The sequence below is a fragment of the Leptinotarsa decemlineata genome, unplaced genomic scaffold (genome assembly GCF_025532065.1).
Source record: "Leptinotarsa decemlineata unplaced genomic scaffold, Ldec_3_MD MMD2_tig00002159_RagTag_RagTag, whole genome shotgun sequence".
Taxonomy (NCBI): Eukaryota; Metazoa; Arthropoda; class Insecta; order Coleoptera; family Chrysomelidae; genus Leptinotarsa; species Leptinotarsa decemlineata.
In genome coordinates this window covers 6,396,210-6,884,565 of record NW_027412574.1, presented here as the reverse complement: position 1 = coordinate 6,884,565, position 488,356 = coordinate 6,396,210, and the positions used below count along the sequence as shown (strand labels likewise).

Genomic DNA, 488,356 nt, shown 5'->3' with positions numbered 1-488,356 from the left:
TTTTAATGAAACCCCACAGGAAATAATCTAATGGATTGCCACTTGGTGTTCTAGGAGACCAACGAAAAGGTCCATTATTGCCAATCCATCTGTCTTCGAAGATTTCGGTTAAAGCTTCGCTGACTGAATGAGAATTATTGGGTGGAGCACCATCCATTTGGTACCATATACGTTCTCTTCCTGGTCTATTATTTAAAATCATTTGAATTCCATTCCTCAGTAAATCTTCATATTTTGATGCATTCAAATTATCATCATAAAACTCGATATAAAAAATTAACTCATTCTTTATGGCACAAAATACATTGAATTGCCATCTTTATTGAAAATCCCTTTGACGGACAACACGGGGATTTTCTGGCGCCCAATAATGACTGTTGTGTCTATTGAAAACTCCATTTTTTGTAAACTTGGCCTCATCTGTCCATATGATATTGTCGAGGAAATGTTCATCCTCTTGAGTCTTGACAAGTAACCATTCAAAGAATTTCACTCTACGAGGTGAATCAGTCTCTTTCAAATGTTGGACACAGTAGAACTTATAGGGACGCCATTTATGCTTATTAAGAATTCGACAAATTGTCACGTAGGGTATACTTATCTCCCTTTCAGCTTCGTGCAGAGAAGCATTTGGAAATGCATGAAAGTATCCCAAAACTGTTATACCATTGTCATCATCATCCACTTTAGTCTTCTTACGAATGATTTTTGGACGGAAGGTTCCATTCAACCTACAGTTTTTCAGTAGTCGATTTATCAAATTATTATTCGGCCTAGGAAGTTGTGGATATCTTTCATGAAATACTCGTCATGTTCTACTTGCAATTCTATTGCACTCACCATAAATTATTAATAAATTCAAGAAATATTCATTACTGTAACCTAATCTTGACATTATTCTATTATAATTGGTAGCTATCACAATCAGACAAAACCACCAACGAAAGTTTGACGTTAAATAATTGGTTTATTTATTTTTCCAAAGCACACTTTTAAAAAATATTAATGTGTACTGTTGTACGTTAGAGACCAATACCTCAATGTATACAAATTGTAACTTTTTCTAAGGTAGGTACATACCAATTTCGAATTGACTGATCTGAGACAGTTGAAAAAACTGGATCAAAAAGAAATATTACTAAGTATAAAAAAAATGGTGAATATCCAAAATAAGTGATGAATTCAAAAAAACGGGCAAGACAACCACGTCAGTTTCCGTTTGAAACAGTTCATCTCGAAAACGGTTCAAAATAGAAATAATATTGTCTGAACAAAGTTGATCTAAAATTCGATGTAGAGCTCAAAAATGTTGAAATATATAGGGTGTTCCATTTGAAAAAATTGAGTTTCACTCATTTTTTCATGAGATGAAACTATCTACATTTTTTGAAGACCCTGTATGAGGCAAATGAAAATATTACTCGGAGTGAAGATTCTCATAATATTACTCCACTTCATTTCAAATTTGATCGTTTTAGTGCAAGAGAGTTCAAGATTATCAGCATTTATAAAAGTTCATGTTTGGTTAAAAAAATATCGAAATTAATTGATATCTTCTAAACGGTAATAGATAGGTATTGGGAAATAGTATATGAATTTGTTGACAAAGTGATAATAAATCATAATATGATATTATATACGGAGTGTTCTATTAGAAAAATCAAAGAAGCCACTACTTTATAGTAAAAGCGATAACGCCGCTTCGTCTGAAATATTTTAGACGTGTAGGTCATATCGATTTATGCATACTGTGAAATTTTCAGGTTGATCGTTGAATAGTTTGTCAGAAACGGCTAATTAACGCTCATCATGAAAAGCCCTGTATATATATAACAGAATAATTAGTGACTGGATTTACTATAAATCGATTCAATTCGTGAGGTTGCAGTCAATAGCTGGGCTGTTTGAGTTATTTTCGTGTAATTCAATGTTCATATGGTTTGACCAATCAACTGCTACCGCAGTTGTCGGTTGATTGGTCAAACCACCAACACTGACATAAAAACTTGTCAAGTTGACTTGGGTGTCACACCAATAGGTGGTTCCACTTATGTTTCGTTTGTGTTTAAGCAGCTATTTTTATCAAGTACTTTTCTGGTTTTTCACATTTTGTCTTCCATCGAGGACCGCCTGCCCGGTACTGATGATGCCGAATAGGCTGAAACAGCTGTCTACCGGTGGCTCTTAAATTGAAATCAATATGGGAATGATCAGAAAGTACGCAAGCTGACAGGCATGAGTATCGAGTGATGGGTCCAGATGAGCCCAGGTTCTACCGTGGGGATTTAAGGCCTGACGTGCTTGAAATCGCACTGCTCAGGAACGTCTCCATGTCCTGCGAAGTGTACACTTTGTCGGAACTTGACTCAGATCATAATCCAGTCATCCTGATGCTGGGTGATGATCCCCCTCCCCAGGAGTATCGCATGCGATCATCCACGGATTGGAAAGCCTTCAAGGCTCACCTGGTGGAGACACGTACAGACCATGAGGCGCTTCAAACTCGCAACGGTCTCGACGCGGCAGTGGCATATTTCGAATTGTCTGTGAATAACGCTTTCCGCGCAGCTACAACCAGGACAGAGTGTCCTCTGCGGAGCTACAATGAGTTTCCTCTCAGGATAAAAAACCTTATCCAGGAGAGAAATCGACTCAGACGAGTTTATCAGCGGACTCTCTACCCTGGAGACAAGGCTGCGGCTAGGAGGATGGCCAACCAGGTTAAACAGGCCATCACTGACTATAAAAACGAGAGGTGGAGCAAGTGTTTGGAATCGCTCGAACCTAGAGATGGCGAGCTCTGGCGAGTCATCCGCAGGCTCGAGAAGAGGAAAACCGCTCCCTCCCCCTCTTCACGGACAGCGCGGCATCTGCTACTTCCCCGCCGAGAAGGTGTTGGCCTTCGCAGATACAATGGAGAGTCAGTTTCGACTTAACGTTGATACGGATGATGATATTGACCGTGATATCCGGCTGGAACACCGGGTTCGGCGCATCCTTAGGGAAAATGATGAAGGCGTGATCCATCCAGCTTCAGAGGAAGAACTGAATGGGTATATTAGGGCCTCCAAACCCAAGAAGGCTCCGGGAATTGATTCAATCAACAACAGGTTGTTGAATCAGCTCCCGGAGAACTTCATCAGATACCTGCTGGACATTATCAACAGCTCAATCACTCTCAGATACTTCCCTCGAAGATGGAAGCATGCCGTAGTTGTCATGATTCCGAAACAGGGCCAGTACCTGCTGTTTCCCCAGAATCATCGTCCGATTAGTCTGCTTTGCTCAACGGCTAAGTTGGCTGAATGTGTCGTGCTGCAAAGGCTAACAGAAGAAGTTGAAAATTGAAATGTTCTGCCTGACGAACAATTCGGCTTCAGGAGGGCACACTCCACCGAGCAGCAGGTCCTGAGACTGGTCGAAAATTCCATCTCAGAGCTGAACAACAGGAAGACATTCCATCTCGTCCTCCTGGATATTTCGAAAACCTTCGACCGAGTCTGGCACGGAGGCCTGCTACACAATATGCTCGATTTCGATCTGCCTCGGGGTCTGGTCCGGTGGATTAGGTCTTTTCTGAAAGGCAGAACATTTCAGGTCCGAGTTGAAGGAATGATGTCTCCCGTCAGGGAAATCGAAGCTGGTGTGCCTCAGGGAGCTGTGCTGTCTCTGTACAGCCTTTACGTGAGCGACCTTCCGAGGTTCGACCACGTGAAGGTTTCCCTTTACGCCGATAATACGGCTCTCCTCGCTTCTTCCATGGGTCGGGCGTTGGGGGTCATCTAAATGCAACGCACATTGGACGACCTCGAACGCTGGTACCTTGATTGGAAGATTCGAGTGAATCCAGAAAAAACTCAGGCGATAGACTTGGGGAGACGTAAAGTTTCTCCAGACACAAGGGTCACGATTTCAGGCAGAGAGATCGAATGGCAAACGCGAATCAAGTACCTAGGTCTTTGGGTAGACCGCCGACTCACCTGGGCAAATCACATTGATTATATCAAGAGCAAAGTGCAGATGAGGATAGCTGAACTCTGTCCTCTGGTCAATAGAAATTCAAAACTCAGTCTTAAAAATAATATTTTACTATACAACACGATGTTCAAGCCTGTCATCATGTATGCTTCAAGTGCTTGGAGACAAACCGCCCCGTCAAACCTCTTCATTTTGGAAAGGTTGCGAAATAAACTTCCCAGGATGCTGGTGAATGCTCCATGGTTCGTGCGGAATGAAGAAGCCATCCGCAGATATTTGAAGCTGTTAACTATACGGCAGTCCATTCAGACGAGGAATCAGAGAGTTTTCGAGTCAGTGGAAAGTCATGATAAACCATTAGTTAGGGAAGCTGTAGAATACACATAAACGACCCCACTCGATTCAGAAGGCCCCGTCGCTCGGTTGAGTGAAGGCTCTACGACGTCTGTTAAAATGAACAGTTTGTTCATCAAATACCCCAGTCAGGAAGGGGTACACAACTGCATAGAGGTTATTGACCTTTATGTCGTCACCAAAATACCTTACGTTATGAACCATTCGTCCTCCTGACGAATCTCAGTTGAAAGGGCAAGGGAAAAAATTTCCAACCTGATGAAAATAAAGATGACTTTGACATTTTGTCTTCAATCGAGGACCGTCTGCCCGGTATTGACGATGCCCAATAGGCTGAAACAGCTGTTTACCGGTGGCTCTTAAATTGAAATCAATATGGGAATGATCAGAAAGTACTTATCTATTCATATTTAATTTTTATGGAATTATTAACCTTTCTCGATTCAATATAATTTCTAAACACATGTGGATTCGTTTTCCGATGGCATTTCAGGTTAGCTTCCCAAATTTCTGCTACCGCAGTTGTCGGTTGATTGGTCAAACCACCAACACTGACATAAAAACTTGTCAAGTTGACTTGGGTGTCACACCAATAGATGGTTCCACTTATGTTTCACTTGCGTTTAAGCAGCTAGTTTTATAAGTTTGTGCATCCCCTAAAACTGAACATGCACCAAAAAATACAGTAAATCACACCTAATATACGAGGAGCTTTAAAATATTTTATTTTGAGACAAGAGTAAAGTACTCTTACTTTGAGAAATCTCGGGAAATGTTAATTAGAAAAATTGTTCAGCATTGAAAAATACATCTAGATTTCAAGTCATGGCCATCTAAGCGAAGTTTTATTTTTTGACACATTTTTTTTAAATGGGGACTACGAAAATAACATTGCTAAAACGATAAATAGACAGCATCCTATATACGACGGTTTATCTTGAAAGCCTGCAATATTACGAATTACACAACTATGCTGTTAACCACGGTAAATTTTTTTGAAGAGTGAAATTATAAGTTTTTGGTGCAAAATTATTTTTATTTTTTGTTAACACCGAAAATTTCTCAAAATCATACTGTATTGTAACAAGAACTCATTATTCATTAATATCAAATCACGAAACATCAAAGTAAAATAGGTATTTTGGAACAAACTCATTGATTTTCTGCAGATTTTTTTGTCCAAAATAATTCTCCAAAATAATCTGCAGAAAAAAATGAGTTTGTTCCAAAATACCTATTTAATTTTGATATTTTTTGATTTCATATTATTTACTATTAAGTTCTTGTTACAATACTGTATAATTTTGAGTAATTTTCGGTGTTAACAAAAAATAAAAATAACTTTGCACCAAAACTTTGAAAATTATTTTACTCTTGAATATATATATATATATATATATATATATATATATATATATATATATATATATATATATATATATATATATATATATATATATATATATATATATATATATATATATATATATATATGCAATCTGAAGCTTTCACGGATAGGAATATGCTGAACTGGTTTTTCCGGGTATATGATCCGTGTATGTGATATTATCTCTAATTTCACCGACGTTTCGACAAAATCTCATTTGTCATTATTAATGTGTGCTGTTACGTGTTCAGAAGTTTTGTTGACCTTGCTCAACTCACTTCTTACTATAATGGTAAAATGGTATTCGTTACGTGTTCAGAGGTAGAGTAGTCCATAAACCCTCTACTACCTACTATTTAAATGTTGTTGAGTTTTACCTGAGTTCTTCTTCTTCTTAGTTGACCTCATCTCCCCGTTAAGGTATCGAATATGAAATCTGAAGCTTTCACGGATAGGAATATGCTGAACTGGTTTTTCCGGGTATATGATCCGTGTATGTGATATTATCTCTAATTTCACCGACGTTTCGACAAAATCTCATTTGTCATTATCAAGGTGTGCTGTTACGTGTTCAGAAGTTTTGTTGACCTTGCTCAACTCACTTCTTACAATAATGGTAAAATGGTATTCCTTACGTGTTCAGAGGTAGAGTAGTCCATAAACCCTCTACTACCTACTATTTAAATGTTGTTGAGTTTTACCTGAGTTCTTCTTCTTCTTAGTTGACCTCATCTCCCCGTTAAGGTATCGAATATGAAATCTGAAGCTTTCACGGATAGGAATATGCTGAACTGGTTTTTCCGGGTATATGATCCGTGTATGTGATATTATCTCTAATTTCACCGACGTTTCGATTTGTCGAAACGTCGGTGAAATTAGAGATAATATCACATACACGGATCATATACCCGGAAAAACCAGTTCAGCATATATATATATATATATATATATATATATATATATATATATATATATATATATATATTGTTTATTCAGCACAAGCTAATGCAGTTACAATATTAGTCTTAATCTAGGTTAAAATTTAAAATTTAAAATCATGTACATTGAAACATATAAATAAAAACAGCACAATAAATAAAATAAAAAGAAGAAAAAAAACTGTATTAGCAGGTTCCTATAATAAACACTTTGTAGGTCTAAAAGGTGCACTTTTAATTTTCTTTCAAATATATTTAGAGAGGTAGCATTCTTAATATCCTCCGGTAGTTCGTTGAATGCTTGAACTCCTTTGATGAAAACTGTATTGAATGCAACTAATGATAAAGTACAGAGATTTTTTAAGTTCTCCAATAGAAAGTGAACCCGTCAATTTATTTTTTGGCGTCAAACAATTATGTGCAAAGCGCAAGCAATAGGCTATAACCCGTTGCAAGTGACTAAATTTGGACAATCTTTTTTGAAGATTTCATTCATTTCCGAGAAATTATTCAACGAGACGAGAGTCACTGGGGATCTCTGTTCTGGCAGACATTCTGTGAATTGTGTTTGAGAGTTATCCGAGTATACACCGATGTTATAGAGAATGTCTGGATCATTCTACCATTGTTTACAAGAAATCAATAAAATTGGGTCCAAACCCCGAGAAATTTGATCTGCTGGATTTTGACTTGAAGAGACATGTTGCCATTTTGCATTTGTTGTTATTTCTTGTATTGCATACAAATGTAGTCCACCTAGTAGGTGCATCCTTTAACCAATATAAAACTATTTGCGAAATCACACCACAGCACGATTTTTGAGAATTCAGCATAAATTATGACATAATCGAGCCATGGGTAGAGCACCGCATAACTCCAATCTCGGTAAAGTGATTACCTTTTGCAGAGCTATCCTTGATTTGGAACAAATAAACCTACATATTGTATTCGCGTTGGAGTAATTAGTTTTCAGATAGAAACAAGTACCATAAGTCTTGAGAGATGAATCTGACAACCCGTGTAATTCAAATGCTTCAACTTCCTGAGGAAGTACGTCATCCCAATCTAATTTACGGCAATAAATTTTTTTCATGAGCAATTTTCCAATCATAATTACTGGACCTGTGAAACCTAATGGATCGAAAAGTCTTGCGATATATGAGAGAACATTTCTTTTCGTGGGAGTGACATTTTGATCGAAAGGAAAACCATAAATTTCAAAATTATTTGAGGAGTGTTTCCATGATATTCCTAGAAACTTATTTAACTATTCATCCACATGAATATCTACTTCTTCGTCCGAGTGACTGTACCTGATGAGCATAGGAGTTCAATCAATTCATGGTGTAATTGACTTAGCTTTGAGAGAGAGACTCAGCGCCTGCAAAAATATCATCTACATAACACTTATTGGGGAGAGCTTGTGATGTAAGAGGGTGAGAGATGTTTCCTTCATTGGCCAAATGAACTAAAGTTCTAGTTGCGAGAAATGTAGCACAATTTGTGCCATACGTTACTGTGTGGAGTTCAATATATTTTAGTTCTTTGTTCGAATATTTACGCCATAAAATATTCTGCAAATGCCTATGAGCGGGATTGACTTCAATTTGTCTGTACATTTTAACTACATCTGCTGTGAGGACATACTTGAATTTTCGAAATCTACAGACGTCAAATAAGTCTGCCTGGTATCTCTTTTCCGCATTGTTCACCGTCGCTATTGGAATCACTACACTGGAAAAAGTCTGGGTTGTTATTACACTCGTTATTACTATTAGTACTTGTCCAAGGACGCCACATTTTAAACAGATATTAAAAATGTTAAGTAATTATAACTGCACCAATATCGAATTTCAACACTTAAATCGCGATCAGTTCTTAAACTGAAGACGACGGCGATAACCTTCCTTGATTTCTAATCGTCACCGCAACATGCCTTCAAATTTAATTTTATGACTCTTCAGCCAGTCATTAAACTCGGTTAGTGAAATTTATCCAATACGAACCGCCAATTCTACAGTCCACGTGGACTAGTTTGCTGCCGGTTCATTTCTATATATTGGTTTTTTCAGCCTTTGAGAGTGCCGCCACATTTAAATGTGCACAATATCGTTTACTTTGGCTATGAATGATGATATTAATGCTTAACCTATACGAACGGACTTATGATATGTTCCCAAAATACTTTACTTGCCTATTTAATTACAACACTAACAAAAATCTATATACATATTTACAAAATCAAACATTCTCCCACATACGGGAGTAGGGTTAGGAAAGGAAGAAGGATAGGTATAGGGGAGGGAGATGGCAAGAGGATGACTGTTTTGTTGTGCCTAACAAGACGGAAAAGACACGCCACCACACGCTCCCACGATTGGACAGTGAGTGGCGCCCCTACTGGTGTTAACGGATAGCTCTTCGCTCAACAGATTTTCGCTTTAGCCCTCTATGATGTCTCGCTTTCTGCGGAAGCTCACGCGAGAGTTCTCCTTGCGGTGCGATTTCGATATTGTAACCTATGTAAGCTTATGTTAGTTGCTCGGAATCTCTTGAAAAGAGTTCATGAAGAAACCAGGTAATGTAATTCTATCACGTGTTCTTGCCGTTCATGGAAGATGAATCATAGATGAGCCTGTTTTTACGGGGCTGATTATGATAACTCTTCTCAGGTAATGGTAGCACAAATTTCGCTAATTAGGTCTCTAAGTTTCCATATTGCCGTAATGATCTATCCCTAAACGAAAAAATCAAGAGTAGTCAAATCCGATGAACCAGCACGCCATTTCAACGGACCGCGTCTATCAATCCACATGCCTTGGTATATGTGATCTATAGAAATAGAAACCAAGACAATAAGCACTTAAATCGCCAAGTGACGACTGAAGTGAGGTAAATTTGTGGTAAGATGATGAATCAGAATCACTTCTTTTGAAAAGGAATTTAACGATCAGTTTTCTAAATCAAAATGGTTCAGTGTTCTATTTTATTGTGTTTTATTAGTAGTGCAAACAAAAATTAACCTTTTTTTTTGCTATGATATTCAATAGGTGAGTCAATGAAATATTCGTATGTTTACGTTCAAAGCCATGAAAGTGTGTATCGACGATAGGTGTGGACGATAACTGCTTTGCTATTAGAGATACAAAAAAAATTTAAAAAAACAGTAGTAGAAATTGATGAAAGCTGTGTTTTGATAATTATTACTAAAATACAGAGTGACCAATAAATGTGTGACCACACTTATGTTTTCTCAAATAGAATTCTCCAAATATTCTCACTCGATTGAATTTCTTGGGCAGAATGCCTCTCAATATTATAGGGTTGTTTGGGTTCAGGAAAATTATGTCAAAAAATGGATTCATTCAACACCAAATATCTCTTACTTGTTCAAATGGAATGAGGAAAATTTTCTACAAATATCCTTGACGAAAAGTGTATTTTCGTTGCTTTTCCATATATTTACCAAACGGCGTTTTTTTTATACACTCGTAAACAAAACTTGAGATCACTTTTTTCTTAGTTTTTTTCGCACACCCTGCACATAGCACCCTCCCAGAATAGTCCACACTATGAGCTTTTAGAAAATGTAGGAATTGACTACTTTTATCCATCGGAAATGTATATAATTCTTGAGAAAAATTTGAGAAAGCAATTATTTAAATCTATTTACAATTTATCCTCGGACTTCGATAATTGTTTATCTCGTACTAGAGCAAAGAGACTTCTTTGAATCAACCTATTTCTCTTCTAATTTTGATGGTTTTTCGCAGTAAGCGATCCCTTAACAAATTGATAGTAACCCACGTTTTGTGTGCTTTGCACTCTGTTTTCTGAAACATCTCTTTCCAAAACTCTGGTATCGTATATTCATTGTATCAAGATGTCGTACTGCATATCATTCTACTGGCTAAGAGTAACTTATGTAACACCAACTCAGAATGTAAATCATTTCAGTTATATCAACTTAGTTATTTCAGTTATTTCAGTAAGTTATTTCAGTAACACCAACTCAGAATGTAAATCATTTCAGTTATATCAAATTACCCTTGGAATATTTGAATGTCATAGGAATTGTCAATAAACTTGACATTTACTTATTGAGCAGTGGAATATATAATTAGAATCAAATTTGTTCCCGAAATGAAATTGTCTACCAAAGAAATGATGAATATGTTCTACATTTTAGGTGAATGTGGTAGAAATAGATCATTAGCCAATAGAATGTATGCTGTTCGATATCCCAACTCAAGGTCTATATGATCAGAGAGTTTTTGAAAGGCCAAAGGAAGATTCGATGAAACAGACATTGTCAAGCATTAGAAAAGGTAAGGTAGTACCTAAATAAAATTTCAACAAATGAAGAAAACGAACAAGCGGTGATGCTTTCAACAGTTGAAAATTATCATGTGAGTACGAGGAAAATTGCAAGAGAGTTGGATTTGTCAAACATCCGTGAACAGAGTGTTGATCAAAAGTAAAGTTTATCCCCATACTGAATTTTATTACTTGAAGTCTACCAGAGTTTGGTATTGCTAATATTTATTGAAATCAATTAACGAAGAACCGAATATTTTGAAAAATGTTTTGTTTTCCGACAAGTACACATTAAAAAGTAATGTCATGGTGAATAAACATACCTAATATGCACTACTATTCGACAGAAAACCCCCATTGGATGAGATAAGTCGTTAACCAAAACAGATGCTCGTTAAATGTTTTGTTCAGCACTGAATAAAAAAACGTCATTGCAGCTATTTAATGATTTTTTCATACTTTCCTCAAGAATTAGATACATTTCCGATGAAAATATAGAAGTAAATCCCTACATTTTCTGAAAGTTCACAAGTGGCTGGCTCCTTCAGTGGTTTATTCATCTTGGTGGTTCACCGATGACTGGTGATTTCTAGTTCGTAGGTTGTATTTATGTTGACTAAGGTAGCCCGCCTTTCTTGTTGATGTATTGCTATTGGTCGAAGTGCTATTACCTGTTGATGACGTGAAGTTTCAATGCACTGTTGCCACCTTTCCGGTTAAGCGTTACTGTCTCCTTTTTCTGTCGTTATTTTTCGTATGTTTATGGATTTCTATGGCTTCCCGTGAAAGCCGACTGTGGTATCCATAATCGGGGGCAAGTAGTTTCACATCTTTAAACAGTATCGTGTGATCTCCTTCACTAAGCGCGTGTTCCGCTACTGCCGATTTTTCTATTCGACCTAATCTACAGTTTCTCCGATGTTCATTAAGCCTTGTACCCATAGATCTTTTGGTGGTACCGATATGAACTTTACCGCAGGTGCATGGTATACGATATACCCCCGCAGCTGATAGTGGATCACTTTTGTCTTTCGCAGATATCAGGCTTTGTTGTATTTTCCCAGTGGGCTTGAATGCTGTTTTCATGTTATGCTTTCTTGAGATTTTTCCGATTCTGTCTGTAACCCTAGAGATGTACGGTAGAAATGCACGTGCAACCGTTTGAGTTTCCTCCCTATTTTGACTTGTAGGAGTCTTCAGTTTCATGGCCTTGTTGATGTCGGTTACACTGTATCCATTCGATCTTGAAATGTTCCAATTCTTCTTGTGTTCCGGTTCACATATTATACGGGCACGTTCCTTAAGGGTATTGATGATTCCCCGCTTTTGACTTTTGGCAGATATCTGTCCGTATGTGTCGGTTTTCGGTACACTTTATGTGTCAGTCTTGTACCACGCTTTTTGACGAGTAAATCTAGAAAAGCTATTCGTTGTTCCTGTTCAGTTTCCATGGTGAACTTGATGCTAGGGTGTTGAGCATTGGATTCAATCTTTCCCTCCTATGTCCCCGGATAACGAAGGTGTCATCCACGATTTCAAACCAACCATTTCGCTACGATACGGCTTTGTTTTAGCGCCTTTCAATGTTGTGTGCCAGATTTTTGGTAGAAATGCTATCTCTTTCTTTCTGTTGAAGTTCTCTTGGTGTTTGTGTATTTCTATGACTTCTAAATATATTATTCTTTAATGATGCGACTGCAGACTGCAGACTTCTCGGCCTGTCCTAATTAGCAACACCGCTTGTGCTCGACTGGGGGGTACCAATGCTTCTTTTCGTCTGACCGATATAAACTTTACCACAGTTGCATGAAATCCTGTAAACTCTTGCTGATTTGAGTGGATCTCCGCTGTCTTTTCAGATACTCCGATATTTTCTTCGTTGGTTTGAAGACGGTGTTAATTTTCTCCTTCTTTAGAATTTTCTCAATTCGTTTGGTGACACTTTTTATGTATGGCAGATAGACAGTATCTTGGGGTTGATCTTCACTGGTGTTTCCCTTTTCTCCCTTGGAAGCGTAGTGCCGATTATGTCTTTTTTGTAGTAGCCGTTCGCTTGTAACACAGTTGTGTGTGTTTCATTTCATCGTCGACGTACTTTTCTTCACATATTCTCGAAGCTCTCTCCACTAGGGTATTGATGACGGTTCGTTTCTGTTTTGAATGATGGTTGGATCTATTTTGTAGGTTATCAATCTGTGTGTGTTTTCTTCCTGTGCACCTTATAGCCTAGTTGATTACCTTTCTCAATGACTAAAAAATCCATGCTCAACTGGATTTTTCAATGAAAGCTATTGGCATGATCAAGGAAGTTCTGAAGTTTTTCTTTTCCATGGCTCCGAACAACGAACGTGTCATCTACATACCTCAACCAGTGCTTTGGTCGTGTTTCTGAAGTTTGAATGGCTATTTCTTCAAATTTTCCCATATAGAAACTCGCCACTACTGGGCTAAGTGGATTGCCCATGGCGACTCCATCAGCTTGTTCACACGTTGTTATTTTGTAGAAAGATCATCTCTATGTAGCTGAGGGATTCCTCGACTGGTACATTTGTGAATGAGGATACAATATCGAAGCTTGGAGCCAAACGACAGTCTAGTTAGCATACCGCACTTCAAGCTTCACTTGCACGCGTCTATAGTTTAACTTATGCGCATTACCTTGGTTTCTACCATGATCAGATCCAACCAATCCCTTACATGCCTGAACAAATGTGGGAGCGCATTCTCTTTTTGGAAAACAATATATAGGGCCAATAATATGATTTCCCAATATTTCTGCCCATTGGTTTCATTATTGAAAAATTTTGTTCGACTTTGATATATTGCTCCTTTCAAAAGTTAGGTGGAGATGGCTATTTACGTCCACTCTGTATTGCGACCTGAGGAAAATATATGTATATTTTCTCTTCCATCATTAGTACCTATTACCATGTAGAAATAGTTAGATATGAACAACCACCGATATGTATTTATAGATAAACACTTTTATCGCTCCTTTTCCAGTTCACCTATATTAGTTATTCTGTCGATTATTTCTTGTCCCGGTTGACAGTGACATTCATGTAGACATACATGTGGAATGAAGTGATCAAATCAAAAAAGTAAATGGAATGAGAAAATTACGAATAGTCGTCTAATCTTTATTTTGTGAGTACATTTTGAAATATTTTATTCAGTGTGAGATTACTTACCGAACGTTTTATGTTAATAGCAAACATTTTTTGAATTCTCAAAACTAAATAGTTTTGAACATATGGAATGAAGCAAAAAGTTTTTCATTAGTGTTCCGTCACCATCTTCCTGTATATGGTGTTTGTCTGATCAACTAGAGTTTTTGTTTCATTTCACTTTTTTTTTGTCTCATCTATCGCGAAATGACTGTGGTTTTCTGTGACTGTCGCGAGAGAAAGATCGCGCGCCTAAATTGGAATTCGGAGTTCGAACAGTACCGAAAACGCTCATCTGAACTATGGTTGTACTCAAACAGGACATATTCAAAAAGGTTTCGTCTCTCTCTTCAACAACTCCTTACGTGCCGTTGTGACCAGAACTAAGGTAAGGAGATCACAGTCACGTTTAATTTTTTCCTTCCAGTATTATTATTATTTGTTAATTCTATTCTTTTAGCACCTCTGAACAAAAGGAATTATTCGACAATTTCAAAGACCTATTTAATACAGTCCACCAAGTCACTCAATATTTAACAATTAGTATTACAATTGGATGGTACCATAACAAAAATGCAATGCCTTCTTACAACATGGTTTGCCTAATGTCTCATAAATGGCACCACATTGTGTCGCGAATGTATCTATTGAATTCACTTGCCTGCAAAAAGAGATATTTTTCGATGAGAAGTTTGAAGACTCCTTTTACAAAAATTTCATCTATGGAATCAACAGAAAACTGAAATCCTGCAGATACAAAGGGCACAAGGGTCTTTGACTGCTACCAGCAGCATGGCGAAGCTTTGATATCCACCCCAAAATATCATAAATGTGTCTTCGTATTAGTACGGGAGCCACGTTTTCTAGCAATTTCAAACGGAATGAATTTCAAATCTAGCACCGAGTTGGAACTCGTTCAGCAAAAGCTGCAGAGATCTATTTACTCCTGCGGCAATACAAGGTTCAATTCAATACCACAAAAACTCCACAATACTCCAAAAAGATGAATGTCTCCGAACTGGACATAATAATGATGTCAGGTTAGACAATTCCACTCTCTGCTTCGATAAGTTTGTTGGAGGTAAAAATGGGCACCAATACGTCTTGGCACATTCATGTTACTGGAATTGCAAAAGCCGCTTCCAACCAGAAAACTGTACACACTTCAGCAACTTTTGATGCTTTATAGAGCCTAGATCAGACCTTCAGAGAATTGTTCTCATTTATGGAGCTCCGCCCCGGAGCATACCCTGAAGCTGCTGAATTCCATCCAGAAAAGAGCCATCCGCCTAATTGAAATCGCGAACGTCACTTGCCACCTTGATAGTCTGGAACATCGAAGAAAGGTTGAAGATTTTTCTCTCTTCTATACATAGTTTCACAAGTGTTCAAGTGACTTGGAACATTTGATTCCATCACAAGCTCAGTGATCATTTTGAGGTTCAACTCAGTACCCCTCGAACTTCACTATTCAAGAACTTTTTCGTTTAGAGAACTGCGTTTATGTGGAATAAACTTCCTGAGAACGTTTTTCCAGATGGATTTAATCTCCAGCGATTCAAATCCAATGTGAAACACAACTTTCGCACAAGGACCGCTCTTAGAGCGCCTCAAGCATTTTCCTGTAGTGCTTGTGTTTTGTCTAAAATAATATATCAATCCATGGGGTCTTCTTCAACAATAATGAAAATCTCGGCTCATCAAAATACTTGTCCTTCGCTTTCATATGGCCTACCAGGATGGTGTCTTCAACACTTCAGTCTATCGCAGTCGTGTGATGGGTATAGAGGCTCCTGAAACAAGGTGCAGGGTCTATCGCGAGGCGTCTGTGACTCTAATGTATTTGCTGTCGACATGAATCTATCGGCGTAAGAGTGCTTCACTACCATCGACAGCACTTTTACGGTGCCGTAGACACCAGTGTTTCTAGATACCGGTGTTTCCCTACGCTATTCATTCCTCACCATCGAGCTCATACAGGCTCATAAGCCTGATGTAGTTCTTCTCTACCATCAGAAGAGAGGAGCAAAAACAGATGCATCACCACAATATTCTAATCGAACTCTCAGAGCTTCTTCAGACCACTCTGTTAAAAAGATTGTTCTGATTATTGGAGTCTTTGGTTGAATTATGCCCTCTCTACTCTCGAATCTCAAAATCTTGGCTGTGCAAATGGAGAAGGCTGTCATTCTTGGCTCATTGCATCTGCTTGGGGCACATGATACATGGAAGTAATCATCACGTACTCTACAGTGTGTGTAGTTGGCATTGGTTGATGTTTGCGCGCCCTATCGAATGTATAAAAACTTTGGGGACAGAGCTCGATCAGCGGAACCTTGGAAAAAATCATAATAATGATTTTTATGGGTATAAAGATTTTTGACAGCAAGAACAGCATATATCCATCGACATAACACGACCCTAAGAGTGCTCTGTCACCACCTACAGGACTTCTACGATATTGACGAGACATCCATGTTGCCCTATGCTCTGGGAGATGTTGAATCCGTTGTGTTAATGAAAAGTTTCGAATTTATTGAAACTAGTCTGCTGGATATAACACTTCTCGACAATGAGTGCAAGACGAAATTCGTGGCGAGTTTTTCAGCTCCGGGTGAAACGAATATTGCCCGAAAAGAGGCAATATTCGTTTCACTCATAGTTGGTCGTACACACGATTCTTGAATCCAATGATCGCCTTTTAGATTTTCGTTTTTTTCAGTTCATTCACAATGCGGCGTTGTAGTGTAGATTTGGATGATGTACTAGAAGAATTAGGAGAACTAGGAACTTTTCAGATATTAACATATGTTCTTATATCACTACCAGTACTGTTTTGTGCAGCCGGTGGTATGAGTTATGTCTTCACAGCTGGAGTTCCGGAATATAGGTGAGTGAACCACCTCATACCTGTACAAGATCCCTGTTGTGTCTTATTATATTGCATAAAAGCTGGAAAATATTCTGGAAAATTGAAGTTCAATCCATTTCTAAGATTTGGAAGTACAAGTTTGTTACAATATATAACATTTCAAGTAAAAATCCTGATATACTGAGTGATTCTTTTTTGTTTTGTCAAAAACTCTAGACGTGACTGTCGAGATTGATTCAAATGTCTACGCCTGTTAATAGATGGTGAAAGAATCGAATTCTGCATAAATTCTTTTTTTTTTGATAATTTTCTCAAGTCATATTCGATGTCGATTTCATTTTAGTTCTACATTCATTTCTTTTTCATAAAACAGTTAATAAATTCCACAACAAACACTCAATAACACCAGAAGTGCAATACTCTTACCGCGCACGATTCACCAACAAAGTTAGCGTCTTGAGAAGATTAAGTAAACCAATTCCTAAGTATAAAAATGGCCTTTTTCATATCCAACAGGGTACACTTCCACTTTCCAGCCCACATCCATGATTTCTGGTAGAAATATGCAAGAAATTTACTTGTAATAGTTCCTGGTAATTTAATAGAGTGATTCATTAGAAGCTGAATAATAGAGTATTTGGAAAGGGACCTTTATCACTCTTTATAGTTCTGGAAATATAGAACTAGTCGCCTGTCTGAAGTACATCAATAGCGTAAGACCTTCTATAACTTTCACAATGGAGATGGAAGTTCACAACGAATTGCCATTCTTAGACGTATTAGTGAAGAGGACCGATACTAAGTATCGAAAACCCACTCATACTGGATAGTATCTGAACCACGAATCCAATCACCATCATCAAGACTGTAGTAGACCGTACTTTTGGGCTTTGTACTACGAAGGAAGGTCTCGAAAAAATACTAGGCATCATCAAAAATGATCTTCAATGGAATGGTTACTTCAATGTGAGTGTGGAACAGACTTTGGCATAAAGACATCAAGATCCTGGTAAGAAAGAGCCGTCATAACCAGTACTTGCATATCCCTACATCAGAGGATTCTCCGGAAGGATAGGAAGAATTGGGTCCAAGTTCAATATCAGAACCTGCTTCAGATCCGGAAACACTTTCCGTAACAGTCTCACGAAAACCAGGCCACCAAACGCGGACTGCAATTCCAAGAATTGCATTTACCGGACACCCTGCGAGTGCGGAGGAGAAACCAGCAAATCAGGAATAGCTGAGCATATTTGGACTCATCAACATAATATCAAGTGGTCCCAATCTGAGATCATCTACATGAGGGAACACTGGCTTGGATGAAAATTCAAAGAAGCCGCATATATGAATATTACTGGAGTTTTATCCTAACACCAAACCGTTATTTCAACACCTCGATACCTTTTTGATCACTAAGTGATCATCTTCAAGAGGGAGATTATTGTATAGGAATATTTTCATAAATTAGAAATTAAGTTACTCTATTTTAGTGAAAAAGAATCGATGCCGTTAAACATCGTTAACATCGAAAGGTGTTTGTATAGAAAATCGGAACTGAGTTACAGACAGTAATCTAACTTTGTAAGAAATATGCGAAAAATTGGATCAGACATACACCAATATCCAATGTTTAAACTATCATCAGTATTTTTTCATTTCTCATGTTCAACGACCATACAAGGAAACAATTCGAACTTCTGATGACCTAACAGGCTCCAGACAGTAAATAGCGTTTTGTTATGGAGACAATCCAAACTCAAAAGTCTCCGGCCTCCCAATTGTTGAAGAATACATGACGGTATAACACACGATTCAGGATACAAACCCCTATGGAGGCGCACCATTTGTTGGGTGTTCACGTCAAGTTGGTACAGCTCCACCAAGTCCACTTGACTCATATTTTTTTTCTCTCCGAAGATTGAACTAGTCGGGTCCTGTCCCTGAAGCTTCGAAACATTTCGAAAGACGTAACAGTATCATGAACCAATCACCAATCTCCACATCGTGAGATAAGTGATCATTGGGTTCGAGAAACATGTATCCTAAGTAGAGGCAATGTACCAAGAATGACAGCCTTCTGTACTTGTCCGCTCAAGATTTCTGTCTGAATGCGGCAAGCCGCCACAAGTTTTAGAATAAAAGAGTAGAGAGGTATCATTCCACTACAATCTTAACAGAGTGTTATGGATAGAGTCTATAGAGAAAATTTAGATATTTTTTTCTCCCCTTTTCGGACTTTATTCATCTCACTACCACTTGAATATCATCTTGCTCTGATGTTATGAATGAAACGACAAATTTTCTGGGAGAGAAAGATTTGGCTTTCTACTTCTTCATTTTGATACAAAAAATGTGGGAATCTTCCAAGAAAAGAAAGTTAATAACCAATTTCTAAAAAGTTATTCTATACAGAAAAGAGTATATCATCCGAAGAAGTAACTTTCAGACATAAACTGGAGGAAAAAGCCTTCTAGAAACAGCTACTTTCATATAAAAATTGAATTACACGAAAGAAATATACTTTCGAAACAAATACTTCAACACTGAATTATATAAAGTACACTTCTTTCTATTCAGCTTGTATTCCAAACATTCGTCATGTAACTGAATTCATTCACAGGATTCCTACACAATAGAGTTAATGAAAAATGTAAAATTTCACTTATATGGAACACTGTTATCCTCACTGTTTTATACAAATTCACTGTTGGTTCTGAGTACGATAATTCATATATGCATTTAATAAATATGTTCAGTTTGTAAAGATTTCAAAGGTTTTATTGTTGATTTATTGAGAAGACTGAGATGGTCCTTTTCACCAGGAAAAGAAGTTTATCGGACTTAAAACCCCCTGAAATCTTCAAAAGCAAACTAACCTTTCTGAAGAGGTGAAATACCTTTGTACTATCCTCGACAGTAAGCTATTATGGAACTCTCACCTACAGAGTAAAGCAAAAAGAGCATATATGGTTAATGAGGTAGAGGTCGGAGGACGGTAAGACGCGCATAGGGTCTTTCACCCCGTGTGGTCACCTGGATCTACACTGTAATAATAAGACCTATGTTAACGTACGGAGCCATTGCATGGGGACCGAAAGTTCTACAAGCAACGGCCATCCAAAAATTATATCAAATACAGCAACTGGATTATTTAAACATCACAGAAGCCATGAGAACAACACCAACCGCGGCAATGGAATTAATTACGGGTCCGACGCCTCTGGACCTGTACGTTAAGGAGGTTGCGTTGATGGCCATGGTACAATTGCGTATTGCTGGTGCAAACCTCGAAGTAGGAATGGGTCAATTGAGGCTGGGCCTATGGCGAGAAGCGCTTACTGCGCAACCTCTGCTGGAGGCAACCAGTGATGCAATTGAACCCAGGTTTATGTTTAATAAACCCTACAAAATACAAATAAAACAGAACACAGAGTAAGATGCTCTAAATGCAATATGCACTAAGCCTAAGGATTAAGTGGGGAATGGGAAAAAATACCAGCGTGGTCCAAACAGAACTGGCTGGTATCTCAATCGCCACAAAAGAAATAACCAAGAAAGGAATTTCTGGCAAAAACATAATAATCTGAACTGACAGCAGACAAGCCTTATTAGCCTTGAACAGACAACGTGTAATCTCAAGGCTAGTAATAGAGTGTCACCAAGATTTAGCCAAAGCCTCGGTAGATAATAACATTATCCTGAGGTAAGTTAAAGGGTACGACAGAAGTAAAGGTAATCGCATTGCCGACTCCTTAGCCACGGTAGCGGCTGGACTATAAATTTTAGGACCCAGTGGCACCTACGGCCTGAGGACTTCGACAATTACGAAACCAGCCAAATGTTACAACCATGCTCAATCCCTAAAGATATGGGATGGAATCAAATGATGCAGTCTTGCCAGGATCAGCCTGGGCGATCCTGGGAAGCTGGCGCCGAAGAAGTATCCGGCGATGACCAGGAAAAACATATGCTTAACAGTAGGATTTCTAACTAGCCACTGTCAAATAAGGAAACACCTTCATAATATGGGGCCAGTGGACACACCTCTATGCAGCATGTGTGAACAGGAAGATGAGACTGTCACGCATGTCCTATGCGAGTGCCCGGAGTTATCGTCAATAAGAGAGTGTGTGTTCGGCGAGCCTTGGCCTAGATACACCTGCCGATATAAAGGAGGTGTCTCCCAGTGACTTGTCCACCTTCCTGGAAAGGACAGGATGGACGATGACCTAGGAGGACAACTCCTCGGGTTGTACAATAGGTCACATGTGGTTAAAGTGCTGTGGGCTTACACTCACCCTCCCTACTCTACAGATGTTGATTTATTGGCTGATCCCAAATACAAATAAGATAATGCAGTTGTGAGTATAAAAGACTGAAATGAATATTTTTTTAAATTCAAGAGAAACACAGTTCCAGACTTTGAATAGAAAACTAATCAGGGCTGCTACTTTTTTTCGAATAATTTCAATATGTTATCTTCACGATGAATGTTCATCAATATACAGGGTGTAACATAAGTACGTTAAAATATTCGAGTGAAGTATTCCTGAGATAATTTCAAGAAAAAAAGTCCATATGAACTTGTGTCCGAAAATGCTTCGTTTCGGAGATACGAGGTGTTGAAATTGAATTTTTTTTGTCCGCTTTTTAAAAATAACTCTTGCAAAAAATAAGTTATTTACACGAAATTCGATACCCGGGTTTTTTTGACGTGGGAAATCATGATTTCGTATTAATTTTCATGTAACATCTAGAGGGCGCTGCGTACGCTGTCGTTTTTTGTTTCAAATTGCCCTAACTTTTTTGACAGTAAACTTTTGGTACTTTTCATGAAAAAACCTAATTTCCATACCTTTTCCAAGTAAAAAAGGTACATTTCCTCAACAATGCTGGAGGTGATCGTTTTCGAGATATTTACAATTTTCTTTATCGATGCATATTACTTTATAGCCCAATTTGATTTCAATAATTTTTGTCACTCTCCGCTTGCAAATTGAGTTAATTAAATCGAGTAGGCTATGAAAGTTTGTTTATAAAAATAGAAGTTCGCTGTCACATTTTCAACTATTAATTGACAAATTCACAGTTCGGAGTTTATAAAGTGATTTTTTGGTACCATGCCCGACTTTACGAATGCTGAAATAGCCGATATAGTTTTTGCATACGGCTTGGCTGACAGAAATTCAAGCGAGGCCAAACGCATCCATCAGAAAAGGTATCCCCAACGCGTGACTCCTTGTGCAGCGACATTTGCGAATCTTCCGGCGACTTTCCGAATCTGGAAGCTTTGAAACAAATTCTGTAGTAGGACGGCCACGGACTACAAGAACTGTACAATTGTAAGTGGCGGTTCTCGAATAAATTAGTGAACATCCAGAGACAAGTACAAGAAAAATTTGTCAAACTTTGAATGTGAGTCACATGACAGTTTACAGAATTTTAAAACAACAGCAATTATATCCTTATCATATTCAGCGTGTCCAGGCAACGTGATTTCCAACCACGTATCGAATTTGCTCAATGGCTTCAAAGAAAAGTCGAACAATATCCGCAAATCTTATCGAAAATCCTCTTCACAGATGAGGCTAATTTTTCAAGAAATGGTATCATGAACTTCCATAACAACCACATCTGGGCGGAATATAACCTACATGCGATAACGCAAACTCATTTCCAAGACAGATCTTTAAATGTATGGGTGGGCATAATTGGGGATTATTCAATTGGGCCCTGTTTTTTCCCCTTACGTTTGAATGGAGATGCTTACCTACATTTTTTGGAACACGAGCTTCCCCAACTTATGGAAGATGCTCCCATTGGTCTCCAAAATCACTCTTGGTTTATGCACGATGGAGATCCTGCTCATTTTAGTATGATAGCAAGACATTTTTCAGACGTAGCATATCTCCAACGATAGATAGGAAGAGGAGGTACTGAGCACTGGCCCCCGACGTCTCCGGATCTCGATCTCGTCGATTTTTTCTTTTGGGGACACCTAGTTTATGCTAGCCCCATTTGTAAACGAGGAAATGTTGAGGGATCGCATCATAGCTTGCTGCGAAACGAATAGAAACACTCCGGGCATTTTTCAACGGGTGCGGAATTCTTTGATTAGGACAGCAGAAGCTTGTAATACTGTTGGGGGTCGTCACTTGAACAGTTGTTGTAATAGTTGTTTCGTTCAATTTTCATATGTTTATTTTCCTAATAAATAACATAGTACTTCTCCGAATTATTTTTTTTACAAACTCCGAAATGTAGCACTTTCTAATTGAATAACTAAACCTGACAATTTTTTTTCATTTGGATTGAATAAGCAGTTCGATAATGCTCGGTTTAGAAGAAGTCTGTACGGGTATACTGCGTATAAAGTTTGATGAAAATAACTTAAATTGCAAAAAACTTATGACAAAAACCTACCATGTTTTGAAAAATTTCAACAATCTGTATTTCGAAAACGAATCATTCTTCGTTAAACATTTTATAGGAACAAGTTGTATATTTTGACGAGATCCACCACATACTTAGTTTTTGTAATGTTCCCAGCAACTTCACTTAGCGCCCTAGGGGCTAAGTAATATGCATCGATATAGAAAATTGTAAATATCTCGAAAACGATCACCTCCAGCGTTGTTGAGGAGGTGTATCTGTTTTACTTGGAAAAGGTGTGGGAATTAGGTTTTTTCATGAAAAGTACCGAACATAAAAATTCAATTTCAACACCACATATCTCCGAAACGAAGCATTTTTAGACACAAGTTCATATAGACCTTCTTCCTCAAAATTGTCTCAGGAATACGTCACTTGAATATTTCAACGTACTTATGTTACGCCCTGTATACTACTAGGAATTTGAGAGAATTGGTACAATTAATTGAATCGTTATCAGTAATTTTAATTGGCTGGCTATTCAATAATCGTTTAGAAATATTCATATACAAAAAATTTTGGAAATTTAGAGTTGATTTGTTCTCTTGGACCCAATCTGAAATTGTTTTTATGTTTTTTAACATCCTGAGTTGAACTATAGTTAGCACTAAATTTTCAGGTGCTTCATACCAGAATGTGAGGATCAACTGGATACATCCTACAACGTGCCATGGATGAAATGGGCTATTCCTAATAAGATTTCTGAAGACCAAGTTATCGGAGTAAAAACTGATTCTTGTTCAAGATATGTTCATGAAAATGATTCTTCCGAATTCCACAGCACTGTTTGCACAGAAAAATCATTTACGAATACCACTGTGGCATGCTCGGAATTGATTTTCGACGAGAACGAGAGGACAATCGTTAATGATGTAAGAAGAATATAATAATCGAAAAAAACTATTATCGATTAACTCAACAAGAAATGAACTGACAAGTCTCAAGATATTATTTCTGTTTCATCTTCTCAGCTGTCACATAAAACTTGTCAATATTTCAGATCTGGTAGCATGAATACCAGAGTGTCACTTCATCAATTTCATATTTGTCGTTTTAAGTAACTCACATTTAACTTCAAAATCGAGTCTCAATCTCCAGGTTTGACGTTGAACGTATAATTCCGACTACAAATGTTAGACTTTCTATATTCTCTATATTAAAAATTTCGAAAAGAAACAAATAAAGTTATAATTTCTGTTCGAATTGGAATTTGTAACTCCAAATTATAATTTTGAACCAGTCATTATTAGAAAGTCTAAAGTAACCAAGTGTTTGAAGACTTTTAAGGACGGTAGTTGATTGATTGTCTGTTACGATTTCAAAATATGAACTGTTCATGAGAAAATATTTCAAAAAAGAATTTTGAAATATTCATCTCTCCCAACTACCTTCAACGTAGGTTCTCGTAAATACTTACCGGAAAACAACTGCTGCTGAAACAACACTGGATATTGAATTATATCTGACAGTTACTTATGCAAGATACCTCACAGTCTCTCGTTCATCCAGCAGCAGGACCATGCTGAAATTATTCTAGTAGATCACCTATCTCTCATCATTAGTTATTTCTCCTACTCAGCATGGTTTCGTACAACAAAGATCATGCATGTTTGAATCAATATCTCTGTATGTACCTGGACAAGCAAAAACAAGCCGATGTTGTTTATTCAGACTTTCAAAAAGCTTTCAAATAGACCATTATGTTCTTCTCAGCAAATTGACAAAATTGGGACTCTTTAACCAACTGCTTACTATAACTGAATCATATCTAGTTAACAGAAAACAATTCTTCGAATATGAATGTTTCAAATCAGCTCAGTACATAGTTATATCTGGGGTACCACAAAGTTCTAATTTTGTACTTCTTTTATTTTTAGTTTTCATTAATAATTCGGCAAACCTCTTTGAATATTCCTAGCCTACTATTTGCAGACGACCTGAAACTATATTATAAAATCGACGACATTACTGACTGCCAACATGAATTAGATGTAATCAAACTTTGGTGTAATAATAATCGTCTACAACTGAACGTACCAAATGTAAAATAATATGTACAACAAAAAAGCGAACTTCAATGTAAGATTATCCAATCAACCGCGTACACGAGATAAAAAATCTTGGTAAACATACGACAGTAAATTAACATTTACAAAACATATAAGGAATATGACTGCTGACGCAAATAGGATGATTCGATTTATTTACAGAAATGGCAAAAACTTCGAAACTATTGCCACCTTGAAATTGCTTTATTTTCAGATCTAAGTTAGAGTATGGCTCTGTGTTATCGAATCCAGTTTACGACTAACAAAGAGCGTGCGGAGGAAGTTCCTAAAATACTTATGTCTGAAAGTTAATGGGGAATACCCCACGAGAGGCATCGATTATAACATTTTGTTGACACGATTTGATATAAAATCTTTGGAAAATAGGAGAGTTATCCTTGGTATAAATCTCCTGCATGAATTACTAAACAACAATATTGACAGTACGGTTCTTTTACCCGAGATCAATTTCTTAGTACCAAGTAGTAAAGGTCGACATAATCTGAAATTCTATTGCGAAGCATCACGCACAAATGTTATCCTACGATCACCATTGAAGTTTATGTGCAGTAGCTTCAATAAAATCTATGAACATTGCGATATTCATTTCGACTCTCTGAACGCCTTGGTATCGTGTATCCTCAATCACTTTTAATAATACTATAAATAACATTTGTGTCAGTACTGCTACATTGCATGATTTGTAACTATTTCTGTTATATACTCAATTTTTCATTCCTCTTTTGAAATTCTACGTATACGAATATTTTATGAATACTTTGATTCAGCATTTACTTTTATACAGTTCTATATTCCATTATTTTTAATATTCATTTCATAAATACATATAATAGCATTTCCTGTAACTGGGTACTCCTGTTGGAAATAAATCGCTTTTTTTGTAAGTGCAGGAAAGATCCAAAATAAACGGCAAAGTGCGTGGGACTCGATTAATTTCAAACGGCTCAATTGCATGTATGAAACCTTCATCTGAAAGAAAAATTGTTAAATAGGTCCATCTCAAGAACAAAGCTCCAAGCGAGGAAGAAACATCCCCTGTACCAATAATCTAACAGAGATCTGTCTGAAGACTACTCTACTCGAATATATTCAGCATGGTCCTGCTGCTGGATGAACGAGAAACATATATGAGACTGACATCTGTGAGGCAGTTTGCATAAAAGTGTCCCGGATATGATTCAATATCCATCATGGTATTAGCCGGAGAAGTACTTCTTTCCTGGCAGGCGTTCACTAGAACCTACTGTGTAGGTACGTTGGGAGAGAATAATATTGTGGCAAGATGATGACCTATGGCGATAAAGGACTCTACCCTTAATTTAGCATCAATGCAACGACGCGACATAATGTAACCATGACCAACAAGAGGCGTACGGAGCGAGAGGGGACCGCGGTAGCTGATTCCTTGACTTGATAGTTTTGATGATGTCGACATGTTTTATATTTGATGATGATGTATTATAATAAAACAGGTAAGACCTGATTGGGGAAGGACCCCCTTGTACAACTCCTAGGCAATAAACCTAGTATCTGAATATTCTGGTGTTTCCCTCATGGTATTTCTCTCATAAGGCTACCCCTGAGTCACCCCCCAAACCGAAGTTGTAACAATATTGCAAGATTTCATTTCGAAATATTTATTTTCTTATACGTATGTATATCTTCTCGATACAGTCTTCAGACATGGTTTGATCTCTGTTAGAATATTGGTACAGGGGATGTTTCTTTCCGATTTGGGCCTTTGTTCACGCACGAGATGGAGCTGTTACCAGTAACAATCTTTCCTTAGACGAAGGTTTCATACATGCAGTCGAGCCGTTTTGAAATTAATTGAGTTCCAGTTACTTTGCTGTCTGCAGCCGATCTTTTCGAATAATTTCACCATGGCCCTGCTGCTGGATGAACGAAAAACATCTCCGAAACTAATCTGTGAGGTATCTTGCTTAAATGTCTGTCAAATATAATTCAATAGCCAGCGAGTTATTAGCCAGGAAAGTAGTTGTTTTCCGGCATGCATTTACCAAAACCTACGATGTAGGTAGTTGGGAAATTCATTCATTGCATATTCAAAAACAACTTTATTGTGAGATTTTCACTGAACAGTTTTACAAAAACGCAACACGTGTTTCGTAATACAATGGCTTCTTCAGTGAAGACGCCTGAAGAAGCCATTGTACGGCAAAACACATGTTGCGTTTTTGTAAAACTATTGGGTGAAAATCTCACAAATATTTTGTTTTTTAAATACGTTTTGAATGTTCATCATTTATTGGTCAATTCCATCAAATTTCATAATTGCAGTTATGAACTCCTTCTCTTAGGATTGGTACTCCAGGAGAAATTACGAATCATTAAAACTGTGTCGAGAGTAGACGTGTCAAGCTGAAACTCATTTTCTAATTTAGAACAAACATTTGTGAAATGTATCAAATGTCACCTCAAAAATTTTGCACGAGCCAAATACCGGGTGTTCATCAAACATGCGGCAAAAATTTAAGGGACTATTCCTTGAACTATTCTTAGGATATTTAGTCCTTTGTTACTTTTCAATAGGGCGCTGTGTTTCGAAGATAAGGAGCGAAAAATAATTTCGACAATAACAATTCATTACCAAAAATTATATGTAATGTTTCTTAATCTACAAAAACTGTTGAAAATGACCAGTATCGTTTCTGAATGCGTTGTCTGATATCTCAAGTCTTCCACATCTTCCACTGTGATCGGAATATTGTTGATAGGAAAAAATGTCTTATCCGGTTATGAAGTTTTATTCCCTGCACATCATGATATACAACTCTTTACTGAAAAGGTATTTTTCTGCATAATCACCATATTCTTTCGCGAAATGTTCAAGAATATGGCTATTTGTGACCAGCGAGTACCCTCACAACTTTTTCCAAAGTTTAGAGTCAATAGTGATTGACCCAATATAAAAACATATCGAGGAAAATACTACATTATCAGTCATTAATCAAGAATGCATAGATATTTTATAGCATTACTCAAAACAACGGTTATAACTGGAGCCAGTAGAATTATCCGCTGGGATTTATGGCTCGCTCAAATTCTCTTTCGCTGTAGTCATTTCTTTTTTCAGGTGATTGAGTTCCTCAGGAAGACTCTCAGGTTCACAAATACGTCATGATATCTCAAACAACGTTTTAATCACCCCTTTTTTTTGTTGTGACTGGTTTTGTTCAGATACCCGTCTGTGTGTGTTGGTTTCCTGTACAATCTATGGCCCAATGCATCATTTTCACGTCTGTTCATAATAACGTCCAAGAAGGCCCAAGAAGTCCTTTGGGCTTCTCGTTCCATTTTGAATTGAATTTTTGTGTCGAGAGAGTTCAGATCTGTATCTGTAGAGTAGATAGGGTGAGTATAAGCCCACAGCCCTTAGGCCACATGTGACCCATTGTACATCCTCCCGAAAAGTTGTCCTCCTAGGTCATCGTCCAACCTGTCCTTTCCAGGAAGGTGTACAGATGGAGACATCTCCTTATATCGGCAGGTGTAGGCCAAGACTCGCCGAACACACATTTTCTTATTGGCGATAACTCCGGGCACTCGCATAGGATATGCCTGACAGTCTCATCTTCCAGTTCACATATCATGCATAGAGCCCCATATTATGGAAGTGTTTCCTTAATTGACAGTAGCCAGTCAGAAATAATACTGTTAAGCGTAGATTTTTCCTGGTCATCGCCAGATAATTATTCGGCGCCAGTTCCCAGGGTCACCCAGGGTGATCCTGGCAAGATTGAATCCTTTGATTCCATCACATCTCCTTAGGGATTGAGCATGGGTGTAACATTCGGCTAATTCCGCAATTTGGAAGTCATCAGGCCGTAGGTGCTTCCTTGGGTAAAGAGTCGGCAATGCGACTACTTTTACTCCTGTCATGTCCTTTAACCCACCTCAGGATAATATTATTATTCACCGAGACTTTAGCCAAATCTTGGTGGTACTCTAGTACTAGCCCTGAGGTAACACATTGTTATTGTTATGTTTTTGCCAGAAATTCCTTTCCTGGTTATTTCTTTTGTGGCGATTGAGATACCAGCTGGTTCTGTTTGGACCACGCTAGTATTTCTCCCATTCCCCACTTAATCCTTAGGCTTAGTGATCTGGAGTACACTCCACATCCTGAGCCCTCTTTGGTTTTTGAGCCGTCTGTTTATATGCGTATTGCATTTGTAGCATCTGACTATGTGTTCGGTTTTATTTGTATTTTGTAGGGTTTATTAAACACGAACCTGGGTTCTATTGCATCACTGGTTGCCTGCAGCAGATGTTGCGCAGTAAGCGCTTCTCGCCACAGCGTCAGCCTCAATTGACCCATTCCTACTTCTAAGTTTACACCAGCCGTGCGCAACGCAACGCAACATCCTTAACGTACAAGTCCAGAGGGGTCAGACCCGTAATTAATTCCAATGCCGCGGTAGGTGTTGTTCTCATGGCTCCTGTGATGTTCAAACAAGCCAGTCGCTGTATTCGATATAATTTTTGGATGGCCGTTGCTTGTAGAACTTCCGGTCCCCATGCAATGGCTCCGTACGTTAACATAGATCTTATTATTGCAGTTTAAATCCAGGTAACCACACTGGGTGAACCCATGCGCGCCCCACTGTCCTCCGACACTGCTCATAAGACACATATGCTCTTTTTTCTCTACTATATAGGTTAGAGTTCCATGTTAACTTCCTGTCGAGAATAGTACCAAGGTATTTCACAGAGTTCAGATATAAAGAAATTTGTTTGGTATCTCTTCACCATCTTGACATGCCACAACATAGCGCAGCCAACAATATGGTTTCACGGCCGCTTGCTCTAAGTCCCGTTGCTCAAAATTTACCATGATAAAGTTTGCCTCCGTCGGACTTAATGGACTGCCATCGCGGTACCATCCGTTTGTTCGTAAAAAGCACAATCCCACTGGAAATAAGTTGATGATAAACAATGAGCTAAGCAGGCAGTTATATCTACTGAAAATACTTCATTTATTAGCCGTATCGTGTCCTTGATCTTAATCATCGTGTATAAGGAAACCATGTCGACACTCACTAGTAGGTATCAACCTAACTTTATATCTACTCTTTTCGATAAAGTACCCCGAGTCCTAATTAAATTCCTCTGTATTCCCTATAAATCGCTGTAGTAGGGTTGTCAAGCATTTGGCCAGCTCATAAGTTGGTGAACCTATAGCATTTACGATAGGTCTGAGTGGTACATTCTCTTTATGGAATTTTGGTAAGCCATATACATAGCGGAAAGGCTTCAGATTTATGTATATTTTTCGTGTTCTCACCAAGACTTGATGAACTGATAAAAATGAGTAGATTTGTCGGAGTTTGTGTTAATACTTGGCGCGGGAATGGTCTTCTACACTGATGTTATCTGTCGTGTTTTCGAATAGCGCAGAATGCCTGCGTCTACAAGCTTTCATAGAGGGGTATAAGATATAGTTATTCCCGTAGAACAAATGGCAAACCTAATGCCTCCGATTCACGGGGATGTCACTGTATACGGTTGGTTTTTCTGAGCACAACGAATAATGCCACTATAGATTAAAAAAAAGGGCTGAAGAAATTACCCTGAAAAACAACCCTCCTGAAAGCGAAACGTTATGCTTGGATTCTAGCTTGACCAGATATTTTGACAAAGCGCCTCTTCCAGCTTGTCATCAAGTGGGTCAAATTGTCGATTACCAACAAGTCTTCTGACTAAATGTAACATGAAGTTCAAAGAATAACGAGTCTTGCGGTGATTGATTCAAGCCATGAAGAGCTTACTTTTATATTGTTCTGACGATATTAGGTTGTCTTCTTGTATTCATGAATCTTTATTTTCGATTGCCAGTTCATGAATAAAATTTAAATTTTCTCACTCTTTCCAGTTCAACATCACCTGTTTGGAGAATCAATGGAAAATATCTCTAGTTGGAACAGCACATTTTGCAGGCATTTTGGTTGGTTCCTTGGTATCTGGAATTTTGGCTGATAGGTAATATTTCCGCATTATAGTTTTTCATAAAAGGTAGTTAAAAAAGTAAGATTTTTTTGAAATTATCCAATATATTCGTGATGGATTTCTATTAGAATAAATATCGCATTGAATACATTTCTAGTCACTGTTACTGAGGGGATTTTCATCACGCTTAAAACTGCGACATTGCAATTTTATTAATTAACACGCTTTTATTAGCTTCACCTGTATATATGTATGTATGTATGTATGTATGTTTGTTTGTTTGTCAGTTTGTTCATAACTCCAGAATTATCGACATTATTGATTGATCTATTCGCGGGCAGATGGCGCTGTACGTAACTTCCTTGATATAATTCGAACTCACTCAACATGTATTTCTTCTTTACAAAAAAGTATATTTTTATTAACATGCTTTTATTAGCTTCACCTGTATGTATGTATGTTCGTTTGTTTGACAGAATTATCAACATTATTGCTTGATCTATTCGCGGGCAGATGGCGCTGTACGTAACCTCCTTGATATATCGACATTATTGCTTGATCCATTCGCTCGCCTGCTGCCTTGGGCTTGGAAGCTGATTTTCAAGCTCTCTCTCCGGAATCAGAAAATATCAATGGTCATTTTTCTAAACAATATACGGCTGATTGATCCCAAAGCTTAGATAAAATATATATAGTTTAAAAAATAGTTTTAAAAATATTTTTTTCAAATGAGCTTAAAACAATAACGAACGAACAATACCAGTATTATTGTGGAAAAAGCGTGGGCGCTTTGAGCCATATTTTTTGTATATCAAGCGCCCGTCGCTTTTTTCACAATAATACTAGTATTTTTCGTTCGTTATTATATTAAGATTATTTGAAAAGAATATTTTCAACTTTCTAGTTCGATATTCTTTAAAAGCGTGTTTTTTAGTTTTTTAAGCCATATTTATGTAGAAACACACATTAGTCTTTCGATTATGAAAAAAATAATACTACTCATCGGTAGTAATAGTTCACACACTTGTTTTCAATTCTTATACAGGGTGAATCTCCAGGAACTGCATCGATCGATTGTAGGAAAACTATGATTAGAAAGAATGTGAAAATTTGACAATATACTGAAGTTGATGGGGGAAATTTGGCTCGAATATTTTCAGAATGGCGGCACTACCGAATATACCGGAAGTGGCTCACAACTTCGTTGTTTTAAATGGAACACCCACAAAGGCCGTGGATTTTTTGAAGTTTTTCTTCACGTTTCGCTGGCGCGAGTGACTAGCGGTTTCGTAACACATATTTTTGCTGTGTCAGGTAGTTTAGAGTGCTACTGCCTGTACCTGGATTAGGTGATTTGTCGATAACATTCACTGACTCTCTTCTACCTGCTGTCATGCCGTTTGATATAATTAAGCTTCTTAGAATGGCATTCCATATTCGATTAAGGTTCACCCCTTCTTCTTTTCTGTTGAGATTATCCGTGTGTTCGTGGATCTCTATTGCCTCCCGTAACATATGGTGGTATCTCATATGGTTGAGTTCTGTGTTTTCAAATAGAATCATGTGTTTAAGTTTTCATGTCAGAAAACTACAATAATTATCAATTTTTCCTATGGAGAAACCTTTATCATTATGTTTTAGTTGGGTTCCTTGTAGACGGGAACCAAATTCAATAGACTTCATATGAACGTTCGATAATAATTACCTAATACAAGATGTCCAAAAAAGAATAATATAAATGAAATTTAATTAACCGTCCGAAGTGACTTTTTTCAAATGAAAACTCCTAATTTTTATGATTTAATCGTATTAAGCATTGAAAACAAGGGCAAATTCGAATGGGGATACCTATTCCACAAATCAATAATTTTTGAAATATTTGCAATTTAATATTTTTCCACTGACAGAATATACGTTTTTTAAATTCTGTCAGTTGGCCATAATGGCGCGGCGTTAGAAAACAATCAATTCATACGATAATGTACTTCTTGTCATTTGCAAATTGTCAATAACAAATCATGCCACGACAATTGAATTACACATGTGATACATTTGCGAGCCGATTTCCAGAAAAAAAGAAACCATCACCAAATACTGTCAAAAAAAATTATATGAATTTTCAAGAATTTTGGATCCGTACGAGCAAGACTGCAGAAAAATAAACTAATAGTTAACAATGATATATTGAAATTCCAATTTTGAGGCGTACCTAAGAATATCTACCAGACCAGACTGTGAATTAATTTTACTTCGATCTCAAGAAAATGTTTTTTTCTGGATAATATTATCTGGACGGATGAAGAGAAGTTTACGAAAAATAAAATTTTCAATCAACGAAATTTCCATTATTGAAGTGACACAAATGTACATCCATTCAGAGAACTAAATTTTCAAGAGTCCAGGCAATTAAATGTTTATTGTGCCATAAAAAAAGACAGTGCCATGGCCTTAGCATTTTTTGTAGATAATTCGAATAGTAAGTAGAGACAGTTTGGAATTTTCTAATTATAAAACACGTTTAATAATTTATAGGTCAGCGTTATCGTAATATCTTAAACAATTTTGAAATTAACTACATAGAAAATTTGCCGATGGCTGAACATCGAAATGTATTCTACCAACACGATGAGGGTACTTTCACATAATGGCCATTAAGTCAATAATTAGCCTCAAAATATTTTTCATGATCAATGGATAGCTAACTCGCTTCCCAGATCTAACAGTACTCGATTTTTTATCTGGGGAACAGCCAAAAATAATGTTTATAAATATCGCAGTAGCCATGCACCAAGGAAGATTACATGCGGAGGATCAGAACTGCATGTGAAGAACTTAATTCTCAATCAATAAGGAGAGCCACCCACAAAGATTGTCTAAGTAGGTGCAAGAAATGTCTGAAAGTTCAAGGGCTAGTTGATTTTTTTGGTCATTTTTCTGTACATTGTCTCTCATGGATCCAAAATCCTTGAAGTTTTGTATAATTTTCTTGACAGTATTTGGTGATGGTTTCTTTTTTTCCGAAAATCGAGTCGCAAATGTATCACATATTATGAAATAATTTCATCACATTCTCTGTGGATAATGAATAAATTTAAATAATCTTCGTTTGTGTAATTTATTCGTCCCGGCATGATTCATTATTGACAATTCACAAACGACAAGAAGTGATATTATCATATCAATTGATTGTTTTCTAACACCGCGCCGGCATGGCCAACTGACAGAATTTAGAAACCATACCTATAGTAAGTAGGTATTCTGTTGATAAAAAAATATTAAATTGTATATATTTCAAAAACTACTAATTTTCAGAATATGTATCCTTTTACAGAGTTACGCTAACTTTCACTGCTTAATACGATTAAATCATAAAAATGGGGGGTTTCCATTTGAAAAAAGTCACTTTAGATGGGTTATTGAATTATATTTATATTCTTTTTTCTGACCACCATGTATTCATGATTTTCGTAATTTCATATAAAGTCTATTGAATTTGGTTCTACTCCACAAGGTACACGACCAAAACATAATGATAAAGGTTTCCTTATAGGAAAAGTTGATGATTATTGTAGGGTCTGCAAACATCATTTTTGACATAAAAACTTACATATATCAAAAATGGTTAGACTTAGATATAGAACATTACGCACAAAAAGTGTTAAGATTCTGATTAGAATCCAAAAATGGAATAATACATAGGGTATTCTATTCAAAATATCAAAGTTGACACCTACTTGCGGTATAACCGCAAAAAATATATATATATATATATATATATATATATATATATATATATATATATATATATATATATATATATATATATATATATATATATATATATATATATATTATTAATGTAAGTTACAAAAAAATTTCTATTTGATTATCTGCGAGTGCTTTCGATATATATATATATATATATATATATATATATATATATATATATATATATATATATATATATATATATATTTTATATATATATATATATATATATTTTAAATTTTAATTCTGACATTTAATTATTTTGAAAATAAAATAAATACAACAATAAAAATTAATTGGCGCTCCGGGGCGACTTCATTGATTCCAGTGGCGCATTTGCTTTTTCAGTTGCAGGAAAACCCGGAAAAACCTGCAGCACCACATCATCTGAAGATCTTGATCTAACAATGTCCTCTGTCTCATAAAACAAAATGTAGGGTGTCTCCAGATGCTCCAATAAATTCAATGAATCGCCAGAACACTTCGTGACTATCGTCAAACTTAAACCAGTCCGTTTCTTCTTTGACCAAGGCGTAATAATGACCAAATTCAACGCCAGAACCACAGTGAACAATGACTGCATGAATATTATAACAGTGGTCTGCTAGGTTGAAATGTTCATCTATTTCGAACCTTCCAAAGAGTTTCTTGCTTCCGTTAGAGGTTGAGTCTTGTTTGAAAATCATCAGTGTTATTATTAGATTGACTGGTGCCTCAGCTATACTTGTTTTTTTATAACAGTCAGTTAGTTTGGCGCATGTTTGACAATACAGTCGATCATCACCTGTTTAAAATTCTATTTTCAGATGATTTAACAATAAGCTTTGCACGGACTGGTAATTAGTCGTATTAGGAAAAGCTAGATGAAGTTCCAGAAATTCACATGAGTTTTCAGTACTTCTTGAACATTTACCACAAAGTAAACAAGTGAGGATTTTTCCAGCAAAAGATTTACAAACACAAGACGAGATGTGTTGTACGGAATCATTCAGTCCAGAGCGGCTGGGTGTATTGATTTTGGTATTGTTTTGCTCACGAAGAGTATTCAACAAGAACCCCAAGAATTCGGAACAATCCTCTTGTTGTCCTAACGAGTATCTAGTGGACTTCAAAGACTCCAGGAAATCGGTTGGAGGGAAAGATGATACCTTCTTACGAAACTGCAGCTGCATGAACAGTTGTTTGAGTTTGATGAATAAGCAGGAAACATTCCCGTTCTCGTTCATCATTAAAACTTCGTTCTTGAAATTCTTCGTCATGAACAACACTTGTGAAATGCTATTCATGTAGCAAGTGTTTCCTAAATTATCCAATCCAATTTTCTTCTCTAGATTTTCAGGACAACTCTCTACTGATTCGTAAGGAAGAAAACGTTTCACAGAATCTCCATTAGAACCATTTCTCAAGCTGCGATCGATCCTTCCAAGTGAAAAAGGGTTTCGTAGAGGGATCGATTCGGCTCTTGCTTCAAGAAGCGCTTCCACTGAAATGGTACCAGTTCTACGAGGAATGCAACTCATTTTTTGGGGCCAAGTCCACTGACCGCACTGAAAAAGAAGAAGGTGGATCAATCACTTGTGAATTAACCTTGATAGGAGACTGATAAATATCCACATATCTCGGCTTGCTTCGAAGAGGTTTCAGTTCCGTACTGAAATTAGGGCAATGCATGATCTCATCAAAATTATGTGAAGGAGGAATAGTTGTAAGTACTGAAGCAGCATTGCCACGTTGAATAGCAATACTAATTCTTTCTATCAAAAAAGAGGTATAACGGTGATCTTTCGTTACTTGGCCTATTTTCCTTCCGAGTTCATGAACGAATAACAGAGACTCTGGGCCATAAACACCAAAAGTTTCAACCGCTACTGGATGAAACAGATAGTTGTTTCCAAGATTTTGGTATTTTTTCCTTTTCAATTTCTCGCCAGACAATGCTGCAGTTCCAGCAGACTTGGAACTTTCGGCTAGATGGGAAGCCGCGATCGTGTCAACGCAAGTAAAGTCCCATACCACAAGCTCTATAGCTTCTATTTGATTATCTGCGAGTGCTTTCGACAGCTGGTCGTGCTGTGATCCTCTAGGCACTACTCTATCTCGCAGATAATCAAAATGAAGCTATAGAGCTTCAAATCCTTTTTGTAACTTACATTAATAGTAAAATCCTGAAAATAAAGGAAGAATTAGTTGCATCATTCAAGTGTATATATATATATATATATATATATATATATATATATATATATATATATATATAGGTATATATATATACGATATACTGTTGTCCGGGTGAACCGCGCGTCTGTAATTTCCATCGTTTCGACGTTTCGGCTCCTGCTTTGGAGCCATTCTCAAGAATCACTTATTTGTACTTACATGACTCGAAGACGAGGTTGTACTCCCTTGTCCCCAAGTCTCGTTACTAGTTCTACATATTCCACTCTAAGTTCGTACGAACTTAGAGTGGGGACAAGGGGGACAGGGGGACAAGGGAGAGTACGACCTCGTCCTCGAGTCATGTAAGTACAAATAAGTGATTTTTATATATATATATATATATATATATATATATATATATATATATATATATATATATATATATATATGATGTGTTGTTTTTCCGGGTGTTCATCCGTTGTGTACTATTCGGTAGTCGACGTTTCGCCATCATCTCAGATGGCATTATCAAGACGAGTTACTGCTTCGCTTCGAGAGGTGTAACCTCTCGAAGCGAAGCATCATCTGAGATGATGGCGGAACGTCGACTATCGAATAGTATGGAAGTGTCCAATCTCATGTAGTCAACTTAAATTACTTTTTAAATTCTTTTCTGCCAGTCTTCTTCAGTAATATAAGATACCTCTTCTTCACATAGCTCTATTGCCTTTGATGAGCTGTCGCGAATGATAGGAAGCGTTGTCAAGAACTATTACACTATTCGCATCCAAATTTGGGATCATTAGCTTCCATGTTCTTATGATAGTCAATATTACAGTCCTCAAGTTTTTTCCCACATAATTTCAAATAATTCGAAACCCATTCTTCACTTCCTCTGCAATTAACAATAATTAGACGCGATCCTTTTTTTGCGGGCATGTTGGGCGTACACATTCTAGAACCATCAATCCACCCTTTCGTAACTGTGTCGTGAGTGTATACCCTTTTTATTTCTATTCTCTGTGCCTACGGTTTCTCAGTATTTTTTTTTGAGAGCAAATGGGCCGTGAGTTAACAAATAAAAAATTCAGAAGTTGAAATTATTTCTAGTTAAGGAAAGGGCACCCCAATTAGTTTGAGACTCATAATATCTTCAAATGAACATTTTACGTGTATACAATGGAAAAAAAGACCCAGTGGCACCCACGGCCTGATGACTTCGACAATTGCGGAACTAGTCAAATGTTACACCCATGCTCAATCCTTAAAGAGATGGGATGGAATCAAAGGATGTAATCTGGCCAGGATCACCTTGGGCGACCCTGGAAAGCTGGCGCCGAAGAAATATCTGGCGATGACCGGGAAAAATCTACGCCTTACAGTAGGATTTCTGACTGGCCACTGTCAGCTAAGGAAACACCTACATAATATGGGGCTAGTGGACCAATCTCTATGCAGGATGTGTGAACAGGAAGATGAGACTGTCAGGCATGTCCTGTGCGAGTGCCCGGAGTTATCGTCAATAAGAGTGTGTGTGTTCGGCGAGTCTTGGCCTACACCTGCCGATATAAAGGAGATGTCTCCCAGCGACCTGTCCACCTTCCTGGAAAGGACAGGATGGACGACGACCTAGGAGGACAACTCCTCGGGAGGATGTACAATGGGTCACATGTGGCCTAAGTGCGTGGGCTTACACTCACCCTCCCTACTCTACAGATACAGATACAATGGAAATAAATAATAATGTATTATGAATGATTCGCAAAATATCTCCAATTATAGCAATTTTTTTTTTATATATAAATACACCTCAGAGGAAATCAATAATAAGTAATTACCATAGCATTTGCATACGTATGTTTAGGCTTTACACCATAAATATATATTTTAATGATAAATTATATATGACCTTTTAAGCTTTAAATGTAACTTTTCGAAGAAATGAAAAACGAATGTCACACCTTGACAAAAATGGTTGAAAAATTGAGGATTCCATCCATAAACCATGTCTTAGATATTGATATTGGTACTTCAACTGGGTGGTCTCAATGACTCTGATTACATAAATAATTTTCAACGAATCAATTCTCTATCCTGATATTTTCCACGAAAAATGTTGTGTGGAATAGGAACACAAAAAAAAGGTGAAAGCAAAGAGACCTGGAAGTGAAACGAGGATCCCTAACAGATTGACTTGAGTGAAACAAGGAAAGCTTATCTTAGATTATGTGTGGCTTCGAAGTGAAATTTATTGTTTAACTTTCAAAATTAATCTGTTGAAATTTAACATTTAACAAAACTCGTTGTTTGAAATTTTTCTCAAATCCATAAAATGTGTATCAAATTCAACAACTTAAAATTTCTTGTATGCACTCAACAGTTTTTTGATAACTCCTTCTTCGAATCTCGGAAACAAAAGCCCTCTTATTAATTCTCGTGTTTCTCCAGCCAGCAGAAACAATAGGTATGCAAAAACGACATGGGTTTAAATAAAAAAGGATATACCAGTGAACCTCAATAGTTTGAATTGAATCATTCCAAGGTTGGGGCTTGGTTGACTGAATTCTTTTATTATTTGTCAAATAATTCGAAGAGATAGAGAGTTCTGTGTCGCATAGTAAATATTCCTATCACCTATTGTTGATTCAGCTAAATGTAAAATTTTGTAGACATCAAAACATTTTAATAGTCTCTGTATAATGGAGTTATTCTAAATACGATGTACATTTGGTGTCATACAGGCTGTCCTATTTGATCTTCTTTTAATTATGTCTTCAGGTAATCAACTGTGACAAATTGAATTGATACAAGTGTCATACCAAGTTTCGTCCAAATAGAAAATTTGACGATGTTCTTGTCTATATTTAGTTATTTGTTCTAAGTATTTGTTACGCAATTCCACTATTCTTCTGCTTTCCATAACTTCTTGACGTTTTATTATTTCAAATCTATATCCTAGTTTCTTCATCCAATTCTGAAGAATTTTGTCTCAGCAACTCACGTTATGGCCGAAAGTATTCAATTTCTTCCTTATGATTTCAGTTATAGGAATCTCATAGGAATCTCATTGTAACAGTCGTATATTATTTTTTTTCAATGATTTTATTAGATGAACATCTTAAGGTTTTGGTAATCCCGTATCACATCGCGTCTTGCGTTCATAAGGTTTGTTTTTGACTATTTTACGTACAGTTGAGAAAGGAATTTCGGTCAAATATGATGTTGCTTGTAATAGTTTGTTTCCCTCGAAACCAAACTTGAGATATAGATTCTTATATACATTGAAACATACTCTATGTGTTTCAATATTCAAATGGATCCGAATCTTACTCACTAGTATCTCTTTTTCGCATTGTTCATCATCGTTAATGGAATAACTACACTGAAAGAAGTCTGCGTTGTTATCACACTCGTTATCACTATCAGTACTTGTCCAAAGGCGCCACATTTTGAACAGATAACAAACATTTTGAGTAGTTATAACTGCACCAATATGGAGTTTTATCACCTAAATCGCGATCAGTTCCTGAACTAAACACGACGGCGATAACGAAGGCCGCATTCCCCGATTCCTATACGTCACCATAACATGACTTCAAATTCAAAATTTATGATTCTTCAGCCAATCATAAAACTCGATTACTAAAAATTATCCAATACGAACCGCCAAGTCTACAGTCCACGTAGACTAGTTTGCCGCCGGTTAATTTCTATGTATTGGTTTTTTTGGCCTTTGAGAGTGCCGACAACTTTAAGAGTGCTCAAAATCGTTTACTTCGACTATACCTTGCTCAATTGGTTAATGATAAATGGAATAACAGGTAGTATTTGAAGAACCATTACTTTATTTCGAAATATGTACTTATTTTCTAATTGGAATATATGATGAAACCAGGAAAGTTACACCTCGTCTCAAACATTTTGCCAAACTCGCTTGAGTAATTGCTAAGTGGCAATGTAAAATGTTTATCACTCTATATGAATTTGATGTATATTCATGCTTTTTGTTAGAAGTCAATACCCATGGGAGATTCGAAAAACCAAATGATATACAAGTTGCGCCATTAAAAAACGCCACTTAGGTCATTATTCTGTCTAATGAAATTATTCTGAGTAACATCGGGAATTGAATGAATTTTTAAATTTTGAAACAATTGACATAAATTTCATATAACAAGATCGAACCTATTAGAACATTCTCATCAATCGCTATTTCTCCGACTAGAACTCCTACTAGAACAGTAACTTCTAGAATCATTAAAAGTAGATAAACTTGATGCTTCTCTCACCATTGTACAGGATCTTACTTGCATCATTCGCAATAATATATGTTATGTATAGTTTGTTTACTTTCTCATTTCAGTTCGAAAAATAACACGTGAATTACTAACTAACGGACGCAAAGTTTTTTCATTGGAAACTATATAGTGATAATTCTGAATATTTACTCATAAATGTGAATATCATCAAAATTTCATTTTGCTTTTAGGTTTGGAAGAAAATTAATATTCATCTTTTGTATATTTCTAATGAGCGTAACTGGTACGCTTCAAGTACTCTCTCCTAATTATATGACTTTTGTTCTGTTTATGTTCATCACTTCTGTGGGTACTGCGGGAGTTTACCCTCTAGCATTTGTTCTAGGTGAGTAATTGAATGTACAGAATAATTAAAAAAATATATCTTTAACCAATTTATCGAAAAGAATTTCGAATAACATTATCTGGTTATTCCAATGAAACATGATATTATGAATATAGTTGACAAAATTTTTTTACTGGTATCAATATCACAATATCCCTGGTATCAGCAATGTAGAAAATTACCGCTGCAAATCAAAAGAGTGATTAAACCGTCTTTAGCAAGCAGATGATGATGATAATTAAAACTAAAATGGATTCCAGCTCTCAGTTGGCTCTCAGGACACCGTATGGAAGAACACACACAGTAATAACTTTACTGAAGTCGCATTTCGCTACACAGTAGCTTCCTCAGTCGAACTGTTTCATTAAACTAGTCTACAATGCATTTTATATAACAGTAGTTTATATAGAGAAGTTTAATGTAGCAGTTTGGCTGAAGAAGCTACTGTGTAGCGAAACGCGTCTTTTTTTTAGGTTATAAGTGTGAAAACTATTTCATTATCATTAATTCTATTATTGATTTCCATCAAATAACGAGCCAGTGCATAGAAAATATAAACAGGAAGATTATTGTTGATACCATCTATTAAAAAGTGAATTTTATATCATACTGGCGAGCCGCTCCGGCTCCGCACGGGTGCAATACTAATACTAAATATAAATTCACCCACCGGGAATTTAGGAGCATGGGAAAACAGTGATGAAATGTTGATTTCATTTTATGATGCGCCACTTTTATCCCCAACGAGTACGCCCTAGTTGGAATATTTGAAAATAATTTCATATTGCACATCTACAATATAAAAGAAAACCTACATACAAAATTTTAACCTCCGAAAAAATAGCGGTGCGGAGTGACAGTGATGAAAAAGTTATTTTCATATGTAAAGGTACTGAAGTGAACATTTTCAGATATAGTTATTTCGTTTCGAAAATCATAATATAAATTCTCATCTCGTGGTCGATTTAGATGATATTACAAAATTGTGAACAAAATGCAACAGTCGATGTATTTTCATCTGAGTCGGAGTCATGAGGAGCAAAACGAGACTAGACTAGATTCAGTCTAGTTCATCTCCTTGTGACGCTAACTTGGTTGTTGAAACGACTGTCTGAATAACATACATCCCACAGAAATTTTCTTCCTTTTCAGTAACTTTTTTAAGGGCAATTTCTGTACAGATTACTATCAGTTTTGACGAAATCAAACGCGCACCTCTGGAACAAATTGAAAGATTTTATTAGTTAACTGTTTACGTTGATTTTGTTTTTTATGGCTTTCGATCATGTGAATGAGTTTTTATCTACTCTAGCCTCAGAAAAAAATCAGCGATAATATTTTACGATCAACTACTATTTTCCAACCCCCGTACCAGTAAATATCGTCTTCAACGCCGAAAGTTCAGTGTTTCGCAAAGTTTTAAAAATTATCTCAGAAGTAATGAATATCTTTTAACGATTTACAATTCTACATGGAAAACTCAATTTTGCCTTGTCCGAACGCGATTTTCTCAATATCAATGAAAGTGTTCGTACCTCACTGAAATTTTGGAGAGTTGATTGTTCTATGGTTGAAAGAACAATGATTGAAGATTATGTAACGGAAAAAAAAACAAAGAAAACATCTTCCGAAAAAAAATTTAAAAAATTATAGTCTGTCTGGCTGAAAATTGTCAAAAAATTATTGAAACGTTCATAACTCAAAAACTTAAAAAAATCGCATGACATAGATGGGGGTAATTTTTATATGCGTAAAAAAAATGTGGGCGCTTCTATTTGGGCCACCTTGTATAATTTAAGCATATTTGTTTATCAGAAATTCTGTAAAAAAATAATGAATGCAACTATATTGAAAATTGAAAAACCATAGATGCATTTTTTTATAATTTGTTTGATTGAAATAAATTCATGCAATGTGCAAATTTGACAAATATATAAATATATAAAAATGGTCAAATGTATCACAGACGTACCGGTGCTGCAACCAAAACAACTCAGACAGAGAAATGCATACAGGGTGTTTCAAATTCGATCCCCACCATTGGGATTTTGGAAACTATGAGAGATACGAAGATGGTTGAGTTGAGGTAAAGTTGCGCATTTACCTGACTAACAATATGCCGTTGAGAAAGTTCTGAAATTTCGGGTATATCCGGAGATATCCGAAAAAAACTGAAATTTCGAAAAATGGTTTTTATTTTTTTCTGGTTTTATGTTTTGAAGGATCCGAAAATAAATTGAACTTTCACATTACGACTTTTTTTCTGCTACATAATTTTTCTGCCACATAATTTTTCTGCTACATAATGGTGCTTTCAGATTTGCTATCCAACGTTTCGTCTTGCGGCCACCATCATCAACTTTATTTTTTCTCATAGGCGCTACATTGGAATTTTTCTGTTTTGAATAGAATCAGATTTTACCTTTTCAATGATGTATCATAAATTATCATTCTTTTACGAAAAATTGGAGATATTGAAAAAAATTCTTATTATAATAGGCTTTGACTTTGATATTCGTAAATTTGACTTTCAATTTGTTACACTCAATGACATTTTCTAATTGTACAAATTATTGAATTTTTGGCAAAAAATGGCTTTCACGAATGAAGAAAGAAGAGATAGGATATAAATTTATTACAAATACATAGAAACAGTGTTAGGACATCGGACATGTATTTAAACTTGTATCCCGAAAGACGACAACCACATCAAACTATGTTCAAGTTATTGGATCAAAATCTCCACATATCCATGTAGATTTCCATATCTTGAAGGATTTTATTCATCACTCAAATAGTGTTCATTATTCAGTAACAATATTTTTTGAGTTCTATGAAAGTGATGAAAAAAATTATTGTCTTCATAGTTTTTGAATTTTGAAAAAATTAACATAAATTTTATATAACAAAGTCGAACCTACTAAAACATTCCATCAATTGCTATTTTTTCGACTAGAACCCTTACTAGAACAGTAATTTTTATTATAATAGGCTTTGACTTTGATGTTTGTAAATTTGACTTTCAATTTATTACACCCAATGACATTTAGTTATTGTACAAGTCATTGAATTTTTGGCGAAAAATGGCTTTCACGAATGGAAAAAAAAGAAATATAATACAAATTTATTACAAATACGATAGAAACAGTGTTAGGAACTTTGAAAAAATAACAATAATTGACTAAAATGTAAAGACAAAAGTGAATCACAGCAAATTCTCAAAATGCTGGCCTCGTTTAAGATAACACAATTGTGCCCTTTTTCGAATATGCACAATTAATTTTTTTCCTCCTCAGTCTTCCGAACTCTCTAATAATGCTGTGAGACCTTGCTGACCACCTCATCGGCCCATTATGTCCTATCCATTTATCACCAAACGTTTCAGTCAGGTAATTAGATACTCGTCTGGTAGTGTGCGGTGGAGCACCATCATGTTGAAACTAGATGTTGTTATACTTAGCCAAAGGTAGATCATCCGAATAGTCTTTAAAAATCAACATTAAAAACTGGTGATAGGTTTCTCCATTCAGAATTCTGTCAAATAAATGAGGACCCAAAATTCTATCTTAGTAAATTCCTGCCCACACGTTAATACTAAATCGCACTTAAGGTCAAATTTCCTAGAACTGCCTGGAGTTGTTTATGCTCCAAATGTGTTCGTAATTTCGTAAAAGTGCTTCGTGCTTTCATCTCTCCAAATCACATTTTCCAGGAAAATAGGAAAATCCGGTCATCTTTTTAGCCAATTACAAAATTCTAATCGCTTTTCGGGATCACCTGGATGCAATTTTTGAGATATGTGTATTCTGTAACATTTTAAACCGCTTTTTTTGAGATGTCTGTAAGTACGTGTATGACAAATATTAATTTCGGAGGAAATTTGACGTGTAGATTTCACCGGGTTCATGTACATTAGTCATTTATCAAATTTCTTTAGTTTCCTGGTCCGTATTTTTTCCTCGGGTTTTCAAATGAACCAAACTTGGTGAGATTTTGATCCAATAACTTGAACATAGTTCGATGTGGTTGTCGTCTTTCGGAATACAGGTTTAAATATATTTCCGATGTCCTACCAATGTTTCTATCGTATTTGTAATGAATTTGTATTACATATCTTTTTTCTTTATTCGTAAAAGCCATTTTTCAAAAAAAAATTCAATGACTTGTACAATAACAAAATACCATTGAGTGTAACAAATTGAAAGTCAAATTTAGAAACATCAAAGTTAAAGCTTATTATGATAAGAATTGATTTTTTTCAATATCTTCAATTTTTCGAAGAAAAATGGTAACTTATGATACATTATTGAAAAGGTAAAATTTGGTTTTATTCAAAACTGAAAGACTCCTTGAGAAAAAATAAAGTTGATGGTGGTGGCCGGAAGACGAAACGTCGGATAGCAAATCTGAAAACACCATTATATAGCAAGGAAAAAGTGACGACATGGAAGTGTAATTCATTTTCGAATCGTTCGAAAAATATAGCCAGAAAAAAATAAAAACCATTTTCCGAAATTTCAGTTTTTTCCGGATATCTTCGGATATACTCGGAATTTCAGAACCTTCTCAACGGCATATTGTTAGTTAGGTAAATGTTCAACTTTGCCCCAATTTAACCATCGTATCTCTCACAGTTTCCGAGATCCCAATGGTGAGGATCGAATTTGAAACACCCTGTATGAAGTAACAACAATTTCGAATTTGTATATCAAAGTGGTGTTGCCAGATATTAGAGCGAAATGGTAATGGTAACTAATAATGCTGTTTCGATCTTGAAAACTATTTCCTTTTGATGGGTTCCATTTTATTCTTATCTTTCTTTCACAAATATAGTTTTGAATAACCCCTGTTCAAAAAATATTTCAACTAGCAATAATGGCACCTCGGATATACATTCATGTTACCTTTTTATATTTCCCGAATACACCTATACATTTTTTGACGCTACTATGTAAGGTGAAATATAGTGTGTTTCATGAAGAGCATGTGTCCAGTCGTCATATCTGACATGCTTGTGAAGCACAACAAACTATTTTTCTTTTTCCTAAAAGTATGAATGAGATTTTCATAGTGTAAAATGGGTGCCACAGTACACCTAGATGATGGATATTTTGACTATTGCCAAATAAAGCCTCAGTTATGATTCAATAAATATAATAACAGAATCTCAATTATCCTCATTTTGTTATTCCTCACTGAAGTATTATGATTTATATACAGTCTTGTCAATTAGAAAACTTCTCATCCTAAATATCTTCCTTCCAGTAAACAATATGATGAATCGAAAAAACGGGTCAATTTCATAGTCAAGGGGGACACTGTCAAGAACTATTTGTATCCCTTGTGGTTCAACCCCCTAGGAGGGGTAGATGTTACCCTTAGAACTTTGAATGGAAGGGGGGGTCAAGTGGCACATCATTTTGATTGGAGTTTAATTCTGCTTCCAATGGTACCATTTTTTGATGAGCATTTTCCGAAAAATAGAGTTCTAAACTAACAGAAGTAATTATTAGTACCCCTATACTGAGATGCATGGTTTGACTAAAACTGGTAAGAATATTGGGTAATAGATAGATAGATAGATATATTTATTCGTGTATACAACAAAAACATGTCTACATTTGTCATTAAACACAAAACAAAACAAATGCTATAAAAAAAAACAAATATATATATATATATATAAAAAAAGTAAATAAAAAATCAATACTCACACACACACATGCACTTCCATGAAGCAAAAATTCTTCCACAGAATAGAAACAATGATAAACTAAATATTTGCGCATTTGATTTTTAAATGTTTTTAAAGTAATGAAATTTTTATGTTTTTGTGGAAGGGCGTTAAACATTTTAAAACCTAAATACAAATAAGAATTATGTGATTTGGTTAGTCTGAAGAGTGGAAGACGCAGATCACTACCACCTCTGGTACTGTACCTATGTACATGGCAGTTTGAGGTTACCTCATTCGCCAAAATTTTGCTCCCAACATAAAGGAGGCACTCCAATATATAACAACAAGGCAGCGGCATGATGTTAAATTTTTCAAAAAGGGGCTTACAATGAGCATCATACTCACTAGAAGAAACTATTCTAAAGACTTTTTTTGTGCTATAAATATTTGATTGGCATGAGTCGCATTTCCCCAAATAATCAAACCATAAGTCATTATACCGTGGAACAAAGCAAAGTACGCTATTTTTAAATAGTCAAAGGACAGCTGATATTTCAATTGACGCAACGCATAAGAAGCTTTGGCCAGACGTTTTGCTAGATCCTGAATGTGGAATGAAAAATTTAGATGAGAGTCTACATGAAGGCCCAAGAGTTTAACTCTATCCTCTATCCTCCAACCCCTTTTTAGAGGTAATATTAGCCATTAGCTCCAATTGATTTACAACAAAATGTAGTCTGATAGTGAATTGGTAGTAAAGTTGTGTTTAGTAAATATTGAATTTTTATTTCTCATCGCAGAAAGTGTATATATAGCCTTTCTTTTTTGCTACTTCTGTTGTTCTGTTTTCAGGCAAAAAATTGGTTCGCAGATTTGAACGATTCGGTAGTATTGTGCATACAGTTGTACCTGTTGGGTTGTTTAGTGATTACTTTAATAAGTGTATGAATGTATGAAAATGGTTAACATTCTTCAAGACAGAATTGAAATGATTGCAGTTTATGGGCAAGTTGGAGAGTGCGCACGAATGGCAGCATGTCTTTTTAACGAAAGACATCCAAATTTTAATGTGAGTCACCGGTATGTGCTAAATTTGGTGAATACGTTTTACAAAACTGGTTTGGCGACAAATGAAAAAAGAAATAATGAAATGAAAAGTACTGAATGAGCAGTTCAAATGGAAGTTTTTTGAACATTTGTTGTAGATCCCATAAGCTCCTTACGATCAGTATCAGAACAGACGGAAATGTCAGGCGAGACTGTAATAAAAGCATTGAAAATGCATGAATGTTATCCTCATGGAATGCAGATTCTTCAAGAGCTCTACGGAGGATGATTATGATAGAAGAATGGAGTTTTGTGAAATTATGTCTCATCGAGTCAATACCATCCATAACCTTCTGTTAAACATCTATTCCAGCGATGAGTGTTCATTTTTTCTGAATGGCAATGTTAATAGACGGTACGGTTAATAGTAGGTACCACCTACTCTTCTTACCATTTTTATTGAAAGAAGTCAATAAAATAATGCATCCCAGCGCAGGCAAATTCTAATTACATGTGTAAGATTAGAACGCTATTTTTCGGAAACTGCTCATAAAAAAATAAAACGTCAGGGTATCATTGGAAGCCAAATGCCAATAAAAATGATGTGCTACTTGATACTTCTTCCCATTTGAAATCCTAAGGGTAGCATCTACCTCTCCTTGAGGGTTGAACCACGAGGGCCACAAATAAATATTCCTTGAAAGGAATGACCTGTTTTTTCGATTCCTCATATTATTTACTGGAAGGAAGATATTAAAGGTGGGAAGTTATCAAATTGACATCATGTATTTATTAACGTTGCTGCATTTCCCACTGAATAAGATTTTAATTATTACTATTAATATATTCACATTTATAAATAGTATCAAACAATATTAGGGACACATGTAGGTAGTTGATTATATATGTGCTGATTAGTAATCTAAATCAATTATGTCAGTTCATTCCAAAAATAATCAGAAGGGTCAGTTTTATTCTCCTTGTTATATTTGACAAAAAGTATTTTTGAATTGTTTACGCATGTTTCTTCAGCATGTTCAGACTGTTCTGAAGATTTTTCTAAAAAAGTACTGATTTCATGAAAATAATTCCACGGTGAACTTTTCTATATTACTCAGTGACGATTTAAATAACAATTCATCTGAATTTTCTTTAGCACTGATTCTGTTCAATTTCAGTTATCGAGATGACTGGAAAAAGGAATAGGGAAGCGGGTGCTACAGTTCTTAACTATTTCTATGCAATTGGAGAAGCTATAGTGGCACTTATAGCTTGGTTTAGTAGAGATTGGGTATATGTACAGTTGATCGTTTCAACTCCAGCATTATTATTCGTGGGATATTATTGGTAAGCAAATTATCTAAATCAATCAAGATATACCTCATTGTCCGAAGAACAATGTTCTCATCGAAGAATGTAAATCAGCAGGTTATTAAGATAAAATATAGGTTCACGATATTATTAAATATATAAAATATAGTTAAATGTGAATTGGAAAAAGAAATATATAAGAACTATACTTTGAAACATATAAACCCACATACAAAAATAATTAAAATAATATTTGGGAACAGCCCTTACTAGGAGCGCATGCTAGAGAGTCTTAAAAAATGTCAAAAGTGAATACTAAAAGGTGGAGAAAAAATATTCATAAAGAACATAAGGAAAGTAATCAACTACTTTCGAATGTCGAATGTCGAATGTCTGAAACCTAAGATGCAACAGATGTTCTTTATTGTATCTTCCTAACTGCAAGGCAGAGATTTCGTCCTTCCGATTCAGAAAGCAATCGAACGGCGCGGTGCTGTAAATGGCGATGTTGATTTGTCAGATGTCAGCCTCTTCTGTAAGAGCACTATGAACTCCTCCATTTCAACAAGCTAGTTTTTGTATATTCAAGGGCTTAATTCTGTGGAGCGCCCAGCATGTTTCCATCAACTCCATTGGTAGCATGATGCGAGTCTTCTCTCCAGCCGTGCCAACGGGTGGTAGAAAAGATTTTTGGTGGAAAGGCAGCATGCTCAGGATGGTGCGAATAGGGCATGCCATTGCCCTATTCGCACGTGCTCACCACTCTCGTAGCAAAGCATAAGGCTATCCCTCAGCTCATGCGTCCACTCAAAGCGTCCGTTATCGTTGCCAGGGTTGTCATCGGTAGGCAAATCTGACCCCACCGAGCGGATCGATTGTGGAGGCCACTTCCTTGATTACTAGTAACCAAGTATTGGATTTGTCGGGTGATTAGTTTCGGTCCACGGCCAGAATCGGGGTGAGAGTCGTGTTCTTCCTCTCAGGTGCGCCTGAACTGCCAGTGTGGTTTTGCACTAGTTACTCGGGTAAGTGGTGGCGCAACTTATCAAAGGCTTCAGGTATTAGTGACCATCCCCGCCTATCATTATTATTATTTCATTATTTTCATTACATTAGATTACATTATCAAATTTGTTATATTATCATCTATTATTATTATTATTATTTTCAACCGTAGTTTGCGCTGGTCAGACCCTATCCCCGAAGCCCCGATACATTCGGGAGGGTGCGCCAGCATTATCAACCAATGACCACTCTGCACACCGTAAGAGATCATTGGGTCCGAGAATCATGTGCCTTGAGAAAGCATAGTGAGCCAAGAATGACAGCTGCATCTGTGCGGCTAAGATTTCTGCCTTAGTGCGGCAAGCCGGTATGATTTTAGGATTTGAGAGTAGAGAGGGCATCATTCCGCCAAGGACTCCAACAATCAGAACAACCATCTTGACAGAGTGGTCTGGATAGAGTCTGCGGAGTTCGAAGAGAAAATCTCGATATTTCAGGAACCTGGATCATGCCAGGAACCTCTATATCCATCACGCGACTGCGGTAGACTAAGGTGTTGAAGATACCATCCTGGCAAGCAATGATGAACCCCTCAGTTTCCGACTTCAGTCCACTTGACCTGAGGAAAGCGAACGTCAGGCGCTTTGATAAGCCAAAGTGTCCAATGATATTGAAGAAGACCCCATGCATTGGCTTATCCTTGTGTTTCCGCAGAAGTGAGGTGATCTCTGTGGCTTTTATTGGAGCTTTTTGCTGAACGGGTTTCAACTCGGTAACAGAGTTGTGGTCACTTCGTTCAGTGTCGAAAACTTAACCAAGTTCATCAGCTGTTCGGGCAGCTGCCCTAAAGAGAAATGCTCCAATTCCTGTTCTCTCATGCAGAGAAGGGGATCCGAACTCCTGACGACTTTACATGCTATATCCAGTACCATTCTGTCATGTAGACAGAATTATTATTATTATAAATTTGTTAGTAGCAGTTGCTTGTTTCATTTTTCAATAAACAATCAATGATGCAGAGATGTTTATACATAATTGTGTATCGCACAGTTGGGCAAAACCATGTTTGGTTTTATCCTCCATGTCTTTTCGTATATTCACTGGGACAGCATCATTACTACTTCCACATTTTTTTTTACACATTACAGTTGCTAGTTAAAGTTGAGTGTAGAGTTGATTGTATTACAACTACTTAAATAAATTCAATCCTCGAAACATTTTATAAATCATTAATTTTCAGGATATAAGCGTCGCTTCAATGATATTAAAATTTTGTATACAAAAATAATAAATATTTTTGATTCAAATCTATGTTGTCTGATCCAAACAGGATTATTCCCGAGTCTGTGCGATGGCTCCTAGCAAATCGAAAGGAAGCTGAAGCGAAGATGGTTTTAATGAAAGTAGCCAAAATAAATAAAGTACCCAAGTCCAATTCGTTGAAGAATTACCTAGAAAGAATCTCAGTGATTAAGGTGAGTACCAAGAGACTGAATAATTGCAATGATAATGTGAAGTGCGAATGTAAACACAATACAGAAAGAGAGAAGAACATGTCAAGATTGTCCACTGTACACTGGAAAATTTTGTAGGGATTAATTGGTTTTTAAAAATTCTAATGGAATTTTCTTGAGTGTTGATGTTTCCAGCCTTCCATAAAAAATAATTGGAACTATATCAACAGAGAACCTGCTCACGTACAGACTGACAAGTTCACTTTGAAAATTACTGTTTCATTTAAACACATTCAAGAGACTTTTTTGTAAAGGAGTCATTCTTTCTTACGGTTTTTCAGTTGATAAACTTTCACAATCTGAGAAATAAACGAAGCTAAAGAAAAAAAATGTTGAAATTGTTTGATTATCATAATGGACAGATCAATAAATCTAAGTGGTAGAATCGGCCGATACTTGAAAATCCATAACGTATTCACGTTATCCATATCGTATAGGCACGCCTGAATCAAAATTGGTGCACATAGAATTCATCTGAGCTTTAAATAATAAGTTGGTGTGAGCTCTGTTGCATAACTCAGCTTTGTTTATTTCTAATTTATAGTATTTATGATTTTTGACCATTAAATAGTTGTTTTCTTTTGACACAAGCCAAATAGTGTGACAGAATGTTTCTCGAGTTTAGGTTTCTACCTCTCGCCTTAGCAATGCCAACCATATTCTTTCAAAAATAATGATATTTGTATCTGTCATATATAAGTATATAAGTACAGGCTGTTTCTTTTATCATGTGGTAACATTACTATATTCTAAACCGTAACAGATACGAAGACGATTAAATGAGAAAAAAGGTAACTGTCATCGGAAACAATACAATGGTCGAAGAAGACCCTGAAGGTTAGAACCACGTGGGAAACGAGGTGAATTTAAAAGTTAGTGTGGAAATTGGTGTTTTTTATCAATCACTAAGCTAATTTTGTGTGAATGCGACCCTACAAAACATTAGTGAGTCAAACTTTCTATATTAATTCTATTGGTGCTTTATGTTGAAAAACTTTCACTTGCTTAGCTTTGTGTAGTCTTAACAGTCGATGGAGGACGAATCCCCCGGTCCCCCTGGGGGCCATTCCTCAGATGCAAACATGACAATAGATAATATAAACCTAATATTAAATAATCTTCTATCCCCTTCCTCTCAAACATTTATTAAATCCTTGCATCAAATGTCCCCTGCACAGTCCCAGGCAATAGAAAAATTATACTCCGAACTCAGTATTCTATCAGAACAATTTAAAAATGACCAAACTATGCTTATCCAAATTAATGAATTGTATCGAAAGCTACAAAGGAAAATTACCTACACCAACACTGATTTTGGACCTTTCTTGGTTATGGTTGAGAAAAAGCAAGGAACCTCATTACATCCCATGGATTTGAGCAAAATATTTCACCATGCGAATATTAAAAATATAATAAGCTTTACCAAAAAGGGTAATAACCGAATAGGAGTACAGTTTTCTAACCCACAAGATGCAAATGAATTGTTAACCAATTCAACGATTCTTTCGAAAGGCTATGCAGCATACATACCTCAACGCTTCATAGCAATTGAGGGTATTATTCGAGACGTGGGCCTATCAATTGATGCAGAAGATGTTATTGAATTTGGTAAATCCTCCCTAAAAATCATTGAGGCTCATCGATTCAATAAGAAAATTACAATTGATGGAGAAGTAGCATATGTGCCATCCACAACTATGCTAGTTACTTTTCAAGGTAACACACTGCCACATGATGTAAATATTTTTAAATATTCTACACGAGTCGAGGCATACATACCGCCTATCGGTCAATGTCAAAACTGCCTTCGTTTTGGCCACCCAGCCAAGAACTGCCGAAGTGCAGCACGATGTCCTCGTTGCGGAGAGAACCGTAACAGTAATTGTACGGCTCCTATCAAATGCATCTTTTGTGATGGACAACATTTAGCCAACGACAAGAAAAATTGTAAGGAATTTGAAAGGCAGGGTTTAATTAATGAACTAATGGCACATAAGAATATTTCTTACTATGAAGCAGCACAAGTATATCCTCCATTGAAACGAAGAGAAGGTCCACGATCTTTCCAGCGTAGCAGCCATAACTTTCCTTCTATAACCCATAAAAACAACAGTGAAAACTCTTACGCCAGAATAACAACATAGACAAAACGCAGGAGACCAATAGAAAAGCCAGGATATGACGAAATAGCTCATCGAAACCTATTACTTCCTCAATCACATCATACGGCTGTAAATTCTCCAATCTACAATGGTTCCTTTTATCACAATACCACTCCCTTGGAAACTACATCCCCCCTTTGGGGTTAATACCTCAGATTCCTCCAATGGAACTGCCAGTATTTCTGTGATACCAACATCCCTTCTGAGATTAGAGACGAATCAAATCACACTTTTCAACAAAATCAAGTTATCAAAGACTTTTTTGGGAAGCTTACATACAATAACAAAACGTACAAATAGTAATTATAAACACAGTACTTATATTATGTTAATTCATTATAATTTTTATAAAAACAAAACAAATATTACAACCATAACTGCCGCTGTCAACATTGGTGACATTTCAACATTTTCAATATATATTAGGGTTAAGGAGAGGAAAACATTCTCGTCTTCTTCTTGTTTTTTTAACTCAGACTCGATGGCAACGTTAGAAAGTTATAAATGCCACGATTCGCGACACTTAAGGGATTTAATTCCCTGGCTGATCAAACCTAAAGAATGGGATTTCTACCCCTGTGTTGGACATACCCTTCAATCGACAGATATCTTACCAGGGTATTACATAATTCACAAGTTGATATTTTTAGCGATCGCTTTATATTTGATATTATGTATAAATAATCAGTTGTCGGAAGCGTCCGATTGGGGAGTGCATGGCACTCTGATCTCTAACATTCATATAACTAATATCAACGTTAGGTTTTTTCCAAACCACAAATACTTGTCGCACTTATTGAGCAGCTGGATTGTGAGACCAATAAAACGCTATTTCAAAACCTATCTCAATAAACAATTGTTAATTAATGGCTTTTAAAGATTCTTCATTGGAACATACGTAGTTATTACCAAAATCATGACTTATTGGTGTCATACATTCGAGATCACGCGGTGGATATCATAGCACTCAATGAAACTTTCCTACAACCACACTACTGCAACAAATTGAGGGGTTTCAATCACATAAGATGGGACAGAGAGGACGGACGAGGCGGAGTCGCAATTTTTATTAAAAACCACATCCCTTGTAACAGTATCGACTTCAGCAATATTCTGATGCATGATAATATACAAGTAGTAGGTATTGAAATGAAACATATAATGCTTATTAGCATATATGTTCCGAGAGAAACCCCATACTTTTCACATACTCTAAACAACCTTGTGAACACATATCCAGGACCACTACTGATCATTGGGGATATGAATACACAACACCCAGCATGGGGCTCTGGCATCTCAAACAGACAAGGTTCCCAGTTGCTGGAACTTGTTGAGGAACATGGCTTAGTCATACTAAACGATGGTAGCCCTACACGACTGACTGCTCCAGGTATTAATGCAAGTGCTCCCGACATTGCCATGTGTTCACCACAACTATCAGACAGTATAGACTGGATCGTACTCCCTGATGCTGGAATGAGTGATCATTTCCCTTTTTTATGTTGTCTGAATGATCCAAGAACCTCACAATCAAATACAACTCAACATCGGCAAACGTTCAACACTAAGAAAGCTGATTGGTTTCGATACGAGCAACAGCTACTCAACCAAATACATAGTGCGGATATACCTTACGGAGATCGGGCTGCCATGGTTTTAAACGCTGCTGATTCAGCAATACCAAAAAAATCTCCGGCTATAGAAACAAAACCTCAACATCACTGGTGGGACGCTGATTGCACAGCAGCAATTACAGCAAGGAAACTCGCATTTCGACAATACAAAGACCATCCTCATATGCAAAATTATATCAATGTACGTAAGGTAAGAGCATCCACTAGAAAGCTGTTACGAGAGAAAAAGAAACAAAACTTTCAAATGTTTTGTACACAACTTTCACCTGATACTCCTATTTCTAGGGTATGGTCTTCAGTTCAAAAATTTGCCAATTCCAGACAGCCATCCCGACGAAATCCTCCACTAAACAACGACATTGCTGAAGTTATGCTCCAATCTTTAACCCAACCACTCCTTTACAGCATTACTCCCATGGAAAACCCTCATATCCAACCCAGTATACCATTCAACATAGATGAATTGCATGCCGCCCTTCGGTGCAAACGGGACACCGCACCGGATCTGGATCTCATAACTTACAGTATGTTGCAGCATTTACCGCAGAGCGGATTTGCGAGTCTTCTGAATATTTTCAACAGACTCCTGAATGGTTCCATTACCATCCCAATGGAGTGGAAACGGCAATTACTCTGCCTTATTCCAAAACCTGACAAGGATATATCGACAGAGTCGGGTTGGAGACCCATTACCCTCACATCTTGTCCTGGTAAACTTTTAGAACTCATGATAAAAATCAGATTGGATTGGCACGTGGAACATCTCAATTTGCTAAATCCGCTACAGTCAGGCTTTCGACGAGGTAGAGGCACTACTGAGAATCTCATTGGAATTTACTCTATCATTGCATCAAATTTAGCATCAGGTTATAACGTGGTAATGATCTTGCTAGACATCAAGGCAGCTTACGATCACGTTCTCATACCCAAACTGTTGGAACGATTGGCTCAGTGTACAATTCCACATGATCTCGCTACATTGATCGGGCATATCTTTACTAATCGACAAATTAGCATCCAAGATCCAATCACAGGGCGCATAATAGGGCCTGAATCTGCTAACCGAGGTCTCCCACAAGGATCGCCAATCAGTCCTATCCTTTTCAATATTTATAGCGATTCCATAAAACATTTAGTAGAAGACCAGGTATCTTTATTTGGGTATGCTGATGATCTAGCATTGATAAACGTCGGTACAGATACTCGAAAACTTATACATGATCTCAATGTGTCTCTGGAGAGAATTCACAACTTTCTGGAAGATTATGGGCCATCTCTTTCCATCAATAAGTGCCAAGCAATTTCTTTCATCAATAAACACATGCCCGATGTCCGCTATCATATACTCATCAACAACAAACCTATTCCGTGGTCACAAGAGGTAAAATACCTAGGCATAATTTTTCATCATCAGTTATCATGGCGCCCACATATTAATATGATTTGTGCAAAAGCACAAAATGGAATAAATCTAATGAGAACTCTATGTCGGACGTGGTGGGGGGCCGCTCCTTCTACCTTGATCCTACTATATAAAGCTCTAGTTCGCCCACATCTTGATAGCGGCAGCATATTTTTTGGCAGATGCTCAAAAACAGTTTTATACCAGCTCGATAAAGTACAATATCAAGCATTACGCGTAGCCTTGGTTTAATGAGATCAACACCCACTACAATACTACTATCGGAAAGCTCAGAGATGCCCCTCGCTCACAGGCGAAATTGGTTGGGAGTGAGATGCATTTCTAAATTGTTATCTTACGTGAATCCTAATATTCATTCCGTTATGGAGTTGCATGATACATATATTCAATATCCTACATATTGGCGGCTCAATTGTCTTCCCCCCATCCTTACTGCATATATCAGATTAATACCCCACATCCCAGATATTATGTTGCTTCCCAATTTTCCTTGTTACCGTTATAGTTTACATGGTCAAATATTCCCAATTCCCTACCATGAAATGAATCTCTCCAAAGAGAACGACAACCACCAGGATTTTCTCAGACTCGCCCAGCAACAATTTGCCAATCACACATATTTTTTCACCGATGGATCTAAAGATGAACGCGGTAATGTTGACATTGGAGTTTTTTCACACAACCTAAACCATTCTGGACGATTACCCTCTTTCTTTTCAATATGCCCAGCTGAAATAACAGCCATCCAAGAAGCAATACAATATATTGTGGACAACGATCTCAAACACGCAGTTATTTTTAGCGACTCAAAAAGCGCCCTGGCAAAAATCTCCCGGTCAACTATATCGGCAAACAGTGATTACCTTTCATTACGTACAAGACAACTGATATACAGAGCCGTCGCAAAGGGATTCAGCATACATTTGGCATGGATTCCTAGTCATTCCAACATCAAGGATAATGATATAGCCGATACTTTAGCCAATATTGGAAGAAATCATCCACTCTCTAATCACCCTCAAGCAGACTATAGAGATTTTCAAGCATTATTGAAACATAATATTTGGATAGACTGGACCAATCAATATAGCGAGGACGGACAATTCAAAGCCAAACTTTACTTTTCCTCCGTACCACAACCTTACAAAACTCTATGGTTCAAGGATCTGGCTACTTATTCTCGTAAAAAAAATCGTCAATATGTGCAGAATTAGGAGCACTCATTCCCTCAATAAAGCGCATCTCCACAAAATTAAGATAGTTGATGACGACCGTTGCGAATGTGGGAAAATACAGACTCTCCTACATATATTCTTTGCCTGCCCTAATACTTCTCATAATATACAAATACTGCATGCCTCTCTTAGCATCCCTCCTTCAACCATTCAGCCTCTTATCTTCCACGATATATTTTTCAAACATATATCACCATCTAACATACAAACCATATCCAAATTCCTGATTGCATCCAATATAAAGCTGTAGTGATCAAGACAGACCTAATACTTGTGCGCATGCAGTGCTTCGCCAATCATGACCTGATCGTAGTGTCCATACACGTAACCGTAGTGTCCATACACGTAACCGTAGTGCATCAGGTCACATTAGTGCTTACACTCTAATGCAGACGGACATTGCTTATTAACTGACCTCAAACTACAGTCGAACTTTGTTATAGCGCAAAACCAAGTGGGGTTTGGGTCCAACTCAGATCCACTTTAGTGTGGGCTCCACCTGTAGTAGCAACATGATCCTGAAACTCCTGGCTGGATAGCCCTGGCAGCTGAAGCCAATAATGGAAAAAGAAGAAGAAGGATGGTCGAAGAAAATTCACGGGAACTCTAGCGCTAATCGAGTTATACGGGGAAAACCAAAAATGCTGTTTTTCGCTATTTTGTTTCTTTTTGTTATTTAGTGACCTTACAAACTTCCTCTCGTTCCTTGGTGTTAATTCAGGATACATTTGGTTGGATTTTTTACACATTCTGACAATGATTTGATCACTTTGTTCATGTGTATAATAAATAATTTCATTAGAACTTCGTTTGAATAATCTATATTTGTATTCATGTTGGAAGATGATTCGAAACACCGTCTATAACTCTTTGTAAATTACTTATAAAAGTAATCGAACTGCTATAAGCTTTATAATTCCACTGCTACCTGAATCCAAATTCTAAGAAAAAAATAATGTTTCTAGAAGAAGCGACTTTATTGAGAAAACTTGACGATTGAGGTATAGGGACATGATATATCATCTTGAAGCATTTTTCACCACCTTCCAATTTACCAAGTAATATACAGGGGGTTCCATTTGAAAAAATGAACTTTTGACTACTTTTATGCACAGTGGAAATAATAGTAATTTTAGCACACCCTGTATGATATGGAGTCGATTTCTTAGCGTTATTTGGATATTTCGAGTTTGTCCAAACTATCATGAATTGAGAGTACTGATGTACTTAATTTCAATTAAGGCTGTGTTTTGGATCATATTTAGCACAATTTATATTTTATCTCGAAAACAGATAGAGATAGGTATAGGACATTATTAACAAAAAAGTATTAAAATACCAGAGCGATTCCAAGAATGTATTAATATACGGGGTGTTTCATTTAAAAAAATAAAGTTGCTAGGACTTGCTAATCTAAATCGATTTTTGATGGTTAGTAAATATTTCGGAAAGTTCGAAAGTCTATTTAGGAGATAATCAACCATAATGGAATATTTGTGCGATATGGTGGTCGTTAACTGCGTTGACATAATTCCTCCTTCCTTAAGATAAAACGTCCTCGTTTTTTGATAGAAACGGGTATAATCCACGGTTTTCTTGAGGTATGGTGGTCATCTGAATCAATGTTCTTTTTTCCTTTTGTGCTTCTCGTTTGAGGAATTGATTACTAATCCTATTTTTACATGTGCAGTAAACTAACATTACAATCACAAAAATGACTAGGATTATTGTTAATACAGATTTATACATAATGTGTACAATAGGATTTAAACTTATATTGTCATTTAGTAGCTGAGCTTCATTTCTCAGTTTATCTAAATCTTCCAAATGAATTTGTTTCAATGATATGACTGAACTAATGAGATATTTATCTTGGTCGATTCGTGGTACTTTGAAAGTGTTATTTGAATAATGATTTTCAAATTTCTGGGCCCAATAATAACAGTACATTTGTTTGGTGACGATACTATGCTATTATTTTGAACAATTTTTGTTTCTACATGTTCATTGCATTCTTCCAAAATCCTAAGTTCATTTCGGGTTGAAACAAGAATCTGATTATTTGTTAATTGCTTAACAAGTCATCAATGACTTCAATGAATTTACAGGTTTTTAAATCAGATAATTGACAATCGTTTGCGTAAGGTTTCTCCATACAAATAGTGTTCGTTAATGTTCTTGCACTTATCACTTGTCCATAATGTTTTAGAATTTCCACTCTCCAGTAATTCATAAGGATAGGGTAGATGTAAGATTTGGAAATGAATATTAGGTAGAGGATAAATACGTTGATAGGTGTAGTTATTAGAATTCAGGATAGGAATGAATAATATACAAGTGATAGTGTTATTGATTATTACTGATTTGATTTTCGAGAATTCGACCACTTTAAATAGGTGATTTTTGTCAATATCGATTAATTGATTTGGCTGATAGGTTTCTTCTGATTGGTTAGTAATTTTTCTCAATTCATTACTCTAGAATATTTCTAAATCAGTTATTTCGTTGAAGGCTAGAGGTATTGTTCTCTGAACTGATTTTATGATTTCTAAACGATTCTGGGCATTAAAAATGTTTTGTTGCATCATCAGTTCAATACTTAATGTTTCGTTTGTTTTGGAAATAGTGTCCAGAGACTTACTGAGGTTTTCTTGGATTATATTCAGATCTTTTGCATATCTATCAGGTAAGTGATTTGCAAATGACGAAAACTTGTTGACTTGTTTTATTGTTTTCTCTTGATTATTATAAAGACTTCGAATGTTTTGGTTCAGTTCTTGTAAATCCGTTTGATCCAAATTACCGGCAATGTATCTAATTACTGAACTTAGAGTAAAGCTCTTTTACTTCTTGTTTCAATTTCGATATTTCGTTTTCTATTCATGAACAAAGTTTATGAAGTATAGGTGATAATGTATTCTGCAATCGGGAGTTATTAACTCGAATGTCTAATAAATACGTATTGGTGACTAGCGTGTTATAATTTAAAGATATTTGACTAATATTAAAATAGAAATAAAACTTATGGTAGTGATTGATAATTTTTGCTAGGCCTAATTCTTTCGAAAAAAATCCATTTGATTTAATCTCCTCTACTTGAAGGGCCAGGGAGATTCCCAGGGGAATCGTCCTGTGAAGAAATATTTTTCTTAATTCTTTTGACATTTCTTACATTTATATTTACTGTTGTTTGTGTTTTTTCTCTAATTCCAGTTACTTTGTTTTCTTCAATACTGATTACATTAACTTTTTCAAAAACGGGATCTGTTTTCCTAGTTCTAGGTTTTCTGAAGTAATAGTGAGGTTCATTCAAGGGTGGACTTTCTGTATTTTCATTACATGTATTCAAAATAGCTGTGCCTTTTTCTAATTGTTTATGATATAGCTGTTCATAGAATGGTAAAAGTTCTTGTTTTCTTTTATCATTATACATTTTCTTTTCTAAATTATTTTCGTGAGCATTAAGGTTGTCGTATGGTCTGTAAAGTAAACTAAAAGGTATATACCCCGTGGTTGAATGTACAGATTGATTATATAGAAGACAGGCGGTGATCATTAGATTTTGTGGGGTCTCGTTTTTGTTATTTTCTTCAAAAATTCTAATTTTCTCCAAAAGAGTTGAATGTAGTCTTTCAATTGGCGAATTAGAGTTTGGATTATAGTGAGTAACATAGTGTATCTTGATTCTGAATAGATTGCAATATTCTACGACAACTTCATTTCTGAATTCCTTTCCTCCATCACATACTATTTTAGTAGGGTAATTGTGATATGAAAAATAATGCCTCAACTCAATGATGATTGTTATTCCTGTGGCGTCGTTAATGTGACATGCCTGTGCGTATTTTGAGAATAGGTCTATAATTGTTAAGAATGTTGATCCTTCGAAACCGAATGTATTTATGTGGATTACTTCGAATGGTTTTTTGGCAAGCATTGGTCCTTGCAATGATGTATTGTAGGGATGTTTGTCATATTTATTTTCTAGACATGTTTCACATTCGTTATTGACTTTATTGATTTTTGTTTTCATATCTGGCCAATAATATTTAGTTTTTAATTGATTGAATGTTTCATTGATACCGTTATGATTGTTCTCATGATAGTCTTCAATCACTCGGTATTTTTCTTCACTCTTTTCTATGTTTTTACAAATTATATTACATTTAAAAATTTTCACACTTTCGTTAATTAAATCTTGAACAGTTTCAATATAGATTTTTTCCAAATCGGGACTATGGAAGTAAATTCCATACACGTTAGAAGGGTTGATTATTTCTTTGAGTGAATCCTTTATATTTTCTCTTTCTTGACCAATTCGTACAATTATTTTATAATGTATTTCATTGAATGGTTTCGACAATGAAATTTCGTTCCGGTGTCCTGTTTTCAATACTATTTTATTAGTGAAGTAGTTTAGTGGTTTTTCTGAAATTGGTGTCGTGAAAATTGGATTTTATATCGTTGTATGCTGGGTAGATGCACCTTCTGGTATCTCAGGACTATTTGTGAGTATTTCGTCGGCATTATCTAATATTGACTTAGAAAAATTTACCTGGCAACGCTTTGGAGGTCTTAGCCACTCTTATAAATCACTCATTTTCAACAGGAAATTTCCCTCATTTTCTCAAAACGGCGGTAGTCATACCGCTATCCAAAGGAGGAGATCAAAGAGACCCAAGTAATTTGAGACCAATTTGTTTAATTCCTACCCTGGCCAAAATAATTGAAAAATTAGTCAAGTATAGAATAATAGAATTTTTAGAGGCCAACAAAATAATTAGTGATCATCAATTTGGTTTTCAACAAAAAAAGGGCACAAATGATGCGATTTTTAATTTTTTAGAAATGGCCTATAAAAACATAAATGATGGGGAAGCTCTGGTTGCGGTATTCTGTGATTTGTCGAAAGCTTTTGACTGCGTCAATCATGGAATACTGCTACAGAAGCTTCATCATTATGGATTTAAAGGCATGGAATATAATTGGATGTGCTCTTATCTAGCAGGAAGAAGTCAATTTGTCAGGACATCGACACACTCTTCTATACTAGATATCAAGTGTGGAGTACCCCAAGGATCAATCTTGGGCCCTATCCTTTTCCTCCTCTACATAAATGATCTGGCATACATAAATATCAAGGGAAGGTTCACAATGTTTGCCGACGACACCACAATTCTGTGGCATGAAAAGAATATAAACACCCTGCAGAGCAACGTGGAGGGTGATCTCAAGACAGTAAAACAGTGGTGTGATGATAATCTTTTAGCATTCAACACAAAATAAACCAAAGTAGTCACTTTCAAGTGTACCCTAGCAGAACTATTTCTAGGGGAAACCATGATTGAAGATAACCCATCTACGAAATTCTTGGGGCTTCAAATAGATGGTAGACTAAAATTTGAGGACCACATAACAAACCTTAAAAAAAAAATTGCCTCAGGATGCTATGCTCTCAGAGTGGTTTCAAATGAATTGGGATTCCAGGCGGCCAAATGTGCATACTATGCATTGGTAGATGCACATTTGAGATACGGAATAGCGTTCTGGGGAGCATGCACATCCCAGTTATTCGATTCTATCTTTGTAATACAAAAAAGGGCAGTTAGATACATTTGCAAAGCCCAATGGACAGAATCTTGTAGGCCGTTATTCAAAAAGACTAAAATATTAACCCTGACGTCGATATTCATTCTAGAAACAGCAAGCCTAATATACAAAAACAAGTTCAAATATACTGAAGGTAACATAGCATATGATACACGACAGGTTGATCAGCTTAGAACTACAAAACCAAACTCGACTTTAATAAAAAATTCTGTTATTTACAATGGTTTAAAAATATTCAACAAGGTACCTTTGTCCATAAGAGTATCTGAAAGTTATGAAATATTCAGGAAAAACCTAAAAAATCATCTCATCGACAAGGTTTATTATAACTTGACAGAATATTACGATGATTAACTAAACTCATGACGAAATAATTTTATTTATACAAATTTTAATTCTATTGACAACTTTATTTATACAACATTAATTTTATTTATACAATATTAATTTTATCTATACAAGTGTAACTCTAATTTTAATCTTATTTTAATTTTAATTTAATTTTATCTTACAATTTTAATTTTTTAAGACAATTTTATTTATACATAAAAACTTAATTTATACATATTTATAAGATACTCTCTCCCTCATCTATGATCTGAACTTAGTATTATTTACATTGTAACTTAGTGTTTAATAAGTACCTGCCAATGGAAAAAAGCTTATTCCCTATTTCATATATTGCATCTATCGTATGGTAACACGCATTAGAGTTACGAAGTGTTTGTCAACAAGATGTTAGTTCTTAAGACATTAAACGATATATTAAAAAAAAAAAAAAAAAAAAAAAAAAGAATCTTCATCTGTACCCACGTTTGGAATTAATGATAACAAATCATCGTCATTTTCGTTTGTTATATCAGAACATAATTTTTCATTAACATTGATTTCGGTACGTGAGAGTGCATCAGCCACAAATTTTCAAATTGAATTCACGAAATTTGTCGAATATTTGTTTTAAATGAATTTTATGATCCTGAAACGATTTTGAAAATATTACGACATCATCCATGTAGACAAAGCATGTTATATGTAGATATTCTCTAAGGATATCATCCATAACTCTTTAAAATGTTGATGGAGCATTTTTCAAACCAAACGGCATACGGGTATATTCATAGTGGCCGTTATTTACTGAAAATGCCGTTTTTTCAATACTTTCCGGGCTCATTTCAATTTGATGAAAACCTTGTGCCAAATCGAGGGTTGAAAAGTAAACACATTTACCAAGGTTATCTAAAATCTCATCAATTCGTGGTAATGGATATTTATCTTCTATTGTTTTCGCATTAAATTTTCTATAGTCTATTACAAGTCGCATTTTTCTTTGTCCTGAAGCGTCAAGCTTTTTTGGAACTATCCACACAGGTGAGCTATAAGGTGAAATAGATGGTCTTATTATTTTATCTTCTAATAATTTTTGAATTTGGTTTTGAATTTCATTTTTCAAATGATAAGAATATCTAAAAGATTTACAATATATAGGATCGTCGTCAGTAGTCCTTATGTTATGTTTGATAGCATTCGTAAAAGTTAATTGAGAATCGCTATTATAAAATATGTTCTGTTCGTGGCACAATTCAAGAATAGTTTTGTATTGTTCTGGATTGAGGTGTTCTGTTCTGATATTCTTTTCAAAATCAAAGTTATGTTTTATTTTCATAGGTTTTCTAATTTCCATATCGACAATTGGTTCAGCATTAATCGGCTGATGAAAATGAATTTCTGATTCGTTTACTTCGATAGGTAATTCGCAGTATCCTCTATCAGCATTAACTATTGATTCGGAAATATAGGTTTTTCCAATTTTCATTTCTGAAAGTGAAACTGGACCGTTTTCAATATTAATGGGGAATTTTAAGTGATTTTCCATTTTTGTAGTATGAGGTATAAAATTGTCAGGATTTAATTCTATAAAGAATGGAATTTCATTTCCTGCAATCTCAAGGGTTTGGTTTTCGTAACTTATTTTTGCTTTGAGCATTTGGAAATCATGACTTCCTAATAAAGCGTGGAATCTATCGTGCCATTGAATTACATGAAAGTTAATCTCGTTATTTATTCCGTATTCTTTTAAATTGGGATATGATATATTGTTGTCGTCTTTTATTGTTTGGTTTATAGATTTAATTGTGAACGGTTGGAGAAATTCAAACTTGGAGAATTATTGTTGAGAGGGACCAGGATTTATGATACTATTACTTATGATATCATTATCTTCACCGAAACCTGGCTCACACCTGAATTCACCGACGCCGAACTTGGGCTTTCCAACTACAACGTATATAGAACTGACCGCTCTAGTGAATCCAATATCTTGAGCAGGGGCGGTGGTGTACTGATGGCTATCAAAAAATCATTTTCTGTTTATCTAATTCAGTCTGATCCTTCGATCGAACAATTGTTTGTTCTCTTCAATAACAATTCTATTAGTGGTACGATATATTTCCCACCTAAATCTTCACCAACTTTATACCAATCTTACTTTGATAAGCTAATTACCTTGAATGAGCAATATAGTAATGCACACTTTTTTTTTATTGGCGATTTTAATCTTCCATCAACATTATGGGAGGTAGAGGATTATTTCTCTGTTGCTTCTCCTCTGCCTCTATCCACTCAATCTGAGATAGATTCTATATCTATATCCAACATGTGTGCTTTTCTCAATCTTTCTCAATCCAACGAAATATTCAACGATAGAGGATTTACTCTTGATCTCATCTTGTCACCAATATATCTTACGGTACTAAAGGCTGTCGACATCTTAATTCCTGAAGACTCGCATCATCCTCCACTTGAATGTTATTTGCCACTCAAAATCTTCAAATATTCTTCTGGTGAAGAATATTACTATGACTTCCTTCTCGCTGACAATGCATCGATAAATTCGACCCTTGAAGCAATCGATTGGGATGGTGCATTACATGAAGAGGAGATTTCTGATATGATTTCAATATCTTACGACATTCTTTATTCTATCATTGATCGCTTCGTTCCTCAAAAAAAAACCGTGAAAGGAGATTTCTATGCTGGCACTCCCCTGAGCTGAAGAAACTACTTTATGAAAAGAAACAAGATCTACAAGAGCGCAAGGTATTCAGAAAGCTACGCAGCATTTAGCAATTTAGGATCAAGATGTAAATCCTTATTTAGACAATGTTATACAGATTACATCCAACGCACTGCACATTCTATAATTGATAACGTTAAATCTTTTTGGAAATTTGTAGGTAGCAAAATGGAAAATAACAATATACCTAATACAATGACTTCTGATAATCGTACTGCTACCAATGGGATCAATATTGCCAATCTTTTTGCTAATCAATTTTCTTCCGTTTATACAAGTCAATCTTTACATCCTCATAATACCAATATTACATCCATGGTTGATGTGTCCAATTATCATATTGAAATCTCTAAAATTTACGAAAAACTGTCCGAACTTAAAATGAACAAAGGCCCCGGTCCTGATTGAATTCCTCCAACTTTTCTTAAATCATTTAGCTCGACCACTTTTCTATATATTTAATAATTCCCTATCATCTGGCAAATTCCTGGACTATTGGAAAACCTCATATGTCACCCCAATATATAAATCAGGTCGGAAATCCGACGTGTGTGATTATCGTCCATTTTTTATTCTTAGCGTAATCCCTAAAGTTTTCGAGAGCATCATTTTTGATTATCTTACTTATGACTGCTCCCCAATTATAGGGACCGAACAATTCGAATTTACATCCAAAAAGTCAGCTGAACTGGGTCTTATTACCTACGTTTATTTTCTGTTTGACGCTCTGTCTAAGGGTTTGCAAGTTGACTCTGTGTACACTGATTTCTCCAAAGCTCTTGACAAAGTTAATCATGAGCTATTGATCCATAAACTTTGTTTATATGGTGTTGATGTGCAAATATTGCAGTGGCTCAAAAGCTATCTTACGGAAAGAACACAAATTGTTAGAGTTATTCATTATTATTCTCATACCATCGCAGTTTCATCGGGTGTTCCACAAGGTTCACATTTGGGGACCACTGTTGTTTAACCTTTTTATCAACGATCTAATCAGCTGTTTCCATGAGAGCGAAGCTTTGCTATTTGCCGAAGATTTAAAATGTTACAAAATAATTGAAAGTGAAGCTGATACATTGTGTCTACAAAACGATATAGATTGCCTATCTAACTGGTGCTGGTGCTGGCAAAATGGTATGTGTTTGAATGCATCCAAATGCCAAATTCTTCGCTTTCATCGAACACATCACCCACTCTTTTTTGAATATAGTATAAATAATCGGACCTTACGTTCTGCTTCTGAAACCAAATATCTAGGTGTGATCCTAGACTCCACACTTAGCTAGAAATCACACATTTCCGCTGTGATTCAAAAATCTATGAAGATGCTTGGCTTTATAAAGAGAACCACTCGTGATTTCGCCAACATCAATGCTATTGAATCTCTTTAATAGATCTCATCTCGATTATTGTTCCACAGTTTGGTCCCCTCACTACGTTACACAAAAAAAAGAAACTCGAGGCCGTACAGCACAATTTCCTGCGATATATTGCCTTCAAGATGCATGTATACTATGACTATACTGCATTGGAATGCATTTTAAACATACCTTCTCTTGAGAAGAGAGATTTAATACTTCTATTCAAAATTATCAACGGACTGAGTATTAGTCCCGAGCTTTTCTCCAAAATATCTTTACATGTCCCCAGTCGTTCAACTAGACAGGTACAAACGTTTTACGTTTCTTTTCACAGATTCAATTATTCATATAACGGTTTCATTCCCAGAACTCTTAGTTTGGCTAACTCTTTAAACAACCTTCAAATCTCCAATATATCAGTATCCCGCTTTGAAAACCATATTCTTCACTTGACCATCTAATACTCTCTGCTTATTTTGTTGTATTGTGTCTAGTGTTACTTGCCTGTAAGAAAGATATCAGTTCATTTTGTTATATATTTTAATTTTTTCTTAATAATTTATTTGCTATCTTACTTCGGAATTGTATTATTGTTATAACTTACTTTCAATCCACTGTATTGTATCAAGTACTACATAGCAGTGTACTACTTATATCCGAATTGGGCTTGCACGTGTATATATAAATGAATAAATTACTAGCTCCGGAATCTATCAAGATTCTCAAGTTCAACTGAAGTATTATTATAAAAGGTAATGTAGGTTTTGAACAAATAGAATTTAAGTCACATTTTGGCCTGATGAGGCAGGTATTTAAAAATTGTCTTCTTCAAAATTCTCAATTTCATTGTTTTGCAAATAATTTTCATCATGAGATTCCGCATTGAAAAGCTCTTCTGAATTGAAAGTCGGTCTTAATCTTGGTGTAAAGAAATTATTTGTACGCGGTTGTAATGTTCTTCTGGTCGTAATTGACATGGGAGTGGGGTCATTAGAACTATTCTGTACAGGTCCAGGATTATTATTATAAGAATTCTGATTCCGTGAGTTGAAGTTTATTGGACCTCTAAGAAAATTATTATTATTTTGTGTCGTTCTCATAGCGCTAGAATTGGTATTTTGGAATCGTGGTTGATTATTTGGAAAATGATATCTTGGAGTGAAATTTTGATAATGTGGACTTTGAGGTTGGTTGTTAATATTTATATGGGGTTTCCTTGTATTAACTGGATTTTTTGGTTTATTCCTCATAAAGTTCATAAAGCTGATTTGCGGTTTATTATTGTCAAAACGTCTACATTCAAAAAGGGCTTATTCGATAGAATCAATAGGCAAATTCAATAGATGTGAACAATACGGTTCTAAAATTCCTGATTTGAAAGTATTCAAGGCTTGTTCATTGTACATTCTTTCTTTACAAATTCATATATCTCTGTTTGGTGTACGTATGTTTATGTGCTCTAATAGTACTTGTAGTTTGTTTTAATTTTTTCAAAATAGTGCTCATAAGTCTCTGAATGTATTTAATAGCATGTACTCAGATGATGAGATGAAAATTCTTCCGATCGCGGAACTCCAAATCTAAACAACAAAGCATCTTTAATTTCAGACCATTTAGTACAATTAGAGGTTATCAATATACTTCTAGTTCTCTGGTGGACTTAGATTTGACTTGTTCGAAGAGTAATTTATTGAATAAGCAATTTTCTTCTTGTCTTTGTAATAATTCAATATAAGTTTCTACTTGTTTTATAAAATAAGCGAGGTTTTGTGAGCCTCCTGAGTTTTCGGGCAACATATCTCTTGCCATATTGATTTCTACTTGAGTATGGGCAGCCATTATATTATCGGAATATCTTGAATTCTCAAAAATTATTGGTGATCTTGATCTACTTCTACTCATAGAATTAAAAAAAAATCACTTGTAATTTATTCAAAAATGGAAGGAGAGGACTTACAGGAAAATCAGTAGTTTCATCTGGATCCTAGGCGTAACTCGTCTCTGGTAGTTCGATGAAGTATTCTTAAGCGAAGGCTCTCTCGAATTCTGGGGCTCCAATAAAAAGTGGACAGCAGTTGACCATATCTTCTTAGGGTAACGATGATCTACATGTGATCGATGATTCAAAACAAATCGTTGAAACGAACCGTAGTATAACTCCGTTTTGGAATCCTGTTCGCAGCGCCAATTAAATAACTTGCTTCGGAAATAAACTTTTTTAAAACAATTTATTTCGTGACAATACAGTTTGGTACATTCACTAGTTTAAAAACCAAGATGAATAATGAATATTGAGGCGTTGCAGTGTCAACTATTTATAGTGCTGATCTGAATCGAGTCTTGATGGTTAGTGAATATTTTGGAAAGTTCGAAAGTCTATTTAGGAGATAATCAACCATAATGGAATATTTGTGCGATATGAAGGTTGTTTACTGCGTTGACATAATTATATATATATTATTATATATATATTATACATAATATATATATATATATATATATATATATATATATATATATATATATATATATATATATAAACCGAGAAAGGTTAATGCAGTCAAGCTGCTGGAAAATAATTCCATAAAAATCAAAATATGTCTACCGGTGGCTCTTGAATTGAAATCAATATGGGAATGATCAGAAAGTACATATCCATTCATATTTTGATTTTGTAGAACAGTTTTAGTTATAAAAGTTAAAATATGTTGGATTCAAAAATATATCAATTGCCGGAAAAGAAAATTACTTAAATCTAAAAATTTCCTAAACTACACCGAACTATTCAGAATGAATATCAGAACGCACTCAGGCAAATGTCAGTTTATTATTCAACGTCACTTTAATTCTTGCAGACTCGAGTTTTGGATTAAGCCTTTAATGTGATTTTCCTATTATTTTCTTGGATGATTTCATTAATATATGCATATATTGTTGTGAAATGGAATCGGTAAATACCTTATTTTCCTGCAACGCTGATGTGTGTGGTGTGATTTTTCTACGGAGCTGGAACTTGTGGATATCTCACAAGAAGTGGCTGGACAGGTAGGCTTTTCACTGAATTTACTTTTAATAATCAGTAAATAATACAATTATATTCAATTCTTATGTTTGCATACAATGTTTTTCAAATTTGTGAAGAGAACAATTTGGCGTGGTATTTCCCTTCGTCGCCACAAGAAGAATCCTCTTTGTTGACAAAATAGTTGAAAATCTATTTCTTTCCCTAGTTACCATCTATCACTTTTCATAAATACAAATTTTCAACTTCTTTACCAGGAAAATTATCTATTCTACGAATTTAACATTAATTCTTGAATTTTGATACATTTTCATTTTACAATTCTGTACAAAAATAGTTAACCTCACTCATGTGTGATTATAAATATTTTCCAAAAGCATCACTTGATGTCTGTTGCTAAGGAAATGGTTCACAACAATAATTTTACATCATTCCTGAATAATAACAATTAATTTATTATGTCTTTTTCGATTTTTTATCACAGATATTAATTTAATTTCATCTGACATTTCTTTCTAACCTATATCGGTTATCTGTTTCTCGAATTTCAATTAATTTTAATGTACAAATCTTGATATTTGAATTTCCCACTCTTTTGTACTTGTTTCCTGTCAAGGCTGTGGGTTTCAATACATGTACAGGTTGTCCTCGCTGTATTTCTGTATCTGAATTCCTCCATGATGTTTTGAAAATCCCCATACAATGCTGTATTCGAGTCTTTTTATAACAAAAACCTCGAGTATTAGATATATTTTTTGTTTCATCTATGAACAAAAAATATAGCTCATACTTCCAATTATGATTATGATTATGATATGTTTCTATTTTTATGTTTGTTTATATAAATAAATATCATTTATAGCTATTCATATTATTCTCACTGACAATTTCATATTGACCTTCAAATATCGGGAGTAGCTTTGCACACATGTTTTTTTTATATATGTTACTCTATTTGCCCTAATTAATACCAAGTGATTTTTTTCAAATATTACATTTTTATGTGTTTTCTATTTATTCATTTTTTTTTAAATATTTACTACCACTTTTATTCTGTCTTATTCTTACTTTTGATAAAATTTCCTCTGATGTTTTGTTTTCCTCTTTCATCCATTTTCTGGGAGGATGTTGTCCCCCCATCATTAAAAAATATGGACTGATTTCTGTTACTGTGTATGGCAACTGATTGAGATTTCTCTACCTCTGGTAAATTATTGTCCCAATTTTGATGATTTTCTCTGGATAATATTCTGAGAAATTTGATCACTTCTTGAACATATCTTTCCGATGGATTTGAGTCTGAATGTCTAATACTGATAAATATCAATTTGATTTTATTTTTATGACAAAAGTTTTTAAATCTATCATTTTGAAAATATGTTGCATTATCCAAAATATATTTTTGTGGTTTTCCTATTTCATTAAAATATTGTTGAAGGCGATTTGTTATAATCTGCACATTCGTTCTTTTACACGGATATAATTTTATAAACTTTGTAAAAATGTCTACTATTACAAGAATATGTGTGTTTCTATTATTTGTTGTTATTAAATCACTAATGAAATCAATGGCAATTCCTTCTAATTTTTGGTGGTAATTATATTCCTTGGGATATTTGTATTTACAAAATTTGTGCTCACATAAATTTGGCAAATGTTACAATTATTTGTTAAATCTTTGGTTATTTGGATATCTTTTCTGCAAAAATAATTTTCCCTAAACATTATCCATACTTTTCTCACTCCAGGATAGTTTCTGATCCTTTATAATCGTTATCCGAATACCATTTACTTTTTTACATTTAATTACATCCTTTGCTTCTAATTTACTTCAAGAACTTTACCCCAATTTGTAAAATTTTTTCTCTTTTCACTTTGCCATCTGATCTTGTTAATGCATCCGCAACAATATTGTCTTTTCATTTCATATGTCTAATTTCAAAACCATATTCTTGCAAAAGTAATGCACCTCGATGTATTCTGTTATTCAATAATTTGTTATTCATTACATTTAATAAAGACATGTGATCTGTCTCAATGATGAATTTAGATCCTAGTAAATAAAATCTCAATTTGGTTATACAAAGACAATTAAATTGGTATGACGCTGTCAGTGTGTGAAGTTTCGAAATTGAATCAATTCTAATTGTGTGTTGTTGTTCTGTTCTTAATTTGTTACTTCAATAATTCACTTTTTATTGAAATGGCATAGGTACACAAATGAGGAAATGGCTGATATGCATTACGTTTACGGTCTGTCGCAGGGGAATAGGTTAGGTTAGGCTTCTAGAAGATATGCTTCTAGAAGATATGCTGAAATGTATCCTCAACGGCAGCATCCTTCACATAGAATATTTGCTCGACTTCATTAACGACTACGAGAATATGGTTCATTCGACGAAAGAACGCAGGATTGTGGTCGCCATCGAGAAGTACGAACACCACAGCTTGAGAAAGCAGTACTCAATTTGATTGAAGAACAACCTACTACCAGTACTAGAAAGATTGCTTTCCAGCTAAATGTTGATCATATGACGGTATTTCGAATTTCGAAGGAACAACTCTTATGCCCTTACCATCTGCAACGAGTACAGGCACTGTTACCGCGAGACTTTCTGAACCATCTTGAATTTTGCAATTGGATACTGGTAATGATTAGAAGAAATTGTGACTTTCTGAAGACGATAGAATTCACAGACGAATGTAGTTCTTCTTATTTTCATTTTCATTTTCTACCTCCTCGATTAAATGGTGAGGCATACGTTTAGCCCATTTTAGTCAAGTAACACATCAGCATTCAACTGAAACATATGCAAATCAGTGGATAGGTCGAGGAGGAGAATAGGTCGGGCCACAGAACTGTCCCGCTCGATCCCCGAATCTCAATCCTCTCGATTTCTCTATTTGGGGCCATTTACAGCATTTGGTTTATCGTACTCCGTTTATCGGACTTAAGAAACCGCATCATTGATGCGTGTAAGGTAATCAGAGATACTCCAGGAATATTTGAGCAAATACGTGGCTCAATGCGCCGACGTCTAGACGCATGCGTAATGTCTGAAGGTAGACATATTGAACATTTACTATGATTTCTACATGTTGTGTGTTTTGTTCTTAATAAATTAGTTTTGTTTATTACCCTTTAATCGTTTAATGCAGGTATTGAATACAAAATAACAATAAATCCAGTTCGCATTTATGACGATGTATCTCTGTAGTCGTTCGTAAAATAATTTTTTGCTGCGAACTGGTTTATTTTGGGCAAAAAACCCATGAGACATTTTTTGTTTAGAATGAAACAGACTATCGGAAATACATTTTTAAATGGTAAAAAATAATAAGACAAACAGTTATATTGGAAATACATTTTAGGGGTTGCGTTTTCCACCCCTTACAACCATGAGGTAAACCAAATAAATTACTGGCTAAGTGTTTTTTTGGTAGTACAAAACGTCAGATCAATTTCAATATTGTAACTTTTTCAGTGCTTGTGAAAAAAATTGTTATACAAATTTTATGTACCCCCTTTAAGGGGCTGTATCTTAACAAGAGATGCTCCAATGAAGTTTCTTTATATGAAAGATCTTATCTTTTTTTCGATGAGGAATCACCTCCTTAAACGTTTTACACTTATTCAGTTACACCCTGTATAAATGGTAGATTGTAATTAGGATGGTAAATTTTCAGATTGTTTGCAAATTCCACTTTGATATTATAAAATGCATTTTCTTGTTCTTTTTCAATAATTCAACTAGACTTAATGTCTTGTTACTGGCATTAATTTTTTCAAATAATTTATTATTCCCAAAAATCCCCTCAATGTTTCCAAATTTACAGTTCTTTTATACTCCATTATAGGTCTAACTCATTCTTCATCCATGCTTATACCTTTTGTGTCCAATTTGTATCCTAGGAAAGTCACTTCTGTTTGATAAAATTTCGATTTTCCAATATTAATGTTAAGTCCTGCTTTATCTGATTCATTAATTAACAATTTTATGTGTTTCAGGTGACTTTCCCAGTTTGTTGAATATATCAAGATGTCATCAATATAGTGAAGAATGAACAAGAACTCTGCAAACCATATGGAACTACTCTGAAGAGGAATTAACCAAAAACTATATTTCAAGTCTATTTTCGAAAATATTTTTGCATTTGTTATGCTTCCAAAAATTGCATCAATATTTAAAGGTGCCTCGTATTGAGGTGTGGTGTATTTATCAATATTTCTAGCATACAAACATAATCTTGGTTCACCATTATTCTTTTTAACTACCACAATAGGATTAATGTATTTTGAATTGCATCGTCCAATTATTCCTTGTTCTAACATTTTGATATCTCTTGTTGTACCTGATTCCGATATTTATAAGGAATAGGGTATGTTTTAGATTTGAAATTTTGTATTCCTTCAACCTCTATTTTATGAACATATTTATCTGTTTCATTGTTAATTAAATTTGGATGTTCATTTAATAATGTCAATACTTCGTCTTTCATTGTTTCCACACATTCAATATCTAATATCGGTTGTTCCTCTATTACTCTGTTATTTACTTGATTTAAAATTTTTGTATACATTCCTGATGTATTTTCATTATTATTATTGATAAATGGGCTCATTCAGGCTAATTTAGATTTTTATTAAAAATTATATATTATAAAAGTAAATCATCTCCCAAGTATCCCACAAAATTTTCCAGTTTTTATGTCAATTAACAACTGAGCAAGACAATTGAAAATGTGAGATCGCCCGTGATACAATTTGACGTCACGCCAAGCAACGAGCTTCGAGCGGTGGCAACCGGGCCTGTAGTTGGAGATTATGAATCGCCGCCATCGCGATCGCCGCCAGCACTCCCTTGTCGCCGAGTTGATTGATGTGACGTTAAGCTTGACCACATTCAACTATTAATTTGAGGGGGAAGATAAAGAGTGAAACTTCAGATTTTTTGCAGATGTACTATTTGAAACATAAACTTTCAAATAATGAAATAAAAAAAATTGTTAAATGAGCCCATTCTATTAATATTTCCCCTATCTGTAATATTCCTTTGTCGTAGTCAATTATTACATTGTTTCGGTCAAGTTCGTCTTATCAAAAATTATATAGCAAATTCTTTGTTATTAAATTTTATCACCCTATTTATTTTTTTAGTTATTTCATGTAACTTTTTATTATTTGCACCTACCAATACAGTTTTTGGCATACTGTAACATGAATGTTTCAAATTTAATTCCCTAATGATTTTTGAATTCAGTAATGACAGCCTTCTGCATCTGTGTGGCTAAGATTTCTGCCTTAGTGCGGCAAGCCGGTATGATTTTAAGATTCGAGAGTAGAGACGACATCATTCCACTAAGGACTCCAATAATTAATCAGAACAACCTTCTTGTTAGAGTGATCTGGATAGAGTCTGCGGAGTTCGAAGAGAAAATCTCGATATTTTATATTTTATCTGTTATTATTATACCTATTTTGTCTATATCTGTTATTATTAGTATTATTTTCTCTGTTATAGTTATTTCTATTTGCATTATTATTATTGTTACAATTAAAATTCATATTATTGTATCTGTTATTATTATTTTGTGGTCTATTATTGTAGTATCTGTTATTTATAGAATTATTATTATCATTTCTGTTTATATTCTGTCTTCTATATGATTGGTTGTATTGATTCCGGTTATGATAATTATTATTATTTTCTCTATCAGCATTTTCCTGTCTATTATTTTTTTGATTAACCCTATTTTGATAATTATTAAATTTTTAATTATTTTTATTATTATTATTTTTGGAGATACAATTTTTTTATTCGGCTAGACTGTTATGTTGAGTTTAAATCCTATACCTCAGTGTATAGAGATTTTTCCCAACCTCTCAGGTGGATTTAGGCACAAACACAACAATCTCTTACCCAAATTTGATTTTTCTTGTAGATGTTCCTGCGAAGAAATTTGGAAAGAGATACAACTGATCTTAGAAAATTGTAGAACAGTTTTAATTATGAAAGTAAAAATATGTTGGATTCAAAAATATATCAATTGCCAGAAAAGAAAATTACTTAAACCTAAAAATGCCCTAAACTACACCGAACTATTCAAAGTGAATATCCGAACGCACTCAGGCAAATGTCAGTTTACTATTCAAGGTCACTTCAATTCTTGCAGACTCGAGTTTTGGATTCAGACTTCAATGTGATTTTTCTATTATTTTCTTGGATAATTTCATTAATATATGTATATATTGCTGTGAAATGGAATCGGTAAATACCTTATTTTCCTCCAACGCTGGTGTGTGGTGTGATTTTTCTACGGAGCTGGAACTTGTGGATATTTCATAAGCACTGGCTGGACAGGTTGGCTTTTCACTGAATTTACTTTCAACAAACAGTTGTTTGCAAACAATATTTTTCAAATTTTTGGAGAGAAGAATTTGGCGTGGCATTTCCCTTCGTCGCCTCAAGAAGAATCCTCTTTGTTGACAAAATAGTTGAAAATCTATGTCTTCCCCTAGTTACTATCTATCAATTTTCATTAATACAAATTTTCAACTTCTTTATCAGGAAAATTATCTATTATACGAATTTAACATTGGTTCTTAAATTTAGATACATTTTCATTTTACAATTTTGTATGAAAATAGTTAACCTCACTTATGTGTAAATATAAATATTTTCCAAAAGCATCACTTGATGTCTGTTTCTAAGGAAATGGTTCACAACAATTTTCAAATTTTACATCATTCCTAAATAATAACAATTAGTTTATTATGCCTTTTTCGATTTTTCATCACAGATATTAATTTAATTTCATCCGACATTTCTTTCTAACCTATATCGATGGTCTGTTTTTCGAATTTCAATTAATTTTGATGTACAAATCTTGATATTTAAATTTCCCACCCTTCTGTACTTGTTTCTTGTCAAGGCTGTGGGTTTCAATACATATACAGGGTGTCCTCGCTGTATTTCTGTATCTGAATTCCTCCGTGATGTTTTGAAAATCCCCATACACTGTTGTATTCGAGTCTTTTTATAACATGTAGCCTACGTGGTAGGAAATCATAAAGAAGGAAATAGAATTGAAAACTTTCTATGTTTTTACCACTTTTATTTGTAACTAACGTTACTGCAGTAACATTAGAAATATCGTTCTTCCTGAAATATTTTTTTTTAAATAAGCTTAAAACAATAGCAAACGAAAAATACTAGTATTGATGTGAAAAAAGCGACGGGCGCTTGATATACAAAAAATATGGCACAAATCGCCCACGCTTTTTTTACAATAATACTAGTATTTTTTATTCGTAATTGTTTTAAGCTTATTTAAAAAAATAATTTCAACTTTTCAGTTCGAGGTTCTTTGAAAGCGTGTTTTTGAGTTTTTTGAAACTATAATTATTTTCATTTTTTAGTTTCGTATGCTATAAAATCGTGTTTTTTAGTCTTTTCAAACTATATTTATTTTATCTTAACTTTGGGATCAATCAGCAGTATATTGTTTACAAAAATGACTCAATTCAGTTAGATGAGTCCACTTTACCAAGCAATAAAGCATTGTTGTTGTCATACGTCAGGTTTATTGAAAATGAGAAAATATATCAAGAACTACTATTTGTCAGAAATTTAGAGACGGATATAAAAGGAGAAACCGTATATAATACACTGAAAAAATGTTGTGATGAGAAACAAATTCCACTGGAGAATTTTATATCAACAAATTCCACTGGAGAATTTTATATCAGCTGCTACGGATAGCACTCCGGCTATGACAGGACGTCACAAAGGCTTCATAGCGTACTTAAAAAATAAAATTCCAGATGTGCTCCGTGTACATTGCGTCATTCATAGGCAACATTTGGTTGCGAAAAATTTTAGTGGGCGCCTCTCTCAATCACTGCAATATATCATCAAAGTAGTCAATAAAATCCGAAACAGCTCTATTAATGACAGATTATTCAATCAGCTTTGTGTTGCTAATGATGAATATTTCAACCGATTGCTATTTCACACAGAAGTGCGTTGGTTATCAAGAGGTAACTGTCTGACTCGATTTTACAATCTATTTGACTCTGTAATAAAGTTCTTGGAAAACAAAGACAAAGAATTCCACGACAACCTCATTACTTCAAAGAATGATATTGCATACTTGACAAAACTGTATAAATTATTCAATGATGTCAGTCTCCAACTTCAAGGTGACGACTTGAATTTGATTAAAACAAAAAATATCATTACTGCTTTTGTAGCCAAACTGCTCTTAAACAAGAATAATATCGGCAGACGCGAGTTTCGCAATTTTCCTAATTTGTTAGCAGTATCCTTCAACAACGACGACTTGCTTGTTTACTGAAATCATTTGGAGAACCTCCACAGTGATTTCGCAGAACGATTCCAGGACATTTCAAAATTGGAAATACCGGACTGGGTGTTGGATCCTTTTTCAAATGTCAACACAGCAGTATCGCCCCAGCTGGAAGAAGAACTCATAGAACTGATAACGAACGAGAAAATAAAAATAAAATTCAAAAATGGATACCAAGAATTTTGGCTACAAAAGCCAATCCCGCAAGTGTACCCTGGATCCATCGTTCAATGATTACTGATAGCATTCCCATCATCGTATTTGTGTGAACGTGGATTTAGTGCTGTGACAACGTTGCTAACTAAAAAGTGAAATCGGTTGCAGATTACCGAACGCGGTGACTTACGGCTGTTTTTGAGTAAATTCGAGCCTGATATTTACAAACTTGTTAAAAATCATCAAATTCATCCTTCACATTAGATTAGTTTAAAAATTCAAATTGAAATGTTTTTTTCAATAAAATGAATAAAAGTTTTCCTGATATTATAAAAAGGTGTTTTACATTACCCTCATCAGAAAGTCTTATTTTCACATAACAGATCTAATTTAATTATTAAAATACTGACTGCGATTGTGATTCTTGAGATGTAGTAACCAGTTGCTCATGCCCTGTTTTTTCACTGTCTGAAAATGTTTGTTTCTGGTATTTAGCACCACTAGCAGTGATGAAAAGGAACTCAAAATAGGTTTTCGTTTTCTAAAAATTTCATAGCTCTACTATATTTTTTTTTTGGTTTTACAGGACGAAGAACCAGGTAGCCAAAGGGAAGACACTCTTAATATCGTCAAACAAATGATGAAATCACGAAAACTTGTTATTAGATTCATGATAATTATTTTCATATGGGGAGTGATTGCTTTCGTATTTTATGGACTTTCCGTCAACTCCACAAGTCTTGGCGGAAATAAATATTTGAATTTCGCTCTCGTCAGTCTGGTGGAAATACCAGGATATACAATTTCATGGATCTGTATTCGGAAACTTGGCAGAAAGATATCACTAGCTGGATCCCTGCTACTTTGTGGAGTTACCTGCACATTAACGATCTTTATCAATACAGTAACAAGTAACTGGACAGTTGTAACCCTCTTTCTAGTTGGGAAACTTGGAGTCACATCAGCTTCTGGAGTAGTTTATGTTTATTCTGCCGAAACGATCCCTACAGTAATAAGAAGTGGAGGAGTAGGAACAGCTTCAACAGTAGCTCGGATAGGACCGCTTTTAGCACCATTCGTTCCTTTGTTGGTGAATATATTTCCCTAATAATGATAAAACGTGCTATTCAAATTCGAGTATATGCATGGAGATCTCGTGAACAGTAAAATATAGACATGCTGATTCATGGCAAAGTTGATTTTTCGAATACTTTTTATTGATACCGAAAAATCGACACTATTTTTTTTTGTTCTAAGACATACTGAAAAGGAAACAAAAATTTCGAAATTATTTTTGTTCCATCTTCTTCATTTGTACTGATATTTCAAATCTGTTCACACAATGTCGCAGAAAAGATTTTTTATACAGGGTCTCGTTCGACTTGAGGCACTCTGAAGTTTGAAATTTTGGTATTTTCATATTTTATATATTATTAAGAAATTGAAAGTTTTCTGAAATTACAATTATTCAATGATCAAAAAATAAATAAGTATCATTTTCATCACGCCCCTGATCTGTCACCACCTTTGTAATTCCTGGAAAATGTATTGAAACACACAGTTATGAAAAATCGATCAGTAATAAGAAATGTGAGTTATTATTTGAGAAGAATGAGGTGGTGTTGATCTCGAGCTATCACTGAGTTGATCTTTCCTAATTCAAAGCTCATATGAAATTTCTGAGAGAAGCTGCATATTTCAAGAACCCAGTAAAAAAAAATTCCTGAATAATGTAATGAAACACACAGTTATGAAAAATCGATCAGTAATAAGGAATGCGAGTTATTATTTGAGAAGAATGAGGTGGTGTTGATCTCAAGCTATCATTGAATTGATCTTTCCTAATTCAAAGCTCATATGAAATTTCTGAAACCAGCTGCATATTTCATGAACCCAGTGATAACATTTTTGACAAGTTCTTAGTGTCGAAGATACTGGGAAAAAAAGTTGTCTTACTCTATCAGCTATCTGTTTTTGCTGGCATCTTTCAGTCTGGGAAATTAATTCAAATTTTTCGGGAATTTGAAATTAGGTAAGATGAATTTATTCACAGAACGGAATGCACATCAGCTCATTTTTCTGAAATATCGATTCATATTTTCCTTTATTTTTCAATGGTTTGAACCATGAGCCCAAAGTCAAAGTATTCATGATCTAATACTAGACCACACGACCCACTAATAGATATGAGGTATTCGTAAAGATGTTCCTATAGCATTCTGAAACAGCGATGTCTCTTACTGGATCACTAATGCTATATAGGGCGTTCCAACGAAAACTTGACCCCCCTGTAAGTCAGAAACGGACGTGTAATCGAAAATTTCAAAGAACACGTCAATTTTTATTTTTAGGGGGACTGATTCTTATCTATCACATTTGTGATTTTTTCCAAAATTGGTTCATTCGTTATTGAGAAATTGAATGTTGAACGTTTTATTTAGGAAAAAAAGAAAATTCACAGTCGTTCATTTTAATGAGGAAATCAACAACAAATAATATCAGTGGAAACAAAATTACCGGATAAATTGTTCAAAATAACCTCCACCTAGATTCATACAATAATACAGTCTACTCTCGGAAGCGTTTCGTACATTATTCAAAATGTCCGGAGTCAGCAATTGGCATTCCCGAACAATTCTCTGTCGCAGGTCTTTTAGATTTGTAGGCATGGTAGAATACACTTTCGACTTCAGGTGTCCCCACAGAAAGATTTTTATCAAATTTTGTTCAAAAACTGTCTCACCAGAACATCGAAATGTGGGGGTGCACCATCCTGCTGGAATGTTATTTCATTTTCTACTAAATTGTCATAATTTCTTAAATTTTGTGTAATCATAGGATCTACACAGTCTTATAATAGTATGAGTATGTGTCACCATTAAGATTACCATCGAAGAAGAATGGTCCAACAATATGATTACCAAGAATGCCTGCCCAAACATTCAATTTTTGTGGAGTTTGTGAATGGGTTTTCCTCACCAAATGAGGATTCACATCGCTCCAGTAACGATAATTATTCCTATTTCACCATTCTTCACCATTCAATTCGAAAGAACTTTCATCTGAAAAACATGTATTGTATAAAAAGTTTGGGATGTTGGTCAATTTCTCGCTGAACACCTCAGAAAACTGAAGTCGACGATCAGGATCATCTTCGTTTAATTTCTGAACTAGCATTATTTTTGAAGGATGGAATTTGTAGGCTTTCAAAATCCGATAAACACTAGTAGCTGATACACCAGACGCTCTAGCTACTTGCCTGATAGATTTTCGATTATCCATTTGTACATGTCCTAAAACTGCAACTTCAACCCCGCCATTTCTGACAGGACGGGATACTTCATGTTTTATTAGTGTGAAGTTGGCCACAGTTTCCTGGCCACACTTTCTGACGTAGGGAAAATTATATGCGGGATAGAGGAGCAAACGCGGGCGGTGTTGTCAGATTTTCTGCTTTTTCTGTTTCTGATGATTGAAATTCTTCCAGTGAATAAACTTAACCTACAAGAAGACCATGTTTCTGATACAATACTCAACATAAAGTCTTACACATCCGTGAGGAGACTATAGATAATCTACGCAAATGATTTCAAATGTCAGAAATTCTCATATTTCTCAAAATGGAAGACATACAAATAATTATATAATATAATTACGGTCGAAACAATGTGTGACCGTGATAGACGAGGAAAAAATTATTTCTCAATAAGACCATCAGTAAAGTAACAGAAATATTTCGAGTGCCAGAAATTTTTGTATTTCGCAAAACTGATGACATATAGTTGAAATTATATACAGGGTTAAAACGATTTGTTTGGCCGTAATAGGCGAGGAAAAAAATAATGTCCGACAAGAGTACAACTAAAGTACCCGAAATATTCCGTGTGCCAAATATTTTTGAGCTACATGGGAAAGGAAACATATGGAATGTTATATATACAGAGTCAAACCAATTTGTTTGGCCGTAATAGGCGAGGAAAAAAATAATGTCTGACAAGACTTCAACTAAACTACCCGAAATATTCCGTTTGCCAAAAATGTTTAGCTACATTGGAAAGGAAACATAAGGAATGTTATATATACAGAGTCAAATCAATTTGTTTGGCCGTAATAGGCGAGGAAAACAATAATGTCTGACAAGACTTCAACTAAACTACCCGAAATATTCCGTGTGCCAAAAATTTTTGAGCTCCATGGAGAAGAAAACATATGGAATGTTATATATACCGAGTCAAATCAATTTGTTTGGCCGTAATAGGCGAGGAAAAAAATAATGTCAGACAAGACTTCAACTAAAGTATCCGAAATATTCCGTGTGCCAAAAATTATTGAGCTCCATGGGGAAGGAAACATATGGAATGTTATATATACAGAGTCAAATCAATTTGATTGGCCGTAATAGGCGAGGAAAACAATAATGTCTGACCAGACTTCAACTAAAGTACCCAAAATATTCCGTGTGCCAAAAATTATTGAGCTCCATGGGGAAGAAAACATATGGAATGTTAGATATACAGAGTCAAATCAATTTGTTTGGCCGTAATAGGCGAGGAAAAAAATAATGTCTGACAAGACTTCGACTAAAGTACCCGAAATATTCCGTGTGCCAAAAATTATTGAGCTACATTGGAAAGGAAACATAAGGAATGTTTAATATACAGAGTCAAAACAATTTGTTTGGCCGTAATAGGCGAAGAAAAAAATAATTTCTCGACAAGACCATCAGTAAAGTAACAGAAATATTTCGAGTGCCAAGAATTTTTTTATTTCGCAGAACTAAAGACATATAGTTGAAATTATATACAGGGTCAAAACAATTTGTTTGGCCGTAATAAGCGAGGAAAAAAATAAAATCTCAACGAGACCACCAGTAAAGTAACAGAAATATTTCGAGTGCCAAGAATTTTTGTATCTCGCAAAACAGAAGACATACAGATGAAATCATATACAGGGTCAAATCAATTTGTTTGGCCATAATATGCGAGGAAAAAAATAATGTCTGACAAGACTTCAACTAAAGTACCCGAAATATTCCGTGTGCTGAAAATGTTTGAACTACATTGAAAAGAGAACATATGGAATGTTATATATATAAAGAGTCAAATCGATTTGTTTGGCCGTAATAGGCGAGGAAAAAAATAATGTCTGACAAGACTTCAACTGAAGTACCCGAAATATTCCGTGTGCCAAAAATTATTGAGCTATATTGGAAAGGAAACATAAGGAATGTTTAATATACAGAGTCAAAACAATTTGTTTGGCCGTAATAGGCGAAGAAAAAAATAATTTCTCGACAAGACCATCAGTAAAGTAACAGAAATATTTCGAGTGCCAAGAATTTTTTTATTTCGCAGAACTAAAGACATATAGTTGAAATTATATACAGGGTCAAAACAATTTGTTGGGCCGTAATAAGCGAGGAAAAAAATAAAATCTCAACGAGACCACCAGTAAAGTAACAGAAATATTTCGAGTGCCAAGAATTTTTGTATCTCGCAAAACAGAAGACATACAGATGAAATCATATACAGGGTCAAATCAATTTGTTTGACCATAATATGCGAGGAAAAAAATAATGTCTGACAAGACTTCAACTAAAGTACCCGAAATATTCCGTGTGCTAAAAATGTTTGAACTACATTGGAAAGAGAACATATGGAATGTTATATATATAAAGAGTCAAATCGATTTGTTTGGCCGTAATAGGCGAGAAAAAAAATAATGTCTGACAAGACTTCAACTAAAGTACCCGAAATATTCCGTGTGCCAAAAATTATTGAGCTCCATGGGGAAGGAAACATATGCAATGTTTTATATATACAGAGTCAAATCAATTTGTTTGGCCGTAATAGGCGAGGTAAAAAATAATTTCTAAACAAGACCATCAGTAAAGTAACAGAAATATTTCGAGTGCCAAGAATTTTTGTATTTCGCAAAACTGAAGACATATAATTGAAATTATATACAGGGTCAAAACAATTTGTTTGGCCGTAATAGGCGAGGAAAAAAATAATGTCTGACAAGACTTCAACTAAACTACCCGAAATATTCCTTTTGCCAAAAATGTTTAGCTACATTGGAAAGGAAACATAAGGAATGTTATATATACAGAGTCAAATCAATTTGTTTGGCCGTAATAGGCGAGGAAAAAAATAATGTCTGACAAGACTTCGAATAAAGTACCCGAAATATTCCGTGTGCCAAAAATTACTGAGCTACATTAGAAAGGAAACATAAGGAATGTTTACAGAGTCAAAACAATTTGTTTGGCCGTAATAGGCGAAGAAAAAAATAATTTCTCGACAAGACCATCAGTAAAGTAACAGAAATATTTCGAGTGCCAAGAATTTTTGTATCTCGCAAAACTGAAGACATATAGTTGAAATTATATACAGGGTCAAAACAATTTGTTTGGCCGTAATAAGCGAGGAAAAAAATAATTTCTCGACAAGACCATCAGTAAAGTAACAGAAATATTTCGAGTGCCAAGAATTTTTGTATTTCGCAAAACTGAAGACATTAAGTTGAAATTATATACAGGGTCAAAACAATTTGTTTGGCCGTAATAAGCGAGGAAAAAAATAATTTCTCAACGAGACCACCAGTAAAGTAACAGAAATATTTCGAGTGCCAAGAATTTTTGTATTTCGCAAAACAGAAGACATACAGATGAAATCATATACAGGGTCAAATCAATTTGTTTGGCCGTAATATGCGAGGAAAAGAATAATGTCTGACAAGACTTCAACTAAAGTACCCGAAATATTCCGTGTGCCAAAAATTATTGAGCTCCATTGGAAAGGAAACATAAGGAATGTTATATATACAGAGTCTCTTACGCCTATTACGGCCAAACAAATTGATTTGACTCTGTATATATAACATTCCATATGTTTCCTTCCCCATGGAGCTCAATAATTTTTGGCACACGAAATATTTCGAGTACTTTACTTGAAGTCTTGTCAGACATTATTTTTTTTCTCGCCTATTACGGCCAAACGAATCGATTTACTCTGTATATATAACATTCCATATGTTCTCTTTCCAATGTAGTTCAAACATTTTTAGCACACGGAATATTTCGGGTACTTTAGTTGAAGTCTTGTCAGACATTATTTATTTCCTCGCATATTACGGCCAAACAAATTGATTTGACCCTGTATATGATTTCATCTGTATGTCTTCTGTTTTGCGAGATACAAAAATTCTTGGCATTCGAAATATTTCTGTTACTTTACTGGTGGTCTCGTTGAGAAATTATTTTTTTCCTCGCTTATTACGGCCAAACAAATTGTTTTGACCCTGTATATAATTTCAACTATATGTCATCAGTTTTGCGAAATACAAAAATTTTTGGCACTCGAAATATTTCTGTTACTTTACTGATGGTCTTATTGAGAAATAATTTTTTCCTCGTCTATTACGGTCACACATTGTTTCGACCGTAATTATATTATATAATTATTTGTATGTCTTCCTTTTTGAGAAATATGAGAATTTCTGACATTTGAAATCATTTGCGTAGATTATCTATAGTCTCCTCACGGATTTGTAAGACTTTATGTTGAGTATTGTATCAGAAACATGGTCTTCTTGTAGGTTAAGTTTATTCACTGGAAGAATTTCAATCATCAGAAACAGAAAAAGTAGAAAATCTGACAACACCGCCCGCGTTTGCTCCTCTATCCCGCATATAATTTTCCCTACGTCAGAAAGTGTGGCCAGGAAACTGTGGCTAACTTCATACTAATTCATGTTTTCTGTTGTGAACAGAACATGAAGTTCAGAACTTATCCAATAACTGTTTAACGTATTGTTCGCTGACGTGGTGGTCTGGATGATTCGTATTATAAATTTTTGCAGTAGCTTTAGCACTTCCATTATTTCGATAATAGGTTGCAACAATTTCTGTTCTTTCTTCAGAAGAATAAACCATGTTGGAATACTGTGAATAAGGATGACTAAATAATGATTCGTGAAGACGTGACAGTGGCCAACTATCTACTTTTTGTTCTTTGACCACTAGATTCAACAAAAACTACCAGTGCAGAAAAAACTAACAGTGTTGTCCATTTCAAAACCTTTTCTACTGATTGAATCAATTCTACAAATCTAGAAAACCTGCGACAGAGAATTGTTCGGGAACTTCCGACATCTGACTCCGGCCATCTTCAATAATGTAAGGAACGCTTTCGAAAGTAGACTGTATGGAACTAGATGGAGGTCATTTTGAACACTTTATCCGTTGATTGAGTTGCCATTGATATTATTTAGTGTGAATTTCCCCAATAAAATAAGCGACAGCGATTTTTCTGTTAAAAAAAATAGGAAAGACCTATTTTGAGTTACAATTTCAACCATAGAAAATATGAATTGGTGTTTGAATGAAATTTGGTGTTGATTTCATCCTGTAATCGAATATATCTTTTCTGATTTGAAAATTACATGGAGTGTTTGAGATATGTTGAATACTATTTGGAAAATTTGCAAAAATAAAAGATGCTAGCAAGAGCAGATAAATAAGTTTATTTCTCCAGTATCATCTGAATTGAAAACTTGTTAATATATTAATAGAAGACGATACAGAGAGTACGACAGTAACTCATCTTTTTCGTCACTGATTGACTTTCTATTAAACCATTAACGAGAGCCTCACGCATAGATTCGTATTTGAATAGGCCTCTTGAATAAAGCAAAATATAGCAATATATGGACAAGCGGCTAATTATTATTAAACTATGGGTAAGTATTTCATTCCAAAAATGCTGATACAATGTTGATGTCTAGTTATATATTCATAAGTTGTTTATGAATCTATCAACAAAACCACTGTGTTTATTATTGTGATTGAACTCGAGAGAAAAATGGAAAATTGTCAGTGAATGCGTTTTTATTTCATAAATAAATGAAATAAATTGGAAAAAAATTATTCCAAAAAACAATATGTACACTTTCACTACATTCACTACTTTGTATGGAGTTTCACCACTTTGTATGGAGCTGAATAGTTTCATAGGATATTTGGATGTAGTACCCGTACCTTATGAATATGAAACGACTAGAATCTAAGCTTTATGAATCGAAATGAATGCAAAATGGATTTTTTTTTAATTTGAAAAAACTTCAAAGAGAAATTCACTCAAAATTAAGAAATAATATTTTTTCATATACACGAAGTCAATCAACAAAACAAAATCAAATTTAAGTACGAAACAAATTAGCTGCCTACAATTATGATAGATAGTTTTTTGAAATCTCGAAAAAATGTTAATTGATTCATTCATCATTTATTTCAATGATGTTTTATTTCGTTATTTTCAGTTAGCTCATATCGAATGGCCAGACAATTTTATGCATGCTCTAGAATTTGAAATGTTTTCCCTTTCAGTTGAAACAACAAAGTGATTCCTTCGAAAGTCCTCAGAAGTTGTTCCACTACTATTTATTTCTGTTTCAGAAGTTTTGGTCTGCTACTATGGCAGATATCATCAGTGATATGTGCAGTGACTGTGAGGAAGAAAGTTATACCTCGAAATCTCAGCAACGATTGATTCAGTCGTTGCTGATACTTCGCACTGATGATGTCTACCGTTATAGCCGACAAAACGTTTGGTACTACAAGCTCCACTCAACTACGAATTTATTCCATTTGAAGAATACACGCCCCTACATACAATTTAAGAGAAATTTCTGGGAGCATTGAAAATATAAATAGGTTTCTTCTCTGCAAAAAAATAAGTTGTTGAAAATTGATCTCACAATGAAATTGAGAAGTAATGTTTATTCACAAATTCGAAATAAATTTACAAGTGATATATAAACACGTTTTGTTCCAGGGTCTGTTCTACAACCCTTTACCAATGATTGTGTTTGGTGGTTTGGCAATTTTAGCTGGTATTTTGGCAATGAACTTACCTGAGACCCGTGGAATCAAGTTACCAGAGACGGTGGAAGAAGCAATAAACATATAAGTGATACATATTTCAAAACTTCAAATTTCGATGTCATGTTCGAAAATAATCTTTTGTAATCATGTAATTTGTATGCAGATAATCTCAGGAAATTGTTGCATGTTATGTCGTACATTAAATACTACTAAAAATAAACCATTATTATAATTTTTATGGAAATAAATTTGTTTCAATTTCAGAAATCTAGTAGAGAATTGTGCGAAATAAGGAAAAGTGTGATTATTATGTTACTACATCATGAAAAATAAGAAATAAAACTTTCTATGTTTTTTTACCACTTGTATTTATTTATAACTAACGTTACTGAAGATCCGTTCTATAAAGACATTTTCAGACAAATACAATAAACTAGGACATTTTCAAACGAATTCAATAAAAAGTTTATTGTATTCTTTTGAAAATGTCCTTATAGGACGAAATTGCAGTAACGTGCAGTAACAAATACAAGTAGTAAAAAAACGTAGTTTTATTTCTCATTTTTCATGAAAAGTATGATCCTAAGCACCAACCAACTGAAATCAACTGAAATCAACTGGAAGAACTGTAAAATTTTGAAAGATCTCAAAAGAAAACTCAATCAAATGAGGTATACACCCTTCTTCACTTTCTTTTTTATATAATATTGGTATTTCATGTTTTTATTTTGATTATGTGAATTATGTTTGACACTTTCAGAAGTAATTTGACAAAATGAAAAGTTGATCTCGTTATTGCAGAAACAATTCTGATAAAATATTCGGAGTTTTCTTCTATTTCATCCTCAAATACGCTTTGGAAGCTGATTTTTCCTTAGTTATTTCAACTATAATTTTTAAACTTTTTCACGTATAGTCAGTGGGCATACTTGAAGACTGGCTATAAATCAAATCATCTAAAAGAACAATTCGTTCAGGCCAGTCTCAACACCCTACACAGTAGGTTAATGGACTGACACCTATCAGAAAACAACTACTCCCCTGGCTAATACCACGAAGGGCGTTGGATTATATCCGACAGGTGTCAGTGCAGGATTCTTCACTGAAGTTATTCCTGCATATGCTGTTGGCGATACAACTGCCGCAATAGATTTTCAATTATTGGAACACACTTGCAGACCGGTTTCGGGCTGTTTGGCCACTCGTCAGTGCAAGGTAGTGTATATCATCAACATAAAGTCGATGATTTCCGATAATTGAAAATCGAATTCCGTCAGAGTATCATTCCTCGAACTAAGCTGAAGACTACAACAAACAACAGGTTTGTCGTCGCTCCATCTGCCTGTGAACGAGGTAACCAACTGCATATCCAAATTTGCCCAATTCCTCGTAAAAGGAAAGAAATCTTTCACGTATAGTCAGTGGGCATACTTGAAGACTGGCTATAAATCAAATCATCTAAAAGAACAATTCGTTCAGGCCAGGCAGTTGTATCGCCAACAGCATATGCAGGAATAACTTCAGTGAAGAATCCTGCACTGACACCTGTCGGTTATAATCCAACGCCCTTCGTGGTATTAGCCAGGGGAGTAGTTGTTTTCTGATAGGTGTCAGTCCATTAACCTACTGTGTAGGGTGTTGAGACTGGCCTGAACGAATTGTTCTTTTAGATGATTTGATTTATAGCCAGTCTTCAAGTATGCCCACTGACTATACGTGAAAGATTTCTTTCCTTTTACGAGGAATTGGGCAAATTTGGATATGCAGTTGGTTACCTCGTTCACAGGCAGATGGAGCGACGACAAACCTGTTGTTTGTTGTAGTCTTCAGCTTAGTTCGAGGAATGATACTCTGACGGAATTCGATTTTCAATTATCGGAAATCATCGACTTTATGTTGATGATATACACTACCTTGCACTGACGAGTGGCCAAACAGCCCGAAACCGGTCTGCAAGTGTGTTCCAATAATTGAAAATCTATTGCGGCAGTTGTATCGCCAACAGCATATGCAGGAATAACTTCAGTGAAGAATCCTTCACTGACACCTGTCGGATATAATCCAACGCCCTTCGTGGTATTAGCCAGGGGAGTAGTTGTTTTCTGATAGGTGTCAGTCCATTAACCTACTGTGTAGGGTGTTGAGACTGGCCTGAACGAATTGTTCTTTTAGATGATTTGGTTTAAACTTTTTGTTTTAGAGTCAAATGCATATTCAACAGGACTAGTCCATTCTGAGCAGACAGTTGATAATACAGTATAGCATTAATTTCGGCTATTGCTTATACTATGGAATTGAGTTTCTGGTGGGAATCGAAAAAATTGAAGAAAACTTGAGATAGGTTGTATCCATAGAGCTGAACTCGTGCAACAAAAGGAACTATAGTTTCAGCAACTTGAAAATGACTGAATTGTTATAGAGAATTTTCAAAAGCACGTTTCTTGGTGATTTTCCGACTAATACCTTAAGGGAAAAGAGTATTGATATTGAGTATATATATATATATATATATATATATATATATATATATATATATATATATATATATATATATATATATATATATATATATATATATATCCGAGAGTAGGTAATAAGATATATATACCTACATTCATTCATATCAACTACATACAAACTGTGATTATAAATTCAAAAGAGCAAAAGAGGAGACCACAAACCTGTTTGTTTGTTAAGGGTTCTATATTTTGAGTTTTTAATTGATTTATTGATTTGGATGGCTTCCAACAAATTCATTGTCTTTCCTTTACTACATGTATGAGGTTTAACTTACTTATTTTGTGGTTTGTTTCTTGTAGATGTTCGTACATAGAAGATTTTTTGTCTACACCGACGTGTTCCCGGAGTCTTATTTCGAAATTTCTACCGGTCTGGCCTGTATCTGCAGAGCATTCACTACATTCTATTCTATATATATACCAGATTTCTTCATTCTGTCACGTCTAGGTTTTGCATTAAATATGATTTTGCCTAAATCATTATTACTTATCACAAATAAGACTGTTGAGATATTTACCATCGATAGTCGTAGATTTTCATTAGAAAATTGTATTTTTACGAAAAACCAAATGAAGGTACGGATGAAGATTACTAAAAAAATAATACAGGAGTTTTTTTATGGAATAATTGGAAACACTCTTGAATATACACTGCGAACATCAATATTCCCCCTACCTCTTAACTTTTGAATGGAACGTGATTTTGAAGTCACACAGAATTAACACAAAAAAGTAACTTTTAGTACTTTTTTTATGAAAAAAACGATGGTGCATTACTCATCGCTAAGGAGGCAATATCAACATTTTTCTCAACCCAAAATTGAATTGGGGAAAATGATGACATCTTTGAGCACATTAAACTGTGTCAAAGCTACTTTTCGGGCTTTTGGGCGTGGTCCGAAAGTTTTTATGCCTGACATTCCGTCTACTACTGCGGTAGACATCGCGATGAGGTAACGGACAAAGTTCCCGAGTTGTACTCAAAGCAGACATTATAATGTTGTTGTTGGTATCATCTTCATTTAAATCAGGTTGGAAACTTTTTCCTTATCCTTTCAACTGAGGTTCGTTAGGAAGACAAATGATTCATAACTGAGGGTGTTTTAGTGGCGACATAAAAGGTCAATGATCTCTATGCCGCTCTGGCTCACTGAACCCCTTCCTGGGGTATTTGATGAACAAACTGTTCATTTTAACAGACGTCGTGGGGCCTTCACTCAACCGAGCGACGGGGCCTTCTGAATCGAGTGGTGTTGTCTATAGCATAATCTACAGCTTCCCTGACTAATAGGTTATCATGAGTTTCCGCTGATTCGAAAACTCTCTGATTCCTCGACTGAATGGACTGCCGTATAGTTAACAGCTTCAAATCTCTGCGGATGGCTTAATTCCGCAAGAGGTACTCCAGCTTGAATTTCCCTGACAGGAGACAGGATTCCTTCAACTCGGGCCAAATCCACCAGACCAGGCCCCGAGGCAGATCGAAATCGAGCATTTTGTGTAGCAGGCCTTCGAGCCAGACACGGTCGAAGGCTTTCGAAATATCCAGGAGGACGAGATGGACTGTTTTCCTGTTGTCCAGCTCTGATATGGAATTTTTGACCAGTCTCAGGGCCTGCAGCTCGGTGGAGTGTGCCCTTCTGGAGCCGAATTGTTCGTCGGGTAGAACATTTTGGTCTTCAACTTCTTCTGTTAGCCTTTACAGCACAACACGTTCAGCCAACTTAGCCGTTGAGCAAATCAGACAAATCGGACGATTATTCTGGGCAAACAGCGGTTTCTGGCCCTGTTTCGGAATCATGACAACCCCGGCATGCTTCCACCTTTGAGGGAAGTATCTGAGGGTGATTGAGCTGTTGATAATATCCAGCAGATATCTGATGTTGTTGATTTTTTCCCTCACGAGAAGTGTGGACATATTTCTATAATCCCCGATCGAAGAAGGTTGAACATTGATGCTGTCAGCCAGGTTCACCGCTTTTGTGGAATTTATCTTGTGAAAGGTGGCCAGCTTTGTAAATTGAACCCATTTGTCCTTCTGGCGAACGACAATTGGGGGAACGCGTGTTTTCCTGGCGCTCTTGGCACCGCAGGACGCGAAGAGAGAGGGGAGCTAGTTCCCTGATCGTAAGGATTTCCAACCTGATTAAGATTTTGGGACGACTGTTTTGAGCCACCCTGTACAGTCGAAATCGAATTATCGGACCTGCTTTTTCCGATGATCGCCATCGATAGAGGACTCTGTTGTCGAGAGTTATAACTCTGAGGTACTGTTCTTCGCTTCGTCTCTAAGCCACTTTTTGAGTTTGGTAGCGGTGTTTTTATTTACCGGAGCAGCTGGTTTGTAAGAAAGAGGAGGAAACTCTGCTAGAAGGTGACGCTTTTTGTTGGCCGGTTCTTGCGGGTTGATCGTGTTTTCATCGTTGTTTGTCTCTGGCTGAGCAGACAGAGTGGTGCCGAAGGAAGTATCTCTGGGGTATACATTCCGTGACGGACGCTCGAGAAGTTCCCTGACCCCTGATGGAGGGCCAGAGGGCTCCCGAACTGCCACTCCGGGGCTGCCCCTTAGCAGCTCTGATGGACTCAGGCCCAGGCGGTCAAGTAATGAACCCATGAAGGTAATTACTTCACCCCTGTCCCTCGCCTTCAGGCTGTCAAGCAGTTCCTCCATACTGCTGTCGAAAAACGCACAACCTTTGATATCCCAAGGGTAAGCGATGATGAAATGAACAGTTTCGTGAAAAGTGATAAATTCAAAAGCACTTACCAGAAGTCTGGAGGGTTGCTGCTCACTACAACCAACGCACATATTAATAAGAAAGATTAACTACTGGTGAATGGCTGATCATCCACCAGAAATAGTCGTTTTTGTAGAAAAAACTTCGAAATTATCGCAGCGAGAAAATATTCTGTATGTCAGTTTGACAGCTAACGTCAGAATTACCCACTTTATTAATGTGTGAATGTAACTATAATTTTATTCGCGTCAACTTCATTTTCTTCAGGTTGAAAATTTTTTACTTACCCTTTCAACTTAGGTTCGTCTGGAAGACGAATGATTCATAATGTAAAGTGTTTTAGTGGGGACATAAAGTTCAGTGACATCTATGCCGCTCTGGCCCCTTCCTGACTGGGGTATTTGATGAACAAACTGTTCATTTTAATAGACGTCGTGGGGCCTTCACTCAACCGAGCGACGGGGCCTTCTGAATCGAGTGGGGTTATCTATAGCATAATCTACAGCTTCCCTGACTAATGGGTTATCATGACTTTCCGCTGACTCGAAAACTCTCTGATTCCTCGACTGAATGGACTGCCATATAGTTAACAGCTTCAAATCTCTGCGGATGGCTTCATTCCGCACGAAACTATAATGTTGACAGCCATCTTGATTTTGGACAGATTGGAGCATGGTTCCCTTACCCTTTTGACTAATGTTTGTCAGAGGGACAAATGGGTCATGACTGATGGAGGTGCCTCAGACATCAGTGCCGCCCTTCGCGGTGTACCCCTACCTGGCTGAGGTGGGATGGATGAAAAAAGTTTTCATTTTTCAATGAAGGACATAGGGGCCTCATTCTGGTTGGATGGAAGAGCAATTTCTGCCTTGATTCGTCATGCGCAGACGTTGAATTCTGCCATTTGTTAGGTTAGATTAGTATCCCTTGTACTGAGTAACCTTTCAATAAAAGCATTTATTATTATTATTATTATTCAATAGAGTGTCGGGGCCTTCTATATCGGGAGGGGTCGTCTACAGTATAATCCATATCTTCTCAATTGGATCAAATTACCTTGTTTGTGTACGAAACAGAACAGATAGCCAGATTTTAATAACGTTACTTGCCTCTTTATTTCTATTGAAATTATCCTTGTGTTGAAAATGTTACAGATCGTATTGGGATAATTTTATAGAAATACGGCATGAAAACAATATCTAGACCAAAAAAAACTATCAGGGAGAGAGAGAGTCTAAGGTCAGCTAAGGACCCCAAGGAGCCTTTATCAAAACCCAGAGTATACCGGATCCGTTGTCGCTGATGTGAGTCGGTATACATTGAAACCACGAAAAAAAGTATATGTATGCGTCTCTCAGACAACAAGAGAAATTGTCGCTTCGGGAAAACCGACAAATCAGCAGTAGTAGTACACGCTTTCAGAGAAGGCACTCATATTATATCATTCGAAGATAGACAAACACTCGACAAAACTCAAAATTACTATTCAAGAATATATAGAGAGTAATAAAAATTCCGAAACACAAAGATAATTCCAATAGAAATAAATAGGAAAGTAACATTAGTGAAATCAGGCTACCTGTTCTTTTTCGTACACAAACAAGGTCATTTGATCCAATTGATAGAAACGAAGCCACGCCCACCAAGGACGATATAAAACCGGAGACAAATTCCAACATTATCGTTTCTGCTTTGAGTAAACTCAAGAACTTTGCCCGTTACCTCATCGCCTTTGATGATGTTTACCGCAGTAGTAGACGAAACGTCAGGCATAAAAACTTTCGGACCACGCCCAAAAGCCCGGAAAGTAGCCTTAACCGCAGTTCAATGCCGTTCTTTCAGATTTTTTTGAAATGCAAGAAGTTATAAGGAATGGATGAAAGGTGAACTTTATTATTTGAAGCAATTTTCAAATGCAACTGTTACTTTTTTCTCAGTTGGTGCTCGAAGATGTCATCATTTTTCCTAATGCAATTTCATGTTGAAAAAAATGAGGATAGTGCACCCTTAGTGACGAGTAATGCACTATCGTTTTTCTTATCAAAAAGTACTGAAAATTTTATTTTTGCGTTAACTCTGTGTGACTCCAATAGCTTGTTTCATTCAAAAGTTAAGAGGTAGAGGTACTATTGATGTTCGCAGTGTATATTCAAGACTGTTTCCAATTCTTTGATAAAAAACCTCTTGTATTATTTTTTTTACTAATCAGTACTTTCATTTGGTTCCTCGTAAAAACATAATTTTCTAATGAAAATCTACGATTATCGTTGGTGAATATCTCAACAGTCATAGTTTCAAATTCTTCATCCTGGCACAAAGTAAAAAAAAATCAACAGCTTTTCATTTTCACTATAGAAAACATTTTCAGTTTGAATGAGGACCAGTGCAAAATATTTCATCATTAAATAACCCACTCAATGAATACTTATATCAAAAATTTTTTCCCTTAAGTTATTAGTCGGAAAATTGCCAAGAAACGTGCTTTTAAAAATTCGGTAGAAGTTATTTGCTACATTTCTTCTTTGCAATTCAGTCATTGCCAAGTTATTGTTGAATCTATATTTCCTTTCGTACAACCTATCTCCACTCCATGGGTACAATCTCAAGTTTTTTTTTATTTTTTCGATTTCCATCAGGAAGCTAGTTCTCCATAGTGTAAGCAATGTCCAAAATTAATGCTAGACTGTATTACCAACTGTCCGTTCAGAATGGACTAGGCCTGTTGAATATTCACCAGACTCTAAAACAGAAGTTTCGAAAATTATAATTGAAAACAGCAATAATTGAGGAAAAATCAGCTTACAAAGCGTATTTGAGGATGAAAAAGAAGAAAACTCCGAATATTTCATCAGAATTGCTTAATCCACATAATAACAAATAAAAACAAAGAAATATCAGATAGGTGTATTCCTCATGTGAATAAGTTTTTTCTGAGTTCTTCCATATATATATTATATGTATATATATATATATATATATATATATATATATATATATATATATATATATATATATATATTATATATTTATATATATTATATATATATATATATATATATATATATATATATATATATATATATATATATATATATATATATATATATATATATATAATATGTATTATACTATTGCAATTGATTGGTGCTTAGGATCATACTTTTCATGGAAAATGGGAAAAAAAAAATTTTATGTTTTTTTACCACTTGTATTTGTAACTAACGTTACTGCATTTTCGTTCTATAAGGACATTTTCAGCTATAATATCCCAAGGACATTGATAACTAACGAAATAATTTTATCACAGTTTTCGAAAGCACGTTATTTGGTAACATCCCGACGCCGAAGGCGGAGGAATGTTACCTAAAATAACGTGCTTGAGGAAGTTGTGATAAAATTATGAGTTATTTATCAATGTTCGAGGGATATTCGGTGAGAAAATTTTTTGCAATTCGAACAAAATTATTTATTGAACACACAGTTATTAAAAGAACAATTCGTATAATGATATTCCGTTGATCTTGCTGTATTTGCCTCGGTTACTGCATAGGTGTTTCCACGCATACTATTGATTATTTGGTTATGATGTTCCTGATCAATATTCAAATTGAACACCAGAGCGAGGAAGTGACATTTTCGAAATAAATTGAATTACTGAAATGTCAAACAACTTTATTGTGTTGGTTGCTTAGCAATGTCATGACATAAGTGATAACTACCCGTGAAAACTATCCATGGGTAGTTATCAGTGTAATGATGGTTTCATTGGTTATTTCGACACACATGACTAGAAATAGACAAATTTGATAGGATAATTTTTTTGGCAAAAAATTTTCAAACGAATACAATAAACTTTTTATTGTATTCGTTCGAAAATGTCCTAGTTTATTGAATTCGTTTGGAAATTCCACACCTGTAATTTTGAACCAATCAAAATACGTTATTTTGACAAATCACCATGGCAAAGGAGGTATTTTAGTGGATTTTTTTTCTCGTGGATACTCAACAGCGAATTATACTGGACATTTTGTTACGTTTACAATAATACACAATTTTTGACAGATTGGTTTTTATGTGTTTTGTAATGTGTAATATTTAGTTTTGATACATTTTAATTACAAAGCTAAGATGCTTTCTATATTCTTCGGACACCTCCTCTCTTTTCAATGGCAAAAATACAGGACTTTGAATGTTTTCAATTAAATGTCTAGGTATGTCTAATGAAATATATATAATATTTAGACACTGATTTATTCACCTTGTCCCCATTCAGTACTTTCAATTTTGCGTAGGTCAGATGCAAATATTCGTCGACAATTCGGAACAAATGTTCTTTCTTCAAGTTGAAGCCACAATGCTCTATTAATTTGAGTAAATAAGTTATGGTACGATGATTGATCATTACACCAGACAATTTCACGCACATTTTGCATATAGTATGATTTTCTGGCTGTACTGGCTGTACAATATTCTTTATTGTAACAAAACACGAGTTTTTTTGATGTTTTGAACTGTCAAAATACAATGATCACAGCCTCCTATGATTGATGCTTGCTGACGCTGGTTATGAATTCCATGCCATTAAAGTGCGCATAACCCACATTAATAAAAACACAGAAAAAATAACTACCACTTGTACTTACTCAAAACTTATGTAAAATTGAGGAATATACTATTTTCTATCTTGAAATGGTATTCCCATGCAACTACAATTACTAAAAATTACCAATTTGAAGGCCTAAATAGTTGCTGCCACAGCTATGACGTGGTGTGAATCTGTTTATGCAGCTTCCCGAAAAACCTCTGAAATTATAATGTTCTACTAGTGGTACTAAGCTCAAGTGACTATAAATTGAAAGAATATTATATATTTTGTTCCTAAATGGCACTTTTGAGCTACTACAATCAGTAGAAATCAACAGTTTATAGGTTGTACTCAATGCGGCCTATTGGTTCTCCTCTATTGTCCATTTCCTCCACAAAATATTCGAGTTGTACTGCCGCTCCTTCATTTCCTCTCCAGGTCAATTCATGACCAGCAACGTAGAAAAACCTTTTCTGCAGTCCTTCCGGAGTGTTTTCGTCCCAAAGCTCAATATTTTTTTTAGCTCGTCTGCTAGATGCAGACGAGCTAAAAGCTAGGTGCAGATGAACTTTCCTTTCTCTTGGTTGGACCCATTTGTAGCTTCTGGCGCTTAGCGTTCAAAAAATCTATGTCAGAGAATGGATTACATTTGCGATTATACTTTTTCCAAAATCTCATTCGCAGATTATTCACTACCATTTCTTGACCATGGTGGTGAACCATTTCATGATAATGTTGGATCAGAAGTTTAGTTATTCTGTGGTTAGGATCTAAAACTATAGGACGTTCTGCAGAGTCGGTCAACTGAATTGACTGGTCCAGTCTTCCACTGGGCGGTATGAGTCCATCATCCTCAGAATGACTGCAAGAAAGAGTATAAAGTCGACTTTTACTTCTGATGGGCATTTTATTTCTAAGAAATGTCATTTTTTCATTGAATGAATCCAACTGAATTTTTCTGAAAATTTTGCAAATTTCCTTTGCAGTTGATTCGGACTTGAATTTACTGCGATTCTTCTACCCATGATAGCTGATATGAGGTTGGTAATTTACTCATTATTTCATTCACTAGAATTGAATTATGTAAATGTTCTTCCTCGTTGAGCGATTCTATAGTAGCTACAACATTTTTGATATCATATCACAAAACTCTATGAATAACTCAAGCTTTTCTTCTCTCACGGGTGAAAATTTCTTTATTTTCTCTAACAACATCATTATTATATGATCTGGCCGACCAAAACGATTTTTCAGTAAATCAATAACTTCCTCAACATTTTGTGGCATTATTAAAGAGGATTGAACAATTTTTTTCGTATTTCCATTTAGGCACTTCTGTAGTCTAGATTGATTTTCCTCGTTTGAAAATCCACAAATAGCGTTAGAATTATTATAATGATAAATAAAATTGGGCCATTCACTTGGATTTCCGTCAAAAATGGGAAGTTCTCGTGGCAGAGATGTTAATATTTTTGTCATCTGAGGAAGAGTCATTTGATACATATTGTTATGAAAGAAAGGGGTAGAATACTTTTCCGGACTATTTTCAGAATGATAATCCCTTACCAATTCATCTTCTTTTACCATAAATATCGAATGCTTATCCTCACCGTCATGCCCGTTTGTCCATGGAGTTTTACCGTCGATCCAATCTTCCACGTTAGGCTTTTGGGACTGATGCATTGACATTGACTCAATTTCATCACTATTCTCTTCAATTTCTGCTACTTTCAGGGCTAGTTCTAGATCTATAAGCTCTCTTTCTAATGCTTTCTTCTTTATTGCCGTTTCGATTTCCAATTTCTTCCGTCTTGAAGCTTGACTACTCTTACTGCTTCCTTTTAGTTTGGAAGGAGATTTTCTGATTGCTCCTTGACCTTCAACTGCTGTCACGACTACTTCAGCCTCTAGCTTCTCTTTCTTTTCTTTCAATCTTTGACTCTACCTCAGGTTTTGAACAGATTTGCTTGCATTCATGCTATCCATGGTGTTGTTTCTTTGCATATCTCGAAGGACCATATGTTTTTGAATTACCTGCAAATTATTATTTATTTCGGGTCGAAGAACGAAATTTTATAGTTTTTTAGAAAAGTCAGACGTCTTTCAAAAACTTTACTTTTTTTTTTCAACAAAAACTTATATTTTCACATCAACTTTGATCACTACTAACAAATGTCAACTAAAAACGATATACAGTGTGTAATCAGATAACAATGATAAATCTATAACAATTAGAATTAGTTCTTGTTTGGCATCCAAAACACTTTTGGTGTAATCTTCAGCAGAACCCATCAAATATTTCAGTGGTAATTTTCCACTGTATACGTGACTTTTTGCATCCAAGATATCCTGTTTTGATTGGGAAAACCCCCATCCAGTTGTTAATAAGGTGTTTGCATGTGATGGCCCAAACGAGATCATAGTTTTCATTGTAGATGTTATCCCCGGATTCCTAACAACAGCAATTGCATTATTCGAGAGATAGCATGTTTTCGCTGCATCCTTAGGGGTGAATTTTCCCTCTATGTAGATGAAACTTTCAGTAATATCAAGTATAACATCTTGATTATTAATAGCAATTCGAATTTCATCTGAATTCCAAAACAGTGGTGATCCATATGGTTTATATGTGTGCTCATGTAAACTTATGAGAGAATGATCGAGCACTGGTTCATCAAAAATATTCAACTTTTCATTATTTGTTTCGAGCACCATTGTAATTTCCTCACTTTCAATCCAATCGATTCCAAGAATTTAAGATCACTCACAGACAGAGCTTTATGTGCTGTTTAGCATACACTTGTGGAATGAGCTTCTTTGTATGCACACTTTTCTTTTTAATGGAGCAGTTGGTTTTGGTTTGGGATTGTTCAATACGTTTTTGTCTATTATAAAGGAAACCCATAACAATAGTTATTCGATTTTCTTCAATTCCAAAATAATGAAAATCTCTTCTTCACTTCCAAAATCGATAAGGTTATTTTTTTCATTCAAAGTACGCACTGTAATATTGTGAATCAATTGACGACCTTCTGGACTGGAAGGCATATATATAATATTGTGTGGTTCTTTAGTAAGATTGTATCCAGGTTCAACATCAATATCGAATGAGAAAAGAATGTGGGATTCTTCACCATTTATATATGAACCAGATATTATATTGCAATCTGAGCGGATAAGTCTCACAGTTGTGATGTTTATTGGTAATGAGGATTCATGTATCTGATTTGGTGGAAATATGCCATGAGCGAACCCCATCATGTTTGCTATAGAATTTGGATGTGAATTATCTCACCACCTAAGACAATCCCGCTGATCTAGCAGTACCACCACCCTGTTCCAGATGCTGACAAGACAGTTCTCACATGAGCGCACATCTTCGAAGCTTCGCATCCAGAGTCAGTCAGATTTCATTCCTAAAACCAACAACACGTATAATTTCATATATTTTGTATTTCTATAATTTTTCATTTTCAAGTTTGTAACAATAAAAGTATTTTTAAAAAGCAAGTTTAGTGCCGTCGATAGTTAATTGGCGCAGTCGACAGTAGGATTGTCAGAATTACGCGTATCCTACGAGTGATTTTCATTTCAACGATTAATTGGCAATCGAACCTTTGTGAACAGAACAAGTTGGTGTTGAAAGCAGAGCGGCTCCTAGAACTTCAGGAAACCCAGTCAATCGAAGACCTGCAGAAAACTCCGTACCGAAGCTGTTTTCGAGAAGAGGAACTTTATCATCCGCTTCTACAAGGAAGAAACACTTGGTGAAGATAAAATCTCTGAACCAGGGCAGACTCCTTATAGTGGTTAAGAAAGCGATGGCCAAAATCTTGCTTTTATTGTGATTTTATGTCGCTTGAAAATATTTTTCAATCATTCTCTTTAGCTGACTCAGACAATTCTATTTCCAACCCAAATCCAAGAACCAATCGAGTTTTTGTAAACCTCTTTTCAAATCGAACTAATTTGATTTCTCAATCAATTCCAATCAATAGTAATAATACATCTTATAACCAAAACCCAGAATTGAATATTTCAAACTCTTCAGAAATGGCAAGTGTTTTCAAACACGAATATTTAAATTGCGTTCCACAATTCGATGGGAACCCAAATGAACTCAATAGATATTTGAGTACTTGTGATAGCTTAATTACTCATTTTTATGATGCCGAAAATCCAAACTCTTTCCAAAATACATATCTATTGAATACTTTGATTAGTAAACTAACAGGAAATGCTAAATTAGTAGTGAATATTCAAAATGTCACAACTTGGAATATTTTAAAAGACACACTGTATAGAAATTTTGCGGATCAACGCGATGAAGCCTGTTTGAATAGAGACATGGTTATGATGAAACAATACCCGGCTGAAAAACCTCAACAATTTTTTGATCGAATTTTGCAAATTCTCAATCTGATTTGTTGCTATATTGATTCTCATGAAGCTGACGAAAATTCGAAAGTTTTAAAACGCAAATTATATAATTCGTTAGCTTTAAAAACGTTTTTATCCGGATTAAAAGAACCTTTAGGAACCACAATTCGTTGTATGAGACCTATTGATTTGAATGAAGCTTTGCAATTCATCATTCAAGAAGAAAATATCAATTATTATCAAAACCAATCAAACAGAGTTTCTGTAAGACAAAATAGTAGCCAAATAAGATCAAATTCTAATCAAAATTCAAATCAGTCTCATTTTCCAAGAACTTCTTTTAATGCCAATACAAAAGAAACGATCAATTCCAAATTCGTCAATCGTTTAATCAAAATAGATCTTCAAATAATCAATTCCATCCACAAAACACAGCTTCACAGCCTATAAATATTCAACCAAGAACTAATGTTCCACAACAAAAATTTTTCCGAAATTCTCAAGTTTTCAAACAACCTACTAATAACCAGAACGTTTTCAAGCCCAATCCCAATCGGAATCTTCCCAGTCAAACACCTATGAGTGTTTCAACAAGGCAAACGTTCAACAGAAATCAACCAGGTCCTCATTTCCTAGTAGACCTCAACAAAGAAACTTTATCTCAGAGGAACTTTTCAATACAGAAACGAATGATGTCGAATATTATTCACAAGATTCTGGAGTTGAAAATCAGAGCCAGTATGAAAATTTCGAAAATACTGAATGTAATCCTGATGAAAATTTTCAATTGATAAACCAAGATAAACCAGTGATAATATCTTTAAATTCAAGTAATTCTAGTGAATTACCCTATATAATTCTACCTTAATATGATTTGAAATTTTTAATCGATATAGGTTCGACTAAATCTTTTATTGATCCAAATCTAGCTTATAATCTATACCCCGAAAGAATCCAAAATGATCCTTTCATAGTGTCAAACGTATTTCAAAAATCTTGTCACAAACATAGTGCTTTAATTCCCATTTCAAAAGTATTTAATGTTTCTGGAAACCTGAAATTTTATTTAATCAAATTTCACAATACATTTCATGGATTGATAGGTATTGATAACTTGAAACTACTTCAAGCAAATGTTAACTTGAGCAAAGGATTTTTGACAACACCCCAATCACAAATCAAATTGCATTATCATAAAATAAAAAATGATTTGAACCTCATTACCATTCTTCCCCGAAACGAACAAGTAATTAAGATAAAAACATCTGTACGCGACGGTGAAATTATAATTCCTTATCAAAAGATACACAACTGCGAAATTCCAGAGAGTTTGTCGATCGCGAGAAACGGAGAAGCACTAACAACTATATTAAATAACAGTACGGATCATATTACACTAGATTTCTCTGAACCTATTGTCGTTGAAAAATTTGATAGAACATGCATACAAGAATTTAACTTCAACAACTTCGATGAGACGTACAAACGTAAACTGGACTCACCTGATTTTAGTACTGACCATTCGAATGTTGAAGAATCTGAACGTCCAATCAGCCCATCCGTTACTTTTGACAACCAAAACTTAAATACCCCAGAATACCAATCATCTTCGGATATTTTAGAAATAGGTAAACCTCTTCAAGATAATATTTCTATGATAGTTAATGCCGACACAGAATCTATTCAAACTCCTGAAAAACATGAACTAAACCCAATTGAAGAAATTGATGACGTTACCGTACACACTAATACCAAGGAAAATCCAATTGTTGAAATACCCATTTCAGAATCCCCGGTAAATTTTGGTCAAAACCAAATTATTTTTCAATATTTTTCAATCTTAACTAAAAATAACTATCTTATTTGAGAAGAAACAAAGAATGACTGTTCAGCTTTCTTTAAATACCTTTGAAAGAGATGTAATCGATTTTATGAAAGAATATATCGCACCTAACATACCTTATTATCTTTACTTTGAAAATTCAGATAATTATGAACGATTTTGTGAAGTAATTAGACAAAATTTCAAATGGCCTTCATTAAAATTTGAAAGATGTAAATTCAAACTAATCGCTGTCACAGATAAAAAAGAAGCTTTAGAACTGATACAAGCATATCACGAAGGTAAAAGTAATCATAGAGGCATTGACGAGACCGAACAAAAACTCAAAACCCTTTATTATTGGCCCAATATGAAAAATTCTATCCAAACCTTCATTAACAAGTGTGAAATCTGTCAAAGAAGTAAATACGAAAGACATCCTATCAAAACAAAAATGAATATAACCTCGACAGCCACCAAACCATTCGAAATTATCCACATTGACGTTTATACTTTAGAAAAAAATAAATATCTTACTATTATAGACAGTTTTTCGAAATACACGCAAGCATATCATTTGCCCTTTTTATCGGCTACCGATATAGCTGACAAACTTTTGATATTTTTTTCACATCATGGCGTACCTATCCAAATTATAGTTGACAACGGATCTGAATTTAAAAATACAGTTATTGAAGAACTTCGCAAACTGCACAAAGTAAATGTACATTTCTGCTCACCCAATCATCCCCAATCAAACGGACAAATTGAAAGACTTCACTCTATTCTCATTGAACACATTAGACTTCTCAATACTAGAGGATTTCAAACGCCTCAAACGAAAATGGTTTACGCTATACTTGCATACAATCACTCAATACATTCTGCAACAAAATTAAAACCCATCGATATAGTTAATGGACATATAACCAATGAAAATCCATTCGATATCGACATAGACAATATTCTTCTCAATTACTATACAAATGACCACCGAGAAAAAACTAAATTACTTTACGCGGAAATAAACAGAAAAATAATGAATCGAAAAGAAAAGGTTATTTCAAAATCTAATGAAACGCGCGATAATCCAGAAATGTTCAAACCTAATTCTAAAACGTACGTGAAAAAACACTTGAGACAAAAACACGCTAACAAATTTGAAAAACCGACCACTATCACAAAAGTAGACGATTCTATGAAGACAGTCTCCACAGAAAAACATGAAAAAGTACACATGGACAATTTAAAAAGACCAAGAAAGAAGTGCTATGATTTTAATAAATAGTTCATTTCATTTCTTTTCAGAATACCTTTTGTATTCGGACTTCAGGACAGAATAACATTGAAAAACCTGGAAAACAATCCTGGTATGATACCTTTGAAATTGGGCAATGCCAAAATTCAACAATACTCACACACACTGATACACTACTATGATCTGAATCCATTCATAACTGAAATACAAAAACTGAACGACCAATACGGACAAACTTTAGAAGCACTCAGTATAAACAAAAACAATATTTCCTCAGCTGAAACAGAAAATTACATCAAAATTTTGACTTTGAAAAAAGACAAGACTGAATCCAAAGTGCAAGAAATAATCACAAATCCCAAACGAATCAAAAGAGGATTGATTAATGCATCCAAGCATAGTGAAACCCACTGACTTATACGCCGAACTTCTTAAATTACACGGAATTATTGCAAAGAATCAATTTCCTATTGATATTATTTTAGAAAACATCTTGAAATTAGAGAAAATCATAAACATCGAATGTTTTATTCTGAATAATAGAATAACCTTTCTTCTTCATGTTCCAATCACATATCCATCCATTTTTGATTACTATCACTTATATTCCATCCCTACATATAGTCAAAGTCAGTTCAAGGCACTTATACTCAAAAATTCATTTTTACTGAAGAACTCAGAATATTTCACATTTAAAAGCGACGATTGTGTCAAAGTCGAACCACAATTCTATGTCTGCAAGAAAATGCCGATTAGAGAAATTTCTGGAAATCTCTGTTAGCTGCAACTCCTGAAGATGGAAGACACTTCCACATGTAGACAAATCGATGTTAGGATTACTAAGCCAATAGCTAACCAACAGGAGGACTCTACCCAATGGATAGCGATATTTCCAAATAAAACGACAATCCACCTGCAATGTAATGAACAAGAGGAAGTTCAAAGTCACCCATATTGGGTGACTTCAATGTCCACAGTATCGAAGGGCTCATATTTTCAGATATCTACGACGAACAAGGTTGCGAAGCTGAGGCTTCCGCAACAAGCAGCGGACTTACTCAGATTATAAATGAGTCAAACAGAATTTCTGATTGTATGGAGGATATGCTAGTTTTCTGGATCTATATCTAACAACCAATCCTGAAATTCACACAGTCACCGTAAGGTCTCCATTGGAATCTTCTGATCACAAACTTATTTCAGTGTTGAGTGAATTACCGATAAATGTTGGGGAAACAATCTAAGCCGAGCAAAGTTCAGCATTATGTATTTGCTGAATGGAAGGATCTTCAAGACCATTTCCGAAATTTTCCCTGACTAGATGTTTGTTTCAGCTCTGAAATCTATCTATTTATGCCTCTGAAGTCACGGAATTTATTCTATCATCCATGTTTGCATATATTCCTTTTTCAATTAAACGAATTTCTAACGGCAAACCTTGGTTCAACAAAAATTGCGAGCAGTCGATTTTCTGGAAAAAGCACCACCCACTATTCCCATGATAGAATTCGCAATGCCGGAAATTACTTTTCGACAACGCCTAGTCTGGCGAATTCTGAAACAATCAATATCAACAAGGCGTCTGGTCCTGATCGTACTTGAAAAGTGCGCAAATGAACTCGCACCAGTATTTTCCAGACTTTTCAAACTGTCTTACGAGAAATGGGTTTTTCCTTCTCGCTGGAAGATTGCTCGCGTTCAGCCTATTTCCAAAAATCTCAAGAAAAATCTTCCAAATAACTATAGTGATATCAAAAATCATGGAAAAAGCCGTAAACCACTATATCCACAAATATTTGGAAGGCTTCAACATCTTGAGCGATCATCAATATGGCTTTCGAAAACAAAGATCAACAGGCGTCTTTTTATCGTATTTCGCCCATATTTAGAATAACGCATTCGAGAGACACGGGGAGTCAAGAGCTGTAGCGCTCGATATTTCTAACGCCTTGGACCGTGTGTGACATGAGGGTTCCATCCAGAAACGAGCCATTCACCTGATTTGAGACTCGAACATCACTTGCAATCTTAATAGTCTGGAACTTTGAAGGAAAGTTGGAGATGTGTCTCTCTTCTGACGATACTTTCACAGAATGTGTTCAAGTAACTTGGCACATCTGATTCCACCAAGAGCAGTATATATCAGAAATACGCGGCAGACTGTGGATGCTCATCGTTTTGAGGTTCAACTAAGTACAATTCGAACTTCACTGTTCAAGATTTCTTCCATTTGGAGAAATGTGTTTATATGGAATAAACTTCCTAAGATTCAACGATTCAAATACAATGTGAATCACTACTTTTGCACAGGCTCTTAGAGCGCCTTAAGAATTTTCCTATAGTGCATGTGTTTTGTCCTAAAAAAAAGACAGTAGGTACCGTTCTGTTATGAAGACAATCCAAACTCAAAAGTCTACGGTCTCCGACTTGTTGAAGAATGTATAACCGTATAACACGATTTAGGATACAAACTCCTACGAAGGTACACAATTTTTTAGGTCTTCAGGTCGAGTTGGTTCAGCTCAACCAAGTCCACTTTTTCTTCTCTGCGAAAATTGAGTAACTAGTCCTAGTGGGGTCCTGTGCCCGAAGCCTCGAAACATTCCGAAAGACGCAACAGTATCATCAGCCAATCGTCACTCCCCAAATCGTGAGATAAGTGATCGTTGGGTTGTATTTGTAATTAATGTTACTGCAGTCCTATACGGACATTTTCAAACGAATACATGTCCGTATAGGACGAAACTGCAGTCACGTTAGTTACAAATACAAGTGGTATAAAAACATATTAACTTTTATTTCTCAATTTTCATGATCTCCTACCACGGCTACATCCATCCATTCATTTAATCCTGTATTTTTAATTTTATTTATTGAATACTTTTTTCATTTCATCCGTGTTAGGAATCACATGTTGAAAGGTAAGACTTTGTTAGTCCTTAGCTCGCACAAGTTTCACAACTTCTGACAGTTGTCGTTCGTATGGGGGCGACAGCTGATTAACGGAAAAACAGATTTAAAACAGATTTTAAACAGATTTGATTTTAGAATTTGAGAGCAGCTTTGGATGTTTTTGTTTTTTCAGGAATTGTGTTATACAGGGGTATTCAAATTCGTTTCTGTACATGGGGATTTCGTAAACGATAAGAGATAGAGTGTCGGTTAAATTGTGGCGAAGTTGTGTATTTTGGAGACCTATTCAATGATGTAAAGAAATCAAATATAGCTCTTTTGGTCTTGGAGATATACAGGAAAAACCAAAAAATCCCAAATTATTTTTTTGCCTATATCTTCTTTATTCGCAGACATATTGAAAATCAGATCACATTTTGCTATTGGCACTTGATATGGGCTCTCAGAATATATTCATCTTTTATATAGTTTATACAGGGTGTCATCTGACTTGGGCCACCCCATCTTTGAAATTTTAAATACGGACCTGTATTTTTTGTTGTAGTTTTTGGATCGTAGACGTTCACTTCATACTGAGAAATTGAATTCAATTTTATATTTCGGGTTGTTTCGGTAATATTCGATTATAATTGTGTGAATTATTCCCTTTTAAATTGCGGTCCTGGAAATTGATTGACTGAGTTGAAAAAAACATAATAGCAACTTTCATATGTCCCTATGTATCGTAGAGTTTTTCGAGAGTTTTTTTATTTTTAGGTACCTATTCATATTTTTTCCATTGCTCTGAACGTTTTCTACAATAAACTTCGAATAAGAAAACTTTTTATGATTATTTGAAACATATCTACATCAAAAATATATTATATGTGTTTTATTAAGCAGAAAAAGAAATGATAGCAATAATAACATCCGAAAGGAACACTATAATTGTAATGAAAATTGAAATGAAGTAATTTATATAGGTACCCAAAAAATTGTTGGCGCAATAAATGTTCGAATTTTCTATCTCTCTGCCAGCGTAAATCCTATTTTTCAATGTCCCCCATAGAAAATAGTCTGAAATAGTAAGATCTGGTGATCTTGCAGACCATCTTATTGTCCCATTATTTGTCTCGAAATTGAAGGACTCCAATTCGAACATTTATTGCACAATTAATATTTTTGTGTATATAAATTACTCACTTTATTTCAATTTTCATTATTATTATAGTGTTAGTTTCAGATGTTATCAATGCTACCAATTTTTTCTGCTCATCAAAACACATATAATATATTTTTGTTGTAGATATGTTTCAGATAATCATAAAAAGTTTTTTTATTCGAAGTTCATTGTAGAAAACGCTCAGAGCAATGGAAAAAATATGAATAGGTACCTAAAAATTAAAAAACACTCTCGAAAAACTCTACGGTATATAGGGAGACGTGAAAGTTGCTATTGTGTTTTTATTCAAGTCAGTCAACCAATTTCCAGGGCCGTAATTTAAAAGGGAATAATTCACACAATTATAATCGAATATTACCGAAAATATAAGTTCGTATTTAAAAATTCAAAGATGAGAGTCGCCCAAGTCAGATGACACCTTGTATAAAAGATTCATGGATACATTCTGAGAGCCCACATCGAGTGCCAATAGCATAATGTGGACAGATTTTACAGGGTTATATGCAAGGAGTCTAGGTCTGGAGAGTTAAGCTCACACAAAAAAAAAAGGTATCAGATGAAACAAAAAGATAGTTGAACAGTGCTATGCGCCAGGAATTAACAACAGAAGAATCGGATACAAACATATCGCTACACGATTTAAGTGATGATGATACTCCTTTATCTCTATATACTAAAATGAATATGATAAATAATGACAATAAACAAGAACTGTGTGATTTGCCTTAAATAAAATTGATTGGCTGCAATGTTTCATTTGTCAGTGTTGGGCTCATGAAACTTGTCTTCTTCCTAATTTCTTTGCAATAACTGCAACTGTATATTAATGACTCTAACTCGTGTTAAGTTTTGTTGAAACAAGAAGGGCCAAAGTTTTATTATTCTGATCACACAATTTTTTGATTGGTATGTAAGCAAAATTTTTTATTTAAGAGTATTTCGTTGTGTATCTTCAAAATTGGTAATAAAAAGTTCCTCAAAAAATGTGTTTTAATTGTTTTGTAGTGTTGCTAAAGCATGTGAATTATTTAAAAGCAAATTACACGCAAATTAGCATCCCAGTCCGGTTCAAAGCACCGTGCGTCCCTATCAAGGCATCGGCGGGTTAAAACGGACAAAATTCATTTTATTCATCACATCAAATTAAAAAAAAATCTTCTATTGGAACATGAGTATTATATAGCACAAGTATTATATTTGTATTCAATGAATTGTTTGCAGTACTTCAAATCCACAAAAAAATGTATTCGGTCATTAAAGTAAACTATCCGTTTCATTGACACTCTCCCCTACATAAAACCAATTACGCCCGGCGTGTGGCGTCGGTATTTAACCATATACAGTGCCTTCATTTCAAAACTTCCCACTCCTAGTACTTCGTTTATTAGGGAAAAAACACATCAATTTAGATATCGAGGGGGAAGTTTAAAACCAGTGCCAGTGGCATATTTTAGGTTTAACCCCCTTACCCTTAGCTACCCCCAATTAATAATTTTAAATGGCACCCTCTATCTTGTAACATATAATTTCAAAGATCCTCACTCAACCCCGTTTAAAATAGGGCAAAAAGAAAATTAATTATAATAAAAAATAAAACAATAGCTATTGCAAGGAGATTTGCTCCTTTGTTGGTGGATATATTTCCCTCATAATAATGAAACATCATTTATATGATATAAGTATCGGTATTGTGGGTGAAGCATTGAAATGGTTTGCAAATTATCTAGATAATAGAAAACAAAAGTTGCTTCTGAATGACATAGAATCCGAAGAAATAGAAAATAAATTTGGGGTGCCACAAGGTAGTATTCTCGGCCCTTTACTCTTCCTTTACTCTTTATTTATAAAGATAATATAGTAGGAGAAGTTGGAATGTGTAAAATCCACTTATTTGCAGATGACACTCTCATCTATTTTTCTTCTACAGACCATGGAATTTTGACGGAAACGATAAATTCTACAATAAATTGTATTCATAAATTGTGTTGTAGTAATTTACTTGAAATAAATGGAAATAAAAAAAATGTATGCTCATTGCAAGAGAAAACCAGATTAAAACACTGCCAAGTCAAAATTTGGAAATCAAAATATGCGGGAACCCAATCGAATAAGTGAAAAAAATCAAATACTTGGTATTATAGTTGACTATGGACTAATGTTTAAAGAAAATGCAAACTATATATTAAAAACTATTTCTTTTAAAGTAAACTTTTTATTCAGATGTTCAAGATACCTTAATGCATGAACAAAAACGGTGATATACAATAGTATTATACTTCCCCATTTGAACTATTGCTCCACTATTTTATACCTACTGAACCAAAACCAAATTAACTACAAAACCGATCATTTTGTCATGTAGCAGACGCACTCCCTTAAAAACCATGTTAGACAGTTTAGCATGGTTGGCAATTGAAGATTATCTGTTATATCAGCCACTTATTTTCATTTTCAAAATCAAAACAGAACGGGCACCTAAATACTTGATTGATAAAATAAGTTACAATTTTGAACTGCACCAATGCCCAACCAGATCAAGAAATTGCTTTCACTTACCTCTAGTAAGGACAAAGACTTCTCAAAATTCTGTCTTTGTTAAAGGACTCAAAGCTTTCAATGATTTAACCCCAAAATTAAAGGATATAGATTCTATTGACCTTTTCAAAAAGTTATTATAAAAATATATGATGGAAAAACGTAATGAGACTTGACGTTTATTTTATAAACACACAGTATCTATATTTGTTGTGAGACGTGAACTAATAGTTTAGAAACTTTTTATATATATTTTACTTTTTCTATATGATGACATTAATTTTATTTTATTTTTTATATTATTTATATATTCGCAAGATTTTATGCTAATATATTCGAGACGAGATGTGAATTGGTAATTAACAAGTTTGTATGTATGAGTGTGTATGACAATCTACAAGTGACAACAAATCAATTTTATTTTTAGATTCTATTGATTTCTTTTAAAATTGTTACTCACTGACCTGTATTATTAGTCTTTGACTAAATAAAGGATTTACCTATATGTAAAGGAATATTTAAATTCAAGTTTATGCATAGAGATCATGTGAATGGTGAGATGAAGATAGTATGCCAATTCAGTTCAAACTTGTTTTTTGAGTACCATCCAATGATACTGGAAATTCGACACTAATTGTTTTAGTTTCTGCGAAATACTGTGTTACGGCTTCATTCTGTCGTTTGTTCTGTTTCAAGGTCGACGACTCTTCACACCTAAAATGAATACGTCCATGAAGGTTTTGATATTTCAATACCTCGTTCCCATATACTCGATTCTCATTCACTTGTAAACAACTATACAAGAATATATTCGAACGTGTTCGTTATATTTTAAAGCATACTCGATTCCCCTTAGGATTATATGTATTATGTGAACTCTGAATTGACCACTTTTGTTCCATCCATGAATGGCTTGCCGCGGATATTCAATTTTTTGTGGTACTTCTGGTAGCCATTTGCTAATTTTGGATTGTATGTTCAAACTTCTGATTTTTCGGATTTACAAAGTAAGATATTCTGAGTGATCCATATTTTTACCGATTCAAAACTTCAGGATTTGCGATATCATGTTCGAAAATAATCTCTTGTAATCATATAATTTGTTTCAAAAAGTATTGCATGCAGAAAATCTCTGTAAATTGTTGTATGTCATGTCGTACATTAAATATTAACAAAAATGAAGATTTATTGTAATTTTCATGAAATTAAATCGATTTGAATTTATTTCAATCTCAGAAATCTTCTCGAGAATTGTGCGAAGCGAGGTAAAGTATGATCCTAAGCACCAATCAACTAATATGGTATATATTGTAAAAATTTTGAAAGAACTCAGAAGAAAACTTAGTCACATAAAAAATACACACTGATTTGAATTAAACCTACCTTGTTGATTGATATCAAAACAAAGCAGTGAAATAGAAAACTTTCTCGACATTCGTCACAATTCCGTCCTAAAAGATTTCTTTGGTAAATAATGAATAGGAGAGGCCCCAAAACACTGCTCCAGGGCAGAGTTTTGGGGCCCTGGAGCAGTGTTTTGGGGCCTCTCCTATTCTCTCTAGTTTATTGCTTAATGATGACATTATTGCTGAGCTGAACAGAACGACCATATGGTATGGTCCCCCTCATCTTAACTTTTGAACAGGGCAAGATATCAGAGTTGCATTCATTTTTAGTACTTTTTGATCAAAAAGCCAATAGTGTAATATCACTTGCCCTCAATAATGCCGTATCACTTTTATTTTCAAATATAAATGTCCTTCACTTTTTTAATTTTGATAACCAGTTGCGAAGTTATTGATGTTTGAATTTGGGACTAGGAATTATGTAACTACGCCACTTTTCGTTAGATTTTTCGAAATTATTGTTCACTGGAAGATAAATGAATTGGCAACATCTTTTGCAATAGATATGTGTTAATTTCAAAGGCATAAAATAAAAGTATTCTATTTCAAACTCGTTATTATTCATCTAATATATGAAAACCGTTTTTTGAGTGAATGTTTAGAATGTTCTCATTGAACCTCCTGACAGTGAAACAGTCTATTTCCGAATTCATTTTTAACATTTTGGAATGGATGCGTTTCTGCGTCTCCAAGTTTCCGTATTGTCCCAAATTGAGTAACATGAACTCTCGATTTGATGTAGCTCCAAAAAAAAAAATCAAGAGGAGTCAAATCTGATGAATGAACACGTCATTTTAACGGATCACGCCTACCAATCCACATGGCTTTGTTAGTCTCATCCAACCAATCCCTTACAGGCCTCAACAAATGTGGGGGTGCACTATCTTCTTGGAAAACAGCAGAATTTTCTTATTCATCTTGATTGATGGCCACAATTTCTTGAATCAGTGGGTGCATGTGGTTTTGAAGAATCTCGAAACATAAATCACCAGTAAGGTTTTCTTCTAGAAATATGGGACCAACACTTTAATTTTCCAATATTCCTGACCAGAAATTCATTTTCTCAGGAGTTTGAGTGTAATCCTTTCAAGAAATTAAAATATGTACCTTTCGAGACACAGGCCACACTCCTTCATATTTGAAAAAAAAATTGGTAGCGCCCTCTGCGGCGAGTGATGTCACACAGTTGGCTTCTTTATCAAAAAATACTGAAAATGTTTCCTTTTCATACAAATTTTGTTCGACTTCGATATCTTGCTTCTTTCAAAAGTTAAGAGGGAAGGACTATCTACGTTGGCTCTGTATTGTAACCTGGCGAAAATATATATATAGTTCCTCGTTCATCGTTGATATTACCATATAGAAATAGATATGTACAACCACTGATATACATTCATAGATAATCACTTCCAATAGTTAGATTAGTTATTCTGTGGATTATTTCTTGTCTCAGTTCACATTGAATACATAGGTTTTCAGGTGAAATGAAGTGACAAAATCGCATAAAAACTATATGGAATGAGAAAAATACAAATGGTTTTGTAATCTCCATTTTGTAAGTACATTTTAAAAAATTTAATTCTGTGTGAGATAATTTACTAAACGTTTAATAAAAATAGGACACAAACATTTTTTTAATTCTCAAAACTGAATGGTTTTGTACATATGGAATGGAGAAAAAGTTTGTCGTCAATATCACAATTAGATGGAACCATTGCCGAAATGCAATGGCTTTCAAATACATGATTTCCCCAATATCTCATCAATGACACCCCACTATGTGGCGAATGTATCTCTTGAATTAAGCTGCCTACAAAGAAATCGTTGATGAGAAGTAAGCTTAACGACTTCTCTTACGAAAATGTTATCAACAGAAAACTCAAACCCTGCAGATCAGCAGCAAGGCGAAGCTTTGACAAACGCCCCAAAATCTCATAGAATTAGTACGGAAGGTACGTTTTCTAGCAATTTCAAACGAAATGAATTTCAATTATAGCACTGAGTAGACATATAAGGCCCACATAAAAGCTGCAGAGGCCACTTTACTTCTGCGGCAATACGGAGATGAGCCAATGCAAGGGGTTTTCTTCAACAACGTTGAAAATATCGGCTCATCAAAGCACTTCTTCTTCGCTTTCCTCGGATCAAGTGGGTTGAAGTCTAAAACTAAGGGGTTCAACATGGCCTGCCAGGTTGATGTCTTCAACACCTCAGTCTACCGCAGTCACGTAATGGGTATGGAGGCTCTTGACACAAGGTGCAGGGTCTCCGCGAGGTGCCTGTGACCCTAATGCAGTTGATGTCGACATGTATAACATATACGGTCTTAGCCAACACTTCTCATTCCCCCTGATGTGGGGAATGAGAAGTACTGAATTTATTGAAACTACCCAATTACCACCCTCAAGCTCATACAGACTGATAAATCAGATGTAGTTTTTCTCGACCATCAGAGCGGGATGATATTTTCAGTTTCCGGTGAGACGAATATCGTCCGAAAGAAGGAACACAAATGAATGAAATATCAAAATTTTCTATTCGAACTGCTCGTTTTTGGAGCCTGAAAATTCTCACAGAGTCTACAGAGTTTCCCCATAGAGTTACACCGTAATTAATGTGAGAGTGAAATAAGCCAAAGTAGGCTGTTTTCGAAACTGCCAGGTTAGCAAATCTGCTCAGTTAATATTTTAATTTGTCATCCATAACAATTCCAAGTAGTTTAACTTCTGAATCGTTGGCAATCGTATTGTTGGTTGAAAAAACAATATTCTGAGTTTTGTTTTTATTGAGTTTCAAACAATTAGAAACGAACCATGTTTCAGCTTTTTTTAAAAAAGCATGCGAAATTTCTTCCAAGTGACCAAGTTCTTTGCCAGAAGCATAAAGGGAGCAATCGTCTGCATAACAAATATATTTGATTGGAAACATGGGAGGAAATATGTCATTGATATAGACAATGAATTGAAGTGGGCCAATGGTAGAACCTTGGGGTCCCCAAAATAGATATTCTCAATTTCAGAATAGCTGTTATCTATAAAAACAGCTTGTCTTCTACCATTCAAGTATGATTCGAATAATTTCCATGCAGTACGGCGTACACCGTAAAATTGTAGTTTGTCTAATAGTACTGTGTGAGAAACACAGTCGAAGGCCTTGCTCAAGTGACACATAGACACCACCGTCTGTTGACCCCCCCTCAAAATCCTCGACTGTATCAGCCACAAGTCTTTGTATCGCTTGAACAGCGGAACAGTTCTGTCTGATACCGAACTGATCTTCATGTAGTGTTTTATGCATAGTAAAGAACGAAATTAAGCGGCTTTTCAGAATAATTTCAAAAATCTTACCAAAAATCTTATCAATATTGGACGCTAGTCATCAATGGCATTTTTGTTACCTTTTTTAAATATGGATATCACTTTAGTTAACTTGAATTCATCAGGGAATTCTCCATTGGAGATATAATGATTGAAGAAAATAGTCAAAGGTTCTAGAAGAAGAAAACAAGTAATTTTTATTATTTTTCTTGTCATTTCATAAATATCAGGGCAAGATGAATTTTTCAGTTTTAGAATGCCCTCAAAAACTTCACTTTCAGTTACTGGATGGAGAAAAAGAGAGTCTCTCGGTGATTTCCGTGGGTCAAGAAAATTGATTGCATTCTGATCGCAATCAGGTCTACTTATAATATCACTTGAAATATTGATAAAAAAATCAATAAACTCTTCAGGAGTTATAGTCACATTTTTCGTTACCTTTTTTTTACCTCTATTGCTTTTCGTGTTTATCAAATTTCAGCACGTTTTAGCTAAATTGTCAGATTTCAATGTCAACTGATTGTAAGCTTCAGCTTTGCCTCTTTTTATCTTTTGATTGTATCTCAATTTGATATTTTTGAATAAAATATCATTCGAACTGTCCGAAATTGTTTCCAATATTGAGAGAAAGTCTCTCATTTTTCTCAGTTTCCGTCAAAAAAATTTACTTTAAGATTGCAGTTGTGATATACCCTTTTCACAGAACAATTTTGTGTGATTAGGGCGTTGTAAAGAGTCGTTAGATAATCGGAAATTTTATCTGGTCAAGTCGGATCAACGAATTCGGTCTCGAAGTCATGGCCGGACAAATGCAGAAGGCTGTCATTCTTGTGAGTCTGTTTAGGGCACATGATTCGCAAAGATCACCTATTCCACGGTGTGGGTACAGTAGAAGCTACTATCGTGTGGATAGTGGTCACTGGTTACTGTTTGCGGGCCCTCCTAAATGTATCGAAACTTTGGGGACAGTGCTCGATCAGCGCAACCTTATAGAAAAAAAATACGAAAATGATAACATTTCAGTCTACCACAGTTGCATAATGGGTTTGAGAACTTTTGTAGAAATAAATGGCGCCACCTACAGACCGAATGGTAATGAGTTGAATTGATACAACTCACTATTATATTCGAACACCAAACATTTCTCAAAGTCTTCGCGAATCGGAATTGAAAAAATTGCGTCTCTAGGATTATTATCAGAAGTAAAACAATTTTTTGTTAGATATTTTGCCACTGTTAAGGAATCCTCTAATTTAAAATGTTGAGAATCTATAAACTAACAGGTTTTTCATAGTCCTATAGAATTGTTTCATTTCAGATAACTCTTTTGTACTTTTCTTCACGACTCTTTGGTAAGGCTGAGATTTTAAAAATAATTTTATCCCTCGAATCCAACTCAAAACAGCATTGTCCTTTGTGATAACTTTCCACTTTTCCAAATAGTTGCAAGTTTTTCCAACGTACTTATTCACCTAGCTCATGTTTTGCTTCGATAACGAGCGTCGTATTGTTTTCTCGTTCGCCATTGTCGGGTGAAGTGTCCAGGAATTATTCCACAACGTCTGAGCTGTTTCTTTCGATGGCTTATATTGCCTTTACGGAGTCACTAACATTACTCTCGAAAAGATAACTCCATTTTTGCATTAGCTGCCGCTCATTTACACATATTGTTTGAGTAACAACTGCTTCTGAATTTTCTATGAACGGACAGTGCATTATGAAAATTTCCAATTAATTGAACAGAATCTGCCTAATTTGGCAGTTGTTACGGTTATCACAAACCAATAAAATTATATCCATTACAGCGTACAATACAGTGAGACTTCGGCCTAGTTGTTGTTGTAGTGATTTCATGAAAACATTTCCCTTTATCAAACTGTCAAAAAAACAACCTTCAATCCCCCATTTGTTATAGGAAGATTCAGAGCCGTCCAATTTTTTGCTAGTTTATATTCTTTCATAAGTTTTTTTTTAAGGAGGGTATACCTCCTTTTAAATATTTAGTCCACCTTACTACGATCTCATTATGTAATTCTACTCACTCACCCTTTCTAATTCCACAAGGTTTTTTACCAGAGCTAATAAAGAGGTCGCATTCAGGCCTGAATTTTCTACGATTGGATGAGAGGAGCTTCATATTCAGTGGTTATAGAACTACTGTTTTTGAAGTAGATCTCCTGTTTCGGTTATTGAGCTACTGTTCTATTACTTGATAGTTAAAATCTACTGATGATTCATTTTCCTTCCTTCAATAAATATAAAATAACTTCCGATTACCATCAAAAATATACCTAAACAACTTGTACTCTTTCAGGAAAAGTTTCAAAATACTACTTCAATCATTAATGTATTTCAATGTTATCATTTAAAAAACACGATATATTATTGAAACATGTCGAATAAATGAGTCAGCATTCTACATAAACTGATTCTATCAGCCAACTGTCCCTATACAAGCATTGATACCGAAAAACATGTAAAATAAGAGTATAATATTATTCAGGAAAAATGCATTTGTATCAAAACAGGTGGAAAGTGGAATGTCATCTTCGTATCGTTCAGGCTTGGAGTTCAGCTCCCTTACCCTTTCGACTGATTATTGGTCTCGAGAAGGACCAATGGGTACATGACTGATGGTATGGCGGCATGAAGTCCTCAGACATCAGTACCGCCCTTCACGGGATACCCCTACCTGGCTGGGGTGGGGTGGATGAGAAAGCTATTCATCCATTAACGGGGGACATGAGGGCCTCATTCGACAGAGTGTCGGGGCCTTCTGTATCGGGAGGGGTCGTCGACAGCATAATCTGTGGCTTCCCTAACTGGTTTTCGTGAGATTCCGTACTTTCAAAAACTCGCTGATTCCTCAACTGAATGGACTGCCGAATGGAAGGTAGCTGCAAATCTCTGCGGATGGCTTCGTTCCGCACGAACCAAGGAGCATTCAGAATCATCCTGATTAACTTATTTTGTAGTCTTTCCAAAATGGAAATGTTGGACGGAGCCGCTTGTTCCCAGGCACCTGAAGTATACATGATGACAGGCTTGAACATCGTGTTGAAGATGGTGATTTTGTTCTTTGTGCTCAATTTGGATTTTCTATTGACCAGAGGGTACAGACTAGCTATCCGACCCTCGATCTTCGACTTAACGCACATGATGTGCGGGTTCCAAGTGAGCCTACAGTCTATTAGAAGGCCGAGGTACTTTACCCGCGCTTGCCAGTCAATCTCTCTTCCAGAGATTCTTACTTTTCTGGCCGGAAAAGATAGTAATCTTCCCATGGTTATCGCCTGAGTCTTGTCCGGGTTTACTCGGATCTTCCAATCAAGGTACCAGCGCTCGAGGTCGTCCAATGCACGTTGCATGTAGACGACGCCGAGCTCTCGTCCCATGGAAGATGAGAGAAGAGCCGTGTCTTCGGCGTACAGGGATATATTCACACACTCGGACCTGGGGAGGTCGCTGGTGTAGAGAGAATACAGCGTCGGAGAGAGCACGGCCCCCTGTGGCACTCCGGCGAGGATTTCTCTGTTATCAGACAGAGAGCCCTCTAGTCTGACCTGAAAAGTTCTGTCTTCCAGGAAAGACCCGATCCACCGGATCAGGCCCCGGGGTAGGTCGAACGCGTTTAATTTGTGCAGAAGGCCTTCGTGCCATACTCGGTCGAAGGCCTTCGATATATCTAGTAGCACAATATGCACTTTTCTATTTACGTTAAGCTCGCTGATGGTGTTTTCGACCAACCTTAGAGCCTGTAATTCAGTGGAGTGATCTCTCCTGAAGCCAAATTGTTCGTTAGGCAGAACATTTCGGTCCTCAACTTCTTCGTTGAGTCTTTGCAGAACAACTCTTTCAGCCAGCTTAACCGCCGACGAGAGTAGACTGATCGGGCGATAGTTCTGCGGGAACAGCAGATTCTGACCCTGTTTTGGGAGCATGACGACGATCGCATGCTTCCACCTTCTGGGGAAGTGTCTGAGGGCCAACGAGCTGTTGGTCAAATTCAGTAAGAATTCAACGCAGTTTTCCGGGAGCCTCTTCAATAACTTGTTGGTTATTGAGTCGACCCCCGGGGCTTTCTTGGCCTTTGCGGCCTTGATGAAACCCTTCAGTTCTTTCATAGAAGCTGGACGGATGTTATCATCGTCATCTTCTCTGAGGAGTCGGTGAACCTGGTCTTCCAGCAGCATATCGCGGTCGATGTCGTCATCGTCGTCAACGTTAAATTGAAACTGACGTTCCATCGTGTCTGCAAAGGCTAACGCCTTGTCGACGGGGGAATAGCACACTCCGCGCTCTCCGTGAATGGGTGAGAGAGCAGTCTTCTTTCCCCTGAGCCTGCGAGTGACTCGCCAAAGCTCGTCACTCCCAGGTTCGAAGGATTCCAAAAGCTCTTCCCACCTTTCGTTGGTGGGAAGAGCTCAATGCTCAATGATGGCCTGTTTGACTTGGTTGGCCATCCTGTTTGCCGCTGTTTTTTCCCCTGGGAAAAGGGTTTGTTGATAGAGCCTTCTCAAGCGATTCCTCTCTCGTATCAAGACTTTGATACGAGGGGGAAACTCATTATAGGTATCGAAACAGGTAGCTTATGGGAACTGGAGAATTTTCTCGGTAAAAATGTTATGACTTGTAACTCAAAATTATGTCATTTGAAATATCCTGCGTTGAACAATACCAAATGCCCAGGAAAAACTCATCCAGAATATATTTTCAAAAACTATATCTATCGACGTGCTCAAACAGATTTGCGTACCATACGTTCCTTCAGTGTGAAAAAAAACAGTACCTTATATTCGGAACTGAATTATTCAAAAAAGTCAAATTTCTCACTTATCAAAAATAGTTTGTCGATGGAAATTTTAGAATATATTCTTCAAAAGTATATCTATCGATGTGCTCAAACAGATCTGCGTACCATATGTTCCTTCGGTGCCACTTTGACAATGATATTTTATCTTCGACAATATCTTTTAAGTTGTGTATCTTATATTCCTCAAAATAGTAATACTTTGTCAATGAGATTTCATCTTCGACAATAAAGTACATTTTGATTTGATATGATTTGATATTCGGAACTGAATTATTCAAAAAAGTCAAATGTCCCACTTATCAAAAATAGTTTTTTGATGAAAATTTCAGAGTATATTCTTTCGAAAGTATGTCTATTGCGTACCATACTTTCCTTTGGTGCGATAAAATGTATCAATAGGTTTAGCTCATCCACGAATTCATACATACTGAGAGGCGTTTCATGAAAGGAAGTAAAAAGTTTTTTATAATTTGTTCACTGTAGTTGAATCAAAATGATACAAAACACTTCTTCATAGACATTAGCCGCTGCCATCTGAAAACCAGAAAATTAAATGTGCCAATACCGCCGAGTCCATATTGAGCGTCGTTGCCGAGACTAAAAGTTTCTAGCACACTTTCTACTGTGTCTCTAGTATATTAACGGGGGTATATTTAGATCAAGGTGCTCATTGGTAGACACTGGAATGTTTTCACATTTCTTCGAAATACAATAAAAATCTAAGGAATTTTCCAGAAATTACGGTTCTCGCACAATGGTAAGTATGCCAAAGTTTACCTGTTCATTTTTGTGAAAATGGTGCGGACACGATAAGCCCTTGCAACTTTCCCTTCATGTGTTGTATTTTCACGTATAAAAAAAATCTTATTGGAGGTGGCAATATAACAAGCGGATGTAACAATTTTGCAAGTCTGCATGTCAACATATTGTTTTCAGTAGACATTGCTAACGTAATCTTATAGGAAGGCAGAAACTCGTGAAGGTCCTGTTTCCCAGATATGAATCTCGACCAGGTTAATCATTTTCGACAAAAAGGATTCAATCCCCACCCTTCCAGTATGAAAATATTTCACAATCCCTATGAAATTGAAAATGAACTTTGCAGGTCGGGCTTCTTTCCTTTTCTGAAATCATACATTGAAGGGTTATTGTAATATTTCGAATATCAGATTTCGAACATTTCATTCACAAACTATTTTTGATGAGTGAGAAATTATACTTTTTTAAGTAATTCAGTTTCGAAAATAAGAAACTATTTTTTTCGCACCGAAGGAACGTATAGTACGCAAATTTGTTCAAACACGTCGATAGATATACTTTCGAAGAATATATTCTGGAATTTTCATCAACAAACTATTTTTGATGAGTGAGAAATTTGACTTTTTTGAGTAATTCACACATCAGGATGCATTATATGCATCCCCCTGAATAAGCACCAGTATGCTTATCAAACCGGCAAATCGACAGATTTATCATTAAACAACCTTATGGAGAAAATCTCCCAATCTCTTGTTAACAAGGAGATTGTGGTTGTTGTATTTCTTGATATTGAAGTAGCATTTGACAATGCACTACCTGAATCTATAGGACTGTCCCTGGCTAGGAAAGGTATAGAATCGACCATAACTGGCTGGATCTATGCCACGCTGGTAAACAGAACTGCAACTACGATTCTTCAAGGAGAGGCCATCAGGTTCAGGGTCATCAGGGGCTGCCCTCAAAGTGGGGTACTATCTCCCCTTCTGTGTTCGCTTCTGATGGATAGTCTGCTTGTTGCCCTCGACAGAAGAAATGTTGATCTGCAAGCTTATGCAGATGACCTTGTCATCCTGGGAAAGTCCACGTCAGGAAGGGTAGCTTGTAATATCCTCCAAAGCACGGTGGACTATGTTCACAGTTGGTGCCTGAGGGAGCAGATGTCTGTCAATCCCAGCAAAACTATGTTGATCCCCTTCACCAGGAGAAAAAAATTGAACACTCTAATGCCACTTTCCCTCATTGATGAGGTCATTCCATTTGGAACGAAGGTGAAATATCTTGGCACTGCCCTTGATAAAAGACTCACCTGGAACGCTCACTTGGAAAAAGTTTTCCAAAAGGCCAGACTGTCTCTATGGACATGTCGAAGTATTTGTGGTTGAACTTGGGGTTTAGGTAACCGAAGGCTTTACAGAAAACGGCCCAAGTGAAACTCTCTGGAGAGTCGAATAGACCAACTCACTTTAGACCTAACCTAACCCTCCTTGAGCTTTACATGCACTTGCACGATTTCCTCCACAACATACAGATGAAATTAATATCTCAAAAGTTACCACAAAATTCAAAATATCTGGTGATATATGATGGAATTGGCTGATACTTGATGAAAAACACTTAATTATATATATATATATATATATATATATATATATATATATATATATATATATATATATATATATATATATATATATATATATATATATATATATATATATATAAAAATGAGAGAGAAGAGAAGGTTTTTAGGAGATCAATTTTTCTGTAACATGCCACTAGATGGCGCTATAGAACAATTTTTTGAAAGCACTATTCTATAACGCTGCGCACGCCTAAGTTCGTTGGTTCTGATTCTGTCAAAACATTGGAACAGCAGCGATATAGCAACATAGTACTAGTATGATATAAATTGAATTGAAATCCCTGAAAGAATATATAAAAAATTGAAAAGGTTAGCTGAAAAATAACGATTATATTAATCAAAAAAACTGAAATTACAATGAAATGAAATACAAGCAGCAATCAAAAGAATTGAACTATTAACACGAGATGAAAATTGAAAATTATTTTGAAGAGATGAAAATTAAAAGGTGAAGTATCCGCAACCGTCTTCTGGTGAAAATTCCACACTTGTAATTCTGAACCAACCAAAATACGTTATTTTGACAAATCACCATAGCAAAGTAGGTATTTTAGTGGAAACTTTTTTCTCCTGGGATTCCCAACAGCGAATTATACTGGAAATTTTTTGACGTTTACAATAACAGACCATTTTTGATAAATTGGTTTTTATTTGCTAACATAGTATTAGTTTTGATACATTTTAATTACAAAGCTAAGATGTTTTCCATATTCTTCGGACACCTCCTCTCTTCTTAAACGCGAAAATGCAGGACTTTGAATGTTTTCAATTGAGTGTCTATGTCTAATAAAATATATATAATAGTTAGACATTAATTTATTCACCTTATTCACATTCAGTACATTCAATTTTGCGTAGTTTAGATGCAAATATTCGTGGACAATTCGGAACAAATTTTCTTTCTTCAAGTTGGAGCCACAATCCTCTATTAATGCGAGTAAATAAGTCATGGTACGATGATTGATCATTACATCAGACAATTTTACGCATATTTTGCATATAGTATAATTTTCAAATCGATTCATTTTTTAAACAAAAAATTTCGTTGGTTTTACTGGCTGTGCCATGTTCTTCATTGCAACAAATCACGAGTTTTTTTGATGTTTTGAACTGTCGAAATTCAATGATCGCAGCCTTCTATGACTGATGCTTGCTGACGCTGGTTATGAATTCCATACCATTAAAGCGCGCATAACCCACATTAATAAAAACGCGAAAAAAAAAACAATTTTCTACCACTTGTAGTTACTCAAAACCTATATGAAAATGAAGAATATACTATTTTTCATCTTGAAATGGTATGTATTCCCATGCAACTACAATGAGTGTAAATTACCAATTTGAAGGCCTAAATAATTGCTGCCAAAGACATAACGCGTTGTGAATCTGTTTATGCAGTTTCCCGAAAAACCTCTAAATTATAATTTTCTACTACTTGTAGTAAACTCAAGTACCTATGAATTGAAAGAATATTATATTTTTTGTCCTTAAATGGCATTTTTGAGCTACTACAATTAGTAGAAATCAACAGTTTATAGGCTAAGAGTCCATTGGTGTAAAAACAAACTGTTCCTGTAGGTACGTATTTATAAAACTGCAATTTTTTTCATTTTCTACCACTTGTAATATCCTGAAGTACATAAAAAAATTCAACAATGTAATATATTTCATTATAAAATTGCATTACCCTGTAACTAAAATGAGTATAAAACAATATCTTGAAAGGTTGAGAAGCCATTACATGGCCAATACCGAACTGGCCATGTAATTTGATAAAATTATAACTTTCTACCACTTGTAGAAATTGATCTAAAATAAAAGAATATATTACATTACGCTTTAGGTTACCACTTTCATGCAACTACAATGAATAAAAATTTCAAAATTATCGCAGGCTTGTAACCCATACCTAGAGAATGATATCGAAACTTCGACGCAATGTAAATTTGATATATTCGACTATCTAGGTTTCCAGTAGTTGAAAAATATAGTAAAAAAATAGATGAGTTTTCAGTTTTTTATTTTATATGAATGGTCACAAGTGATAATAAGTTTAATTATTCATATTATCATAATATAATAATATATTTATATTATATAATTTATATATATTATACGCCAGAATACGAAGTATTCTGGCGATGCATTGAATTTATTGGAGCCTCTGGAGACACCCTACATTTTGTTTTATAAGAGAGAGGACATTGTTAGATCAAGATCTTCAGATGATGTGGTGCTGCAGGTTTTTCCGGGTTTTCAATCAATGAAGTCGCCCCGGAGCGCCAATTAATATTTATTGTTGTTTTTTTTTATTTTTATCGTTGTTTCAATAAAATTTTCAACTATTGTAATTATTATTTATAAGGAAAACACAATTATTATAAACTATGGCAGATTGCTTGGAAGTAGTTGCTTGTTCTTGATTCAGAGATTCTTGAATCATCTTTGCCGAAATTAAAACATACCTCATTGCCTCAATTATTTCCTGATGATGGCCCGAGTCTATTTGCAGATATGGTTTTATTGAGTGGCTGATACCATGACTGCTACCATGACTCTTGATTGGATCCATTTGAAGCTTCCGGCGCTTAGCATTTTTTGCAGCTCTAGCGATCAAAAATTATATGTCAGAGAATGGATTAAATTTGCGGTTATTATTTTCAAAAAAATATTCCTGCAACTGCATAGCTGTGGAATTCCATGAAACTTTGATAACACTCTCCTTGTAGTCTTCAGAGTTCTTTTTTCGCATGTTGAACCCATATTCTTCAAGATTAAGAGCCAGTTCTTCCACAGGTATATCCGCTCTTTTGAAACTATACGATTTTTCTGCGTAAAAGTTTGTAAACTACCTCCATAAGTGTATTTCATCAGTTCGGACTTCCATTGTCTAATATAATATAAATTGATTTGAAAACCCTGAAAAACTAATAAGATTCACAGAAAATAACAATTTTATTAAACAAAAAACTGAAATTACAAGAAATAACATACAAGCAACAACCAAACAGATAAAAAATTGAAATATTATTGAAAGCTGAAAAATAAAAATAAAATTATTATTAACAAGAAATGAAAAATAAAAATTGAAAGATTTCAAACCAAGTTATGTCATGACGTTTCGATTGTTAATATACACAATCGTCTTCGGGTTTTCAAATCAATTTATATTATATTAGACAATGGAAGTCCGAACTGATGAAATACACCACGAAACATTTGTCAACCACCTTCAAACAATACCTCCATAAGCTTGACTTCGATTTCTTGGTGTTCGCGGGTGTCAACTGCTCAATCTACTGGCGAATATTTTCTTCATTTTCTTGACCGAAGCGAAACATTTTTACGTTGTGCCGCTTAAAGCTGCAAAACTGAAATAATGATTTCGAGGTTAAGGTCTCACTTAGTTACACCATGGCAACTCAACAATCAAGTCAACCACACTTTATGTTTCGCTGGTGACTTGATGAAGAAAGTGATTTGCATTGTTGAGAATGGAAAAATTAATTTTTAAAATATTTGATTTTCCACGCGAGGTCAAATTAATATCCGTAATTTTTTCTCGCTCATGAATATGTTTGGAAAATTTTCCTTGTCTGCGAAATTTTCAAAATATTCATGAAATCGAAAAAACTTCCGGAAATAATTTGACCTAGCTATTACTAGTGATAACTGTTATCACCCGAAGACGATTGAAGATACTAACAATTGAAACGTCTTGAAGTAACTTGGCTTAGAATCCTTTGATTTTCAATTTTCATTTCTTCTTAATATTTTTTAATTTTCATCTCGTGTTATTAGTTCGATTTTTCTAATTGTTGCTTATATTTTATTTCATTGTTTCATTGTTATTTCAGTTTTTTCTCAATATAATTGTTATTTTTCAGGGGTTTCAAATCAACTTATATTATATTAGACAATGGAAGTTCACTTTGAAAGTTGAATTCACATTTTTCATTATGTTGTCTTCTGGTAGATAGGGACTTGCTTATCTACCTAATTAAAATCGATCGTTCTGAACATACTTTTTGAATGAACTTTATCAAAGCCAATTATCATTAGTTAGAATTAGAATGGCATTAAAACTAATTACTTACCGAACGTCCTTTGTATGTCATGGGCTGCTTGGTATATTTTTTTGATAATAATGATAAATAGACTTCATTCATCATAATATACAATATAATACATAGCATTGACAGTAAGATACTATTTCAATAAATGATGATTTGCTGGGTATTCAGCCTGAGCTGTTTTTCAACCCTACAATGAGAAAGGGAGTGTCTACAAGTATAATACAGAAATCTATAAAGGCAATCGAACATATGTATATGTGGGGTTATCAAGAGTGTCAGTCCAAATTTCCTTTAAATTTGATTTTCAATCATCTCTTGAAATTCTGTAGACTGACCGATTTATATTCATTCGGCAATTGGTTATAGAGCCTGGCGGCATTGTAAAAAAAACTGTTTAGAAAAAATCTGTTTAAAATCTGTTTTTTCGTTAATCAGCTGTCGCTCCCATACGTATAACAACTCTCAGAAGTTGAGAAACTTGTGTGAGCTAAGGACTAACGAGGTCTTACCTTTCAACGTGTGATTCCTAACACGGTTGCAGAATCATCCCCGCTTCAAACAGATAAATTCTCTCGAGAAAAATATCTGGTCGAAGCAGGAATCGAACCCACGATCTTCCGATTGTGAGTCGGGCGCACTACCACCGCGGCCAATTCCACAACAAAACTGCGAATATAAATGGAACTGCGATGCTTTGGGATTACTAAGATATTTTTATGTCGCTTCCGAGAGTTGGGTATGCTTGAAAACAACTTCAATCTCTCACAAAGGTAAGCTGGTTTTCGTGTCAGAAGGGTTTTGTGGGTAACTGTGAGGAGGTGTAGTTTTCTCATATTCTGTATTGAAAACCAACCCGATTCTTCCATTTTGTGGCTAATATGGTCAAATTTGCGACATCCGTATGAGTACCTTATGCAAGCATTTTGTATTATCTACAGACGGACAGAATCGCATAGGCGTAAGGAAGGTCCATAAACACTGTCACAATATGAGAGCTTTGAGAAAATGAGACTTTCGCATAATGTCAGCTTCATTTTTATGGAAAGAAGGTCAAAATTAATTTTATTTGTCATAAACTCACACATATTTTTTTTTGTTAGTAGTTAATCGTAATGCCAACAAAAAACAGTTTGTACTTACATGAGAATTGAATAAAAACTTAAGATTCATTATCTGAATTTTCATTTCATCCATTCACCACTGTCGTTCACTCCATTAATAATAACCGTTCGTATATTGGGGGAAGACGTAGAATGATATGAGCATGGGCTTCGCATATCTTGTCGATTACATATTCTTTATTGATTTTTTTATAGCTTCCAATAATACTTCTTGGGCGACCCTGGGAAGCTGGCGCCGAAGAAATATCGCGATGACCAGGAAAATTCTACGCCTAACAGTAGGTTTTCTGACTGGCCACTGTCAACTAAGGAAACACCTCCATAATATGGGGCTTGTAGACACACCTCTATGCAGGATGTGTGAACAGGAAGATGAGACTGTCAGGGATGTCTTGTGGGAGTGCCCGGAGTTATCGACAATAAGAGTGTGTGTGTTCGGCGAGTCTTGGCCTACACCTGCCGATATAAAGGAGATGTCTCCCAGTGACCTGTCCACCTTCCTTAAAAGAACAGGATGGACGATGAGGACAACTCCTCGGGAGAATGTATAATGGGTCACATGTGGCCTAAGTGCTGTGGGTTTACACTCACCCTCCCTACTCCACAGATACAGATACAGAACACTTCTTGATGTGAAACATTTATATGGGCGTACATAAAATCGATTGCTGGCCTGGCGACGTGAGCCGTGGCGACGGGTAGTCATGCGCAAGCGACTGTGTGATTCTCTTACCACTGGTTCGGCGTTATGCTGTCTCTCCCGCCCCACTAAGGTCGGATACCTACAGGCCGTTTCTTTTGTCATGTGGTAACATTGCTATATTCTAATCCGTAACAGATACGAAAATGAATAAATGGGAAAATATGTAACTGTCATCGGAAACAATACAATGGTCGGAGAAAATTTACAGGGACTCCCGCCCTTCTCGAGTTATACGGGGAAATAAAAAATGCAGTTTTTCGTTTTTTTCCAATGGAATTGTTATTTCGCAGAATATAAAAAAATGGAAAAAAAAATGTTATTGTATTCGAAGTGTACTTATGTAACAATGAATATTCGATAAAACGTTTCGTGCCAACATGGCCACCTTCAACTTTTTTTTTGAATACGGACTTGTCTTTTTCCTTAGAGATAATAATTTACAATAAATTTACAATCCAAGGGTATATCACATTTGATATTTTTATAGCGTTTCATTTGAAATAACTACCATCGTCAGTGACAACAATTTTAAATTACGGTCCTGTCGTTACTTCTTTTGTAAATTGTTTCGATTTCTTTATATTGGTTTAATTTTTTCACAAAAGTTCATGATGAAATAAATTGTTTTTCTGTTTGATTGTTGTTACTGATGATGGTGATTATTTCAAATGAAACGCCATTGGATTGTGAATTTATCGCTTTATCAATATCTTTAATAAAAAAACAGGTTCGTATTTAAAAAAAAAAAGTTGATGGTGGCCATGTTGACAGGAAACGTTTTATGGAATACCTATTTATTATTACATCGTCATAGTAAACTTCGAATAGAATAACATTTTCTCTTTCCATTTTTTTATATTCTTCGAAATAACAATTCCATTCGAAAAAAACGAAAAACTGTATTTTTTGTTTTCCCCGTATAACTCGAGAAGCTCAAGAGTCCCCGTGAATTTCCTTCGACCATTGTATTGTTCACAACGACAGTTACTTTTTTTCCCATTCAATCGTCTTTGTATCTGTTACGGTTTAGAATATAGGAATGTTACCACATGATAACAGAAACGGCCTGTATAGTGTTTACAGTTATGTTCACTATAGTGTACATAACCTGTGTATTACCGAGTAAATTATCTGAATTTATCGGTACATTAAGCCCGCATATATTTGGTCTTCTCAAGGGTCAAAAATGTGAAATCTACATATATAGCTACATATATAACATATAATATTTTAATTGATTATTAATTAATTTTAATGTAAAATTAATTAATATGTAAAATTTGCTAGAAGAATGAATTGACAAAATTGTATTTCAAAATCAGCTGACAGTGAGTAGCGCACGAAGTTTTTTTTTTAAATTTTATCAGCAGGAACATCAGAAAAAATAAAGAATTTGTTAATTTTCCAATAATAGTGGAATTTATATTGAAACATTTACTATTGGTATACATAATTCAAGATCATTAATAATATATTGCAATAACTAACTGAGATTTTCGAGTTTACTAGTATATTAAGGCGACATTGAAATTTTTTATGAATATTTCAATACCGAAAAATCATCACAGGGGTCACAAAATATGGGGTCTTCCGAACTTTGTCAATTGAACATTGACATCTTGTTGAAACTATATCTGTCAAATTGGGTGTCATTTATTCATTATATTCTGCCAAATCACCATGGACAAATATAGCATTCAACATCATGTGCAAATTGTTTTATCAAAATGAGGGTTCTATTCGAGCAACGTATCACGCGCTTCGTCATTTTTACTGTCGCCATAATCGTCCGATCGTGAGGTTTATCCGCAATGTGCGATAGCAGCGATTCACATTGGATTTGAATGGCTGGAGATTAAATCTATTTGGAAAAACCTTCTCAGGAAGTTTGCTGCACATAACCGGAGTTCTCCAAATGAAAGGGTTCTTGAACAGTGAAGTTCGTGGTGTACTGAGTTGAAAAGTTGTATGCACCACTGTTGCCGAGAATGTTTTGTAAATGAATAAAAACAAAGCAGTGAAATACAAAACTTTCTCGTCATTCGTCACGATTCCGTCCTAATCACCTTTTTTGGTTTACCTTCTATACCAAAATCAAAATGTCTTTATTCACAATCAGTATATACATTATATCCACAAATCAAATGTCATAACATTTTAAGGAATGAAGAGGAGGGGAGGGGAAACCGTAGAGCAAGACGCGCCCTCACTACCGCCGCGCGAGTGAGGCAGTAGAGAGCGTATCTCACGTTGTTATTGAATTCTCAACGTTTGATCTGTAGACTCCCGGATAGCTGTGCTTTGTTCTGACACCACCTGCCTTAGGCTTATGTGTCAATTAACATGGAATTGGTATTCAGGTCCATCAAAGTCTACACTCGCTCACGTTCAGGTTTTCTACAGATACTCCCGGAAAAGGGACATGCCAAAAAAACCGGGTTAGAACTCGTTTGTTCAAGTTATGTATTGAATATTGAGTGACTTGTTGGACTGTATTTAATAGGTTTTTAAAAATTGTCGAATAATTCCATTTGTTCAGCAGTGCTAAAGAATGAGTATTAACAAATAATAATATTACTGAAAGGAGAAAATTGAACGTGACTGTGATCTTCTTACATTAGTTCTGGTCACAACGTCATCTAAGGAGTTGCTGAAGAGAGAGAGAGAGAGAGAGAGAAAACCTTTTCGAATCTGTCCTGTGTGAGTACGACCGTAGTTCACAAGAGCGTTTTCGTTACTGGTAGCCATCCGAATGCCCAATATAGGTGCGCGATCTTCCTCTCGCGGAAGTCACAGAAAACCACTGTCATTTCGCGATAGATGAGACAAAAAATGTAAAAATTAAACAAAAACTCTAGTTAATCAGACAAACCCAATATACAGGGAGATGGTGACGGAACATTATGGTTGTCGGATTTTTGGTAGGCGTCTTTGGAGATGCATCCGTGTCGCCTCAATCTCAACATCTCTTCCATGTTAATCAAAGAACTCAGCTCAGCCGTCGCGAAGAGGCCCCGATGTGAGCTGGCCACAAATATCGTGCGAGTCAACCCTCTTAATCTTTTTCTTGTGGGATTTTCCTAAGTCGCAGGTGTATGCGAATGAACCACAAGTCACAGCGTTCCTCAAAACCATTATAATGCGTGCCATCGGTGAAATTCAGCGTGAATTATGCGCCAGAGTCATGAAAAATTGGACTTTTTGGATGCGCTCTAATGGCATCAAAAGGTCTTTCAAACCAATAAAAAAAATTCGAAGGTATCTCACACACACTTTGTTTCATTTGTATTCAAAAATAGGATGCGCTCAATGAAGGACTCATTATTATTGAAACTGGACATCACTAAGAACAGACAAGACATTATATTGATATTTTATTAATCTTATAGTATCAGAATATACCAATTTATATTTCAGTCTCCATTGATACTTTTATACTCCTTTTTGAGTCAATAATAATGATGTTTTGGATGGTTTCCGGGTTTTGCCGTGCTCTTCTTTGGTTATGATTTCCAAACGTTTCGACTGCAACTGCGGCAGTCATCTTCAGTGGCGTGGTCGAAGTACTCTTTTCGACATGTCATCTGAAACCCGGAAACCATCTAAAAAAAGGACACCAGCCGTGAAAGCCTATATTTCTATAATAATAATATTGATGCATAATACTTTTACAGAATAATTTCGATGTTTAACTTCTGCCAGGCGTCCCGTGACGGCTCATTTTTTTTCGTAGCCATTTGCGGAATTTCCATATTTTTACTTTCCATGAAATTGTTGGATGTAACGCTAAAAACTCCCTAAGTACAAAATAGATAACTGGCAACGCTGGTGATAGTTAGTTAGAAGATAGAAATGTAACGGAGAGGTTGTATACAAAAGCTTAAGAATAAATATTCATAAGTATAATCCAAGTGAATCCTTTTATTGAAATATAGATGTTACAAAAGAGGAATCAGTAAATTATTCATAAAACATAAAAGAATTTGAGTGCATTGTCCATAATAATAACAACAGAATTCGGGGAAAGATTTGGCAGCAGTTGTCAGCAGCAGTTTTAAAAAAAACTTGCGGTCATATCTTCATGGTACTCGGCAGATGAGTGTTTTCAGCTGACAATAGAAGAGCATTAGGAATTTATTACTGCCTGCGTTTGAAATGATAACCTGTTTCCCGCAAGAACAAGGTCCATTCAGAGGGCACTTATTACAGTTCCCACCCTATTATATTTTTCGTAAAAACTGCTGTATTTGAAGCCACAATCTAGCAAAATATGACGCAATGTGTTCAAAAATTCATATTCATGATCGGGATAATCCCGTAACTCGTTACAATTCATTTCTTAGAGTTGGAACCTTGTTTTCTTTGTGAAACTTATATAATTGGGCATATATCGTTTTCATAAGCATCATCAACCTTTTTGATATTCTGATTATTTCTTTTTTCGTTTTATGGAATGATCAATGACATCTCCTGCTCTAACAACAGCAGTTCATTTTTCAAGCAAATGTGAATATTTGAAATGAGCCTTCGGGTTTTAGGATGCAAGTCTTTATTTGAAAATTAAGACGTCGTGGAAATATCTTCAACTGAGCCTTCAACATTGTCCATTTCATTATCAGAATCATTACGAAAAGGTCTCCAGAACGCCATCTTGATCGATAGAGACTTTTGTACTCTACATTGATTCTGTCCATGTTTTGCAAACTTAAATATTTTGCATCTTCTCATCAGATTACTACTGACTGTATGATGTCAATAAGTGAAAAAGTGTACCACGAATTTAGTAATGATAGTGTTAATGAACGCACTATTCAAAATTGGTTCGCGAAATTTCGTTCCGGAGATTTTAGCCTCAAAGATGAGCCCCCAATAGTCAAGATATATATGTCACAGCTCAATATGTTGCAAAGTTCATTTCAATCTCAAATTTTTATGTTGCTATATGATAGACAAAAAATTGAACCTACACGTATATTGATTAAGCTAAAAATTGATTTCGCCCTCTTTGACTTTTCTTTCTTTCAGGTCATACACAATGCGGCGTTATAGTGTAGATTTTGATGATATACTAGAAGAATTGGGAGAAATAGGAACATTTCAGATTTTTATATATGGTCTACTATGTCTACCCGTACTGTTTTCTGCATCCGGTAATATGAGTTATGTCTTTACAGCTGGAGTTCCGGAATACAGGTGAGTGAACCACAATTAATTCAATTCAATATCTCATAACTGTACACAATCCCTATTGTGTCATATTAGATTGCAAGATATTCTGAAAAATTAAATTTCAAGCCAGATTAGAATCGGGTGATTCTTTTTTGTTTTGTTGAAAACTCTCGACGTAATTATCGAAATTGATCACACTGTGTAAACTTGTTGATATATGGTGACAGAATCGAATTCTGGATAAATTTGTTGTTTTTTGACAATTTTCTTTTGTTATATTCGATGTCGATTTCATTTCATTCCTACATTTAGTTCTTCTTTCCTATGAAACAGTTATAAAATTCCACAAAAAATACTCCAAAACATCAGAACTGCAATACTCTATTCGATGCACGTTTCACCAACCAAGTCATCGTCTTCAGGAGATGGAGAAAACTAATTCCTTACTATAAAAATGGTATATTTTTACTTCCAACAGGATACACCTTTACTTCCCAAAAGACATCGATGATTTCGGAAAAATTTCTTGTGGAACTTCCAGATAATTCAATAGAGTGATTCATTAGAAGTTGAACAAGAGGCTATTTGGAAAGGAACCTTTATCACTCTTCAAGTTCTCATACCATAGTTCACTTATTTCAGATATTCCAGACTTTTAAAAGCATCGTGTCGAGTCACACTAAATTTTTCTTGTTTCCGAAATTGGTTATGTGGTGCCTGTTCCTTGAAACGAGTTTTAAAGGCTTGCTTTATCTGACTGATGCTTTTTGTAACAGTTCTCACAGCTTATTTTAAATATTCTGGACTTTCCAGTTTTCAACCTCTTTAGAGAAAGAAGTTTCTAAATTTACTTTAACGTTCAACTTTTCAAAAATAAATCTGATCCTCCTTGTGCCGCGGTCAGTAACAGGCGCACCACGGTCCGTTTACGGACCGCGAAAGGTTGACCCGCGGACCGCCCCAAATATTGTATTTTATACCAAGTACATATAAAAAGTCGTAGACGAGGCATACAATACCTTCATCAATTGAAATAACACAAATAAAATCTAACTTAGCACGTATTCTATTTCAAGTTGCCTAGTTAACATAGTAGGTACTTACAAGTTTCCCATTTTGCATGTGTGTGAGAATCAGACTGATGCGATTTAAATATTTTCAAATCTCTGTTATGCACACGAAACATCCATAGATTGAACTTCTTACCATTTTTTCGGAAATATGTTAAAAGTAGAAATTTGAAGAGACACTACGAAACAACTCATCAGCAATTCCACAAAAACTTTCCTCTTGGAAGTCAGGCTCGTAAAGAAAAAATTCTGACATATGTCAGTTCTTTAGAAAAGAGTACAAAATTACTAGTTCGTTGCATGAGCGATGAAGAAAAATCCACAGAAGCAGCGTTACGTGTGTGCTGGACGCTTAATAAACACCAGAAACTATTTTCAAATTCTGAGATAGTGAAGGAAAGTATGTTGGCAGTAGTTATGTCACTTTTTGAAGAAAAAAAAGATGTCTCTGTAATTCAAAGTATTCCATTGTCAGCGAGAAGTAATACACGACGAACTGAAATTTTAGCTGCGGACATTAAAAACACTCTTCTTGAACATCTGCAAAACGCACCTTGCTACGCCATAGCACTTGATGAATCATGTGACATTGTTGATGATGAACAAATGTCAATTTTCGTAACACTCGAGGAAAAGACTTTTTCAAGGCCATTGATAATTTTATTACGAAATATAACATCAGTTATGATATTTTGACAAGGAAAAAGGTGTATTGAAGAAAATCATAGATAAAAATTGAGATCTAATATCGTATCAGTGCATAATTCACCAGGCAGTCCTTTGCGGAAAACTTAGTGCTACACTCAAAAAACTGACAACTTGGTCAAGTTAATTAATTTTATGAGATCACATTCTACTCTTCAGCACCGACATTTCAGAGTTCCTTTATGAATGTGATTCTGCGTTTTCTGACTTCCCAGCAAACACACTTGTTACATTTACGTAAATATGACATAAAATTGATGGGATATGTTTATGTAATACATTTACGTAAATATTCCATTTTTCTAAGACACTTGCATTTCATATTTACATAAATAATTTATGTGAATATGTCGTAGCTAATAAGTAAAAATTCACGTCAGTATGGTATACTATGTTTCACTCAACTCCTATGTAAGGTTGTTACTTCAATATTACGTTCGCTGTGATTTCAGGTTGGTAACATCCAGAGACGCACTTGACTTTTTGACAGATGAGAATCTCTCTGAGTTTTCGAATTATATGTTGGTCTGTGTGAAGTTCTGTGGGAGAGGCTGGAGTTTTTGAGACATTCTTATCACGAGAACGTTGAGATTTGTGTTTTTGTTGATGAGTATTTTTTACAAAAAAACTGTGGAGGCAGAGTTTGGTCAGGAAATTTTGGTTTTTGAAGAATGCTATTTCCAGTTAATGATTTCAAGTTTTTCTGCGAGCGAGTGTTATATTTGTTTATATTTAGTCACTGAAATTATATAAAATATATGTAAAATAATGACATTAATGTTCCGTAAAAATCAGATTGTACTTGTGGCGGAAAATTCGCCACAACAGATATGTCACTTTTACATAACATAGTTACATAACACGTTTTATCAGTCATGTAACATTCATGTCAATTTTACATAATTGTTTGTTGGGTTATTACAACACAACAATGTTCGTTGGCTAAACTCGTTTAACAAGAGTTTATTCATTTTCCGACAATTCTTGAATTTGAAAAGGAGACCTCAGTCGAAGATATTGCAGAATTTGTATAATTTCTCGCCAATCTTAAGAACGAATTTGCTACAAGATTCCAAGACTTTGCAGAAATAGGTAGAAAATGGGCAAATGTGGCTGCAAGAAGATGTGTCTTTGCAAATGTAAAGAAAGGTATCCACTGAAGAATTTTGGGCCAAACATGTCCCAGAACAATATGAGAATTGAAAAAGACTATCTATCAATTTTGCCACTATGTTTGGCTCGACATACATATGTGAAACTTCTTTCTCAAAGATGAATTTTTTGAAAAACAAATATCGTTCGAGATTAACAGACGCTCACCTAGAAGACACACTTCGAATTTGCTCTTCCTCTCGAGAACCAAAGTATAAAAAACTGCCTCAAGACCGTCGGTGTAGTTTCTCACATTAATAAGAGGTCTTGTCCTTTTTTTATAATTCAGAATGTGATTTGAAACCAAACTAATATGTAGCACCTCATTATTAATATTTGTTTTTTTATGGACCCCGTTAAAATGTTTTCACAATATCCGGACCCCACCTAAAACTACTTGCCGACCCCTGCTCTAGTGTATCTTCATTCATAAGGTTCATTTTCTGAAGACGCTAACTCAGTTAGTGAATCGCGCGTCGAGAAAAGTTTTGCAGTTCTGGTGATTGGATTCATAGTACGCCACAGGTTCCAGTTTTACCATCCATTCAGTTATTTCATAATCGTTTCTTTTTTGGTATTTTTCTATAGTTATAGTTATAGTTCAAGGTTCTAGTGTATCATAATGGATTTCAAATGTTATCTACTCGTTTGTGGATAATTCATTGTGTTCGATTCACGTATTATTTTATCCAATCTTAGTACATTTGTTTTTCACATAAAACTCTTACATGTGGTAGACAGGTGTCAAAAATGTATAATTTTATTCAAAATAAAATCAATGAGTGACGGCCACATTACTTTTTGCTCGTTGAATATTATATCATTGTATGGAAATATTTTCATAAATTAGACTACTGATTAGGGATTGGATTAGTTTTAATGAAAATAATCGCTGTGTTTATATTAATAAATTCGAAACTAACTCACAGAAAGTAATCTAATTTTGTAAAAATATGCGAAAAATTTGATAAGCCACATAATATTATCCAATTTTTGAACTATTATCAGTCTTTCTTCATTTTTCATGTTCACATACCATGCAAATAAATAACTAGAACTTCTGATGACCTAACAGGCTCCAGAGAGTAGCTAGGGGAAACCCGCAAAGCGAATATTGCCTATAGCTTCCAGATAGTTCCTCGCAAAGCGAATATTGCCTATAGCTTCCAGATAGTTCCTTGGCCGGCCGCCGTGTTATCATAGCAACGGTCGCTAGTTGTCGCTCCGTGCACGGCAAACACGTTGGGACGAGTTCGCATCGCGCTGCGCCAGTGACCGGACAGAGTGTGTTTTTGTTAAAAAAAAATATTAATTTACAGAGGTAAGTGTTTCGTTTATAACTATAATACTATTTGCGACATGTTTTTTGTTATCAGCAGGATTTGATGCATGAGTATGTAGCTTTCAACTATCCGTAGACAACGAGTTTAGATGCTCTTTTTTTTTAGTAATTTGGGATAACTTCAAAAATGTACTTGAAGAGCAAAGCGGATTGGACAAAGTAGGTACGTGTTCACTTTGCCCGGTCATGACAAATTATACAGTTTTATAAAATTATGTACTTTATAGCATATTTTCCATTGCAGATGGTGTAAAAATATAAAAAAGACAACACAAGGATCCTAAAGTGAAGAAAACATGCAGACCGCTATAAATTTGTGTTTGGTGGTAGAATAGATTACAAGGACGGTAACCTACGATAACCTTGAATGTGCCATTGAGAAATATAACATCGAAGCCTCCAGACTATATAATATGGAAATGGATATATACGATCTCAAGTGAGCCTCCATAGGTTCTCTCTGTGAAGGGAAAAAACAAGTGAACATGATTACAAGCGCAGAACACGGACAATTGGTAACTGTCATTGGCTGTTGCAATGCAGCTGGTGGTTTTCTTTCACTTTTTTCAATTCCTCAGCCTGCTTAACCAATAACAACACGTAAACGGCAACTTCAAAGGTTTACTCTTTCTGACAAGTACTCCAGTAAAGGAAGATCAGAAAAAAATGTTGAAAAAGCAAGAAAGATTGTCATGATGTCACTAGATGATGACTGTTAAAAAGACTACTAACAAAAAGACTGTTTAATCAAAAATATCTGTTACAAAACATAGGAATGCAACAGAGAATAACAAGAAGAAGGAATCAAAGAAATTTGATGATGTAAGATACATTTTCTGTGGTGAAATGTACTCAGAAGAAAATGATCAGCCAACGGAAAACTGGATACAATGTCGTATATGTACTCAGAGGTGCCGTGAAGAGTGGTCAGTATTCGAAAACGGTGATGATTTTGTTTGTGATAACTGCAATGATCAGTATTTTAGCAGGAAAAAGGTTTTTTTAATATGTTCCTTTAATGTTCAATGTTTATTTATTGATGAGCTCAATTTCTTCATTTGTAATAACTACAATATAATTAGCATTGTGGAAAAAAATGTTTTTTTATTTGTTCCTTCAATTTTCGATGGGTATTTTATTTGTAATGTTTAGTTCTACGACGAATAATACTGTTGTTTGCTTAGCCCTAGTACTGAATCCACTTGACACGGGGTGCCGTGCAAAGTGGATATTAAGAACAACTGTTGTTAAATTATGTAAGTTCATTAAATGAAAACTCAATATAAATATTCGATCCAATTTCCCCAGTCACAGCTAAACGACAATAATCAAAAAAAGCTCAAGGTATTCATGTTGTCCGGGTTTCCCCTACCGTTCTGTTATGGAGTCAATTCAAAGTCTGCGGCCTCCCAGTTGTCAGAAAATACATAACCATATGATACAAACAATGTTTCAAGATGAATTCCATTAGTTCGGACTTCCATTGTCTGATATGATTTGATAAAATGATTTAAAATCTCAAAAAGAATCAATTGAATCAAAATAAATAGCTGAAAATAATAATTATATCAAGCAAAAAAACACTGAAATTTAATTACAATATAATAAAATATAAACAACAATTAAAAAATTGAACAATAAAAAAGAAATGAAAATTAAAAGATTTCAAGCCAAGTTACTTCACGACGTTTCGATTGTAAGTATCCACAATCGTCTTCTGGTGATTTGGAAGGCAAACTCCTATGGAGACCATCGTCTTTAGGGTCTTCACGTCGAGTTGTTACAGTTCCTTCTAAATCCACTTCACTACTCGAAAGTATTAGAGTAAGATCGGAACGAAAAGCATATTCATGTCAGTAACTTTGTTCTTCTCCGACATCTGTATCTGTAGAGTAGGGAGGGTGAGTGTAAGCCCATGGCACTTAGACTACAGGTGACCCATTGTACATCCATCGTCCAGCCTGTCTTTACAGGAAGGTGGTCAGGAACCGTTAAGGCCGAGAGTTTCTTCTTCTGATTCGGAAAACGTTGAAGAGCGATTAAGAAGGAGTTGTTGATTTGCCAGATGGCAGCCTCTACTTTTTAAAAACATCATGAAACTTTGCACTCAAATGATCTAGTTTTTGTGGTTTCAGAAGACTAATTCGGTGGAGCGCACTTTGTGTCACCCTTATTATTATAATTTTTATCATTATTATTATCAGGCGTATATTTATTAATCTCAACCAGCCTGATTCCTTCATCTTTGAGCGAAGGTAATGTTTGCGAATTTACAAGAGAATCTCAGAATTTGATTCTGGACGCAACTAGATTTCGGTTGCTTCAACCTGACGCAATGCGAGTCTTTGGCATGTTCATATTAGTTGTTAATGGATCTCGATTAGTCAGTTTGACACTATTTTAAATGTTCCACACCCAGTTCTCCAAAGAAATTTCTGGTTATCAATGGTGATTCCGAAGTCAGAATCATTTTGAAGTTTACAAAATGAAATTGGATTTTGTACTGGAGGTTATTCGTGGTGAAACTATCAATTTTCTATATTATTATAAAAATTTCATATATACAGGCTGAAACATATTTCAAGTAGGTTTAATGTGTGCAAACAATTTTTTTATTTGTATCTCTATGTATCCCTTGTTATATTTTCATGTGTTACTTTATTTATTCACATTTTCGAACTTTTCTAATATAAGTAGTTTACATTGTATACAGGGTGTTTATTAAACATGCGGCAAAAATTTAAGGGACTATTCCTTGGACTATTCTAAGGATATTTTGTCCCTTGATGATTTTCGAGGGGGCTTTGTTTCGAAGATACGGAGCGAAAAAAAATTTAGACACTAACACAGCAAGATCAACTAATCAGTTTCGACGTGGAAAGCCTTTACACCAACGTTCCGGTCGAAAAAGCACTCCAAATCATACAGAGAAAGCTATCTGAAGACGGGAACCTGGAAGATAGAACAAATTTACCTATGGAAGTAATTATGGAATTACTAGAATGCTGTGTACAATACTGTCATTTCCAACTGAAGGACGAATTTTTTACTGCCAATGGGATCGCCACTTTCACCAATCATAACCAACATATATATGTAGTGGTTTTAAGCGCTGGTTATTGAAGAAGCCCACAAGAAACCTCGTATCTGGTTGAGATACGTTGACGACAACTGCATAATATGGAATCATGGGAATACTGAACTAAACGCCTTCCTGAAAATCGTCAACAGCGTAAGACCTTCCATCACTTTCACAATGGAGAAGGAAGTCCACAACGAATTGCCATTCTTAGACATATTGGTAAAGAGGACCAACACTAAGTGGGAAACATATGTATACCGAAAACCCACTCACACGGGACAGTATCTGAACCACGAATCCAACCACCATCAATCGACTAAAAGAGGAATCATCAAGACTCTATCAGACCGTGCTTCCGAGCTTTGTAATACGAAGAAAGGTCTCGAGAAGGAACTAGACATCATTAAAGTTGATCTTCAACGGAATGACTACTCCAAAGCGATGGTGGAACACACTTTAGCTAAAAGACAGCAGGAGCCTGGCAAGGAAGAGAAGCTGTCACAACTAGTACTTGCACTTGCCTACAACAGAGAATTGTCAGAAAGCACAAAAAGAATTATGTCCAAGTACAACATCAGAACCTGCTTTAGATCCGGAAACATTATCCATAGTAGCCTCACGAAAACCAGGCCTCCAAACGCGGAATTCGATTCCAAGAATTGTATTTACTAGATACCCTGTGAGTACGGAAAATCCTATATAGTTGAAACTATAAAGGGTTTCCGTATTGCCGTGCACAAGAAACGCACACTGCGAAGGGTAACCAGCAAAACAGGAATAGCAGAGCATATTTGGTCCCATCAACATAACATCGAGTGGTCCCAAGCTGAAATCATACACTTGGAGGAACATTGGTCAAGGAAGAAATTTAAAAAAGCCGCATACAAGCTGTCCAACAATGTATTTAGCAAGCAAGCGTAGAGATACGCAACATATGGAAACCCAAAATCAAGCGAAAAATGGCAAACTCCCGCCAAACGGTAATCTGCCACTAAACCGGTGAAGCGGAAAAAGGAAAGTGGAGATAAGTGAAAGTAGGTACTCGAATGACCCATAAATAGTCATCTCTCGAAGAAATTAGTCCAGTAATCACCGGAAGACGATTGTGGATACTAACAATCGAAACGTTGTCAAGTAACTTGGTTTGGACTCTCTTAACTTTTTATTTTTATTTTTTATTCAATTGTTGTATTTTTATTTGTATTTTATTTCACCATTATTTCATTTCAAGTTTTTTGCTCAATATAATTGTTATTTTCAGCTATGCTTTTTTATTATTTTTTTCAGGGATTCCAAATCATTTTACATAATATCAGACAATGGAAGTCCGAACTAATGAAATTCAACAATTCATTACCAAAACTGACATGTAGTGTTTTTTAATCTAGAGCTGATGAAAATGAATACCCCTCGCTCAGATGCAAGAATCCAATCTTCTCCTCATCTACTCCAAAACTCTTTCAAAAATACCAGGATTGTTTCTGATTGCGTTACACCCGCCAATTATACGACTTTTCAAATCTTCCACATCTTCCACTGGAGTAGTAGAACTAATGACTTTATATTTTTTTTTGCTCAGTAGATCCAGTGTAGTACGCTATACTTTCATTTCGGATACCTTGATAATTTTAAAATTACCAAAATTGTTATTGTCGAAATTCTTTTTCGTCCCGTACCTTCGAAACAGAGTGTCTTGTCAAATATCATCCGAAGACAAAATATCTTTAGAATAGTTCAAGGAAATATCTACGCACAACTTTGGTTTTAGTAGATGTCCATTGTTTTTTCACATTTCTACAATTGTCACATAGTTCAATTCTCACCTAGTGCTTTATTGAAAGGTTTTATTTAGCCTACCCTGTTTGTTTATTTACTTGTTTGGATCAAATTTAAAAGTTTCAGCAACTTTTCGAAAATGCACATTTTCAAAAAACATGCTGCGATTCAGAAACGATGATAGATATTGATATGCGGTTTTCACCATTGAGTTTTCAAAAAAAAATTACCCCTAGACACAGCCATCGGTTTTCATCTATCCAGTTTGAAAACATGAGTTTTCCCTCTAAATTGTCCAATCTGGCCCACGCTGTACATTCCAGTATCTATCAGTCCATATACAACTGAGGAAAACAAACTGTATTGTCTTTATTATCCCAAGAAACATTAAATGTAAGGATTAACTAAATCAACTGAATATACAAATTTTAACAAAATAATGAAATATTGAACAAGAAAACACAAGTAATTAATATGAGCAGTGAACATTAAGTTTGGTAATAGGTATTGAAAATTCAAATATATTTCTTCAAATTATAAATAATTGAATTTGAAAACTCTAGTAGAATAATTGATATGAGCATACAGTCAAATGTGAAATTATCCATATATCATATAAAAATATTTAGATTATTCTGAAACTCATATAATCCTGTATTTGAGAAATACAATCTACTATGTTTCTATACAACAGTCCGTATAAGACGAAACAGTACAGGTTTCGTCCTATACGGACATTTTCAAACAAATATATGTCCGTATAAAACGAAACTGTTCTCTGTAGTTAACCTGAAATTGTTTTCATGGTTGTTTTTATATCATCATAGGTTGAACTATTGTTGGCACTGTCTGATGACTTTATTTTCATTCACAATAAACAAATGTCCATTTTCAGGTGCCTCATACCAGAGTGTGAGGATCAACTCGATACATCGTACAACGTGCCATGGATGAAATGGGCCATTCCTAATAAGATTTCCGAAGACCAGGTTATCGGAGTAAAAACTGATCCTTGTTCAAGATATATTCATGAAAATGAATCTTCTGAGTTCAACAGTACTGTTTGTACAGAAAAATCATTTACGAATACCACTGTAGCATGCTCGGAACTGATTTTCGACGAGAACGAGAGGACAGTCGTTAATGATGTGAGAAGAATATAGTAATCGAAAAAAACTATTTTAGGTTAACAAGTCTCAAGATATTATTTTTGTTTCATCAACTCAACCGTCAACTCAGTGTCAATATTTCAGATCTGTTAGCAGAAATACCAAAGTGTCACTTCATCAATTCGATATTTGTCGTTTGCCTCACATTTAACTTCAAAATTGGGTCTCTATCTCCAAATTTTATTTTTAACGTATAATTTAGACTTCAGACGTTGGACTTTTTATATTCTCTATATTAAAAATTTCGAAAAAGAACAAATAGTCATAATTCCTGTTCGAATTGATGTTTATAAATCAAAATTACAAATTTGGACCAGTCATTGGTGCCAGTGAAGATGGTAGTTGATTGGCAGTTGAATAATTTCAAAGAATGAACTTTTAAAGATGGTAGTTGATTGGCAGTTGAATAATTTCAAAGTATGAACTATTTATGAAAAAATTAATATTTTTAAACAAAATTTTGAAATATTCATCTCTCCCAACTACCTAAACCGTAGGTTTTGGTAAATACCTGCCGGAAAACAACTACTTCCCCGACTAATACCACGCTGGATAAGGTATTATATCCAACAGACATTCATACACAGTATGTCGTTCATCCCGCAACAGACCGGTTTCGAAGTATTAACTCTCATCAGTGCAAGAAAGATCCGAAACAAAGAGCAAAGTTCCTGGGGCCCGACTGCATATTTTAAACCTTCGTCTAAGAAAAAGAATGTGAAATAGTAACAGCTCCATCTCGTGAACGAAGCCCCAAGTGAGAAAGTGTAATAACGTACCAAAACAAATGAAAACAAATGGTCTGGAATTAGATTTCTTAACCGAGAAATCCTCATAAAATTCCACTTAGCTGTCACCACTGTGATAACGTTGACTTAATTTTGGCAGCTGGTGTCATCAGATGCGGATTTCTCCACATCAAATTTTGGATGTCAGAGATATTCGAAAGAGGCTTGAATTTGGCCTTCTGCACGAAGAGGGGTTCTTTTGTTGCACAGAGACAGATCTTGAGAATTCGCAGATACTTCCTTCCAAGAGGTCACTATGGTAGGTTTTGAAATAAGAGCCTGCTCAAAACATTCAAAAGATACTATATTCAGTAACAAAGAAAATAAAGAAAAAATTATAAAACAAAATAGAAAAAAAAATACCCAAAAAATTAAAGAAAATAACCATAACCAAATTTCGAAAATGAAGCTCAAAGTAGGTGCCTTCGCCGAAAATTACTATAATATACGAGAGTGACGAAATACTCTAGCTTGGCAGATGATTTCTAACCGCTAAATAACTATGACGCAATTATTAGGTCCACTTTGTATACAAATTTATTAAAGCTAACTATTTTCCAAAATCATAAAATGGTAAGTACACATATACATTTGACTCAACGCTGCCTTTTTCCTGCTCGTCTACACTGCTCGATTTCCGCTCGAACCTTACAAGATTTCTTATTCTTACGTCAGACTATCGAAAGTCACGCAAACCGCCTGTTTTTCAAAATATTTAAACAAAAATCAAAGAATCAACCCAGAAAAACGATCTCCCAAAACAAAATACCTTGACCGACCGTCGAGAGTACCCTTCAAACTCCAACCTCCCCAAAATTTAAGCGTACTCACTTCTCAAAACACTTTCACACCAATCTGAGACCGCTGCCTCAGGCAAAGAGCCCCCAGAACTCTCTGTCTTTTCTGCTTTTCAAAAAGCCAGGAAGAAATCACGGATTTCTCGTCCCCCCGTTTCTCAAACCGTTCTTTGTAACAGTCGCCCACGTGCGACGGAGGTCACCAGAAAACCTCTTTCACCGAATTAACAAAACTCACGATTTCAAGGCGGGAATACTGATGGGCCCATATCTATATCCTGAGCAGTTTTCAGCTACGTGATGAATATATCTGACTGTGCATCTTTTCAAAACACGCCGATGAATAGTGTTTATATAATAGGAACATTCTGAGTCTGACCAAAATTTTACATTGTGAATGAGACAAATTTGGCGTTTAAACAATTCTGAATTGAAGAATTCTGTCCCTTTCCAAATTATAATGTAAATTCCATACATAGCTTTTGCTAGATATTACAAAAGAAACATACCCTGTACCAAGACTATAACAGTATTACTTTCATAGCATTACTCTTAATAACGGACAAGGTATTGGATAAGAGAGAAACACAAAAACGAAAGTTCTTTGACGGATAAAAACGGCTCCGTCGGCAATATGTAATAAAAGTACAAAACGATAATAACAATAATTAGATTTCTTAACCGAGAAATCCTCGTGAAATCCCACTTAACTGTCACCAGTGTAACATCTACGGGTTGCAGTTTAACTTTTCCTACACCGTGAAAGCTACTTGTTGCGCTGAGGAGCTAGGAAATGTACTGAGTGCCAAACACTCCGTTCCCTAGATAGTGGGTGCAACGCCACGTGCTTTAATTATCTCTCCCGTTTTTTGTTGCTATGCTGCAATCCACATACCATATTTATTCATTTGCTATGGCGCCAGTAAGTCGTCCACGTCCAAGTTTGAAAAGTAATTTCACATATTTTGTTTGTTTTGTGGAGGTAGGCTTGTCAATATGAATCAGGACGGAGAAGGGACTGTAATTGAAGCTATAAAAACGTTTGATAGTAATATCAGAATAATTGACATCAACCAAAACATTTTCATTCTGAGAACCAACATCGAAAGAGATGTAGATATTACTGCAAAAAATTGTTTTAAAAACTTTTCTAAAGCTACTTGCACAGAGTGAATTGTAAACAGAACATATCCTGAAGTAAAAAACTACAGTATCGAAAAAATTGGATTTGTCGGCACAATACTAAAAATGAGGAAACAAAAACAACCAGCGTTAGGAAAAGAAACAGGAACTGCGGTCCCAAAATCTTTATTAAGGTTAAAAATGAAAACAAATTTTCAAGATGCAGGGATCCCTTGCTTAAGGAAGGCTTAAACACCATTGTAGAAGTGAGTTTGTTTGGAGTTGTAATATTATAAAAACAATATTAATTTACTAACTTTCAGTTGCATCTTACGCATCGTCACAGAGTTACGGTGGCAAAAGCCTATAGCTATCTAAGAGTAAGCGCATCTACGAAAGATCAATTTTAAAAAACTTCAGTGAAGGAATGACTCCTAGCGTGGCCAAAAATGTCCATAAGTCGACACTAATAAATCATATGAAACGATCAATTTATCATTTGTATAAACAATGGAGGTACGTACATTGAGATAAATTGTTTGCTACGATAGGGAGATTACAGCAGCAAAACCGTTATAGCAAAGTGTTCTTCATCCACCAAAAAGTAGTTATTTAATAGTAGTAAAAATTTGATACTGGTAGCAAAAAAAATGTCAGCAGCAGTTACTTTCCAAACATAATTTTCTCTGTATATTTCTGTTAAAATTTTTTCCAATTACAACTTTTATAAATATTCAACTCTGCAGTAAAAAAAATATGGAGAAAGAACAAGCAAAAGCATTTTCGAAAAGCTGATGGAGAAGAAGGCACATTTTGAAGAGAATGGAACAAGACGTTTATAAGCGAAGAGCCGTTTTGCTAGGTTGTGGTAACGCCCTTAATGCTAAGAAAATTGAAACTATTGAAAATATTGAGTCGTTTGCCAATATCTGCACAAGCATTTGTAATTAAAAAAAAAAACGAGAAAGATAAAAGTCCAACCTACTTCTATTGCACGCCGAGCAAATAGAAGTTTACATGCTGGCGCTAGAGCAATACAGGCAGGTAGGCCTTCAAAGTTGGAAGTTTTAAGAAACAAAAAAGAGATCATTTTACATTAAGTAAAAATATTTAGCTTAATCAACCAAATGCTATCGGTCATGGAAGTAAAGATTAAAATGTGCTACCTGTATACATATTTCTGCATTTATTCATATTTATTAAAAAGGTGTTTATAAAGTACCTATTACACAATGTTACCTACTATCAGAATGTATGTATATGACAGATTAAATTGATATTATACATTACAAAACCTACTACCTGCTACTACCACTGTGACCTACTGTCAGGCATTTTGAGCCAAATCAGTACAAAATACTTTCAGTTTTACTTTTACTTTAGGGAGAGTAGTGTATAACTTCAAATTTGCGCCCTTTTTTGTAATTTTAATATTAACTCTAGCTAAACAACCCGCACTAGGAATCCAACAATATATAACCTCTTTGCAAATATGAAGTGAACTCAGACAAAATAATATGTTCACTCTCTCTCAACATCAACTGGTTGATGTTGAGAGAGAGTGAGAGAGTTGAGAGATGATTTTCACTATAAGGGTTTTACAAAAACCGCGACTCGTGTTTCGCTTCAAGTTTATGCTTGAAGAAGCTATTGTATAGCGAAACACGTGTAGCGGTTTTTGTAAAACCCTTATAGTGAAAATCATACAATAAACTGTATTGATTAGTTTTTCAATATGGATTTTTATCAAGTATCGGCCAGTTCTATTCAATTTAAAAAAACAAACACTCAGACAACGCATCTTTGGTGGTTCATGGTCAACCGTAGGTGTCGTTGACCCGGTGTGTCTTCAGCACCAACACTTTTACTTTCAACTTCCCTGTACCCATTACCGGTTTACGATTTCACTACCGATTTTCCTTAAATTTCGTACCACGCGCAGAAACAAAATGATCTCCTATTTAGACCACCTTCCTCAGCCTCAAAGGCTGAGGGATGAGACCCCCTAACTCGTCTCGACGGGCTCTGGTGACTGACTTCGATCTTTATGAATAAAATGATATTTTACGTTAACCATCGCAGTGGCAGTTATTAGTATCAAATTAACTTCAAACATGATGTTTTAACTAAAGCCACTAAAATTATCCGCGTACATGTGTTCCAATCCGATATGGTACCTATTTTAGGAATACAATTTCATATTCAAACTAATAAATAATATCTGAACCGTTATATGATTACTGTATGAAAGCCTGACGGTTCATCTACTACTGCGGTAGACATTATCGAAGGCGATGTGGCAAAGGTCGCAGTGCCCAAACTGGTGCTTTAGTTGTTGTTCCCGTCGATTTGACCGCATTAACTACGGTGCTCGTATTTGACTCTGGTTTTATGTTATTATCAGTAGACATGGCTTGGTTCAACTCAATTGAATTACCTGGCATAATTTGTGTACCTCCAGGGAGAGATAGCCAGATTTCTACTGATGTTCTTTGCCACTTCTTTTCTATTGAAATCATCCTTGTACTTCTGAATTTCTACTGCCACACTTTTCGTGATTCCAATGTAGACCGATCCGTAGTTACAAGAAATCTGGTGAACCCCTAGTGTTGCTAAAAGTTGTCTGAGGTTCTCAGCTGACCTTAGTTTTTGTTGGCCTACATATTGGTTTCACGTCGTGTTTCTCTAAGATTTTCCCTGTAACATTTTCAACATAGGGCAGGAAAACTTTCTCTCTGTTCTCTCTCCAGGGTCGTTTGGCCCGTTCTAGTTCTCCTTCACTGTACCCATTCCCTTTGAAGGCATTTTTCAGGTCATTGACTTGCTCAGGAAGGCTCGCAGGTTCACAAATACGCCGTGCTCTCTCGACCAAAGTTTAGTTACCCTTCTGTTGTGGCTCGTGGTTGGAGTTTTTGTTCAGCTACCTGTCTGTGTGTGTCGGTTTTCTGTACACTATGTACCATCTGCACGTCGGTTCACAAAAACATCTAAGAAGGATGGGTTTCTTGTTGCATTGTGAATTGGATTTTGGGTCGAGACGGATATGATAAAAATTTGTTTAGTGTATCTTCACCATCTTGCACGAACGTATCATGAACATAGATCAGCCAACAATATAGTTTCACGCCCACTTGCTCTAAGGCCCGTTGTTCGAAATTTACGATGAAAAAGTTTACCTCCATCGTACTCAATGGACTGCCCATCGCGGTACCATCCGTTTAGTCGTAAGAAGCACCGTCCCACTGGAAATGAGTTGTTGATAAACAATGAGCGAAGAGGGTGGTTATATATGCTGTGAATACTTCGCTAATTATCCGTATCGTGTCCGGAACCATCGTGTATAAGGAAACCACGTCGAAGCTCACTATAATGTCTCCAGGACCATAAGCTCATAAGTTGACGAACCTATCGTATTCACGATAAATCTAAGTGGTATATTCTCTTTATGGGTGTTTGGTAACCCATGTAGACGTGGTGGAAAGGCTTTCAATTTTTGTATAATTTCATTCGTGTTCTCACCAAGACTTGACGAACTGATAAAAATGAGTAGATTTGTGCTGAAATGAAAGCTGAGATAAAAATGGAAGTTTGCGCTGATACTTCACCCGGGGAATGTGTGCTGCACTGAGATTATTTGTTTTCAGATAGCTCAGGATGCCTGCATCTAGAAGTTTTTATAGAGGAGCATAAGGTTTAGAGTTATCCATGTACAGTGACATCGCCTATTCACACGTCTTCCAGTGTGTTATCAAGTGTGTCAAGTGATATATTCTCGATTACCACAAGGCTTCTGATTGATTGTAAGATGGGGTTTATAGAATGTTGAATTCGAAGACTTGCGTTGATTGATCCAGGCCACAGAGAGCTTACGTTCATATTGCTCCGAGTTATGCGTAATACATCTGACGATATTAGGTTCTCTAGTTGTAACCATTAATCTCTATCTTTGATTGCCAGTTCATAAATAATTTAAATTCTCTCACTCTTTTCAGTTCAACATCACCTGTTTGGAGAATCAATGGAAAATATATCTTGTTGGAACAATACATTTTGCAGGCATATTGGTCGGCACCTTGGTCTCTGGAATTTTGGCTGATTGGTAATATTTACGCTTTATAAAGTGTAGTTGAAAACAATTTTTTTTTAAATTATTCAATTCCAAAGCTTGGTTAAAAACAAAATTACACATAGTTATCGCTACTTAGGTAAAACTATATACTATAAAATAATATATATTGCTTGTGTGTTGAATAAAATTTCAAGTAGTTACTGAATAAGTATATATGCATAAAACAAAAATTGGCAGAAAAAGACAGAAAGCAGATGAATTACGAGTATAATAGGCTTTCTCACAAGAAAACCCTTCAAAATAGTAAAAAAAAATTTTCAAAAACATTGAATTTCTCTATTTGTTTGAAACAATTTAATGAACAAATTACGTAAAAAATTCATATCTCATGTTAATAACTGCCATTGTTCAATGTGGAAACAGACATAGCTAAATATCAATTAAAAAAAAAATATCAACAATTTTTAGATATTTCATTTTGCAATAGTGAAAAATCATAATTAACAAATTAATACATTTTTATGAAATATTATCGCAGGATCGTATGAAGTATATATATATCAAATAGGCTCCACGAAGTTTAAAATTTATAGGCCAATTATTTATAACTTTTATCCCATTATTTATGCCAACGGAGATTGGGAAAAAATTTGTTGGTTAACAATTGAATAACTTTTTGAAAAATGGTGATAAAACAAAACTTTTTTTTCTACGGGACTCGATTCATTCAAGTGTTAAGAAGATACTAGATTTTTTCAAATTTTTAAAATGACATTTTATGTTATAAAAAAATTATTTCTTTTAATAAACTCTCTTTAGCGGCAGCGCGCGCATGCCGTAACAACCGCACATGACCCTATTTTCAACGTCAAATTAAAATTATAAATAATGGAGATAGAGTTTCGGGATTCGGGACTATTTTATCGAAAATTTCCTCCTCTTTAACGAGCTTTTTTCAAAATTGCTTAAATATTAATATTTTTGAGTTATTAACGAAAAACTAAATACCATTTTTTTTAATCTTATTTTGGTAATAACAATTCCTTCAAAAACATATTTCTAGAGGTGATTACGAATCGAATGAGCTATCGCTCATATTTTTAGGACCTTTATCTCTATTTTTCATGTTTTTGAACTTGTTGATTAGACTATAAGATGTCAGCCTCACAGCGTAAGATCCAGAAGATAACTTTGATTTGAGACAACTAATATTGTCTTAAAATTTAAAATCACTGTCAATAATCAGTCCCAAAAATTTCGTTGATAGTTTTTTCACAACAAAGGTGATGTCAACTTGTAAATTGCTGATGGAACAGATATAATAAATTTCATAAACTACACCTGACGATTTGATTTCCACAAACTCTATTTGAAAAAATATATCAGGACATGTTTCGCTAACACAGTAGCTTCTTCAACAGTGATTTGAATACTACAAGTTGCTTCTTACCCTAATATTTATATACCACAGGTAACTACAATTGGGACTACCGTCATCAAATTACCCAAACCTCTACAATTCTTATATACCTGGGCTACCTCTTCAATTATGATTACCTGAAGCATATTACCTCACGTCTACATCATTAATTCTTCCTCCGTTTTTTGAGAAAGTTCAATAATGATGATCTATTCAAGTCCTGTTGATCATTCATTAGAATGTTTGAATTTTCAAGTTTATTCATTTCCATTGCTTCCAAATGATTCAGTTTCAAATCTTTATTTTCTTTGTGTGAAATTTTGAAGTCTTCGTTAAAGATATGATTTTCTTTAAAAAAATGATTCAAATATGTTCAATTTGTTTTCTTATTTACATAGCCCATATCATGTTCCTGGATTCTATTCCTGAATGTTCTGCCAGTTTGGCCAATATATACCCTAGGACACGTTCCACACATTAATTTATATACTTCTGATTTCTCGAATTTGGATGTTTTGTCTTTATTATTTTTAACTAACTTTCCCAACATATTACTTGTTCTATATGCAATTTTAATATCTCGTTTCCTCAAAAATGATTGACTGAATGATGATTTTGATTATCTAACTTATCAATAGGAAAAACGTCTCGAATCGCTTTTGCGTAGATTTTTTGGATTCGAGTCATTTTTCCTATTGATAAGTAAGACAATCAAATTATAGAGCTTTAACGTATTTTGGACAAACAACGAAAAAAGTGACTTCATTTTTGAGGAAACAAGATATTGAACTGGCACATAGAACAAGTAATACGTTGGGAAAGTTAGTTGAAAATAATAAAGACAAAACATCCAAATTCGAGAAATCAGGGGTATATAAATTAAAGTGCGTAACGTGTCCTGAGGTATATATTGATCAAACTGGCACAACACTTAGGAATCGAATCCAAGAACATCATATGAGATATGTTAATAAAAAAACAAGTTCAAAGCATTACTGAACACCATTATTGAACTTGTTTTCTTGAAAAACGAAGAAAATATTATTATTGATGTAATATGAGAGGTAATATGCTTCAGGCGATCATAATTGAAGAGGTACCTCAGGTAGGTATATAAGAATTGTAGTGGTTTGTGTAATTTGATGGAGATAGTCTCAATTGTAGTTGTAGCTGTGGTATATAAATATTAGCATAAGAAGCAACTTGTAGTATTCAAATCACTGTTGAGGAAGCTACTATGTTAGCGAAACATGTTGTGATATATTTTTCAAATAAAGTTTGTGGAAATCAAATCGTAAGGTGTTTATGAAATCAATATCAATCGGAATCAATCGGAAAAGAAAAAACAGTAAAACTGAGAAGATTTGCGTTACACCATTTTTTCATTTTGCTAGTATCACATTTTTTTCAAGTTTGGGGGATTTTGATCATGCCATGTGATTGCAGTGTCATCACCTTCAATATTAATAGATGTCAGAATATTGATAATATACAGAAGGAATAATAGTGGACTAAGAACTGAGCCTCAGAATAACCTCCTCAGAATAATCAGTCGTTTTAACAATTCGACTGCACTCATATAAATGAGATTTAAACCAATTGAGGCTTACACTTTTGCAGTTTTCGAAACAGTGTACCATGACTTACACAGTCGAACGCCTTATATACGTCACAGAACACAGCAGCTGCAGTCTCTCTATCATTTGATTTGTTATTTAGACTGTATAGTAGTGAAAAAATGACATCATGTGTTTTTAATACTCCAAAATCCAGTCTTCTCTTGACTAGTTTTTCTATATTCGTGATGGATTTCCATTTGAATGAATATCATGTAAAATATATATCTAGTCACTGTTAGGGTTTTTATTACACTCAAAACTTCGACATTGCAACTTCATGTTGGAATCTACATTATTCTTTCAATTATGAAAACATAATGAATTTTTTTTTTCAGAAATCTAAGGTCAGTGATTTTCATATTTACGATTCTGTCCCAGTTTTACTTTCTTTCGTGAATATACCTAGCCGTCACTTGGTGAAAATCAATAACATTATCCGTGATAGTAATTGAGCAATTTTCACATTTTTTTTCTAGACACGTTTTGCTAAAACCGTAGCTTCATCTGTAGTAATAGTACAGACACTGTTCTACAGTTCTTATATACAATTGGTTAATGTTAAATGAAATATCAGGTAGAATTTGAAGAACCATTGCAATCTGAAATCTTGGCAGCAATTTTTGGAGATTTTATTTCGAAATATTCATTTTCCAGTTACAGTATGAGATGAAATCAGAAAGGTACCACCTGGCCTCAAACATTCTGCGAAACTCTTGGTCACAAGATCTTTTTTTTTGGATATCTGTCCAAGGGCACCGAAAATTATGATCCAGGACTCATTCGATTCAGAATGACCCCTAGCAACTTTTTGAAAAATTTTGTGAAAATTGTTCGAAAATTTCAAAACTATGAAGAAAATAATTTTTTCATCACTCTGATAGCACTGCAAATTCGCAAATACTTTCACTAGACAGCATAATGACATTAATGGCCTTTTTAATGGCACACCTTGTATATTATTTGGTTTCTTGAATCTCCCATGAATATTAACTTCTAATCTAAAGCATAAAATTCATTTCTGTTTAAAATCTGTTTTTCCGTATATCAGCTGTCGCCCCCATACGAACGACAACTCTCAGAAGTTGAGAAACTTGTACGAGTTAAGGACTAACGAGGTCTTACCTTTTAACGTGTGATTCCTAACACGGTGGCAGAATCATCCCCGCTTCAACCAGATGAATTCTCTCGAGAAAAATATCTGGTCGAGGCGGGAATCGAACACACGACCTTCCGATCGTGAGTCGGGCGCACTACCACCGCGGCCAATTCCACAACAATTCTAACATGATACATCAAATTCATATAGGGTGGTGAACATTTTAGAAAACAAATCTATGTACCCATTGCTCCTCTTGGCAATTACTCATAGTCTGGGTCACAAAATACTTTTTCCGGAACTTCTGTCCAAGGGCACCGAAAATTATGATCCAGGGCTCATTCGATTCGGAATGACCTCTACCAACTTTTTGAAGAACTTCAAGAAGGGCTCAAAAATTGCAACGTTTATAAAGAATTTACTCAAGAAGGGGGGTTTGGTTTTTCACAAATATCTCGGAAAATATTAAAGATATCCGAAATTTGAAAAAAGATTCTTAAAGAGAAGGAATGTTTCTAAAAAAAAAGTTTCATCTTCCGGAACTCTCACCAATATTTATAATTTTTATTTAGAGGCAAAAATAGCGCTAAAGGCGGGCGATGCGCGTCCCGCACGGACGGATACGGATTTTTATTTTAACCCATTAAATATCATTATCAGGAAAAAAAAATTACATACCTTGTAGACACTTGGATAAACGAAAAACCATGGAAAAAATTTTGCTCGTGATTATTTTTTTAGATACACTTTAGTTAATTAACTGATTCCTACAAGTTTCAAATTCACATGAAATCTTGATAATTTTTAAATTGAAAACCTCAAATTTTTCTCACTTCTTGGAGCTTTTCTCGGAAGCCCCCAAAAAAGAATCCCGTTGAAAAAATTGAAAAATTTAGATTTTTCACTTTGTTATTATTAATCAAAGACGCTAAAAAGTGAAAAATTCAATTGAAGCAATGAACATGTTTTTTCAATATTTGAATTCATTTATATTCTTATTATTTGAAGTAACATGAACATTCTTTTTTATAATTTTCAGCTCTATTTGTTCAAAAAATTGTTATAAACAAATGTATTGTTTATAAGAAGATATTTGAAATTTTTTTGAGGGTATTTTTATCAGTGATGAATATTATAATTTTTAAAAACAGAATCGTCTCTCAAAAAACTCTTTTTGATTTTTATTTTCTTTATTTATTCAATAAATATTTTGTTTCAAACAAATTAATTTTCACGATAATTTTCACAACCATGTGTCACTTTTTGTGTAAAAATATTTTCTCTATTTTTTACAATTTTTTTAATATTTTTCTATTTTTGCATTTGGCAATTCCTCATGGCCCTCAATCATTGTTAATAAAATAACTCATAAACTAATGGAGATAGGACAAAGACACTTCAAGTTTTTTTCTCCTTTCAGTAATAAACAAATAAGATTTTAAACAAAGGCTCTAACCCTATTATTTATCAAATTTTTTGTAAACATTGTAAAGATGATAGTTGCTTAAATAGTGAAAAGAATACAATTGAAGATAATAGTGATGATTTCAACGATAATAATCTTCCTACTAGTCCATTTGAAGCTGATGAAGCCAATGATGATAGATGTAGTTCATCTGGAAATCCATTTTTGGTTGAGGAGTACGTCAAAACATTACTGGAGGATGTACAAATTGAAGAAATTTCAATACAAGTGAAAGAAGTAGAAGAAAGAAAAATTGAAAAGGATACTGAAGATTGCGAGTCACCACCTTGAAAGAGATCAAAGAGATTATCAAGAAAAAAAATAGAGGAAGCAAACAATAATTGTCAATTCAAAATCTTTATTAAATTATTACAATTATAAACATCATACTTTATCTTATAATTACATGTAGTTAATAGAGTACTTTAGATTACAAAATTAGAAATAATATTTTTTTATCAATAATTTAAGAAATAATTGAGTTGAAAAATCGTATAAATGAGGTTTCGAGTTTTTTTTAAATAATTGACAAATAAGTTTATAAATATTAGAGTTAGAGCATTTGTTCGAAATGTTATTTGTTCATTTTCGAAAGGGAAACAAAAAAGACTTCAAGTGTCTTCGTCGTATCTCGAATAGTTTATAAGTTAAAAAGATTTGAAAGCCATAAAAAACAGATTTAGGGGTTATTTCAGTAAACAATTGTCAAAAAAATTTATAAATAATAGGGTAAAAGCATTTGTTTGAAATCTTATTCGTTTATTACTAAAAAGAGAACAAAAAAGATTTGGAGTGTCTTTGTCCTATCTCCATTAGTTTATGAGTTATTTCAATAACAATGATTGAGAACCATGAGGAATTGCCAAACGCAGAAATGGAAAAATAATAAAAAAATTGTAAAAAATAGAGAATATTTTTTACATAAAAAGTGACACATGGTTGTTTTTGTTTTATTGGTAGTATTCAAAAAAATATATACCGTAAAAATTAATTTGTTTAAAAAAAATGTTTATTGAATAAATTAAAAAAATATGAATTGAAAAAAGTTTTTTTCAGAATATCAAAGAGAGTGGCAAATAAATTGTTGATCAACAAATGCGTTTTTAAGCAATAAAAATTTTTTTCAAGAAACGATTTTGTTTTTAAAGATCATAGACCAATAGAGCTGAAAATTATGAAAAATCATTTTTATGTAACTTCAAATAATAAGAGTAAGAATAGATTTAAATAAAAAATTTTTTTCCATTGCTTTAATTGAATTTTTCACTTTTTACCTTCTTTGATTATCAATAACAAAGTGTAAAATCTAAATTTTTCAATTTTTCCAACGGGAATCTTTTTTGAGGGCTTTCAAGAAAAGCTCCAAGAATTAAAAAAAATTGAGGTTTTCAGTTTGAAAATTATCAGGGATTTTATGTAAATTTAAAACTTGTAAAAATTAGTTAATTAACTAAAGTATATCTAATAAAATAATCACGAAAAATTTTTTTTCATGGATTTTCTTTTATTCAAGTGTCTAGAAGGAACGTGAATTTTTTTCTTAATAATGATATTTAATGGTTTAAAATAATTTTTATTGTTCGAAGGACCGTATCGATAAGCGCGTGCGGGAGGCGCATCGCCGCTTTTAGCGTTATTTCCGCCTCTAAATTAAAATTATAAATATTGGTGATGGAGTTCCAAGAGGTGAAACTTTTTAGGAAATGTCCTCTTCAAGGATCTTTTTTCAAATTTTTGATATCTTTAAAATTTTCCGAGATATTTGCAAAAAACCAAACCCCCCTTATTTTTACTAAATTGTTTATAACTTTTGCAATTTTTTTCGAACACCTCTTGAAATTTTTCAAAAAGTTGGTAGAGGTCATTCCGAATCGAATGAGCCCTAGATTATAATTTTCGGTGCCCTTGGACAGAAGTTCCAGAAAAAGTATCTTGTGACCCAGACTATGAGTAATTGCCAAGTGGAGCAATGGGTACATTGATTTGTTTCCTAAAATGTTTACCACCCTATATGAATTTGATGTTTCATGTTAGAATGAATGAATTTTATGCTTTAGATTAGAAGTCAATATTCATGGGAGATTCAAGAAACCAAATAATATACAAGTTGCTTCCTTAAAAAGGCCATTAAGATCATTATGCTGTCTAGTGAAAGTATTTGCGAATTTGCAGTGCTATCAAAGTTATGAAAAAATTATTCTCTTCATAGTTTTTAACATCAATTGCTATTTCTTCGACTAGAACTCTTACTAGAACAGTAACTTCTGGAATCATCAAAAGTAGATAAACGTGATGATTCTCTCACATTTATACAGGATCTCACTTGCGCATGCGCAATAATATGTTATGTATTTTTTTTTGCTTTTCAATTCAGTTCGAAAGATAACACGTGAATTATTACTAACTAACGGACGCAAATCTTTTCATTGAAAAATATATTGTGATAATCCTAAATATATACGCGTAATTGTAAATATCATTAAAATTTCATTTTGTTTATAGGTTTGGAAGAAAATTGATATTCATCTTCTGTATATGTCTAATGAGCGTAACTGGTACGCTTCAAGTACTCTCTCCTGATTATATGACTTTTGTTCTGTTTATTTTCATGAATTCTGTGGGCACTGCGGGGGTTTTCCCTTTAGCATTAGTTCTAGGTGAGTAATTTAATGTTAAAGAGAAAAATTAAAAAAATATATCGTTAACTAATATACCGAAAAGAATTTCGAATAAAGTCGAAACATTCTCTCATAATTCCAATGAAACATGATATTATGAATATAATTGACAAAAACTGTTTACTGTATCAATATCCCTGGTATCAGTAATGCAGAAAATCACCGCTGTAAATAAAAGGAGTGATTAAACTGTTTTTTGTTAGCAAATGATAATGAGAATTGAAACTAAAATGGATTCCAGCTCTCAGTTGGCCGCAAGCTCAGAATTACCAGGTGTGAACAGGAAGTATCTATGATATTGAATTCATTTTCACAGTAATAAGTCGTGTTTCGCTACACAGTAGCTTCCTCAGTCGAACTGTTTCATTACACTAGTCTACAGTGCATTTTATATTTATATAGAGAAGTTTAATGTAACAGTTTTTCTGAGGAAGCCACCGTGTAGCAAATCGCGTTTCTTGTAAGTGTTTTTTTATTTTTCCTGCAAATCATTATTTCAAAAGTTATCCAGGGTGACTCGTTTTCAACTCAAATAATGTGTAGCTCCCGAACCATAAGCTCTCGACCATATATTCTATACTTTGTTGAAATATGTTCATCATGGAACATCTGATAATGTGAAACAATATAGGGTGAACTATTAAAAATAAATTGGTGACATGCTCTGGGGGTGCGATAGGGGAAGTAACATCAAATGTGAATATGTCGAAATATGCCCCCCCCTGTATACTATGGTGGACGTATTTTTTCATTTTTCCTGCGAATCATTGTACCAAAAGTTATTCAGGGTGGCGCGTTTTAAATGGAATGTACTGTATAAGAATCGTATTCTATACTTGCCTTCGATCTTTAGAGACTTTGCAGCTTGCTGTATTCACAGTCGAACCAAAATATTCATTTCTCATCCTTAGACTATTTGTACCTTCTGTAAAAAAGGTTTCATGTGTCATTCTTTCCGAGAAAGGCAGTATCAGTATTTCATAAAAATTAAGGCATCTACGACTTCTAGCCATTATAGGCAACAAGAATAAGGCATTTCCTCACTTTCCTCATGAAGAACCTCACTGCAAAAGACGTAAACTCAAAGAATCAACGTATATTTTTATATCTGGGGAAGAGTGTATTCCGAACAGCTTCTTGGAAGGATTGTACCCGTCTTGAAGAAAAATATAGATAGTGACGAAATTGCAACAGGCTAATATCAGATAATACATTGTACTAGATCGAATGACTGTATTTCAAGCGAAAATTTACGCTATTGAATTGTGTGGGGAGAGATTGGAAGAATCCAACCTCATACACAAGTCAGTAAAAATATTCTTGGACAGTCAAGCGGTGTTGTAAGCTTTTGGCTCCTACCGAGCAACGTCTAAATTGGTAGCAAATTGCCAAAAACGACTCTCCTCGATATGAAGACTTAACGGATTGTCTCTGCTCTGGATTCCTGGCAATAGTGGCCTGGAAGACAATGACGCTGCTGACTCCCTTGTAAAGGAGGGTGCTGCAAGCAGCTTCATCGGACCAGAACCTGTCATTGGCATCGCTTTAGGCTTTGCCAAACAAAGATTGAATACCTGAATATCAAGAAGATTTATGGACTTCTGACAGAATTTTTCAGGATTGACTCACTCCAAGGTTGGACCATAGTAGGGATGAACTACGATGTCTAACAGGCCTTCTTACAGGTCACTGTCATTTGAATCATCATATGCAGAGACTCTGACTGTCGGAAGACAGTGTGTGTCGCCTCTGTTTGGAAAATGATGAAACAGCAGAGCACATACCATTTTTCTTTTTTCAAAAAGTGTCAAAGTACATCTAGATGATGGATATTTTGACGATTGCCATGTAGAGCCTCAGTTATGATTCAATAAATAAAATGATAGAGACTCAATTATCTTCATTTTGTTATTCCTCACTGCAGTACTATGATTTACATACAGGGTGTCAATCTGAAAACTTCCCACTCTCGATATTTTCCTTTCAGTAAACAATATGAGGAATCGAAAAGAGGGCAATTTTATTACCAAGGGGAATACTTTCAAGGAATATTTGTAGCCCTCGTGGTGCAATCCCCTACGAGGGGTAGATGTAACCCTTAGAATTTTAAATAAGAAGGGGATCAAGTGATACATCTTTTTGATTGGCGTTCAATTCTGCTTCCAATGGTACCCTGACTTAGTATTTTCTGATCAACATTTTCCAAAAAATATCATTCTGAATCAACAGAAGTAATTATTAGTACGCCTATACTGAGATGCATGCTTTGACTAGAACTTGTAAGAATATTAGGTGGTACCGTTTCAATCCTTTATTAGACATAACATTACCCATTAGCTTCAATTAATTTACATCAAGAAGTAGTCTAATAATAAAACGTAGATGGTAGTAAAGTTGTGTTGTGTTGTGCTGAATTTTCAATTCTTATCGCGGAAAGTGTAAAGATAGCCGCCTTTTTTGCTTCTTCTGCTATAAAAAGTTTCTGTTTTCAGGCAAAAAAGTGTTTCTCAAATTTGAACGATGTGGTAGTATTATGCATACAGTTGTACCTGTTGGGCTGTTCAGTGATTACTTTAATAAGTGTATAAAAGTATGAAAATGGTTTACATTTTTCAAGGCAGAATTAAAATGTAATTAAGATGTAATTTATGGGCAAGTTGGAAAGTGCGCACGAAGGGCGGCATGTCTTTTTAATGAAAAACATTCAATGTAAGTGCTTTATTACATGAATACGTGTTATAAAACTGGTTCAGTGACAAATAAATAAAGAAATAACCCCGGAGTACTAAATGAAGCAGCTCAAATTGAAGTTTTGGGAACATTTGCTGCAGAGCTCACGAGCTCCTTACGATCAGTATCAGAACAGACAGGAATATCACGCGAGACTTTAAGAAAAGCATTGAAAATGCATACATTTCATCCTCATGAAATGCAGATTTTTCAATAGCTCCGCAAGGATGATTATGATAGAAGAATAGAGTTTTGTGGAATCATGCCTCATCGAGTCAACACCATCTCTAAACTTCTGTTAAATATCTGTTTCGGCGATGAGTGTTCATTTTTTCTGAAAGGCAATGTTAATAGACAAAATTGGCGCTATTGGAGTGATGAAAACCCACATATTTTTCGGGATGGGCATACACAACGCCCACAAAAAGTGAATGTTTGGGCTGGTATTCTTGGAAATACCACTAGTATTCCATTATTTCTGGGAATAAACTTGACTGGCAATATGTACCTTGAAATGCTTGAAGAGACTATCGATACTGTTACAACTTACGAGCTAGAAACTCAAATGGATGCAGAAGGTAATGAACTTTTGCAGGAGAATCTGTTATATTTCCAGCGGGACGGTGCTCCCCTTATTATTTTTTCCCGTCCGACAGCGGTTGAACGAGAGTTTTCCGAACAGATGAATTGGAAGAAGGGGAGCAGTGCAATGGCCTCCGACATTACTGGATTTAAAACCCTTAGATTTCTTTCTTTAGGGGCATCTCGAATCCGTTGTTTGTAAAACACAACGAATTACAGCAGCATGCCAGTTAATTCTCAGTGAAGTTTTCCGTAATGTTAGAAGGGAGTTCGAAAACAGACTTCATTACTATTTAGAGCAAAATGGACGACAATTCGAACAGTTTATGAGATAAGCATAAATGGATTTATGTTTGAAATAATCAACAAACGAAAAATTCAAAGTGTAATACATTTATTCCTGTCATTCAACACCTACTCTGCTAACCATTTTAATTAAAAGTAGTCAATACAATAATGTATCTCAGAACAGGCAAATTCTAATTGCATGTGTAAGTTTAGAACGCTATTTTTCGGAAACTGCTCGTCAAAAAATAAAACACCAGAGTATCATTGGAAGCAGAATTGAACGCCAATCAAAATGATGTGCCACTTGACACCCCTTTTCATTTAAGATTCTAAGGTTAACATCTATCCCTCCTTGGAGGATTGAACCACGAGGGCTACAAATATTATTCGGAAGTTTTCCCCTTGACTGGTTGATAATATGTGCAGATTAGCAATCTAATTAAACTGTCAGTTCATTCCAACAATAATCAGAACGTGTCGCTCATTCAAGAGTCAGTTTTAATCCCCATTGTTATATTTGCTAAAATGTATTTTTAAATCGTTTTCGTATGTTTCTTCAGTATACTATAGGACTGTACTGAAGATTTTTCTAAAAAGTACTGATTTAATGAAAATTATTCCACAGTGAACAATTCTATATTGACTCACAATTGAAAAAATAAATCATTTGAATTATTTTCATCACTGATCCTTTCTGATTTCAGTTGTTGAGATGGCTGGAAAAAATAATAGGGAAGCGAGTGCTATAGTCCTCAACTATTTCTTTGCAATTGGAGAAGCAATCGTGGCACTTATAGCTTGGTATAGTCGAGATTGGGTATATGTACAGTTGATCGTTTCAACTCCAGCATTATTATTCGTAGGATATTATTGGTAAGCCAATTATCTGAATCAATCGAGATATACTTCATTGTCTGAAGAACAATGTTCTTATCGAAGAATGTAAATCAACAGGTTATTAAGATAAAATTAAGGTTCACTATATTATTTGCGAATAGCTATCATTAAATATATAAAATAAAGTGGAATATATATTAAAAATAAAAATATATAAGAACTATATTTCAAATAAATAAACCCACATTTAAAAATAATTAAAATATTATATGGGAACAGCCCCTACTAGTACCATATGAGAGAGTCTGAAAAGAATAATAAAAATATCAGAAGTATTAAAAGGTAGAACAAAAATATTGATAAAGGACATAAGGAGAGTAATCATCCATAAGTCTTTTATTGAATATCTAAAACGTAAGATGCAACAAATGTTCTTTATTGTATTGGAAAGATACTTGTATAATTTGATCCCGTTATAAATGAATGAACCTTTTTATCAGGACATTACAGAGTATTGGCAGCCTGTAGAGCGTGCTTTTCCTCGTATTGTAATGATTTAGAGATCTTTTTGAGAGCACTATATTTTTACGTATATAAGGTTCTCAGACTCAAGTATATAAACGGCTGTGACTGTCAAGATTTTGTGATGCTTGAACGGTTCTTTGCATGAGCACTTTCGATCAACTTTGAAGGTATATCTCAAAGCTTTTTTCCAGGAAATGAATACACTTAATAATAAATATGAACTACAAAAACCCAAAAACGCGATCCCATACGTTAAGTGAGATTCTATGAAAGCAATATGTGAAAAAAGAAGAAATTTACAGCGACCCTTTTGATATAAAGTATGGAGTACTCCAAGGGATGGTTCTAGGGCCAATATTATTCATAATCTACTCAAACGATTTATTTGAACTAGAAACCGAAGGGGAAATAATAACTTTTGCTGACGATACCGCTGTTATTTATACTGATTTATTGTGGGACGGCGTGAAAGCTAAGGTTGAGAGAGATTTTACTAAAGTTATACATTGGTTTGATACAAAATTACTAACAATCAACTACGATAAAAGTTATTATATTCCATTCGCATCGTAAGAAAGTCATTTACCAGAATATAATAAGCTCACACTCTCACATAATACTTCACAAGTTGAAATTTCGTCTACAAAAAGTATTGAATATTTAGGAGTATTTTTAGATAGTCACTTGAAATGGGAAACGCATATCAATAATATCATAAAAAACTGAGATACTTACTGTATAAGTTCAAATATTTATCCAATATCCTGAAAGTTGAACAAATGAAAATATTTTACTATTCATTAACGGAATCGCATTTATTATATGGAATCGTAGGTCTGGTGAGGAGCAAATACATTTTTGATACGAAATCTTGAAACAATACAGAAATTTCTTTCAAAAATTACATTCAACAAAACAAGACGATTCTCATCTGATTTGTTGTACACCGAGACCAAAGTACTCGATATTCACCAATTATTCTGTCACAGTCTTCTCGTGTATCAACACAAAAATAAGAAAGTTTCGACCTTTTTTTATAGGAATGTTATGAACGATATCCTTATTAATATTGAGTACATACTTTTTGAAGACGTTTTTGAGTAAGTTAATATTATTTATTGTATACATGTAGGTCTTGTACAAGTCCAGTAAGAAGTTGAAGAATTTTCCACTGTGGTATTTGTATGAGTGTTGACCAATGGATTTTTTTGTTGCGTTCACTTGTACATCACCCTTTGATTTAGTGCGGGTATTATAATCGTGTCTAATTGGTCGAAGTGTCATTTTGTTTTTGTTGATAAACATGATTAAGTTGTACATGTATATTTGTCTGATATCGAGTAGCTTCGAGTCAATGAAGATTTAATCAGAAGAATAGTAATTTTTTTTTGTGGTACATGATTTTAAGTATAGTACTTCAGCTTTCTTGAGGTGGATATCTAAAATACCACCTCAGCTCAGTATAGCATACTAAAGTCGAGATTGTACTAAGGCATAGTATATTATTTTAAGGTAGTTGATATCGAGAATAGATCTCAAATATTTAAATTCATGTAGTATGCATCTCAGTGATTTCGAATTCTGGGTAATATGTTCATTCCACCTGAGATGAGGATCTGTTGTAACTCCCAGGTATTTAATATGATCTGCTCCTAAAATTTCCATGTTTTTTTTATAATCATTCAATATTAGTTAATCATATGACTATCGTAGCTTGCGACCGACAGAAACTTGATTTTCTCGAAGTTAATCGTGAGTACTTGTGATCGAACCAATCTTTTAATGTTCCGATTTGATTTTCAACTTTGGTTTTCAAACTACTCCAATTATCGTCGGTGTGAAGTATGGCCGTGTCATCATCAAAACTGTAAATTGAACCATCTATTTCCATACTTAGTAGGCTGCTAATATATATTGAGAAGAGCATGGGTCCAATCACAGTTCCCTGTGATGTTCCTTTGTGAGTTGACAGTATTATTTATTTCAACCATTTGTTTTCTATCAACCAAATAACTTCTGAAAAGTTGTAAAGTTTTTCTTTCATATTGGCCTATAGTTGTTGATTAATTGCAGGTTTCCTTTTTTGAATATGGGGGTAACAATTGGTTTTTTGAATGCGTTTGGGTATTGAGATGTTTAAAATATATTATTGGATGGGGTGTAATTTCTGAATCTATCTCCTTGAGTTCTTCCGCTCTGATATTATTATATCCTGGTGATTTTTAATTTTCTAAGGATTTTATTATTTCCATGATTTCGTTTTCAGTGACCGGTTTGAGAAAAAATGAATGTTTGTTCACAGCTTGTTTTGGAATTTCTGTAGAAGGTTCAGTTATTTTTTCAGCGAGTTGTTATCCCACATTCACAAAAACAGTTCTGCTTTTCTTTTGTCATCTTTCGTTGTTTTTCCACTTTCGCCTAGCATTTCTTTCATTGAAGTATCTTTTTCAGGTCTGTTGATGTTGTTGACTATTTCCCACAGTTTTATTGGAATGTTTTCACTGTTTTGTATTTCATTCTGATAGAACCTCTGTTTGTTTCTATGAGCCCTGTTTAAAATATGTTTTTCCGTTAACCAGCTGTCGCACCCCTACGAACGACAACCCTTAGAAGTCGAAACTTGTGCGAGCTAAGGATTAGAGAGGTCTTACTTTTTAACGTGTGATTCCTAACACTGGTTGGACAATAGCAAGTGAAAATCGATCGTTCAGACTAGAGCTTGAACCACCGAACAACATGACAGTCAATTCGAGTGAGTGAATAAAGCACCCACGATCCGCCTGGCTACCGACCTGTATTCTATGTATTTCTTTCTTTTCGTGGTCTTATGTATATCTATTTTGTTTTCTCAATGTAATGTGTTGATTGAAAGGACAAGTCCTACTGTGATCCAATTATTTCTTTTAGTTTTTCGTCTTCGTATTCATTTGCTTCGCGTATTCTGTTTTACCATTCTGCTAATAGTCTCAGTTGAATAATCCGCTTGTTCGTCAGTAGTTTGAAGATTGGTGTAATAGGTCCAGTCATGTTCTCTGATATTCTACCTCACTTGTTCATATTGGACGTATTTTTTTCCTTATACGGTTTGTTGTTGGTTATTTGTTTTCATTCGGTATTCCTAATATGGTACTTTCATGATTTGTTATGCCAGTGTCGTAAACTCCAGAGATACATGTATCGTGTATAGATTTATGTGATCTTAAAAATATGTAGTGGATGAATGTTTTTGAGTCACCTTGTATTCTTGTATTTTTGGTAATCATAGAGATAAAGTTATATTCGCTCATGGTATTTAGATGATTGAAAACTATTTCTGTTCCTTTGTTTATATTTAAATTCATATCTCCCATAATAATGTGATTTTCCGAATTATAATTTTTCGTGTTCTCTGAGTATTCTTGATTATGTGTAACAAAATCTTCTGGATTTGTTGAAGGAGACCTATATAATGCCGTTATGAAGATAGAATTATTTTCAATATTCAATTCGGTATGTATTGTTCTGCATTCAGTGATATTTATGATTTTTTGAACGTACTTAATTTCATTTTTTACATACATGATGACTCCATCGTTCCTATTATAGTCTCCTCCACTATACAACAGTTGATAGCCCTCTAGATTATATATCTATATATAATATATAACAACATTACAGTTATTCGTTAAAGAAAGTTTTTTACTGTATTACTCACAGTTCAGTCCTCGAAACATTTAAAAATCTTCATTTTTAAGAATATAAGCGAAACTTTAATAATGTTCAGAAGATTGAAATGATACAAAGGTAACGAATAGTTTTGATTCAAATATATGTTTTCTGATCCAAACAGGATTATTCCCGAATCAGTGCAATGGCTTCTTGCGAATGGAAAAAAAGCTGAAGCGAAGCAAGTTATATTGAAGGTAGCCAAAATAAATAAAGTAACCATATCCAATTCGTTAAAGGATTACCTAGATAAAATGTCAGTGATTAAGGTGAGTACAAAAAAATGGATTAATTGCAATGATAATGTGAAATGAGAATGTAAATACAATACAGAAAGAGAAAGGAAGATGTCCAGTCTACACAAGAAAATTTTGTAGCGATTGATTGGTTTTTTGGAATCCCAATGAAATTTTCTTGAGTTTTGGTGTTTTCAGCCTTTCATAAAAAATAATTGGATCTATATCAATAGAGAACCTGCTCATGTGTGAACTGAAAAGTTCACTTTGAAAATTCCTGCCCAATTCAAATACATTTGAAAGACATTTTTTGTGGAGTCAATCTCTCTTACGGTTTTCAGATGTTAACCTTCCACAATATGAGAAATAAACAAGGCCAAAGAATTTTTTTTAAATTATCATCATGAATAGAATAATTAATCTGAGTGTGAGCCCCCTTGGGACTTCGTCGCACTCCCCGGGCCTTCACCCCTGAGCCACTTCGTCACGTACCAGTCACGTGATCCTAGTGGTCAATGGCAGCTGACGGAAATTGAATTTAAAAAGCAATCGTTATGAGAATTGAACCAGGTCATCGGCGTGATAGATGTTGTCATTAGCCTCGATACCAACGTGTGATGTTGGAAGTAATTGCGAACTGTTTCCACTTTTGAGAGTTGTCGTTCGTAAGGGTGCCACAGCTGGTTATCGGAAAAACAGTTTTGAACAAAATTACCATGTAGAAGATAGGGAAATATCCTCAAGCCTTGTTTTCCTAGCGACGTATTTTTCGCGTCGCGTGCGACGTGTTACGCCCAGCTTAATACGTCGCCTACTCCTCCATAGGGATCCAATAGGAATGTTTTCCTAAAGAGCGCAACACGTTCCACGCCAACGTGATGCGCTCAACGTGTTAGACCTGTCAGGTTTTGTCGTTTAGTGTTATTAGTGACTTTCGGATGAGGGAAAACCCCAACACTCCCAAAACTCCTTGGCTTTCTGTTTCCATTCAAAAAATAGACACAAACCTTTTTGAAGGACAGCCAACACCTTAGGTACTATCGTGCTTTTCGCAGACGGCGATATGCGGTATCTAAGAGCCAGTAACCTCTACGATGTCGGGCCATCAGTGATGCCATCAGTACCACATCATCTGCGGCCATGAAGATCTTTCCAGATCTACCTCCTCTCCACATTTTTCTGAAGAGAGAAGCTAGATGGACTGCATATAGGCTTGTGCACATAGCCAATTGCACAAATCAAATTCAACAGACTGTTTGTCACAGTTGACAACAGTTCCACTGTTGACACTGGAAGTCACAGCATTCTGAAAATGATCTCTGACTTTATACCTCCAACTGTCAACTACGAACTGCCTTATAAAGTACTGTTTCCGAGTAGAGAGGATTGGATCCTCCGGAAGAAGCCCATATGTGGTAATTATGAAAATTAATAATCTTGTCCCGAGAAAAACTACATTCGTCTGTGAATTCTATCGTCTTCAGAAAGTCACAATACCGTCATATGATCAACATTTAGCTGTAAAGCAATCTTTCTAGTACTGGTATAGGTTGTTCTTCAATCAAATTAAGTACTGCTTCCTCAATCCTGCCTTCTTTTGTCGAATGAACCATATTCTCGTAATCGTTGATGAAGTCGAGCAAATATTCTATGTTGAGTGAATTATTAAAGTAACGAATTAAGAACGGAACAACAACACACAATTAGTATTAATTCATTTTCGAAAATTCACAAACTGACAGCGTCACACCAATTTAATTGTCACTATCGCTAATAGCGACCTACTAGGTAGATTAGTTTCGTATTTTCGCATTTATGTCGATGTATCTCTGTAGTTGTTCGTAAAATAATTTTTTGCTGCGAACTGGTTTATTTTGGGCAAAAAACCAAAGAGACATTTTTTGTTTAGAATGAAACAGGCTATTGAAAATATATTTTTAAATGGTAAACAAATGATAAAACAAAAAGTTACATCGGAAATAAATTTTAAGGGTTGCGTTTTTCACCCCTTACAACCATGGGGTAAACCAAATGAATTACTGGCTAAGTTTCTTTTTGGTAGTACGAAACGTCAGGTCAATTTCAATATTGTAACTTTTTTAGTACTTGTGAAAAAATTGTTATACAAATTTTATGTACCCTCTTTAAGGGGCTGTATCTTAACAAGGGATGCTCCAATGAAATTTGTTTATATGAAAGATCCTATCTTTTTTTCGATGAGGAATCACCTCCCCAAATTTTATACACTTATTTAGTGTATATCAAACATCCAATAATTCCCAAGGTTCAGCATTCTCAATCAAATAGTCAATCGATTAAGTTTTCAATCCAGCATTGGTGAAATCCCGCACAGATTTATCTACAAGCATTTTGGCAGACATTATGAAGAAGAAACTGTATTCACAGATGTCCACAATTGCTCGGGGCTAAATTTTGATACTGATCACAAAACATCTAACAATTCCATTGGAGGTTCGAGATTACCGAAACTAACAAAATATTGTACAGCATTTCCGATTTTAATGTAAGCTACCCATTGAGTGCCTGCATTCAATTGAAAATATAAGTTAGATACAGCACATTCTCGCAGCCAAGGGCCACAATTTGGTAACGTGTTACGCATAAAGACTCCACGAAAATGCGGAATTTTCAGTTACCGGGCATATTTTCAATTTCCAAATCATATAATGGGTTAGCTTCAGTATGATTTTTTTTGCTTTTTCAAGTGAACACCTCGTCCTATGCGTTGATGTTGTTTCTTTAGGAACAAACTAAATCCTCGAGATGTTTTGGGTAGGTATAAATCGAAACCCAAATGTTCCATAGCTTTATTGTGACATTGATCTTCTTCCAGTCTCTTTTTGGCATTTTTAGCATCTATTACAGTTTTTGCGATAGCGCCTGATCCACCTGCCAACAAACCCAAAGCTGAAAGGGCAGCGAATATAGGTACTAGTTAGGATTCCTCCAGATTTTGCTTCAAATGGGATCATCCTAGGTATCGGTATGTTTTTTTCATCCTCCAGCTTGACTCAATGCTATTTTAGCAACCGCAAAGCCGAAGCAGTAGATTTCTCAATATTGGTAGGATGTGACTTCCAATTTCAGTAATTTTCTGAAGCATATTACGTCGAAAGGACAACCCCATGCCAAGCTTACGTTTCGCATTCATTGTTGTAGTTACGAGCCAAGCTGCAGCTTTTTCGCCAAATCTAGCGTCTTTCGATTTACCGCGTTTTCAAGCTCAATTTTTTAACACTTCATCTGCTTTATGACGGTCTTCTAGGGAGTTGCTTTGAGAATATGCGATAATGTGATCTTTACAATATTCGTCCAAAGATATACACCGGTGTCACGGCGTTTCAACATCTTTTTCAATTTGGTGCCTGGTCCACAAAACGAATAACCAGAGACATGTACTTAGAACGGCGATTCGAAGATACCTGCACTGAGAATGATTGGGTGATGATTGAAATATTTTTATGTATAACCGTAGCGCACTCATTGTCCAACATCACATCATTAAAGTCGTTCAACAAGACAAGATATTACTTATTGAAAATTAAGACTTTTTGAATGAAGCCAACAATATTAGTATGGTTGGGAAGCATGGTATATTCGTGCAATCATTTGTGGGCCGAATGGTCGTGGAAAGACAAGAAAGAAGAAGAGAATAGAAGCATTTTTCATTCAAACGTTTTCATTTGTATAAATCAAATAAACTCATTTACTTCATCAAAGATGAACTGTTTATAAACTGCCCCTCTCATATGGACGTCTTAGGTTACTTGAGTCCAAAGTATCTCATTTGTAATATGAACAGCTATAAGCGGTAAGGAAAGATATTAAATAATACATTATATATTATGATTGATTTACTTGAAGCAATTCTTAAATTTTATCCTGAAAAAGCATATGATAAAAAACAAAATGTAATAAAAAACTAAATTTTTATTGCTAATCTTTGCTTAAATGTCATATTCCAACTGCACACTATTGAGAAATCATACAGTTATACAAATAATAAATAAATATTCAATCAGAAAACATATATTAAAAGAAGTGACACATGGAAAAGAAAGTTTTTGGCTTTCTACTACTCCATCTGATACAAAAAAAATGGATGAGAGAATCTTCCAAAGAAAGGAAGGAAGTAATCAATTTGAAAATAAGTAACTCTATACATGGATGTGTAGATCATGCAAAGAAGTAACTTTCAGACACAAACTGAAAGAAAGTCCTCCTGAAACAGCTACTTTCATATAAACATTGAATTACACGAAAGAAAAAAATTCTTTGGAAACAAATACTCCTATATGAACACTGAATTATACAAAAGATACTTTTCTCTATTCAGTTTGTATATCGAACATTTGTTGAGGATTAAGAATCAGATATCATTCACATGAGTTCTACTTTGAATGAATGGTAATAAATTGTACTCACATGGAACACTGTCACCCTAACTGGTATACACCGTGTTTCGCCTTAAGACACTTGCCCTAAGGCTCTTCAGTACCAAATTGGATAACATTATAGAAAATACACACACTTCATTCATGAATTACGATTTTGAATGTCACCCTTTCAAATCAAGTGACACATATTCTTGACAAATTGCAAATTAACAAATAAAATAAAATCGAAGCCTATGAACAACATTACAACTCAGACAAGAAAATGAATTAATTCATTAGTAATTTTACCCAATGAAGTATTTAAAACTAGATGCCATTCTGGTAAATAACACTAAAAAAATCACTATCGTCTATCAAGTTCTGCATTTTGCTTTTGTTTATCCACAATTGCCGGAACATCACTTGGTTTCTGAAACGAAAGAATAAATCAGCACATCATCGTTAGCCACTATTTCAAATATCTAGAAAGGTAAAACTATGAAAACTGCTGCCACTTAATCAAAAAAATAAATAATCAATTCAAAAGATGTACCTCAAATCCCTTTGAAGTGGACAGAAGTCTTTACAGAAAAATTGCCTTTCAAAATCGTTATAGGAATTCAAATGTTTCGTTTAAAAAATTTAACTCATGATCATACAAACATACCTAAAGGTATGTGATTCGCTATTTAAATAAAATAAAAACATTCATTGTTTTCACGTTTTTGAAAATTCTGATTTCTCCTCTAGTGGGTTTAGCAATATTTCTACCTATTTCTTACATTCCTAAAGGAAATATATTAAATAATTTCAAGCTGAGTAGGATATATTCAATGTGTCAGTGTCAGTGAATCGAATCCAGGAACATCATACGAGCTATGTTAATAAGAAAACAAATTCAACATACTCAAATCATCTTCTAGAAGAAAATCACATCTTTAATGAAGAGTTCGAAATTTTGCACATAGAAAATAAAGGTTTGAAACTGAATCATTTGGAAGCAATGGAAATTATTAAACTTAAAAATTTAAACATTCTAATGAATGACCAACTAGATTTGAATAGATCACCATTATTGAACTTGTTTTTTTAAAAACCGAGAAAGAATTATTATTGATATAGATGTGAGGCAATATGCTTTAGGTAATCATAATTGAACAGGTACGTTATGAAGAGGTTCAGGTAATTTCTTAGAGGTGGTCTCAATTATGGTTACCTGTAGTATATAAATAGTAATGTAAGGTAAGGATAATTTGATGTACAAATCACTTGAAAAAGCTAATGTCTTAGCGAAACCTGTTGTGATATATTTTTCAAATAAAGTTTGTGGAGATCAAATCGTTGAGGTGTAGTTTTTGAAATTACTATGGATCTTCATCAAGTAACGGCCGAATCAATCATAAAAAAAAAGTTCTCATTATGTTGAATGCGATATGTGCGAAATTTAACATTGAAATAACTATAAGGAATAAGGATTCAAGTTTAGTTAGTAATATATTTTTTTAACTGATATAAATTTTATTTACAAAAATGAGAAGTTGAAAAAAATTACAAAATTGAAGAAACTAAAAGAATATATTTCAATATTTGAAAATAATAATTATAAATATATTTTTATATGTCTAGTTGTATAATTATTTTTTGGGTGATCTCATGAACATTTACCGAATATAATTATGAAGAATTATAGGTATACCTACTTATCGAGATAGAGTTTTGGATGGCCGAGAACCGATATGAAAATGGTCGAGGAGGGGTGGCTGAGAACCAGTATTTTTTCAGTTTTTCAGGTTTTTTTGCCGAAAGGATTGAAGTAACAAAAAAAAACATTTCGGTGATTATTGACAACACATGACTCAATATTTTTCATTCGAAGCAAATTTCAATTTAAAGCCGTTTTCTGTACTTAATTTTGAAACAAAGTCGTTTTTTTCACTAAAAGGCCGAGAACCAGTACACTGACCCTATATCAAAACTATGAAAATGGGAAAAATTATATTGAAACCAGCCGTAATTCCGCATATATTTGATTGCCAGATTGATAGACCGACGGCCCATACATCTAAAGCTTTAGCGTTTGTTCAAAAAAAGAAAAAACAAATTTTGTTGAATACTTGTAACGAAGATATCGCTGAAAATCAAATCATGTGTGATGAAGCAGGTACACAGGAAAAGATCTTTGATGTTGGAATTCAAGTTAATAAACAAGTTTTTCAAAGATCAAAAGCTAAACAGACCGTAAATATTACATACCACCGAAAAAAAATCGTTCTAAAGAAATAGAAAATACAGAAAGTATTGAAAAAAAAAATACTAAGTTCCCCAGAGGACAGTGAGAGTTTGAGTACATCAGACATGACTTCTGTTGATACATCATCAGATTCTACTTTGTCTGGAATATTAGTTGAAAACTGGACTTCGAAAAAGCATATTGATCGAAGATCTATTTACGTCATATAGAGAAAAATCCGAAATTATGTCTTGGAATCCCATGGTACCTACTCTTTATTTATTATAGAACTTTTGTCTCAAAAATGCCAATTACGCAGAATTGATATATACATTACTTTGAAGAAAATTAAATTGAATTGACGATAGCAGCGATTCATAATCTCCAACTACAGGCCCGGTTGCCACCGCTCGAAGCTCGTTTGCCTGGTGTGACGTCAAGATGTACCGCGGGCGATCTCATATTTTCAATTACTCTTGCTCAGTTGTTAATTGACATATAAACCGGAAAATTTTGTGGGTTTCTTGGAGGATGATTTACTTTCATAATATATAATTTTCAATAAAAAACTAAATTAGCCTGAATGAGCCCATTGCACTATCTACAGACACATAAGACACTTCCTCCTAAAATCACAACACACCAACGTCACTTTCCAATACACACTGGCGCGTACGCGAACACTGTTCTACAATGTTAGTTTCTCATACTAAATATAAATTCTCTTCAAAGATATACAGGGTGTCCCTGGACTTCCTCTTTTCCTCTCGGGAATGTATAGATGGGGTCAAAATATCACCAGTACTTCATATAACTTTTTTTCCTAAAATCCTTCGTTACCAAGTAACGGGCCCTCGAAGTTACAAAATGAAAAATGTTTTTCTTTGATAACTTTTCAAGTGAATATTCAAAATCATCCAAATTTTGGTAATTGACTAAACAAATGAATTCCTTCGATGAGCTTTCATGCAGAAGTCAGTTGTTTTGCTACAAAGTCAGGAACGGACTACCCCCGATGGTCCACACCCCAAAACTTTGAAATGACAGATATTTTTCAATATTTTTCAACAAATTAAGGTTACTTGGACAATTTTATGAATAAAAGTACTCGTGTGGAAAGTCGATCGGAGCAACGAGTCTTGATAAAAATGTAGTTTCACTCGACGACATCAAATCCGCTCGTCCACCATTATTTGAAATGAATAATTATCAAAGCAGAAATAATAATGATAACGTTAATTCAACAACATTTATCCTGAGATGTCTACCATTATTCGAAAATATTAGTTTTTAAGGAAAATAGAAATGATAGGTAAAATGTTCATAACGAATTTTTATAATGCAAACACGTTTAACTAACGAAACTCAAGAGCCTCAAGAGCAAACAGAAATGAAAAATCCGCTACAGAAACTGCTCGATATGACCACCTTCTCTCTCTATACATTTTCTTAGTCTGCGAAGACACCCTCTCTGTACTTGAAATAGCATTCCAGGGTCGTTTCGTATGGCTTCACAATGTAATGTTATTCTATTCAACAATGCATCTCTTGTGTGAATAGGTGTAGCGTAAACAAGGCTTTTTAGATGCCCCCACAGAAAGAAATCCAATGGATTTAAATCCGGAGACCGCGATGGCCATGAATATGGCCCACCTCTACCAATCCATCTATTGTGGAAAATATGGTTCAGATGGTCACGCACAATCAAACTAAAATGAGGAGGAGCGCCATCATGCATGCATAAACCACATATCTCTTCGGGTTTGCAATGGAACATGTTCCAAAAGTCCATTCAAATCGTTCTGAATGAACTCCAAATAACGTTCTCCATTCAATCGGTCCTGTAGAACGAATGGTCCTATAAGATGGTTTCCTATGATACCAGCCCAAACATTCACGTGGAATTTCCGTTGGTGTTTGGTTTGCAATATCCCATGGGGATTTTCTTCGGCCCATATATGGAGATTATGAGAGTTGATAACTCCATTTCTACTGAAACCTGCTTCATCGGTGAATAAAACTCGATTAATAAAAGTCATATCCTCTCTTTGCCTATCCATGAACCAATTGGCATATTCCAATCGTGCTGGAAAATCTTGAGGTGTCATGGCATGTACCTTCTGGATGTGAAATGGGTGAAGCAGTTGTTCCCTAATTATGTTCTGATAGATTTCTGATGCTCATTGAAGGATCATCAGCGACGGCTTCCAAAATATGTTCCTCCAATACAACGGTACGTACAGTCCTAGGAGCGCCCTCATCACCTCGTTTTGGCAAAACTGTACCTACAATAATATCGAAATAAAACAAAGTGCTCAAATTAATTATCAATTATTACATACCTGTCTCCCTCAAGCTGCGATCGACACGCTCGAATGTTTCTCTTGACGGTACCGTTCGATTGGGAAAATGCTCGGAATACAGACGACGAGCTTCTGCAGCATTACAAAATGCTCGTCCATAAAATACATGCATATCTGCATATTCATTGAATGTAAACTGTTCGGCCATATCAAAAAAATTCAAAATATCCTATAGAATATTGACAATACAATGATAGTCATATGACAACGCACCACTCAACAAAACAAAATCGCATTCCAGTTTCTCATTTTTTATCAAAACTTTCTAAAAGGTTTTTTTGTCAACATCTGTGAAAGAAATGGAACATAAGTATTCCCTGGATATTTTTCACCTGATCATGTGCAGCCGTTTTTGTAGTTCATTCGTTTGCTTTTTATTAGTATAGTAAATATTTTTTCCGATGTGCGTTTTTTCAGCTAAATTTAGATTCGTGTTAAAGAATTTCTCCCATAAAATTATAATTATCAGTGAAACTCCTCAACAGTTTAGCTGTGAAGAAGAATTTGAAACATTCGAATGTTGAGTTTCATGAGATTCAGATAACTGATCAACACGAAACGTGATTATTCCACACGTATTATGTACATACAAAATATGGAATGAATTAGATATTTCATAGTAGAGTAGCTTGTTAGTTTAAAAACACCACGAATCTACAGAACTTGATATTTCTTTTGAAAAAATATCTGCTATCACAATTGTGACTTAAACTTCCATATAGGTACTGTACTTTTTGTTTACGACTTCATTTTAGCATACTTTGTATTATTCCTGTTATAAATGTTGTTGAATTAACGTTATCATTATTATTTCTGCTTTGATAATTATTCATTTCAAATAATGGTGGACGAGCGGGTTTGATGTCGTCGAGTAGAACTACATTTTTATCAAGACTCGTTGCTCCGATCGACTTTCCACACGAGTACTTTTATTCATAAAATTGTCCAAGTAACCTTATTTTGTTGAAAAATATTGAAAAATATCTGTCATTTCAAAGTTTTGGGGTGTGGACCATCGGGGGTAGTCCGTTCCTGACTTTGTAGCAAAACAACTGACTCCTGCATGAAAGCTCATCGACGAAATTCATTTGTCCAGTCAATTACCAAAATTTGGATGATTTTGAATATTCACTTGAAAAGTTATCAAAGAAAAACATTTTTCATTTTGTAACTTCGAGGGCCCGTAACTTGGTTACGAAGACTTTTAGGAAAAAAAGTTATATGAAGTACTGGTGATATTTTGACCCCATCTATACATTCCCGAGAGGAAAAGAGGAAGTCCAGGGACACCCTGTATATGTTCAAATAAAACAGTTTTCTTCAAACTGAAATGAATGAAATACTTCTTTAAAAGAAACCCTGTTCATTCTATACAAAATTCCTGTTATCTTCAGTCGATCATAATATAGTTTTTGTATATAGATTCACAAAACTCGTGTTATAAACGAATTGAGTTATTTGAAGGGATACAGTTTTAAATTCGAACAAACAATATGTGTTCAGATCAAGCTGATATTGCTCTCCATTTGGAACAGTTTATTTTTCTCTTAAATAGGTGGTAGATTTGGAGATGATATTACATTTTCTTGATTCAAAATAGTTCATCTTTGCAATAATATAATCAAAACGAATTATGTCGTTGAAAGGCCAAGAAATTTGATTTCTTCGTTGAAAAAATAGTGATTCTGTTGTGGAACGTGACGCTGTTGGCATGAAGTAATAGTTTCTCCAATAAAGATGAAAATTTCAAAGCAACCTAGGTATGATCTTCTTTCAAAAAAATACTTTTTACTGTGTATGTATTCGATGTCTATCGATGAATTCAGGAGAATTTGTGCCGAATTTCGATACGTATGGTTGACGTTATCTTCAAAGATTCGACAAATATATGAGTATACACAGGGTGTGATGTAGTATCATTCACCATCATGAAACCGTTGAGCAAAGAAGTTGATGTTATTCGAAAGAATAAAATCAACGAAATTGCACGCATCATTCGAAAAAATATTTGGCTCTGAAATTGGGTAACTCCGAAGATGAGTCAAGAGTGGGGGTGATGTCTTTCATGAAGTGATTAAAAAAACAGGAGCGAGCTAAACTTAAAATTTCAAAGAAATCGACTGCCATTCAAAACAAGGGATTTTAAACATATTCTGCGTATATTGAATGAAGAAAAAGTATTATATGAAAACTCTACTTTATGTGGATCGAACAAAAAAAATTGTATACAACCACAAACTCTTTGCATATTAAACGAAGAAAAGATAGAAAACAATACTAACCTTAATTTCGTACAATTTCACTTTCTCGCCCAAATCCAAGAACAGCACCTCGCCAAATTTGCCTCTCACGATTCTGGTTGTCAGTATTCTCTACGGCGTCTCTACAGATGAATCTGCTATTTTGTTAATTGATTTCCTCTCTATAACTGAACTTGCATTCAATTTCTATAAATCCACCTGCGAAAAACAAAAATAAAATAAGTTTATGTTTTAAATTACAAAATATACTAACACTCTCTCAACAAATGACATTACAAATAAAAGGTATTCGTACCTTACTATGAGTTTTATTCAACTAGAAAGCTGGTCACAGCTGGTGTAAATAGAAAAGCTATGGCATTGTCGAAGGCAAATAGATAAAATACGAGAAAAACTCTCATTCAGCTTTAGATAATTCTCGAGTAAAATTCATAATCATATTTCTCGGTTACGCGGTTGTTATCTAAAAAAAAACATCAAAACAAATTGTACGATACAATTATTCACTGTGAGAGATAGTATTCGAGAGAAAATAGAAATGAATGGTTCTTATTTTTTATTCTTTATTAAAGACTGAATTCGATTAAAAAGAAATATCAGCAATTGTCATTTCTTATCTTCTGATGTAAGATAAACAAAGTAGTCAAGGGGTGGCTCGAGGAGTACGTCATTACCTCTAAACCGTTTCTTATCACGAATCAATTGAAAAAAACGGTAACCATCAAAAACTATACATAAAAAACATTCAAGTAAATTAATCTGAGAAAAATTTCAACTGGCAATTTGATGATAATTCAGGAATAACTCTCACCAACTTTCAATTGAACCACATTTGAATAAACTCATTTGACAAAAAGTCAAAAACCTATACAAAATCTTGCAATAAAAACTCACGAAGTAATCATGAGAAATAATTGAAAACACTTACTTTCAAATAGAATCGGTTCACTTGTCACTGGTATCACTTTCAACTGATACAACTTACTCATTTTGCCACGCTGGACGTATTTATACTAAAATAAATGATGACATATTCTAAAATCAAACAACGTTTTGAGTACTGATTATCTCCGGATGTTGATTCAGCATTGACATTGATCAATGTCACCTTGGGTATGAATAGGAAAATGGGTGATGACGTATTCTGAAATAAAACAAAGAAAATTAAAATGTCTTCATTTAGTCGTTTTGGGGCGTATTGCCGGATGCCGATTCAACATTGACATTGATCCATGCCACCTTGGGTATGACTAGAGATGGCATGAAAGATCACGGCACTCAGCGCGACTCAGCTATGTGGTCCAGTGAAAATAAATGGTCCGGCGTCAGGATGATGTATTGGTGTTCTGTTACATTCATAATCACAATCACTAGCCTTCACGCATATTGCCATGAATTTCACCCACATTCGGTACGTTCACATGGTGTACAAGCATTCAAACAAGAAAACGGCTGCGACAATGACGACGAAACGGTAAAGAATAAACGGACGCAAAACGGTCTAAACACGAAACAACGTATTTTGAAATGTCTTTGTCGAATACTTCGCTCCCCCATTGCCTCCACCATCAAAAGTTAACTCCAATATACGTAACTCCTTGACACCTTAGAGTGTCATCTATTCCTTCTCCTGATGATGCTAACTTGGTTAACAAAGACAAGACTTGGTTTCCTTCTAACATGCTGGAACGCACGTTGAAACGTTAGACCCTCCCTAGTCGTCATCATCTCATTACCATACAATTTTTATCGAGTCGTATTCCTAACCCTCCATTCTCAATTTTGAAACCGGTCAAATCAATAAGTTAGCATCACCCGATGATGCTAACGTGTTGATATGTTGGAACGCACGTAATAATGTAGACACTCCTAGTCGTCGTCCTCTCATTACCATACACTTTCTATCGATTCGTTTTCCTAACCCTTCATGCTTGAAACTGGCCACGTTCCAAATGCTACATCACCCCATAAGCAACTTTTTATTTTACAACCGACAACACCAAAGTTGTCATGCTTGCGCTGGCGACGTATCACCTCGATACCATCTCCATCTCTCTCTGCATCGATTACGTCACACGTGTCTCTCTCACTCTTACACACACACCTCGTATATAACATCAATTCTTTCCCAAATCTAAGGATATTTCCCTATCTTCTACATAGTAATTACGTCAAAATTTTCCTAAAATTCTACAAAAATCAAAGAATGCGGTCAAGTATAGAAAATGAGTCAATTTCAGTTCCGACAAAACCACAGCCATAAAAATTGAGCGACAGCGGAAAAGCGCAAGAGTCTTGGCTGAGATATTTGAACATGAACGACTCTAAGATTGTAGACAATTTTATTGGTCAATTGAAATCTACTATGAAGTGCCCACACTGTGGATTCTCATTAGTAACCTTCGATCCTTTCTGAGATTTGTCTCTCCCTATATCACAAAGAACTGGCCAATTGAGTTTGTCACAATGCTTGGATTTCTTCACAAAAGAAAAAACCCTGGATAGAGATGAAAAGCCAACCTGTTCGAGGTGCAAGGAAAGAAGAAAATGTACAAAGTCTCTATCAATCCATAAGTTTTTCCGTATTTTAGTATTTCATTTAAAAAGATTCTCTACAACGGAAAGATTCAGAGACAAAATGAATGTTGCCATTGAGTTTTCTTTAGAAGGATTAGATATGAGCAATTATGAAGCAATTATGTCGTTACAATCAATATGCCCTTTCGAATCACATTGGGACTACTTACAACGGGCATTATAGTGGCACGTGGAATGAATACAATGATTCACACGTGTCCCTAATTTCACCAAAATCGCTTGTGTGTAAGGAGGCATATGTCCTCTTTTATGAACAGGAGGGAACAGAGCAGCACTCTTGAGAAGTTTTTTTTACTTCTCTCTTTCAATAAGCTAAATTCTGTTAATTGATTTGTATTTCAATTTCTGGATTGGTTGTTAGGTATAGACCCAGAAGACTAGCATATTCTTCATCACGGTCAGGAATTCTGGTTGGCTCATTTATAATCTGAGTGAGTCCGCTGCTTAGTACAAAAGCCCTAGCTTCGCAACCTTGTTCATCGTTGATATTTGAAAATTTGAGCCATTCGATATTGTGGACATTGAAATCACTGAGTATGAAAATTTCGGAACTGGGATTATTGATTTGCAGAAAGTCAATGGTGTTTGCAAGTAATGAGAATAGTGCCCTATATTGTGTATCGCTGGGTGGTCGATAATTAAAGCATATGAATTTAGTGATCGTCTGTGATATTATTTTAAACGATTCGTTTGATAATTTTATTTCATATAAACATATGGGATATTGAATGAAACTTCATAATTAATTATGAATCGACACCTCACTCTACTATTTTTGTCTACCTTGTATTTTCCAAATGAATTAGAATAATAATCTTGAACTATGTACCAGTTTGTATCTCCCTGAATGTCACGTGATGTGTGGGTACATAAAAAATAATTACGTCCGGCGTGGGGTGCCAATATTTTACCATCTATATATTAACTAACTTACTTCAGATTTCACGAATCCCCACAAAAAAAACCAGGGGTGTCATATCAGGTAATCTAGTGGGTCTTTCTAAGGACGACGTTTGCCTATTCACAGGTCTCAATAATTTTCATCTTGCTACTTTCGAACCAGTCTTTCGTAATAAAGATGGAATTTGCTTTTTTAGTTAGTACTTACCTTCAAAAGAAATCTGACGAAATGTTATGATATTTAACACATAATTTTATAAGTTATTGTGCTATGAGTGACACTACTTTTGTTATTTTCAAAATAATGGATCGAAAACAATTTCGTGTTTTAATTTTACACTACTTCTTGATGGAAAAATATCGTTTAAGCTAAGCAATGGCTTGAAACGTGTTATAAAGACTCCGCTCCATCAGAAACAATAATTAAATGTTGGTTTGCTAACTTCAAACGTAGTTGTAGAGACACCGATGACGCAGAGCGCAGTGGACGTCCAAATGAGGCAGTAACTAACACCAGATAACATAAAAAAAATCCACAAAATCATTTTGTATAATCAAAAAGTGAAATTACATGAGTTAGCAGACTTCGTAAGGATATCAAAAGAACGTGTTGGCTTTATATTGCAAGAGCATTTGACTATGAGGAAGCTCTGTTCAAAGTGGGTGCCGCGGGAGCTCACTGTTGACCAAAAACAAGAACGTCTTATTGATGATTCTGAGCAGTGTTTGGCCATGTTTGAACATGGCCGAAACATGGATCCACTACTTCACTCCAGAATCAACACGATCGATATCTGAGTGGAGAGCAACTGGTGAATCTCGTCCAAAGTGCAAGAAAGCACAACAATCGCCTGGAAAGGTTATGGCCCCGGTATTTTGAGATGTGCGTGGTGTAATATTCATTGACTATATTTAGAAGGGAAATACCTTCAACAGTGAATATTATAAAGCGTTATTAGAGCGTTTGAAAGCTGAAGTTACAAAGAAATGACCACATATGACAAAAAAATGTTTGTTTCATCAAAACAACGCACCGTGTGACGATAAAATTTCGAAATTTTTGTTAACACGTCTATTTATATATTATAGGGCAAGTCAAGTTTTCAGTGGAACAACATTTATAAAACGTTTTTCAAGGTATGTTGGCTTACCAAACTCTTCAAAATCAATATAAGTGACATGGACATATTAACTTCATATAAAGTATTCTTTGACTGCTAAAATACGATTATCATTACAATTCATTCCATTGAGACTGATACAAATAAATATATTCAAAGAGAGGAATTGGTGAAAAATCTAAACGCCAGATATACACTTTTACTAACTTCTCTTGCTCATGCCCTATTTTTTCACTGTCTGAAAATGTTTGTTTCTGGTACTTAGCATCACTAGCATTGACAAAATGAAAATCCAAATATGTAGGTAATCGTTTTCTAAAAATTTTATAACTGTACTATTCTCTTTTTGATTTTTCAGGACGGAGAACCAGACAGCCAAAGGGAAGACACCCTAACTATTATCAAACAAATGATGAAATCACGAAAACTGGTTATTAGATTCATGTTGATTATTTTCATATGGGGAGTGATTACTTTCGTATTTTATGGACTTTCCGTCAATTCCACAAGTCTTGGCGGAAATAAATATTTAAATTTCGCTCTCGTCAGTCTGGTGGAAATACCAGGATTTACAATTTCATGGATCTGTATTCGCAAACTTGGCAGAAGGATATCACTAGCTGGATCCCTATTACTTTGTGGAGTTACCTGCACATTAACGATCTTTATCAATACAGTAACAAGTAACTGGGCAGTTGCAACCATGTTTCTAGTTGGAAAACTTGGAGCCACATCAGCTTCTGGAGTAATTTATGTTTATTCTGCCGAAATAATCCCTACAGTAATAAGAAGTGGAGGAGTAGGAACAGCTTCAGCAGTAGCTCGTATTGGAGCGATTTTAGCACCATATGCTCCTTTTCTGGTGAATATATATTTCTGATAATGATGAAACGTCACTCATCTCATACAGATTGCTATTCAAAATCGAGTCTATGCATGGAAATCTCGTAAACAGTATGCAGTATGCAGTAACAGAGTTAGATAGTATGCTAATTAATGACAAAGTTGCTACTATTTAATGATACCGAAAAATAAAAACTATTTTTTTTTTCTGAGATATACTGAAAAAGAAACGAACATTTTTAAATAATTTTTGAGGTATTTTCTTCGTTTGCAGGAATATTTCAAATCTGTTCACATTTTGCCTCAGCAAACATTGTTTATACGGGGTCTTGAGGTACCCTGAACTTTGAAATTTTGAATAAGGACTGATATTATCATAGCAATTTTTCAATCGTAACTGTTTATATATTATCAAGAAATTGAAGTTTTTTCCATATTCTACCGAAATTACAATTATTCTATCCATTAACGGCCAAGGCCATGAAAATGATTGAATTTTGAAATGTTTTCATTGAAAGACATATAAAAAAAATCAATTAAGACTAATTTACCATAAACAAAGATATCAAATCATTTTAACAAAAAAAAACGTAGGTGCCTATACGCACCTTTATTTTAAAGTAGCATATAGGTCTATTCATTCAACAGATAATAAAAACTAGGTGTACAAAGATAAATACATATGGAAATTTTCAAAACAATCTGGATACAGATGCAATTTGCATTTTTTACAGAAGTAAATTGTGTTACTTATGCATTGTCTACGTTTTTTCGCGTCTCTCAGTATAATATGTCCAATATTATCAAACCGTAAATCATTTGGTAAAGCCTTTTACTTTTTCGCTGAACTTTAGTAATATAGTAGCTATTTCTGAACGAGACACAAGTTGGGAAACTTTCAATGCATTTGCAATCTTATAAATTTTCCAGCTATTTACAATCACGCTGTCGATCATGTTAATAAATAATGGCCACCACCACTTCTTACCCCTTATTCTGATACGGTAGTTGGCAATACCATTGTTTATGGTAATTTTGAATATTAGCTGATGATGAACTTATATAGGTTCGAAACATGTACTGATGATGACATTAAATTGTAGAGACGACTTTGAGTTTCTATTCTTCGCAAAAAAGAGTTATGGTTTTGAAAAAAAATATTAAGTCTTGAAATATTCCTTAGGTATATAAGAAACATTTGGTCCCTACGTGTGACTCAAGATGGGTGAAGAAATGATAGGGAAGTAACTTGGTTTGGAATCTTTTAATTTTTAATTTTCATTTCTTGTTAATAATTTTTGAATTTCCATCTCGTGTTAATAGTTCAATTTTTTCATTTCTTGGTTGATGCTTGTATTTTATTATATTGTAATTTCAGTTTTTTTTTGCTTGATATAATTGTTATTTGTCAGCTGACCTTTTTAATTTTTACAAATTCTTTCAGGGATTTCAAATCAATTTATATCAATATATATCCGAACTAATGAAATATGATAGGGAACATTGAAGCAATTGAGTGATAATTTAAACTCAAATCCCTTCAGGAAAGCAATACCCTTTTTACAGTCGATCACTTGCACCCATTTTGTCATATATTTATAAATATTTCTATCTGTTTCATTTAAACACATAATATGCTAATGTGAAATCCTCCAATCAGCTTTATGTGATTTATTTTCAGCTTTAGTCCATTTCAATTTAATTCTAACTACTCCATGGGAAATGAAAAATAATCATTGTGTTCTGTAGATATTATGTGTTCTGTATCCTAGAAATATTGAATTTTCAAATGCGGAATAAAAGATAATTTTGAAAAGTTGATAGAACTTCAAATAGAAATCAACTCAAAATTATTAAATGATATTTTTATATAAACACCAAATCAATAAAAAAAAACGAAATCAAAATTAGGTACGAAACAAATTACTACATGGGTTGAAAAGTCTCGGGTCAAACTCATAGATTTCTGTTGAAATTTCATGATATTTTACTCAGAAGTTTGTGAGTTATTGTGCTAAGAGTGACTCTACTTTTGTTATTTTCAAAATAATGGATCAAGAAGAATTTCGTGTTATAATTTCATACTGCTTCATCCAGAAACAACAATCAACAATTTGTTTGCTGACTTCTATCGAAAAGTGAAGTTGCCTGATTTAGATAACATTGTAAAGATATCAAAAGGACGTGTTGGCTTTATATCGCATGAGTATTTGCCTATGAGATAGCTCTGTTCAAAGTGGGTGCCGCGCGAGCGAGGATCAAAAACAAAAACGTCTTGAATGTTTCTGAGCAGTGTCTGGCCATGTTTAAACATAACAAACCGTCGATATGTGACAATGGATGAAACATCACTTCACTCCAGAAGGCAACTCAGAGACGGCTGGTGTCTTCACCTCATCGTCTGAGCCTACTCATCCCTAGATCCTGAAAAACCCTGAATAACTACCAGTATGATTATCAAACCGGCAAATCGATTGATTCAGCATTAAATAACCTTATAGAGAAAATCTCCCAATCCCTTGACAATAAGGAGATTGCGGTTGCTGCATTTTTCGATATTGAAGGAGCTTTTGACAATGCACTACCTAAATCTATAGAATCGTCTCTGGCTAGGAAAGGTAAAGAATCGATCACAACTGGCTGGATCTATGGCATGCTGGTAAACAGAACTGCAATTACGACTCTTCAAGGCGAGGCTATTAGGTTCAGGGTCACCAGAGGCTACTCTCAAGGTAAGGTACTATCTTCCCTTCTGTGGTCGCTTCTGATGGATAGTCTGCTTCATGCCCTCGGCAGAAGAAAAGTAGATCTACAAGCTTATGCAGATGACCTCGGCATCAAGGTCCACGTCGGCAAGGATAGCTTGCAATATCCTCCGAAGCACGATGGACGTTGTTCACAATTGGTGCCTGAGGGAACAGATGTCTGTCAACTCCACCAAAACTGTGATAATCCCCTTCACCGGAAGGAGAAAATTGGACTATTTGACGCCACTTTCCCTCAATGGTGAGTTTATTCCATTTCCAACGAAGGTGAAATGTCTTGGCATTGTCCTTGATATAAAACTCAGCTGGAATGCTCTCTTGAAAAAAGTTTTACACAAAGCCAGACTGTTTCTATGGACATGTAGAGGGATTTCTGGTAAACTTCGGGGTTTAGGTCCCAAACAAATCCATTGGATTCATGTGATGATTGTCAGACCAATGATCACTTATGGTGCAATTGCCTGGTGGCCGAAGGCTTTACAGAAAACGGCTCAGGCAAAGCTCTCTGGCTTTCAGAGACAGGTTTGTCTGGCCATCAGTGGTGCCATCAGTACCACATCAGTGCAACAGACTGTTGATTATTGACACTGGAAGTCGCAGCATTCTGGAAATCACCTCTGACTTTATGCACTTCATGCCTACGAACTTCCTTATAAAGTACTGCTCCCGAGTAGAGAGGAGTGGCTCCTCCGGAAGAAGGAAATATTAAAAGCAGATAGTTGTTGGTTCACAGATGGATCAAAAACACCTTCCGGTTATGGCGCAGGTGTTTTCAGTCGCAGACCCAGGACAGAGATATCAACCTGCCTAGAAACCATGCGACTGTATTTTAAGCGAAAATTTACGCTATTGAATTGTGTGCGGATAGATTGGAACAATCCAACTTCACACACAAGTCGAAAAAATATTCCCTTTGACAGTCAAGCGGCGTTGGAAGCTATTGGCTCCTACCGAGCAACGTCTAAATTGGTAGCAAATTGCCAAAAACGACTCTCCTCGATAGGAAAAATTGAAGATTGTCTCTGGTATGGATTCCTGGCCATACTGGCCTGAAAGGCAATGAGGCTGCTGACTCCCATGCAAAAGAGGGTGTCGCAAATAGTTTCATCGGACCAGAACCTGTCATTGGCATTGCTTTAGGCTTTGCCAAACGAAGATTGAACACCTGGATGGCAAGAAGATTTATGGACAGAATCTTCTAGGATTGGCTCATTCCAAGACGTTTATTCACCATTCGAAGCTCGATACCAAAAGTTGTTGGACTATAGTAGGGATGAACTACGACGACATTTGAATCATTATATGCAGAGACTCGGACTGTCGCAACTGAAACGTTCGGAGGTTACATTAATTGAACTTCGAATTGCTCCCATATCCACCGTATTAGCCAGATTTGACTTCCGGATTTACTGCAGACTTCAAAAAAAATGCTCACCGGTGGGAAATTCTGCTCAGATGGAGAGGTTATTGCTGAAACTGAGGCCTATTTTAAGGCAAAAGATAAATCGTTCTACAAAAGTGGTATTCAAATGTTAGAGCGGCGCTGGAATGATTGTGTGGCTCTTGATGGAGATTACGTTGATGAATAAAGCCAATTTTGAATAATCAAAAACGCTTTTTTTCTAGGCCTGGGACTTTTTAGCCCTTGTGTAGGTACTTACAATATTTAATAGATATTTTTGTTCGAAATCTCGAGAAAACATTAATTGATTTTGGGTGTTCACAAAAGTAAAGTTTGAAATTTTTGAGTTGATTTCTTTTGAAGTCAAATGATTTCCTGAATAACGTTTCATTTCGTTATTTTAAGTTAGTTAATGGTACGGAATGGCCAGACAATTATATGCATGCTCCTAAATTTGACCAAGGTTTTGAAATGATTTACTATCCAGTTCAAATAACGAAGTCATTCCCTGGGAGGTCCTCAGAAGTAGTTCCATTATTGATTTTTGTTTCGAAGGTTTTTGTCTCTAACTTCATTTGAAATCAGAATATTTTTCAATGAAAAATGCAGTTTTTCGTGACCTTTTTCAAAAAAAACCTCGTATAATATTTATTATAACATTAGTACATTATTGAAGAGAACAAAATCCGCTTGGAACTCTTGGTACTATATATGATTTAACTGCGAGGTGCGAGAATGAAGGTTATACATCAAAGTCTCAGTAACGGCTAAGTCAGTCGTTGCTGATATTTCGCACTGAAGATGTCTACCGTTATAGAAGACGAAACGTTTGGTACTACAAGTTCCATTCGACCACGTCCTACGAGCCCAGAGTTGGTTCTCTTCAATCGTGACTCCGGCGTGGAAGCCTATACACCAACCTCAAAGTTGTTTTTAATGTATATTATAATGATGGTACTAAAGCATCGTAGAGAAATCACTCTTTGCATTTATTTGAAGAATTCATGTACCTACATAAAAATGAAGAGAAATTGGTAGTAACAGCAAAAATTAAAATATGTTCATTATTCTTCTCTGCAAATTAATAATTTTTGTTCCAGAGTCTATTCTACAACCCTTTACCGATGATTGTGTTTGGTGGATTGGCAATTTCAGCTGGTATTTTGGCAATGAACTTACCTGAGACCCGTGGAATTAAGTTACCAGAGACCGTGGAAGAAGCAAAAAATATATAAGTGATACATACATATTTTTACCGTTTCAGTTTGCGATGTCATGTTCGAAAACAATCTTTCGGAATCATATAAATAATTTCAAAAAGTATTGCGTGCAGATAATCTCAGTCATGTAGTACATTAAATATTACCGAAAATCAACCACTGTTATAATTTTTATGAAATTATTTCGATATAAATTTGTTTCAATCTCAGAAATCTTCTGGAGAATTGTGCGAGTCTAATGAATATTCAACAGGAACAATCTATTCTAAGCGGACAGTTGGTAATATAATGTATTCATGCTGGACATTGCTTATACTATGGGGAATCGAAAAAATTGAAGAAAAATTGAAATCGGTTGTACCCATGAACTCATGCAATAAAAGGAACGATAGTTTCAACAACAACTTGGGAGTGACTGATTTGTTTAGAGAAAATGTTGCAAATGATATAAGTAATAGTCCAAGGACACTGCAACCCGTATATACGAGAAAACCTATCCTGAATTTTGAAAAGCATATACCTACTAATACCTTAAGGAAAAAATTATTGATATAAGTATTCATTGAGTGGGTTATTTGATAATGAAATAATTTACAATGATCCTCATTCAAACTGAAACGATAGTGCATTACTCGTCACTAAGGAGGCACAATCAACATTTTTCTCAACAAAAAATTGAATTCGGGACCTTCTGAGAAAGAAATATTAGTTTCATGTGAAACTTGCTTCAAATAATGAAAATAATAAAGTTCATCTTTAATCCATCCCTCATAAATTCTTTCATTTTTGAAAATTCAGAGAGAACGACATTAAACTGTGTCAAAGCTACTTTCCGGATTTTGGGCCGTGATCTGAAAGTTTTTATGCCTGAAATTTTCGTCTTCTACTGCGGTAGAGAGAATCAAAGGCGATGAGGTAACGGTCGAAGTGCTCGAGTTGTTCTCAACACAGAAACTACGATGTTGGAATTGGTCTTCGGTTTTATTCATCATTGGTAAACGTTACTTCGTTTTTCTCGATTGAATCAAATGACCTTGTGTGTGTACGAAAAAGAACAGGAAGCCAGATTTTCTCATGTCGATTGTATCTTTCTTTCTATTGAAACTATCCGGATACTATATTGCCTCTCAAGTTTTTTGAGGCTGATATCCTCAAGAGTGTGGATATCAGCCTCACTACCGGGACACCTGGTGCTAAGACATTCACAATGGTGTAATATTAGTCAACATTCAATCGTTGCTGAGACTTCTAAATATAACCTTCGTCTTCGTAGTCAACGCACATATCACTGATAATGTCTGCCGCAGTAGCAGACGAAATTTTTGATACTACAGGTTCCATTCGACCATGGCCTACTAGCCCGGATTTTGTTCTCTTCGGAAATCTGTAACTACCTACCTATACTACTATTTTGGAAATGAATACAATAATGACTAATATCAATCTAATCTACATAGCTTTGTTGATGTGTTAAGAATCACACGTTAAAAGGTAAGACCTCGTTAGTGCTTAGCTCGCACAAGTTTCTCAACTTCTGAGAGTTATCGTTCGTATGAGGGCGACAGATGATTAACGGAAAAACAGATTTTAAACAGATATCAAAACGGCCAGTGAAATGCTAAACTTTCTCGTCATTTATCACAATTCCCTCCTAAACACCTTCTTTGGTTTATCTTCCATATTGAACCATTGAAATTCATAGGTGGCATACTTGCCAGTAACATAACTCTCATTTCCAACCATATTTTTAGAGATATATATTATGAAAATGGTCCCCAGATTTTATGCTAATTACAGTATTCACCTTACGATCCATAGTACATCTGCCTCGGGGCCTGGTCCGGTGGATTAGGTCCTTTCTGAAAGGCAGAACATTTCAGGTCCGAGTTGAAGGAACTCTGTCTTCCGTCAGGGAAATCGAACCTGGAGTGCCTCAAGGAGCTGTGCTGTCTCCACTACTGTACAGCCTTTACGTGAGCGACCTTCCGAGGTTCGATCACGTGAAGGTTTCGCTTTACGCCGATCATACGGCTCTCCTCGCTTCTTCCATGGGTCGAGCGTTGGCGGTCGTCTGAATGCAACGCGCATTGGACGACCTCGAACGCTGGTACCTTGACTGGAAAATTCGAGTGAATCCAGAAAAAACTCAGGCGATAGACTTGGGGAGACGTAAATTTTCTCCAGACACAAGGGTCACGATTTCAGACAGGAAGATCAAATGGCAAACGCAAGTTAAGTACCTAGGCCTTTGGGTAGACAGCCGACTCACCTGGGCAAATCACATTGATTATATTAAGAGCAAAGTGCAGATGAGGAAAGCTTAACTCTTGTTAAGAGTAATGACAGTAATAAGAGTATGACAGTCTGATGGTGTGGTTATATGTGAGTGAATGAAAGGTATACTTCCTGGATTATTAACAATTGACTCTATTTTTGAGGTTGATTTTTCAATTTTTCTTCGCCAGCTTCGAGAACAATATTGAAAGTTTGTCGTTGAATTCTTATTTGCATAACTCTCTGGTAAATTATTGGTCATGGCGCACATGGTATTAAAAATGCTTCCATTGTATTCGTTTTCTGTGGCGTCCGTTTCTGTACTAGTTCTTTTCTATATAAATCGCTTTTTATTGATCTCCGGTCTCTTCTTTTTTGTACTGATTCTATATATTTGAGGATAGTATCGTTTTTTTCTTCGCATCGAAAAGTAATACTCCGTTCAAAGCTCACATTTTCAGTCGATCTATTTATAGTGGTCTCATTTACCGCAATTTCTCCTTTCGTTTCAGAACAAACACTTACATTGGTCATTCTGACCCTATTTGACATGTATCATATCAGAAATTCCATAAGCTTTTTAATATTTCCAGGGTCGAATGTCGGTACTTGCTAGTCCAGTTATTGTTGTTTTTTCTTTAGCACTTGTCTGAGACCATCTCGCAACTTCTTCCATAAATTCTTTGCTTCTTTTACTATAACAAGAGAGTAATTAATCAAATGCTAGAATGCAAATACCATTTTGTAATATATATATATATATATATATATATATATATATATATATATATATATATATATATATATATATATATATATATATATATATATATATATATAAATCGATTTAATTCGTGAGGTTGCAGTCAATAGCTGGGCTGTTACAAAGAAAACTCTTTGTTATATGTCAAGCTTTCGGTATATTTCACACCTTCGTCAGGACAACTACAATAATAAGATTATAAATCTTGTAAAAAATATATAAATATGGAGAACTTACTAACGTGAGAATAAAATATAAAATGGTTCAAAAACAGATAGAAAAACATTAATAAATGACAGTTGATAAAAATTTTGGCTGACAATGTCAAGTGGGAAAATTCTGAATGATACTCGAATTACTAGATTTTTTATTTTCTTTATCATATTTCAGTAGGTACGTGTAAATTTTGCTAAGACTATCAATATCAGTTCGTTTATTCATTGAATGTTCTTCGTTATTAATATGTATCATTTCCAAAAATATTCTTTTCGTTGTGTTGGTTTCTCTATCTAAAATATTTGGATTTTCAAAATTCATTTTATGATCCTCCGAATTAACATGTTCTGTTAATGCACAAGAATTAACATTTCGTCTACAGTCGCTCTTATGGGAAGTGATGCGACTACTTAGAGGTCTAGATGTTTGTCCTATATATGTTTTAGAACAATCCATACAAGAAATTTTGTACATACATACAATCCATACAATCTTGTATGGATTGTTCTAAAACATATATAGGACAAACATCTAGACCTCTAAGTAGTCGCATCACTTCCCATAAGAGCGACTGTAGACGAAATGTTAATTCTTGTGCATTAACAGAACATGTTAATTCGGAGGATCATAAAATGAATTTTGAAAATCCAAATATTTTAGATAGAGAAACCAATACAACGAAAAGAATATTTTTGGAAATGATACATATTAATAACGAAGAACATTCAATGAATAAACGAACTGATATTGATAGTCTTAGCAAAATTTACACGTACCTACTGAAATATGATAAAGAAAATAAAAAATCTAGTAATTCGAGTATCATTCAGAATTTTCCCACTTGACATTGTCAGCCAAAATTTTTATCAACTGTCATTTATTAATGTTTTTCTATCTGTTTTTGAACCATTTTATATTTTATTCTCACGTTAGTAAGTTCTCCATATTTATATATTTTTTACAAGATATATAATCTTATTATTGTAGTTGTCCTGACGAAGGTGTGAAATATACCGAAAGCTTGACATATAACAAAGAGTTTTCTTTGTAACAGCCCAGCTATTGACTGCAACCTCACGAATTAAATCGATTTATAGTTAATCCAGTCACTAATTATTCTGTTATATATATATATATATATATATATATATATATATATATATATATATATATATATATATATATATATATAATCAAACAATATTTGACGTGTCTAATACCTTATCTATTTTTTAGATACATGGCATCAGGAATTTCTTTTAGGTCTATGGCCTACAGTTACAGAATGGGTGATATAACAATCTCTGAAATTGTAGAAGTTTGTGACGCCTTATGGAACCATCTTCGACTAATGATGTTGAATGAAATTGAAGGAAATATTGCCAACGGTTTTAAATATATCTGTCAATTTGATCATTGTATATTACTGAAGTTTTTTCCCCAACACCAAATCGTTATTTTCAACACCTCGACACGTGTTTCGATCACTAAGTGATTATCTTCCAGAAGAAGAATAATCTTCCAGTGATCGAAACACGTGTCGAGATGTTAAAAATAACGATTTGGTGTTGGGGAAAAAACTGCTGTAATATTCATTACTACACCAAAGGTTCCAAACAGTGGATCGCATAAGTTGATCATTGTATTGGAGCAATTGACGTTAAGCAGGTATCAATGAAGGCACCACCTAATTCCGTTACTACTTTCTTCATTTATCAATTTAAATCTACCACCAGAAGAACCATTATACCCGGATAGAATAAATATGTCTTATTTACTTATAGGAGACGAAGCATTTACTTTACTCCATAATTTAATGCCCGCACATCTCCAAAGTAGAAAAACTAGAATTTATAATTACCGTATTTCCATAGCACGTCAAGTGGTCGAGAATGCTTTTGGCATATTCAGTTTTCAGAAAGCTATTTCGACTGCCGCGTTGAATTAGTAAATAAAATTGTCAAAGCTATATGTGTTCTTCATAATTTTTTCTTTAATGATGTCTCTTACGATATGAGAGAAGATGATATTGAATTCTTAGATCCAAATCAATTAAGACCTTTGGTTCATTGTGGCTTGAAATATTCTAATGAAAGCTTCTTCATAAGAAAGAAATATTGCAAATATTTTAATACTCGAGGAGCTGTCTTTTGGCAAGCAACACGTGTACCATATTTTTTATTGTAAAAATGTCAGCGGAATACAGAACTGAAAATTGAATAATGAATATTACTCATCTGATTAGGAAATTCAACCATTAGATTAGATTTTGAGATGAAATAAATTGTAGTATCTCCAAAAATCCTTCCCATCTTTAGTAAGTATGAATATCTACCCCATCTTTTTCTGTAAAATTGTGTAAAAATGTGGTCAGTGCGATTACCTCACATTATGCTTTATAATGAATGAAGAAAATATTTCACATGTCATCTGGTAAATCACATTCCTTCCTGTATCTTTCAGTTCATTATTTTTATAGTCTTCTTCATCAACTTTCCAGAAGCACATGCATTTTCTTACACTTTCGATGAAATGTTTCATTTTTTAATAATATAGACAGTGAATGAGAAATTAATGAAGAATGCAATCAAACACAACAGAACAGAATGGAAAACTAACCTCACTTCGTGAATCACGAATTCATTCACTTGTGTCGATGGAAATATAAGAATATAAAGGGTACAAATATAAGAGTAAAATATCGCTCAAACCAGCGTTAATATACACCTCTACGTCTATGTTAAAATACACCTCTACGATATAGCTATATATCTAGTTCAGTAGGTACGTTTCGCTTCAATCATAACAATGATTAGCGATATTTTTGTAGTATATGACATATAATATATTGTCGCAACTCAGTACTCGCTTGGCTTATTAACGAGAGGAGTTTATTCGCTGTTTCACCCATCCAGCATTCATCCAAATAATGAAAAAACTCATTTGAAAACTCAATTAGATATTTATCGTAACGAAACGGGAAAAATACTTCAGGAATAAACTCACACTCAAATCTTAATCAAAAATACAATAAATCACCAAAAACTTACATTATGCTGCCACCCAGCAGGATCGAAGAAAAGGAGACGTGCTACATTGCTGGAACTTTTTCTAAAGATTATTAGATACCTACTGAATGAATTTCTCAATACTGTCTGTTCATGATCTTGACCTTCCCTCAATATCCATGAAGATTTATACGCTGACATTGCAACTTTGATCAGGTCACTGTACTGAGGTAAAATGCACAGCATGCAATCTGTGCCAAGTTTGCGTATTTGGAGATTGTTTTATATTCTATATCCTGTGATCGGAACAATTTCGATGTCTATGAACTTGAAATATTAAAAGATGGAATTCTGAATACCGATTGTTTTTGTTTTAGAACATCTTTTTGGAACATCTTTCAATTCATGAATTCGTTTAAGTGCATTTGAATTATTTCATGATTATTTTTCATATTTGACAATATATCAAAGTATATATCTCCTTGCGTTGCTACCTTTGAGTAATTTTCGGGCTGTAATCTGCCTCTTGACACAACACTTCGGAAATGTGACTTTCGGTAATATCGTTTTACCATTTGTTATTGGGGAAAAAATAACCACATTTGGGTAAATAAAAAAATGTTTCTTTATTTTTTTGTTGCTAACAAAATCGTAACACTTCAATTATGTACAAGTAAACTGATTTTCATTCTATATACACTGCGTTCATAATAAAATTAATAACAGAATTAGTATTTTATTTCTATTAGAAGATAAATTTGAAATTTGATCGATTTTACTGTCCTGTGAAAATTTACTGTTCTTTGTTCGTTTGTGTTTCTCATTGGGTGTTTAATTTTGTGAAAAAAAACATTCTACTGATATATAAATTCAAAGGGGTTGATAAAACTTTTACATTTTCCACAAAACAAAACATTTCACAGTATACTCATTTATAATGTTTGTGTGTATACTTACATATATTAGATATAATGAGCGATAACAGGTACAGTGGATATAAAACATTCTTAAATGTATACTATGTGACACATCCTTTTTTTAGATCCTCACATTTCAATAGAAAAATATATTGTTTTATCATAAAGTACGCACTTTTTCCATTTTCTACAAGATAATTTTCTTATATATCATGGAATTTCGAAACAAACAGAACTTCCATAAACCAAATTTACAGTTACCAAATTGGCGTCTTCGAAAGATAACGTTCACTACACAATTCATCTCTTGATGCCAACTCATTTGGTTGAACGTCGAGAAGATTTAAACAAAACAAAAATCATGGCTGTTTGTTGGATCCTCCTGAATCATAAAGTATGCACCGTAAATGTATCTAATCGCATAAAAATCTTCCGCTAGCAGCTGATATTCAAATTTCAAAAATAACATCGAACTCAAACTATAGAAATGAACACACTAAATTATATTTTTCATACTGAGTTATACAATCACGTGCTCTGATCTAGAGTGATCAGTCGACAATGACATTCTTTCGGTCAAGATTTCTGCAGTTTCCCATCAAACAAGTATGACCTTGAAGTTCAAGAGTAACGCAATCATAACTTTCGATACAAGTGAACTGGGTCGAGTCTACAAGTGAATTGTGGCACTACATTAAATTAGAAAATGAACCAAGCTTACATAAAAGATAGTTTTGAGTGTCGTTCAAAGTCTGTATTCCACCATAAAGTGTCTTAAACTGAGATGACAGATATAACTCTATTTTTCCATGTATAATGTGTGTAAAAGGGGCCTCATCAGGGTATCTGTTTGATGTTAATTAATTTGGGATAAATTTTCTTTCAGCATTCAAAAAAAAACATCAAAATAGTGCCTGAAATATAAAACTTTTCGAAAATCAAAATTTGTTTGCTATCCAAGTTGTCCCAAGTTGTCCTGGGGGTATTTCAATATACTGATTGACTATCAGGAAGATGTCACCTCAACGGAGCTTGTGATGTGATCTCCCACCTGATTAGTAATTTTTTCTTCAAAACACAAACATCATTCTGGGAAAGAAAAGGTTAGACGATAGAGAAAATGCATACGATATTGTCACAAACCTGGATTCAAAGTGAAACCTCACAGAATTTCGAAACTGTTTTGCAAACAAAAATAATATCAAAATGTTCTTTACCCACTTCATCGAATAACTGAACGAAAACAACAATTGTAGTCCTGATTAATAATATGTTTGTCATTAACCAGCTGTCGCCCCCTATGAACGACAACCCTCAGAAGAAGAAACTTAGCGAGTTAAGGATCAACGAGGTCGTGCTTTCAAAAGTGCAATTCCTTGCTCGGAATCAAGGAACTGAAGAGGATATTTATCACATCACCTGTTTTCACTTATCTTCAAGAAAAAACAATTATTCTGAACTATGATGGAAGGCATCAAATTTGTCTTATCTCGAAAACAAAATAGACTACTTCAGTCAGATGCTGGTAATACCAGGAGATGGTTTCAGTCATCTAACTTGGTTACCGAAACACGCATCGACAGACTGCATTCTGGTTCCGGTGAGGAAAAAGCGTTCTCAATAGATGTTATCTTAGTACCTATCAAAAAGGAGAGAAAATGTTACAATTACTTTGTCAACTGAAAAATATAAGAAGTCAAAAACTTGAAAGAATATTTTGATGCTGTGAATATACCCTCTCCTAGATTTATTCTAGATACTTGAAAGTATCACACCGGGTGTTTATCAAATATGCGGCAAAAAATCAACGGACTATTCCTTGGACTATGCTGAGGATATTTTGTCCTGTGATGATTTTTGATGGGGCGCTTTGTTTCGAAGATACGGATACAATAACAATTTTCGTAATTTCAAATTATCAACGTAACCGAAATAAAAGTATAGCGTATTGCACTGAACCTACCAAGTAATAAAAAATCTAACAATTCCGGATGATTGCTGGGTGTAAAGCAATCAGAAACGATCCTGGTGTTTTTTGAAAGAGTTCGGGAGTCAGTGAGAGGAAGATTCTGGCATCCGAGCGGGGAGTAGTCATTTTCAACAGTTCTTGTACATTAAGAAACTCTACATGTAATTTTTGGTAATAAATTATTATTGTTGAAATTCTTTTTCGCACCGTATCTTCGAAACAAAGCTCCCTATCAAAAATCATTAAAGGACAAAATATCTTTAGAATAAACCAAGGCATAGTCCTTTGAATTTTTGCCGCATGTTCAATAAACACTCTGTACATGAGGGCATTATTGTGGACAGTACCAACCAGTATCATGTTGGGGGTTGTAGTAGTCATATATTTCAAAAAAGCTGACATCAGATATTATGAATTATGGACTAGTTTTATGCATCAAGCACTCACACACATCAACAGTTTCGGACCCCCCATATTAATGTTATTGTTGCCGAGTAAAAGAGTTGAACTATCTGGTTAAGAAACGGTATAAAAAAATTGTCAGATGACGTATTCCTGATTTGCCATAAACCAAGGCATAGTCCCTTGAATTTTTGCCGCATGTTCAATAAACACTCTGTACATGGGGGCATCATTGTGGACAGTACCAACCAGTATCATGTTGGGGTTGTAGTAGTCATATATTTCAAAAAAGCTGACATCACATATTATGAATTATGGACTAGTTTTATGCATCAAGCACTCACACACATCAACAGTCTCGGACCCCCCCATATTAATGTTATTGTTGCCGAGTAAAAGAGTTGAACTATCTGGTTAAGAAACGGTATAAAAATAATTGTCGGATGACGTATTCCTGATTTGTCATTTTTTATAGTAACAATGGAAAGTTTCACTGAATAGTTAGCACCGTAAATTGGTACTATTCTTTCAAAATGATGCCAGGATGTGAAATATCTGCTTTTGACAGGATAAGAATTGTTGCTTTGCATGGTACTAGATATTTCAATCACCATATATACAGGATATTGAACATTCCAAGATCTGCTATTGTGCGAATAGTTCATGGCTATGAGGAATTTGGAACAGCGGGAAGGAGATCACGTAGTGGTCGACCTTGAATATCACATGAAAGGCAATATCGATATTTGATTCAATACACCCGTATACATCGAAATGCTTCAGCTCCAGCCCTTAGGACTCCTCTTCCAGGTACTTTCCAGCTACCTCTACAGTTAGAAAAATACTCCATCGGGCAAATCTTCGAGCAAGAAGACCTTTGGGTGTACCTACACTACTTTGACGACATCGAACTCTACACTTACAATAGGCGCGAGATCAAAGCGAATTACTTCTGCAACAATGGCGATTAGTCATATCTACAGATGAAACTAGAATTAGACTGCAGAGTGATGAGCATAGAGAAAGGGTCTGGAAAGAGCCAGGTCGTCAAAAAAGAATAAATTTTCCTCTTAAGGTTGCTCTCAATCAAGAGAGACAATAATGTTTTGGGGAGGCACCATGTTCAATGGAGCCAACGCCATTATTCCGTGTATTTGATCACATGACAAGTTAGGTTCATATTGAAAATCTTTATGATGATAATGGAACGTACATCTTCATGGACGACAATGAATAGTTCAAGATGTACTGGAATAACGGCAAGTTTTCCAGCCAGACTTATCACCTAACTAGCCGGACCAGATTCCTATTGAAAACATGTAGGGTCGTGTTTCTAGAGCAGTTCACAACTGCATTTACCTACTCCAAAATGCAGAAGAGTCAATTGCAGCATTAGTAGAGGAATAGAACAATATTGCTCGGGAAAAGATCAATCGTTTGCTCATTTCACTACACAGTCGTGCCAATATACTACTGAGAAACAGAGAAGGTCACACTGACTTCTAATTGGTGTTTCGTCAGAATAAACAAAGGTTCTGTAAGTTCTGAATTATTTAACCTAAAAATTATAATAATTTTTCAACTTGCTTTCACTACGGTTCAAATTTTCTAAAAGTGTATTTTTGTGGAAAAATATATTCAGAAAAAATCATAGTTCAGTAACAGTTTATTATTTCATTCCACAATAAAATAATCTGCAAAATAACTTTCGGGTTCGAGACTTTTGATGTGTGTACAATTTTCTTCTTACGTTGGAGTAAATATGATTACTATTATTCAATTCTCTCCTATGCTGAAAAATTACGGAACAGGTCGAAAAAATTTGTTACCAGCGGGTGAAATGCATACTTTAGGACGGTTACACATGTTTTCCAGCTGTCACACCCTCACTGGAAAATATAGTTCATTTCTCAGGCTTATTCACACATTTGTTGTTCTATAGTAGGTTACCGATATATTTTCTCATCTGACGGATACGTAGCTATGAAGTATGGCTGTGCACTTTGGTAGTATGGAACCCTACCCATTGTGGAATAATTAGATGGCCTCGTACTCTGACCGGATGGCAACTTGTGAGGTAAAGTGGCGGAGTAAGCCGCACCGTAGGACGGCACCGCATAGACAGGTTGGTTTCCTTTGACACTGCATGCACAACTGCTACCTGGACCCACCATTCCTGCCATAGGACCCCCGTTGGCAAGAGGACCCCCTCGGTAGTCATTACTGGTCATTTTCAACTTGATGATGCATATTATTATTATCAGTATCGTGATGAAGGCAACTACTCCTCCTACGATGCCAATTATGAGAGTATCATCGTTGTTGACACTTGATTGACCAGCAGTGGGGAGTTTCGGTTTTACTTTTTCGGTGGTTGGCATCGACCATATAATTTCAGGTTCGGTTATTTTCGTTTGTTGGTGAGTTCCTCTGGTGAATATGGAAGTTGGTGGTTGAGTAGAAGAAACGCCAGTTTTTCTAGAGTCACAAGTGAGCTCATCGTCTCCGATTTCCACTAGAAGTTTTCCTGTAGAAAATTGAAGTTATTAGTCAATGTCAAGTATTATATTGAAAATTTGAGTAAAGTGAATACCTCAAGAGCTCGTTTCGTGGATGGGATGAATTGATTTGAATATAGAGAATTTTTATGTTTTCATTGTTTATTGTGTGGTTTGTTTCTTGTAGATGTCATTTAAATAGCTGATTTTTCATATGATAATACATGCTCACAGTGTCTTATTTTGAAATTTTTGACTGTCTGGCCTGTATAAGCTGCTGAACAGCACAACAACACATTCTTCTAGTCTATACCGGGTGATTGTCTAAGGTGGCTCACCCCTATAACTTTTTTATTATTGCAGATAGAAAAACCAAATTTAGAGGTTGTGTATTATAGTTCAATTTACATTTTTACATATGACATATTCACTTGCTTTGCCGTACTTCCGGTTTGATCGAAAATGACCCCAACTTTCGATTTTTAAATGGGACATTCTATATATTTTTACTCATTTTGATGGAGAATGACATTCTAAATCCAATAATTCTCCCCTTGTCAATATTTGACATATGAAATAATGTTTATTCTAATTTTTATTTTTTTATCTAGAATACCATGAATCGTGTAAATCGTTTCATTCTTGATCAAGTAACATGGGAAAACTACGACTTTGGGCAATGGCGACGATTAGGGAATCTCTGAGCATAAATTCGAGCAGCATCAGTTGCATTCTTTTTTGTTTTTCTGTAAATTAGCTACATGTCAATTTTCTCGTTTCTACTTACTATATCAAATCATAAACTACACCAGAATAATTTCTAAAAGTGACAGCATATTCATAAGCCTATTTAATAGGTATGATCGTTTCCTGCAATTATTCAGCAAATAGATAAAATAAAGTGAAAGTGTGTGGCATCAAATTATTCATAAGAATTGAAAAAATCAAGTTAACTGAAAAAATTCATATTTGTGACTGTGAAACAATTCTTAAAACGACTGTGAAGTCATAAGCCTCAAAGTCGTAGTTTTCCCATGTTACTTGATCAAGAATGGAGCGATTTACACGATCGATCGAAGTGAAGTATTGTTGGATTAAGAATGTCATTTTCGATCAAAATAAGTGAAAATATATAGGATGTCCCCTTTAAAAATCGAAAGTTGGGGTCATTCCCGGTCAAACCGGAAGTACGGCAAAGCAGGTAAATATGTCAAAAATTTCGTTTTATATCTCCAATAATAAAAAAGTTATAGGATCGTAGAGAATCACCCGGTACATGCTCGATTTTTTCCACTTATCTTTCTACTACTAAAAGATGTAATTATGTTGAATTTTGAAAAATAGTTTTTTTATGTTTTCGGAGAGCTTTCCCGAATATCTCATGTAGAAATCAGACAAAAATTATTTTCTTTATATTATATTCAATATGAAGGACATGTTGGAATAAATTCATTTGAAAATTAAATAATACCAAAAAAAGTAAAGATAAATGAACTGTTTTGTTCATGGTGATCTAAAATGAATCTGAATCAATAAATTAGTCAAGCTTGAACAATGAATAAAACGTCAATAATATACAGATCAACACAAATGAAAAAAATTTGGATTATATATACGCCCATGTTTATTAGGCGTTTTTTGCAGTTTTTGCATTATGAATTTTCCAATTTTTCTCTGAAAATTTTCGTAAAAATTGTTTCCAGACGAGTTTTCTACATTTTATGAGTTGTTCTTCCATGCACAAAATGATTAGCACCTTAAAATTACAACAGGAAATGAAAATCTTTGTCGATATAAAAAAATTACTTTCGACCAAAATAACGTAAATTTTTCAATTTGTTGAAAACTTTGCAGAACCCTCATCTTTCAGAATAATAAAAAATGTTGGTAACTGATAGGCTGCCATTCGTATAAATCGGCATTCAAAGGTATGATAGTAGTAGTGTACGAAGATTGATTGGAAAACATTACCATGACTCATTCATATTCTATCTAGAACTATAGTAGATACAAAATAATACTTCACATGATGAAAACTATAAATCATAGCCAACACAAATACCAACCAATAAAATCTATGATTTTCTTATCTGAATAGAGAACTTATTGAAAATAATCTTTGAAATTTTCTATAAAAGAAGCACTATCAGAACTGCAACACTCTTCTAGACGTTCCTTTCACCAAGCAATTTGGCGTAATTGGAATATGAACCTAATATAAATCTAATATTGTATCAAATTAGTCTATTTCATTGGTGAAAAACTGCAGTGTTGCAATTCTGGTGCGTGAGAACAGTGACTGTTCTGGATTTGATCTTTGCCAAAGGTTCTTATTCTACCTTCAAGTCATACAGGGTGGTTGAAACATCGAAAACTCCCAATACCTTCAGGAATTTGGGTCATATTTTTATCAACACTCAAAAATGTAGCATTTTGTATAAAATATTATTTCAAGTCTTCCTCAATTTCTAGGTTATTGAAAAAACTACAGCATCTGAAGAAGAGTTGCGATGAAATTTACAGGAAAGTGAAAAAAAAATTATATTTCACTGACACCAATATTCAAAATTTGAAGTTGAGTGTATTATCTGAATCAGGCTTGGGAATGACAAAACAGGAAATTTTGACCTAAGTACCTTATAAGACATGTTTCAGCAAATAATAAAATTAGGAAAAACTTATTTCTATTATTTTGTGTAGAATACATTAATAAGCTATCATTGATTCATCAAAATGCTTGATTTCATCGTCTTGTAGGAGTAACATTTCCAAAATGTTATACAAGTTGTTCGGAATCGATGAATAATTCTGAAGATATTCTAAATGGACCATAACTCTGTTTTTTCACCTTGTATTTTAGGATTGTTTTGAAATTCCGAGATGATTTTGACTCATTTCATACCAAAAATCAAGAGTATACATGTCATGACCACAATAAAACTATACGGGCTACGAAATCTTCATTTCGTTTATCAGAAATATTAATTTCCCGTTATAGTTTTGATTCATTAGTTATTTATTTGACGGCAAATTAATAGCTCTGATAAACTTTTTGTAACTTTTCGAAATAAAAATTTCGTAGTTTGTAGTTTTATGGTGGACATGCGAGTGTTTTATTTTTTCAAGGAAAACTGAAATATCTCGTGAAGGGTTGTTTTTTTATTCAGAAAATGTTTCATGAAAATGAGTCAGGATCATCTGCAATTCAAAGGAATCTGATTCTCAAATAAAAAAACCCAATTTTACAATTAATTCAGTATACCATTTACAAAAAAATCAGTTGTAAACAATTCCAGATTTATTGAAGATTTCATTACCACTTGTTTTGAAAGTACAAGTATGTTCAATATGCGTATATAAATACATAAGATACCCAAAATTTACTTCCTGCACGCAGAAAATTAATAATAATAAATGTTTTTCCATTTCAACTAGTAATCTAGCAAAAGTGTGAGTTCTGAAATTCTTAAATCAAAGGGGAAAAAGCAAGCTCTCCACAATGGCTTGCAAGACATTGACCGGATCCATATGTTGAGTAGGCAAGGAAAATAAATTACAGATGTACAGATGTAAATGAAAGGTTCAATATTCTCCAACCTGGAAATGTTGTTCTTGATATCGGTGCAGCTTCAGTATCTTGGACACAAGTGTTAGTAGAAAAAGTACACTCAAAACATATTGATCAGAAATCTTCTACAATTTTATTATTTATTGAAAACACTTTTCCAACACCACAACAAAAATTACGGTTAGCGTCCTCAGGAGACCATTATGAACCATCAAATTCCATTATTATCACATGTTTTTGAGTGCTATAAACATCCATGGGGATTTGACAAAACAAGATGAGAAAATAACAACTAATTTATCAGACGTAGCTTCAATAAAATCAATCGTCAATGTTCGGAAGTTCCTGTTGGAAGATCCGTTATAACATTTTGGAAATGTTACTGCTACACGACGATGGAATATAGTATTTTGATAACTCAATAGATAGATAGATATCCTTCATTATTTTTTTGTAATTAAAACCTTTTCAGGTGTAGAACATGTCAATCATAGTAAACATTACAGAAGTATCATGAGTCAATATCATTAATATTGGTTAAAAATATAAATGGCCATAGATGTATGAAACAAGGTTATCACAGTCAATATACTTAATGTAATATTATTATATTAAATACAAAACACGAACGAATACATCTATATGTAGGGTTCAAAAGAGACTAAACTATATCACAATGCAGAATTATCTCTCTGAGAAAGGTTGAATATTTTTCTGAGACACCGTTTTTACAATATGAATATTTTTTTTGTATGTGCAGACATTCCCCAGAACATAATACCATAACTGATGTGACACCGAATATCACCATTATATGCTAAACTCGCAGCCTCACTGGATATATTTTGTATAATTATTTTCAATTCCAAGAAAGAAAAGTTGGATCACTGCGGTTTAAAAATAGTTACACCATTACTAAAAATATTATTTATGCCGTTTTGGGTAAGAGATATGATTTGTGTTTTGTTTTTGTTCAGTTTGAGATTGTGTGATGTACAGTACTCCTCCAGAATCTTTAGCTTGAAAAAGATATTTGCCTGTAGGTAGTTGTGGTCGGTTGAACTAAATACCACAAAACAGTCATCGGCATACTGAACCATGTATTCATCAACAACTTCAGGCACATTGTTAATGTAAAGAATGTATAGTAGTGGGCCGAACACTGACCCCTGGGGTACTCCTCTTACAATATATAGCATTTCTGATTTCATTTGATTTCCATCAGTATCCCTTTCAGTAACACATTGCTGTCTATTTTTCAAATAGGACGTAATTAGTTCGAGTAGCAGCCCTCTGATACCGTAGAACGACTGTTTTGTGATCAGTAATATATGGTCAACACTGTTAAAAGCCTTAGACAAGTCCAGATTGACAGCTGTTGTAGCCTTTTTACTATTGATAGATTCAATTACCTTACATAGAGCTTGATAGTTAGCTCGAGTAGTAGATTTATTTCTTCTACATCCATTCTGCATATCACTTAGAAGATTATTATTCTCTAGATACGTGATCAGTCTATTATATATTATTTTTTCAAAGATTTTACTAACACTTGACAATATTGCAATGGGCCTATAGTTGATTATTTCATGTTCATTTCCCTTTTTGAAGATAGCTTTGACATGCGCAATTTTAAGATTACCAGGAAAAATACCTGTCAAAAATGATAAGTTGATTATGTGTGCAATAGGTTCACATATCTCATATGCTACATGTTTCAGGGTATTTCATCTTCACTTACTGCTTTACTATTTTTTAACTTCAGAATAGTATTATGAACTTCTTTTGAATCTGTTTGGGAAAAGAATATGCTTTTATCAAAAATGGAGGCTCTAAATACTTATTGCTCTTATTTACACTATTCAAAACTATGCAGTTATTAATAAAGTACTGATTCACCTCATTTAGAGCTAGTATTTTATTAGTTTCATCTGGAGAAATGTTTTCCGATACTGACATGGGTATCTTAGTGTCCGAACCAGCAATAGATTTGACCAGATTCCATACTGCCTTGGACTTATTAGTAGACGTTTGAATGTTAATTTTATTACAGCGTTGTTGTGCTTCTCTAACTACTTTTTTGAAAATATTGATATATCTTTGGTATGCATCATTAGATATGATGTCATTTTTTTTATCTGTATAAATAATAGCTTATTTATGTATTCTATCAAACTTTTGAATTTTATGGCGGAAACCGAATACCTAGTTTTTTGTGCAAACAAATAAATTATACCAGATATTCAAAAATGTGAAAATATACAATGATATCTTCCCGAATCTTTTTTTGACTTAAACCAAAATTCAACAATATTTTCTACACACAAAATGAATAACCACCTGAAGCCTATATAACTAGTTATAATAAATATTTCATAAGAAAAGATCAACAGAGTTTCAATGAACAAATTCAATATTAAAAGTATTGAAAGTCATCATCCTCACCCATTAAACTCTCAGGTGCTGAACATCTTATTGAGGACATATAAGAAGGCAACCATCTTCTAAGGGCCCTGGCACCGCAGTCACATACGATTGGATTAGTTTCCAAGCCGATAATTTTCAAATCCCCCCTTCTATCTTCAAGTGCGGCGAGCATCTGGGGACTAATTGTTGTGAGTTGACTCCCTGTTACGTCCAAGGTGATACGAGTTGACCTGGGCACTGGAAAGAATAAGGCCGGCGGCAGGGAAGTCAGGGATGAGTTCTTCAAACGAATCATCACTTCTGGACCTGAAGTTTCAATTTGTCATGTTATTAATGTGGATACTGAGTGCTGGTTTAAAATTTTCATTGAAGTATAATGTCTTCAATTTTATTCCAGTCCCTACAATACTCCGTTAAAACGGCTCAATGAAAACTTTTTTTCTTCAAAATGGAACTGTAACACTTTTCTCGAGACACGTTCCACCAACCAAGTTCAATTCAACGCATTCATTATATTAATAAATTTGATTGATTCCAAAAAACATACAATGCTTATCGAAGAGCCATAACAAAGAAATAAACAAATGAATATACATGAACACTATCAACATCATTGAGAAACAAATGCATTATTGGAAAAATATGGATATTCAAAAGGAAAGAAAGAAAATAATGAAAAAAGTCGGTCAATATATATTTTTTCAGATCAATTTTGAGTTTGGAAGTATTTGATTTGAATAGGTAAACAATTCTGTACTCGTAAATGTACTCGAAAATTCAGTTTCAATTTTCGCAGTATTCGAATTACTGAATTGCCTAGTATTGTGCTTAGGAGGACCTGAATTAGCTAAATGCGATATTGGTCTGAAGTGTAGGAGATTTCTTGTTCTAAATTTTCTGTCTGATCAAATAGAGTTTCTCTTGATATAAAAATGTTTCGGTACTGTCGCTGAAACTTTGAAGTTTGACATTTCATTTCATCCCAATTTTGAATGTCATCGAGCTTATCCTAACTACAAAAATCATACATCAACCATTGCTCAAATTTCAAATAATGTCGTTTATAAAATGGTTCAGAATGGAAACTTTGTTTACAGATCTCATGCTCATCAGACTATCTATTATCTATAATTTGAGGCGACGGTTTTTCATTTCATGACTTTTTTTGAGACGTATACACGGTAACCAATTTGTTTCAAAGAGACCCGTCAATTTCTTACTTGAAGGTAACACAACATATCACACGAAAGTGTGACCCTACCTTCTTCGTTATGAATATTGGTGGGATTTTTCAGATATATCTTATCAGAAGTATACATTCTAAATCTATAGGTCCATTTATTTTAACTGATATATTAACAAATGATAGCCCTTTATTGTTTTTCATCGACATTTTTGGGGTATTTCGACTTTCCACATTCTGAAAACACTGAAAATCATAATGGAGAACTTTATAAAAGGTGCAGAAAGAACAGAATTCAGTGTGGAAAAAAATTAATAGGTATATCAGTTTTTTTACCTGATTCTATTTTTTTCCTGATTTCCCCGACAAATGTCAAAGGAGTTTTGAAATATGAAATATATGTCAATGTTGTTAATTGGCCACTGAAATATTCGATGTGATACAAGGTTTCCTCTGATATTAGTTGGAGGCAATTTATCCATATCTTTCTCAAAACGGTAACCGAGTACGATCCATTTCTAAGGAGTTGTTCGAAATACACTTTCCTCCATTACAATTTTTATTTTTTTCAGGTTATGGAAGGTAAAAAGTCACTACAAAAAGTGGATAAAAGTTTTCAATTTCATATGTGAATATAATATAATATAATATAATATAATATAATATAATATAATATAATATAATATAATATAATATAATATAATATAATATAATATAATATAATATAATATAATATAATATAATATAATATAATATAATATAATATAATATAATATAATATAATATAATATAATATAATATAATATAATATAATATAATATGATATGATATGATATGATATAATATAATATAATATAATATAATATAATATAATATAATAATATCTCATTTGTGGTCCTAGATGAAAATTCTCACGAAAAAATTAGCCTAGAAGGGGGACAGTAGGTTGCCATTGTGACTCACGTAGAAATACCTGTTTTACAGATAACAATTCTGTTTCAAGTTTTGTTTACATCGTCTCCTGATGAAGCCAGCTTGGTTTTTCAAAAACGCTGCCAAAAATGTCATGGTTCTAGAGTGTGAGATACCTAAGCGTTTTTATCGGATCCATTCAAGGCCACGGCTATTTTTTATTGGAAGTATTTGAAAATTTCTCTGAATTGTAATCAATATATCATTTTTATGAAGCGACAGTGGAGATAGCGTGTGTATTTTTATGTTTTTTGTTGAATTCGATGTATAATGATTTAGACAAAGATATATAATCTTTAACGTGTATTAGAAATTAGTCTAGCTAGGAGGCCTATTTTATAGGCGAACCATTATTGGTCTGATGGCAAAACATTCTTTGTTTGTTATTGAGGGAGCTGTTTATGAAATTGCAATTATGCCCTGAGTAGCTCTTCTGGTAACCTAGAAGTCATCACAAAAAATCTTTATTTTTGTAATGACCATGATATTCATGAGTTTATATCACAAAGTCAGTTGCACCATGTTCATACACGAATCTATGTTATGGAAATGGTCGATAATTGATGAAAAACCATTTGTGACATTTTCACTAAACATTTCATAAAACCATGACACGTGTTTTACTATTCAATAGATTTATCAGATTAGTTCATTAGGAACCCGCTTGATGATTATTTGATAATGAATGAAAAAAAGATAAATCATAATTTTCTCATAAGAATGTATGACATGAATCCACACATTATACTACTGAAAATGTCACAGGAAGTTTTTTCGACATAAAATAATAATAGCTTAAATATACATAAGAAACTCTGGGTGACATGAAGAGTATTGGTGGAGGTTCAATATTTATATAGTTTTAAAATATCCGGAAAAGCTTTAATGCGGCTGTACTACTTATATCAATCGAAAAATCTTCAGAAGGAAATTAAGGATAATTATTTCAATAACTCATCACATCATCAGATATCTACTTTAATCACCTTTCAATCCTGACAAGGTTCCTGAAGATATGCTCATCAGTCTTGAGCCTCTAACTCCCAGTTCTTTCAGACGAGGATGTAGCAAAGACTGTAATTGATCTTTTCCTATAGCTGCATCTTTGATTTCGATATTAATTTTTTCTAAAAGCGGCATATTTTGAAGCAATCCTTGAATATCGATATATCCTAGTTTGGGATATCCATACGCTTCTAATGTAGAAAGATTTGGTATTTCTTTAAAGGCTTTTTTCTCTATTCGACTACACTCTTCCAAAGAGTGAAGACTCAGGTACCTGGAAGAAAATAAAATCGCGTTTTGTTGAATATGTTACGAATAGAAATGATAAAGGAATATTTGAATCTTTGTGGGATATTATGTAATGTAATTTTGGTTTATAGTGTTATATTATGATCTAGAAATCTAGAGGTTTCTTGAAAATGTACATATCTGAAATAAGAAGACCCTGCATGAATCTGTTCATCTCAATGATTCGTAAAGATCACTCCAAGGAATGAAGGTGTTGTTCAGGATCAACACGAAGAAAGATATTTATTTTCCTCAACGATGTGATGATATATGAATATTCAGTAAAAAAATATTCAATTAGATCTCGGCTACAGAAAAACGTTTTAGGAGATTTCTCTCGTGAATTCATCAATTTTTGTAAAAAGTAACTAAAGCACTTGTTTTCAGTAAAATACTTCATCTTTCATCACCATCTAGTCGATGGTAATAGGTTTAGCCGACGTTTCCAAACACTTAGTAGTCCATAAAAAATGTATTCGTACTTTTGAAATATCCCTTTAGTTCTGCTTCAAAAATGCATGAAATATAAAATATTTCATTTTCTAACTAAATGATAGAAGCTTTTTGATCTAATTCCGATTACAAATCAACAATGAATGATTCAGGTGGATTTTATATGCAATATTTTTTCTAAACAGTTATACAACAATATGACAATAATTACATATCTTAACAAAGATCAGTTAATACAGGGTGTAACTGAATAAGTGTAAAACATTTAAGGAGGTGATTCCTCATCGAAAAAAGATAGGATCTTTCATATAAAGAAACTTCATTGAAGCATTCCTTGTTAAGATACATCCCCTTGAAGGGGGTACATAAAATTTGTATAACAATGTTTTCACAAGCACTGAAAAAGTTTCAATATTGAAATCAACCTGATGTTTTGTACTACCAAAAAGAAACTTAGCCAGTAATTACCCCATGGTTGTAAGAGGTTGAAAACGCAACCCCTAAAATTTATTTCCAGAGTAACTTTTTGTCTTATTGTTTACCATTTAAAAATTTATTTCCGATAGCATTACGCATGCGTCTAGACGTCGGCGCATTAAGCCACGTATTCGCTCAAATATTCCTGGAGTCTCTTTGATTACCCTGCACGCATCGAATATGCGGTTTCTCAAGTCCTCTACATCGCGAAAAGAAGTAAGATAAACCAAATGATGTAAATGGCCCCAAATAGAGAAATCAGAATTGAGATCCGGGGATCGAACGGGCCAGTTCTGTGGTCCTCCTTGACCTATCCACTGATTTGCATATGATTCAGTTAAATGCTGACGTGCTACTTGACTAAAATGGGCGGGAGCCCCATCATGCATAAAAAACATATCCCTTCTGACGCCTAAAAGAACTTCCTCCAGCAGTACTGGATGCACTTCTCTTAAAAATTGAACGTATGCCTCACCATTTAATCGAGGAGGTGGAAAATGAGGCCCAATTAAATCATATCCAATAACTCCGAGCCAAACGTTGAGAGAAAACTGTTCTTGATGGTTAGTTTCGACAATAACGTGAGGGTTTTCATCAGCCCATATGTGGTAATTATGAAAATTAATAATCTTGTCCCAAGATAAACTACATTCGTCTGTGAATTCTATCGTCTTCAGATAGTCACAATTTCTTCTAATCATTTCCAGCACCCAATTGCAAAATTCAAGACGGTTCGGAATGTCTCGCGGTAACAGTGCCTGTACTCGTTGCAGATGGTAAGGGTATAAGAGTTGTTCCTTTCAAATTCGAAATACCGTCATATGATCAACATTTAGCTGGATAGCAATCTTTCTAGTACTGGTAGTAGGTTGCTCTCCAATCAAATTAAGTACTGCTTCCTCAAGCTGTGGTGTTCTTACGTCTCGATGGCGACCACAATCCAGCGTTCTTTTGTCGAATGAACCATATTTTCGTTATCGTGGATGGAGTCGAGCAAATATTATATGTGAAGGATGCTGCCGCTGAGGATACATTTCAGCATATCTTCTATAAACTTCTAACCCATTCCCCTGCGACAGATCGTAAACGTAATGCATATCAGCCATTTTCTCATTTGTGTGCCATTTTAATAACAAGTGAATTATTAAAGTAACAAATTAAGAGCAGAACAACAACACACAATTAGTATTAATTCAATTTCGAAAATTCACAAACTGACAGCGTCATACCAATATAATAGCGACCTACTAGATAAATTAGTTTCGTATTTTCGCATTTATGACGATGTATCTCTGTAGTAGTTGCAAACTGGTTCATTTTGGGCAAAAAACCCAAAAGACATTTTTGTTTAGAATGAAACAGGCAATTGGAAATAAATTTTCAAATGATAAACAAATAATAAGACAAAAAGTTACATTGGAAATGAATTTTAAGGGTTGCGTTTTCCACCCCTTACAACCATGGGTATGATGCACTGTTTGGAACCTTTAGTGTTGTAATGAATATTACTGGAGTCTTTTCCCTAACACCAAATCGTTATTTTTAACACCTCGACACGGGTTTAGATCACCAAGTGATCATCTTCAAAGAGGAAGATTAAAACAGTTTTAATTTTCTCTTTGAAGATGATCACTTGGTGATCGAAACACGTGTCGAGGTGTTTAAAATAACGATTTGGTGTTGGAGAAAAAACTCCAGTAATATCAACCATGGGATAAACCAAATATATTTCTGGCTAAGTGTCTTTTTGGTAGTACAAAACGTCAGGTTCAATATTGTAACTTTTTCAGTACTTGTGAAAAAAATTGTTATACAAATTTTATGTACCCCCTTTGAGGGGCTGTATTTTACCAAGGGATGATCCAATGAAATTTCTTTATATGAAAGATCCTGTCTTTTTTTCGATGAGAAAGAACCTCCTCAAATATTTTACACTTATTTAGATACACCCTGTATAGTTCTGGGATATTAAAACTGAAATTGAACAACTGTAGTTGGCTGAATTCTCACTGGATCTTTATTTCATCCTGGAAAACTTCCAGGGTCCAACTTCACATGACTCTGGCGCATAAATCAGGATGAATTTGACCAAGTTGGCTAAGTTGGTAAAATGGGCGACGCGCGCCATTATTATTTGCACGTGTTATTGAATGATATATCTGTCCATGGTAATTCCGCAAATAAGTCACAAATCTTGAAAACTCTCCATTGCACACAACAAAATTTTGGTTCGCTAGTGTTGAGTTCTTAGGTTTACATATAGATAGATTCTTCATGGAATATCTAGATCGATGTAATTCAAAAAAAGTTTGCATTAATCATTGGGATACTATATAAAATAAAGAACAATATTTCTTTGAAGCATATGAAGTTAATCCACTTATCAATACTCATTCGAAATCACAATACTTCATTGGCCACAACAAAATTTTGGTTCGCTATTGTTGAGTTCTTAAGTTCACATATATAGATGGATTTTTCATGGAATATCCAGATCGATATAATTCCAAAGAAGTTAGCATTAATCATTGGGATACTATATAAAATAAAAAACTATATTTCTTTGAAGCATATGAAGTTAATTCACTTATCAATCCTTCATTCAAAATCACAGTACTTCATTGGATAGAACAAAATTTTGGTTCGCTAGTGTTGAGTTCTTAATTTTACATATAGATGGATTTTTCATGGAATATCCAGATCGATGTAATTCCAAAGAAGTTAGCATTAATCATTGGGATACTATATAAAATAAAAAACTATATTTCTTTGAAGCATATGAAGTTGATTCACTTATCAATCCTTCATTCGAAATCACAATACTTCATTCGACACAACACAATTATGGTCCCCTAGTATTGAGTTCTTAAGTTTACATATAGATGAATTTTTCATGGAATATCTAGATCGATGTATTTCCAAAAAAGTTAGCAATAATCGTTGGGATACTATATAAAATGAAAAACTATATTTCTTTGAAGCATATGGAGTTAATTTACTTATCAAACCTTCTTCCAAAATCACAGTACTTCATTGGATACAACAAAATTTTGGTTCGCTAGTGTTGAGTTCTTAAGTTTACATATAGATGGATTTTTCATGGAATATCCAGATCGATGTAATTCCAAAAATGTTAGCATTGATCATTGGGATACCATATAAAATAAAAAATTATACTTATTTCTTTGAAGCATATGAAGTTAATTTCCTTATCAATCCTTTACTCGAAATCACAGTACTTGATTAGTGTATGGAGAACTATACTTTGAACACAACTTAGAAACTTTTGAGGAATTTACAACATAAAATCCTTTCTCAGAATCAACTGAAATATATATGGACCAGAACGTTCACTCTATATCAATTCTATTTATAAATCAAAAGTGTGCACCACTATGCAGTCAGTTATAAAGAATAAAAAACATTCGATAATGAAAATTATAGAACATATAAATGCACATGATCATCAAACAAGATAGCTCAATAATCTGTTAACAAAAAAATTTCGAATTGGCATTTTCTAGAAAATCTATATTTTACCAAAAAATAATTGCCTACAATGAACTACCACACAAAAACATTCAAAATGACTTCAAAGAAGTATTTGTTGCAATAATTTACATTATATTTGTTTGTTTCTGTTATCAATTAGCCTGAATCAGCTCTTCTCAAAGTTATATATTTCTTATATACATTCGCTGTCTAAACCATTGTAGTGTCTTGAGAATAAATAAATATTCTCATGTTGAAAAAAATAAAAACATTATACATTTCGCCCACCATACCACTACTTTTTCACGAATCAACAGAAGAAGAAACATACGCCACGGTAGTGGCAAGCAAAAAGCAAAAGCAAAAATCTTTTTTATTAAAATAAACTATTTACATGCCTACATTTCATGAGTACCTCTACCTCAAGGGTAGAGTAGCAAAATGACTCCAGACAGGCGCGCCCTCGCGTCCCCGCCGAGAGGAGGCGGTGGGGAACGTCCCCCGCGATGTTAGCGGGTTGATGCTCACCCAGAAACATAGACTTTATTAAAACGACTAGGTAATGTGCCTCCTGCCGCTAAGGCTTATGCACATCATTACATGGTTTTGATATTCAGGTCATTCAAATGAAAACATAGCTGTCGACAGGTGTTGTTAGCTGGATACTCCTGGAAAAAGTTCATGAAAAACCCAGGACAGAATGTCTACAGGAAGTTTTCTATGCCAGTTTTTTCATGAACTTACAAACGGTCATTTACATGTCGCTCATGGAAAATATCGAGTGCTTCATAAAGCAACCCACCGTGACGGCGGGGTTGATTATGATAAACTCTAACAGCCGTGATATTACTAGTCAGCGGACTGTTCGGAAGGAACCACTTGAAGTGTTTGTGAGCAAGCCTTCGGATCAAATCCGTAATCGGCTCGACCTTCGCTATGTCTCGTTAACGCTCCAATGAAATGTATCGATCATTGTCAGTCACGATACGAAGCACCTTATTCTGCATCGTCTCGAGTCTCCGCAACGGAGTCCTTTTAAGGCTACAGAACACAGGACAAGCATACAACATAGCTGGCCTGATAATTTGCTTATATATCAGGAGCTTGTTGTCCACACTCAGTTTGGAATTTCGTGCAATGAGAGGGTAGTTTCGTTTAATCGCCGCTCCCGCTCTCTGAATTGCCAGACTCAAGTGCTCATGAAAATTCAAGCGCTAGTCCAGGATAACTCCCAGATACTTCGCACTTTTCTGTTCTTCCACACACTTTCCTTGAATCGTCAATTTCCTGAAGATCTTCACGTCGGTGAATTTCTTCGTGAAATTGACAAGTTCAGTCTTTGACGGATTTAGCCTTATCTTATTCCTCTCCATGTGGCATGTGCCATGTGCGTGTTGCCACCTCACTAGAGTAAGAGTCGACATATATGGCAGTATCATCTGCATATATGCATACATTCGTTTTTGCGAACATTGGAAACTCATATGTATACAGAGAGTATAGGTGTCGGGATAAACAGGAACCCTGCGGAACACCTGCTTCCATTGAAAAATCCGTAGAGCTAGCTTGGTGTATTCTTACCCTGTATTTCCGGTTGACCAGATAAGATTCCAAGATTCTTATCATGTATAAAGGCATGTGTGCCGTCCACATTTTCGCGATGAATCCCCCTTTCCAAACGGTGTCAAAGGCTTTATGTATGTCCAACAGGACCATGACTGTATTCTTCTTCTGGTGAAAGGCCTCCTTTATTCCGTGGACCAGTCGGACAAGTTGCGAGGTCGTGTTACGACCCTGCCTAAATCCAAACTGTTCCTCCGGAACAAGTTTCAGCCTTTTCCCCAGACGGAGAAGTCAGCTCAATAAGATCTTGTCCGCAATCTTGGCGACCGAGCTAAGTAGCGAAATTGGTCGGTAGCTCTCTCTTTGGTTCTTCGGTTTTCCCAACTTATGAATGGGTATTACCTCCGCGCGCTTCAGGCAGTCTAGGTAATGTTGCAATCTGATTATCCCGTTGATGATACGTACCATTTGTACGAGACTTTTGCGCGGCAGGTTCTGGAGTAGAATTGCTCCAATGCCGTCGCTGCCAGGTGCCTTGTGTAGTGGCATGCGTTTTATAGTGTCTCTCACCTCCTCAAAATCGGTGAGGATTTTAGCAAGATCTTCACCGTTTAGCCGTAGCGGAGGCATTGAACGTACCCTCCTCGTCGTCTCGGTGATGTTTCTATGCTCTTCGGTGCTGTCTGGCGTTGTTCGGTGAACATTATGGAAATATTCGCCGAACACTCTGGCCTTCTGAACGTCGGTTACCCAACTTTCATTGCCTCTCTCTAAGGTAGGCATGGGCTCGTATCTGTTGTCGAAACCTCGTGCCATCCTCCACAAATAGTTGTCCTGAACGTTAGGTCTCTCCAGTTTCTCCCTCCACTGAGCATTGGTGAACTCATTTATTCGTCGATTGACCCTCTCAGCAAGTCTGAGCATGAGCTCTCTGCATCGAGGGTCTCTAGTATTTTGCCACATTTTTCTGGCGCGGTGTTTCTCGCGAATAAGTTCCATAATCTCCTGTGGAAGAAGATCCCTGTGACTTTGAACAACAATCAATCTTGTGGACTTATCTCTCGCAATCTGAATGTCACGGTAGTGGCGATAGTACTTACGTAACAACTCTTAATTGCGACGGCGCGCGGCGGGTGGATATCGATCACAACGGCACTTTGTCAAGCAAAATGTCATTAGAAAATGAAATATTCCAATGTGTTGAAACCGAAACATCATCTACTAGTGGAATATATATCTTGTGGAATTGGCCGCGGTGGTAGGGCGCCCGACTCACGATCGGAAGGCCGTGGGTTCGACCAGATATTTTTCTCGTGAGAATTTATCTGGTTGAAGCTGGGATGATTCTGCAACCGTGTTAGGAATCACACGTTAAAAGGTAAAACTTCGTTAGTCCTTAGCTCGCACAAGTTTCTCAACTTCTGAGAGTTGTCGTTCGTATGGGGGCGACAGCTGATTAACGGAAAAAACAGATTTCTAAAAAAAAATAGAAAAGCCAGTAAAAATTCAGGTCAATGTACCCGTACCTGTAATCAATATTGTCAAGTGCGGAGTCATAATAAACAATTAACAATACACTGCTTTTCACAGTCTAGGTTTGAACTACTGTTAATTAAAACGTACCTCAATTTTTCCAGTCCAGCGAAATCATCATCGGAAATAGACACTATTGGATTATTGGAAATATTCAAACCCTGCAAATTCTGAAGTAACTTCCAAATTTTTGAATAATTGGAAATATCTGATATTTTGTTATCAGACAAGTCTAGTTCTTCCAGCAAGGTGATTCTTTCAAAAACGTGCGAATCCAGTGACGAAATATTATTATGTGATAGGTTCAAATTCTTCAGAAAGGGCGTTTCAAGCCGCGGAATACTTCTGATATTTGTGCCAGCTAGATTCAGTTCCCGTATCGTTTTGGGTTCACCAAGAATATTTGTAACAGTTTTTTCTACTAACGGGTTGAAAGACAAGTCCAACTTTTTTATATTAACCATAATGCTATCATCTGTGGGAATCTCCCGAATTTTGTTATAAGATAAATCCACCGAAGATACAAAGAAGAATTGTCTTTGCAGAGATTTCAAAGGAGCTATTTCGAATAAGTTCCTCGCTAAATTTATGTTTTCCAGCATTTGTAATCGCACACGCTCGAAAATGTTCTCTGGTAGATCTGCCAGGGCATTCCTCTCCAGGTTCAGTAATTCCAGACGAACTAGACCTTCAAAGGTTCTATCTCCAAGCCGGTCCAATTTATTACCACTCAGATCGAGTACCTGAAGTTGGGAAGAATTGTGGAAAGCCATATCGCTTACAGACTCTAGTTGATTATTAGCAATGAGAAGTGTTCTGAGTCTAGGCAACCTTGCAAAATCCAGCTCCTCCAACGTTTTCAGTTGATTTTGGGACAAGTCCACGTACTCTAAGAATTGCAAGTGGGCTATGAGTTCTGCTGGGAAAAAGTTGAATTTATTATTGTAGGCAATTATCTTTTTCAGTCTCGGATGAATGCGAAATGAAGATGGAAACAGGTAGCTCAGTTGATTTTCGGAAATATCTATCACCTCCAGGCTGGTACCAGTGTTGAAAAACTCCCCTTTAAAAGAGCTCAGCTGGTTTCCTCTCAATATCAGTTTTTTCATATTCATGACGTTCACGAAAGCACCAGGTTTTATGCTTGTGATGTTATTGTAAGATAAATCTATAGAGCTAATGTTGGCAAAGTTGCTAAAGACTCCCTCTCCAAGATCTTGTATTCTGTTGTGAGCTAAATATATTTCTTGAATCGATTTTGACATTCTGAAAAATTCTGCTGGTAGTGATTTAACGCCTCCTTGGGTCATATCTAGGATTCTTAACTCTTGAAGCTTATGAAGGAGTGTTACAGGGATATTGCCCAAATGAATATTTCTACTGAGATTTAAATGTTGTAAAGTTGGTACCATACTGAAAGCGTTGGCTGATATTTCAGTAAGATGGTTGTCACTGAGGTCAAGTTTCTCAATTTTCAATAAAGCCAACGGTGCCCCGGCCAGATTGGTAATCCTGTTTTGAGATAAGTCCAATTCAATCAAAGTATTTTCAAGGCCTGTAAATGCCTCGGCATTCAGGGAATTCAACAAGTTTCTGGACAGATCCAACGTTTGCAACTGTTGAAAGTATTGGAACGATGCAGGAGGTAGTTCACGAACAATGTTCTTTGAAATAATCAATTTAGTTACTTTGTCGGCCACTGAACGCAATATATCGGCCGATAAGGCCGCGACGCGATTGTAGTCTAATTGCAATGATGAGAGTCTTGGTAAGCGACCTAAAGCTGAGGCAGGGATCAGGAGAATATTGTTGTCTTTCAGGTTCAGAAATTCAAGATTGTCCAAACCTTCGAAAGCGTCATCCTCAATCTGAAAAAGAAGAAAAGTAATCAAATGAAAGAAGTTTATTCAGTGCAAAGAACAAAAAAATCTCAAAATACAGTAATTTTGTAAGACTTTACTTATATTTTTAGTAGGCGCCACTGTTGAATAAGAGAGGTGCGATCAGTTGGTTCAATATTTGATTACGTTCCAGAAAGTAGAATGAATATACCTATCGAATTGAAATATTTCATTATTACGATGGAGAAATCAAATACAATCATTGAAATATGATTATTCAATATGGTCCCAATAAGCGCACTTTCGAAGATGAATTGTTTGTCACTACCAAAACAAAACCCCGTTCTGTCAAGCTGTTTTGTCACAACCCATTAAATACTTTCTATGGTTATCATAATGATCTAGTTATCAACAAATTCAGCATACTTTCTTTCCTAAAAGAGAATATCAATAAATGATAACACTTTTCAGAACAAGCTTATTCAAATGGAGTATTCAATCACCTGAGTACCTGACTTCTCCTACAGACCTCATTTAATTAGAAGTTAGATCATTCAAAAATATACTTCTGAAAGGATTTTGAATATCTACGGAAATAAAACTGGATTTATTATTGTTATATCACACATGTGAGAAAATAAACAGTGATTGTGAAATGGTATGTGCATTAGAACATAGGTGGAATGAAGAATAAAATGTCAAAAACGAATTAACAATGGAATTAAAAACAAAAGATAAATGGTCATGAAAAAAACGAAAACAGAATAAGGAAAAAATTAAAACCAAGCTAATTCTCAACGTTTCGTATCAACAATCGTTTTCAGGTAATAACTAGCCTATTCTTGATACTTCAGACTATTCATCAATGAAGTGCGTTTCATCAGTAGCCCGTTTCCTGCTTAATTAAGGGTTTCTATACGTTGTTGATCTGCGCATTAAACTGGCTGAATGCGTAATTGTCCAACATGCACGCAACTTCTTCAAACTTCCTTTCAAACCAGCGTTCCTCCTTGTGAACAGTTGCTACTCGGAACACTTGATGTTATGTTGAGTCCAAGCATATGTAATCTCTCGTAAGGTAGAATTCCAACTTATAAGAAAACCTAAATTACTCTATTCGAGTTTTGCGGAAATTCTGAAATGCTTATTTGAAATTGCCTAGCTGGGGTTCCAATTCCAATTCAAACCCGTGTGTACTAATTGATATGATATTTACAGATATATAAGGGGTGTAGTGTAATTTATTGCCCTTCTTATATCGTCCCCAAGATGCAACAACAATTAAACAAATATTACAAAATTAAAATGACATCCTCTCTCTCTAAACCGACATGGGGGTTAGTAAAAATCCAAATTGACTCACGATACTTTACTGGGTTCTGGTCTCCCTCTCAGGTACGGTATCCGTGTAAAATACAAATCCGTTCTAAGTGTCATCAAATGAAACACCACAATTAGCTCACTGACCGCAATTTACCGTAATTCCAATATCGCAAAATCCCTTTTCGTAAAGTCCCTTGTCGCAACTCTCCCCTGTCCCAAATAACCGACTCATTAGTATTCCCAACTCCGGCAAACTGTTCCTAACACTCTTTCCTTGTACCGTCCCCTGATTGGTCTTTGTTTAATATTCCCGAATTTTTTTCATAATCCTTCCAACCCAAGAACTATATCTTCTTTTCACCGAAGTAATTGGTAAGTTTTTATTTTGAATAAATTTTCGGGCCCACCTATTCAATTATGGTCGAACTTCCTGTCCACGAAGCTGAAATGCAAACTCGTAGCTTGCATTTTCGCGTTCCCAGTATTATAACTAATCAACAGGATACGTTCGTTTAGTCTATCCTGAACGAAACATAACTTTTTTGATGCAGACAAAGTTCAACACTCATAAATTAAATTCAACGCTTATTTGTTGGAAAAGGATCGGTACCGAAAAACCGGGTGCACGACCCCCCGACTCAGCTGTTCCTGATTTGCCGGTTTTTCCTCACTACATATTTGTTGTGCTCGCCAATGTGGATTCTCAACGGATTCTTGGATTCGCCCCAAGCACATGGTTCGAGTCGTAGAGTCCTTTGGTGGACTGCTTCATGTGAGGCTACCGAATCTGAAGCACATGTACCGAGTGTTTATCAGAGATTTCTTTTGTGACTTAGCAAAAAATGAAATGGTCTTCACAAGACGACCGCTATTCGAGCGAATTTGCAGTAAGTTTGGTTTGCCATTATCTTGGACCTGAACAACGTTTGGATGAATTGAAAGGGTATATTTTAAGGACAGAATACACTGGTAGAAAGGACAAACATTTCAGTTCAGTCCGATAAGTTACTGTGTAAATATGTAGTAAATTTATTAGTACCTTGTCATACCTTCCCTCTTAAATTCATTTTTGTTTTTTCAAGAATACAGCGTGCAGTTCCATCACATCTCTAGTTAAACTCGATATAATAAAGATAATTTGGAATTTCAGGATATAAAGATTTCAGAAGTGCTTTCTTCCAGTTTGTGTCTAAATGTTACTTCTTTTCATGATCTACACATCCATGTATAGAGTTACTTATTTTCAAATTGATTACTTCCTTCCTTTCTTTGAAAGATTTCCCCCTTTTTTGTATCAAGATAGAGTAGTAGAAAGCCAAAAGCTTTCATTACCAAAAAATTAATTACTCCTAAAAATATAAGTCCTTCAATTCAAATAAGATTCCCATTGGCTGGGATTTAATCAAATAGGTGAATGAATGTCATTACGATGTCATCGATGACATAAGTAGATCATAAATAAAAAAGTAGATAGACATAAAAAATCGTTATTCATGAATGAATTGTGTGTATTTTCTACAATGTTATCCAGATTGGTACTGAAGAGCCCTAAGACAGGTGTCTTACGGAGAAACATCGATGTCTACCAGAGGATGACAGTGTTCCAAGTAAGTGCAATTTGTTACCATTCATTTAATGTAGAACTCCTGTGAATGATATCTGATTTTATTCCATAACGAATGTTTGTAATACAAACTGAGTAGAGAAAAGTATCTTCTGTATAATTCAGTGTTCATATAAAAGTATTTGTTTCGAAAGAATTTCTCTTTCGTGTAATTCAATGTTTATATGAAAGTAGCTGTTTCAAGAGGGCTTCTTCCAGTTTGTGTTTGAATGTTGCTTTTTTTCATGATCTACACATCCATGTATAGAGTTACTGTCTGAAACAGAACAGAAACAGACTTACTTTCAAATTGATTACTTCCTTACTTTCTTTGGAAGATTCCCACATTTTTTGTATCAAGATGGAGTAGTAGAAAGCCAAAAAATTTCTTTCCAAAAAAAATAAAGATTTCAATTCTTGAATTTCCGGAAAAACCCTGTTGCATAAACAGCTGAATGGAAGTTGAGAGTGAAAACATTTTTTTAATTTCAGCACTACATACACGTTGAAAGTTACTTACTGTTCTCAATGAATTCACACTTATATCCAGTTTAGTCAATTGTTTAAGTCCCAAGAAGGTTCCAGGTACTATATTTGCCAAGTTATTTCTGCCCAGGTCAAGTTGATAAAGACTTTGAAGGGAGGAAAGATGTGTGTTGTCCAAATTCTGAAAGGAAAATTATATACAATCACCAAATTCATGACTTAGTTATTGGTTAAAAACTAGAGCCCAAACACAACACTCTCATGATCCAATACCAAACTGCGCCAAACCATCGGTGATGCTAGGCTGAACCACAAATATTGCTGGACTTAATTGTCTTTGAAGGACAAGCCTAAGTAAGGGCGATGAACTCCATCCTGACGAAGTCGTCATGGGATTAACAAGGAACTCAATCATCGGGTGAATGGGGCTCCCCAACTGCAACCGACCGCCTTGGGGACTTTCGTAACATAGAGAGTTTCATTCCTCTTTTCTTCATTATGATTTCCTACCATGCACGTAGTAACGGCTACATCCATCAATTTAACAATTATATTAAGCAAAAAACCGAAATTGCAATGATATAAAATACAAGCAAGAAAAGAAATTTGAACAATTAACAAGAAATGAAAATTAAAATTACAAGATTTCAAGCCAAGTTACTTCACGATGTTTCGATTGTTAGTATCCACAATCGTTTTCGGGTGATGACTGGACTTATTCCTCCGAGAGCTGACTATCCCATGGTATCCGGTAAATACAATTCTTGGAAACGCAGTCCGCGTTTGGTGGCCTAGTTTTTGGAGGTTGCTATGGATAGTATCTCTAGATCTGAAGCAGATTCTGATGTTATACTTGGACCCTAGTGCCTAGTTCCTTCTCGAACCCTCCATCGTATTGCAGAGCACGGTCTACTAGAGTGTTGATGATTCCTCTCTAAGTCGATTGATGGTGGTTGGATTCCTAGTTCCGATACTGTCCCGTATGAGCGGGTTGTCGATATACAGATGTTTCTCATTTAGTATAGGTCCTCTTCACCAATACGTCTAAGAATGGCAATTCGTTGTGGACTTCCTTCTCCACGTTTTTGATGTGCTTCAAGGTGTCTAGTTCTAAGAGAGCAATCATCGAGACTCTAGTAAACAATGCTTTTGGGCTCTCTAATGCGAAGGAAGGTCTCGAGAAGGAACTAGGCATCATCAAAAATGACTTTCAATGGAATGGTTACTCCAAAGTGATGGTAGAACAGACTTTGGCTAGAAGACAGCAGAAGCCTCAAATAGAAGAGAAGCCGTCAGAACCAGTACTTGTACTTCCCTATATCAGAGGATTGTCGGAAAGGATGAGAAGAATTGGGTCCAAGTATAACATCAGAACCTGCTTCAGATCTGGGAAAACTATCCGTAGCAGTCTTACGATTACGAGACCACCAAACGAGGACTGTGATTCCAATAATTACATTTACGAGTGCAAGGTCATTAAAAGTTCGCATTGCTGAGCATAAGAAACGCGACGAGAAACCAGCAAATCAGAAATAGCAGAGCACTTTTGGACTCATCAACATAACATCAAGTGGTCTCAAGCTAAAATCATGTACAAGAAGGAACTCTGATCGAGGAGAAAATTCACAGAAACCGCATGCATGTTATCCAACAATGTATTTAGCCAAGCTAGCGTAGATATATGCAACTTATGGAAACCTATAATCAAGCGGAAAACAGTCAACTCCCGCCAAATGGTCAGCTCCCGCTAAAACCGATGAAGCGGGAGAGGGAAGAGGAGCTAGGTGAATGCCCTCGAATGACCTATAAATAGTTAGCTCTCAGAGAAATAAGTCCAGTCATCACTCGAAGACGATTGTGGACACTAACAATCGAAACGTCGGGAAGTAACTTGGCTTGCAATCTTTTAATTTCAATTTTCATTTCTTGTTGATTGTTCAAGTTTCAATTGTTGCTTGTATTTTATTTCATTGCTATTTCGGTTTTTATACTCAGTATAAATTTAGCTAATGTTTTTAATTTTGTTGATTCTTTCAGGTATTTCAAATTATTTTATATCATATTTAGACAATAGAAGTCCGTACTAATTAAATGCACAATTTGTTGAAGAACTCACCTGTATTAAATTAGATGACAAATTTAGGTATCTCAAGTTAGTGAAGGCCTTCAACGCAACGCTCGGAAATTCACTGATGAAGTTTTCCGAGAGGTCGAGTAGTAGAAGATTATCACTTCCTTGAAAAACGTCGCTATTGAACCTGGCCAGTCTGTTATGAGCCAATTTCAAAAATTTCAACTTTTGCAGAGGCGAAAACGCACTGCTCTCAATGAGGGATATGAAATTATTGCTTAAATCTATGTACTCCAAATATTCTTGAGATTTGAAAGCTTGTGATTGGATGGTATCTGAAACAAAATGAAATCAATAAAATCGATCTAATTACGGTATTCACCTCACCTATTCGATTGTTTACTAATGATAACTTCCTCAGTGCCTTTGGTCCGTTCAATGATGTACTCGGAACTGCATTGAATCGGTTACTGTCTAAATACAGCTCCTGGAAATGGACGCAGTGGAAATAAATAGATATCTTTAGATGATTACATTATTATTGGAATACACAAGCACTATGAGTGGTGTCGGTGAGGAAGAGGTAATTCAGGGTGGTTTTGAATCGCTGTAGATTATATTCATGTCAAATTTCGGATAGGCTGCAACCCTCCGATTTTGAAAAAAAAAAGAGTTCAATTACGTATTTTGACGTGTAGATTACGAATCCGTAAAATAAAATCGGCGTTCTCCCTCATTTTCAAAGTAACAGCCCTACAAATTTCCGAAAAAAATTTAGCCTTCTTTTTACACAATGATATCAATTCCATATTGACATGTTTTAGTTCAATAATCAATATTTTTATATGAAAAACACCCAAAAAACGTTGATTGACAAAATATATGTAGATTCAATTATGTTGATACATGTATGGGAATTTTTTTATATTTCTAAATGTCCTTGAAAAATGCACATATTACATAACGATAAAAAAAGAAAAGAAGAAACGTACAAAATGGATTACCAGTTCAATAGTTAAGTCAGTTGAATAAATTAAAAATAATATGTATTTACAATTAAAAAAGCATCCCAGCAACTGTCAACTCAAAACTGAATATAAAAAAACGCTAAGTAAAATCATACAAAAATAAAAATTGAATATTATAAAAATAAAATAAATGAAATCCCGAATAATGCAAGTGATTTGTGGAAAACTATTGAAGAAATATGTAATAACAGGGAAAGAGTGCAAATAAATTGTATAAAAGATGATAATGGAACAATCGTAGATGACTTGAAAAAATATTTGATATATTCAACAAAACATATATTAAAACAGGTAAAGAACTATCAAATAGAATAACAAGGACAGCGAAACGAAAATTTAGTGAAAATATAAACAAAAATTCAATATATCTTTCTCCCACTAATCATTTAGAAGTAATAAGCATAATAAAACAACTGAAGAACCCTAAAGAGAGAATGCTCTAAAGTTAATCACAACGTACCCAAAGCAAAGAAAACAAGATGTTAAAATAAAAAATACATTCACCAGGAAAGAAAAGATAGAGTGCGGGGTGCCTCAAGGGACAGTATTAGACCCAATTTTATTTTGTACATATGGACTTTTTCAGATAAATAACTCGGGCAAAATTATCAGTTTCGCAGATGATACTGCAATATTTTATACGGGGAAAAGTTGGCAAGAAGTTAAAGAAAAAGCGGAAATAGGTCTGGAAGTAATAAAAGATTGGTTTGATTGCAGAAAATTGATCTTTAATATCGGAAAAACAGTTTTTATACCATTTCATAGCTACCAGTTTCCCCTCCCAGATTTCCATTCCATGACAATCCACAACCAACTTCAAATCAAGTCTGTAGCTCATCTTAAATATCTTGGAGTCATAATCGACTCTCATCTAAGATGGAATCACCAAGTTGATTACATCATAAGAAAATTAAGGTGCATCTTATATAAGTTTCGGCACTTTCAGGACATACTACATCTCAGTCATAAAAAACTTTATATTATAGCCTAGTGCAAAGCCGCATGACATATTGCATGACGGGTTGGGAAGGAGTTTCAAAAACGTATCTATGTCCACTAGAAGTCATTCAAAGGAGATTTCTAAATGTAATGTTTAATAAAAACATGAGCTATGCAACCGAATATTCTGGATCCTAGACAACTAATTCATAAATCTTTGCTCCTTAAACAATACAAGAAAAGAAGTGAACTCAACAAAATAACACATATGTATACGACGAGAAATAAAAACCGGTATTTCAGTGTCGTTGCTTTTCGAGTTCGGCTTTCAAACTCGAAAAGCAACGACACTGAAAACCTCAGCCGTGAAAGTCTAAACCATTTTGTCAAAAACCGGTAGATAACACCTTTTGTTGCAAAATCTATTGGACATATTGATTTCAATTTGAGAGCCACCGGGAATGATCAGAAAGTATTTATCTATTCATATTTTGATTTTTATGAAATTATTTTCCAGCAGCATGGCTGCATTAACCTTTCTCGATTTAATATCATTTCTGGAAACATGTGGATGTTACTTACTTTTATTTATGTCAAGACATAAATAAAAGTAAGTAACATCATTTGGAATTTTCCATCATGTATTTCTTTTTTCAATTTGTTAAGTCAAACACGAATTTTCTCTGACATTTTGTTATAAATCAAACATAACTATATATTTCCATAAACATCAACTATTTGTTTTTCAAAATTGTTAAACAAAGTTATATCAATTTTGACAACTATTAAGTCAATTTAAATTCAATCTTTTGACAAAAATTTTTTACAAACTTTCTACAATTATTTTATACAGTGTTCTTATTTTTATATTTACTGTAAGTATCAATATTAACCTTTTTCTGTTGAAATTAAACTAAATTGTTAGATAGCCCTGAAGAAGCTTTAAAATAAAGCGAAAGCTTGGCAAATATTGTAAATGAAAACCGTTTTTTCGAAAGTTTTCACATTATTTGACTAATATATATATATATATATATATATATATATATATATATATATATATATATATATATATATATATATATATATATATATATATATATATACACTTGGCTGCACCGCGTTGATGAGGCCAATAGCCAGAAACACGTTTCCGCGGTTTGCCCTCCTTTTTGGAATGTTATGTCCACTAATTGTGTCGTTTTTGATTTGTATACCATACACACTCAATAAAATCTTCTTTGTCTGTATTTATATCCTGGACCCGGATGTCACGCAGGTAGCTATAGCTGCCTACGTGGTCATGTTAGATGTAGCCTGGGAATTCTAGGTCTTCTAACTGGAACCACAAATGTGCGATTGGCTCCTGTTGTTGACTTCGTGCATATGCGTTGTTTCCTGCTTTTGGCAAACAAGTGTTACCCATCTTTAAACTTGGCTGCACCGCGCTGATGTGGCCAATGGCCAGAAACACGTGTCCGCGGTTTGCCCCCCCCTTTTTGGAATGTTATGCCCACTAATTGTGTCGTTCTAGATTTGTATATCATACACACTCGATAAAATCTTCTTTGTCTGTATTTATATCCTGGACCCGGATGTCACGCAGGTAGCTACAGCTGCCTACGTGGTCATGTTAGATGTAGCCTGGGAATTCTAGGTCTTCTAACTGGAACCACAAATGTGCGGTTAGCTCCTGTTGTTGACTCGGTGCATATGTGTTGTTTCCTGCTTCCGGCAAACAAGTGTTACGCATCTTTACACTTGGCTGCACCGCGCTGATGAGGCCAATAGCCAGAAACACGTTTTCGCAGTTTGCCCCCCTTTATGAAATGTTATGTCCACTAATTGTGTCGTTTTTGATTTGTATATCATACACACGCGATAAAATCTTCTTTGTCTGTATTTATATCCTAGATTCGGATGTCACGCAGGTAGCTATAGCTGCCTACGTGGTCATGTTAGATGTAGCCTGGAAATTCTAGGTCTTCCATCTGGAACCACAAATGTGCGGTTGGCTCCTGTTGTTGACTCCGTGCATATGTATTGTTTCCTGCTTTCGGCAAACAAGTGTTACCCATCTTTACACTTGGCTGCACCGCGCTGATGAGGCCAATAGCTAGAAATACGTGTCCGCGGTTTGCACCCCCTTTTTGGAGTGTTATGTACACTAATTGTGTCGTTTTTGATTTGTATATCATATACACTCGATAAAATCTTCTTTGTCTGTATATATATATATATATATATATATATATATATATATATATATATATATATAATCGAGAAAGGTTAATGCAGTCAAGCTGCTGGAAAATAATTCCATGAAAATCAAAAGATAAATAGATTAGTACTTTTTGATCATTCCCATATTGATTTCAATTTAAGAGCCACCGGTATACAGCTGTTTCAGCCTATTGGCATCGTCAGTACCGGCAGGCGGTCCTCGATTGAAGACAAAATGAGAAAAAACCAATCGAGGACCGCCTGCCCGGTACTGACGATGCCCAATAGGCTGAAACAGCCGTATACCGGTGGCTCTTAAATTGAAATCAATATGGGAATGATCAAAAAGTACTAATCTATTTATCTTTATATATATATATATATATATATATATATATATATATATATATATATATATATATATATATATATATATATATATATATATATATATGTGTGTGTGTGTTTTATTATATTTTATGATTGTATACCCACGCAGAAGTATTCATTCTTTCAAAGGATTGATTTAATATTTATTCTAATGCTTTATCAGTATATTGTGTACCGCTCACTGTATGTATTTTATTGAATAAATATTATTATTATTCACTTTCTGGTATCGTCTTCATTCAACGGTTATATACTGTAATGACATTTCGGTTGGAAATTGTCACCAACTACTATTCAACATTCGAATGATTTGAATGGAAGAAATCAATCCATTTTGAAAGAAGGAACTCTATACATAGATGTGTAGATCATACAAAAAAGTAACTTTCAGACACAAACTGGAAGAAAAAGCTCTCTCGTGTAGGAATTTTGTGAATGATATCTAACTCGATTCCATACGAATGTTTGGAATACAAAATATATTTCTTGTATCAAGATGAAGAAGTAGAATATCAAAAACATTTTTCCCAAAAATTAATCTCAACTAAAAATATACCCTTTCAATTTAAATGTAATTCTCTATTCAATTCAAATAGGGATGTTAGCAGCAACAATACGTTGTACCAGTTGCAATGAAGAATACAAATTGCATTATGATGCTCGGTTGTGCAGATGTTATAAAAAAGTAAAAGTTGATATATTCGAGAAAAGATGAAATCCACAATTATGATTTCACTATAACTGACAGAAAGAACATATATTTTTAATTCCGCCTAACATTGAAAAGGGTAATAATGTTCATTAAATATTGTTTGTTTATTCAGCATCCCAGAAAAAAATTTGTATTGAATGGGCTCATAAGCTGTGATTGGTTCGAGTAAATATTGCAGAGAAGTAAAATATATGTTTTTTCAAGGTGAAGTGTATTACATTAAATATCATTTTAGGTTTGTTCGAAATGGCATGGAAAAAACTTTTTCAAATTGGGTGGAATTGGCGAAATCGTTGAAATTTACGAAGCTTAATTTAGAAAGAGAAAATATAGTAGAGGACGAGTGGTAGAGAGATAATGGCTTTTATGAAAACACTGCGTGCGGCGAATAGCCGCCAAACTCTGACGCGGAACGTTTCCATCACACTTGCGAGTCCAGGAGTGCTGCTGACCACCAAACAGCACTGCCTTGATATGTTAGGAATGTTAGTGGCTACCAAGAAGTCACTAGTGCGGTGAGTGGGAAGTATCGCGGAAAACCTCAGGTTCTGCGAGAAACCTTCTCGCTTATTCCAAGAGCCTCTGCGTGTTGTGGATAATCCGTCGTCCGCTGATCATATAGAATCCTTCTAGAAGGACATCTATGAACAACCGCAGCCACTCAATTTAGACGCTCCAGCCTTAGTGCAGTTCGAAGCTTTCGGCAGAGAACTTCGACAGCCTGAGCTCAATGACCTGCGCAACACGATAACCCCGGATAACGTTCAAAGAGCCCTTGTGGGTTCCAAAAACTCCAGGTCGATTTGATGGAAAAAACTACCAATCACCCACCGCCATCTGGCCAGAATTTTCAACTCATGGCTTGACGGAGAGCAGCCGATTCCGGATTGATTGAACGAGGGGGGCCGTTTTCAACCCAAGAAGCAGAGATTTATCGATTCCTAAGAATTACAGATTGATAACATGCTTAAATTCGTGTCAAAGAGAGGAGTCGCTGGATGTGAAGAGAACCTACTCATCGATAGATGTGTAACGCAGGACACGATACAGTATAAGCGTAACCTCTCTATGGCATGGATCGATTACCGTAGCATTTGATACAATATCGCATGAGTTCATCTTGCATTTGTCCAGATGTCTTGCGGTACCCGACAAAATAGTGAGATGCATTGAACAACTGGTACCACTTTGGCGAATTCGCTTCACCATAACATCTGGTCAAGCAAGAGTCCAAACAGGGTGGGTCACTTTAAGAAGAGGTGTATTTCAGGGCGATTCCCTCAGTCCCCTTCTCTTATGCATCTCACTATTGCCATTATCCGTTGCGCTCAGAAATACTCGAGGGTATAACTGTGACACCCCTGAAAACCGGACGCACTAGGTCTCCCATTTGTTTTATATGGATGATCTTAAACGTTATGCCTCTAGAGAAAAGGATCTCCATCAGTCCTTGAGGATTGTGAGGGAGTACACGCATGGTAGCGGTATGAAATTCAGGATAGACAAAGTATTTTAAATAATTTGTGACTTGTTACATTGGACTTGAAGTTAAACATTTGAAATTATTCCTATGTGAAACGGTTTATTCTCATACAGTGATGTATTATGTCTGTGAAGTCTTAGATAATTGCCATGTCTGGTACAGTAACCATAATTTTCGTATTTGTAATGCACTGTTTGGAACCTTTGGTGTAGTAATGAATATTACTGGAGTTTTTTCCTAACACCAAAGCGTTATTTCAAAACCTCGACACGTGTTTCGATTACCAAGTGATCATCTCCAAGAGGAAGATCAAACTTGAGAAAGATTAAACTTGAAGATGATCACTTGGTGATCGAAACACTTGTCGAGGTGTTGACATCACGGTTTGATGTTTACAAAAAACTCCCGTAATATTCATGATTCTCGTTTTTTTTATCACATTATTTCACATTATCACATTATCACGTTATTTTTTATCACAAATATACTGGAGAATGTTAAAATTTTATGTTCACAAAAATATCTTTTACATGAGTCTCTTGGGGGAATATTAGTCTGTTTTTTTTTTGTGTGACGAATGTACTCTTGGCAATATGTGTATTGCCCCACAAGACAATATGAAAAGTTGATAATTTTGCTAACTCGTAGGCAGTATCTTTATGAAACTAAGCGGTAGAAGATTGGACATTGAAATGGGGTTTGTATTTTTGATATTCAATTCATATTTTTCAGTAACTCTTCAATATATTATGAGCATGTCAACGTTCTCAATAAAAAGATCATTGACAGTAGTAATAATTTCTAGAGTATCTAGTAATATAGCTATAGGAGTTCTGGCTCATTCCTTATGAAAAAAACACGTACGAATTTGAGTATGTTCATTCTGACAAGTTTTGGACCTCAGACCCAGTTCACACGGAAGGAATGAAGGTCCGCGCCTCGTCTCTGCCAGACGTCCATTCTGTGTGAATTGGGCGTTAAACTTTTAGAGCCCACTCCTCCACTTTTGGCCGAGGAGTGAAGCAGTCTCCCAAGGAGGACCACGCTCCGAATCTCATTCCATCCTTCTCTGCATCGATTACGTCACACGTTTCTCCCTCTCACTATCTGAAACACACATAACTCGAGGTGGGTGTTCCACAAGGTTCCGATCGGATGTCATGAAATTGCAAGAAAGTTCAGCCCGATAAGAAAATACATGGGATTTTGAGCTCGGAACAAGTTTATTCATCTATTGGATTTGAATTTCCCGCTGTACGCGCGGTAGATTCTGATTGATCTACTGTATGACGGCAAAAATGAAGGAGTGGGCTCTAAAAGTTTAAGGCCCAATTCACACAGAATGGACGTCTGGCAGAGACGAGGCGCGGACTTTTATTCCTTCCGTGTAAACTGGGTCAGACCCAGTCCAAAAAAGCCAGAATGAACCTTTCCAAATTTGCACGTGTTTTTCCATAAGGAATGAGCTAGAACTATTATAGCTGAAATACTGTATCTGTTAATTTATCACTTCTTCCAATGGTAACTAGAATGAAATTTCCATTAAGTTTTCCAAATTTATTGAGGTAAATAAAATGAATATATAAATTCATCATCGATATATACATTCATCGTGTAATATTCGAAAAAAAAAATTGAAAAAAAGGCCACAAATATCCATCAAAATTGAAAAAGTGATGGAAAAATTGAGTATTTATTTTTTGCTAAGTTCCTTTTCCAACCCTGAACTGTTGAAATCTACTCACCTGGAGGTTATCGCACCCTTCTAGGATTCCTTCTTCAACCGCTCGTATACTATTCCCACTCAAGTCCAATAACTGAAGATGAGTCAGACCACGCAATTCTGTTGTTGAGAATATTGGATTCAAAGTATCCCCCAGAAGATTATCTGCCAATCTAAGTTCGACTAAAGTTGCTTGAAGACTCAAAAGCAATCTATCCGTCAACCTCCTCAAAGAATTTCCTGAAAGATCTATACTTCGGAGAGGAAGGTCTGTTGACGAGTAAACCTGCAAATAATTGTCAAATAAGAATACTTAGTGGTTTCAACTAAAATGTCTCATTTTGTAAATGTTGATAAAACATTCATAAAGTGTATTTCATTAAAATGTATTCATTCTATAAATTGTTTTGGAAATCGATCCAAAAAACCAACAAGGAATAAAATTTTCATTAACAGTCTGTTATTTGCGGAAGCGCATATTTATTATTTGTTACTCGGAAATTACGACATAAAAACTTGAAATTTCGACATATGATGGAATTGGCCGAACCTGATAGAAATCCATAACGTATTCAAGAAACACTTCAATGTGTGATTTTCAATAAACAGTTTTACAAAAATGCAACACGTGTTTTGACATACAATGGTTTCTTTCACATATTCAATGCTTAATATTTTTATATATCTATTTTTGAGGGTAGATACCTACTCACCTGTTACACAATTCGAATTGATAGTTTTGAACATACTTTTGTGAATTTAATCAGATACCTATAGGATATCTACCGGGTTTCCCTCAGAAAAGTGATATGAGATTGTGTGGTAGTTGCAATAAAAGCATCATCTTCCATGAATATTACTGGAGTTTTTTCCCAACACCAAATCGTTATTTTCAACACCTCGACACATGTTTCGATAACGAAGTGATCATCTTCAACGAGGAAGATAAAACTAACTATCATAAAACTAACTAATCATCTTCTAGTCATGAAAGGTCGGCGGATCTTTCAGCTCTGTTACGCCAGCGACGCAATGCCAAAATTAGGTACTTTTTAGGTGCCGAAGTCAAAAATCAGGTGCTCTGTAACTTACACCGCAGAACAATACTCAAAGTTGCGTTGATAGAATTATGTAATGCTAGCAACACAATGAAAATAATAATGAAATAATGAATGTTAAGTTAACACTATTAGGTGCTTATTAAGTGCTAAACGGTGAGGATTGTCTAATTAATAAACATTCTAATTGATAAACAAAATCTTCCAATTTCGCTAAACAACAGATCTAAGAATCAGGTCTCTCGAAAACGAGGACGAATGCTCAATCAGGTATAAACTAAGCGTGGTAATATAAAGGGTTAATTAGGTGCTTGCAAGAAATTAAGATGAAAACGACCGCGAATAAGCGAACAAAATAATTCGAGATACCTGATACATAGACAATCAAAATAAAGTGATAATCAAGTGCTCACTAGATATTCATAGTAAACCTAGATTCTATAATGCATATGGATCTCATGGACCTGAAAACCACCATGACTGATGTACTGAGTCTTTATGGTATTTTCTCACTATCATGAGGGCATTAGAATAAAGTGCTAATTAGGTGCTCACTAGATATTTATAGTAATCCTAGATTCCATAATGCCTATGGGGCTTATGGATCTGAAAACCACTATGCCTGTTGGACTGAGTTCTTACAGTACGTTCCTCAATAAATAAGGGCATGAGAATAAAGTGCTAATTAGGTGTTCATTACATATCTATAGTAAATCTTGATTCCATAGTGAGATAGTGAGAAAATACCATACTCAGTACATCAATTATGGTGATTTGCAAGTCTATGAGCCCCATAGGTATTATAGAATCTAGGTTTACTATGAATATCTAGTGAGCACTTGATTAGCACTTTATTGATTGAGCATTCGTCCTCGATTTCGAGAGACCTGATTCTTAGATCTGTTGTTTAGCGAATTCGAAAGATTTTGTTTATTAATTGAAAAATTTCACGATCCTCACCATTTAGCCCTCAATAAGCACCTAATAGTGTTTCCTTAACATTCATTATTCAATAATTATTTTCATTGCGTTGCTAGCATTACATAATTCTATCAACGCAACTTTGAGTATTGTTTTGCTGTGTAAGTTACAGAGCACCTAATTTTTGACTCCGATACCTAAAAAGCACCTAAAAAGTACCTAATTTTGGCATTTTGTAAATGCGATCTTTGTACTTTGGGTCGCTGGCGTAACAGAGCTGAATCTTTCTTTCTAGATACCTACCAATGGATAATCTATCCATACAAAGGAAACCTTGAATGATTCACCATGTTCCATAACATTGAGATTGTTCGGAACTATTCTTGAAGATTCCACAACATTCTGAAATATTCCAGTACGTTCTGGAAATTGTGAAATATTTTGTCTAGGTGTTCTGAACTGTGCTATAAATTTCTAGAGCTCGAAACTTGCGGTCGTTACATTTACAAAAGTGTGCCCTTCAGATGGAATCGGTAACTTCCTTCTTGGATGAGGAATCCAAAGAGTTAACAAAGTATATAGGAATACTGTCGAACACTCTCGAATGTTCTGGACTGCTTTAGAACTTCTTAGAGGACGAAACTTCCAGCCTTTATGTCTTCAAAGGCACGCTCTTGAAAGAACAGGCAGATTCCTGATGAGAATCCATTCAATTCTTCAACCAAATTTCAGCTTGAGGTAGCTATTGTATAGCGAAACACGTATCTTAGTTTTCGTAAGTCCGTTATTTAGAGTAGATTAGTTGTTGTCCGCGGTTTTGCCCTCATAGAATTTAATTTGTCACATTAAGTTTCGTGACAGACCATTTTAAACAAATGAAGTTACAAAATTTTTTTATCAACCCAAAACTTCAGGTTTCCAACTTCAAAACTGACGAAATTCAATAAAATCTTTGAGCCCCTATTTTCCCCCTTGGGGGTGGAAATTCCCGATTTCCTTTCTTGATGCTTATTAACGCTATACAAAGAACCTACCTGTATATTTCAAAATTCTAGGTTCAGTAGCTTCGGATGTACGTTAATATGAGAGCGGGCAACTTTAAATATACATCGACTATAAAAATATGCCAACTGCACTAAGTAATGAATAGCTTCGAGAATCGAATTATGTTACCTATAAAAAATTCCCAAGACTAACACAACCATCACCGACCACGCGTCCGCCCGCATCTAGGTCGCGTTCTCGGCGATGGCGCTTCATTACTCAGAGTGCCCCTCTACCCTCACGTATCGTCCCCCGTCGTCTCACAGTAGACGCGACGCGTAATGGCTTACTGCGTTGCGTCAAGTTATTCTTACCGTGATAACTTTCAAACGATTCGTCCAAATTACGTGTAAAAAAGTGTATCTATATTAAATACTTAAAACGACAATTGTATCAGTTTTTATAAGAATTTCACAGATATTTTTAAATGTGCATTGTGAAGATAGCTCTCAAGGAGCAAGAATGTTTCTGACTCACTTAATACTCATCGTTATATTGTGACCAAAATTATACATACATTTATCCAAACTTTCACATTTATAATATTAGTATAGATAGTATAGATTGGGTCAGTTGGTTTGAAAAGGCCAAAGCTTAAAGTCGAAAATTCTAGTCCTAATATCTTCAAAATCATGCTTATAGTTGAAAATGGGATTTTTTCATGGTAGGAGGATAAAGGGCTACCACAACATATATTCTTTGATTGTTGCACAGTGATCTGGCACGTTCCGGGATTTTCCAGAACGTTCCATACTATTTCGGAAAATTTCACAAAAAAGTGCTTGTGAAATGTTAAGACAAGCGTCAAAACATCGAAGTACATCATTGATGATGATAGTGTTCCATGTAAGTGATATTTTATATTAGGTATTACTGTTTCCTATATTAAATTGTGCAACATTGCTAGGAATATCTGTTTCTATTCCATAACGAATGTTTTTAGTACGAACTGAATGGGAAATTTTGATTTTCGTGTAATTTTATGTGCATATGAAAGTAATTGTTTCGAAATGATGTTTTTCTTTCGAGTAATTCAATGTAGTTGTTTATAAATGCATTTTTCTTCTTGTTTGTATCTGAAAGAAACTTTCAGATCTACACACGATCTACACAGTCTATTTTGAACTCAATTTTTATCTTCCTGTCCTCAAAAACTTCCCTCACCTGAAGAATATCCTCCTTTCAATTTAAAAAGTGGTTATAATTTGAAATCGAGTAGTTAGAATATCGTACAAAGTGTACAGTGTGTCCAAGAGAAGGAAGACCAGCATGGGAAAATCAGAAACAGGAATAAAAGCAATTTTATATTTCGAAAAAATTGTTCATTACAGAGCTTGTTTTAGAGACGTTTTGAAATTCAAGATATTTTGAATATGTGTAATGCATTAGTGAAATAAATTCCAAAGAGACTAACTTATTCGGATGACTTCTTTTTCCAGCTCTATCAGGATAGCATCGCAAATCAAGCAAAATTTCAAAAAAAACATCAGTTTGTAGCTAAATAGTTGCTAATTAATTGCCAAAACAACGATTTTGTTGCTCGTGCCGATCCCTAGAAATCGCAAATAATGCTATTGTGATATAAAGGTAGCAAAGGTAGCACAATAAATTCTATACTTTTCTTATGATCTTTACAGAAGATTTAGTTTCTATTTACCGGTCCGTATAAAAACGTACAATTTGTGATGGTTTCTCTAAGACGAAACATTGAATTGAAAATTTGTAAGCGCCATCTTGTTCAACTGATGAAGTAATAATAAGAAAGTGTTTTTGTTTTAAAATTATCACCGTAAATAACGTAATTAAAATGAAACTAGCGAACTTTCGTTCTTTTCGAATACATTCGGAACTGATCGGAATATTTTGAATTTTTAAACGTCATTCAAATCAGCTCTGAAATGAGCAACCTTTTTTTTATTCACCCATCTTGGTATCTCTCACGGTATCCTTTCAATGTGTACGAAGCGAAACTATTTTTGAAACTTTCCCCTTACATATCGACATTCAAATCAGTATTGTTCAGTATTTATTATCAATAGCATTCTTGATGTTGGACGAGAGCAATACCATTTACGTCTACTAACCTTTAAATGTCATGGGTCGTCAGAAACTGTTTTAAGAACCCGCTTATTACAATTCAATAAAATGATGACCGTCTTTTCAAGTAGTTAGTTTGCCTGTCCTTGATCTATGAATTATTAGCGAAAATATTATCTAACCCTGTTCGTCTACTACGTACATAGAATGCGATTTTGATCCATTTTGTTCAAATAATATTATACTTACAATGCACTTCCTCATATCAATAAAACATGTGTGCGAGTATCCTTCTAACTGATAAAATGAGTCTTTACGTCTCCCGTCTCCATAACAAAGTTAGTTTTGTTACGTCTTTATAACAATGTCACACAAAGTCAGTGAGCAAGCCCTATCAGGCTAGCAAGGCGAATCCAGCAAAATTGCAAAAAGAAATACATCAATTTGTAGCTAATGAGTTGCTAATTAGTTGCCAAAACAACGATTTTGTTGCTCGTGCCGATCCCTAAAAATCGCAAATAATGCTATCGTGATATCAAGGTAGCAAGGTTACTCAATAAATAATACAATTTTCCTTTGATCTTTACAGAATATTTAATTGCTATTCAGTTGCTAAACCTTGGATATAGCGAAAAAATTTTAAATAATTTGTTGCTCAGCAGAAGGAAACTCAAATACACCTTGAGTATCAGCAAGAAAATAGTTAAAACCGATCGGCCGATTTTTAATTCTTTTTTTCATTTTCCTCATTCTTACTACCTTGAAACTGCATTTCTTTGGAATGCTATCTTGAAACTGGTTTTCCTTAGAATAAAAAAAGTTTCAAATTTGTTGCTCACTAGGAGTTTACTCAAATACACCTTGAGTATTAGCAACAAAGTAGTTGAAATCGATCGGCAGATTTTTAAAAATTTTGAATCGGCCGATTTTAATTTTTTTTTTTCTATTTTCCACGTTCTTGCTATTTCGAAACTGGTTTTCCTTAGAATAAAAAGTGTTTCAAATACATCTTGAGTATCAGCAACAAAATAATTGAAACCGATCGGCCGATTTTATTTTTATTTTTTTAAATTTTCTTCGTTCTTGCTATCTTGAAACTGGTTTTCCTTGGAATGAAAAGTGTTTCAAATTTGTTACACACTAGGAGTATACTCAAATACACTTTGAATATCAGCAACAAAATAGTTGAAACTGATTGGCGATTTTCATTTTTTTTCCATTTTCCACGTTCTTGCTATCTTGAAACTGGTTTTCCTTAGAATAAAAAGTGTCTCAAATGTCTTGCTCGCCAGGAGTATACTCAAATACACCTTGAGTATCAGCAACAAAATAGTTGAAACCGATAGGCCGATTTTTAATTCTTTTTTCATTTTCCTCGTTCTTGCTATCTTGAAATTGGTTTTCCTTAGAATAAAAAGTGTTTCAAATTTGTTGCTCATCAGGAGTATACTCAAATACACTTCGAGTATCAGCAACAAAATATTTGAAACCGATCGGCCGATTTTTGTTTTTTTTTCTTTTTCCTCGTTCTTGCTATCTTGAAACTGGTTTTCCTTAGAATGAAAAAATTTCAAATGTGTTGCTCACTAGAAGTTCACTCAAATACTCCTTGAGTATTAACAACAAAGTAGTTGAAATCGATCGGCAGATTTTAAAAAATTTTGAATCGGCGGAATTCAATTTTTTTTCTTCTTCTTTACACGTTCTTGCTATTTCGAAACTGGTTTTCCTTAGAATAAAAAGTATTTCAGATATATCTTGAGTCTCAGCAACAAAATAATTGAAACCGATCGGCCGATTTTATTTTTTTTTTTCATTTAAAATTTAAAATCGGCCGATCGGTTTCAACTATTTTGTTGCTGATTCTCAAGATGTATTTGAGTATACTCCTGGCAAGCAACAAATTTGAAACACTTTTTATTCTAAGGAACACCAATTTCAAGAAAGCAAGAACGAGGAAAATGAAAAAAAGAATTAAAAATGGGCTGATCGGTTTCAATTATTTTGTTGCTGATACTCAAGGTGTATTTGAGTATACTCCTGATGAGCAAAAAATTTGAAACACTTTTTATTCTAAGGAATATCAGTTTCAAGGTATCAAGAATGAGGAAAATGAAAAAAAAATAAAAATCGGTCGATCGGTTTCAACTATTTTGTTGCTGATACTCAAGGTGTATTCGGGTATACTCCTGGTGAGCAACACATTTGAAACACTCTTCATTCCAAGAAAACCAGTTTCAAGAAAGCAAGAACGGGAAAAAAAAATTCAAAAATCGGCTGATCGGTTTCAACTATTTTGTTGCTGATACTCAAGGTATATTTGAGTATCCTCCTGATGAGCAACAAATTTGAAACGCTTTTTTATTCCAAGGAAAACCAGTTTCAAGGTAGCAAGAACGAGTAAAATGAAAAAAAAAATTTAAATCGGTCGATTGGTTCCAACTATTTTGTTGCTGATACTCAAGGTGAATTTGAGTACCCCCCAGATGAGCAACAAATTCATAATACTCCGTATTTCAGAAAATACCGGTTTCAAGATAGCAAGAACAGGAAGAATTTGAAAAAATATTAAAAATCGGCCGATCAGGGCCAACTATTTTGTTGCTGATTCTCGGAGTGTATTTGAGTATCCTCCTGATGAGCATTTCATTCTCAGGAAAACCAGTATCAAAATAGCAAGATCGAGGAAAGAGAAAAAAAACTTTTAAATATCGACCGATCGGTTTCACCTTTTCACAACAAGGTGTTTTGAGTACCCTCCTATTGAGCAATAAATTTAAAATACTTTTCATTCCAAAGAAAAGCAGTTTCAAGGTAGCAAGAATGAGGAAACTGAAAAAAAAAATTGAAATCGGCCGATCGGTTTCAAATATTTGTTGCTGATACTTAAGGTGCATTTGAGTGTACTCCTGGTGAGCAACAAATTTGAAACACTTTTTATTCTGAGGAAAACCAGTTTCAAGATAGCAATAACGTGGAAAATAAAAAAAAATGAAAATCGGCCGATCGGTTTCAACTATTTTTTTGCTGTTACTGAAGGTGTATTTAAGTTTACTCTTGGTGAGCAACAAATTTAGAACATCTTCAATTCTAGGAAAAAACAGTTTCAAGATAGCAAGATCATAAAAAAGTTTAAAAAAAATATTCAATTTTTTTTTGCTATATCCAAGGTTTAGCAACTAAATATTCTGTGAAGATCAAAGGGAAAGTATATAATTTATTGAGTTACCTTGCTACCTTGATATCACGATAGCATTATATGCGATTTCTAAGGATCGGCACGAGCAACAAAATTGTTGTGTTGGCAACTAATTAACAACTAATTAGCTACAACTTGATGTATTTTTTTTGCAATTTTGCTGGATTCGCCTTGCTAGCCTGATAGGGCTCAGTGTGCATGCTTGAAGACTGGCTATAAATCTAATCATCCAGAGGAACAATTTGTTCAGGCCAGTCTCAACTCCCTACACTGTAGGTTAATGGACTGACACCTTTCAGAAAACAACTACTCCCCTGGCTAATACAACGAAGGGCTTTGGATTATAACCGACCGGTGTCTTCACTGAAGTTGTTCCTGCATATGCTGTTGGCGATACAACTGCCGCAATAGATTTTCAATTATTGGAATACACTTGCAGACCGATTTCGGGCTGTTTGGCCACTCGTCAGTGCAAGGTAGTGTCTATCATCAACATGAAGTCGATGATTTCTGATAATTGAGAATTGAATTTCAAGGCTGAAGCAGACAACAAACAACAGATTTGTCATCGCCCCATTTGCTTGTGAACGAGGTAACTAACAGCATATCCGAAACAATGGATAATAATAATTCGAAGATTGAATGGAGGATATGTCAACGAAATAATTACTCTAAAAAAATTACTATTGAAATTCAAAACACAGTGGGTTATAGCAAATAACTGCCGAAAAAAGTATTTTTCTCAAGATTCCTCACAAAGAAAATTCATGCAGTTGCTTATAGTTGGTCCAGAAGAAAGACGATCTTGCTGAATGCAACGGACTGATCACCTACAACCTTGCCGTAGTGCAAGATAGATCTTACCAAGATAACAGTACCTACCGTCTGATACTCGAATGATTTCATCGAAGCTTCTTCATATACACTGAACCTTCATCTGATACAAAAGGTGTTTTAACTATGATCCAAAATCTGTTAAGGTATCAGTCGTATGAGCATCGCTCAGGAATTGTTGAATTAAGGTGATCCAGGTTTGCTTAAAAGGGTCATAACTGGTGACGAGTCATGAGTATATGCATTTCATTAGTTTGGACTTCCATTGTCTATAATTATATAAAACGATTTAAATCCCTGAAACAATCAAGAAAATCAAAAAGATTAGCTGGAAAATAATAATTATATCAAGCATAAAAAATGCTTGATATAAAAGACGATTGTGAATACTAATAATCGAAACGTCGTGAAATAATTTGGCATGAAATCTTTTAATTTGAATTTTCATCTCTTGTTCAATTTTCAATTGTTGCTTGTATTTCTTTTTTCGTTGTAATTTTAGTTTTTTTTTTGCTTAATATAATTGTTATTCTTTTAGCGAATCTTTTCAATTTTATCGATTTTTTCAGGGATTTCAAATCATTTTATAATTTATCAGAAAATGGAAGTCCAAATTAATGAAATGAACCATGAAACATTGTCAACCATCTCCAAACAAATTATGAGTATATGGCTATAATATCGAAACCAAAGTCCAATCGTCCCAATGGAAGAAACCAGGAGAGCCAAGACCAAAAATAGCACGCCAAGTTCGATCAAGTGTCAAGCTTTTCCTCACTGATTTCTTCGACTACCATGGCGTAGTGCATCAGGAGTTTTTGCCACACGGTCGTTACGTCAATAAGGAGTATTACCTTGAAGTTATGCGCCATTTGCGAGAAGCAATACGAAGAAAACGTCTGGTATTGTGAAAAACAATTCATGGATTTTGCATCACGATAATGCACCTGCTCCCTTGTCATTGCTTTTTTGTAATTTTTGGTCAAAAACAACACCGTATTCATGCCTCAGCCACCGTATTCACCAGACTTGCCCCCCTAGGACTTTTTTCAGTTCCCAAGATTGAAGAGACCAATGGAAGGATGGCGGTTCGCGACGACTGAGGAGATAAAAACCGAGTCGTTGAGAAAGCTCAAGAACATACCAGAAAATTCATATTAGAACTGCTTCGAGGATTGGAAAAAACACTGAGGTGGACTACTTTGAAATAGGACAAAATTGAAATTGGTGAATAAATGAATATTTTTGAGAAAAATGAAAATTTGCCTTATTTTTTAAAGAGACAGCGTTATACAGGCCGTTTCTGTCACCACGTGGTAACGTTGCTATTACTATTCTGAAGCGTAACAGATATGAAGACGATTGAATTGGAAAAAAGGAAACTATCGTGAAAATAGGAAAAAATATTGTATTCAAAATGTACCGTGTCACCATCATTTTTTTTTAATACGAGCCAGTCTCTTTTTTACAAATATTGATAAAGAAATGGAATCGCAACTTATTGGTGTTATCACACTTGATATTTTTAAAGCATTTCATTCAAAATAACAACAATTTTTAATTACGGTCCTGTCGTTAGCTCTTTTGTGAATTGTTTTATTTTTTCAAAACTTATTCAACTATTGGCATACCTCAAACATTACCCAACAATTTCGATTATGAAATACCGCAAGGCATCGAATATTCGTATTTTTTCTTCTTGTAAATTTTTGTAGTAGAGTAGGAGACATCTTCTTCATATTGGCAGGTGTAAACCAAGGCTCGCCGAACACATTCTTTCTTTGGCAACTTTGAGGTGTCTCACGTTGGCCTCCGCGAAGGTTTTGGAAGAAGCAGCGATATTACTGTCGTTGCGTGGCTTCTTCAACCTTCTTGGGTTTCCCTCCGTGGAGGTACACAAGTGAAGGAACTTTCCCGCAGGGGCAGCTGGCCTTTATTCAATGCGGAGCTCTTGGCGCCCGACGTAGGAAGTTGGAGGTGATCTGCTATGTCCAGCCTCATTCCAAGCGGTAGATTGGTGTGAGCATTTCTGTGCATCCCTAGCCTCCGTCTCAGCCTCGGGATTGGTTTTTGTTTTTGTTGTTTCTGTTGATTCATTTATGGGTGTTCCCACGAGTAGCAAGGGAAGAGTTAGTCACCCCTGGCAGAGCCCCGCATTACCAGAGGTAGTCTGATTACCCTGCAGCCATTCAGCTGTCGGCACGATTCCTTACACCTCAGCTTGGGTAGGCTGGTCCACGGTGGCATGTTTTGCAAAGGTTTTCGGGGAGTTTTCGTTCCCATTACAGTATGTAATCCTTGTTTCGAAGCTGAATTCTCCTGAATCAATGTTGATACGGAATATTTTCATAATTCTCAATACTAGAAGTGACGAAAATATTGGTTTTGTTCGAAATACGATTGTTGTGAAATTTAGTATAATTAAAGAGCATCTGACTTCATTCACCATATTTAAACGCGTAGTCTTTGCTTGATTTCCATGACGGAAAAAATTAATGAGTTGTTGATATCTGTTAGGAAGTATCAGACGTTTATGCACTCGGTTACGTACTGAAAATGTATTCAAATGACGAAATAATTGATAAACTGTTCACTAATGCAAAATCAAATAGAAATCGTCTTTCGTCATTCAAATTCATTCAATTCGTCATTCAAATGTTTAGAGTTTAGAGAGAGACTGGGGTGCATTTGACAGAAATAAATCTAGATGTGCTTTTTCTGGAAGTGTGAGGAAACGAATAAATGTGGCTAAGGGAATATTATATCATAAATATCAACAAAGTGGAAATAATCCTTTTTTTTTATTTAGGATTGGTGAGCTACAAAAATATGTCTGATTAAGATTGTTCTTCACGAGGAATTGCTCACGAACTAGGGGTTTCTGAAAAATCTACTTAAAATATTCAATAGAATTTATGTAATGCTACAGGATACGCAAAGTTCACCACCTTAATGAAAGCGATTACGGAAGGAGAGTAAGATTTGGTGGTTGAGAGTAGAAATGAAGAAGTTGGAAATTAAAAATGAGGAAATTTCCTAAAAAAAAGTCCCACTTTTCGGAACTCTATCACCAATATTTAGAACTTTGATTTAGAACCGAAAATAGCGCTAAAAGCGGGCGATGCGCGTCCCGCACACGCTGACCAATACGGACCTTTGAAAATTTATTTTAGCCAAATATATATTGTTATCAAGAAAAAAATTTACATACTTTCTAGCTACTGGAATAAACGAAAATTCATGGAAAAAACATTTTTCTCATGATTATTTTATTAGATATACTTTAGTAAATTACCCAATTTTCACAAGTTTTGAATTTACATAGAAACCCTGATGATTTTTAAACTGAAAACCTCATTTTTTCCACTCCTTGGAGCTTTTCTTGAAAGCTTTCAAAATAAATTTCCATTAGAAAAATTGAATAATTTTGATTCTCCACTTTGTTATTGATAACCAAAGACGTTAAAAAGTGAAAAATTCAATTGAAGCAATTTCAAATTTATTCGTATTATTATTATTTAAAGTTACATGAAATTGATTTTTCATAATTTTCAGCTCTATTTGTTTGAAAAATTGATATAAACAAAAGTATTTTTTATAATTGAATTTTTTTGGGGGATTTTTATGAGTGATAAATGATTGTTAAAAAAAATCAATTGTTTAAAAACGCATTTGTTGATCAACAATTTTTTTGCTACTAAATATTGAGGAACGTCTTTTTTTTGAATCATAATTTCTCTCTTTGATATTCTGAGAAGAAACTTCTTTCATTTTTATTTTCTTTATTTAATTAATAAACAATTTGTTTTAAACAAATTAATTTTTACGATATATATTTTTCATATACTATAAAAAAAACAATAACAACCATGTTTTGTCAAACGCAAAAATAGAAAAATATTAAGAAATTGTAATAGTAGTATTTAAAAAGAAATAGTCATGAAAATTTATTTTTTTAAACAAATCATCTATTAGATAAATGAAGAAAATATAAATCAAAAATTTTTTTTCTGAATATCAAAGAGAAATAGAAACTATGATTAAAAAAAAAGTTCCCTCATATTCATATGACAACAATGATTGGTTTGACACGAGCATCCATCAAAAGTGTAATATACAAATGATTATTTACATAGAGAAACGATTTTCCAGGAGCAAACATACTAGGTCCTTCCTTTTACGATCATAATTTGAATGGTGAAATGCATCTACATTTTATACCCAATGAGTTTGATGGCTACTCAGATGACTTGCCACTGAACATTCACCGTGAAATACAAAATGTTTAACAAGACGGTGCCCCCCTCCCCCATAATACAGCAATAGTACGGGAACATTTAGATTCAATATTCCCAACAAAATGGATTGTTTTTTTTCTGATTGATTAAGTTGTTGCTTGTGGGAGATTTATAGTATTTTCACAAACTACACCTAACTATTTGATCAAATCTTGTAGTTTGTAGAAAAAAAATTATGGGGACCAACAGACTAATTGCCCGTCCAGCTCGATCCCCAGACCTTACCCCTTGTCTGACGAAACCTAGTACAGATATCGATCAGAAATTGTATGAACTGACAACTTATGTATATTCAATAAAGAGATGTCAGTTCGACTATTCAATGTAGTTTGTCTTGTAAATAAAATTCATTTTCTCTGTTGATTTTATTTTAAATGAAACACTATAAAAAAACCAAGTGTGATATACAACTTAATTGTGATTTTTACGTTTCACCACCATTTTGTTCAATTCAAATATATATATATATATATATATATATATATATATATATATATATATATATATATATATATATATATATATATTGGCTATTGGCCTCATCAGCGTGGTGCAGCCAAGTGTAAAGATGGGCAACACTCGTTTGCCGCCATCAGGAAACAACACAAACGAACGGAGTCAACAACAGGAGCCAACCGCACATTTGCACATATATATATATATATATATATATATATATATATATATATATATATATATATATATATATATATATATATATTATATACATGAGATAGAATTATTTGGACAAGATAAATCACGCAGGTTGCTATAGCTGCACCCGTGACTAAGGGAGTTAGTCCTGATGGTGAATCCGGTTGATGTTTCCGATCCCTTTCTTGCAACCAAGTGTTGTCCATCCTTTGCACTTGGCTGTACCGTACTGACGAAGACTAAATAGCCAGAAACACGTGTCTGCGGTTTGCCACATTTTGGTATGAGTGCTTGTCCAAAGAATTCTTTCTCATCGATAATAACTTGTCCACTCAATATCCTTCTCTCATGTTTGATTTATCTTGGACTTAGAGGTCACGCAGGTTGCTATAGCTGCACCCGATACTAAGTTGGGAGTTAGTCCTTGTAATTACAAGGTCTTCCAAAGATGACACGAAATCGCAGTTAGCCCCTGATGGTGAATCCGGTTGATGTTTTCGATCCCTTTCTTGCAACCAAGTGTTGTCCATCCTTTGCACTTGGCTGTACCGTACTGACGAAGGCTAAACATCCAGAAACACGTGTCTGCGGTTTGCCCACTTTGGTATGAGTGCTTGTCCAAAGAATTATTTCCCATTGATAATACCTTATCCACTCAATATCCTTCTCTCATGTTTGATTTATCTTGGTTTGATTTATCTCCGCTACCCGGAGGTCACGCAGGTTGCTATAGCTGCACCCGTAGCTGAGTTGGGAGTTAGTCCTTGTAATCACAAGGTCTTTCAAAGATGACACGAAATCGCAGTTTATATATATATATATATATATATATATATATATATATATATATATATATATATATATATATATATATATATATATATATATATATATATATAGGGTGTCCCTGGACTTCCTCTTTTCCTCTCGGGAATGTATAGATGGGGTCAAAATATCACCAGTACTTCATATAACTTTTTTTCCTAAAAGTCTTCGTAACCAAGTTACGGGTCCTCGAAGTTACAAAATGAAAAATGTTTTTCTTTGATAACTTTTCAAGTGAATATTCAAAATCATCCAAATTTTGGTAATTGACTAAACAAATGAATTCCGTCGATGAGCTTTCATGCAGGAGTCAGTTGTTTTGCTACAAAGTCAGGAACGGACTACCCCCAATGGTCCACACCCCAAAACTTTGAAATGACAGATATTTTTCAATATTTTTCAACAAAATAAGGTTACTTGGACAATTTTATGAATAAAAGTACTCGTGTGGAAAGGCGATCGGAGCAACGAGTCTTGATAAAAATGTAGTTCTACTCGACGACATCAAACCCGCTCGTCCACCATTATTTGAAATGAATAATAATCAAAGCAGAAATAATAATGATAACGTTAATTCAACAACATTTATAACAGGAATAATACAAAGTATGCTAAAATGAAGTCGTAAACAAAAAGTACACTACCTATATGGAAGTTTAAGTCACAATTGTGATAGCAGATATTTTTTCAAAAGAAATATCAAGTTCTGTAGATTCGTGGTGTTTTTAAACTAACAAGCTACTCTACTATGAAATATCGAATTCATTCCATATTTTGTATGTACATAATACGTGTGGAATAATCACGTTTCGTGTTGATCAGTTATCTGAATCTCATGAAACTCAACATTCGAATGTTTCAAATTCTTCTTCACAGCTAAACTGTTGAGGAGTTTCACTGATAATTATAATTTTATGGGAGAAATTCTTTAACACGAATCTAAATTTAGCTGAAAAAAAGCACATCGGAAAAAATATTTACTATACTAATAAAAAGCAAACGAATGAACTACAAAAACGGCTGCACATGATCAGGTGAAAAATATCCAGGGAATAATTATGTTCCATTTCTTTCACAGATGTTGACAAAAAACCTTTTAGAAAGTTTTGATAAAAAATGAGAAACTGGAATGCGATTTTGTTTTGTTGAGTGGTGCGTTGTCATATGACTATCATTGTATTGTCAATATTTTATAGGATATTTTGAATTTTTTTGATATGGCCGAACAGTTTACATTCAATGAATATGCAGATATGCATGTATTTTATGGACGAGCATTTTGTAATACTGCAGAAGCTCGTCGTCTGTATTCCGAGCATTTTCCCAATCGAACGGTACCGTCAAGAGAAACATTCGAGCGTGTCGATCGCAGCTTGAGGGAGACAGGTATGTAATAATTGATAAATAATTAATTTGAGCACGTTGTTTTATTTCAATATTATTGTAGGTACAGTTTTGCCAAAACGAGGTGGTGAGGGCGCTCCTAGGACTGTACGTACCGTTGTATTGGAGGAAAATATTTTGGAAGCCGTCGCTGATGATCCTTCAATGAGCATCAGAAATCTATCAGAACAGTTCCATACATCCAAGTCCACTATTCACAGAATAATTAGGGAACAACTGCTCCACCCATTTCACATCCAGAAGGTACATGACATGACACCTCAAGATTTTCCAGCACGACTGGAATATGCCAATTGGTTCATGGATAGGCAAAGAGAGGATATGACTTTTATTAATCGAGTTTTATTCACTGATGAAGCAGGTTTCAGTAGAGATGGAGTTATCAACTCTCATAATCTCCATATATGGGCGGAAGAAAATCCCCATGGGATATTGCAAACCAAACACCAACGGAAATTCAACGTGAATGTTTGGGCTGGTATCATAGGAAACCATCTTATAGGACCATTCGTTCTACAGGACCGATTGAATGGAGAACGTTATTTGGAGTTCATTCAGAACGATTTGAATGGACTTTTGGAACATGTTCCATTGCAAACCCGAAGAGATATGTGGTTTATGCATGATGGCGCTCCTCCTCATTTTAGTTTGATTGTGCGTGACCATCTGAACCATATTTTCCACAATAGATGGATTGGTAGAGGTGGGCCATATTCATGGCCATCGCGGTCTCCGGATTTAAATCCATTGGATTTCTTTCTGTGGGGGCATCTAAAAAGAAAAGTTATCAAAGAAAAACATTTTTCATTTTGTAACTTCGAGGGCCCGTTACTTGGTAACGAAGGATTTTAGGAAAAAAAGTTATATGAAGTACTGGTGATATTTTGACCCCATCTATACATTCCCGAGAGGAAAAGAGGAAGTCCAGGGACACCCTGTATATATATATATATATATATATATATATATATATATATATATATATATATATATATACAGGGCTATTCAAATAAGAGATAGAGTGTCGGTAAAATTATGGCAAAGTTGCGTATTTTAGTGACCTATTCAATGATGTAAAGAAATCGAATATTGCTCTTTTGGTTCTGGACTTTTGGACTATTTTCTATGGGGGACATTGAAAAATAGGATTTACGCTGGCAGGGAGATAGAAAATGTGGAAGACTCGAGATTGAGGATTTTAAATGATTTCGCAACAATGCAGCAAATAAGTGTATTAAGGGCAATGAATAATATGAAAAACCGAGTTTAAAAATTTCTCAAATTGGAAGGACTCCAATTCGAACATTTATTGCACAATTAATGTTTTGGTGTATATAAATTTTACTTACTTCATTTCAATTTTCATTATAATTGTACTGTTCGTTTCGGATGTTATTATTGCTACCATTTTTTTCTGCTCATCAAAACACATATAAAATATTTTTGTTGTAGATATGTTTCAGATAATCATAAAAGGTTTTCATATTCGAAGTTCACTGTAGGAAAAGCTCAGAGCAATGGAAAAAATCTGAATAGGTGCCCTTAATGAAAAAAAAACTCTCGGAAAACTATACGATACATAGGGAGTCGTGAAAGTTGCTATTGTGTTTTTATACAACTCAATCAACCAATTTCCAGGGCCGTAACTTAAAAGGAAATAATTAACACAATTATAATTGAATATTCCCGAAACATCTCGAAATATAAAATTTAATTCAATTTCCCAGTTTGAAGTGAACGTCTACGATCTAAAAACTACAACAAAAAATACAGGTCCGTATTTAAAAATTCAAAAATGGGGGTGGCCCTAGTCAGATGACACCCTGTATAAAAGATTCATGGATATATTCTGAGAGCCCGCATCAAGTGCCAATAGCGAAATGTAGACAGATTTTCAATATGTCTGCGAATAAAGAAGATATAGGCAAAAAATAATTTGGGATTTTTTGGTTTTTCTTGTATATCTCCAAAACCAAAAGAGCTATATTCGATTTCTTCACATCATTGAATAAGCCTCTAAAATACACAACTTTTCCACAATTCAACCGACACTCTTTCTCCTATCGTTTACGAGATCCCTATGTACAGAAATGAATTTGAATAGCCCTGTATATAAATTCTTAAAAATGGCTCCAAAATGGGAGCCATTTTCTAGAATTTGATGTGACTACACCAGGGCCTCAATCTGTCTACTCCGCAGGTCTCGTCGCGAATTCTCTCTAAGGTATCAACCTGCTTACTCCCTAGATTGAACTGTTTAAAGTATGGGATAAATTCGATATTTCCAAAACTAAAGGTTGTCTTACGAAAACCTGAAACACGTCGATTTTTAATTTTAATATTCAACATTTCACAACAAAATTTCATTTTACAGGGTGATCCATAGTAATGTGGTAATCGGTAATTTTTTTAAATAAAACAGCCTGTATCTGGTGTCAGTTTTAGATAATCCGTAACAAGCTGATTACGAAAAGGTACGATACTTGGGGTCCAACGGACAGAATTTGAAAGATGTGCACTTAGAAAATAAATTTTATTGATATCTAATAAAAGTAGAAATTAATTAATTATTTTATATTTTTTTCTAATTATTAATTAAACAATGGTAAAGTAATCCAGTAATAAATACATGACGTTATTTTAAAGGTTCGAACTGTAGTCCTAGCTGCAGTTGACAGTAACCGTGATAACAAATATTTCTTATTAATTTCAAAAAACTAGGCGGCTAGTTTTTTTGCTATTGTGAAATGTCATTATTTAGATTGACGTTCGGTAACTATTAAATAGGAAAGTAGTTGTTGTACTAATTCGTGAATTTTCTGTAGTATTGCTTCGAGTTAATTTGAAGTAGTAATGAATTTAAGTGTAAAGCAAAGAATTGAAATACTTATGATGGTTGGCTATGGAGACTCAGATAGAAGTGTGTAACTTATTTAATTAAAAATATCCAGAACGACACATAACGCAGTCATCAGTAAGTAATATTGAGAATAAATTTCGAAAAACTGGTACATTTGAAAATGCACGTAAATCAGGTCGTCCTTCTGTAAATGATGATACAAAACTAAATGTTCTACTTGCTTTTGAAGAAGATGTGCACACTTCTGTTCGTAAGGTTAGTCGTGATATCGATGTCAGTAAAACAACTGTACACAAAGTATTAAAATTGGAAAAATGGCATCCCTTTAAAATCGAACTTCTACACGAATTAAACGAGAATGATCCAGACAAAAGAATACATTTTGTGAAGCCATGATGGATAACTGTCACCGAGACCGTCTCTTCGTAAAAAATATAATTTTTTCTGATGAAGCCACGTTTACATTGAATGGTGGGGTCAACCGTCAGAATTGTAAGTACTGGGCCAAAGAAAACCCCCACTGGATGCGTGAGCCTCATACACAATACCCGCAAGAGGTAAATGTATGGGATGTCATTGTAAGAACAGGATCATCGGACCCTACTTTTTCGACGGTACTTTAGACGGGCCAACATACCTTCAGTTTTCAATAGGATATCTTGTACCTACTTTAATTAATTTATTCCCCAGTAGAATTGATCCTGGAAGTATTTATGAAAGATTATGGTTTCAACAGGATGGTGCGCCTCCACATTATACTGCAGATGTTCGGAGGTATCTCTACCAAATGTTTACGAACCGATGGATTGGTAGACGTGGACATATTGAATGGCCAGCGAGGTAGCCAGACTTAAATCCGTTGGATTACTTTATGTGGGGCCATCTGAAGAATGTTGTTTATAAAACGAAACCAGCAAATATTCAAGAATTGAAAGAGAGAATTCGAACAGAAATAAACAATATTTCTCAAGAAACCATAAACAACGTTCAACAAGAATTTATTCAACGTTTACGTTACTGTCAAATACAGCAAGAACTACAGTTCGAACATCTGAAATAAAGTCATGTATTCATTACTGGATTACATTCCCAATGTTAAATTAATCATTAGAAAAAAATATTAAATAATTTCTACTTTTATTAGATATCAATAACATTCATTTTCTGAGCGCACATCTTTCAAATTCTGTCCGTTAGACCCCAAGTATCATACCTTTTCGGAATCAGCTCATTACGGATTATCTAAAACTGACACCAAATATAGGGTGTTGCATTTAAAAAATTTCCGATGACGTCATCACATCAATATGGATCTCCCTGTATAATGAAATTTTGTTGTAGAAATGCGGAATATTAAAATTAAAAATCGACGTGTTTCAGGGTTTTGTAAAACGACCTTTGGTTTTGGAAATATTGAATTTATCCCTTACTTTGCGGACAACATGTATGTCGACCACACACTGAACACTGAGTCATGCGAAAAAAGGAGAGAGAAACATCTGTCCGAAATACGGATAGGGCTGTGGATTAGAGTGTGGAGTACGGGAAGCCAGACAGAATAGCCACGTTACGCGTTATGTAAAGAAACGGTTTACTATCCCATAAGAAGTTATTACTTCAAAAGGATTTTTCAGCTATAGTACTGCGAACTCAAGAAATTTATAGCTCTAAACATTTGCTTAAACTCATTGTGTAACTGAATTGAATAAGGCTGAAAGCTTATAGCTGATTACCCTCCAACAATGAAGTTCTGCCTACAGTTTCAAATTCATCCCACTCCAAAAGTTTCTCTGTACCTACATTTCAAAGTGTCTCTTACCTGTCTTGGCAATGACTGAATTCCGGCCCACCTTTGTCTATAAGAAACTATGGGTGATCCGTATGGTAATGAAGACATTTCTGAAGGGAATACAATTCTATCGCAATTCATGTGAATTGAAGGGTCTCCATCCAAAGCTTGCTCTATTGGTCCTAGCGCACATGTGCAAGGAAATCGCAGCTCTCTCGATATTTCAGAACATGGCCTAAAATCCTCGAGACTTGAAGTCGATTCTGCCAGTGCAAGGAGAACAGCACATTTAACCAAAAAATGCATCTGAAAAAAAATTATATTATTTGACTTGTACTAACTAATAAGTAGATAATATAAAAAAGTCATTTTAATTCAGTATCGTACACAGAAAAAATTATTTTGGTTTCCACCAAAAAAGACGTCTTCCCAACAAAATTATATATACCTATGCCATTGATTTGCACTGAATATGATATTAGATATTCAATTTCATTTCTCTCAACGTACGTTTCATTACTTCAATATATAATCAAGAACTATGTAATAGAAAATGACACTGATGAATAAATAGGCGCAAATATTGAAAACGTTCTCCCTCGCACGTGGCACAAGATTCAACTGTTCGCCTCATTGATTGTCGTATTTACGCAAATATTCCTGGCGTATTTTTCATTGTCGCGTAAATTCGATTCCTCAGGATCATTCCCGACGGGAGTGGAATAAAATAATGACCTAAATCGAGCAGGCCATTTTCCGTAACTCTCCTACCATTCCAATGATTTGGGCAGGTATACTGTATCTAAGTGATAAGGTGAATTAATGCTGAAAAGTGCTGGTACACTTTGAGTGTTGTCTCAGCTGTAGAGGAATTCCATCAAGAAGAACGGTAAATATGTTCCGATTGAATGGTTAAGTACCCAAGCCATATATTTACTGAAAACTGATGCTAAAAATGATCTTCAAAGATTCCATATGGATTTTCCTCAGCTCAGAGTTGATTATTACACAGTGCATTTCTTTAATGTCCCCCCTTTTATTTTTTGAACGGGTCAACACAAAAATTGAAATTTGGGATAATGAAATTAATGCATGAATACTTTATTTTGAAGTGGAATTGACACATGAAACTTCCAAAATGGCGACTAGGCGTCATCTGGGAAAAAAATTAAATGGAAAGGGGAGTCTTGTGACACATCTTTTTAAAGCTTCTGACAAATGCTCCACAACCCTAGAATATAATGTTAATATATTCAACTACTACAAAATGGGAAAACTTTCAATAATTGCCTGAATACATTGACATTCAACTACAATATATGAGGTAATAAGCTTGAGGTCAGTTCAGAAGATGCTCGAAATGGTTGCCTTGAACTTTTTGACATATCAACAGCCTATCCAATATTTCACGCCAAACATTTCCGAACACAGTAACGTCAATATCTCTACAAATATTTATTATTCTCTGCCGTATATCCAATACTGAAGCAGGTTCAGTTTTGTACACCTTTTGCTTCAAAAAGCTCCATAAAAAAAGTCCAAAGGTGTGAAATCTGGTGAGTGGGCTGGCCATTCTGTAGAACCTCGATGGCCAATCCAACGACTGGGAAAAGTAGTATCCAAATAGTTTCTTACTTGTCTGGAGTAATGTGGTGGTGCTCCATCTTGTTGGAATACAACATCCATATCGAATGCATTAGGTTTCACTTCGACGATTTCAGTGAGAGGGTCAACAGTAGTTTCCAGTGTATTCAAATACAGTTACCCTGTTGAATTTTTATCAATAAATATAGGTTCTACAATATAGTTTCCAGTATTAATAGATTGTTGACGAGGTACCTACTAGAATAACCGAAAACAAACTGAACAGTTATGTTCTTTGTTGTATTAACATTTTTTGTCGTTTTTATTAACAAAAGAATACTTAACAAACCTTACCGACTTGTTGGAATTGCCATATGGTAGATAAAAAGGAATATTTCTAGAAATATCGATATTAATGTTTCAGTCTTCAGGAAATTATTGAATTTGAGTAGGTGAAGATATTGACTTCATATTCTAGGGCGGTGCAGTATTCGTCAGGAGCTTCAAAATGATGTGTCACAAGACCTTTCCATTCAATTTTTTTTCCAGATGGCGCCCAGTCGCCATCTTGAAAGTTTCATCTGTAAATTTCACTTCAAAATAAATTATTCATGCATTGACTTCATTATCCCAAATTTGAATTTTTGAGTTCACCTGTTCAAAAAAAGGGGTAGTGGGACATAAAAGAAATGCACTGTTGAAATTCTGTACAAGCTGTCATCAAGACGAGGTAAAACTTCTTTAGATAGTATAGAATTGTCACACGCTGAATATGAATGGGATACAATTGCTGTTCATTGTGCACTTCAAATAAAGTGGAGTTGATTACATTCAATATGTTGGTAATTTTTTGAGTACTTGTTTCACGTGATTCCGCAATTAACTCAAGAGCTGTTCAAGACCCAGGCTGAACAATCGATTTTCACTTGCTATCGACCAACCCGCTTTAGGAATCATACGTTAAAAGGTAAGACCTCGTTAGTCCTTAGCTCGCACAAGTTTAAACTTCTGAATGTCGTCGTTCGTAGAAGTGCGACAACTGGTTGACGGAAAAACAGATTTTAAACAAAATTTTCATGTCATGTCATAAAACAATCATTTCATTTTATGAAATAATTATAATGAAAAAAACGTTTTTCTAAAAGTTGTCAGGTAATATTCTTTCATTTGAAAATTATCAACAATCGAATTAATTGAGTAAATTGAATTTATTAAACTTCATGCATAATAATGTTTATTTGTCGTACAATACATGGTACAGTTCATGATATATGATACAAAATACAAAATGACTATACACATAAATACAGAAAGTAATTGCGATATTACTTGTTTGTGATGTTGCCAAGATGACCTCATTTATGTCATAGTAATATAATTATATCAAACGTCACCGTTTTATTATATGTATTTGAATCAACAAATCGAATACAGTTTAATTGAAGTAGTTCCACCAGCATTCGATGAAATACAAATACTAGTGACTAATGTCAAAATCAGGAATATCATCATGAGTTAAAAATGTCACATTCAGGAGGGTACAAAAGTCAAAAAATTGGGTAGGTTTGTATGTGTGGAAATTAAGTCATACTGGTATTATGAGTCAGAGAAAATGTTCGAAATTGATTGATCACAGTATTATACCATTCATTTCTGTTCATTAAAATCCTTTTTTCGTTTGGATACATTTTGATTACATATATTTCTTATGTTTTCTGGTGAACAGGTTCCAAAAATTGGACCCATGATAAGAATCCATATGGTATTCAAGTAACACTTAATTGTTGGATTTTCGATAAACAATTCCCAAAACCGTAACAGATTTTACTATATAAATGGCTTCCTCAAGCATATCGATATTTATTAAATTCTATCTAATTAGTTCTTCATATATTTCAGCAATTTGATTTGTATGACCTTCTGTCTGCTTGATGACTTCACTGAGTTCAGTTTAATAATTGAAAATTCAAACATTGAGGAAGAAATTCCACAAACACATTCATATGTACATATAATAAATAGAAATTATTTACATTCACTTATGTAAATTTCAACTTGTGGAATTTTAAATATAAAGCCAAACATGACTTGCTACAAACATATTGTATTATGTAACGTAGTCAACTAAATATTATTATTACTATCATTATCATTATCAACTGATCATCAGTTTCCACATAAGAAAAAATATGTAATAAAGGGAAAGTAATTAATTATATTTTGTCATTCAATGAATTCACAGACTCCTTTGAATCTATTTATTTCTAAACATTTCAACACCTTTCAAATGTAACATACAATAATTGTAACTGACTATCTGACACCAAATGGAAAAAAAGCCCTTTTGAAACAACTACTTTCATTTAAATACTGAATTACACGAAAGAAAGATACTTTCGAAACAAATACTTTTATATGAACACTGAATTATACCAAAACACTTTTCTCCACCCAAGTTGTATTCTAAACATTCGTCATTGGAATTGAATCAGATATCATTCACAGGATACCTACACAACATGCCAAATGAAAGAGGTGAATTTTCACTTACATGGAACACTGTCATCCTCACTGGTAGACATCCGATGTTTCGCCGTAAGACACTTGCCTTATCAGCTTCTCAGTACCAGTGCGTAACAACATTTTTGTCTTCTTCTGTTTCATAGCTGTTTATTTTTTGTGTTATTATCGTGTTTGGCTTGTATGTGATCTTCAAGCCATAGAGGCTTGAAAATGTTTGTTATTTTTTTGGTTTGGTGTCCTACGTACGTAAATGCTGTCCATCGTTGTGTTGTTTTTTCTGTTGGGTTGGCTTGATCCTTGTTCTGTATTTTTTGTTTGATTCTGTTTTCTAATTTATCTATTGTCTTTTGGGAGGATACACCCAAAAGTTTGATTCTGTTTTCTAATTTATCTACTGTCTTTTGGGTGGATACACCCAAAAAACAATAGATAAACTAGAAAACAGAATCAAACAAAAAATACAGAACAAGGATCAAGCCAACCCAACAGACAAAACAACACAACGATGGACAGCATTTACGTACGTAGGACACCAAACCAAAAAACTAACAAACATCTCCAAGCCATTGAACATCAACATCACATACAAGCCAAACACGAAAATAACACAAAAAATAAACAGCTATGAAAAAGAAGAAGACAAAAACCAAAACGGGATATACAGTATACAATGCTCGGACTGCAACAAATTCTATATCGGCCAAACCAAGAAAAAACTGATCCAAAGGTACGATGAACACAAAAAGGCATACATAAACTCAATAGTATATAAATCAAACCTCGCAACACACGAGTTACAGTTCGATAACCTCTTACATCAGCAGGATATTGTTCGATGACCCGAAGAAGACATCAATTATTTTGCTGATATCTGCAAAGTCGGCAATAATTTATATATAAATAGGTGCAATTGATTTGTAATAGCCAGTACTTATATTTCATAGTTATTAGTTGTTACTCTGTTCAAATAAAAAGTTTTTAAAAACCCTTTTGTGTGAACGAGAAATATAATTGGCGCAGTCATTAGGATAGTGGAAGAGTCCTTAGAAGATCCTCGTCGTTCTCAAACGTTTATCCACTATTCTCCCGAACCAAGTTCCACCGAGAAGCAAGTACTCCAGGAAGAATTCCGGCCGTAGACTATCGTCCGTCAAGGAATATCTACACAGAAATAAGTTTTTGGTGACAGAATATGCAACGAGCCATCATCGTCATCCTGTAAGCACAACAACTCAACTTCATCAATTGCAAATACTATTTTACGTCCCCCTACCTTAGTTTTACCAAATTCACCTTCAAGTATCAATTCTCGCCCATCCATTATTCCTCAAACAATTGACCAACCTTTAAATCCCATCAACATGGCAAAACAATTCGACCTGAAGAATTTTTGGATTGTACCCGAATACGATGGAAGCCCAAATGAATTATACCAGTTCATCAACGTATCAACAATGATTCTGAACGAATATTGGAATACTGAAGACCCCGGTTGTTTTCAGAACCATATATTGATACAAGGACTACTCAACAAGCTACGAGGCAGAGCCAAAGATGTCATCTCAGTTTATGGATGTAGTGACTGGAACAGCATCAAAGGAACTCTAATCCAAAACTTCGCTGACCAACGGAATGAAAATTCCTTAACAAGAGATTTGGTAAACCTGCGACAAGACCAGAACGAAACACCACAACGTTTCTACGAAAAAGTCATGGGACTTTTAAACACAATATCAAACTATATCGAATTACACACCGCCGATGATACGATAAAGATCAGCAAGAAAAACTTTTTCCAACAACAAGCTCTAACAACATTCCTAGCCGGACTACGAGAGCCCATGGGACCCACCATAAGAGCAATGAAACCAATAGACTTGGCTACAGCAATGTAGTACATCCAAGAAGAAAACAATATCCAGACCCAGCAAAGAACTGCAATTCACCAATATGCCCAACAATCAATACCACATCGGATGTACCAACCCATGCAACACTTTCAACGACCCGGACAACAACAACCTCATCAGGCAATGGGATTCCAACCACAATTTCAACAACCGACCTTCAGACCACATTGGCAATCAAATACTCAACAGAAACAGATGTGGCCTTCAGTCCAACCACCACGTTTTGGACAGAATCAACCAAACAGGCAGAACGGACAAGAACCAACACCAATGAGCATCAGTACCAGAAATACTTATGGAGCACCAACGAGGAGCATGAGAACCCAACCTCAGGCAAGATCAAATTTCAATCCAGCTCCCATGTTCAACATTGAGCAACATGACGAAGACTTTGCATATGGAGCGAACCCCTATTACATTGAAGAAACCTGCTCTTATCCCAATCAAGAACCAACTGAAGAATTCCAGGTTCAAGAAGACCAACAGGAACCAGATGTAAATTTTCCATTGGATCCAGGACAAAACCAAGAAACATAGTGGAACTGCATTCATTCGACGATAAGAGAGAACTTCCTTATATAACCATTGCAAATCCTCCCCTCAAACTCCTCATTGACACCGGATCAACAAAATCCTTTCTCAATCCTGAATTAGCTTTCCAATATTACAAGAATTGCATCAAAAAAGATCCCTTCGTCGTCACTTCCATTTTCCAAAACTATTCTCAAGATTACAGTGCAGAAATTCCCATATTTCCTGAGTTTAACTCAAACGGCATTCTGAAATTCTACCTCTTCAAATTCCACAAAACTTTTGATGGCCTCATTGGACTCGACAACCTGAAATTTCTCAAAGCTGAACTGAATTTTCCTGAATCCTCCCTTTTAACCGAATACTCCTCTCTCCCAATCCAGTACTACGAAACCAATAAGACCCAGTTCTACTCTATTCAATTGGAGCCAGACAGCGTGACCCAAGTACGACTACCGGTGAAGGAGAAGAATGGAACTATCATGATACCAAGACAGAAACTGCAAGGCGCTTACATTCGTGAAGCTGTCACTGATGCCCGTGATCATCTAGCCTGGACAGAAATTTTCAACTTCAGTCCAGATGAACTCCAAATCGTTCTAGCCGAACCAGTACGCAGCAGCCCAATAAATCTTCAAGAGCATCATATCTATTCTGCTGACATAATCCAATCAGGAAACAGAGACCCAATCAACAACATGGATGATCTAATCAGAACAGACCACCTGAATCCAGAAGAGGAGATGCATATCAGAAAATTATGTGGAAGATATGCTGATATTTTTCACCATCCAGATTCCTCACTCACGTTCACCAATCAGGTCAAACACTATATAAAAACCAGAGACGAAATCATACCGATATCCGTATGTACACAAGGAAGAAGTCAAGAAGCAAATAACTTCGTTATTGGACCAAGGAATCATCAGACCTAGCCAATCTCCCTGGTCCTCACCAATTTGGGTCGTTCCAAAAAAACTGGACGCCTCTGGAAAAGCAAAATGGCGTATCGTTGTGGATTTCCGCAAAGTCAACGAGAAGACAATCGACGACCACTACCCTATTCCGAACATTTCTGACATCCTCGACAAACTGGGAAGGTGTCAATATTTCACTACCCTGGATTTGGCAAGCGGATTTCACCAAATAGAGATGGCAGAGGAGGACATCCCTAAGACCGCATTCAACGTCGAAAACGGACACTACGAGTACCTGCATATGCCGTTTGGACTGAAAAATGCTCCAGCGACCTTTCAAAGGGTTATGGACAATGTCCTAAAGGGTCTACAAGGGACTATCTGCTTGGTTTATATGGATGACATAATCATCTTCTCTACATCTCTGCAGGAGCATATGGTCAACCTCACAAAAGTTTTCCAACGTCTACGAGAAACTGGTTTCAAAATACAAGTAGACAAGTGCGAATTCCTGAAAAAAGAAGTCAGCTTTCTAGGACACATCGTCACTCCAAATGGGATAAAACCAAACCCAGCAAAAGTCAAAGCAATCATGGACTATCCTGTACCTCGAACTGTCAAAGAGATCAGAGGATTCCTAGGACTCCTAGGGTACTACAGGAAGTTCATCAAGGACTTCGCCAAGATTACCAAACCGTTAACCTTCTGTCTCAAGAAAGATGCCCATATAGAGCATACGCCAGAATTCCTAAAATGTGTTCAAACTTGTAAAAACCTGCTTACCAATGAACCACTACTACAGTATCCGGACTTCACAAAGCCCTTTAATCTGACCACAGATGCCAGCAATTTCGCCATAGGAGCCGTTCTGTCCCAAGGACCCATAGGAAAAGACAAGCCAATAGCTTATGCATCCAGGACCCTGAACGAAACTGAAATGAAGTACTCTACCATCGAAAAGGAAATGCTAGCAATAGTTTGGGCCACCAAATATTTCCGACCGTATCTTTTCGGCAGAAAATTCAAAATTCTGTCAGATCACCGTCCCCTCCAGTGGCTCTTCTCCTTGAAGGATCCAAACTCAAAACTGGTCCGATGGCGCCTGAAGCTAGAAGAGTATGACTACGAAGTGGTCTACAAAAAAGGCTGCTTGTGCCAACGCCGATGCGCTCTCCAGAATAGAGATACATACAAAGGAGCTCCATGAAGCAAACTACGACGACGACAAGGCATCTCTATTCAACCATCCTCCATCAGAAGTTCCTGAGTCTGCAGATGACATCATCAACGATCTGTTTAAAGATTGCTTTCATCAACATTTTCCTGAAGATAAGGACCCCATACCGCAAGAACAAGAAATTCAGAATGAACCCCCAACCGAAGGAGACAAGGAATGCGTGAACCTGAACCCGGAAGTTACCCCAGACGAAGATACCAGTGGCATCACCAACCATACAGCCAGAGAAAGTCCAATATTAGAAATACCAAAATCAGAGAAACCTCTCAATGTCTTCAATAACCAAGTCATCTTCAAACGAGTAAGCTATAACCCAGCAAGAACGGTGCTAGAAGAAATATTCCCGAATAAAAGAAGATACCATGCTCAGTTGGGAAACGACAATATGGACGAAAATGTTTTTAACTTTTTCAAAGAATATATCACCCCGGGATATATGATGTTCGAAAATGAAGAACTCTACCCCAGCATGTGCAGAATCTTGAGAGAGACATTCAAGAATTCCTCTTTCGATCTCATGAAATGCAACCGCCTTTTGGAAGATGTCAGTTGCTAAGCTAGACAAATAGAAATAATCAAGCAGCATCATGAAGGAAAAACAAACCATAGAGGAATCACCGAAACGGAAACTCGGATCAAAAGATTGTATTATTGGCCCAATATAAAAAAGGATATCGAAGAAGCAATTAACTTATGCGAAACTTGTCAAATTAACAAGTATGATCGAAGACCAGAGAAGCCAAAGTTCATACTGACACCTACCCCAACGAAGCCCCTTGAAATAATACACATGGATACCTTTCAGGCTAGTGGACAAAAATTCCTGACGATTGTGGATGCATTTTCAAAATATGGCCAGGCGTATCCAATAGAGGAATGTAATGCTATCAACACTCTCAATGCTCTCTTAGTATTCATCAACCATCATGGAATACCACATATGATCGTCACTGATAATGGAACGGAATTCAAAAATGGACTGATCCAAGAATTTGTTGACACACATAAAGTCAACATTCACTATACCTCTCCAGAAAACCCTCAGTCAAACGGGATAGTCGAGAGATTCCATTCCACATTGATCGAGCACTTGAGAATATTGAGAGATACCCATAAGAAAAGAGACATCAAAGAACAGATGCTCTACGCCATCCTAGGATACAACAACTCTATCCATTCAGCAACAAGACAGAAACCTATGGATATTCTGAACGGACATCTCAATAGTCAAGACCCATTCGACATCGACATAAGACGAGCCTTGATTAACAACTACGTCCAACAACACAGGGAAAAAACGAAGGAAATATATAGGAAAATCAACGAAGATTTACAGAAACAGAAAACAAATATCATAGAGAAGAGAAACAAGAAAAGAGAAATTCCTATTACCTACAAACCCTGCACCAAGGTGTACACAAGAAAAACAGTGAAAAGAAACAAACTGCTACCACCCTTCTTCCCAAAATCCATCCAAAAAGACCAAACAGTAACTGTCGAGACAGAAAATGCAAACGTCCATAAGAAAAATATAAGACATTTGCCTAATAAGATAACTGAATTCTTCGCCTTTACAGCCTTCATTTGACGAGAGGACAGGAGATCGAAATCCAGAACCTCAAGACAAATCCAGGACTACTTCCCCTCAAGATGGGACAAGCAAAGATCAAGACTAGTACCCACGACTTCACCCACTACTACGATCTTCAACCCATCCACGAAGAGATATTCGCTATAGAATCCCAATATGATGCCGTCTCCACAGCAATTCGTAAAGGACTAAGTGACCCTTATTTCTTCAACTTGCAAAATTTCGATCAAGGACTGAAGTACCAACTGAAAACTGCCAAGGAAAAGCTACAGACTCTTTATCCTCTCAGTAGACCCAAAAGAGGACTCATAGATGGCTTAGGAAGTGTAATCAAAGCCATTTCTGGATGACTCCCATTTACATTTCAATCACCATCTTCATTCTATACGTTATTTACAGATTGAAAAGGCAAACGAGGAAATAACCATCCAATGATGATCCACCAGTTACCGAACACGAAGCATCATCTTCAGTCTTGTTCGTCCCTTACAAGACTTCCCCAGGGGATGGAGAAGTTACAGTTCGATAACCTCTTACATCAGCAGGATATTGTTCGATGACCCGAAGACAACATCAATTATTTTGCTGATATCTGCAAAGTCGGCAATAATTTATATATAAATAGGTGCAATTGATTTGTAATAGCCAGTACTTATATTTCATAGTTATTAGTTGTTACTCTATTCAAATAAAAAGTTTTAAAAAACCCTTTTGTGTGAACGAGAAATATAATTCACGTCATACAAAACAAACATAACTTTCCATCACCAGAGAACATAAAACTCATAAAACAAGTCAATAAGGGAAACCGCATGGACATTTGGGAAAACTTAAACATCCATAAATTTAACAGTCAAAAATCACTTATCGAGGAACAAGTACAAATCAAAACACAATAAGACCTAACATTCAATATATTAAACAAATCAACATACACGCCTAGAAACAATAAACCTAGAGAAGATTTAACACAAAGAATAGTACCTGATGTAATCCAAATACACGCAAATTTACCCAAAGCAACTGAAGTACCTGTATTGAGGCGTTCGGACCGTATAAAAAGACACACACGTTCAGAAAGAATAGTGCCTAGAGGATGACAGCACGACCAGCTGTCGAAAGCGCTCGCAGATAATCAAATAGAAGTCATAGAGCTTCAAATCCCATCATATTTTGCAACAAAACCATTCCATACACTTCAGTTCATTAAGATTAGTTAGACAAGTTAACAACAATAGGCATCTATATGCCTATGAGAGTGTAAAAATAAGTAAACATAATATTATGAATAAAGATGTTGGACCAATACTTAATAGTACCTATACTAATAGCTAGTTAAAAAATATTTTATTCATCAGGTTGACCTGACTATTAGATAAGGCAACATAGAAAATTAATTAAAGACAATTCATACGCAGAAACCTAGCAGAGTATGAATATGGTATGAATAAGGACAATATTGTATGTATATTTAGTTTAATCTTCCTCATGAAGACGATCGCTTAGTGATCGAAACACGTGTCGAGGTGTTAAAAATAACGGTTTGGTGTCAGGATAAAACTCCAGTGATATTCGTTATGGAATGGGATTAGATATCATTCAGGATTCCTACACAATATACAAACAAGATTCCTTTGGCTACGATTTAACAAAATGAGCGAATGAATGTCATTACGCAATGTTTTCTCTTATAATGTTATCCATCCAGATTTGGTACTGAAAAGCTGATCAGATTTATAATATCGTGTAGGAATCCTGTCAATTATATCTGATTGTATAATTCAGTGCTCATATAAAAGTATTTATTTTGAAAGTATTTTTCTTTCACGTAATTCAATATTTATATTTGAGTAGCTGTTTCAAGAGGGTTTGTGTCTGAAAGTTACTTCTTTGGATGATCTACACATTTTTGTATAGAGTTACTTTTATGCTCTTTCATTTTTTTGCCAATAAGAAGTTTCGAGCAAAAACCACAAGTTAACTTAGATATTTATCTGAATCTGATATAATCCTTCATACATTCTTGGAATGAATACTTATTCGTAATCGATCTGTGATATCCAATATTTGTGTTTGCTGTGAATATCCTGTGTTGCCATCAACTGAGATTAGATGACATATACTGAAATTTTTGCACCCGAAATATCACAGATTTGTGCAAAAAATCTATTTCGAAGAGAATTTGGCAGGTATCGAATAATTTTGAAAATTAAAATAAGGGAAAGTGAGAGTTGCATTCTGTACCACAAACTAAGTACGTAAGTATAACTGGAATTAAAGAGATGGAACAGGAAATTAATGAACATTCACTGAATTTCTTTGTAAAGAAACCAACAGCAAAAGCGGTGTAAAACTGTTTTACAATCTAATGGAGTTAATATATTCCAACAAGTAAACCTTTCGATCATTAGTAAAAAACTATACAATCTCTTTGCATTTTCTGAAAGTGAAAATAATTGATATATTCGATGATATCGCAGAAAATATCAATCGTTGGTAATTTTCGTTGAAACGTGTTCGCGGAATTGAAGTTACTTTCGTTCATCTCTGTATCATGTATGTCCTACATTTCAGAAGAGGCGAATACACCTCTCTAGAGATTTATCCTACGTTATTTCATTTCACACTTGACTTGAATAACAAAGGAGTCTGAATATGAGAGCATTTGCATAATGGCGTTCTAAATAATTTTCAATGTCACTTAACTGTAATAAGTTGTGGTTAAGAGTATTTCGGGCTTGTATTCTGAAATCATCTACGAATGACGAAATCTTGAAACGTGATGAACATTTGGGGTACGCAGCATGCAAAAGAATACTTTTAGGACATTGATTCCAATGTTTCAACACTTTTTCTTGTCATCATCAGGGAAACTTCAAGACTAAGAAATTAAATTTGATATGACGCAGTAACAGAATAACGAGAATATGCGAATAATGAAGTTGATGGACGCCTGTTTTTTACATCAAGATCAAAATTTAACAGTTGTGCCAATCTAATCAGTTGAGGCAACTCAAAGACCAATTTCATAGAACACTAAGTTGAGATGTATCATAAAACACCTAATGGAATTTGAAGCTTTATAACTTCTATTTAATTATCTGCGAGCGCTTTCGACAGCTGGTCGTACTATGTCATCATCTAGGCGCTACTCAAACTGTTTTGTAGAGAGTTTGACTAGAGCCTAGATGATGACAGTACCTACGACCAGCTGTCGAAAGCGCTCGCCGTGTTGAAAAGAATGTTATATTTAAACGAATCCCTAAATAAAAATCGTTATTTATTTCAATATTATAAACTGCCGGTGAAAGCCATGAGGTTGAAAACGCTGTCATGTGATTCAGTTTGAAAAGGAGTATTTATTTGGCTATGTTGAAACTATGGAACAAAAGAGAACAGTATGGTGCAAGTGTGATCAGAGTCATTTGCTGTTTTATGAGATTATCAATGAGAAAACCGAATATCAAAAGTTTTATGAAGAATTGTTAATAATAGAAAGTAAAACTCTGCCATAGGAAGGTTGAAAATTTTTTGCCATTCTTGAAAATTGCCATGTGTTATAATAACGAATATTCAGAATGATCGTTGATTTGAAAATCCTGTATATTTCATAAATGTCTAGTAGAAAGGTGTAAATTTCCCTGAGGTGATCTATATCTGATATTCTGTTAAGGCAATTATTTGATTGTAATATAAATGACATTTCCAAAAACAAACTTTTAGATGTGTTTCTTTCAGTTGAATTTCAGTCCGTCTTATGACATGATTGCTGAGAGCATATCTCTCAGGATGTAATCTACACTATCACTTTTATGCAAAGTAATTCTACCTTCGAGTAGTCTTGATGTTCGACCAATATATACAGTACTACAGTTTAAACATGGTATGGAATAGAGTAATTGAGATTGGAAATTTATAGGAGTTTTATCCTTGAGTTTTGAAAACAATTTATTTATGGTTGTAGTGTATTCAGATTGACCTTCTATGCAATTGGTAGCTTCGAGAGACATTTTATTTATCGTTGCAGAACTGAAAAATCCACGGAAATCAACAAAAAATCAAATTCGCCCAAGAAATTCTGTACTTTCCTAGACGGTGACCCAGAAGTTATTCCCCTAGAAGGGGCGTTATTTGAGTCGGATCGTAGGCTACGCCTGAAGAACAGCAAATAAAATACTAGTATTCCCTAGGGCTTCAGAATGTGTCCTTTCTTTACTGTTTTGAATGAAAAATCGCCGTACCTCAGCCAGCAGCTGTAACCGACGTGGAAGGCATAGGTCACGTAGTGTCCTTAGTGGTCTCTTTGCCGTCGTGATACATGACGGCGAATAGTTTGTACTGCTTCTCTTTTGAAAACTGTTTTTGACTATACTAGTTTCGAATCAGTTTTTTAATCGACTCCAAAATTGATAATCTTCGTGCAACCATCGTAGCTGTAATTGAAAAATTTCAAATACAATATGAGAATAACTGGAAGTTCGCAGAGCATTACTTGCTCCCTCGTTTCGACCTGCTCGTTAGTTGTCGACGAAGTGAGAAGTGAGCCTCTCTAATCTGTTTTCGGAGACGAGTATCTCGAGCGCCTCCCTGACAGTTAGTTGCACCTCAAAGATGTCGCTTATCGTTGTAATGTCAGAAATGTAACACGGTTGTATATATTGATAATTCTATTTTAAATTCTTGACACAAGGTTCATTGTGTGGAGGGGATAGTTGACAACAGAATCATTTTCAGGCAGAAATATATCCTGTGGCCACAATCGTGGATTATGGATACTAACAATTGAAACGTCGTGAAGTAACTTGGTTTGGAATCTTTTAATTTTTCATTTTTTGTCAATAATTTCTTGAATATTACTGGAGTCTTTTCCCAACAACAAATCGTTATTTTTACACCTCGACACGTGTTTCGATCACCAAGTGATCATCTTCAAGAGGAAGATAAAACTAGAAACTACTCAAAACTAAAGCTACTTATGCTATTCAGGTACATCATACAGGTAGGTAATCAGTAATACCACCCGTACAAGTGTACCACCCTAAATTAATTTTACAATTGGCCTTTCTATTATTTTACAATATGTCCTTATGTATGTTTAAATGTTACAGCTATTTATAGAACAATTTTCAGCTATATAAAATAAGTTTCACAATATTGACTATCTAAATATATTTACAATGTGTCTTTTTGTAGTAATCAGTAAACCCAACAATATTATTTCAACAAGCTATATAGTATGCTATTTGGTATTGGTCCGTTATCGTTATTCATAATATTATTATGTTTACTCATTTCTACACTCTCATAGGCATCTAGTTGCCTGTTGTTGTTAACTTGTCTAACTGATCTTAAAGAACTGAAGTCTATGGAATGGTTTTGTTGCAAAATATGATGGGCGACTGCTGATTTTTCAGGTCTTCCATATTTTAAATGTGCTATATGTTCCTTATATCTCACTTTAATAGATCTTTTTGTCAGTCCATAATATTTTGCATCGCAGTCCTTACATTCAATTTCGTAGATTCCAGACTTTTCCGAAATCTCGACTTTGTCTTTTGGACTTCCCAAAAGGCTCTGCAGTGTATGACTTGTTTTAAAAACCACCTTCATACCTAGTTCCTTGAAAATCTTTCCAAAGTTCTTCGTATATTGGTGGTATGGAACTGAGATGTCTTTATCTTGGTTTTTGTCCTTTCTGAAAGTCGAGATTTCATTCATTCTTAACCTAAACTTCTTTTTCCTAATTATGTCATCTACAATACCCCTCGGAAAACCGTTAGTGGCTGCTATTTCCTGTATTGTACGTTTTCCTGTTGTGAACCTATCATGTGTTAGAAGGAAAATCAAAAGACGATGCACCAAAAAATTCAACCCAGCACGTTTGTGATGTCCACAGTGATGTGGACTGTCAGGAATATACCTGTACGTGCTTGTTTCTTTTCTAAATATATCGTATTCTAACCCTCCATGTTTGCTCCTCATTACCAAAACGTCAAGAAATTGTAGTTGTCCCTTATTTTCCAATCCATACGTGAATTTTATTGATGGACATCTATTATTTAAAAAGGAAACAAAGTCCTCGATATTCGATTTTATGGTATCGAATACCGCGAAAATATCATCCACATACCTTAGCCAAATCCTAAGAAAATACTTTGACTTTTCTTTAGTTTCCATTTCGAATCTACTCATGAACAGGTCTGCCAGGTAGGGGGACAAGGGATTTCCCATGGCCGTTCCTTCCTGTTGTTCATAAAAGCAACCTTCTACCTGGAAACGATTTTGTTTCATACAAAAATTGGTAAGAGAAACGAATTCATCGATTTCGTTGTTATTGAAATTATTTTTCTCTAGTAATTCCCTGAGGTATTGCAAGGTCTGTGGAATTTGGACGCTAGGAAATAATGAACTAACATCAAAAGAAACCAAAATTTCACCTTCTTGCAGAACCATGTTTTTTGTATGTTGTATGAACTCTAAAGAGTTTTTTATACTAAAACCTGGTTCCGCAATAGACAAGGTTTCAAATTCCTTAGTGAGCCACTTTGCTATTTGGTAGGTAGGAGCTCCAATAGCTGACACGATGGGGCGCATTGATTTTCTCGGTTTATGGATTTTTGGGAGGCAATATAGTTTCGACACCGTTGGGTTGGAAACTTGTAACTTCCGTTTCAGTTGAGGGGTAAGTATGTTGTAGCATATCTTTAGGGCGTCTTTTACTTCTGCAATCATCTTTGGTAACGGGTTCCTGGACAATTTCGCGTATGGTCCGTTAGTAATAAGAGTATTGACCCTTTCATAGTAGTCCGATTTATCCAGAATTACTACTTTGTTACCTTTGTCGGCTCTCAAGTAAAAAACGTTCTTGTCTTTCAATCGTTTGATAAGTTTCTTTTGGTTTTTCTCGTTGTTTATTGAATGCTTCCGTTTATCTGTTATCATGTTTTTGGAGATTTGATTACTGACCTTTTCTCGAACTAGTCCTTTCGAGGAATCGGGCATATATTGAATCGAACTTCAATTCTTTAATTGTTGCTTGTATTTTATTTCATTGTAATTTCTGTGTTTTTTCTTGATATAATTTTTATTTTTTAGCTAATCTTTGTAATTTTCATAAATTCTTTCAGGGATTTCAAATCAATTTATATCATATTAGACAATGGAAGTCCTAACTAATGAAATGGAACACAAAACATTGTTAACCACCTCCAAATAAATTAATTTTTTTTTTAAAGTTTCAAAGATTTTTTTGTCAGAACCAAGCTACTCTGAAAGTCAAAAGCGACTGCTTTCAAGTTACAATGGACTATGTTTTTTTTTTTATAGGAGAGGGCAGTTAAAATTGTATATTAATCAAATTATATAAATCGTTACCAAAGTAAGTAATCTCCGGGCAACGATAAACTCCAAATGATCCTGAATTTTTCTTTTAGGTCTGCGAAAAGTTGTGATGTGTACTTACAGAACGCATTGACCATCTCTATTACACAAGTAATAATTCATCTAGTTCTATTAATTGAATGTTCACCATGAGCCAATAATGATGATAGACAGCATCAAATATGTTTAAATCTGTTTAAAATCTGTTTTTTTGTTAACCAGCTGTCGCACCCCTACGAAAGACAACCCTCAGAAGTCGAAACTTGTGCGAGCTAAGGATTAACGAGGTCTTACCTTTTAACGTGTGATTCCTAACACGGATGTTTGAGAAATAGATGAAAAAACGAAAAAAGCCTGAAATGATTCTTTTTCAGAATCATAAAAAATTGCCTTAGGTGAAAATCGGCTTTTCCTTCAAAAGTTTCACGACACTTCAAGATCTAGCTTATATCGTATTCAAATCGATTTAATTTTTGAACGGTTTCATTTAGCTTGTCCTGTTTGTTTTTTTTTTTTTGTTTGTTTGGGTCAAATTTAGTAATTGAAGTTTGACCCCCTTTCTTTTGACAGGTTGATCGCCTATTTGGTTTAGTTTTAATAAAATACAATTTAATGAATCCTGGATAATTGTGAATCCAAGATGGCCGCAGCTTCAAAATGGCAAATCACATATTTTTCCACAATTACCTCAATATGAGTATCAAGTAGAATAGTTGTACACCATGAAAAACATGCAAATCCAAAATAATCTATACAAAGAACTTTGTCAACTCAAAATCGGGATACAAGCATGGATCTTCCACCCAAGTCAAGATTTTCTATCCTAACCTCTGGTAGAAGTTCATTATATCTCAAAATGAAGTGCCATAGATTTGCGAAGAATAAAAACTCAAAGTCGTCTCCACAATTTAATATCACCATCAGATATTATAACCGTAAAACCATCAAGCAGTACATGTTTCGAAGCTATATAGGTTCATCATCAGCTAATATTTATTGTAATGTTGTTCTTCTTTTATTGTAGAATTTTAAATAGTTAGCTGATGATGAACGAAGCATGTACTGTTTGTTGGTTGTACCGTTCTAACATCTGATGGTGGTATTAAATTGTGGAGACGACTTTGAGTTTTTATTCTTCGCAAATTTTGTATCCTGTCGAGAATTGTGTGGCGTTAGGGTGGCTAAATATGATACGTCGTTAGCGATACACCACCCAAGTTAAGGTAAAAGGTTAAAACGTGCCGAGAACTGTGTGGAAAAAAATAATGTTGTAGATGATATAATTAAAACTGAAAAATAATTCGGGAAGTACTAGGTAGTAGTCATCACACCACCCAGCAATCTACGGTACTGAACAGATGAAAAAATTAAAGATCGTTGGGCGTAATATTTACATATTTACTCAGATTACGCTGCGTCCAACGAATCTGGTCAATACCGTGTTTAGTTTTCAGTACATTATCTACATTTTGTTTAAATTGAAAGGGTTATATTTTTAGGAGTGAAAAATTTTTGGGGAAGAAAGTTTTTTAACTTTCAACTACTCTATCTTTGGACGATTGTCACAGTTTTTGGATCAAGATGAAGTAGTAGAAAGCCAAAAACTTCCTTTCCCAAAAATTATCTACACCATATGTATCTTTTTTATTTCAATAAACCTTTCATAATACTTTTTTATTTTATTTAAAATTTCTTCTTATACCGGCAGGTAGGCAGATATCTCGAGAATTCAAATGAAAAAATAATTTGATTGGGTCAAAAAACGATCGAACGAAATAATTTTGTCACGATATCCGATGTTTCAAATAGAAATTGAATTTCAATCATCATCAATAGAAATGTGAAGAGTGCTTGAAATTTTATTGATAAAAGTACGAGATAATTAACCTCTGGTGTTTCTGAATGAAATAATTCAAATTGAGATTTATCTACCAGTCTTCAAGAAATTAGTAACTTGACTATATACAATAAATATGACATTATTAAATGTTATAAATGGACAGACCCGTTACTTCGTGTAAATTAGTATGGATAGTATCAATAAATATAATATTCATTAATATTAAAACAGTTTCAAAACCTGAATAGTATACATAAATAATATGAGAACATAACATAACATTAAAACACGTTTGTTTGAAGGTGTACAACACGTGTACAACGGTATAGTGAAACGTGTATTATTTCAATATTTATCAAAGCAATGAAAAGCAATGAGGCAATATAATATAAAAATAATTAGCTAGTAAACGAAACAGATAGGACTAACTGTTATTTATTTGAAGATTTTATGCAAAGGAATAAGACACTATTACATTTGAGGAGTGGAGTACAATTTTTTTCAAGATATTCGATTCTCATTTTTCATCTTCAACTGACAAATTTTTTTTAATTAAAACTGTTCATTGATATCGTCAGAAAATCATTCACTTCACTTTTTATCCGTGTTAGGAATCACACGTTAAAAGGTAAGACCTCGTTTATCCTTAGCTCGCACAAGTTTCTACTTCTGAGGGTTGTCGTTCGTGAGGGTGCGACAGCTGGTTAACGGAAAAACAGACAGACTTTTTATGGTTATACACAGATGTTAAACAAATCCTAATTAACACTAGATATGGTAAATGAATTATAATCTCGAAAATTCAGTTCTATTGAGTTTAAGAGTTGGTATTGCCAATGGTCCATATTAGGACTTTCTTTTGTATGATATAAAAAGTATCAATTACATTAGTTTAGGGAGAGGGAAATCATATAAATACGGAAAGTTTATTGTCGATAATATGGAGGATCTGGTAATAAAAACGTTCTTTGTTTGTTTTATGGCAAAATCACATGCTAGCCAAGACATAAAGTTTTTCTTTGGAAGGAAGGACATATTGAAGAAAGATAATTCATATTTTTTACCATTTGGAACAAAATCATCCAATAAAGAGATCACGATATTTCTTTAAATATTTCTTTCATGGTAAAAATAACATTTTTTCTAGCATGAGGTTGAACCCATTCAATAAAAACAATCGAATGAGAAATTAGAAAAACTACTACTTACATATTTTTACCAGCAATAATTACAACGAAAATTTGTCACAAGTTCTCAATGTTACAATCAAAAATGGCAGTAAGAGTTAAATGATCTTACAAATTCTCTCTTCTGGAAGGAAAAGTATCACAGACGCATTGAAAAAATTGATGATGGCCTAATCGCAATGGAAATCCGCATAGGTTGGGTGATAATGGAACAACATCATAATGATACTTCCTCATTGAAAGGTTTTTTCAAAAGTTTTTTCCGTTTTTATGAGTCTACTTCAAACTGTAATATATCAGTACATACTTGTTCAATTCAATCGGAATGAGAGCCATTTGAATAAGTGCACGTTTGCCAAAGTGCTACAAGTCGAATAATTCCGTCAGCATAAAAATTGGGTGCTTGGGATTCGATAACGTCGGCGAAGGCCGAGAAAGTTGCTATCGAAGTGCATGAAAAGATGGTAGTCGGTTGGTGTGAGGTCTGGGAAGTATGGTGGGTGTGGCAGAACTTTCACGCTGAATTCGTTCAATTTTCGAATGGTGATTTGTGAAATGTGCGGCTACTGATAACGCATTTTTTGTTATATTTCATCGATTTCCTCACAATAGGACTCTGATGTGTGGTTTGACCCGGTTGCAGAAAGTAATAGTGAATCACACCAGCCGCTAACCACCACACAGTAACTTTGGTCTTTTTTAGTGGGTTTTCGCCTTCGGGAAGTGCCTGGGTGGCTAATTGCTGTCCAACCACTGTCCTAAACATCTCCTGTTGTAGTAGAGGATCCACTTTTCATCGCATGTGATGATCCGGCCCAAAAAGGATCTTTTTGTTTGCGCAGTAGCAAAGGAGAATAGACCTCGGAACTTGACAATTTCTGTCGATCATTCAAATCGTGGGTCATCTACTTTTCGAACTTGTGACCTTCCCAAAACCTTTTAAACCATAAAAACACATGGGAGCTGATGCCCAATTCTTTCGACATCCCACGCATGGGGCAGTTCTCCACCAGGGTCCTCAAATCCTCATCCTGGATTACTATGGGTCGACCACTTCGGGGCTCCGAGGCAAAAATCTCCAGAACGTCGAGCTGTGCATTCATTAACCCTATCGTTGACCAATGCCTGGTTGATTTTTTGATACTCTATTGATCAGTTTACAGTGTATTTCTTTAATGCCCCCCCCCCCATTTATTTTTTGAACAGGTCAACTCAAAAAATTGAAATTTGGGATAATGAATACTTTATTTTGAAGTGGAACTGACAAATTAAACTTTTAAGATGGCGACTGGGCACCATCTGGGAAAAAATATTAAATAGACGAGACTGAAAGGATTTTCAATGAACGTTTTCCGAATCGTCCTACCTGTAGAAAATGTTTGAAAGAACTTGTATCCAAATTCACAACTACCGAAAGTGTTCATAACAAAAAGCCCTCAGGTCATCCGTCCATTCCAGAAGAACAACAAGTTCAAATAATTGGTGAGATGGTAGTAAATCCTAAACAGTCTACTTATACCGTCGCGAATGTTTGTGTGGTGTCTCCTTCTACTGTGTGGAGACTTTGAAGAGGAATCGGTATCATCCATACTAAATTAAAATGGTACACCAATTAACTGAAGATGACCCTGATCAAAGAACAGAATTATGCGAAATCATGATGGAAACAATTGCAAGGCATCCAACCTATCTCCACAATATATGTTTTATTGACGAATGTACATTTTTATCAAACGACAATGTTCACAGACAAATTTGCTTTCATTGAAGTGACACCAACCCTCACGTTTTCCGGCAAACACATACCAATTTCCAGAAAAAATTAACGTTTGAGCACGAATATTGGGAAACCATATTGTAGGACCTCTATTCATTGATCAAAATTAATTTTTTAATATGCTTGAAACTACTATTGGCCCTCTCATCACTGAAATCGTCTAAGCGAATCCTAATGAATTCGGTATGGATATTTTATTCTAACAAGATGGAGCACCACTACATTACTCCAAACAAGTAAGAAACTATTTGGATACTACTTTTCCCGGTCGTTGGATTGGCCGTCGAGGCCCTAGAGAATGGCCAGCCCGCTTGCCAGATTTAACACCTTTGGACTTTTTCTTATGGGGCTACTTAAAGCAAAAGGTGTACGAAACTGAATCTGCTTCAATATTGGATATACGGTAGAGAATAATAAATATTCGTAGAGATATTAACGTTACTGTGTTCGAAAATGTTCAGCGTAAAATATCGGATAGGCTGTTCATATGTCGAGAAGTTCTAGGCAACCATTTCGGGCATCTTCTGAACTGACCTCAAGCTTATTACCTCATATCATGTAGTTGAATGTCAATGTATTCAGGCAATTATTGAAAGTTCCGCCATCTTGTAGTAGTTGAAGATAATGACATTATATTCTAGGGTTGTGAAGCATTTGTCAGGAGCTTCAAAAAGATGTATCGCTCAGTCACCATCTTGAAAGTTTCATCTGTCAATTTCACTTTTGAATAAAGTATTCATGCATTGATTTCATTATCTCAAATTTTATTTTATTTTTTTTAGTTGACCTGTTCAAAAAATAAAAAGGGGGGAACATTAAAGACATGCACTCTACACTACAACACAGTAGAATAAATATTCATTAAGATATAGAGCTGTTTAAAATCTGTGTTTCCTTCAATCAGCTGTCGCCCCCATACGAACGACAACGCTGAGAAGAAGAAACTTGTGCGAGCTGAGGACTAACGAGTTCTTACCTTTTAACGTGTGATTCCTAACACGTGATTCCTACAAAAACACATGACATTAAAATGGACTGAATTTTCAGAACAACCTAATATCTGCTGCTTTTTTTAACGATGCATCTATCATGAATTTGTGGAACTTAGATGACTCAAAAATGAAAGATCCGACTGATTCATAATCGAAATAATTAGTAGTTTTGAGCTAGAAATCCTCTGTACAGTACCACATAGAAACTTATCAGCTTGAATAAATTCAAAAACTATTAGTTTATATAGAACGGTTGGAATTAGGCCTTAGAAGTTTTCTTTGGTCGTGAGAGTGAAACCAAGTCGTTTCTGTTACTGGGGTACCCGACTCCATTCAGGGAGATTATGTAGTAGTTGAAATGAAAAGATACACTTTAAATTAAGTGTAGCCATAACCACACAAAAAGTTTCGAATAGTCCATAATGTTCCAGAATATTTCACAGCATTCGATAGTGTTCTAGAATATTCCCTTCCAGGATGTTTTCGAACGTCCTAAACTATTCCCCAACATTCTAAAACTTCCCAGAATGTTCCAGTATGTTCTGAAAAGTTGTGCAATGCTCTCGAATACTCTAAAATATATTGAACTGTTTTAGAAATTTCTAGACCTTACATCTTCAAAAGCACGCCCTTCAGGTAAAAATGGAATTTTTTTCTTCAAAATATTTCGAGATTTTCTGGAAACTTGAAGAATACTCTCGAATATAGTGGACTGAACTAGAAGTTTCTAGAAGGTAGAAAATTCTATATCTTCAAAAGCTCGCCTTTTTGGTAAAAATAAAAATATTTTTCGTGAATGGAGATAGAGGGCTACCACAACATATAACTGTATTGAGCGTTCCTTGATGATCTGAGATGTTTCGGAATATTCTCGAACGTTTCAGAATATTGTTGAAAATTCCACTATATTTCAGAATATTCCGGAACATTTTACAATGTTGTACGAAACTTCAAATGCTGTCGAATATTCTGGACTGTTCTAGAGGTCAAAATTTCCAGCCCGTGTATCTTCAAAAGGACACCATATAGGTAGATACACGGTTTTGGGTTTCTACTTCTCCATCTTGTGGGAAACTTCCAAAGAAAGGAAGGAAGCAATTAATTTCAAAAATTAACTGTATACAAAAATCATGCACATGCAGATGCACGGTGCAGAAGTATGAAGTCAAAAACTTTCTTTCCAATTCAGGAGGATATTATGTCATTTTAAAACATATGCCCTCTACACAACTTTCTATGCTTCTACAGCTTGATTTTCTATATGACAACTTCAATTCCCAAATAAGTCAAACGCATTTGGGCTATAATTACACGACTTAAGGCATTTTCATTCTCAAATGAAAGAGATGCAGGGTGAGTCAACAAGATTCACTCGGTCCATTGTTATCAGAGGAAACATTTTTTCGACCTGCAGTCATATCGATAAACAAAGTTATATTTTTTCAAATAGAACATCCAGTATATGAATACGTCATTCGATTCCATATTCTTTTAGCTCTCTGAGAAAATTTTGTTTTTGAATTTCCATTGCGGCATTGCCAAGTTATTCCAGTAAAACCTATTTCTCAGAAAATATTTTTTTTATTCGCCACCCGCAATTAAGTGAATTTTTTAGGAATAGTTAGTCCGCATCACTATGATAATTTCTGGAATCTCAACTTTCGGAAACAATATATAGGATGATCGGTAAAACCGGTAAAGTGTCATTCATTTTCAAACAGACATAATTCAACTTTTTCAAATGGAACACCCTGTATTTTTTCATTTGTATATGAAATTTCACTACATTTTCATCATAGGTATACTACACGAAAAACTGATATTTTACAAATTATACCACAATTTAGCAATTGTGACCACAAAAAAATGTACTTTCTTACGTTCACTCAAATTTGTTTTTCGAATATTCAAACTAATCGCTATTACATTAGCATTTTTCATACCATGTAGTGATAGTTATCAGCGGTTTCAACAGTAAGAAATATGTAAAAAACCTAAAGAATATTTATGCTTTTTTCAACCCAGTTATCCATGACTGGCATCAAAAAATGAATCTCGCAATTTGTTAATAACGCCATGTGTTGAAGTTTCTTTCGCGTGTAGATTGCATCTAGGATTTACAAAGAGAAGTTCACCGAATAAAGACAACCATATGGAAGGGCATTTCAGGCTCTCAAAAAAAGACTTCAAAGAACTGGTAATGTCAATCACGAGAAGTTCGAACATGTCTGCCCTGTTACAAATGAAGAGGATACATTTCAAATTGATCTTCACCTTGTTGAAAATCCCCGAGTACCCGAGACCTGAGCAGGGAATTATAATTTTCTCAAACCTGCGTGTCTCGAATGATACGAGCAAACAAATTTCATCCTTACCGCATACAATTGATTCAAGAGTTGAGAGGAAGAGATTTTGAAAAACGTGTTCAATTTTGCCGATGGGACTTAGAAAAGATCAATCAGGAAAAAATATATATAATTTGTAAAATATCAGTTTTTCGTATACTATACTTCCGATAAAGAGTGTAGTGGAATTTTGAAACATTTCATACACATGAAAAAATACAGGGTGTTCCATTTGCAAAAGTTGAATTATCTGTTTGAAAATGAATGAAACTTGACCGGTTTTACCGAGCACCCTATATAATGTTTTCGAAAGTTGATATTCCAGAAATTATCATAGTGATGATGACTAACTATTTAAAAAAAATCCACTTAATTGCTGTAGACATGCGGGTGGTGAATTAAAAAAATATTGTCTGCAAAATAGATTTTTCTGGAACAACTTGGCAATGCCGCAATGGAAATTCGAAAACAAAATCTCCTTAGAGAGATAAAAAAAATATGGAATCGAATGACGTATTCATATACATGATATTCCATTAAAAAATATAACTTTGGTCGGCTACGCTCGGGTGAATCACCCAGTAGGTAAACAAGCAAATAATTTTGAAAAATAGTATTCATCGATATGACTGCGCAATTCAAAAAATTGTTTTCTCTGATAGCTATGGATCGAGGGAATCTGGTTGGCTCACCCTGTAGACAACAGAGTTACTTTTCAACCTCTCTAGGAAATTGTTAGGTTCTTTGCAATTCTCTAAAATTATAATAAAAAACATATGTGAGACAATATACATTATACATCCTGACTACAATAAAGATATGAGAATATTCTGCCACTTATTTTTGCCTAATTAAGATAATCACCCACTTTCCTTTTTCAATCATTATATTTGTATTCAATGTACAACTAATTAATCCTCATACTTCACAAGACTTTTAGAAATGCACTCCATTGTACGATGAATATTCATATAATATCATGTGTAATTTCGAAGAATACAATCGTATAAAAAATCGATATATGAAGATTATCAATATTGATCACAGACTTAATTGGAAACATCTTGTTGACAATACTCTAGGGTTTCAAAGTATCGTTATTTCCTTGAAAAAATTATAACAGAATGTGGAAATTGAAAAAACTACCTACCTTTGATATGTTGTATATTAACTCAATAAAAACATTGTAAATAATCATGAAGATGATGCGAATATATAAAGCCATTTCAGTCTTTTGTACCGTGGCACGAGGTCCTCGAGGGCAAATTGTAGAAAATCAGGACGCGTACTCTTCTGAATTACTGCTCAAATGCAGGCAAAATTTAAACTGAAATCACCTAAGATATTTCACTTGCGTTTGAGCAATGATTTTGATGAAGTACTCGTACTAATTTTCCACAGGTTTCCTTCAATTGTGGACCGTCTGTCTGGCAGTGATAGAAGCCAACAGGCTGAAACTGAACCAAACCAAAAGGTAGCTCTCAAATTTAAATGAGTTTGTGGAGTTTCCATCTTGACTGCATTATCTTTCAACGAATTGAATGTATACAGCGCCATTTCTTTAATGCCCCTCCTTTTTATTTTTTGAACGAGTCAACTCGAAAAATTGAAATTTGGGATAGTGAAATTAATATATGAATACTTTATTTTGAAATGAAATTGACACTTTCAATATGGCGACTGGGCGTCATCTGGGAAAAAAATTAAATGGAAAGGGGTGTCTTGTGACACATCATTTTGAAGCTCCTGACGAATACTTCACAACTCTGAAATATGAAATCAATATCTTCACCTACTACAAAATAGTGGAACATTTAATAATTTCCTGAAGACAAACACATTAATATCGATTATTCTAGAAATATTCCTTTTTGTCTGCCATATGGCAATTCTAACAACCCGATAAGGTTTGTTAAGTTGTTTTTTGTTTATAAAAACGACGAACAATGTCAGTACGACAATGAACATCATTGTTCAATTAGAATATACTCATTTAGTTTTCGGTTTTACTAGTAAAAAGACACCACGTCAACAATCTCTAAAATGGTCAATTCTCGTCCATTGGAAGAAAAAATTGAAGCGAGTTTTATTTACGGTGCGACGCGTAACTTTCAAGAGACCGACAGGATTTTCTATGAACGTTTTTCGAATCGTCCTATCTGTAAAAAATATTTGAGGGAACTTGTATCCAAAATCACAACTAACGGTTAGTGTACATAACAAAAAGCCCCCAGGTCATCCGTCCATTCCGGAAGAACAGCAGGTGCAAATAATTGGTGACATGGTAGTAAATCCTGAACAGTCTACTTATTTCGTCACGAATGTTTGTGAGGTGTCTCCTTCTACTGTGTGGAGACTTAAGAAGAGGAATAGGTATCATCCATACAAAATTAAAATAGTACACCAATTAACTGAAGACGACTCTGATCGAAGAACAGAATTCTGCGAAATCATGACGGAAATCATTGCAAGGCATTCTACCTATCTCCACAATATTTGTTTCAGTAACGAATATACTTTTTTTAAACGACAATCTTCACAGACAAAATTGCCGTAAGTGAAGTGACAGCAGCCCTCAAGTTTTCAGGGAAACACATACCCAATCAATGTTTCGGCAGGAATATTGGGAAACCATATAGTAGGACCTCTATTTATTGATCAAACAGGGGAACTGTATTTGAATATGCTAGAAACTACTGTTAACCCTCTCATCACTGAAACCGTCGAAGCGAATCCTAATGAATTCGATATGGATATTTCAACAAGATGGAGCACCACCACATTACTCCAGACTTTAATTGTATCTATATCTATTGTTCATTATAAAAATTTCTTGAAAACTTAATAGTTATGTTTTGTTTATTCCTATTTGGTGTAAAAAATCGTGTTGAAAATACTTTGAACACTAGTGTTAAAAATTTTTTTAACACGCCACTTTGTAAACAACATCTTTTAATATTTTCGGAAAAGGAAGTTTGTGGCTTTCTACTACTCCATCTTGATATAAAAAAATGTAGGAATTTCCAAAGAAAGGAAGGAAGTAATCAATTTTAAAATAAGTAATTCCATACATGGATGTGTAGATCATGCAAACAAGTGACTTTCAGACACAAACTGAAAGAAAAAGCCCTCCTGAACCAGCTACTTTCATATAAACATTCAATTACACGAATGAAAAATTACTTTTAAATACTTTTATATGAACACTGAATTATAGAGAAGACACGATTCACTACTCAGTTTGTATTCCAAACATTCGTTATGGAATAAAATCAGGTATCATTCACAGGAGTTCTACACTAAATAAATGGTAAAAAATTTCACTTACATGAAACACTGTCATCCTCACTGGTAGACATCGATGTTTCGCCGTAAGACACTTGCCTTATGGCTCTTCATTACTAATCTGGATAACATCATATGAAAAATCACACAATTCATTCATGAATAACGAGTTTTTTGTCACGGAATAAGTTTGAACTAATTTTGTCATCGATGACTTCGTAATGACATTCATTCACCTCTTTGATTAAATAATACTTTTGACAACCATTAAAAATGTCACTTTAAATGTCAGTTATACAATGAATTCTACGCCTTTTCAGCACTATTAGATTGTTTCAGAAGTAAATTGATGGATGTAGCCGTTACTACGTGGTAGGAAATCATAATGAAGAAAAGAGAATTGAAACTTTCTTTGTTTCTTACCACGGCAAGAAACATAGAATGTTTCGATTCTCTTTTCTTCATTATGTTTCAGAAGTTTTGTTCGTTTTAATATCATGTGTTTTTGTAGCTCCATATCTCAATAAATATTAAATTATGTTACAAATGTATTATATACATTGAACACCAGCAAGAACTTTGAATGTGACTTTAATACCTTCCAGTACCTACTCGCGCCAAGTCTCACAGACCCAACGCTTCAATTTTGCAGACGCAGTCTGTAGCGCAATAAGAGTGAGGTTGCTACATCATATAGCTTCCTACTTTTAGACATAGTTTCACACGCCGAAGCGTAGAGTAGGTTGGCAATCGAATATTTTGTATAACTCGATATAAAGTCTGTTAGACCCGGCGCGAGTGGTGCCGCAACTGTTGCTGAACTTTAAATGTTGTGGTTTGTTTAGTGATAAAAGGTAATCTACAGCAATTCTTAGAGACATTTGGTCATAAAAATTACAATTAATATTTTAGATGTATTATGAAAGAGAGCAGGAACGTTTACTTCGACTGCTTGAAGAAGTAGATGTAGAAGAAGAGTATGTGGATGATGAATCGGACTTGGAGGACGATGCCATCGAGGAAAGGTTTGAAAACACCGATACGGAATAATCTTGTGATGAAGACGACGGTGAAGTTCAGACTCCGAAAAGACAACCTCGACTGCCCTGTTTTATCCGCAAAGATGGGCAAACGGTGTGGAAGAAACATGTTCCTAACAAGATAATTAGAACACGACGATGTAACATAGTTATTCACCTTCCAGGTGTCAGACCTGCAGGAAAAAATGCAAAGTCTTCAGAGGATTGTTGGGGATTATTTTTTTTTGCTGAAATTTTAGAATGTATTGTCGAAAATACTACCAAACAATCAATTCCGTATCCAAAAGATTTTCAAGAGCCAGGGATGTAAAACCCACTGATCTCGTTGAAATAAAAGCTCTCTTGCGTTTGTTATATTTGGCTGGTTGCTTACGGTGTAGTCGCCTCAACATTGAGGAACTGTGGGACAGAAAAGGTATAGTCGAAGTAACCGATATAGTAATCTTAAAGGTGTCGGCGAAGTCAAAGTCCAAACAAACCAATACAAAGGAATTATGCCGCAACGAATTAGTCCACGTGGACTGAAGAATTGGCGGTTCGTATTGGATAATTTTTACTAACCGAGTTTTATGATTGGCTGAAGAGTCATAAAATTAAATTTGAAGTCATGTTACGGTGACCAACAGAATTTAGCGATGAGTACCGCGTTTTGTATGTTATTAAAGGGGAACTGCTGGAAGGTAGCGAGCACTATATCTTTTACTTGAACTATACCAACGTTGAGAGGTTCTGGCTGACCATGTCCAAAGAGCGATTTTTGTTTTTGCTACGATACTTGCGTTTTGACGATAAAGATACAAGAGAAGAGCGACACGTTATCGACAAATTGGCTCCTATACGAACCTTATACGATATCGTGGTGGAAAATCATAAAAGGAATTACACGCTTAGCGAGTACACAACAATTGATAAAAAGTTGGAAGCTTTTAGGGGACGGTGCGGATTCAAAATGTACATCCCAAATAAGCCCAACAAATATGGAATTAAAATATTTGTGCTGGTAGATTCAAAAACAATGTACACAAAATTCGGAAGTTAATGTTGGACAGCAACCAGCTGGGCCTTATTGTGTACAAAATAACGATTATAGTGTTGTTGAGAGACTAGTTGCTCCTATTTCAGGCACTGGTCGCAACATAACATGCGATAATTGGTTTACGTCATTTCCCCAAAATAATCAATTCCGTATCCAAAAGATTTTCAAGAGCCAGGGATGTAAAACCCACTGATCTCGTTGAAATAAAAGCTCTCTTGGGTTTGTTATATTTGGCTGGTTGCTTACGGAGTAGCCGCCTCAACGTTGAGGAACTGTGGGACAGAAAAGGTACAGTCGAAGTAACCGATATAGTAATCTTAGAAGTGTCGGCGAAGTCAAAGGCTAAACAAACCAATACCAATACTTATTGTGTGCAAAATGATGCTTATAGTGTTGTTGAGAAAGTAGTTGCTCCTATTTCAGGCACTGGTCGCAACGTAACATGCGATAATTGGTTTACGTCATTTCCCCTTATTGAAATTTGACGGTTGTTGGAACGGTCAGGAAAAATAAGAGAGCATTGCCCATTGAGTTTGTGAATACAAAACATCGACCAGCTACATCAAGTCTCTTTGGCTATCAAGAGGACTGTGCTATTGTTTCTTACGTACCTAAAAAGAGTAAAAATGTAATTCTAGCTTCTAGCATGCACCATGACGACACCATAAATTCTAAAACTAGGGATCAACACAAACCTGAAATTATCACTGTCTACAACTCTACAAAAAACGGAGTTGATTCTGTAGACAAACTTTGCGCTACCTATGATGTATATAGCTCGAAATACACGTCGTTGGCTCTTGGTAATTTTTTTTGCCCTAATGAATGTATCTGGCCATTTAGTTTATACTGCCAACAATAAGCACGAGAAATGCATCAAAAGAATATTTCTAAAGGATTTGGCGTTAGCATTGACTAATGACCATCTAAAACGTCGATCCCAATTTTCAAATTTACCCCGAGAGGTACGTCAAAGAAGACAAGAGGTGGCCGGTACAAGTTCCTTAGTCGTCGAAGGAGCTCTAGAAACACCTGGTAAGAGAAAAAGATGTGACTTTTGTCAGAAAGACAGCAAAACAAAATACACCTGTCAAATATGCACGAAATTTATTTCCCTAACACATGCGAAAACTCTCTGCTCTGTATGTGTGAATCGGAATGAAAACGATCAATGAATCACTAAATTAGAGTATTCTAGGATTAGAGAAGAAGTTTCATTTTAATTATTGCCGATTATCGTAAAATTAGTTTGATTTTTTAATTTAATATTTTTGTCAACCATAATTTCTATATTGATAGGTACTGATAAAAAATATATATGAAACTCACGGGTCTCGTAGACCCAGCGCGAGTACTGGAAGGTTAAATGAAACGCGTGAGCTGTAAACAATAATGTTTGTTGGTATCCAGGTGATTCGGCATCACCTGACACAGCCACTTCACACCAAATGCGACAACATGAAAATAGTTAACTGACAAGAGATGTCAAAATGTGTTTTTATAGAAATATTAGTACTATGTTGCTGTATCGCTGTTGTTCCAATGTTTTGACAGAATCAGAATCAAAGAACTTAGGCGTGCGCAGCGTTATAGAATAGTGCTTTCAAAAAATTGTTCTACAGCGCCATCTAGTGGCGAATTACAGAAAAATTGATAGCCTAAAAACCTTCTCTATGAAAAATCACTTATACATGTCAAGTTTCATCACGATCGGTTCAGCGATGTAGAAGTTTATCACTTATCAACCAACCAACCAACCAACAAACATCAATTTTTATATATTAGATTAAGTTTATCTATTTCATTATGAAAACAGAACAGTTGTACAAAAAACTTTATATGATACAAGTGTTAAAAGTAATTTTTATTTTGTTCGTGAAATTTCTCAAATCGCTACGCTAGTTTCGCAAACTTTTTCACTCACAAAATAAAACCTTACTTTTAACACTCATATCATAAATAGCTGTGTCGTGAAATACACTGATCGATAAAGAATTTTGTAGTGTATACATTGATGCTATTAATTTTTTTCAAAAAAATTAATGAGGCATTTGGCAAAGATAGTGTTGATGAACACACTGTTCGAAGTTGGTTTGCGAAACTTCATTTCGCCAATTTTATTTCAGCCTCGAAGACGAGCCCCGAAGTGGTTGACCTACAGTAATCCAGAACGAGGATTTGAGGACCCTGGTGGAGACTGACCTATCACAAACGGTGCGTGGGATGGCGGAAGAACTGGACGTCTGCTCAAATGCGGTTTTTGATGGTTTAAAACGTACTGGAAAGGTCAACAAGCTCAAAAAGTAGGTGATCCATATATTACAAATGCAAAATTTACTGGACTAATGCTCGAGATACCTAAAAGTTATATTTTGATTTGAAGGATCGATAGAAATTGTCATGCCTCGCGGTTTGCTCTTCTTGGCTTTTGTGCAACCAAAATAATCCTTTTTGGACACTTCCCGAAGGCAACAACCCATCAACAAAAAACCATGGTCACCGTATGGTTGACAGCGGTTGGTGTGATTCACTATAGTTTTCTGCAAGCGAACCAAAGCATCACAGCAGAGTCCTATTTTGAGAAACTCGACGAAATGTACCGAAAATTGCGTCACCAGCAGCTGGCACTGGTCAACAGAAGAGGTCCGATCCGAAAATTAAACGAATTGAGTGTCGAAGTTCTGCCTCACCCACTACACTCCCCAGACCTCTCGCCAATCGATTAACATCTCTAAGCACGTCGGTAACTTTCTCATCGATAGAACCTTAGCCAATCAGGACCAGGCAAAAACGGCCTTCTTCGACTTCATCGAATCTTGAGCACGCAATTTTTATACTGACGGAGTTGAACGACTTGTGTTACGTTAGCAAAAGTGCACTGATTCAAATGGCGCTTATTTCAATAAAATTGGATTCACTGATATGTTACAGTTTGAAATAGACTCATAAAAACGGACAAAACTTTCCAAACAACCTAATAATTGAATTCCCAGATTTCATAAATTCAATCTCCGATGACATTCGTCTCTGAAGATATCAAATCAACTAGAATTTTCCAGTTTTAAATTACCTACTCGTTATAGCCGTGAACTGCGAAACTATGGCAAAAAACCGCATTACTCCTGTCTCATACTGGATTTTTATGAGGCAGAAAAATGCAGATCCATTATTCGATTTCCTTTAGAAAGTAGCGGACAAGACGCATTTGTCTAGGGATAACAGTATATTTATAATATGTAGTTCCAGTTATAGATACCGTCAATCCAAAGAAAAGTTTGATTTTTGTTCTATAACTTTTTCTTTGCAGTAAATGAACACTGCATGGTCAACAACTTCTTTACTCTTGATTTAATGGCATCCAATTGACACTTACATTATGATTCTTGGGATCCACTATCAAGTAAGCGATAAAATATAATGACCAATTAAATAATTGATTTTATTAACAATCAGACTGCAATAAAACATTTCATCTGATTTTTTTATGATGAGAATTACTCATCATGCGGTATTTGTTGAAAATTATTCAGTTCACATCATTCTTTCCGTCAAAATCACCCACTGATGATTTGTTTTCCAATCTGATACAATTTTTCAGATGTACTGCATATTATTCGATTCTCGCTCCATTTCATTTTCAAGCTGCTTTTGATTCATTCTACTTTTGAATGAATTTCAACGCCCTGGGTATAATTTCGTGCTCCATTGTCCGCAACTATAGGGTGTTTCAACAGGGACCTGACAATTGATAACAACCATCTTGTTGAAGCTACTTCTGTCAAATTAGTTGGCAGTTATTCAGTAGGTTTTGGCAAATTACTATGGACGGATATAGCATTTAACACGTGCGAATATAAAAATTGTTTCATCAAAATGGGTGTTCTGTTCGGGCAACGTACCGCGCGCTTCGCCCATTTTATGTTCGTCACAATCGTCCTACCGAGAGGACTATTCGCAATGTGGTAGACAAATTTGAGTCCAATGGTTCCGTTAACGATCGGCCAACAACCGTACGTAGACGATACACAAGATCTACTGAAAAAATCGCCGCTGTCTATGAGAGTGTGCCGAAGAATCCAAGGCAGTCGATTTCGCATCGTTCACACGAACTAGGCCTTTCGCAGACCACAACTTGGCGAATTTTGCGTCGTGACTTGGGTCTGCACTCGTACAAAACTCACCCAGGAACTGAAGGTTCCTGATTTGGATGATCTGGACACCAACGATATGTGGTTTCAACAGGACGGCGCTAAGTACCACACAGCTCATGCCTCATTGGATATTCTGCACGAGCGACTTGAGGGCATGTTCAAGTCACGTGGAGGTAATGTGGATTGGCTACCGAGGTCGTATGATTTGGTCCCGTTAGACTTTTTGTTGTGGGGTTTTCTCAAGTCGCAGGTGTATGCGAATAAGCCACAAACCACAGCGGTCCTCATAGCCAACATAGGCCATGTCATCAGTCGAATTCAGCCTGATTTATGCGCCAGAGTCACGGAAAATTGGACGTTTCGGATACGCACCAACCAGAGAAGCCGTGGCGGATATTTCAACGATGTTATATTCTACACATAACGGCATCAACTCTTTCAAACGACTAAAAATCTTCGATGATATCTCACAGACACTTTCTTTTATTCAAATTCAAATATAGGAAGCACTTAATGAAATACCCTATATGCGTTTCGTTTAAAGAATGTACCTAACTAGAAATTTGTATTGAAAAATCTGTTATGGCTTTTTTCCAATAGTATCAAGCAATTCTCTTCAGTAAAGCAATCGACTCACCATTTTTCTTTTTTCCTTTCATTTAATTATTAGTTTTCAGAAGTTTCCATTACTAACTTTTTGTTTTAAAATATTTCTTCACTTGCGTTGGTACTGTCACTGAGTAAAGTGACTTATCTCCACATTTGATAATGTTCTTGAATCGTAAGAGACTTTTATTGCTTTAACTTTATTCAGATCAAACCCTTGGGGAGGCCCTAGATGGTCAATCATTTTGATCAAAAGCTTGAGTCAATCGATTGGCTCAAGCGTGATTGACCGTGTAAGAACCTATTTGACTCTTGAAGTGAGGCTTGATGGTGATTGATAGAAAGTTTGAATGACTCAAGCGGTTGAAGGAGGGGGTTGACTGTCTAGGGCAATTTTCGTCAAGCATTGCCTCAGTCACTACGTGGAAATCATGGCGTGAGCTTCCCGAAAACTCTGAGCGGAAATTCATTAATCTGTTGATTGAATTATATCGCGATTGTCCGTAATTATGAAAAGTGAAGAGCAAGGACTATTACAACAGACCACCGTTGTTTCTTTTTCTGTTGTTTTTTTTTTGCTTGAGGAAAACCAATGTGAGGGAGAGGAAGGCCAAATCTGTGTTCGAAACCATTGCTCACCGAAATAAACCACCAACGAACGAACAACAAATGTGCACTGGTCTCAGTTCTGGTGAGAAGAAGGTTTTGATTAAAATATTGAAGGGCTCATTGCAGTTGATTGAAGCGCGCGTCAATTAATTGACTCAATCGTTTGATCAATCAGATTGATTTTTAGATCACGTATCTCAGTCTAACCAATGCTTTTTTCAAATTTCCTTTTGTTCATTCTTATTTTCAATAGATCCAATAGTCCACTCTTCATGTTTGTCAACATTCTTTATTTTGTTTTTTCTGTCATCTGTTCCAGATGAAAAAAGAAAAAGCCTTCCAGTTTGTGTCTGAAAGTTACTTCTTTGCATGATTTACACATCTAAGTATAGAATTACTACTTTTAAAATTGATTGCTTCCTTTCTTTCTTTGGAAAATTCACACTTTTTCTTTTTTATCAAAATGGAGTAGCAGAAAGCCAAAAACTTCCTTTCCCAAAAATCAATCACTCCTAAAAATATAATCCTTTCAATATAAACAAGATTCCTTCTGGCTGGGATTTATTCAAATAAGTGAATGAATGTCACAACGATGTAATCGATGACATAAGTAGATCAAACTTATCCCGTGACATAAAAAATCGTAATTTATAAATGAATTGTGTGGTTTTTTCTTATAATATTATACAGATTGGTACTGAAGAGCCCTAAAGCAAGTGTCTTATGACGAAACATCGAAGATGACCAGTGAAGATGACAGTGTTCCATGCAAGAGAAATTTTACGATTCATTTAGTATATTGTGTAGAAATCCTGTGAATGATATCTGATATAATTCCATAACGAATGTTTGGAATACAAACTGAGTAGAGAAATGTGTTTTTTGTATAATTCAGTATTCATATAAAATTATTTGTTTCGAAAGAATTTGTCTTTCGTGTAATTCATTGTTTATATGAAAGTAGCTGTTTCAAGAAGGCTTTTTCTTCCAGTTTGTGTCTGAAAGTTACTTCTTTGCATGATCTACTCATCCATGTACAGAGTTACTTATTTTAAAATTGATTACTTTTTTCCTTTCTTTGGAAAATTACCACATTTTTTGTATCAAGATGAAGTTGTAAAAAGCTTAAATTCTCTTATTATACAGTGTGTCCGCAAAGTATGGAATAAATTCGATATTTCCGAAATCAAAGGACGTTTTACAAAAACCTAAAATACGTATATTTTTAATTTTATTATTTTATATTTTACAACAAAATTTCATCATACAGGGTGATCCATAATAATGTAATGACGTCATCGGTAATCTTTTTAAATGCAACACCCTGTATTTGGCGTCAGTTTTAGATAATCCGTAACGAGCTAATTCCGAAAAGGTATGATACTTGGGGTCTAACGGACAGAATTTGAAAGACGTGCGCTTAGAAAATTAATTTTATTTGATATCTAATAAAAGTAGGAATTAATTATTTTATATTTTTTTCTAATGATTAATTCAACAATGGAAAAGTAATCTAGTAATAAATACATGATTTTATTTTAAATGTTCGAACTGTAGTCCTTGCTGTATTTGACAGTAACCTAAACGTTGAATAAATTCTTGTTGAACATTGTTTATGGTTTCTTGAAAAATATTGTTTATTTCTGTTCGAATTCTCTCTTTTAATTCCTGAATATTTGCCGGTTTCGTTTTATAAACAACATTTTTCAGATTGGGGAATAAATTAATCAAAGTAGGTACAAGATATCCCCTTAGAAACTGAAGGTATGCTGGCCTAAAGTACCGTCGAAAAAGAATGGTCCGATTATCCTATTTCTTACAATGCCAGCCCATACATTTACCTTTTGCGGGTATTGTGTATGATGCTCTCGCATCCAGTACCTACAATGGGGAATGTTCCTCAGTTTGGATTATTACAGCAAATGCAAGTTTGAAAAAAAAAAGTTGAGTTTAATTCATGAGTTTTTCAAATTCACTTCGATAAGTATTCAAATTGATGTTTCAATTTCATTCCCGTGTTAGGAATCACACGTTAAAAGGTAAGACCTCGTTAATCCTTAGCTCGCACAAGTTTCGACTTCTGAGGGTTGTCGTTCGTAGGGGTGCGACAGCTGGTTAACGGAAAAACAGATTTTAAACAGATTTTTTAAATGTTGGGTTTCAATTTTTAAAGGGATTTGTTTCTAATTCACATATTGGTAACAGCGCCTATATCAAATTGAAATAATTTATACGTACCTAGATATTCTACTTTAAAAAAAGAAAATTATCTTTATAAATCAACAATTGAGGCAAAATATAAATTAAAGTTCAATACCACCTCCACAAGCCACATAAACAACAGTTGTTTTGTTATTTATTTATATAGAGGAAGATAGGTTAGGTGCACAAAATGTCATATTTCACAGAATGTCTCGGAACTCGGAACATAAGTAAACAGAACAGCACGCCTCTGAAATATGTCATCTTTGTTTGTCTTATACAGGTAACAGATTCATTGTCCTTTATTAGCTATAAGAGATGTTGCCAAATGGTGAAATAGAAACGAATCCCTTTAACTGTTGAATGCATTATTTCATTCATCTTTTTTAAGTATTTGAATTATTTTTTCAAGAAAGAGGTTGAAATGATAAGTTTAAAATGCGTTGTTTTAGAGCTCTTTTATGAAAACTACTTGATTTTCGTCAGGAGGAACATTCCCCATTCAGGCGGTTGACCCCATCATTTAATGTAAAAGTGGCTTCATCAGAAAAAATTATATTTTTTACGAGGAGACGGTCTCGGTGACAGTTACCCATCATGGCTTCACAAAATTCTATTCTTCTATCTGGATTATCATCATTTAATTCCTGTAAAAGTTTGATTTTAAAGGGATGCCATTTTTCCAATTTTAATATTTTGTGTACAGTTGTTTTACTGACATCGAAATCACGACTAACCTTACGAACAGAAGTGTGCACATCTTCAAAAGCAAGTAGAACATATATAGTTTTGTATCATCATTTACAGAAGGACGACCTGACTTGCGTGCATTTTCAACTGTACCAGTTTCTCGAAATTTCTTTTAAATCTTACTTACTGCTGACTGAGTTATGCTTCTTTCTGGATATTTTTCATTAAATAAGTTACACACTTCCATCTGAATTCGCGATCTATCTCCATAGCCAATCATCATAAGTATTTCAATTCGTTGCTTTAAACTTAAACTACTGCAAATTAATTCGAAGCAATACTACAGAAAATTCACGAATTAATACAACAACTACTGTCCTATTTAACAGTTGCTGAACGTCAATCGAAATCATGACATTTCACAATAACAAAAAAAAAATAGCCACCTAGTTTTTTGAAATTAATAAGAAATACTTGTTAACACGGTTTCTGTCAACTACAACAAGGACTACAGTTCGAACATTTAAAATAACATCATGTATTTATTACTGGATTATTTTCCCATTGTTAAATTAATCATTAGAAAAAAATATAAAATAATTAATTTCTACTTATATTAGATATCAATAAAATTTATTTTCTAAGCGCAAATTCTGTCCATTAGACCCCAAGTATAATACCTTTTCGGAATCAGCTCGTTACGGATTAACTAAAACTAACACACACCAAATACAGGATATTGCATTTGAAAAAATTACCGATAACGTCATCACATTAATATGGATCACCCTGTATAATGAAATTTGGTTGTAAAATGTAGAATAATAAAATTACAAATCGACGTGTTTCAGGTGTTTGTTAAAGGACCTTTGGTTTTTGAAATATCGAATTTATTTCATACTTTGCGGACACACTGTAACTATATACAACTATAATAATATCAAAAATCATTTTGTAAATATTCTTCAACACTGTAAAAACATCTAGATTGAAAATATTATTCCATTCTGATTTTGAACTGGCCAAAACAGTGTAGTCTTATAACACAGATTTCAAGCTTTCGACAATATTCACTATCAGCAGCAGAGATGCAACAATATGAATAAAAAAACAGATTAGATGATTAGATCCATAAAAGGAGATCAGCCAAAAACACAACTTACAGTGTATGTGAGGTTAGGCGGCGGCATGATTAAAATGTGGACAAACCAAAAAATAACCTCAGGAAGTAAAAGACAAACACATTTAACTTACTTCATGAATGATATATCATTTATTTTAAGTGTTCCCTTTTTATGTATAGTACTAGTAGTCAATGACAATGTAGGAATTAATTACATGTCATATTTCAACTTCAAAATTTGATATTTCCACATGTTCGTCTCCAAGGAACAACAGGTCGCTTTCTTTTTTCAAAAAATGATATATCATTTATGATGTGAATTAATTATGTTTGTCTTTAACTTCTTGAGGTTATTTTTTGGTCTTTGCCATCTAACCTCACATACTCTGTTAGTTGTATTTTTGACTGATCTCTTTTTATAGGTCTAATCTGTTCTCTTATCCATATTGTAGCATCCTTGATGATGATAATAAAGATTGTCGAAAGCTTGAAATCTGTGTTATAAAATTACACTGTTTCGACCTGCTACACACCCAAATATTGTTTCACTCATTTCCTAACTAGTCAGCAAAAAGACTACTTTTCTATATATTCTACATATGTATAATAATTCTGTAATTCTGTTTAATTCTGTTTTTCCATTAACCAACTGTCGCACCCCTACGAACGACAACCCTTGGAAGTCGAAACTTGTGCGAGCTAAGAACTAACGAGGTCTTACCTTTTAATGTATGATTCCCAACACGGGTTGGACGGTAGCAAGTGAAAATCGATCGTTTAGCCTGTGAACAAAGCACTCCCGTCAAACCGGCCGGCTACCGACCAAAGTAGAACATCTTCGTTACAAATCCGTTTCATCTGCCTCAGAAGGAATGGGACGATATCTTTTTACAAAGATTTCTGTTATGACTGAACCAATTTAACGATTCGTCTAACAGGATATCGAAAAATAGTTTTTACTCTATTCAGTTCAAGCTTATTGTTAGTGGTGTACCAAATTTCAGCTTTATCTTCAATTTGGTTGATTGTGGTATGGAGACTATCAATATTTTTTTGTGATGAGAAATAGGTAGCCATCATCCGCATAAGACACCATATCATAAGGGAATATGTAACAGAACAGGTCAATAATATATATGATATGTTAATGGCCTGATTCATTAATATATATGATGATATGGCCCCAAGACAGACACCACCTGTGGATTTTTCTGTATTATCGGTTTGCCGCTCTTTGAAGATACATTTCCTACCGGTCAAATATGAATTGATGAAAAAAAGAGCAAAATATAAGCAGATTGTTTACCTTTTTATTTTATGAAGAAAATTACCTTTTTCCAAAAAGGTACTTAAACGGTTTTTCAGAATCATTTTGATAACTTTACCAAAGATACAGATTACATAAATGGGTGTGTAATTTTGAGGGGCTGTATTATCACTTTTTTTATTAGTCACCACTTTGGATAATTTGAAGGCAGTGGGTATTACACCTTGATAGAAACATTCGTTTATGGGAATTGTAAAACGATTCAGAATAATTCCATGAGAATATTTCAATATTCTGCTGTTGATATCAAAGGCATCACAGTTATTTGAACGACTCAAAGACAGTAGCAATATTGCACTCTCAACTCCAGCCTCCGTTACAGGTTTCACTTAAATGATTTGCCTTCAACTGGCATGAATTTTTAAGGTAAATAGATGCATCAATGCCGTTGGGTGGTAAAGGAGTTGGGTGGTAAGGAGTTCATAAGATCATTAGCAACAGTTATGAAATTATTATATATAGTTGGTATTGAACCATCAAACAATCTGCTTCTTGGCTAACTTTTCATAGGTATAGTTTTCATTCCTTCAGAACTCAGGCATAAGCACTTTCCAGTCAGTGAGTTGCTGTTTCCATCGTAATAAGGCATGGTTAATATTAAAATATTTGAAAAATCAGTAGAGGAACTAAGAGAGTACGGGGCAAATGGCAACACCGCCTTATGGGAAATACCATGTAAATTTAGGGTAAAAAGCCAAGCTCCGTTTTACAAATTTTTGTCCCAACATGGGAATCTCCATAAGACAGTGTTGCCAGATTTCCCCAGATCCACAAGATTTCATACACCATTCAGATGTCGCACGATCCACTGTATTGAAAATAAAAATAAAATAAGTCTGCGCGCTCGACCCAATACAATCTGGCATTAAAGATGAAATTCAGTCATCGCCACCCTCGTGTGGGTTGAATAATTTCCCAAACTACCTGTTCCATATTAAAGAGTAGGGTCTGTGTGTGGGTGAACGGCCAAAAGCCGTGATGTTGTAATCTATTTAAGACAGGTGTTGAAGTATTGTGGAGTGAGAAGATTAAATAACGTGCATTTGATGAACAATATTGTGAAATCTCGTGAAGTATTAACTTGAAAATTATCAACTTGAGTTGTGTCAAGGTAAGGTTAGGACGAATTGTAATTAAGTATGAACTGAAGAGAGTAAATAACGTGCATGTGTAGATATTGTCGAATCTCGTGAAGTATTAATCTTAAAGGTAAGGTTGAGGCGGATTGAAATTTAAGACAGGTGTTGAAGTAGGGTGAACTGAAGATTCAACATAAATCAAACCAATAAAGCACAAGTGATAAGAAATAAGAGTTCAGAGAGTGAATTCTTGTTGTTTGTAACTATCCAATAGAATTTAAGATCTGAATCTTGTGCAATGCTGTAATCATTGTGACGAATAAAATAACAGTTATTATTTAGGTATATTTTATGTAGGAAAAACACTGAAAAGATTGGAATTGAATTACAGAATACATATTCGGAAGACAAATATTTTAGGATTGAGAAAATATTGGGGTTTGGTTAGAATTTAAAAATTGTCGGAAGAGACAACTGCTTTAATGAACCGACCGAAGTAGAACATCTTCGTTACAAATCCGTTTCATCTGCCTCAGAAGGAATGGGACGATATCTTTTTACAAAGATTTTTGTTATAACTGAACCAATTTAACGATTCGTCTAACTAGATTTCGAAAAATAGTTTTTACTCTATTCAGTTCAAGCTTATTGTTAATGGTGTACCAAATTTCAGCTTTATCTTCAATTTGGTTGATTGTGGTATGGAGACTATCAATATTTTTTTGTGATGAGAAATAGGTAGCATCATCCGCATATGACACCATATCGTAAGGGAATATGTAACAGAACAGGTCAATAATATATATGATATGTTAATGGCCTGATTCATTAATATATATGATGATATGGCCCCAAGACAGACACCACCTGTGGATTTTTCTGTATTATCGGTTTGCCGCTCTTTGAAGATACATTTCCTACCGGTCAAATATGAATTGATGAAAAAAAGAGCAAAATATAAGCAGATTGTTTACCTTTTTATTTTATGAAGAAAATTACCTTTTTCCAAAAAGGTACTTAAACGGTTTTTCAGAATCATTTTGATAACTTTACCAAAGATACAGATTACATAAATGGGTTAGAATTTAAAAATTGTCGGAAGAGACAACTGCTTTAATGAACCGATTTTCTATAGTTTGTACCTATATTTTTTGGTAACGTTTAACAAAAAACTTGTCGATTTTGATATTGCACGTAACTTTTGCATTCCGTTACGACCTTCACAGCATATGATATCGGCGTAACTATATCTGAAAAGTAGAATATGCCATCACTTTGATCGAAAATAAATTCATTCACTTCTCATTAACATATTTAGCCATCAAGTTTGATTTGACTTTGAAATAAATGCAAGGTTATTATCTGTCGACGTCATGCTAGACGGATGTGTGTGAGGTATCCATAACAGATGCGTAGACTCAACACATAACATTTTACAGGAGAACGGACTGACATTTTTCACACATATGCATGTCTAACATGAACTACCACATATTCATTAATGATTAAAAATGCTACACTATATTTTTCTGAAATATAATTACATCATAATTTGAAGCAACATAGTAGATGATATTGACGTAAATTCAACTGAAAAATGTGTATCACCTCACTTTGGTCTCTTTTTCCCCACATATTGGCCAGATCTGATGGTGAAGTTTGGTTTAACCTTGAAACTGAATGCTAGGTTTTTCTCGAGGGTCGAGTTTCCATGTATGCCGATGACACAACAATCATTGTGACGTCCTCAGGTCTAAATGAAATTGAAGATAAACAAAACTAGTAATCAATTAATTCGAATGTTGGTGTAGAAACAATCATTTAATAAATAATGAAGATAAAACAACATTTATCCAGTTTCAAATATCAGCGCCCTCTCCGAATAAATCTAGGTTTCGAAACAACAGAATATACAAAATTCCTTGGAACACAACTTGACAATAAATTGTCTTTCAATAATCACATCGAATATTTGTGTACTTCTCTGAAAAAATGTATTTTTCCATCCCAACAATGAAATCAAATTTTTTGAGACATAATCTCTTGGATATATACTATGTTCTAGTGTATTCTAAGCCTGATATAAATAATACCATTTGGGATACTCATCAGAAATAAATAGAATCTTTATAATGCAAAAACGCTTCATTAGACTAACTTTGATCTCAAATACAGAGAATCTTGTGAGAAAACATTCCAAGACAAAACATTTTTCATATTTACCATATATTTATCTTCACAAAATATTAAGCTACGTTCATGTACATTCCCATTTGCTAACAAGAAATGAGGAAATTCACTCTTATCAAACGAGACGGAGGAACGACTTCCATCAGGAAAAAATAAAACGTAATGACTACAAAAGTTCACCACTTTATGCCGGGGCAAAATATTTCAACTCATTAACACACAACATCAGAAGTGAAACAATTTTTCTCAAATTCAAGAAAAAAGTCAAAGACTTTTTGGTAACAAGTTGTTTTTACTCCCTGAAAGACTATGAAGATAATATTTTTGTGTAACATGTACTGTTATTGATATAAGTGACATTAGATAAAATATCTGTTGTAAAATGTGACGTGTTATATATATACATTCATGTATCAAAAATTATTAATAAAATTTGACTTTGACTTCTCTGCCAATGTCATGCTAGGCGGAAATTTGTAGACATGTAGTGTCAACACTTGACATCTTACAGGAGAACAGATTGATATGTCTCACACATATGCATGCCCCTGCATGAACTTCCGCAGGCCTAAAAACGATGTAATATTTGAAAATGTCACACTACATTTGTCTTTTCGAAACATAATCTATTACAAATCTGAAGCCATATAATAGATGATATTGATATGATTTCAACTGAAAATCAGTTTGGTTTGGGCTTGAGACTCAACGTGAGTTTATTCACTGTCAAGGTTATGCTATACGGATATTTGCGGAGTTTCCGAAAGAGATGCGTAGGGTCAACACATGCCATTTTGCAGTAGAATAGATTGATATTTCTCACACATGCATATGCTCGCCTAACAAGAACTCTCACGTATTGCAATACAATCTAATCATTTGAAATGCAACACTATATTGCAATATCTGACGGTGGAGTGTGGTTTGACTATGAAAATGAATACAGAGTTCATTCTTTGCGAGCATCATGCTAAATGGGGTTTGGAAATTCTCCAGAACAATGCGTACAGTCACAACAAACCATTTTACAGCGAAAAAGACACATATTTTCCACACCTAAATATATTCTCGGCATGAACTTTAACATGTCGCAATACACATATTTCAATTTGAAATGTATTACTATATTGTTCTTGAAACCCAATATTATCCAAGATTCAGGCCAATATACCATATACAATATACCATACAATATACCATATACCAGTGTGTTTTCAACTGAGAAAGGAGGTATTTCGACACTTCGACCTGAAAACTGATTAAGTGTGATCTTCAACTTGAATACGAGCTAATTTCCTGTCGATGTCCTGCTATACGGGGCTGTGAGCCCCAAAATATTACAAAATGCACACATTTTTCGCACATTCACACGCATGCTTCACACCAACTTTTTCATGTTGTATTATGATGTATCCATCAGAAGTGCAACACTAGGAGTTTGATACAAACTAGCATTCAATTCCAATACAAGAGTGTAGGCTAAAGAAGGCGAACACAAGTATCTCAAAGATTTTTTTTTCAGTTTGAATTATTCAATATGAAGTTTTCACATATTGATTTCTCTATTCTTCCAATCAGTATAACATTTACTTGCTGCATGATAAAGATACAATAATGCAACTTGTCGCTATCGAATTGGGTATTGTAATAGCGCAATACACATATTTTCCACATTTTCACTGTTGTTCCTGTAAATATAGTGTTTCAGACTAATATATTTATCATCATAGAAATTCATTATTCTGACATACTATGATTCCATAAGACATGTGTCTTTATAGCAGATTTTATTCATATTCATATTTGATCACATTACTTCTAACGCAAAGCTTTCCCCGCTAGGTGGTGCTGTTTCTAATTTACTGTTCGAGGAATATTTCCCGGCTATATATATATAAGCGCTCCACTTCGGTCGATCATTTATTGATGGACCTGCTTCTGCAATTTTGAAAAATGTTTGCTGATGTGGTGAAATATATCACATCTATCCTTAGCCTCATAAAGGATGAATACAAGGAGAAAACAGTGAAGGATGGACTTGAAGAGTGTTATAAGGCTTCTAAAAGAATAAAAAAAGCTCTGAAAAATACTACTACTATGGGTGGGAAACAAAATCTGCTAGCATTCTTGGCCAATATTACAACACTACGTAATCAGATTAAATTTGAGATGAAGAAAGGATCAGGCCTGATAAGCCGGAAAGAGACAGCCTCTAATCGAGTACATTGGGCTGATTCAGTATCGGCTTTCAATTCACGTATCCGGACTGGAGTGATTAGTAATCTCAAGCATAAGGACCCCACCTCATTTTTGATCGACTGTAAGACCCTTTTTGTGAGACGAATTCAAAATGCATTGAAAAAGGATGCATTTTTGAAGGTCAATATGACATTCGGTGGAGAATTTGAGGTTGTCAAAGGCGATCGAATCTTAAACGAATATAAGTATTTCACAACATCTAACGCATCGATCCATAGTACCACTGATATGAATATGTGGTTTGAGGAACATGTTATGGAGCCAATCATGATAAAGTTAGAAGAGTTTCAGGAACGTGATAGTGGTTGGACGTTGAAAGCAGTAGTGAATTTGGGGGTTAACATAAACAAATTTGTGCCGCACAGAGGTTCATCATACATTGAGCTACCTTCTCAAATCAAACGAAAACAAGCATGCATAAATGTAAAAAATCATGATAATGTATGCTTCGCTTGGGCCATTGTTTCGGCGTTGTATCCAGTTGCCCATGGACAACATTCAGATCACATTCTATCTTATCCTGACTATTCGAAAGTTCTGAAGTTGAAAGGTATTCACTTTCCAATGACAATTATTCAGATAAATAGATTCGAAGAGCAAAATGATCTCTCAGTCAACGTTTATACGTTGAAACTTTCTAAATCCAAGTATACAGTAATACCGCTAAGATTGAGTCTAGCAAAAAATAAAAGCAAACATGTGAATCTACTCATGATTCAAGACATGTATTACGATGAAAGATGTGAGGATTCAATAAATGTCTATGATGTTACGTCACCAACCAGAAAACACTTTGTTTGGATTAAAGATCTATCTAGTTTGGTGAGTAATCAACTCGACAACCATAATGGAAAAAAATATTTTTGCAATAGGTGTTTTCACTATTTTTCCACGCAAGCTAAGTTAGATAAACACCTTGAAGACTGCTCGAAGACAAAGGAATGCCTACCAAAATTACCCATGGAGGGAAAACATATTTTAAAGTTCAAAAATTTCAAAAATAAAATTACATCGCCTTTCATAATATACGCCGATCTGGAGAGTGTATTGATATCTACACAAGATGGCAATAAATATCAACGACACATTCCGGCATCTATTGGATATTATGTGAAATGCTCTTATGATGATACGCTATCATTTTATCGATCATTTCGTGGTGAAAATTGTATGAAATGGTTTGCCAACGAGATAGGTCAGTTTGCTGAAGATGTTGCAACTGTGTTCCAGTGTCCATTCGATATAGATATATCAGCCAGCCAGGAAACAGATTTCAGGGTAGAAACTCATTGTCATATATGTGACAAACCATTCACTATATCAGACAAAAAAATACGCGATCATAATCATCTGATACCTGAAAATAATTATCGCGGGCCATCACACAATGAGTGCAATATTAACTATCAAGATGATCAAACAATTCCCATCGTGTTTCATAACTTATCAGGGTATGATGCACATTTCATTATAAAAAATATTGCATTGGATCTCAATGGAAGTGTCACTGTTTTGCCGATAACAAAGGAAAAGTATATCTCCTTCACTAAAAGTATTTTGCGTAGCAATATCCGCTTCAGATTTATTGACTCATTCAGATCCATGAGTTCTTCGCTGGGTACGTTAGTATCATATCTTTCAGATTTTCCAAATCTCATATCACAGTTCTCCAACCTCTCGAATGATCAACAGCAGATTTTGACAAAAAAAGGCGTAATGCCGTATGACTATATCGATTCTTTCGAAAAATTCAATGAAGATTGTTTACCCCCTATCGAAACATTTTACAACAAATTGGAGGATAAACCGTATCCTAGGAGATCTTACTCACGTGCCAAGTTGATATGGACTACTTTCAAGATAAACACATTGGGGGAATATACGGATCTGTATTTGAAGACGGATGTTATGCTTCTGGCTGATGTCTTCGAGCAGTTCCGCTCAAGTTGTCATAAAACTTACGGTTTGGATCCTGCTCATTATTTCACTCTGCCTGGCTATACATGGGATGCTATGTTATTCAAAACGAAACATCAACTTGAACTTCTCACCGATGTAGATCAGCTGCTTTTTTTCGAAAAGGGAACAAGAGGTGGATTGAGTCAAGTTTGTTCCAAGCGAAGAGTCACAGCTAATAACAAATACATGGGTGACAATTATGATAGAGCCAAAGCTGACTCATACCTGATGTATTTCGATGTTAATAATCAATATGGTTGGGCAATGTCTCAATATCTACCATACGGCGGATTTGAGTGGATGGACACCAACATTGATATCACAAATGTGCCTGATGATGCCTCAGAAGGTTATATACTAGAAGTTGATCTGGAGTATCCAAACAGCCTTCACGATATGCATAAGGATTTACCATTCTGTCCCGATCATGTTGATCCTAAGACAAAAAAATCTCGAGCCGAAAGTACATCGGATGTGAAACAATTCAAATTGATGGCTACTCTTCAGTCGAAGAAAAAGTATGTGATCCATTACAGAAATCTCAAGCAGGCCTTAGAACATGGTCTCATTTTGAAGAAGATTCATCGTGTTCTAAAGTTCAAGCAGTCCACATGGTTGAAGCCCTACATAGACTTGAACACACGTTTGCGAACTGCTGCTTCGAATGATTTTGAGAAGAACCTATTCAAACTAATGAATAATGCCGTATTTGGTATGTACTACTATATTGAAAACTCAATTTTTGTCTCATATATATAAATATTTGTTTCAGGGAAAACTATGGAAAATCTGAGAAAGCACTCTGATGTTCGCCTTGTAACGAGTTGGGATGGGCGATATGGTGCCGAAGCCAGAATCTCCAATCCTCGGTTCAAGAGTTTGACTGTCTTCGATGAAAACTTGGCGGCCATTGAATTGGGAAAATCCGAAATATTCTTCAACAAACCTATATATGTTGGAATGGTAGTACTGGATTTGGCAAAGTTGACCACATATAATTTCCATTATGAGTACATGGCTCCTAGGTTTGGAGAAAATTTTTGCGCAGTTTATACTGACACGGACAGTTTGATTTATGAAATTATAAATTATGATCCATATGAGATGATGAAAAATGATTGTCATCAGTATTTCGATACTAGCGATTATCAATCAGATAACATCTACGATATTCCCCGAGTGAATAAGAAAGTGATTGGATTGATGAAGGATGAGAACAACGGAAAGCTTATGATCGACTTTATTGGACTAAGATCTAAATTATACTCAACTAAAACTGCAACGTCAGAAGATCAAATCACTGATCTGAAAGGAAGATTGAAGCAGGAGAATTATGAAAATGATGAAATCAACCAAATTGTGGCCAATTTCGGAGTATCCAAGAAAGCGAAGGGCGTTAAACATAATGTTGTCAAAACAAAAATCGCTTTCGAAGATTATGTGACCTGTTTGGAAAATTGTACCGAAATAGCAATCACACAAAAATTAATAAAATCCTATAAGCATAGGGTGTATTCAACAGAACAAACGAAGATTGCTCTGAATCCTAACGATGATAAACGCTATCTAATTCCCAAAACCTACGATACTCTTCCATGGGGACATTACTCAATTCAAAATCAATGAATATTGATTGATAACAATATCAACTACAAATTATTCTCGTCTCAAATAAACGATTCTTTGTTCGAGTGAAAATCACATATCACATTGAAAGTTTTTGTTAACATATTATCCTGTTGCTGAGATACAGGTGTATTTTTGTGATTCAAAGCAGAACTATTGGAAAAATGAATCCTACTATCATTTATTTCAAATTGAATCATACACCTATAATCTGCCGAGAGAGGTTTTATATAGGGCTATTGGCGATGTTTTTTCCTCTATAATCTAAAAAACAAACGCTCCGGCAGCTCTACCTCCAGGGTGGTGTGGAAACGAGCAAAAAACTGTTTTAAGGATGAACTCACAACCTGACGATATCAACCCTTTGTCCTCATTTTTTATGGTGAAATTTTTTGGTCTCTTCTTTTGGAGGGCTTATAAGTATCTATTAAGTCGATGTATTTCCTGAAAATATTAAATTCAACTTTCTCATCATATCTTTTGTAAACATACAATAATAAAAATTATTCATATATTATGTAAGATCTTGTTCATTATATCTTTATGGTTAACATTTTGTGAGAAGTTGTTTTGAATCATTAGTTAACTTGAATGTGTTTTTATTGATGTTCAAAATATTATTTTCAATAGAAACATACTTTTTCTATAACATCAATCATCTTGTAAAATCAAAACCATAACACGGGGAAAAGATCCATGTTGACTTCAGGACGACATATTGACACAACCAGAAACATGACCAAAATAACTGAAAAAATAACCATTAAATCATCTTGTATGAAAGCTGTTCGGAAAAAAGGTAACTGAAACTAGTTTTGATCTATTTCACTACCAAAATAACCAAAAACGTAACCAATTATTCATCTTGTATGAAAGCTGTTCGGAAAAGCGTGTAACTGAAACTGGTTTTGATCTATTTCAGTTTGAGATCAATTCAAAAATAACTGTTGACTTCTTTTGAATACATGTTGTTGATATAAATAGACGAAATTACACATAAAAATTCAGTTTTGACCAAATTGCAGTATATTTCATAGTAAAGCACTCCATCAATTATGAATCTCGATATTATAGAAAATGTCAAGTCGAACAAACATGTTAATATCAGCAAAGCCTTTTCAACATTAGTCCTTATTGAGATTAAAATCTTTCATAATTACCAATCAACCACATCTATCCTTCAACTATTCTACACAAATATCTTCAATTTCATCAAAAGTCTAATATGAAGCCACATAATTGAAAATTGGTATGATGGAGATTGCGATCATACTGTTCGAATGAAACAATCACATTACAATTGTATCGTATCAATTGTTTTGCTATTCGTCTGTATGTTTTATCTAAATACATAACGTCGATATTTCTATGGCTACACATTGAAACATTTTCTCAAATTTGTACCAATATATTTCGAATACGCACTTGGTGTTATGAGAGTTTACTTGATTTTGAGATTCACTGGTGTAATTTTTCTGCATATCAGTAGAATGGCTTTAGTTTATAGGGAGACTAGATGAAATTTTTTTTTTCAACCATTCTCAGCTGGAAATAAAGTCCAAACATAACGCATTTATGATTCAACACCAGACATCCCTGTTTCGACCCCGCCATAGCTCTCATCAGTGGTGTTACGCTGAACCACAAATGCATTGCTAGAATCAACTGTAATTGAAGAACAAGCTATAGTAAAGAAGCGGGTTTACATCTCTGCCCACGGCGAAGGTGGAGTTTGCAGACCGGTTTCGGGCTATTTGGCCACTTGACTTTATGTTCATGATAGACACTACTTTGCACTAACAAGTAGTCGAGTGGCAAAATAGTCCGAAACCGGTCTGCAAACTCCACCTTCGCCGTGGGCAGAGATGTAAACCCGCTTCTTTACTATAGCTTGTTCTTCAATTACAGTTGATTCTAGCAATGCATTTGTGGTTCAGCGTAACACCACTGATGAGAGCTATGGCGGGGTCGAAACAGGGATGTCTGGTGTTGAATCATAAATGCGTTATGTTTGGACTTTATTTCCAGCTGAGAATGGTTGAAAAAAAAAATTTCATCTAGTCTCCCTATAAACTAAAGCCATTCTACTGATATGCAGAAAAATTACACCAGTGAATCTCAAAATCAAGTAAACTCTCATAACACCAAGTGCGTATTCGAAATATATTGGTACAAATTTGAGAAAATGTTTCAATGTGTAGCCATAGAAATATCGACGTTATGTATTTAGATAAAACATACAGACGAATAGCAAAACAATTGATACGATACAATTGTAATGTGATTGTTTCATTCGAACAGTATGATCGCAATCTCCATCATACCAATTTTCAATTATGTGGCTTCATATTAGACTTTTGATGAAATTGAAGATATTTGTGTAGAATAGTTGAAGGATAGATGTGGTTGATTGGTAATTATGAAAGATTTTAATCTCAATAAGGACTAATGTTGAAAAGGCTTTGCTGATATTAACATGTTTGTTCGACTTGACATTTTCTATAATATCGAGATTCATAATTGATGGAGTGCTTTACTATGAAATATACTGCAATTTGGTCAAAACTGAATTTTTATGTGTAATTTCGTCTATTTATATCAACAACATGTATTCAAAAGAAGTCAACAGTTATTTTTGAATTGATCTCAAACTGAAATAGATCAAAACCAGTTTCAGTTACACGCTTTTCCGAACAGCTTTCATACAAGATGAATAATTGGTTACGTTTTTGGTTATTTTGGTAGTGAAATAGATCAAAACTAGTTTCAGTTACCTTTTTTCCGAACAGCTTTCATACAAGATGATTTAATGGTTATTTTTTCAGTTATTTTGGTCATGTTTCTGGTTGTGTCAATATGTCGTCCTGAAGTCAACATGGATCTTTTCCCCGTGTTATGGTTTTGATTTTACAAGATGATTGATGTTATAGAAAAAGTATGTTTCTATTGAAAATAATATTTTGAACATCAATAAAAACACATTCAAGTTAACTAATGATTCAAAACAACTTCTCACAAAATGTTAACCATAAAGATATAATGAACAAGATCTTACATAATATATGAATAATTTTTATTATTGTATGTTTACAAAAGATATGATGAGAAAGTTGAATTTAATATTTTCAGGAAATACATCGACTTAATAGATACTTATAAGCCCTCCAAAAGAAGAGACCAAAAAATTTCACCATAAAAAATGAGGACAAAGGGTTGATATCGTCAGGTTGTGAGTTCATCCTTAAAACAGTTTTTTGCTCGTTTCCACACCACCCTGGAGGTAGAGCTGCCGGAGCGTTTGTTTTTTAGATTATAGAGGAAAAAACATCGCCAATAGCCCTATATAAAACCTCTCTCGGCAGATTATAGGTGTATGATTCAATTTGAAATAAATGATAGTAGGATTCATTTTTCCAATAGTTCTGCTTTGAATCACAAAAATACACCTGTATCTCAGCAACAGGATAATATGTTAACAAAAACTTTCAATGTGATATGTGATTTTCACTCGAACAAAGAATCGTTTATTTGAGACGAGAATAATTTGTAGTTGATATTGTTATCAATCAATATTCATTGATTTTGAATTGAGTAATGTCCCCATGGAAGAGTATCGTAGGTTTTGGGAATTAGATAGCGTTTATCATCGTTAGGATTCAGAGCAATCTTCGTTTGTTCTGTTGAATACACCCTATGCTTATAGGATTTTATTAATTTTTGTGTGATTGCTATTTCGGTACAATTTTCCAAACAGGTCACATAATCTTCGAAAGCGATTTTTGTTTTGACAACATTATGTTTAACGCCCTTCGCTTTCTTGGATACTCCGAAATTGGCCACAATTTGGTTGATTTCATCATTTTCATAATTCTCCTGCTTCAATCTTCCTTTCAGATCAGTGATTTGATCTTCTGACGTTGCAGTTTTAGTTGAGTATAATTTAGATCTTAGTCCAATAAAGTCGATCATAAGCTTTCCGTTGTTCTCATCCTTCATCAATCCAATCACTTTCTTATTCACTCGGGGAATATCGTAGATGTTATCTGATTGATAATCGCTAGTATCGAAATACTGATGACAATCATTTTTCATCATCTCATATGGATCATAATTTATAATTTCATAAATCAAACTGTCCGTGTCAGTATAAACTGCGCAAAAATTTTCTCCAAACCTAGGAGCCATGTACTCATAATGGAAATTATATGTGGTCAACTTTGCCAAATCCAGTACTACCATTCCAACATATATAGGTTTGTTGAAGAATATTTCGGATTTTCCCAATTCAATGGCCGCCAAGTTTTCATCGAAGACAGTCAAACTCTTGAACCGAGGATTGGAGATTCTGGCTTCGGCACCATATCGCCCATCCCAACTCGTTACAAGGCGAACATCAGAGTGCTTTCTCAGATTTTCCATAGTTTTCCCTGAAACAAATATTTATATATATGAGACAAAAATTGAGTTTTCAATATAGTAGTACATACCAAATACGGCATTATTCATTAGTTTGAATAGGTTCTTCTCAAAATCATTCGAAGCAGCAGTTCGCAAACGTGTGTTCAAGTCTATGTAGGGCTTCAACCATGTGGACTGCTTGAACTTTAGAACACGATGAATCTTCTTCAAAATGAGACCATGTTCTAAGGCCTGCTTGAGATTTCTGTAATGGATCACATACTTTTTCTTCGACTGAAGAGTAGCCATCAATTTGAATTGTTTCACATCCGATGTACTTTCGGCTCGAGATTTTTTTGTCTTAGGATCAACATGATCGGGACAGAATGGTAAATCCTTATGCATATCGTGAAGGCTGTTTGGATACTCCAGATCAACTTCTAGTATATAACCTTCTGAGGCATCATCAGGCACATTTGTGATATCAATGTTGGTGTCCATCCACTCAAATCCGCCGTATGGTAGATATTGAGACATTGCCCAACCATATTGATTATTAACATCGAAATACATCAGGTATGAGTCAGCTTTGGCTCTATCATAATTGTCACCCATGTATTTGTTATTAGCTGTGACTCTTCGCTTGGAACAAACTTGACTCAATCCACCTCTTGTTCCCTTTTCGAAAAAAAGCAGCTGATCTACATCGGTGAGAAGTTCAAGTTGATGTTTCGTTTTGAATAACATAGCATCCCATGTATAGCCAGGCAGAGTGAAATAATGAGCAGGATCCAAACCGTAAGTTTTATGACAACTTGAGCGGAACTGCTCGAAGACATCAGCCAGAAGCATAACATCCGTCTTCAAATACAGATCCGTATATTCCCCCAATGTGTTTATCTTGAAAGTAGTCCATATCAACTTGGCACGTGAGTAAGATCTCCTAGGATACGGTTTATCCTCCAATTTGTTGTAAAATGTTTCGATAGGGGGTAAACAATCTTCATTGAATTTTTCGAAAGAATCGATATAGTCATACGGCATTACGCCTTTTTTTGTCAAAATCTGCTGTTGATCATTCGAGAGGTTGGAGAACTGTGATATGAGATTTGGAAAATCTGAAAGATATGATACTAACGTACCCAGCGAAGAACTCATGGATCTGAATGAGTCAATAAATCTGAAGCGGATATTGCTACGCAAAATACTTTTAGTGAAGGAGATATACTTTTCCTTTGTTATCGGCAAAACAGTGACACTTCCATTGAGATCCAATGCAATATTTTTTATAATGAAATGTGCATCATACCCTGATAAGTTATGAAACACGATGGGAATTGTTTGATCATCTTGATAGTTAATATTGCACTCATTGTGTGATGGCCCGCGATAATTATTTTCAGGTATCAGATGATTATGATCGCGTATTTTTTTGTCTGATATAGTGAATGGTTTGTCACATATATGACAATGAGTTTCTACCCTGAAATCTGTTTCCTGGCTGGCTGATATATCTATATCGAATGGACACTGGAACACAGTTGCAACATCTTCAGCAAACTGACCTATCTCGTTGGCAAACCATTTCATACAATTTTCACCACGAAATGATCGATAAAATGATAGCGTATCATCATAAGAGCATTTCACATAATATCCAATAGATGCCGGAATGTGTCGTTGATATTTATTGCCATCTTGTGTAGATATCAATACACTCTCCAGATCGGCGTATATTATGAAAGGCGATGTAATTTTATTTTTGAAATTTTTGAACTTTAAAATATGTTTTCCCTCCATGGGTAATTTTGGTAGGCATTCCTTTGTCTTCGAGCAGTCTTCAAGGTGTTTATCTAACTTAGCTTGCGTGGAAAAATAGTGAAAACACCTATTGCAAAAATATTTTTTTCCATTATGGTTGTCGAGTTGATTACTCACCAAACTAGATAGATCTTTAATCCAAACAAAGTGTTTTCTGGTTGGTGACGTAACATCATAGACATTTATTGAATCCTCACATCTTTCATCGTAATACATGTCTTGAATCATGAGTAGATTCACATGTTTGCTTTTATTTTTTGCTAGACTCAATCTTAGCGGTATTACTGTATACTTGGATTTAGAAAGTTTCAACGTATAAACGTTGACTGAGAGATCATTTTGCTCTTCGAATCTATTTATCTGAATAATTGTCATTGGAAAGTGAATACCTTTCAACTTCAGAACTTTCGAATAGTCAGGATAAGATAGAATGTGATCTGAATGTTGTCCATGGGCAACTGGATACAACGCCGAAACAATGGCCCAAGCGAAGCATACATTATCATGATTTTTTACATTTATGCATGCTTGTTTTCGTTTGATTTGAGAAGGTAGCTCAATGTATGATGAACCTCTGTGCGGCACAAATTTGTTTATGTTAACCCCCAAATTCACTACTGCTTTCAACGTCCAACCACTATCACGTTCCTGAAACTCTTCTAACTTTATCATGATTGGCTCCATAACATGTTCCTCAAACCACATATTCATATCAGTGGTACTATGGATCGATGCGTTAGATGTTGTGAAATACTTATATTCGTTTAAGATTCGATCGCCTTTGACAACCTCAAATTCTCCACCGAATGTCATATTGACCTTCAAAAATGCATCCTTTTTCAATGCATTTTGAATTCGTCTCACAAAAAGGGTCTTACAGTCGATCAAAAATGAGGTGGGGTCCTTATGCTTGAGATTACTAATCACTCCAGTCCGGATACGTGAATTGAAAGCCGATACTGAATCAGCCCAATGTACTCGATTAGAGGCTGTCTCTTTCCGGCTTATCAGGCCTGATCCTTTCTTCATCTCAAATTTAATCTGATTACGTAGTGTTGTAATATTGGCCAAGAATGCTAGCAGATTTTGTTTCCCACCCATAGTAGTAGTATTTTTCAGAGCTTTTTTTATTCTTTTAGAAGCCTTATAACACTCTTCAAGTCCATCCTTCACTGTTTTCTCCTTGTATTCATCCTTTATGAGGCTAAGGATAGATGTGATATATTTCACCACATCAGCAAACATTTTTCAAAATTGCAGAAGCAGGTCCATCAATAAATGATCGACCGAAGTGGAGCGCTTATATATATATAGCCGGGAAATATTCCTCGAACAGTAAATTAGAAACAGCACCACCTAGCGGGGAAAGCTTTGCGTTAGAAGTAATGTGATCAAATATGAATATGAATAAAATCTGCTATAAAGACACATGTCTTATGGAATCATAGTATGTCAGAATAATGAATTTCTATGATGATAAATATATTAGTCTGAAACACTATATTTACAGGAACAACAGTGAAAATGTGGAAAATATGTGTATTGCGCTATTACAATACCCAATTCGATAGCGACAAGTTGCATTATTGTATCTTTATCATGCAGCAAGTAAATGTTATACTGATTGGAAGAATAGAGAAATCAATATGTGAAAACTTCATATTGAATAATTCAAACTGAAAAAAAAATCTTTGAGATACTTGTGTTCGCCTTCTTTAGCCTACACTCTTGTATTGGAATTGAATGCTAGTTTGTATCAAACTCCTAGTGTTGCACTTCTGATGGATACATCATAATACAACATGAAAAAGTTGGTGTGAAGCATGCGTGTGAATGTGCGAAAAATGTGTGCATTTTGTAATATTTTGGGGCTCACAGCCCCGTATAGCAGGACATCGACAGGAAATTAGCTCGTATTCAAGTTGAAGATCACACTTAATCAGTTTTCAGGTCGAAGTGTCGAAATACCTCCTTTCTCAGTTGAAAACACACTGGTATATGGTATATTGTATGGTATATTGTATATGGTATATTGGCCTGAATCTTGGATAATATTGGGTTTCAAGAACAATATAGTAATACATTTCAAATTGAAATATGTGTATTGCGACATGTTAAAGTTCATGCCGAGAATATATTTAGGTGTGGAAAATATGTGTCTTTTTCGCTGTAAAATGGTTTGTTGTGACTGTACGCATTGTTCTGGAGAATTTCCAAACCCCATTTAGCATGATGCTCGCAAAGAATGAACTCTGTATTCATTTTCATAGTCAAACCACACTCCACCGTCAGATATTGCAATATAGTGTTGCATTTCAAATGATTAGATTGTATTGCAATACGTGAGAGTTCTTGTTAGGCGAGCATATGCATGTGTGAGAAATATCAATCTATTCTACTGCAAAATGGCATGTGTTGACCCTACGCATCTCTTTCGGAAACTCCGCAAATATCCGTATAGCATAACCTTGACAGTGAATAAACTCACGTTGAGTCTCAAGCCCAAACCAAACTGATTTTCAGTTGAAATCATATCAATATCATCTATTATATGGCTTCAGATTTGTAATAGATTATGTTTCGAAAAGACAAATGTAGTGTGACATTTTCAAATATTACATCGTTTTTAGGCCTGCGGAAGTTCATGCAGGGGCATGCATATGTGTGAGACATATCAATCTGTTCTCCTGTAAGATGTCAAGTGTTGACACTACATGTCTACAAATTTCCGCCTAGCATGACATTGGCAGAGAAGTCAAAGTCAAATTTTATTAATAATTTTTGATACATGAATGTATATATATAACACGTCACATTTTACAACAGATATTTTATCTAATGTCACTTATATCAATAACAGTACATGTTACACAAAAATATTATCTTCATAGTCTTTCAGGGAGTAAAAACAACTTGTTACCAAAAAGTCTTTGACTTTTTTCTTGAATTTGAGAAAAATTGTTTCACTTCTGATGTTGTGTGTTAATGAGTTGAAATATTTTGCCCCGGCATAAAGTGGTGAACTTTTGTAGTCATTACGTTTTATTTTTTCCTGATGGAAGTCGTTCCTCCGTCTCGTTTGATAAGAGTGAATTTCCTCATTTCTTGTTAGCAAATGGGAATGTACATGAACGTAGCTTAATATTTTGTGAAGATAAATATATGGTAAATATGAAAAATGTTTTGTCTTGGAATGTTTTCTCACAAGATTCTCTGTATTTGAGATCAAAGTTAGTCTAATGAAGCGTTTTTGCATTATAAAGATTCTATTTATTTCTGATGAGTATCCCAAATGGTATTATTTATATCAGGCTTAGAATACACTAGAACATAGTATATATCCAAGAGATTATGTCTCAAAAAATTTGATTTCATTGTTGGGATGGAAAAATACATTTTTTCAGAGAAGTACACAAATATTCGATGTGATTATTGAAAGACAATTTATTGTCAAGTTGTGTTCCAAGGAATTTTGTATATTCTGTTGTTTCGAAACCTAGATTTATTCGGAGAGGGCGCTGATATTTGAAACTGGATAAATGTTGTTTTATCTTCATTATTTATTAAATGATTGTTTCTACACCAACATTCGAATTAATTGATTACTAGTTTTGTTTATCTTCAATTTCATTTAGACCTGAGGACGTCACAATGATTGTTGTGTCATCGGCATACATGGAAACTCGACCCTCGAGAAAAACCTAGCATTCAGTTTCAAGGTTAAACCAAACTTCACCATCAGATCTGGCCAATATGTGGGGAAAAAGAGACCAAAGTGAGGTGATACACATTTTTCAGTTGAATTTACGTCAATATCATCTACTATGTTGCTTCAAATTATGATGTAATTATATTTCAGAAAAATATAGTGTAGCATTTTTAATCATTAATGAATATGTGGTAGTTCATGTTAGACATGCATATGTGTGAAAAATGTCAGTCCGTTCTCCTGTAAAATGTTATGTGTTGAGTCTACGCATCTGTTATGGATACCTCACACACATCCGTCTAGCATGACGTCGACAGATAATAACCTTGCATTTATTTCAAAGTCAAATCAAACTTGATGGCTAAATATGTTAATGAGAAGTGAATGAATTTATTTTCGATCAAAGTGATGGCATATTCTACTTTTCAGATATAGTTACGCCGATATCATATGCTGTGAAGGTCGTAACGGAATGCAAAAGTTACGTGCAATATCAAAATCGACAAGTTTTTTGTTAAACGTTACCAAAAAATATAGGTACAAACTATAGAAAATCGGTTCATTAAAGCAGTTGTCTCTTCCGACAATTTTTAAATTCTAACCCATTTATGTAATCTGTATCTTTGGTAAAGTTATCAAAATGATTCTGAAAAACCGTTTAAGTACCTTTTTGGAAAAAGGTAATTTTCTTCATAAAATAAAAAGGTAAACAATCTGCTTATATTTTGCTCTTTTTTTCATCAATTCATATTTGACCGGTAGGAAATGTATCTTCAAAGAGCGGCAAACCGATAATACAGAAAAATCCACAGGTGGTGTCTGTCTTGGGGCCATATCATCATATATATTAATGAATCAGGCCATTAACATATCATATATATTATTGACCTGTTCTGTTACATATTCCCTTACGATATGGTGTCATATGCGGATGATGCTACCTATTTCTCATCACAAAAAAATATTGATAGTCTCCATACCACAATCAACCAAATTGAAGATAAAGCTGAAATTTGGTACACCATTAACAATAAGCTTGAACTGAATAGAGTAAAAACTATTTTTCGAAATCTAGTTAGACGAATCGTTAAATTGGTTCAGTTATAACAAAAATCTTTGTAAAAAGATATCGTCCCATTCCTTCTGAGGCAGATGAAACGGATTTGTAACGAAGATGTTCTACTTCGGTCGGTTCATTAAAGCAGTTGTCTCTTCCGACAATTTTTAAATTCTAACCAAACCCCAATATTTTCTCAATCCTAAAATATTTGTCTTCCGAATATGTATTCTGTAATTCAATTCCAATCTTTTCAGTGTTTTTCCTACATAAAATATACCTAAATAATAACTGTTATTTTATTCGTCACAATGATTACAGCATTGCACAAGATTCAGATCTTAAATTCTATTGGATAGTTACAAACAACAAGAATTCACTCTCTGAACTCTTATTTCTTATCACTTGTGCTTTATTGGTTTGATTTATGTTGAATCTTCAGTTCACCCTACTTCAACACCTGTCTTAAATTTCAATCCGCCTCAACCTTACCTTTAAGATTAATACTTCACGAGATTCGACAATATCTACACATGCACGTTATTTACTCTCTTCAGTTCATACTTAATTACAATTCGTCCTAACCTTACCTTGACACAACTCAAGTTGATAATTTTCAAGTTAATACTTCACGAGATTTCACAATATTGTTCATCAAATGCACGTTATTTAATCTTCTCACTCCACAATACTTCAACACCTGTCTTAAATAGATTACAACATCACGGCTTTTGGCCGTTCACCCACACACAGACCCTACTCTTTAATATGGAACAGGTAGTTTGGGAAATTATTCAACCCACACGAGGGTGGCGATGACTGAATTTCATCTTTAATGCCAGATTGTATTGGGTCGAGCGCGCAGACTTATTTTATTTTTATTTTCAATACAGTGGATCGTGCGACATCTGAATGGTGTATGAAATCTTGTGGATCTGGGGAAATCTGGCAACACTGTCTTATGGAGATTCCCATGTTGGGACAAAAATTTGTAAAACGGAGCTTGGCTTTTTACCCTAAATTTACATGGTATTTCCCATAAGGCGGTGTTGCCATTTGCCCCGTACTCTCTTAGTTCCTCTACTAAAATCATTTGAAACCTTTCTTGTCTCTGTCATTGAAACGTTTTTTTTTTTAATTTTAATTTTTTTATTGACACACACTGACAAAATACTATGTACCATTGTTTAAGCCTAAAGAAGCAGAAAATATTCCTACCAGCGAAACATTAGCAATACCTTACGTTGTTTGTTTTTTTTCCAATGTCTGTTATGTTCAATTATATAAAAACAAAAAACTAAATGCGCCCACGATATTTACATCAAAAGCGAATTTTCCAAGAGACCACTAATCGAACTGTGAAATTCAATTCATTCATAAAGTAAATATAACAGTAGGTACATACAGTCTTGACACGTATTTCTTGCCTATCGAGAATCGTTAGATAATCTTAATGTCGTATAGATAACAAGAGTGAATGTACATCTGGCAGATATGTTCGAAGTATTCGTGTAGGAAATATAGCGGAAAAATTATGAAAACATTGCTGATAGAAAGTGAAATTGAAATGAAATAGAAAACTGCTCATTCACTTCGATAATCTAATCTTCTAATAATTGCATGACGGCTTATTATTTTACCTGGAAGTTTAATGATACCGTACATCATATTTAGCAATTATTCACTCTACTGGGTATTACAGCGTACAAGTATATTCCAGAGATTAATTTTATAACAAATCTGTGAATGCAATCTTGGAAAGGCAATTATCTCTTTCGATGATTAAAGTTAACACTAGAAGTTGATTATTAACATCATGTAATATAAATGTGAGTATAGCATGTTTGTTGAGAAAATTATCTCAAAAAGTCCTTTTTAAGGACATGAGGTTCTACAAAAATTCTCTACTCAGTTCGCGATTTACTTCTGACATACAGTCGAACGCTTCCCATACAAATATCTAAACTATATCCATCCAACAAACAAAGCAACCCAAACAACGATAGATATATGATCAAAGCATGACCACCACGCACATCTGTTGGGTGAAACAAACAAGCCTCCTTACCCTGACCAATCAGATTTAACTGCAATCGGCTGGCGGAACTCATTATTTCAGGTATATCGCTACAGTGTCGAAGTGCATGGTCAGTTACGTTTCAACGCCTAAGGGGTGTACATATACGGTATTTTGAAGCTTAAGATTTTTAAAAGATCAAGTACCGATATGACTGAAGAAACTGCCAATGTATGTCTCTGCACGCAGAGTGCAACAGACTGTTGGTTGACACTGGAAGTCACAGCATTCTGGAAATGCCCTTCGACTTTATGCCTCCAACTGTCAACTTCGAACTGCCTTATAAAGTACTGTAACCGAATAATGAGGACTGAATTCTCCGGAAGAAGGAAATATATATTAAGTGCAGATAGTTGTTGGTTCACAGATGGATCAAAAACACCTTCCGGTTATGGTGCAGGTCTTTTCAGTCGCAGACCCAGCACAGAGATATCAACGTGCCTAAGAACCTATGCCACTGTATTTCAAGCGGAAATTTACGCTATTGAATTGTGTGCGGAGAGATTGAAATATTCTCGGACAGTCAAGCGGCGTTGGAAGCTTTTGGCTCCTACCGAGCAACGTCTAAATTGGTAGCATATTGCCAAAAACAACTCTCCTCGATAAGAAGACTCAAAAGGTTGTCTCTGGCCTGGATTCCTGGCTATCCTGGCCTGGAAGGCAATGAGGCTGCTGACTCCTCTGCAAAGGAGGGTGCTGCAAGCGGCTTCACCGGACCAGAACCTGCCATTTGGCTTTGCCAAACGAAGATTGAACACCTGGATAGCAAGAAGATTTATGGACTTCTGGCAGAGTATTCCAGGATTGGCTCACTTCAAGGCGTTTATTCACCCTTCAAAGCGTGATACAAAACAGTTGTTGGACTACAGTAGGGATGAACTACGATGTCTAACAGCCCTTTTTACAGGTCGCTGTCATTTGAATCATCAAATGCAGAGACTCGGACTCTCGGAAGACAGTGTGTGTCGCCGCCTCTGTTTGGAAAATGATGAAACAACACAGCACATACTTTTTGCCTGCCCCGCTGGGGACCGAATAAGGTTTTTAGAGTTCAGCAGAGCCGTACTCCTACCATCTGATCTGAAAGACCACTCACCATACAAACTAATCGGCTTCGTTAAGAAGCTGGCTTTATTTGGTCGAGTATGAATAGGTGTGAGCCACAATGAACCCTTGGGTCGAATAAACTCACTCACTTTGGACCTAACCTAATTTAACCCTAAACTCCACCTAAAAAAACAAAAAAGCTGCACCTTAATCAAATCGTGAGAAAGTAGGAAACATTACTGGAGTGTCTCCTTCAAGTGTATATGGAGTTATGAGAGAATTCAAACAAAAGCATTCTTTTTCGGTTCCAAAACTATATCCTTCACAAAAGAAAATTATTGATAAAGTAGACAATTTTGATTTTAACGCTATTAGAAGGAAATCAAATGCCAACAATAGATAATGATAATAATAATAATAGGTCTTTATTCCCATAATGATACAATAAATAAATGTGAACCTTTACTGAAACCGGAAAGGCTGAAGATCAGTTGGTTGCACCAAAAGATGCAACCTCTGTTTTTCATCTTAGGTTCGATGATACGAATCTACCAAATTTCAAAAGGTCCACATTTATTCCCATAATGATACAATAAATAAATGTGAACCTTTACTGAAACCGGAAAGGCTGAAGATCAGTTGGTTGCACCAAAAGATGCAACCTCTGTTTTTCATCTTAGGTTCGATGATACGAATCTACCAAATTTCAAAAGGTCCACATTCCACAAATTATTGAATAAAATAAGTTTCAAATTCAAAAAAAGAGGGAGAAATAGTTTGTTGCTCGAGAAACCCGAAATGTTATTTTGGAGACGACAATATTTAATGAAGATAAGAGCCTACACAAGAGAGATTAGAACATTCTATTACCTGGATGAAACGTGGGTAAACGCGGGTCACACTTAGTCCAAAAGTTTGGTTGATGAAGCAATAACTTGTTCAAGACAAGCCTTTTCAGATGGCCTCTCAACTGGCTACCCTTCAGGTAAGAATCACCTTATTATATTCTCAAGGAATCGCGTTTGTGAACAAAATAACTCGTTATTATTATGCGATGTTATCTGTATGAAAAGAAACGCTTCTCCTGTTTCAACTTAAACAAAATATATCCCTTTTCGGGAAAAAAAAAGGTGGTTGATAGTATGTCACATTGTATGTCACCTTCCGGGCCTCCAAGTTGAAGAAAACGGGCGACTATCATGAGGAAATGCATGGCATATCTTTTGAGAATTGGTAGGAAAAAAATGTGTAACTATTTCAGACAAAGCTCCATACCATTCCAGAAAAGCTAAAAAAAATCCAACCACAGCCATAAAAAAGTTGTAATTCAAGACTGGATGCATTTGAAAAGTATACCATTCGAGGATAACACAGTAAAAGAAGAACTTTTAAGGATAGTGAATGAACATATAACCAAATATAATAAATACATTGTTTACGAAATTGCTAAAGCACATAATATAATAGTTTTACCTCCCCCACTTACCACTGCGAAGTGGTAAGCTTATTTGGGCGGACATAAAAAAACTGTTGCCAAAAAATACTACTTTGAAATTTTGTGATCTCAAAAATAGCTGTTTCGTCTATTTTCGCTGAAAAATGGAATAATTGCGTTGATCATGTGAAAGATAAAGTAGAAATGAAAATGTTATGATTGAACCATCTAATGGATTCAGTTGACAGAAGTCCGTTGATAATTAATCTCATTGATGATTCTTCTAGTAACAGTTCTTCAGCATCTGAGTAATCGGCATAAAATAACAAAAGGATTTATTATTTTATTATTATTTTTTTTACTTATACACCAAAACGTCATTTTAAGTGTTTACCCGTTTGTCCTGCTGAAATAAAATGGCCCCATTTTTTTGTAGTTCATTTGATGTTAAATACACAAAATTGTTTTCGTTTTCTCCATTAGTTAAACTTTCCTATACCCAGCCGCTTATTATTGAGAAAAAAAATTGGGTCGTTCCTTAGTACGTCTCTGTGCAAGCAGCCTTGTCTGAGAGATCACGTGCACGTGCAGAGTAGACATATAAATAACATTAATGAGGTTTCTTGCTGTTTGAGATTGTCAAAACTAGTCCACTTCTATCAGTTCTTCAGAAAATTTCACATCCCCCTGAGCTTGGTATATTTCTCCCTCCATCTGCAGGTTCCTGTAATATTGTAAAATTCTTTTGGGTTAAATACCGAAATTGCTTGCCACCTATTATGCAGTGCCTCACATTCGAATGAAACATGACAAGAGTTATCTATCTTTTTTGGGGAAGAAAGATTTTGGCTTGCTACTTCTCCATGTATCTGTTCTTTTCTTTCGTTGCCTTCAGCTATCGATCATGTGTTCTCTAATGATATCTGTAATTGTTCTGCGTTGATATCTGCCCTGTTAAAGCAGTTCTTGAATTCTTTCCTCAGACGGCATCTTTATGAAGTTTTCCCTTGTGTGTCTCAGGTGTTTTTACAATATATTTGTTACGTACCAAAATTTTTCAAGAAATCCATGAACGAATATCCATTTTGGTTTGATGGTAGAATAATCAGGACAATTTGAACCAAAGCAAAATATCGACTCAGATATAAAAAAGAAAACGAAATTACTATTTTCATACATTCGACCGTCTCAAGGCGGAGATCAAAAGAGACACTGAAATAGCATATAGAGTAAAATCTTTAAGCGAGTAATCATAATGATATTATGATCAGAATATCTGTATCCGTCAACATTAATAAACTCAAGCTCAATGTCAATAAAACGAAAGCAATGATAATGACAACAAAACATGAACATAATTCAATTGACAAAACATCTATAAGTATAAATATTTAAAATAAAAAAATTCAAATTGTCGAAGAATTCGAATATTTGGGGTTCATCGTGTTTCAAACACTTAATATAAAAAAAACATTTCAATTATACCCGCAATAAAATTGCCAAAAACGTATTTTTCTTTGGCCGTGTAAACATTTGCTTACCGTTTCAGACTTCCATTACAGTTTTCAAATCAATCATCCAACCACATTTCGATTACTGCTCTACTTTACTATCACAACTTGATGCCAATTGTTTGTCTACATTGCAAAAACTACAGAATAGAGGCATGCGCCTAATTTCAAGATGTAATATATATATACGCCAACTACAACAATGTTGGAAGTTCTGGATTGGATTTCTGTGAAAGACCGTCTGTTTTATCTTACCATGGTATTCATCTTCAAAATATTATCCGGTAATGCACCCTCATATTTTGACCAATTTATTGTTTTCCATTAACAAATTCATAATTACCGCACTGGGGAATTCTAATTTATATGTACCACGTTTGAACTTTACACGATCCACGATGAACTCCTTATTCCATAAAGGACTATTGGACTACAATAACCTCCCGCTTGAGATAAAACAAAGTGAATCTATTATTAAAAAAAGGACTTACTAGTCATTTGAAGATACAACACACACATTAACATTGATATTATAATAACATATATACATAGTATTTGTAATTTACATTTAAATTACATTTTTCTATTTATTGAATGCTTGGATAATTCCGAGCATACATATTTTAGTGCTATGAAGTTGGACTGTGACTTTGTCTATCCAATTTTAAAATGTTTTTGTATATTAGGATGCCTATTTGAAATAAATATATTATTATATTATATTATTATTATAGTTTCCGGTAAGATAAAATGAGATAAACCTCCCCTTTGAAGATGATCACTTAGTGATTGAAAAAACTCGTGTCGAGGTGTTAAAAATAACAATTTGCTGTTGGGATTAAACTCCAGTAATATTCATTACTACACCAAAGGTTCCAAGCAGTGCATCACAAATATATAATTACTATTTACTTCTGAGTTTATTTCAACTTGCACTATCTAGGATGTGCATCATTCTTGCAAAATCTCGGAGATTTCATTGATATCTTAAACTGAAAATAAAAAACCTGATAGAAGTTATTGACATCTCTCGCAATGATATTAGCATTCTAGACATATAATGCAATTTCATTAAACAGGAATTAAAAGGCAATAATGAAAAAAAAATCTGCATTAGTTATGACAGTATATATTCCCGTACCCACGTCAAGTTCTTAAGGTAAGGGAAGAAAATTAGACATTGGTATCAGATGACAAGACAAGTGCTAAAAGTCGCACGTTAAATTTCGTTAATCCTTGGCTTGGAAAGTTTTGACCTTTGAGGTCGTAGGAGGGCAACAACTGATTAACAGAAAACACACTTTAAGAGAACAGATTCTTTAATAGATATTATTTGCTGCTTTACTCAATTTTATAACTATTTTATTGATATATTTCATGTTAATTGGGGTCCATCAAAAATTACGCATATGTGAGATTTATACATAAACACATGAGTATTCTTCTTCATCAAACATAGTATTCTAGTCATTAGTATTTATTCAATGAGTATATGTCATTTTTTGTAGACTGAAAAGAAAAATTCTGTACGGTGAATAGATAAACATTAACTCTGTTTCACGAATAAATGTTTAACGATATCGTTAATATAATATAAATCAAAATAATAACATATTAATGTTGCTAAAAGTTGTTTGTGTGGCCGTTTTTCAACTTCTGAAACACTTTTCAGCAAGGACCTATCATCGTTTCATCCACTTTCTCAATTTTTCACTGTAAAAAACACCAAACCTACTTTAGTAATCGGAATATTATGTTTTTCATTTATTATTTTGGAATTTGTATTAAAAATAAACTTCCGGTTTAACAATTAACTATTTCGAATGAAAACAATGTTATCAATCTGAAATGAAAAAATTATGATGTTTTGACATCATCTGCTAAGAACATATCTTCATTCAGAAATGTATATCCTGAATACAACTAATACAACATATCTGGGTATATTTTTCAATAATAGTTTTTAGAATTACACATAGTAAACTTGAATCAGGGGCTACGAAAGAAACGTTTATCCGATTTGAATAGTACTGACACCTGCATATCCTTCTACAGAACATGTATTAATCCACTATGTAAACGCTGGAAGACATCATTTTCGAATACAACACCGTCAGCCGACAACAAATCATTTACGAGGTCTATTCAAAAAATAAGGTGAATTTTCATTTTTCTCAAAAAAGATTGATTAATCCATCAATTTCTATTTTTCCCCTTCAAAATAGTCTTCCTCAGATGAAATACACTTGGGCCATCGTTTTTTCCAATCCTTCAAGCATTTTTTGGTATGTCCTTGAGCTCTTCCAACGATTCGGTTCTTATCTTTTCAACTGTCGCAAATCGCCGTCCTGTCATGCGTCCCCCCAATCTTGGAAACGAGAAAAAAGTCTCAGGGGGGTAATACTGGTGAATACGGTGGCTGAGGCATGATTACTGTGTTGTTTTTGGCGAAGAAATTACGAACAAGCAATGACGAGTGAGCAGGTGCATTATCGTGATGCCATGAATTGTTCTTCCATAGTACCGGAGTTTTCTTTGTATTGCTTCTCGCAAACGACACTTAACTTCAAGATAATACCCCTTATTGACCGTACGACCATGTGGCATGAAGTCCTGATCACTACGCCACGGTAATCGATAAAAACAGTGAGCAGAACTTCAACATCTGATCGAATTTGGCGTGCTTGTTTTGGTCTTGGCTCTCCTGGGCTCTTCCATTGGGACGATTGGACTTTGGCTTTGAGGTCATAACCATATACCCATGATTCATCACCAGTTATGATCCTCTTAAGCAAATCTGGATCGTCGTTGACGTCATTCAACAATTCCGGACCGATTCGACTGCGACGGTTATTTTGGTCAAGATTAAGCAATTTTGGAACGAACACACTTCATGCCCAAACCAATATGCTGACATCCTCAGCAACTTCTCTAATAGTGATTCGACGATTCTCCATAACAATTTTCGTCATTTTCTCAACATTTTCATCGGTTATTGATGTGCTGGGGCGACCAGGGCAGCGTCGTCATTCATATTTTCTCGACTTTCTGTGAAGAACTTGTACCACTTCTAAACATTTTTCTGACTTAGAGTACAATCACCGTATGCCACTGTCAACATTTCAAGTGTTTTTGAGCATTTAATTCCGTGTTTTACGCCAAAATTTATCAAACTCTTTGATCCATTTTTTGATAGCAGAATATCGTCGACCACTCAAAACATTTCTTACTTTTATATCTTTTTTATATGGGCCGAGCCCATAGGGTGAGATTTGGAATTGACGAACTCCTACATTTCTATTGTCCTTTGCTTTCTGACTATAATGAATATGTCTGCACCTGTGTAAAAGCTCATTGGAATGTTTATACTATTTTCCTATTAAAAATATTGTCAACAAACGTGACATACATCCCGCAATTCGCTTTCTCATATTCAAATTATTTAATATCTTGATGGTGACACTTTGTGTACAATATACCCATGTGAATTGTATAGTTTTTTTGACTTGTTAAGATATGATGAGTATATGCACATTAATCAGAAAAATGTTAAACAAAAGTCACTTTTGTGGAGAAAACCAGAGTTGACCTTTTTTCACCTTTTTTCATCTTCTACAGTCCGAAAAGAAATGGTAATGCAACAGTTTATACAGATGTAGAAATGGCAAACTTCTAGTTCACTCTGACAAATACTGTATGAATTCAATATATTTTCCAGTAAGAAAAATTATTGTTTATCAGTACCTTGTATTTAATAATTTTTTTTATTAATGTTTCGAAGCCTAAAATCTGTCTGGAGGTAAATGGAGGCAAGCCAGTAATACCGCGATCTGAATATTGAAAATCGAATCCACCAGGGTGAGAAAAATAATAATAATAATAAACTGGAAACTGGAAACTGGAATTCAAAAATAAAGGTAAAGACGGAACAATGTCGATTCAAAATGTGAATGAAACGGCAGCACCAGAGAAAAATTCACGTTAAGAAATGTTATACTGAAGATTTTGAAACGACAGGAAAATCATGTCATAATATGGGTCTTCCAACAGGAACTTCCGGACTTTGACAATGGATACCGGCCATCTTATTGAAGCTACATCCGTCAAATTAGTTGTCTTTCATTCAGTCTGTTTTGCCAAATCACCATGGACGGATATAGCATTCAACAACACGTGCAAATAATGAAATTGTTTCATCAAAATGGGTGTTCTGTTCGGGCAACGTACCGTTCGCTTCGCCCATTTTACGGTCGCCATAATCGTCCTGCCGAGAGGATTATTCGCAATGTGGTGGATAAATTTGAATTCACTGGTTCAGCCAACACCCGTACGTCGACGAAACGCAAGATACGCCGAAAACATCGCCGCTGTCTGTGAGAGTGTGCAGGAGAATCCGAGGCAGTCGACATCGTGTCGCTCACAAGAACTCGGTCTTTCGCAGACCACAACTTGGCGAATTTTGCGTCGTGACTTGGGTCTGAACCCGTACAAAATTCAACTGACCCAGGAACTGAGAGTAAACGACCATAGACAACGACGTGTGCTTGCTGAATGGCACTGGAGCAGTTGACAACTGACCCTAATTTTCATCGAAAAAGCATCTTCAATGATAAGGTCCAGTTCCGGATAAATGGGTACGTGAACAAACAAAATTGGTCGATACCAATCCACATGTGATCCAATAGCGTCTAATGCATCCCAAAAAAGTCACTGTTTGGTGTGGACTTTGGGCTGACGGCATCATCGGTCCATATTTTTTCGAGAACGACATCAGCCAGGCCATCACTGTTAATGGCGAGCACTATAGGTCCAGATCTGGATGATCTGGACACCAATGACATGTGGTTTCAATAAGACGGTGCTACGTATCACACAGCTCATGCCACATTGGATGTTCTGCATGAGCATCTTCTCCACGTGGTCGTCTCACGTGGAGAAGCTGTGGACTGGCCACTGAGATCGTTCGATTTGATTCCTTTAGACTTTTTTTGTGGGATGTGTGGGATTTTGTGGGAGTCGCAGGTGCATGTGAATAAGCCTCAGACCACAGCGATCTCCGAAGCCAACATAACCCATGCCATCGATCAAATTCAGCCTGATTTATGCGCCAGAGTCATGGAAAATTGGACGTTTCGGATGCGCTCCACTCAGTGAAGCCCTGGCGAACGACTGAAAAATTTCGATAATATCTCACACACGCTTTGTTTTATTTTAATTTAAAGATAGAAAAAAGCTCTCAATGAAAGACCCTGTAGAATGCGTACATAAAAAAAATGTCAGGTAATGACTTATCTTTTCAATCTTATTTCTCTACTATTCATCTCAGAAATGATTTGAAGAATTGATGATGTAATGAGATTATGGTTCCGTTATATTTCTCCTTAATTGAATGGTAATGTATTATATACTGCCGTAAATTATGAAAATATTTTACGTATACTACGTAATTATGTCAATTGGCGATATTATGATTCGAAAGCTTCATGACGTCATTTTATTTCAAATATCTATATCTGATATGATTTCGTAAATTATGTTAATTTGTAGCCTCCCAGAGGATACGAGTTAAACAAAATTACCTCTGAGGCGGAAACCGCAAATCTGTAAGTGACGGGGCCTTTTAATACGAGAGGGTTATCTAAAATATAATATAAGGCAACCCCAACCATCACATAAGTTTTGTAATTTTCGATTGTTCATGAACTGCTCAATGGACGGCAGTTTCGAATAGTCCCCTATTCGAACATCCTGTATACGAACCACGGAGCATTCGTCACAATTCTGAGAATCTCATTTCGTATTCCCTTCAGAACAAGTATGTTGAAATTCGTCGATTACTCCCAGATACTTGAAACATTTACCTGATGGTAAGTTTCAACATCAGTATCTATAACGTTACTTCATTTTCAAGGTTTAGCCTGGTTTTTCTAACACGCTTTATATTAGCTTCCCCTGTATATATGTATGTTTGTAACCCTCCTTTTCATCTCATATCGGGATATGTATTTTTGACAGAATTATCGGCATTATTGCTTGATCTATTCGCGGTCAGATGGCGCTGTACATAATCCTTTTGATATAATTCGAACTCACTTTAGATGTATTTCTTCATGTGAAAAAATGATTTTTTTATTAATACGCGCGCCTGCAGCCTTATTTGTAACCCTCCTTTACTCGCCTACGGCCTTGGGCTTGGTAGTTGATTTTCAGACTTCCTCTCCGGAACTAAAAAGTTAAAAATATTTTCTTTTATAAAAGCCTAAAACATTAACGAACGAAAGATACTAATATTATTATGAAAAAAGCGTGGGCGCTTTGTGCCATATTTTTTGTACATCAAGCGTCCCTCGCTTTTTTCACAGTGATAATAGTATTATTTGTTCGTTATTGTTTTAAGCTTATTTAAAAAAAAATATTTTTAACTTTTTAGTTCGATGTTCTTTAAAAGCGTGTTTTTTTTAGTTTTTTAAACTATATTTATGATATTGAATGTCATATGCAAGGCAAGATAAGCTTCAATATGAGGCTCAACAACTTGCTTATAAAAGTTCGTTCAGTATTGTCTGAGAGTAAAAGAATTTCAAGAATGCAAACATGTCGCTACATCAAAGAAATCAACATAGTTGTCTCAAGCAAATAGCACTGCAATTCACCCACAAAATCATTGAGATATGTCTACCCTCTATATCCCTTGAGGACGCCGATAACGAGACATTAAAATAGGGATATGCGATAAAGAACGCGAAAACACCGACAAAGAATGTGAAAATACCGCCAAAAGAAGCGCTCGATGTTTTTTCTGATATTACGTTTAAGATAATATTAATAGGCGTCAGACTGGGGGTATTAATATAAATTTTCCATTGATATATTCTGTATGATGAGAAGATAATTAAAATATGGTGAAAACTAATTTTGTTTAAATATTCCATTTTGGGAAGGACAATTTATATTTGAAATAGTTTTTTATTATTTAGAATTGTTACCTTCTACATATCTATAAAATAAGCAGAAAATTAAATTTACAAATAAATACAAATGTAGAAAGGGCAAAAAGTTACTGCATTTGATAAATTAGCTTTTTGGAAAAAATCAAATTTATCATTAACTTGAATTTAAAAAGCTTTGCATTTCAAAAGAAATATGTATCATCTGGTGACGTTTCAAAGACTCTATCCATTTTCTTTATCCAACCTATTCAAATCATAACATTATAATTTGTAGTTATGATTCGTCTTTTGATGTAAATAAATTTGATATTATTATCATTGACACTGATAATATCAAATTGATCGTCGGTATGATAATGAAGATGAATAAAATATTCGAAACGTCACCAGATAAGTATACAAATAGATTTCCGCGGTTAGAAATTTGAACATCTGATTTCAAGTTGAACCGCTTTCAAGATTTTGCCTTGTTCGACGTTTCGGCTTAAACTTTGACATTTTCAGGAAGTAGAAAAGTGTGGCTGCACTGAGAGATACACTTTATATATTCTTGTTGGTTTGGAAATGAAGATTCATATTCCTTATTGGATTTTATAGTTGATTCAGAAACAATTTTATAGATTTAATGGGAATACTCACTTCGAATAAGACATTGCGATAATTTTAATCTGAAAAAAGTCTACAGGGATTTGTTGAGTGATTCTTCACTGAATGAATCAGTTTCATTAGGATTGATGACAACTGGAATATTTTTTTCTGATAATGAGTCTATGCGATCATCCAGATCCCACATCTCTGCTTCGATTCTGATTGTTTTGTGGATACATTTTTCCCAAGCTTTTTGGTCGACTGTTTCCAGAGCACTGTATAGGTATTTCTTTACTTCACACAACTTGAAGGTCTTATTATTCCTTGCGATGAATCATTTAACTTGAGCCCAAACCAAATCTATTGGATTCAATTCACAGTGATAAAGCGGCAACAGAAAAACCGACATACCTGACGAATTTTGACTTATGATCGTTTTAAAAGGAATAGCATTCATTTGTAACCACTCAGTAATATCTGCTTTCTTCCAACACGACGTCGGCAGCTTCTCGACTCGTCTACTGTGGTTACTTGCGTTATCCATTACTATTACGGATCCCTGCGGAAGTTTTACAAGTATGTTTTGAAACCATTCTTCGAATACTGTGGCATCCATTCCAACTGGAATTTTCAAACCAGTACACCAACCTTCCATAAAGGCTTGTCTTCCACTTTTGATGTTCTGATCTTGCCAAACCTTCGAGACGGTATGATCCTCATTGACCCATGTTTCATCCAAATAAAAAATAGATTTACCTAGTGCTCTGGCTTTCTTTATTTCTCTTGAATAGTTTCTTCTCCATTCTACAATATCTGATTGTTCTATTAACATGCAGGTATTTCGTTTTTTATGTAAAAAGAGTGTACTGTTCTCCTAATAGAATTCTTCACTTCTTCATCGATACCGAAACACTTTCTACCAGTGGATACTTTCGATTCGAAAAAGTTGTTGTTTTCCTTGAGTTCCTTGGGAATTCTAAAAATTGTCGATCTATTGACACCGGTCATACTCGCGCATTTTTACACTACTTCCTCCTTACTTTTTATTTCGGACGAATATTGTGTTCTTAAAGAATTATATACATGAATTTCGGACGCTTCACGATTCCCTAGCTTCCATGTTGTATAGCTATTTATTCAACGCGCTCTCGAAGTAAACTGAAGAATATCACGAATAACCCCGCTAAAAAGTCAAGTCGGTCTTATTGATGGGTGCGATGTGTCTGTTGACAGTATAATTCAGAGGAATATCTATTTATACCACCTTCAAAAAAACAATGTTTTTTCAATCCCCTTCAACTAAATACCTATTTGTTGGAGAATGTCTTGGTTACTACTGGACATATTTTAAGTAGATTTGTTATTTTGTTTGTTATGAATGATATTTTTCAAAAATAAAAATTGTAATTTCGTCGTATAAATTCATTTATTCAATTCGTTGAGAGTAAATAATATGAATGCAGTACGCCTATGGCAGTACGACTACAGCAGTATATATATATATATATATATATATATATATATATATATATATATATATATATAGATATAGATATTACAGCAGTATATATAATATCTGCACATTATCTCTGGATATAATTCTCTTCTCCCAAAGGAAATTTCTTGGGATTCTGTACAATCACTCGAGTATATTTACTGCATTTTGCTAATGAACGAACCCAAACTTGTAGGAAATGTCTGGACTATAATGAAGAAGAAATCACTGCAACATAAGAAACAGTACTGAGGATATTAGAATATTTCTTGTGTGTGAAAAAAAGTATTCTACTTTGATGTGAAATGCTCTACCTTTTAGAAAAGACTCGATCCACTTGACCAGATCCTGAGGTAATTAATAGCAGATCATTTTATGAAACAGGCCAAATCAGATCGAAAGGTTTTTTAAAATAACCAAGAAGATTCAAATGCTCTTCTTGGTTATTTTGGTAGTTTGAGTTGGTTTCGAGAAAATATATTTTTTTGAACGCAAATCCTATAGCAGGAGTCTGAGTCATCCTGAATCCAAATTGTTTGACAGGTAGATCTATCATTTGCAGTAAAGAGTAGTGAGTTAGCTTTTCCGATGAACTGGAAAGACTAATGATTCTGTGTGAAAACCATCACAACGACGATTTGTTTCACCTTTTCAATCAAAATATTGGTCTCGAAGACTCAAGAGGTTCTAGAATGTTTCCGGAATACAAACTCCTTGAAATGACTTCGGAGAATCAGCATCCAGTATCAGATGTGTCGTATAAGTGTTTTTATTTCATTTTTCTATGGTGACTTTGAAACATAATAGTTTTCGTATTCATACAAACAATGCCCACAATTTGTAAACACTGATGACAACATTGATGAAACCTTGGTGAGTAGAAACAACACTGTCAGATGTTGGATCACAATTACATCTAGTTGCTTTACATTGGAAGCTGCAGTGATAGACAGAGGACAAATCTTGTCGAAACTTGGCTTTGTAATTGACCGCCTTGAGGAGCCTCATTTATCTTTAATATTCAAGAATTTAGTCTTCGGTGGATCCCGTAGATGGCATCTTCGAAGGGCGAGATAAATCTTAACTTAATTAATGTCACAAGAATCATATGTTTGAAAGTGTTTCTTTACTTCTACTAACATATTGCTCTTTAGAATTAATTTCGAGATCGACCGCCTTAGCCTGGGTAAAATTGCCCAGAGAAATTTAGAGTTAAATGTTCATTGTTTGACATGATGAGCAAGCAAAATATACTGGATTTCTGATATTGAATATGTTACTTCCAGATGTGATCAACACAGGGGAGAGGATGTCAACACTTCGTATTTTTTAGGTTGGTTTTGTATCCAGTATGTCATAAAATTTCTTAGAATAATTCATAACATTTTTTTTTCAATACTGTGTTTCTTCATTTTTGAAATTTGTTTCAGGTCGATTGGCGAGGCGTTGAAAAATTTGGTACCGAAAAAAAAGAATGTTCTTTACGTAAATGTTTTTTTAAAGTATTGGATATAAATAACATCCATGTTTGTGATAGACCTGTTTATCTTAGTATTTTTCTAGTTGAATTTCTTTTGATTTATGAACATTCCCTTCAAACATTGGTGAGTGTATAATAGTTTAACATTTAATATATTTGCTTCCTGATATAGCTTATCGGTGGAAAAACGTTTATTTTTTTCAGGATTATTTTTAATAGTTTGTTTTGTGTTGTTTGTATAATGTTCAGTGTGTTGTTGAAGGCTCCACCCCATATTGTGATGCAGTAAGACAGAATTGATTCGGCTAGGGAGTCGTAGAGCATCATGAGGTTTTTTCTGGCGAGGATGTCTCTTAGAGAATTAAAACTGTGTATAAGTTCTCTGAGGCGTTTGTTTACATGCATGATATGATTAGACCATCGTATGTGTTGATCTAGGACTACCCCTAAATATTTAATCGGTGACACTTTTTTAATAGTAGAACACCCACATACATTTTTGTGACATGTTTATAGAGTGTAGTTTCAGAGACAAATTATGTGGTTGACTAATGATCGTTGGTGTGAAGGCAACAAATTTAGTCTTATCGATATTCACATTAAATTAATATAATAAGAAATAAGCAATGTTCCAAAGAATGGAATATGTTCTTAAATATCCTTGAAAGCATATGCAATATTAAGTAAATACAGACTATTTATTTAATCTGTGTCCGAAAGAAATAGCTGTAGGTAATCCATTCATTTTCCCAAAATTTTCATTCACTTCTCATTTTTCTTTTTTTTTATTGAAATTGAAACTAAAAATTTTTTCCATACAGAAGAATTTCGGGAATGAAAATTAGACGTTTACTGAACCATTATACGATTTTATAGGTCTTTGAAACCGAATTTATTACAAGACACCAAATATGTGTTATTTACTTCTCGATACTGATTTATCGGAAGTGAATCATCCAGAACTGATACAAAAATAATAAATTCGACTTGGTACGTGAAAAACGACTAAAAATATTTTCATTCACTGACTACGGGATCAAAATAAAAAAATTATGGAAATGAAATGAAAATACCTTCTTAGAAAATTAATTTCACGTAGTGAATACCAAGATGAAATCTTGTTGAATGTCAATTTTTTTCAAAGGATTAAATAAAGATATTACCTTGTGTATTTTCGTCATAAGTTATCCTTGAACGCTGTACCAATTCTAAATTCTAATGAGCTATGAAATCATTATGAAACCACAATGATTATTCTCTTGAACTTCTCACAGACAAATTAACAACGAAAACACCTTCACTCAGTATTATTCACGAAAATGTTACATACAGTGATTGATTGAAATTCGAAATCTCTAATCGCGCTCGGAGAGACAATCTGTAAACGCACCTTCTCACACCGCTATGACAAACAAAAGCCGACTAGGACCTAGATACCAACTTCTGCTGGAAGCAGGTTGATATGTGTTTTGTTTCTTGCAGATAAACTAAAGACCTACGTAGATGGCGAATCGACTTGGAGGAACAGAGAAAAGCGGTGCTCTGCCGTGTTGTTGATAGTTGCCGTAAAAGTGTGGCCTTTCTCTTCTTAAGTTCTCGTAGAACGACCAGCCCAATGTGTTATCCTTCAGATTCTTCAGAAGACCGTTGGATTCTTGGTACGTTCGCTCATTCAGTATTGTTTTTACAGGTTTGACGGATGTTCTCATGCGCGTTTTTTATTTATGCACGTTTTAACCGATTAACGGGTTCAAAGGATTGGCTTTAAATGCCGGAGGCATTTTAGAAAAGGACCTCACACCAATCGGATTTTGGTCAACATAAAAAATGTAGTATTATGTGGATTCTGTTTGACGGAAATGGGAATGCTTTCTTCTCACTATTGAAAAGTTTTATAGAGAGGTGATACTGAAGTTTGATAGTACCTACAAATGAAGCACTCACTTAAGGAAAAACGCAACGAGTACTACCCCAAATATTTTTAAATTAAAATTCTAATAATTTTTTTGAAAATTCAAGAATTGCTATTTTTCCTGAGACATCCTTATTTTTGCCATTCTTCCAGACTTTTTCTTCATGTTAATTGTAACTGTGGTCTAAACCGGGATTCTCTACATCCCATATACAGGCCGTTTCTTTTATCATGTGGTAACATTGGTAGGTATATTTTAAATCGTAGCAGATACGAAGACAGTTGAATGTGAAAAAATGTAACTATCATCGGGAACAATACAATGGTCGAAGAAAATGTACAGGGACTATCGCCCTTCTCGAGTTATACGGGGAAAATCAAAAATGTTTTTTTTCGAATGGAATTGGTATTTCGGAGAATATCAAAAAATTAAAAACGAAAATATTATTGTATTTTTTTTTAATACGGACCTGTTTTTTTATTACAGATATTGACAAAGCGATAAATGTATAATCCAAGGGTATATCACATTTGATATTTTTATAGCGTTTCATTTGAAATAACCACCATCATCAGTGACAACAATCAAACAAAAAAACAATTTATTTTATCATGAACTTTTGGAAAAAATGAAACCAATGGGGAAAATTAAAGCTCCTAGGCAATCTACATTAAATGCTAAAATTGACGACCTCTTTGTTGAATGCACATAAGTTGTCGGCTAGACAATTTTCTAGCATAATAGGTGTAATACCAATACATGCATCTCTTATTTTTTGTTTGATATGTTCGATATCTGTACTTGGTGTTGAAAAAACTGTATCCTTTATGTATTCCCAGACCAAAAAATCTAAAGCTGTAAGATCTGGGGATCGAGCTGGTCAGTTAATTGTTCCATTGTTTCCAATCCATTTTCTTGGGATTATAGCATCTAAATGTTCCCTTACTATTGCTGCATAATGGGGAGGAGCGGCGTTCTGTTGAAAATATTGTATTTCATGGCGGATATTCAGTGGCAATTCATATAAGTAGCAATCGAATTCACTGAATAGAAAATGAAGATACATTTCACTATTCAAATGATCATCGTAAAAGAAAGAGCCAAGGGTGTTCTCATAATTCCCAACCAAACATTTATTCCGAATCAATTTCCATTTTTTGGAAATCGATTTCCCTATGTAAATGTTCATTTGTATTATTTCACCTATAATGGATATTTCTGTTGAACCAACCATTGTTGGTGAATTTTGGTTCGTCCGTCCATATTATTTTTTACAAATATTTCCAACTTTCCTACTACTACGTCCTAACCACTTCACACATCGTACTCTCCTTCCGTTTCCTCTTTCATTGAGATGATGAACTTTGCGTATCCTGTAGCATTTATATTTATTCTTTTTCAAAATAGTTCTAGTGGATTTTACAGAAATCCTCATTTTCTTGTTTTCTTTTTGTTAAATGCACCGTAGTCCCTCAAATTTCTTTCTAATCGTCTAAACATTTGGATATTCGGAATACGAAGATTCGGGTATAGTTCAACATACATATTCCTTGCCAAAAGAGGATTTCTATTTGATTTCGCATAACTAAATAGTATATCAGTCCTTTCATCATTTGAATACATATTTGATGTGTACATAAACGTCTGAACAGTTCTCAACAAATATCAACAACGCATTCATTTTTTCCTGCCATAGAAACCAAGCAAAGCCTACACGTTTAAGATGGTAAAAGAATTGAGATGCTATTTGATCATACCAATTTATACAACAATCAAATTTTGACCAAAAACTGATATTTTCGTTACTTCCACGATTGAGAATTATAAAAATATTACGAATTATAATCGATTAGGGAGAAATAAGTCTTGAAAGAAGGATTACGCAATACAAAAATTTCTAAAACGAAAAAGTACGAATTTTAAAGAAATCGAAACAATTTACAAAAGAAGTAACGACAGGACCCTAATTTAAAATTTTTGTCACTGATGATGGTAGTTATTTCAAATGAAATGCTATGAAAATATCAAATGTTATATACCCTTGGATTGTGAATTTATTGCTTTATCAATATCTGTAATAAAAAAGACAGGTCCGTATAAAAAAAAAAGTTGATGGTGGCCATGTTGACACTAAACGTTTTATCGAATATTTATTATTACATCGTCATAGTACACTTCGAATTTTCTTTTCCATTTCCATTTTTGATATTCTCCGAAATAACAATTACATTCGAAAAAAAAAGAAAAACAGCATTTTTTGTTTTCCCCGTATAACTCGAAATGGGCGAGAATCCCCGTAAATTTTCTTCGACTATTGACAGTTACTTTTTTTCCCATTTAACCGTCTTCGTATCTGTTACGGTTTAGAATATAGCAATGTTACCACATGATAAAAGAAACGGCCTGTAGATGTGCTGAGATATCGACTATACGTACAGGTCGTTTTTTCAACTGATACCGTTATTGCTATCTTGGAAACGGTATTTCCCAGAAGGTTGGTTGAATGGAAATGAAATGGAAATGAAATGGAAATGAAATGGAAAATCTGTTTTAAAATCTGTTTTTCCGTTAATCATCTGTCGCCCCCATACGAACGACAACTCTCAGAAGTTGACAAACTTGTGCGAGCTAAGGACTAACGTGTGATTCCTAACACGGTTGCAGAATATTTGTCAAGATCTGATTGGACCCAATTTTCAATGTGCGTTTTGTTCGTTGAAATCCATCATCAATATATTGTTTTAATACGGTCTTGAATATTTTTTTATAAATTTTGATGGTCATTATAATTACATATTCATGATGTACCACAACATATGTATTTCTTGACTTGTTTCAACACATCTCCAATATTCTATCATATTTTTTTAAGAGCCCTAATTTCTAGGTGTTATTGAAATCCAAATAAATTTTTTTATTGGAAATGTATATAAAAGGAAGGACCAACAATTTTTGTATTTTTGTATAGCAAGTCATTTATAATATCTAAACGTTTTTTGAAAATTTGTATCTCGATTAGAAAATATTTCAGTTATTTCTGTTTGAAATAAGTATAAGAAAATCAGAGGAAATTTTTAAGTTAAAACATGAGATCTGAAATATAAGTAAATGTCTTTTTGTTAAATAAGCCATGAAATACAAATAGTAAATGTCAAGTTTATTGTCAAATACAAATAAGACAGTTATTTAATTCAGTTAACGTTTTCAAGGAATAACAACAAGAAGTTTTCAAATAACGAAGAAGTGTATATGCTTTTTGTAGATATATTTCATGTGATTGAGAAATGCTGCCTTATCTCTGCCATCGTAGCACGAATTGTATTTTGATTGAAGATGACCTAAAAACAGATGATTTGAACGTATCAAAAATACGAGAAGTTTACGAAATTATAGAAATGACCATAAAGTGAAATCAGAAAAATAAATTATAGACCTATACAATCGAAAAAGTCAATCAGTTGCGTTTGATAGACTTCAAAAAAAATGTTTGGAGATGATTAGGTACTTACAAACTGGAAAGGATATACTTTCAAAATAGATAACTTTTTTGAAAAAATCATTTTTGATTTTCTAGTTCTCTATTAATAAACAAAAAATATGAGAAACTCCCGAGGAAATCTAAAGCTAATCAATTTTAAAGATTTTCCCATTTCGAAATACCTAAATGAAATTCCTATGGCTCGGATTTAATTGATTAACCGTATGCAAATATTCAAAACGAACTGTCGTCGGTGACATAATGTCATTAGAAATGAGTGATTCGTCTTGCAATTTTGTTTTGTTCCAAAACTCCGAACTACACCATTGAGGATGACAGTGTAAATGAAGTTTAATATCAATACTATTTATGGCAATGAGAAAAAATGATCTATGTGAATTTGACAATATCAATTTTATTTTTTCTGACTTTATTTGAAAAGATATCAAAAAACGAATAACAATTTTTCATTGGCACTTTCAAGGTACTACACGATGGTATTTTTAGTTTTTATATCCGACGTTTCGTTTTCAAAAAATCATCATCAACTTTATTTTTTAAATAGCCCGAAAAAAAAGTACACCCTGTATCTGATTCCATTTTTTATTACGAATTCAACGATGTAACACATGCCATTGTTTTCTTTTTAGTTTAAGGGAAAATTGCATTTTTTCTATTTTTAAAAAGTATTAAAAATACATTAATATTGATTTAATAATGATTTTTTTAAAGTAATGAAAACAACGAAGAAATTAACGCATTTTTTATTCAATTCAAAGGAGGTGTTCAAACAGGTTTCCGTTATTTTCCAAACATAAGTATGATCTTCTAACTGTAGAACTTAAAACATCACGTAACATCTCTGGTGTAATACTGTTAAATGCGACAGTTACACATTCTCGTAACTGCTGTTCAGTTTCAAAAGAATGTTGGTAAACCCGGTTTTTAACAAAACCCCATATGAAGAAGTCCAGAGGAGTTAAGTCAGGGGATCGCGCTGGCCAAGACACTTCACTAAAGGTTCCAATCCACCTTCCAGGAAATCGCTGCGAAAGATACTCTCGAACTTGTCTAGAATTATGTGCAGGAGCACCGTCTTGTTGAAACCAACAGTTATTGACCTGTGCCAGAGGTAAATTATCTAAACAGTCTTCTACATAGTTTTGCAATAAATGATGGTATCGTTCGGCGGTCAAAGAATTATAGTAAAAAAACGGACCTAGTATTTTAGTTCCTAAAATTGCACACCACATATTAAACCCAAAACGTTCATGATGTCTTGATATTTTCCTAACACGCGGATTTTGCTGAGCCCAGTAATGCGTATTGCGGCGGTTGAAGATACCATTATTAGTGACCATACTTTCGTCGGACCATATTATTTTTGAAGGGAAATTATAATCTTCTTCACACGCGCGTGTATACCATTCGCAAAAATTTCGGCGCCGTTCGAAATCCCCTGGTTTAAGTCCTTGGCAAATCCTAAATTTATAGGGGTGATATCTATTTTTACGCAAAATAAATTGAGCTGTGGGTTTGGCTACTCCTAGCCTTTGGCTAAACTGCGCCTATTTTGTACATTCACCAATAAAGACGATTTATTACATTATTTTCGATTTGCCTAGTTGATATTTCAGGGTTCTCAACAACTACTTGTAAAACATTATTTTGGGCTTCTTCTGAAGATTCTTTTTTTCGAGATAAAACAGGCTTTTTAAATGAACCATATTCTTTTAAATTTCGAGCCAGCTCTAAGAAAATGGACTTACATGGCTGCTTTCTTTCTGGATATGTATTAAGATACATTGCTGCTGTATTTACAGTATTTTTGTGGCACAAAATGTAGCACGTTAGCATGTCAAACTTTTTTTCATGGCTATAATGCTCACCCGGCATATTCGACGATAATAACACAATATCATCTATTCAACAATAAACAATAATAACGACAACAGTAACAATAACTCTAAAAACAACAACTCGACAAACAGGCTAACAACAACGACAATTACTATTTTATCGTGTAATTAAATAATATTTGACAGGCTCGGTGACAGGTATTTACGTCAAAGCATTTGTTTTCAACGCCTACTTGAAGATTTTTTTTAAAATAGAAAAAATGCAATTTTCCCTCAAACTAAAAAGAAAACAATGGCATGTGTTACATCGTTGAATTCGTAATAAAAAATGGAATCAGATACAGGGTGTACTTTTTTTTCGGGCTATTTAAAAAAATAAAGTTGATGATGATTTTTTGAAAACAAAACGTCGGATATAAAAACTAAAAATACCATCGTGTAGTACCTTGAAAGTGCCAATGAAAAAGTGTTATTCATTTTTTGATATCTTTTCAAATAAAGTCAGAAAAAAATAAAATTGATATTGTCAAATTCTCGTTTTTCCCAAATATCTCAGCAGGCCATGAAAATTCTTCAAGTTTCTAAACGGCATGTAAATAAGCTTTAAAGAACACAACTTTTTCCTAATTTAACCTAAGCTGTATCTCCAACAGGTACTGAGATTCCCATGCTTAGGATCCTTATCTTGGACACACTGTATATACAGGGTGAGTCAACAAGACTCCCTAGGTCCATAGCTATCAGAAGAAGTAATTTTTCGAACTGCTAAATTTTTTTGCAGTCATATCGATAAATACTATCTTTGAAAATTATTTTGTCGCATACTGAGTAATTCAGCGGAGCGTGGCCAACCAAAGATATATCTTTTTAAATAGAACACCCAGTATATGAATAACGTCATTCGATTTCATATTTGTTTAGCTCTCCAACTAATTTTTGTTTTCGAATTTCCATTGCGGCATTGCCAAGTAATTTCAGAAAAAAACCTATTCGGCAGACAATACTTTTTTAATTCACCACCCGCATGTCTACAGCAATTGGGTGGATTTTTTTTTAGGAATAGTTAGTAAACATCACTTTGGTAATTTCTGAAATCTCAACTTTCGGAAACAATATATAGGGTGCTCGGTAAAACTGGTCAAGTTTCATTAATTTTCAAACAGACATAATTCAACTTTTACAAATGGAACACAATGTAATTTTTCATTTGTATGAAATGTTTCAATATTTCACTACCTTTGTTATCAGAGATATACTATATAGTTCAAAAATTATATCAAGTTTACTCAAATTTGTTTTTTGGATATTCAAACTAATCGCTAGTACATTGGCATTTTTCATACCAACTACTGATAGTTATCAGCGGTTTCAACAGTAAGAAATACGTAGAAAACCTAAAGAATATACCTACTGATTTTTTTTAAACCCAGTTACCCATGACTGACACCCAAAAATGAATTTCGAAATTTGTCAATAACGCCATGTGTTGAAGTTTTTTTCGAGTTCAGATTCAATAATTTTCATTATTAGTTATATATTGGAAGATATGATGCAAATAGTCTATGCTTTGGAGGATAGTGACGGAAACTGCCTCCTTGCATCTAGAATTTACAAAGAGATGTTCCCCGAAAGAAGACAACCAGATGGAAGGGCATTTCAGGCTCTAAAAATAATATTTGAAAGAACTGGTATTGTCAATCACGAGAAGTTCGAACGTGTCTGCCCTGTAACAAATGAAAAGAATACATTTCAAATTGCTCTTCACCTTGTTGAAAATCCCCATGTTAGTACCCGAGACCTGTACAGGGAATTAGGATTTTCTCAAACCAGCGTGTATCGAATGATACGAGCAAGCAAATTTCATCTTCACCACATGCAATTGATGAATTAGTTAAGAGAAAGAGTTTTAAAAACGTGTTGAATTTTGCCGATGGGGCTTAGAAAAGATCAATCAGGAAAATTATTTTTTCGATTTCGTGTTATTTTCTGATGAAGCGAATTTTCATAAAAATGTAACTGTGAATCGGCATAACATGCATTGTTATACAACGGAAAACCCCAAAAACCACCATTTTGTTGGTTGCCTGAACCATCAACAGCGTTGGTCACTGAATGTTTGGGATGGAATTCTCGGAAAAAGAGTTTATCGGTCCGTATTTTTTGGATGGGCGTCTCATTGGAAGAAAATATGTAAGATTTTTTCAGCATGAGTTTTCAAATTTATTGGACGGGGTTCCATATGGAACAATACTTAGAATGTGACTACAAGACGGTGCACCAAGACGGAAATACCACAACGATCATTTCAATCAAAAATGGATAGGTAGGGGTGGGCCCGTGGCGTGGCAACCCAGATCACCTGACCTGACCAAAATGATTTTTTTTATGAGGGTATATCAAATGGATTGCCTACCAAACTCCTCCTAGAAGACGTGAAACGAAGAATCACTAGAGCTTTCAGGGAACGTGTGGAGAATTCGCTTAAAAAAAGACTGAAATTATGTGTTACAGAAAATGGTCACCATTTTTAACATCTTTTGGATTCCTCTATTCAATAACAAATATAGGCGTTATTGTTCATATTGAAAAAATGTTGAGTTAGTGAACGTAAATAAATGATTTTTTTGTTATTACAACAATAATTAAAACTGGGTATGATTTGTAAAATATATGTTTTCGTATAGTATACCTCTGATAAAAAAAATGTAGTGAAATGTTAAAACATTTCATACAAATGAAAAAATACAGGGTGATCCATTTGAAAAAGTTGATTTATGTCTATTTGAAAATGAATGAAACTTGACCGGTTTTACGGAGCACCCTGTATATTGTTTCCGAAAGTTCAGATTCCCGAAATTATCATAGTGATGTTGACTAACTATTCCTAAAAAATTCACTTAATTGCTGTAGACATGCGGGTGGCGAATTGAAAAAATATTGTCTGCAATATTGGTTTTTCTTGAATAACTTGGCAATGCCGCAATGGAAATTCGAAAACAGAAATTACTTAAAGAGCTAAAAAAAATATGAAATCGAATGACGTATTCATATACTGGAAGTTTCATTTAAAAATATTAAACTTTGGTTGGCCACGCATGGCTGAATCACCCAGTATGCCAGAAAATAATTTTGAAAGATAGTATTTATTGATATGGCTGCGAAAAAAATGTGTACGATTCGAGAAATCGTTTTTCCTGATAGCAATGGACCGAGGAAATCTTGTTGACTCACCCTGTACATGATTCATTGAGTCAAGATCGAAAGTTAGACGAATAAACTGTTTCTGGATTATTAATACTTTGGAGACCACGTTATTATTTGCTCTTCCCTAAATTTTTAAATTGTTACTCATAATTGAGTTGATGAATGTTTTCTTCAATGGTTCTGAAGGTAAAATACAACTCTTCAAGCTGAATCTATTCAATTATTGAACTTTATGGTGAGTTAGGTTTTGAGTTCTGTGTTATTCATACTGGAGTTACGAGAATTTGATGTTCTAAATTTGTTTGTAAATTCAAAACAAACTTTCATTCAGGTTATTAATGAAGTCAAATTATCTAAAAGAAAAATTCGTTCCGGCCAGTCTCAAATTACCTACACTGTAAGTTAATGGATTGGAACCTATCACAAAACAATTAATCCGACTAATACCACGAAGGGCGCTGGATTTTATTCGACAGGTGTCAGTGCAGGATTCTTCACAGGAGTTATTCCTGCATATGTTGTTAGCGATACAACTGCCGGAATCGATTTTCAATTAATTGTACACACTTGTAGACCGGTTTCGGACTGTTTGGCCAATCGTCAGTGCAATAACATGAATCCAAGCATGGGCTCCTCGAACGTCAAATTATGGGGTTGCGCAATTCATTGAGCTTAGGCTGTTGAAGCTCTCTGCTGAGAGCTTCGAACTGCACTACGGTCGAAGTGTCTGAGTGGCTGCGAGTGATCATAGATATTCTTCCAAAAGGATTTCACCTGATCAGCGGTCGGCGAGAAGGTTTTTCGCGGAACCACTAGCATTCTTATCCTATCAAAGCAGTGCTAATTGGTGGTCACTGCACTGGTGGTGGTTCATCAACATGAAGTCGATAATTTCCCATAATTGAAAATCAAATTCCTCGAACTAGGCAGAAGCGAACAACAAACAACATGTTTGTCATCGCCCCATCTGCCCGTGAACGAGGTAACTAACTGCATATCCGACTTTGTCCAATTCCTCCTATAAGGAAGAAAACTTCACATAAAGTGACTGGGCATCGTGGAGACTGGTTGTGAATCAAATCATATTTATAAAAGAACAACTGGGGCGATAAAAAACATGTTGTTTGTCGTTGGCTTCTTTTTAGTTCGAGGAATGATACTCTGAAAAGAATTCGATTTTCAATTATGGGAAATCATCGTCTTCATGTTGATAGAAAATACCATGCACTGACGAGTGGCCAAACAGCCCAAAACGTGTCTGTGTGTTCCAATAATTTAAAATCGATTTAAAATTTAATAATTTAAAATCGGTATCGCCATTAGCATATGCAGGAATAACTTCAGTAAAGAATCCTGCCCTAGCACCTGTCGGCACCTGTCAGAAATTTTGGAACGAATTTCGCTGCCACCCCTAATGCCCAAAATTTCCGAAAAAATTGCATGGCATGAGCCCACCGATATGCCGACATTCTCCATAACAATTTTCTCCACTTTCTCCAATGACGATATCTCTTTTTTTGTTTAATCTTCTCGGAATAAAGAATGAGCCTAAAAAATAATCTCCAACGATTCCTGCCAATGCGTTGATAGAAAACTGTTCTTGAATTGAATTTGGTCAGTTTTGAAGTTGGAACCTGAACTAGTACCAAATAAAACTATGTAACTATACGTAAAGATATTATTTTTGATATGACAGCACAAAACAAAACATTGGAATAAACTTACTAGCCTATTTGATACTTTTATTTTCAAAGAGTTGGTGAATCAATGAGAAGACGATTGGATGCATCGATTAATTTAAATTAAAATAAGTATCTTGAAAATGGTTGCTTGTAGCAATTTTGACGGACATACCTTGTTCACGTAAAAATAATGGAGGAATCGATTTTTATTCTAGGAAATGTGATACATAACATGCACGACAAAGTTATGACTTCCCAAAAGAGACAAAAAACCTGTAGGTGGCACCCCTACAATCAAGTGCCAAACTAAAACCAAATTTGAATTTATTAAATTAAAAAGTCCCCATATACAAATTTTTGTCAAAATATCGACATTATTTTAAAATATATTCACGAAAAACGAATAAAAATAAATTGATGGATGTAGCCGTTACTGGATTATTAATACTTTGGAGACCACGTTATTATTTGCTCTTCCCTAAATTTTTAAATTGTTACTCATAATTGAGTTGATGAATGTTTTCTTCAAACGAATAAAAATAAATTGATGGATGTAGCCGTTACTACATGATAGGAAATCATAATGAAGTAAAGAGAATTGAAACTTTCTGTTTTTCACCACTTCTTTTTTACGTTTTACCTAATAAATAACTGACGAATAGTCCTGTAAAATTTCGGACACTTATGAAAAATTATGAAAGGTTTTTTATACAGGTTAAATTTAAGCTTTTTGAAGCTCAAGTTAATGACATGAATCAGGTGACTTACGAGGGTGTCAGCAATTTTATTAGATAAATAAAATTTCATCTTCGCCAACCATCTTTTTTATTGAATTACAATTGTTCTGCAAATGCATTATAACAAATACTCTTACATCATTTTTTGTCGCCAATTTAATATTTTGATTAAAAAACGTATTGAAGAATAAAAACAACATATCAATTACTTTATCTTTATTTGAATAGATGTACCATCTAAACATACTGCGATTTTGAAAACTCAACGATGTGCACTCTTGGCGATTTGTTCCTTCAGGACCAAAATACTGTTCCTCTGTTCTGGAGGTAACATAGCTATCTGTTCATCTGATAACTGCAACACTTGCATGATGAGAGCAGCCTATAAAAACAAATGTATATCAACAAGAGAAAAAAAATATTAAACTACTTTTTTGGGAGATATGGTTCAAGAATAGAATAATAAATAAATAGGATGAAATGAATATGTAATCTTAAAAACACACCCATCAGAAATATTTGTTAATCATAAATCAGTGTTTTTGGAAAGAGCAAAAATTATTGTAAAAAGTCGAGGGCATTTTGGCACATTTTCATTTAAAATTTAGTAGTCGGATTGTTGAGCTCTGTAATTTTCAGCAGGTGAAAAAGAATTTTAAACTTGAACTGAAATTTGAACCTTAATTTTGTATTCATGTTTTTTTCTCTCAAAATATTTACCATTACTCAAATGCGGTAAAAACTACTACGTTCTGTTGAAAAATTCGGGTTATTAAGTTTAGTACATTAATTTTTGGTAATATCTCGTAAATATGTTTCAATTAGTGTGCGACTGCTTCATACTTGTTTGTTATCGGCTATGAAGAATAATGACGTGACGACTTGGTATAAGTATGAAAAGTTGACAATTGCAGACAATCAATTCAATTCACATTTGAGATCTGATGAAAGTTGTTTTTCCAAATGTCGAGAAACCTTGAATTCCGCAGGAGTATGCAAAAATGCATTTCCTTTATGGCTTTATAATGGGAATGTGCGGGAAGCAGTAAAGGTTTATCAACTCCGCTACCTTCATTCGCGTCATAACGCATATCGCATATGTCAGGAATAAAATCCCTGTAGTTCAGATCCGGGAGGAAAGCCTTTAACTTCATAATTTTGACCAGATGATTAATCGATTTGAAGAGCAACCTACACTTAGTGTACCACCACTCAACTTCGAAGCTTGATACCAAACAGTTGTTGGACTACAGTAGGGATGAACTACAATGTCTAACAGGCCTTCTCACAGGTCACTGTCATTTGAATCAACATATGCAGAGACTCGGACTGTCGGAAGACAGTCTGTGTCGCCTCTGTTTGGAAAATGATGAAACAGCAGAGCACATACTTTGTACCTGCCCGCTGGGACCCGAATCAGGTTTTTAGAGTTCGGCAGAGCCGTATTCTTACCATCTGACCTGAAAGACCACTCACCATACAAACTAATCGGCTTCGTTAAGAAGCTGGGTTTATTTGATCGAGTGTGAATAGGTGTGAGGACAATAAACCCTTGCAGATTGCGGTGGAGGGTCGAATAGACCTACTCACTTTGGGCCTAACCTAACCTACTACTGTAATGTAAAATATTCACATCGCTCTCGATTATCTCATTCACACAAAATATTTTTGTATCTCACCGACGTCTAAGAGGTATCGTCTCAGCCATTTCGAATTCTGTGAAATGTCCAAAAAGTACGATTCTAATCACGTTATTCAACTATCACCTAACTGCGCATAATAATCGCTTCAGAAATTAACTTAACTAAATATCAGTATTGAAATTGCTAGTAGCTACTGAATTTTTCATGTCATCAATTCAGTTCAAATTTCAGCATTGTGATAATTTTAATATAGAATGTCCCAACTTGAGCAATACCCAACTATTGAATCCAGAGTGTACAAATACTGTTGCACACTACCCCCCAACGAGTGAGATTCTGTAGAGAAATATTCTAAAGAATAAGAGCAGATCCAAACTTTTCCAATTCTATCTTGAGGACTAGCAGGTCAAATTTTAGACTTAGACGCCGTGGAATTTTTAATATATTTATAACTAAGAAGAAGAAGAACTCAGGTAAAACTCAACATTTAAATAGTAGGTAGTAGAGGGTTTATGGACTACTCTATCTCTGAACCCCTAACGAATACCATTTTACCATTATAGTAAGAAGTGAGTTGAGCAAGGTCAACAAACTTCTGAACACGTAACAGCACACCTTGATAATGACAAATGAGATTTTGTCGAAACGTCGGTGAAATTAGAGATAATATATATATATATATATATATATATATATATATATATATATATATATATATATATATATATAACTCGAATTATTGGGCAGCGGAAAACCCAAGAATAATACGAGAAGATAGTTTTCAACATTATTTTGGCATAAATTTATGGGCCGGGAAATGGCCTATTAGTTGGGCCATTTCGGCTTCCAGCTAGACTAAATGGACCGCAATTTTTGACAGTTTTGTAAATAGATCTGCCTTTCTGCTAGATGATATTTTCTTGAATTTTCGAAGATGTATGTGGTTTCAATTAGAGAAGGAGGAATTCCTTGGCAACCGTTATAAGCTATAGATGAAAATGCTTGATAAAACTATTGTATAGCGAAACACGTGTTACGGTTTTTAAAGTGTCTAGTGGAAATCTCACTTGAATAAATTATGTTTTGGCATTCAAGTGAATTTGAGTGAGTAAGAGAATACATATGTTTTGAATAAAACATCAAGACCCTATCCGCTATATGCTGAAATGTGAGCTGGGCATTATAATAAAGATCTCGTGTAAATCTATCTACATAGTATATTTTTTTAAGCCATAACATTTGAATCACTGTAAATATTTTGTTAAAAAAATAGAAAATAAAATTAAGCTTCAGAATGTCAGTGAAACGAATTTTTTTGTACGAGTACATACTCAAAAGGATATAGGAACAACCTTACTACTTACTTTTAAAAAAAAGTGCTTCAATCGGCACAAAATTAGTAATTTTCATCAAAATAGAATAATTTTATTATTGTTTTAATTTCGTTACAAGCATTTGAGAAAAGAAAATTATTTTGCGTACTTAATTTTAAATTCAAAAATGTGCCAAAATGCCCTTGACATTTTTTACAATATTTTTTTCTTTCCAAAAACACCAATTTTTGTAAAAATCAAAATTATTCGGAAACAACCTCCTCTATCACATTTTTGAGACCCTGTATATTAGAAAAATATGAAACGTAACGAAATCAAATATTTGTAAAGATAATGGTTCACATCCACACTTATGTTCTATAATAGTTCTCAGCTTCATATTTGTGGCAAGGGACGATGAGTGGTAATACAAATATGTTTTGCTTATACAGGAGAAAAGAATAAACCAATTCTAGATAATCTAGAAAAGTATATGTGTGTAGGAGCATGCATACAGAGTGTATCGAAGATGCTTGAGTAGATGATAGCTCCTTTCCTATTTGAGACAGAACACAGCACTCAAAGAAATGCTGTGAAATTATGCTTTTTTAAATTATATAAATTCATTTTGTTTCCTATTTTTTGCAGTATTAATAAAAACATCATTTTTCTTTGATTTGATATTTTTTATACTTTTATTTTCTTTGACTTGTCTTTTTCATACTTTCATCAAGAATTAGATAAATTGGTGGATGTAGCAGTTACTATGTGATAGATATAGATCATCATGAAAAATGAGAAACTTTTATGATAAAAATCAAGTAATCAGACTCCACAAGTTCTGCAAGCTCATACTGTGGACTATTTACAGAGTGTTCTATTTGAAAAAACTGAAAAAGTGGTCTTTGGTTCTGGTTACAACTGTATGGAAAAAGTAAGTCATAAATAGCAAATGAAAATACATCATTCTCAAGGATATTTGGTGTTGCATAAACGCATTTTGTGACGCTACAATTTGATAACCCATATGTCGGTAGTTATTTTCCCTTAGCTTTCATAGCTTTCTAAACTTTTATTTGAAATCTTTCTTCCTATCTCTAACAGCTCTCATTTATCCATGCATCGTTGATACACCTTGTATGCACCTGGGTGAGTGTGTATGTATGAGAACTTTTAGAATGTTATATAAAATAACTTTATAAAACTGATACAACAGAGTATGTACCTTCTCTTGATCGGATGCACCAGCTGGGCCGATTCCAGGACTGACAGTAGCTGGGACAGGGTTAGCCATAGGCTGGGGTACTGGGGGACGAAGAGGTACAGGTCCAGTTGTTTGAGGTTGTAATGGAGGTCTCACAGGTTGTGGTTGCAACTGAACAGGAGGCATAGCTGAAAAAAACAAAAAATATAATACAAAAAATAAACGTTATATGAATCAATTCTTACCTGATGGTTTCTGCCTGGGATCGATACGAGCTTGTCTGGGTTCAACTGAGAATGCTTGAGGTATAGGACGGGGATCTCTCAGATCCCTTTGGAAACTATAATAAACACATATTCCGATATAACTACATATCATTTCAACTTGAATTGTTTCGTAAAAAAAATTCTGGAGATACAAATAAAAAGCAGAGAACTCTTAAACGTATATCTTATGACTAGAAAGCGCATTCTTTGTGGTTATGTGTAGTTATGAACGGTACAGCAAAACAAAACAGGCCAGAAAGAGATGTAGATATAAAGCAGCCTAATTTTTTTTATTTTGTATGTAAACAAAGTAGTGTTGTCAAATATCAGAGAAGAAAGCTTGTTGCTCACTTGTCCGGCACAGCACAGCATGGCGCTGTCCGTCGCCTAATGGCGGCGGGTAGTAGCATCGCCCACTTGTCCAGCGACAACCAGCATAATAATAATAATAATAATAATATTTATTCGTTCATAACGATCATAACATGATGACATAGAACAAGTCAATAATAAAAATAAAAAATAAATATGACAGATAAAATAAAATAAAATAAAATCTAAATATATAGATAGAAAACCCCGTTGATTAAAGCAGTCGATTATATGATTGACATCGTAGGTACATCAAAATTAAATATAATTATGAACTGAGCCACATTTGGTAATTGTGTTGGCATTCTAATCAACCCATGAAGGCATTAACCAATTATACATTACATAGGATCTTTCAAATACTCATCAACAGAGTAATAGGCTTTGTCAATTAAAAGTTGTTTCACATACTGTTTGAATTCTCTCAGCGACATTTCTATAACATGAGTTGACAATTTATTAAATAATTTGATACCCATATAAAAAGGACTTGATTCGGTCCTGGCCAGTCTGTGAATTGGTATTTCCAATAAAGTTGAATTTCTCTTACTGTATTTGTTTCTATTCAATGGAGCAAACAATTGTCTGTCTGATTTTACAAACATCAGTATCTGGTAAATATAAATGCAAGGTAAGGTTAAAATTTTTAGGATTTTGAATAGTTCTTTACAGCTCGTGCGTCTACTTACTCTTTGAATATTTCTGACAGCTCTCTTTTGTAAAATAAACACCCTTTGCGCTTCACTAGATAAACCCCAAGCTGATATGCTATATGAGATTAAAGAGTGAACATGTGCATGATAAAACATAAGTAATACAGATTTGTCCACAATTTTATTAAGTTGATACAGGCAATAGCACATTGGTGATCCTTTTCTGCACATTTCATGAATGTGATGATTCCACTTACAATCTTCTGTAACATCAGTTAAATTCCCAAGAATTTAACTGATGTTACTTGTTTTAACAAACCATTTGATTCTTTTAAAAGTAAGCTGTGATCATACCCTTTTGGTGCATAACTAAATCTTACAAAAGAGGATTTTTTATCATTGCAAACTAATTTATTTTTGGAGAACCAATCCTGTGCTTTCAATATTTCTATATGAGCAGAGTCAACTGTAGCGGAGATGTTTGGTCCATTTACCAGTAAGGTTGTATCATCTGCATACATTACAACATCACCTGCAAAATCATTGACATATATTATATAAAGCAATGGTCCCAGAATAGAACCTTGTGGCACTCCCATGGTATAATTACGGTGAATAGACTTAAACTTGTCTATCTCAACATATTGTGTTCTATTGCCCAGGTAACTTTCAAACCATTTATATGGAATGCCCCTAAATCCATACTTTTCTAATTTATCTAGTAGGATTTTATGGTTAACCAAATCAAATGCCTTACTAAGATCCAAGAAAACACCCAGGGTTCTCTTTCCTTCATCTAGATTATTATATAGTTCATTAAAAATGTTATTATAGCATGCGTTGTTGACCGCCCTCTTCTAAAGCCAAATTGATTTGCATTAAAGAGTTTATAACGATCAAAAAAAGAAATTACCATGTGTGCCACACACTTTTCATAAACTTTTGCAAACACACTGGGAACAGTGATGGGCCTGAAATTTTCAACCTGAGTTTTATCACCTGTTTTATGTTTGGGTTTTATTTTACCAACTTTCAGAATTTCAGGGTAGATACCTTCCTCCAAAGAGCTGTTAATCACACAAGTTAATGGTTTAACAATATATGTTGAACACTTTTTTAACAGACTAGAGCTAATATCATCATTACCAGTAGTATGTGTAGTTTTTAGATTACTTATTATGACTTATGTCTATTTCTAGAGCAGGTTTGAAGGAAAAAGTAAAAGGATTGAAATATTTAAGTGTGAGTTCATATAATGGTTCTTTTATATTGTTCGAAAGTATTGTTGGAATACTATTAAAATACTCAGCAAAATGATTTGTTATTATCTGGGTGTCCTGAACAATATTGTTATTTATATTCAATTGAATGGCATTCGATCTTATCTTTGAATTTTTATTTGTTCCTATTATATTCCAAGCAGTTTTGACTTTATTTTTAGAGTTAGCAATCAGGCTATTATTATACTTTTTTTTGCTACATTTAACAGATGTTTGTATAGTTTCTTATATTTTTTATAATAGGCTTTGAAATTTTCATTTCCTGTAAGAGTTAGGGCATATATATATTCTTCAAATTTTTTCCGGAAATTAGTAAACCTTTTGTTAGCCATGGTTTTTTTTGAGTTAATCTATGTTTTAGTTTCGCAGTTTTCAGAGGAAAAGCAATATCAAAAAGGTGTTTAAAAGTTTGAAAGAAGACCTCAAATTTTTCATTTGCGTTTCCTGTACAGTGATACATATCCTGAAGGTGCCGTTTGTTCGATTTCAAGGAAAACAGTCACAAAAAAGAATGTTGTCAGTCCACCCCATTTATCAGAAGAGGACAAATCTGGGAGAGTTTCATCATCTTTTCAACGATCTGAAAGAAGACAAGGAGAAAATTTTCCAGTATTTCCGATTGGAGAGCTGGAATCCTTTAAGGTGGAGGATGGTCTTGGCTGTGCCGTGGCGGGCTAGTGGATGCTGATCCATTCATTTTCATTGTTCCAATCCTATCCGTATTTTGACGGGCCGTGCTGTGCTGTGCTGTGACAAGTGGGCATAAGCTGAATGCCAATGAATAATAATGCTTTTTCTAGATGGCGAATACTGTCACGCGTCACCTTACTCCTGAGAAAATAACGACAATTTGTGTGAACAATGCATGAAAAAGTAATGAGATCAATTATTCCAAAAATGCAGTATATCATCCTGCTTGTCTAAAGGGAGCTAGGAAGCCAAAAATCAGGATGTAAACATGAGGCAAGAAACCCTTCTACTCAAATACATCACTATGTGTAAATAGATTATTTATAACAAGGTTGCACTTGTAGTAGATAAAAGAAAGAAACAAAACAATCAAAGCAAAAACGGACACAAGACAGGGAAATTCAGGGTATAGAACCAAACCAGGACATTGCAAGTTTACTTCAGATCCAAAGTATGCAGAAAATGAATGAAATAATGAACTTAACGAAACGGAAAGAAACTGAAAATGTCTGACAACAGTCACTAAGCGAAAAATTGATTTAATATAGGAAATGGTGTTGGTAATAAGAATTTCCGTGGAAGGAGTGAGAACAAACAGAAGAAAACACAAGAAAAAAAGGCTTTTTATGTCAAGAGTTACAAACTCAATCAGTAGAGTAGCTCTCACTAAATCTGAAGAATTGTTTATGAAAAAAATGTCAACGCAGGCCTCAAAAATCAACAGCTAATCCCTTATGAGAGGTGTGGAACCTTATATAAAACAATTCGTCTATAAAAGAACTTTGTACAAAAATTTTAACTTTGAACTGGGGCAACACTTTCTAGATAACCCATCTCACGTTCAATCTCCACTTTAAACTCATACCATGTTTTGATTCAGTCGAGATCACGATACGATCTAATCTTTTTGGACGCTGCACTCGTAAAACATATCTTCAAAGTTTAGAAGAGAATCATCCGATGTATGAATAAATCTCGTCCATTAAACTATAAATATTTAATTTGAATACTTTCATCAAGGACCAAAAAACTGCGTGACAAAACACTATGAGAAACATGATCACAACACAACTTTTGTTTGAGTGTAGCACATTAGGATCATTAATAATTGTATATTATCTTTTAATTTTGTTCTCAGTACAGCGTGCATCTGCACTCTTTTTGACCTATCATAAATGTATTGAATGCATAACATGATTTAAAATAAATTCTGTCTGTCCGTCTGTCATTCAATGTTGTCCTAATTTATACCATAGATACCTCTGCTAGGTACCTACATCTTTATTGTCTTAAATTGATTTCACAACGTTGCCTCATCTAATAGTCAGGTGAATCGGATAAATAAAATATTATTTCAACTGGCTGTATAGTATACTATTAGGTATTGGTCCACCATCGTTATTCATAATATTATTGTTTACTTATTTCTACACTCTCATAGACATCTAGATACCTGTTGTTGTCAAGTTGTCCAACTAATTTTAGCAGAGGCTAATCTAGCAGAAGTATCTGTGGTATACATAAGGACAGCTTTGAATGTTTATTTAGTTTTATCTTCCTCTTGAAGATGATCAGTTGGTGATCGAAACACATATTGAGGTGCTAAAAATAACGTTTTGGTGTTGGGATAAAACTCCGGTAATATTCATTACTACACCAGAGGTTCCAAACAGTGCATTTTAGACTGTTGTTATATTTTTACTAGTCCAATGAGTTTTTTTTGCATATGTGGTGTTCGCCGAAAAAAGGTACATAGTTTGTTATAAAAATGAATTTTGACTTAAAAATGGTTTCAGAAACTTGAAAGCATGCTCTTTCACGTGATCTTCGTATGTTCAGAACCAATCGCTGAAAAAAGGTACAGGTTACAGGTATGACAGATTCTTCAAGTTCTACGATGCTGGAACTAATCAGTTGGGTATAATTCAAATTCTCCTCAAACTCAGCATTCTCCGTTTCACAATTTTCTGATGTAAGATTCATCTTTGTTACATATCGCATTGTGTATCTCATTGACCGCTTTGAACTCTTTATCAAAAACCTTTTGATTCTTTTTAAAATTGTCACTCGACTTCATTTTAATAAAATTGAACTTATGGGAATTGATAATTCACGACGAAATTCTCACGAAAATTATGAAACTGAAAGGAAACTTTTGTAGTAATAACATAGAAAATCCAGAAATGAAAAGGTTAGTTTAGAAAAGATTACTTCAAGATTGAAGGAATGACATTTCCGATCCGCAGACTAATGATATCAAGACCTTACATCCCAAGAAATGAGTGGGGTGTAAGGTACTAATACACTGCAAAACTTTAAACGCATTTTTTTTCGAAAACTTGTTTTCGTACACTATGTACCGTTTTTCGGTGAACACCACATGTTTCTATATACCTACACGTCAAAAATTTCGAGTAACTAATAAATTATTCTATAATATTTATTCTATTCTACTCTTCCTCAGCATATGCCAACTCGTTTTATAATGCCTTGTTTACCCTCAACATTTAATATGCTTCCTAGACATAACATATTAGTTTATGAATTCTGTGGCAAAAGACATCTGAAGAATGTTTGCAAAACTACCTCTAAAACCAAAAACAATTTCATCGACAATCAAATCAATTTTTGTAGTTCTGTAGCATTCAATGCTACAGATATTGCCTTAGATTTCATCAAAGGCACTTAAATATATCCTGAATGAAACATCTGAATTCAATGGTTCTCAAAAAAAAACAATGAATAGGAAGTGAATATAAAAACTTCCTGTACAAAAAAGTCATTTATGAAGTCAGCTAGACACTGTCTGTGGTATGTTTCTCCTTCCTCCATTGTCTATTTTATGAAACGTCCAGCAGAATAGCTGCAGCTTATAATAAAAATACTTCTTACAAGTATTTTAATCTTATTTTTTCTAAAAGTGGAAGTTCAAAATTATCTGATTTGATAAATATGATCCTATGAGAGATTAAAAAAATAATAACAATATAACCAATGGGAGCTTATTTTTGGCAATTTTTCAAAAAAAATCCCATTTATGAAATCAATAAACTGATAATGAAATAATCAGTAACATATAAGGAAATAAACCCAGCATACTTATCAATTTTCATCTCCGCCGATTTTGCTAAACTGTAGAAACATTTCAATATTATTAATATAACTTTACAAAATCAGAATGAAGTTAAAAAAGTAGCAGTAAATATCTCAATGAGTCAAGATGATACAAACACTGATTACTACTAATGAGCATAATCAGATTATTTATACAATCGAATAATCGGTATCCCAATATTTTACTAAATGGATAAGTCAAGTAACTATCCATTTAAATGGTGATATGAATAAGGATCTCAAAGTCTCAAACTGAGGGTTAATTTATGTGAAACAACAATGAGATGTCAAAAACGTAATCATTAATAAAAAAATTAAAAAATCAGCACACTAAATTAAATTTAGATAATACCACCATCTCTGATCCCCTTGAAGTTGGAAATTTTTTAAAAATTTACTTCAACGGCTTAGGTTAGACAATAATTTCCGAGTTTGATATACAGGATTTGAGAATATTCCAAGTTTGTCGTATAAACTACGGTCCGAAAATTTAGGAAAATATGAGGAATTGGAAGTTTTTAAAAAAAACATGGAAATTGTTCAATATTTCAGAAACCATTTTGGATATTTCAGTAATATTTGGTGAGCAGTGACAGTTAATAAAAGTTTATTTTTTGATAAAAAAAAATGTCAACTTCAGTAGCGTGGGTACAAAAATTGACAATAAATAAAAAATGATACGCCTATGGATTTTTTCGTGAAAAAAAATTATTTTTGAACTCTGTTCAATTTAAGATAAAAAATATTTCTAAATTTTTTCCTAAGAAACGTCGTTTTTTAGTAAAAAAATAAAAACCCTTGTATTGTCAGAGGAATTATTGAAAAATATTCGGTTTTATTTCTGTTTTTAAATTAGTGGGCAGTGAGACTTGAAAAAGCTGCATTTTTTGTGCAAATAGAATTTTTCAATTCAACAGTGCATGTATTTGGCCATTAACTTCAATATTTCCTGCCATTACGTTAAATGTTTGTGCCCAAATGAAAAAGATATAGACTATCATCAACCGTCACTGCTTAACAAATATCACTGAAATATCCCAAATGGTTTTGGAAATATTAAACGACACCCATTTTTCTTAAAATTTCAATACCTTGTATTTTTGTAACTGAACATGTTTGGATCCAAGTTTATATAGAAACCCATCATTATTTCTTCATACAAATTCACACCCTTGAATATTCGCATATCAATACAAAATAAAAATATGGTTTCAGGGTAGATGATTTTGAAAAAGTGTTCATTAGAGAAAAATATTTTAATGTTGTATTTTAGTCTTCCTTATATTGATCACCTTAACACCTTGAGATAATTAGCATATGAAATATAAAGAATATCGTACCTTTCAGCCACCGGTGGTGGCAAAGGATTCTGTAATGGTCCAGGAATCTGTCTCATATCCTGATCCCCTAATCTTGTCATTCTTAGATCTGTTGAGCCTCCAATAGATCTTAGATCTATGTCTTGACCTGAAAGAGCCTTAAAGTTATAACCCGACAAGCAATGTGTTCATTCTATAATTATTTTTTTATTTGCATTATATCCATTTTCCAATCTGAGAGCTAAATGGCAGTGAATTACTGACAGTTCTCACAAAAACTGTATCAGTAACATTGAAAATAACATCCGAAAATCCTAAATATTTTTGATGGGTTGTGAATGGAAATGAGAATCGTTATAAAATACCTGACGTCATGTATTACAAGTTAGCAACAAAAGATCTAATATATCAAATATTTTTGCATTTTTTTTTCGAAATTTTACTGTAATGATCTGTGTGATTGTAAAATAGTTATACCAGAAATCACTTATTGTAGAACCGTCAATATGACTGAACACAAAATGACACTTGCAGATGTGTTTATCCATTTGAAACTATGCCCATCAAAATTGCTATTTGATCTAGATGGTATTCCTTTAATAAGGGATGCATGTATTCTGTTATCACACCTATTCACCTATATTTGTTCTGACTTTTAGGAACATGATTCCATACCTTCAATTTTAAATCAGAAAAAAAGATAACACTAAGTGGGGCGATGACAAACCTGTTGTTTGTTATCCGCTTCAGCCTAGTTCGAGGAATGATACTCTGAAAGAATTAGTTTTTCAATTATCGGAAATCATCGACTTTATGTTGATGATAGACACTACCTTGCACTAACGAGTGGCCAAACAGCCTGAAACCAAGCCTGCAAGTGTGTTCCAATAATTAAAAATCTTTGTTTGAAGGTGATTGACAATGTTTCAGGATGAATTTCACTGGTTCGGACTTCCATTGTCTACTATATAAAATGATTTGAAATCCCTGAAACAACTAAAAAAAAAAAAGAAAAACTAAAAATGAATAGCTGAAAATAACAATTATATTAAGCAAAATAAACCTGAAATGAAATAATAGTGAAATAAACGACAAGTAAAAATATAACAATTGAATAAATAAAAATAAAGGAATGAAAAAAGAAAATAATAAAAAGTGTAGAGATTCCAAGTCACGTTAGTTCACGACGTTTCGATTCGTGTGTTCACGATTCGATTATTTCATTTCAGGTTTATTTTGCTTAATATAATTGTTATTTTCAGCTATTCATTTTTAATTTTTCTTTTTTTAGTTGTTTCAGGGATTTCAAATCATTTTATATAGTAGACAATGGAAGTCCGAACCAGTGAAATTAAAAATCTATTGCGGCAGTCGTATTGCCAACAGCATATGCAGGAATAACTTCAGTGAAGAATCCTGCATTGACACCTGTCGTATATAATCCAACGCCCTTCGTGGTATTAGCCAGGGGAGTAGTTGTTTTCTGATAGATGTCAGTCCATCAACCTACAGCGTAGGGAGTCGAGACTGGCCTGAACGAATTGTTCCTTCAGATGATTCTCAACAAAAGCTTCAACTGTTTCACAAAGCATGAGCATGTGGTGTGAAGAAAACAGGCTCAAGTTGAATGTCGAAAAACGGGCCTAATAACTTTCAGTAAAAGAAAACTTTGAGGAATCCTCATATGTGAAACTCAAATGAAAATAGATTCCAACATCAGATCATATAAAATTCCTAGGCATTATACTAGATCCGATCCTTAGCTGGGAATCACACATAAACATCTTGAATACTAGGCTAAACTCCATCTGTGGAGTAATACAATATATACGGGACCAAGTATCTGTCAGTCGTTTGAGAACATATTACTCATGTTCAGTCAATTATTTCCGATGGAATCATATTTTGGGGCTATTTATCAACCTACAAAGAATATTCCTAACACACAAGAAAATTAAAAGATAAATTGATGAATGTAGCATTTACTACGTGGTAGGAAATCATAATGAAGGAAATAGAAATGAAACTTTCTATGTATTAAAAGATGTATATTAAAATTGGATTGTAATACTAGACAGTGCATTTATTGTATTTCCTGGGCCTTGTCAAGTTTGTAAAGAACTATCCCCACCTGTTTCCTTATCAATATTCTTCAAATATGAATCTCAACACTAGGCATCGAAATGAGCTATCTGTCCCTTACCATAACTCAACATATTATAAGAAAGGTCCACACTACCAAGCAATCAAAGCATATACCTCACCACCTCAAGTACTGAAAGATATTATGGGCCTGAAGAAGTTGAGAAATTCTGTCATAAGTTACTTGAAGCAGAAATGCTATTATTTTTTCAATTGTTGGATTTAAAAAATATTTATATGTGCTAAAATTAGTTTCAGATACTTTTTCATTTGTGTGATGCAATAAACATGTATTTATGTTGGAATTAGTCTTCAGACTTTCAATTTCAGCTGTATTTTAAATTTTTGTCTTTGTATTCCAATACTGTTCTTATATTTTTAATATATTGTACTGTACCTCAATATTTTAATATTTTCATCCTCCATAATTTATAGATTTTGTTAATCCATTTTAACTTGTTTTTCAACCTGACCCTGACGTTTGCTGTGTCCTGTGTTGATGGTTTTGCAATAAAAGTAATATTATTATTATCATCGAACGTGTGTTCATAAATACAAACTTATGCATATATTTTTGAATATACCAGTGTATTATTAGGTAAAATTATGTATTTGTCATATATTATTATATATGAAGTGTTACTCTTCAAGACGAAGCCATTAGGTTCAAGGTCCCCCAGGACAGATAACTTTCGCCTTGATGGATAGTTTCCTCGATATTCACGACAGAGGAGAGGCAGATCTGCAGGATTACACAAACGACCTTGTCGTCTTGACCATGTCTTTCACAAAGCAACATCAAAGTTGGTAGTAGTTTGCCAGGACACTCTTGGCAATATTGTCCTGGAAGGTAATGAAACCGCTCATTGCCTTGCAAAGGGAAGCGGCAAATAACCGATAGACTGTAGTTCTATGTTGTTTAAGAGGCCTACTTACAGATCACTATTGTGTGAATCCAGCGTGCCATCTCTGGTCACTAACGAAATAAATTAATCGGTTCACTCGACTTACTTGGTCAAGTTGTGTGAGCCATAATAAACGGGTTGCAGCTAGCAATAGAGGGCCGAACAGACCCCCTCACCTATATTTTATAAATAAATAAACAAACATATCTAGTACTTAGTCACCTGTGAATGTTTGCATCATGACAATGTTAAAGTCAAGATCTGTGATATAAATATTGTTTCCTTACTTGAAGTGGTCTTCAGGTAATTTTGAGGAAAAAATACAATTATTACCTGCAAACACTGAAGGCTGGGCACTTGGATGTAAAACTGGCGCTGGTACTGGCTGAAATTCTTGCCTGGGCGGCTGTACTGGTGCAGGAGGTTCTCTATATTGATTGCTAATTGGAACCTGAACTGGAACATTCTTATCACCAGGCATCAGAGTCGCTGGAACTTGATTGATGGGATGCAATAGGCTCTATAAAAGGAGTCTAAGAAATATTTCTAAAGGAGTAATAACATAACTCACAGCTGCTGTTTGCGGATCGATAACTTTCATTACAACTTGAGCCTGAAGAAGAGCGTAAGCCAGTTGAGGATTCTGCAAAAGCATCTGCCTTGCTTCTGTTGGATTATTCTGAAATATATTTCTGAATACATAAAAATTTACAAATTAACCCATTATTTTTTACGATCAAAGTACTGAAAAAGATGTGGCTAGTGCTCCGTGCAATTTTCTTGGGCCAATATCATAAAAATCGGTAGTACTTTATTAATAATAGTTTTATTACATTATACATAACATCCCATATTCCAAATCCAATATCTAGAAATTCAAATATTCCAGTATGGGGGACATTAGACTATAATTATAAAATGAAATGTACTTACCATATGAAATACACATAGGTTATTAGTTTTGAAAAAACTATCTGTATAATATAAAAGACTTCAAATTATGGAATATTTTGAGTTAATGAAGCACAACTTATAATTGATTTAGAGTATCCATGGACCAAAAGAGTCTTTCTTCAAAAATATGATACTTCTGACCCATACTTGATGAAAATCCATTGTAATTTATTCAAGAAAACAATTTAATGTGAGTTTTCCGCTTGAATGATTATACAACAAAATATAGAAGTTTTACAATAAATAACATTATAATTAACTCATGTACATGTACATTATACATAACATCTCCTTTTTGGAATGGAAAAAGTATTGATGATGTACGTATAATGGTTTAATGTTCCTCATATTTTGACTTCATTTTCTTACACATAAAAGGTGACTTAACAAATCAAATTTCAATTATTCACAATTTGAATCCAATTTAAGAGCCTCTGGTAGACAGCCATTTCAGCCTGTTGAACATAATCAGTACAGGGCAGGCAGTCCTGGAATCAAGAGAAACCGTGAAAGAACTAAGACCTGTACTGCCCAGTGATCGCACAGTGATATCATCATCAGGGCCTTGACAATGATAGCACGACCAGCTGTCGAAAGCTCTCGCGACGACCAGCGTCGTAGTTACGACCCAGCGTCGTAGTAACGACGCTTCAAATCCTTTTTATAACAAATATTAATATATAAATAAAAAATTGAACAATTCATGTTTAATTTTTTATTTTTAATTGTTTAATTTTATATATATATATATATATATATATATATATATATATATATATATATATATATATATATATATACATATATATAAAAAATATATATGTGTGTGTTCGAATAGGTTTCTGCGGTCAGTAATTTGATATACTGTTGTCCGGGTTGAACCGTGTCTGTAATTTTCATCTTTTCAACGTTTTGGCTCCTGCTTTGGAGCCATTTTCAAAAATCACTTAGAACTGTACTTACATGACTCGAGGACGAGGTCGCAATCTCCCTTGCCCCCAAGTCTCGTCACTAGCTCTATGCTTGCTGTGTTCAGCTCAAAGTTCGCACTCGTCACTATGCTCTTCAGGGCCAAAATTTATATTGTTGGAAGGTATAGAGAGGTAGATTGTATTGCCAACCTCACTCGATTCCATATTATTTCTAGAAATATGTGGATTCATTTTCCGATGACATTCCAGGATAGCTTCCCAAATTTCTGCTACCTCAGTTATCGGTTGGTCAAACCACCAACACTGGCATAAAAACTTGGTAAGTTGACTTTGGTGTCACACCAATAGGTGGTTCCACTAATGTCTTGTTTGCGTTTACGCAGTTATTTTTATTAGGTCCTTTTCTTGGTTATTTACATTTTATCTTCAATCGAGGACCGCCTGCCCGGAACTGACGATGCCCAACAGGCTGCCGGTGGCTCTTAGATTGAAATAAATATGGGAATGATCAGAATAGTACTTACCTATTTATCGTTTGATTTTCATGGAATTATTTTCCAGCAGCTTGACTGCATTGACCTTTCTCGATTTTATATATATATACATATACATAATTATTCTAACCTGAATTGTTGTCTTCATCTGCTTCATTAACTCGAACATCTGTTCTGGAGGTAGAGAAGCTACAGCTTTACTTATTGCTTCAGGTGCTTTTTCTGCTTGAATAGGCTCCCCATAAGGATTTTCTACAGGTGGCTGATTGAGCAGATTTTGCATTTCCATTCTAGATTTTTCTGTACAAGCATTATCAACTCTCAAGTTACGACCTCCTATTTCATACCCATTCAAATTTCTCATTGCACTCAAGGCGGTTTCTTGATCCCTATATTCACAGAATCCATAACCTTTTGGTTTACCAGTTTCACGATCAAAGACAAGTCTGTAACAAACAATATCATTTTGTAGTAACTATTATCAAGACAAGTATGTTTGAATGTTTCCCAACACATGGTAAGGAACGATAAACTAGGTTAGAATTTTGCAATTTCTACAGCTTGAAGTAAGAAAGAACTGGTATGACTAGTTGATAGTTTGGCTAAACTTTTATAAATTTAGTCATGAGTGCCGCAAATTTTTTGAAAGCTATTGCAGTATTAAATTCTTCAATCTTTCTTAAAGTAAAACATAAAAATCTGGTTAGGAATAAAAAAAGAGAAATTATGATGACTGAAAAGTTGAAAATGTTGATTTTTCATCAAATTTTTACTCACATTGCATTTGGTTAGTCTAATTTACAATGCTTTGAGAAATATTTGTGGATAATATTTAAAGAAAAATGGAAGAGTATAACATTTTTTGTTTGATTTCTTCAAGTACTTTGATGTGGTCATCGAATTTTAATCTGTTACCTATTTGAAGGCTCAGAAACTTAATATAGACTAAGTTTTTCACTGGATGTATCAGAAGATCACAATGACTGTCTTCTTGATGTTGAAGCACAACAGCTTCGAATCTCACCACTCCTTTATTTTATTGATTTATTCAGGTAATTCCTTCATGGAAGTTCTTTCTATTATTTACCTACCCATTAGGTCCCAATTACAATTGAAAAATAGAAAGATTAAAAACAAAATCTCAAAACTAAAATGAGGTAAAATTAAAAACCAAAACAACTACAATGCAATACAAATATATAATATAAACATATACAAATCTAATGGAAGTCAAGTTAACGTCTTTTTTCAGTCTCGCGAATAGCTGAAGATATCTACATTTTATAGCCCTGTCCCGTTTCTCAACATTCGAGTAATTGAAGAGGAAAAAAAACATTATTAGTATATACAAGAAATACTTAATTGTGAGATTTTCACTAAACAGTGAGAATCTTTGGGATCCATAGAGTCCCACAAGTAGCTAGGGAAAGGAGATCCATCACGGCAAAGCCCTGCATTACCATGACAAGGTTTTATACGATGAGAGTGCTCAGAGTATCTCAAAGGTTTTGTTAGAGAAACTGATGGGCTCAGAATATCATACATCGGAAAGGTTACACACACCTTAGGATAAATCCATTATTGGAATGCCATTTGATCAGGAAATAATAGCCCAAGAATGATTCCCATATCCAGCAATGTTACAAGGAAGCAGACACCTGCATCCTTACCATGAATGAACTAAAAGCCCTATGTAATATTTGAACAGAAATAAAGGAATATCTGGTCGATATTCCAGACTACCGTCTTATAAGTAGCAACTTTGCAACTCAGTTCTGCAAATCATTTGTGTGGGAACGATTACTCAAATCTGTATTCTTCAGTAAACAGATCTAAGAATATGTTAAGTTTAAAAAAAAAACAATTTCTCGGTAGAACCTAAAAATGTTTGTGTTGGCAAAAAGTTCTGAAATACAGTCAATAGTAAATCATAGAAAATGATGAATATAAGAGATATTTTCCTCACTGGCTTTCTAGTATTTAGCAATGGATTTGAAAATCGGTGAACCATTTCGAAAGAAATTAAGAAACTCCTCGTACATTGAACTTACTTGAATGATAATACTTGACCAACCTCACCAAATATATCTTTCAACTTTTCTTCAGTAGCTTCATAGGGTATGTTTCCAACTGAAATAAAAATATCATCAATAAAATTTCTAGTTGAAGAAAATGCGATTTTTATTGTACCAAAAACAGATCTCATGGACTTGTCCATTATATTTGCTTCTAAATTATCCATTTTTTCGAAGTTCACTTGTTATTTTCAACCAATAAAAGTTTGTAAATTGAGAGTAGCTCTAATGATAAATTCCAGCTTGTTTATGTACCTAAATGTTTACCGTTTGCGGTTTTAGAGATTGAAATCTTCTTCTTTTTTTCTCGACTTTTGGGTTTGGCATCTAGGCAATTACCCAGCTTCAACAAAAAAACCTGTATTTTGTCTTCTTATTTGATAGGAAGATTTTCGACCTTTTACTCTTTTCCACACCAGATTTGTTATATTTTTCCCATTTTCTTCTTTTGTTCGTTCTTTTTCAGTGTCCAACTAGCTATTGGGGTTTTGGAAAATACGTATAAGGATTGAAAAAACACAAAGGAAAGTGAATGATGATGTAACATATTTAGGAAAATTGAAGATATGTAGACTTATTTTCATTTGAGTTGATTTTATTTTATTTCATTTCAATTCATCTCCGTTCAATTTTCATTCTATTTTATTTTGAGCCCAAATCGTCTTTTTTTATCTGAAAGTCATTCATGTACACATTAGCTCTTATTTTTTGTTTATTTTGACTACCTTTCCTTCATCTTCATCTATTTCGAATACTTGTATTTGAATACTGAATACACTTGTTTTCTTAGAAACCGATGTTATCCTATTCTTCGTAGACATATTTTTAGTGATGAAGAATTGATTTAATATGCTCTAGGTAATCATGATCGAATAAGTATGGTAGTTCTCACTGGGTATCATGTCGGGTATATAAAAATCAGAGCAAAGAATGATCTTGATCATGTCGTGATATTTTTGAAAATAAAGTTTGTGAAGATCAAACCGTTACGTGTAGTTTGTGAAAAATGAGAATTAAAACTTTTTATGTTTCTATACCATTTATATTCGTAACTAACGTTACTGTAATTTCGTCCTACAAAGATATTTTCAAACGGATACAATATTGTATTCGTTTTGCATATTCATATATCTATATTGTATATCCGTCCTTATAGGACGAAACTTCAGTAACATCAGCTACAAATATAAGTGGTACAAAAACATATTGTACAATATTGTATTTGAAAATGCCCTAGTAGGACGAAACTGCAATAACGTTAGTTACAAATATAAGTGGTATAAAATCATAAGAAGTTTTAACGTGTGTTTGAATATGGTTGACTATGTTCGTGGTGAATTCCAATAGTTCGGGCTACCATTGTCTGATCTATCTATACCAATATAAAAGTTTGTGAGGTTGTATGTATGTATGTATGTTTTTGAACGCCTAAACGACTGCTATCTTGGCGTGCGCTGCCTATACCATTGGAGTTACATGCAGATAATGTATCGTAAGATTTTTTATCCTAAATAGTTGTAAATGAAAGTCTGCGATAGCATAATATATTTACCACTTATGTGGTAGCCACTATATGCAAAATACTGCGCAATAAATACAATCAAATTGCATACTTTTTTTACAATGAACTTTCTAGAATATTTGTCAAATTCTTATAAAAATTGATAAAACTATTTTATATAGATAAACTTTGTCTTTTACAATAAGTAGTTTGTACGAATCGTTTGAAAGTTATCACAATAAGATTAAATTGACGCAACGCAGTAAGCCATTACGCGTCACGTCTACTGTAAGACGACGAGGGACGTTGCGCGGGGGGAGAGGGGCGGTCTAAGTAATGAAACGTCATCGCCGAGAACGCTACCCGTTTGGTAACATAATTCGATTTTCAAAGCTATTCATTACTTAGTGCAGTTGGCATATTTTTTTTTGTTACTGTATCTTTAAAGTAAAAATATAAGTTACTAGCTGTTGCCTGCTCGTATATTAACGTACATCCGAAGCTACTGAACCTAGAATTTCGAAATATGCAGGTAGGTTCTTTGTATAGGGAAAATAAGCATCAAGAAAGGGAATCAGAAATTTCCACCTCCAAGTGGAAAAATAGGGGTTCAAAAATTGTATTCGTTAGTTTTGAAGTTGGAAACCTGAAGTTTTGGGTTGATAATACAGTATTGAAACTATTTGTTTAAAATGGTCTCTCACGAAACTTAATGTGACAAACCAAATTCTACGCTGCCGAAGGCGTAGGCAACAACTAGTATGATATAAAATGATTCGAAATCCCTGAAAGAATCAATAAAATCAAGATGAATAGCTGAAAATAGCAATTATATCAAGCAAAAACCGCTGAAATGAAATTACAGTATAATAAAATGCAAGCAACAATTGAAAATTGGACAATGAAAAACAAATAATGATTAAAATATACTAAGCCAAGTCACTTCACGACGTTTCGATTGTTAGTACCCACAAACGTTTTCGGCTGATGACTGGACCTATTCATCTGAGAGATGACTATTTATAGGTCATTCGAGTGCTTTCACCCTTTTTTTCTGCCGGTCCTGAATTCTCTAAGCGAGACTGTGGAGTATTTTCTTGAAAATGGTCGAAAGAATGAATAAAATGGAATGGACAAACATTCATTACAAGTAATTGTTATCTCGAGGAATAGTTTCTTAGTTTTCTCCCAATTTGTGGACTGTTCAACTGTTCTCTTACTTGGGAGAAATTAAACTTTTTTGAACTTTTCAAACAACTCAGAATTTCAAAGTATGGGATCTCCAAGTTATGCATGTAGGGAAATCCCAACCTTGTCCTGGTTCTTTCCCTTTCCTTATTACCTCTCCCTTTCTATTCTCTCATTTTTATTTATTTTATTTTTATTTATTTTTTTACTATTATTTTTTTCTATCTTCACTTCCCAACTTTTTCCCAAGTCGAAAAAGCAGGGGGAGAGGCACCCCCCATCTCCCCCACGGTGACGGCCCTGACCACGGCTCTTCTGTCAATTACACAAGATTTTTTGAAGCTGCAGATGAACAAAATTTGACCTGTTCAATACTTCTAGATTACAGCAAGGCATTTGACACTCTAGTCTAGATCATGAGATATTGTGTGACAAACTTGTCTACTTCGGTTTTTCTCGGAAAGCAGTGTCACTCTTAGAAAACTATCTGAAGAATTGTACTCAAAGAGTTGTTGTGGATGAAGTTGTTTCAGATGCTCTACCGGTATTGAAGGGAGTGCCACAAGGATCTATTCTTGGGCCCTTGCTTTTCAGCTTGTATATTTGTGATTTTTATCTGTTCGCAAAAAATGCAATATACATCACTATGCAGACGACACACAGTTATATTTCTCTTTTTCGCCTGGCGAGTCTACATCTGCTCAGTCATATATTAATGAAGATATCCAAGCCATCTTTGACATTTCTACAGCCCATAAGCTCAAGCTCAATTCTGACAAATCCGCAAAAATGGTGTTCGGAGCTAAGAAGAACAGAGAGCTCACCAACTCTACTTTTCAAATATATGATGGAATCGGCCGATACTTGATGAAAATCCATAACTAACGTATTCCAAAAACACTTTATTGTGAGATTTTCACTAAATTGTTTTACAAAAACGCAACACGTGTTTCGCCATACAATGGCTTCATCTGGCGTGTCTTTCAACTTGTTGAAACTTGTTGAAAGACACGCCAGATGAAGCCATTGTATGGCGAAACACGTGTTGCGTTTTTGTAAAACAATTTAGTGAAAATCTCACAATGAAGTGTTTTTGGAATACGTCTACTTTTCAAATTCGCATCGAAAACGAAATACTTCCCTCCGTGGCCGAGATAAAAAATTTAGGATTGTGGTTTGATCTGGAACTTCGCTTTACTAAACATGTTAGTTACCTGAACCAATCTTCTTATAACGTTCTCAGACAGCTTTTTCCTAATCGTGATTTGCTCAACACAAATTTAAAACTTAGACTATGCGAGTCTCTGATTATATCAAAAATTTCCTACTGCGACAGTATTTATGGACCTGCTTTAAAACAATCGGATGCTCTCCGACTACAGCGTATTCAGAATAGCTGTCTACGTTTCTCGTTCGGTATACGGAAATACGACCATATATCCTCAACAATGCAACATAAAGTTTTGAAAACTCGACATCCTGATTACTTACTGAAAAAGTTTAAAACATTTTCTACGATTTTACTACAAGGAACAGCTCAGTTCTGGTCATTCCCAAACACAAATCTTCCATCTTCACCCGCTGCTTCTCGTACAATGCACCCAAATATTATAATCAACTACCCTGCGAATTTCGATCATACACCATTGAAAATTTTAAAAAAAGACTGAAGACTTACTTAACTCTTTAGCCTCTTATCCGTTCCCGACCTTGGCATTTCTAAAATGAATATTCTAAACTAAACAATAACTAATTTTTTGATATTGTTAACTCGACTTGATTTCTTTTTTGTGTTTATATTATTTTATTATAGTTTCTCCCAGGTTGAGTTGAAAAACAGCCCTGGCTGATACTCCGCCTATTCACCATATACTAAAAGTTTTTTTTCTTTTTTTTTTGTTCCTGTATACTGTTTTATTTTGTTTTTGTGTATTCCATTTGTATTATGGTCAATAAAGACGTATTATTATTATTATTATATTATTATAGAGCTAATAGTAGTCCGTGTTTTCTGTAACATAATATCGGATAATGGCAGCCAAGTATCAAGTTGACACGCCTATATTCCATGAAAAGAAGAACAAGAGGAACATAACCAAAAACATGAATTAAAAACAAAACATTCAAATTTTATCTTTAAAATAAATTCGTGTTCTTCGCGTTTTCATTTTAGAGTTAAACTAGGCCATTTATATATCTAAAAACTATGACTAGTTTTCAAACAATCAAGCAATTAGAAGAAAAAAGTGTCGCCAATGAAATCAATTCAATGGTTTGGAGTGATCGAATGGATCTTGTGGCTTTTTCAAATGTGAAAGGAGAAGTAGCTCTTCACAGATTGTCTTGGACAAAAGCTTGGAATCTCAATCCTCCTAAAGAAAATGTAGAAGTTAAAGCTATTGCCTGGAGGCCAGATGGGAAAATATTAGCAGTGGGTTACAGTTCAGGTACTGTAATGATTCAATAATTTTAAACAGAGGTTGAAACTAAAGAGTACAGGTTTTGTTCGAAACGCGGATTATTAGAGATAGGTCTTTTCGTTATTGATGAGTGGAACTTTTCGAATGTTTGAAGCTCTAAAATCTTCTTGAACGGAACTGTAACAGGGTATCCAGCCACCTGAAAACCATGGAATAGTTATGGAAATTGAAAATTCTTAAAAATTAAGAAAATGATGGAATTTTCACTTTTTTCCAAAAGTTCAAATGTTCCAGTATTTTTTTTATTATATTAGTATTCACACAGAAAATATTTGAATTCGCAAGTCATTAAATAATTTTTTCCAAGTACTAATGCATGATATTTCAAATCATCATTAGATTCTTGAATTTCTTTCATTTCAACTTTCAACAATTGTTCCTGTAACTACTTATCACAGAATTATTGGTTTTCAAATTCACTTCAGATGCCTTGATGAAAGTCAAGTTTCCAACTTCTTAAATAATTTTCAGGTGAAGTTTTGCTGATTAGTGTTGAAAACAAGAAAACTTTAAATGTAAAAGATGCAAGTAGTGAAATAACATGTATAACGTGGGTCCAAGAGAAGGGGGAGACAACAGATAAAGACAATTTCACTCTTCAGGATGATGGAAAAATGGATTACATGAAATATATAGTAAAGTGCTCAGTTATAATTTTTTTGAATTTTCAACTTACCAAGATCTTCTTTCAGGATCTCTCAAAATTATATTTGAAAGACCCTATATCATCCTCGACATTGGATAGTCCATCCTCTACTGAGGAAGCAAAAGAAACAAATTTTCTACAGGAGCAGACTGAATTCAACTTACTTTTAATTGGAACCAAAAATGGATTCATACATATCAGGATTTTTGGTTGCTTTACTTGTTGTATCTTAAATGTTAATGAATATTTAGGTAGAAGTTGTTCTATCGAAGGCATTCATGTCAGTGAAGATATTAGTAAAATATTCGTAACTGTAAAGGACTCTGATCTGAATATAAAAATAGTCTTAATCAATGCCAATATACTCAAAACACACACTAGAGAATTGTTTTCAATTGCTATAAAATATGTGAAACTCTTAGACATTGTTAGTTATTTAACAAATACAATCACAAACATAACAGAAACATGGGAAAGTTTTTTACTTGAAATTGATCACAAACTATCCAAATATGCTAAAAAGGTGCCAGAGGGAGGAGTAACTGCAGATTTTCTGGATTTGCTAACATTTGGGATTTGTTCTCCTGAGTTACAAGAATTTTTAATGACTGATCTTACAAAGAAGGGTTTGGAAAAGTTTGGACAGACAGTAGAAATGAGTTACGCCAATATTCAAAGATTACTTTTGAAAAATGTTTCCAAATTTGGACAGAATGTATCATATCATCTTGCCGAATTAAGAGGAATGTCTCGACTAGAAGACAGGTATGAGGTTGGTATGATTCAAATCTAGTGAAGAATTTTATTTGTTGGTCTCTTGTTTACAACATATTTTTGAGTAGGGTAATGTATTCTCAGATTACTTTGTGTTCCAAAACTACTACATTCATTTGAAATTGCCCTGGTACTTGAATTTTATGTTATTTGCTTTACATTGAATGTCCCAACAGTGCATATTTGCTGGATATATTCTATATATTGGTTACAAAGTGAAAAACCGAATTTGAAACCCATAATAAATATCCAAAAATCAGTTGTTCTTGAAAAATGTGGAAAGTTTATTATTCAACTCTGAAATTTTGAAAAAGTCGTAACTCATTTATTAGACATATTTTAATCATGTGAAACTCCTTTCACTTTTAATCAATCCATTGTACCCCAGGTTGTACCCGAAATATTGAAAATCATTACTGAAGACAATATCGTAATGACATTTTTCTGAATGAAGAAACATAATAGTTCATACTACTACCTCATAGAACTTTAATATGAACTAAAATGCACAGTATAGTTCATCTTCTGATACAAACCTAGTTGGTGAAGCGCACACGGAAAAGGCATGTTTTTTTACTACTTGGAGAAGCCTGACTTCCCCATTTCTTGTTGGAAAATATTGCAGCCTCACGGGTTTATTGTGTTTTTCCTTCAAACCTTTCGTGACACCCATTCTAACAAACTTGTTTCCTAACTCCCCAGCACTCGTTTGTACTATTATAATCATATTTTTGACTAACAGTGTTCGTATATTCGTTTAATTTGTCTTCATTATCATCTTTGTTTTCTTATAATTCATTGACTAATATTGAGGATATTTGATAATTTTTAACCATATTATCAACTACTTTTTATTTGTAGGTCCTTGGCCTTTCTGAGCATCAAGTTACAGAAGCAATACAGTCCAGTGGAGCGTTTCTTTTAAAATCTGGAGAAATGCAACAGATCATTAATCATTCTGTGGTAAATTATAAGGCCTTCTTTCGTTGGTTATATGGAGCAATTTTGTTCTTAATGGATGAGACGATACCTTCTGAAATACATAAAATGGCTCAGCAAGATTTGGCCTACATAACAGAGTTCCTCCAGAATTTCGATAATATCGGTAATATTTTCAATGTTTCTCATTTTAAATTAAGTAAAAATTATTAAGGAATAATTCAAAGTCACCTTTGTGTTATATATATATATATATATATATATATATATATATATATATATATATATATATTTTTTTTTGATGCAACTAATTTTCCTTTATTTTGAGTATTTCAAACTCCTCCTCACTGGCACTCCTCAAACTTTGAGGAGTGCCAGATGATGACAGTACTACCAACTGTCGAAAGCGCTCGCAGATAATTAATAGAAGATATAAAGCTTCAAATCCTTTTTGTAGAATTCAATATTGAAATATATATATATATATATATATATATATATATATATATTATATATATATATATATATATATATATATATATGATGTGTTGTTTTTCCGGGTGTTCATCCGTTGTGTACTAGTCGATAGTTGACGTATCGCCATCATCTCAGATGGCATTATCAAGACGAGTTACTGCTTCGCTTGGAGCGAAGCAGTAACTCGAACAGTAGTATAGGGTATGGCTACTGTTACTTTTTTGTTAGATTCAACTACACGTGGTACAAATCTAGGTAAAAGCTTATTTCGAACACCTGTTGTTTTGGTATAAATTTTTGTGCTAGGTGAGTAGGCTACAGGATGGTGTCTGCTCTCATTTCAATTATTTATAGTCCTTTCTTTCAGTTTGACAGCTTTTTCATTGATTTTTTGGTAGACAGCTTTTGTTTTATCTCGATGTTGTTGCATGTAGTTGTTCAGTCCTTACTGTCGAAGTGTCCATTGAGAACATCGATGGGCTTTTGTCCCGTTAGTGAATGGATTGTGTTGTTATAGCCTAATAGTGCATAAAGCATTTGTTCCTTGATGTTCAGCTGTTTCTTATTTTGCAATATGGTCGAGTGAAAACGTTCAATCATTCCATTTGATTGTGGACTCTACGGAGTTGTGTGGTGGATCAAAATTTTATGTGTATTCACAAATTCTTGTACAAGGCCGTTTTTAAATTCGGTGCCACTGTCTGAGACAATGATCTGTGGTAAACCATGGTGAGTAACGAATATCAGCAATGCTTTCAATATGTTAATGGCATTGGCTCCTTCTAATGGATAGGCTTGTCCATATTTTGAAAAGGCGTCCACAATTATTAAAAATTTCTGTCCATCTGCCTGAAAGGTGTCTAAGTAAATAATTTCGAGAGGTTTACTCGGTGTAGGAGTTATCATAAATTTGGGTTTCGGTGGGATTCTGTCATACTTATTCATTTGACATGTTTCGCACATATTGATGTATCTTTCAATGTCTTTTTTCAAGGTTGGCCTGTCATTTTTTTTTCTTACTCCCAATTCAGTTCCGTTTATTCCACGATGGTTTGACTTTCCTTCGTGGTAGTTTCGAATTATTATCTGTTGTTGGTCTTCGTTGTTAATATCTTCCAAGATTTCGTTGCATTTTACCAAATCAAAGGCAGTGTTTCTGAAGATTTTCTGAAGAATATTGCAGGTTGACACTTATATTGGGTATCTGGGTCGAAATATACAATTTGAACATGAATTCGTTTTTTATTTGCGAAGGCTTGTTCTATATATTGGCCCTGGGTTTTAATAGACAAATGTCATTTTTATCTGGTTATTGTAGTAATTGAGAGGCTTTTCTGATATTGGAATTGTGAATGCCGGTTCTTCTTGAGTTGTGTGTATGGTTCTGTTACTTCCTTCGTTTTCGGGTTGGTTTAGTTCATTTATAACTTCATCAGCTGTATTCGTTGACGACGTTCTTTTTTGTTCAGGCTGGTCGGGATTTTCATCAGCTGTGTCAGTTGATGATGTCCTTTTTGGTTGGTCAAGGTCGGGATTTTTGTCAGCTGTATCGATTGATGATGTTCTTTTCTATTGAAGACGGTCGGGATTTTCGTCTGCAGTGTCAGTAGCGGAGGTGTCTTCACTGATTCTTCTTTGAGATTGGTCGGTAACGGTATTTTCAGATGGTGCATTGTTGTATAACGAAGCATTTTCTTCAAGTTCTTTGTTGAAATTTTCTATGTATTCTTTCAAACTGAAGGCTTCTTTTTTTGTCTAACGCTGCAGAATCAACACCTGCTAATATGCGTTCTTCAAAGATGACACAAAAACTTTTTTATTCTCTTTGTTTCAATTTCAGCTTATGTATACAGGGTCCTGCAACAGTGGCGCAGTGTTCCATATCTCTATATAGGAAGCAGATAGGAATCTAATTTTCTATAATATTACCTTATTGCTCGAGCTCGACAAAATAAAAATATTGGCGGTCACACAGGGTGTTCGATTTTTTCTGGGCGGATCCCAACTGTGTCTTTTTAAATGGCAACCTATATTTTTTATCGCTTTTTCGGTTTCTTCATAGAAAATAAAATAAACTTTATGTATATCTGCACTTCGAAAATATTGGCGGTTTTCGAGATATCTAGCATGACAGGTTTTTTTTTCCAATATTCGTCACTCAGAATATTTGAAATTATAAAGTGGTGCCAAGTCCAGTTGAAATTTTTTTTGGTCGAATATTCTACATTGGTAACTCTCTCAAACGATATATCTGAAATCGACCTGTGATATACAGGGTATGAAAAACCGCTTGCCAAATATTGTAAATGAAAATTTGCAAAATCTTCCTTAGATTAAATGGAACACCCTGTATATTATTGATCCATAAGAAGCGCCAACGAAACCTCTACAAATTTCATTAAGTATTCCCTATGGCTAAGTTCAATAGTTTTTCTTAAATGAGCATTTCTTTCGAAAAATGGTCATTTTTTCAAAGCGAAATCCATTTGACGACTGATAAAAATATACGAAAGATATCTTGTTTCAATTTTGTACATTAGAAGGTGTCCAAACAAATATTTTTTAACGAAATAAATGTATGTACCTATCACTTTTTGCTAAATGGAAAATTATTTTTTCATTGGATGCAGAATTTCACTCATAAATCGTGCAATATCAAACCAAACATTGAAATTCATCACGAAACATTGTCAATCACCTTCAAACAAAAATGGTAATTATGTCGATTTACAAATCCATTTTTATGGAATGTCGATTCATCTGACCATAAAATATTATTGAAAAAATATTCGTTTCGACGAATTTTGTTCATGGCCCAATTGCAAAATCTCACTCTTTTCTCGAAATCAGCATACAGTAGTTCTTGATGTAACTGAACGTGGTATGGATGCAAGCGATGTTTCTTCAATACTCGTTGCACTGATCTCTCACTTATATCCACTATTTCCCCAATTTGTCGTTGACTCCTACTAGGATCTTCTTCAACAGCAAGAAGAACTTGCAATTCATTATCTTCATCAGTAGCTGGCTTGATGCGCTCATGTTTGGAATAATTAATAGATCCAGTTTCAACGAATCGTCCCAAGACCTTTCGGAAAGATCTTTCATCTGGATGCCTTCTATCTGGATACCGTTGAGAATAAATTCTACTTGCCAATAAACAATTCCTGTCTGATTCACCTAATATGAAAATCATATCAATCAAATCACTTTTTGATAACAACATTCTGATGAAATTATACCGACAGTTCAACTTCACGATTGACTAAAAATTTCAATATTCATTTGCAGCCAAATATTTTGTTCTGTCATTTGCCAGACTACTTGATTTCCAATAAATATTTCATTCGCTGAAAGGTTGTTTTAGACCGAAAGAATATGGCACAAATTCCGAGATTTTTGAAATTATTGTAACTATTCAAGAACGTCCATTTTGTGGTGTAATTCGCAACTTGTTTATCTAGCAACAGGTAATTTTAGGAATGGGAGATATTTTAAGGAAAGGGTATTTTTTGTATATTCTTATCAGTCGTCAAATGGATTTCGCTTTGAAAAAATGACCATTTTTCGAAAGAAATGCTCATTTAAGAAAAACTATTGAACTTAGCCATAGGGAATACTTAATGAAATTTGTAGAGGTTTCGTTGGCGCTTCTTATGGATCAATAATATACAGGGTGTTCCATTTAATATAAGGAAGATTTTGCAAATTTTCATTTACAATATTTGGCAAGCGGTTTTTCATACCCTGTATATCACAGGTCGATTTCAGATATATCGTTTGAGAGAGTTACCAATGTAGAATATTCGACCAAAAAAAAATTTCAACTGGACTTGGCACCACTTTATAATTTCAAATATTCTGAGTGACGAATATTGGAAAAAAAACCTGTCATGCTAGATATCTCGAAAACCATCAATATTTTCGAAGTGCAGATATACATAAAGTTTATTTTATTTTCTATGAAGAAACCGAAAAAGCGATAAAAAATATAGGTTGCCATTCAAAAAGACACAGTTGGGATCCGCCCAGAAAAAATCGAACACCCTGTGTGACCGCCAATATTTTTATTTTGTCGAGCTCGAGCAATAAGGTAATATTATAGAAAATTAGATTCCTATCTGCTTCCTATATAGAGATATGGAACACCGCGCCACTGTTGCAGAACCCTGTATAATTATTTTCCTATAAATATCGTCCTGCTAGACGAAATAGGTTACTTGTTACAGTTGTGACTAAGCTGTAACAGTTGTAACTAATTGTAATCTTATAATTGTGCAACTCAAGGGAACACAGTACTGTTTCAAAACTTATATTTCCAAAGTGAGATATAACATGCCTGTATAAGAAAAGATACAGATGGTATAGGAACTGCTATTCATTGTAGAAAATCCTTTTTTTTTCGTTATATGTAAAATTTTTGTAGATTTTTCAATTATGAATCACTTGAGTTTATATTTATTTATTGATTTTTTTAATTATTTTCAATTCTACTGGGAGTAGGTTGTACAATTTTGGACCATAATAGAACACAATTATTTGTTTATGGCTCTTCTTGTAGAGTGATATTTTAATATTTAAATTCTCGATTGCTCTTGTTCTTACCGTTGTATGAGGTAAATAGTTGCTAAATTTCGTGAACATTCATACTAGACATAAGTAACTATACAGAGTGTTTCAAATTCGATCCTCACCATTGGGATCTCAGAAACTATGAGAGATACGAAGATGGTTAAATTGGGGCAAAGTTGCGCATTTACCTGAGTAACAATATGCCGTTGAGGAAGTTCTGAAATCCTGAGTATATCCGGAGATATCCGGATATACTGGCTTTATTTTTCGAAGGATACGAAAATAAATTGCACTTCCACGTTGCCACTTTTTTTCTGCTACACAATGGTGTTTTCAGATTTGCTATCTGACGTTTCGTCTTCCGGCCACCATCATTAACTTTATTTTTTGTTATGGGCGCTACATTGAATTCTATCTGTTTTGGATAGAACCTTTTCAATGATTTATCATAAGATATCATTCTTTTTCCGTGTTATGAATCGCACGTTAAAAGGTAAGACTTCGTTAATCCATAGCTCGCACAAGTTTCGACTTCTGAGGGTTGTCGTTCGTAGGGGTGCGACAGCTGGCTAACAGAAAAACAGATTTTTTTTTTTCGAAAAATTGGAGATATTGAAAAAATTAATTCTTATCATGATAGGCTTTGAGTTTGACGTTTCTAAATTTGACTTTCAATTTGTTACACTCTATGACATTTTGTTATTGTACAAGTCATTGAATTTTGTCGAATAATGGCTTCATGTTTTGTTTGAAAATTTCATTTCAGAAAATCAACAAATTCACTTTTTGACAATTTACGAGTTTTTCCTCAAACCAAATAGACAAGTTCGAAATGAAATAAGTCATACAATTAAGTCCATAATCTTTTACCTGATGTCATACATGTTTTCAGGTAACAAGGATGGAAATAACAAAAAAGGGTTCGTAATGGAAAGGCTGGGGCAGTATCTTGTCGACGCCCCCTTGACATTAACCCCAAATATGGAAGGAAACGACTGGACCACTTTCTTGAATGAGAATGAATGTGTCGGAAACCATCCAAGTATTTTCAAATATTATGCCAACACATCGCTCATACAACAGTTCAAGGATTTGGCCGTGAAAATCACTAATATCTTTGACTCGCCAAAGGGAATTTTACCCAATCAGTTCAGACATGTACATACTTTCGACTGTTTCAATTTCAAACAGAACATGTTGCGCATCACTTCAGTTAACGTCAACAAAGAAATGGTTTTGTTTGGTATTTTAGAACCGTTCTGTCACCTCCACCTTCTGCAGATACATGTAACAGAGGAGAGGTGCTTGGCGAGATGTGGAAAATTTTATTTCACTGATCTTACTGAGGAATCTGATCAAATGTATCAAATATTGGATGTATCTTTTTATTCAATAAATATTCTATCTCTCCTGATTCAAGATATTCATGGGTATAAGACGGCCACCCTTTTGCAGTTACCGTTACCGCCAGCCCTTGAAAAATTAACTGAAATCGACATCAACGTTGCTCTAAACAGAGCCGTTTTATCAAACACCAACGGATCTACGTTTGTTCCCAAGCTCTTTAAGAATGTCGATATGGCAGCTTCATCGTTTGCAGTTTCTGGGAACAGGAGGGTTGGCATTGTGCTTTCTGAAAATAAAAGAAAGGTGAAGCTTTTTGAGATGGAAGCAGAAGATGAAGACGAAGAAGATGCAGACATGACGAGCAGTGTGTTAAAGGAAGATGTTAGCATGCAAGACAGCCATATCATCGATTGAATGACTCAAGGTAGTAAAGTTTGTGTTACATTTTCTTTATTGGTTCATATTAAACAATGCACCTTTGAATAGTTTGAAATTGCTTTGGATATTTCAAGTATTTATATGTTTATTAATAATAATAAATATAAAACAAGTGGACAGTCTGATCTCATTGACATGAAACATGAAGTTCCTCAGGGGTGTGTTTTAGAACCAATGTTGTTTTTAATAGATTTGAATGACCTAATAACCATTAACATCGTAGGACGATTTACTTTATTTGCCGATGATACCACTATTACATGGAGTAATAAAACTTATCAGCTATCAAATATGATAAAAATAGATATTCAAAAAATTTAAGCCTGGTGTAACGTGAACTCCTTGTGCTTCAACCTAAACAAAACAAATCTAGTTACTTTCAGATGTATACTAGACGATTTAGATTTGGATAACCACTACAAAGAAAAGAAACAGTACACTAAATTCCCAGGCATTCACATAGACAATAAATTCAATTTTGAAGAACATGTATCCCATTTGAGTAAAAAAGTATTTAGTGGATGTTATGCTAGCAGAGTGATATCAACTGAACTAGGATCACTACAGCTAGATTGGCTTACTTAGCATTGATCAAATCTCATATTCACTATGGAATGTCTTTCTGGGGCCATTGTAATTAACAGTACAGAATATGATATTTGTGCTTCAAAAGAGGTCTTTGAGATACCTTACAAAGTTTAAGCGGAGAGATCACTGCAAGCCTTTATTCATCAGCCACAAAATATTAACTGTCACCTGTTTATACACAATGGAAACAGTATGCTTAATTCATAAAAATAAAATTGGCATGTATACTCCCGAAACAAATTGTCACAACACCAGACGGAACCATATGCTTCACTTACCTATTCCAAAATTCGCCTTGATTAGGCGTTCTCAGATTTATGAAAGTATTAAAGTATATAATCACCTTCCTACCATTCTAAAAAATAGCACAGGTATCAAAAAGTTATGAAGTACAGTTGAAAATCAAAAAAGCTTATTTTTTGATCCATGAATTCTACAATGATAACCTGTAAATTCTACTTGATTTTTCAATGTTCACCTAAACTCATCTGTCTTCTTAATGTTTTATTCATGAAATTGTGTTGTTTGTATTTTTTATATTTTATATAAAATGCATTTTATTTTGTCAATATTTTGGAGCCAAAGCTTTCTGAATCTGATTAAATTGATGTTGAAAGACTATTTATAACAATCATATTTCTGTCTGACCAGGAATTTGCAGTCAAAATGTTTCATCACATTTTTTTATACATTCTTGAACGGAGAAACAAGTTTTATCTGCCTTCCACCCACATATATTATTGTTACTCGTTGGTAATATGAAGATGATGATGATTGAAAATCTAAAAATGAAAATGATAAAGTCAAATTTTCAAAATTTCATTAAGCACCTTCTGTTTTCAAACAATTTTTTTCTCAAAACTCATCCGATCCCCATATGCATATATTTAATCGTAAAAAAACAATTTTGCCAGGTATTTGATATAAATTATGATGACTATGTTCATATCAGAAAACATGACTGACATCTTTGTTACAGTTTTTAGATTCGATGTATTCAAAAAGTTCATGAAGAACCTGAACCTTGACAATATCCTGATTTTTTAATATTATGCTTGACCTGAAGGTTCCATTGAAAGTTCCTTTTTACTATCAAACTAAATTTTTCATAGGCTTACCTTCAAAAATTTCATAGGTTTGATTATACCATAAGGGATGTTAATTTCAAAATTCCATCCATTCATTTTCACTTGTTGTCGACATGAAAGATAGCCTTTCATCAATTCAGATGCATTACCCTTTATCCCATGAATTTCAAGATGGACAAATCGACGAAGACACAGGTGCTGGAATTTTTTTGTCTAGCGCAATGTTCATTTTGGATGTTAATTTCAAAATTGCATTCTCACTCGATCTTTGCTCCCTGGATCACAGAGTTACTACAGAAGAATATGATAAATATTCATCAAAGAAACTATGCAGTCTAGTAAAGAAACAATATTGTTGGAATAGATAAAACTTTCTATTGCAATGTGCATTGCCACCAGATGTTAAGAACATCTAAATGGAAAGATATGTTCTTGTCAACAAAAAAAGGGTTGCTGTAGACAATATAAATCTGTGAGGAACGGGAGTGTTGATGGTAAAGGGAACTAAGAGATAACTATCGGTGATCACAGGAATGATGGTTAAGAATGTTAGAAAGCAATGGACAAAAACAAACTTACAAGTCATAATATGAAAGTTTGATGATTAACTCCTCGAGCTGGACAAAGCTGAAGGCCTTGGATATATCAAGCAGCACAGCTTGTACTATTGCATTATTTCAAAGGCGGGTGACATATGGAAAAGCAGCCATTGATCTTTGCTTGAGGAAACCATAATGATGGTCCCACAAAATGATGGAATATTCCAAATATTTGAGAATATGGTTAGAGTGATTTCGATATCACCAATACCAAAGCAACTAGTCCGTAGTTATTAGGAGGATTTTTTTTACTTCTTTATCTAGGTGAAACTTAAGCAACCAAAAGAAAAATTTTTTTTCTAAGAACTAAAAACACTTTTGCAAGTACACTTTCCTATTTTTGAGTATGATGACAGTCACTTCATTAGAACCAGAAGCTTATTTGATACCTAACAGTTTCAAATTTCATTTACTTATATGCCGTGATTGACCATCTGCTCATGTTATTCATGGAATTAAGAATTGGTGAAATTTTAACAAGTTTGGGTAGTTTGTGTTATAATTATTCACTTATTTTGAAGTTGTAAAATGTCAGATTTGAATCCAAAACAAGCCCATTCACTAGAAATGCAATACTCTTGTCAATGTGCGTTTAACCAATCAAGTTGGCGTCTTCAGAATGAAATTTTCTGCATCTCCTGAAGACGCCAACTTTATTGGTGGAATGTGAATCGAGAAGAGTATTGCATTCAATATTCACCTTCTACCAAGTACTATTATCTGTATGAGTTTAACTGAGCTCTCTGTTCGGCAGTGTTTTTGATGAGGAAATTTTCTCCTAAAAAAGCCGTTCTTTTCTGTGAATTGAGTGTGGTAAATCATACAGCTTCATTTTCTTAGTGCGAACCAGAAGATCCAGTGGTTAGATCTGTAGAACTATATAAAGATTTCCAACTGAGCATTATTCATTTTTAACCCATGGTAAAAACTTTGTCTTGATTCATATCAGATTTGTTTTTTGTCCTCCTCATATCTTCTACTGATAGTGAAACTGAACAGTGGCGGGTGCAATTTGAGTGGGCATGTTTCATATGAAAAATATACCTCCTAAAACCATCAGTAATGGCTGGAAAAGATATCTCTAATCAATCAAGGCTTTTGAACACTGTGACACATCTAAAGCAGAATAGCATTCTGATAGCTCATTTATCATCTCTGTTCAAAATCTGTTTTTCCGTTAACCAGCTGTCGGACCCCTACCAACGACAACCTTCAGAAGGCGAAACTTGTGCGAGCTAAGGATTAACGAGGTCTTACCTTTAAACGTGTGATTTCTAACATTCCAGAAGTAATTAAATTTATAAAAAACACGCTCAAAATATCCGTTTCCTTCTCTGATATCAATTGTTGTTTTGTAAACAAAAATATTGACCCCTTTTTATCATTCCACAGTGCATTGTCTGATGTGTTCAATAAATCGTTTCCAGAACAAATAATTAAAAATAAATGTAAAAAGCCACGGGTGACAAAAGGACTGAAAACATCCTCTAGAAACCTGCGCTCACTGCATTATATCTGAAAATTCACGAACGAAACATTTTTCTGGAACTATTTTAATAATTACAAAAAAGTATATCGATCCACTATCAGTCTAGCTAAGAGAATATATTACGACAACAGAATGGGGGAATCGAAGAATAAAATTAAGGAAACTTGGTCAATTCTTAGAGATATAAGAGGTAAAACAATAAAGAAAAACTCTGAACTCTCACTTAATCCTAATATAATAAATGAGTTCTACTGTTCTATTCCTGAACAGTTGAGTAACACAATTCATGCTTCATATGATCCATTGATCAACTTAGAAAATATAAAAATTCATGATAGTCTTATTTTATATGACACTGACCTTAATTTCCTTCTTCCCTGAAGACTTCCGTTGTCATTCCACTACATAAAGGTGGTGATTTAGATAATCCCTCCGATCTGCGTCCTATTTCCTTAATACCGAATTTAGCAAAAATCATTGAGAAATTAGTCAAAGTACGTTTAGATGAATACTTAAGACTGCACTGTATTATAAGCTAAAACCAGTTTGGGTTTCAGGAGGAAAAATATACAAATGATGCTATCTTCTCTTTTTTATATGAAATTTACTCTGAATTGAATGCTGGTGAAGTAGCCGCCGCAATTTTTTGCGATATTTCAAAGGCGTTTGATTGCGTTAATCATAAAATTTTATTAAAAAAACTTCATAAATATGGATGTAGAGGTGTAACGAACACTTGGTTCGAATCGTACCTTTCAGGTCGGAGTCAAATGGTGAGGACAACGGAACTCTCGGAGAACAGATCCATTGAATCTGGTGTACCACAGGGTTCTGTGTTAGGCCCTATTCTGTTTCTGTTATATATGAATGACATATCTATGATTAACATATCTAGTAGTTTCACTCTATTTGCGGATGATACTACAATATTTTGGAAAGAAAAAAACTCAATGGAGCTAAATAAAATAATATCATCCGACTTGAAGAAGGTGAAGAAATGGTGCGATGCAAATTTACTATCTCTAAATGCATCCAAAACGAATATAATATCATTCAAATGTTCGCTTGATGACATTTCAATAGACGCTGACGTATTACAAAATAAATTAAACACAAAGTTTCTCGGTGTATTCATTGATAATAGGCTGAAATTTGATGAGCACCTTAAACAACTGAAGAGTAAGATCTCATCAGGATGTTATGCAGTTAGAGTGGTTTCAAATGAGTTGGGTTTCCATGTCGCAAAGACCGTTTACCATGCACTTGTTGAATCTCGACTACGTTATGGAATACCTTTTTGGGGAGCATGCAACTCATCCCTCCTCTCTTCTGTATTGATATTACAGAAGAGGACACTAAGATGTCTCTGTAAAGTTAAACCCAGAGAATCGTGCAGGAATTTGTTCACTGCCAATAAAATGTTAACAGTCATCGCACTTTTCATCTTAGAGACAGTTTGCTTTATTTATAAACATAAATCGAAGTTCAACTTTGCTTCTACTCCTTATGCTACTCGCAATAGCAATTATACCTTTAGACTTCCCATCCCAACTTCGAATTTAATCAAGGATTCCATATACTACAATGGTGGTAAATTGTTCAATCATTTACCATTAGAAATGAGATCTGCAAATTTAAGCAACGTTCATTTCAAAAAGGCGGTGAAGAACCTACTTGTAGATAGACCCTATTATAGTTTGGAAGAGTATTTTAGCGAATCCTTTTAATAATATATTACTAATATTTTTACTACTATTGTACTTTACTTTATACATGGTGGTATATAATCTATACATTTTTAGAACTTTTTTTTATATTTACATGTATTCATTTTTGGAACTTTTTTATATTTACATTTATACTTTTTTAGTACTTTTTTTATATCAACATTGTATTTCTTGGACTTTGTCAATAAGATGCAAATCTTCCGACAATAAAGTATATTTTGATTTGATTGATTTTATAAACAACCAAAAATTCCAGACCTGTTGTCTAATCTGAAAAAGTCTAAGATTTTCTAGTCTAAGAGCCAGCTTAAATCTGACAATACATTTTTTACGGTATCTGAAATGTCTGCCAGTAAACAAGTAATGGGTACTAGCTAAGCCCGGCCGCGGTAGGTTTGGTGTCCCTCAGGTGAGTCAGCTATGAAAATTAAGTAAATTTTTAAAGTATTTTACGGCGTCTGACATTTTGATATGTTATAAATATACCTCCAGAAAAATTGAAAAATATTTATGGCTGCTGATTTTGAAAGTTGCAACATCCCGGCAGCCACTTTTCAAAATTCGAAAAAAACATTTTTTTTCAAAGTATTTTACGGTGTCTGCCATTTTAATATATTATTTATTGAGCTATTTTAAGGTAATATTGAAAAAGTCTGACATTTTTTCCGGTTGTAACTATCCAGTTTACAGCAAAATATTAGTAATTATAGTAAGTTATAAATATAACAATTAAACGAACACATCTACTACTCTAAATGTGCATAATAAGAAAACTTTTTTCCTTATTATGGCTGTAACATTATGTATAAGGCTGTAACAAATATGATATAATTATGAAGATGTAAAAAAATATCAAACATTATTTAAATATATCCATTTATTTATATCAGAATATATTTATTTTTGCAAATAATTTATAATGATAAAATAATGATCATCTTCAGAATCGTCTCCAACAAGTGACAAGTCATCTTCATCCTCCATAAAAATGTTTAAGTAGGCTTTATTTATTTTTATCGTTGTATTAAGCAATAAAATCTGATAAATAGTAAGCTTATATTAATTAAAATGAATGTTACTCTGGCATTACCTTCAGGATTCAGAATCAACTCGCTGACAAAGCAAGGAAGTTGGTCTCCTTTGAACTACTTAAATATGTAACGGTTTTCCATATTCCAGGGTGCTCAGTGATGTGGGCCCTGTCGCATGAGCATTTTTCAAAATGCTAGATATATAATGCGCCCTTAAAACTTGTTGGTACAGTTCAGATTTACATGAAGGGATCAAGCTTGCATCAAAGCTCCGGACTTTTTTATTAAAATTTTCGTTCATATTATTTTTCAGTAACGTCAAAGATTTTTTGCCCCGATTAAAAAAGCAGGATTGAAATAACAACCAATGAAAGCGTGGAATGAAGCTTTTAGCTAGAAGTGGACCAAGTTGTGTATATATTTTACTAACATTAATGAACCTTTCGTTGTTACTTGTCCTGGTTAGCATCCAAATGTGAGAGGAAAGATTTTTCAAGTTAACCATATTGCCCAGCATAACTATTAAAATATCAGTAACTGAACCTCTAATAACAACATTAGACTGATCAACAATGCTACAAGCATGTCTGCTGTCTGCTTCTTCATGAAATTTACGACACAAATCTTCGAACGATACTTGACTATGCCGTTATTGGATCTATTTGAATAACAATTTTTGAAACTCAAATGGATCAGTTCATTTCCAAAAAATGGTGCAACATCATCTACTCCCCAATGTATAGTGAAAAAATCAATAAGAGCTTCCTTGAATTTAGTATTTCGCATTTCTTTCGTAAAGTGTTAGGAATCACATGTTAAAAGGTAAGACCTCGTTAGTCCTTAGCTCGCACAAGTTTCTCAACTTCTGAGAGTTGTTGTTCTTATGGGGGCGACAGCTGATTGACGGAAAAACATATTTTAAACAGATTTCGTAAAGTCATTTGGTATGATTTGGTCTGGTCCAGAAATAGAGAATTCAATTAGTGGTGCTTCATGTCGAAGACTCCGCTCGCTGTCTTTAATGGAAGGGTACCAATATTGATCAAAGATAACATCTATTCTGGATGCTGAAAAATTTATTAATCATTTGCAAAAATTTCTTTGATATATTACCAAAAGTCCTGGGTACTTCTTTCATAGCATGTAGAATGAAATATACATCAGCTTGACTTGGTGGATCATGGTCGATTTTTGTCTCAAGACTACTACTCTTACTGTTAATGTTTAGCTGTAAAGTGGATAGTTACAACCGGAAAAACCTTGAAAATCAGCAGCCATAGTTATTTTTAAATTTTTCTAGAGGTATATTATGACATATTAAAACGTCAGACGCCGTAAAATACTTTAAAAATTTACTTAATTTTCATAGCTGACTCACCTGAAGGACACCAAACCTACCGGGCCGGGCTTAGCCAGTACCCATTGCTTGTTTACTGGGTATAGGAGTCTCACTGAACGAAATTTCAGATGCCGTACAAAATGTGTTGTCAAATTTAAGCTGGCTCTTAGACTATTCACTTAAGAGCTACAAAAGTGAAGAACCTGTCTGCCAAAATAAAGAAGTGGTCACCAGTATACGCTTGAGGAACTGGATTCAGATAGCACTATTCTCTTTTGAAATGCTCCGGTACCAACTGAAAGTGTACCTCCTACATTGGAAAAGAAGAATTTAAGACCTCGTTAGATTTCATGATATTAATATTCATCATTTCCAGTAATTAATTCATTGAATAATAAAATTAATAAATAAATAATTTGAATTTCGCATTATTTCAATTTTCGTTTTTGTTATAAATTCAAATTGGACACTTAAACGTGAGATCTCTCCTTCCCTCTATTGCCAATATTCTGCAACTCTTTCAAAAGAGCTAATTTGACATTTTGTGTATATCTGAGAGTTGGCTACACGATTGGTATTGGTATTAATGATGATCTGATTGTTATAAGTGGCTACAGAATTTATAGAATAGATCGCCTCCATTCAATAGGTGGTGGTGTGTGTATTTATTAAAAAAATACCCTAAACACTTCCTAAATGAATACTAGTTCCAATATTGAACAACTATGAATGGAATTAAAAATAAAAAGAAAGATATCTCCATTGGTGTAATCTACAGGCCTTCTTCACAGGATAAGATATTTTTTCTGTCTGATGAACTCGAGGATACTATCGACGAGGTATCTGCAGCCACTCCCAATGTCGTTTGCGTGGGTGATTTCAACTTGTATTATGCGGAATATGCACTTCAGGAATATTCATTAATAAAAGTCATTAATAAAAATTTAAAACAAAAGAGGTCCAAGATTAGAACCTTGTGGTACCCCAAATGTAACAACGTACTGAACCGATTTGAAAGATTCATATTCGACGAATTGTTTTCTGTTAACTAGATATGATTCAATTAGAGTAAGCAGTTGGTTGGAGAGTCCCAATTTTGTTAATTTGCTGAAAAGAACATAACGGTCTATTTGATCGAAGGCTTTTTGAAAGTCTAAATAAACAACATCGACTTGTTTTTGCTTGTTCAGGTACGAACTGAGATATTGATTTAAACATTTAAAGATTTGTCATACATGATCTTTGTTGTACGAAACCATCCTGAGTAGGAGAAATAACTTGTTGAATATAGAAGTACATAACATTTTGCACACATATCTCGAATAGTTTAGAAAAGTTACATAAAATTGAAATTGCCCTGTAGTTTGTGATATCATGTTTACAGAAGTGTATAAACTTCTGAAGTACTTGGTGAATCCATTGACAATATCCCCAGGATTAAGTGGTAGAACAAACCTGCAGTGTTCCACACTGCAGTTTTGAACTTCGCTTTTTGGTTGTTATAGCCTATTTCACCCAATAAAGACCATTAATATTATTATTATTTCTGGTGATTGAGAAAAGTGCATGTTGCGGATTTATTCTACTTCTACGCCAGTTTCACCTTTTATGTCAGATATAAAGTTCATGCATTACGTCTGTCAATTATGTTGAAGGGTATTTTCCAGTCATTTTAATACAACAAGCTATACGGAAAGTACCACATATTTTAATATAGGAGCATAGAGATTTTCTGATAATATCAATACAATGAAATTTATCTAACTCAAATCTGTTGAACTATAATAGTTTGCCTTCAAATTATGGTTTAGGTCTCAATTTCATAAGTGACTCCAGATTTATCTTCTTAGAACTAGGATTTCATAATTGGGATACGCTATTTCTCTTCCATCGAAAGGAATATAACAAACACCATGACTCGGATGTACCTGAAATGAATGAAATACTTAATTTTGCTTCTAGATTAAATGAAATTAGTAATAATTACTTTTCCAATTGTTTGAGATCCTGAATGGTAAACTCTGCCAATATAAAGAGGTTCCCCTTGGGCTGTCATACCACCTTCTACAGCGTCAGGAGGTACATATCCTCCTTGGCCAGGCAACCAATGAAAATGTTGTTCGCATAAGACCTATAGAATGAACATACTTTCATTAAAAAATGTCCAAAGGTTCAGATAATACAAAAGAGCTGTTCAATATATCCAACAAAAATAACAATAAATCGAATAGACAAATCAAACGTTTTCAAAATTTTGGTTGTTGGTTTTGCTATTCACGTCTTTTCTCAAATGCAATGTCACATTCAAATCCAGATGATGGATAGTGTAATCTAATGATAATTGCAACTGGAGTTTTATTATTTAGTCAATATGTTTGGGTTATTTCTTAACATATTGGTTCAATAACAAAATTGTGAATACTGTTAACATTTTATGTTTAACATAAAGAGGTTTGCAGGAATTTCGAATTCTTGATTCGTACATGTATTTTCCTGCACGTTTTTGTAGTACAAAAATAGAGTATATGAGATTCATATTACACACCCCCCAGAATGGAATTCCATATATCAAGTGGGATTCTATATTCTACTAAGGAATGGTACACAACATTGGTGGAAGAAAGACCAAGTTCATTCAAGGTTACTCTTACTGCATAACATCCAGAGGACAATTTTTTATTTAAATTTGAAACATGTTCATCGAATGTCAGTCTGCAATATACATGAACACCTAGAAATCTTGTATGTTTAGCGCTTCCTAAACATCCTCACCCAATGCAAGCTCATCTAATTCACCTTTGAAAGACATAATATTAGTTTTTGCCATATTCATGGATAAGTGGCTTGAGTCGCACCATCTTTCACCTCATACATATCATCCCTGATAATCTCAAGAAGTGTTTCAGGATTTTTATTATTCCAAAGTTTACTCGTATCGTTCCCAAACAGCGTTATTTTTTCTGAAATATTTATTCTGGCCAAGTCATAGGTATGGATTCCTCCCCACCGCCTTATTTCGATTCAGAAGAAATATTCCAAACATCTCAAAAATATAAACTACATTACTCGGCATGCAATTTCATGCAACTACAAAAAACTGCAAACTTGAATTGAATATCATTCTTGGATGTTGGTTGAAAAATTCTGGGAACAGTACCGATCTCAGACTGACACATGTTTGTGTGTCATGTTCTGTACTGACTCGCTTATTGAGAGAATAAGTGAAAGAAGGAACGCCAAACCATGGAATATTCAGAGTCTGCGTGGTCGGATGATCATACTCAATAGAGGGTAATTCACGTAAGCGATCGTTTTCAATCCCTACATTCGCCTTCATCGACTCGAATTCATACTCATCCATCTTATGGACTCAAAAATGTTCGCGCGCTCGATTTTTTCAGTCAAAAATTAATCTAATGAAATACTTTTTTCGCTATTTTTTACAAGTTCCGATGTTACCTTTCATTAATTGATTGATTGATAATATGTTTATTGTTTAAGAATAGCATTTTTGTTACAAACACAATGTCATAAATAAATATTAATATAAACATGAAGTATAAATGTATACAATGTAAATGATTAAAATAACATATAAACTATATGTACATACATATGCAATGGTTACATGGCAAGAACTAAGACAACAAATAAAAATATTTTTTTCCCACACAATACAATCGAAATGTCCGAACATTCTAAATTACAGGGCATCATCAACATATTCTTGTAGGTCATAATAGGCTTTGCCACTTAATAGTTTTGTACATTTCTTTCTAAATATGATAAAAGGAGTCTCTTTGATTTTATTGGGAAGTTTATTGTATATCCTGATTCCAGTATATATATATATCAACGAGTATTGACCCAAACATGTTTTTAGAATTGGTAGATTCAGTTCATTTGACCGCCTTGTGTGGTATGTGGCTGTAGCTGTATATTCATAGTTCATCCTTATTTTATGTACCGACTACATAAGTTGTTTACTGCAAACACCCCAAAAGGTTATACCATACCTTAGATGAGAGTCTATTAAGGCATAGTACACTACTTTAGCTGCAGCAAACCCCAGTTCCTGTGAGATGTTTCTCAGTGCAAAACATCCTGATGCCCATTTGTTGTTGATGTGTGCAATATCCTGATAAATTCCCAAAAATTTCATAGTGGAGTTATTTTTTATTGTGTTATTGTCTAGGGGGATATCAGGTATATTATACTTGAATGCTAGTATATTTGTTTTGTTGGTATTCAAAGATAAAAGATTCGAGTCAAACCAATTCTTCACTTTTTTCATGTCTTGGCGCATTTGTTATGCAATCTGTTTTTGTCCTTGTCATGCCAAAATAATGTGGTGTCGTCAGCAAATAAGGTAAACCTTCCTTTAATCGATATGTTGGTTAAATCATTAATATATGACAGAAACAGTATAGGATCTAATACAGAGCCTTGAGGTACTCCACAATCTATCTCTCCAACGTCCGAGTCAGATGACGTTCTTACAAATTGTTTTCTATCAGAAAGGTATGAACTAATCTAAATATGACTGTTGTCCCTAAAACCACATCTTGTTAGTTTCCGAAGCAATATGCTGTAATTGACACAGTCAAAAGCTTTGGATAAGTCACAAAGTCACTCTTAAAATTCTGAAAGCCATACTGATGTACACTAAATATCTCATTACTTGTCTAGCAGTGTCGAGAGAAAGTATTGTAGTTCTGTTGTGTGGGATAATTGTTTCATTAGACTACATATACGATTGTATCAAAACAGTATTTTTTCTTTACATATTTTTACCTGGAATCTATCTTTGGCATGCTCCAATCCATTATATGCGATATATGCTACATTTTTTCCAGGAATAACTTTTGCCGGTATCCAGTCTCCTTCGTGGAATGCTCTGCCAACATAAATAACATGTCCATCTACATCAACTCCACCTCGTAGAGCAGTGGATGGTACACCACCATATGCACTGGTATCTACCCAGTCATAAGCTGTTAAGAATAAGTCAGATTATATTCAACAGTTGAATATAATAAAGAACATGTAAAATGTATTTGTTATTTCATATTCTCAAGGTTTTTTTTGGGTTTGAGCAATATTTTCTATCAGCAGATGATAATAATACTTATAGTGCCAGTAATTAGTCCATTAACATTTCAGTCCTTTGAAAAGCTACATCACATCCTCAGCTAAAATAAGTAAATAATGCAATAATAGCACATAAAGGAAAGGTAAGATTTGTTGGTTTAAAAAGATTGATAAATTGTAGGACTTTATAAATTACAAATATATACGAAAAAATTATAATATCAAATGAATTCTTCTCAGTTGTTGATATGACAATGCCAATGAAATATGATATTGAAATAAATTATAGTATATATATATATATATATATATATATATATATATATATATATATATACACGAGGTTTTTTAATTTTATTTAACAAAAATATTGCAACCTATTGCAAATTTAAAAATGTAATGTGGCAATTCTCACACACAAAAAATAACCAAGATATTTTTATTCATGTGTCGCTTTGATATACCAAGGAAATATTAATCAAAGTTACTATCTTGTTCAAGAATGGTGTGATATGTTTTTTCTCCCAAACCTTTCACAAAATAATATATAAGTATAATTCTGACACTTAGCATTACTTCATAATCCACATATGGTGGCAATTTCTATAATTTATTTGTCTTTGATGTCTTATAAAATTTCGTAAAATGACACCTTTTCACGATCTAATGCTACTGGCATTAATTCACTATTCCTTTTTTTTTATTGTAGACAAATTATATTTTTTTACAGTAAACTATATACTACCTATTTTCTTATTAGAAAGTGTGTCTTTCAGTTCAATCATATGAGCACTATAATCCAGTAGGACCAATACTGTTCCAATACTAATGTTCATTACTATCAGTAAAACTGACTGTAGAGCATATCTGTTAAGTTTTTTCATGTACATACATACATTGGATCATTAAGTATATGCACCAATATTTTTTATAATATAGGCAAAATGGTTACAGATCTCTAAGTCTTTGTTTTCTTTATCCGTGATAGTTTTGAGAATGGGAATAATATTTGTCAGTTCTAAGGCTTTCAAAAATTAGTACCTCAAAATTCAAAAATGAAAGATTTCAATTTTTCAGCACTGTTGATCATCTTTTCCTGAGTTTTTTATGTTTCACGATTTCACAAGTACTTGCGCTACTAAATAGACTGTTTTTCCTCCTTAAGGGAACCTACTATCAACTGAGTGGGGGTTTCATTGTGAAAAATAACGGGTTAATCAGAGATTTTTTAAGTAGATCGTGAATTTTGGTAATAAAAAAATCACATATTGTCACATTTCTTGTTGTGAAAGTCCACGGTGTTAGCTACAAGTGAATAAAGTAAATTGAAGGATCTCCTGATCAGGCCCGAGTTACCATCTATGTCCTAGGTCCAAATTTCAACTACGCCCCTATCAACTATCGTCCAACAAAAATATAAAAATTGAAGTGTTATCAACAATGACAGAATAAACAGCAAAGTATAAGCATTTTAAGCTATATAGATATTTTAATCTAAATGTTTGAAAACACTGTTTCTGAACTTGGCCGTGGAAAATAACCCAACCATACCATCAATAATGTCCAAACTTCTTTTAATTTCATTTCATTTTCAATGCTTAAAAAAGCAAGAGGTTTGATGCAGATTTACTTCGTGGTATTGTTTATATAAAACGATTATATAAAAAGTAAAAAGAGTATTATAATTATTTATCAAATAGCAAGTATAACAAGCAGAAGCTGGCAATTCTAAATAATTGAACTAAGCTAACAAACTGAGCCTTAATCAATACTTAAGGTAGATGAAACAGAGCCAAATAATATACATTCGTAATGTAACACCAGATACCGCAATTTCGACCTGCATTAGATCTCATCAGTGGTGCTAGGGTGAGTCATGAATACATTGTTCCATTCAATATAAGTATGCGAGAACTGAGTATAAGTAAGTATGCACATCACTCATCATCTACGGAATTGACAGAAAACTCAGAACTTGCTATCGAATATAAATATTGCTTAATGAGAAATCAATTTCAGTGTAACACTACAGCTTTCAAAACAACCATAGCTCATTTTTCATTTGGAGGTTCATCTTTGGTAAGCAAGGTTTGAGTTTTCTGTCGACCCCATAGATGGCGTCTTATGAGATGTCCATGCTCACTCATATTCAGAATTATTTTTCAAGTTTTCTGTTGATCCCTCAGATGGTGTGTGCCAGCCACAAGGGTAAGGGAGCTAGGCTCCATACTTACTATCATTGATGACAATTGAAAAAATAATTATTAATGTGTCACTTGTCGTGTTCTAAGCTAAGCTAAGCTGTTTGAGTGTTGTGTTTTGGTGTTTTCTATTGAATTATGGCCATGGCCTGATGGTAGCCTTGGATGACGAAACTTGTGTGGAGAAAAATATTTTCACATTGATGTATGGCCAAAATATTTTCTGGAGAAACTGATACATCAATATAAATCAATGATGTCTAGGTAATATTTCGATTACCTGTGAATGCATTTCCAAATCCTCCTGGATGGAAATTATTTTTCGAAAAATATCCCGGTTCAGAATGGCTCACAGGGTAATGTTGTCGTGGAGGTACAGGCTGGTTGTATTCTGTGCATGGGTAGGGTGGAGGGGAATATGAAGGATAATGATTGTCTGGATTTTGATAATATCCACTTGCTTGATGGTGAGGATCGTATTCAGGTTTGAAACCGTAACCTGAAAATAATACAGAAAAGTGTCATGTGAAACATGTCACCATCTTTTGGAGAGTAGCGTACTTCAGGTAAATTATTCATTTCTGTCAATTACAAATTTTACCTTTTCTATATGGAACCTATTAACTATTATCTGTTTTGTTTCGTTTATAATTAATCATATAGTTATTTGTTTGATTGTTGTACCTCATAAAGTGCAGTAATATACAACGCCTACATTAATGATATATGTAAATTTTTATGTATTGCATGGATTTCGAAGTTATTTTTTGTTTAATTACAATACAATTTATGTACACTCAGTTTAAGTACCTAATCAAAAATCAGTCTCTTTTATACAGTGGAGCACTATTGCAAAATAAAAAATAATTACCTGCCATTGAAGTCTACACCTTTAGTCACTACACCACATAGGTACCTACCTAGTATATGATGACAGTACATCATGTGATAAGTAGTGTTATCTTATCACGAAATGAATCATTTAATGTTATGGTAAACAGTGTATTACTTCAAATAATCCAATCTGTGAAAATGTCCCTTTGTACAATTTTTATTTCATGAATCCACCTGACTGAATTTTTTTTTGTATAATGTTCTAACAGACGATTCTGATTATTCAAATGTCATTATTTATAGGGTTATTCAAATTCGAGTTTGTGTTTAGAGATCTCGTAAACAGTAAGAGGTAGAAGTAGGTTCAATCGTTTTGAAATTACCTATTTTTGAATCTTCAGATCTGGAGCTCTAAGGGAAAAACAGAAATTTTCGAAATTTAGTGTCCTGCTTTATCTTCTTTACTTTCAGAAATATCGGAAGTCTGTTGGTAGACTATCACAATATAATCATAAAAATTTTATACAGGGTTATCATTCGACTTGAGTCACCCTCAACTTTGAAACTTCAAATACGGACCTGTATTTTTTGTAGCAATTATTCGATCGGAAATGTTCATATACTATCGTAAGACCGCATTTCTGGACGCAACTGTTCTTGAAGGATAAGACTAATTATTAGAAAGCAATAACAAACAACTTGCAATCAGAAATGTTCATATACTATCGTTAGACCACATTTCTGGACCCAACTGTTATTGAAGGACGAGTCGTAGAATAAGACAGCATGGAGAAAATCTCCCACTAAGACGTCCCCACGGCTGTGGGGAAGTATTAGTGGGACGTCCCACAGCCGTGGGGACGTCTTAGTGGGAGAAATACGAAAACTTACCAATAAGGAAGCATGGTTTAATCTTCCAGGTGACTGTAATCCAGACGATCTTCCATCCAGAGGATGTTCTCCAAAACTTTTAAGTGAAATTAAAATTTGTGCAACATGTGAAATTATGAATCACTTATGATTTTCATTGAAGTTAGATATGATATATCACAGTATTATATTTGTAGACACAAACTTACTCTTCAAAAGTAGATATTTTTTGAAGTCACTTCATACGAGGTCCAAAATAATATATTCATTACTTGTGACCAGAATTGAATTACCACTATTTGGATTTTGTAGAAAAACACATTCGATATGGTGCTACTTTAAAGAAAATGAATTTGAAATAACAAGTTTTCAGAACTAACAAGTTGTTTGCATTTTACAAGATATTATTCCACTTTTGGATTTTTTGAAATTGATGCGTTTCACGTGACTATTTTTTTTTGGTTGTTTTTCATTTCAACGAAAGCCTTTGTAAAACCCAAAGCTGGTTCATGGCCTATAAATGGAGTTGATGATTCTTATCTGGCACTCTCGTCAGCTCGTTCGTTGCATGCGATGCTTGAGGGTGCTTACACTCAGTATATAGTCAATCTGTTCCTCATTTCTTAACGACATGCCCGTCTCGATGTCATTATTTTTATGTTTTTCAGTGCTCCAAATGCTGTCTGTGAAAATATTGACCCGCTCGTTCCACTGAGGCCTCATATTAATGTTCCTTGCGCATTGAAAGATTGCATACACTTCAGCCTGATATGTACTGACCGAGTGTATAACTGAAATCAAGATTTGTCTCCGTACAGAAAATTGTAGCTCGGTTTTCAACCCATATTGTTTACCAGGTGTTACTGCCGACCATATTTCGATAAATACTAATAATGAGGAAAATCCGACATGACTCACCCATTTTTGTAAATCTCAAATATTCATACCCAAAATTTTTAGTGAAATATATTTTAATGGGACTCATGTTGCCTTGGTGTGATTTGGTTACACCCTTCAAATATCCATATTCCCAAATCGGTCTATAGGTGACCTGAAGTTCAGGTCCAGTGAATTCCTAGTACTGGACAAATATTTATTAATGTTAAATGGAAATTGTCGAAAAGAGCCTACATATAAATTTTGTTATATTGAAATAAAAATTCGTATGTCGGTACGAAACTGAAAAGAAACAGATATATTTGAGATTCTCCATTGGACCATTGACGATTATTTTTCGACTAATAACTAGCAGTGAAAACATATTATAAAATAGTGTTCAAACAAAAAGGGAATCCTGTATGATAGGAACTATTTTAAAAATATTACAATTTAAAATGTCTACTGAAAATCATTAAAAAACAGTGTAAAGCAAAAACATATTTAATGTCTGAATCTATACATTATATTATGGAAATTATTTAAGATCTCAGTACCAGAGTTTCATACTGTTGATGAGCATGTTCTCCTCCATTGAATGGAATGTAGCAGCATCCATGACTTGGGTGAACCTGTAAAAAATATTTGGGGTTAGGTTTCCATAAATTATATAACACAATGAGTTGGGAGCTCTCGTTTTCTAAGAAGAATCTGCAAGGTACCTACTAATTAGTTCTATCACGAAAAGAAACATGGTTATTCTGAAATAAGTCATTCATTTAATTTAGTTTGTAATAGTGTAGTAGTAATTGTCAAAATAATAATGACCAAATCAGCATAGTCACTTAACAGTTTAGTTCAGGAGGCAGCAGCGAGTCAATGTGAACTCGATTCCTATCCGACTGAAGCCCAGTCAGCATTTGGTGCTTGCATAGACTTTGCCTATTTACCTAGATCAGACTTTTTTTCTCTAGTAGGTACTTGGAAACCGCATCTGAATTGTCCATTTCTCCCAAGTCTCCGAAAAACACTGCAGCCTCATGGGCTTATTGCGTTTTTCTTCCATCTTTTTCATGACACCCATTCTAACAATCTTGTTCATTGTACTATATTGTACACGTTCCTTCCTGGATGTATGTCACATTCTTCTGGACATAATTTGGGCTGTCCTTGAAGACCTTGAGACCTTAACTGCCTGCAGTTAAGGTCTCCGTTGTAAGCTGTATTTTGTTAAGGTGTCCTCTTAATGAACAGTGTCCAGTGGGTAGTCCTGTAATTGTTGAATATCCCTTCATAAAGATTTTTCCTTGTAAGAATGTTTCCGGATACGTTTTTCCATTACTTTTTAAATTCATATATAGACACACTTTCTAATCTGATTCCGTACGAAAGCCTTTGTGAAACCCAAAGCTGGTTCATGGCCTATGAATGGGGTTAATGATTCTTGTCTGGTACTCTCGTCAGCTCGTTCGTTGGATGCGATGCTTGAGGGTCCTTACACTCAGTATAAAGTCAATCATTTCCTGTCCGCCAGTTTTCTCATTTCCTAACGACATTCCCGTCTCGATGTCATTATTTTTGTGTTTTTCAGTGCCCCAAATGCTGTCTGTGAAAATATTGACCCGCTCATTCCACTGGGGCCTCATATTAATGTTCCTTGCACATTGGAAGATTGCATACACTTCAGCCTGATGTGTACTGACCGAGTGTATAACTGAAATGAAGATTTGTCCCCGCACAGAAAATTGTAGCTCTCGTCCTATGTTCGGTTTTCAACCCATATGTATACCAGGTGTTTCTGCCGATCATGTTCTGAGAAGGATCGTTCTGGGGAGGAGTGTTCATTCCCTCTCTTCGCGCTTTAATACTTCAACCACCAAGTTTGTGCCGAATATGTATTTTGGTGTCATATGGGTAAATAACATATTTATTGTTTTTCCTGATCCAATGTAACTCGGTGAATTTTTCTGTTTGCATTGGCCCACCTTTGTGTCCCCCATTATAGCAAGATGTAAAGGAGGAAAACTCAAGAGTGTCTCTAATGCAGCTATTGGAGTGGTTTTCATTGCTCCGATTATTCTAAAACATACACATTTTGCAATCTGTTTAGTTTGTTAATAGAGTTCGTTTGTTAAATCTTTGGTCACCAGACTATAGTAGCATATTTGCTTATATGGGTTTAACCACCATGTTGTAGGTGCGTTTCCCCCCGACAGATCTATCTCTCCACTTCGAAGATTTAGAGGTTCTTAAAATTCCATGAATAAAATAAGACATTCGCCTTTATTTGGCCTCTTGAATAGATCTCGGGATTGCTTGTAGGAAGATTGCTTTTGTTCTAACGAATAATGTGGATTTAACTTTGAATCACTCTATGATTTTAAAAATTAAAGCTTAGACGTAATTTGTTGATGTTAGTACATATCAAAGAGGTCAAAGAATTAATGAAGAAATATTTCTGTCGTTGGTATAAGTGATGCCTATTGGATACTGGAAACAGAAGGACAAATATAAACCTTTTGTCAGCATTTATGTTTAAAATCTGTTTTTCCGTTAACCAGCTGTCACACCCCTACGAACGGCAACCCTCAGAAGTCGAAACTGTATTAGTAAATAATACTGTATTAAGTAATCTGTATTGTATTAAATAATTTGTGGAAATACTTCAATCTTAAGCAAACATTAGATTGATGTGATGGAAATGATCTTACTTTACTAGCTAAAAGAGGTGGAGTTGGTACAGATTTTTTTTACAATAGATGAAACAATTTGAAAATTCAAAATCTCAGAGATGACCAAAATTAATCAAATAAAGTAACAGAAAAGAAACGGTTAATATAAACGGAACAAATTGGAAGGGATCAAGTAAAACTCCTCAGCTTCCCTCTCACTGAAAAATATATCTAAACCAACCAGACCAGGGGTTTCAATCTGAAATAGTTGACATACACCAGTGCTGAATTGTGTAAACAAATAACTTTCATCAGTGGTTCATTATAACCCCTCTTCATAATATACTCACTTTTCCAACGGTATGGGAACCTTCGTGATATGCCCTGCCAATATAAAGTGGTTCACCATCAGAAGTTTTACCACCTTCTACAGCGCCTTCTGGAATATCACCACCACTAGTTGGAATCCATTCGAAACGTTGTTCACACAATACCTAAAAAAGTTAAGAGTAATCAAACTGTATCCCTGTAGATAATGATAAATAATTCCTGGTGTATCCTGCTATTCTTGCAAGTGTTATAAATTATTAGTTGAAAGTGATTAATTATTGCTCTGAAGTAAGTATTTGATAGACATAAACACTTCATTGTGAGATTACCACCAGAAGAGGTTTTGAACTAGCATATAATGATAAATAAAGTGTGTTACCAATCAAAGAACCACGAGATGATTTGAAAATCATAGGTTTGCTACACACTATAGTATCTGCCTAAATGTTTTATATCGGTGTTTACTCTGCAAAAGTAGTTTTCAGATTTTTTTTATATTATATTTTAACGACCGATATGTCGGCCAGCGAACATACACATGACATCACCGCAAAAGGAATGCAGTCGGCAACCGCCGATTAAACTCTAGTTGAGTACCGAAACGACTATAGAATTCTAGAACGATCGTTACCGATATATTAAGTCGGCTTCTCAGAAAGTGAATCGAGCGGTTAAACAAGAAATTCAAATAGTGGAAATAAATTAAGCGTTAGTTGCTAAGTGTTGTAAATAAATTAGTTCGTGATAGTGAAATATTGTCGAAAATAAATTTATTTAGGACAGTAAATTCTTTAATTTGTTACAATTGGTGTCAGAAGTGGGATTTGTAAAATAAATCTGTGAGCGCTTGGTGGACAATCTTTGTGTATTGCGGTGAAATTGACTATAAGACTTATTTGTTTGCGCAGAGAGACTGGTGATTCGTTGTGTTTCGCGAAGTGGACAGTACAGGACTACGGAAAAATAAACTGATAGACCTTTCTCGCGAAAAAATAGACTTGTGGAAGTAAATAAATGTTTAGGATTCAATTAAAATAAGTGGACGTATACAGTTTTGTGGAAAATGACAATAAGAGACAAAATGTGTTCGAGGAAAGTGCGCCTAACGGACTTATTTATTCGAAGTTTCTGGGGTGATATGACTTCAATAATGAGCAAACTCGATGAACTTCAACAAAATTCGAATAGCTTGAAGGAAAAGCTTCTAGAAAATACAGAAGGCTCAAAGAAAGAACTTTGTGGTGTGGCGAGTCTACTCGAAGAAAGGATAGGTACCATCGAGACAGAGATAGACAAAATCAGGAAGGAAATGAACACGGAAGTAGAGGAAATCAAAAGCGGAGTTCAGGCAGAAATCTGCAAGGTGAAGGAAACAATTAGCAATTTCCAAAACCAAATCGTTAATTCTGCCCACACCACAGAAATTGTTATCGAAAACTCAATTTCGGAACTGAAAGATGTTAAAATCTGTTCTGAACCAGAAAGCTCTCCATGAAGCCGCCCCAGTTCGACGGAAAAACTTCTTGGGCAAATTACCGCCGACAATTCGAAGCTGCGGCCAGAGCGAATGGATGGAATGCAGGAGAAAAGGCGGTAGCATTAACACTGGCGTTGCATGGAGAAGCAACGAATATTTTGTAAACCCTCACGGCCCAAGAACGGGAAGACTATGACCAACTTATGACCAACGGTATGTGCAGGCCTACCTAGATCACGTTTACCATTCACAGCTGAAGAACCGCTACCAGAAATCAGGAAAATCTCTACAGGAATTTGAAGCCGACATTACTCGATTGGTTCGTCTGGCATATCCTGCTACACCGGAAAATGTAATGGAGCGGTTAGCAATTCAGGCATTCTTGGACGGACTTCGCGACCAAGAAACTAGTGACACTAGCTCGTCCCAAACATCTCGTGGATGCACTGGCAAGAGCTCTGGAGTGTGAGGCTGTAAAATAATCCTATACGAGCCAGAGCAAAGTTCTAACTATCGAGGAAGATGGACAGGTGCTTGCTGATATTGAGGCCACCATTAGAAAGGTGATAAAAGAAGTGTTGCCTGAGAGAAAACAAATGAGATGCTGGAACTGTTGGGCATGTGCGTAGCAAATGTCCAAGCATTCAAAGAACCAACACCAAATCAGGAAAACTAGAGAGGTTCGATGAGAAGGAGCAATCGTTAGCCTGTATCCAGCAAGCCCTCTGTAAAAAACGCAGATGACTTGTCACGGAGACTGCTCACATTGTCGACGAGCAGAAGAGAAGGAAGCAGCTATTTGTAGAACTAAAGCTATAGGCGCTAGCGGTTAAGTCCGACTGGGCCCAATAGAACTCTCTTTCCTTGGAAAACGGGGTTCTGAAGCGGGTGTTGGAGCCTGAAGACGGTAGAGAAGAAAGGCGCCAGACAGTGGAATCCAGGAGCAGACGACGGGAGGTGCTCAAAGAAATCCATGATGGAGTCACTGGAGGACATCTGGGAGTAACAAAGACCCACCACAAAGTAAGACAACGGTTTTACTGGGTTAATTGTCAAGCCAACGTCAAGGACTGGTGCAGAAAATGTTGCTGTATGTGCTGCCAGTAACGAACCTCGGATACGACCGAAAGCTCCAATGCGCCAGTATAACGTGGGTTTTGAGAGAATCGCCATCGACATCGCCGGCCCGTTCCCAGAGTCCGACCGTGGGAACAAATACATCCTGGTAGCCATATACTACTTCAGTAAGTGGGCAGAAGCCTATGCCCTACATAGGCTTGGTCCTGCATTCGGACCAGGGCAGAAATTTCGAGTCCAACATGTTCCAAAATATATGTTGGACATTCGAAAGACCAGAAACACAGCCTTACATCCTCAGTCCGATGGAATGGAGGAACGGATTAATAAGACCATAAACCGCCACTTGTCCAAGGTGTTCTCTGACTGTCAAAGATACTGGGACCAGTACCTACCTGTTGGCCTATCGTTCGGCAGTGCACGAGTCAACCGGCCAAACCCCTGCCAGTATTATAATGGGCCGAGAGTTGCGGTTTCCTTCCGATCTGAAATTTGGGACGCCACCAGAACAAGACACTGCGGGGAAAGACTATGTCAGCAAACTTCGACAGAGAGTGGACGACAACCATGAACGAGTCTGCTTGAACATCCGGAGTGCGATAGGATGAAGAAGGCCTATGATATTGAGGCGAATGCTGGAGGATTCGAAACCGGTGATTAATTTGTCGATACAACCCTAAGCGACGCCGTGGTTTAGCACCGAAGTTGCGGAACTCGTGGGAAGATCCGTACAAAATCATGAAGAAGATAAATGACCTCGTCTACCGAATCCATAAGCCACCTCGAGGAAAGCCTAGGGTCGTCCATTTTAATAGATTGGCTCCACCAGAGGATGAAATGACGTTCTCGAAGTTAATGTCTTTATACTCGAACGGACAAAAGTTCGTACATGGGGTAACTCAAAAAGAGCCACGAGACCTTTTCAAGGTTCCAGTTGGTTACGCACTAGCTCACTGCGTGGCAGAGGATCTCTGAATGTCCAGGGGTATCGCTGTAGAATTCAACAAGAAATTCGGTCAGCTCCAAACATTACGAGAACAAAATCCTGAAGTCGGAGGAGTGTTACCAGTTGAAGAAGGGTGAAAGAAACATTTTCTACTCAGTGACCAAAAAGCATTCTCGAAACAAACCGTCCTATGAAGATGTCTGGAGCAGTCTTACCAGACTGAGGTACACGATGCTCGACCAGAGTCTCGTGGATTTGGCAATCCCGAAAATAGAATGTTGGAAACGATCTTCAGATCCAGCGGCATCAAGATTTTGGTGTGCGATAACCATCTTCCACGACCGAGCATGAAGACTGTGGAGTGTTACTTCCATCGAACTTCACAGTGCAGATATGGGGAGTCCTGCAGGTATCGACACACGCCAATGATGACATTTCGGGGCGAAAAGTCTTCGAAAAGGGTAACAATGTAACGAATCTGAAGCCGCCCCTGACCGATATGTCGGCCAGCAAACAAACACATGATTTCACTGCAAAATGAATGCAGTCGGCGACCGCCGATTAAACTTTAGTTAAGTACCGAAACGACTATAGAATTCATGAAAAAAATATGTCGAGGATTTAGAATTGAAGTGAACTGGTCCTATCTCACAAAATGGCCGAGGGTTTTGGAATTTCTTCCTATTCTTCTTCCATTTCAGAATTGGAAAACTCTTGGAAAAACCAAACATTAAAACGGTTTTCAAACCCACCAAGAAGATATAACAAAGTCTCAGGTTGGCTAAAGACAAAAGAGACCCACATCAGCAGCCGAGGTATATCGCATACCGTGCACTTGTGGGAAGTTATATATCGGCACCGTTAACAGATCCATGGGAACCAGGCTGAAGGATCATGAAAGAAACTGCAGACTAGGCCACACGGACAAATCGGCTGTGGCGGAACACGCACTCAGTAAAGGAAACCACATGGTTCTGTTTGAAAACACAAAACTCATTGCCCCCACACAGGGATATCATAGCCGACTGGTAGGTGTGGGAGGCAATAGAGATCCACAAACAAACGGATAATTTCAACAGAAAAGAAGAAACTGTGAATATCCACCAAATATTGAATCCCATTTTTAGAAGTTGAAAAATAGAAAATAGCTTGACGGCTGGTAGAAAAATGTCAACGAATTTTATTGACAATTCACCCAATCCAGGTACAATCACACCAGAATGGCAGAGTCAACATAAACACGCTTTATGCGATTTACCTTATCCAGGTACAGGTATTAGCACACCTAACTACCTGAATTAACATAAATAGGCTTTACGCAGACGTAACATCCAGTCATCGGAGAACTCAGGACGTATAATGCTCTGAGGAAGCCACTCGCGCCAGCGAAACGTTAGGAAGAAAATTCCAGACGGACTTCATACCCGAAAAATGGTGACACTGGTCTCATCTCAGTTTTCACACCCTATAAATACTCAAAATTTTCTTAATATTTCATTTTCAGCTTTTTCATGTTTATGTAGTGTCCAGTATTCTTTCGCTACGTTATCAAAAATATTTCATGAAAAATAACGAAAAATAACATGATGCAAGATGACATTGCAACTGAAAAACCAAGATCAACTTTTCAATCGCCAGTATTCGAAGACAGGCACTTGCATTGTATCAAGAATTAATGTGTTCTGTTTTGGTGGCTAAAAATTTTTAGAATAAAGTTGCCATGTCAGTGTGTGGCTGGTCTATCTGTTGAAAATAATAAAATCTACGTTCATTTGTGAATTTTTGCAGAGAAACGTCGAATGAATTAAAAAAATACAGTGAAGTGAATTATAAGATATTTTATTCAGCACCATAAATGGATAATAATAATAATTAATAAAATACCCCTACTTCAAATTATTTATTTTATTATTATTAAAAACTCAAAATATTTTCACCGAAAATACATTATGAATAATTGTTACATGGATCTTATACATTCAAGAAACACACAGTAACTCTGTAACTACTGCTTCTACTCATCTCAGAGGCTTAGCTAGGAGACTGTAATTTCAAGATGTCAAATTTTCTGAAGACTTGTACTGAAACTTTTTTGCAATTGAATTGCTTTTGTGAGCACTGAAATTGTCATCTTCCTCAAAATGTTCATGAATTTCTATATAATTATTCAGAATCTTTGAAGAAAAGATATCCAGTGATAATAATTTACTAATGAAGCTAACTTAGTAGCCGAAACTTATTTCTCAAGAATTGTTTTTCTTCCAGTTATAGTTCTAGGATGATACATGTCATGTTTTCAAGGTTCTTTAATAAATGGAAAACTCATTTTACGAAAATATGGATTTTATTGAATTGCCGCAGTGAATAGTAACTAGATCCTCACCATTGGGATCTCGGAAATTATGAGAGATACAAAGATGGTTAAATTGGGACAAAGTTGTGCATTTACCTGACTAACAATATGCCGTTGAGAAAGTTCTGAAATTCCGACTACCGATATCCGGAGGTATCCGGAAAAAACAGAAATGTCGAAAAATGGTTTTTATTTTTTTCTGACTTTATTTTTCGAAATAGCTGAAAAAGCAAATGCGCCACTGGAATCAATGAAGTCGGCCCGGAGCACCAATTCATTTTCATTGTTGTTTTTATTTTATTTTTATCGTTGTTTTAATTGTTGAATAGAAAATAAAATTTTAATTTTTCGAAGGAACCTTGAGTAATCTGTTAATCTTGCTATTATAAGCTGCTACTTTGTGTTGATATGAATAGGTAGAATCGTAATATATAGTAATATCCGTGTAGGACGGTTTGTGATAAATTGAAAAATCATGTTTGTTGTTCATTCTACTAATTGTTAAGTCCAAGAAATTGATTGAGTTGTCTGCTTCTACTTCAATAGTGAATTTAATGTTTTCATGAATTTTGTTAAAATTCCTATGAAAAGTATCTAATTTACAGGTACTAAGGACAATTAGATACTTTTCATATGGGAATATCAAAATATTGAGGACTTTTAACACAGCATTGTTAGGAAGTTCGGAAGATTGATGAGGAGGGAAATTAATCGTGCAGTGAATAATATTCGAAGAAGGGCACAGTTGTGTTATCATGAACAAGGCAAGCATTTTGAGCATTTGCTGTGATTTACTTTTGTTTTTACATTTTAGTTAATTGTTATTCGTTTAAAGTTCTATTTTCATTGAAAAGGACACAATGTCTAATTTACCTCATACACACCTCATTTATCAAATTTTGATGTTTGATTCTGTCTCCGTAATTTTTCATTGGCTTTTCAAACGATCCAATAACTTGAACATAGTTGGATGTGGTTGTCGTCTTTCGGGATACAAGTTTAAATACATTTTCGATGTCCTAACACTGTTTCTATCGTATTTGTAATATATTTGTGTCATATCTCTTTTTTCATTATTCGTGAAAGCCATTTTTCGCCAAAAATTCAATGACTTGTACAATAACAAAGTGTCATTGAGTGAAACAAATTGAAAGTCAAATTTAGAAATATCAAAATCAAAGCCTATTATGATACGAATGAATTATTTTCAATATTTCTAATTTTTCGAAAAAGAATGATAACTTATGGTACATCATTGAAAAGGTAAAGTCTGATTCTATTCAAAAAAGAAAGAATACATTGTAGTACCCATAAGAAAAAAGTTGATGATGGTGGCCGAAAGACGAAACGTCGGGTAGCAAATATGAAAACATCATATATGTAGCAGGAAAAAAGTGGCAATGTGGAAGTGCAATTTATTTTCTAAACCTTCGAAAAATACAGCCAGAAAAAAAAATAAAAACCATTTTCCGAAATTTCTGTTTTCTCCGGATATACTCGGAATTTTAGAACTTTCTCAACGGCATATTGAGTCAGGAAAATGCGCAACTTTGCCCCAATTTAACCATCTTCGTATCTCTCATAGTTATCGAGATCCCAATGGTGAGGATCGAATTTGAAACACCCTGTATAGAGGGAGGACCCAGGAGTCTTGTTTAATGGTATTTGATTTTTGATAATTTGATTTTTGCGTTTTTCGTCAAACGTATTGTTGGTATTTCAAAGCTCTATATTTTCTGAAAGAGCGAAAAGATCTTCAAAAATTAAGGCGTACAGGAAATAAAAATAATTTTTAATATGGTAGCATTTGATTACCATTCCCATTGAAAAAATGGCAAGTTTTTGGATTTCGCCGAGAAGTTTTTTTCCACCTTTTGCTTCCTTGTGGAAGGTTTTTGATGATCCAACCGTTATACGCCAATGAATTCAATATTCTCATTATTATTTACCTGGAATCGTTCAACGCCGACTTCTGCTCCATTGTAGCAAACATAGGCTATCCGCTTTCCCGGAATCACCTTTGCTGGAAGCCAATCTCCTTCGTGAAAAGCTCTACCGACGAAAATTTCTTCACCGTCCACATCAACGCCTCCTGGAAGAGCGGTTGAGGGAATGCGGCCATAGGCTACTGTGTCTACCCAATAATAAGCTGAAAAAGTAATTCAATAATCACCTTTGCGAAGTTACCTATAATACTTAAATTAGTTATTAAAGTTTTCTAAAGATAATGCACTCACCATATAAACTAATCGGCTTCGTCAAGAAGCTGGGTTTATTTGGTCGAGTTTGAATAGGTGTGAGCCACAATAAACCCTTGCGGGTTTCGGTGGAGGGTCGAATAGACCCACTCACTTTTGACCTAATCTAACCTAACCTATCAAAGTTTTCACAGTATTATTCAACCACAAGATCTTTTTCATTATTAGACAAAATAATAATCAGTGTATGTTGTTAACAATAACTCGTATTGATTAATAAAAATTATTTCTTAAGAAGATGCATTAGCACATGAAAATCCTTAAAGTGCCCTGGATTCAAATCGCTGTATAAAAACCTTATGCATAGAAACCCTGGTGTTTTACCGATTCGCTATTTTTGTCAAAATCTCTCGACGCAAGAAATGATATTTTGATAGATGTAACAAGATTTGTTTCCAAATAATAATAATAATGATTGTCGGACCCAATCATCACTTACCCCACGGTGTGGGGAATGGTCGTTGGTTGATAATGCTGGCACGCCCTCCCGAATGTATCGAGGCTTCGGGGGATAGAATCTGACCAGCGCATACTTCGGAATTCAACAGTAAAACCTGTTTGGACCATATCTTTTTTAAATCAAATAGTCCTGATTTACTAAAACAACAATTACAGATCAATATACTACTTTATACTCCAAGTCGTTTTTACTACAAAGGAAAAAGTTGAAGTAAATAGCAAATTCATGAAATGTTTGAATGATAATAAAATACACAATGTATTCAACAATATGTGCTGGTGTGACATCCTGTATATAGTTTGTTAGTGTAGCACTCTGTACATAGTACTTTTTTATATATCATCTACGTATCGATGGGTAGTATGTCTAGGTGAGCGACAGAATAAAGAACGAAGAATAAGAAATTGTTTTATTTAAGTCTAATACATCACAAGTGGCGACGAGTGATATTCTGACTTATAAAAAGTGCAAATTAATTTTTTTACGCTCAGCAGTGTCGATAAAATGGCGGAAGCTGTACAGTATAAGAGACATATTCAGGAATTCAATCTTGCTACGTCGGATTGGTCGATTTATAAACGTCGTTTGAACAATTATTTCACGGCAAAAGTGAACGGAAACGTGCCATTCTTTTAAGTTTATTGAATGAAGAGGCGTATCAGCTACTATTCAATATGTTCAATCCAGAAGAACCTGAAACAAAATCTTACGAAGATATTGTGAAATCCATCGACAATTATTTTCAACCGGTAGTGTCTGTTTTTGCGTGTCGCGAAAAATTTTTTCGATGCACGAAAATCAGTAATGAATCTCCAAAAGAGTGGGCTGCAAGACTGCGATCATTAGTGGCAAATTGCAAATTTTCTGGAATTGAGGAAATTAATAAGGCTTTAGTAAATAGTTTTATCATCGGCTATGACTCTGGTCTAGTGAAGGATAGGCTATATGAAGAAAAAGAAACAGTGACTTTTGCTGAAATCATAGAAGTTGCGTCTTCCAAAAGTACGGTTGCACAAAATTGCAACAGGACTGTCAAGCTGGAACCGGAAATCTACTACACGAATAACAAGTCCAGATCTTCTGAGCAGAAGAGACCTCTTTCATTTCGAGCGTCATCGTCAAGGAAAAACAACTGTGGAGACAGCATTCCAGCAAGTACGAGCGGCGGCAATTCGAGATCAGGAGGTGGCAGCAAGTGTTCTTATAGAAATTGTAACTGTCATATATGTGATAAAAAATGGCATCTTGCTCCTATGTGACCAAATAAAAGAAATGCAAATTCATTTAAAGAATTGAATGAAAAAAGAAATAACTTTTTAGAATCGGAAGACTATTCTCTTTACAGTTTGGAAGCAAAAACCAACCCGGTTTTTATAAAAATTTGTATAGATAATAAATCGTTCACTTTTATTTTGGATACTGGAGCAAGTTATACGGTAATTTCTCGCACATTTTATGAACAAAATAGCGAGGAAAAAAATTTGAAAACAACTGACAAGGTTTTTTGTTTGTACAAAATTTTTCAGAGCTCGTCCTTTACCTTTTGCCATTAAAGGAGGGGTGGAAAAGGAACTTCAGCGATTAAATGATCATGGAGTAATCCAACAGGTTCAGTATTCTGAGTGGGCATCTCCTATTGTCCCAGTTTTGAAAAGATGGTACCGTTAGGATATGCGGAGACTTTAAGGTTACTGTGATCCTTTCATCGAAATCGACCCGTTTCCTCTTCCAAAAATAGAAGACCTCTTTGTCAAACTACAAGGTGAAATAATTTTACAAAGCTCGATCTATCAAATGCGTATCATCAAATTTGTTTAGATGAACCATCAAAAAATTAGTAGTGATATCTACCTATAAGGGTTTATTCCAATATAATGGAACACCCTTTGGTATTGCAAGTATACCGGGAAAATTCCAAAGAAGATTAGAATCACTTTTACAAGATTTAGATGGTATTGTCTGCTTTCTGGATGACCTCTTATTTACAGGTAAAAATCGCAATGGACATATCAGAAGGTTGGAAGCTGTGTTAGCTAGATTGGAAAATGCAGGATTGAAATTGTCACTGAAAAAGTGCGAATTTTTCAGAAGTAAAATATTTTATTTGGGCTATGACATAGATAAAATTGGTCTGCATACTTTCGAATCGAAAATTCTAGCTATAAAACACGCTCCAGTTCCTCATAATATTACTTCATTGAAATGTTTTTTGGGATTAATTAACTATTATGGGAAATTTGTTCCAAATCTTTTTTCTGTGTTGCATCCGCTGTATAACCTGCTCAAGTCGAATTCAAGATGGGAATGGTTTGATGAATGCGAATTCGCATTAGAGAAGGTTAAACAGTTGTTGATGTCAGCACAAGTATTGGTGCATTATGATGAGAATTTACCATTACGTTTAATAACGGATGCTTCATATAAAGGCCTGGGGGCTGTGATCACTCATATAATGCCTGACGGTTGTGAGAAGCCTATTGCTTTTGCCTCGAGAACCTTGTCAGAGGCTGAAAAAAATTATTGTCAAATTGAAAAAGAAGGTTTAGCAGTTATTTTTGGTCTTTGCAAATTCAATAATTATTTATACATGAGAGAGTTTACGTTAGTCATTGATAATAAACCTCTGATGTATATTCTTCATCCAAAAACAAATATTCCACAGTTTTCTGCAGACTTCGCAGATGGGCCTTGATTTTGTCTAACTACCAGTACAATATTGACTATGTGAAATCAGAAGACAATCACGCCGATTTTTTGTCTAGGAAACTTTTACCTTTAGGTGAAAACAGTTTACATCAGGTAGATTTAAATTTTGTCAGTTATTTTTCTGACAATGGAGATTTTCCTCTTGATTTTCTTCAGATTAAAGATGCAACACAAAGAGATGAAACATTAGTAAAAATTATAAAGTATTTGAAATCAGGTTGGCCCAACGATTCATACAAATTAAAACACAAAAAAAAATTCAAATCATTTTATAGAATAAGGAATGAATTATCGATCGAATCGGATTGCTTACTATGGAATAATAATAATAACTTCTTTGCAAAAAAATATTTTAAAGAGTCTACATGCTAGTCATATGGGTGTGGTGAAGATGAAAAGTCTTGCACGATTATATTTCTGGTGGCCAGGGCTCGACAAAAAAAATTGAAGAAATTTGTAAAACTTGCGAAAGTTGTCTTATGTATAAAAAATCACCAGATAAATCTAGGTTGACTTGTTGGCCGTGGCCGGAACAACCTTGGTATAGGTTGCAATAAGTATTTTTTAATAGTTATGGATGCTCATAGTAAGTGGTTGGAAGTCTATCATATGTTCTCTATTACCTCGAGTTTGACAATAGAGATTCTAAGGGGTTGTTTCGCGCGTTTTGGATTACCAAATCAGATCGTGACAGTTAATGGTACATCTTTCTGTTCTCAAGAATTTGAGAAGCTTTTAGCTCAGAATAATGTAGGTCATTTTACGACACCTCCTTAACATATTTCCTTTAATCGTGCGGCGGAGAATTGCGTGAAAACAATCAAAACGGCTCTTTTGAGTGCTCTTGGTAAAGTAACCAAACAAATATCAATTTAGTTCCCAATAACTTTTTATTTGACTATCGCAACACTCCTCACTGTACTTCAAAAAGTAGTCCTGCCAAATTAATGTTTGGAAGGAATTTGAGAACTCGTTTTGGCTCACTATTGCCAAATTCAAATATGGTTGTAAAAATATGGTCCTTAAAGCACAGAATAAACGAAAATTATATTTTAGAGGTAAAAGAGTAGTGAAGTGCGTTCCTGGAGAATCTGTGACAGTGAAAGATTATAGAAATGCGGTTAAAGTGATTTGGGTTAAGACTAGAATTGTCAGGAAAATTGGAAGGTCGACATATATAGTTGAAGTACCGGAATTAAATAGTATTAAATGGAAGCGACACATTAATCAGATAAAAAAACTTCATATCAAAGATGCTATATTGCCTAATGGAAATTTTCAGAGTTCAACCTATAATAATACAGTTCACGATGTTGAAGTTGTTCCAAATACCTTTCCACTTCTCGTGACATGAACTGTTTGAATGAAAATGTAATCTCGCGACCAAAGCGTACGGTAAAGCCATCTGAACGCTTAACTTATAATTGAATATATAATTGAATTATATAATAATATATATGTGTATATATTTTTTAAGGGGTAGATGTGACATTCTGTATATAGTTTGTTAGTGTAGCACTCTGTACATAGTACTTTTTTATATATCATCTAATGGGTAGTATGTCTAGGTGAGCGACAGAATAAAGAACGGAGAATAAGAAATTGTTTTATTTAAGTTGAATACACCACAGCTGGGATGATGTGTACTTTGCAACAAGAGCAATTATCGAAATTACCGCAAATGCACTCAAAACATGCACAAAGAGACGCCAAATACACAGGAAAACCGTTAAAATACCACCTTGGGTAACAAATGGATTGCTGAATTCCATTAACAAAAAAAAAACGAATATGATGACATAAACAAAACATATCGAAACAAGCTCAACTCATTGATCCAGAAGACAAAATCTAATTTTTACAAAAAACAAATCTATAACAATCTTTTGGGATGTTACCGAACAAATATCAAAACCAAACTTTGTTATACATGAAATGAAGAATCCTTGAAATAATGATATTATAACAGATACAACGCAAATTGCAAACGCATTCAATTCATCCTTCGTAGAAACGGGCAGAACTCTTGCCAAGAAAATCGAAAATGACGAAAATTTCGAAATAAAAAGGTCATCTATTTCAAACTCATTTGTTTTTGAACCGATTGACTCAAGGGAAATCAAAAAAACAATGCTACAGCTCAAGAATAACAAGGCAATAGGATGGGATGATTTATAATCGGAAACTAAGTATAAAACGTATATCAGTCTACATTGAAGATCCTCTAACCTATACTCTCAATCAAAGAAGGAGTATATCCTACTGATTTAAAAGAATCGATAATTTTACCACTTTTAAAAAAGAGGGATACATCGATTATTGCAAATTATCGTCCTATATCCTTGATAACCCATTTATAAAAACTATTCAAAATGATTATTAGAAAGGGGCTTGTTTCGTGTTTCAATATAAAACAATATCAAACAGCCAATTTGGATTTAGGGAAAACTTATCAATTCAAAATGATGTTCCATCATTGACATCGAAAGTTTAAATGAAAGTAAACAATCTCTGTGCATATTCATAGACTTATCGAAAGCTTTTGACACTGTTAGTCATCATCTTCTCTTACAGTCTCTATTAGAGGACATTGGAATGCGGGGTAATAACTTGAAGTTATTTGACGAGAAGAAGTCAGAGAGTTAGAATTAATGACGTACAGAGTAGAGAAATGAAGATCGACTATAGCGTACCTCAAGGCTCTGTGCTAGGAACAATTTTAGTCAATGTATATGTATATAAACGAAAGTTCTCATTAAACAATAGGGGTAGTATAATTGGTTTTGCGAATGACACAGCCATCTTTAATGAAGCTGATAACTGGAATTCTTTAAAGATAACCGTTGAAACGGAATATCCTCTTATAAAACAATGGTTGGATAAAAAGTGATCAACTGTTAATGTTGATGAAACGTGTTACCTTCCATTCTGTTGTAACTCTGTCGGAATGCCTCTTTTCGATCACATAACGATCGCTGCTGATACACCGTTTCATATACAACAAGAACACAAAGTGAAATATTTGGGTATAGTTATTGATATTTCTCTAAAATGGGATCTCCATATACAAAGTATACAGTTAATAAACGTAGGAAAATCTTATTTAAATTTAGGAAACTCAAAGAAACCCTTCCGCTAAGATACTTAAAATTTTGTACTATTTTCCTTGTGGAAAGTCACATATGCTATGGAATAGCAGTGCGAGGCGGAGCTCTGAATATACTCATATTCATGTTATTGAAGTTAAGCAAAAGCAATTTTTAAACTAATATTTTCTAAGAACAACACAGGTTCTTCTGTTGATCAATGATTCTCACTAGAATTGAGATTTAATGACAGTCTGTGTTATGTAATATCACAATACGCCAATCTGAATACATTTAATTCTACATCTTTCTCTATTAAAATATGGGATTCTTTAATGTAGGTAATGATTTTTAAGGATTAATTTAATAGTTTTTTAAAGCTTCAACGGGATCAGAAATATCAATATAAATATGATCACTCATACCGTTTTCAGTGAAATAGATATTTTCATGTTTTCGACTATGTTTAGTTTAGGGTTAACAATTTATATTGTTTAGAGTTGATATCCTAGATTGTTCCGTAATCTGGTTTAAGGTTTTATTTATACGAGGCCTTACTTTTCGTTTGATCATATTTTGAGATATTCATATTTATTTACTTTAACTGCCACTGTTTCAATTATTACTCATTAATTCATCAGTGTATCTGATTATGTATTAACCATATAATATTGCCTACAATTTTGCCTACATATCAATAATAATTTCAACTTTATTCCCTCAAAACATCAATCATCGTAAATGATTTTTGATAAAGAAAAAACGAAATTATTTTCCTAAAATAAAAATCCAATAAAACTAAAACATTTTTGATCACGTGGGCAAAATAACACAATAACATCAACATTACACTGGATGAAACTAGAGCAAGGCCCAGAAACCAAAGTAAAAGTTAGAATGAAAGACGAAGAGAGGAAGAATCTTGTTCGACAGTCCATGTCAAAGCTTGGTTTTGCAACTGGACCGCCTTGGGGAGCCTCTTTTATCGTTTATATTCGTGAATTGAGTCTTCTGTCGATCCCACAGATTCATAGATGGTGTACCAACCAGATAGGGAGGATCGAAAATAAATAGATCTAGATACATGTGTTTCACATATCTCTGTCTAATAATGTTCATTTCATTGCGAAATCAGGATGCTAAAAATTATTGTTGTCAAGCTCTCAATCTCAGGGTCGGCAGGAAGGTGAGTTTTCGCCATCTGAAAATTTGGAGTTTTGTTTTATTTTTCATAATTTATTAAAAATTTGATACAATTCAAATTCTCATGATATTTTGAAAATTTAATATATTATTGTTATATAAGAATTTTATGAAGGAAACAAAAACGGAAAATAGTTCACAGAGAAGTTTTCGAAAACATAATTTTCTCTTTAAAAAAAAATAGATTATTGAAGAAATCTCTAATTTGATGAAAACATTGACAACTAAACTGTAAAACATAGTGAGTCAATTAAAATGCGTTTCTATTTAGTAGAATCTCGTAAACGCCTGATGGAAAACGAGTACTTCCCTAACTAATAGCACGGTAGACATTATTTTATATCCGGCAGTAATTTATGTATGTTTCTCCACAGAGGATGCTTCTATTTCGCCCAGCCGCAGGACCTCACTAAAATCAATGGAGTTATCACCTACAGACCGTTTTCGCGGTATTATTTCAACAGTAAAAATCTAACTAAAACCATATTAACGTTTGGTACTCGACTGATTTCAGCAATACTCCACCATCGATTTCATAAAACATCTTCATATGGATAATCGACTTTCTCTGAACAGAAAGCTGTCGAAACTGATATGTTCGTATTCTCATGTGCCTATTAATTTCTATTTCTATAGGAATTATAAATTTAATGATCTATTAAACGTATTTATAAAAAAACAATTTTAATTTTTTAAATATTTTTTGAGAGATTTTTTTTTTGATAGGAATCAATGTTTCTTACTATTTTTTGGATCTTTAACCTTCCATAATCTGATAAACAAACCAAATTCAAATGAATTTCTTCCAAAATGTAAACTGAAAAATTCACTCCGAAAAATTACTGCGTAGGTAATGTTACGTTTTTCCCCGTGTGTTGATCAATAATTGACTACACTGAACAATAATCAAACTTAACTTTATTTCACTTCAACTACCACAACCACTTCCACTAAAACTTCAACTATTATTCGAATATTTATCGCCTTACTAGATCATTTTGCGTACTGCACTGTAACTTCCACTTGACTGTGTCGATATGCTCGTGGCTAGCATTCATATATCGTAATCGAATACGGCAGAATATTCTTTGAAATTTCATCGAAATCGGCAGCATTATTCTCGCCCCATCTAGAGCGGCTGCGAACATCGTACATTCGCACGCTCTTGGCTACGTCGCGTTTGGTTTATGGCTACCAGTGGCGGCCAGCGTTATTTTCTTTCGGGCATGATTTACAACAGTAATGTTAACCACTGAAGAGTCCAATTGGTCTGTAACTTGTCGAATTCATAAATTTTATCTACAACTTCAATAATCAATGGAAAAAATGTTTTCAGCTTTCTTTCGGAAATAGAGCTTTTTGTTCACAAAGTGTTTTTTATGGTTGAATTGAGAGGTATATATTTTCGAGGAGGGATTAGTTTTTGGGAAAAAGTTTCACACATTTTTGTGTAGAGATGGAGAAGTAGAAAGCCAAAAAGATGTTTCTCATTAATTTTTTGGGTTTTGAAAACAGAAAAGCATTATTTTCAGAAAGATTAACCATCTAAGTAGAGCTAAGTATATGTATTTCTTTTTATCCGTAGACTATTAAAATTTTATACAAAATTCATGAATACAAGTTACTGACTAATTGGACTATTTGCCCTTCATTACATTTCAGAAGATTCTCTATTGATTTAGCATTGTTTATTTTTCAGATTGTGGAAGGTTATACACTCAAAAAACAGTGACAAACTAATTTTTCCATGTCTTTATAGCAGTCACATCCAATTATACCAGACATCGAATAGAAATTACCTTTATGCGTTTTTTGCGGCATCAACTACTAAGCTCATAATTCTCTTATTTTAGCAGGTATTTTGTGGGCAAACTATGAAGCATCATGGCTTTTCACAGTGCCATCAGCCATGAAACGTAACACTGTACGAAGTTTAGCTTTTTTTAACATGCTTTTATTAGCTTCATCTGTATGTATGTATGTATGTTTGTTTGTAACTCTCAAGCTCGGGATCTGTATTTGACAGAATTATCGACATTATTGCTTGATCTATTCGCGGGCAAATGGCGCTGAACGTAACATCCTTGATATAATTCGAACTCACTTTACATGTATTTCTTCATTTGAAAAACCCTTCTTTGCGTGCCTGTTGCCTTCCTTGGGCTTGGTAGCTGATTTTTAGGCTCCCTCTCCGGATCCGGAAAATATCAATGGTCATTTTTTTCTGAACAATATACGGCTAATTGATTCCAACGTTTAGATATAATAAATATAGTTTAAAAAAACTGAAAAACACGCTTTTATAGCATACGTAACTAAAAAATGAAAAATAAATATATTCAAAAAAACTAAAAAACACGCTTTCAAAGAACATCGAACTGAAAAGTTAAAAATATTTTTTTAAATAAGTTTAAAAAAATAACGAACGAAAAATTCTAGTATTATTGTGAAAAAAACGTGGGCGCTTAGTGCCATATTTTTTGTATATCAAGCGCCCGTCGCTTTTTTCCCAACAATATTAGTATTTTTCGTTCGTTATTGTTTTAAGCTTATTTAAAAAAAAAATATTTTCAATTTTTTAGTTCGATGTTCTTTGAAAGCGTGTTTTTTTAAACTATATTTATTATCATTGAGTATTTATTACGCGACACGACTATGTTGTCTATTCTGATATAACTTACTATTCTAAGAATTTTTGTGATGACCTACAAATGCACTTGTATTCAATAAATATCTGCATATTTCCACTTATATGAACAGCGTTTCAGGGTTTCTGAAAAATGTTAAATATTATTACGTTGACAACTGGGAAAAACATTCTACCTATTACATTGAAACATGAGTGAATCAATCATTGTTTACTTACTTCAAACGCAGCCAAAAAAAAATTAAATTGGTCTTTTGGTATGTTTATGATCATCAAAATGGATCAATTTTCAGGTATGAGGTGGATTTAATAATTTCTTGCAAAATTAAGCAAAAATATGCACAATTTATAAATTCATCAAGCTGTGAGATTTGCATATAGAAGATTCTCAGAAACGAATAAGGACATACGAGAAAATCAATTTAAAATTTGTTTGGACTGATGAATTAAACTGTGTTTTGACTGATAAATTAAAATTCAAAAGTGAGGATAAATTTCGGCAGTCACCGATAATCACCATGTCACATAAATTTAGTTCCGTTTCATTTTGTTTGCAAATAGATTATTTATAAACATTGAAAAAAATGATATTATGAGATTTTTTTCCTTTTTTTTTACTAAATTGTGTCAGTGTTGGAGATCGGTGGATACAAGATACCTACAATTGTGTGCTGGAATATGCCGAGGCATTCTTTACATCCCACTTACAAGATGTAAAGTGACTTTGAATAATTATTGCCGATTACTAATTATCTTTATTGCTTTCAAATATTTGGATGAGTCCAGAAAAATACCAGAAATTATTAGATATAGTCGAAGTAACCTATATTGTGAATAGTTAAAGCTGTCGGCATCTCAGAGGCCAAAAAAACCAATACGCCGTTGCCAACTAGTCCACGTGGACTGAAGAATTGGCGTTTCGTATTGGATAATTTTTACTAATCGAGTTTTACGATTGGCCGAAGAGTCATAAAATTAAATTTGAAGTCATGTTACGGTAACGAATAGAATGCGAGGATGTTCATACTCGTTGTGTTGTCAATGTTCAGTTCAGGAACTGATCGCCATTTGAGTGTTGAAATTCGATATTGGTGCAGTCATAATTACTTAAAATTTTTGTTATCTGTTTAAAATGTGGCGTCCTTGGACAAGTACTAATAGTAATAACGAGTGTGATAACAACGCAGACTTTTTCCTGTGTAGTGATTCCAACAGCGATGGTGAACAACGCGAAAAAGAGATATCAGTGAACAAGATTCGGATGCATTTGAATATTTAAACACAGAGAGTATGTTTCAATGTATATAAGAATCTAGATCTCAAGTTTGGTTTCGAGGGAAACAAAGTGACGTATTCCTGAAACGATTTTAAGAAAAGAGTATATATGAACGTGTGTCCGAAAATGCTTCCTATCGGAAATACGGGGTGTTGAAATTGAATTTTTTTTGTTCGTTTTTTGAAAATAACTCTTGCAAAAAACAAGTTATTTGCACGAAATTCGGTACCCAGGATTTTTTGACGTGGGAAATCATAATTTTGTATTTTAATTTTCATGTAACATCTAGAGGTCGCTGCGTACGCTGTAATTATTTATTTCAAATTGCCCTAACTTTTTTGACAGTAAACTTTTGGTACTTTTCATGAAAAAAGCTAATTCCCACACCTTTTTCAAGTAAAAAAGATACACCTCCTCAACAACGCTGGAGGTGATCATTTTCGAGATATTTACAATTTTCTATATCGATGCATATCACTTAGCTCCTAGGACGCTAAGTGAAGTTGCTGAGAACATTACAAAAACTAGGTATGTGGTGGATCTCGTCAAAATAAACAACTTTTTCCTTTAAAATGTTTAACGAAGAATGATTCGTTTTCGAAATACAGATTGTTGAAATTTTTCAAAAAATGGTAGATTTTTGTCATAAGTTTTTTGCAATTTTAGTTATTTTCATCAAACTTTATACGCAGTATACCCGTACAGACTTTTTCTAAACGGAGCATTATCGAACTGATTATTCAATCCAAATTAAAAAAACCAGAAATGATCATTTAATAACAAAATTAGTTAGCTTTCTAACTATATTATTAAAGGGGAACTGTTGACAGGTAGGTTGCACTGAAGTTTATTCCCAAAATCAAATTATTTCTAGGAAGAGGAATCGATAACATAAATTCAAAAAATGTCGTTTCAAATTCCAAAGTTGAGGATTCAAGTGAAATGTGAGCACTAATTTCAGTTCATTTTGAAGGATGTAAGAGGTCTTGGGCATTTATAATAATAATAAGTCGTTAGAGGAGTCGCTGAATGTAAAGAGAACCTGCTTATCGATAGATGTGTAACGCAAGACTCGATACAGTATAAGTATAAGCTCTCTATGGCCTGGATCGATTACAGCAATGCATTGGATACAACATCGCATGAGGTCATCATCTTGAATTGGCTCAGATGCCTTGTGGTGACCGACAAAACAGTGAGATGCCTTGAACCACTGATACCACTTTGGCGGACTAGCTTTACCATAACATCTGTCAGGCTAGAGTCCAAACAGGGTGGGTCACTCTCAAAAGAAGTGTATTTCAGGATAATTCCCTCAGTCTCCTTTTCTGCATCTCACTATTGGCATTATCTGTTGCGGTTAGAAATACTCGAGGGTATAACTGTGGCACCCCCGGAAACCGGGGGCATAAGGTCACCCATTTGTTTTATATGGGTGATCTTAAACTTTATTCCCCGGAGAAACGGATCTACATCAGTCTTTGAGGGTGGTGGAAGAGTACACGCATGCTATGGGTATAAATTTCGGGATAGACGAATGTGCAATGGTTTATCTACAAAATAAAAAATGCGAGCACTACGTCTCTCTGGCACCATCTAGATGCCAGAGAGACGTATACTTATCTCAGGGTAGAATAACGCCACTCACAAGAGGTAACAGCAGTGAAGAACTCTCTCCGCGGCAAGTATTGGCACAAACTCCGCCAGATCTGATCATTGGAACTATCGGAGAAAAAGAAAGTCACTGCATCTCAAATCGTACGTTCCATGGTTGTCGAGACATCGATGTTGTCGTACGCTCCGAGGTGATATTGAACATGTTGTGGGGAATGAAAAGTGTCGAATTTATTGGAACTGTTCATTTCCCACTCTCAGGCACATACAAGCTAATAATCCTGATATAGTTCTTCTCGACTATCCAACCAAGACAGAGAGGAGAAATTGATGAAATGTCGTGATTTTCGCTTCGAACTTCGCAGACTCTATCCGTCAAGATAGTAGTTGTGATTATTGGAGTCCTTGGTGGAATAATGCCCTCTCTACTTTCGAATCTCAAAATCATGCCGGCCTGCAGCATTCAGGCAGAAATCTTAGCTGGACTAGTGCAGAAGGCCGTTATTATTGGCTCTTATGCGCCTGCTTAGAGCACATGATCTCGGACCCAATGATCACTTACCCCACGGTATGAGGGGTGACCATTGATTGATAAGGTTGGTGAAAATCAGAATATCTATGCTAGTTTTGTTCAACAAGCGAATAAATAGTAAAAAACATTAAAAAATTGGAGCCAAGTATCCAAAAAATAAAACTACCACCTATTATTGCAAGCTTCCTCTGATAATAGTTCTTCAAATGGAAAATTAATTTAGTCTCATTTCATGTTTCTGAGGTCAGAATCTGAATTTCGAGTTGATGGCTGGGTTTGAAATATTCTCTTCCTATTTTATTAAAGTTCCAAAAATCGTGTTCTGAATTTTTATATTTTGTATATACCTAATTTCTATTCGCTATTTTTTTTGTTATGATAGGATCATATGTAACTACAACACATGTAAAAAAATTAATTACTCACAAGAAGAGAGGCGTTTGTGGCATACCCTTTGTCTATACGGTTATAAAGAGATCAACAGGTACTTATATTCAGTCATTTGAAATACATTTCAAGCTATGAATATTTCCCAAATAAGAGTCAAATTATATTATTCTTATTTCTTCTGATCTTATATATTTAAATATCTGTGGATTTTTATATCAATACGAGTGGGTTATATGACAAATTCATTATTTAATGAGTTCACGTCAAACCTATTTTTGAAAATTTTTCGGAACAATAACATTGGCAACAACCACATAAGCATATAAAATAATGGTACTTACCGGCCATTTTCGAGAAAACTGAAGCAGATCGTGACGAATTCGAAAAGAGAATGAAACCGTTACCTTGAAATCTTATCTATATGTAAAAACAGATGTGAATCATTAGCATATCAGTAAAGGTGGAGTGGAGTAATTACAGCACTAGATAAACACGTAAAGGTAAACACTGATTTTTGTTTTACAGCGAATATCGGAAAATAACCAACAATATGAATTTTGGAACCCGTGGCCTGAACTGAGGAAAGGTCTATTTTTTTCCTCTTGTATGCGATTATGTAGAAAAAAAACAATTTATTTTTTATATCATAAAAGGAATTTGTTTCTCTGTGATTTCAGAGTTGAAATTTGTTTGAGAGAATTGGTGAACTCTACGAAATACCTACCTATAATAGTGATATTACCAAAACTTATATTCACCGTTGTAAACTAAATCTACGGGGTGTAATAAACAGGTAGGTTATAAATTGAACCACACATTCTGGGGTCAAAAATAACTCAATTGTATATTTGTTGGAAGGTGGTTGACAATGTTTCGTGGTGTATTTCATCAGTTCGGACTTCCATTGTTTAATATAATATAAATTGCTTTGAAATCCCTGAAAAAAAAATTGAAAAGATTAACCGAAAATAACAATTTTATTTAAACAAAAGACTGAAATTACAAAGAAATAACATACAAGCAATAACAAAAAAAAATAGAAATATCAATAAAAGCCAAAAATTAAAAAAATTAAAAAATATTAACAAAAAATGAAAAATTTAAATTAAAATATTCCAAACCAAGTTACGTCACGTTTCGCGTGATTAATCAAGTGAAAAACGACCAACTCCCGCCAAACTCTCATCTCCCGCTAAAACCAATGAAGCGGTGAGAGGGAAGAGGGGATAGGTGAAAGCACTCGAATGACCTATAACTAGTCAGATCTCGGAGGAATAAGACCAGTTATCACCCGAAGACGATTGTGGATACTAACCATTGAAACGTCGTGACGTAACTTGGTTTGGAATCTTTTAATTTTAATTTTTCATTTTTTGTTGATTATATTTTTTATTTTTTTTTTCAGCTTTTATTAATATTTCAATTTTTTTTGGTCGTTTCTTGTATGTTCATTCTTGTATGTATATTCAATGGAAGTCCGAACTGATGAAATACATCAATTGTATATAACTCACCTCAATGCAAATGTGCACACAAAAAAGTTACAGCCCTTGGAAAGCAAAAAATGAAACACGATTTTTTCCAATATTTCATGAACTGTTCAACATTTTGTAATTGAAATGGATCAATGGCTTTCTTATCATAAGATCGTCTTTTTCAGGTGAAACCACGAAAACTGTTCAGCACATAAAAATTTTAGGGGGCTATTGAACTCCTGAAACCCAATAAACTTTTCTATGCATCACAATTAAATTAGTATTTTTACACCGTTGGTTTTTTTGTCACCTAGCAGTTTTTTGAAAATACAGTTTTTATCGAGATACGGGTTCTTTTTTATTATTCTTTAAAAATTCTTAGTTGGCTGTTTAACACTTACAGTTCCTACAGATAAACAACAAACATTTGCTTTAACAAATACATACTGTCATTTGTAACACAATTGGTATAATACATCATTTTAAATATTTTTTTTTCAAAAATCCATTTTTTATCGAGATGTGGAAAACATTCTAAGTAACAAAAAGTAAGTTAAAATAACTGAGTATTGATGTTATTTGCAGGTACAAAAATATGTACAAATGTGTGGTATTTCCTAAAATAAATGTTATTTACCTCTTCCAAGTAATCCAGTAAATCATTTTGTGAGAACTGTAAGTAATTTGCACCATTTAAATTATTTGGAAGAAATACTGGCCTTATTAAATTATTATTCACATTGTCTGCCCCAACATTGACCGAAACTGTCAGCATTGAATATAAATGAAAAAATTATCATTATGAATGTTTGTAATTCTTTGAGAATACAATATCCGCCCAAAATAAAATAAGGAGGAAGTAGTACAAAAAGACGCGAGTATGACCGGTGTCAATAGAATGACAATTTTGAGAATTCTTAAGGAACTCAAGAAGAATAACAGCTTTTTGGAGCTGAAAGTATCCACTAGAAAGTGTTTGGTTATCAACGAAGAAGTCAATAATTCTATTAAGAGAATAGTACACTCTTTTTACATAAAAAACGAAACACATACATTTAATGAAGTTTTATCAGTTATTCGTAAAGACAGTTTTTTCCTGATATAAGAACTAGATTATGAACCTAACTTCACTTTTGGAAAATAAGATAGAAAAATCAGAGATGATAGAATGGAAAGGAAACTAAAGAGAAATAAAGAAATCCGGAACACTGGGTAAATCTATTTTTATTTGTATGAAACATGGGACAATAAGGGTCATACCTAAACTGACCATTTTTTTTCAACTCAAAACGGGACGTCCATATATAACATACCTATGTAAGTATATATGGTCCATGCAATATGGAGCATACTCCATACTGTATCGACTCATTAAAGCACCTTTTAATAATAATAATAATAATTCGTCTTTATTATTTCCAATACTTGGTAATTAACAGTGTAATACAAAAAAATTTATTACAGGAAACTAAAAGGCGAAGTTCAGTTTATTTTCATCTGAGAGCGATAAAAATAACCTGTTCTTCCACTTAAGCTCGACAGTGGTTAATGTGACAGTAATTATTAAATTATATGCAACATATTATATTTTTAGTCGCATTTATATTTTTCGGAGGAACAAATTTGCTTCAATAAAGATGGTGATGATTTTAAATAAGAGTGAAATTCTTGGCACGTTTTGTTTATAATGATCTTCGTTATCAACATCGCCTTCAGAACTGAAACCTGAAAGTGATTTTTTTTCAGACGTCCATAATTTATTTATTAAAGAAAATATTATTTTTACTGGAGCATTCCTACCAGGTAGATATAAAATATATTCAGTTAAAATAAAAAAATTGTCATGTTGCAGATTGTTGGTGCGAAAGTGTTTGAATACTTCCACCCAACGGGTTTCTGTGTGAACTTTTAAATTATTCCAGTCTGTAATTTTTTGTGGAGTTACGTAGTTTACAATTAATGAAAATTCGTCAAATACTTCAGTAATTTTAGTACTGTCAATATATCCCTTTTCAATCAATACATCCAATGCTTTTTGTACATCTTCCCACGCAGGTACTTTTCCTAAATCTGATCAATAAAATATCTCCATTTCTTTAGTAAGAAAGTTAGTCCATTCTTCCAAATATTCACGACTTGTTTTATAAAATGCTGTAGATTTTTTTCACAAAATCTTCATAAATATCATCTTTCAGTTTTATGATTAAATTACGAACAGTAAATGGAAGAAACTGATTGGTTTTTTTCTGAATTAAATTCTGAATAAGTCGATTGATTTCTTTTGCAGCGTCAATTGCTGATACAGCTTGGCGAAAACTTGCTTACTGAGCGTATAAAAAACAAAGTCATAATTCAGTTGTAGTATCTTCAAAAAAGTCTTTTATTGATTTGGGACATTTTTCAATGCTCAAAAAATAATTCTTTAACGGCTGGTATATTTTCAAAACTCTCTCCAAAGCAGGCATCAACGCAAACCAGCGAGATTTGCTGTAGCTGAGCATTTGGTGATGTTCTATTTCAGCTTCAGCGCAAAATTCCTTTGTAGCTTCAACTCCATCCGTATAAATATAAAAAAATGAATATATTTTTACAATAGAGCCTTCATAAGGTAGGGCGTCTGCAGCAGATTTTATAACATTGTGAATTATATGGGCTCCACATCCGATACCTATCAACGGTTTTTTTAGAGATAATTTTAGAAAACGGGACTATTTTCCGTCGCAGATCATTATTTGGGGACAACGGGACAGATAGTCGAATAAAGGGACAGTATCGTTCAAAACGGAACGTCTGGTCACTTCAGTTATACCGTCTCGCAGATTTGGTTAGACCAGAACGGCTTCAAAGTTGAAGCCGAAACGTCGAACAATACAAAACTTTGAGCGCGGTTCAACCTGAAATTCAGATGTCAAATTTCTAATCGCGAAAACCTATTGTATTTGTATACTTATCTGGTGATATTTCAAAAACTTTATCCATATTCATTATCAAACCTACGATCAATTTGATATTATGAGAGTCAATAATAATAATGTCAAATTAATTAACTTTATAAGACGAATTATAACTACAAATTATGTTTTGATTTAAATAGGTTGGATAAAGAAAATTGATAGTAATGTCAAAAAAGTAAATAGGAAGAGAAATATGAAAAATTAAGTATATAATCTAATAATCCCTAAACAAATTGACTTACAAAATAAACATTACACTGAGCAGAAAGTGAAATTCATTGTTACCTAAAGAAATACATAATATCAAGAATATACAAAACAGAAAAAATTGGAAGGATATTTTGAACCAATTTATTCACAACGTTTCTCATTCAAACAATCCCTGAATTAAGCAGTTAATTAGACGTCTTTTGATGGGTACCTATCGGGCATTGAAAGGCAATACCTCGTGAATCATTAACCAATACAAGTTACGCATTTTGAGGGTTGATGCTCTTAAGGGAGCGACCGCTAGTTAACGGAAACGCACATTTTAACACACTAGGAAAACTAGAATTCATGTGCTTCGTTAGCCCTAAAGTGAAATTTAGCAGCTGAACTACTCCAGTTAGTACAGCAGTAGGTCTAGCAGTACTTATATATAAAATGAGTTCCAAAAAAAGTTAACAAGTATCAGTGAAAACTGTTTAAAAAATGAGTGTTCCTTCCATAAATTCTGAAAATTTCCTATAGTATAAAATAATTTTCAAATTCGAAGTATTAGTTGGAAAACTTGTTTCAGTAATAAATCGATAATCTTTTCATAAAAACCCCTCTAATAAAATATTACGCTATTCATCAGGTTTTACTTGAAATTCGAAAGAAAAAATCTTACTGAAAAAAAGTTGAAGGCGTTTCTGATAAGATATTCTTTATTGGGGTATTAAGTTGAAAGTGAAAACAAAGCAATTATCAATTATTTGATGAGGTAGTTTAGAAAATTAAAAAACCTGATAGAAAATAAGATACTGAAACCAATATAAACTTAAAGTACCTAATTGTAAAATTAACGATATTGCATTGAGTAAAACTCAAGTAAACCATATTAGGAAATAATTTATAAAATACTGAAACTGCTGAAATTGAATATTTTTAAAGGAAGAACGCTATTGTTATTACAGTCAGCCATAAGCTGAATTTTATCTGAGGTGGATAACTGATAGATGTCCACCTCAAATTTGAAACCTATCAGGTTTTATAGGAAGTCTTCTATACCTGATTGAGAAATAACTTTGAAAGGGTGTATTGAAAAGAAGTTCTAGTACCATAGTATAAATATAATGAGATAGTACCTCTGAAATTGAATGAATTCAACACAAACACACCTACACACCAGAATTGCAACACTATTCTCGACGCGCGTGGTAACCAAGTTGGTATCATCAGGAAATGAACTTTACTATTTCCTTAACACTAATTTCGCCTATTCATATCTAATGGAGTGAACCTCCATCTAGATACAACTTTTTTCATCATGTTGGATGTAGAGACAACAAACATATTGTTAATGTTGTTTTATCACCACTGTAAGTATTCAAGTGACACTTTATTGTGAGATTTCACAATACAATAGCTGTGTTCATAGAGTATAAAAACTTCTAACATTATGAAACCTTTCTGTGTTAATTTCGTTAGCATCTCTTATTATATTCATGAGCTTGCATTAGATTGCGGTTGCGTAACATATACTTTAGATTTCACGAATTCCCACAAAAAAACCGAGGGCGTCATATCAGGTAACCTAGCGAGTCATTCTAAGAGACCATGTTTTCCTATCCACCTGTTTGCATCTAGCCACTTTCGAATCAGTCTGTTATGATGAAGAGGTACCTTACTTTGCAGAACTGTAAAATCAGTTGAAAACTCATTTGGCTTTATTAATTATCTAGCTGATGGACAGGCAAACGTAGTCTCTTAAAAGAGCCTACTAGATCCACTGATGTGGCGCCTCTGGATGTTTTTGAGGGGACACATGATATTTGAAGGGTAGGACTATTTATGACCGCACTGTATGTTCAAAACAAAGTAAAATTCAAAGTACTTATCTACAGAACAGTGTCTCTTATGGTGATATGGCCCTAGCAGACCGGAAGATTTGTAATAGACAGAGGACTGGAGATGAGGCTTCACGGTTTATTTGATTTTTGAGTGAAACTATATTTTTACTGAAACTGGTAGTGAGAGAAATAAGTTTAACCCAGAGATAGAATTAGTGGTTATGTTCCACCTATACTTCTATAGATTTTCGATTACTTTTCATGGGTTTTCAAATCCAACTAATTAGTCAAAAAATTGTAAATATTGAATTTTTACATTTTTTCTTTAAACGCCTATTTAGAGGCACCCTGAATCCAGTGGCATAATGATTTTTTCAATAAAAAAAAATATATATATATATATATATCAAAAATGTAACAAATAGTGGACATAACACTCCAAAAAGGGGGGCAAACCGCGGACACGTGTTTCTGGCTATTGGCCTCATCAGCGCGGTGGAGTGTAATGTCCACTATTTGTCACATTTTTGATTTGTATCATACACACCCGATAAAATATAATATAATTATATATTTATATAATTATATTATATATATTATATTATATATAATATTTATATATATATATATATATATATATATATATATATATATATATATATATATTACAATGTAGGTTTTCACAGATGGTAGAATATGATGTGAACACCTGGAAAAACAACACATTATATATATATATATATATATATATATATATATATATATATAGATTTTATCGAGTGTGCATGATATAAATCAAAAATGAAAAATTCGTGGATACAACACGTGTCCGCGGTTTGCCCCCCTGTTTGGAGTGTTGTATCCAAGAATTTTTCATTTTTGATATATATATATATATATATATATATATATATATATATATATATATATATATATATATATATATATATATATATATATGTTAACTCGACGATTCTCACGGATAAAGTATGATGAGCTGTTTTCTCGGGTTTCGCTCCGTGTTCTGTGTATTTTCTCCCCATAAGGATTATTTTCACAACGTTTCGGCAAAGTCTCATTTGCCATCTTCTGGTGATGTCTGGTTTTTTCAACTAGAAAACCCGAGCGAAACCCGAGAAAACAGCTCATCATATATATATATATATATATATATATATATATATATATATATATATATATATATATATATATATATATATATATATATACATCCCGATATCAATATGGCATCCATACATTGAATGCGCTGATAGGGCGTCCATCATAATTTGAAGAATTTACCGAATATATTTCATGGTAAGTACTAGAAAACTGATTTCTGTAGGCTGGCATGACATTTTTACCACCATAAAAAAATTGAGTTCACTATTGATTCGATAGTAGAGCGTCCGTCCGTCAAACATTCATAAGAACTCCTCAGTATACACCATCATCAGACATCTGATTGATAATATAGGAGTCCAATAAGTATATTTTCATACATGAAATAGATTATTGGGAATCCTTACAACGTTGCCAATATTTACCGCATTAAATGTAGGCAGCAAGTGGGTTTTAATTTCTTCACATCTGTTTTTCAACAAGCGTTGTGCCAACGACAAATTGCGTATGGATTTCAGGTAGCCGGTATGTATTTCATTTTTACATAGGTACCAAGTGATATTGACTGATCATGAAAAGTTTATTCCATAACGAAATTTTCAATATCATTCGATAATTTTTGTCTTGGTTGGCATATTTCCATTTTAACACTGTATGATATTTAAGCGAGCCGAATATAATGATAGGAGAAGTGAAACCGACACATGCATGGTGTGATTATTGAAAGTTCAACTTTAATTACAAAAAGTTCATTGTATATTTCCATTAGAAAACAGCAAGAATTCAAAGTATTCAAACTAGTTGAAGACGCCAAAATGACAGACGATAGGATAAATAATATGAATTACCAAAGAATGTAAATATTCACGGCCGTAGATGACAGTGTAAAATCTGTTTTCAGCGTTTGCGTGGTTTGCAGGTTTTTATGCCTGACGTTTCGTCTACTACTGCGGTATACATTATCAGAGGCGATGTGGTAACGGTTGCAAAGCCCGAGTTCGTGGTCGAGTTGTTGTTCCCGTTAACTGAGTTATTGAGCATTGAAAAATTTGGTTGTTGAAAATTGGACGTGCCTGAGTGTTTTGTTGAGCACAGTCATATTTACTCAGTGTCATATTTATTCCATTTGGCTGATACACACTACACAGGATAGCCATCTAGAAGGCATCAAGACCTGTCAAGATTCATTTCCGTGTATGGTATACGATTTTTCGAGTCATGCATTTTTCAATATTTCTTTAAGGACTGACCTAAATATTTTTTAATTTTTTCTAGAGTTTTTCGTTTTTAATACGCTTTTATTAGGTCGACCTGTATGTATGTATGTAACTATGTAGTCAAATCTAAGAAAACTAATTTAACCATCTTTTAAAGATCGTAGCGTTATGAAAATTGGCAGTTTTATGTGATTTTGATGACAATATGGTAGGTACTCTGGAGCTGATCTGATGATGGAGCCGGAAGATAGGCACTAGGATTCCATGATGAAATATCGTATCATAGTCGTGTTTGGTCTTGTAATGAACGTGAATCTCTTTTTATCAATGTGCTCCACAAGATCACATTATAAAAGTTCAAAAACATTATATTTTGTTCATTATGATTTTTTTTAGTAACATAACATATTGTTTTAATTTTTCTATATATTTATCATTATATCCTGTTTCTGTATCAAATAAAGACATTCGGTAAGTTGAACAAACTGTTTTAGCGCAATTTGTTTATAAATTGTGTATGACCGTATGGGAATTCAAAAAATTTTTATCTTCATAATATGATATTCAGAAAAAAATACGATTTTTAATTGTTTATGAACGTTTTTTTATATATCTCGAATGTTCAAATGATTATTCGGAGAATGTTTTCTATTTTGAAAATCATAATTGACATTTCTCTACAAATTGACAGAAACATTTTTCATAATTAATTTTATCATTTATTACCAAAACAATTTATTATTAACGCATTCTTAACCGTCAGAGTTAGTATCTGAGTTTGATACGTAGAATGCCTGAATCAGTTTTCGATATACTGGATGGTTAGTATTTTGTTGATCAACAATCATGCCGTACTCGAAGTTGAAATTGTCATCATCCCAACAACATCGGATGCACTCATCACTGTTTTTCTACTGCTTTAAGTTTTACTGCAGTTAGATACCTACTATGCAACTACAATGAACTAGTTTCAGTAATTCTAAACCTGCCAATGATTATGGTGTTTTCATGGGCAAAAACAGAGTCTCTGTTTTTTCTCATCCCCAATCTGTAGCTGTTGAAAGATTGTTAAGCTATGTTTGAACTTGACTAATCTGATCAAGAAGTGCTTTTTTCCGAACTTTCTTCAGCAGTCTCCGAAAATTATGGTTGAGGTGTCATTCGATTCGGAATAGCGTCTAGAAAGTTTTTGAAAACGGACGACTTCCGAAAATAAAAATAGCAAAAGTTATAAACAATTTAGAGAATAATAAAGAATGGATTTAATTTTTTGAAAATATTTCTAAAACTAATTGAGATTTTCAAAATCGAAAATTCGAAAATAGGAAGAAATTTCCCATAAAAAAGTTTCAACTCCCGGAACTGTAGGACCAATATATATAATTTTCCCGAAGCCCTGAAAATGAGCTCGAAATCGGCTGTCTGGCCGCGCGTGAGCCGTGCCTGTTTGGGCCATTTTCACTAAAAAAAATTTCAGCATTTAAAATATATAAATTAAGGAATGAAAGAATTCAGGCATATACTCAAATGATAAATGAACAATAATCTGTCGGTAAAAAATGTTTATTGCAGTTATTCGATTTATTACGCTATTGTTAATTAACAATTTTCTATCGCTCGATCATCAACAAATCAGAAGTTAGATGAACATATTTCTTTAAAATTTTTATCACTCATTGTTTAAAAATTTATTATAAACAAATGCATTGTTTATAACATGATTGAATTTTTTTTGGATCTTAATTTTTGATAAAAATCATGATTTTTTTCAATTGTCTCTTGAAGAAATTTTTACAATGCAAAAAAACGCATTTGTTGAGTAACAATTTTTTTACCACCAATTAATAATATTAAGAAACCAATTTTTTAAAATAATTATTCATCTTGTTTTTAATTCGGAACAAAAACAATTTAATTTTTAAAATTCTCCATTGTGTATTGAATAAACAATTTGTTATAAACAAATGAATGTTTTCATTTCATTTTTGTTCCAGTTGCAATTGATGAATGAAAAAAACCATGCATTTTTTTATTCACTCCATTTTCTATCGAATTTATAACAAAGTTTTAAACAATAAGTGATGAAATAAAAAAAATATTTTTATGTAGCTTCTGATTTAAAAAAAACATATCAGTAATAATGATGAATAAAAAAATTTTTTCGATTATTTATTAAACTTTTTCATTAAAAAATGCAGTAAATTGTTAATAAATAATTGAAAAATAATAATTTTTCAATATTTCGAAAATGAATCTATTCCTAACCGTTATAATCATAACTCTACGAAAGGAAAAAATTTCACACTTTTAGTTTAAAGTGTGAAAATATTACATTTGCAATAATGATAATCGAGTGATAAAAAATTGTTAATTAACAATAGCATAATGAATCGAATAATTGCAAAAAAAAATTTTTACCGACAAATTATTGTTCATTTATCTTTTGACTATATGACTGAATTTTTTCATTCCTTGGTTCATATATTTTATATGGTAAACACTCTTTTGTAAAGCTTAGCCCAAACAGGCACGGCCTACGCGCGGCTAAACACCCGATTTCGAGCTCATTTTCAGAGCTCCGGGAAAATTATAAATATTGGTCCTACAGTTCCGGGAGTCAGGACTTTTTGATAGAAAATTTCTTACTCTTTTCGATTTTTTTTCGATTTCGAAAATTCCAATTAGTTTTCGAGATATTTCCAAAAAAATAAATCCATTTTTTATATTTCACCAAATTGTTTATAACTTTCGCAATTTTCATTTCCAAAAGTCATCCGTTTTCAAAAACTTTCTAGACGCTATTCCGAATCGAATGATACCTTAACCATAATTTTCGGAGCATATTGAAAAAATTTCGAAAAAAAAGCACTTCTTGAGTAGACTAATAAGTTTTCGAAGAATGAGTAATTAAAGCGGTCGGCGGTCATGTTGCTAAGATTTCCGTCTTTGTGTTAGTAACACTCACCGATAAACGGTCTATTCTACATTGATTTATAAAATGTTGAATAGCTCCAAACAGTCTTAACATTATTCGTTCTCCAGCGTCTATAACATCCCTGTTGAGTGGGATCTATAGAAAATTTTCAACTTCGTTTCTCAAAATTGAATCTTTCAAAATTGAATTCATCAAAGTGTTTACCTCCATTGATAATCTTCGAATTGCATAATCTTCGAAAATTTGCTGAAATGTGACATTTTTATACCAAGTGATTTTGTGCAAAATACATCCACCATCAATAATGAATTCATTTTCAGGAGGATCAGTTGTAGACTGTTCTGATGTATGCAGCAATAAACTCATACGTTCATGAAGTAAAGAAATTAAAGTTTTGTTGTCAATCATCGCTGCTACAATCCGCTGAAATAACAGTGAAGCATCGACATTGACAGATTCATTGTCGATTGAGAAGAATAGATTTGGTGTACCTGCAAGACTTTCAACTCGGTATTTCATATAAAGAAATCTGTGGGATATCATTATTTGAATTTATATTCCATATGACACAACATAAATACGAAGTACGAATGTTCAGTGAAAATTAACGATTGTAAAAATCCAATTCTTCACAGTGAATTCATTCAGCTACATGAATTATAGAATACAAAAAAACATTCTGTATTGATAGTTAATTTTATATCCTAGAAACCAAACAAATTAGTTCACTTACATAATCTGCGGGAAATATTCCAATGCTCATTTCCCAACTTCTTCAATGTCAGTTGCAAATTCACAACTTATGACAAAACAAAAACTGTCTTATGAGCTACATGATGACAATTTGAAAATTTTCAATGGCTTTATCTGAGCAACCGAATGAAATAAAAAAAAATCTCAGAAAACAACTTCCATCATAGGAAGGGGGTAACAAAATGGTGTGATAACTAACTTGTTTTCACTTACCCCCTCGCCCCCAGCCACCCCAACTTTATAATCTCAAATGGCAACCCCTACTTATACGCAGCTACATTCGATGTAGTAATTTTTGGTTTATTAAATAAAGCACTATTTATTTAAATTACAATTTTATTTTTTATTATTAGTTTACGAAATGTTCAAAATGATTTCCGTGTTAGGAATCACACGTTATAAGGTAATATCTCGTTAGTCCTTAGCATGCACAAATTTTGACTTCTGAGGGTTGTCGTTCGTAGGGGTACGATAACTATTTAACGGAAAAAACAGATTGAAACAGAATTAGATTTCCATCTTTTTCAAGATAATAGAAGAGTATATTTTCGAACTCTTGACGTATATTGGCAAATGTTTCTTTGGAAATAGCTCAGCATTCTTGGATTATTCTTTCCTTCAGTGGCTTTATTGAATCAGATTGCGTCGTCTTTAAAACAACCTATTTTAAGTAAGTGGCCCAGAGGAAAAAATCTAGAGGAGATAGGTCCAGGGATGTGAGAGGCCATTCAGTAGAATCTCTTCTTCCAATACATTGATCAGCATAATTATTATCTAACCATTGAATAACTGGAACTACAAAATAATAAGGTTCCCCATTCTGTTGAAAATGTAATACATTTTCTTTCAAAGATAAATTGCCGTGTATGTCTCTGTGATTCTCTAATTCATGAACTATCCGAGGTTCGATAGATCTTTCTAGCATGTGATCATACATTTCGCCATTTACATTTTCTTCTATATACAGTGTGTAACAACGAAAACCTAACAGAGCCGTTTTTGAATATAAAAAGTAAGATTTTCAAAAAAGCTCGGACACGTCGATTTCTAATTGAAGGGGGACACCTTTCAGACTAATCAGATTTTTTGTAGTACGCACCCCCTCAGAGAGGTGCGTCCGACGACCTTTATTTAGATGGGGAAAGTAGGTCGAGTGGCACCTTGTTTTAAAGGTCTTTCGAATACCTTCACAACTCTGTTAAAAGAAAATTTTTGTAACGATTAGTTTTCGAGATAATTTGAGGTTAAAATTGCCATGTTGATAATACATTAGACAGACCACTCGGTAACTTGTATGCCTAAATAAAAAAAATTTTAAGCAGTTCTTCTTATCAATTTTTTGTTAAATAACAACGTTCGATTGTTTTGTTGAAACGGGTCGTGTATTGTTATTTGTTTAAACATTTCTTTCACTACTGCCGAAAGGGTTTCAGTTATTGCTTCATTTTTTGGCAACGACCAAAATGCTAATAAAACATCAATTTTATTTAACGAGCAAAAACCTGGTAAACACCTAAGCAGAAATCACGTTCTGGATTTGGTCACAAAATTCAGGGAGACAGGTTCGGTTTTAAATGAAAAAAGTGATGTTCAGAGAAGGGTAGTGAATGACGATAATGCGATTGTAGTGTTTGGTCAAGTCATCGCCAATCCCAGGTTAAGTACCAGAGGTTTATCCGCAATGGCAGGAATAAGCCATATGATCGCATGGAGAATCCTTAAAAACCACAAATACCATCCTTACAAAATTAAACTTGTTCGTGAACTCAATGAGGATGATTTTGACCGAAGACAGGAGTTTTGTGAGGGCATGAGTGAAATATTAATGCAAAATCCCGAACTGCTTTATAACATCTGTTATTCGGACGAAAGCTCATTTTATTCAAATGGTTGCGTGAACCGTTACAATTGCCGTTATTGGTCGGATGAAAACCCAAGACAATACGCAGAAATACATACCCAACATCCCCAAAAGTTGAATATCTGGGCCGGAATATTAGGCAATCATATTATAGGTTCATTTTTCATTGATGGAAATTCAACCGGTGATTCTTATTAACAACTTCTTGAAGAGGCAATTCAACCTTCATAAGTAGGTGCCACTCAATTTACCTAAAATGTAATGGTGGTAACCAACCCCATCCCCCGGAGAAATCTCCTCGTAATAAACAAATAATTCGACATCAAATGGACACGTATTAGCAGGTTGTCATAAAAAGCAAAAATTTATTTTTTTTATGAGAGTTCTGAACGTAACTTGCACCTTAAAAACAATTTGATTTATTTTAAAAAGAGTTGAACTCAATGCAAATACCTTTAAAACTTCAAATTATCTCGAAAACTAATCGTCACAAAAATTTTCTGTTGACAGAGTAGTAAAGGTATTCGAAAGACCTCTAAAACAAGGTGCCACTCTCCTTCCCTATCTATCCCTATCTATTATCGAGACGAATAAAAAAAATAGAAGAGGCGTAAAATATTCAAGTCTTAATATTAATGCTACGATGGTAAAAATCATGTTTTTGAAAATTTACTAAATTAATAATAGAAAATAAAATTTATTCTGAATGAATTCTTTTATTTGATGAACCAAAACTTACTGCATCGAATGTAGCTTTGAAGAGTACCATTGAAGAGCATATCTTAAGAGCTTTCAGATAATGTATCACAAGTAGGTGGTTGCCTTTCAAAAATATGAAGTTGTGGTGGCTGGGGGCAAGGGTGTGAGAGAAAAAACAAGTTAGTCATCACATCATTTGTTTCTCCCTTTGTATTATGAAAGTTGTTTTCAGCGATTTCTTATATTTTATTTGGTTGCTCAGAGATAGACCTTGTAAGTTTTCAAATTGTCACCCTGTGTATGAAACCGGCGCCGACCTACAAACATACCAAATCAACGATATTTCTAACAAATCATTGAGACTTCCCTCTCGCAAAAACTATTGCATTGTTGTCAGTTATATGGACGCCTCATAATCGCTCACATGTATGAAAAATATACGGCACAAGTATACGCGTACCTCCCGAGCGCCACCAAAATAAAAAAGACTCAACTAGAATATACGCCAATACATATAATTTTGACAATGAAATTGATAAATAGGCGCCCATCTGAAATTTTGTCAGATGGAAGATAGGGAACCTCTGAACTGCCTGGCATGGTGAAACAATTCGGCGTCCATATATGGACGCCTCATTGAAACCGGACGCCCGATTGATAGAAAATTGTAAATGTACGGAAGCCGGAAGCTCTATTGATAGTTGGATATATATATATATATATATATATTTATATATATATATATATATATATATATATATATATATATATATATATTTATATATATATATATATATATATATATATATATATATATATATATATATATATATATATATATATATATATATATTGGATGGCCGTTGCTTCCCACTCGGGCGCATTAGGTCAGGCTCCTCCTATCAAGGTTGACAGGAGCTTCGTCGGGGGGCGCAGCGGTCTTGCACGAAGCAATGCTGCCACCCGTTTTTTGTCGAACTTTTTTTTTCATATAAACAAATAAATTTGTTAACTGAGTTCCCTCCTGCTCGGGAGACCTTTTGGTTTTTTTTCACATATAGAGCCCCCTTCACCTGGTTATCCTAACTACCCCAGCCTGGCTTCCCCCAGAACCAATAGAGCTAGAGTAAATCAGATTGAAGTATATTAAAAATCACATATTTTTGGGTGGGGCATGATATCACAAAAGTATTTTTCATTGAATCTGAAATATTCATTTCTCTTTCATTTTTTCATCATTCGCGATACCTTTTATTGGTCTATGTTTGTTGAATCCATTGTATATTAATTGTATACATTGAAGTTATTCATGCGTCCTATATGAATATTCAGTTTCAGTTATTCAACAATCCTGCATATGCTTTGTTGCCATATTTATTATCAAAGATAACTTATATTTTTGCCAGAAGCCTCCAATGTGTGATTATTGAGATTATTGCAGACGTGGAGATTCTTACTTCATTCAAAGTTATAGAATATTTCTTGATTTTTCCGATTGTTTTACGATTCGCAAACATGCTTTTCTTTATTATAAATTGAACCTCTAGAGTTTGACTCTTGAATTAGATTTTGTACAATTTCACAGAAATTGAATGAATGAATAAATAAATTCAACTGACATGAGAAAAAAATCCATATTAACGTTGACAGTTTCTAGTAAATAGGTTTTTGGACACTGATACCAGACAGCATATTTTCCCATTTTATTATGTCATATCCGACCTTGTTGTTTATTATCACTTTCTGTTATGTACAGGGTGACCCTCGAGTGATGACTTCAGACTGAGAGCTTGCATCGAAAACGCTGCCCTTTAACATATAACAAAACAATTCACTAGATATTGTTATTTTATGAGTTTACAAAAAAGTTCGCGGTGGCGTATGCCTATCTTTCAATGGATGCTTATCAGATCCATTTTAATAATTGAAATAATGGTAACATATAAATTGGTAGGTAATTGGAGAACTATTTAGACGGAGATGATATAATTTCTTATTAAATAAATGCGTTACTTACCTTAAGCATTTCATACTCATCATTATATTAATTACCTTTTGCCATGTAATTCAAATGAATTTTTTAGAAGTTGTTGCAAAATTGAAACTATCACACAAGAAAATGATTTTAAGCGGCCTGACAAACCATTGCGACAGATCTGATGAAGGAAGATTCCAATTGCATTGGTTTTGTTTTCCGTAGTGAACAGATTTTAAACAGACAGACAGATTTTGAAGGTTGAGGTGTGTCTTTACTTTTTGTTGTCTATTAGTAGATATATTTTCACCTTTTTCAAAATTGAAATTGATAATTGAAAGCATACTTTGATCAAGCGAATTTTATCAAAAGACAGATTAGTTAATAGCTGAGGCCTTTGCTCGAAGAGTTCAAATGATATAATATAGTTGAAATGAGAGTATAAATTTTAAATCATAAGGGGTCAACGGAACTTGCGCTATATATCTTTATCAATTGGGAGCCTCATCCACACTAAAAGTACTTCGAATGGTCCACAATGTTCCAAAACATCCCACAGTAATAAATACTGTTCTGAGATGTTTCACAATGATCTGGTATATTTCCGAACGTTTCACACTATTCTCAAACATTCCAGAATATACCGGTATGTTCTGGAATGCTCTTGGTAAAACTTCCTCATCTCTTCACAAGCAAGTTATCCAGATAAAAACGAGAAACTTTTTCATGGATTGGGCATAGAGAATTACCACATCATATAATTAGCTCCCTTTATCGTGTGAATATTAGGGAATCCATCTTACCATCGAATTACTCTGAGTGTACAATTATATATATATTTTTTTTAAATAACAGATTGTACTCATGCTATTTTTACTACTTGTTGATTCGTTTTTGTGAAACTATTGAATACATTTGGCATTTCCATTCTCTATAATGGTTAAATGCTAATTGGATTATAATAGTCACAGTAGCGGCGTTAGGGCGCGGTTGGACCTACTTACTCGTAAATTCCCTAAATTTAGCGAAAAAATCGTTATGTTGGCAACACTAGAATGGAACGCAGTATTCAAATCGAAGCACTGCACTGTGGCTACCCCTGTATCTACATGAAATATATCCTTCAATTCATTAGCAATTATCTTACCTATTTTTTGTTTTCCCTAACTATGAGTATGGTCCTCTCGAATAATGTGCCAAAACAAAAAAAAAGAATAGCAAATGTGTCTGTGTGTAACGTATTTAAAAAACACTTTGTGAGATTTTCACTAAACGATTTTATAAAAACACAACACATGTTTCGCCATACAATGGCTTCTTCGTGCGTAGAGACACGCCCGAACGATTTTATAAAAACGCAACACATGTTTCGCCTTACAATGGCTTCTTCGGGCGTAAAGACACGCAACACGTGTTTCGCCATACAATGGCTTCTTAGGGCGTAAAGACACGCAACACGTGTAAAGACACGCCAGAAGAAGCCATTGTATGGCGAAACACGTGTTGCGTTTTTGTAAAATCGTTTAGTGAAAATCTCACAATAGTGTTTTTTAAATACGTTAGTTATGGATTTTAATCAAGTATCGGCCATTTCCATCATATATGTGTCTGTGTGTATTTATGAGAGAAAAATGCTTTAGTTGGGATCAATTGAAAATATTAGTGAACATTAGAAAAGTGTGGTTCTTTATAACTAACACACTTCCTTTTTAAGAACTTTATAACTTGTGATGCACTGTTTGAAACCTGTGGTGTAGTAATGAATATTACTGGAGTTCTATACCAACACCAAATCGTTTTTTTGGTGTTGGTATAGACGCGTGTTTCACTCACCAAGTGATCATCTTCGAGAGGTGGTTTTCAACTTCATAACTGAATAAATGTGTTACTCAGTTACAGATAACCTGTCATAAGGTAAGACCTCGTTAGAGCGCCCGTACACGGGCCACATTTTGCGGTCTGATCGACCACACAATTGCAGTCGCGTTCCAGCGAACTCAAGCCGCCTATAAGAAATACTGTACTACACGTACACGGGCGTTCACAAAAGTCAAAACGGGCTTCTGCAGTCAACTTGCTGCTTATCTCCGCCGAGTTGTCATGGCGACATCCGCCGTACACTAACCACAAACTTGCAGTCGTACCCAACCGCATATTGGTCTCACAACATTCAATTTTTGATGTCAGTTGCCTCAACTGCAAGTGCGGTTGGTTCACCCGCGAAGTGCAGTCAACGTGGCCACAATGTTGTGGTTGCTTCAACCGAAATATGTGGTCCGTGTACGGCCGGGCTTAGTTCTAAGCTCGCACAAGTTTATACTTTTGAGAGTTGTTAGTAGGCGGGTGACAGCTGGTTAACAGAAAAACAGATTTCAACAGATTTTCTAACAAAATTCATAAAAAGTTATTTTGTTGAACGATAAGTTTAATATGATGTAATAGTTGAAACCTCCTTTGCTATTCAGTAGGAAAGTGCTGTTGAAATTTGAAAGCTGTCGAATTGGATCGAGAATGAAAATTTATACCTCAATTTAGCGTTGAGAAAAAAATACTACTTTTGACAAAAAAACTTCCTCCAGAAATAACTTCTAATAAATTTTATTGATACAGTTTATCATCAAATGTATTATATATTAAATTATATATTAATACGAATATAAAGATATTTGAAATATTAATAAGTTACGAGTTTCATTTTCACTTTCTTGAATCCAGCTGCATCGCCATTGCGTTTATTTTTTCCACAAGTTGAGGCGAAGTACACTTGCTCTGTACGTAAAAAAGGTTTTGAATATCTCTTTGTTGAAATGCTACATCAGCTGCTTCTTCTAAGCATCTAAAATATACATTTCAGATACATGTCATAAAATATATATAAATAAGATTAAAAATTCCAATATATTTTCAATAATAATATGAAACGAAATAAATGAAATATTCTTGCTAATTCAAGGCCACAACAGTTTATCTCGGAACTGGAGAATTAGTCGAGTTAATTCTGACTAAAAATTAATGAAAACCATTCCTTCATTTCCAGTCATTTATGAAATGTATTCTGAAACTTTTCATCAGTTTGGGCGAGTGGTGAAAATCATGTGAAAACAAGACAGAAAGTAGAGCAGAAGATATGGTATAAAAATGCTAAAACTTACAGAGAAAAAAAAATATTTATATATACAGTGTCACACATAAAGTCAGCATCAAATGGGATTTTTTTTGTTCATCTCTTCAAGAAACTTTTGATATCTCCATTAGGTTGTGCTTTAAAAATGATGCCAAATGACATGCATATGACCGATCAAGTGATTTCTTCCCTGTCCAATTTGACTTTTTTTCAAAAAAATGTTCAGAAAAGCAGTTATTGCTCGAAATTTCGAAAATCGGTAAAGAGGAAAGATGATTGTTTTTTCATTTTTTACCCATATACCAATTTTTAGCTCTCTAGTACAAATTTAGTTTTTTTACAGTTTTTCGAAAATTTGACATTTACCGATTTCTCAAATTTAGCCAAACCTCAACAAAGTTAGTGCTTTATGCCTAACTTATCTTTCCAACGCATTTTTATTACCAATTGCAATTCTAAATATAACTTATTTCGCAAAAATTTAAAACACCAGAAAAAATTATGCCAAAAATGATGCAAAGTTGATACAGTTTTTAAAAACAGATAAATATTTCACTTTATTTCTACTTTTTGCGAAATAGCTTGATACATAAGCATAATTAAAAAACAATATCAATTAAAAGTCAATAATTTATTCTTTACTGCACTTTTCAAACAGTTAAACTTTGATTTACTAATTACGAAAAATTACAACGCAATTAAACTAAGGGAAGGAATTATACGAAAGTAATTTCACATTTACTAAATATCTTTTATGAGGTATGAATGAACAAAATTACTTCAGAAATCAATTTAGATTTTGTTGCCCAGAAAACTAAACCGTAAAAAATTCTAACAAACATCTGTAAAAATAAAGTTTATAATTTAAATTAAGAACACTAAATCAAATTGAAACATATGCCTAAATCATGTAAATATCAATAGAAATACAAAATAAAAAGTCACATTTCGGTGTGCCTTCCACCACGTTCAATGCAATCAATTGTCCTTTTAAAAACATCTTTAACTGCATTCTTTATACTACGGGGTTTCGTGCTTACAACACATTCTCGAATAACTGCCTCTAAATGGTTTATATCTCGAAAAGGTCTTTACTTATACACCTTTTGTTTTAAGTAACCCCACAAGAAGAAATCTAGTGGGGTTATATCATGAGATTTAGGCGGTCAAAAGTGTTCCATATTGCGACTGATTACTTTGCCCCTAAATATTTCCAAAAGACGCTCTTTAACCACCCTTGTAGTCTGAATAGGTGCACCATCACACTGATACCACACAACATTTCTTACTTGAAGGAGCATATTATCCAAAACTTCAGATAGTTCGGTATTCACAAAGTGTAGGTAGTCCGCAGAATTTAAATTATGTTTAAAAAAGTATGGTCCTATAATTTGATCGTTTAATATACCACACCATACATTCGTCTTAAACGAATATTGATCTCGACATTCGATTACGAAATGTGGGTTTTCATTGACCCACCACCTGCAGTTTTGCGAGCTCACAACGCCATTTGAAGAGAAGGTCGCTTCATCTGTCCATAAAATTTGATAAGGAAAATGATAATTTTCTTCTTTTTCCCCTTGAAACCAAAAAGAAAAATACAAGCGCATATCGAAGTCCCTTTCTTTTAATGTAGTGATAAATTTCGGTTTATAAGGCGTAAATTTATTTTTGTGTAAAATACGTCGTACACTCTCTCGGTTAACATCTGTTCTATCTGCAATATCTTGAATACTTGTTTTTTTATGTTCTACGACATCCAAACATATTTCAAATTCCACTTCTTTAGTATGCCTAGAAGGCTGATGTGCTTTTCTAAAATTACTCTCAACCGAGCCAGAAGATTTAAACTTAGCTATTATCCTACTAACTGTTTACTGATGAATATTTCTTGCAGGATGTCTGGCATTGAAAATATCATCTACTTGTCGGTGACCGGTATTCTCGCCGCATATTAAAACGATTTCAATTTTCTCTTGAAGATTCAGCATTTTTTAACAACACACTAGACAACGAATAAACTATTTTAAATCTAAAACTGATAAACACTATTTTGAGTTATTCAACAAATGTCATATGACAATAAAATATTTTGCTTATTCAGTTCAGTTCAATTGTTTCCACAGTACCCTTAGTTTAATTTCGTTGTAATTTTTCGTAATTAGTAAATTAAAGTTTAACTGTTTGAAAAGTGCAGTAAAGAATAAATTATTTACTTTTCATTGATATTGTTTTTTAATTATGCTTATGTATCAAGCTATTTCGCAAAAAGTAGAAATAAAGTGAAATATTTATCTGTTTTTAAAAACTGTATCAACTTTGCATCATTTTTGGCATAATTTTTTCTGATGTTTTAAATTTTTGCGAAATAAGTTGTATTTAGAATTGCAATTGGTAATAAAAATGCGTTGGAAAGATGAGTTAGGCATAAAGCACTACCTTTGTTGAGGTTTGGCTAAATTTGAGAAATCGGCAAATGTCAAATTTTCGAAAAACTGTAAAAAAACTAAATTTGTACTAGAGAGCTAAAAATTGGTATATGGGTAAAAAATGAAAAAACAATCATCTTTTCTCTTTACCGATTTTCGAAATTTCGAGCAATAACTGCTTTTCTGAACATTTTTTGTAAAAAATGTCAAATTGGACAGGGAAGAAAAATCACTTGATCGGTCATATGCATGTCATTTGGCATCATTTTTAAAGCACAACCTAATGGAGATATCAAAAGTTCCTTGAATAGATGAACAAAAAAAAAATCCCATTTGATGCTGACTTTATGTGTGACACTGTATATAGAAGAGTGGTTTTTCGGAAATTCGGTCTGTGTTGAAGTAAATTCTACTCTTTTTAGTTGCCCGAGCTTTCACTAATGTTTACTAGCTTTATCGGGGGCTGTAATATAAAAAAATACATAATATAATAACGAAAAAAAAAAACAGTTACATACCTTTGGTATGTGAGGTTTAAATTATTTCTTTATAAATTTTAATTTTCACAGAAATCTTCAACATGAGAATGACATTTTTGACATTGAATAATGTGGAATACTTTTTTTTTATAATTTTTTAATGTCGTTTATCATGGTGATTTATATTGTTTAAATATTACAGGATGTATTCAGGTTTTTTTGTTAGTGAAAATTTTTAAATTTTGCTGAGGTTGTCGATGTCTGTCTTTTTGTTGATATTGTTTTCTTTAATTTCAATTTCAGCCATCTCTAGAAATTGCCTTTTATCTGAATATGATTCGAAATGGAGAATTTTGGTGTTAGTATAATCGACTAAATGATCATTATCTAGAACGTGTTGTGTTAGAGCACAAGAATTTCGTTTAAAATTTTTACAATTACTTTTATGAAGAGCTATGCGGGTTTCCAACTTGTTTTTTGTTTGTACTATATATATATACTACTATATATATATATATATATATATATATATATATATATATATATATATATATATATATATATATAAATATATCTTATCACAATTGTTGCAGGGAATTTCATAAACTACATGTGACGTTATTTGACGTTTACTTCTATATGGTGCTATGACCAATAGACGAAGCATACGGAGCGAGAAGGAACCGCGGTAGCTGATTCCTCGACTTGACAATTTTGATAATGTTAACACTAAGACAGTTGTTAGTAAGACCTGGCTACTCCTGAGTAAAACCCAAATTTGCACCAAATTTGGTGGAGGCGCCGGAGAAAGTTTGTCTCGCCCCGTACGCCTCGTGTTGGACATAGTGACATTTCGTCGTCGCATCATTGCTAAACTAACGATAAATCCTTGCCATAGGTCGTAATCTCGCAACAATAATTAGATTTGGTTATTTGTCGTAAATGAATGATATGTTTAATAAGTTTTTTCTTGATTTTACTTTGAATATTTTACTTTTTCTGGTGATTTAATTTTCATTTCGTGTATTATAGATATGTTCACTATATTTGATGCAATATTTATGAGGAAATACTATATCAAATATATTAGAGAAGAAAGTAATACTAATAATGAAAAATTGGCCCTCCGGGGCGACTTCATTGATTCCAGTAGCGCATTTGCGTTTTCAGCTGCAGGAAAACCCGGAAAAACCTGCAGCACCACATCATCTGAAGATCTTGATCTGCCAATGTCCTCTCTTTCATAAAACAAAATGTAGGTTGTCTCCAGAAGCTCCAATAAATTGAAGATATCGTCAGAACACTTAGTGACACAACTATCGTCAAACTTAAACCACTTATGATGCACTGTTTGGAACCTTTGGTGTAGTAATGAATATTACTGGAGTTTTTTCCCAACACCAAATCGTTATTTTCAACACCTCGACACGTGTTTCGATCACCAAGGGATCATCTTCAAAGAGGAAGATTAAAACTCTTCCTCTTTGAAGATGATCACTTGGTGATCGAAACACGTGTCGAGGTGTTGAAAATAACGATTTGGTGTTGGGAAAAAACTCCAGTAATATTCAAACTTAAACCAGTCCGTTTCGTCCTCGACCAATGTGGTGTGTGTGTGTTGTATAATGAGAAAATATGAAAGTAATTATATTAAAACAAAATAATTGTCTAATATCCATTTTGTTACATTCTTCAAATAATTTATTGGAAGAATATCAAATGTTCTTATTGTAAACGATTTTTGGAAACCACTTTTGTAACAGTTCAATTGTGATTTGACAAAAAAATTATCTCCATATTTTCTGCTTGAAATGTTTTGTTAAAATTTAACTTTTGACGATAGATAGAGGTCGTAATTTTTTATTGGATTATTAATTTGATAATTCCATTTCAAATGTCTCTTTATGATGTCTGAATATTTGATATGGTCTATTTTTTTGATTTTTTCTAAATTAGTGACTTTGATAGGGCCAAGATTAGGTAGATTTCGATGAGAAATAAAAGGAAGATAATGTTATTTCTCAAGAGTTAACAAGACGGTAAACCCAATTAGCCAACCAATGATTCAATATTTCCAAAAAAAAACTGAAATTACAATGAAATATACAAATAACAAACAAAAAAACAAGATGGGGACCAAACTTACCGATACAAATAATCATGGAGTTACTAGGATGCTGTGTTCGAAAGTACTACTTCCAACTGAAGGACAAATTCTTTACGCATGATGACTTTCACCGGTTATAGCTAATATATATATATATATATATGGAGTGGTTTGAAACTCTGGCCATTGAAGAAGCCCACAAGAAGCCCCGAGACTGGTTGAGATACGTGGATGACACCTTCATAATATGGAAATGGGAATGCAGAACTAGACACTTTCCTGAAGCACATTAACAACGTAAGTCCTTCCATCAATTTCACAATGGAGAAGGAAATCCACAACGAATTGCCATTCATGGACGTATTGGTGAAGAGAACCGACATTAAATGGGAAACATCTGTATATCGAAAACCCACTCACATAGGACTGTATCTGAACCAGTAATCCAACCACAATCAATCGACTAAGAGAGGAATCATCAAGACTCTACTAGACCGGGTTTTCGGGCTCTGTAATACAAAGGAAGGTCTCGAAAAGAAACTAGGCATCATCAAAAATGACCTTCAACGGAATGGATACTCCAAAGTGATGGTGAAAGAAGCTTCAGCTAGAAGACAGCAAGAGCTCCACAAGGAAGAGAAGCCGCGGACTGCGATTCCAAAAATGAATTTACCGGATACCCTGCGAGAAACCAGCAAATCAGGAATAGCAGAGCATGTTTGGACTCATCAACATAACATCAAGGGGGCACATATGGCCACCTCTAATCAAGCGGAACACTACCAACTCCCGCCAAACGGTCAGCTTCCGCTAAAACCCATGAAGCGGAGAGAGGGAAGATGGGATAGGTGAAAGCACTCGAATAACCTATAAATAGTCAGATCTCTGAGGAATAATCCAGTGAAGACGATTGTGGATACTAACAATCGAAACGTCGTGAAGTAACTTGGTTTTGGAATCTTTTAATTTTGAAGTTTAATTTCTTGTAAATTTTTTAATTTTCATCTCGTGTTATTAGTTCAATTTTTTTTTCATTTTTCGATTGTTGGTTGTGTTTTATTTCATTGTAATTCCAGTTTTTTTGCTTAATATAATTGTTATTTTTCAGCTAAATTTTCAATCTTTTACAGATTCTTTCAGAGATTTCAAATCAATTTATATCATATTAGACAATGGAAGTCCGAACTAATAAAATGGTCCATGAATGAACTAATCAATGATTGTTTTTTATCTCGCCTTTTCCTCTTCTCCATCTAGTTCTGAATATAAATATATTTAATATCTCTCTGAATCTGATTGTCATGCAATATTTTTCACTTTTCTGTCAGTCTTACATATTTTAAAAAAAGTTAACAATTAGGTCATTATATAAATTTAGAGAAGTGAGAAATCGTGTAGATCGTGATGATAAGAAGAAAATTGAAGGGTTTTGTTTTCAGATACATAAATTGTTGTTGCTTCACAAAAGATAAGCAGACCAAATATTGAAGTATATACCATATTGATTAATCACGATTGCCTGAGTAAATGTAAATAAAACTCCGATAAACACTACAAGGTGCCTTATGGAAAAATTAATCAGCGAAGGTCAAAACTCAATTGGTTAGCACTTTAGTGCTCTCCTAACCATGTTCAGGTTTTTACACTTAATATTCGTATGTGTTAATTTGATTTTCTAACTAGTCCATACTGAAGAAGTTTCTGAGTGGTTTTTCAGAGAAAACTATATAAAAATTTAAACAAATATCTTTTTGCAATTCATTTTTCAACACATTCTTGACGATTTTTACAGAGTTTTCTTCCGCTCCAGTACACATTTTATTTGTGAGACAATTTGAGCACTGTCTACAAATTTCCAATAAGTATTTGTTTTCCCAAATCAGGCCACCAAAAATAAGAATGTGTTAAACTTTTCATCTTAACTACCCCCATGTGCGTCAAATGTAAATCTGTCAAAATTACTTCTCTGTGAACATCGAATCACACGAAAATAACTTTTTCTCATTCAGTCCGTACTACAAAAAATCATTATGGAATTGAAATTAGATATAATTCATAATAATGTGATATATGAAAGAGTACTAATATGAAATGTCACACATGAAACACTTTCATCTTCAAAGGTGTACTTCGAAATTTCGGGACAAGACAACTAGTTTTATTATTTCATCAGCTCCGTTTTGGATAGGACAAATGTCTTGTTCTGAAACTTCCAAGTACACATATAAGAATGAAAGTGTACTCGTAAGGGCCATTTTAAATTGATACTATATAAATGAACTATATAAATGAATGTTAATAGTACAGACATAATAGAAAGAAGTGATTTTCTTGGGAAAGAAAGTTTTTGGCTTTCTACTACTCCATCTTGTCACAAAAAAATGTGGGAATCTTCCAAAGAAAGGAAGGAAGTAATCAATTTCAAAGTAAGTAGGTCTATACATAAATGTGTAGATCATGCAAAGAAGTAACTTTCAGACACAAACTGGAAGGAAAAGCTCTCCTGAAACAGCTACTTTCATACAAACATTGAATTACACGAAAGAAAAATTCTTTCAAAACAAAGTTTGAATTGTCGCTAATAACCCTCGAGGTTGATGCGACATTAAATAAATGTAATTAAAAAAAGAACTTTTACATGAACACTGAATTATACAGAAGACACTATTCTTTACTCAGTTTGTATTCCAAACATATTCGTTATGGAATAAATTCAGATATCATTCACAGGAGTTCTACACTAAATGAATGGAAAAAATTTGCACTTACATGGAACACTGAACACTGTCATCCTCACTGGTAGACATTGATGTTTCGCCGTAAGACACTCGCCTTAGGGCTCTTCAGTACCAATCTGGATAACATTATAAAAAAAAACACACAATTCATTCATTAATTACGATTATTTTCCTTTCTTTGGAAGATTCCCACATTTTTTGTAACAAAATAGAGTAGTAGAAAGCCAAAAACTTTTTTTCTCAAAAATTGGTCACTTCTAAAAATATAACCCTTTCAATTTAAACAAGATTCCTCTTGGCTGGGATTAAATCCCTAAGGCAAGTGTCTTATAGCGAAACATCAATGTCTACCAGTGAGGATGACAGTGTTCCATGTAAGTGCAAATTTTCATTTGCATTGCATTAGTGTAGAACTCCTGTGAATGATATCTGAATTTATTCCATAACGAATGTTTGGAATACAAACTGAGTAGAGGATAGTGTCTTCTGTATAATTCAGTGTTCATGTAAAAGTATTAGTTTCCAAAGAATTTTTCTTTCGTGTAATTCAATATTTATATGAAAGTAGCTGTTTCAGGAGGGCTTTTCCTTCCAGTGTGTGTCTGAAAGTTACGTCTTTGCATGATCTACACATCCATGTATAGAGTTACTTTTTTTAAAATTGATTACTTCCTTCCTTTCTTTGGAAGATTCCCACATTGTAACAAGATAGAATAGTAGAAAACCAAAAACTTTCTTTCCTAAAAATTAGTCACACCCAAAAATAAAACCCTTTTAATTAAAACGTGATTTTCTTGTAATTCAATGTTCATATGTAGTTGTTTTGAAATGGACTTTTTTCTTTTGTATGATCATGTGAAATTATTTTTTCTTTCAGTTTGTATTTCAAAGAAACTTGTTTGTATGCCCTTCATATCTTTATTGTGTTAATAGTAGTCATTTTCTTTCTTCCTTTCTTTGGCAGGTTAACATATTTTTTGTTTAATGTTGTAGAAATTGGAGAATGTTACTTTTATCTCAAAAAACTAATCTTTCATAGGAATATTTATTTTTCAATTTAAATTAAATGTAAACTCGTGAACCCATGGGTTGAATAGATCCCATGGGCTTCATGAAACCCATAGTGTACCTGGACCTTATGAGTTGCAGACTTGCCCAAATCTACTCTTCACAGTCATAGGGGGCTATGTTATATATTTTTCCTATAAATAAAATAATGGATTGAATATTTTTTATATAGTTTACGTCTTTACGTCAAAAAAAATACTGAAAAATTATTGTTATTATCATAATGGGTATATATATGTATATTTACTTTTCAGAACGTTTTTTGGTACGTACAACTCATATTCAGATTTGACAATGCTACAGTAATAACTTACCCCGTTTTTATACAATATTTCACTTTAATATCTTCAGTAACTTTGGGTAGATATTTAAGAGCTTCTTGGCGGTTATCATTCTGAAGACAAACATCAACAAAGGGGGCATATCCTATAGGAGATTTTTTTATTTTCGAGAATTTTTCAAGTTCTGTCCACTCTTTCTGTTTTGCAAGACACATTATCCGCAGCCACCAATATCTGAAAATATCATAAATAATGATCCCATACTTCAATAACGAGTTCACAAAATTCTTCTCCTAGATTTCAAACATATTTAGTAAAAGTCCCATGTGGAATTAGATCCAAATAAAAACATTGTATACAAGTCACATTTTTTCTAAGAAATCTGGTGTGATTATTTTAATTTCGAATAGGTTTTTGCAAACGATAACATATAGATCAACTGGTAATCTAAATGTGGATTAACTGTTAGTCTACGACGGAGGCTATTTATATTTCGGGAACTGGCAACACTAATGTCAATAAAATGTATCAACACCATAATAAAGTTTGACATTTTCTAGCATAAACGTACTCACAATCTTTTGATGTACAAGTTCTACTTGTTTTGTTTACAGTGAATTAAGAAAATCAATTTGACCAATAAATGGAAATTTCAAGAGAAGGTTTTCATTGGTATACAGCGTGACACACGGGCGATGGTAGGTTAGACGTTTCTGGAAAACGCAAAGCATGATTTTTCTGAAAATTACACCTCTCACATTTCCTTACCTGTTCTATCGATGTAAAATATTTTAAGCATTGCGGCGTTGCCACTTCTATCAAAAAGTCTTAGCAATTATATTTTTTTAATGGAACATCCCGTATATTAATACATTTTTGGAATCGCTCTGGTATTTTAATACTTTTTTGTTAATATTGTCCTATACCTATCTCTATCTGTTTTCGAGATAAAAAATAAATTGTGCTAAATATGATCCAAAACATAGCCTTAATTGAAATTAAGTACATCAGTACTCTCAATTCATGAAAAGTTGATATTTCGATGATAGTTTGGACAAACTCGAAATATTCAAATACACCAAGAAATCGACTCCATATCATACAGGGCGTGCTAAAATTACTATTATTTCCATTGTGCATAAAAGTAGTCGATAGTTCATTTTTTCAAATGAAACTATTACTCGGTAAATTGAAAGATGATGAAAAATGCTTCAAGATGATATATCATGTCCCTATACCTAACTCGTCAAGTTTTCTCAATAAAGTCGCTTCTTCTAGAAACATTATTTTTTTTAGAATTTGGATTTAGGTAGCAGTGGAATTATCAAGCTTATAGCAGTTCGGTTACTTTTATAAGTGATTTACAAAGAGTTATCGACGGTGTTTCGAATCATCTTCCAAAATGAATGCAAATATCGATTATTCAAACGAATTTCTTATGAAATTATTGATTATACACATGAACAAAGTGATCAAATCATTGTCAGAACGTGTAAAAAATTCAACCAAATGTATCCTGAATTAACACCAATGAACGAGAGGAAGTTTGTAAGGTTACAAAATAATTTCCTTAACTATGGCTCAAAGTTTCCAGGGAACAACTGTAGCAAAAATCAGTCATTTCTAGGTAAAAAGTAAGATTTTGTGGACTAAAACATGTGAAAGTACAGACAATAACAGAATAGGATGATTCAAAATAACAAAATTGTAAACAAAATATCACATTTTCACAATAAATGCTGAAAATGTTGTAAATTACATTCTAAACACTTTAAAATGTTTTTTTGTACGCGACTTGTGGTTGCTTTTTCAATTTCCTGGGGATCCAGATCTTCAATACTCCGCACTATTCGCGGTCGCAATTCTTCTTTGGTAGGCACTGGAGTACTGTATACCCTTTCTTTTAAAACACTGCATAAAAAAGTCAAGTGGCGTAAGATCGGGTGATCTCGATGGCCAATCCCACGGCCCTAAACGCCTAAACCAACGATCGTCGAAGAGTTCGTCAAGTTTCCTGGAAACTTCTTGGGTGGAATGAGCTGGCGCTCCGTCCAGTTGAAACCACGAATTCCGATATTCCTCTAAAGGCAAATTTTCAAGAAAATCGGTTACAGTCGTCCTTAATATTTGGAGATATCTCTCTGCATTCAGTGTGTCTTCATGAATAAAAAAGCTAATTTTATTTTTCTTCAGAATACAGAAAACATTCAGGTCAAATTTTTCTTGAAAACCCATTTCTTCTGTAACATGAGGATTATGATCAGCCCAAAAATGTTTTTTCCTTCTATTGAAAATACCATCCCTCGTAAATTTTGATTCGTCGCTCCAAATTATTTTTGACAAAAATTCCCAATCTTCCTGTGTATGAATCAAAAGGGATTCATAAAAATGCATTTTACGTTCGAAGTCTTCTGCTTTTAGAGCTTGAACTTTGGTAAATTTATACGGATGCATTCCGTGATTTTTCAAAATTCGTTGTACTGAAGCATGTGATACACCTAAATATTTTTCTGCACTGCGAATGGAAGCTTCTGGATATGCATAAAAATATGCCAAAACATTAACAGTATTGTCCTCATTTGAAGTAACAGGTTTTGGTATTGTTGAAGGCGCTTTTGACATGGAGCCATAGTTAAGGAATTTATTTTGTAATCTTACAAACTTCCTCTCGTTCATTGGTGTTAATTCAGGATACATTTGGTTGAATTTTCTACAAGTTCTGGCAATGATTTGATCACACTGTCCGTGTATAGTAAATAATTTCATAAGAACTTCGTTTGAATAATCAATATTTGCATTCATTTTTGGCGATTTTTTGAAACACCGTCAATAACCATTTATCAATTACTTATAAAAGTCACCAAACTCTCATAAGCTTGATATTTCCACGGCTACCTAGAAATCAAATTCTTTAAAAATTATTTTTTGTAAGTACAACTGTTATTGAAAATGTTCAATCAGAACATCTACCAAAAAATCATTTAGAAAAGTTCACACATGCAGTTCGTGCTATTGGTAATATTAAATCCCTGTGAAGTTACTGACGATGACGAAGTAGTATTCAGTCCAACTGTAGAAAGTCCTTCATGACTAACCAATAATCCTCCTTAAAATAACGTGAGTTGGCGTATGTAGTTGTAACATATGCCTTATAATCAATCCAAAGATCGTGTATTCAAATCCCATGGACCCTATAATTTTTTTATTATCAGCAGTAACGTTATACAAAAAAATTTGAATGATACATTTGTTAAAAGTGATTTTATTTTGCTCGTTAGTTTGCTTCACTTGCTGACGCTCGTTTTGCAATAATCCCCACTCACAAAATAAAATGCCACTGTCAACACTTGTAGGTAAAACATGAATAACTATTTTTCCACAAAAACGGCTTTATTAAGAAAACTTGACGATTTAGGTATAGGGACATGTATATCATCTTGAAGCATTTTTCACCATCTTTCAATTTATCGAGTAATATACAGGGGTTTTCATTTGAAAAAATGAACTTTCGACTACTTTTATGCACAATGGAAATAACAGTATTTTTAGCACGCCCTGTATGATATGGAGTCGATTTCTTGGTGTTATTTGAATATTTCGAGTTTGTCCAAACTGTCATCAAAATATCAACTTTTCGTGAATTGAGAGTACTGATGTACTTAATTTCAATTAAGGCTATGTTTTGGACCATATTTAGCACAATTTATTTTTTATCTCGAAAACAGATAGAGATAGGTATAGGACATTATTAACAAAAAAGTATTAAAATACTAAAGCGATTCCAAAAATGTATTAATATACGGGGTGTTCCATTTAAAAAAATATAATTGCTAGAACTTTTGATAGAAGTGGCAACCCCGCACTGCTGAAAATATTTTAGATCGATAGAATAGGTGAGGAAATGTGAGAGGTGAAATTTTCAGAAAAATCATGCTTTGCGTTTTCCAGAAACGTCTAACCTACCATCGACCGAGAGTCACGCTGTATTTTTCACAACTATCGACGTGGATTGTCTCAACAAGAATGTGTCAAAGAACTCAGTTCTTTGTATGGCAATAAAGCCCCATCAAAAACCACAGTATATAGCTGGTATAGTGAATTCAATCGTGGTCGTAGTTCGGTCATCGACGAATTCCGTGAACGGAACGTCGTCCAAAACATCGATGCAGTGCGTTAACTGATAATGCAAGATCGTCATGTGACATATTGTGCGAGGCATCCTCGCACATTAGTTCCACTTGAGTACATTCGATTTTGCACGAACACTTAGTTGTAAAAAAAAATCTTGTTGGATACCCCACAATATATCAAACGTTCAAAAAAGGCTCCCATCAAGTGGTGTAAGGAAATGATTAAAAAGTTCGATAGTGATGTTTCAAAAGACGTGTACAAAATTGTGACAGGAGACGAATCACGAGTATATGCGTATGAGATGGAAACAAAACAACAATAGACCATGTGGGTATTCCAAGCCGAGCTACATCCCACAAAAGCTGTTCGTGGAAGAAGCGCAGCTAAGCAAATGGTCGCCCGTTTCTTCGGCCGAATGGGTCAAATGACCACTGTTCCGCTTGATCAACGTAGAACGGTCAATTCGTAAAACAAAACGCAGAAGACTAATGATTTTCCTCCATGATTATGCAAGCTCTCACACATCTCATCAAACAGGGGAATTTTTGAGCAGTCAAAACATTGAATTGATGACTCATCATCCGTACAATCCTGTTTTGGCACCCAATGACTTCTTCTTGTTCCCAAATATAAAAGGTAAATTTCGTGGTGAACGATTTACAAGCACCGAAGAAGAAGTTGAAGCGTTCAAAAATCATGTTTTGGAGATGACAAATGATTTGAACGAATACAAAAGTGTATTGATCATCAATGGGAATATTTCGAAAAACAATAAAGTCATTTTCCTAAGAAATGTTTGTTATTATTCACTATTCCCCAAATATAAATAGTACCCCTCGTATATGTATCTGTAATAATCAAAGATTGTCTCCAATAAATCATAGAACAATTCTGAAGAAACTCCAATGCATTCTCTTGAAAGTTTATATGATAAATAATTCAGAATGGTCATTAGTTACAAATTTCCTTGGAAAATATAACAATGTATAGTTGAAAGATTTAAATATGTATTCAAATGTGACTAACAATCTAATAAATGTCTCTTAGCTCAATATCTTGAGTGCGCCAGGTTATTGATGAGAGAAAAAAGACTCTTCACGAAACTTTTTTGGAAAATGGAAAGAAAAATTATACATTAGGATACAGAAACATACTGATTATTTTTTTTAATGTTTCAGTGAAAATATGAATCACACAAATTATTCACCAACATTGACACAACAGAGGGCACTCTTGATCATCAAATTAAGAAATAGAAAGGAAATAAAAAATAATTTAAATTATTTTATAATATGGTTAGAAAATATTATTAATAAAACTACTTACCGTTTGTCAGGAATCTTGAAATCATTCTTGAATTTTTCGGCTAACTTCAACTCATTCATTTCTAATAAAAGTTGACAAGTATCGTGTACAGACTTTCCTACAAACTTATTTTTGGTGCCAGGGATTTTTTCTTCTAGATCTCTTTGGAAGCGCATCAACTTAACATACTCATCACAAAGAGATGTACAGACATCTTTTCTGCCTTTTTTATAAGCATCCAAAGCTGATGTTACAAGAGAATCCTTCATGTGGGCTTTCTAAGGAAGAACATACTCGGCTAAACTTCAAAAAATTTGACTTTTATATTAAAATACATTATCGTCAGACATTCTACATTTACATCATATAATAAGGTATAAAATAATTGTATTGGCTTTTACTTCTCCATTTCAATATAAAGCAAAATGAACTTCAAAAGGATAAAAATCTATAAATATCGATGAATAATCTGCTAGAATATAAGGAAGGTATTCAAAAATCTAATAACCATATATTTCTTAATAAATCATTACTTGACTATATCGCAAAAAGAGTATAATAGTAACACAATGATAAAATACATATTATGAGTACCAAGTAAGTAAAACTAATCCAGTCTCAAGCTACTTTAGCTTATAACTGACCGACGTCTATTTCTCTTCTATTTAAAAAAAAAAAACAGTGCCCAAGATTTAAAAATATACTCCTGTTCTGTAATGCCCTTATTTCGATTTTAATCGTTGTGATCTTTCACCGTAGACTTGGCGACCTCAATGAATGAAGTTGTTGAGAAAAGTTTGCAAAACTAGTCAAAATTTTCACTAGCTATTCAGTTTCGACAACAGAAATTTTGCTATCTTTGTCTTTATTGAACTGTAAGTATTAAAGTAACACTTCATTGTGAAATTGTCACTGAACAGTTTACAAAACCGCAACATGTGTTTCACTATACAATAACTTCCACATTTCATACTGTATCTGTCCTATGTAACTACCGAGCATATATTTTGGATTAATAGTGCAGCTTATCTCCATCCATAAAATATAATTCATTTGAATATGATGCTATGGTTAATCAAGTAGTGACTATTTGATTATAAAAATGTATCAATATTTTTACAACAAAATATAGATTTTCAAAAAACTCTGGGTTTTTTCATCTCCCAATTAATTATTTCTGAAATATTCTACAAACATATTGGAAATACTCATTCATCAAATAGTACTTGAAAATGTTCATACAGTGTCATCCCCAAAGTATGCACCATATGGGAAACTTATTCATTAAGGGTTTTTCGACAAAAAGTTGGCGGGCGGTAGCGAAGCGGTTCGGCGTGGGTGCTTTGTTCACTCACTCGAATTGACTGCCGTGTTGGTCGGTGGTTCAAGCCCTAGTCTGAACGATCGATCTTCACTTGCTATCGTACAACCCGTGTTAGGAATCACGCGTTAAAAGGTAATACCTCGTTAATCCTTAGCTCGCACAAGTTTCGACTTCTGAGGGTTGTCGTTCGTAGGAGTGCGACAGCTGGTTAACGGAAAAACAGATTTTAAACAGATTTTTAAACAGTTATTCTTGATAAAAGTTTGTGCATCCCCTAAAACTAAATATGCACCAACAAAATACAGTACAACACACGTAATATACGAGGAGCATTCAAATATTTGATTTTGTGACAAGAGTAAATTACTCTTATTTTGAAAAATTTCGAGAAATGTTATTTAGAAAAGTTGTTTAGCATTGGAAAATACATCTAGATTTGGAATCATGGCAATCTAAGTGAAGTTTTATTTTTTTTAACCATTTTTTTTTAAATGAGGACTACGAAAAACAAATTTTTGCAAAAACGATAAATAAACAGCATCCTGTATACGAAGGTTCATTTTAAAAGCCTGTAATATCACAAATATTATTGTAACCAAATAACAGAAAATCACAAAAAAGAAAAAAAACTATATCGCACATATTCTATATAGGATACACGTTTACATATTTACTTATATATTCAATAAAAACAAAGTCTTAGTTATTATATTTCAAATATAAATTAGCTTTAATTCAGTTTTTCATTATGAATGTTATCAAGTCCTCCTTGAATAGACGGAGAGAAGAATTTTTTATATCATTTGACAGTTTATTAAAACTGTCCAGACCTTTGATAAATAACGAGTTCATACTGCTGGGATGTGAAAATTGGTGTTGGATCTAGTATCATGATAATGTACTTCACTATTTGTGATTAAAAGGTTCATTAAGTATGTTGGTTGCAATTTATTATTTTAAATATGAATATCATAGTTTAATAGTACAGTCCTTGACATACATAAAAAACTACCAGAACCAAAAAACAACAGATCTCAAAGAGAATTTTGTTTGTTGACATCATTCATGCTTGTGTCGATTTCGAGTTCATAGAAGAACTACTCCACAAAACCTCCTTCTGGCCAAGAGGCCTATGTTACAAGGGGGTTTGACTTCAGAAGAGATTGTTTCATCTTTGAAGACAGCAATCAACAATCTGGGACAATGCAAATAGAAATGCAAATAGAAGGAACTGTGCTTACCATACTTGATCAATTGTCATGATTCAGTGAGTATATTTCAAATCAAAAGTCAATGTGCATCTAATAAATTAGAAAAAAATTGAATATTTCTTAAATGACAATTGGTTTGGAACTATGTGTCTCTGGGCACTGTTTACCGACTGGTTGATTACTTCTATGTGGCTCAGAGAGATCATGGAGGTACTGCAATTTTTCCAAATAACAAAATAGGTTACAAATCTTTAAAGCATTTGTGACGAGTTCAATGCGGAATTTTGTGGAGTTTTTCTTAATTATTTAAAATTACTCATTATAACACACTAATCGAGTTCCGAAAGAAATTTCAAAATATTCCTAATAATATAGAAGCCACCTTTAAAAAAAATCTCAATGATGACCAGAAGGTAACTAGGTGATTTTGATATTAGTTACCAAGAAAACTGTTAATTTTTGGGTAATTTCTTATATTTGGCAAGCTCTTACGGTCTCTCTGTAACAATTGATGATTTCACTAGAATTCCTGACAAACTAGGATCAATGAAATCTTTTGCAGTATTATGGAAAATATACCTGATGAGCACAAAAATTACTCGCACGCCTGATAAACCAATAATTCAGTTCTGGAATATTTCTCGAACAAGTGAAACCTTCAGTTATGGTCCCATTACATGAAGAAGGTGTCCCTAAAAACTCCTCTAATCATCGTCCAATTGCACTAATACATGCGATTGTTAAACAAATTTGAAAAATTGGTGAAAGTGAGAATCTTAATTTCCTTACCAAACGTAAAATTATCAGCAATACACAATTTAGTTTTCAGAACAAGAAAAACACAAACGATGTCATCTTCAATCTACTATAAGTAATTTGAATGGAATTTGAAAGATGAGTTGGTAGGTTTCTGTGAGAACTTCTATACAAACAAGTGTCCGTGAACATCGTAAAAGAAGATGTTACTAATAACCATACTAATTTTTTAAAGTTTGTTATAACTATATCATTTTTACAAATATTTTTGATTTTATGAAAGAAAAGATTGTGGTGTTGGAGCACTGTAAAATTTTTTCCTAATACTATTGAAGGATTTATTCTGAAAATGAAAAAACTATTTTTATGCACAGACACAAGTACCTGTCAAACTAAAAATAAATGGTATTCAAAAAAAACTCTGTAGTGTAAGAGTTCTTATTTTCAATTTATGTGAAATTACATGTATTTGTTGAAGGTGAATAGGAGTACATGTTATTTCCAGTGTTGATGCAATAATGTATCGCTATTGATTAGATAATTCATTAAAAAAAAAATTACGCTTGAGGAAGCTATAGTATAGCGAAACATGTGTCGCGGTTTTTGTAAAACCCTTTATAGTGAAAATCATGCAATAAACTGTATAATTTGTTTTAATGTGGATTTTCATCAAATATCGGCCAGTTCTATTCAATCAACCGAGTTCTTTGAAACAAATTTCGGCATTTAAATAAAAATTATCAATGATTCTACTATTAAATGGGGTTTTTATTATTAATTAAAACCTTTACCATTACAAGCGGTGTCGACTGAATTAAAAACATTCAGAGAGACAAACTAGCACATTCTTGACACTCACCAACCTTCACTCATTGCGAGAAAATGAATCTTTGATTTACCTTATCATCTAAACTTTCTAGAAGGAATGTTTCAGCCTGTGCACAAAAATCATCTTCCTGAATATAAATTTCGTTCAAGGCTTGTGTGTTATGTTCTTTACAGTATTTTATATATAGAGACTGAGCTACTGGATAATTTCTGATAGTCATCTGAAAAATTAGAAATATATCAGGATCAAAATATTATATTAAATTAGTGAATAATAATAAATACATATGAAATCTTCACAATTACATACATTTATAGTAAATAACTTATTTTGGTATTGTTTTTACATTTCATAGTTTATAGTCTATACAAAGCCAATCCGAACAACTGAATAAAAGACTGATAAATTTACTAGTTGATATCATATAAAACCTCCCACATAAAAATAATGAATTTCTTACCTCTAACTCAGAGTATGCCAGTCGTATCTAGTCGAACAAAAAATCTTGCATGTGCACAGAAGCAAAACATGATGGTAAAAAAATGCAGGGTCCACTGTGAACACATCTGTTTGCATGTTCTGACGTATTGTCAGCCCTGTGGCTTGGGTTAGAATTTATAAAATTAGTTTATTCTGCGTTGGCTTGCATTAGGGCTAATGGAACCAATATTGATTTTTTTCATATCTCTCAGAGCACTCTTAGATATACTCTGCGTGGTTTAGATTTATAAGCCTTTTTTTTATCACAATTTTATTTTAATTTTCTCTATGTAGGTTGATTTATTAGATATGTAGATACTAGAATAGTTAACTTTCTGAGGTTAATATATTGTATGAAAATTGGGGGTTACCCGTTGAATAAATAAATAAATAAATGAATAAAATAAAAAAATTAGTGTCGTGTTTTTCTAAATTGTTTTCTTGTTATTATTCAGTCAAGATGGCGTTGTGGATATCTTTTCGTGATGTTTCTGATAATTAAATGGACAATGTTGAAGGTTCAGTTGAAGATATTTATAAGGCGTTAGAATTTTTAAATAAAGACTTGCATCCTCAAACCCAAAGACTTATTTTATATATTTACACTTGCTTGAAAAATGAAATGCGTAGGGCCTCACAAAACGAAATTTTATAAAGGATTTGTGAGTTGACTAAACTTGCTCGTATTACAATTTATTCTGTTGTTAGAACAGAAGTTGTCATTGATCATTCTTTAATACGAAAAAGAAATAAAGGCTTTAAAAAGGTTGATAATGCGACAAACACTCAACAACAGGCGCTCAAAGAATGGTGCCTGTGCGAAAGTAGCGATTCACATTGGATTTGAATCGCTGGAGTTTATATTCATTTGGAAAAATGTTCTCAGGAAGTTTATTCCACATAAACGGAGTTCCTTAAAAGAAAGAGTTTTTAAACAGTGGAATTCGAGGTGTACTGAGTTGAACCTCAAAACGATGAGCAGCCACAGTCCGTCGCGTATTTCTGATATATACCGCTCTTGGTGGAATCAAATGTACCAAGTCACTTGAACACTCCAACCGTTCTTCGATGTTCACGTCTCCAATCAGTCAGATGGCTCTTTTCTGGATGGAATCCAGCAGTTTCAGGGTATGTTTAGGAGCGGAGCTCCATACATGATAACGATACTCCAAAGAAGGTCTGATCTGAGGCCTCATAAAGCATTCAAAGTTGCTGAGATGTGTACAGTTTTCTGGTTCAGAACAGTGTTCCAAGCTTTCGAGAAGCAGCCTTTGCAATTCCAACAAACCTAAGTTAGCAGAAAGCGGAATCGTATGTTTTACAAAGAAAACTAGATTCCAACTCTAGAAATGGTTCGTATCGAGTTATGGGCTTATCCCAATCATGAATACAAATCTTTGGACACACTGCGTAATATTCTGCTAAATTCTGGCTTCAAGTACAGAAAAATAAATAAAAGAATGGTCATAAGGGACTCATCTCGCATCGTAGCATGATGGCAGCAGTATTTACAAAAAATTAAGAAATGCTGCCAATGAAAAAAAGAGATAGTATACCTTGATGAAACTTGGTACAACACACATGTTTTTAAATATGGTTGGGTGGATGACGGTAATAAGTACTCTCTTAATAGACCTTGTTCTCGCGGTAAATGGGTTATCATTCTACGCGCAGGCAGTAATAAGGGTTTTGTTCCTAATGCTCTTCTATTGTCAGCTAAAAATATAAAACCATCATCTGCTGACTACCATGAAGACATGACTGCCAGTCTTTTTGAAAAGTGGTTAATTTAACAACTGCTGCCAAATCTTTCCCCAAATTCTGTTATGGACCATGTTGCTTATCATTCCCGTCAAAATTCTCACTAGTAGTACAAAGAAAGAAGACATTCTTGAATTCATGGAAAGTGAAAATATGGAAATTCCAAAAAAGGCTACAAAAAAGTGTCGTTGGAAGCTATTAAAAAAACTTAATTAAAGAATCTGTAATAATAAGATATGCCAAGCCTGTGGTCATACCATTCTACATCTTCCCCCCTATTACTGTGAATTCAATCCGATCTAGATGATTTGGGCTGCTGTAAAAAAAACTGAAAAAATATAATCAATCTCCGACAGATAGTGATTCCGTACTAGGAAATATACAAACGGTTATTAATGAAGTAAATGACAGTGGTGAATGGATGAAATGTGTCCAGCATGTCATAGAAAAAGAGAATGAACATTACATTTCACCTTCCATTGACTCAATTATTATGACCCAAAATTCAAATTCAGGCTCTGAAAATAAAGATAATGAATCTTGAGTTTATATTTCATTATCATGTAAAAACAAACGGTTTTTTTGGCATTACTATTTACTATTAATGAAAAAAAATCCATGTAGGTATATGAAAAATGAAATAAATTTTGAATAGAATTATGCCTCGCCGCCCATGCCATACAAAGAAACTGCCGACGTTTAGTATCTATTAACTTTTTATGTCATTCAAATTGACTTCGTATATACTATAATCTCTTATCTTCTCTTCATTTCTATTTCAAATGACAGGAATACCGTTGATTAAAAATATTTTGGAAGTATGTTACAATTGATAATTTCATAAAAACTTCAGAAAAACAGTTATTTACCTTAAAATCTCCCAGCGGCATCTTCTCTCTCAACTTAAGAATAACTGTATAAATTAAATCAGTATCTCCACTTTCGATTGCTTTAACCAGTGCTTGAGTGTTTTCACCGAGATTCAGCAATAATTTCACTTGGTCACTGGCTTTTGATTCATAATCCAAAAGCTAAAAAAAGGAAAACAAAATTATTTTCTATTGAACATACGAGTATTCTCATTATTAGGGAAAAACTAAAACACTTTAGAAAAAAAAAGAATAGGAGTTAGCGGTTCCAGAATAAATATTTGAAAAATTTTTGGGTTCATACTTTCAAGTTTTCACCACCCAAATAAGGTACTAAGAATGGTAAAATTCCAAAGAAAGGAAAAATAAAAAAATATCAATCAAATACATTTGAGAACAGTGTAGAGATCGTACATGCATGTGTCTTTCAGATGAAAACTAGAAGAGAAAGCATTGAAAGTATATTAGAATTTGAGTATATCTTTATTCAGATACAGCTGCCGGGCTGAGTCATGACTGGTGAGAAGCCCATCCCTCAAGATGTGCAGTAGAAATGTAGAAATCTGTTATCAGTCTGTTAGATTATTCAAGTCGTAAACATCCAAATACGTAAAATTGCAAACAAAAGTTTCTATTCCTTTTTTCCAAATACTTTCTTTGTCATACACCGACCCAAACTTTACGCAGATACGACTTCAGCACCGGTCATGACTCAATCCAGTAGCTGTACCACCATATCAATGAGTACTCTTTGATAATTTATATAAGTGCAATTTCAGTAGCGGCTTTAACCATTGTGAGGTTCCAGACAGCAGATCTTTATGAGACCTTTGTCTTTTGCGATATAGGCGCTAAATCGCCTGTTTGTTAGACAAATTCATGCATCTACAGATTAAATTGTTATTCCGATCGGATCATATTTTTTCAATTCAGTTTTTCTTGCATTTATGTCTGTGTGCTGCAAATCTACTCTTTCATATTTACATAACAGATGATAAAACGCCCCTCTTCTATTTATATTCGGTTCAATTCATGCAATGAGATTCGTGTTATGAAACCCTGATGACGCTCCTAGATGTGAGCGATTCTAGAATAAAATTACAATTTATACTGTGGATGCATGAAGTTTACTTGTTAAGTTCAACATAATCAACAAATTTCATACTCTTCACACTAACACCACGAAAGACTGAATAAGGGATGTGATTCGATGGCCATTCTACTTGGTGGTCCTAATAGCGTAGTTGGTTAATGCGCCTGTCTAGCGGACTGGGGTAACAGGTTAGAATTCTGGTCGATTCAAATTTTTTCAATTCAGTTTTTCTTTCATATATATCTGCATACCACAAATCTACTCTTTCATAGAAAATAATAAAGCTGGCCATCCTAACCAATACAGAGTCTTCACATAATAACTGTTTTATAAATAATTATTAACTAAAATCTTCAAAATTTCTTTAAAGGATATAGGTCAAAGGTATTGAATGAATTTTAAATGGAATTACCTTGATTGCCAGTTTTTTCCTACCATTCTCAGCCGCAGTGTTAGCTATCTCACTATAAGAAATGCCTGAAGTATAACCTAGTTTCTCTGCAATTTCTCTGGCCACTGTCTCTTCTTCTAACTGAGACTGACTAACCTATAAATTTGATTACAAATACAATTATGGATTTTTTCTCTGAAATAAAATTTTAAAAATTGAAAAACGAAGTAGATACTTGATCAAAACACACTACTAGGACGCTTTTCATTGACAATAAAATGAAATGTTTTCTGGTAAATAAATGTGACGAGACTTATGTAAGGATAAATTTATCAACTCCGCCAGTGTAAATAAAAACCATTTACAAACAATTGTCAGATTACCACTGAAAATCCACTGTCACTTGGCACAAAATATGTATTATTGTATATTACATGGTCATATTTTCAGTTACAAATGAAGAAGATGCAATGTGTTAATGTTCAAAGGTACATTCATGATTTTCAACCAGACACATTTCCTTACACTGTAAATTCACTATTTTTGAGCCTGTTTATAATTTCACTGATTAAAATTGAGAAATTGAAGATATCAGCCTCTAAATTAATATTGGAGAAGAAAAATATTGAATTCAATTGGAACAACACTATAGCTGTTCAAAATATTTTATTGTGTTTACTAAAATTTGTTTTAATGTTTTCATTTATTAGTTTATAATGCCCCCTTTTATAAACACTAGTTGTTTCTTGGGACAATACTCATTCTTTTTAAATTATTACCTTGTACTTTGCCCAATGGACTAAAATAAAGCTGGTTCCTTCCTTCTCAGGCAATTTCAAGTATTTTGCAATCTGCAAGGCTAAATAGTAGTAATTTCTTGTAAGAAGTCGTTTCAGCAAATCCTGAGATCTTCCTTTCATATGGTTCAATCTTTATTACAATGTTAAAATAACAAACAGATACAAAATCTTCCTAAAAGTAGTATTTGCGCTTACTTTACTCTATGAATAATTAAACTAGGGTAATATAGTTGAGAAAAAAAATTACAAAAGGATACTGTGTGATGGTCAAAGGGATTCCAACTTTTGGATCCCTTACAGCATTCAAAACTCTTAGCAATCGACACATGTTAACATAACCATCGGACCTCATATTAGATATAAAACATTTTCCAAATTGGGCAGCCTGAAAAATATACACTACATCATGTAAGCAAAAAAAATCCTTCCACTCACCCTGATGAGCATTTTCTGAACTTCGGTATCAAATTCGTAGCCAACAGCCTCAATACATTGGAACACAGCGGTCTGCAAATCGTTTTTGACTAGGCTAATATATTCATTAGCTTTGTGGCTGCCTTTCTGAAAATTAAACCGACATCTACGAATAAAATAAAATAAATCAAGAATAAAGAGAATATGTCACACTTAACTCACTTGAAATTGTTTTGAAGCTTCTAAGAGAAAACTTCCCGGATCAGTACTGTTAATTCTGAAAATTTTTTGAACAACCTCTGGAACTTTCTGAAGAATTTCGTGTTGAGTGTTGGATATTATCCTAACGCCATCTATTTCTGGTATTAAGGAAATAGGGCCATCATAGGAGTATGACATTTTCTGGCCATATTTACCAACTACTAGAAGGGTGTGGTCATTTTCGAAATACAAGACTACTGCTTCATTTCCACACCTATTAAAAAATAACAAATATAAACTGAACTTTGTAGCGCAAGGTTCAATTCTGGGGCCATTGCTTTTTCTCACTATTTCTCAATGACCTCCCAATAAATGTTGATAGGCGCTTTTATCTCATTAATTTTGCTGATGACACAACATTTGGTATAGCTGAATCATCTATGGAGGATATGATTCTATCGGTTGAATTCGCTATTAGTGAAATGACAAAATATTGTCATTTCAATAAACTGCTGCTGACTGCACAAAAAACAATAATTGAATATTTCAATAAGAACAATCTGACTGATAATGAAGTCCTTCAGACACATAATTCGACTGAGTTTCTGGATGAAATGACTAATAAGTCACTCCCATTGTCACAATTTTGCAATTGTGATATGAACTTCATGAGACTATTCTTATCCAAGTTTATTATGCATTAGTATATTCTGCATTATAAATTCACATCATTTTAGGGATAATACCCATCGAAAAAACAACAACTAACCAAGCTAATGCCCCGCAACGTCTTCGATTTAGAAGATTTGTCGCAAATTATTTCTCACTATGAAAAGCAGAAATTAATTTAATTTGGTCGATTCGACCAACCAATAGACCGGTTTCGGAGTGATTGCCCCCATCATCAGTACCGGGCATGATCTCTTCAGAACAAATATAATTCCAGCTAGGCACAAAATCTCTCTGCAGTTGATTCAGTGGGAAGTTCACTGCGCCACCTGCAGCCAGAAAACAACTCCACAAGAATACTCCGGGGTGAGAGTCGGAATAATGATTAATATTCCAGAGAGGTGGTGTTCAGATTACTTATCAATAAACTACTGTAACTAGTTTTACTAGAAAATAATTTTATTCAACAGGGCTCCTTTATACACGTAATAATGTATAATGTATATATCTCTCTCTCTCTCTCTCTCTCTATATATATATATATAATATTATATAATATTATATTATATTATATATATATATATATATATATATATATATATATATATATATATATATATATATAATATACTCAAAATATATACTCAAATTCCTGAAAAGAACACAAATAAGAAAGTGAACAATTCAAACAAACATTATTCAACTTACGATTGTCCCTAATTCAAACAAATCTCAAAAGAAGATTTCAATATTAATCTCTTTCTTTCAATTTGACGTTTTCTACTCAACAACTTTCTCCTGTCAAATGAGGTTTTTATACATACAGGATGAATAAAAACATTGAACGATTAAAATTTAAATACTCAAATTAAGTTCTACAAACGGTTCAAAAAAACAAAAGAAATATTAATAATTATTGAAAAATTAACAAATGTTAATGGTCATTTCTAACAGGTGCATCATGACATGCTAAAGGTTGCCCTCTTCCTCTCATGCAGACCTACGACTTTGTAGTTTTGCTTCAACTCCCTGCGCGGCATTAGCTGGGTTAGTTGTTGTTTTTCCGTTAGGTGCCTGCCACACATAGCTACAAAGTCGTAGGTCTGCATGAGAGAAAAGGGGCAACCTTTAGCATGTCATGATACACCTCTCCGGAATATTACTCCTAGAGCCCATGCTAGGAATCGCAAGTTGAAAGGTAAGACCTCGCTAATCCTTAGCTTGCCACACGTTTCGATATTTGAGAATTGTAGTTCGTATGGGGGCGATAGCAGGCTAAAATAGACTTCAATCAGATTTTTTTTAACTTCGCAGGGTTTTAAAAATGACGTTGGCCACTTTTTCTGAGACGAAGAATAACATTATAATCCAACTAATGCAAATGACCTGTCATTTTCATTTACTAGAATAGCAAGAGCTGAGAGCCGCGAAGTTTTCGACTACTTTTCAATCATTTTTAACATTGATAAAAGCTTTTTTTTGACAGACGTAACTATTACAGCTGTTGTGACAATAATTCTCAGGACGTCACGGGGATTCCGCAAACATATTCAACATGATAGGTGCTTTGGCCACTAATTTTAATCCAGATTTAGTTATTTTCGCCAATAGTTATTCTCTATCTATACTCAATTAGAAAATATCTAGTAGAGATGACGAATAATTTTTGGCTAAATCTGGGATAAGATTAGAGCCAACGCGTTGAAGTTGTAGTGCACAAGAAGTAAAATCCTAATTTATTGAACTTTTAACTTTTTGAATACGTTTTAGTATTTGAGAATCACGAGTATAAATTTTGATAGGGTTAATTTTACCATTTAGGCCAAACTTATATCACTGTTTTGATTAATACCTAATAATAATATAGAGTTTTGAATTTAAACTTTCTACCAGGGTCACTGCGCTAGGCTTCTGCAAGAGAAGAACAATTCAATCCAAGGTTGAAAGACAATAGTACATTTTCCTCAATCTATCGAGGAGCTATTCGATGGTCATTCTGGACCTACTTTCGTCAGGTAGGTGAGCAACATAAATGTGAAGCTTGGGAAAAAGGTATTCTGTGAGGCATTTCAGCAAGGAGCCCCTTAGTGGATGCAGGATACTAACTTTATCAGCAAGAAGTTCTCGTCAGGTAACCTGTAGCAATCTAGAGATTCTAGACAGGAATATGCAGTTCTAGAACCATAGTCGTGACCATCTTCTATAATATTGTCAACGCCATAATGTCATTCTGAAGAGATTCCACTTAACTGGTCAATATTGGGATTGTCAGTTGTTCAAAGTGTCAGATTTTCAACCCAATGACAATAATAATAATAATATGTTTATTCTCAACAGTTTAAACCCATACATAAAGAAAATACAAATGATTGTGTGGAATTGGCCGCGGTGGTAGTGCGCCCGACTCACGATCGGAAGACCGTGGGTTCGATTCTCGCCTCGGCCAGATATTTTTCTCGAGAGAATTTATCTGGTTGAAGCTGGGATGATTCTGTAACCGTGTTAGGAATCACACGTTAAAAGGTAAGACCTCGTTAGTCCTTAGCTCGCACAAGTTTCTAAACTTCTGAGAGTTGTCGTTCGTATGGGGGCGACAGCTGATTAACGGAAAAACAGATTTTAAACAGATTTTTTTAAACATATTAGAGAGTGTAATATATAATCATCAACATAAAATTTTTAATAGTTTTTAAAATAAACTGTTTGCTGTCATGATGAATATTGCACAGGTCGGACACTTTATTGAACAACTCACACATCACAAATATCTGCGACTTTTTCAATAAATTTGTCTTAGAATTCCTATTATAGAAAGCAATCATATGCCTGGATTGTGATCTAGGTGCAAGAAACTAAATTTGTCCTAACAAGTCACTACTATCAATTTCGTTATTCAAGAGTTTAGCTAAAAACATAGTAGGGTTGTATTTTCTTCTATCTGCTAGGGCTTTTAAGTTGAATGTGTTCAATAAAATATTCTGGTCTGTGCCCCTAGCTGGATAGAATCAATTGCACTTGAAAACACATGAATTTCAAATACTTACAGTAAACAGATTCTGTTCGCTGAAAGGATTTTTGATATGATGGAGACCAAATTAAAGATGCTTAATCTACCTGACTTCTTACGAAGTACCATAAAAAAATTTGAGAGAATTAATATTTGAAAAGTTTCCTCAGTTTCAACGCCGACGATACAATGTGAGTTATATGAGTGTCAAATCTTTAAACGTATCCCCGTTTTGAAGAGCCGTATTATTTATGGAATATTCGAAAATTATTGGATAAAGTTTTCTGTAGAAAGTCAGTTCTTTGCATTCACCTACATTGAGTTGACTTGTGTTCTCACTACACCAGATATGAATTTCATGTAAATGATAGCAGTCGTCTATGATGCAGTAACCTTCCCATATGAGAGCACCTGATAATACATTATATTCAGCCCTTGGTTAGGTGAATCATCATTTGGAGCAGAAGCTTTTGCTAACCTGCTCAGGAGAAGTTTTTTCTTTCCTGACGCAGAATTTGTGGTTTGATACAGGGCAGATATCTTGCTTTTGAAGTCACTTCCTGGCTGCACTACTTAGCCTGTTAGGTTTGTCAACAGGATCAAAAGTTTTCCAGCTTTTGATCCTTACATGATCATGCTCTTGATTCGATGTTATGAGGGGTAGCGTTGGGATCGTTTCGTTGATGTTCATCTATTATGTACACTCATAGTCGGATTATATATTTCATGGTCCATAAAGGGTCCCACAAGAAGCTAAGGAAAGGAAGTCCATCATGGCAGACTTCCGCATTATAGTGACAAAACTTTATATGACAAGAAGGTATCTGGTATCTAAAAGATACCAGGCGCCTTCAATTAAAATTTTATAGAGAAATAAAATGGAATCAGGGGAACCTCAGCTAACTTGATAGAATCATACTTATATAATAGAAAACAGTACGTGGTCGAAAAATGTCACATCACAAATGAGGTTATAAGGTCTGATGAACTAACAATAATTAGAGGGGTACCACAAGGATCAATTCTAGGTCCATTTCTGTACATTCTCTATACCAATGAACTACAAATGGACAACAACTTAAACACTATACAATTTGCTGATGACACAACCGTTATCCTTGAAGAACAAAATGGAGATGACTTGGAAAGAAATGTGTTCGATGCTTTAAGTACCCTGGAAGCTTGGTTTGCACAAAATCACCTAAAGCTGAACCCTAATCAAACAAAGGCAATCAAATTCTCACAGTCAGCTGAAAATGATTATACTTTTTCGGATGGTAAATCAACAATAACAACTAGTAAAAGTTCAAAATTCCTGGGAATTGAGCTAGATTTTAGACTGGATTGGAAATCTCATCTGGATACTTTGTCAGAAAATGTTGCAAGGCATTGCTATGCCCTAAGGGTCATCACTAAAACAATAAATGTTCAAGCGTCAACGTCTGTCTATTATGCACAAGTCCACTCAAGACTTAAATACGGCTTAATTTTTTGGGGTGCATCTGTGAACGTTAAAAAAATTTTTTCACTTCAAAAACGTTGCCTTAGAATTATTTATAAATCCAAACAAACTGATAGCTGTAAACCTTTATTCATAGAAAAGAAAGTACTGATCCTATACAGTCAGTATATTCTTGACAGCATAATGTTTATTAAAAGCAATCCAAAGCTTTTTAACGACTTTGATAAAGCACACATCTACCCAACAAGAAATAAAGCAGATTTGGTTACTAATATTCCTAATTTTACTTATATTCAGAAAAATATACCGTATACTCTAATAAAAATCTATAACAAACTTCTAAATGCACTAAAAAGCCTCTCTAAAACAACACTCAAAAATAAACTTAAAAACTTTCTTCTAAATAGAGCATACTACTCAACTGATGAATATTTTAAAGATACCATCCCTTCAGATTTTACCTGCTAAAATGTCTCACATTTAATTGATTTCAATTTTTAAATGTTTTTAACTGTATATTTATTACACTGACATGTTCTACGCTCATCTGGGCATTTTACTTCATTGTAATTGAACAAATAATAAATAAATAAAAATATGGAGAAACTTCTTCGGGTGGATTTTGTATACATATTTTTTCTGCAACTTTCAATTTTTTTCTCTAAAATCCACTTCCAATAATTCTATAGACGTAATTTACTGTTAACAAATGAAAATAGATCACTGAAGTCATGTATACTTATTTTTAAAAAAGATATGAAATTGATTTTTTTCATTAACCAGTTGTTGTTCTGATGCAAAAGACATCCCTCAAAAGTCGAGACTTGTGCATGCTAAGGATTATCGATGCTCAACTATTAATGTACCATTTTTAGCACAAAAATATAACAAGAATCAGGGGGTAACAAAAAACTTTCAGAAAGGTAATATGCTTTTCAAATTATTGATAACACAAAAATACTTGACCATTCATACTCACCAGATTAGTTGTTTAGGTCTATGTATGGTATCTGTGTCAATTTCACAATATTTACTTCTCAAATCTGTTGAGCCTAACCACAAGTAACCAGAATCTGTGAAAAATGCTAAGTGACGAGCATTTAAGGAAACTGCCATTTTCAATATTGCAGTACAACTGTGGGATATATCAGGTTCCAGCTAAAATGCAAAATCAATTTAAATTATCTTTTATTCACAATAATATGACGACTGTGTCTTAACACTGCAACTATTTTCTTGGATGTTAAAAAAGCTAAATTCCATCTACTAATCCTAGTTTTTTTTAAAGTTGAGCTGGTCGAGCCCCGATACATCAACCAATCGCCACTCCACATACCATGAGGTAAGTGATCACTGGGTCCGAGAATCATGTGCCTTGAGCAGAAGCAATGAACCAAGAATGACAACCTTTTTCATTCGTCCAGCCAAAATTTCTGCCTCAGTGCGGCGAGCCGACATTATCTGGAGATTCGAGAGTATAGAGGGCATCATTCATTGATGAAACCAATACAGAAATATGGTTATTTAGAACTTGTAGAAAATTAAAAATAGAAACAAGAGATCAAACAGAGAGAAGTAAACATTAGTAGCTTCGATCCTCACCTATGGTGCAGAAAAGTAAATTGAACCAGAAAAACAAATGAATTAATAGTTCCAATAATGAACTTTTATTGAAGCATACTAAGTTTATGTACTTAAAAGAATTAAATAAGCTTTGCTATTCTGCAAGAGCTGAATATGTCCTAGCAGAAACAGACCACGGAATAAAATATAAAGAAACTGCTGTCCCTTCTACAACGCTTTACCACACACGACTTCATAAGGAGGTCATTGATATATTACAAGCATCCCAACAATCTCAACAGAAACAAAAGGTACACAAGTCAGCAAAATGTTGTATCCATTCCTCAATAGAAGGCTAGAAATGAACTAGAATACAACTCCATCCGACATCTCTCTAGCAGCATACCTATCAACACCGTGGACCAATTAGAAAAACCTAGCACAAGTGTGAACCAATCAGGAGTGAGCATTTTCCAAGACATCTCACACCCTCCGCCCCCTACCATTATAAATACTAGTGAACACGAGACCCTCCAGTCAGTCATTGCTGAGACTTTGAGATACTATGTCCTCGCAGTCAATGCATACACCACTAAAAATGCCTGCCGCAGTAGCAGACAAAACTTTAGGTACTGCAAGTTTCCTACAACAATAGCCTACCAGCCTGGATTTTATTCTTAGTAATCGTGACTCCAGCCTTGTAAGAATATGTATATAGGTAGGTGAAGTTCATTTCTATTATATTTATTTCCCTATGCTGAGCAAAACTTTTTCATTACATTCAGTACATTATCATAGTGAGCTTTCTTTTGCTACTATTTTATTTGATGCTTTTCAGTTTGTATTTCTTAACCCATCCATTTGTGCTCATGCATGACTGTAATGAGTTCTTTTTTTTTTGCATGTTTTGAGTTATACAGGGTGTAACTAAATAAGTGTAAAACATTTAAGGAGGTGATTCCTCATCGAAAAAAAGATAGGATCTTTCATATAAAGAAATTTCATTGGAGCATCCCTTGTTAAGATATAGCCCTTAAAGGGGTACATAAAATTTGTATAACAATTTTTTTCACAAGCATTCAAATGCTTGTCTTTTTTACAAACTTTTATACAACTTGACTTGTTAGTATGTGAGAGTGGGACAAATCTTGAAACTGAATTTTGGACTAGTTAATCTCGAATGATTTAGCTGTAATTTTACTCACACATTTATATTGAAATGAATGGGTTTGATGAGCAGAATATGAACAGTATACATTCTAAATCCAATAAGGCGGACGCGTCCTAATTGAAGAGTTATACAGGGTGTAACTGAATAAGTGTAAACATTTAAGGAGGTGATTCCTCATCAAAAAAAAGATAGGATCTTTCATATAAAGAAACTTCATTGGAACATCCCTTGTTAAGATACAGCCCCTTAAGTGGGTACATAAAATTTGAATAACAATTTTTTTCACAAGCACTGAAAAAGTTACAATATTGAAATTAAACTGATGTTTCGTACTACCAAAAAGACACTTAGCCAGTAATTTATTTGGTTTACCCCATGGTTGTAAGGGGTGGAAAACGCAACCCCTAAAATTAATTTCCAATGTAACTTTTTGTCTTATTATTTGTTTTCCATTTAAAACTGTATTTCCGATATCCTGTTTCATTCTAAACAAAAAATATCTCTTGGGTTTTTTCCCCAAAATAAACCAGTTTGCAGCAAAACATTATTTTAGGAACAACTACAGAGATACATCGTCATAAATGCGAAAATACGAAACTAATCTAACTAGTAGGTCGCTATTAGCGATAGTGACAATTAAATTGGTATGACACTGTCAGTTTGTGAATTTTCGAAATTGAATTAATACTAATTGTGTGTTGTTGTTCTGCTCTTAATTTGTTACTTTAATAATTCACTTGGTATTAAAATGGCATACATAAATGAGGAAATGGCTGATATGCATTACGTTTACGGTCTGTCGCAAGGGAATGGGTTAGAAGCTTCTAGAAGATATGCTGAAATGTATCCTCAACGGCAGCATCCTTCACATAAAATATTTGCTCGACTTCATCAACGATTACGAGAATATGGTTCATTCGACAAAAGAACGCAGGATTGTGGTCGCCATCGAGAAGTACGAACACCACAGCTTGAGGAAGCAGTACTTAATTTGATTGAAGAACAACCTACTACCAGTACTAGAAAGATTGCTTTCCAGCTAAATGTTGATCATATGACGGTATTTCGAATTTTAAAGGAACAACTCTTATAGCATTACCATCTGCAACGAGTACAGGCACTGTTACCGCGAGACTTTCCGAACCGTCTTGAATTTTGCAATTGGATGCTGGAAATGATTAGAAGAAATTGTGATTTTCTGAAGACGATAAAATTCACAGATGAATGTAGTTTTTATCGAGACAAGATTAATAATTTTCATAATTACCATATATGGGCTGATGAAAACCCTCACGCTATTGTCGAAACTAACCATCAAGAACAATTTTCTTTTAACATGTGGCTCGGAGTTATTGGAGATGATTTAATTGGGCCTCATCAATGCGTGCAGGGTAATCAGAGAGACTCCAGGAATATTTGAGCGAATACGTGGCTCAATGTGCCGACGTCTAGACGCATGCGTAATGTCTGAAGGTAGACATATTTAACATTTACTATGATTTCTACATGTTGTGTGCTTTGTTATTAATAAATTAGTTTTGTTTGTTACCCTTTAATCGTTTAATGCAGGTACTTACTACAAAATAACAATAAATCCAGTTCGCATTTATGACGATGTATCTCTGTAGTTGTTCATAAAATAATTTTTTGCTGCAAACTGGTTTATTTTGGGCAAAAAACCCAAAAGACATTTTGTGTTTAGAATGAACAGGCTATCGAAAATAAATTTTTAAATGGTAAACAAATAATAAGACAAAAAGTTACATTGGAAATTAATTTTAGGGGTTGCGTTTTCCACCCCTTACAACCATGGGGTAAACCAAATAAATTACTGGCTAAGTGTCTTTTTGGTAGTACGAAACATCAGTTTAATTTCAATATTGTAACTTTTTCAGTGCTTGTGAAAAAAATTGTTATTCAAATTTTATGTACCCACTTAAGGGGCTGTATCTTAACAAGGGATGTTCCAATGAAGTTTCTTTATATGAAAGATCCTATCTTTTTTTTGATGAGGAATCACCTCCTTAAATGTTTACACTTATTCAGTTACACCCTGTATAACTCTTCAATTAGGACGCGTCCGCCTTATTGGATTTAGAATGTATACTGTTCATATTCTGCTCATCAAACCCATTCATTTCAATATAAATGTGTGAGTAAAATTACAGCTAAATCATTCGAGATTAACTAGTCCAAAATTCAGTTTCAAGATTTGTCCCACTCTCACATACTAACAAGTCAAGTTGTATAAAAGTTTGTAAAAAAGACAAAATGTCAGCAATCAAAACGGGGTTCTGAAGAAGAATATAACTAAAATCAATAATAGACAAAATCAGAGACATAATACAAAGACAGATTATTGAAGTAAACCCCAACAGAAGACAAAATAAAAATTATCAAACTGGTGAAAAGAATGTTCAATAATAATGAGAAAAGTTTTTGAAAATAAGATCAACAAGAGAGTAGAACATGTTTCTAGGATATAGACAAATAAGTAGTTGAAAGAAGAGAAACTGAAGATTAAGAAACCCAGATTACTCGATGTAAAAGGAGTAAAAGAATGATCAAAACTACGACCCCATAAAACACTAAACCCCTCAAAGCCTTATATCTCAAAGAGTTTTTAGACATGACAAAAATTATAAAATTGCCTCTCTAGTTTGTACCCGATTTCCATGTCTAACAAACTCTACCCCCATATTGAAGTATTTTTTTAGAGCTACCGTCAATTGTCCTAAAAGACATTATAGTTTAGGCCTCCTTGGAGGTATCACACATAAGATTAGTAAAACTTAAAGGTTGAACTGGTTTTTAAAAGAGATTGTATAAAGATGCAATATTCCAATATTTGATATTGGTATTTAATATAGTTATATGATTTATTGAGCCTTGTTTATTCAGAAAATTTCATATTCTAAAGATTCAACACAAATTCGATGTTATAAAATTTATGGAAAATGTATACCTACCATAGCACTGGTATGATGTTCATCTTGTTTCAATCTATAAAGTTCCATTCCTCTAGCAATCAGGACTTCTGTGACTTCTTCAGAAACAACTACCCAACTGGTGGGAGGATTACTAGACCCTTCAAAACAGAAATGTTTCATTGAAAAAAGAAAATGTCAGTTATTCACGAAACCTCACTTGGTAAATCCGACAACTGTCTAGTTTTTGGTTCCTTTATATTATTAACAATAAATATTTTGTAATTGGAAGTCATGACAGCTATTCCTGTAAAATTTTGCGGACTGGTGAATATTACAGCATCTATAACCTTGAGGTCCTGTACTTTTTGACTTATACCAAAAAGATGAAGATATTTTCCAAACATATTATGTGTTACTACAGTGCCATCTTCCTGGATACAAATTAGCTCCTCATCGTTTGTCCATCCCATGTGTATAATAGGTCTTCTTGTCCACTGTTGACACAAAAATATATGGTAATTTAAGAGACAATATGACTTAGTAGGTACATAATAAGTTGATTTAAAAAAACCCAATATGATCGAATATGTGGTGTGGCCTTCATTCGTTTCACATTTTAATGAGCATTTTGTAAATCGGTATTTCAATGAATTTTCAAAAATCTTAAAATTTGGTCTCAGCTCTTTCTCTGAAATCAAGAGAATCACCCTGCATAAATTGTTTCAAAGTAACAACTGAATTATGATTTTGTATACTATGATAACTATAAAAATATTATTTAACAATATAACTTTTGAAGGGGAGATTGAACCACTGTATAGATTCACCTTAATTAAAATAATGAACCTATTTTATAGGAATTCCTTGTATTAGAGAAATATGAGGTATGAAATTTAAGGTAAAACTGTCCTTAAAAGATTAAAAACCTTTTTTGGATCCTGCCTGACTTAATCAAAAAAAAGTATTTTCAATCAATATATGTATTTTATAGAATACATAAATGGTTTTTATTGATATCTATTAATTTTCTTTTCATTTTGTTAGATATTTTGAATTTTTTCATATAAATGAGTTATTTCAATGAGCCTTCAATCAAAGCATCTAAAAGACAAATATTTGCCATCATCTGTTTTCAATCCTTAAAAGTCGAAACTTCTGCGAACTAAGGATTAATGAGGTCGTACCATTTAACTGAGAAAGAAAACTGATTTCTGTGTAATACATTATCTATAGAAGAATATAGTTTCAGATGAAACCATTCTTTCACTTTTATCAGCATCAGAAAAACATATTTGTGCATATTTACAATATCCTAAAGTTTTAACTGAAATTTGTTTCATTGTTTTGTTGTTTTACGTATACTGATAACTAGTGACATGCTCCATCTTGACGCGGGTGCAATTTAGAGTTATAATCAACATCTTGCAGATTTATTTGTTATATTTACAGAAATTTCTTTATATGCGGTAGCTCTTTCCCGCGACTCCATACGAGTGAACTACAGAATGTCACTAATTTAGCCGCTTAGATCCAATCCAATAGGCCTAGTCTAGAATTAGGCTTTCTGATGGTGAAAAACTATTAATAGTAGTAGTAACACAGTTTAACAATTACAACTGATACTCCTCGGCTTCGCACCTGTAGGTAAAAACATAAATTAGTACTATATTCAGACGAATAGAACATACCCACAATTCCGTAAACGAATATTTTGTTGTAGGGATCATTCTCACCGGCAGTTCTGCAGCTGGCCAGGTAATATAAGAGCATTTTAGCAAAAGAATGTTCTGTTTGTACAAAAATGATTGCAAACAATTTGTTAATGTGGCTGAAAATAATGTTTCTCAAGATCCCTCCCAATTCTGGAATTTTGTACGACATAAAAAAAGTAACAGTAAGATAATGGGTGAAATGAAAGATGAAGAGAAATCTCATTTGAAGCCACATGATATTGTTGATGCTTTCAGCTCCTACTTTACTTCTTAAACAACTCATCAAATATCGATTTCTGTAACAAACTTGAAATTAAATATAGTTAAATATCTTTTATCGACTCAAGGAAGATATTATTAACTTTATTCACTCAGAATTATTGAGAAATCTCAATTTCATGCAATTTCTCTAAACTATTTGAAATTATTTTATCTGTCTTCATTTGTGATTCAACTGAAAACATAATATCTGTGGAACAATATGGTTTTCAGGTAGGAAATATTGTATAAAAAATATTTCTTGTCAACATTTGATCAAAAACTAATCCACTGATGTACTTTTTTTTTCATACGACTAGCAATGCTTTCCAATTTTTTTTTTTTTTAATAGATTTAACTTTTTTTTTTTGATAGGGTCCTGTACCTATTGAAAATTCCATTCCACCAAGGACTCAAATAATCAGAACAACCATATTGACAGATTGGTCTGGATAGAGTCAGCGGATTTTGAAAAGAAAATCTCGATATTTTATACGTTTTTCCTCCTCTTTTTGGACGATATTTGTCTTGCCAAAAGCTGAAAACTCCACGACAAATATCGCTCTGGTGGTCGAGAAATACTAAATCAGGCTTACTAGCTTGTATGAACCTGAGGGTGGGGAAGGAATAATTCCAATGAATTCGGCACTTCTCATTCAACACAGCAAGCACATTAGGGTTTCAGACGTTTCGCAGCAGGCCCTGTACCTTGTGTCATTAGTATTATTATTATTAGGAATATAAGCCACTGAAAGTTTAATTATATGCTAGCAAAATTGATCGACTTTTAGGACTTCTGATATCAAATTTTGCTCACAGGGAAGCTCTTAGTTTAGTAGCTTACTGAACTTCAGTTGATTGTTCATGTTCCCATGAATAAAATATTGTTTTAATAAAATAGCCTTATCCTAATTGACTGGCTGCTAATCTGCCGGTGAGAAGTCGCTACAAAAAATGTTACTGTTAGAAATTGTTGCTATGTTTTTTTGTACAAATAAAGTACTGAATTACTTTTGTCCTTTATTTTATAACTCATATGTGAAGTTACAAAATAAAGGATAAATTCCATTTCTTAACGTTTTGGTAATGAGGAGCCAATATGGAGGGCTAGAATACGATATATTTGGAAAGGAAACAAGCACGTACAGGTATATTCCTGACAGTTCCATCACTGTGGACAGTACAAACGTGCTGGGCTGAATTTTCTAGTGCATCATCTTTTGACTTTTCTCCTCACACATCAGAGGTTCACAAAAGAAAAACGTACAATACAGGAAATTGCGGCCAGTAACGGTTTCTCGAGAGATATTATAGATGATATAATAAGGAAGAAAAAGTTTAGGTTAAGAATGAACTAAATGTCAACTTTTAAAAGCGAAGAAAACCAAGATAAATATATCTCAATTCTATACCATCAATACACGAAGAACTTTGGAAAGATTTTAAGAAACTAGATATAAAGGTAGTTTTTAAAACAAGTCATATACTACAGAGCCTTTTAGGAAGTCAAAAAGACAAAATCGAGAATTTGGAAAAGTCTGGAATTCATGAAATTAAATGTAAGGACTGCAATACAAAATATTAAGGACAAACAAAAAGATCTATTGAACTAAGATATAAGTACACTTAGCACACCTAAAATATGGAAAACCAGAAAAATCAGCAGTTGTTCATCATATTTTCAACAAAACCATCCCATAGACTTCAGTTCATCAAGATTAGTTAGACAAGTCAACAACAACAGGCATCTAAATGCCTATGAGAGTGTAGAGTGTAGAAATAAGTGAACATAATAATAATAATATGAATAACGATGGTGGACCAATACCTAATAATATACTATATAGCTTGTTAAAATATTTTAATTATTAGATTTACCTGACTATTAAATAAGGACACATTGTAAAATTAATTTAAGGCAATATTGTGAAATTAATTTAAGACGCTCAAGACACAGGTACCTAGAAGAGGTATCTATGATATAAATAAGGATAACATTGTAAGTACATTTGGTTTAATCTTCCTCTTGAAGATGATCACTTGGTGATCGAAACACGTGCCGAGGTGGTAAAATAATGGTTTGGTGTTGGGAAAAACTCCAGTAATATTCATTACTACAACAAAGGTTCCAAACTATACATCACAAGTATTTAACTAAATGTCAACATTCTGTCTTTGACATTTAGGGTTAGAGATAATAAGATCAAAATAACCAAAACTTAAGTCACCTTAAATGAAGCAATTTGTTTTCCAGATCCAGTAAATATGGACACAATAGGCTGCCCAGTTCCCTGAACTTTCACAAATTTGCCTTCATCTCTTCTCATTGCTATAGGCCCTCCATAAGAAGCAGAGGATATTATGAAATTTTCTAAATTTACATTTTGTTGCCAAGCCATGGAATATACCTCGAATTTTCTGTAAGTTTATGTGATACATATTTATTTCCTAAATCCATATTTAACTACAAATAATTCACACCTGTAATATAAATCTCTCCCCAATAAAAACCAATCAAGGGTTATCATTGCCGCCGACATTTCAAGACAAAATTCCTGAAATAGAAATGTGAATAGTATAAATCTCGAAAAAGTTTTGAAAAGAAAATAGTCCTTAATCAAAATTGTTATTGTTTATAATATGTCATGAAAAATGACATATCACAGCATGACCACAGTAGACAGCAGGGAACTCTATAGTCTATACTACCTGGAACGGACCCGACAGTGTTGCCAACAGGATGAATAATAATAATAATAATAATAATAGTTTATTGAAATAGGAAACCTAATTCACATACAAAAATTACATGTAGAAATATTAAAAAAAAATTTACATTGACTTTCTGACAAGACCAATATTAAAAGATACAAATAAAAATAAGTATATAGGTAGTTACATATAAATTTATCTAAAGACAAAACAATATAAAATATAAAATTGGTATCAAATTCAGTTCACAATTTGTAATAATATGAAGCCGATCGACAACGATATAACTTACCGGATAATATCAGAACTTGCCTCGGTACCAAAGCTATAAAAAATGTTTTGAACTTTCTGAAGGCAACAGACCTTTTTAACAAAATATAAACAGATATTGTATACTACAAAATGGCTAATGACCTCAGCAGTCGATGCCAGAATAATAATAATAAAAAAATAATAATAACAGTTTATTGAAAATAGAAAAACATAATTTACATACAAAATTACATGTGGTAATATTTAAAAAAAAATTATTATTAATTTTCTGACGAGACCAATATTAAAAAATACAAA

General features: G+C 34.4%; 9 protein-coding genes across 13 annotated transcripts; 4 read left to right on the top strand and 5 right to left on the bottom strand.

Moving 5' to 3' along the window:
* Positions 1-10,759: 10,759 nt before the first annotated feature.
* LOC111513177 (organic cation transporter protein-like) lies at positions 10,760-90,804 on the top strand. 4 transcript variants are annotated; one of them, XM_074177150.1, is made up of 9 exons: positions 10,760-10,985; positions 16,864-17,031; positions 24,065-24,317; positions 31,411-31,517; positions 41,899-42,053; positions 49,956-50,124; positions 52,424-52,568; positions 81,243-81,746; positions 90,493-90,799. In XM_074177150.1, the coding sequence occupies exons 2-9, from the start codon at positions 16,874-16,876 to the stop codon at positions 90,625-90,627; spliced, it is 1,626 nt and encodes a 541-aa protein (XP_074033251.1). In that variant the 5' UTR covers positions 10,760-10,985; positions 16,864-16,873; the 3' UTR covers positions 90,628-90,799. The 4 variants fall into 4 exon arrangements, with proteins under 4 accessions (XP_074033251.1, XP_074033252.1, XP_074033249.1 ...); XM_074177148.1 differs by lacking the exon at positions 10,760-10,985 and adding an exon at positions 13,917-14,121 and having other exon boundaries at positions 90,493-90,798; XM_074177149.1 differs by lacking the exon at positions 10,760-10,985 and adding an exon at positions 14,376-14,529 and having other exon boundaries at positions 90,493-90,798.
* A 26,485-nt stretch (positions 90,805-117,289) lies between these two features.
* LOC111511012 (organic cation transporter protein-like) lies at positions 117,290-193,969 on the top strand. Its single transcript, XM_074177147.1, has 9 exons — positions 117,290-117,415; positions 137,317-137,484; positions 147,483-147,735; positions 154,456-154,562; positions 162,635-162,789; positions 167,115-167,283; positions 171,602-171,746; positions 187,942-188,445; positions 193,694-193,969. The coding sequence occupies exons 2-9, from the start codon at positions 137,327-137,329 to the stop codon at positions 193,826-193,828; spliced, it is 1,626 nt and encodes a 541-aa protein (XP_074033248.1). The 5' UTR covers positions 117,290-117,415; positions 137,317-137,326; the 3' UTR covers positions 193,829-193,969.
* Positions 193,970-205,016: 11,047 nt separating this feature from the next.
* Positions 205,017-339,618, bottom strand: LOC111511011 (uncharacterized). The gene is made up of 10 exons (XM_074177146.1): positions 339,294-339,618; positions 259,597-259,872; positions 238,666-238,929; positions 230,533-230,632; positions 230,191-230,480; positions 228,109-228,255; positions 222,912-224,689; positions 214,997-215,289; positions 211,874-212,161; positions 205,017-205,889 (listed from the first exon to the last, which is right to left on the bottom strand). The coding sequence occupies exons 1-10, from the start codon at positions 339,309-339,311 to the stop codon at positions 205,309-205,311; spliced, it is 4,035 nt and encodes a 1,344-aa protein (XP_074033247.1). The 5' UTR covers positions 339,312-339,618; the 3' UTR covers positions 205,017-205,308.
* LOC141483021 (uncharacterized) lies at positions 308,606-311,047 on the top strand. Its single transcript, XM_074177145.1, has 2 exons — positions 308,606-309,648; positions 309,709-311,047. Exons 1-2 carry the CDS (start codon positions 308,694-308,696, stop codon positions 310,560-310,562), a joined length of 1,809 nt encoding a protein of 602 aa, XP_074033246.1. The 5' UTR covers positions 308,606-308,693; the 3' UTR covers positions 310,563-311,047.
* Positions 313,651-316,092, bottom strand: LOC141483020 (uncharacterized). The gene is made up of 2 exons (XM_074177144.1): positions 315,050-316,092; positions 313,651-314,989 (listed from the first exon to the last, which is right to left on the bottom strand). Exons 1-2 carry the CDS (start codon positions 316,002-316,004, stop codon positions 314,136-314,138), a joined length of 1,809 nt encoding a protein of 602 aa, XP_074033245.1. The 5' UTR covers positions 316,005-316,092; the 3' UTR covers positions 313,651-314,135.
* An 11,586-nt stretch (positions 339,619-351,204) lies between the features above and the next one.
* Positions 351,205-370,647, bottom strand: CstF64 (cleavage stimulation factor subunit 2 CstF64). Of its 2 annotated transcripts, XM_074177142.1 has the most exons (10): positions 370,475-370,647; positions 370,336-370,414; positions 368,415-368,730; positions 366,476-366,583; positions 366,238-366,424; positions 362,879-363,005; positions 361,524-361,556; positions 355,409-355,503; positions 355,185-355,351; positions 351,205-351,385 (listed from the first exon to the last, which is right to left on the bottom strand). In XM_074177142.1, the coding sequence occupies exons 1-10, from the start codon at positions 370,524-370,526 to the stop codon at positions 351,266-351,268; spliced, it is 1,284 nt and encodes a 427-aa protein (XP_074033243.1). In that variant the 5' UTR covers positions 370,527-370,647; the 3' UTR covers positions 351,205-351,265. The 2 variants fall into 2 exon arrangements, with proteins under 2 accessions (XP_074033243.1, XP_074033244.1); XM_074177143.1 differs by lacking the exon at positions 361,524-361,556 and having other exon boundaries at positions 370,475-370,645.
* Positions 370,648-375,115: 4,468 nt separating this feature from the next.
* Positions 375,116-384,838, top strand: APC4 (anaphase-promoting complex subunit 4). The gene is made up of 5 exons (XM_074177141.1): positions 375,116-375,495; positions 376,000-376,163; positions 376,221-376,946; positions 377,810-378,053; positions 383,829-384,838. The coding sequence occupies exons 1-5, from the start codon at positions 375,255-375,257 to the stop codon at positions 384,695-384,697; spliced, it is 2,244 nt and encodes a 747-aa protein (XP_074033242.1). The 5' UTR covers positions 375,116-375,254; the 3' UTR covers positions 384,698-384,838.
* Positions 384,839-394,268: 9,430 nt separating this feature from the next.
* On the bottom strand, positions 394,269-427,982 carry LOC111512644 (uncharacterized). Its single transcript, XM_023168790.2, has 8 exons — positions 427,823-427,982; positions 413,259-413,458; positions 405,477-405,620; positions 402,999-403,086; positions 400,155-400,373; positions 397,377-397,576; positions 394,570-394,713; positions 394,269-394,510 (listed from the first exon to the last, which is right to left on the bottom strand). Exons 1-8 carry the CDS (start codon positions 427,827-427,829, stop codon positions 394,421-394,423), a joined length of 1,092 nt encoding a protein of 363 aa, XP_023024558.2. The 5' UTR covers positions 427,830-427,982; the 3' UTR covers positions 394,269-394,420.
* A 19,108-nt stretch (positions 427,983-447,090) lies between these two features.
* On the bottom strand, positions 447,091-487,766 carry Vps16A (vacuolar protein sorting 16). Its single transcript, XM_074177140.1, has 15 exons — positions 487,556-487,766; positions 487,303-487,492; positions 483,322-483,598; positions 483,144-483,262; positions 478,420-478,598; positions 472,324-472,576; positions 472,123-472,248; positions 471,945-472,072; positions 471,667-471,817; positions 470,909-471,043; positions 469,404-469,565; positions 466,364-466,513; positions 462,195-462,451; positions 456,771-456,971; positions 447,091-447,344 (listed from the first exon to the last, which is right to left on the bottom strand). Exons 1-15 carry the CDS (start codon positions 487,612-487,614, stop codon positions 447,206-447,208), a joined length of 2,526 nt encoding a protein of 841 aa, XP_074033241.1. The 5' UTR covers positions 487,615-487,766; the 3' UTR covers positions 447,091-447,205.
* Between the last annotated feature and the right edge of the window lie 590 nt (positions 487,767-488,356).

Excerpts from the sequence above, each read along its gene's own strand:
- LOC111511012 (XM_074177147.1), top strand. The coding sequence starts at position 137,327 with ATGCGGCGTTATAGTGTAGATTTTGATGATATACTAGAAGAATTGGGA. Across the intron at positions 137,485-147,482 it reads GCTGGAGTTCCGGAATACAG|GTGCCTCATACCAGAGTGTG; the intron begins GTGAGTGAACCA and ends GTCCATTTTCAG. Across the intron at positions 167,284-171,601 it reads TTATTCGTAGGATATTATTG|GATTATTCCCGAATCAGTGC; the intron begins GTAAGCCAATTA and ends TGATCCAAACAG.
- LOC141483021 (XM_074177145.1), top strand. The coding sequence starts at position 308,694 with ATGCCGTATGACTATATCGATTCTTTCGAAAAATTCAATGAAGATTGT. Across the intron at positions 309,649-309,708 it reads AATGAATAATGCCGTATTTG|GGAAAACTATGGAAAATCTG; the intron begins GTATGTACTACT and ends TATTTGTTTCAG.
- LOC141483020 (XM_074177144.1), bottom strand. The coding sequence starts at position 316,004 with ATGCCGTATGACTATATCGATTCTTTCGAAAAATTCAATGAAGATTGT. Across the intron at positions 314,990-315,049 it reads AATGAATAATGCCGTATTTG|GGAAAACTATGGAAAATCTG; the intron begins GTATGTACTACT and ends TATTTGTTTCAG.
- LOC111511011 (XM_074177146.1), bottom strand. Across the intron at positions 212,162-214,996 it reads AACCTTGTCAGGATTGAAAG|GTCCAGAAGTGATGATTCGT; the intron begins GTGATTAAAGTA and ends TTGAAACTTCAG. Across the intron at positions 205,890-211,873 it reads AGCACCTGAGAGTTTAATGG|GAAAACTTCTAGTGGAAATC; the intron begins GTGAGGATGATG and ends AATTTTCTACAG.
- CstF64 (XM_074177142.1), bottom strand. The coding sequence starts at position 370,526 with ATGGATAATTTAGAAGCAAATATAATGGACAAGTCCATGAGATCTGTT. Across the intron at positions 370,415-370,474 it reads GTCCATGAGATCTGTTTTTG|TTGGAAACATACCCTATGAA; the intron begins GTACAATAAAAA and ends TTTTTATTTCAG. Across the intron at positions 355,352-355,408 it reads TCCCAGGCAGAAACCATCAG|CTATGCCTCCTGTTCAGTTG; the intron begins GTAAGAATTGAT and ends TGTTTTTTTCAG.
- LOC111513177 (XM_074177150.1), top strand. The coding sequence starts at position 16,874 with ATGCGGCGTTGTAGTGTAGATTTGGATGATGTACTAGAAGAATTAGGA. Across the intron at positions 17,032-24,064 it reads GCTGGAGTTCCGGAATATAG|GTGCTTCATACCAGAATGTG; the intron begins GTGAGTGAACCA and ends CTAAATTTTCAG. Across the intron at positions 52,569-81,242 it reads AAAGAATCTCAGTGATTAAG|GACGAAGAACCAGGTAGCCA; the intron begins GTGAGTACCAAG and ends TTGGTTTTACAG.
- LOC111512644 (XM_023168790.2), bottom strand. Across the intron at positions 405,621-413,258 it reads TCGGCGTTGAACGATTCCAG|GTATTGTGTGAACAACGTTT; the intron begins GTAAATAATAAT and ends TAACTTTTTTAG. Across the intron at positions 397,577-400,154 it reads ATTTGGAAATGCATTCACAG|CTTATGACTGGGTAGATACC; the intron begins GTAATCGAAATA and ends TATTCTTAACAG.
- Vps16A (XM_074177140.1), bottom strand. The coding sequence starts at position 487,614 with ATGTCGGCGGCAATGATAACCCTTGATTGGTTTTTATTGGGGAGAGAT. Across the intron at positions 487,493-487,555 it reads GGGAGAGATTTATATTACAG|AAAATTCGAGGTATATTCCA; the intron begins GTGTGAATTATT and ends ATAAACTTACAG. Across the intron at positions 471,818-471,944 it reads ATCCCTTTGACCATCACACA|ATTGAACCATATGAAAGGAA; the intron begins GTATCCTTTTGT and ends ATTGTAATAAAG.
- APC4 (XM_074177141.1), top strand. The coding sequence starts at position 375,255 with ATGACTAGTTTTCAAACAATCAAGCAATTAGAAGAAAAAAGTGTCGCC. Across the intron at positions 375,496-375,999 it reads AGCAGTGGGTTACAGTTCAG|GTGAAGTTTTGCTGATTAGT; the intron begins GTACTGTAATGA and ends AATAATTTTCAG. Across the intron at positions 378,054-383,828 it reads CCAGAATTTCGATAATATCG|GTAACAAGGATGGAAATAAC; the intron begins GTAATATTTTCA and ends ACATGTTTTCAG.